This window comes from Lepidochelys kempii, chromosome 1 (genome assembly GCF_965140265.1).
Source record: "Lepidochelys kempii isolate rLepKem1 chromosome 1, rLepKem1.hap2, whole genome shotgun sequence".
Classification (NCBI taxonomy): domain Eukaryota; kingdom Metazoa; phylum Chordata; order Testudines; family Cheloniidae; genus Lepidochelys; species Lepidochelys kempii.
Window position 1 is genome coordinate 275,987,105 of NC_133256.1, and position 576,716 is coordinate 276,563,820.

The window sequence follows — 576,716 nt, forward strand, 5'->3', positions numbered from 1 at the left end:
GGTTCAGTGGTGTTGAGTGCTTTGTTCCAAGTCACCTAAGAAAGTCTGTATCAGAGCTCTCCTGACATAGAAAGTCAGAAAACTGTGTTTCTGTATTTAATATAAGAATCTTAAAAAAAAAAAAAAAAAAAAAAGTTCTAAAGCAACAGCCTGCCATCAAGATATCTTGAAATCCATACCTGATAATTTGCACAGGTCTTGTTCTGCCAGCACTGGTCCCTTTGAGTAGTAGCTTACTCTGTGAGTAGTGCCATTGAAATCAATGTGACTTGTGCAGCAAGGTATTACTCAGCACGGATAAAGCTAGCAAAATTGGGCACACAGAAAGTCATCAACATGCTGAATTGCATTTTGAAGTCAAAATGTGTTTCCAAGATTTAGAAAGAGAAACAGGCTGAATATTTTGATACGACTTCGATGATAATTCTGCTAACTAACACTCTTGTCTATTAGAAAAGGGCCTTCATTCTTGAAGCCTGCTGTTCAGGACCTAGGGCTTTGGGGCAGGTCAAAAGAGCTGGATTTAAGTGCTATATTTCTAAACCTGAGCTGAGCTGTACTGGCATTTCCTCTGTGGGGAGAATGATCTGTCCATAAAGTTGCCATGAGCCTAAAAACAGAAACATCTGGCAGCAGCAGGGTTTCTGAGTAACTTGCTAGCTGAGGTCAGCAGAAATGGAATGGCTAAATCAATCACCTCCACCCTCACCAGTTGATGTTACTACATGAAGAAGAAATTAGGATGTATCAGACTATTCATTGATGGAAAACATGGAGTGAGGTGAGGGACTTTGCTAGCTACATCACCTGGCACGGTACCTGCTCTTAGTAGAAAAAACAACTACAACAGTGAATTTGTTGATACAGCATTAAACTTGTTGCATGGAGTTATATACTGCATATGCTGAAATAACTCCATGTAAAGCCACACCTGCACTATGACTTCACTCTGGAATCTGATGAAGTGTTCCATGATGAGAATGTCACCTCCAACAGAATTCCAAGGTGTGCAGGAGAATGGATTTATTTATTTTTAAGCGAGTAAATAAATCTGTTTGAACACAGATTGGCTGGGAAATCTGTAAACTTTTAGAGCTCACTCATGACTTAATAAAAATCAAGACTACTTTTAAAAAGCAAGGTTATTATGGAAATTAAATAGCTGGAATGAAATCATTACAACAAACCTAATTGACAGCAGAACTATTGCTATATCTCGTGAGTCAAAAGGTAAATAAAGTCTGTAAACAGGAATGAAATTCTGTAGCAGCATGAGTTTAAACTATACCTGGTGGAACATGGGCCAAAGCTGTGGGATGGACCAGTGAGACAGATCGGTCTGAAGTCAAAGAGTTCCAAATGTAACTGACATCAGATCTGGCCTAGGTTTTGCACAAAAATATACATGCACTGATAGGAGACTTACCCACACTAACATGTGGCTCATTTGACACTGAAGCTTTCTTTTTGAATCAGAAACGACATTTGCTGGACCTGATCATGATTTTTAAAAATGGTATTTTCTCCTTTATGCATATTCCATTTCCTTGTATTTGGGGTTCAAACTCTTCAAAAGCACTGAGGCTGCTTAAAAGAAACTGGTTGAAAAGTAATTTCTAGGCAAGTTCTGAATCCTATTTGTCGGTTATTAATCTACATTGTAGTGCCAGATCCTCAGCTAGTGTAAATCTGCATAGAAGATCTGGGCCCAGGTGTGTCTTTGCTAAGCCCTACTTCCAGACTTTTTTTCCCCCTAGGTTCCATCACCAGGTGACAAGCTGAGCTTTCCATTTAACAACGTATGACAAGATTAGCAAGTGATCTGTCACTCCCTGCTGATTTTAGAGAATATTCAATGAAGAATTTACAAAGGGGAATTCAACATTCCCCAATATCCACTCGGTGAAGAAAAAACTATGCCTTTGCAAAAGATTATGTGACAATAGGTAAATTATAATTCTTTCTGGTTTTCTTTGCTGTTCATTGAAGGAACACTAATTATAATAAATTCTTTTGGTATTAATGTGTCTGCAATGTATAATTTCATACAAATTGAGATGCAAGTTATTATTAATTAAAATACTTTTGGTTCTACTAGTCCCAACTTTATAAGGACTCATGGGGTTAGTCTCAAAGTGAATCTACATGTCACTAGATTTTCCAAGTTGTGAGAGACAAAAGGCAATGCAACTTATTTGCTCTAATCTTAGTTCCAACAGTTCCTCAGTGTGTCTTTATTTAGGAAAAAAAGGATATGTAATCTAGTTCTACCATTTGTTTCTAATGCCTAAATGCCATTACCTGTGTTTGTATATACACTGGACTTATTAACCCCAAAATGCTAGTTTTCTTGATAACTCTAACTTCAGGAAAACTAGTAGAGCTTTTATTTAGCTTTATGTCATGCGTTGTCAATACACGTAATCTCAGAAAAATAGACAATCATATTTTAAGCCTACCCTTGTATGTTTACTTTTGCTAGACGTTCATTCCTGTTCCTAGAATTTAATGCCACAACTCCAGATTTACAACCCTGAGAAATAATTAAAGTGCTAACTTTCAAGGCAAGAAAAAGATTTAGAACCAAGTTCAAATGCACTAGTCAACTTAACCTAAAGCAGCACTATCAGCTTACATTTTCAGCATAAAGTTTATCACAGTTCACGACGAATCAGATGTTTAAATCAGATCATTCTCCTCCAGTTTATAGTGCCTAAGTTATGCTGCAGATGGCTTCTTTGTGTTCAAAATCATGATCTGCTGTGTCAGTAAAGTGGGAGTGCTGTCATAGCACATTACTTTGTCTGTGATATATCTTACTGACAACATCACAGCCTTTTGATTTACATTGACAGGACTTAAAATAAATAAGTGAAATATTCCCCAAGGCATATAATCAATAGCATCTGTTGCAATTCTGGTATTTCCTTTGCCCTGTTTATACCATTACTGTCTCTACTGAAGCTGTATTATTATAAATGTTTCCAGGAACATATCCTGGCATCAGCTCACAGCAATGCTGCTACAGTACTAACAATTCAAATCTCAAAGGAATAAAGCAGTATTACTATTGTTCCAATACTCTATTGATTGTGATAAATAGCATAACCAAAAGGAATATACATTTATTATTGCACTCTTTAGTATCTTTTTGGTCTGTGCAGTACAGTAAAATGGTGGCAAAACATTTGTTAACAATGTTAAGGCAATCTTGCTGCATTGTAATGTAACATTTTACTGTACTGCACAGATCAAGAAGATACTAAAGATACTTTATGTCTAAAGATACTATGTCTAAAGATACTAAAGACATAAAGAGACTAAAGATAGTTTTTATATAAAAAAAATCAGAACCATGTGACTTTACTCAGTAGGAAAAGTTGGGTAGAAAATCTGTATTTAAAATAGAGTATGACCTGGGACAATATGAACAACAGAAAGTACAGTAGGTTGTTATTTCTAGAGAACAGCATGAGTGTATATTTGCATTTACCCAGCTATTGTACAGTAATCTACATATATTGTACTTTCTCTCATTGTATTAAAAGCACAGTTGGTTAAGAAAGATTTAAATTAAGGAGTGGAGACAAGTGTTTAGTTGGGAAAAAAACTGTAGATTAACTATTGTTCTATAGCTAACAATGGAAGAATAATTATACATATCGTAATAAGCCATCAGATGGTGCCTAAGTGTGAGGGGCCAAATACTGGAGGAACAATGGTCTAGCAAGGCAAGAAGTCAAAGGATTGCCTGACAGTGGGGAAGAGCTGGGGGACAGGCTCCAGCAGGACTTTAGTGTGGGGGTGGGGGTTCTGCGGAAGGAAGAAAGACTGTGTCGCTCTGTGTGGGAGTGTGCATGAGCCTGGGGGACAGGAAGTGTGATGGACGCTGGACTGGGGCTTGTGTGAGCACTTTGGACTGAGGCACAAGTGTGTCCCGAGGACAGGTGAAAGCCAAGGAGCAGTGAGTCCCACCAGCTGGAGGCCCAGACTGAGCAGCCATCCCACCAAGCTAGTGCATCTCAGCTTTTCATGCACCACCAGTGAGATTAGCAGCTACAGGTGGAAGTGAGGGGGGAAGGTTTGGGGCACCTCCAGAGATGGGGAAGGGACTGTGTTATTGTTGCACTGTTGCTGCTGAATTCCCTTAACTTTCCAAGCCCCATTTTGGCCCACTGGTCTGTACACATTTCCTTGCCTAATATTATTTTCTATAAAATGGTCTCAGAAACCCTCTGTGTTCAACTGAGTTTTGGAGTCAGGGGCATCTGTACCCACATAAGCAAAAGGGGCAAATACCCGACCCAGAGAGTAATAGGTGCATCTACCAGCACCTCTGTCCAGCACGGAGTGGAAGCCAGGTGGTTAGCACAATATTTCAAGTTGCAGGATATGGTTTGGCTTAATTTAAACTAGTAAAGTGCCTCGGTCTTTCTAAAGCATATAAGAACAAATCCTGTTGTGTTCTTTCAGACAGAATGGAACCCTGAATGCAGCCTGCAAATAAAACCTATAATTTAGTGGTTTATGAAGATATCTTTCACACAGTTCCTGCACTAGAAAAACTGTCTAAGTAAAAGCCCTGAATGTAATTGTATTCACATATGCTTACAAGTAACTTCTATTTATAAATTGTGTTATGGTTACACTCAATGGACCCAGTTGAACATAGGAATATAGGAAGGGAAGGGACGATTGTGGGTCATCAAGTCCAATCCCCTGTTATTGCAGGCAACCGTGTCACATAATCCTTTTCATAAACTTATTAGGCTCCTTCTTAAAAGTAGTTAGGTTGTTTGTCTCCACTACTCTTTCAATTGGATGAAATACCATACAAAGAGTAGTTATCAGTGGTTTGCTGTCAAACTGAGAGGACATATCTGGTAAGATCCTGCAGGGATCTGTCCTTGTTCTGGTACTGTTCAAGATTTTCATTAATGAGTTGGATAATGGAGTGGAGACTATGCTTATAAAATTTACAGATGACATCATGCTAGAAGGATTTGCAATCACTTTGAAGAACAGGATTGGAACTCACAAGGACCTTCATAAATGGGAAAATAGGTCTGAATTCAACAAGATGAAATACAGTAAAGATAAGCGCAAAGTACTCCACTTGGGAAAGAATAATCAAATGCACAAATACAAACTGAGGAATAACTGGTGAGGTAGTGGCACTGCAGAAAAGGTCTTGGGGTCATAGTTAAGGCGACAATTTAGTTACAGAGGTCGCGGAAGTCATGGAATCTGTGACTTCCAGCGAACTCTGTGACTTCAGCCTGCAGTGGTTGGGAGCTGCAGGGTCCCACTTGGAGCAGGGAGTTGCGGGATACCCCTGGTGACTCTTGCAGCCCTGGAGCTCCAAGCCGCTGCGGGGAGCGGGATACCCCAAAGATCCTGGCCGCTGTGGGCAGTGGGGAACCCCTGAGCTCCCAGCGTATGGCGGGGAACCCCCAAGATCCTGCCAGCAGAGGATCCCCGAGCCCCATAGCCCGCAGCTGCTGGTGGCAACGGGGGAATCCCAGAGCCCCCAGCCACCAGCAGGGGCAGAGGAACCCCAAGCTCCCGGCCGCTGTGGATGGCGGGTAGCCCTGCAGCTCCTGGCTATGGCAGGGGAACCCCACAGCTCCCAGCCATCACCAATGGGTGTACCCCCCAGCTCTTGGCTGACATAGGAGGAGGGGCACTACACAGCTCCTGGCAGCAGGAGACCCCTAGAACTGCAGATGGCAGGGGTACCTCACAGCCCCTAGCTGCTGCAGGTGGCTCCTAGCTGCTGCACAGCTGCCCCGCTTCAGATGGTGTGGGGATCCACAGATCACCATTTTGTCAGATATACTTTTAATAAAAGTTAGGGACAGGTCACGGCTTCCTGTGAATTTTTCTTTTTTGTCCATGACCCGTCACTGACTTTTACTAAAAATATCTATGACAAAACCTTAGCCTTAGTTATAGTTGATCACAAACTGCATATGAGTCAACAATGTGATGCAGTTGCAAAAAAAAAAGGCTAATATCATTATAGGTATGAACAGGGGTCTTGTGGATAAGATACGGGAGGTAATTGTCCTGTTCTACTCAGCACCAGTGAGGCCTCCGCTGGAGTACTGTGTCCAGTTCTGGGTTGCATATTTTAGGAAAGATATGGACAAATTAGAGAGAGTCCAGAGGAACAAAACAAAAATGATAAAAGATTTAGACAACCTGACCTTTGGGAAAGGTTAAAGAAATGGGCATGTTTATTCTTGAGAAAAGAAGACCCGGGGGGCGACATGATAAAAGTAACGTTAATTGAGCTTACTTTAGGCTGGTGAGCCTGGAGATTGATTTAAAAATAAAAAAAGAAAGCTTGCTCACAAGACAGGTTCTCCTAATCTCACACAGCATTAATCATGTCCCTTATAATGAGAAAATCCTATTAGTTATTGCATTTTAAATTATATAAAAGAGCCTATTTTAGCACCTATTTTCTGAGATTTTAATGCAACAACTGGATTTAATACAATGAGACATATAACTCATTCATTGTATATACATTAATGTATGTAATTGAGGCTCAATAGTTGGGTGACTCAATAGTTGGGTGTGTACAATGAACACTGTACAACCAAGTCTTCAAAGCTGAAGTGGTGGTTATTTTTTTTCTTCTCATTACAGCTCTGTTAATCAAACATTCCTCCCACAATAACAATATTTTATAAAGTGGAAATTTCATGCTCTATGAAAACATGATAAATAGTTAGTCAAGGTTACTCGCGACTGAAGTGTCTAACCCTTCTCCTTTGAAGTCAAGTGCTGAACAGTAGCTCAGTAAAATTATATCTGCTCACCTAATTAGGGTTCTATCCTGCAAGGCACTAAGTACCCTCAACTCCAATGTTTTCAACATCTCACTAGGGCTGTGACTAAGCAAAGTATTTAAGCACATGCTTACTTTTAATCATGTGCTTAAGTTTGAGGAAAGTTAACTAGTCCTAAATTCACCACATCATTAAGCGGCACCAATAGACTGCCTACGGGACTAAATGATGCCGCCCAATACACAGTAAGCAGAGAATGCTGGAAGCCCTTTGTACCACCAGTGTACACAAACCTGTAGGAACCTGTCATGTTCTGGTGCCTAGCAGCTTGGAGCACAAGCCATATAGCCCACCCAGCAGCCCTGTAGTGGTGGTGGTGATTATGGGTAAGGCAATTTCCTCCCACATACCACTACCACTGGTTTGCTGCCCTGGCTACACTGCTGGTGCAAGGGGAGCACCAGACTGCAGTCCCCTCAGAGCGTCTGAAAGATTTATTTCAGGTTTCAGAGTAGCAGCCGTATTAGTCTGTATCTGCAAAAAGAACAGGAGTACTTGTGGCATCTCAGAGACTAACAAATTTATTTGAGCATAAGCTTTCATGGGCTACAACCCACTTCATCGGATGCATGCAATGGAAAATACAGTAGGACGGTTTTATATACATGGAGAACATGAAATAATGGGTGTTACCATACACACTGTAACGAGAGTGATCAGGTAAGGTGAACTATTTCCAGCAGAAGACTAAAAAAACCTTTTGTAGTGATAATCAAGATGGGCCATTTCCAGCAGTTGACAAGAACATGTGAGGAAGAGTGGGGGAAAAAAACATGGGGAAATAGTTTTACTTTGTGTAATGACACATCCACTCCCAGTCTTTATTCAAGCCTAATTTAATGGTGTCTAGTTTGCAAATTAATTCCAAGTCAGCAGTCTGTTGTTGGAGTCTGTTTTTGAAGTTTTTTTGTTGTAATATTGCAACTTTTAGGTCTGTAATTGAGTGACCAGAGAGATTGAAGTGTTCTCCGACTCGTTTTTGAATGTTATAATTCTTGACGTCGGATTTGCGTCCATTTATTCTTTTACGTAGAGACTGTCCAGTTTGGCCAATGTACATGGCAGAGGGGCACTGCTGGCACATGATCCCTCTCACCACCACCATTTAGGCACTGTGCCTCCTTCCCCTCCCCAGCGTTACCCAGGCAAGTAAAAGCCACAACTGAGTCCTTCATATTTAAAGCTTTTCTTGAAAGAAAGGAAGAGTTGTGTAGCTGTGATGCTTTGCTTGGTGCCCACTCATTCTTTGTCAAGGGTGTTTTCACTTTTTTGTACATGCAAAAACAAAGTCCCTGAGCAGACAGCCTTTGAGCTGTGGCTCCTGTTTAAATGGTGAGAAATGCTTTGTGGTTGTCTCATTGAGCATAATCGCTAGAGTGAAACGGAAAAATCTCATTCAATAAATATGCTTCAGCGGCTTTGATGTTTTTATATAATTTATCTGTCTTGCATGCAGGACTTTAAAAACAGCTTTCATCTGCCTTTTTATTTCTTATTTTTGGTTATTATAGGCTTTTGGTTGGAAGTGATTTTTGAACAGGGAACTTTTAGTGCCCCTTTAAGTTAAGATTCCAAATATGAATTTAATTTTGATTTAATAAGACAAGTACTGGGTAATATATTCAATAAATACCAATTGTTTATTAAAAACAAATTCAATAGGGATTAACTATGTAATAGATATGTATATATTACATTGCTGTAAAACCTCAGTAAAAAGGATTTTACTAAACAACTGGTATTCCAATTGCATATCTTAACTACTCTATTAAATCCAGTTTTTTAAACTGAATGAGACAAGCATGAGCTGCTCTGTGATAATTCCTGAATACTGTAGGTTGATCTGCTTATTGGGGTGTTCAACATGTGTGACCGAATGTACCCCTGTATTCGCACCCTACACACTGTTGTAATAATTGTTGTACAAAATATGCCTTGTGAGGCATCATTTGAAAACTAATAACTTGCTGGTCAATAATATCATGGTCAAATGTGTGTAGCAATATTATATGCAAAGTTATGCATATTTGATGAAATTGTGACTGAACTGTGTTTACCAGGCAAGTCTGGGGAAGGGGTAAATCTGTTTCTCAAAGACAAAGGAAAAGCTAATGCCTCTAGCAAAGGATCATCAAAGCAATGGAGGAGGGCAGAAACAGATCCATCTGCATTTTATCAAATAACAGCATGGAACCTCTTTCACACCAAGACTCCATGTCTCCATCCTCATAGTGGAAAGGAATTGTACCTAGAGGTAACCCTCAGGAAGATGCATTTCAAAGGGTGACTGGACTATAAAAGTGAGGGGCAAAAACACCCCAAGTATTCTCTTTCTTTCTCTTACTCACTCACTCTCTTTCACCTAAGATGAATAAAAAAGAACCAACCTTTTGGCTTGGGGGGTGGGGAGAGAGGCGCAGAATCCTGTCTGAGATTTTTTTCATCAATGTTGTTGGGAGCATGTGGCAAGGATTTTACCTTGAACCAAGTCTAGTTTGTTAAGTTTTAGTTACTAGAGTATTTTAGCTTTATTTCTCTTGTAACTATTTCTGACATTAATACTTTATACTTTTTCTCACTTAATATCTCTCTTTGAAAAATAAAACAAGTTTATTTAACTACAATCAAAAGTAATCCAGTGTTGTGTTTAAACAGAACCATTTGGTAACTCCAGTTAAAGTAGCAAAGTGTTGCATATTGACCCCATATAGGGGCAATGGACCTCTAATAGCTGAACTGCCCATGGAAAGCTGGGCAGTATAGAACACACATTTTGGGGGAAAATTGGGACTGGGGTGTGTTGGGGTCACCCTGCTGGTAGTCACCAAGTCTGCTGGAAGCCAGAGTGTGGCTGGTGTGTTGCTGACAGGTTTCTGGTGTCAGAGGTGCTGGACCAGGCTGCAGCTATACACAGACACTCAGTGTGTGACTTTCATGCTATTTGACTGTTTGTGAGCAGCCCAGGTTGGGAGCTACAGAAACAAAGGTTTGTGAGGCACTCAAGGTTGTAGGGCAGGTGGTAACACAACCCCTCACTGGTCTGGATTGTACCCTGGAATGTGACAGTATGATTATAACAGGTCAACTCATTCAGAAAACAAGCAGGAAGGGAAAACAATAGCTCACATTAAGCTACTCCACAATAAATGCTTCAGGTTTATTAACAGACAATTACTCAGTAATTAGTCATGAGGATTTACATAGACACCCACTGAGGGGGAAGTGTCCTAGACTCCAGCCCAAGCCCAAATATCTACACTGCAATTTTAAAGCCCTGCAACCTGAGCCAGCTGACACGCCAGCTGTGGGCATTTTATTGCAACGTAGACATACCCAATGACTCAACCCAACTTTGGGCCCTTTAAATTCAGCCCTTCACTCAGGCTTCCAAATGAGCCCTGCCACTTCAGGTTTTATGCCACTTCACTTGTGGCCAGTGAGGGAACCTGCACCCACCCACTTCTCCGGGTTACAACCCAGAAACCTTATAGGTAGTACTCACATATTTCTCAATTCAATTCATTGCTGCTACTTCCCTGGCCCTCTTCATCTTCACCTTTAGCTTAGGGATAAAGTTCTCAAGACCCTCTCTCACTAGACACCCAGCTATGCAAGTGCAACCCTGGCTAGTTCTCAGGGTCCTTTGGCCAGAGAGGAGCACCCTTCCCTGCTCCTCTGGTCCCCATCAGACAAAACCCCGCTAGGGCCCTGCAGCTTCTTTTATCTGAGCCTGCTGGGCTCCAACTGGCTATTGCTAACTCTTTTGGCCCTTGGAGGATCAGGTCTCTGTAGTTTCCAAGACCACTCTAGGCAGGCCTGGAGGAGTCATCTTCACTGCTCCTTTCTTCCCACATCACTGCTTTCTGGCACAGGGTGCAGCAGAAACTCCAGCAGTGGGCTATGGAGGCCTGGTGTCATATATCCCCAGAAAGCCAGTCTAACAGCCTTAGGATTTCTAAAACTATAGAAAGACAATTTATATTTCATGCTAAAATGCCTTCTGACTTGAGTGTATGATGAACACAGAAATACCCTTCCTCCTTTGCAATCAGATATTTTCACTATCCTTTTTACTTATAGATTCCAAGTCCAGAAGGAACCATCTAGTCTGTCTTCCTGTATAACACAGGCCATAAAACTTCCCCAAAATAATTCCTAGAGCATCTCTTTTAGAAAAGCATCCAATTTTGATTTAAAATTTTCAGTGACGGAGAATCCACTGTACCTCTGGTAAGTTGTTCCAATGGTTAATTACTCTCACTGTTAAAAATTGGCTCCTTCTTGCCAGTCTGAATTTGTCTAGCTTCTACTTCCAGCTTTTGGATTGCATTATACCTTTCTCTGCTAGATTGAAGAGTTCATTTGTTCCCCGTGTAGGTACTTATAGACAAATCAAGTCACCCCATAACCTTATTTTTGTTAGGCAAAATTCTGTAGTATTTTAAGTGTGCTTGGCTGGTGTGTAGGAAACAGATTCAAGCAAAGTTGATCCTGCATCTGAGCTATCCCACACTGCTTTACACCTGGTTTCTCTGTATTCAAAATAATTCCACTACAGATCATAACAAACATGTATTTTGGCCCTCTTTTAGGCACACTAAGTATAGGCAGGCACAAAGAAATCTCTATTGATAATAAAGTAGCATTATTATAGAGAAGGAGTAAGGAAAAAGTGTCCTGGGAAGTTTTGAACTAACATCCCAAATCCCTCTGTGTTTCTCTACAGCTCAGTGTGCACAAGACCATCTCACCACAATTCTGAAATGAGAAATTCTGAGGGCCACTGTACCTGGAATGTTCACAGTGGGCCAGCCCTAAGTTATTTAGCACAAGTTTCCCCTCCAAGGTGATTCATTGATCAAATTCTTAGTACTCATTGACCTTCAGAGTAGACAAACCATTCCAGTTGTGTGGTTTGATGAGCTATTGTCAACACAGTATCCTGCAATATGAAACATGCCTTGGAGAAAGAGAAGGTAGGTCCTGATATTTTGAAGGGCTTTCTAACGTTACCTGTATTGCTTTATTTATCAGTCAAAGATAAACATGAAAAACAGCCTAGTCCAAGATGTTTATAGTGGTGAATAATGATAATAATCCATGTAATTTATAATAATTCAATCTAAAACTTTGTAATGCACTATGAAGTTAGGTAGGATTTGACTTTATTTTGCATTTCTGCTCAGTTTACAGCAATCCTCCAGCAATGCAAATAATGGGTTCTTGGCAGATATCTAACTGATATAGCAGGATTTCAAACAGAGTTTTATGACTCACCAAAACTATGAAATCATTTCCCCTAAAACGCCTGTCCTAAATTATTTTGTCAGAATATACTGATTTATATGTCATGTACTGAGGCTCGTTGTGTTCAATTTGCTCTTAGTTTTATCACAAACAGGGCAATGTATCTTACTCTCAACAGTCCCCACAAATTCTGTTGCTCATAAGCAATAAATATCCATTAACACCTTTCTGAGCAGAGGATAGAATAAATATAATTTTCAGGAATATAAAATGATGGTAATATCACCCCTTTGCATTTATAACAAATGGATTCTGAAGCTTCTTAACCCTGTTAGAGCAATTATAATGTGTGACTGAGTCTTCAGTAGCTGCAATCTGATTTAGAGGGCTTTGATGATATTAGTGTTGACCATGGGCTCAGTCAATACCGCCCTTTTAATTTAGAGTGTTTTTCTTTGTATAAGCTGATTAGTCTTTTAAAATCAGATACATCACAGCAATTGAAATCTGATTAAATGTGTAAACTAAATGTTAGGCTTTCTAATGGCTTTCTAATGATCTTTTTTGTTTTGATTTGTTTATTTGCTTGATTGCTTAGATACTTTGCTGGGGGGGGGAGGGGAGGTGTTTTTAATCTCTCCCACTCAGGTAGTTCAAGAAGAAAGGAAATAAGTGTTGAGAAAACGAGCAGCGGTAGCTATGTCAGTGGGAGAAGCTCCCACTGATTTCAATGGGGAAAATCCGAGTAAAGGATGCACCATCAAAGAGATCCTTGTGTTGCTTTTATTACAGGAGAGAAAACAAGTTTTAAAATGTCCAGCTTATATTTTAACCCATATAAAACTACTCATTTTAGAGATCACACCTTATGATTCACACATGGGATTAAATGGTAGAAGATCTATTTCAAAACAGGAAGCAAACCTAACAATTTTAATTTGAAGTATTACTTAAATTTCCCTCTTCCTTTATTTTATGATTGACTTGCTCCAATACTGTGTGTGAAAGACACCATATAAAACAGGTTGCATTGTGTTTTAAGAAGTACAGATGGAGTCAGGAGTTACTGCATTGAATGGAAGTGGAAGACATTACATTTTTCCAGGGAGCCTGTGATGTATAACATTTAGGACATGGAAAGTGTAGAATATTTTTCCTCAAGAATCTTAGCAGAATCATAGAATTTTGATTATTTTAAAATAGATGTAACATGAGTTACTTATGTGAATGTAGATAATGTTACTTGGTAAGATTTGAAAAGGTTTTTAAAACTGACTGATACCTATGTTAATACTTTATTTTTCCACTTTTCTGGATTGCTTAGAACAGTTGTTCTCAACCAGGGGTACATGTACCCCAGGGGGTAAGCAGAGGTCTTCTAGGGGGTACGTCAACTCATCTAGACATTTGCCTAGTTTTACAACAGGCTACAGAAAAAGGATTAGCGAAGTCAGTACAAAGTAAAATTACAAACAGACACTGACTTGTTTATACTGCTCTATTTACTATACACTGAAATGTAAGTATAATATTTATATTCCAATTGATTTATTGTATAATTATACGGTCAAAATGAGAAAATAAGCAATTTTTTCAGTAATAGAGCTGTAAGCTGTGACACTTTTGTATTTTTTGTCTGATTTTGTAAGCAAGCAGTTTTTAAGTGAGATAAAACTTGGGGATACTCAAGAAAAATGAGATTCCTGAAATGGGTACAGTAGTCTGGAAAGGTTGAGAGCCACTGACTTAGACTGACCAAAAAAATTTCTTTCTAGAAACCACACCTGCTAATTAACCACAGAAATCCAGGCAGTGTATTTGCTGCTTTAGTGCAGTGTGTTTTTAGGGGGGTTAAGGATTTGGAAAATATTAATAATATTTTAAACAATATGTGTTTTAGCCACAGTTCAATCAACAGTATCACTCAAGTGTGTGTAGAGTGTTGCAAATTGAAAGTGGGGGTAGAGTGGCCAAAGGAAAACTCCTTGGCCATGAGATGAGGAAAAGCAGGAAACAGAAACAAGTGTTTGGTTTGTACTTGATTCAGAAAACATTGGAGATTACACTTCCCCTCTCCCCAACATACCTCCAACCAATTTTAACCACCTTGCTGGAGATGACTGCCCTAAGCAACAAGTGTCATTCTAGCAAAGGCACCATTTTTTATTTACTATGGAAATGTCCCAAATACCTCCTTTTGAAAACAAGAAACAATGGAGTAAATTGGACCCATTAGGCACCTAGAGCTCTGATTGTACTGGGGACAAGAAATTTCTTACACCCCTTTTTAATACTGCAGCACAGATTCCTCATCCCACCCTGTTTCCCCACATGGCCAGACAACTTTGCTGGCCAGCACACAGAGGTGGGGCAGAGCCATGGCTAAGCCTACATCTTCCCCACACACAGTCCCTACACACACACCCTCATCTGTTCCCAAGGGAGAGCAACTCAATAGCAGCCTCTGCACTATCACAAGAGCAAGGGTTGCAGTTCTGACCAGCTGTTACATAAGGAGTGCAAGGATGTGGGGATGGGGTGAAGGTTCCACTGTAGTCTAGCCACAACGTAGCCCTAACTTACTTCTAAAGCTGGATTTCCAGTATGGCTCAGTAGAAATACTGGGTGAGAGCCAGATTTCCTCAGCATTCAGGAAAAGTGGCAGTTTCTCAAAGCTCTATTATCCATGGAAAAAAAAATCTTATAATTTCCACTAAGAAAACTGCAGCAACCTCAGATATAACACATTGGTCCAATGTCCCATTAGAGTTCATCACATTTCAGAAAAAAATAGCATTAATACAATTGAAGACATTCAACTCATTTAGAGATATAATTCTCCTAAGAGAATGTATCAGGATGTTATTAATAATTCTGATGTCTTGGTATGATATGAGATTCATTTCCCCTAGTTCAGATTTATCTCCTCTCCTGGAACACCCATAATTGCATGACTGTAGCTTCAAAAACAGACTCCAAGGAGAAACTGATGAGCTTGAATTAATATGCAAACTAGATACCATTAACTTGGGTTTGAATAGAGACTGGGAGTGGCTGAGTCGTTACACATATTGAATCTATTTCCCCATGTTAAGTATCCTCACACCTTCTTGTCAACTGTCTAAATGGGCCATCTTGATTATCCATTTTTCTCCTGCTGATAAGAGCTCATCTTAACTAATTAGCCTCTTACAGTTTGTATGGCATCTTCCAACTTCTCTGTATGTACATATATATCTTCTTGCTATATGTTCCATTCTGTGCATCCGATGAAGTGGGCTGTAGCCCACAAAAGCTTATGCGCTAATAAATTTGTTAGTCTCTAAGGTGCCACAAGTACTCCTGTTCTTTTAGCATATGAAAAGATGGGAGTTGTCTTTCCAAGTGAGGGGGTCAGTGCTAATGAGCCAATTCAATTAAGGTGGAAGTGGGCTGTTCTCAACAGTTGACAAGAAGGGATGGAAATCACTTTTGTAGTGTTAATGAAGCCAATGTAATCAAGGTGGCCCATTTCAAAAACAGTTAACAAGAAGGGGTGAAAAGAAAAGGAGTACTTGTGGCTCCTTCGAGACTATTTCTTAGTCTCGAAGGAGCCACAAGTACTCCTTTTCTTTTTGCGGACACAGATTAACATGTCTGCTACTCTGAAAGAAAGGGTGAGTATCAGCAGGGGGGGAATTAATTTTTCAGACTCTGGAAAGGGGTACAAGTAGTAGTCTGGAAAGGTTGAGAGTTACTGATTCTTTTTTCTTTCTGAGGCCCCACATGCTATAAAAACTCCACAGCCCACCTGTGCCACAATAACTGTTTTCTCTGCATATAAAAACCAAGGCCTGCATTAGGGAGTAGAAAGCAGGGCGATTGCCCAGGGTTCCACTCCACAGGAAGCTAAGTTCCCTGAACCTAAGTTCCTCAGGCTTCAGAGTCAGCCCCAGATGGTGGGACTCAGGGTCCCAGGCTGCAGTCCCACGTGGCAGGCCTTCATCTTTCTGCCCTGGGCCACAGTGAATCTAACACCAGCTATGCTTGGTAGATCCCCTGAAACCTGTTCACAGTCCCCCAGGGGGCCCCGGACCTCTGGTTGAGAACCACTAATATAGAGTAGCCAACTTCCAATATGGGCCAGGCATAGCAGATATCTTTCTGTTCAAAGGTACTCACACATTTCATATGAGCATAAAACATTATAGTAAAGTGCCATTCTCTGAAGCCAAGGGGAGAGCTATACTGTACATGCTTTATTGCTCTTATAAATCCACACTACATTTTTTCCAGCCACTATCTCTACTGCTGTTTCTAAAGACTCTTTTCCAGCATAACTTTTCTTTTGCAATATCTCTCAGATTTAGCGTTCCAAACTGCCTGCTCTTGAGAGATGTCTGCAGCCTGCTTCTGGAAGTTAAGAGAATGGAGGATGATATAGTCCATGTACTTTGCTACAGAAATGTCCTTCCAGTGATCAATAGCCATAGCTAACGGGAAGATAATTTCAGTTATCCCTTTGACACATGGAGTAAGTCACATTGCCTAAAGATTTTTTTTCTATGTCAAACATGTTTTATTCTGATATGTGTAGTCAGTTTAATAACTATATTATGTCCTATGCTTCTGCTGCAGTCAGAGGTGCCAGCCATGCTTTCACATTTGTTTTATCCTTACACCATCAAAAGATTTTTATATTAATACACTGTCGTGTCTGGCTTTAAACCATTGTCAATAGAACATGCTTTCTGAGTAACCATCTGAAATAAGCAAAGGTGGTTTCAGGCACTTGTTCTTTGCAACAAAGCCATTAACATTTGTGGGGGGAGTTTATTATTGTCAGTAAAATTAATAAATCTAACTGTTCATGGAAATTAGAAGCAAGGTAAATAGTACTCGTTAGAGCCACTTGCTCCATGCTCTTTAATTTTGATTGAAAATGTATCTCATGAATGCTAGTGTCATCATTGACTAGACACGCCCAAATTCATCTAGTGAGCAAACAGATAGCCAAATCGATGTGATTTCTAGAGCATAACTTTATGTTTGAAGCTTATTCAGTATTTAAAATTGTTACGCTTTGAACACTCTCTCTCTCTGTTTCTTTTTCTCTTCTAAATGCATTTTTATTACTTTATTGCAGCAGCACTGATGATGCTCTTTAAAAAAAATAATGTGTCAATTAAATTTGTGACTGCACTCCTTGGGGGGAGAATTGTATGTCTCCTGCTCTGTTTTACTCACATTCTGCCATATATTTCATGTTATAGCAGTCTCAGATGATGACCTAGCACATATTTGTTCTAAGAACTCTTTCACAGCAGATTTGACAAAACGCAAAGAAGGTACTGATGTAAGAGTTCTAAAATTAGCTACAGCACTCGACCCAAGGTTTAAGAATCTGAAGTGCCTTCCAAAATCTGAGAAGGACGAGGTGTGGAGCATGCTTTTAGAAGTCTTAAAAGAGCAACACTGTGATGCAGAAACTACAGAACCCAAACCACCAAAAAAGAAAATCAACCTTCTGCTGGTGGCATCTGACTCAGATGATGAAAATGAATATGCATCAGTCCGCACTGCTTTGGATCGCTATCAAGCGGAACCCATCATCAGAATGGAAGCTTGTCCTCTGGAATGTTGGTTGAAGCATGAAGGGACATATGACTCTTTAGTGGATCTGGCAAGTAAATATCTTGCAACACCAGCTACAACAGTGCCATGCGAATGCCTGTTCTCACTTACAGGTGACACTGTAAACAAGAAGCAGGCAGCATTGTCTCCTGCAAATTGTAATCAACCTTGTTTATCTGAGTGATTGGCTGACCAAGAAGTAGGACTGAGTGGACTTGTAGGATCTAAAGTTTTACATTGTTTTATTTTTGAATGCAGGGTTTTTTTTACATAATTCTACATTTTTAAGTTCAACTTTCATGATAAAGAGATTGCAGTACAGTACTTGTATGCGGTGAATTGAAAAATATTTTTTTTGTTTTTTACAATGCAAATATTTGTAATAAAATTATAAAGTGAGCACTGCACACTTTGTATTCTGTGTTGTAATTAAAATTAATATATTTTAATATGTAGTAAACATCCAAAATATTTAAAATAAATGGTATTCTATTGTTGTTTAGCAGCACAATTAATAACAATTATTTTTTTTAATCGCTTAGCCCTAGTAAACAACAGTTTCTTCTCCATTCTTACAATCTAAGGAGACAAGACAGACAAAGGTAGGGAAAGTAGAACGTTCCTGTTTTGTAAATGGGGAAGTAATGCACAGAGATTAAGTGATTCACCCAATATCAAACAGAAAGTCTATGGCAGAGCCGGAAACTAGACTAAATTGCTCCTGAAATCAAGGCCACTGCTTTAACAATAAAACTATCTTTCATCCAGATTTGGAAGATTTAGTAAGGAAAGTAGAAATGAACCATGGAGGATGTTTTCAAATGTGGATCTAGAGGAAAGATTGCAGCTAAAGTTCAAAATTTGGGTTTGATGTCAAATCACAGAGAAGATTTTAGCTTAGGTTGAATAGAACCAAATATCTCAAACTGTTCTGGGCCAAGAGAGCAGAAAGTACAAGCTGAATGAATGAAAGTTAAATGCTAGAATTTTTGTAGCTCATGGTTCTTGTGAGAGGTTTACATCACTGGGGGCAAAGAGAAGCTGTTTTCCTGACATTTTGGCGCTAGTTGAACTGGAACTAGAAAACTGGTCCCTTGCAGTTTTGGAGACCACCTAAATCCAGACCCAAAGATCCTGAGCTGAAATCAATCTTTCTATAAAAAACTGCACAGTGGATAGAATGGGAAGTTCTGTTTGTTTGTTGTTTTCCCCCTGTCATGGAAAATAGTGGGAAGGAAAAAGCAAAACTGATGAAAAAAAGAAACTTTTATATCCAAGTGCTAAAATGATCATTGGAATCATCACAGTTTGGAAGGTTTTGCCATTTGTGGTTCTTTCATGGATGGCAAGTTTAGCAAGTTTTCAAATCACGGACCCATGTGATCTGAAAGGAAAATATTCAATAACCACTTAACTTTGTCTCTTTTAAAGTGAAGTTAATCCATCTCTTGCAAAAATGACATCAATCTGGCACCTGATCTGTTTCCATTTTGATCCCATTAGCACAGACTTGAACTAGGAGTAACTGGCAACAGTAACAGACTGTTGTCCTCTGTGAATAGGCCACTAAAGAGGGATGCAAAATACATTTGTGGATTATACAACTATTTACTACACAACAGAGAAACACTGGGAATCAAAAAGAAAAGGAGTACTTGTGGCACCTTAGAGACTAACCAATTTATTTGAGCATGAGCTTTCGTGAGCTACAGCTCACTTCATCGGATGCATGCCGTGGAAACTGCAGCAGGCTTTATTTATACACAGAGAATATGAAAAAATACCTCCTCCCACCCCACTGTCCTGCTGGTAATAGCTTATCTAAAGTGATCATCAGGTGGGCCATTTCCAGCACAAATCCAGGTTTTCTCACCCTCCACCCCCCCACACAAATTCACTCTCCTGCTGGTGATAGCCCATCCAAAGTGACAACTCTTTACACAATGTGCATGATAATAAAGTTGGGCCATTTCCTGCACAAATCCAGGTTCTCTCACCCCCTCACTCCCCTCCCAAAAAACCACACACACAAACTCACTCTCCTGCTGGTAATAGCTCATCCAAAGTGACCATTCTCCCTACAATGTGCATAATTAAGAATCAGAAATCCTGAGTTCTATTCCTGGTGATGGAAGAGAGTGTTGTCTGGCTGTTACAATCATCACAGTCAAGCATATTCATTCTGAAAGGCAGGGTGGATAAACGGATGAGATTTGCCATATTAGCGTCTTGAATTCTATTCCCACCTCTTCTATGGATGACCTTGTGCAACTTCAATCACTACATGTGAAAAATGTAGAAATGATGCTTGCCTAAAAAGTATGTGCAACTCACACACCTCCTGGGTGTGGTGTTCTGTCCCCTCTAGTGGCACCGAGACGGCTTAGAGAGAGAGATTAATGAGTCTGCTCTATAGCCTTAGCTAACAGCCAGTTGGCTTTTAACTCATGCTGTAGAGGCTCATGCACTAAGCTCCAGAGGCCCCAGGTTCAATCCTGCCTGCCGACCACCAGGGTGCGTCGGTGTTACACATGCATATACTTGTCTCCCTGCTCTGAACCTCCTAAGATCTCCCCTATGCCAGAGGAATCCTCAGATGGGGAGAAGTATCCAACTTCAACTCTCTGAACTGAACAAAAGAAATGGAGCAGGCTAAGAATCTCACCCAATAGCTAAAAATAATTTTGCCCACCAACAAATGTTGTCATCTCTGAGACGAAATGAGTCAACTGTTTGTCAGGAGCACTGCTACAAGAAATACCAGATCCATCTGAAACTGCAGGAGAAATTAGGTAGGCAGGATGTAATTAGTTGAATTTGGATACAGCATTGGAGTTACCCCCATTGCTCTTACAAATTTTACCATGGGATTATTCATGAAAACAAGTAAGCAGGACCTTGAGTATATGCTTCATCTAAAAGGTGGTCTGCTCCAGGACCATGCAACACTATGGAGGGACCTTAGTTCAACTGTAACTCAGAGGGAAGAATATCAGCTATTGAAACATAACCCCACTTCCTTCAGCATCTAGAAGTATTCCATTTGTGCCAACTAAGCACATTTTGTGCAATTGACAAGACAACAATGTGCAGTACTGAAGCTGCATTCCATAACATCCATTCTCCCAGAGTAACTACACCAACTAGGAATAGCAGTCTTTTGTTGAAAGAGAGTTTTAAGTTGCCTGTACCAAGACAGCTATTTCGAAAGAGAAAACGCATTCTACACACACAGAAGGTTAAAGGTATCCAAATATACCTCCCTATGTTTGGACTAGGAACCTTTTGGCGTTGTTCAAATGTATGGACCTTTGCAGCTCTTGGTGATTCATTACATGCAAAATGGAATAATTTCAAAAACAGGTTATTCCTTTTGAAGAAAAAAAATCACTTTAGAGCTATCTGACCTGGGCAACACTTCCTGTCAACAGCTTTGCAATAAGATCCATTGGAGTGGATGGTGTCCAAAGAATACTAATCAGATTTGTATATAAACTAAGTGTATGCTGCACTCCAGTTTCTGGCAGTGCAATGTCCAAACATTTTACTGAAGTACTAAGTGGCTTAGAAAAAACTTCTCTTCCAGCAGGAACTATCAAAGAGCCTGTGGTAAAAGATAAGATTGCACTTTATCTTTCATGACGTGTTTTTGCAAGTATCTGGCTCAGTTGATGCTATCGGGTAATTGCTCAATTTGTATAGCTTCACTGTTTCCACTCTCAGGACTCAAGGCTTGGTTCCTGCCCTTCTAATGGTATGGTAAATGTTATAGTAGTGGGGGTGGTTTGTGCATGTGGGTGGTGTTGCAGGGTGCGAGGGGGGGGATCACTTTTCTGGGCTGTGTTGATATTTGAAATGTCAAGGTGAATGCCAATAAAAATATTAGGAATCAAAGCCTGCATAGTTCACTCCCCCCATTAGAACAAAGGACATTGAACATGTTTGCAATTAAAGCCCCTTGTTGATTATCTAATTCTGAACCTACACAAAGAAAGGCAGTAACTTTCTCCAGGTCAATTCTGCAGTATGCAGATACAGCAGCTGAAGTCCAGTGTGCCCAGGTTGACCTTTGAGCCTTTAGTTCCAAGAGACATGAAGCTTAAGACATGGAAAAAATGAATCAAAGTGGAATTTTTAAATTTCAAGGTCTTCATTGTGGTTCAAAAAGTATCCTAGACACAGTAGGATTTTTTTGTTTTGTTTTTAGGATTGCTGTATACCTCATCTGCTTGAGTCTGGTCAGGGACAGCAAATTATTTTTGTGAGCTATACATTAGAGATTACAAAAAACGGAAATAAATTATATGTAAAGTGGCTCTGCCCCAGGGTTATGTTCATATAGCCTCACATGTATTAGCAAAGGACCCAGATGCGAGAATGTTCTCCCGACCTCTCCAGAAAAAGGGAAACTGGTCCTGGTCACAAGAAATAGGATCTTCAGAAGAGCCTAAGTGACTTAGAAGCATATGTCCTACTGATTTTCATTGCGATTTCTGCTCTTGTTAGTTGGGTACTCTTTAAATTTCCACCGTAGACTCTTACCCATCTTCAGGAGATCAGTGGCCACACAGGCACTCTGGTAGAAACTTCCCCCTTTGAGATAGTCATAACTGAGGTGGTAGTACTAGCAACCTCCATGAAAGCAAGGAACATCAGGCAGGGCGGCTGGAACAATTTTTATAGTGGAGGTGCTGACAGCCATTGAATCAAACTGTAAACCCCCTGTATACAATGGAAACTACTTCAAGCCAGGGCGGGCGGCAGCCCCCCCATCACTGCTAGGTCCACCACCTATGACATCAGGTGCCAGGACCATAGTAAAACCAGATCAATTGATGCCTGGGTTTTATTCTGTTTTGCTCAATGGGATTTTACAAGCATTATAGGATTTGTGGATGGGATTCTGTGAGCTGGTCCTTTGTGTATCCTAGCTCGTGGCAATGAATGGGGAAGTAGAGCCATAGAACCGATGGTGATTTCCCAACAGGAAGACGGTCGCCAGCTGCTCTTTAATAGATAGTGCTAGTGGTGATCCCCTGCCTTGCTCTGTCCTCCTTTTCACTTCTAGGTGAGGTTCAAGGTGTTGCAAAATCTAAAGGCCTCTCGACACACAGAAACTAAGGGTTTGTCTACACTGGCACTTCGTCGGCAAAACTTTTGTGGTTCAGGGGTGTTAAAAAAAACACACACACTCCAAACGACAAAAGTTTAACTGACAAAGCCGCTGCCACTCGTGCAGGGTGGAAGTTTTTTGTCAGCAGAAGAGCTCTCTCCTGCCGACAAACTGCAGTTACACTGCTAAAAATGCCTTTTAGCAACATGGCTGTGGCGGAACAGCTGTGTCGCTAAAAGCCTCGTAGTGTAGCCATAGCCTAAGTAAAATAGCTATTGTGGAATAGCTGTTTGTGTGGACACACTTATTCTGGAATAGATATTGTGCTTTAAATTCACATCCTACATTAATCCAGAATAACTTTCCAGTGTAGAGAATCCCTAACTAAGACTTTAGTAGGACATTAGTAGTTGGAAGAAAGGGTTGGGAGGCAGAGATTATTAAATAACTAAGAATTTCACATTGCATGTGCTGTATAACCTGGGTGGATCTAATTATAATACTGTAGTATGACTGGTACACAAAATATTTATATTCATCCACATGCTTAGCCCATACTGGTTTAATGAACATTTTCCTAGTGATACATTGCATTGCCCAGGCTTGTGACACCTTCTTGTACAGGTCCACACAGTATTCTGAGTGTTGTAATGTCAAGGCATAATTTGTGTGATTTAATGAGGGCTACCACAGCCTATTCTCCAAATGGCCTTGTTTTCCAGGCTGTATCAAAACCTTAATGAAAATGAACTGATTATAATGTCATTTAGTTTATAGCAGTACAACTACAGACAGCATTTGAATTTTTGTCAAGACCATCTCAACAAACTTGCAATGAAGTTGTTTTCCCATCATAAACTCTCATCAGAACAACATCATAAAGGCTTCTGGAGATTTGAATAGGAATTCTCATGATAATACCACAGTCGTATTCATTTACATGACTATTTAAAGAGCACTGCTGAAACCATCATCACACCACTTTAGGAGAAACGGTTCTCTCATAACACCTGGTAAATATAAAGGTTTTGGTTGAGGAAAGCATCCCTATTCAGAATAACCAGCATGCACGTTGACATCAATAGGACTTAAGCACATATTTAAAGTTAAGCATGTGCTTAAGTGCTGTTTTGAACACAGATAGGTTTAGGTATGTGCATACATGTTTTTTCATCTGGGCCATGGTGATTTTCATTCAAAGCACTTTAAAAGTACCTGAATGTTTAATGAACCTTCACCACGACCCCTAAGACTTAGTATCATTGTACTGTAGACATTTAACAGATGGTAAAATTGAAGCAAACTGCCAGAGATGGAATCATTGACAGAAATGGGATTCCGTACCCAGAGGTTCTGGTTTGTATACCAATGTTTCATACTACTATGCCCCACTTTTGCCCTCATTTTGATAGATCCTGCCCAAGCGCTAAATTAAAACAACTTCCAAAAAAACCCTACACTTTTCAAAAATGAAAAAGATATTAATCCATTCCTGAGCATTTTTATTTTTCATTTAACCTTAACCAAAATTATTTTGGGTTTTTTTGCTGTTCTATAACTGAACAAAGGCTTATTACATTAAAATAACTGTTGGTTATAGAGCTAAATGAAAGACTGCAGCCATTCGGATTTGGATAAAAAGTTTCTGCCTCATATACTTGGTGGAATTCAATCCTAAAAACAGGTTGCTAAATATAGTTAAATACTCTTAAGTACCAAAAAAAATTGCTGTTTTATATAGCCATATTTAAGTTGGAAGGTAAATGCCTTTTTGCCTGATCCCACTCTCATGCTGCTACATGCTAACCCTTTCCCCCATGTGAATTGGATTTACATACAAAGGCTGACATTAAATAATAAATAAATGGATAGATGGCTTTTCCATTTAGGATACTGCAATAGTACATTAGGTAAAAAAAAACACAACCAAGCAGCATGAAGTCAAATGAGTTGAATAAATATTAAGGTAAACTAAGAGAGCTATTATAAAGCAACAGCATTACTAGACCACAAGCATTATTACATGTTAATTTTGTACAAGGGTTAACAATTTTCTAGTCTTGTTTTCTTAAATGAACAGATCTAGAATCCGAAAATTAGAAAACTACCATAGATTGGTTTCAGAGTAACAGCCGTGTTAGTCTGTATTCGCAAAAAGAAAAGGAGTACTTGTGGCACCTTAGAGACTAACCAATTTATTTGAGCATGAGCTTTCGTGAGCTACAGCTCACTTCATCGGATGCATACCGTGGAAACTGCAGAAGACATTATATACACACAGAGACCATGAAACAATACCTCCCCCCACCCCACTGTCCTGCTGGTTATAGCTTATCTAAAGTGATCATCAAGTTGGGCCATTTCCAGCACAAATCCAGGTTTTCTCACCCTCCACCCCCCCACACACAAACTCACTCTCCTGCTGGCAATAGCCCATCCAAAGTGACCACTCTCTTCACTATGTGTATGATAATCAAGGTGGGCCATTTCCTGCACAAATCCAGGTTCTCTCACTCCCTCACCCCCCTCCAAAAACCACACACACAAACTCACTCTCCTGCTGGTAATAGCTTATCCAAAGTGACCGCTCTCCCTAAGCTCATGATCAAATAAATTGGTTAGTATCTAAGGTGCCACAAGTACTCCTTTTCTTTTTACCATAGATTGTTAAATCATAAGCAAAACCATAGCAACAATGTTCAGTCTTTTGATGATAAATATGTAATATACTCAAGCAGCATCAATAATACAACCCAGGTGGACTCTAGCGTGACTTAGAGCTCTGAGGATGTCAGGGTTCCTTTCCCACTCTGAACTCTAGGGTACAGATGTGGGGACCTGCATGAAAACCTCCTAAGCTTACTTTTACCAGCTTAGGTTAAAACTTCCCCAAGGTACAAACTATTTTACCCTTTGCCCTTGGATTTCCACTGCCACTACCAAATGTTTATCTGGGTTTATTAATTAGGAAAGCATTGTTTGGAAACGTGTTTCCCCCCAAAATCCTCCCAACCCTTGCACGCCACTTCCTGGCCAATTTGCACAGGTGACCACAGAGCCAAACCCTTGGATCTTAAGAACAATGAAAAAGCATTCAGTTTCTGAAAAGAAGGATTTTAATAGAAGTAAAAAGTAAAAAAGAATCACCTCTGTAAAATCAGGATGGTAAATACCTTACAGGGTAATTAGATTCAAAACATAGAGAATCCCTCTAGGCAAAACCTTAAGTTACAAAAAGACACACAGACAGGAATATCCATTCTATTCAGCACAGCTTAATTTCTCAGCCATTTAAAGAAATCATAATCTAACGCATATCTAGCTAGATTACTTACTAAGTTCTAAGACTCCATTCCTGTTCTGTCCCCGGCAAAAGTATCACACAGACAGACACAGACCCTTTGTTTTTCTCCCTCCTCCCAGCTTTTGAAAGTATCTTGTCTTCTCATTGGTCATTTTGGTCAGGTGCCAGCGAGGTTATCCAAGCTTCTTAACTCTTTACAGGTGAAAGGATTTTTCCTCTGGCCAGGAGGGATTTTAAAGGTGTTTACCCTTCCCTTTATATTTATGACAGAGGGCCAGACTACAAACCACCTACAATAGTGAACATTTATTTGCATAATAAAATCCCACAGATCTCCATGAAATTGCTCATCTCAGTAACAGTTTACTAGTGTATACAAGGAGTTTGCAATCTGGCCTTACGAAAACTCATACTCATTTATTAGTTCACAAAGAGAATATATATGGGAATTAAATGAATCTGCTCAGCCAGTACTGGGGCAAGATTTTACAGAGAGAAACTGAGAGAAAAAGAGGATACATCTGCTGCTTCTTTATAAACTACAGAACTATGCCACGTACTGTGAGAATGAATTCTCTGCACCATATTTCAAAGACACCTGGAGAAACTGTTCATTCTTGATTATATTTTGTGTATATATGGTGAATGGTTTGGCCACCAATCTTTGGTGCCATATAGCTCCCGAAATAAACCCTATCACAATGAAGACCAAAGATTAGTGACCAAACCATTCGCCTTTAAAGATATGCATTCAAATCACATGATACTGGTAATAATTAAAAAATAGTTTTGTCTATGGATTCATCTAATGCTCATTTGTGCATCTCAAAGAACATGATTCAGCGTGCTTTTGTTTAGATGATGAAATCCTGGTCACTTTAACTCCAAGGACAAAACTCTTATTGACTTCAATGGGTCAGGATTTCACCTAAGGTCTGAAATACAAAGAGTGCTGCAGACAGATCTCCCTAACCTTCATTCTAATCTTTGGTCCCTAGCCTCCTAGCAGTATTTCCAGCTTTTCTTGGCTGTCCTGTGGAATTTTGTTAGAGGGAAAAAAATCCTTGTCTGCCTCCTGACCACTGCGGGAAGCTGTGTTCAGCCCCCAGTCTGGGGGCTGGTTTGACCTGCTCTAACTTGCACCAGCTGGAACAGCCCCCTAGAGATGTTCTTCTGGCTCAGGAACTCCAAATTACAGTGCATTCTGGCCACATTCCCTCCTGCCCTGGCATGACCCCCTACACCAGAGGGATCAGGAGTGAGTGGCTTAGAGACAGCTATACCAGATTTATGTCACACAGAAAACCCCATAATTAAGATGAATAGGCATATAGAAACAGAGACATTTTCATACTGGATCAGATCCGTGACCTGAATGGTCCACTATCCTGTTTCCAATGGTTTCCAACTTTCAGATGTTTCAGAGGAAAACATGAAAGCCCTGAAGATGCAGAGTAATCTGTCCACACATCCACACAATTTGGTCTCATCCTGATCTCTGATAAGTAAAGATTGGCTTAAGCCCTGAAGCACAAAGTTTAATATCCCTCCACAAAAAAGATGTGTTAGCATTAATTACAACTCTAGCTATTCTGGTCATTGGTATAATTGTCTTGTCTATTGGTCATTGGTATAAACAACTTCCTGTGGCAGTGAGTTCCACAGCTTAATTACACATTGCATGAAAAAACAAATAGTTCCTTTTATCAATTTTGAATTTCCAACCTTTTAATTTAATTGAATGTCTCCTAGTTGTTGTGTTATGAGACAGGAAGAACAGAAGCTTCTGCTCTACCTCCCCAACTTGATGGTCAAGGATCACTCAATACATAAGGTTCTTGCATGAGATCTGCTTTATTCTGTGTCCAGTTCCAAGGGGCTGTGCACAACAAAGCACCCTGCCCAAACTTTCTGTCTTGGAAGCTCAGCCCTTCAAGGTACAGTACCCAATACTATACTGTGTTCCATTCATTATTTCATATGCTTTTATCATTTGCTGTCTTTTTCATGACTTTCTAAGATAAACAATCCCAATCTTTTCCATCTCTCTTCCTTGCCTTCCTGGTGTTCCCTTTTTGTTCAGTGATTCCCACCTTCTGAGACTATTAATGTTTGTTTTACAAACATGGAAGTCACCACTAAAGATGATCCTTTCTTTATTTTAAAGTTTAGGGCCTTTTTGACTAACCTCATTTTACCGACACCTCCCTTTGTAGAGTTTAGCGACACTGTCACTTTTTGGAACCCTGCCTGCCCCTCGGATGTTGAACCTAATTATACTTCAATCACTGTGGCCTAGTGGCCCAGCTATTGCCACTTCTTGAATTAGTGTTACTGTTTGTTACTGAAGATTAAGTCAATAATAGCCTTTGTTCTTGTATGCTGTCTAGTGCTAGCTGTTAGAAGCCATGACTTAAAAGTGTCAGGAAATTGTTTCTATAAACATTGCCCTATTGGGCCATTTGATCGTTTACATGTGGGTAGTTGAAGTTGTTAGATTTTGCTGCCTCTTTGATCTCTCTCCACCTTGTGAACTCATTTTTTACTTCATATGGAGGTGGCCCCATAGCCCTGCTGCTATATTTACAGTGTTATGGTTTGGAATTTTATCCACATAGATTTGATTTCTGACCAGATGAGGGGAGGTGAAGCAGGGGAAAACTTGGTTGAAGGAGTTGAACTCTATGGCCCAGATCCTCAAAAGGTTTTTAGGCACCTAACTCTCATTCATTTCACTATTACTTAGGCGATGTCTACACTTAAAATGCTACAGCTGCAGCAGCGTCACTGTAGCACTTCACTGTAGACCAATGGTTCTCAACCTATTTACCGTTGTGGGCCACATCCAGTACTACCTGTATGGCCCTGAGGATGTCACACGGGCCGCAGCTCTGTGCTGATTGGGCCGCAAGCAGCCCATGGGCCGCCGGTTGAGAACCATAGGTGTGGACAGTCCCTACAGCAATGGGAGTGGTTCTCCTGTGGTTGTAATAAACCTGCCTCCCTGAGAGTCTGTAGCTAGGCTGACGGAAGAATTCTTCCATTGAACTGGTGCTGACTACGCTGGGGGCTCGTCTGGCATAGCTATATCTCAAGGGTGTTTTTCACACACCTAAGAGACATAGCTGTGCCGATGTAAGTTTTCAGTGTAGACCAGCCCTTAATGGCTCAGCTACTGTCACTTCTTGAATTATTTTGATTTCAGTGGGAGTTAGGCAGCTAGGTACCTTTGAGGATCTGGACCTATGTGATACAACATTATTTACCGGCATAACGATACCAGTATAATTATATCACTATAGTTACATCAGTATCACTCCCTGTGTGGACACACTTAATCCAGAAGGTGAGACTGCATCAGGTGGGGGAAGAGCAGAAGTTCATGAGAATCTCAGAATAAGAGAGAAGTACCCACCTCCCTTCTCAAGGAAGAGGCAGAATCTTTCCCTGGACATGTTGCACAAAGGGGTCATCCACATGCCCCTAAAGATGCGCAAATTTAAAAAGATTTTCTGACTAATCATATGTGCAAATTTATGTCAACTGTCTGAAAATGTCTTCATATTTGACCTCAGGCTTTTCAGTGACCCAAAGTCATATCTAGTTTCAGGTCAGGTTTCAGCTACATGGCTGATGTAAGGGTATGGAGCAGCATAAATAACTAACCTCTGTGGGCCAAATTCTACTCCCAGTTACCGCATTTGACTTCAGTGAGGCTGCATGTGTATATCTGGCCACAGAATTGTGGCCTCTGTGCCTAACATTTTCAAAAGTGACTAGTGATTTTGGGTGGCCAAGTTATGATATATTGAAGTGACCTGATTTCCAGAAAGTGCCAAGGTCCTGGCGGTATGAAAAACAGTCCCCTGTAGTGTCTCAGTCTGGGCACCCAAAATTACTCATAGAGCTAGTCAAAAAAGTGGGGGGTTTCCACCAAATTGAAACAATTTCTCAAGTTCTGGATGAATTTCTTGTCAAAATGAGAAAAGACACCCACCCCAGAATAGCACCTGGATGTGAGCAGGGTCTTGAACCTCTGGGCTATTTGCACATTCATATTCATTTATTCTCTCTCAAAAGGTCTCAGCGTTGTTCTGCATAGGAACAAAACCACCATTTTTTGTTAAATTGAAGTATCGTTTTCCAGCCAGCCCTAATTATTAGTCACTTTTGAGAATTTAGGCCTGGCTTTTATTCACTTACTTTGAGGAGCAACACATTCACTCCACTTTTTTTTTTTTTTTTAAGGTGGATTGAGTTTTTTCCATAGCAAACAGAACTGCATGACAAGAGATTTTTTTTCCAGCAGCTTAACAGCAGATTTGTATTGGCAGGCAAATTTAATGCCTAAAACTCATTTTATTCCCGGAAGAATTCAGCAGCAGCATCTACAAGAAGTACTAATGACTGACTGAAGAGGAAACCTCCTCTGCTGCTTCAGTCTCGTATCACTGCAACAAGCAGGAGTCGATGGAAGGTGCAGTGCTGTGTGATCATGATTCCTCTTCGTCACAGTGAGCAGTCAGTGATGAGATAAAAAAATACTCTCTTGAAAAGGAAGCAGAATTTCAGAGGGAAAACTCGACCCTTGTTGAGCATGCAGTTGGTGTCATTTGCAGTAAAGAACAGAACAGTGCTCTTCCTTGGCATAAATAATTTAGATGCCACAACTACTGTAGCGGCCACTTGGAATGTAAAGTGCTAATTCTAGAGACCTAAATCCCCTGATTTTGCTATCAGACTATTTAGAGCTTATGCTTGTCAGACCACAGCCAGTTCTTAGATGGCAGAACTCAAAGAAACTAAAAGCCCTTCTCTATTCAAATGGTAATTACAAAATCTAGACCACCTCCCCCACGTCGAATCTTTACTGATATATGCATAATTATTCTAATAAACAAAGAAAATAGCACTGAATTTAAAGGAATACTTTTGAAATGTCTGCACAATTAGACCTATCCATTTAGCATGCATGTTGTCTGCCAGATTCCATTCTTTTGAGCAGACATATTACTGAAACCCAAAAACATCCCCCTGCCTCTGAGAGAAAGCCTGCCTGCTCACAAGAAGGGCAAAGCAGAAAGATAGCATGACACTACTACATACACCTTTGGTAGCAAAGGAACCCCTGAGGCCTAAGAAAAATACTGTGGGATATTGATGTGCAACGAACATAGAATAGGCCCTGACTTTTTGACTGACTTGAAAGAGATTAAATATACCTGAAAGTTACTGATACCATTGTGAAAAACGGCACTCTGGTCTCTATTATGTGCAGTGACCTTTGATTTTGTTTTGTTTTGTCCTGAGTCCTTTAAGATGGTACCACTTGAAGAAATTCTCAAAACCTCCCATCAGAAAACTTAGAGACACTCCCTTATGGATAGTTGGTATTAGTTGTCCTAAAGTTGCTCGTAAGGTATGTCTACACTGCAATGTAAGTCTGAGCTCAGACTCAGGTTTGAGCCCAAACTCCCCTCCATCCTCTGTCTACACACAAATCTCTCTGACCCAGCGAGGGTGGAGGGTTAAATGCCAAGTCAAGCTGGGACCCAGGGTTTAAGTGCTATTGCTTTGCGGTGTAGATACACTTCCCCCCAGCCCTAGTGCAGGTCCTGAGTGTTTGCCAGAAGTATCCCTCAATCCTATGGGCTGACTTTCTTTGTCCTCTCTCGACCAAGAATCGCCAATTGATAGGAAACGGAGGCAACTCCCCTTGTCCTAGCACAGCAACTCAGTGAGTTGGCATTTAAGCCTTCCATTTTATTCTGACCATTGAACTGCAAATGCACCTTTGAGGACCTTCTGCATTGGCAATGGACACTAACCAGAAAGAGTCTTGTGCAAAGTGCTCTGCTTCATGGTCATGGGAGTGTCGCCAGATTTTTGACAATCTCTGGCGCCAGGTCAGCAAAAGAGTGGATTTTCATTTGAGTACTAGGAATGACCATGCATGCCAGCAAAGAGCAAAGAAGTGGGCAGAACTGGAAATTTACCAGACCAGTGATTGATCCCCTCCCTGCACCAAGCCAGTACTGTAGAACCAGAACCACACCTTGGGCATCACACATTTGCTGGCATCATACCTGTTTTACAATGTGTTTGATCAGGTGCTGGGTGCTGCACTGAGCACAGAGTTGGTGGTGGTGCATGATGACCTGATCAGCTGGGATGGCAACCTGGTGGCCCCAGAATCCAGCCTGGAAAGTGATGGGAGCCAGAAGCAGATGTCCAATGAGGCCAGAGAAGAGAATCTGCTGCTGACATCAGTCCCAGAGGAGGCTTTGCCACAAGAGCAGCTGTAGCACATCCTGGAGCTGTACTTGGAAGAGCTTTTTGATGCCCCCTCTCCCCCTTAAGGAATGGCACATTTTAGAATCAGCCGCAGAAGCTGCCCCCTCAGCATGGTAAGTTTCTGGCTCCATTTTAAGGTTTGGTAATATAGGAATGGAAGGGATTTCCATTCTATGAACTTGTCATAACAAGGACCTGGGTGGTCAGACCTAGTGGTCAGAGCAGGAGTCAGGCCAACTCAGATACCAAGAGATCAAAGTCCAAGATAGGCCAGAGGGCAAACTGAGAGTCAGGCAGGGTCAGGTTACCAGGAGGTCAGAGTCCACAATGGGCCAGAGGACAAACCGAGAATCAGGAGTCAGGCAGGGTCAGAAACCAGAGCCTAGGGTCTCTCACAAGCAGCATCTGGAGCAGAGACAGGGAGGCAGTCTATTTTGTTGCTCAGACACTTCCCCTTCATGACTTCCTGGATTATATACTGGTATCGACCAATCAGTGGGCTGTCTGAGGCCGCCATTCAGGTCCTGCTGGGCGGTACTTCCTGTCAAGCCTAGCCTTGCCTCACAGGGTCCTCCCCAGGGAGGCTAGCCTGAGCCTCTTGTGGTGATACAGAGGCATCAGCAGCCCCAAACACCCAGTGGTCCTAGGTTCTAGGCATGCAGATTCTAACAAAAGCAATGTAAAAGTTATTACCACCCCCAGGTACCACCATGTATTTGCAGATGGTACCAGTGTCTTGGCATCCCCTGTCCTCCCACCATAGCTATGTGAAATTTAAAACTGAGACCAGGAAATATAAACAGTAAAAAATGTATATAAAAGTGAATTTTTAGTGAAAATAAGTGTAAAAGTAAAAGTGAAAGGCACACCATTTTGCTAGGGTATTCCTATTTATTAAAAATAATAAGCTTACATTGCCATCCTTGTAAGTACACTGCTCTGTAATCACTCAACAGTGTAACAAATGGTCTGAAAACAGTGAACTTAGGTGGGGGGGGGGAACCTGGGGGAAAGTGTGGAAATGTGTCCATTCCATTTTAAAATGTTGTCCATTTGAATTAAATGTAGTCTATGTAGCCCACAGGTGCCTAAATCATTTGTCCCACATATGACTGGGGTTTAATATTTTATCCAGAAATGTGCCTGGGGGAGATGGGTTAAGGAGGATGGCAGTGGAGTTTATGTGTTTTCATGAAGTCAGAACAGGCTAAGTCATGTGGACACTAATGCAGTTTCCTGTTGATTCCTTCATAAATTCTGACCTAATCCCAAATGCTAATAGCTGCAAACTTTTCCCATAGCAGGAACTTTACGTATAGGTTGTCACATTTCAGGGAAGGACATATTTTTCCGGGGCCATTTCGGTAGCTGACCAGCTCATTCCACTCGTAGATGTATTGTTCACTCTCTATATGGTCAAATAGTTCAATGGCATAAACTGCTGGTTTCCCATTGGCAGCCTGGAATAACACTTCTTTTAGCCAGTTGGGCACCACAAGAACTGTTATGTCCTCCAAAATAGAGAATGCCTCAAATGATAGAGAAACTTTTTGTAGCACAGCCTTGTCTCCCCGCAAATCCCAAGTTGTTCTGCGATATCTAGAAAAAAAGCAGCTGTGATTTTTAACTTACTATTGTCTCTGAAATTCTTTCACTATGATTAACTAGGCTGTGTCCAGGGAGATTCTGTGGTCTGAAACATCCCTCTCACAACATACTGAAGTTCAGTTTTAAAAAGTAACAATTTATGTCCTTGAAATTCCACAAGGATTTTTTCTGTTCTCCTGCACTGAGCTATTTGAAGCGAAAAATCTCGGTGTCTTTTCCAATTCCAGACCACTCGACTTTCATAGGCTGTACTACTGCCATAGTTCACCCGCAGTGCAGCAGAAATCTGCATTAACGAACTGTCATGGACCATTCCAAGAGGAAACATTTCTGTGATGAACTTATGGGTGAAGTTCTGGACAGGGCCAACAAGGAGGTCCAGTGCCAAGGAGAGAGGGACTTATGGGTCGAAGAAGGGCATGGCGATAGGCAAGAGGAAGGCTCAGGCTGGCTGCACAGCTTGAGGATGGGGTTTCTCCGTGGGAGCAGGCACTTGCTGTGCAGTTCCTGGAAAAAGGGATGGCAGCTAAGGGAGGATCACAGAGCTCAGTAGAAAGTACTGTTTGCATAGCTGCTATCATTGGTCGTGGCAAGAGTACCAGCTCCTGCAATATCACGTGCACCAAGGCCTGTGTCTCCTCCGCAGTAAACTGTGCTGCTGTCCAGGAACAGCATGGACAACTCCATAGCTGGATAGCCCATAGAATCAGGCCCTATGAGTGGCTGGACCCTGCAATTGTGCCCCATGCAGTCCTCGATGCTGACCCTTCCACCCCAAATAGCTCCTACCCTCTCCTCCAAGTGCATGGCAAATGTGGAAGGAAGGGAAAGGAGAACAGGGGTAGAGGACGTGCAACAGTAGGGGGTGTCTGTCTTGCAATGGCTTAATGGTCTACTTTTTCTAATAAATATGTATAACTAAAGGGTTTCATTTTATTACGCAATTATATTGCTATCATCACATCACATCAAATAATGTGTATTTAATATAATAAAGGTAAACAAATGACAATTGGGGACAATTGGTAATTTGTATGCAAACACTATTCCTCTATGCATTTAGCTACATCAGTCCATACCTCAATCGCTTCCTTCTATACTCTGAATCAACCCCACACAACTGTGAATCTGAAGCCCACCTCTTTCCCTAGGCTTCAGAGCTCGAGCAGCAGCCTGAGACACAACTTCAAAGCCCTGTCTATACAGCTATTTTGAGAATGCTAGCATGAGCTCAACTACCTGACTCTGCCAACCAGGCCTGGGAGGCTCGCTTCTGCAAGCATGTGGACATACAGTAGGTATCCCAACTGAGATTAGGGCTTCATTGTGCTAGGTACTGTATTTACACACAGTAAGAGACGCTATCCCCCAAACAGCCTACATTCTAAAGAAACAAGACAAATTGTGGGAGAAAGGAAGTGTTATCCCCATTTTTCCAGGTGGATAACTTCGGCACAGAGAGATTGAGATAAAGGTCACAGAGGAACTCTTGAGTTCCAGTCTGATGCTTCAACCAGAAGTGCTCCTTTTGGTCAGTCATTTTTTTTATTGGAAATGTCTCATTTTGAGGACAAAATATGCTTCAGGGGACTTTTCTGTGTTGTATATTGCTGTTCTACAATATTTCTCTTGGAGTTAGCCCGAGTGGCGTGAGGTGTTGTCCCTAATACAATTGTGCATTTTGGATATCTTGCATATTCTGCCTGTCTGTCCCTCCTGTTACCCAAAAGAGGCCACATAGATCCTCCCTGCAGATAGTTTAGGGCCCAAAGCAGTGGAGAGACACATTTTCATTTAGCAACAGGCAGGCACAGCAGTAACTGGGTATGATTAACTATTGCAACTGTTGCCTTCTGAAAATCCCAGTGAATGAGCTGGAATCAGGGCACTCAGGCAGTTTGGGTCTGAACATTCAGAACTAGATTATCGCTCATCCTCAGCTTTGAAAATTCCACCAAAGTCATAGAACACTAAGCACTCAGATTCCTTGCTGTGCAAATAAAAGCCTAATTTGACAATCCCCCTGCACAGCTTTTAGCATGTGTTCTGTGGCTGAACTACAGGGTCTTAGGAGCCTTACTGACTATGCTGCAATCAAGATAATGACTAAGTAAAACACACATGTGATCACAGATAGATAGATAAAGGCATCACTGTTCTCATCTCCATTATTGTGTACAGACTTGAGGCAAAAGCACTGGTCAAAGTTCCATTACTTCCACTAACACAATAATGCTTTATAAGATGACTAAAGGAAGGGTAGTCATTTGAATGCATGGGAATACTGAGAAAGGCTTTTCTTTGCTTGGCTCTAATTAAATCTGTTTTTGTCAGGAAATCCTAATACGCTTGTATATTTCCATTTGGTATCACAAACAAGCATGGGAGGAGATGGGGGAGAGCATGGGGGGCATTGTCTCCTCAAACTGGATATGTCACAGAGGCAACGCGTGGGGAGAGTGCCCAGATTTTGGAGGCACGGGGGTGGGGTGGCAGTGACCTGAGGCATTCTGTGCCAGCTGGTCAGTTTGCCCACGTAAGGGCAGGGCAGGGAGCAGCTCCTCTTGGCTCATAGCACTGCCCACCTGGGGAAACTGACCAGTAGACACAGAGTGTCTGGAGTTGTTGTTTGCTACCTCTCCACCTTAGTCCCCTAGGGGGTCATAGAGGAATGTTTGTGGGGTGGAGAGCCAGGAGTTCTCTGCTAGCAGGTCAGTTTCCCCTTCATGGTCTGTGTAAGGGAAAGTCAGGAAAGCAGCAACCCAGGAAAGCCAGGCAGCTGAGCTGCTTCCCAAGCGTCTGTGCAGTGTCCAGCCCAGGTGAGTGACAGAGTGAATTCCTCCTGCTGGGTGGGGAACGGGACTTTCTCTTCCCCTGGAGTAGCTGGGGCTGGGTCAGACCCACCCCTGGGAACCTCCCCAGCTACAGGAAGCTCTGCATCACTCCCCTGCTTCCTGCCCCATCACTCCTCAGCCTTGAGGGGAGGGGTCACTGTATGGGGAGCTGCTCCCATGTCCACCTAACCTTCTTGCATTCAAACCCTTCCACACACACACACAGGGAAGGAGAAGGATCTGGGGAACTACAGGCCTGTCAGTCTCACCTCAGTCCCTGGAAAAATCATGGAGCAGGTCCTCAAGGAATCAATTCTGAAGCACTTAGAGGAGAGGAAAGTGATCAGGAACAGTCAGCATGGATTCACCAAAGCCAAGTCATGCCTGACTAGTCTAATTGCCTTCTGTGATGAGATAACTGGCTCTGTGGATGAGGAGAAAGCGGTGGACATGTTATTCCTGGACTTCAGCAAAGCTTTTGATACTTTCTACCACAGTATTCTTGCGAGCAAGTTAAAGAAGAATGGGCTAGATGAATGGACTATAAGGTGGATAGAAAGCTGGCTAGATCATCGGGCTCCATGGGTAGTTATCAATGGCTCCATGTCTAGTTGGCAGCCGGCATCAAGCAGAGTGTCCCAAGGATCAGTTTTTGCTTTGTTCAATATCTTCACTAACAATCTGGAGGATGGCATGGATTGCACCCTTAGCAAGTTTGCAGATGACACTAAACTGGGAGGAGTGGTAGATATGCTGGAAGGTAGGGATAGGATACAGAGGGACCTAGACAAATTAGAGGTTTGGGCCAAAAGAAATCTGATGACGTTCAACAAGGACAAGTGCAGAGTCCTGCACTTAGGACGGAAGAATCCCATGCACCGCTACAGACTAGGGACCGAATGGCTTGGCAGCAGTTCTGCAGAAAAGGACCTAGGGGTTACAGTGAACAAGAAGCTGGATATGAATCAACAGTGTGCCCTTGTTGCCAAGAAGGCCAATGGCATTTTGGGATGTATAAGTAGGAGCATTGCCAGCAGATCGAGGGATGTGATCATTTCCCTCTATTCGGTATTGGTGAGGCCTCATCTGCAGTACTGTATCCAGTTTTGGGCCCCACACTACAAGAAGGATGTGGAAAAATTGGAAACAGTCCAGTGAAGGGCAACAAAAATGATTAGTGGGCTGGAGCACATGATTTATGAGAAGAGTCTCAGGGAACTGGGACTATTTAGTCTGCAGAAGAGAAGAATGAGGGGGGATTTGATAGCTGCTTTCAGCTACCTGAAAGGGGGTTCTAAAGAGGATGGATCTAGTGCCAAGGAGACTTAGTGGTACCAGATAGCAGAACGAGGAGTAATGGTCTCAAGTTGCAGTGGGAAAGGTTTAGGTTGGATATTAGGAAAAACTTTTTCACTAGGAGGATGGTGAAGCACAGGAATGGGTTACCTAGGGAGGGTGGTGGAATCTCCTTCCTTAGAGGTTTTTTAGGTCAGGCTTGTCAAAGCCCTGGCTGGAATGATTTAGTTGGGGATTACTCCTGCTTTGAGCAGGGGGTTGGACTAGATGACCTCCTGAGGTCCTTTCCAACCCTGATAGTCTATGATTCTATGAACCTCCAGCACTGAGCCTCCCGCACCCAGACACCTCCTCCGTCGAGCCCCACCCCTTATGCCACCCTTGTCAAGTTCCCACCGCACTGGAATCCCCGTCTGGCCAAGCCACATCTCCTGCATCCAGAGCCCCCTGCCAAGCCCTACCCCCACACACCCAGATCCCCCACAAAGCCTTATTCCCCGCCCTTTGCCCCCACCCAATATAGAAATCAAACTATGCCTATGCATTTAAGGAGTGATATTCTATGTCTTTTTGGCTTTCATCCTCTGATGAAAGATACCAGGAGGTATCTTTGTAGGCAAGTATGGTTGCTTGGTTGGATGAGGGAAGCTAAGAAATTCCACAAATGGTTGTAGCGGGGATACCTCAAGATATCTGAGAGAATATACATCTTTTAGCAGGTCATAAAGTACCAGAAAATGATTTACTCCTGCCAGGAGTACATTCTGGCTTGTGATGAATCAGATAGCATGGGATTGAAAAACATTGAATTTTGACCTCTTGCTTTCTTTCCTTTTGCAGTGGGAAGTTATCATTTAAAGGATGTCACCATTCTTCTCTACAACCTCAATGTGATCTTGTCCTAGACGGTCTGATTTCTTAGATTAGAGATGTCCAAAGGCTTTGGCAGGGTTTTAGCCATATTTTCCAGTCTCCTGGGCACTGGCACCATTGAAGTGACTTTAAGTAGTCATTAGCACTGACTTTTTGGCAAGGTTTGTGAAGGAGAGGACCATGGTTAAGATGTAGACTCTTCCCCAGATTTGGGACATGGGCAAAGATTCCTACTAACTGGTCTCAATTCAATTTGAAGCAGTCCAGTATTCTTAGAGAGAGCCTCCATGTCAGGCAAGGAATTTCCCATGGTATTGCTCATTATACAAGAGCCAATAAACTCAGAAACACTTTCCTTTCCTGCCAGGAATAATTTTGCTGGGCATTAAAATTTGATAAAGTTGTATTTTTTCCAAATGTGATGTATTTTGGCAATGTAAAACACAAGGTGCTCCATGACACCCCTTAATTTGATATTCCACCAGAAAACGAGGGCCCTGAGCAGAAAGACAGATTATGGCCATGTCTCCTTAATGTTGAGTGGGTGTATGCTGTTTATGCTAAGAACAGAAGTCCCCTTTCATAGAATAACCAACCCATGCTAAACATTGCATGGACAGCTTGGCTCTTGTGTCTGAAAACTTAGAGCGTGGGCAGTTTCCATCCTCCACTCCAAATCTATTTGGTCATTGTTCAGCCAAAGGACAAGTGTAATGGCTCTTTTACATGCCTGTGTCTCAAAAACAACTAAAGAGCTGAAGAACACGTAGATTTATTTAAAAAAAAGATCCGCTATGGGGGAAAAAAACAACCACTACACTGACGCCTTGTTTCTGCTACATCCATCTGCATCAACTGAGTCTTTTATTCATGTCTAGGGTTTTCACTAGTATTTTTTTTCTTATTGTTTTAGCTACTGATCCATGTGTTTTAACTGCATTAAAAGTCATTAATCTTGCAAGTTAAAAGGAGTGGTGCTGCCATTTACCACTGTGCTGAGGACTTCACAGATCCTCTAAAGTTCTACTCTCTCTCTCTGCAAGCATTTTTCTCTGTCTCGTTTTGTTTTTTGTTTTTTTCATTTCCACAGTGAGATATCAAATCAACTAAATGAAGGAGAACTATCATGTCTCGTTGCAATTACATTCAAGAGAACTCCAAACGCTCGTTTATGTGGTCTAAATGCTTAGAAAATAGAATCTATATTCATATGCTCTCATTTGTTGCTTCACAACAAAAATTCAATCTGTCAGTTTTATTGCCTGTTAATAGAAAAGACAATAGAAACAAAATGGGAGAAATTATATCATCTGCTCTTGACGGATGTTTTAGCATATTTTAACAATCTGAATTAATATTTCTTTTTGGGTTACTTTGAAATGAAATGGGTAATGAAAATAGCTGAAATCTTAATACTGAAAATCCTTATAATGGTAGATTTTTCCACAGTGATATATATGAATTCCACAGATGGCAGAGAGGATTTAAATGGCTTCACAGGAGAAGTGGGTTAAAGCAGGTTCCTTAGGAATATCAAGACCCAATAGCGTGAGAGGTCCTGATGTAGCAGTGACTCAGTGAAGAGACATCATTCTACCCAGATGGGGAAGATCAAGAAATCAGGGAGGAAGATAAGGAAGAAGAATCTTCCTGGGAAGAAACGTCTATATGGATTTTTATTAACCCAGCAAATTAATGTATATGAATATATATCCTATTTTCTAGACATTTAGTACATATAAACAAGCATTTGCCATTCTGTGCAATGGATCCTATCACTTGCCCATTAGTTTTTGAGAGAGAGAGATCCGAGCTATAAAATTCACATCCAGAACTAACCCAACATTTAGATCTGAGGTTTTGGCTGAGTCTAGAGACATAAGCCAGCAGTGATAGATTCTGGGTCTTCACAACATTTGAGAGTATTTGAATCCAGGATTTAGATTCTAATTTTTAACATGAGAATGCAAAGAACTGGTATGTTGGCATATGTCTTTATTCTCAAAAAGACAGCTGCAAAGAATCACAAATTCATGAGTAATATACAACATAAAATACAGGGTAAAATTTTAAAGGCACCAAGTCACTTCGGTCTTTTGTAAATGGACTTGCTGCTTTTGAAAATTTTAGCCATAGTCAATAGTGTATATTCAGTCCAACAGCAGGGACAAGAGAGGCCTACATGAGAGGCTTCAGATTCTAAAACTATTCAAACACTTCTAAGCAGTTTGAAATCATAAATTTAACATTGTATAATGAAACAATTAAAAAAACACTATAGTCAGGTTCTGATCTTATTTATATTGGCGTGCACCCAAACTCCACCCAACTGAGGTCAATAGAGGTACAGCAGCAGAAACCTGATGTAAATGCAATCAGAATCAGACACCACTCTCTGTGATTTGCTTCTGCCTCTTAGAGACGAATCCAGATAACACATGGATTTCTGTATTAATGCTTTTTGATCTTAATAACTTAGCGACAAAGGGCCAGATCTTCCGGTGTATCAGATCTATGCTCAATACATATAAAAGGGGACAAATATAGGTGATCAGTTTTATGTCCTCCTGGTTCTAGGGAAATCAGGGGGAAAAGGGGCATTTTGATACCAGCTTCAAGTAAGACACATTTTGTTGCGATTACAGAGATGTCAAACTGTTTTTATTTCCTGTTTACACAGACCCTTACCTCCTTGCTATGGAAAAAGGGTCCCCCACGGATCTGTACTGGGACCTGTACTGTTGAACATATTTATAAATGATCTTGAAAAGGGGGTGAAAAGTGAGATGGCAACATTTTCAGTCAATAAAAAACTACTCAAGATAGTTAAATCCAAAGCTGACTGCGAAGAACTACAAAAGGATCTCACAAAACTGTATGACTGGGCAACAAAATGGCAGTTGAAATTCAGTGTTAATAAATGCAAAGTCATTCATATTGGAAAATATATTCACAACTATGCATACAAAATGATGGGGTCTAAATTAGCTGTTACCACTGCAGAAAGAGATCTTGGAGTCATTGTAGATAGTTCTCTGAAAATATCTGCTCAACGTGCAGCAGCAGTAAAAAAAAGCTAACAATGTTAGGAACCATTAGGAGAGGGATAGATAATAAGACAGAAAATACCACAAAGCCACTATATAAATCCATGTCATGCCCACATCTTGAATATTGCATGCAGTTCTGGTCACCGCATCTCAAAAAAGATATTTTAGAATTGGAAAAAGTACAGAGAAGGGCAATAATAATGACTTGGGGTATGGAACAGCTTCCCTATGAGGAGAGATTTAAAAGACTAGGACTGTTCACCTAGGAAAATAGATGACTGAGGGGAGCTATGATAGAGGTCTATTCAATCATGAATGGGATGGAGAAACCCTAAGTGTTATGTGCAAGAACCAGGCATCACCCAAGGAAATTAATAGGCAGCAGGTTTAAAACAAACATAAGGAAGTGCTACTTCACACAACACAGTCTACTTGTGGAACTTGTTGCCAGGGGATGTTGTGAAGGCCAAAAGATTAACTGGGTTCAAACCTTATGCTCTCGGTGTCTCTAAACCTCTGATGACAGAAGCTGGGACTCGACAACAGGGGATGGCTCACACAATAATTGCCATTTCCTGTGCGTTCCCTCTGAAGCATCTGGCACTGGCTACTGTCTGAAGACAGGATACTGGGACTAGAGATGGACCATTGGTCTGACCCAGTAGGGCCATTTTTATGTTCTTATAATGCCCCCTAACCCTCATCTCCCTAATGGCCACACTGAATAGTGGCTCTAGAAGTTTACAGCTGACACCTTAAATCACAAAGGCAACTTGCCCTCCATCCTCTTTGTGATGCTCAAGTGACATAAAATGAATGGAACGAAAAATACCAATATCATCCTGGGGTGTATTAACAGGAGTACCATACGTAAGACACAGGAGATAATTGTCCCTCTCCACTCAGCACTGGTAGGCCTTAGCTTCAGTACTGAGTCCAATTCTGGGCACCACACTTTAGGATAGTCTACTTCACTGAGTCCAGAGGAGAACAACAAAAATGATAAAAGTTTTAGAAAACATGATCTAAGAGGAATGGTTAAAAAAAAACTGGACATGTTTAGCCTTGAGACAAGAAGACTGGTGTCAGGGAGGAGGGTGGGAGACCTGATAACCATCTTCAAATATGTTAAGGGCTGTTATCAAGAGGGCAGTAAACAATCGATCTCCATATCCACTAAAGGTAGGACAAGAGGTAATGGGTTTAATCTTCAGCAAAAGAGATTCAGGTTAGAAAATAAGAAATTTTTCTAGCTATAAGGGTTGTTAACCTCTGGAACAGGCTTCCAAAGGAGGTTGTAGAATCCCCAACCCTGGAGGATTTTAAGAACAGGTTTGACAGAAACCCTGTCATGGATGGTCTAGGTTTACTTGGTCCTGCCTCAGCAGAGGGGCTGGACTTCATAATGTCTTGGTCCCTTTCAGTCCTATATTTTCTATGATTATCTGATAATCCCACTACATTTTTGGGACCTGATTCTGATTTCGCACCTGTTTTATACCAAGCGAGTCTTTTGACTTCAGTGGAGTGACTCCTGATTTACACAAGCCACAGTGAGAGGAGAATTAGGCTCTTAATCTCTCAACTTTCAAGGGCACATCTCCTTACACTCTTGCCCCTACTTGTAAAGGTCCATTTTCATGTCACAGCACTATTATATACTAGCTATTACAGTGCAGCCAATGTAAGGGTTTTTACTAAACAAAAGCCTGTGGAAGCTTTGCAAATCTAGGGAAGGAGCTCTCTGCCACCATCTAATGGTGAACCAAAGAAAGAGATAGAACAAGGCACACCTTATTTGCATATTAGTTAACCAAAATGTTCACACTGGGTTGACAGATAGGGTTCATTTAAGTTATCAGTGTAGTGGTAATGAAATGTTATCCTTGTTGTGTAACAAAAAGGTAACAGAACTGTACTTAATACGCCCTGAGTGAGGAGTCACCATAATCTAAAGTTCAGTCTTGCCTTGCTCAGGAATAGAGCTGGACACAAGGGAGAAAGGAGGAGGAGAAAGGGGCTTCTATCTTGTAGTGAGATGCAAATGCCTGTGAGCAAAGACTCTGCTCAAGGGTCCTCTGTGTCATTTAATCCTCTCTACAGTGTAATGACAGAGCTGAGTGAACTCTGGTAAAGACCTGAATGCAACATCTGAGAGGCAGCAGCAAGGTGCCCCTCACCCAGCATTGTTACAACTGGGATAGGTAGAGCCTGAGCTCCCAGACTTGGCATTATGACTAGAGGTGCAGGATGCTGAGAGATGGAGTAGAAGCGACGGTGTGAGACAGTGGCACAGTGAGATACAATGCGGGGGCACTGGCACCAGATAGAATCATAGAATATCAGGGTTGGAAGGGCCCTCAGGAGGTCATCCAGTCCAATCCCCTGCTCAAAGCAGGCCCAGTCCCCAGTTTTTGCCCCAGATCCTTAAATGGCCCCCTCAAGGATTGAACTCACAACCCTGGGTTTAGCAGGCCAATGCTCAAACCACTGAGCTATCCTCCCCGCTTTTAATGGAAATCCCTAGGGAGACGGACTTGCTCAAGAGCACTGGTACTTGACTAAAACATGAGTGTTTCACAGAAGGGGAAAGAGGAGAAATGGCATGTGAACAGGTTTGACAAACACCCTGTCAGGGATGGTCTAGGTTTATTTGGTCCTGCCTCCACAAAGGGCCTGGACATCATAATCTCTTGAGTTCCCTTCCAGCCCTACATTTTCTATGATTCTCTGATAATCCCACACACTTTTTGGGCCTGATTCTGATTTTACACCTGTTTTTTACCAAGCAACTCTATTGACTTCAGTGGAGTGACTCCTTATTTACACAAACCACATTAGATGGCCACACTGGCAGGTAGAAAAACTGAGGCAAAAGACTACTGCCAGAGATACTGTGAGGTGAGTGTGATGGGTTCGGTCACAGAGACTCCCTTGGGACTGTCACCCATTGTGCTGGAATTAGCTCTGAGCCAGTTTTCCCTGCCAATTTGGGACTCCAGAACCCTGCCTTGTTGAGCCAGACATGCTAGCCTGCTGCAACACAGACAAAGCTGGAGACTTTAACCAAACACTGCTCAGCCAGTCACCTATCTCCAGCACCCAGACACCCAGCTCCCAATGGGGTCCAAACCCCAAATCAATCCGTTTTATTCTGTACAAAACTTATACAGGGTAAACTCATAAATTGTCCACCCTCTATAAAACTGATAGAGAGAGATGCACAGCTGTTTGCTCCCCCAGATATTAATCACTTACTCTGGGTTTACTAATAAACACAAGTAATTTTATTAAGTATGAAAAGTAGGATTTAATTGGTTTCAAGTAATGACAGACAGAACAAAGTAAGTTACCAAGCAAAATAAAACAAAACACGCAAGTCTAAGTCTAATACATTAATGGCCCACACTTTGCATAGTTACAATAGGACTTCAGAGTAATACTTCATATTTCTAGCTTCAGATACTTGAATGATACAAGAATGATACATTCATACAAATAGGATGAACATACTCAGTAGGTTATAAGCTTTGTAATGATCCTATGAAGTGAGCTGTAGCTCACGAAAGCCTATGCTCAAATAAATTTGTTAGTCTCTAAGGTACCACAAGTACTCCTTTTCTTGTTTCAAGCCAGTAATTGCTGTTTAGTGTGTGACACAAAAGGTATCTTTGTGGGATAGAAGAGTCTGTTTCCCTCCAGATATTCACATCCTGGCTGACTAACTTCAGCCACATTTTAAGCTTTGAAGCTGCTCCAGCAAAGGCTTCCTGGAATGTTTCAGACAATTCAGCTTTAATTTGAGGCAGAACATTAACATCTTCAATGAACTCAAAAATAAAGTCATGTAACTCTCAGTACTCAGGGAACTAGTGTGCTTCAAAGAGCGTTTGTAGCTCCTCTGGTGCTCTGCTGGTATCGGTGATAGGAATCTGTGGTTGAAATTCCTGTCAAGAACCGGAATCTACTTAATTTGTTTCCTAAGAACGCCAATTCCAGCTGGAGACTCCAAAAGGGAAGTTCATTTTTGAGAAGCTCATTAAAGAGCATAACAACCAGAGTAAATGTCATACACATTAATCTTCTTCTTAAATAGACAACTCAAATAGCAATGACTGTATTAAATCTGATTTCCTGAAAATGCAGCACAGATTATGAAAATTAACATTGCGTCTGATAGTTTTCTAAACAAGACAAGGTTGTTTTCTTACAATGGACAGAGTGCCACAAGCTACAATGGATAGTATGCTGCTCTTTTTCTCATCTTCAGCGATCCTGAATTACTCAAGTGGTAGACAGAAGGGTGTGAGAGCAAAAGACAGTTTTACAGATCCAAAGGACTGTGGAGTCATCATAATTTATTTGAGTGAATGCTGTTCTTTTAGTCATTTAAATCAAGGGGTCAGCATTTCAACCACAATCCCTACAGAATTAGCCCTTGGGAAAACATCTTCACACACTGGGCCACGTACCTCAGTGCAATTAGCTTTTCACCGCACTGTCAGCATAATCTGACCCTAAAGCCATCTGAATTGGCCCAGGAAGGCTTGGCCGTTGAAAGTGTGAGCCTTCTGTGTGTGCAGACATGACATAGGAGTTTCTAAACCACCCTGTCCCTTGTGCTGGTATAGCAGGGAAAACAGGTATACCATGATTTGTCTGCGCCACACCCATCCTCAGCTACACTAGGCCTATTGGCCATTTGCAATGGGCATGAGTTAGAACAACTTAACATGGCCCATGGGGACCAACCCCTCACAGAGCTATAGTAGGGTCAGAGGAATACAAAGATGATCTTTAAGCTACATTTGCCCTTTGCTTTTCCTCCCTAACTTGCGCTCTGTGGAGATTAGCCACATCCCTGGATCTGGTCCACTGTTTTTATCAGTAAGGAGGGAGATATTTCTGCTCTTGTATCAGCCAGCAACTATGTAGCAGACAAAATAATGTGGGTGCAGTTTGCTAGGGACAGGCCATAATGGGGTATTCCCAGATCCTCAGCCATCTGAGGAGCATGTTGGTGGCTTCCAGCAAGATCTATGAGCAATTATAGACCTCGTTGACGCTGATGAGTATCCTAGCTGTCCTTCACACTGGCTAAATGGAAGAAACCATTGAGCTCTTTTACAGAGTAAGAGAGCTGAAGCAATAGAAGCCTCCGCACAAATCATTGGCCAGATGTAAGGCCATGGCAGAAGCTGAGCCCTGGGGACTGATTTTCAACCACAGATGTTACCTGCACACATTAGGGTACCCCACCCTTTTTCCAGTCCGTAGGGCTCCAGGCGTAACCTGGTTAATTTAGGCACCCCCACCTTTTCCCAATTCGTAGGGCTCAATGTGTATACTACTTCTGCAGGTTTGCAGGACCTTTTACCAGTGAAAGAGCCTTATACAGTAATATACTACATAACCTCTATTTATTAACAATTACCAAAAACAGACTGCACACGCTACACATACAGTGCTTACCACTTCCCATAAGACAGATGAACTTTTCTTGATGGCCAGTCAGAATCAGGTTCATCTGGGGAACTCCAGTTTCAAATACTGTGTCATTGGCAGAGTGTTACGGTCTGGCAGCTCTGATCTTTGGGGCTATGTCCTGGAGTTGGTTCCCAAAGAACTTCCTTTTGGACCCCAGTTTATATAGTGAAACTTGAGTCCTTTTTAGCTGTACCTTAACCAATCATTATACTAAAATTCTACTAACCAATCCTAACATAGTGTAACAAAATTCTCTAACCAATTCTGTCCCACCACCTTAATTAATTTACACCTAGCAAAATTAATTATGTAACAGACAGAAACAATTAAAGAACCAGACAGAGACTGTCATAAATATAAAGGGAATGGTAAACCCCTTTGAAATCCCTCCTGGCCAGGGGAAAGCTCCTCTCACCTGTAAAGGGTTAAGAAGCTAAAGGTAACCTCGCTGGCACCTGACCAAAATGACCAATGAGGAGACAAGATACTTAAAAAAGCTGGGAGGAGGGAGAGAAACAAAGGGTCTGTGTGTCTGTCTATATGCTGGTTTCTGCTGGGGATAGACCAGGAATGGAGTCTTAGAACTTTTAGTAAGTAATCTAGCTAGGTATGTGTTAGATTATGATTTCTTTAAATGGCTAAGAAAAGAATTGTGCTGAATAGAATAACTATTTCTGTCTGTGTATCTTTTTTGTAACTTAAGGTTTTGCCTAGAGGGGTTCTCTATGTTTTTGAATCTAATTACCCTGTAAGATATCTACCATCCTGATTTTACAGGGGGGATTTCTTTATTTCTATTTACTTCTATTTTTATTAAAAGTCTTCTTGTAAGAAAACTGAATGCTTTTTCATTGTTCTCAGATCCAAGGGTTTGGGTCTGTGGTCACCTATGCAAATTGGTGAGGCTTTTTATCCAACATTTCCCAGGAAAGGGGGGGTGCAAGTGTTGGGAGGATTGTTCATTGTTCTTAAGATCCAAGGGTCTGGGTCTGTAGTCACCTAGGCAAATTGGTGAGGCTTTTTACCAAACCTTGTCCAGGAAGTGGGGTGCAAGGTTTTGGGAAGTATTTTGGGGGGAAAGACGCGTCCAAACAGCTCTTCCCCAGTAACCAGTATTAGTTTGGTGGTGGTAGCGTCCAATCCAAGGACGACAGGTGGAATATTTTGTACCTTGGGGAAGTTTTGACCTAAGCTGGTAAAGATAAGCTTAGGAGGTTTTTCATGCAGGTCCCCACATCTGTACCCTAGAGTTCAGAGTGGGGGAGGAACCTTGACAGAGACCATACAGATAAACAATAGGGAAGTGGGGACCCTAATGACAAAACAATAAAGAAATGAGGATTTTATAACCACAACTATTGATACCTACTACAGGACAGGCTCAACAAAGAAAGTAACAGAACGCCACTAGCCATCACCTACAGCCCCCAACTAAAACCTCTCCAGTGCATCATCAAGGATTTACAATCTATCCTAAAGGACGATACCTCACTCTCTCAGACTTTGGGAGACAGGCCAGTCCTCACTTATAGACAGCCCCCCAAACTGAAGTGAATACTCACCAGCAACTACACAGCACGCAACAAAAACACTAACCCAGGAACCAATCCCTGCAACAAACCCCATTGCCAACTCTATCCGCATATCTGTTTAAGGGACACCATCGTAGGACCTAACCACATCAGCCACACCATCAGAGGCTTGTTCACCTGCACATCTACCAATGTGATATATGCCATCATGTGCCAGCAATGCCCCTCTGCCATGTACATTGGCCAAACCGGACAGTCTCTATTCAAAAGAATAAATGGCCACAAATCAGACATAAAAACCAGCAGGAGAACAGTTCAATCTCCCTGAACACTCAATAACAGACTTAAAAGTGGTCATTCTTCAACAAAAAAACTTCAAAAACAGACTTCAACGAGAAACTGCAGAACTGGAATTAATTTGCAAATTGGACACCATCAAATTAGGCCTGAATAAAGACTGGGAGTGGCTGGGTTACTACAAAAAGTAATTTTCCTTCTATTGATATTCACCCCTTTTTGTCAACTGTTGAGAATAGGCCACTTCCACCTTGATTGACTTGTCCTCATTAACATTGACCCCCCCCACACACTTGGTAAGGCAACTCCCATCTTTTCATGTGCTGTAATATTTATACCACTTACTGTATTTTTCACTCCATACATCTGATGAAGTGGGTTTTAGCCCATGAAAGCTTATGCCCAAATAAATGTGTTAGTCTCTAAGGTGCCACAAGGACTCCTCGTTGTTTTAACTATTGATAATCATTTCTTGCCAGGCAGAATGCTATCAAACTAAGTTTTCTTTACCCATCTTAAAATCTGTTTCTTTATCTGGTGATAGTGGGTGCCATTAGGACGGGATCTCCTTCTTAACAGACTGATATTACATTGTTTTTGATAGAATGTGAGGAGACTATGGCATTCATTGGTTGGAACTGTTTGTGTGTGACTCTGTGTGTCAAAAGCAGCAAGCCGGGAGAAAGCAGCCAGAAAAGCCAGGAGAAGGAAGCTGAGAGAGTGCTTCTTTTTAAGCTGAGTGCTGGAGGGCAGGCTGGGGTTTGTGAGGAAGGAAACTGCCTTTCAGCCAGCAATGTGGAGGAAACTGTTCCTACTGTGTCCAGGGAAACATCATTCTTTGTAAATAAATAGAATTGCATAGAATAAAAATACCTGATTCATATCATCAATTTCTCCTCCTAATGGAAACAACCCCAAAGGCCATGAATATTAGCTAGCTGCTCAGGCCAAAGGGTCTACCGTATAAAAGGAACTGCTTAAAAGTTTCTTGTTTCTTTATAGCAGATCAGCATAATCTGTTACTTATACTATATCATTTTAATGTTGATAGCAGGAAAAATCAGAATGATCTGATGTGAGAACTTTCAGATCCAGCAAACAAAAAGACAAATAGACCCTGTCTTGGCTCAGTCAGTGGGGATCTACTAAAATGCTTATCCTTTTCTGTGGGCCACATCATTATTTTGTTTTTGAATATCGATATTTTTGCCATCAAGCTTCTGTCACACCTTTTTGTTTCTGTTCTTTGACAATGATTTTGAAACAGAAAGAAACAAATGTGTATCCAAAAGACATACAACTGAATTTATATTTAGGGTTCCTAGTAACATTCGAAACTGTCAGTGCAAACCTCACCATGTTTTTTAATGTTACCAAAATGCAAACCTTATGCTTTTTTATGTTATGAAAGTGCAGACCTCATGTTTTTTAATGTTGCCAAAATGCTGAATTAAAATTCCATTGTGGTGAGTTAAAGTGTCTTGTGTCTTTTATTTTTTTTTCCCCTAAACACAAACTCAGTGTTATTCAATGGAATTCTCCAGGGCAGGAAATCCACTGAAAGATAGGTGCAATTTTAAAGCTTTAGAGATAAAAGTTTGTGAGTAGATGGCAGAATCAATTATATAAGGGGTAGGGAAACCAGTAACCATGCCCTGGTTGGGTATATTCTTATCTTATGAGAAGAGACTCAAAGAGCTTGGCTTGTTTAGCCTAACAAAAGAAGGCTGAGGGGAGATATGATTGCTCTCTATAAATACATCAGAGGGATAAATACCAGGGAGGGAGAGAAGTTATTTAAGTTAAGTGCCAATATGGACACAAGAACAAATGGATATAAACTGGCCATCAACAAGTTTAGGATCGAAATTAGGCAAAGGTTTCTAACCATCAAAGGAGTGAAGTTGTGGAACAGCCTTCCAATGGGAGCAGTGGGGGGAAAAAATCTAACTGGCTTCAAGACTGAGTCATAGGTTTGTGCAGGGGATGGTATGCTGGGACTGCCTGCAATGGCATGAGGCCCATCAGTGATTGCCATATCAAAAATCCCCAATGGCTGGTGATGGGTCTAGATGGAATTACTAGAGAGAATTCTTTCCCAGATATCTGTCTGGTGGGTCTTGCCAACATGCTCAGGGTCTAACAGATCACCATATTTGGGATTGGGACAGAATTTTACCCCCGCTTAGATTGGTTGACACCCTGGGGGCTCTTTGCTTTCCCCTGCAGCATGGTGCATGGGTTCCTTTGCAGGTTTAAACTATTGTAAATGGTGAATACTCTGTAACTTGAAGTCTTCAAATCATGATTGGAGGTGAATGCCTGGCTGCAAAGATGGCGTCGCCAAGAGGGCTTCGGCTTCCTTGACCATGGGATGCTGTTCCAGGAAGAAGGACTGCTAAGCAGAGATGGGGTCCACCTATCGAGGAAGGGGAAAAGCATATTTGGATACAGACTGGTTAACCTAGTGAGGGCTTTAAACGAAGTTCAAAAGGGACAGGTGACCAAAGCCCACAGGTAAGTCAAGAACATGGTGACTTGGAAGAAGGTTTGGAATTTGGGAGGAGCATGGGCTGTTATAGCAGGGATAAAGGAGAGACAAGACAGAACTGGGGGGGGGGAATCAAATCAGTATCTTAGATGTCTGGATACTAATGCAAGAAGTATGGGGAATAAGCAGGAAGAACTCAAAATGCTAGTAAATAAACACCTACGACATAGTTGGCATCAGGGAGACCTAGTGGGATAATGCACATGACTGGAATTTTGGTATAGAAGGGTACAGCTTGCTCAGGAAAGACAGGCAGGGGAAAAAAGGGAGGAGATGTTGCCTTATATATTAAAAATGTATACACTTGGGCTGAGGTTAAGACAGAAATAGGAGACAGACTTGGTTTTTACCCCTTTAATCCTTAACCAGATACTTTCAACAAGGGTGATGAAATGGTAGGGGTCTACTACAGACCACCTAACCAGGAAGAAGACTTGGGTGAGGCTTTTTTTAAACAACTAACAAAATCATCCAAAGCATAGGACTTGGTGGTGATGGGGGACTTCAACTACTCAGATAATGTATTGGGAAAATAACACAGCAGGGCACAGATTATCCAATAAGTTCTTGGAATGTCCTGGAGACCATATTTTATTTCAGAAGGTGGAGAAAGCAACTAGGGGAGAGGCTGTCCTAGATTTGATTTTGACAAATAGGGAGGAACTGGTTGAGAATTTGAAAGCGGAAGACAGGTTGGGTGAAAGTAATCATGAAATGGTAGAGTTCATGATTCTAAGGAATGATAGGAGGGAGAACAGCAAAATAAAGACAATGGATTTCAAGAAGCAGACTTTAGCAAACTGAGGGAGTTGGTAGATAAGATTCCATGGGAAGCAAGTCTAAGGGGAAAAACAATTGAAGACAGTTGGCAGTTTTTCAAAGAGACATTATTATGGGCACAAGAGCAAACTATCCCACTGCATAGGAAAGATAGGAAGTATGACAAGAGACCACGCTGGCTTAACCAAGAGATCTTCAATGATCTAAAAATCAAAAGAGAGAGTCCTACAAAAAGGAGAAACTAGGTCAAATTACAAAGGATGAATATAAACAACTAACGCACGTATGTCGGGGCAAAATTAGAAAGGCCAAGGCACAAAATGAGATCAAACTAGCTAGAGACATAAAGGGTAACAAGAATACATTCTACAAATACATTAGAAGCAAAAGGAATACCAAGGACAGGGTAGGCCCGTTACTCAATGAGGAGGCGGGGGGGGGGGGGGGGAAATAATAACAAAAAATGTGGAAATGGCAGAGGTACTTAAGGACTTCTTTGTTTCGGTTTTCACCAAGAAGGTTGGTGGTGATTGGATGTCTAACATAGTGAATACCAGTGAAAATGAGGTAGGATCAGAAGAGGCTAAAATAGGGGAAGAACAAGTTAAAAATTACTTAAACAAATTAGATGTCTTCAAGTCACCAGGGCCTGATGAAATGCATCCTAGAATAGTCAAGGAGCTGACAGAGGAGATATCTGAGCCATTAGCGATATCTTTGAAAAGGCATAGAAGACAGAAGAGATTCCAGAAGACTGGGAAAAGGGCAAATATAGTGCCCATCTATAAAAAGGGAAATAAGGACAACCCTGGGAATTAAAGACAGTCCGCTTAACTTCTGTACCCAGAAAGACAATGGAGCAAAGAACTAAGCAATCAATTTGCAAACATCTAGAAGATAATAAGGTGATAAGTGACAGTCATCCTGGATTTGTCAAAAACAAATGATATCAAACCAACCTGATAGCTTTCTTTGACAGAGTAATAAGCCTTGTGGATGGGGGGAAGCAGTAGACATGGTATATATTGACATTAATAAAGCTTTTGATATTGTCTCACATGACCTTCTCATAAACAAACCAGGGGAATGCAACCTAGATGGAGCTACTATAATGTGGGTGCAAAACTGATTGGAAAACCATCCCCAGAGAGTAGTTATCAGTGGTTCACAGTCATCCTGGAAGGGCATAACGAGTGGGGTCCCGGAGGGATCAGTTCTGGGTCTGGTTCTGTTCAACATCTTCATCAATGATTTAGATAATGGCACAGAGAGTACACTTATAAAGTTTGGAGATGATACCAAGCTGGGAGGGGTTGCAAGTGCTTTGGAGGATAGGATTAAAATTCAAAATGATCTGGAGAAATAGTCTGAAGAAAATAGGATGAAATTCAATAAGGACAAATGTGAAGTACTCCATTTAGGAAGGAACAATCAGTTGCAAACATATAAAATGGGGAATGACTGCCTAGGAAGGAGCACTGCAGAAAGGGATCTGGGGGTCATAGTGGACCACAAGTTAAATATGAGTCAATAGTGTAACACTGTTGCAAAAAAAGTGAACATCATTCTGGGATGTATTAGCAGGAGTGTTGTGAGCAAGACACGAGAAGTAATTCTTCCACTCTACTCTACGCTGATTAGGCCTCAACTAGAGTATTATGTCCAGTTCTGGGCACCACATTTCAAGAAGGATGTGGACAAATTGGAAAGAGTCCAGAGAAGAGCAACAAAAATGATTAAAGGTCTAGAAAATATGACCTATGAAGGAAGACTGAAAAAATTGGGTTTGTTTAGTCTGGAAAAGAGAAGCCTGGGGGGAAGATGATAACAGTTTTCAAGTACATACAAGGTTGTTACAAGGAGGAGGGAGAAAAATTGTTTTTCTTAACCTCTTGAGGATAGAACAAAAAGCAATGGGCTTAAATTGCAGCAAGGAAGGTTTAAGTTGGACACTAGGAAAAACTTCCTAACTGTCAGGGTGGTTAAGCACTGGAATAAATTGCCTAGGGAGGCTGTAGAATCTTCATCATTGTAGATTTTTAAGAGCAGGTTAGACAAACACCTGCCAGGAATGGTCTAGGTAATACTTGGTCCTGCCGTGAGTTCAGGGGACTGGACTAGATGGATGACCTCTTGAGGTCCCTTCCAGTCCTAGGATTCTATGATTTGAGGAGTTCAGTAATTCAGCCAGAGGTTATGGATCTTTTATAAGAGTGGGTGGGTGAGGTTCTGTGGCCGGCAATGTGCAGGAGGTCAGACTAGATGATCATGATGGTCCCTTCTGACGTTAGAGTCCATGAGTCTATGAGGACATACAGTTCTTCATTCCCCATGAAAAGACAGATTAAATAATTTCTAAAGTATGTGTGCTTTTTACCCTTCAATATCTCCATGGTAATTCCCATCATCATCTAGGTGTTTCTTTTTCCTTCTGCCCAGCTACAATTGTTTATTTGTTTCAGTCTCTCTCCCTCTTCTTTTTACTATTTTATCTCTCTTGTTTCCTGTGCCTTTGTTCTCTCTGATTTCTCCAGGTGCTCTGAAGTTTCTTTTTTTTTTTAAGTTGCCTTACCCATCATTTCATTGAATCTACCATCCAATTGCAAGTTTTCACAGTCATGAAACCTTAAAGTTCCACCTCATCCTTTAGGGGGTTTTCTGTGCAGTGAATCCCATTGCATATCATTAGGTTCCTGTACAAAAGGTACTCTTCTTGCAATTCAAATGGAATGTTAAGGATCTAGGAACCTTTTGAGATTCCATCACCAGCTGTGACCATGACTTTAGGTAGTTTGAATTAATGTGCTGTTACATTTCTTGTTCTGGTATTACAAGTCTTCACTAAGAGACTTAAATGAAGGAGTTAATGGCTTATCTCTGACAAGCGTTTATTTGTTACTTCTGGGAGGCAACACTGGTGGCCATCTGATGGTCGAGCTCTCACTTTCTTGTCAGGTGTTTTCAGCTTGTGAGAAGTCACTTGGTTTCAGCTTGAGAAGTAAATTGCTAAATCCATTCTATGGCTTGTTGCCTACCCAGTTTTAGGGTGCAAGTCCCTTTTTTCCCCACCCACTGCAACTCCTTCTGGAATGTGAACTGTGATGGAAAATAATCTGAAATAAAATAGAAAGGGGCCAGATTCAGGCTATCTAACCCTTTGGGCTGTTACTTGGAGCACCTCAGCTGATCTCAACTATTGAGACAGAATGCTGCTAGGAGAGAGGCAGTCTCCAAGGTAGTTAATACCCAAAACAAATAGGTTCCTTATAGGCTCTCATCTTTCATCAGATAACATGTGTGTCTTGAGCTCACTGTTGGAGAAGGAATTAAATTGAATTGACAAAAACTAGCCTGGAAAGCAAGAGTAAGATTTAAACGCTTGTGCTGTCCACCTTGTGTGAGGCTGGGTACAACTAGGGAAGCTAACAGGAGACTTGAGACCATCTATATTGGAGCTCAAACATTGTTATGCTATTATTAGTTTGTACTCAATTGAACAAGATGTAAGCCAAAGCCCATCTAGTTAAAGACTGGTCTTTTCCATTAAGAAAAGTCTGATGTGCAAGAGAAGTATGTCTTTGACTCATTTACCTGTGGTCCTGGAAGCTACCATTGTGAAGAAAGTTGCTGCTCACTATTTCTGGTTATTGTAATTATTAATACTGTTAGTACTAATCATATATCTAATATATACGAAACAATAGCTTTAGGTACATTACAGCAGGTAGGCTTTTGATTGGTATTCCACATAATAGCCTGTCACAGTGTGATAAATGGACCAGCAGACAAGAAAAGCACAAAACATTTATTAAGTAAATGAAAGATTTTGGCTCAATTCAGAAAGCCTTGGCTTTTCACCTTGGATAAGCATATCAGGTCACAGAAGTCGTTTGTTAGTTTGTTTTAAATCACTGCTTTATCTCTACAGACTTCTTAGTACTAAGTTGCTTTCCACTTAATCAAAACTTCACTCTTAACTGGTAAATTTCCCTGTGACGGGGTGTATCTACCCTGCACTGGCCCAGCTAGGTAGCTGCACTTTGTGGGCTGATGAGGCCACACCCCTTTGCCCTTGCTGGGCATGCTCTGACTGGAGACAGAATATAAAAGGGAGCAGCTCACCCCAGTCTGGGCAGACAGGGGAGGAGAGCAGATGTGTGCTACAGGCTCTTTCCAGGATACAGTTGGAGCCTCAGGCTGCAGTAGCCAGTTGTGCTGAAGGCCCCACCAGAGGGTACAGCTGACACCCAAAGGATCACGCCTTACTGATAAAGGGCAGCTGCATCAACCCTGGCCACTTGGCCATGCTGCCCCAAACAAAAGGACAGCTGCACAGATGCTGTCCATTAGGGCACCCATCCTTGAAGACAGAGGCAGCTACACTGTCCTGGGAGACTGGGCCTCCTTTCCTTGGAGACAAGGAACAGTTCGGGGAACCCTTGCTGCTTGAGCTGAAAACCCAAACTTTTGTCTCTGGGCTCAACAGCCCTCAGTGGGATGTGTCTACCCTGGGACACACCCAGATAATTATGTGTTTTGGTGGTTTGTCTTTACAGTAGCTCCTTTATCATAGTAGAAAGGATTGACTGAAGAATTCCAATCAAACACTTGCCTGCTGTCTGTGTTGGGTGGAAATCTAAACTTGCAGGTACTCATTCAGCACTTTGGTGACAAGCTTGTGGACTGCAGGCAGGAAAGATGATAGGTGTGCAGTTGAACAGGTCACCATTGTCAGCCTCGGGGCACTATACAGCGCATTTCTGATTCTTTCTCCTGAAGGCATGGGACTGGCAGAACTCTTGTACGCTTCTGGTTTTAGCTCCTTGAGATTTACCTAATTGTGGTAAGCTGTATAATCATCTCCAAGCACATTTGATCTACCTGCTTTGCAAAATATTCCTTTTGAAAATAATTGACTACTGATTATCTGATGTTATTGCAAACTTCACCACTAATCATTTTTAATCTTAACTTTATTTTCTGCTAATCCTTCTCTAGGTTTCTCTTGGCCTACAGGAAAAATAACTTTCATTGCCCTCTCTTGCTAGTATAATAGGTGTGGAGAACGGTCATGTTTTCGGGTGGGTGAGGTCCTTTAAACCTGTTGTTAAAACTAGTTTGTTGAGCATAAGATTTTAATTTCTGTTTTATGATTTGCCTAGAGGGGCAGGAACATTGGTCTTCCCATCCCCCTGTTCCTTTATTCTACACGAGTATACCCACATCATTTTGATTTTGTCATTTTTATGTTCCCTTTGATTTTTTATTTTCTTTGTCTCATACACATTTCTGTATATTAAGCCATTTTTCTCTTCACTGGTTTCAGGTAGAAGAAAGCGTAGTGAATATAATGTGCTAGCATATATCTTTGGAACCCCCAATGGGACTTTCAAACTACAGATAAATGTTATTTTCTACATTGTGCAAATAAATGGGCCATGGTGTAAATAATTCATTTATTTCCACCATAGAACTATTGATTTAAGCAGTAAGATGTTCCTATAGTATAGAGGGGGAAAGGTCAGTCAGTCAGTAGTAACTGACAGATCCCTTGCCGAAATGTGACTTTACAAAATATAGTTTAACTATTTCTCATCCAGTACTTTTCCTTGTCCAAGCAAAAAAAGAACTGAATTAAGTTAAAATATTTTCTCTTTGAAGTAAAGTTGGTTTGTACTAGGACACTATAGTTAAAACTCAGACGGGTCTATTTAAAATCCTGGTCTAAATCTTCAATGCAGAAGAGTTTCACTCGGCTCCATGAAGAACTGGGGAACAAAGTTGACTTTACACCCCCTTTGACTTGCTTATCCTCAAGCATTTTTAACCCTTGAGGTAACTGGAGCAACCTGAGGGCTGCTCTAATTTTCCCCAAATGCAATATCCCCATCCCCGGTATTATACCCCCAATTGGGGCTTGCCAGAGTAAAACAGCTTGCACACTATTCATGGTACTTTCCCCTTTATATGAATATTTTTACTAACAAATTTTTTTTCATATGAATATTTGCAAAAAGCAAAAATAGAAGCTTTGTTAGTATCATCAGAGCAAATTCACTGCTAAGCCAAATGGATGTTCACTAATACTTTTGCAGTATTCTCTAGGCTTTGAGCTCAAGTATAGTCTCTGTTACAAGGAATGTAGTTTAATGTCATTTTTAAATTACTGATGTCTTGCTCCAAATAGCAGTTAATGTCAATTATTATATGCAGGCTCACTCTGTTTAAGCAAATATTCAGCTTTTCAATTAAGCATACCATACTGCAATACACCTCTATAGCTTAGACAAGCTGTAATGGTGACCATTTTTTAGCACAACATGAAATAAAAAAAATTCCTCTTACAATTTCTTTCTCCATTCAAGAAAGCACAAATGAACACCCCATCTAGGAACACCCCATCTAGGATATAGGACCTACTCCCACAGAAGGCATTAGCATAATTCACTGGCAGCAGGACTGATCCATCATCAAAAATGTTAGGGCAAGTTGTTGACAACATTAAGAGGCATTAATTGGATAAAGAGGATTGTGGACCAATCTTCCTTCCATTGCAGAAAATGGGTACCTGTCATTGACTTCAGTGGGAGTAGCTTTTAAAAGCACTTCATTGTACATGATAGTCCTTTTCCGATGCCTCATTTGGGCCTGTTCCCAAATGATGGAACACAGAATGAATCAGTTCATACCCCTTTGAGGCATAGGTTAACTATCAAGCCTGTGTATTAATGTCCTGTATGATGTCATTCTGGAATGTCTTCCTCTGTTTTTGATTTTTTTTTTAATTCTTATATTATAATACATAACATAGTGAGACTAATTGCCAGAATTATCATCCAATTATGTGGGTGCAATTCTGCATTTGCAAGTCATTGTAAATGCAAAGAACATAATTTTACAGCTAACTATATGATCTGAATATTCAGTTCTACATGCAACCATTGTCATATTTGCCCTGACAATTAGCTGGTGGGTGCAAAACTGTAGTCACAAACTTGGTGATCAGGTTAAAGTCTTTTGAGGATTCTCTGTCCTCTGGTAATATCTACTAGTGATAACATCTCTATACATACTACTTCATGTCTTGTTAGAGGGCAACTGATCCTTTCTCTTCTAAACTCTGTAAGGATTAACTTCTGCTTGAAGCTCTGAATTGCTGTATTGTGTTGCACCTACAGTAACTGTGACCGTGAGAGCCCCTCAATCCTCACTGGCAGAGAGCCCACCATACTATAATTCATATCAGGCCTGACACAATTACTACCCCTAACACACTGTTGTCATAATCTGTATCTAAAGGGTGTCTTGTAAGATATCAGATGGTAACTGGTGACACACTGATCCTGAAAATTATTGCATGATATAGGCACAAAGAATTATGTATGGGTGCTGGAATATGTTCTTAAAATGTGTTTTGGAGGTAGTGCATGAACCCAGTCTACCCTAGACAAAGAAAATGTGGATTCATCTTTCTAACTAGCTTGATTACAAGCAGACGACAAGGAAAGTACATTTACATATAAGGTAAATAAAGCCATCAAGCTAACAAGCAGCAGTTTAGGGAGCACATTGGGGGACAGAGTTTGCACCCCAAAAATCCTCTGTGGCTCTTGAAGCAGAGACAATGGATTTTGGATAATACAATAGGAGCAAAAAACATTTTAGTTACCCATCTCTCAGGGGCATAGGGAACCACACCCTGTGAGCTTTTGAAAAGATGAATCCTTCTGTCCTGAAGGGCAGGAGGTTCTGATAACTTGCAGTAAGTGAGAAACTGTTTTAGGCAAAGCTATATCTTGCTAGAATTAAGTTTTAGTCACCAGAAAGAGCGTTTTGTTTTGTTTGTAACCATACCTCTCTTTTTCTCTTGCTTGGTATTACTTTCATCTATTTTTGTTAATAAATTTATTCTTGTTTTATTCCAAACCCATCTTAGTTCTGTACATTAATGCGAAGTGTGAGAATTCAGCTAACCTTACAGGTCGGTGTGTACACTGTTTAGCTGGAGGCAGCAAACTTAATAACTTCTGAGAGTGTCCAGTGAGAGGAACTGGACACTACAGAAAGAGTTCTCTGGGAGACTCAGGAACTGGGTTCATTGATCCCTTCAAGGCAAGGTTAAGACTGACACAGTCTCGTGGAGTCTGCTGGTAAGGAAGGCAGACTGGTGCAGCAGGGAGATGACAGTCTAATCACCAGCAAAGATCTCACATGCTGAGGGAGAGGGGTAAAAAAGTGGTTCACAGTTCTGGGTGTCCTGAACAGACTGTCCTTTGGCCTAGATTACAGGCACAGATATGGGATGGAACTAGAGGGGTGTAAAAGAACTGTGGGAGACTCTCTAATTCTAAACTAGCTCAACCCTGATCTGGTCCTTCAGAGCGGTTGTATGACAGCTGATTGTGGCCCTCCTCCTGGCCACAACACATTCTGACCTTGGGTCCATAAAACAAAGTGGCACAGGACCCACATACGTCAGCTCTATGACACACCCAGGGATACATTCAAACAGTGAAAAATCCGCAGCTAACCTAACAGCTTTACAGCCCCTTTGTTCAACCTGCATAGAGGAGCCATGTCACTCAACAGACTCTGGCCTTCATCTTTAGATTGCAGGGAATTTTACAAAGGAGAATTTCATTTTCTCCAATCAGAGGAAGAAAAATTATGTGACTTTCCCCAGGTGACATATCGGGTCAGTAGCAGAGGCAGAAATAGAACTCAGGTCTTCTGATTCCTGGTTCAATGCCTTAGCTAGTGGACAGTATTGTCTTCCTATAAATGTAATAAATTGATTGTACCTTCCTAAGGGTGAGCCCATAAAATTTTCAATAAAAATGTAATTAAACACATATATTTTGTACCAAAAAAAGTCCTCTGGAAATGATATATTTCCATTATTCTTATTTCAGCTCTTTGCCTAATTGTCTCACACAATGTACTTCCATTAAAATGCACATTTACTCTGCAAAAAGTCAGAATACAATATTAAAAGTAATATATTTGACCTTTAAGTGAGCTTTTCTTTCAATTTCTGCATTTCTAATAGAATTTATAATGCATTATTGCTGTTCACTCTACTTCTACTGTAATTATTCTTCATAAAAAAGGAAAGTGATCAGGGTTATTGTGGGAAGTACATAGAAATACATTGAAGAACAAAATTAAAAATATACTCTGGTACTTCGGAGATTTTTTTTTCTTTGCCAGCATTGTTTTAGATGCATTTTATACAGTACAAGACAAAAGGCACATATGGAAAATAGATCCTCATATAAATTGCCACCATCTATTGCGTGCATATAAAATTGAAGCTCAAGAGGAAAACAGGAAAGAAATAATTAGGGCACTATATGTGAGCTGTGGTGAGAAGTGAAAGCTCAACAATACACAGGGGATGAAAAATCAGCTGAACTGGGAAAGTGAAAGAAGAAAAGGAAGGGGGGAAAACTTCTTTCTAGCAAACTCCATAAAAACCACCTTCTCCCCTTCAATTCCACCAATAGCATTTCACAGGCCAAGTTCTCAGAGCTGTATTCAGTTTTACTTAGTCCTCACCTAGGCAAAGACTCAGTGGCTTCAGTAGGAAGCCTATCATTGAAAATGTTCTTCTTCATTCCTCTTTTGTGCAAGCAAAGGGAATGTATTGACTTGGATAGCAGCACTAATCTCAATTTTCACCGAATCTCACTAACAGAGATACTGTTTCTAAGGTACCCAGCCACCTACACTATACAGAGCTGTAAAGATCAAAACATTTACCTTCAGATCAACATCCACAATTCAAGTTTCAAATTCCCTTTCAAGTCCCTTCATGGTCAATCCCCACTGGTAGCTATCATCTCTCATTCTGAATGAGCCATTGGCTATGGATGCTCACCTCCAGTTGGCCCAGGATGACACCTTCCATTGCCCACTTGTTAAAATTTCAAACAAACACATGTGTGTTTTCTTCCATCTTGCCCCACATGCTTGGGAGGAACTCCCCATAAGCATCTACGTGGCTCTGGGAAGAAGGATAAAGGAGTTGGAGGCGCAAGTGGTGTTCTCATCCATCCTCCCCGTGGAAGGAAAAGGCCTGGGTAGGGACCGTCGAATCGTGGAAGTCAACGAATGGCTACGCAGGTGGTGTCGGAGAGAAGGCTTTGGATTCTTTGACCATGGGATGGTGTTCCATGAAGGAGGAGTGCTGGGCAGAGACGGGCTCCATCTTACGAAGAGAGGGAAGAGCATCTTTGCCAGCAGGCTGGCTAACCTAGTGAGGAGGGCTTTAAACTAGGTTCACCGGGGGAAGGAGACCAAAGCCCTGAGGTAAGTGGGAAAGCGGGATACCGGGAGGAAGCACAGGCAGGAATGTCTGTGAGAGGAGGGCTCCTGCCTCATACTGGGAATGAGGGGCGATCAACAGGTTATCTCAAGTGCCTATATACAAATGCACAAAGCCTTGGAAACAAGCAGGGAGAACTGGAGGTCCTGGTGATGTCAAGGAACTATGACGTGATCGGAATAACAGAGACTTGGTGGGATAACTCACATGACTGGAGTACTGTCATGAATGGTTATAAACTGTTCAGGAAGGACAGGCAGGGCAGAAAAGGTGGGGGAGTAGCACTGTATGTAAGGGAGCAGTATGACTGCTCAGAGCTCCGGTACGAAACTGCAGAAAAGCCTGAGTGTCTCTGGATTAAGTTTAGAAGTGTGAGCAACAAGAGTGATGTAGTGGTGGGAGTCTGCTATAGACCACCAGACCAGGGGGATGAGGTAGATGACGCTTTCTTCCGGCAGCTCACGGAAGCTACTAGATCGCATGCCCTGATTCTCATGGGTGACTTTAATTTTCCTGATATCTGTTGGGAGAGCAATACAGCGGTGCATAGACAATCCAGGAAGTTTTTGGAAAGCATAGGGGACAATTTCCTGGCGCAAGTGCTAGAGAAGCCAACTAGCGGGGGCGCTTTTCTTGACCTGCTGCTCACAAACCGGGTAGAATTAGTGGGGAAGCAAAAGTGGATGGGAATCTGGGAGGCAGTGACCATGAGTTGGTTGAGTTCAGGATCCTGACACAGGGAAGAAAGGTAAGCAGCAGGATACGGACCCTGGACTTCAGGAAAGCAGACTTCGACTCCCTCAGGGAACGGATGGCCAGGATCCCCTGGGGGACTAACTTGAAGGGGAAAGGAGTCCAGGAGAGCTGGCTGTATTTCAAGGAATCCCTGTTGAGGTTACAGGGACAAACCATCCCAATGAGTCGAAAGAATAGTAAATATGGCAGGCGACCAGCTTGGCTTAATGGTGAAATCCTAGCGGATCTTAAACATAAAAAAGAAGCTTACAAAAAGTGGAAGGTTGGACATATGACCAGGGAAGAGTATAAAAATATTGCTCGGGCATGTAGGAATGATATCAGGAGGGCCAAATCGCACTTGGAGCTGCAGCTAGCAAGAGATGTTAAGAGTAACAGGAAGGGTTTCTTCAGGTTTGTTGGCAACAAAAAGAAAGCCAAGGAAAGTGTGGGCCCCTTACTGAATGAGGGAGGCAACCTAGTGACAGAGGATGTGGAAAAAGCTAATGTACTCAATGCTTTTTTTGCCTCTGTTTTCACTAACAAGGTCAGCTCCCAGACTGCTGCGCTGGGCATCACAAAATGGGGAAGAGATGGCCAGCCCTCTGTGGAGATAGAGGTGGTTAGGGACTATTTAGAAAAGCTGGACGTGCACAAGTCCATGGGGCCGGACGAGTTGCATCCGAGAGTGCTGAAGGAATTGGCGGCTGTGATTGCAGAGCCATTGGCCATTATCTTTGAAAACTCGTGGCGAACCGGGGAAGTCCCGGATGACTGGAAAAAGGCTAATGTAGTGCCAATCATTAAAAAAGGGAAGAAGGAGGATCCTGGGAACTACAGGCCAGTCAGCCTCACCTCAGTCCCTGGAAAAATCATGGAGCAGGTCCTCAAAGAATCAATCCTGAAGCACTTGCATGAGAGGAAAGTGATCAGGAACAGCCAGCATGGATTCACCAAGGGAAGGTCATGCCTGACTAATCTAATCGCCTTTTATGATGAGATTACTGGTTCTGTGGATGAAGGGAAAGCAGTGGATGTATTGTTTCTTGACTTTATCAAAGCTTTTGACACGGTCTCCCACAGTATTCTTGTCAGCAAGTTAAGGAAGTATGGGCTGGATGAATGCACTATAAGGTGGGTAGAAAGCTGGCTAGATTGTCGGGCTCAACGGGTAGTGATCAATGGCTCCATGTCTAGTTGGCAGCCGGTATCAAGTGGAGTGCCCCAAGGGTCGGTCCTGGGGCCGGTTTTGTTCAATATCTTCATAAATGATCTGGAGGATGGTGTGGATTGCACTCTGAGCAAATTTGCGGATGACACTAAACTGGGAGGAGTGGTAGATACGCTGGAGGGGAGGGATAGGATACAGAAGGACCTAGACAAATTGGAGGATTGGGCCAAAAGAAATCTGATGAGGTTCAATAAGGATAAGTGCAGGGTCCTGCACTTAGGACGGAAGAACCCAATGCACCGCTACAGACTAGGGGCCGAATGGCTAGGCAGCAGTTCTGCGGAAAAGGACCTAGGGGTGACAGTGGACGAGAAGCTGGATATGAGTCAGCAGTGTGCCCTTGTTGCCAAGAAGGCCAATGGCATTTTGGGATGTATAAGTAGGGGTATAGCGAGCAGATCGAGGGACGTGATCGTTCCCCTCTATTCGACATTGGTGAGGCCTCATCTGGAGTACTGTGTCCAGTTTTGGGCCCCATACTACAAGAAGGATGTGGATAAATTGGAGAGAGTCCAGCAAAGGGCAACAAAAATTATTAGGGGTCTGGAACACATGACTTATGAGGAGAGGCTGAGGGAGCTGGGATTGTTTAGTCTGCAGAAGAGAAGAATGAGGGGGGATTTGATAGCTGCTTTCAACTACCTGAAAGGGGATTCCAAAGAGGATGGCTCTAGACTGTTCTCAATGGTAGCAGATGACAGAATGAGGAGTAATGGTCTCAAGTTGCAGTGGGGGAGGTTTAGATTAGATATTAGGAAAAACTTTTTCACTAAGAGGGTGGTGAAACACTGGAATGCGTTACCTAGGGAGGTGGTAGAATCTCCTTCCTTAGAGGTTTTTAAGGTCAGGCTTGACAAAGCCCTGGCTGGGATGATTTAACTGGGAATTGGTCCTGCTTCAAGCAGGGGGTTGGACTAGATGACCTTCTGGGGTCCCTTCCAACCCTGATATTCTATGATCTGGAAAGCCATCTCATTATCTGCCTTCAAATTCCTCCTCAGAACTCTTCTTCGCCATGTGGCCTACAGAAAACTTGATACCAGTTTGACCAGTGGTGTGCTGAGACCACTGCCTACTATGCTGACCAAGAGAATCTCACTGTTTCCTTGTTTGTCCCTGTCCGTATACATTTGTTGCTTCTTCTCTCATTCTTAGACTGTAAATTCCTTTGGGCAGGGACCGTCTTTTTGTTTTGTGTTTGTACAGCACCTAGCACAACGGGGTCCTGGTCCATGACTAAGACTCCGAGGCACAAGGGTAACAGAAATAAATAGTAATAATAACAATAATGCATTTTAGTATGGATGACATTTCTGCTGGTACCTTTCCAGTGTTCAGAATAGTGGGTTTGCACATAAAAATGCAGCCAAGTAACCAGTCTTGAAGGTTGGTGAGTGTTTTAAGGGTGTCCCATAGAGGCAAAGCACTGTTCAAAGGAATCAGCAGGTCACTATTTTTTGTGTATAGCAATCACAGGAAAAAGATTTTTGCCAGAAGCAGACAGGATCAAGTTGCAGAACGCATGAAAGAGATCAACACATTATCTCCCTTAACAGACCCATCATCTTTTTGAGGCCAGCACCCCAATGACAGCCATACAGATGCCAAGGGAAAAAGTGTGACATAATTTGTCTGTGAACTGAAAATCCAAATGAGTCTCTACCTCGGGGATTTGTGGGTGCTCAGGATTGTGCCATTAAGTTGCAATATGAAAACAGATTCAGAAAGGCTGGCTTAGTGCAGTAATAAATGCAGCTGGAGCAACTTCCCACACTGGGCCAGGAGAGTTCAGATAAGATTGACTTTGGAGGGGGAGGTAAAAGTAAGAAATGCCTTTGTCCTCCCTTAAGTGAGACGCGAGTGGAGTGCTAATATATCAGGTAATAGGTGCAAAATTTAAATGCACACAATTAAGTGTAAGAATAACCCAGACAAATTAATTTCAGATTTTTACAGTAACAAATGTTTCTCTTCTTTTTTCTGTATTCTTTCATTTCTCTTTTGCATACTCAGCAGCAGCCAGGCATTGAGATCATGTACAGAGATGGTATACACTCAGAAGGAAACTGCACCGTGTAACGCAGATTTAATACTTGACCCTGGGACTATGCTGACTGGCCAAAGAACTGGCCATAAGTCTAAGAAGTTCCTTTAAAATAAAGTAAACAAACTACATTTTTTCTGCATTGTCATATATCACTAGCTAACCCATGTTATAGCCACACCCTGTCTTCAACCTTACAAGGTACTCAGTGAGTCTATTAAAAAGGCAATGGACACAAAATAGCAGCATCTACATACTATGATGGGAACAATCTGCAATATTTACAGAGGATGGGATTTTCAGAAATGCCTGAGGGCCAGATCCTCAAAGATAGTTAGGCACTTAAATATGTTTGAGGATCTGGGCCTAAATGACTGAAAAACCCATTGACTTTCAATGGGACTTGTGCACCTAAATCACTTAGGGTATGTCTACACAGCATCTGGGAGCGAGCCTCTCAGGCCAGCTAGACAGACTTGCACTAGCTCCAGCTGAACTAGCATCTTAAAAATAGCAGTGTGGATGTTGTAGCTTGGGCAGCAGTTCAGGATCTCAAGTCCACCCCTGGATCTGAGCTTGGATGGCTAGCCCAAGCCTCCGCCAGTGCCACAACATCCACACTGCTCTTCTTAGCATGCTAGGTTGAACTGAGCTAGCACGAGTCTGCCTCCCATCTGCAGTGTACACATATCTTAATACTTTGTTGAAAATCCCATCCTTCATAATCATTTAACGGAGGTTGCGGAGTACCATTTAAAGTGAGGGGCCCATAGAGTCCCTCTCTCCTCCTCTCTTGACCCTCCTCTTCCCCTCTTAGGTGCACGCCATTCAGCAGCAGCCTGATTCCTCCGGCCCATAAGCCCCTACACACACACCCTCCAAATCTGAGTGCCCCCTCTCCTCTCTGCTCCACAGCCTATGTTGAAGATCACACACAGACAAATACTGAAATCTCTGTTATTTCCAAATTAAGATCAGAACAAAGTCTTCACAACCCCCGAAACCATGCAAAACTTGCATAGTGCAGTTTCTGAGTTTAGAATGAACCCGAGAAAGGTTTATTAAGATGGCCATGCAAGCAAGCCTGGAACTTGCCTCTTTGCATGGTTTGGCCCCCAAAGCAGATGAACTTCTGACTTTTTGATTTTTAACTCATTTCAACCCAAAATTCAAAATGAAACTACAGTAATAGGTCAGTGACTCAAAGATTAAACATTTCACACACACACAAAAATGTCATATCAAGATACAAAACTGGCACCCAAATAAGAAATATGTATTGAATAAGCAGTATGCCTTTTCATTTCATAATATAAATGCACTTTTTAAAAAATTAGAATTAAAAAATTAGCATTAGAATTAAAAACTACAAATGTATATTATATGTCTCCTTTTTAGTTCACTACAAATTAAAGCTCCCTTTGTACTACAAACAAACAGAAGCAAATAGCAGGGGGAAAGACCACACTGAGAACTCATGATTCATCAAGGAGAAGTAGTTTCCACCACTCTGTTGGCAAATATATCATTCTTTTGTTAAAAACAGATGAATTCTTGGTTTCCTTTTTGTGCTTTTCTTCACCCTTTCATTGTGTCTGTAGGGCACAGTTTGTTTTTCCTGACAGCGTTTGAGATTTCTGAGCCACTGCCTTGATGCCAACACACACTAAGCACAGTAAGTGAAGAAGAAACAATTTAGCTGTTGTTTCTACACTTTACAAATACTAATTTGCTTCTGACACCAACATTTGAGGAGGAGGGATTGCTCAGTGGTTTGAGCATTGGCCTGTTAAACCCAGGGCTGTGAGTTCAATCCTTGAGGGTGCCATTTAGGGGATCTGGGGCAGAAATTGGGGATTGGTCCTGCTTTGAGCAGCAGGTTGGACTAGATGACCTCCTGAGGTCCCTTACCAACTATGATATGATTCTGTGATTTTGGATTCTTGATACCATGGGCCTGATTTTCAGGAAATAAAGTGTTCTTTATTATTATGTTTAGGCATGCAAATGTGTGCCTACTTTGATGCAGAATTACTGCAATTGTACAGTCTATTCAAGAATGTGCACATGCAGATTCCTGTCTTTGCAATATAATTACTGTAAGCACATAGGCAAATCAGAGGCACAGAAACCCTGCATAGACTGCTGTCCTTCGCCTTCTGAAAAATCAGGCTGCTGTTGATAAACTTGTTAGCCATACTGAACAGAAAGTAGCCCATTCCATCCATGGAGAATCCAGAAAGAACCTAAAGGGTTTGAAGGGATCATATTGTTTGTGCATTATATTTCATTATTTTGGTTGAATAACAAAATGGTGAATAACAGAATGTGATAAACTCAATACATACTAATAAAGAATTCTAGGGTGTTTACTCTGCTAATTCCATTTAAACATCAGATTGCCACAGATAAACAAACAGATTTCAAACAGCAAATTATTAATGTTTTGCCAAGTAATAATAATGTAATTGTCAAAAAGATTCCTCAGGAAAGTAGTATTATAAATCATATCTTTATGCAATTAACTATATATATTTAATTTAGATTTAATAGGATATTTACTGCAGACTAGTGTAATTCTCATAGCCCCATTTGAGCCAATGGAGCCCTTTCATACCAGCTGAAGATCTTTCTTCATTGTGGGATGATTAATACTGGGTTTTAAGCTTCATCTGAAAAAGTATGTTCTGATGTTGAGTGACAGCAGGATGGAAACAAGAAGGGAAATGTTTAAAATACCTCTGGGAACTTTCAAGGGGGAAGCTAAAAGCCAGGAATGAAGAAAAAAAGCATACATCTTACCAAAACTGAAATAACAAGATATTCAGATTTTTCTTTGAAAAACCTCACACTATCTTCCAAAAGAAAAAAGGGGATTATTGCTAAAGCTGTCTCAGATTGAAAATAAATTATGCAACATTCATGAGGTAAAATTAATTGTCCAGTGTCAAGATTATTGATGCTTAATTGTGACAAGATCACAGATGAGCATTCCAAGGCTCTGGATTACATTAAAGATAATCCAGAATTACCAAGTTTAATTATTTGTGCTTTTGTCTCACCAAGAAGATGCCAATTTAGTTTGGTGAGTAGCTAGTTACATTTAGAGGAGGACAATGTATATTTATTTACATTGCTATTTGTAGTTTACTATAGTTTTAACCTCTTTTTTAACGTTGTTTTGATTTCACTGAGAAACACTAAGTCACAGCTGATATCTTTCTAGCAGAGACAGAAGATATAATGAATCTTTGCAAATAATTAAACCAGGGTAATTCTAGATTATCTTTAATTAAGCCACAGCTTTGGAACACCCCTTGTGATTCCATCAACAATTGATGGGAGATAATCTGGAGGTGGAACAATTAATCTTCTTTCCTCTTGATTGCCTCATCTTAGGTACCTTAATTGAATCTAGCTGTTAACACTAGTCACCTGTTTCTAGGCTGTAGGATCTCTGTATTTGGGTAAACCTGATTATCTGGGGTTTGTATTTGTGCTAATGCGGGGCTTTTCCACCCTTAATCTCAAGGTGAAGAGGTCTAGCACAAGGCTCTCCACACCACTTAAGCCCTACATAGGATGCCTCAAGGGAGGATTCTGCCCAATGAGCAGTCACCTAGAATTTATTGCACATTTTATTCATGCTACAAGAAGGTTCTTCTCATGTTGGCTACACATAGACCTGTACGGTGGTCATATTTTGAGCTGGCCAGGTCACAGCTCTGCATTTAAATGGATCCTGTGGCCTTAGTATCCAATGTAACTGGCATGGAGGGTCTGAAACCACTATTCTAGCCTATAGACCAGCAGTTCTCAAACTGTGGGTCGGGACCCCAAAGTGGGTCACAACCCTGTTTTAATGGGGTAGCCAAGTTTGGCGTTAGACTTGCTGGGGCCCAGGGCTGAAGCCGAAGCCCGAGCCCCACCACCCGGGGCCAAAGCCAAAGCCCAAGGGCTTCAGCCCTGGGCAGCGAGGCTCAGGTCACAGGTCCCCCATCTGGGGTTGAAGCCCTAACGCTTCGGCCTTGGCCCCACCCCCACCCAGGGCACTGGGGCTTAGGCTTTGGTTCCCCCCCCCCCCCCCCCGCCGCCTGGGGCAGTGAGGCTCAGGCTTCAGTTCCCTCTCCTGGGGTCATGTAGTAATTTTTGTTGTCAGAAGGGGGTCGTGGTGCAATGAAGTTTGAGAACCGCTACTATCGACCATAACAGCAGCTGCAGTTGTGGAAAGGGGTAGGACCTGTTATATAAAGGTCCCTTTTTAATTGTCCTATGAAATAGAAAACTGTTTCCCCTTTCATAGAACGGCTCAAAAAAAACCTAGAGAAATAATATTCTCTATTAAATTCTATGCGACTTGGATTTCAGAAACTGAGCTATCAGTACTCCAGTAAACTTTAGTTAGATTTATGTGTTTACATCACTTCAGAAAAACAGGTCTTACAGGTTTTTAGAATCATTGCTAGAAAGCCCTGATACTTTTTTTGTAATTTCCCATCCCTATTAGTCTCTATAGGATTTTTCCAGAAAGGAAAAACAATACTAAATTGGGGCTATTTCCTGTAAATTCCATAATAACTATCAACACTGACTGTAGAATGAAGAATGTACTTCATTCATTTCATGTTATTCAATACGTATATTACTACTGAAATTATTAGTAGGAATGTTGGAAGAACAATTAGATCAATGGATTCAAAGCGAGATGCAGGTTATTAGGTCAAATCTAATCACGGTCAGTAGTGAGGGAAACTCATTCTCATCTGCTTTCTGTTTTGTAGTCCATATGAAAATGGTGGCCCCAGTCCCTTTCCCAGTGAACACATGTACCCAAACATTATACCTCCTACAGGTAGTCTCAGCATGGAAACCAACAACTGAATACGGTATAGAGTATGAACTACCTCTTCATCCCTATGGAGGTCAATGGATTTGTACTGTGCTATTGAAAGTAGAAGTTGGCCCATATTTACTTGTTTTTAATTACAAAACAAGTGTCTGAAATCTGAATTGTTGTGCTGGTGAAAGGCAACTGAAACCTTCTCTTTAATATTTATAGCACATACTGTGGCCATGCAAGCTTCCCATCTATTGGAAAAAGAACTTGCTCTTGAACTTGGTCATTGGTCTCTGTGCTGAAACATTTGCCCTCTTTATTGCAGTCAGTGGGGTTGCAAGGATGTTGACTGAGGGCAGAATTGTTGAGTATCTTGGAAATCCATAAGCGAAACATCTTTTGATTATTTTTGTGACAATCTAAACTATAAGGAAAATCAAAGCTTAAGAAACCACAATTTTTAAACCTTTATTTTTGAGAATTAAATATTAAAGGATTAATGGTCTGCTAAGGATAATTGACTTCACTTCACAGCTATTGTTAAGAACTATATTTGAATTCACTTCCCCCATGAAATTATTGTAGAAATATTTCTGAGATATCCCTGAAAAATCTGTATCCAGTTAAGAGGAATAAAGAATAGAAAGAATTAAAGAAAAAAATTGAAATGTTCAAACTTACACTTATTAATTCCTGGAAAACCTCGAAAGATACTCCTAGACAAACAGATATTCAAAGATTTTCCAAAAGAGCATGGGATTCTTTCATAAAATGACTTTCCACAAAATCTAGTCAACACAAACAATTGTAATGAGTGCAGGGTTTTCTAACTTCTACTGTACAAAGTTACATCTGTTGCCAAAATAATAGAGCTGAGATTATTATACACACTCACTTTGCATTTGAGATAATACTGAGTGATTTAAATTTACATCTGAAATATATTGGAGCTGCCAGTTGGGATACACACAGACCAGATTGACAAATAGAGTCATTCTGCCAAATAAAGTTATTGAATTGACATTTATATTCAAATAACAGTTCAAATTCCCTTCATATCAACATTATTGATGGGGCACTGGTATTTCTATAAGCTGAACAGTTACATCTGTTCATGACATTTCAAATCATACAGTATTCACTTATCAAAGGACAAATGTACTTACTGTACCAGTAACATGTAGGAAGGGCAGAGATCCTCACTTCTCCCAGTAGCTAAGGTTTCATGTTCTCTGTGGCATGAATTCTGTGGCAAGGTTCTCAAGTCTTTCACGTAACCTGGTGTTCATTTCTATGGAAAATGGGAAATTCTGTGGCAACTTCAAGCAAAGACTAATATAGAGGCTTTTGCTAAAAATAAATTATGTTTATATTCTTGCCCAATCACATTTTATATTTTATTAAATTATGAACATGAGTAATATATTCAGTACAGTACACCTTACATTCTTTATTAATTACATTCTATTTAGTCTATGCTGCCCGCAAACCAAATTTTAAATATGCCACTGATTTTTGTATTGACACCACGAAATGGCATTTCAGATAATGTGGGTATGGTAGTGTGGGGTGTTAGCCAGTACATATATGTTAGGCATAGTGAACCCCAACATTAATAGGTGTTACACACACATTATTAATATGATATGGGCCTTGGAAAGTTCTTTTAAGTGAATGTATTATGCTCTTCCACTAATTCTGTTCACCCATCTCAAGTATCCCACAACACTCTGCGAAGCTGAAGTCAGCTTTGGCATTAGAAATAGGAAGCTTGTCGAAAACAACATACATAAGTGGTGTGTCCAAGCACAGGTTGGCATGTACCTCTATGCCCAACTGGTTTAGAAGATAGTATCCAACATGGATGGTAAAAATAAAGTAAAAAACTCATTGGCAAATTTTGGTCTTGGGTGATGTACAGAATGTTTTTAGCTATGATATAAATATAGATAGTTTGGGGGGACTATTTTGAAGCACACCTACTGTGTGAGGTGAACATGGTGCAACATAAAAATTGCCTCCCAAAAGAAGGGGTTATGTATGTCTCCTTTTTGAATTGTACTGTTTTGTTTTTAGGCAATAAATTGGCTTAGCTTGATTTTTTTGCTTTTAAACATTTTTAATGATGAATCACGAGTGTAGCCAACCCATTGGCTACACTTTTAACAACAGGGGAACTGGAGCTTGTGATCTTTGTCCACTCATGCGAGGTAGTTTGCATTTGGGGCACCCGCATAAATACTGTGTGGGGTATTTTTCCCTATGGAGGTGACAGCTTTCTTTTCACATCACCTTTGTACAGAGGGTATAAGATAGATTATGCCATAGTTAATGGGTTTTGGTTCTAGTTGCACATTTCTCTAATAGCTAAGCGTTTGCAAATATCTATATTTGCAAGAGGCAGATATATTCTAACACTATTGTCTGTGTCACATTCAGCCTGTAAACTCTTTGTTATCAGCGAGATTGTCATCTACATTCAGTGCCTAGCGTGCTGACAGTACTCAGTAATAAATGATGGTCCTTTCCCTACTCTGCCATTTGGCAAGCTGAGAAATCACATTCCACTGCCCCTTCCTTAGACCAAAGTAGGAAGTCAATGTCTTGGGAACGTCTATAAGTCAATTAAGGTGAAGAAAGCATTTGGATTCACACCAGGAATATTCAAACTATCCCAGACTGGTGGTTTTAACACCCTTCTTCTTACAAATCTCATCTCGCTTCAGAGGGGCATGTTCCGACTCCAAGTAAATAGGAGTTGGTTATTGACTTCAAGAGAAGCAGGACTGGACTCTGAGTGTGTGAAAGAGGAAATAGACTCATAGATATTAAAGCAGAAGGGACCCTTGTGATTATCTAGTCTGACCTCCTGCACAGTGCAGGCCATAGAACTTCACCCACCCACTCCTGTTAATAGACCCCCTATCCTCTGGCTGAGTTACTGAAATCATGATTTAAAGACTTTGACATTTTTTCTTTTCACCACAGGAGCAGCTGCATTTCAGTGGTGGACAAAGTGATCTCAGCATTTACATGGGGCCCAGTCCTGAATCCCTTACTCAATCACATCTTCCCTTGACTTTCCTGGGAGATTGGATGGGTCAGGAATTCAGGCTCAGGCTTTCAGTATGCGAAGTGAGAAGAGGTACCAAGGTAAGGAAGATGAGTGAATGGAATTGGTAAGCCTAGAACGATCTATACCATATTATATTCTTCATTCTGCTTAAAGTCATTAGATTCTATGACTAATGCAGTGGAAACTCTTCACACTTCACATACTGAAGGCCTGAGCCTGAATTCCTGACCCATGCACTCTCCCAGGAAATTCAATGGGAGAAGTGATTGAGTAAGGGATTGAGTATGGTCCTGCAGCTTCTTCAGTACTTTCACTAAGTCCTGTGCAAAAAAGCTTCTCTCTCTCACTCAGACTGGACTATACATTTGCTCTTGCCTGCATGCTGAGAAGCTTCAGAAAGAAAAGCACCAAAATAAGCCATGCTAAATATGGGAGGCCAGACTATGACCTAAATTACTTGACAGTGTAAATGTGTAAACTTCCCACCTCTTTTACTCCATTGTCCCAGTTACTTGTACAGCAAGTAGTTCCACCGGGAAAAGAACAGCCTCAATGGAGGTGGGATGTTCCTCCCCATCCATGCAATTGTGTAAGTCTAGGCATGGCATAGGTGGAGCCTTAGGTCTTTCCCTCCAACACACACAGCTATGATGACAGGTTGTGGGAATTGCACTGCCCCAGATTTAGGCCTGGCACAGGCTGCTTCTGTTACAGTGCAACATCACCACCCCCACCACCCCACCTTGCTTGGGGTTTATAGCCAAGCCATGCCTAAGCCCATAATCAGTAGTTTGAATGGAGGTCCACATGTCAGTATAGATGTCTGGACCCTGGGTACTCTCAAAATATTTGGTCACTGCATCTTGGAAACTTTTGTTCAACTCCATTTCAGACTCATTAGACTGAAAAAGAAAACCAAGTTGCACATGAGATCTGTGCCCCTTTAGAACTGCATTGCATCATCCCCCAAAAGCTCTCATCCGCTACAGAGGACAAAGTCTGCCAGTCCAGGGTCAATGGTAATGGCCAGGTTTGAAAAGACAGGGAATACAAATAGGGAAAGTGGCATCTGCCATATCTACTGGCTGTTTCAAATAGTAGGTAGAGCTGAACAATTTGCCTCTGTACTGTCATGTCTGCCGCTCTGTTAACATGTAATGTTATTTGTCACTCTGACAGGAGTGCAACACTAACCTGCCCTAACAGGTTCTGCCTTTCACTGTGATGACATCTGATGTGGACTCTGCCCCTGAAAGCCAGTTTCTTTTCTAGGTTCATCTCTGCTTCTCTTTCTAGTGGCGGTTTGTTACTGCATTTGCTGCTTACTGAGCTCAGGTCCTAACTGTTACTCTCCTCCACTTTCAGTAGAGAATGTTGGGGGCTTTATGACTATTTATTGTATTTCTTTAGTACATACCTGCCCCTCCACCCCCCTCTTTTGCGTCCCTTCTATTCTTTTCACCCTTCCCTCATTTTTGCAGGATTTTTTTCTTTATGAATATAGTATAATTACCAAAGGAACCGCAAGCTTCATTGGTCCAAGCATCCTCTTTTTCTGTTCCCCCCAAATGAGAGAAAGCAAAAGAGAAATAACTCTATAGAAACAATTTTGTAACTAAAAGAACAAGATGTGTTTTTCAAAGCACTGAGTGGCTATTTAGAGGTGCGATCCCATTAACTCAGAGCCATTGAATTAGAGTCTGAGACATAGGATCTTCTGTTGTAATCCCTTCAAATCCTCCACAATAACAAGGATTAAGCTAGGGCACTAGTTGGATAGAAGCACAACTGCCACAGTTAAAGATCAAGTTGTACCCCTGTCCCTTTTCTGATCTCTCTCCCTTTGGGTGTTCTGCCTTTTTCTTTTACCTGTCTGAAGGTAGCATCTGGTCATTTCTTCTACTCTCAGACTAGGCTCAGGTACACTGTCCCATGTATGCCAACCACTTGCAGGTCCAGCTAGGTCAGGAGTGGGCAAACTTTTTGGCCCGAGGGCCACGTCGGGGTTGCAAAACGGTATGGAGGGCCAGGTAGGGAAGACTGTGCCCCCCAAACAGCCTGGCCCCCTCCCCCTATCTGCCCCCTCCTACTTCCTGCCCCCTGAATGCCCCCCTCAGAACCCCCAACTCACCCAAACCCCCCCTGCTCCTTGTCCCCTGACCGCCCCCCTCCCAGGACTCCCCACTCCTAACTGCCCCCCCGCTCCCTGTCCCCTGACTGCCCCGAGCCCTATCCACACCCCGCCCCCTAACAGGCCCCCCAGGACCCCCAATCCATCCAACCCCCCCCACACACACACACTCCTTGTCCCCTGACCACCCCGTCCCGGGACCCACGTCCTTAACTGCCCCTCCTGGACCCCACCCCCTATCCAACGCCTCCTGCTCCCTGTCTCCTGATCACCCCCCTCTGAACCTCCGCCCCATCCATCCTGTCCTCTGACTGCCCCCTGGGACCTCCTGCCCCTTGTCCAATCCCCCCACTGCCACCTCCTTACCATGGCACTCAGAGCGGCAGGACAGGCTTACTGGAAAGCCTAGAAGGTGGGCGGGCGCAAGCAGGCCCACGCGGTGAGCTAAGGCTGCAGGGGAGGGACCGGGGGCTAGCCTCCCCAGCCGGGAGCTCAGAGGCCGGGCAGGACAGTCCCGCGGGCCGGATGTGGCCCGCGGGCCATAGTTTGCCCACTCCTGAGCTAGGTTTTGGGCATCTGTGTCCAGAGATAGTGAGTACTAATTGGAAGCAGGCTCAGCTGGAAAGGACAGCAGGGGCCTGTATAAAGCCCAAGAGCTGAGAGCAGAAAAGGGGGCTGCAGGGAAGTAGGCTGCAGTCACTCCCTGGGAAAAGGGACTATAGAGTTTGGGGCTATAGAGGGTAGTCCACAGTTACTCCCTCGGAGGATGGAGTTGGGAGGCTGGCAAACCCAGAGAGCGGGAAGGTAGGAGAAGGCTCAGGGGGAAATTAGCAAGACTTGGGAGTGCAGACTTTGGCAGCTGATTAGAGGGCCCCTAAGCTGAAATCCGGAGTAGAGAATGAGCTCTGGTTCCCCTACCAGTCACTAGGATGTGGCAGAGACCAGGCAAAGGACAACTGACTGCCTGGGCTTATTTGTTCTGGAAAGATTTTGTCCCCCTTCACACACACACCCGCACCCCAGAAGGGGGAACCTCAGGGTGACCTAGCCAGAGGCCCAAGTCACGAGGAGGAGGCTGCGGTTCCTGGAGTGAAAGAGGACTGCGGGTTGAAAGAGATGGTAGAGGCACCACAAGTGGAGGGTAACAATGCCGGCCCAGAGCTAATCCCTAGAGTGACCAGGAGGAGGCGACACTAGCAGTGAGTGGAGCCTGTGATACTGAGCCACTTTATATTAGAAAAATACTTTCAAAGGAGCTCCCCTGCAAATATGGTCTACTTAGCTCAATTTTCTACAGCTCTCTTGTGTGCCAGTCACTGGCCTGCCTGCGCTTACTCTGAATAACTGCTCACTCCAGGACAAGCCCCAGATTTCTTTGGGCCCAAGGGAACATTCATCCAACCTTAAAGTGTTTTTGTTTATGCAAAACGGTATTTGGTGTTTGTGAATCAGTGAAGGAATAGCTTAATTTCACATGCTGAAGTATTTGTAGAGCTCTCTTTAGCTTAGTTAATTTTGTTTTGGCTTTTGTTTTGTATGTTTATTTTTTTAAAGCCAGGTAGTTTCTCCCACTTCCTCATTTTATTTTTATAGTGGGAGTTTTAATAGTCTAAGTTTGGGGAAAGTTTAGTATATATATAATTATTTCAACTTTGTCTATCATTTTAACAAAAGATAAGAGCGTTGAAAGATGTAATCAACCTGTTAAATGTGGAAACATAAAGACAAGTTAACCACTAAGATAAAATGAATCCACTCTGTCAAAATCGTGAATTAGAGGCTGCTGTTAGAAGTCTCTGAAGCTGTAGTAGGAGTAAATCTTTTCCTCCAGTGTTGGAAGCCAATTAACTCTAATGAAATAACAGCATAATGATTAATAATCTTGTTAAAGTAATAGAAACTAATAGACCTCCTAAAGAACTATATTTATCGTGCAATTCTAAATAGAATATGCTCATTCTCAAATTCCACAGAGTCTTAGAACCAGATTACATCTCAGCCAGTTGAATGCAGTCAAAAGGGAGAGTAGTCGGAAAAACCCATGAGGTGAGAAAGAGCACTTTAATAAACACAGTAAATAGAAAACATGACAAGATTTTAAATTAAGGTTAAAGCAGAAATTAAACAGGGATGACTAGATCAATAAACCTAAGTCCTCTTATATCTGTCAAAAATAAATGGAATCTAGGCAAATATAATAAAATAAACAGAGAAATGGGAAAAGTGGAAAATAAATATTTAGTTCTGTGGATTTTCTCCCAATGAAATCAAGACCCATTCCACTCTGAAGAACCCAGATAGGTTGTGTATATGAGGGTGTGAGTGGCAGAGTTTCTGCCCAGTTCTCTCTAGATTCCCAGAATGGGCTGCCTGATATCCTCCAGGGAATATTCAGAAAAGGTTTCAATAAATTTCAGCCATTCAAATTGCATGTGTCAACCTTTTATGTGGAGCAAATTCCATTTGAGAAATTGGAAACAAGGTTTATGAAATGCTCGGCATTTAAAAAGACTTCCATCAGAATACTACTCCTACTCTGAAGTCCTTAAATGGAAGGGCCTATACAAATGCAAAGGGCTTTAAGGGGAAAATAAACATGACACCACTCTTGAGATGTGTGGTATTATGCTACTATGCTGTGGTATTATGAGTTACAATTAAGTTACACAAGCTGCTTAAAGTCCCATAATGGTAGATTTGGGAATGGAACCCAGGAGATATGACTTGCAGTCCTCTACTCTCACCCTAAGATCACCTTAGACTTATGTTGACAGATTTGTGCCCATGAAAACCCTCCATCGACTTCCAAATGTATTTACTCAGTACTGCAGACTCTTAGTAGACTCCTATATTATGTGTGTTTGTGTAATGCCAACTAAAAATATCTTACTCCCAAGGAATGGGGAAGGGTAAAGAATCTAAGAACACTGCAGGATTCAAGCAACAGTCAGCTACTAAGTGATTCAAATTCAAATTCAAAGGGGAGGGCAATTAGAGCTAGTAACTTTCCTCTCTCTCTCCCTGTCTGTGAAGGACTTCTGGAAAAAAAGTGAAATCTAACTAGATAACATGTATAAACCAAACACAGGCTTGGCAGCTCTATGCAGTAGCTGGAATATGTTTGTCATCACTGATTTATTTTTAGTGAACAACAGATGCCGTTCACTTTTGAATGGGGCTTAGAGTGACAGACAGTGAAAGACCTATTTGAGAAATAAGACAATAGCCTCATTAATAATACTGGTTTCTTTTTACATGGTTTTTTTTTATCCTGCAGTTGCTGCTGTTACAGAGGCTGATAATTGCTGCTGCTGCTGACACTTATAAATCGTGTATTATAAGTAATGGAAAGTGAAATCACTTAAGAAATAAAGAGAGACTAAATTCTGGTTTTAGTTACAGTTGTGTAACTCATCAGTTGACTTAAGTGGAATTTCTCTGGAATAAAACCAATGTGACTGAAATTGGAATGTGGACCTCACACTTTTCCCATCACTGTCTGGAAAGACTGTTTGAATGCATAACATGGGAGTGGGTGTAACTATGAGGGTGGCAATTGTAGTGGATTTTTTAGGGATTCACTCCAATAATACCAGGCATCTAGTTCTCAAACAAGCTGACAAATCTATTCCTTTTATAGCATCTGAAAAGAGAGATGGAAGGATGCTCATTTCTCTTATGTAATACAGTCTTACATGACATTCTCTCTCCTTATATAGTTCATTGTTCTATGTAGTGATGAATTGAATCAGGCCCTTTTACGTTGACTGGATCCAATTAATTTTTATATTTGTTAAGATTGTGTCCTGTTACCCATGGCCCTTCTTCACCCTGACTTTTATATTTTTCCATTTTCTTTCATTAGATCAGATAAACTGATAAGCCTACATTCAAAGTGGTATTTCCCAGGCCCCTACTTTAATTTTAAAAAAGTAAGTGATTTTTCTAAATATTAGCTCAGTAAATGAATAGAAAATATATATATTCTGGGGCGGTTAGTGTGATGCCCTGCCCCAGGTTGCAACCTAGAACTGGGGTACCACTGAGCCCCCTAACTCACCAGCCTCGGCTCCCTCTCACACTGTGATGCTGTGATGAGTTACAATCCTTTCCAGGACTTGCACTCAGACAGAAACTTATACAGGCAGGGACACACCCAGCTGCAGTTACATAAAGGCTTCTCCCCAACTCCACAGCCTAGGACCCCAGAGCTGTCTTGCCCTGGTCAAAAGTCTAATCTGTATAAAACTACTACCCAGTCTTCCCCTCCCTCAATGTGGAGAGGAATATGCACAAGCCTTTGTTAACTGAGCTGAGATTTCCCTTTGCACTTTAAACAACATACTGTTTTAGGTAAAAAAATATAAAGCAGATTTACTAACTACAGAAACAAAATTTTAAGTGATTATAAGTGACAGATGTACAGATCAAAGATGATTATCTAGGAAATAAATACACAATCTAAATCCTGTGCACTAAACCAGATTTGAATCAAGCAGTGTCTCAGCATTAGATAGTACAAACAGTCAACTGAGCTTCCATACACAGGCATGCTTCCTTCTTTCCCGCCTGGGGCCCCTCTTCCCCAGTTCAGTCTTTGTTCCTCAGGTGTTTCCAGGTGCTCTATTGTAGGGGGGAGTAGGCCCCTTGGTGATGTCACTTCCTCCTTTTATAGCTTTGTCCATCTTGCTGGAAAGATCTTTTGCTGTAATCTGAGTCACACAGTACCCATTGTGTAGTGCCATCTCTGAGAGGTTTCCATTGTTCACAGTTCCTGGGGTAATCCTTGTGAGTGTTTGTATTCTTCTCAATGAGTCATCAACATTGTTTGGCCTTTTTACTGTTGTACCTGAAAGGCTGCTGGAGGATGTTCCCAACTTCACAAGATGTTTCAGTGGCATATACATAGCAAAACTTTATAACTTCATATGCAATGATGGTACAGACAACTTAACAGGATATTAATGTTCCACAGATTAAAACTTTTAAAATGATACCTCAAGTCCTACTTTGTACAAAACATATAATTATATCACCAATAACAAATATGGGGTGCAGAGTGTCTCTTTGGGGCATAGAGAATCACAGTTAGTGTAATCAGTTCCAAACTCGACCCATGAAAGGACAATCCATTGATCCAATCATTCCATTTTCTTAAGTTGTAATTGTTTGTGCACCATATTGTACTGAGTTTTTAACACATTTTCCAGTTCAACTACCCTAAGAGACAAAATGTGTTTTCAGGCTAGTTTTGTTAATCTGGTCCCATATACTCAAAGAGCCATCCTTACTCACATTAATAGCACATTACTTGACAAGCAGATCTATTCTCTTCAGTAGAACTACTCATCAAGTAAGGGATTAGGTGAGATGCTGTATTAGACCTCCAGGAGTGTTTAAGGTACCATTTATTAAAGGTTTGTACAGCATCTAATACAATGAATCCCAGTCTGACTGTAGATTTTAGGCAATACTGAAATATAAATGTTAAATAATAACAACCAAATAAAGTACGTCTTTGACTACTAATGATATGATCACTAATGCCTTTATGTTTTCTTTATGAACACATTCAGGGGTGAAAGTAAAATGCAGCTCTTACCGATATGGGGCCACTCTGGACCCCCCGAAGGGGCGGGGCCTCGGGTGGAAGGGGCGGGGCTCAGGGGGTCAGCATTCCACAGACAATCCATCTGCGCTCCCTGGTCCGCACTTCCCAGGGCTCCAGCTGTGATTTAAAGGGCCCAGGGCTCCGACCATGGCAGCGGCGGCCAGAGCCCCAGGCCCTTTTAAGTCACATCTCTGGGGCAGTTACTTCTTTCCCCCCCGCCCCCCACCATAAGCAGCTGAGGGGCAAAAGGGGCAGCAACATTAAAGCCCTGCCCCTTTTGCGCCCCCCACCCCATTGGTGGCCCTACTGGTAGGGACACAGCAGGGCCGCCGATCGGGGGTGCAAAAGGGCCAGCAACTTTAAACCACTGCCACGGCAGTGCTTTAAAGTTAGCAGGATGGGCCAGTACTGGCGGTTATCTTTTACCGGTACGGTGTACCAGCTTGTACCCCCTTACTTTCACCCCTGAACATGTTTAAGAGTTGTTTGTTTTTATGCTTTTGCCACAACAACACAATAGGCCCTCATCCTGCAAGTTGTTCTATGCAGAACCCTGCAACTCTACAGAGTTGTTCTGATGTAAACGGGGAATTTAGGCCAGCAGCCATATAGAATAACACAAAAGATCGGGGCCTACATTCTCAATGTTTAACCTGTTTGCTCTGTAACCTCTATAGTGATGTGCTGGAAGGTACAAGCATCTTGTGCCCTTCAAAAGTTTTGCTCTATTTCCAAAACAATTCCCCCTAATGTGGAAAAAAGAAATAAATGATTTTCTCTACACATTAACTCTTTTTAAAGTATGGAGTTCATTAACATTTATTGAACAACAATCTTAAGAATTAAATGGTAGAAAATCTCAAAATTTATCTGATGTTCTACATTTTCTAAGGTCTAGCTAATAAAATGAAAATGACAACCATGCATTTAAAATGTGCAAGGTTAATGTTCCAATTTCTCTTACCCACAATAACTCACTTCAGCTGAGATCGCAAACTGCATTTGCTCATTTTTAGCCTTACCTGCAAAACTGGAACCCACCAGTTGCTTAGGTATTTCTTTGCTGGCTTTTGTACTATAATAGTACTACCTCTTTTACAAACTGATAAAAAGTTTTTGGTGTTGGCTTTTGAAGAACAAGCAGATGATTCTTTCAGAAAAGTCAAACTGTCACACAACAGATTGCAAATGTGATATTTTTAGCAGAAGAAAATCAACTCTGCAACAAGAGAGACATTGGTTATTATACCTGTGACAGAAAAGTAGCCATGAAAATCCAATCAACTTGAAATGAGAGGCAATATGAAGGCAGAAGAAATGGACATCACTGTCATGTACTGTAGAAGTACTTCTTGAACTGTGCAGGATGACTGATGACTACTTTGAGATGTATTTTTTCTTTTCTCAAATGTTAACATTACACATGCCAAGTGCAACATTAGCATTTTCAGAGTGTAAAGTGTACACAAAAGGTTTGTTGTAAACAGAGCCAATTGCAGCTGGGCAAAATTTTTCATAAAATTAGTTTATTCATGAAAAAGTGTCATTCAGGGTTGACTGAAACGATTTGTGCATTCATGACAAGTTAGACAAATGCTTTCAACCGAAGCAAAAAAGCTGAATAAATAATTCAATAGAGTTCAGAGCACTTGCTAGTCGTTGAGTGAGAGCGTGAGAATGACACTACAGCCTGGTAGGTAGGGCACTCTCCCCGAGGAAGGGGACCCAAGTTGCTCCCATTCTATTTAATTATTTAATAAAAAGTGGAACAAATTCAAGAGGAGATATTGGAAGAAAGCCCCATTATAGAATATGCCATAGTCCACTGGTAAGGGCACTATCCTGGGTTGGCTTGGAAGAATTAGATTTTTATTGCCAAGTGTCAGTAAACATCAATTTCACTACACACATAAATTGATGAAAAAATATTTCCATCAGTAATATCAAAATGGACAGATAGGCGAAGTAAAATAAAATGCTTCTTGAGAAAGTAGAGGGGTTTTTTTTAAGGTTATGTGTTGTTTATGTTTTAATGGTTATAAAGCTTTAACTTTTTGAATCTCAATATCTGCTGTCATTAAGTAATTATTGTCTGACCCCCTTCCCTCTTCACTTTATAATTTCCCACCACTGTGAAAATTTACAAAGCAGCCAGAGGGGGGAGGACGGAAATGGCGGTGATGCTTGTGCCTCCCTTGTAAGCTTCAGCCCAGTGGCTAGCTTTGCTTTTGTCAAAATGCCTGAAAGTCTAAACAAATTGTTAGCCATCAAAATGAAACATTTTGTTTAAAAATCACTGAAACAGTTTCACCTCAACATTTCTTTCACTTTTCAATTGGCCAAAAGATTTCAATCAATGTCTTTTTAGGGGTTCTTTTGTGTTTTTCAGAACTGCTAGCAAACCAAAAAATCCATTCTTCACCCCGCTCTGGTGCCAATTCCATCATTCTGTAACCGTTTTGAAAAATATACATATACTAAGTGTCATTATATTTTTTTCCTGTGGGTTCCTCCTCTCCCTTTACCCCCCCCCCCCCCCATTTTTAATGACTTCATTTTGGAATCAGATACAATACCTTTTCATCCCCTCCACTCCAGCCCCACCACCAATTTCAATTTCCTTACGAAGACAAACTGCAGGTGACGGAGGGTATTGCCGCGCAGTGGCAGTGGATTTGTTTCTGAAATTCCTCCATCGTCAAAGTACGAGGTGTGCCATGCTCACACCCAAACTGAGATCTTCTCAGTATCCAACAACAGAGGTGGGCAAGCTACGGCTCGCGGGACCCTCCTGCCCAGCCCCTGAGCTCCTGGCCTGGGAGGCTAGCCCCAGCCCCTCCCCGCTGTTCCCCCCCTCCCCTGCAGCCTCAGCTCACTGCTCTGCTGGCGCAATGCTCTGGGCGGTGGGGCTGCGAGCTCTTGCGAGCTCTTGACCCAGTGCTCTGTGCTGTGCGGCAGCATGGCTGGCTCCAGTCGGGCGGCACGGCTGTAGCGCCGCCAGCCACCGGTGCTCCAGGAAGCACGGTAGGGGGCAGGGAGCAGGGCAGGTTGGCTAGAGGGCAGGGGAGTTTAGGGGGGTGGTCAGGGTGTGGGGGTGTGGATAGGGGTCGGGGCAATCTGAGGTCGGGGAAGAGGGGGGGTTGAATGGGGGGCATGGGTCCCAGAAGGGCAGTCAGGAAGGAGGTGGGTGGGTTGGATGGGGCGGCAGGGGGCAAGGGTTCAGGGGGCGGCCAGGGAAAGGGGTGGTTGGATGGGGTAGGGGTCCCGGGGGGGCAGTCAGGAATGAGAGGAGGGGTTGGATGGGGCGGCGGGGGGCAGTCAGGGGTGGGTGGTCTGGAGGCGGTCATTGGACAGGGAGTGATGGATGGGGCAGGGGTCCCAGGGGAGCCGTCAGGGGACAGGGAGGTTGGATGGGGCCATCAGGGGGGTGAGAAGCAGAGTGGGGTCAGATAGGGGGTGGTGATCAGGCCACGCTTGGCTGTTTGGGGAGGCACAGCCTACCCTAACCAGCCCTCCATACAATTCTGGAAACCTGATGTGGCCCTCAGGCAAAAAAGTTTGCCCACCCCTGCCCAACAATATGATGCTACCATGACAGTGGACTTACTGTGTTGCCTTATTTCAATGCACAGCTCCAGGAGAAAGATGTTATCTAAACTACCTAAATGTCAAAGATAGGGTTGAATGGTTTCCATTCCAGATCATGCAATAAAACACTGGGGGTTAGGTCTATTAATTGGAACCTTAATACACTAAATTTCAGCTTCAGCAACAGCAGCTTATTAGTACTCAGCAATCTTTTCAAGGAGAAACCATAACTGCTCACTGAGCTGCACTGAGTCTGAGGACTTCTGTCAGTTGACTAAAAGAAGCTGCTTTGGGAGAGCAAGCTATTCACCTATCTATTACAATAAACTATATAATGTAACTTGAATTAACAAAACAAAAGGAATTCACAATTAAGGCTAGATTTTCATTGTTCTCTGATCCGCATTCTGTAAAACGTATGGGGCTAGGTCTTCAGCTTCACACCAGCTAAGAATTCTGACCCTTTGTATGTAAAATCACTCTAAAATTAAAATACTCACCATTCATAGCTTTCACTTCCCTGTGACAAAGTGGGAATTGTCTGTAATATTTTTATGAATGATCCGCATGGCAGTGACTTACTTGAGATGCAAAAGGATTAAAATGCTCATGGGGTAGAGCAGGAGACATGGGTTGTGTGTGCCACATAACTGTATGGAGTGGTATGAATGGGTATCCATAGGAATCTCCGGCAGGTGGAGTATGTGAACTTAGCGTAGGTCAGCAGGAGGTGATAAAAGTTGGCTTTCAGCGAGAGACAGAGCTTTCACCTGGGACTGAGAAAGAGAGATTCCCTGGCAACTTGGCTGAGTGAAACGCTGACTTGGCCAGGATGGACTATGTCTTAACCTTTGCTTCTCTATGCTAACCTAAGGCCTTCCCTGTGCTGTGTTCCAATTGACTAATAAACCCCACTCTGTTTTGAAAAGGCTGCCTGGTGTCACTGCAAATACTTGCTGAGGTGCATTGGTCCCTGAAGAGTGTAAAAGTCTCTGACCAGAAGTCTGGCTCAGTTGGACTACCTGAGCAGAGCTCACAGTGTGAAACAGGGGTGCTGAATCCCAGATGCTCAGTCTTGGAAGCTTTGAGGCCATGTGGCCTAACCTTAAGGAACAGTGAGACCCCTTGGGGGATCTGGAACACTGGAGGGGCTCCAGTGGGGCCTAGCACTCCCCCCACCCCCACCTTATTTTGTGCTTGAACACACTTCACTTCCATCAATTACAGACTTTGATTGTAGCAAAAGAAATTTTAGCACAGGTTTCTTTTTCCTCGATTACTGAGCTTTGTCCTCTCAATCATGATTATAGTCCTGTTACAATAATTAGGGCTTTTAATCAATTTTCAAACCACATTGCTCAGTAGACTGTGCAGTGCAGTTAAAGCTTGTCATGAGAGACGTTGTACTGAAAATGACTAGAAATAATGCTTTTTGCAGATGGTGGGTGTGTCTTCTGGGGAACAGCAGAAAGATCACCTCCTTATCAGGCATCAGCATACTTTCACTACCGCTAAATAATGCACTGAAATAATTATAACTGTGCACTTGACAAACCAAAACATAAATTAGCTCTCAATTGGATACTGCAACACCACTAACAGAAGCTCTCCTGGCATTCAGCGAGGAAATATCTTCCAGTAAATTGTATTTTTCTGAACATATGAAAGAAATTTCCCTTGAAATTGGGCCCTGTTATTATCTGATAATGTGACCTTGTACTGTAAAAACAACACACTCACTGGATTAGTGACCAGTGCTGGCCCCACTCCAACGTTTTAGAACAGCTTTGCTGTCTCAGTGCTCTTAGTAAATACCTTGCCTGTGTAAGGCAGTAAAGCCTCATGGAAAAAATAGTACACTTGGGAACTTGAACTTCCATTTATGTAAAATAGCCTATATATATGTAGTGTGAGAATAAAGAAAATGGTCTATTGTGATAACACCTAGGATCTGAATAAACCACTGGGGACCCTATTGTGCCTGGCACTGCACAACCAGATCCCCCTTTCCCAAAGAATTTACAAGGAAATCCTGGCCCCTCTGAAGTCATCGACTTCAGTGGGGCCCAGATATCATCCTTACGAGCTAAGCTGATGTAAAATGGAGACAGGTCACCTGGAAAAACTTGGTGGCCAATGAGGTGACCAGCTCTGTCAATTTAATGAAACAGGCCTATACGTGGAAGGGCCATTGTGAAACCTCCTGCTTGAGGTATCATCGTTTCTTTCAAGCTTTGTCACACCATTGTTATTGTCTCCCTGTGTCTCAGCCTTGTTACCACAGTTTTATCTGTCAGAATCTGCGCAATTGCATTCAACTTTTTCAAAGTACCACTAGACAGAATTTGCTGGCAAGAGAAAATGAGAGCAAGAAAACTGTCAACACAGCAGGGTATTTATTTAACTATCTTAGCCATCCAGACATTTTCCAGCACATCATTTCCCCAACCTGAGGGTATGCTGTAGCTTCATGTAGAAGAATTAAGGCAAACTATTCCTACCATTGAAGCTTTGCAATGAATGAGACTAAGCTAAAAAAATAAATAAATAAAAAATAAAAAAGCCTTCTGCGTTGTTAAATTTGGTATCCATCTTTGAGAATCCAACAACCTCTGAGGGCTTAGTTATATGCACAAAGGTATTATCTCCTTTGTAGCAGGTCTGTTGTACATGTTCATAATAATCATTGTTGCTTAATTTAGCAGATGGCTGGAACCCCTACAATTCCCCTTGAAGAAATGAAGTATGGTTATGTTGTTCCCAATGTTGATTTAAAAGCAGAAATCCAACACCACGTGATGCTGCTTATTTTGCGTAAAGCAGCCTACCATTGCCACAGCTTTCTGAATCTCTCTGATCATGGGTGTATGAGGGAATTTACATTTTCTTCCGTTTGAGTTATCACTGCCTTCTTCTAGTCAGTTAAGTGGTAAAAAGAAAGGTACATAGAAAAAATGTATTAACAGCGCAAGTCATTTATTCAGTACTTACACTGCGGCTCCCCTGTATTACTTACTTACAGTTCCATGCATGAGACATAAAAGCTAATTATTATACAGTACCATAAGAGTGCCAAATGCTTTACAGATAACGACAAGAAACAAATCATACTTTCAGGACTGTCCTACTCTCTAAAATGGATGTAACAGAGGAAGTGGCGACAATAGCCACTGTCATAAATATAAAGGGAAGGGTAAACCCCTTTGAAATCCCTCCTGGCCAGGGGAAAGCTCCTCTCACCTGTAAAGGGTTAAGAAGCTAAAGGTAACCTCGCTGGCACCTGACCAAAATGACCAATGAGGAGACAAGATACTTTCAAAAGCTGGGAGGAGGGAGAGAAACAAAGGGGGTGTGTCTGTCTGTATGCTGGTCTTTACCGGGGATAGACCAGGAATGGAGTCTTAGAACTTTTAGTAAGTAATCTAGCTAGGTATGTGTTAGATTATGATTTCTTTAAATGGCTGAGAAAAGAATTGTGCTGAATAGAATAACTATTTCTGTCTGTGTATCTTTTTTGTAACTTAAGGTTTTGCCTAGAGGGGTTCTCTATGTTTTTGAATCTAATTACCCTGTAAGATATCTACCATCCTGATTTTACAGGGGGGATTTCTTTATTTCTATTTACTTCTATTTTTTATTAAAAGTCTTCTTGTAAAAAACTGAATGTTTTTTCATTGTTCTCAGATCCAAGGGTTTGGGTCTGTGGTCACCTATGCAAATTGGTGAGGCTTTTTATCCAACATTTCCCAGGAAAGGGGGGGTGCAAGTGTTAGGAGGATTGTTCATTGTTCTTAAGATCCAAGGGTCTGGGTCTGTAGTCACCTAGGCAAATTGGTGAGGCTTTTTACCAAACCTTGTCCAGGAAGTGGGGTGCAGGGTTTTGGGAAGTATTTTGGGGAGAAAGACGCGTCCAAACAGCTCTTCCCCAGTAACCAGTATTAGTTTGGTGGTGGTAGCGGCCAGTCCAAGGTGTAATATTTTGTACCTTGGGGAAGTTTTGACCTAAGCTGGTAAAGATAAGCTTAGGAGGTTTTTCATGCAGGTCCCCACATCTGTACCCTAGAGTTCAGAGTGGGGGAGGAACCTTGACAGCCACAAACAGGGGTTCTGTGAAGACAAAGGCCACGTCTACACTTACAAGCTGACAGGGGCACAGCTGTACCGATACTGCTGTGCCGCAGTACGAGCGCTCAAGTAGCCGTGTCATTTCGACAGGAGAGAGCTCTCCCGTCGACATAATAAAACCAGCTCAATGAGCAGTGGTATGTCTCCCGCAGACCTATCGCTGTGCACACGAGCGCTTATGCCAGCAAAACTTAAGTGGCTCCGGGGGGTGATTTTTTCACACACCCTGGGCGGCAAAAGTTTGGCTGACATAAATGCTAGTGCAGACATGGCCAAAAGAAGTGACAAGATGGATACATAAGCTTTCTCCCTTCTATCACCTAAGTTCCAGTTTCCAAATAGGTAGTAGTCAACTCAGACATGGCAATTCATGGCAATTCAGCACTGTTGTTTTCATCTAGCTAGAATTCCTGAACATCCAGCTATCCCCTATTACTTTTGTAATAAGGAAGCAAAGTGAAAGCTATGCAATCAGTTGTAAATCAAGAAAAGGAGTACCTGTGGCACCTTAGAGACTAACCAATTTATCTGAGAGTAAGCTTTCGTGAGCTACAGCTCACTTCATCGGATGCATACTGTGGAAAATGAAGAAGATCTTTTATACACACAAAGCATGAAAAAAACCTCCCCCCACCCCACTCTCCTGCTGGTAATAGCTTATCTAAAGTGACCACTCTCCTTACAATGTGTATGATAATCAAGGTGGGCCATTTCCAGCACAAATCCAGGGTTTAACAAGAACGTCTGGGGCGGGGGTGTGAGGGGTTAGGAAAAAACAAGGGGAAATAGGCTACCTTGCATAAATGACTAAGCCACTCCCAGTCTCTATTCAAGCCTAAGTTAATTGTATCCAATTTGCAAATGAATTCCAATTCAGCAGTTTCTCGCTCGAGTCTGGATTTGAAGTTTTTTTGTTGAAGAATTGCAACTTTCATGTCTGTAATCGCGTGACCAGAGAGATTGAAGTGTTCTCCAACTGGTTTATGAATGTTATAATTCTTGACATCTGATTTGTGTCCATTTATTCTTTTACGTAGAGACTGTTGACGGATGTACATGGCAGAGGGGCATTGCTCACACATGATGGCATATATCACATTGGTGGATGTGCAGGTGAACGAGCCTCTGATAGTGTGACTGATGTTATTAGGCCCTGTGATGGTGTCCCCTGAATAGATATGTGGGCACAGTTGGCAACGGGCTTTGTTGCAAGGATAGGTTCCTGGGTTAGTGGTTCTGTTGTGTGGTATGTGGTTGCTGGTGAGTATTTGCTTCAGGTTGGGGGGCTGTCTGTAGGCAAGGACTGGCCTGTCTCCCAGGATTTGTGAGAGTGTTGGGTCATCCTTCAGGATAGGTTGGAGATCCTTAATAATGCATTGGAGGGGTTTTAGTTGGGGGCTGACGGTGACGGCTAGTGGCGTTCTGTTATTTTCTTTGTTAGGCCTGTCCTGTAGTAGGTTACTTCTGGGAACTCTTCTGGCTCTATCAATCTGTTTCTTCACTTCCGCAGGTGGGTACTGTAGTTGTAAGAATGCTTGATAGAGATCTTGTAGGTGTCTGTCTCTGTCTGAGGGGTTGAAGCAAATGCGGTTGTATCGCAGAGCTTGGCTGTAGACGATGGATCGTGTGGTGTGGTCAGGGTGAAAGCTGGAGGCATGTAGGTAGGAATAGCGGTCAGTAGGTTTCCGGTATAGGGTGATGTTTATGGCAGGTTTCAGAGTAACAGCAGTGTTAGTCTGTATTCGCAAAAAGAAAAGGAGTACTTGTGGCACCTTAGAGATTAACCAATTTATTTGAGCATAAGCTTTCGTGAGCTACAGCTCACTTCATCGGATGCATACTGTGGAAAGTTTAGAAGATCTTATTATATACACACAAAGCATGAAAAAATACCTCCTCCCACCCCACTCTCCTGCTGGTAATAGCTTATCTAAAGTGACCACTCTCCTTAAAATGTGTATGATAATCAAGGTGGGCCATTTTCAGCACAAATGTCTCTCTTATGTCCACTTCCTGGACACTACAGTGCTAATAAACGATGGTCACATAAACACCACCCTATACCCTGGCAATGGGTTCCACAAGTTAACCGTGCATTGTGTGAAGAAGTACTTCCTTTTGTTTGTTTTAAACCAGCTGCCTATTAATTTCATTAGGTGATCCCTGGTTCTTGTGTTATATAACTTTAAAAATTCCACTCCTTTATTATTCAATTGAATTACAGTATGTACCTGCTTCTCATGCTGAACTTCAACTTTAATAGTATGCATTGCTACATTATGATAATTTTTCTAGGTAAGCCAATTAGCATAAACTTGCATCAAAATTATTTCGGCTCTCCTCACAGAAACTCATTTAGAAAGGTGGTGTTCAGCAGTGGCAGGTTTGAGGGTGTTTTTTGACCCATAGTAATGTCAATTATCTCATTACATTTTTTGCAGAATTCACACTGTGTTTTGAAAAACAAAATGTCCAGCAGATGGAAAAGCAGATGCTGAAACAAGTTGGGTCTATGATGAAGCAATTGGCTGAAAAAAACATTACTGATTATATGAAGCAAAAGGTCAGGCCTGTTAATCTGTAACCTATTCTTTTATAAGGTGATTTTGGAATATTTTTGCTGTCATCCGGCATTTTATTTCAATCATGTTTAATGAAGAAACACAGTACATTAGCTCCCTTTCCATTAAGAAAGGGATTCAGGTAAGTAGGAAGGATGATCCTGTCACTGAAACACAGTTCTAAGTGTCCAGAGATATACTTTGATTCCTGGCATTGCCTCAGTTTTTTTAAGTGAGTGAAATCTATAGCCTGCTATATGCAGCAGGTCAGGAGAGAGGAGCATAGGCCCTGATGGCCTTAAAAATCTACGATTCTATACGTTCTTTCATTTGTCCAGGAGCACATTTGTCCAAAATTGTATGGATTTCATCCCATTTCTTGGGTTAAAAAATACAGCAAAAGAACATGCTGTGGTTTTTAATTGCTCTTCGGTGTGGGGATGAGAGAGCAGAAGTGTTGTTGAGAGAAAAAAATCACCTGGGCATGTGAGGAGGGCGGAAATTGGGCTTCTGAGGAAGGACACTGTGACACTTTAGTGTGTAAGTAAGGCCCTTCCAAATTCACAGCCATGAAAAATGCATCACGGACCGTGAAATCTGGTTTCCACTGGGAAATCAAGTCTTTTTTGTATTTTTAGCATATACTATACAGATTTCATAGGGGAGACCAGAAGTTCTCAAACTGCGGGTCCTGACCCAAAAGGGGACTGCGGGGGGAGAGGGGCAGTTTGCAAGATTGTTGAAGGGGGGTCGTAGTATTGCCATCCATACTTCTGCACAGCCTTCAGAGCTGGGTGGCTGGAGAAGAGCAGCTGCTGGCACAGTGCCTAGCTCTGAAGGCAGCAGCAGTGCAGAAGTAAGGGTGGCAATACCCTACCAGGCCATCCTTACTTCTGTGCTGCTGCCTTCAGAGCTGGGCAGCCAGAGAGCGGTGGCTGCTGGCCAAGAACCCAGCTCTGAAGGCCGTAGCGCAGAAGTAAGTGTGGTAATACACACCATGCCATCCTTACTTCCGTGCTGTTTCTGGTCGTGGCGCTGCCTTCAAAGCTGGGCTCCCAGCCAGCAGCTGCCGCCCTCTGGCCCTCCATCTCTGAAGGCAGCGCGGACACGAGCAGTATGGGTATCAATACCATGACTCCCCCTACAATAACCTTGCAACCCGCCAATTGCCCCCTTTTGGGTCAGGACCCCCCACAGTTACCACTCCATGAAATTTCAGATTTACATATTTTTTATTTTTAAAATCCTATGACCATAAAATTGACCCAAATGGACTGTGTTTTTGGTAGGGCCCTATGTATAAGGCTTGCAACAGGCCGATTAAATGTCCCTTTAGCATGGTCACTTTATTTCAAGCTATCTCCAAAGAGACCAAAACAACACATCTTACAGTGAAAACATGATCACAACATGCCACAGAAGAAAAATGGGCTCATTTGCCCATTGCTTCCAGGAGAGCCTGCCTAAGCAGCCGGACTTCCCTTGATGTCTACTCCTGGACTGTCAGTTGGATGCAGTTTACATACATACTCTATTTCCTATCAGTCCTTGTCACAAGTTAGGATTGTTACGGCTGCTACAATTTTCAGTTTGCCCTGTTCTCTTCTCAGGGGATATGTCTACACGGGGATAAAAAACTCGCAGCTGGCCCAGGTCAGCTGATTCGGGCTTGTGGGGTTTGGTCTCTAGGGGTGAAAAATTATTGTATAGACATTCGGGCTCAGATGGGAGGTTAGAGGGTCTCAGACCATGGGCTCCAGCCCGAGCCCGAATATCTACAGAGCAACTTTTAGTCCCAACAGCTGCAGCCCCATGAGACCGAGTCAACTGACCCAGGCCAGCCATGCTTCTGGGCTTTTACCCCCACGCAGACGTATCCAGAGAGAACAGCTGGAATCTATGTAGGATCAGCCTTGTCCCACAACATTGAGGCCTTGGAGTAGTTCCAGTCCACCTTGTTCATGTAACTCTGGCCTTGAGTCTTAAAGCCATGGTCAGCAAAACAGGTTCTCTTGTGTAAACACTATATCACTTCCTTCCATCCCTGCCTGTGTGAAAGGCAATGTTATTTCCTTGTTAGGGAAACGACTGGAATCAGAATTCTTAGCTGCTATTTCAAGCTCTGCTACTGGGCAAAATAGTTTCTCTATGAACATGAAGTAGCTTCCTTGCAAGGGTGAGGAGAGTGTTACTTAAGGTTTGTAAAACAGTCTGGTGATGAGTGCTAGAGAAATACCAGGTATCATTCTCACTCCAGACTCATAAATACTCTTTCTAGAACACAGGAGATCATTGGCAATGAGCATCGCCACAGTAGGCACCTTCTTCTGCTGCAGGCTTGACATCCCATTGATGTCAGCTGGCATTACACCTCCAAGCATAGCGCCACAGGAAAGAAGAAATGCATTTATGTTTCTCAGTACACCTGCAGAGACCATTTTCTTTGTAGCATACGTTGTGGAATGCTGCTTAGCTAGCACATTACCAAACATGACTGTGACTTTTTTGTATTTTTATTTTTTTTTAGGATTTTTTTTTAAAAACAGCTGTTTGATATTAATAATCTTCTTCACTAGTGTTCTTGGGTAAAGGAAAATTTCACCCATAGCTCAAAATCAAAACACACAACACCAAAAGTGTACTGCAATTAAAACAATGATGAAGCGAGACAAGGCTAATGTACCACTGAGATGAGGAAAACCTACAAAGGTTAGCGCTTTTAATATAAACTGTCACACAGGTCACTATGAAAAGTACTGAAGTAAACTGATTGAATCTATTTACAAACTACAAATATCAAGAAATGATGACTGCAAAGGTCAGCAATGTTTTTTTCAAATTCTCCAAATTAGAGAAATTCAAGATAAATTACAAGATCATAGTTTATTGGCATTCATCTATTATAACTAGTGAGAGATCACAAAAGCTTTGAGCAGAGTACTTAATCACTCTTTCTTTCCTGCCCAATCAGAACTAAACATTTCAGTAGATGACATATTAAAACTATTTGTGTAAACACATACAGTGTTGTACAGCATGGGAAAGAAAGGTGATCAAAGCTCTCCTGTGTGGTAATTAGTATTGAGGAGGCCTTGTCCCAGCATGATGGAGAGCTAAATTCATTGGGTCAGCATCAAGGGTTCTATCTGGAAATGGTATTTCCTTTAACCCATTTGTAATTCTGAGATTGAAAAATGGCCGCCAGTAATGTTGGTTTACGGCAGAATTTAGATGCAGTAGAATGTGATGCAGTACTACTCAAAAGCCAAACATGTTTTGTTTCTTCTTAACTTCTCTGGCTATAAGGCTAATGAATTGACATAAAAACAATTCAGTGCAAAAAAAAAAAATGTTCTTTGCCTCTAGCTGTACAGAAGCGCAGGAGAAAATAGCCTTTCCACTCTCTGAGGGAATTGAGAAAATGAACTAAAAGGGAACCAGGAACCAGTCATCCTATGGGATCATATGGGATACTTGTATATATAATTTTTTCCAATGAATTTATTCTGTGAAAAAAATACCAGACTAGTAACCCTGCAAATCAAATTGAGATTAGTTGCCAAACACAACTCTGATGGAGAAACTCCAGTTGAATGGGTGGAATAATGATTTTAAAAGATTAGGCTTTGTTCCTACAACAGATTCATTGATGGTGGAATAGATTTCACCCCTTTTTTGCCTTTGTCCCAACTCACGGAGCTCTATGTTATTTATTATTACTATTATGGTTTTTTTAAATTCAGCTGTAAGACATTCCTTTGTATTGAATCAATAAAAGAATGTAAGATAATTCCATAAACTCATAGTGGTAAAAGGGACTTTTCTAAACTAAGGAGAAAGAAGAAGATTCAGTGTGTTATTTAAGATATTAACAAGTTTCACCGTACCCCCCACAGCAAGGATCAGTCTTCCTGGCATCCCCCTCCTCCTCTACACACAAAATACAGTATTATGCAATGTACAAGTCCTAACAACCACAGAGGAACCTCCACTATTTGTGGCAATGCAGAGCAGATTTAGAGTTTGTAAGACTGGAGGCTTTGCAGTGTAGATACAAACCAGAAAAGGGAAAGAACACCACTTTTGTACAATGAAAGAAGGAATCTATTTTATTAGGTTAGTCACTGACATATTCTAGAGAATCTTACTGTGGTATTGCAACCACCAATGTTAAAAAAAGGGAATTGTTGCATTTAAAAATAATTTCTCATTGCAATAAATAAAAAACTGCTCTCGTAAAAACACTGTTTCCGAGAAAATCAGAGACCAAATAAAATCTCTCTCTCCAGAAAATTATGAAAAAAAAATTGTCTGAGTGAAAGGAAAAAGTTCTATGCGTCCAAATAATTCCTGAACATTAACAACAAAACAAAGAAATAAACAAAATAATCTTAAAACAATCTTACTTCCTGGGATTTCTTGGCACAGAAGGCTATGACATTAGTGGTTTTTCAGATCTTTACACATCAGTTTAAATTATTATTCAAATTCATGTTTGACTGTGTTATCCAAATTCCCATTGGTGAATATTACAAAACTGTACTACCTTCTGGCTCAAGCTACTCAACCCTCACTTCCATGAACGCAAAGTTTACACACTAAAAGGTTCCAAGAGCGCTCTACGAAAGAGATGTCTCTCTCTGTACGTAGAAAGTTAGTTAATAGATAGTGTGCCAGTAGATGGCACTCAAGAAAATACTAAATTGTTCCTAGGTTCTCTAGGACCCCAGGTATTCATTGTTGTGCATTGCAAATGGCTTCCAGCATTAAACTCTTTACATGGAGCTTTTAACAAGACTTTAGAGGCAAAAGGGGAACCTTTCCACATGAAGCCCTTCAACATAGCTATGAGCGTGTGCACAAGCACGCCCACACACAGAGTTAAATGAAAAACTAACAAGCCTTCCATGAAAATGCTTACTAAATCCATTATTTAAAATATGTAACATTTAAAATGTATTTACTTTTAAGGTGTTTTTAAAGGCTGCAAATGGAAATATATTTAAAGTAAAACTCTCAAAATATAAATAATCCTGAACCGGCAGGCCCTATATGCTATCTAACATTTTTCTTATAGTATTCTGGAAGGTCCATCTTCTGTTTACATGGATATTTCAATCCCCAAAAATGCTTCATTAAACTTTTACTCTTAAACATGTCTGTAACCCTGAACTCAAGAACTACAGTAATAAACCAATGAGTTGATGCACCAGAAGAGGAAAATATTGAAAAAAAAAATCCCATGCATCTTTAAAGCTCAGTTTCATCTGACTTGGGACCACAAACACTAAATTGCCTTAATCATAAGCTTTTAGCCTTTGCATGACATCATCCCAGGGCACAGTTAAGGTTGTTTTTTGTGCTTTCACTGTGCATTTCCATCCATGTAAAGATGTTTCAATTTTTTTTCATTGTAATATTAAGTCTGAATTTCCTGGGTCTGTAATGCTTGGGTTTTGGATAATTACAACATCTCTGTAATGATTTTCCCTTAATTTACAGATACGTACTCTGAGGCTAGGGTATTTTTTGTTTTTGTCTGAGAATTATAATAAAGTTCTTTCACTGTGTTGGGAGAAAGTGACTCTGCAATTCCTTACCCATTCTCATGTGACTACAGCAATCAGCATGCTGTCCAGATATACACCAGGTACAGCACATGTTTGATTCCTTATGACACAGCTTTTTATCATTATATTACCACATCTCAGAGTGATTAAACATTCATCATCAGTGTGAACTAAGGCAGGCTTTCTCAAGCTGTGGAAGCAGCCAGTTGGCGGGGCCTGGACAGTGTCTGAGTAAGGTCTCAGTCTTATCTAATTTTCAAAGTTGTAAGTGAAAAGAGGGAACACATTTAAATTGCTGCATGGGATTCTCTTTGGATTGCCTGTATACTAGTTCCTGGTTAAATTCTCTGTCATGCATATCACAAAGGCTGCAGTGACTGAGCAGAGGTTGCTCTGTAGTGTCTCTTCCCAGTTGCCAGGCATGGCTGTGGTTCTTGTTTTGAGGGCCAGAAGATGCTCTCTCTACCTTCATCCTGTGATCATTTTGTCCAGCAATTGTGAGAGGAGAGCGAGGAGGAGGCAATGACTAGTAGCCTGCTGCCTCAAAAGCTTGCAAGCAGGGAGAGTAGGTGCAGATTTGGGGGCTCAATGTGTGGGGCGTCAAGCTGATGGGGCCTCAAGGGGGAATGATGAGGGAACAAGCTGGGAATTCAGGAGCTCAGGAGGAGGGTATGTACAGGCTAAGGGCCACAGAGATTCTGCTTCATGACTCTGAGGTTAGTCTCCAGTTTGATTCATCTGGACAACCTATGTGCAGAGAAATAAGCTTTGCCACTTCACTGAACCCTATATAGGCAAAGTGACCATTGTCTCTAACTCGCCTGAAGGTGGGGCTTGAGCTCATTTGCTCAGATAAAAGTGAGGCATGATGGTAAAATGAACCGCTGACAACCACTGACCCGTCATCCAGTATAATGGGGCCATATTATTGAACACTTTTCAGACTATGGAGGAAATCCTGCCCTCATCCATCTGTTGATTCGTAAGACCTGAATACTGCAGACCTGGGAAGGGACCTGGATGTGGGAAAGCTGATGCCCACTGCACTAAGGAGCCCAGCTCTGCAGGGTCTGCCTGAATGAATCGGTTTTTGGCACACGTGGTGGATTATATCCACTGACAAAGTCTCCCATGTAGGGGAGCAGCAGTGCCTTTAGGGCCTGTTGCAGTCCTGAGGCTATAGTAGCCGCTGTGGTATCGGTGAAACCATGACGTGGAGGACAACGATGACTACCTCCTTGGCACAAGGCCATATTCTCAGATGGGGACCAGGATTTGGCTGCATGTGAACAATTACACATTCATCAACTGTGCCATTTATGACCTGTTTGAATGTCTTTTAAAAAGTCAGTACAGTGTACTAGAATGCCGAGATCCAATAGACTTTTATGCTGCTGCAATCCTATCTAATTTTGTATCAAAAAGCATAGAGTCAATATGTTATTAATTTACATTCATTAAAAATGAAGTTAATATAAGTTATATTATAGCAACAGATCGAGGCTTGAACAACATGTATTTGTTATCGAATGCTTTATTATTGAAAACAAAATTGAAATTCTCTTAGCTGGCACAAACAATTAATTCTACAAAAAGGAAAGCCTACAAATCTCGATAATTTATACAAATAACAGTTTTTCAAAAAATAAAAATTTAATTGAGTAAACTTGCCTTGTGCTCTTATTTTTTTAGCACTGTCTGCAATAATCCACCAAAAATCCCTGAGCAGAGACACATATTTTAAATACATTTTTAAATGATTCCAAAAGAAGAAAGTTAAGTCCTATATTGAAATGTGTTCAGGGACATTCTTGTTAAACTTCCATTAGTCCTTTTTTCTTTCTTTTCTTTTTTTTTTTTTTTTTTTTTTTTTTTTTATAAACAGACAGTTATCAAAGCTACCATGAAAATATATCACCTATGAGTGTCACTCTGTTGTGCAATGAATAACCTCTAACCAAGAATGAACACATGTTAAAAGGGAGAGACAAAGAATACAGTGAAAAGTTATGATCACTGAAGTTTGATGACTTGAAATAAATAAAGCTGCAGGATACCATAGTTATATACTGAATTTTGTCAGACCCTAATATCTAAATTTACTTTTACAATTTTTCAGAAACGCAGTGAAAGGTGGAGAATAAATCCCAGACACCATTTTATTTTTACCATTGGCTTCAATGGGTGATGATGAAAAAGTTGAAATTCAACTTTTGAGCACTCGATGTTGCTTTCACAGCCATATCGTTATTTGACAAAAGGTTTGACACTGTCTTAAAAAAAAAGCAGCCCTTTTGGTATCCCCATTATGAACCTAGTCATTAAAACATAGCATTGCTAACTGGAGAGAAAAAGACAAAACACTATAACAAATTGTGACTATACCAACTTTGAAATAGTTACTTCTCAATATCCTTTAATACAGATCTAAAACTGTAGTGTGTATGGGGAGAACGTACAATAAATGCAGTTGTCATATTTCCCTTTAAGTACACATGCTACTCACATAAAAATGCCGCAAAAGCCAAATGAAGATAGCAACAGTTGCAGACTACTGGATTAATGAAAGGAAATGCTGCTGCAGTTGAGTAATAAATAAATAAATACCATACAGCAAACTACTCTCCCAGAAGTACACAGCAATGGAATGGTGCTCTACAGTTAAAAAAGAAAAAAAGATTTTTTATTATAAAGGGTTTTAACAGATCCTGAAGAAGCTTGCTTCAGTTAAAGGTGCGCCATCACTTAATGTTATATTTACCACTCGTGAAATGAACATTGAAGCAGATATCAACAGGTTATTAAATGAAAAAGTAAATTTTCTTATAAATTCTAGTACTTTTTCCAACAAAAGAAAACAGTTAGCAAATGGTTTGGGAAAACACAGACTAAAGCATCAATAGGCTGAAGCTTAAAATAAATTATTTTACATTTTTTTATGAAGAATAAAACAATAACGAGCCCCCCCAAAAAAACAAACCTAGAAATGTAACAGCTTTGTTGTAACTGTGCATGTAAGAAAACAAAATGGATTCCTAATATTTGGTTAGAATCCAAGTAGATAATAGTTTTAAAATTGAACACTATTGTCAAAAATACTCAGAATAATTGGCAACCATTGTTACACACTCCTGTTGGTCTACAGTGTCATGCAGATTCTCTGAGAGCTGCTAAAAGTTAGTTCCTTTAGCTAGTTGCTGCTCTGTTTTCAAAAAAATTCTGATAAGCTTCATTTGTACCATTTCTAAGTATAAACACTTGCAAACTCATTCTGGTTGAATTCTTGCAAAAGTAATGCAAGCTGAACAGCATCTAGCTGTCCAGTCCAAAACTGGACTTATCTGACAGTAACGTGAAAGGAGTAAAACACAGTGTTCTATAAGGCCAAAGAGAACTTCTTTTTAAGGATACTGACTGCACTTTTTTGATATCAGGGCAAACCATCTGTTTTCTGTGTAAATATGGACAATTCATGACATTAGTGATAGCTTCCAGATTCTTTTATACTGGTCTAATGTCACACATTGAGCTGGTCCTTGCTTGTTCCATCTGGGACAGGCAAAGCAAATCATACTCAACTGAGTGAGTATCTGAAGTAAACGACATCAAAACTCTTAACAGTCGGAAACAATACATGCACTTGTCAGTAAACAACTGTGAATACTGTAATCTAACCGCAAGTGACAGTTTTGTTTTTAAAATGGCTGTCAGTCTGAAATTGATAAGCAGGCGGTCCTAAAGAGAGATACAGCAGCATTAAGACAAACTGCAAACACATTGGATTTAGTATACATTTTAATGAGTTACAGTCTCAGCAAATACTTTAAGCTAGTATTATCTTTTTTACTCCCATGTGGCTGGGTGTATGCTATACAGTTCTCCCTTAGTGTTTTCAGGACAGTATAATTTTCAAGAACTCACATGAAAAACAGCAATATGGGATTAACTGATAACTTGTCAAGTATGCCAAATACCTCCGTTAAGTGCTATGGTTGTATTTTTTATTTTATTTTTTGTGGGGTAATACTTAAGTCCTTTGTGAAGCATCCAAAGAATCTCCCTTTATTTTTCCAGCAACAAAAGTTATGCCAAAACCCAGAATCGGTTCTCCTAGCAGCAATTAAGACCCCTGACCCTTGCAGTCAAGTCCAATGAGCGCTTTGATCAGATGACTTCCTGGAAATTTTGTTTTGGATTTGAGTCAATTTAAAGAAAAACAAGTTCCTATATTTTTCTGTCATGTTTTAGACGTCTCTAAACCTTGTTTTTCCATGATATTCCACAGTTTGCGAAGATTTGACTGTGTGATGACATCGTCTGGCTTAAATTGGAGAGCACGGAGGTAGTTTGCTTCAGCATCTCTGAGTTTACCATTGAGATGAAGAATGGCTCCAAGATTCATCAGGGCAGCCGGATACTGGAACAAGAGAAGAGAAGAAAAAATATTGAGTGTATTTTCAGGTTTTGTTTCAGACAGTCTTGATCCACTTAAACAAATTATTCCCTTATGTTTGCAGGCATTTTATGGAAGCAATTTAGCAATTTAAACAAATAGAGATAACAAGAAAAAGTTTTTGAACAGCTGCTAACTGTGTACTTTGTGCTTTAAACAGGACAGGCTCTGGTGTCTACATGCATAGACTTCTTTCCTTAATGAGAAAACACAGATCCCATAAAAGCTTTACATGTGGTAACATTGGCATACCGTAGTTTCCAAGAGAAAATTAAAGTAGACCAACAGTGGATTGTAGAGAGGAATTTAATTTTAATTCAACCCAATGCCAATAAAGAGTTTATAATCGGTGGGAATAGCTAACACATTGGAATGCCTGCCCCTCTTAAATTCTTATTAAAAGAAAGAAAAAGTATCTTCAGACATACAAAGACAGACATACAAATTTCAAGGATACCCATTTTAGATTCTTCTTCATATACACTCAATGTTATGCCAGGCTTTGATAAGTCTTTCTTCATGAAGTCGGATAACCTGAAAATTACCACTGGCAGAAACTTCAGCGATGCTGTATTAATGACAAAGATTATTTAGTCTGCGGAAGAGAAGAATGAGGGGGGATTTGATAGCTGCTTTCAACTACCTGAAAGGGGGTTCCAAAGAGGATGGATCTAGACTGTTCTCAGTGGTAGCAGATGACAGAACAAAGACTAATGGTCTCAAATTGCAGTGGGGGGAGGTTTAGGTTAGATATTAGGAAAAACTTTTTCACTAGGAGGGTGGTGAAGCACTGGAATGGGTTACCTAGAGAGGTGATGGAATCTCCTTCCTTAGAGGTTTTTAAGGCCCAGTTTGACAAAGTCCTGGTTGGGATGATTTAGTTGGGGATAGGTTCTGCTTTGAGCAGGGGGTTGAACTAGATGGCCTCCTGAGGTCCCTTCCAACCCTGATATTCTATGATTCTAAGATGTCAAGAATGCATAAAACAATAAATTAACAAGCTCTTTACCTTACTAAGAGGAATTTTTCATACCTCATTTTGCTGAATCATGTTCAGGTTCTTGTTTTAATTTAAAAACCTCTTACATTATGTAATTATGAAATAAAAAGTCATTTACAGTAACAGGTACTAAAATTACCTAAAACTGCTTACAACAAAGAGTATTGTGCAAGGAAGTAAAATTTCTGGTGCTGAAATGAGTGAAGTTTTTAATTTGCAGAGCACCTGATCCTTTCACCCCCAAATCTACTTGAGGTATCCATGGCACTTGGGGGAACATGTCTGGCGTCTCTGGGATCCTATCCTCCCCCCACAGGTACAGAGAACCACCCCAAAACTACCAGCAGCCACTCATGCGTAGGTGGGCCTGTCAAGCAACCAAGGCAGGTGAGCAGCTCCTTCCAGTTTCCTCCACAGGGAACCCTACCCACCCTTTACCCCTCAGACCACTGGAGGTATCTCTGGGCACCTTAGGGAATATGCAAGTACCAGTGGAAGCATAATCATTTTATTCACCACAATAATAGCTCTTGATTTTAAAGTAAAAACAGAAACTAGACAAAGTTCAACACAAGTTGTCCAGATCACCCACTTTTTGGATCTGCCTCAGTAACACTTGCTTCCCAAATTATGCAGATTGGAGCAAAGATGGCTAAGTTTAGTCTCTGCGGTTACATCTACACATGGGTAGACAGATGCCCTAGCTCTGCTTGAGCTAGTGTGCTAAAAATAGTAGTGTGGCCACGGTGGCACCCAGGCAGCGGCTTGGGTTAGCTGTCCAAGTGTGTAACCAGAAAGGATTTATGCTATTTTTAGCACACCAGCTTGAGCAGAGCTAGTGTATCCATCTAACTTTGCTAGGAAGCACCCTCCCAGCAGCTGTGTAGATATATCCTGAGGGGCAAGTGGGTCAGGACACCACTCATCAGCACTCTCCATCAGCTTTCAAAAATGTGTAAAGTGAACTGGAAACTCAGTTTCAGCCATCTCTTTTAGCTACAGTATTTATACACATTAGATGCTTGCTAATAAGATGGATATCAGAAATAATAAGGGAGGTAAGAGTGTAGTTGTAGCTGTGTTGGTCTCAGCAGGAGAGAGACAGCTCTTTCTTCTGTCTCTTCTCTCCGTTAGAGAGACAAGGTGCATGAAGTAATAGCTTTTATTGAACCAACTTCTGCTGGTGAGAGAGACAAGCTTTTGAAGCTCTTCTTCAGCTCTGTGTGGCTCAAAAGCTTGTCTATTTCACCAACAGAAGTTGGTTCAATAAAAGCTATTACCTTATGCACGTTGTCTCTCTAATGGAGAGAAGAGACAGAAGAAAGAGCTGCCTCTCTCCTACTTGCTACATACCAGTGTTGGTCTCCCAGAGTGCAAGCTCTCCCAGAATGCTGTGATAATGGGATGGCAATGTGATTAGGTTTTACATACCTCACACACAACTATTCAGGTTCACCAAAGTACCTGTAATTTGAATTTTTCCACCTGAAATTTAAACTTCTCCTCCCCACCAGGAGATAGGAAAAGCATTTTAAATTTGATCTAAAACAACACTTGCACTAGGAAACTGAAATAGAAGACCACTCTCTGAAATGCATTCTATATTTGTATGTACTATGCTCTATATTAGCCTCTTCTCCTCCTTCCTGCTTACTCTCATCTGTTAAGAAAACAATCCCACTTATATTCAAGTATGAGTCAATCTTTCAGAGCCATTAAGTTTCTGTGTGTTCAAAATTAAGCAAAACAATGTAAATATCATGATGCTAACCTAACTACTTATCGGTTTGGTTTTTCTTGCTCCAACATGACAAGTTATTTTTCCTCCCGAATCACTTGCCCAGGTCTATGTTAAATGCCAACCAAAGCAGGAAATTCTGCTATTTGTGAAGCATCTCCAACTATTATAGTTTCCCTTTCCATTCATACTCAGTATGGAGAAGGGAAATGAATATTTGAGATTCCGAAGCAATCTCATTTATGTACAATATGTATCAACCTCCTCATTACTATCCCATGCTCCACCAGTCTATAAAATCAATTATACAGAAATTAATGGAACTGTAATAAACTCTTTATAAGTAAGTACATTTTGGATAATGACAAGAATGATGCAGCAGAACAACAGCTGAAACAGCTACATTGTGAATAGATGATTCTGTCAAACATAAGCTCTCTGTACATTTCTTAAAAAAAATTTAATTGTACTGTAATGAAAGGGACCTTGATACTGTAACTTGTTGCATGTGGGCAAATCCCGTGTCTATGTGGAATCTATTACCTTCATCTGGACACTGTGCAGGTGCAAGGGTCTGCCTGCAAGGATCCAAGTACACGACCTAGCCCTAAGATCGCTTTTTAATGGCTCAAGTTTTGTTTTTAAGACACTACCTGAGCTTCAGTGTCAAAGCAATGTGTGTCTTATAAATTGATACGTCAGAAAGTGAGCTTAGAGACAGACCAAGTAGGCAGAGAAGCCAACAGATATGGGTCAGCAATCCAGAAACATGCTTGATTTCCACATGCTCCACCTGATAGAAAAGATACCAGAGAAACTCTTTTGGAGTATGTTATATTCTCAATCCAAACACACTCCCCACTGTATTACATTCTAAAGCATCCATCAACAGTGTGTCTGAGAAGAAGACATTTTTTTCTTGTATTTGTTCAAGTATTGCTCTCCACTCTTTCTTTCTCCTCCACAAATTTGTAATTCAATTTATATATGTGGCAAGATATCTAGGGCTTTAAGATTAAGTTTTATTTCCATACATAGATAAAAAAATCCTCCTTATGCCACTTTCCTTTTAATTTGGCAAAATGATTGTGCTATAGCAGACTAAAAAAAGTATAATTACTGATTTTGCTTTGTTTGATCTCTCTGACGGAATTTGAAATTAATTTCCTCCTGAAATTCCAGCAAATAAGCAAATAGGTTTAGCTTATTAATGTTCAGGGTAAATAAATATATTTATCAATGTGAAATGAGTATGAAGTAATTCAGAAGGGAGCTGAAAAATCATGCCAACTCCTCTAATATTGTACATGAGAAAATCTTCAGGTTTCTTAAAAGAGACCAAGTGCCGAATACCTACCCACCTCCTGGATTTATAGAGTACAAATCACTGCAGTATCGAGTCATCAGTGGTTTATTACAACACACACAGGAATTTCCAAACTAATTGATTGATTGATTATATATCAGTGTCATCACACCCTGCCAGCTGTAACTGATGGGCCGGGGACAGAGAACCAGGAATAATCGCTATAGTTTTTTCCTCACATATATTGTTTTTTTTTTATTAAAGATAGCTGATGAAACTTTTCAGCACGTTAAAGGCAGTTGGCAGCTACCACTCCAATAATACAGGGCTTGTAGCACTGTATAATAAATGACACTACCTACTAATTCAGAGACTTGAAAGGAGAAACAAGCCTTCCTTCATTTCCTTTGCGAGACAGATGCTTTATATCAAAAGAGCTGACTGGCAGTTCTATCACAGTTATTAATGGTGTCTCTTATGGTCTGTTGGGAATGATCCCCCTTACTAGTGATTTTTCTTGCGGTGTGTTTTTTTTCTTAGCTCTTTGGAGACTAACAAAGTAACTAATGAATAACATAAAAATCATGTGTTTTGCTGCTCAAAGCATTGGGTATTGTTTATGCTGGTGACAATTCTTCCAAGCCTCCTCCATACTACCTTATATAACTGGAGGTCTGTGACATAAAAAACACCACCATGAACTAAACTCTTCTCTGAAATACAGTATGGAAATCCAAAATGTTTCCAGTGAATTCCATGGACTTGCTTCATATTTACACTGCTGTAACCAAGAGTAGATTTTGGCCCCGTATATATAACATTAACAATTATATGATAGATGCCCCAGATTTTTCGTCTGTTCACTCATGTTCATTCCATACAGAAATCTCTAGCTCCAAACAGAATTAGTTAGCTTGTGCAGATATAAGTTAAAAACCTTTACAGAAATATATATATGTCAAGGCTGATTCCCCACTCTGGCACTTCGAGTGCAGAAAGTGGGGGCCCGCAAGGATTCTAAAAATTAATACTGGCCACTCCAGGCTTGTATTAAACTCCCAAGGTTACAGCTTTTCTCTGACCTTGGATGGGTAGACGCTGCCACCACCCAAGTGCGAAACCCCTTTGAGGACCCAGGAAGGCGCACTTGGGAATTCCTTCCTGTGGGGTACCCTTGAGCCCTTTCACACACACCCCTGCCCTTCCGGGGAAGAGCTGAGAAAGAAAAACAAAGAAAATCAGCTGTTGCCACCAGCTAATTAAATAACATATGCACAAACCTCTTAGGACACAAAAATCCAATCCTGTTCTTAAAAAAGGTAAATTTTATTAAAACAAAAAGAAACAAAATACGTCTGGAAACTCAGGTTATTGCTAGATTTAAAAAGAGCAAATACAAGGATTAAGCATCAAGAATAGTTTCTTGAGGTTGATCTTAAAGGTTACAAGCAAAACAAAAGCACCTGGGGTTAGCACAGAGGAATCCACAAGCCATAAAGAAAGAAAAGAGATCAACCTAATTGCGTCTTCCTAGACATTTCCTGATCTATTTGCATATCTAGGGTTTTAAATGAGTAGTTTCTAGGTATGATACAGATGACTTTTCATACCTGGCTCATAGGTTCTTGCAGCATATCTGCTCTGTCCCCTCTCCCTGGGAGAACAACCACAGACAGACAAAAGGGGAGTCTTGTTTCAATTTTAAAAAGTTCTAGCCTTCCTGTTGGCTCTTTGGCCAGGTACCCACTCACTTCCTTTTACCTATGCATCACAGTGACTTTTAACAGTTTGGAGACAGGTAGTGAAAACTAGAACCCTTGTTTTGTTTCTTCAGTGGAAGCTCTGTCCAGCTTCCACTCTTTAGCTAAGGACCCCACATTCGGAGATGGTATAGCTTCTGAGTTTCAAATTAAATGCCTTGTTTAAACAAAATATCCTAATGTGCACTTCAGTATATTCATGATCTGGTTCACTTCTGCACTGATTGAACCATTTAAAAAATTCACTGAGATGCTGTTGTCAGCATTCCTCCTGCTTTCCTTCCTTTGCTTCTCCCCTATTGCTCCTGCCTTTAATAAATATTGGCAGTATAATTATGTTCTTTATATTTAAAAATGACAGCAGAATTGTTTATCAAATGTTGCAATCAGCATGGCCAAGCCAAAACTGATGACATCACCTCTTTTATAGAGCAATCAAATCCACTGGCCTTCCGGGACTGATTGCAGAATGGTTCCTTAGCTTCAGCGGTGCACAGCGAGGTGTTTTATTTTTAAAGTGCATTTACGGCATCTTAAGTTGTTCTTTTAAGCCTTCCTGTCAAATATAATTTCATCCTTTGAAAAGATGTAGAGATGCTGCATGCAAATATTTTATCTTAAGCCTTCTTGGTTAAATGTTGCTGAAGTATTCAGATATTTCAGCTTCATAATTGAAAACACAGAGTAGCTAGATAAAACCCGAGTGATAAAACAGAAAAGAAGCTGATTTAGTTGTAGAAGAGATCACTAAGTATGAAAACTAAGCATGGTGAGCTGCTTCATCATGTGAAAGACCATGTTATAATGTGCTGTCATGAATTTTTATCCTCCTACAGCGATGGCAAGGATTTTCACTTGAACTTCTGTTACTGGTGTCATTGCCATAGTGCAGTGTGCTATTTTCTAAGGCAATAAAAATGTCAACAGCTCTGTTTTTATTATTATTGCTAAAGATAACTGTGCACAACTGAATCATTTCAAATGTGGCATTTATTTTTGACAGACTCGAAAACGTTACTTCTAAAGTTAGACTGTGATCTAGAAGTTGCCCTCATGTTTCAGTGATGCTACTTTAATGTGGGGCTGGATTCTACAAACTGATCCTTCTTCCTACATGGAGTCTCACTTAAATCAACAGGAATGCACACAGAAGGAAAGGTGCAGGCATGTGGATTTATTTGCAGGACGGCATCCTAAAGTTGCCAGATGTCCCAATATGCAAGTGATAGTCTCACTCTCAAATATAAACTCCCACTTCCCATCTGCCTTCCTATATAGGAGCGCTGCATATACAGTTCCTCAACCCCAGATCTATTCCTGACTCTTGCAGTGCCTCTAACCAGTATTCCACTCCAAGCTGTGCCTGAATTATACTCATCAGCCTGTACACTAATCACAAACATGAGTAGACTGTGATGGTATCAAAGCTACATGCAATGGATGGTCTACAGAAAGAGAGGTGCATGAAAAGGAGCGTTAGAGAAGTGAGGTGAAAGAAGAGGATGGGATGGAGAGGTGGAATGAGAAAGGGAATGACTAAAAGTAAGGTGTTAGATAAAATAAGGGAGGATGTAGCGGATGGGGGGGAAGTTCCTGCAGTTCTAATTTGACCAAATCTGTGTTCTAATTAGCACAACTTCCTAGACGCATTAAATAGAAATGGGCTCAAACAGCTTAAACTTTGGGGAAGCCTGGCTCCAAACCCAAACGTCATGACTCTGGCCAATATATACAGCTGGCCAAATTCAAACAACAAGCCTGAACCCTGTGGAAATGCAAATTTGAATCCAATCTCCATTACTCAGGCTCAGCTATAATATTAAAGTAACTGTGATATTCAGGTTTCAGAGTAACAGCCGTGTTAGTCTGTATTCGCAAAAAGAAAAGGAGTACTTGTGGCACCTTAGAGACTAACCAATGTATTTGAGCATAAGCTTTCGTGAGCTACAGCTCACTTCATCGGAAGTGAGCTGTAGCTCACGAAAGCTTATGCTCAAATACATTGGTTAGTCTCTAAGGTGCCACAAGTACTCCTTTTCTTTTTGTGATATTCAGGAAGACTTTAGCCTGTATTCTGCAATCTTTCATTAATGGATGAAGAGCCTCTCACAGCATAACATACTTGTCATGTTTTGTCAAACAATGTCACAAATTAATAACTTCTGGAGGTAGCAAATAAATACAAACAAAATAAACAATTTTTTTTTACAAAATTCCACCCCCCTCCTCCCAAAAAGAACAGTTAGGCAGAACACATCATTTGTGCAGTTTAATCTATCCTTTAGTCTCATAAATTAGGATGACACACCAAGTTGTAAATGACAGGAGCAAAGAGAAGCATAAGCAAACAACTGGGTCACCCTAACAGCTGAAAATAAAATGCACATACTGGGGCACATCTTCAGCTGGTGTAAACTGTCACAACTCCATTTACTTCATTGACGTCAAAGGACCTGCTCCTTAATGTCTAGTTCCAGAATATGTACTGTATAAAATTTTTGTTTATATGCGTCTGATCCAAAAGTGTTTTTCAAAGTCCTTAGCTGTGTACTTCTAAATCTACATATTACAGCATTTTAAATAAAAATAAGGACAGCCTTCCGTTTCCATGTGAGGAGGGGAACTTGCAAGCACACTCCAAACTTTTTGGACACCAGCTTCATTAAGGAAACTGTAGCTGTGACCTGGAGAAGAGTTCTGGAATTTGGCATGAAAATGGGAACACCAAGTAGTCTACTTTCTGTCTCAATTACCACTTCCACAGGGGACAACTTCTTAGCATAATACAATGGCTCTCCAGCCAGTGTGAGCTCTCACTCAGTCAATTTCTTTTTCACGTCAACCTTCAGAAAAATATCCAATTTGGAAAAGAGCAGAAAATCATTCAAAACTAAACATATATATTATATTTAGTTGGTGAAAGATATCTGCCACAGACATTTATATAAAGTCATAGCATACTGTATTACATATTGGCAAGTTATGAATGAACAAGTTACAACTATGAAGTGCTGTAGATCATATTGACAGCTTGAAAATCCGAAAAGGACATTTGTAATTTGGGTAGGTCTCGATATTTTTCCCTAATAGCTATGGATGAATTGCTTTGGTACAACAAATTTAAAACAACCTCTCAGTAATCATTCTTTCAATCCAAATGGAAATCATGATGAACATTTTAGATAGCTTTTATTCGTAGTAATGAAATGCTGCTGAATAGGAACATACATTATGAGTATTTAATATTATGGTTATAATTTTTTTTTAAATCACTAAATAAGTTTTCCAGGTCTCACAAAGTGTTTAATTATAAACTCTTGATTTCCACCCCAAATATTTTTAGTACTGTACAGCATGCAATCATTGTATCTCATTTTCTTAGCACTTTAGAATTTCATACAAATATCTTCAGATTACTTGATTTTTGTTTATAGAAATCAAGCTGTGTTCTAATTTCTGCAATGTGATCGTTTTAATATCTAATGGATTACAGTTTAAGTACAATTTATTTAGCTTATCTAACAAGAGTAGTCCGTGTATTAATTAGAAAGCCTACACTTCAAGCAAATGAGTGTAGTGTCACTAACTGTAGTGACAAACTGTTATTGTGCAGGATCTTTCAGAACCAATATTCTGTCTCATTAAGAGCATGGACTAAATGTGCACTTGCTCCACATCAACAGTGTATTTCTGAATGTGGGAATGAGCTTTTCCGCTTTTTATTGGGAAGAAGAAAAACAGTTTACTGTTATTCTCTGGCGGAAAACACCACCACACACTTAATTTATCAGGAGTGTGTTAAGGAGATATGACATAGTCTGCTTAGTCGAGCAGAACATATGTGCAAGGCTGAACAGAATGGGTATGCGTATGAATGCAATCAAAACTGGCTGGTCTCTAAGAGAACACTAATTTGGTGATAATTGATAGTTATGCATTTAGGTTCATTCTTAATATATGAATGTAAGTCCCATGAACTTAAAAAAATTGCAGTTTTTACAATCTAGTACAATTTATCTAAAACCAGAAAGGATTGCTTATTCTGTGTCACTGAGAGACTCAAGACAAGTTACTGATCCTTGCAATCTAAATAAGGCAGATAAAGCCACAAATAATGACAAGATCATAAAAGAGGAATAACAGTAAGTGGAGGGAAGTGAATATTGTTCTTAAAGAAGCAGATTCATGTACACAGGCGATAGACATATGTGTCTATTATGCTACAATATCCTATGTCAGCATATAAAGGCAGCAGAGGTCTATAAAACAGTCAAAAGCAGGATTGAAATAAACTACTTGAATTTTTTAGATTTTTCATTGTGAATCTGCAAATCGGTCCATTCTGCAAGGGAAAAAAATCACCCTTTTTAAGTCCCCCCCCCCACAGTGAAAAGATGTGCCTGATTCATTGAAAATGAGTTATGTTGAAGAGTGAAAGGTAGCTTTGAAATTCTAATTTTTGCATATTTGGATCTCTAGGAGTCACCTGATCAAAACTCATAAAATGATGAAATCTGACCAGTATGAAATCACCCATTTTTCTATTGTTGTAAAAAGATTAAATACCTTGTGGTAAACACTAACAAGAAACAGTGCTTGTTGAAAGGCAATATCTATAGTTAGCGTTGAGGAAACCATTTGGATAAAACCAACAGAGGCCCTTACTTTGACTCAATACTAAATTAAACATGTTTGCAGGTGAAATTTCAGAGGGGTTAAATAACACATCAAACTGAAATTGTGTGTGATGTCTCTTCCTGATCTTATCTCTGTTCCCCATTCTCTCATTAACATACAGACACCAATCTTGTTTTGTTTACATTTCTCGCCCCCAATTTTCACACATACATTAAAGGGAAAAAAGCCTCCTGGTGGTGCAGTGTCCCTCCCTGACAAACATGTAAGAGAACTGTTGCCCCCTTACTAACAGTCAGTGGGGGTGTTTTGGTTGGCTAGCTCCCAGTACTAAAAGGGGAAGGGTCTATGGGAAATCAGGACCCTGAGACTGACAGTCCCCAGGAACAATGGGGAGAGGCCAATGCTCCAGGTCAGCCTGAACAATAGGGTGGGCAGGCTAATCAGGGAGTCAGGAGGCTAGGGAGGTCCCGTCCTCCGTGTGAGCTGGATTTGCCTGGGTCAGACAGAGTGGGGCCGAGCTAAGGAGAGAGTGCAGCCCAAGCTAAGCTGGGGAGCAGAGCTGGGCCAAATCCAGAGAGAGCAGACCCTGTCCTCGGAGCAGACCTGCAGCCCAAAGCCAGAGGCACAGCCCAGAGAGAGCAGACTTGCTCTGGGAGCAGAGCTGCAGCAACCAGAGCCAGAGAGGCCAGAAGAGCAGCCCAGGAAGCAGGTCAGTGCTGGGAGCAGAGTCACAGAAGCAGCCTGCAGAACAGACCTGTCCTGGGAGCAGAGCTGCAGCAAGCAGAGCCAGAGGGGCCAAAGAAGCAGCCCAGGGAGCTGGAGGCAGAGCAGCAGCAGCAGTGCTGAGACAGAGTGGAGCTGGAGCAATGCGCAGCCGGGTGTCGTGTGCAGCTGGGGAGACTGAGAGGGACCCTGGGCAGCGGGCCCAGCACAGGGAGACACCTCAGCCAAGAGGCTCTGCAGGCCAGGCTTGGATCTTAACCCCGACAGGGCGGGGCTACACTGGGAAGAAGGGTCCTACCACTTAGCTCCTGGGAGCGTGTGGGCCACCACCAGAGCAAGTGTCCAACCCACAGCATCCCTGCAGCACAGCCAGGGCCTGAGAAGGCGGCCTGGGACTTACAGGGAACAAACTGTGAACTGCCCGGACATTCCAGAGACACTGTTTGTGATGTTCCCTGCCACAGAGCGGGGTGATGTGTTTCCTTTAACCTTTCCCATTTTTCCTTATTCTTTTTAAAATTAATTATTGATTAAATAACTTGCATTTGCTTTAACTTGTATGTAATGGTCAGTGGGTCAGAGAAGTGCCCAGTGCAGAGAGAGTACCCAGGAGTCGGGACACCCTAGCCCCTGTCCTAGGTGAGCGCAGCAGGGTTGGGGGTCGAGCCCCTAGGAATCCTGGGCCCAGCCTTGTTGGGGTTACGAGGATTCTCCCAGACAGGAGAGTGGAAGGGGAGTCCTCAAGGGCAGGGAGGCCACTGAGTAAAGGAAGTGGGAGCGAGGTCTCAGATCCTTTCGCTAGCCCATTTCACCAGGGTAGTGCAGAAGCCAGGAAAGTTCCCCACAAGAGCGGGACTATTCCCCCGCTTACACATGGGTTGATCAGAACTCTTGAATTTTCCAGTCAAGTATCAGATCAAGTTTAAAGTTCTCGCTGTGGCCTTCATGCATGTCAGTGGATTAAGAATGAGCTATTTAAAGACCAACTCCCACTGCAGTACCAAGATTTCCCAAGGCTGCTGAAACCCTCATGGGCAATGGAACTCTCAATGATTGGGGTGATGCCAGCAGAAGAAGGAGACACTGCTTTCTCATCAGTAGGCCCACAGCTGAGGAACTCCCCAATCATTCAAAAAGAAAAGAGGCTGTCCATAAACCTGAGTATCTTTAAAACAAAGTTAGAGTCCCATCATCTTTGCTGCAGCTTTCTCATAGCAACAATAATGATAAAAGGAGCAACCAATCCTCCCCACCCTCACCCGAGAGCATTTTATTAAAATGCAGGAGATAAGAGAGGAAAAGATAAGAGAGGAAGATAAGATAAGAAAAGATAGAAAGATAGATAAGAAAGAAAAGAAGAAAAGATAAGAGAGGAAAAACCTGCAATTTTACATACGCCTGGAGAAGGGGGAAGTCGAGAGAGTACTCTGATCTATGTATAGACCAGTCAATAGGTTTATGCAGCGATGTGTGTGCATAAGCAGACACAGACCAGTCTTGCCATTTGATAATTTTGGGTGGAATCACAACAAACTACTGAATTTCCCTGGGAAAAAGGTGTTCATGTAGCATTTTTGGTCCAGAAAATCTGAGGAAGTTCTATCAGAAAGCTTGACCTTATGAGATTTCCAACATTTAGACACTAGAGGTTTTGGTGATGATGAGCTACTTGTATATTATTTTGATTGGTTTGTCATGCTTTGGGGCGGGGGTGTGTGTGTGTGGATATAGTTGCTTTGAACTCCAATAACAAGCAGTCAGAATCTCACAACATACTGCATTAATTTTATAGGAATGCATAATAACATAGGGAACATGACACAGTCATTGGTTAAAACACAGTAACAAGCACTAGTGTATAAGAACCTAAGCAAGACCGGAAAAAAAAAACAAGCTGGCCACGAATGAGATTTATTAATTACAGAAGGAATTTTTAGCTAAATTTTGGGCTTCCTATTTACAGTTTACTTTTGAACTAGCTCACTACTGGCAATACGATGAAGCAATTCCAACAATTCACGCTTCCACAGTTGTGCTGGAAGGAAAAGAAACGTACAGTTTATCAAGTGAAGTTAAAATGATTTCAGTACTTTAGATGTTGATCAATAACATCTAAACACAACTCCAAAACGCTAGAAAAAAATTGCTTCTGTTTGCTGTAAATTGTGCAGCATAGAGTTGCCGAGGCAATCCCAAGGCAGAGCTGGATAAAAATACCCTCCACAATCTTGTTAATAAATGAATAAATAAATATATCTTTAAGATGATCTACAGTGCAAAGAATATTTTTGCCAACAGAGAGACACTAGTGAAGTTGTCAAGAGGAACCTAGGGCATAAATATTTGTTTTCTTATGAACTGCAAACTGTAATTCTAGAAGCGATATGTTTTTCTTTCCCTCCCTTTGCTTTGCCCCCTCTCAAGATCATCCAGTTGATTTAATCTGAACTAGACTGAACTGTTTTGCCTAAATTCTGTCCCACACTCATTTTCACTCATGGGGGGCAGTGGAGCAGTGGGCAGTCAGGAATATGGCACTCTGGTAGTCCTCTTAGGAATTCTGTGAAATACAGTTTTCCATGTAATACACATAAATTAATGTCTCACTTGGCAGTGTGTAACCTGCAGGTCTTTTCAGTGTAGTACTCAGCAAATAAATCAACACTGCAAGTTAAAATTATGAACTTACGGGTTAAGTGTGACTATTTGATTTTGATACTTGGTGTCTGAAGATTTATTAAGACAGCAGTTCCCAAACTGTGGTCCCTGGACAAATGGGGGTCAGCCCACAAGGTGCTAGACACTTGCCACACACCTTTAAAAAGTTATGACTTGCCCCTGCCAGTGCTGTCTTAATTTGACAAAATTGATCTATTATACGGTGTCGTATACATTTGTAGTACTATGTAAGTAATAAATATTAATAACCATAAGGGGTACATTTTAAAATGTTGTGTAGAATATTAAAGCCACATACACTACTTTCAAAGTTTGTTCCTAATTGTTACCTATCACTAAATACTAGCTAATGAATATTAACTTTGCAGAGCCTTCCTATCACACTTTTTAAAATGAATATGGTCACAGGGTGCTGTCATCTATGACCAATGTTTTCTTTTTAAAATTTGCTCTTTTTTAAAAATGCAAGAGGAAAGTTGACCTTCTGCTGAAGCACTAGACTGGGAATCAAGAGATATAGGTTCAATACCTGACTCTGCCACAGATTTCCTGTATTGCATTAAGACTGGAAAGTACTTCATCTCTACCTGCCTTAGTTCACCATCTCCAAAATATTGCCCCTCTCTCCCTCATCTATTTAGAATGTAAGTTCTTTGAGGTAAGGACCATCTTGTACTATGAAAAGTGCCTATGCACGATGGGGCCTCTCAATGCTAATATAATACAAATACTAATACTATTAATCATAATAATGTGAGAATTTCCACACTTCTGAAATTTGATAATTTTGGAGAATATGTTTAACCATATATCTAGCTAGGATGTTAAAGTATTCAATGGCAAAAACAAAATCAAGAACACAACTACATTAACAAAGAGTTAAGATTGCTTGGTGGTATGTTATCCCCTTGAAGAATGTTGAGTTGAGCAAAACTCAACTTCTGAAAACCAGGAAAGGCATAGTTAAGGTTGCTCTTGCAACCTTATCTCTGCCCTTTTTCAGCAATGCCCCAGTAAGCCCCGTTAAACATACTATTACTCTGTCAACCTCACAGGTGCTGAAATGTACAAGCTCTTCATCTCCTTTTATGACCCATTCTCTCTTACCTACAGTATTCCATATAACACTAAAGGACACTTTTTTTTCTGTATTGTCGTATGCACATTGTAGTCTTTCCAGACCGCACACACAAATGAAGACGTGAACCTGTTTTTAAATACCATTCACAATTCGGGTCCCCAAAACACTTAGTGGGTGCCATGCACTACCTTGGGTAAAAACTGACCACCAGAGACCACTGTGTCCTGCATCACAGTGACAGTTCTATCTCTGGCTCTGTGCAAAAAAACCTACAAAATTTTTGGAAATGGCTATTTTTTTCAGCACTTATATCTCTACAACCCCTAGCTCAAAGGACCCCAAATGTGGATAACAACCCTGCCCTGCACCCTCCTGAGGCACAGCGAATTTCAACAGAATCCAACAATGCATGCTGATTTTAGAGGACTTAGAAAGATCAAGTGGGTGGTGGGTGAAATTCTGTGGCCTGTGTTGTACAGGAGGTCAGACTAGATGATCATAATGGTCCTTTCTGACCTAAATATCTATGAATCAACCTTTAAACAAAACTTGTGATGCATACTTAACCACAGTGGTGTTGCCATGACACTACAATATGTACTCTGCCACTGTAGAATCTGAGCTTCCCCATCAGGTCATGTGTAAATTAAAACCCAGTAATGCTTAGTAGCCTCTCCTTGGAGCCCTTGTTAATTCCCAAAGAGCAAAATTTCATATTCTATGTGCACAAAGTGTTTTCTTCCTCTATTAAGGGTAAAAGTACAGTGCCAAATCTGTGAATCATCAAAAATTCACCTGCCAAAACCAGGATTTCCAAACAGAACTAAAGGACAAAAGAGCTACTGACTTTCCAAAAATCTCAACAGAAAGGTTTAAATATATAGACAGGTATAATATATATGAAGTTACAGTACACAGAGGTGGAGGAGAGTTCAACTTCTGCTCTGGTAACCCATGTCTCCTCCCTAGAAATAACAATAATTCAGATAAATGTCTGATTTCAGAGTAGCAGCCATGTTAGTCTGTATCCGCAAAAAGAAAAGGAGGACTTGTGGCACCTTAGAGACTAACAAATTTATTTGAGCATAAGCTTTCGTGAGCTACAGCTCACTTAATCGGAGAGACACTCAATGTACCTGTATGTGAACTCACTTCAAATTTTTATTATGGGGTAGGATATTTTTTGTTTTTATCGAAAGGGACCTTTTCTTTAAAATTGGGATTGTTTTAAATTAGTGTAAGGTAGTGAGCTACTACAGCAGGGCTCTGTTGCAAGCCAATAAGTCTGGTTAAATACAGTTACTTACAGTTCCAGAACTGGAGACAATTATATACCAAATGTACCCAAGAATTAGCAGAACTGTCTCAGCTTAGTAATTATAGCTGCTTACTCTCCATTTTGAGGATATGTTACAAAAATATCAGAAATATCCATTTAAATGTATGCTTTGTGGTCCACTACAGCTGACAGTGGCATCATGTGTTTCAGCTTCTTAAAGACAGTGGTCCAGATAGTTCCAGAGAAGGGGACTTTCTAATAGGGAAATGAGAGTTCCTCCCTCCTCATCACATCACCACATCTGGCTTCAGCATCCCTCAAAAAGAAGTTAATACAGCTTGGGACTACAGCAACTTTTCTCAAGTTCCATGGGATGATGTGTGTCCTCTCCCACACACCTGTCTAGCTCCAACCCATCCACTTCTCCTGTGTGGATCTTGACATACGCAGCGAGCCCCCTCCATATGCAGATCTCAGCAGGCACAACACAGCCCAGTGTCAACGTGTTTTTCCTGAATGCAGCCACTTAGATATTCTATAAGAAACAGCTGTGTCAAAAGGGCCAAGTCAAAAATGCTGGACAGATATAGCACATGATAGTTGTCAGAGCAACGTTATTAGTGGCACAGATGCTCACAGTAGGAGATCTTTATTGCTCTGAACAAACCCAATCTAGCCCCTTAGCACTATGGCAATAAAGATACAGAGCTCAAGGAGAAATATTCAAGTAGATATAGCAACCTGCCTCTAGAAATCATTCCTAGAGTGGAAAATACATCAGCACTGTAGGCTAGACAGAAAATTAGGAAGTTATTTATTGCAAAATACCCTATTGGGTATGTAGAGTTGCTAAGTTTATTTAATGAGCATTAAAATCCATGTCCTTTTCAGCTCTAATTGGATGATAAATTCCTTGCATTGTTTCCAGAATCAGCATTGGAATACTCTATTAGGAGAAAACCTTGATGGATTTTTTTTAATTGAGTTCAAACAGATGGCTTAATTTCTGAAATGCTAATTTACTGCTGTGAGTTCTATATTTCATGGCACTTTATTTTTGATTGACACTAAGGGCTACGTGCAGAAGGTGTAGACAATCCTGCTTTCTATAGGAAGTGAGGTCGGCAGCTCTGCACTCACAGTTGTATTACTACAGGACTGTGAAACACAATCCAGTGCATAGGTCAGACCGTGATGCATCTTTTCCTAATCTGGGGAGTCCAACAAAATATAGCTTAACTGGCTACTGCCTCCCATCACCTCCAAAGCATGATGATCCCTTTTCTATAAAATCAGTATTAGAAATCTAGAATGTGGCATCCCATTAATTAGATTCACAGACCTGCTTTTTTAATTATTCATTAGATGAGTTATACACTTCAGTACAGATATAACCATTATACAGTTATTCTGCATTCCCATCCTGCACAATAATCTTGGGAATCTATCTATAAAGACCTGGATGATATACGATAGGAAATAAACCTGCTATCGGAGAGACAGACCTAGATGACCTCACGATTTTTTTCGGTCTCTAATTTTGCTTACGCACTGGGCATATCCAGACATTGAACATAAAGACATTATATGCATTTTCATGATGTATATCCAAACTCAAAAATGGCTGATTTATAAACCTGTGGTTACTTGGGCCTCCATTCAGCATGGTACCTGTGCTTGAAGTTTGGCATGTGCCTATCTTCTGAACTGGGGTCTTGAAGGTAAAATTCAAAATAATTACTCAACTGTGAAATTTTATGACAAATTCTGCATTCTAATCCCAAACAAGCAGTCCTTAAAGCAAAATTTCCTGGTAGCTAAGTAGCAAGAGTACCTTAGAATATGGGTAACAATGCTAATAAAAATCATGCATAGTTTTGTGCAATTAAGATCTTTTATGTACATTCATTTATTCACACAAGCAGATTTTGCATACTATGGTAGAGGTAGTATGTATTGAGAAATTTACCACCAAAATGTTTTGTTTTACATACATGTGTTTTCTGACAGAAAAATCCTTTTTTATGAAGTTCTAAGGAAATCTACTCTACTGTGCCACTTACAGATAATAGGACAGCCCAAAGATTTTCATTATACGTATTACATCCTTGCTATGAGCTAAATACTATCTGAAAAAATATTACACAGTAGATCAGTGATCAGAAAGATTCTCCTTCTAATTAACTAAAAATATTAAATTATTATTCTTAAAATTATTAAAATGAATTGATGATTTTCTGGTGAACAAAGGGTTAATTAATATCAAATTGGTCAGATTATTTTATAATTCCTTGCATACCCTCATTAAATTCCTATTAACATAATTATCCAAATTCTATAGTTTATACAACCTACACAAATTAGATACACAATGTAAGCATTCTAGCAATAATAAGGATGAGAAAGATTTAATATATAGGGTAAAAGGGCAAAAATGTTCATAGATGAAAAAATTTTAGGAATGCACCGCCACTATCATACTACTTTAACAAAACAAATCTCATGAAAACAAGTCTCTTTCCCTCTGCAGAGTATTTCTGTATAAACAATTTTGCTGTTTGAAAAATAACTTTCATAATTATTGTCTCATATTTTGCGTTATTTTTTTAAAAGAGTACCAGTAATTAAAGGGTTTGATTTTCTTTCAAGAGGGAGGCAAATCAGGAGCAACTCCAGTGAAGCCAACAATGTGACATTTGTGTAAATGAAAGAAGAATCATGTCCAAAATGGTTTGCCTGCACACACACTAAATAACACAAGTTCAGTTAAACACTTTTTTTGTATATTTTAAACTTTGTTTCAAGTAGTTAAGGTTACTCAAGTGTGACATCCAGCCAGTGTATCCTCTTAAAATAGGAAATACTAAATTACGGGACATCTCTTAACCAAGCCTTAAAGTCCTCACAACAGGGTTCCAGTGATTGCTTTAAATAGGATCAGAATTTGAATATTTAACTGTTTTCACTGTTAACTAAACAAGAGTGTCTGCAGAAAGATTTCTTTCTAAATGGAAAGAGCTTCTGTCTGTTTTCTTTGTCTATTTTTGTTCTCTTAAATTAAAGCTGAGAACAGTCCTATTGTGGTTTGAAACCTCCCAGAGCCACAGCTCACACATGAAGATGGAACACAAGAATGTTAGGGAAAGGATCTAAGCATTCCATACTACGGAATACTGTGTTCAGTTTTAGAGCCTTTGCTTTTACAGAGTTGCTAGCTGGCATGAGTATGTGCAAAGCGTCATAGGGGATGATTGTAAAATAGTCTCATGTATTTCCCAAAGGAAATTCAGTGTTTTCCACAGCTGAACTTGCTTTTCAAATTAGACAACTCATCTGGATATTCCACTTCAGTATGGCTGGTAAATATCCAGTTTTAAATATAATCTTTCCAAGAACCTGTCTTCTGGGAGGTACCTTGTCCCCAGGCAGAGATTGTTACGAGGGGGGATATTTGAATAAAGACAAGAGAGAAGCACTAATCTTCACTAGTACAAGGGCTCTTCAAGATCAAGCACATCTTTGGGATCTTCTGACAGGCAACTGTGTACAAGGTATTGATACAGTTTAAAAGTGTTTAATAGGAGTTGGAATGAACCATCACCTAATAGCTGAAGGGAAGCAGGCTGTACCCCTGGCAAATGACCCTAAGCAGGGGCCAGAGAGTGGATCAGCACGTGGGTTAAAGGCAGCCCAGTCAAGAGAACAGCAGGGGCTGGAGCCTGTGTAATTTTCCCTGCCCTCCCACCATAAGCAGGTGACAGGAGGGGAGGAATCATTGTCAGGCCTGTCCATGAGATGAGGAGAGGAATCTGCAGAAGCTCCTTTCACTGCTGAAGTGGGATGGTGTGCGGAAGTCTCACAGGCAGATGGTGTTGGTAGCAGGGAACTAGGCAGGTATGCATATGGTGCACATAATCCTGGCAGCTCAAGCAAGCAGTAGGAGTTTCAACACCATGGAACAGCTCACCTTTGTATTTTCTGGACATCCAGAAGCAAGTTTGGGGACAGACTTGGAAGTACACATCTGTATTCATTTCACAGTTTACTGGATGCAGGACCAAAAATGGGTCACATGGTAACCACATAGTATCAATTTTGGGTAAACAAAGAAAGTGAGTAGAAGGAATGCTGAAGAATCCATTCCTGCCATGAGTGCCACAACTGACATATTGGAAGCTGGGACCAAGTTTATGAAGATTGACTTCAGCAAATAGGGACTGGTCTTCAGTGAAGATGATCAGACTGAATTGCTTAAGATTCAGTCATCTTCCACGGACTCACCTCTGCTGTAGTCATTGTTCCTACCCAGGCTAATTGAAAGGGCTTGCAAAGATTCAGGAGGAAGGCAAATAGGGAAATCTGGTGTTTGTGCAGCATAAGGAAGAATTTACAAGCTAAAGCAAATTTTGATTATATATGTTTGCCTGGGATTATCAGGCTGGACAGAGATACATGTTGGAAAGAAGATCTGACATTTACTATTCATTTTTTAAAATTTATTATTCTTCTTGTATGCAGTGACACAAAGTTCCTGCTCTACCTTGGTGGGTCTTGCACTTATTTGGTGGATTTGCTCGCCTTGGAGCTTCATGGCAGCCCTCAGCTTGGCTGTTTTTCTGAATTCACAGTCCAGGTTGACTCCTCCTGTGTCTGACCAGGAGTTGGGAGGATTTGGGGGGAACCCGGGCCCGCCCTCTACTCTGGGTTCCAGCCCACGGCCCTGTGGAATGTAGCTGTCTAGAGTGCCTCCTGGAACAGCTGTGCGACAGCTGCAACTCCCTGGGCTACTTCCCCATGGCCTCCTCCCAACACCTTCTTTATCCTCACCATAGGACCTTCCTCCTGGTGTCTGATAATGCTTGTACACCTCAGTCCTCCAACAGTCCGCGTTCTCACTCTCAGCTCCTAGTGCCTCTTGCTTCCAGCTCCTCACACGCACGCCACAAACTGAAGTGAGCTCCTTTTTAAACCCAGATGCCCTGATTAGCCTGCCTTAATTGATTCTAGCAGCTTCTTGATTGGCTGCAGGAGTTCTAATCAGCCTGTCTTAATTGTCTCCAGAAGGTTCCTGATTGTTCTGGAACCTTCCCTGTTACCTTACCCAGGGAAAAGGAACCTACCTAGCCTGGGGCTAATATATCTGCCTTCTATTACTCTCCTATAGCCATCTGGCCTGACCCTATCACAGCAGACATCAGAGCTCAATTTCCAGGTTCAGTAACCAGATAATAGCCCCTGTATCAAAAGAATTGTATACCACCCTTCAGATGTTGAGTTGGGCACTCTTCCACCACAGGAGCTATTATCTTCAATGCTGCCCAACAGTCACAGCATGGAGAGGCTAATCCAGTGCATAGTTGCAGCAATTCTGGATGAGCCAGAGAGTAGCATCTTGATCCTGATCCAGGATTGACAACCAAGCAGACAAGAAGGTAGGTGCAGTGATGCACTCCTGAATTTACTTATTCTGTTAGACTCTTTTTCCCACGATGGTTCCCCCCCTAGAAGAACAAGTTCACTGCCTTCACATGGCACCCTCAGTCAGGAGCAAAAGCAAAGCCAATGTAGATGAAATGCAAAATTGAAATTCAAGTTCTCATCATAAAAAGAGAAAGACAAAGTTAAATTTATAATACTAGAGAAGATATAATATAATCTAGATATAATACCTATCCCGTCTTTATGCCATAAATTAAAAAACATTAACAACACTGACTATACGGAAGCATGCTTCTCCTGGGAGGGCTATGTAAAAATAACACAGTAAATGGTAGGGGTTTCCAGGAATCTAGGAAGACAATCTACTTTCAACAATTAGGCAGTTCCATACCTAGTAGAGATTTGATTTCATGATGAAGGATCTGATATTGCATGTATGATGTTGGTCATGAAATCCATATCACAAGCATTTGGAAAAACATGGCATACTGCACTTTTTAGAAGTGTTTACATATTGTATTGCACTAGCCATTTATATCAACCCTTCAAGTCAAGAAATGTTTTAGTTTTCCACAACATGATTAGGCTATCCAGTGGTGACTGTATTTGTTTTGCCTAAAGGTGCAGTTCTCCTTACCCACTCATTCTATGTGTGTGTCTTTGTGTCTGTTGTTACAGTAAGATATTTAATCAAACCCCTTTGAAGTGGTAGAGTGGAAACAGCTGTATCTGACAATGTGCTGATGACGTGGGACTTAAAGCTGTCAAGAGCTGCAGATTGCAAGCAGCACTAGGAGGGTAGTGGCTTGCAGGTCATGGCATCTTCAAGAGGAATGTATCTAAACCAATCAGCTCAAGGTAGTGGCTCCAAGTCTCAAAGATCTGGTGAGCTTTCATTTAATACTCCAGAGGCCATTCTTCAAAGTGCCCTTTCTTTTCAAGAGTGATGGCCAGATGTGGAGGAGCTTTGGGGGGATTTGTTGTCCAAGTTCAGACTTTTAAGAAATTAGGAATGCTACATTATTACGCAAATGGTGTCCCGACAAATAAATAGAAGTTAAGTTTGAATCAATATCTCATGTTCTGGAAAAGGATATCAGATTAAACAAGTTTCTAGATGATTGATTTTTCTTCAACAAAATTAGCTTGAAGCACATTTTCAAAATGCCTAACAACATATTAAAAGAATTTCGTGGTTTTGGAGTATCACAAAGGAATGGTAACTAGATGATATCTCTAAGAACAGATCTTTCTCAGTAATATTCCCATTTATATCAATTATGGGGGAACAGCTAAATGTCTAGAAATTCTCTTCCTGTATTTCTTGTTGTGCAGTGGCATTTGTTATCACCAGGCTGGGTTAACATTTTCCCAGTTAACACTCATTGAGAATAATATTGCTAGAATTAACAGTCACACATGTGTAGTGATTGAGAAGATCTAATATGATTTACCCATGGTAAATAAAGATAAATAAAATCAGAATGTATTGTTCACGCAATAGCCTTGTGACAGAAAAGAGCATAAGTAGGCTGGAGGACATGTATCTCTTTTAAAAATACAATTAAAACAAAAACAGCTTTGCATTTTTGTAGTGATTACTATATTTTACAGAAGTTTATGCTCTCCTGAAATTTGATTGGATGAAAATTGTTATAAGTGACATTAGCATATCTCTGTTGATAATAGGGCTGACACATGAATATTCTTAAGGTGGAACTAATAACAGGCAGAATGTTTTCTTCCTGCTTCAGGGCTGCACCTCATATTCTACTGCTGTTGGGCTGCATTTTCATAATTCTTGTAGTCCAAAATTTCCAATATTTTCGGAAGCAACCAGAGTAGGAAAATAAGCATTTCCAATATTTTTCAATACAATCACAGAATCATAAAATATGTAGAGTGGAAGGGACCTAAAGATCTCATATAGTCCATCCTCCCATGCTGATAGGGTACCTACACACTCCCTGATGGGTGTGTTCCCAACCTGTTCTTAAAAGCTTTCAGAGATGGGGATTCCACAATCTCACTTGGTAATCTATTCCACAACTTAACTCTCTTTATAGTTAGAATGTTTTTCCTAATATCTAACTGATAACTCTCTTCTTTGTACCAGGCCTAAAGATATTTGAAGACAGTTAACAAGTTTCTCCTCAGACTTCTTTTCTCCAGACTAAACATGTCTTGTTTTTTAACCTTTCCTCATAGATGAGGTTTTCTAAACCTTTTATCATCTTTTTGCTCTCCTCTGGACTCCCTCCAATTCATGAATATCTTTCTTAAAGTGTGGTGTCCAAACCTGGACACAGCGCTCGAGCTGAAGACTCTCCAGGGCTGACTAGAGCAGCACAGTTACCTCCCATGTCTTACAGAAACACTTCTAGTCTTTTTTTTTTTTTTGTAACTACACCACATTGTTGGCTTTTATTCCCTTTGTGATCCACTATAACCCCCAGATCTTGTTCAGCAGTACTACTGCCTAGACAGTTATTCCCCATTTTGTATTTCTTCTTTTGATTTTTCCTTCCCAATTGAAGTACTTTGCACTTGTCCTTGTTGAATTTCATCTTGTTGATTTCAAACCAATTCTCCAATTTATCAAGGTCCTTTTGAATTCTAGTCCTGTCCTCCAAAGCACTTACAACCACTCCCAAACTGGAAATTTTATAACCATACTCTTCACTCCATTATCCAAGTCATTAATGAAAATATTGACCAGTCCTGGATTCAGGACATATCCCAGGGAGACCTAACAGATACATCTTACAATCACAAGTTTATTCAGTGATGAAAGCTTTTACCAGGATTTTTGAAGGATTTCACTGTACATCAACCTGATCTTTAAAACACAATCCTATTACTGTATTAGTTTGTCTATTTCAGATTGAATATTTCTCCTCTTGCCACCAAACTCTTTTTCCCCCTCACTCTGAGCATTGAGCCTTTTTACAACTACTACAGTAAAAATGAATTAGTTCAGCAGCAGAGAGCAAAGTGGCTCAAGATGAAGAACTTTATTGCAGTAGCCTCTGCTGCTTACAGCTGTGCCCTAACCTTATGGCAATGTACAAAACAGAATAGATGTGCAAGAAACAAATGCTCCAATAGAGATGAAATACTCTGTCTACAAAAACTACAGTATTAGTCAAGTGAGTAATTCAGGGTGAAAGTCACACAATGTGAGACTATCTATTCATTGCTACAGATAGCTGAAACAATTTTCACAAAACAAGAACCAGCTTGAACCTTTGCTTATCCCGCAGATTGAACAGACTATAAAGCCAGAACGGACCATTGTGATCATCTTGTCTGACTTCCTGTATAATACAGGTCATAGAGCTTCCCTGAATTAACTCCTGTACCCAGAGTCCCTTGCAGTCTTCTGCTGGGGCAGCTCACTTGTGCTTAAGTCCATGCCATCACATCTTCACTACTATTGTTAACCATGCTTGTTAGATTAAAGTTAGCATAGGTATGCTTACCCATGCTACAATCACCCCTCAGTTTACAGTGTAGCTGTACACTAGTCTAGAGTGAATAATTAAAAGTTATGAATAAAACAGTAAGGTATGGAAAGGTCAGCAGAATTGAGACAGAAACAAAGTAAACTGATAAGAAAAAGTTTGATCTGTGTAAGAATTAGGGACCGATATCTGCCAAGTGTCATGCACCTTGTAGGTGTGTCATCCATTCCTACTTTCAGCTTTCCCCGGGGGTAATCCATCCGGAAAACCTATCCCCCTCTATCCCTTCCCCCAAGGCCTCACCCTCGCTCTGCCTCTTTTGCCCCCACTCCATCCCTTCCGCCTCTTCTTGCCTCCACTCTGCCCCCCACCCTGCCTCTTCCCATCCCTGCTCCACCCCTCCCCCAACCATACCCCTGCCCTCGCTCTGCCTCTTCCTGCCCCTGCTCCTCCCTCTCCCCCCAGCACCTCCCGCCTGCTGCCAAACAGCTGATTAGCGGCAGGCGAGAGGCACTGGGTGGGTAGGGGAAGAGCTGATCAGCAGGTGGCTAGTGGGTGCTGAGCACTCACTATTTATTTTCCTGTGGGTGCGCCAGCCCTGGAGCACCTATGGAGTCAGTGTCTATGTCCTGCACAATCAGTATGATATCACACATATTTTTATGAGAGAAAAAGACATCCACACTATGCCATGTGGCCTAAAGGAAGGTGCACTGAGCTACCAGCTGAAAGCCCACAAATTCTAATCCTAGTTTTCTACTCACTTCTCTTAATATATCTATCTACTTCATGACCCTTATTAACCAAGACCTCACACCTCTACCTTAGGGGAGGTATAACTATCATTCATCCATTTTCTAGCTAAGATAACAGAGATTGGACAAGGTCATGTCAGGCAGAGCTGTTAACATAAACAAGCTGTCTACAATGACAGACCCGGGCCCTCATCCACTTTGCTACACTGCCTTTCCAGGTGAAATGGGCCAAATAATCTCTGTGTGTAACCCATGCCAAGAGCGTGGGTCTTGGTTGCTCTCAAGTGGCTAGAACATATACAGAGGTTAATGAGTTTGTTACTGCATCCATACTAATGGGAATGGTCCATTAGTTGAAGTGGCAGGCATTCATGCTTTTAGATCTAAAGATCCCAGGTTCAGTTGCTTTAGATCAATGGTGGGCAACCTGCAGCCCACGGACTGCACACAGTCCATCAGGGTAATCCGCTGGCGGGCTGCGAGACAGTTTGTTTACACTGGTTCACTGTTGGTTCACCATTCCGGTTTGGTTCACCGTTCCCGGCCAATGGGAGCTGCAGAAAGCGGCAGCCAGCACGTCCCTGTGGCCTGCACCTCTTCCCACACTCCCAACGGCCAGGACCGGCAAGCCGCAGCCACTGGAAGCTGCGGATGGCCATGCCTGCGGACGGTCAGTGTAAACAAACTGTCTCGCGGCCCGTCAGCGGATTACCCACCACTGCTTTAGATGACCCAAACAGATGCCTTTACACTTGTCTGTGTAGTCTCTTATCACTAATCATACTCTACTCCCAGAGTCAGGACTCCGGAGAGCCAGCTAGTTCACAAATAGTTGTATTGCCCTCATAGAGGATAAGACCATGGCTTCCCTGTCACTTACTCCAATAGCAGATGTGGCAGTGGTCTATGCTGTGCATCTGAGGGTTGTATGTTCAAACACAGTGGCTGATCCATGCTGGAGGAAAATCTATGGAAGTTAGTGTGTGGACCCTGGCATAATTGTTTAAATGACTTTATATTGCAAAAAAGTATATTTAGAGGTTAATTTGGACATTCTGTCAATATTGGTTTTATTGATATACTTTTAGTTTTTGTATTTTGGTTAATGGGAATAGTCCCTTTAAGAGCAGGGTGGAGCACAGATGGCCTTGTATGAGGAAGACAGAGCAGCGTGTTGGAGATGTGGGAACTTGTTTAATAAACCAATCTTTCCAGAAAGCAATCTTAATGCCTGAAGGTGTAATACTAGCATTTATTAGGAGGCTAAAAGCCTCAGAACATTGTTTAATAAGCTTCAGAGCCTTTTGCCTATAGGTCACCAGTATGAATCCGTCCTAACTCAGTAGGAATTAAGTGTTGTCTCCCATTAATGCAAGTTTGGTGGCCCTTATATGCAATGAGTTTGGTGGGTCTTAATTCCAGCTGCCACAGTACAAATGCACCAACATACTTTGCACTGATTGTCAGACATAACAGAGAGGCCAAGAACTTCATGGACTTTGGAAAATGAGCTACCCCTATTGCCCTAGATCAGGGGTTCTCAAACTTCATTGCACCACAACCCCCTTCTAAAAACAAAAGTTACTTCACGACCCAGGAGAGGGGACCGAAGCCTGAGCCCACCCAAGCCCCACTGCCCCAAGTGGTGGGCCCAAAGCCTGAGCCCCACCGCTCTGGGCAGGGGGACCAAAGCTGAAGCTCAAGGGCTTCAGCCCCAGTCACGGGGTCTGCAACCTGAGCCCCGCCGCCCAGGGCTGAAGCCCTCAGGCTCTGGCCCTCAGCAGGGGGGCTCGGGCTTCAGCCCCGGGCCCCAGCACGTCTAAGTCAACCCTGGCGACCCCATTCAAAGAGCATTACAACTCACTTTGGGGTCCCAACCCACTGTTTCAGAGCCACTGCCCTAGATTACTTTCCTCTACATCAGAGCTGAGGAATGCTGGCAGGGCAGTGTTTGGAAAGCTTTCACTGTTGTTCCTCTGTGGATAAATAGTTCCTTCATCAGGACTGCATGACATTAAATCCACAAAGTGTTTAAAGCTGGAGTCTTAAGGTCACGTACAAATTGTTGCACATATGCAACATAGCTCATTAAATTATTTGCATAAAGTATTATTTGCATAACCCCTTTTTCTCCTTTCCACTCCCCCAGAATTAATTGGCAGTAAATGGTTGAAAATGAAGATGGTTACTCAAATTAAACTGAAAAGATTACATGCTTTTAATTTCTTTCTCTTCCTAAATAAATGATCTGAGGTCCTGCATGCTGCCACTCCCCTTTAAAATAAACCTCCAGAAGTTACCTGAAGAGAGAATGGAAGTTATTCTGATGATGAAGCACCATATCACTGGAATAAAGCCAGTGCTCAGTGGAATACCTTTGATACGCTACCCTCAAACTGTACTGTATTCTCCAAATTTCAGATGCCTATAGAAATAGACAGCAGATTTCTAAAAGACCTTTTGAGAGTAAAATGAGTAAATGAAAATTGAAGAATGGTGGTTGTACCAACTGTGTACCATTTGAGCTGCTTTCTAACATTTAAGATGTCCACAGTCAAAGAAAGTATTAGGACTTCTTAGAAGCATGCAGAAAATGCTTCAGTTCCCCAAATGGAAACTAACAAAGTGGATATGAAAGAAACAAAGAATGGAATATGGAAAGCTGTCATTGCTACAGAGAGTTGGCTAAGGATTTTTGGGTATTTAAACTATACGTTTAATAATTTCAGATAATTTGGTTTATCTTATGTATTTTTACTTTTGAGTCTGAATTTTCCTCAATTGCATTTTTTTTGTGTGTGGGAATTTTGCTGATGTTGTTTTATTCTAAAGTTACTGAAATATATTTTCAACAAGAGCTCAAAGTATTTTGTCTGGGAATATGCTTTCTAGGTTTACTTCATTATATAGCCCCAAGTGTTAAACATCTTGGGTGAGATCCTGGCCACAGTAATGTCAATGGGTGTTCTATCATTGACTTCAGGATTTCACATCTTGTTTCTAAATTGGAAAGGAAATCACATAAAATCTACAATATGGGGTAAGTAATTGTCAAAAAGAAAAAGCTGTCATTACTTTTATTTTTTTATTGAGTGTGAATTAATTCATGCAGTCCTTATTCCACATGAGTGATGCTTATCGGAACATTCTAAAGAAATAATTATCATCAAGTTTAGTGACGGTAGAAACAGGCTTTTTTTTTTTTTTTTTTTTAAAGAGCTGTGGATAAACATGTGCATGTCCCCCTCCAGCCTCCTCCATCCCTCCGCTGCCCCTCCCCACCCCCACTCCTTTCTACCTTCTCTTCAAAGTAAAAAGAAGTAGTTACTTTGCCTATAGTGCATAACAGTATGAGGTTATATCTGAGATAATAGCAACTTTGGGATTGTATAAGAACAAAACTTTCATTACAGATGAAAAGGCTGAAAATTATTTAAAATTTCTTATCTAGTATCTGGAACGCTGACAAGCTTTCCAGTCTCTGATGAAAAAGTCTGGCATTAGGAGAACCCCAAAAATCTAACACATTTGACTTTGCGTAAGTAAATCTAAGCCCGCCCCCACCGCTGCTCCAACTAATTTAAAACATAGTAGTAACATTCTACTTGTTTTTGGAACTTTATACCGAGAAGAATGAAAAAAACCCATAGTGATTAGTTTGACAAATGAAAAGCTTTATTTGATTTCTACTACTATCTAATTATTCATTAAAAGCATTCACAAATACAGGCTCAGAGATCTAACACTCCTATGATTAGTTTCTCCTCAAAGTACCACAGGATCCAACACATCTGAGTTCATCATTTTGAATAGCGCATGCCATAAAGGGAAATAAACAAACAAACACTTACATTAGGTCTTAATCCTGCTGCCATTTCATAATACTTCTCTGCTGCTTCATTGAGACTGGCTTGTCTATTGGTACAGGGGAAAAAAATAAAACTACACTTAGTTTTTCTTAGGTAAACATGGAAAGTGTGCAGATGGACAACTGTATTTGCTTCCACCATTTTAAAATATCCTATTACCAAATACCAATATAAATATTATTTTTATAGCTCTGAATATCAGTTCTCTATAATGAAATGCTCTTTTTATTCTTATTCACATTTTAGTTATAATAGGATTTCAGTGTACATTGCAAAGAAATACAGTGGGCCAGATACAGTAGATCAGCTGATGCAAGTTTATGGCCCTTTGCCAGGTTACACCAGCTGAAGATCTGGTACAATATTTATAAAATTAGCCATACCTTCAAGTATTATATATGTCAAAGTTTGGGTTGTAACATAAAGCAACTCATGTCTTTATTCCCTACCGAGAACACTGTCTTAAGGAAGCTGGCATATGCACAAAACCAACCAAACAAACTGAAGGGATGCCAGGTAGGTTACGCCTTCCAACACTATTAATATTTTGGTTATTACAATCCTTAAACCAAACAGAAGGACAAGTTGTATGGCTTCCTGTACCAGGAGGTAATTAAAAAGGAGCCCATGTGTCTTTTCTGTAGACTTCTCACTCTTGACAGGCGACTGTTAGCATGTTTGCCTGTTAGGGGACTAAAGATGCATTCTTTGTTAAGTTCATATTCTTATCCTGTGGCACATTGTCTTGCAGCTTTTAGAGGATGGAAGAGATGGGGGAAAAAAGGATAACAAAACTCAGATTTCATCATTTTTTCCAGAATGCTTGGATCATTTCCAGAACACTTGGATCTGCAGGTTTTACCTATGAGGTTTTTTTAAACTGTTTATTGTTCAGGGATCATAGATTGCAGATGCTAAACCTCCATTCGACTTTCCACTGGAGTTTTGAAAATTAACCACACAATGTGCTATCGGCAATTCATTCCAATCAATGCATTTTGATCAACAGTTATTGGTCTTTGGAGTAATATGGAGGAAGGAAAATCTTTTTGAAGTTTCACATACTTTTCAAGCAAGTTGAAATCATTTCCTGACAAGCAGTTTGCCACAGGAAACCCAGTTTATACCCATCAACTGTTTTAAATTACTCTGTACATTTATCAGGTCAGTGGTTGAGTGATTAGAAGTGAGTCTAAAAATATTCGTTTAGCACACTTCTGAAACATTCCTGCTGTTTTAGTCAAAGGGTGGCACTTACAATTCCTGAGCAAAAAGCTAAATTTCACAACTTAGTAAAAGACAAGTAAAATTGAATGTGTCAGGTAGCTTTTATTTCACAGAAGGTCAGGAAATACAACAATCCTAAATGCAGCAAATTTCTGTACAAACAATGTGCCTTGCCCAGGAGGCAAAGAAAAAAGGCACATTTTCCTTAGGAAAGAATTGCTTGCATATGAACATGGAATGGATTGAAATTCATGCCCCCTCTAGCCAATTGGAAATACATTACTCTCTTTTCTTCCTCAAATGTATCTTGAAACATGGACCATTAATTTTCAAGTTGAAGTCAATGTGAATTTATAGTTCCTTATTAAAAATTGTTTTTTATAAATTTATTCAATCCATACTAATCTTGTGAGGAAAATGCAAGTTCTATTATTGGGGCATTCATAAACAGTTCCTTCAGCTAAGGTACTGTAGAGTTCTGATTCACATGCTCACTCGAAATCTAAACTAGAATTCATTATGTTAAGCCCTGGAATGGTTTCCCCTTGAGAAAAATAAAAGACATGGAGGTAGGAAATTGCAGTAACCCTATGCCACTAAGCAGCAAATGGCTCTGGATCAGTGTCAAGCAATGGAAGGTTTCCACTGGAGGAAGCATAATTTAGAGAAAAATTAGATACAACAGTGATAAGAATAAAATACAAGCAAGGAAAAGGAAGCCAGGAGAAACTGGGGAACAGCTAGAGAAGAAAGACTGCTTTCAATCATTATGAACTACATCCTAGGCTTTCCATGGTGCTGACCTTGAAAGCAGACCTGACTTCTGTTGCTTGACTCCTAATGCTTAAGTACAAATATCTGCTCCCTTTCACAACATAACTTGCTGTCTGGCATTTAGATCCTGGTCAGAAGCAGCCCTTAAACTAAGCCTCTAGACCAGTGATACTCAGGAGATGCAAGTGGCTCTTTAATGTGTCTCCTGTGGCTCTTTGTAGCACATGATATTAAAACACTGTGCAATTTAATTAATGTAATTTGGCTCCTGAACCACTGAGGTCTGAGTAGCACTGCTCTAAACCCACGGACTCTTATCCTTATGTATGTCTCACAGACTCAGACTTTAACACCGGAAGGGACCATCGTGATCATCTAGTCTGACCTCCTGAACATTGCAGGCCACAGAGTGTCATTTACCCACTCCTGAAATAGACTCCTAACCTCTGGCTGTGTTACTGAAGTCCTCAAATCATGATTTAAAGACTTAAGTCACAGAGCATCCACTATTTACACTAGTTCAAACCAGCAAGTCACCCGTATGCCATGCTGCAGACAAAGGCAAAAAACCTCCAGGGTTCCTGCCAATCTAACCTGGGGGGAAATTCCTTCCTGACTCCAAATAGGGCGATCAGTTAGAGCCTGACCATTTGGGCAAAACCCACCAGACACACACCTGGGAAAGAGTTGCCTGTAGTAACTCAGAGCCCTCCCCATGTAGCATCAGTTGACCATCTGTGATATCTCACAGTTGGACTTGACTAAATATGACTCGTAAATTCCATGGACACCCAAATAAAAGATAAACAATTCAAGGCTGATTCATTTAAATTATTAGGATGCTAAACAACTCTTAAAGTAAAAAAAAAATTAATTTGTCAATAAAGCGGTGATACATTATACTTGTCTAGACATGCAAATATTTCAGTGGGAAGAAGGATTGTTAACCTATGTCCACTTATAAAGCCCTGAATTGAAAGCTCCTGGTGTTAAGTTAGAATCTGGCATCTGCCCGGCCAAAGAAAAATGGGAACTTCTATGTAAGGAAAAATAATCTAGAAAGCCAGAATTTGGCACCAAGTCTTAATTCTTAAATGAAACTTTTGGTGCCATAATAAAATCATGATCAGACAGTAAACATTTCAACCTTCATCCTATTTTTATTTATGTCACACAATCACCCTCCATTATAAACCCCCGTTTTCAGTTTCTTATAACTTTGCCAAATTTTAACTATTTGGGCTAAATTTTTCATGCTGAGCATCAGGCCTCAGGCTGAAGTTTGTTTCAGACACACAGGCCCAAAATCGGAAAGGTGCAGAGGACCTACAACTCACATTGACTTCCAAAGGCCCTGAACCTGGAATGAGCCTCAGATAGGCCCACCTGTGTCACTGAAATCAAGAAACCCTACCTATTACAGAGCTCATTGCAAGTACAGGGTCTTTGTTAGGAAATATCAAATTGGCTGTTAAATCGGTACTAGCTGTTCTCTAACTCTAAGGCCTGCAATCTAACTTGCTTTATTAATATTAAGGAATAAACAGCATTTCTCTGTGATTAGTCTGTTTCAGAAAAGCTAAATGATAAATTGTATTTCTGTAAATATTTGAGTTTACATTAATATATTTCAATAAAACAACACAGTAGTCAAAGAAATATACAAGATAAGCATGACAGATCAATATTTGAGTTTAGGCAATTAGAAGTAAACTGAATTTCCTAATTTTTTATTGACATGAGTGATAACATTTTCAAATCCTGCTTTCCTTGCTGACCAGAGTCATCCCATTGAAGTAGTGGGACTGTCTGAGCAAGCCACACCAAGCCAAAAGGATTTGCTCCCGTTATGAGTACAAAGAGTAACTTTGTTAATTATTTAAATACCACTTATTCCTGTTATGTAGGAAAGTTTATATTGTGCAGAGGAATGAATGTGGATGTTTGTAGTTAAACATTTATTCTACTCTGAGTTAATGTTTGTGGGAAAAGGGTTCAATAAAAGTTGCTCACTAAAATAAGACACACTTTAAATGCAAAAGCTACTAAAAAAATTTAAATAGTGTTTGTAGTGTTTTTGTAGTCATGTGGGTCCCATGGTGGTTAGAAAGACCAGGTGGTTGAGGTAATATCTTTTATTGGACCAACTTCTCTTGGTGAAAATTCAAAATCCATTAAAAGATATTTCTTCACCCACCTTGTCTCTCTAAAACAGTGGTGGGCAACTTGTGGCCCGCCAAGGTAATCTGCTGGTGGGCTGCCAGACAGTTTGTTTACATTTGCACAGCTGCCTGCAGCTCCCGGTGGCCATGGTTCACTGTTCCTGGGCAATGGGAGCTGCAGGAAGTGGTGTGGGCTGCAGGGATGTGCTGGCCACGGCTTTCCGTAGCTCCCATTGGCCGGGAACAGTGAATCACAGCCGCTGGAAGCTATGAGTGGCCATGCAAATGTAAAACTGTCTGGTGGCCCGCCAGCGGATTACCCTGAAGGGCTGTGTGCTGCCTCTAAAAGATGTAAGTCATTTTATATTTTTGGCTTTACAAAAACCGGACTTTACCTCAAAAATCATATTGCTATCATGTATTGCTGTTATCACCTTCCTGTCATTTTGAACCTCTTGTTCTACATCCAGGCCAACACAAATTCTGTTGTTTTTTAATAAAGAATTTATTTTAAATCCATCTCTTCTTCTATGTAACCACAGCTACAAAGGTCATCCCCTGCCTGATTAACACCTCTAATCTAACATTTTCCGCCTCACAATCCTCCAGTCCATCTAGCATCTAAAATAATCTCTCTCACTTGACAATCAGCCTGTACAACTCCTCTGTGCCACTCCATTGACTACCATTGCTTACTATCCATTTTAAAATTCTCAGCTTTGCTTTCAAGGAAGCATCCACTTACCTCTCTGTTCTGGTTTGTTGTTGCATCGCACCTTGCCACCTTTAATGTTCTGTTTATAACCATTCACTTCCTTTTCTTTTCACCCATATCGCTACACCCTCTTTCCCTCTAATCCAACTGCCTGGAACCATCTCAGTTCTCTGTCATTCAAATTCATCCCGAAAACACACCTCCTCCAAAAATCCCACAAACACTTTGGGATGGATTTGGAGCTGCTACAATAACTTATGAATATATATTCTGTTAGTCTGATTGTTATTTGTTGTTTACTGTAGACAAATATTGAGTGAATTCACTAGCAGGCTTGTCAGGAAATGTAGGCAGGAAGGAGGCAACAGACCAGCTAACAACCTCTTAGCAAACATCCAGGACTACTGACTTTAATGTTGCTGCCCAGACTCCTGCTGAGCCAGCCAAACCAGTTTAACCAGACTCAGAAAACAGTAGGACTTGGGACTAGACTTTGACACACTCCAGAGAAAGGGAGAGAGAAAGTGAACCCAGAGTGTTGTAGTCTAGGACCCACTCTAAGGCCATGTCTACAACGCAATCTTTGGTCAATGCAAGTTACGTTGCCATACAACCACCACCATCTGTATATCACTTGGGTGTGTGCATATATGACTACTTGAATCAGCCCTGTGCTTACTTACTGGAAATGCTTGTCTCGATGCAAATTGTGGTGAACCATAGGTAGGTATCCCAGAGTGCCACATGCTGCCATCCGTCATAATGACTTTTGGGAAATTTTCGCAATGTTTTGCTGGATAGGCACGACTCATCCAGGGATCAAGTTCCCAGCATGCAACTTTCTCCATCCCATAATGCCAGGTACATCCCATAATTTTTACACCATTTTTAAAAAAATACCACAAACCCGTGCAGCACTTTTCAGTATCTGCCAGCTCTGACAAAAGCACAGAGCCTGCAGAACTCTGCACTATTCTCATGAACGTTGCAAACACAGGTTGCACAAAGCTCCTGTATTTCCAGACCTGCGGGCAGTACCATAACAACGAAGGACATTAGTTTCTTCAAGGACAGTTTGCTGAGGAACATAGTGAAAAACTATTCAAGGTTGTTGTTGGTGTTCATGGAGCAGCTGCAGATGTTGGAGTGCTGCTTCAGGGCATGAGAAATAAGCACTGACTGGTGAGATTGCACCGGAATGGAGATATGGGATGACAAATAGAGGGTGCAGAACTTTTGGATGTGAAAGGCCACATTCCTGAATCTGTGTTCGGAGCTCGCCCAAGCACAGGGACACCAAAATGAGAGCTGCACTGACAGTAAAGAAGTGCGTGGTGATGGCACTCTGGAAGCCTGGAACACCAGATTGCCACCAGTCAGCGGGAAATACTTATGGAGTTGGAATATCCACAGTAGGGGCTGTTGTCATTCAAGCGTGCAGGGCCGTTAATTGTCTCCCCAGGACTTTGAATCTCGGCAATGTGACGCAGTGGATGGATTTACAGCAATGGGGTTTCTGAACCGTTGTTGGGCACGAGCCCGCCTTCCCACAGAGTACATCAACAAAAAAGGCTACTTTTCTATGGTGCATGACACACACATCTTTAAGAATACAGGTCTGTTCAGAGAGCTGCAAGGAGGAACATTCTTTTCCAATTGGCAGATTACACTGGCAATACAGAAATGCCAACAGCGATTCTGGGAAACCCAGCCTCCCCCTGGCTCATGAAGTTGCATGCTGGCCACCTCGACTACATCCGGGAAATAATCAACAGTGGGCACAGCAGGTGCAGAATGACGGTTAAATGTGGTTTTGATAAACTGAAGGGATGCTGGAGGTGTTTACTCACTAGATTGGATCTCTATGAGAAAAATATCCCAATAGTTGCCTGTTCTGTCCTGAATTATATCTGAGAGGCAAAGGGGGAAAAGCTGCCACCAGGATGGAGGTGGAGTGGCTGTCTGCTGACTTAGAACAGCCAGACACAAGGGTCATTACAAGACCCCAGTATGAAGCTATGCAGCTGACGAAGGGTTTAGAAGAGCACTAATGACAATCCATAGTAATGTTCTATGCTGGCATGTTCTCTGGTCCTGGAGCTTTGGGTGTTGCTAAGAATTGTGTAGTGCTTGCTGTACATTAATAAATGTGACTAAGTAATTTCCTGATGCTATGAATTATGTGGTGCTTGTTGTACATTTACAAGTACTGTTTGCTTTGAGTAACACTCAACTATTGCATTCTGCAATATGTGTTGTAAACTAATAAAGATAGTTTTATTCTCCAAAAATAGAATTTTGTTCAGTGGGAAAAAAAGTGCAGAAAAACAACATGCAAAAAACCCGCAGGCAATGTAATGCAAACTTTTAACAAATTTAGCAAACATTTCTGTCCATTTCAGTGCACAAATGTCGTCCATTGGGGTTACACATACCTCAACTGTGGTTCTCACAAGTCAGTGTATGTGAAGCTGTGGTTCTTCTTGCCGTCCTGTGGCCTGGAGTGGTAAGGGCAAGGATGCGACCCATGATAACACTTGGTGTGCTGGGGGTGGGGGAATAGCAACCATGGACGAATAATGGAAGGGAGTTTTGAAACTTCTCTTTCCCTTTCTGCTTATTGACACTTCATCTTTGGAACACCTTGGCACAGCACTGCTCTCCAGTCCTGCCATGGTGAGTATGGCCTGCCAGGGATGGGGTGAGGGAAGGATTTTCTGTTGTATGTGAAACAATACAATTTTGGTCCCTATTCCATGGGTAAAAGTAGAGGGCAACGACACCAACTACTGGCATTATTTTCCACATGAGGTGATCGTTTTAGATTATCATTTAATCTTGAGGGTAACAAAGGCACTGAGTACACATCTGCTACTGGTGTCTCAAAGCTGCTCAGGCCTGTATGCTGCTAGCCTGTTCACTGCAATGGTGCCAGCTGAACTCATTGTGAAGGGGCATGGGAAATTATCTATCGCAGAGAAAGAAATACGGCAGCGATCCCTAAGAACATTGATAAAGGAGTGCAAAGTATCTCCATGAAAGTTTCACCACATTTCATCAGGAGGATACAAGGGACATCCCTATGTTCATGAACAAACTGTCCTGCATGGCCCCTTGCCAAATCCAACATGGAATGAAAAGCAGATGCCAACTCGACTTCTGTTTGTTATACACATACTCTTTTGTCTTGTTAGCTTGGCTGGTAGGACTGGCTAGAGTGTGATGGAGTCTCAAACAGATCCTGCCTTGTGGCACGGCTGCAGCCTCCCACCACATCTTCCTACTTCTCCTCCTCCTCCTCGGTATCCATACTGCTGGGGTGCTGGTGGGATATCTGCCAAGTATGGCATGCAGCTTGTTGTAAAAGCAGCAGAACTGCAGGATACAATTAGATCTATTATTGGCCTCCCTGGCCTTGCACTATCCCAGGTAAAGTTCCTTTAATTTCACATGGCACTGCTGCTGATCCCTGTTATACCCCTTTGCCCTCACCCCGATGCAATATGTTCATAGTTGTCCATGTTTCTGTGGCTGGCCCATAGCTGTGCTTGCATTGCCTCTTCTTTCCACATGCTCAGGAGACCAAAATCTCCTGTCTTCTCCTGGCAGGAGCGCATCTACTGTGTGGAGCCAGCGTGGTTGGTTGGGTAGCTGCACGCAACAAGGAAGACCTGCGAGTGTGCTTGCCAAGGAAAAGGCATCAGGAAAAGGCATTTCAAAAACTTCAGGGAGGGCTTCCACTGTCCGTGACCCCATGGCAGTGGAGTCTACTACACTCACACTGCGTTGACCCCAATGTGTCAATCTTGGCTCCATGCCATTCAGGGAGGTGGTTTTACTGCTTGCTGTAATGGGGCACTTATGTCAGCCAGAGACAAATTTGAGCGTTGACACAAGGTGACTTATGTTGACCTAACTTTGTAGTGTAGACCAGGCCTAAGAGTAGGAGAATAGCATGATTTTACCCCAGGGTAGTAAAGGGCAAGGTCAAACCTGATGGGGGTACATTCAGAGATGCCATGAAGGGATCAGAAGTGCAGCTAGCCCTATAAGGGTGACAACACTAACCCACCTTGATGATATACCATTGCCCCTCAGCATCATACCTTCACTTTAAAGACAAAACCAACACTCCATTTTATAGTGAACCCCATCATCTATATGCCTAACTTCCTAGGCTTGTGTTCTTCACTAATCTAATGTTTAGATGAATGACTCTGAATGCCCATTCCTAAGGAGGATTAAATGTTAGAAAGTGAGCATGCAAACAGAAGGATCCTTAAAACTATCCATGTTGGTGCAAGTGTTTGGGATAATATTTAATGGATGAACAATTGAACCATTTGTCTTGATTTTCTTTACTGATCTACAAGAACTGAGTCCATCTCTTTCGAGCAATCTTTTAAAGGCATTTTGGGGCTTATTTCAAAATCTTGCTATAGGAGCCTTCAGTTCAGTTTGGAAAGTAGGTCACTCACCTAAGAACTTATTCTGTCTTCTTTTACAAGCCATTTTTTTTTTATTTTGTATTTGTGGATGTTAAAATTATAAAGAGTAAAGCAAGAGAAGTCTATTAAGATAACGGTTCTAATGACTACTCTGTGCTAATTGAATGTATTTACTCAAAACCACTTCTATTATTTTTGTACCTTATTTACAGTATATTTTCTAAAGCAAGATACAGGCTAATCCAAACCATTTGTGTTCAGTCATTGCTCTTCCTTTTAAGTACATAAGAAGCATAATCATTATACAGTTATCCTAGAAATAAAGCCCGGAGACTAATACAGTAATGCGGGCTTAATGTAATTGTTTAGGTAGAAGCTCAAAGTTGCTGAAAGTCAAGGTGCATTGGTTTTAAACGGAAGGACAAGCCCTCTAAAATTTCAGATAGCAGAACAAAATTAAATACAAGACTGCCTCTGAATCAAGGGGTTCTGATATCATTAATCACCCCTGTATTTCTCAAAGTCTCCATACCCTTGAGACTGATATTTAGACTTCTAATCAGTTTTCTACTCCCTAATGATATTTATATAATATTCTTTGGTATTTCCAATACTCTCACGTTACAGTCAGAGCAATAGAGTTCCATTCTCTTATTTATGGACTATTTTTGAGACTCAAGTCTTTAAAAATAATTTAAAAGGAAATTTTGCTGAAAATACTGTACGAAAAGATATATTGTTCTCATATACAACCAAAGAGGATTACAAGCTTGTGAAATACAGAAATTTCCAAGGTAGTGAATAAGGAGTGTAAAATATAGAAAAGTTACAAATAGACTCTGCTAGAGTCTGCAAAACTTTCACTCCATTTTTTTCTTCCTTATTAGGTATAACAAAGTTTTCAAAAGGGGTATTTGGTTAAAAAAAACTTGCTGTAAGCAAATACTGCAGAGTTTGGGGTTGGGGGAAAAGAGAAAGCAAGAAAACCAAATAAGAATAAGGTAGAGAACTAACCTGAGCATATGGGCTGCATTGAAGACAACATCAAACTCTGTATTGTCCAGCTCAGCTGCCTTCTTTGCCATTTCAGCTGCTTCTATCAGGCGGGATTCTTCTAGGAGAAACTGACCTGCATGGAGGATATGTATGTTAGCTCAAAGGGGAAGAAGCAAACAGTATGTTGGACAGTGACCCACCTGAAAATCAGACACCATAGACTCAAAAGGAAATATGTTTTGGAAGGAGACAAAATTGTATGGAGGGTGTTTTTTGTATTGTTACAAGTACAATAGCAGAAGATGCTGTAAATTATAGCTATAGCACATCTATCTAGATGCCCTTCTTTGATTAGGTGAAATCTATATGGATTTCCATACAGTCAATTCAATATATCTTCACCATCCTATGTTTAAGTAACAATACATTTATGATAAACCAAAAAATCTAAACTCTAAAACAGGGCCACCACTCTTTAATGCATTCTGTTATGCATTGTGCCTGACTTTGAAGCACGTACACCACAACACAAGCCAACTAAACATAATCTTTCGTACTAAAGTCGTCATCTTCATCTATCCAATTTCTCATTCTTCACTGTATGCAGTGTTCTTATAGACAGGTCAGTCCCAGGATATTAAAGAGACAAGGTGAGTGAGGTAATAACTTTTATTAGACTAATTTCTGTTGGTGAGAGAGACAAGCTTTTGAGCTTCCACAGAGTTCTTTAGGTTGCCTGAAGCTTGAAAGCTTGTCGCTTTCACCAACAGAAGTTGGTGCAATAAAAGATATTACCATACCAACCTTTTCTCTCTGATTCTTTATTCACATTACTATAAACCCAGGAGTAATTGCTTTGAAACCAATGGAGTTACACCGATGAAAATACAGTGTAAATGAAGGAAGACTTTTTAATACTAAATGAGTAAAAAACATCTACATGGCTATATACAAACTCATTAGAGTATACAGATTCACAGTATACATTCATAGTGCACACTTTTTTAGTCGTAAAACTGCCCAACAGTTCTGAAAGTTTTGAACTAAACAAAGGGGGAGAAAAACATAACACTCAGATATTGGTGGAAATAGAGAAAAATATTTATACACGTATATGCGTTTCAGTCCTGATCAAATGTTTTCATCCTGAAGACAACACTGAAAATGGGGAAGAAAAATGCTAAAACACTTTCAATGATCTGCTCTGGAGAGAAGTTTTAGTGAACAAAAAAAAAAATTCCATGCTTTACAGGCTGTTCTGTACTTTAATACGCCAAAATAAATAGTAAAACTGCAGGCAGATACTATGAGTAACAAAAAAGCTATAACAGTCACAGAAAACATACAGTAAAACCAGAAAATGACACAGTGCGCTCCAGCATTCAGAAACAATACTCCCAGTCACTGTTCATTTTGCACAGAGGGAGAAGACATTATTTACTCCCGGGGGTATTATACACCAAAAAAACTAAAAATTTTGTGCACAATATATTTTAAAATTCTGCAAATTTTATTTATTAATTAATAAATGTGGAGGCTTCATCATGGCAGTGGGGAGCACAGCCCACTGGCTGCATGGATGTGGGAGATCACCCTGCAGCCCTCTGCTCCTCCGAAACAGGCACACCACATGTGGGCAGCCTAGCAGGATCCAAGTGTGGAGGGATCCAGGTGTGGTGTGAGAGGGTTCAGTGTGGGGCAACCTGGGTGCAGGCAGCTCGGTAGGGGGTCTGGGTGCCGTGGGGATCTGGATGCACAGGGGCTCGTTGGGGGTTCCAAGTTCAGTGGCAATGGGACTCTGCAGGGGGATGTAGGTGAAGGTACTTGGGGCTAAGCTGGGGGGTCTGGATGTGGGAGGGATGGGGCTCTGCAGGGGAGGTCTGGGTGTGAAGGGCTCAGTGAGGGTGCTGGGGGAGTGTGGCTTGGTGAGGTAGGGGTCCAGGTGCGGGGGGGTATTATTTGGGGTGGGGGGTTGAGTGAGATGGACTCAGTGAGGGGTGCTCCGGGTGCTGGGGAGAGTCCGGACGCAGGGGATTAGGCTCGGTAAAGTGGGGGTTTGGTTGTGGGTGGTTTGGTGTGGAGGGGGCGAGGCTCAGCAGAGAAGTCTGGGTATGAGCAGGTCTGGATGCACAGGAGCTGGGCGCACAGGTAACCTCTCCCCCCACGGCTGAGGAGTGATGGGGGCAGGAACTTGGGTCTAGGGGGTGCAGTTTCCTGCAGCCAGGGGAGACTTCTGGGGGTGGGCTTGACCTGGTCCCTGAAGGGGAAGAGGAAGTCCTGTACTCCCCAGTCTCTCCAGAGCCAGTTAGAAGCCACCGGCCACGGCGCACCCAACCCCTCCCTCTCCATGGTTATTTGCATCTCTGCTGGCTTCTTCGGAACCCTGAAACAACGCACCCATGCTGCGAGAGAGGGGCATATGACTGCTCTTGAGGCTTTCCTTTGCTTCCCCATCAGAAAGTCATTTTTCTGCAGGGAAGCAATGAAATCTGTGGGGGGGACATAAATTCTGCACGTGCACTATGGTGCAGAATTCCTCCAGAAGTAATTATTTATAAACCTCCAATATCGCATACCCATGTTTTACAAGCATATGCTAATAGTGCTGTACAAATAACTGAATATTCAGTTCAGGTGCAGGTCTGAAAAAAAATCATTATGGGTCAACCCAAGACCAAATATTTCAAAATTTCAGTGGACTAAAACAGAAAGTTTCATTTTGTGTCTACTGAAACGTTTTTCAGAGGGGTTTTTTTTTAGATGTTTTAAAATTTTTTAAAGATAAAATTGAAGGAAATCAAGAAACAAACCCTCTTTCTGAAATGAAAAAAGTCAAAACATTTTGTTACAGAAATGAGACCATGAACCATTTTCACATTTCCAATTTCCACCTCCCCCCCAAAACAAACAAAACAAAAACAAAAACAAACAATTGGCTGAACTTGACTCAAATTAGTGAATTATTTCAGATGATCCGAATATGCATTTTTGGCAAAGAAGTGTTTGCATGAAAAATTTCATCCAGCTTCATATGTCAAGACCACATGCGTTACTTGGTACATAATACAAATTATTCTTATGTAGGCTGCACGCTAACAAATCCCAACATTAAAATCCTGAAAGATAAGAAAAGCTGTAAAAGTTGGACCAAAATTTCCCATCTCCTCAAAACCAAGCATTTAGTCTCACATAAAGACATTAGGGAAAGCTCTGAAGGAAATAAAATAAGATTGTTGGTTTGACCAATGAGAATGGCTAGAAAAGCAAAACAGAGTTAAATCACTGAAACGATTTCTTTTTGTTCTAGAAATCCATCCATCATACTCCAGATAACCTGGACATCTCAGAAGAACTGGAATTTGACTACATGTTATTCTAAGAATCAAAACAGTATTTTCTTAGTAAACTGCCCAGCTTAAGTTTGCACGAAAGTACGTTTTGCAATTTAAAGGAAAAGGTAAGGTAAATTATTATAATGATGTGCAGCTGTTTCTCTCCAACTGCTATTCTTTCTAAACTAGAGATGGTACAGATGGAAAATGGTAAACTTTCTTTTTTTTTTTTAGCATAAGTTTTCCCAGAATTACTAGAAGGATGACTTCTCTCCCAACCACCACATTAACATTTCCTAGCTTCAGTCTTACAAAAATGCATAGGCAAGCTAGATTTAGCTTAATATTAAAACTCAAGCACACTCAACAAAATTCTTCAGGAGGAAAATATTTCTCTCTTCCTGCGATTATCATTATTTATGATTATTTAAACACCACCCAAGTCTGCTAGGCCTGTTTGTGGACATAAACTAGGTCCCTGGAGAGTTTGCAGTCTTGTATGGACAGCATGTAGACAAAAGAGAGTTGAGAAGAAAACAACATGAGATTCTACACTTTGGATTCCTTCTTTAGATTTATAAATGCATATAATCCAAGGACAGAAAGGACACTGTAATAATCTATGCTGACCTCCAATATAACAGAGGCCATACTACTAGATTCCTTTTGAACTAGAGCATCTCTTTATAGATTCCATATTCCATTTGCTGGGTTTGCAGTATGTACGTTTCTATACATAAAACCTGATGAATGTGCTGCAATTTGTAGAAGTTGCTTTAGACGCAACTGGACTGTAATTTCCCCATGCCATTAAAAATGATATTTTACCTACGTATTGTGCATACATCCTACTGTATGTTACTCAACGGAAAGTTAAGGTGTTTACGCCAATATTCAATCTTCTGAATCTACAAAGTAGATTTCCATTTTTATTAAGCTTTAATTATTACTATTTATTCAGCTTAATGTGGTGGTTAATGACCAATAAACATATTCCTTCAGCTTTACAACTATAAAGGATATCTCACTGAAAACAAGAGTGTACATATCCCTTGCTGAACTGTTATTTTATCACTTATTAAAGTATTACTCAGGGAATCATGGCAGGCACCTTTCTCTTTCCTACAACAGTTTTTGCAATTAAGGGAAGTGGTTAAAATCAGGAGACTGTCCCTTTACCAAGCAGTACCAGCAGGTCTTGGAAAGCAGATGTCAAAAAGCTTGGTGCATACTCCTAACAACAAATAATTATTAAACAGGGTCAACACTAAGACATAGCAGTAACTTAAGGGCAACAACGCTTAACAAGAACATTTTAATTATAAAATAAAAAAAATAAAAAATAAGAGGAACCAGAAGAACCCCGGAAAAATGAGTAATACTTGGTAATTAAACAAACTTGGGAAACTGCTCCAACCATTTTTATGCTGTGCCCTGTAACAGTCTTTACACATCTACTTTACAAGGTGCGTTATTTTTAGATCAAGGACTTTGCAGTGGATTTTAAAGGTCTGTGATCGATGCTCGCATGCTTCTTAAATTTGGAAGAACCAATGTTAGGTACAGTGACTATACCTTCAAACTTCCCTGTCACATTCTGGGTTGCAACAGAGACCAATGAGGGATTGTGCCACAGCCTGCCCCCAACATATTCTCAGTCCCAGATTTCCCCCAAAACGTGTTCTGCAATGTCCAGCCCTCTCCTGGACAGTTGAGATATTAAGATGTGATGCCCCTGTAAAGAGTCAGCTCCCCCACCATCCCCCTCATCTGTCCTTACAGACTAGTAAGTCTTCAAAATGGAGTCTTCTGAAAAGTAAAATCTGGGCCAAGTTTCTCTCTCCTGCTGGGTGTAGATGCCAGCTGTCTTATCCCAAACTTCTTGTTTTGAGGTTTGCCTCACTCCTTGTTAGCTTGATGGGTCTGTTTACTGTTTATACATAAATTGAGGTAAACACACCTGGTTAACAACTCCCCCTGACATATCTGGTTTGAACACATTTTAGCTATCATTACAGCCTAAGTCCATAACTCTTAATACCCACTGAGTACATACATCATGCATGAATATTAATGATCACGAGCTATTCGTTTTCAAACGATACCTCACAAGGAATATTTGGTACAAAGATGATTACAACAATGGGCAGGGTATGAATACAGGGGTGCTTAGTGTCACATTTCCATTCTTTCCTCTCTCATCTTATTTTATAAAGGCTTTAGATGTTTGTAGTATAGGGTCATTTTAAATTTGGAGAAGACATACATGTACAGTTTGCAGATGAAGTTTCAAAAATGTGTGTCAGAGACCATTGCTTTTATAATAGCTTACACACACACACACACTTGCTTGACACCAATATCAAGAGTTGATGAAGAAGCTTCTTCACCACAGTAGCTTTGGTTTTGGTGTTCCCCATTGTGACGGAAAGTACCCCTGTATTCACACCCTACACATTATTGTAATAATCTTTGTACAAAGTATTGTAAGGTATCTAAAAAGTCACTTTTCTGATCAGTACCATCCTGATAAAATATGTGCGGCAATACTGTATGTGTATAAGATTCCAGTTTATGGTGGTGGTAACACATTGTTCCAAACTGAGCTTGGAAAACAGGTCTGTCTCAAACAAACGAATGTGTGCTCTGCTTAATTTGTATTTAAACAATAAACAGAGTCATTAAGCAGGAAGGGAAACTAAGGAAGCTCAAACACATGAGGAAAAATAGCAGGGAACATCCTTCTCCTTAGACTTGTTGCCTCCTGGTATCCATCTGGAAATGCTTTTCAAGAGAGGGACTTACACTGTAAAAAAGGAGGGACAAACATTACCAGGGACCCGTTTCTCATTCTGCCCATCTATTCATTGCACCTAAAGGGACAAAGGAAACAGCCATGGGACTGGAGAAGGGGTCCTGACCTAGGAGGTTTAGTCAGTACAACTGCTGTAAGCATGCGGTGAAAAAACCTTGCTTTGAATTTAGAAACTTGTATTGTCCAAGAGAGGGCTGGGCAGCACAGGAAAAACATTTCAAGGGGGGAAATCTAAGACTGGGGGTGTGTTGGGTTATCTTGCACTTGGTGAGAGCCACATGTGGCTGGCAGGCTGCAGTTACACACAAACACTCAGGGTTTGGCTTACATGCTGGAAGGCTGTTTGTGAGCTGCTCAAGTGGGAACTCCTTCAGCAGGTGTTGTAAGGCACCCAAGGTTTCAGGACAAGGGTGGCACAGCTGCTCATTAAGCTAGATTGTACCCTTGTATACAAGTACTTTAATTTTTGTATGATTGGTGGGACATGGAAAGTTAACGAAGAGAGAGAAATGATTACTCTCAGGGTGCCAATTATCTAACCAGGAATTTCTAAGGTATGTTTCTTTGTGTTCATTGTTTATGGATTTAAAGCAAACTGGAATAGGCACAATCACTGTGCAAGGTATGTTAGTTTTTGTGATCAATGAACTTTGTGATCATTTGAAACCAGTGGAACTATTCACAGAGTTAAAGCTAAGTCAATGTATATTTGCAGGATTGGGGCTTAAAACAGTATTCTTCATATTCTTCTTCTGTTCTCTGTTTTACGTATATTCTATAGTCAAACCATATGAACCCAGAAGGAACCTAGGGGCTATAAGGGCTTCCAGGAAACTTGGCATTTTACCATATAGTAGGGGCTACTCTACTCTAGAAGTACTACATTGGCGCAGCTGTACCTCTGTAACTCATCTGGTGAAGATGCCCTACTGAGAGAGAGTTCTCCCATTGGCACAACAACTCCACCTCCGCGAGAGGAGGCATTATGCTGGCTACATCGGTGCTTATGTGGTGTAAATTATGTTGCTCGGGGGGTAGGGGGAGCAGCTTATTCACACCCCTGAGCAACATAAGCTGTACCGACTTAAGCGCTAGTGTGCACAAGCCCTAAGGAATGCCTAGGTAGGCCGTCACCACAGTGCAGCCATTTCAGTGCTGGGAGAATGTGGTCTTTTCAGAAATATCAGTATTTTTCAAATGGCTACTCTTTTCTAACCAATAGCCAATGTAAAGTGGAAGCAGCATTTTTCTGAAACAGAGGCCTGGTCTACAGTATGCGTTTATTTCGGAATTAGCTGAGTTACTTCGAAATAAAACTGCTTCGGCCACCTGACCAAAGCACTTTTTTCGATTTAAAGGGATCTTTATTCCGATTTCTGTACTCCATCTCGGCAAGTGGAGTAGCGCTAAAATCGAGATCGCAGTTCCGAGTTACAGGTACTGTGGACACAATTCGACGTTATTGGCCTCCAGGAGCTATCCCAGAATGCTCCCTTGTGACCGCTCTGGACAACACTCTCAACTCCGATGCAGTAGCCAGGTAGGCAGTAAAAAGCTGGAGGAACTTTTGAATTTCCTGTTTGGTCACCACCATCACAGGCGACCATGCAGAGTCCACCATCACAAGAGACCACGCAGTTGTGGATTTGCAGACGAGCTCCAGCATAGTCCGAACCGGAGTTACTGGATCTCATTGCATGTTGGGGAGACGAATCTGTTATGGCAGAACCACGTTCCAAAAAAAGAAACGCAAATACGTACGTTAAAGTCTCCAGGCCATGACGGAAAGAGGCTACTCCAGGGACACAGAGCAGTGTCGTACAAAAATCAAGGAGCTCAGGCAAGCGTTCCAAAAAGCCAGGGAGGCAAACGGGCGCTCTGGGTCCCAGCCCCATACATGCTGCTTCTACCGTGAGCTGCGTGCAATTATGGGGGGTGACACCACCACTAGCCCACCACTGTCCATGGACACCTGCAAGGGGGGAGTAGCACAGAGTGAGGAGGATGAGTTTTTGGAGGATGAAGAGGAGGAGGAGGACAGTGCACAGGCGGCAAGCGTGGAATCTGCCCCCCCCCCCCCAGCCAGGAACTATTCTTAACGCTGGAGCCAATAGCCTCCCCCAACTCCCGAGGCATGCTCCCGGACCATGACCCTGGAGAAGGCACTTCTGGTGACTGAGAGCTTGATCAGAGCCATGCGGTGGGGGGTGGGGGGTGGAGGGAAAGCCAGCCATGCTGAGCTGTTTGCATTTAGTTTAAAGGGCTCATCCCTGCTCAGAGCCTCATGGTGGCGGAGGGGGGGTGAGGGGGGAGGGTGCTGTGTGAAGCAATCATCACAGAGAGCCCGCAGGCCCTCCTTTAAAATGCAAACCCACCAGGCATTGCTTGCTATGGGAAAGGGGGCCCAGCAGTTTGAAAGCATTGAAATGAATGCAGAAGCAGCAGAACCCCATGTGCCCCAGGGCTTACCATGGCTGCCTGCAAGCTGAATTCTGTTGCCTGGCCGCATGTGATGGCTTACTCACACCAAAGTAGCAGGCCCTTCAGTATAAGAGGCAAAATGAGACCTTGTACAGAAAGAACATGTGCTGTGTACTATGAATTGCCTGTTTCACTGAGAAAGTGTGTCCCCTTTGTTCTCTAAAATGTATCTTTTAAAATACTACCTACCTTCCCTTTTTCTCCTCCTGCAGCCAGTGCAAATGTTTCAACGCGGCCCCTATCTACTCCGTCCCAGAGGCTGGTCCAGATTAGAAGGCGGAAAAAACAAACTCGGGACGACACATTTGCCAAGCTCATGCAGTCCTTTCGCACTGATAGGGTCCAGCTGAATGTGTGGAGGCAAACAATTGCGGAGTCGCGTAAAGCGTTACATGAATATGAAGAGAGGAGGGACATGTGCGATGAGAACAGGCAGGATGCTATGGTCAGGCTCATGGGGGAGCAAACTGACATGTTCCGCTGTATAGTGGATCTAATGCGGGAAAGGCAGCAAGACCACAGACTGCCGCTGCAGCCCCTGAATAACCGCCCTCCCTCCTCCCCAAGTTCCATAGCCTCCTCACCCAGACGCCCAAGAACACGGCGGGGGGAGGGGGGGTAGAGAGGCTACGGGGACCCACACAGTCAACCCCAGAGGATTGCACAAGCAGCAGAAAGCTGGCATATCCTAAATTTTGATTTGTTTTCTGGACTTGTCCTTTCCTCCTCCGCCGCCCCACTAACCCAATACCCCCGTCTAGCTTCTGATTTCTCTCAATGTTTTGTGCAACAAATAATAAAGAACGTTTTTTAAACAATTGTGACTTTATTCCCATATATATATATATATATATAGGGGCGGGTAACTTTAAGAGAAACAAACACAACTCTCACACTGTATCCTGGGCAGTCATGAAACTGGCTTTCAAAGCTTCTCTGATGTGCTGCACTCTTCTAATCGCCCTGTTGTCTGGCTGTGCGAAACTGGTCGCCAGGCGAGTTGCCTCAACCTCCCACCCTCCATAAATGGCTCCCCCTTACTCTCACAGATACTGTGGAGCACACAACAAGCAGCAATTACAATTGGAATACTGATTGTGGTGAGATCTAACCGAGTCAGTAAACTGCGCCAGAGTGCTTTCAAACGTACAAATGCACATTCTACCACCATTCTGCACTTACTCAGGCAAAAAGTTGAACTGCTCCTTACTACTGTGCAGGATGCCTGTGTATGGCTTCATGAGCCAGGGCATTAAGGGGTAGGCTGGGTCCCCGAGGATAACTACAGGCATTTCAACATCCCCAACAGTAATTTTCTGGTCTGGGAAGTAAGTTCCTTCCTGCAGCTGTTCAAACAGACCAGAGTTTCTGAAGACGCAAGTGTCATGCACCTTTCTCGGCCATCCCACGTTGATGTCAGTGAAACGTCCCTTGTGATCCAGTGCATACAGCACCATGGAAAAGTACCCCTTGCGGTTTATGTACTGGCCGCCCCCGTGTTCCGGGGCCAAGATAGGGATATGCGTTCCATTTATTGCCCCGCGGCAGTTAGGGAACCCCAGCGCGTTCAAGCCATCCACAATGGTCTGCACGTTTCCCAAAGTCACTACCTTTGATAGCAGCTGGTCAATGATTGTGTTAGCTACTTGCAGCACAGCAGACCCCACAGTAGATTTGCCCACTCCAAACTGATTCCTGACTGACTGGTAGCTGTTGCAAGCTTCCACAGGGCTATGGCCACTCACTTCTGAACTGTGAGGGCTGCTCTCATTTGCTCTCTGGTGTCTTTGCGCTTCAGGGCAGGGGACAGCAAGTAACAAAGTTCCTTGAAAGTGGCCCTACACATACGAAAGTTTCTCAGTCACTGGGAATCATCCCATACCTGCAACACTATGCGGTCCTACCAGTCTGTGCTTGTTTGCCAGGCCCAGAATTGGCATTCCATGGCATGAACCTGGCCCAACGCCACCATGATCTCCCAATCGCCACATGCTGTGCTTCTAGGAACGTCTGTGTCCATGTCCTCATCACTATCGTAATCGCGCTGTCGTCGCTTCCTCGCCCGGTTTTGCAGGTACTGTACATACTGCTGGATAATGCGCGAGGTTTTTACAATGGTCAAAACTGCAGCGGAGATCTGATCGGGCTCCATGGCTATGGCGCCTGGAAAAAGGGCGCAAAAATGTAGGAGAGCAGAGTGGCAGCGGAAGAGGTGCTGTTTGGTTCATGGTAGCCGAACAAAGGCTGAAAATGGTTGTCTTCTGTGGTTTTCACGGAGGTGGGAGCCCAGGACAGACAAACATGGAGAAGCTCGGCAATAGCGGGAGAGCAGAGTTGGCAGCGGAAGCTGCGCTGCTCGGTTCACGATGGCCGAGCAGAGTTGGGTGGTGGGAAGGGTGCTACCCTCTTTCCAGAAATGCCCCTACACAGGGGGAATCCTCAGGTTGCCTACAAAACTAATTTTTCAGATGCTCCTAATTTCTTGGAACATTTTTCTTTAAAAGTGAAAATTCTGAGTTTTGTAAATTTTGCTGTGCTGGTTGTAAATTTGAGTGAATCCACTCACCTACTTCTGAGTTATTCAATAGTAAAAAGTCAGAAAATATTCAGTTGCCTTTGGGACTGCTCAGTGTAGCTACATGCATGATCAGTCACGTGCTTTCCTTTGTGCTCATTGTTCAAGAATAGAGTACATTTTAAAATTCTTTCTAATGTGGAAAATGGGAGTGAAAAGGAAATCCATCCAAAATCCACATGAGAGCAACTGAGGTATCAGAGGATGCAGAGGGGGAAAAAGGAATATTTTCTCTCTTTTTGGAGTCTCTTGGGAGGGAAAACAAAATAGACAGCAGCAGCAGAAGTATTTCTTTGTGTAACATAATGCTTTCGTGGTAACACTTCAGAGCACACTCAGTAGTTGGATAAATTCAGCTGTGAATCTAAGTGGTAGCGTGATCCCAAAAATCCTTACTCATCTGAGCTGACCTTACTGATTTAAGGAGTTCTGCTGATTTCAGTGGGGCTACTTGTGTGTTTGAGAGTTTGCTGGATTGGGCCCTAGATTATTGCCTTTCATTACAGCAATTCCTTTAAAGACCAGCTTGAGCAACTGATCATTAATTACCTGCCAGCAACCACATTTAAAATACTGGCCCTAAGTTGGAGGTCCATGACAAATAAAACTGGCCTAAACTGCTGGCATGAAGACTTCCTTGTAAAAACAGAATAAAAGCACAAAATCAGCTGAGTGAGACACTTCCAAGTGAAGAGGTATTTATGTGTCAAACAGCAGGAGGTGGTGACATACAATACCTTAAAAACATATACATTTATAGTGAAGGCTCCAAAAGCAATCTGCTTGAATATACATAACTCAGATTGAAAAATATATTTGTAGTTTTCAGTTCCATTTGTATTAAAAATAAATATTGTCAACCTTTTATTAGGCCAATCCATTCAGTTAGAGAAAGCTTTTCCCCCCCAATATTATTTTGAGCTAATACCAAAAAATATCCCTAGATTTTAGAAACAAATCTTCAGAAATACCATGTTTCTAGTTTCCAAATTTTGTAAACTAACTAACTTCAGGACAAAATTAAAGTTCAAACAGGGGGATTTTTCTTTTATATCTATAACTATCCTGATAAAGGAAGTAAAAGAATGTAATTGACACAAATACTAATGGGCAAAACAAACAGCAGTGTCACATGGTAACCATGGTCACATGGTAAAACAAATAGCAGTGTCTTGAAATAAGGATATCTTAATTACAAACGAAACAGATATATCAGCTCTTATTTCACTCCCTGTATGGAAATTCTTCAAAGGACATGTTACCCTTGGAAAGAAATTCTAACCAATACCTCACCCAAAATCTAATGACTTACTGGGGAATCTTCCAAAATAGCATCAATTGGGCCTCCCTGAAGGAATACAGAATTTATTTCTGTCTCCATTATTGCACCACTCAAATACGAGGGCGCTGTTACATTTCTTAGATGTGACTGTGCAGAGGGGTGTAACTGCCTAGGTTAAAATAGTTATACAGCAATGTAGAAGCTCCTACTGCAGCGGCTGAAAGCTTATTCTTTTCACTGCTTCTCTAAAACTATTTGTAATAAAATGTGTATAACTATTCTCCCTTCATATTCCAAAAAGCTTAGTAACGCTATTATAAGAAAGGCTAAGAGTTTGTCACAGAGGTCACGGAATCCATGACTTCCAGAAACCTCAGTGACATTTTCCACTTCAGCCCCTGGGAGGTGAAGGGACCTTGCAGCTCCCAGCCACTGTGGGCAGTAGGGGAACCCCAGCACTCTCAACTTCTGTGGGTGGTGAAGGGGACCCCAGAGCAGCAGCAGGACTCTCCTCCCTCCCCATTTTGTCACAGATATTTTTAGTAAAAGACGGACTGGTCACAGGGCTTCTGTGAATTTTTGTTTATTACCCATGACCTGTCTGACTTTTACTAAAAATATCCATGACAAAATCTTAGCCTTAATTATAAGCTATGTTTTGGATCCTTAATGGATCTTTTTCTCATAAGTAGAATTCCATTCTCCATATTTAGTATTAGGCCTCTTAAAAGTTAACTTGAAACTATGACAATTATTTCACAAAGTCAGCCAAGCACAAGCAAAATTTCACTCCAGTACTCCACAAACAAAACCTTGGGACCATCCATTTACCTTAAACATACCCTACCCCTACAATATTATTTTCTTTAAGAACTAAGTTCTCTTAAAGTCATGACAAATATTAAAACCAGCCTGAAAAGTACAACTAAACAGCTAGGGGTGGGAGGAGTTGCAACGCTCCTTGCCTAGAAACAGGGCCGTAACACATTTTAAACCCAAATTCTTGCCACAAGGCCATGTGCAAACCATGTCTGTAAAAGGTATAAGGAGAACAACCTGGAACTGCCCTACAAAAGTCTCCTTAATAGACATCTAATCAGACGCTGGCTGGGGAAGCAGACATTTATCTGACTGAATGAGCTTTTAACATAACTTTGCAGGCCAGCTTTTCAATCTCCTGTCAAAATCCAGATCTGCATGTGCATGTTGGCATTTGAAGTTAATGAAAGCTGTGGGGTGCTTAGACTCTCTGCAGATCAAGCCAGTTTTATTCATGTGCCTAAATATGAATGCAGTACTTAACTATATATGCACAAGTTTGAAAGTATTGACCATGGTTCTCTTGAAAACTGCCTGACCTATTGAATTGGAATCAACCAAAATAAACAGCTAGGATGACCTTCTAGGGGTGTATCCGTACTACAGAAAAACTCTGGCTATAGAGTTTTTCACATCAGACTTATAGAGAAGGTGACACAGGGTACCCAGTCCCTGAGGACAACTAAACTGAGCTCCCCTGGACTGGAGCAGGTGAGCCCAAACCAACTAATTAAAAAGAGCTGAGCTACCAATGAGCCTATAAAGGGCTGCTAGTAGGCAGCTGGGGAAGGAAGGACTGAGAGAGGCTGAGCCCAAGGGAGGAAAAGCCACACTGGAGTGGAGCTAGTTCCTGTGCCGGGTCCCTGGAGCAAGGGGCCGGGGCCATAGGGAAGCAGATGCTCCACGAGGGGAACAGAGCTGGCTGAGGTTAGGAAGCTGCCAGGAGCTTGAATGCCAGACACCTCTGGGAGGGGTGGTCCTGAAGCCTGGGGCAAGGACAGAGTTGATAGTATTTTCTGTTTATTTGATAGCCTCTGTTGAAAGTAATAAACCTCTTTGAAAAGACTGGGCATGGCAATGCATGCTGTGTAGTCAGGGAGGAGTGTCGGCCCTGGTAACAGAAGGGCCTTGTCAAGACAAGAAGACTAGTGTGGCATCTGTGAAACTCATTGCTGGGGGATGTTGTGAAGGCCAAAACTAACTGGGTTCAAAAAAGAATTAGTAAGGTCATGGAGGATAGATCCATCAATGGCTATTAGCAACTCCATTATCTGTGTGTTCCTAAATCTCTGACCTCGAGATGCTGGGACTGGATGACAGAGAATGGATCATGCAATAAATTACCCTGTTCTGTACATTCCCTCTGAAGCATCTGGCACTGGTCACTGTCAGAAGACAGGATACTGGGGTTGACGGAACATAGGTCTGATCCAGGACAGCCATTCTTATGAATGTTGGCAAAATGACTGAATGGCTGTTGGTCATGGGGAGACGCCCTGACTTCAAGGAAGATTTGATCCACTAGCTCCTGATCCAGGAACTACTTGTATTTGTCTAAATTTATTATCAGGGTTTTCACTCCTGATAGGTTGCTGGCCACTAGTCATGACTTATGGGGCACTACTCAGTCACATATTTTCATGGATTTCCTTCTGCAGATGCCATGACTGGCTCTCACCAACTATGTCAATTTTGGTAGCCTGATTGTTTATTTGAATTAAAATCAACCTTTAGGATACCAGTTTTATGACCTCTTAATCCAAAAGGATTTCAATCCTTCAAAGAACATATATGTACAGTTACTGTTCCTGGATTACCGCCTGCCTTAAATGTAAAAGCCATTCTGTGTGGATGCATTGTGGTAACTACAATTTGGATCAGAAGTCATTTACCAATTTCTGACGGTCACTGGACTGCCAAAAATCCAATAGATCTCGTAGGTCATCTCTCAATCAGTTGCAATGGCAGTGTCTTTGTCTGGTTTGTAACCACTGAGACTTCAAGTTTCCACTGATACTGTGGAAGCAGATAGATACCAAAAATACTGTCAGAGCCATCAGTCCCAACATCTACAGCCTTGCTGAAACCTGATTCTTCTGGCAAATCCTCTTTGGCAGACAGAGAATGTCTCAGAATCTATCTTTGAGCTGCAAAGCTTTGAAGCAAGGTGGGTACTCCAGTTGTTTGTGGAAAAAACTAGGAGACTTTAGGTTGTTTAGGTTAAAACCAAACAACTTTAGTACCCTTAGATTGCAAAAACAAATTCTGGATCTCGGTCAAAGTCCTTGATCAGCTATATCATTCAGCTAGAGGAAAGTATGCACCCCTCCACTCTGTGTAAATATACCCCTACAACTGCCAAGAATTTTTCAGAGCACCACAGCAGTGACACCAGCCCCAAAGACGAATCTCTGAATTGGTACCCTATCAGAATGTATGATACATCCAGTGGTTGGGATGTGCATACATGTAGTCATCTGCCATGTCCAGAGTATATAGTCACCTTTCTCTAGAATGGACACGTTTGTTCCCAGATACACCATTTTGAACTTTTATTTCAACAATTAGAAGTTAATACAAATAAATAATGAAAAGTTAATAAAAGGTTGATAACCAGGAAAGGCCTTATCCCTAGGTCTTTTGGGGATCAGGAAATACCTTCTTTCTTTTGCCCAATGTCATGGATTTGATGGTGCTTTCCCTCAGAACAGACTAAGTTTCCTGAAGTGTGTCATCCTGATATTTCTGGTTTCAAGAGGAACCACTCTGAACTGTCTCAGTATGGACTGGATTGGCCACCTTTTTCATACAGTAGTTGCATTTCTGATTCTCACATACCTGACTGGGTGTTCTTGGCTGTCTGTACATTAAGTGAATCTCCCTCATCTGTCCCTTGCATAAGAGGGAAAAATCAGATCCTCCAGAGATGGGAGTCACTGCCATTTTCTTCTTCTATCAGAAGAGTCTTCTTGACTATCAGTGTCCAGATATTATTCTCCCACAGCCTCCTCAAAGGAATGGTTTTCTCCCCAGACAGTGGCACAGAAGACTATGGTAAAAATAGGATTCTATAAGGTTGTAGAATCAAGCATCAACTCTGATTGCATTAAATCTATGGCTAGTAACAGCCTCAATGACTTAACACATGCGACACTGGTGTGTCAGTTGACGTTATCTTTTCTGGTATATTCACAGAACTTAAGAGTTCCAAGAGGAATCTGTGTCAGGATCAAGCTCTGGCTGGTCTAATCCAGCATGTATATCTTCAGTTCATCCAAAGCAACACGATGGAAGGAGAGCAGCAGTCACTGCCTTGTCGGGCCCTGGGAAGAGAACATGGCTGATTGGCGTCAACAGCATTAAGACTGGAACCACCAGAACTGTCAGTCATCCACTGCCAGCAGTTAAGAGCAGATGTCACAGGATATACATGGAGTTCTACCGATGGATGTTTTGAGTAGAACTTTCTGGGGGCAATGAGAGGAAAGTCCTTGTTCCAGAGGCTGCGTCAAACATTTCTTAGGTGGTGCAGTTCTGCAACACGACTGGTTGACATAAGCAAATTTACACAGCTGTTTGCTCTGCCAGTTTCTAAACAAATTCACAGGCTATGTGTGACATGTGCCAAAGCAAGAAACACCAGCTCAGAATGTAGCTACCCAGATGGCATGACTCCTGATTGCTTGAGGATTTTGCCTTCAAAGCCTTCTGAGCCAGTTTTGGGCTGAACATACTGGAAGTGTCAGACATGGCCAACAGAACTTACGCTGGATGCCCAAGATGGTGGCAATGCTCCAATCTGCTCTGCTGCTCCTTATTTCCCCTGCATCCTGCTTAACATCTCTCCTATCTGCTTGCTTTAAGGATTACTGTAGATTCTGTCTCTGGGCTAGCTTCCCCCTCTCTCATTTGTTTTTTTCAACATGACTGTATTCCTATTGCCAATGAAATGAAAGTCAGTGCAGGATTTCTTCAAGCCTGTGGGTGCTGCAGCATCATGATTCCAGATTTCACTGTCTTAAAAACCCTGTTATTGCCCCCTCTCATCACTTACCAGTACCCCAGAGATGACCTGGCCAATTGACCACACAGCGGGAATACAGATCTCCCAACACTATATAGAGCCTAAATTCAGGGGAAGGCAGAAGAGGATTCCAATTAAAATCCATTGGTGCTGTAATGTCAGAAATACCTCCCTTTTCTGGCTTCACTTCTTCCTTAAATTGTCTTTTTACAACAACAGACTATGAAGTCCAGGTTATATTTTAGTCGATCCTTAAGAACGGATTGTGCCAGGTTTAAACTCTTAGTTTTTTGAAGTGTCCCTCATGGTCTCTTTTGGGTGGGGTACGAATAGGTGGAGTGGTGAGGGGAGTGAGGCAGTAGGGAATGCATGCACACAGAAACCCCATCTGCCTCACACCAGCAATTACTTAATTGGAATGGGAGAGGCCAGAACCCAACAAGATGTTCAAACTAACTCTATCTTATTAATGACTATTGAGACCTTTGAATTTAGCTTCTTTTGAATAATACATGGGTTCTAATAATTCTAAATCACTTAACTATTCCCTTTTTTATATACAAATGAATTATTCTCATTAGATTAATTATACTTTAACTTAATTAGGTAATTTGCAATTGCATTTCTCTGTGAAGTTCCACTTTCACATTTTTTTTAAGATCATAGTTCAGTTTGGTTAGTTGAGTGCAACTAAAGGTTATGGATCTTTATATGGATGTAGAACCAATGAATAGTGATCTTTGGGTACTATGCGTGGATTTCTGACATCTTTTGTTTCCTATCTTTCACTTTTGAACTGAAAACAACAAAATTCTAAACTGACAGGTTTCAGAGTAGCAGCCATGTTAGTCTGTATCCGCAAACAGAAAAGGAGTACTTGTGGTACCTTAGAGACTAACAAATTTATTTGAGCATAAGTTTTCGTGAGCTAAAGCTCACTTTATCGGATGCATTCAGTGGAGAGATTTATATACACAGAGAACATGAAACAATGGGTGTTACCATATACACTGTAACGAGAGCGATCAGGTAAAGTGAGCTATTACCAGCAGGAGAGCGGGGTGGGGGGTGGGGGGTGGGGAGAGAATCTTTTGTAGTGATAATCAAGGTGGGCCATTTCCAGCAGTTGACAAGAACGTCTGAGGAACAGCGGGTGTGGGGGGCTGGAGGGGGGATAAACATGGGGAAATAGTTTTATTTTGTGTAATGACCCATCCACTCCCAGTCTCTATTCAAACCTAAGTTAATTGTATCCAGTTTGCAAATTAATTCCAATTCAGCAGTCTCTCGTTGGAGTCTGTTTTTGAAGTTTTTTTGTTGAAGAATTGCCACTTTTAGATCTGTAATCGAGTGACCAGAGAGATTGAAGTGTTCTCCAACTGGTTTTTGAATGTTATAATTCTTGACGTCTGATTTGTGTCCATTTATTCTTTTACGTAGAGACTGTCCAGTTTGACCAATGTACATGGCAGAGGGGCATTGCTGGCACATGATGGCATATATCACATTGGTAGATGTGCAGATGAACGAGCCTCTGATAGTGTGGCTGATGTGATTAGGCCCTATGATGGTGTCCCCTGAATAGATATGTGGACACAGTTGGCAACGGGCTTTCTTGCAAGGATAGGTTCCTGGGTTAGTGGTCACACACCACACAACAGAACCACTGTGTGCATCTTTAAGCATAAGCAGTCAAGTCCTTTTTGATGCTCTTGAGTCTAATACAATCCTACAACATAAAACAAGATAATTCCTGACCACTATAATAACTACTCATCCCAAAGTCCCTTTAGAAGTGATCACTTGAAAGAAGCAGCCTATTTCCAAACAAGCTACGTTAATGACCATGAATGTTGAACAGTTTCAAAGTTTGGTGTTTCTGGCTGTTCCCCTGACAGTTTATCATTAAAGCTAATCATTCCAACATCCTGAATGTAAGGCTGATTCTCTGCTTCCTCAACACAACGGGCTACATTTTTTGCTATTTTTCCTGAGAGATGTAGCACAGAAGGTGTGGGTCAGAGTCAGGGAGACAGAAATACAGCTTTATGCCACTTTTGCATTGCCGAGATTCTGAGCTACTGCAGGGCTGAAACAACCCCTGGTGTAGGACAGCGTACTCCCGGAGACTGTTCTGAAGCCCAGAACCCCATAGTGATGTGCACCGTGACCACCACACCCCCTCATGCCTCTGGCCTGCAAACACCACTGTGCTGGGAACTTATGAAGTGGATAACATAGAGCTGCTTTACCTACAATAGGGAAAAATTTCCCCCATACAACTGTGGCTCATTTATGGTGGTATATAGTGGCTGGAGTGGGGACCATCATCTGGCTTAGTGTTTCTAACCTTTGCAATCTTTCAGTATTTCAGCACTCTCATGTTTTAATGTAAGGTTTCAGCGGTCTAAATGTTAGAGGGCCCCACTAAACCAGCTAACATTGACTGACTCCTTACTTTCCATCTAACCAAATGTTTAGACATCATGGGGAGATTTCCAAATATGCAAATGAGAGTTAGGTGGCCAAATGATTTTCACTGGGTAAAAACACCTTTGTTCCTTTGAAAATCTCCCCCTGCAATAAAAAAGTACACTTATTTCATACATGCATAGCAACAAGTTCCCTCCTATTTTATCACAAATGCATACCATAATATAATGAAACCAACTCCATTCCTAGCTTTATGTCAAGGTCCAACTACTAAGCCAATGATCCTCCAAAAAAAACCATACTGGAGCTTTCATTTGGAATGAATTAGTTGACGGACTCCCCTCAAAACCATGTCCTCACTCCATTATGGCACTCTCTCTTTTTCCTCTTTCTGTCATGATGCCCTTCTTGTCACATGGACATTCTCTCTTTTTTCCTCTTTTACAGGTTTTTTGCTGACTCTTGAGTCATTCTCCCCTCTAGACTTGCTGGTAGCTCTAATCTGCCTACCTCATTAAGAGCTACGTTGGTTCCACCCAGTAGACATCCACTGATTTCACCCAAAGTTCAGCTGAATGTTACAGGAAAAGCCTGGACTGGGTGGCAGCCTGAGTTTTCAACTTGGTACTGTACAAGTGAGCTGCTCCTATAGTGAGCTACAATAGAGGCACTATGACAGGGAGGGAAGGTGGATGGCTATGTACTGCGACATATTTTCAGAATGTGTGTAGGAGACAGGGATCTGCATCCCTTATAACTCACCCCAATCACACTGATCCACTCCCTTACTTCTCTCTGAACTAGTCTGGTACCCTCAGTTTGGGAAACACTGTTCAAAACATTGAAACACATAGTAACAAGCCAGTGATCTGAAACTGCAGAATCAAGGTACCAGTGGATTGTCCAGCCAAATGTGCCATCGTGGCACTACCCAAGAAGCCACTGCCTAACTCATCACACATTCCTAAACGTCTTATGTGCCGTTTAGGGTACTTCTCTCATTGATTCACATTCTGCACCACTAACTGTTCAGGGCCACAACTAGATGTAACAGAAAATACAAGGATAAACCTTCAACAAGATAGAACACACTGACAAATTATCCTGATACCTCCAAAAAAGACCACAAGGACAGCAATCAAAGAGGAAGACATATATGGACCCATCATGGGAGCACAAGTAATATAATATCTGCATCAAATAGTATCTGCAGTCTGTACGTACATTGCTGCTCCATTAGCATACAGCCTTTTGAGTCCCCAATGACCACCCTTCCAATTTGGCTCCTCAGTGAGGTGTGCATTTTCTAGGGATGGTGCCAACTCTTTTATTCTTTTTTTCCCAGAGTGTCTTCATGTTTAACGTTTACTTGAGTATAGATATATTTCCCTATGATTTAGCCTTTGACTTATGGGATATGAAGTGTACCTATGACAAGTTGCTAAACCAAATTCATGATTTGTAGAGACAAAACACACAGAGTAAGTGTCCACTAGAGGTTCACTGTCCCTCGACAACTGCATTGTCCCTCGACATATACTTCCAGATTCCTGACCAGGACTTTGGAACAAGCAAAAAAACAGTGAGTTTAGTGCCTGCAGGGGCAGAACTTTGACATAGGGCCATCATCTGCTGTTGGTTACTTTGATGTAAATATGGATTAATGCTACTGGAGTCAATAAGTTATTCAAGATTTATGCTGATATTTCCAAGAGAAGAATTTGATTCATAATCAATAAAGCTCACTGTGGAGATCCCATGCTTTGTAGCAGTGGACCCTCAAGTTCCTCTGCTGTCTCCAGATCCTCCGCATGAAAACAGTCCTCCTCACACAGTTTTTGGATTATAGGGACATCAGAAATCCTATGTATTTTAACTGTGCAAGTGTAGCAGGGATACTAAATCGATGAATAAAGTGGGAAAACATGGAAAATATCACAAAGTCATGAGAAACAGAAGCCTGGAACTGCAGTGAAACATACAGAATCAAGTTGATTGTGGGGCCAAATTTTTGACAGCTGCCCTTGACTTTGCAACCACAGATTTCTGTGATCACCACATCTGAATTTGTGGGCACAAACCAGACAGGCATATACAAATTCATCTGAACGGGCACATATGAATTTGAGAGGTAGGTTAAGGACACTCTGAAAGTTTGGGCCACCATATTAACTGCTACAGTATACAATGCAACAGCTGTCTCATTATTGCAGACTAATGGAATGCATTCCAACAAGATCCAGGAATTAAACATGGGATTCAAAATACAAAATTACACACTACATTTGAACCAACCAAATATAAAATGTCACCAACTGAGATTTAGAAACCACACAGTGAAGTACACAAACAAATGAAGTTATGCCTGGTTAACTATACCTTCTATTTTTATTATTACCATTTCTGTGCACCATCCCTGTGGTTGTTTTGCTTAAACCCAGTGGAGCCAGAAGAGGAAATTAAAACAATATACAAAAATATATGTACTGTATGGCTGTGGTTCCCCATTGCGCTCCCCAACTAAGATTAAATTTATTCTCCCTCCGTATATTTTCCAACAGGGATTACATAACTCATATTTTCTGACTTTTCTATTATCAGTTTTAAACTAGAATAAGAGGCAGCCCATAACGTTAAATATTTTTGGTTCCTTGGGACCAATTACATCTGGAAATATTTTTTTGTAAATCTAGCAAAAACAATCTATCTAAAGATATAATGATACCATCACCCTCAAATTAACTGAGTGCTTTGCATCATTTAAGCACATGACTAGCTTAGTATTAAAAAGGTATAGCCAAACCTACCAAAGCCTTTTAAAATACTTGTCTGTTTCAAGCCACAAGGAAAATAGGGGGAAGGCAGATGGACAGCCTATAACTACTTACTAGGAAACAGAATCTTAGCTGTTCTGCCCTGGTACACACTTAAGACGATCTTTAGTTGCCCACCCACAGGCAGCAAGCAGAGCTCGGTCAATGTTGTTAACAATAACAAACACGTCTATGAAACCTTTTTACATATAGTGATATTCATCTTCCTCCTTTCCCAACAGAGACACAGCAATTTGGAAATTTCCCTCCCAGAAGGAAAATTTTGCAAAAATCTGAAAATACCCGCCTCTATCTTTGTTGTGATTAACAAATTGAAATGGAGACCAAGTTCTACATGGTAGTTTAGTTTCTTTTGCTTGAACAGAGGTGTTTTGCCAGTAGCAGTTTTTAAATTTTTAATCACTCAAAGAGATTAACAGCAAACGCGGAAAATGCAAGGAAACCTATCTATCAGAAACTCACCGTAATGCATGTAACCATTGCCTTTGGTAGGATCCAGCTGAATAGCCTTCAAGAAGTACTTTTCTGCCTCATTCTTGCGGCCCTTAAAAAAAAAAAAAAAGGAGAGAGAAAAAATGGATTATCTTAACACTGAGTCACCCTGGAGACATCCTGTACAGTCTACCACATGCTCCACACTTTCCAAATTCCAGACACAAGAACAACACAATTACTATTATCACCAGATTCAACCTAAGTAAATAGGAATTAAATGGCAAAAAACGTCATTAACAGATTTAAAGTCCACACATTAATAGATTCCAAGGCCAGAAGGGCCCTCTGTGATCATCTAATTTGACCCCCCTGATTGTTAAATTAAATCTAATTTAACACAGACCATAGAACCACTCTGAAAAAAAATCTAGAGCAGGTATTTTTGAAAAAGAAAAAAAAAAGTCCAATCTTAATTTAAAAATTGTCATTCATGGAGACTCCACCATAACCCGTGGTAAATTGTTCCAATGGTTAACTACTCTCACTTTAAAAAATTTACTCTTTTATTTCCAGTCTGAATTTGGCAATCTGCAGCTTCCAGCCATTGGATTGGATTGTACCTTTGTCTACTAGACTGAGTAGCCCATTATCAAATATTTGTTCCCAACGTAAGTACTTATAGCCTGTAATCAAGTCACCCATCACCTACTTTTCATTAAACTGAACAGCTTGAGCTCCTTGATTCTCTCTCTCTTTAAGACATGTTTTCTAGTCCTTTAAATCATTCTTGTGGCTCTTCTCTGAGCCCTCTCTAATTTAATCAACATCCTTCTTGAATTGTGGACACCAGGACTGGACACAGTATTCCAGCAGCAGTCACAGCAGAGTAAAATAACCCCTGTACTCTGATGACAGCTTGTGCCCTTCCAGAACATAGAGTTCTGCAACACTCAAACTTCAGAAAACCAAGAAACACAAAGTTAGGGTACATATCCAGGTAATACCCAGATATTTTGTTCAATATCTTCATAAATGATCTGGAGGATGGTGTAGATTGCACTCTCAGAAAATTTGCGGATGATACTAAACTAGGAGGAGTGGTAGATACGCTGGAGGGGAGGGATAGGATACAGATGGACCTAGACAAATTGGAGGATTGGGCCAAAAGAAATCTGATGAGGTTCAATAAGGATAAGTGCAGGGTCCTGCACTTAGGACGGAAGAATCCAATGCACCGCTACAGACTAGGGGCCGAATGGCTAGGCAGCAGTTCTGCGGAAAAGGACCTAGGGGTGACAGTGGACGAGAAGCTGGATATGAGTCAGCAGTGTGCCCTTGTTGCCAAGAAGGCCAATGGCATTTTGGGATGTATAAGTAGGGGTATAGCGAGCAGATCGAGGGACGTGATCATTCCCCTCTATTCGACATTGGTGAGGCCTCATCTGGAGTACTGTGTCCAGTTTTGGGCCCCACACTATAAGAAGGATGTGGATAAATTGGAGAGAGTCCAGCGAAGGGCAACAAAAATGATTAGGGGTCTAGAACACATGACTTATGAGGAGAGGCTGAGGGAGCTGGGATTGTTTAGTCTGCAGAAGAGAAGAATGAGGGGGGATTTGATAGCTGCTTTCAACTACCTGAAAGGGGGTTCCAAAGAGGATGGCTCTAGACTGTTCTCAATGGTAGCAGATAACAGAACGAGGAGTAATGGTCTCAAGTTGCAGGGGGGGAGGTTTAGATTGGATATTAGGAAAAACTTTTTCACTATGAGGGTGGTGAAACACTGGAATGCGTTACCTAGGGAGGTGGTAGAATCTCCTTCCTTAGAGGTTTTTACGGTCAGGCTTGACAAAGCCCTGGCTGGGATGATTTAACTGGGAATTGGTCCTGCTTCGAGCAGGGGGTTGGACTAGATGACCTTCTGGGATCCCTTCCAACCCTGATATTCTATGATTCTATGATTCTAATCTTCTTTTTGCCTCCCTAGAGATGGCAATAGCCACAATCAATTATCTGCATACACTACAGCTGGATTTAGTGTGAGACTTGTAGCTGTACTGAATGGTGGAAGCAGTAGGTGGGACAGTTTGGTCGAGGTGTATTCAGAGATGGGGATTAGTTTGAGGAGCATCACAGAGCTGTGATTGTGATAGAAGAGTGTGCATCTTGAGGAGCTAGTCTGCATCATTTTGTTGAAAAAAATGTGTAGTTTTTTCACTAGCAAGGCCCTGGGAGGCAGGAGGTCTTGCCACAGAAACTGTCAGTAGGGAAGTAAGATAAAAGACTTGTCTACAGGTGTACTGAAGGGTAAGGGAAAGCACAGGGTTAGATGGTATCCTGTAAGTATGAAGTGGTTGTTATATTTCACAGGTGCAAGCAATCCAGCAGGAGAGTAGGCTATGGCTACAATTAAATGCTACAACAGCACAGCTGAATGAGAACACTTCAAGGAGATGAATAGAGCCTGAAACAATAGTTCTGAAATATGTGAATGGCTCCATTCATGTCAGCAGGTGTTTTGCTCCCCTCTCCCCAGTGCTGGAAAGCCTGCGATATGCAACAAGCGTACCCATTCTCAGCTCCTTCCCCAGTGTCTGCAGTGTGTTCTCAGTGCATGCTCCAGTATGCCTGTTCTCAGCTACACATGCAGAGGGGAGCTTCCCCAGATCCTGTGTGCATAGCAGGGGGCAGGAGGGAGAGAGAGAGAGGCTCAGACCCTCAGAAGAACAAGGGCCGCAGATCTCAGCTCAAATGAGGGTGGCCAGACCACCACAGATGGCCCACCGCAGATCGTGGTACACCCTCGGGAGGGCAATGTAGGGCTGACAGGCACCTCTGCCCCTATTTTCCCTTTGTCACACACCCCTACACCTACACCCCCGCCCCTCCTGGCTCCCTAACTCCTCTCCTATCCACCCATCCCCATTTCTTTTCCTCTCCATAATCCCCTCACTACACACCAAATCCCTCTCTCCCCATTTCTAACTACTCTTCCAGCACTAATCACCCTCCCCTTTCAGCCAGCATTTGCAGGTATCATTTTATTTTATTTTCATAAATCGTTTCAAACATTTTCTGCTATATTCAGATTAAATCCATTTCCTCAAAATAATTTAAAAAATCCACACTCCTTTGACAGCAGCAGAGTGGAGCAATGTGCCCATTTTCTATTTCAGATTTCTACCTTGAATTAGATTTGAACTCACAGTGCCCATTTGGTGTTCAGAGTAATGGCTAAAACAGTCCCTAAGCTCCTTACAGATCCTGTGAATCTTAGGTGCCTCTTAACACTCTCGGGTGCTCCTTTTTGCACATGTGCAGTGTAATGCATTAAGTGTATCCCTCACACTTGCTTGCTGGAACACTTAACTGGAACACTTAACTGGAAAAGCAAACTCTTCTTCTAATGTTTTAATTTGGTTTCCCCTGGAGGGCTGGTTGGTGTAATACTCTCTGTTGGGATAACCTTTGAGCGTTTGAGACTCTGGTGTGATTATCTGAGCTCTGGTTTGATCTCTATCTGTGTGCCAAACTACATTGCCAGAATGTAACAAATTTAAGAAAAGCTGTTTGCCCCCCAAGGCTGTATCTCAGGAACATCTTGTTCAAATGATCCCAAACTTAGATCACTGACCAAACCCTGCATCCCCCGAGACACACAAAATTTCAAGGGAATCCAAATAACCATATGGATTTTAGAGTTCTTACAAGAGTCAAGCTTTAAAACAGAAAGCCCGTCTTGACCCTAACTACAGCAGAGCTGCTGGAACATTCCAGGGTTACAAGTTTTGTGGTTGACTATTTTATGCTGCTGATCTCCAGGCACACAGATAAATGTGGTCAACACTATCAATGTTCAGGATCTAAGGAAAAGGTGGAAATCCATTGTAATAAATATTGTAAAGGATCTTGGTAAACTGTGAGCTAATTTTCTGGACAAGTGCCAGGATAAGCATAACTCCAAAACAAAACTGGGGTATGAAAATGAAAGTTAGATACACTCATATGCTAAAAATACACACACTGATTTAATCACCTAGAACCGTGGACACAAGATTTTGTAAAATCTCCTATATTTGTGTTCTACGTTTATTTGCAGAGATATTAAAGTGCTACTCTCTTTCACACTCATATTAAAAAAAAGATTTCATGGGAAGTAAGAGCTTTGCAGGTCAATATAAAAGTGATACCAATCTTTTAAGGAAAATGTCTTTGACCTGGTAAACTACCAAAGCTATGACGAGAAAGGCAAGGGAAAGACACAGAAACAGTTGTAAGTTAACAGACCATGATTTTTATTAATAAAAATCAACAGTACCTTTTGTTGTTTAGTACTCCAAAACCACTAAACCCAAGCACTATCATGAGCCCAGGGACAAAGGAAATCTACGGCTTATTACTCTTTCCTCATGGAGAAAATAACCAAACTGTATTGTACCAATAATTTGGTATCCTGTCTCAGACACTAGCCAGTATCAATTATGCAATAACATGCCTATGACTGCAGTTTATTCCTAGTCCCAAGCAGAGAGTTGGTTTGTATTGTGAGACATGAGCACCTCAGAATTAAAATGACTAATTTTAACTAAATGCAGCTGATGTGGAAGTAAGACTTCTTGATCTGTAATTCTCAGGATTGCCCTGAGTGCCATTTTAAAGATACATACAACATAGCCTACCCTATAATCACTTGGTATAGAAGCAGATTTTAATCAGATTGAGTATTGCATGCATTCTGTACTGCGGGCATCTATCACATAATGTAACATTCAAACAATAACAAGAATTGCTCATAATGATCACTACACCAAATCCTCAGCCCACCCCTCCTCAACAGCCTGAGAAGAGAAAAGGGGCTTTACAGTGAATCCAGAAAGTTAACAAGTGCAGGTGAAGATAGTGGGGACAAATTCCAAAGTCAAGGTCCCCTCTCAGAAGCCTCCTCATTTATACTTCAGGGGATTCATAAAGTATCTCTCATGAAAGGGAAGAATTTGGCCCTTATTGTCCAATAACATTATCCTCAGTTTCCAATCCTCATACTTCAGACCCCTTGTCAAGCCCCTGAACAGATTTTGGAAAATTAATCCTTCCCAATTACCCACAATGCAAGCGACTGCTCTGTCCTAACCACTGCAATCACATGATAGATGAGGCTCTTTTACATTTAGATGCTGAAGCACCTTTCATCCCAAAATATTTTTCAAAATACATTGTACAAGTGTACAGCAATCCCTTCCTCCACCAGTGAAATGGAGCTGCCTCTGTGGGAGAAAGGCAGCAATTCTTTTTAAACAGCACGCAGCAATAGTTCAGCGCAAGAAGTGAAGAAGAATGGTGTATCCAATTGAAACTACCAGGGGAATTCAGGTAGACAGAGTAATTATTCAAGTTCAAATTGGTTCAGGATACTAAGTTAACATCCTTACTCTGGCAAAAAGGGTCATGTCACAAAGTTCAGCCTGGAGACTCCAAAATTGTAGGCACAGACTGCATGTGTCACGAATGCCAACAGAATTAACATTTACAGATCGTGCATCATTGCTCTTTTAACAGACTAATACAATTAGTCTTAGCTGACTGCATTCTGTCTTATGCATACTCAAGTTGCTATTCCTACTGAAAAAAGAACAGTTCACTGAAGATAGTTCTATAAACAGAAGATTCATATTTTATGACTATGTCTATAAGACCACAAGCATTTGTCAAATATAATTTACTTTCACCTATTCAATTCACCAGAATATGTTACCACTATATTCTGTTTGGCACTTTCCAAATGTAATACTGCACCCAGCTTAAGTCATTCAGGGAAACAGAGTACATAATGGCGACGGGTGCCCATACAAATAGCATCATTAAAATGATTGTTATTGAGAGGCAAAAATGCTCATTAACAAAAAGAGGAAAAAAGTCATACATTACATCACCCGAGGCATAAACTGAAGTGACAGCAAATGAACAGTGCAGAACCATTTATCCAGGTTGGCCATCATTTTAATATATCCACATTTGTCAAAAAATGATTAAGAATGTTCTCTTCCAAAGTGACACTCTGAAGAAACTGGCATCAAACTCCACCTAAAGAGTCCTCTTCCAAGACATTTGTGTACTGCTAAAATGTCAATATATCAGCACACATTTTGTAAGCTTTGTTTAGGTGTCAGATGATATAAACCCCAGTCATTTGACAGAATCAGGCTATATCACTATTAAACGTTGGCATTTATCAAACTTACATTTTCTACTAGCCACTGGAAGTACTCCTTTGCTAGCACAAGAGGATGCATATGGTGAAACAGTCAGGTTTAGAGGACAACACCTGCCCTTTCCCCCACTCTATTGTAAGGATTCAGTGCTAAGTAGAACACAGGATGGAAGGGGATAGGTTCAAAATATTAAGGGAAATACATAATTAGTTATTAAAATAGTTGAAACATTAAATTGCTGTGGACTGGCATATTGCGTGCATATTCATTTTTATGTACAATGACCCCTACAAATGAAGGAATTGAAGATCACGGAAAGCTCTCAATTTTTAACAGCGAGGGTAAGCAGTTGTATACGTATATACACATGCCTTGGAAACCTCACAAAGTGAAAATACAGCTTTACAACTGCAGGACAGAGTCCTATGTCCAAGATAAAATGGTTATTCATAAGTTTTTAATGGGAAGACTCAGTGGCTCTGAGAATTACAAATGGGATAAAACATGCCTTTCAACTACAGGTCACCAGCTCATATGCAGTCCAACTCAGTAGCAAACAGAAGTGCGTCATATGACAGCTTCTTCTTTGCTTGTGAGAAATGAGTAGATAGTTTTAGCCCACATTCTAATGGAGAAGTGCCAACTTCTCTCTCTCACACACACGCACATCATAACTGATACTAATTGGCATGTCAGTGAGGGAACAAGAATTCAATCATCATAAAGAAATAATATTATATATATAATTATATATATAATATATATTATAATAATAATATTCTAATAACATTAGAAAGTCAGTTTAGAAAAAGCTTGTACTGCTCCTATCCACACTATATTTGTCTGGGCCTTATCCAGAGGTCCCTAATTCAGGCAAAATACCCATTCAGTTCAGTGAAACACTTCCATGTGTAAGGGCTCCTTGCTCATGTTGCTCGAGAATAAATAGAAGATGGGAGTATGTCCACTGCTATCACTCCAGTATCCCATGTGAATTTAAAGACACCTGCCCCCCCACCAAATTCTAGGTATCCATTTTTGAATATGTTAGCTGTAGTGTTTATCCTAACTGTCATTTCTAACAGATTATGGGCCTCATTCTACAAATATTGTCAGACACAGTGCTCAACTGGGCCTTCAAATAAAAGACTTTGAAGTTACCATGACTGAGGGAGTGACTGGAGGAAAGTTAGTCATTTAAGGAAAGTACACATCTATCCAAATCAACTGGCATGTATTTCCTTGACTAGAACTCTCCCTGCCCCACTCAGAAATAACGGAAAAAGCCAGCAACAGCAATTTCTCCTCACTCTGCTGGTAGAATTTGTAAAGCTCACGTTGAGACAGCTGATGTACTTCAAGCTGCTAGAAACCTTAAAATCCTAAACAACTAATAAGACCGGGAGAGGTTAATGTAGTTAAGCAGTTCTGAATAATGTACTTTCGTAGATTTATATGCACTGCTAGCTACCAGTAAGGTGGCTCCCTCAACCTCATTCATTTAAGAAATGGGTGTCCATTAAAAACATTAAGAATCCCCTCTTTTCTCCTCAAAAATACGTATTTGTACCATGAGAGTTACATAATTGCACTGCACATTATTTTGGAAGCATGCAGCATGGCAAAAGTTAGGGGGGTGAATTTTAACATACAAACAGTCCTAAATTCCACCCCCAAAGTTCCACCATAGTTGAAATTGTACAAGGCTTTAATAAGTGAAGAAGCAAAAGTCCCTGTTTTGCATAGCCTTATGCTGGTGAGAGTTTGGTGGCACAGTGGAAAATTAAATCTACGCGTCAAACAAAATGGACTCTCATTCCCTACGACCAGTCCTCTTGATTCCTCTTTATGAACAATCACTTTTTTTCCAAAGGACTAAGCAATTAAAATAACTTTTTGAGTAGAAAAAAAGTGACAAAGACTAGAGAGTAGGGGAAGCCAGAGTATTTTACATATCTTCTTTTGTATTGCTGAAGGCTTCTGAATGCCTGTATGAAAGATAATGTTCCCAACAACAGAAAGAGTAAGTGTGTGAGGCCACAGATTCTGTGAAAGACTTTTGCTTCTGCTTTCTGGAGGGGAAAAAGAAAAAGAAACCTGTTCAATGAACCACCTTCTTTGCCTTATTAAAATGGGTGGGTGCTCCGGGGCTGGAGCACCCACAGGAAAAAAATAGTGAGTTCTCAGCACCCACTGGCGGCCTCGCTGATCAGCGTCTCCCCCTTGCTGCAATCAGCTATCCAGTGGCAGGCAGGAGGCACTGGTGGGAGGGAGAAGGGGGTAGAAAGAGGCGGGGCAGAGGGGAGGCCTTGGGGGAAAGAGGTGCAGTGGAGGCAGGGCCTGGGGTGGAGTGGGGGTTGAGCACTCCCGGGGAAATGACAAAATCGGTGCCTGTGCACAAGACAATTAAAAACATGAATATAATGGAACCACATAGATATTTACATGTACTATTGAGTAATTACGTGATCTAATTCAGGGATCGGCAACCTTTGGCCCCGGCGGGCTGGGCCAGTTTGTTTACCTGCCGCGTCCACAGGTTTGGCCGATCACAGCTCCCACTGACCGCGGTTCACTGTTCCAGGCCAATGGGGCTGTGGGAAGTGGCAGCCAGCACATCTCTCGGCCCACGCCACTTCCCGCAGCCCCCATTGGCCTGGAGCAGCAAACTGCGGCCAGTGGGAGCCGTGATTGGCCGAACCTGCGGAAGCGTCAGGTCCTGGCGGGCCGCGTGCCAAAGGTTGCCGATCCCTGATCTAATTCTTGTAAACTTTTTACTCTGGAAGATCTGATACTAAGCAGTCCTCTGGATAAAAACCCATATTGAGGAGGTGAAGGGGATGTAAGTACCTACCTGGACTGATTCCACTCTACCTAGCCGTCCTGGGCCCAGAGGAGTTTTGTGCCCCTGCCAATTACTGGGAGGCATACCCCTGCTTGTCTCCCCTTGTGCATGTCTCCCTTCAAAGTGTTCTGTTCAGTGCCATATCATCTAGTCCAGTCCCCTGCACTCATGGCAGGACTAAGTATTATCTAGACCATTCCTGAAAGGTGTTTGTCTAATCTGCTCTTAAAAATCTACAATGATGAAGATTCTACAACCTCCCTAGGCAATTTATTCCAGTGCTTAACCACCCTGACAGTTAGGAAGTTTTTCCTAATGTCCAACCTAAACCACCCTTGCTGCAATTTAAGCCCATTGGTTTTTGCCCTATACTCAGAGGTTAAGGAGAACAATTTTTCTCCCTCTTCCTTGTAACAACCTTTTATGTACTTGAAAACTATTATGTCCCCTCTCAGTCTTCTCTTCTCCAGACTAAATAAATCCTGGTTTTTTTTCAATCCTCCCTCTTAGGTCATATTTTCTACACTTTCTATCATTTTTGTTGCCTCTTCTCTGGACTTTCTCCAGTTTGTCCACATATTTCCTGAAATGTGGTGCCCAGAACTAGACATAATTCTCCAGTTGAGGCCTAATCAGCGCGGAAGAATTACTTCTTGTGTCTTGCTTACAACACTCCTGCTAATACACTGCAGAATGATTGCTATTTTTGCAAAAGTGTTACACTGATGACTCATATTTATCTTGTGATCCACTATGATCCCCAGATCCCTTCCTGCTGTACTCCTTCCTAGGCAGTCATTTCCCATTTTGTATGTGTAACTGATTGTTCCTTCCTAAGTGGAGTACTTCACATTTGTCCTTATTGAATTTCATCCTATTTTCTTCAGACAATTTCTCCAGTTTATCCAGATCATTTTGAATTTTAATCCTATCCTCCAAAACACTTGCCACCCCTCCCAGCTTGGTATCATCCACAAACTATACTCTCTATACCATTATCTAAATCATTGATGAAGATATTGAACAGAACCAGATCCAGAACTCATCCAAGCAGGACCCCAGTCGATATGCCCTTCCAGCTTGACTGATAAGTACTCTCTGTAAATGGTTTTCCAACCACTTGTGTACCCACCTTATAGTAGCTCCATCTAGATTGTATTTCCCCAGTTTGTTTATGAGAAGGTCATGCAACACAATATCGAAAGTGAAGATATGCCATATCTACCACTTCCCCCGCTCCACAAGGCTTGTTACATGCGAACATGTCCTCTTTTATGACATCCCACCACTTGTTCTTGGGTCTGCCTATGTTTTTTCATTCAATCTTGAAATCTGTTCAACTCTTGTAACCTACATAGTTGTCAGGACTGTGCTTTACATGATCAGATCATTCAGTCTGCACTCCCTCTATTCTTCGTTTGTGGGTGTTACTTTGAACATGTCTCGAATATACACATTCCTCATACGGACTTTCTTTCACCACTCATCCATCTCAACATTTGGATTTCTATGGAACAGATCATTTGCTCACGTTATATGAAATCAGTACAAATAAAAAATAGTGCTGTACATGAAAGAAAGTGTGGAATACCAATTGAACTGTTTTAGTTTTTTGCTTTTCCTTAGGGTCCAAGAGGAATTTACCAAACAGGAATAACAAACTTTTATTAAGACACAAAAGGGCTGTAAAAAAGTATTAGACAAATTTTAAAGAAAATAATTTCTTCACACACTTGGAGATATATTTACTGTATGGAAAATATTGAGTATTCACCTCTATCATTATTCTATAGACTATTATTATATCCTGACCACATAATGAAAGCAGAATTGATGCATGTGAAATTAATTCCCATATTAGGCACTTTCCTTTCCATCCAGTCCTAAGGCACTTTTTATCAGTTTTGATGAAGCAGAGTATTAATGTCTACCTGTGTTCCATGACAGTAAATTCACCGTCTTCACATATTGTTTTCATTGAATTCTATAAATTCTTACTGAAGAAAATTTGGCCTATATCCTGCATTCTTCTGTGTTTACAGTCAAATTTACTGTATGTAGACTAGTAACAGGTAACTGGAGGCCTATATTGTACCGTGTAACAAAATAAAGATATTTCTTTCTTTCACGAAAACAGTTAATTGTGCATTTGCCTTCCCTGTTTCCAGTCATGAGCTTTAAATTTGCATGAATGAGAAAGAGCAATTTATGGCTTCCACTATCCTATTCACAGGAGCAAGACACAATGTTATTTACCAACCGGTAATCTGAATACCTTTTAAAATTTATTTTACAATGAGAGAGCCTTTCATTTTACAATTAGTCCCACCGAATTTTGGCATACAGTCAAAAATATGTCCTAATGGAATTGAGAAGTATATTCATGGATATAGTTTTATGACATGTGGCCAACTTCAGGAAATACAACCTTGATAGATGCCAGTTATGGAAATATCTCTAGCTAGGAAATCCTGTCATTTAAGACATAGACATATCTATGTATACTGGATAAACCACACCTAAAGCAACTGGGGGATAATGGCCATAAAGCAATGCAATGTGACTTTTATATTCAGACATATTCAGAGAGAGGCGGGGGGGGGGGGGGGGGGGCAATGAGAAACTGTGTAATATATGTTTGGTGTGTAAAAATTGATCCCAAAATTGGAACTCCAGGCCCAAACCACCTCTGAACTTTAGGAAACTTTAGAATTAGATCCAAACTTTCTGACTTGGACCCCTCTCTAATAATAATGGCATGGTCTCAAGCTTGGTTCAATTTGGCTAGATCATAGGTGGACCCCACAGAGGGTTTAATACAATAGAAAATTATGTCATATATATGTGTGTGTGTATATATATATATATATATATATATATATATATATATATATATAGCACTCTGAAGATAAGCCACTGTTCTCAAATTTAAGACTTGTCAATAAATGCTGGAATGGTGATAATGGCACTTTATTACACAGCAGTCAAAAAGCCAACCAGTTAGTCATTTTTGGATGTCAGTCAATGATGGATTGAATTTAATTGAATATGGACATACCCAGGAATCCTATATCCATAATACTCTGCTATGATGGGAATTAAACTGGAAAATTCAACTTTTATTAAAAAATTCCTCCTATGAACAATTTTACCTTCCAAGATATTTAGCCTCCAAAAATGAAATATCTAACTGGTTCAGCCATCTAACTGAGTTGGCCCATTTAGAAACTGTGTCTTTTCATGCAAGTGAAAAATTTCTAGAGTTTGAGAGCATTTAATAAACAATCCTAGAAATGTTATTCCTACTATAGTTATATTATGCTGTTTTCAGCTAATCACTATGTAAAATACCATAAACTACTCCAGAAAATTACATTAAACTTATATATACATTTGAATGTATTTCAGCATTTCAATTTCAAAACTTTTTTTAAAGAACAGTAACTCAGGGACTAATCTTCACTATTCCTGTTTGGTACCAATATGCAAATATTACCCTTGTTTTTTTACACAGAGGAAAAAGGAGATGGGCAAAGCACAATACCTCTTACAGCCAGAAAGAACATCATTGCCAGAGCTGCAAAACAGAACTTTAGAGATCCTGGCTCTTACTCCTCTTTTCAGATCATTGGAACATGCTTGACTGATAAAATCATTAATAGTAATGGATCAAACTCAGTTGATCCGTGTAGCGGGGTGGTCACCTGCTCCTGCCCTGAAGGGCTTAAGACAGCCCAGGAGAGGGCTATGGCTGGGAGCAAGCAGTACCCCGGCTGACTGGGGGAAGCAGGCTCAGCTGTGGCCACGCCCCAATCAGGGCTCAGCTGGCCCTTGTAAGAGGGCAGTAGGCCAGGAGCAGAGAGTCTCCTCTAATTGTGGAGGGAAATGGGCCTGGCTGCTGGGGAGCATACCAGGGTACCTGAGGTGAAGCAGGGCTGGGGAAGGCCAGAGGAGCTGAGAGGCTCCAGACTGGAGAAGCCCCAGGCTGCAGGCCTGGCAGATGGCCTAAGATAGGGTACTAGGGTTGCAACAGGACAGCCCACAGTAGGCAGAGGCAGCAGGTCCAAACACCCCTTGCCTGTGATGATTGGCTTCTACGCTGCAGTCCGTCCCAGTGTGTGGGGGCTCTATGGTGACTGGCAGTAGCCAAAGACTGAGGTGAGGTGGGGTGGGGATAGTGGGTAGGGGTTCCCTGGGAGAGGGAGACCCAGATCTGTGGGGGGTACTGCCAAGGGGCAGCACCCCAGGGAAAAGGGGCACCGGGGTCCGGGAGGGACATGGGGGCCAGCAGCAAGTGGGACACTGGCCTGCACAAGGTTCTCCGGAGGCTGGAAGAGCTAATTCTCTGGGAGACCAGCAGGAGGCACTGCAGGGGTGAGTCCTGCCCCATGACAATCCGTTAAGTTTTCTTTCCTTTTGTCCCATCCTCTCCTTTTCTCCCTTCCTCATACTTCCATGCTCATATCTGTTTAATTTTATTTTGTTCTGTCATTCAGGGTATGCACTAATTATTCATTAATATTGCTTATATATAATAAGGGAGGGGACTTTAGCAACAACAGATTCTTGGAGCATGTCTACATTTACTGTGGATCGACGCTGCAACAATCGAACCACTGGGGGTTGATTTAGTGGGATTAGTGAAGACCCACTAAATCAACTGCAAATCGCTCTCCCATTGACTCTGGTATTCTACTGGAACAGGAAGCTTAAGGTAAGTCAACTGGAGAGCTTCTCCTGTCGACCCAGTGTGGTGTAGACACCACAATAAGTCGACCTAAGCTATGTCAACTCCAGTTACGTTATTCACTTAGCGTAACTGAGGTCGACTTAACCCCGTAGTGTAGACCTGTCCTTAGTCAGATCCTTTGTTGCTGTTGGATACCCAATAGGCTTTTTATATCCAATTTGACTAATAGTGCGCATTGACAATTTGAACTCCAATTTTCTTACTGGTCAGTTGTGCAACACTGGCAGCAAACACTCTAGGGAAGATTTTGGCCACCTACTGGGGATATGTTTAAAATTTGAGGGATCAGGTTTAACTTTAAGTTTTACTCTAAGACAGGATAGAGGCTTATAAATAATTTTATTTCTTGGAGTTTAATTTAAGAGTCCTTAACTATTATATGTGTGTGATTTATTTAATCATATTAAACAATCTGGATTACATGGAATCACCTAGTATGATTGTTACTGAATTTACTATGGCTGAGAACTGAAATACAGAAACTTTATGAAGCAAATTATTTCCCCCCCAATATTTAAGGGTCAATTTTGAAGCTGGTAAAAATAAGAGATTAATAGCACTATGTGGAGCCATGTAAAAGGCAAATCAATACTGCATGTTTTTCCAAAGAGATTCACCAGAACATTTTTCAGAGTAACAGCCGTGTTAGTCTGTCTTTGCAAAAAGAAAAGGAGTACAGCTCACGAAAGCTCTTGCTCAAATAAATTGGTTAGCCTCTAAGGTGCCACAAGTACTCCTTTTCTTTTTTCACCAGAACATATAATTCCTAAACTACTACTTCCTAATTTTGTATTATTGGGCCGTTTCTTAAGCAAACTAACCACTATTTGCATTATTACAAACTATAGACATTGTGATGTGAGCAGAAATCCACTTGGGATATATAAAATTGAAACCTTCAAACTGGTTCCATCTATGACCCCGAAGTAAAGTTTCTAGAAAGAGACTAGTACATCCAACATCCTTGCCTATCCAGTATAAGCAGATGCCAATTGACAGCCTTCAGTAGGCAAAAGGTTTTAGGCTGAATGCCTACTGAACTTAGACTAATGCAAAAATGGCCTTGCTTATGTATGACGTTTCCTTAGCATGTGTGCTGACACTTTCTCCCTTTGAAAACTTTGCTCACACAATGCAAAGAAAATCACAGTACATGCTCAAGGCTGCACCTGGGCCTGTCATTTTTGACAAAGAGACGCCATTACATTTTATAAATGGAGTTCTGCAATGCATACAAATTATGTTTTTTCTTGTGAAGAAGAAATAAATTACCTAAGTAAGGCAAAAGCTCAGGTGCTTTGGCTGTAACCCCCATGTTTTCCCAGTTGACTGATTAGGTCAGATAGGATGTTGCTTTCACCAGTATGTTTCTCAAACAATTTATTTAACTTAGCACGCAAGATCTTAAGAGAGCTTAAAAAATGCATAACATTCAGGTATTGCTGACCCAAATGGCTAAATTTGGTTTTTGAGAAATGATAAATAAAATAAAATGAAGAACTTAAACACCAGCCAACTGGCTGCTTCCTAGCTATCCTACTAGCTGAGCTACTAATCATGCTTTTTAACTGCTACATTTAGCTGTTCTTATATAAATTCTGCAAAAATGTACCTGAGTGAGCATAATTTTTAGATATGAACACACAGCATTATCTGATGTATGAGTCGCAAAATACTTGTGACCGTTGATTCTAGGTAAGAAGATCCAAATTCATTATGCTATTCCTTTGGAGAACAATATTCAAGCATTTCAAGTTTTGTCAGTTTTTCTGCATGATCTGTTTCCTCTTGGCATTTCCCATATCCCAGAAAAGGTATAAAGACATTACAAATATTTACACAACAGAACAGCACAGGGAGTGTATAATTTTAGTGTAGGATTTTCCGAAGAGCTCAGTGTTGGCCTACCTCTTCTCCCAATTAAGCCAATGAGAGCTTTATCATCTACTTCAAAGGGAGCAGAATTGAGTGCTTTGTTCTAACACCCATCGTTTCATGTTCTCTGTGTATATAAAATCTCCCCACTGTATTTTCCACTGCATGCATCCAATGAAGTGAGCTGTAGCCCACTTATGCTCAAATAAATTTGTTAGTCTCTAAGGTGCCACAAGGACTCCTGTTCTTTTTGTGGTACACAGGTTTTGTGCCGAGTGAATTTCAACTTAGAACATAACTACTGAGTGAATATAATGGCATCCAAAAAACACATGGGATTGTATCTATATATTCAGTGAATGACCACATGTTGTTAAAGATTTAACAACCAGCTATAAAAACAAATGAGGGATCTGAGTCTTAAGCTTCTTTACACTACTCTGTCAGTGTAAAGGGGCCTCAGAGTGGAAGGAAACTGTATTTAAACCCTCGAATACAAATTTCTCCCACTTTAAGGTATCTTTGCACTCAGAGAGAATGAAGTTGCTGTAGTACAAATGAAAATTAGACCTCAGGTGTGTTGTCACATGTGAACAAATAAATAGACTTACATGAAATGTATTGAAAAGATCAATAAGTAACGTGTTTGAGGTCTACACAGCGTAACTTTAAATGTCCTGCTTTTATTACAACACAGACAATGTCTTCTGAGTTCCATGGACATAGCCTTATGGATACTCTGACAATAAGCTTTACTAAGAGTCATTTTGCCAAGGAACCCACATTTAACACTTCTATGAATGTAAGACAATTGTCTGTTTCATTAATAGTAGTTTTTTTAAAAAAAAAAGGTTTAAGCCATATCACTTTATTGCATGCACGGACACATACATGCACTATTTGGATAGGCTTAGAAAAGAATTATTATTTCAAGGATGTCTAAGGCCCAGTCAGAGATTAGGGATCATTGTACTAAACATTATAAACACTCACAACACACACGCACTCGTACACAAAAATTATTATTCCTATATCAAAGAGTTCTCAAACAAAAACACAATCTGAACTTCTTCTAAAGCAACAGTAATATCAAAATACTAGTGTCTAACACTTATTAAAATGTACAAAGGTTTGCAACAATATTCATTTTTGGAGATCTGTGTAAATAATTAGATTTTATGTTGTACTTCAACCTTAAGCTGGCATTTTCTGCTCTTTTGCAGAAACAGGTGGAAGTCTATAAATGGAATAGGTTAGCACCTGCCAAATAACCTCATACTAAGCATATATAAAACTAAGCAAATTAGCACAAGAAAAATTATAGAGCTTAGATTAGACTGTCTGCTTTCCATTGTTCATTTTATTACTTGTAAAATGCAGGTTTAAAGTCACGCTATGCAAATAGCTCTTTGAAACAGGAGTAATATTAGCTACATGCCGATCTGAAGCTGCAAAAATCAACTTCAAATTAAATGAATATCATTCATTCACCATACAGTTATCATAAGTTTTACAGAACAGGATGAATTCTTATTTACCTTTTTTACAGTTGTAAAAACAGGGCATACCATCCTGTGTTTCAGCAGGACAAACCACTCAAAAAGGAATAAATTCTGTTTAAAAATCTCTTTTCAGCAAGATCTGATGTCAGCTTTTAATTTCTACTGCACTTGAGATTTGAGTTTGATTCATAACACTGTATCCTACATTGTTGAAGGCAACTTTGATAATTAGAAACTTGTTCCAGTGTGTGGACTGAGAAAAGGAACAAGACATGTGGAGGTCATTGTCCCAAGCAGTCAAGAAGAGAAAGGAGGTTATTAACTTTTCACTGATAAACAGGTATATTGGATATAGAAATAAAGCAGCTTTATTTTAAGGTGTCTTATAGGACTAATTATTGAAGCAATAAAAAGTATCAGGAAATCATAAAAGAAATCATGGATTAAGAACATGCTCTCTGCATTCATATTTAATACTTGTGTTTGATATGTTAGAGCCCAGTCCAGACAATATAAATGCATTTAGTAACTCAGCACACTACTTGGTTTATACTCCTACGTTTATAAAACTATAAATTGCTCCTACTGCAAATTGAGAAATCACAGCCTACAGCAATTAGCAGCAATTTGGCAAGTCTTAACAGATTGGGCATAGGTTATGTCCTCCGCACAATCATAACAGTTGTTCACAAGAGGCAGATGAATCCAGAAGGTTCAAGAAGCTGGTTCAATAGCCAGGATTGGCACTGGGGGAATAAATGAACCAAGTCTCACTGCTATTAGTAAGTGTTAATACTGGCAACAGACTTAAGGAGGCAGAAAAGGTTAAAATTTGGGTTAAAATTGGGCTATTTAAGTCAAGAAATAAAACACTATTGAATTTGTGAACTTTACAGTTTTGATTTTACAACTAGGTTTATGTTGTACAATTGCCTTTGGCCGAGATCTAGAAGCTTGGCTGAGCATATTTTTTTTTTTTTTAACTCCCTGGTCAAAGAAAGTTTTCTAGCTCAGTTATCATTTTCATTCTTCATCTCCTCCCACTCACTGCCCCATCTTTTCCTTGGAAAATAAGCTAACGGCCAAGTAGAACTTTTAATAGAAGCTTGTTTCAACATTCGTTTTACTGTCACTCAAAAAAAAAATTGCAAAAAGTTTGACTTTAAACAAACTACGACTGGTGTGACATAAAAGGAGAGAGACCCCAAAATGTCTCTCATTAACATTTGAGAGAATCACCCAAGGCACTATTATAACTTCCTGCCTTTTTTCGGTCATCTGTGCAGTGTCCATTTCTATGCAATAGACTTAAATAGCAAAGTTCAAATTAAGAGTGAATTACAACGTGACTCTAAACCTGGCTTGGAGGGACCATCTCTAGAGATGAGAGATTATTCTTGTTTCCATCTCCATTCAACCCCAGTGGACTCTGTAGAGACTTAGATCAAGCTTGCCAGTTAGTGCCAGTCATGAAAGAAGCCTTTGTGATGAGGATACCTCTGCTTGAAACTCCTTTCACAGACGCCATGGAACAACCATTGTGCTGTAAAACTGACCAAAGCTGAACCATCAACCTGGAGGTCAAAGGTTTCATATCACACTGCCAAATTCCTGCTCCATTCAGCTCTCCTGAAATAACTGACTGTAGAAAATCCAATAAAATGTATTCTGCTCCTTTCCCATTTATAGGTCATAAATCATTCTCAATATTGAAATGTCAGTAACCAAACTTAAATAATTAAAAACAACAACAAAGCACAGCCACATATATGCATTTCACATCTACTACCCCATCATCATCTAAATAGTGTTGTCTTCTGAAGCACTATGTTAATTACATTCTGGAAGGGTAAAAAACAAAAAAATGCTCCTTTTGTGTCTTCTGTCTTATTTTTCTGTTAATGCACATTGCTGTCATATGTACAGCAATGAATATGTACAGAGAAGACATGGCAGTAAGAAAAGTAAAGATAATTTTAGGACAATATTAATCATTTTTGATGAAAATAGACAAACAGGGAAGAGTGCGTGTGTGGGAAGAGAAGGGGTTTTGCATTTCACTGGCCTATAGTTTAACACAGGGGTGGGCAAACTAGGACCAGCAGGCCAGATCTGGTCCATGAACCGTTTTAATCCGTGGCACAAGGTCGGGGGCTGCACCATGTGGCTCCCGGAAGCCACAGCATGGCTCTGCTCCAGCTCCTACAAGCTCCAATGGGAGCTGCAGGGGCAGTGCCTGAGGATGGGACAGCGTGCAGATCTGCCTCGCCGTGCCTCCACGTAGGAGCCTGGGAAGGGACATGCCACTGCTTCTGGGAGCTGCTTGAGGTAAGTGCCTCTCGGAGCCTGCACCCCCTGAGTCTCTCCCCTCGCCCCAACCCCTTGTTCCAGCCCTGATCCTCATGCCCTCCCTCCCGCTCTCCAAACACCAAGATCCCAGCCCAGAGCACCCTCCTGCACCCCAAACTTCTCATCCCCAGCACCACCCCAGAGCCCACACCCCCAGCCGGAACCTGCACCCCTGTCCCAGCCCTGATCCCCCTCCTGCCCTCCAAACCCCTCAGTCCCAGCCCAGAACACCCTATTACACCCCAAACTCCTGCACCCCAAGCCCAATTTTGTGAGCATTCACGGCCCGCCATACAATTTCTATTCCCCGATGTGGCCCTCGGGCCAAAAAGTTTCCCCACCGCCTGGTTTAACATCATGATGTGGTGTCTGATACTCAGAGTTGTATAGAGATACTTTTCTTTTCTGTAATGATATATATTCTTCCTGAGTCTGAAGGCACTGTCTGCTTCATATGTATCTTGTATTTAAATTCCTTCAAGAAATGTAAACGGTTAAACTATAATATAAATTTATGTGGACATTTTCATCCTTTTTCCATTCTCCCTCCAAATTATCAATTTAGAAACCCAAAATTATATAATAAAATTATTTCAGAACTAAAAGGACAAATCTAAAATTTCCCATGGCCAGTTCTCATAATTTGGAAATAATAAAGATGTTAAATAAAAAAAGCTGTAGGATTTTTTTCCATGGAAATCACAAGACATCCCATAACAAATCTTATATTCTATCTAATCATAAACTCAAAATATATGTAAAATTAAATACAGGAGGAGAGGTGTAGGGTGGAAAAAATAGAGATCTGAATTCTAACTGAGAAAACCCTTCCTTCCCCTTCCATATGTTCTAGTAAAATAGAACTTCTGTGTCTCATAAAAATATTTCTTCAGGAAAAAAAAAGAGAGAATGACGAGGGGAAAGAAAAACAAACAAAAAAAACCCTCATGCAAGCTTTCAAATATACTCCTCAGGTGCAAAAAATGAAGTGGTCCAGAAGAAGAAGGTGAACTGGGAAATCCTATTATGTACTCCACTTGGAGTTTAATATTAAATAGATATATCCCATAAGTGTAAGTGTATGTCAGTATGTGAGAAATTTTAACTGGAATTGGGAATTAGAGTGGAAAATTATAATTCCACAGGTTGAAACTGACAGACAGCGGGATAATGATCAGAGCTCAACTCTTATTCCATTGCAAACTGAAAGCTCCAATCTGTACTGGCTTTATTAAACCTTTTAATTGACAGCTTTTAGTAACATTTAAAAATAGATATTGAATTCACTTTAATTGTTGTTGTCACATCCTTCTGTTCTAATCTTTTCTCATTGCTATTTCAAGTATTTTAAGCAAAAATAAACAGAGGGTGGAGGATATGGTTAAAGTATTTCTTCATTTCTTTCCTGTTACACTGTATACAAAAGTCCTTTGTCTGAAGACTTTGTAGAAGAGAGGCCAGAGTGAAGCGGAGACAAAGGAAGATGAGGGTGTTCAGAGGGAAGCCAAAGGATTGAGGAGCAGAACAAGGCAGAGCAACATACAGTATTGTCGTCACTGCCAAAAATGCCACCATCCTCATCAATGGATGGGGGAAATTGATGGGGCCAGCTGTGAAAGAGGGACAGTCCCAGTGGCAAGGGAGGGAGACTCTCACCAAGGGAGAATAGGTAGCTCCTCCCCCTGGGAGTCTCTGGCACCCACTGGCCAGCTGGGAGAGAGGGATGCTGATTTGCCAGCACTCCCCAGTTCTCAGGATTTAGCCCAGTGCAGGGGCCAGGTGGAGTCTCTTTCAGCTCCATTCCAGCAAGGAAGGTATATATTTGTCAGATAGAAATGCTGATATATGATATACAGGATATGAGGCAATGGATTGGGCAGGAATTGTGATACCATGCAGTGTGGTTGGGTGGGGAGAGCAATCAAGCTAGTTGCTGATGCTCCCTGTGTCCAGTTTTCATTGAACGGTCCCCAAAGGTAAGAGACCTGGGATTTTGGTGATGGACCTTAGGCTCAAGTGTTATGGTGAAACCTCGTGGCCCTCGCAGGCAGAGGTCAGACTTTGTGGTCCTCATGTCTCCACACAGCTTCACCCTATGTCTCCCCTCACGGGGGAATGATGCTAAGACTCAGAGAGAATTGAGTTCTGGGGTAAGCTGAGGAACTCCTACCCCATGTTATGGGTTATATGATAATGAGTCCTATAACTTCCTCACTGGAAGCAATTCAATGCCTGATACAGGAGAGTGTGGGTAGTAGTCCTCCCTTCTGTTAAAATTTAATAACATCGCTTAATTCCATGCATATGTCTGTTCTCATTTTGCTGCTGTGTCGACATCAATAGGTGTGTTGTTAATTCAGGTTAGCTAAACCATGATAGCTACCTCAGGTTAAAATAGCAGTGAAGACATGGCAACTCAGCTTTTAACTTGAGTTAGCAGCTGCAGTTAAAGCCTAGAGGGGAGTCTGGGGTTGAAAGCAAGATGCTAACCCAAGCTAAAAGCCAAGTTGCCACGTCTTCACTGCTATTTAACCAGAGTTAAGAACACACTGTTTGGTGGTGTGTGTGTGTTTCCATGGAGACATACCCACATGACAACTAGGGAAACAAAGGAGGTATGCCAATGGAAGTGAAAGGCTCAAGATAAAGAAGAGTATGGGAGAGAAGAAGAAGAAGATTGTGAATGGAAAATAGAGAGGAGGTGATCAGCACAGCAGAAAGAAATGGGAAGAAAATGGTAGCTGCAAAATTGGGAGGAAGTATTAGTGACTAAGAAAAGAGGGAATCCATTTTAACACTTCAAAACGTCGGGGGAACAGTTAGCTGCACACTACTAGTGCAATGGGACATCCAAATAGAGACTGTAATTCCCTTCTCTGCGGTGACTATCTTTGGGTACATCATGAGCTCAACGGTTTTCAGATCTGAAAGTGAATTTGAGGAGGCAACATGAGCATGTTGGAAAAAGTCTAGCAAAATTATGGTATGGCCAGTCCTGTACTAAGAATCTGAGAAGGACTATGTAAGGCCTTTCCTTTGAAAGATGAAGCCAATAAAATCATCATGAAAAAGCTATCATTAAAAGATGGAAGTGTGCAGGCTGAGTACAAGACAAGTAATTGGGTGTTCTGGGTTACATTCGCAGTTCTGCTACTGACATGCTGTATGACTCAGCAAGATGCTTCACCACTGAGGAATGCCTCAGTTTCCCTTGTAAAATGAAGATGTTTTAATATATCACATTATTGCATGGCCCAACTGCTGTCTGTAAATGCTTTAGGATCCTAGATGAAAGGCGGTATGCAAACAAAGATATTTTAATATTAAAATAAGGACATTCACCACCTAAATCAACTGTAATAAAGTAACTTAGGGCTTTGACTTCACGGAACAGCACTGTGATACTATTTGAAACAGCACTACATTAGCTCGCACCAGGGAACTTTTAATGCACCCCAGCAGGGTTTATACAGACCAATTAATGCACAAGTTAGTACAATACAGACCAACTAATGTAGAACACGCTAATGCATTATAAAGATCACACTCCCGTACAGTGCATTATCCCACTTTGTAGACAAATCCTTAATCTTAACGCATGTGTCTTTCAGATGGATACATTATTCTTTATTTCCTGTTATAAACTTGTATATGTCTACTGTGAGCTATAATACAGCTGCTATGTTCCTCCTCAGAGGTGGCTGCATTTTGTTAATGGGCAAGAAGTTACAAAGATATATAGGTTATGTTTTACAGTATATTTAGTTCCTGAGTTGGAAGATACTATTGAAATACAAAGTATTTATTAATAGCATCATAATCAATTTCCAGACAGAGAATGCCACAAGGCAGCTTATTCCTCTACCTCACTTCTTTTGAGAGCTCTAGTATTTACTCTCAGAAATGACTGATTAACTCACCGTTAGAGCCAGAAGTTTTCCGTATGTGAGATGTGCTGGGATGTGGTCAGTCTTGGATCGCAAAGACTCCATATACCAGTGTTCTGCTTCAGGCAGCTTGCTCAGTCTCATGTAGGCTTCTCCTATGAAGTAAAATGATGACCAGTCAGAGGACATAGGATTTTAATAGATTTATCATTTGAAAATAAAATAAAAAAATAAAAAAAATTCTGCATTTTGACTGTCAACCTGTTTATGAACAAAGACCTCTCAGACAATACATTGCTTTGAATGCCGGCAAGTTAGAAAACAGACTAACTTTATGGACACCTTAGTGATGAAGGCATGGAGTAATAGTCTTATGAAGGATGAAGGAGCACGAGCAAGATGAAAGTCCAGTTGGAAAGGAATTGAAATTGGGAGTATCAATCAAAATTCCCAAAGTAACCAAATTAACATCATATCTGCTATGCAAAAGCTATTTCTTTTCAATCAATTCACATTACACAACATGGAGTATCAGTGAAAATATAGGATGTATTTTTGTTTAACCATAAATCATAGAGCAGGTCCTCAAAGAATCCATTTTATAAGCACTTGGAGGAGAGAAAGGTGATCAGGAACAGTCAACATGGATTGATTCACCAAGGGCATGTCATGTATGACCAACCTGATTGCTTTCTATGATGAGATAATGGGCTCTGTGGATATGGGGAAAGTGGTGGATGTGATATATCTTGACTTTAGCAAAGCTTTTGATATGGTCTCCCTCAAGTATTCTTTGCCAGCAAGTTAAAAAAGTGTGGATTGGATGAATGGACTACAGGTGGATAGAAAGCTGGCTAGATTGTTGGCCTCAACGGGAAGTGATCAATGGCTTGATGTCTAGTTGGCAGCCGGTATGAAGTGGAGTGCCTCAGGGATCAGTCCTCCGGCTGGTTTTGTTCAACAACTTTATTAATGATCTGGATGATGGGATTAATTGCACCCTCAGCAAGTTTGCAGATGACACTAAACTGGGGGGAGAGGTAGATAGGGTCCAGAGCGACCTAGACAAATTGGAGGATTGGGCCAAAAGAAATCTGAGGTTCAACAAGGACAAGTGCAGAGTCCTGCACTTAGGAAGGAAAAATCCCATGCACTCCTACAGGCTGGGGACCGACTGGCCAAGCAGCAATTCTGCAGAAAAGGACCTGGGGATTACAGTGGACGAGAAGGTGGATATGAGTCAGCAGTGTGCCCTTGTTGCCAAGAAGGCCAATAGCATATTGGGCTGTATTAGTAGGAGCATTGCCAGCAGATCAAGGGAAGTAATTATTCCCCTCTATTCGGCACTGGTGGGGACACACCTGGAGTATTGTGTCCAGTTTTGATCCCCCCCATTAGGGAAGGGATGTGGACAAATTGGACAGAGTCCAGCAGAGGGCAACGAAAATGATTAGGGGGCCAGGGCACATGATTTACGAAGAGAGGCTGAGGGAACTGGGGTTATTTAGTCTGCAGAAGAGAAGAGTGAGGCGGGATTTGATAGCCTTCAACTACCTAAAGGGGGGTCCAAAGGGGATGGAGCTAGGCTGTTCTCAGTGGTGGGAGATGACAGAACAATGAGCAATGGTCTCAAGTTGCAGTGGGGGAGGTCTAGGTTGGATATTAGGAAACACTATTTCACTAGGAGGGTGGTGAAGCATTGGAATGGGTTACCGAGGGAGGTGGTGGAATCTCTATCCTTAGAGGTTTTTAAGGCCCAGCTTGACAAAGCCTTGGCTGGGATGATTTAATTGGTGTTGGTCCTGCTTTGAGCAGGGGATTGGACTAGATGACCTCCTGAGGTTTCTTCCAACCCTAATATTCTATGATAACATATCAAGATCATAGATGCGGGTGTAAAAAAAAAACGAGGTAGGTTAAGAGAAGTCCCCAAAGAAGGTTAGAATAATGAGGGAGGACACAGAAAAAACAAGACATGGTGCAGTTGGTAAAGTCTGGTGCCCTGCAATCTCTGTATAACATCACTAGTGCTTTAATCTAATTTCTACTTTGTAAGGATTATGGAAGCCAATACGTGAGAAATCATCAAAATCTGACAAACTTCTCCAAGTAAAATCCTTTGCTCTGAAAGACTCAGACAGCAAATGTACAAGGATAATGGGAGAACGATGGCAATGACAGAAATGCACTTTGGGGCACTTATCTTGACATTTTTGAAAATGCATTTAATGTAGTGTAGAAGAAACAATTTGAAGAGAAAAATCAAACAAAATCTTGCAAAGCTAATCAGAAATAAGCAGGATCGAACAATTAAAAATGAAGTATGGCAGTTCTCAGAATAATAATACACTGCATTTTCATAGCACATTCTGAATGTGCTACAGACACTTTCAGTGAAATCCTGGTCCCACTGAAGTCCATGGCAAAAAGACTAATGACTTCAATTGGGTCAGGATTGCAACTATTAACTAACGGACTTTTTTTTTCCTGTACGTGTAAACTGTGATTTATCTAAAGCCACACGCTAATTCAGCAGAATAAATGGGGTTAGACCTCAGTTCCAAGCCCATGCTCAGTCCATTAACCTATGTTAACTCTCAAATGAATGGCATCCAATTATAATCTATTACATGCAAAACAGAATGATTACAGTTGCAAAGTTAAGCAATCACAAGTTTAAAAATGCCACAATTAAGGTTGCCTCATGAACCTGAATTTGCACCTCCTTGTGCATATGCATTATGCTACAGTCTTTAATGACATAATCACATACTATCTTTTCTACTCCAAACTGTCCCTGTCCGAGACTTGTCTTTTCCCCATCCAAGTCCCATTCTTCTCACCTAGTCAGTCCCAGTCTCCATTCCTCAGTTTTCTTATCCCTGTCCCAGTCTCCTTGCTTAGCACAGCCTCGTCTTACTCCTCTAGACTCCCCTGTCCTTGTGGCCCTTTCCCTCAACTCCCAGTCTCTTTGCCCAGCTTTTCCCAGTTCCCTGCCCTTCCTCCCATTCCTTGTCTCTTTCCCCACCGCATCCTACACTCCAGTTGCTCCCACTCCCTGCCCACATTCCCTATCCTCACTAGCTTCCAAACCTTATCTCCATCCTTGGGCTTCTCTTCTAGTTATAGTGTTTCCCCCCACCTCAGCTCCTTGTCCCCATCTCTTAGCTCAGGCAACCCCACTGCTTCCCCCTGCACCACAGTTCCTCTTCTGATATATCTTTCCTCCTCCCTGACTACTTTCGTGCCACTTCACTAGCTCTAAGTCACAGTTTAATTGCCCAGCCAGTCCCAGGCTCCCCCGTCCCCTCTCCCCGCCTTCTCATTTTATCTCAGTTTCCTCCCCAACTACTGGCTCCAAGTCCCCACTGGTCATTTCCCTCCTCAGCGCCGAGTCCCAATCTCCTTGCTCAGCCAGTCCCACTCTCCCTCCCCACCTCAACTCCTAGTCTAGTTTCCCTCTCCCCAGACTTCTTATCCAAATCTACTCTGCCTCTCATCTGCAAGTCTGGTTCTTGTTCTCTCTGCATTCAAATTGGCTGGCTTCCTCCACAGTGCCTGGGCCCAGTAGGGTATTATTGACAGCAGAGGAGAGATCTGCTCCCTATACTCAGTTCAGGCGCCCTGACTTATAGACCCATCATGGCCTGCAGCGGCTCAAAGCTACGATTTCAGGAAAAGTCCTGCTTGGTCCCAGGCTGTAGTATGTCCAATGTGGATTGAACCTTCAGGGAATTTAGTTGCTAAAATCTAAGAAGTCTCTATTGAGCATGTGTAAACTGTGATTTTTTTTTCCCAAAGAATTATAACTTAATCCTATTTGGGCAGGTTTGCACAGGGATGGAAAAAGGCACATCCCTGGCATGAAGGCCACGCCGCTGACCCCCCCACAGTTTTCAAGTCACTGCTTCAAAGCATAAGGTGCTACAGCTACTCAAAGAAAAGACCACCAAAAATTAGCATGAGCACAACAACATATTTGCTCTTGCCTCGTTCTCAGAAATGGCTAAACTCTTATCTTAAAATTCCCCACGCCTCCCCAAAAAAGATCTGAGGCAGGCACCTGGCATGAAAAATTTCAACCTGAATGGTGATAGGCAAAATTATAAGCAACTGAAAATAGGGTCTTACAATTGGAAGTGACAGACAACCTCAATGAATGGTGTTGCCAGACCCATCTATAATAGTCTCATAGATCCCACAATGCACTATGCACTGTTCAAACTTATGAAGAGACACAATCTTATCAAATATTTCTCAGGATGCATGCTAATATAAGGACCTGGAGAGATAAACAGGTGCGCTTGAAAGGCTGCCAGGCCGATTAAATTCTGGAAGGTTTTAGAAATCAAGTACTTCACAGCAAAAACTATTAAATGACCTTCTCCTGGAGGGTATTGTTGACTGTGCACGCAGAAATTCAACTGTAAATTTACTGACCTAAATGTCAAACTGTCCACACAGAAAGCTCCCCTGAAGACTTTAAAATTGTTCTCCTTTGCTGGCCATATTCAAGCATTTCTACTGAAAGCTTGATTTCTGCCTGAAAAGCCCAGGTTCTAACCATCTGTAATATAGCAGCTTTTGATCATATGACTACAGCTGAAGGTCTATCAGGGTTTCCTCTATAAATCATCATTTTGGGGGGGGGGGGGAGGATTCAGAGTCCTGCTATTAAAAAATCACTTCAGGTTAAGGATGTGAAGGGGTTTGTCCCAGATTGGGGGTGGGGGTGGGAATATTGCAAAATTCCAGTTCAATCAATCTGGTCATTTTCTTGGTTAAAGTGAAGTAAATCAAATAAAAGCTTCTATGGTTTGAGATGTTTTTCAACCATTCTGTTGAATGAGCTATATAGAGATTGGATTTTGTCATTTAGGATGAGATTTTATATATATCTGCACAGGCACAAAAATTTCAAAATACAATTTGTGATATTTGACAGTTACTACTGTATATTTGCAGAAACTTTTGTAATGTGAATGATCTAACTTTCAGTAAATCCTTATTAGAGCACCCAGTGACATGAGATATGAAAGTAGCTGCAGAATACAAACTGGCTGCTCCATTTACCTTCACACTATCAGCATTTAACACATTCATTTGTAAAGTTCTCATACTGAAAACAGAAATGGTGCTATATAACAAATTCAGTTTGATAATGTATCTCGTCAAACCTATGCAGTTTAATGAATGTATATCCCACTTTGACATACTATATCACAATGGCACAGAAGGAAATCTGTCATATGTCACAATGCTTCAAAGGTACCTCAGACACCATAAGGAAAACAAGTCAATTTACAGGAAACTAGGCCCCAATTCAGCAAAAGCACTTAACCCTGTGCTTAAATGCTTCAGCTGAATAGGAGCCATAATGAGATACCAAAAGGAAAGCGTTTGATGGTTCACAACAAGTACATGATCATCAAATACTTCGCAGGGTTAAACGAGTTCTCAGCAGTAACATTAATTTACAGATTCCTATCTTCAGTATTCTGTGGACTTTAAACCTGAAACTGGTGGAAGCCACATCCAACAGGACATCTAAAACAAAATACACCTCACCAATATAAAGTTCAGTTGGTGTGGGGGAGGAGGTATAGGGGGACCCCACAATACTGGAATAATTTGTTCAACAAATTTAAAATTTGGGGAGGAATTATTCACCTAATATTCTCTTTAGATTACCCAGCTTTAAAGGCAATCCTGCACTGGGAAGGGGATGGGCTAGATGATCTCATTATTACACTGCAGCTGTAATTTACTTAGTATATTTATACATGATGCTATATTTAAAGTGTTTTGTAGATTGTTTCACCACAAACCCCTTTAATTTAATACTTTAGTACAAAGGGAAGCATAATGGATATAATGTATCCTTTAACTAGACCTACGCCAGCAAAAGCCTTGAAACTCAAAGTTAGTTTATTCTGTATTTACTACACACAACAGAGAAGAATCAATTGCAACACTTCCGTTATCTTCGCAAAAGCAGTTTGAGGTGTTTTCTTTTTATAAACACCAGAGCCCACGGGAATCTTACAATATAGGCAGACATTTCAAAACTTCTTAGAAACAGGAAAACAACACTTAAATCATCACAGTGGAAAAGGTGTGAAATAATTCAAGACAAAAACAATGATCATATAAAAAAACCCCAAGAAAATAAGAAGAGTGATTTAGTTATGAAAAAAAAAAATTAAAAGATCAGGTGGCTACAATGAGTTATCTTCTCTAGGAGTCAAATTTACCACTTTACCCTTCAAGGGTGTAGGTTGTGATATGGTTTAGCACCCAAGAGGGGAAGAAAGGAGTTATGAATTTCCAACATGTCTCACATACTGAAAAAGAACAAAAAGGGGCCTATTTAGTGTGAACAGGGAGACAAGCAGCGTTATGCAGTTCTAGTTTAGGATCACTACCTGTCTTTACTTCTGGTTTGTTCATAAACAAGAGGGATTTGCATATCTCAAGATTATTTCTACTTCAGGCAGATATTAGAAAATTTCAAACATACCACATATAATGTTGTTATATTTTCAGCACTAAGAAAGCCTGAAATCTGAATAACCCAAGCAAAGGCCATTTCCCTGAGGGGAACACGTTAGATGTATTGATAAGCACAGAATCATAGAATATCAGGGTTGGAAGGGACCTCAGGAGGTCATCTAGTCCAATCCCCTCCTCAAAGCAGGACCAATCCCCAACTAAGTCATCCCAGCCAGGGCTTTGTCAAGCCTGACCTTAAAAGCATCTAAGGAAGGAGATTCCACCACCTCCCTAGGTAATGCATTCCAGTGTTTCACCACCCTCCTAGTGAAAAAGTTTTTCCTAATACCTAAACTAAACCTCCCCCACTGCAACTTGAGACCATTACTCCTTGTTCTGTCATCAGCTACCATTGAGAACAGTCTAGATCCATCCTCTTTGGAACCCCCTTTCAGGTAGTTGAAAGCAGCTATCAAATTCCCCCTCATTCTTCTCTTCCGCAGACTAAACAATCCCAGTTCCCTCAGCCTCTCCTCATAAGTCATGTGTCCCAGTCCCCTAATAATTTTTGTTGCCCTTCGCTGGACGTTTTCCAATTTTTCCACATCCTTCTTGTAGTGTGGGGCCCAAAACTGGACACAGTACTCCAGGTGAGGCCTCACCAATGTCGAATAGAGGGGAACGATCACGTCCCTCGATCTGCTGGCAATGCCTCTACTACTACATAGCAGACTACTATGGGGCCGCGAATGTACCAGCATTATGCCTCTACAGCAGGAGTTCCCAAAATTGGTTTGTGCCTTGTTCAGGGTAAGCCCCTGGCATGCCGCGAGACAGTTTGTTTACCTGAGCATCCACAGGTACGGCCGCTCGCAGCCGTTTCTGGCCAATTGGAGGTGCCTGCGCCACTTTCCGCAGCTCCCATTGGCCAGGAACAGCGAACTGCAGCCACTGGGAGCTGTGAGCGGCCGTACCTGTGCACACTCAGGTAAACAAAGCATTTTGCGGCTTGCCAGGGGCTTACCTGAAGATCACTGTATCACTGAAGATACAAAAAGACAAATACAGATACATATTACCTATAGTCAGGAGAGATGCATTGCAATCTGCTTCTTAGTATTACCAGATTGTATTTTTAAAGTGTTTGTAATCTGCCAAAAAAAAATCATTCATGGCAAAACCTTGGTGTATAAAATCTCAGAGTATAGAGTTTCAAAGCATCAAGTTGGCCACTGCACTGAGAAAAATGGAATTCAGTGAGATAAAATGAGATATTTTATAAAATTATATTGCACTTGGTTAATAAGCATATTTATTACATGTTTTGCATCGACTGTACTGTACCGTTACACCTTCACAGAACGTATTGCAGTGGCTTTTTCTGAGCTACTAGGGTATGCATGCAAATAATAAAGCTGAAAGCACAGTTATAGCTATGCGTAACAGTTATGTTTAATCTATAATGCAGCATGCACGCTATTGTTAGTAAGCATATTCTGCACATAGAGCTTCTCTGGAGCCATTGGTGCATGTGATCTTAATGTATATGAAGTATAATGCACACAGAACAAGCATATTTTATTTCTTTCTTTCATAGAACAATTTCTTTGAAGATTTCTCAGAGCACACAGTATTTTATAAGCTTTTTTGCTGGAGAGGAGTCAATTCCCCATTTATATGGATTTGGTTCTTATAGGCCACTTGTAGCCAATCAAAATGGAGACTCAGATTTTTGGTTTAATTAGAATGAAAATCAACTTTAAAAAGAAATCTTAGAACTGGATGGAGAGGGATGAAAATAAAAAGCAAATGAATTTCAATAGAGAACTGAACAGTCTTTAAAGAAGTATAGTCTGAAAACCTCCAATGAAAGAAGAAGTCATTGACAAACAATGCAGCTGAGATAGATATTTGATTTTTAGTTTCCGACAGATGTATCACCCACAGTGACTACGGAGAGAACAAATGGAACGACTCAGCATTTGTAAATGAAAAGATAATTTGTCTCTCAGTCCTTTCATTTTATGTAGGTGTATAGTAAAAAATGTTAGCCATTGTTGAAGAGGTAAACATTGACATTATGTCAACAGTGTATATCTTTTCAACGTGCAGTTGATAAAAGGACTTACCATTTGGCCCATGCCTAATTGGTATACCAGTAGCCCAGTTTAGATATCTGATTATATTTCTGTCTGAAAATGTAACGGTTATGCTCATTTTTAATCCAGACTCCTAATATGTTAAAATATTGAACTCATAGGCTCCTGGCCTTTCCAGAATACTGTGTATGTAAAAAAAATTAAAGTGTTTTACAGGAGAATAGAGATTGATTGTCCAAAGGAGAAGAAAAATGTGAACAAAAACCCTTGGAACTTGGGAAAAAAATTGGTCTCAAATGTAGTAGCCACAATCCCCTTAGCTATTCACTTCTGTAGTCTTTGTACTCAGTCTGAATAATTAGAATCCTAAAACAAAACAGCCAGTTTCAATCCTCCAAAAGTTTCACATTCAGCTTTGCATGAGCGGATATAAACTACAGTAACCTACTTGGGGGTGAGGTAGGAGAATAGGGGAGGAGAGGAGCACCATCTTTTCTTCCCACTGTAGCCAACTCCATTATTAGCACCTCTGTAATGTACAATCAAGCACTTGCATGAGGAGAAAAAAGGCCTCATGTTCAGCTTAAATACATTTAAAGAAAATACATGTTTTGTAATGTATATTCCAGTAAACAATTTCCAGTAAAACTTCCTTAGAAGCGTGCCCAATGTTTTGACAACTGAATCTGAGATAAGTCCAGGGCATCATGTTTTAATGGGTTATGGTGTGGGACACATATTGCACATCTCAATCATGTTTGGCTCTTAAAAAATAAGTCTAGCACAGCATGAACTGTAAGACTATACAAACAGAAGTGTTCCTTGGAGCCCTAAACAATATTTAAAAGCAATTCAATAAGAAAAGCATTTACTGGTTGTAAGGGGCAAAAGGGGAAGGAGTCTTAACAATATTAACAGGCTTGTACAAATGGCCACATCCACCCAAAAGACTAATCAAATAAAGCGATAGTTATGTTATAACCATCAACACAGAAACTCCTCTGTCTGTGCTAAATCTTCATATTCGTGATGTGAACCTCTATTTCTATGCCAGATGTAAAATCTGGCTCCCCCACCTGTACTATACATGGCTTCCACTGGTGTAAGACAGCTTGGTTTCCGTCCATGTGTAATGTAGCAGAACAACAAGGAGAAATCATTTAACTTCCAAGAGACTGAAAGAAGAAAGCTTGCCATGGATAGTAACTTTTCACCATGCACGTGTGCTCAGCATCTGCACATGAGCCACATCTTTAGAGGTAAATTGGGAAGGCCGAGAACGAGACTGAGTGGTAACTTCATTTATGAACAGCCTTCCAATGGGAGCAGTGGGGCAAAAAACATAACTCACTTCAAGACTGAGCTTGATACGTTTATGGAAGGGGTGGTATAATGAGACTACCTACAATGACATGTAGCTGATCTGCAACTGCCAGTAACAAATATCCCCCAACGGCCGGTGATGGGACACTGGATGGGGAGGGCTTTGAGTTACGACAGAATTATTTCCCCGGTGTCTGGCTATTGGGTCTTGCCAAAATGCTCAAGGTCCAACTGACTGCCATATTTAGGGTCAGGAAGGAATTTTTCCCTGGATCAGACTGGCAGAGATCCTGGGGGCTTTCCCCTTACTCTGCAGCATGGGGCATGGGTCACTTACAAGTTTAAATTAGTGTTAAATGGTAGATTCTTTGTAACTTGGAAGTCTTGAAATAATGATTTGAGGACTTCAGTAACTCAGCCAGAGGTTATGGATCTATGACAGGAGTGGATGGGTGAGGTTCTGTGGCCTGTGATGAGCAGGAGGTCAGACTAGATGATCATGATGGTCCCGTCCAGCCTTAAAGTCTATAAATCAATGAAAAAGTCACAAGTTCCACCAATGTCCCTCTTTTTCTGTTCCCCACTTTTCCTCATAATCTGCATTGTGTACACATACTATTCAGTACACCTAGTATTAGATGCAATTTACAAAAGAAGCTCTCTCATCAAAAATGGTTATCAAGCTTAACAGAAATGCTCTTGAAAAATAGTCAGAGATGGATGACATGCATTTGCCATTCAATAAGTTGAACAACATTATCCATATATTTCCCTTTATCTCTCAATATTAACATAAAGCTCCAGCAGTTCATTTCACTCTCTTTCACACCACTAAACTGGCAGAAGCATGAATTACTGTAGCAGGTGGGCCTGTGTGGTTTTAAAAGCAGTGTAATACAATCAACTGTATAATATCATATTTCCAGGAAAGCAAAAGACTTCTAGACCCAAGCCTGATCCTTAAGCAATCCTAATATTGGCATTGAAATGTTCAAGATCCCATGAGGACCATTATATCTTTTGACCCCAGGTTTTAATTGAAACTTTAAACAAAATATATTACCTATTTAATGCAGCTAAGATGGACTCTGGCCTTTGTAGTGCATGTTGTAATGCCAAGCAAATTAATCTCTGTAACCTTAGTACATTATTTTAAATTTATATCAAAGATGAATGCCATAGAAAAAATTTATACCAAGCCAACCCCACACAGAATATTGAATAATTATTTTAATTCCAGTTTAAAGGCTTAAATTTTGTATTTGTTTTGTGTTTTTCTTTTTAAGAAAAGAAAAATAAATAATTTTTTTTCTTGGTACACAGCCAACAAAACACATGGTTTCCTTAGCTTGGTTGCTGCACACCTGGCAAAATAAATCACAGTGATAGAATACCAAAATCTACACTGCGGCTTTTCATACACATGAACTTTGAACATCCGACGTAGGTCTCCTGGCCCTGCCTTTCATACCATGAGCAAAACACAAAGCCAAATGGATAACTTGATCCTCTGGGTCAAAGATTCCCTTTTAATTTAAGAGGCAAACTAGTTCCTAATTTTTAAAAAGCAAAAAGTCAAAGTGGCACAATGAAGGAATGAGTCATTGGCTTGCTAGAGTAAAAAAGCCAATGGGAACAAGCACAAGAAAAGTACAGAAACACAAAACATGGAAAACAGGTGGTGCAAAGGTTTAACACTGTGGGTGAGATAATGCACTTGGAGAGCTGGAGTTCAAATCCTAATACAGTAAAAACTATGAGCCTCCTGTTTATACTCCTTTGAGTATATAATGTACATTGTATGGGCGGAATCTCTAGGAAAGCCCCATTAAATCCCTGGAATGATAGCTGGAAATGGCTATCAAATCAGATGAAACATTTTCTCAAATCATACACTTGCATTTAATGCTGTGTACTCAAGACAGCAAGTGGTTGAGGCTTAAATTTAATCACAAAGCCAACTGGAGGTGATTGGCCTCACATCCTCTATATTCTTGGATTATATGTTCAGCTATGGAGATTCTTGGTCACACACACTAGATCTGAGATAGGGAAGGGCTTCTCCTGCATATACTGAGAGCATTCCAGGATTCTCCCCTTTTCCTCTGCAGCACTGAGCAGATATCCACCATAAACTGGGTGGGCATAGCTCAGATTGTCAAATTCCTGCAGTTACAAGCAGGTGGGCTCTGGCAGACCTCGATCCTAACAGTTGCCCATTTTGTACCTAATGCAAAAGTTTATTCATAGGCAAAGCCTTGCAAGAAGCAGGCAGGCAAGCTTACCTAAAATAATACATCCAAACAATAGCTATACAGCTAACATGTTGATTAATTTAACTTTATATACAAAAACAGACACACATCCCAGTGCCCAATTCATAAATACGATCTGCAAGGTACATTCAATGGTGGGCTGCATGTATTTAGTCTGTTGGCTCTAGCATTGCAATCTATCCAGAAATGCTAAATTTAGGGAAAGTTATATTTGCTATCTAGCCCTGTAACAGCCTAGCACTGTTTGCAACCTTGTTAGCAGGCACTGATCCTTCTGGAAAAGTGTTCAGTGAGCTCTGTTGACTCTGAGGCAGGTGACTTTTTATTAAGAGAGATGGTCTGACCGTTTAAAGGAGAGAGGCTCTAGAACATGAGTAAAGCAATGGATGAAACAATCCTAGGAGTAGCCAAGCCTAACAGCGGGACTGAGCTGGTCTGTATGTCATCTTTTTGTTTTGTTTGCTCATTAATCCAAATCCCAGGAAAAGAAGGAGTTTGGACGTGTGGCATGAGGACTGTGCTTATAAAACGAGTTGGGAAAGGCAACACTAGCTCTTACATATAGACAGGGGGTAGGTAAAGTACTAAGTCAAGAATCTATTTTTACCCAAATCTTGGGATTATTTTCTATTTTAAAACAGCAGTACTTATGCGAAACAATGATTTCATAGGATCACTTCATTCAAAGAAAAAGGAGGAAAGGGTAACTCACCCATTTTATATTACAGAATCTGTTTTACCAGAAATATTTTTTACTATAATTTTGCAACTTTTGCTACTGGAAATCATATTTTGTTCAAGATTTTGAAATTATACTTTTGCACACAAAAGGGGAGTCAAACTTGTCCAGCTCTATCTAGACACTACAATTGCCAAAGGTCTTGATAGGGCAATAATAATAAGCAGCTGTCTAATTCACAAAACAAAACTATGGCTGTTGCTGGTCAGCTTGATAGGATAATCAGTGCATGCTGACAGATGAAACTGATGAATTGGTAACACAACCTAGACCATTTATCAACAAAAAATGAGTCAAAAAGCAAGACTTTTAGCCATTGATTTGATCTGATGAGATTCAGTATTCCAGAAAAGTAACAACAGTGAATAAATACGCATTGCCAAAGTGAGTGTGGTTTAGAGAAAATCAAAAACAAGTAATGCTATCACCATGGCAATACAAATATTTAATTTTGAATTTACACCTTTAACCGTTTTAAGACATAGGCTTTGAAAAAGCACCAGATCAAACTGCAGTTTTAGAATAATTGTTTCATCATCCAGTACTTAAAGTATCTTGTTAAAGGGAGATAAACTACACACACAAAACAAGTAACTTGGGGAGTGAGGATCAGAATCTTGATTCATAGAATCATAGAATATCAGGGTTGGAAGGGACCTCAGGAGGTCATCTAGTCCAACCCCCTGCTCAAAGCAGGACCAATCCCCAATTAAATCATTCAATGCGTGTGTTAAAGTCCCTTTAGCGTAAGTGCGAGTCATGTTCGTTGCACAGTATACATTGAAGGGTATACTGCTTGCTATCCTGTCCAAATTAAAACTTATCTGATTCCACTGGATCATAATCCTCTCTAGGGTACCTTCAATGATTCTCCACTAGAGCTGTGCAAATAGCTGATTTTTTTTGGTTTGCTGGTCATACCAAAAACAAAAGTAGAGTTGACCCAAAATGAAAATTTTAAACATTTTTTGGAAATCAAAAAGTAAAAAATAAAAATAAAAAAAATTAAGAAAAATAAAATTCAATGGTTGTTTCAGGTCAAAATGTTTCATTTTCAAGCTTTAATCATTTTTTAAATAAAACTGAAGTAAATTCAAAACAAAGTTGCTTCATATAGAAAAAATAAACATTTTGAAAAGGTCAAAACAAATGTTTATATTGTTTTGGATTCAGTTAGTTAGTTTTTCTTTTACCAAAACAATTTGACAAATTTGCTGAATGTTTTGTTCAACATGAATCTGCATTTTCTGGTGAAATAAGTATCGGTGAAAACTAACCCCCTCTCGATTCAGCGCATCCACACACATTCACAAGGGATATAGTTCAAACTTACTCCCTTTCCTGGGCTTTTCATTTATTGTTATTTTAAAGAATAACAATCCCAGCCCCTGCTGACCTCTCTCTTGAGCTTAGTTGTTCCTAGAGCTTTTTCTCTGACAATTACCCTAGTTCTCTGTACTTCAGAAACACACTCAAACTCTTTGGTATCTTAGATTGGATCTCACAGGACCCCGAACCCCACCATAATTCAGACATTAAGGTGAGTCAACAGAAACAGATGCATTTCTGTGCAGGGTCCTACTTAAACAGTTTTGTATCTCTATGCAAGATCTTAGGACCTGCCACCTGGTTATATCAGGTTTTAAGTCAAGTGATTTATCTAACTCAAATTTCTATCTCTTTACATTTATATTTTGGAAAATGAGAAAAAAATAATTTCACTTTTTAAGAAAAGAAACCAAAACTGACAATGCAATGCACTGAGGCTGCCTTCAACATTTTGAAAGGGCAGGAATCAGCTGGATCCAGAGGGACTATTGGATTCTCTTATTGTAGACCTCACCTTACTCAATCTCTTCTCCACTCTTTGTTTGCCACCCTTGATATAAAGCATCCAAATTGGATTGTGAGCCCATGAGCATGCTATTTAATAATACAATCTAAATATTCCTCATGTAATAATGTTAGTGATTCAGTACTTAATCCATCTTGTGTTGAGATAAATGAAAAGACTCCCACTGGCTGCAATGGTAACTGAATGGGGGAAGGGAGGTGGCTTAGTGAATGAAAAATTCCACTAGTCACACTAAATAGTACACATAAAGCTTCTTAGATATTAGGTAGGAGATTCTACAGGTGGGCACCACTGCAATCAATACGATGTGTATTTAAGTGCTGTAGGAACACTCAGAAAGAAACCAAGAATATACTTGTGTAACCATCTACTGGGGTTTGTCAAGAAAATCTACTGCTGTTACTTGAACTCTGAAGTTGGAACCTACTTATGGTTAAGATCTATTGGAGGAAATTAATTTGGTTTTATTAATTAACTGAATCACTTGAGCTCCAGTTGTATGACTAAGTACTCTAGTTTCACTCTGCCTCCTTGAATATCACTGTGATATTATAATTGCTCTTACCCATCATGTTGTATAAGCTTTGTGGTGCAAACTGCCTTGGCATTTTCTGTATTGCTTCCTTGTAAACCATAAGGGCATCCTGAAACAGGAAAGAAAAACATTACTAAAGCACCATTTTCAATAGCACTTTTTCACATGTGAATTAGGTACTAGCTACCCTCCCAGAATGAAAAAAAGAAATAAATATCTTCATTACTAATACACTAGGAAGATCATATTTATAAAAGGATCAACAAGGGACGTGAAGTTCCTTAACACCAGTCTGAATGATTTCCATTTGTGCGTGTCTTGTTACAGATTCAAAATTCTGTGGACCGACAGACTGCTCAGATTGATATCAGATTGTTACAATAAGCACCCTAATAATAAAGTATCATTGCCTAGTATCACTTAACAATAGAATCCAGATCCTATTATTGAATCTTTCCTCCATGGGAAAGAACATGGATGAGGAAAAAAAGGAGGAGCACTCAGGAGTCTGGAAATGCCAAAATTAAGGTTCCTGTGTTCTCTTGTGCATATGCATGATGTTATATACTTGAATTGCATGATCGCATACGAATGTTTCATTCAGCAGGCACACTGGAGATGCATGCTGTTCAGTGTAAGTACTAAGAGTCCTTTGGAAAACATACTTGCATGACCATGTAAAGTCTATTTTAGAAGGTAAGTACCCCGGGAAGAGACCTGTCATTTATTTATCCTTTGAAAACCATGCCCATCCATAGATTTTTATAAACAACATAGTACTCTAAGTACAGTCACAGCACAGCCATATAGTATGTTGCTGCTCTCTTATCTTTAAAGATTGGTTAAAATGCAGACATAAAAATCTAACACATTAATCACTGCCATTTGATAGAGCTGAAAAAGGAAGCTGGATGTAGGGGAGTCTGAACAGCATGTGTGTACTTAATCATAAGCAGCAAAGTTTATATGTTGCAGTCAGAAAAAGTTACATGGATCACAGCCTCATGCAACTACCACTCTGAAGTAAGTTTGGCTGGACAGGAACAGCATAACAAAACCAAAACACCCCGACCCATCCAACCAAGCTCTCAGTATATCTCCAGCAGGCAAAATACTTATCAGAGGTCTTTTCATCTGTATATATGATGGCTGCTATCTTTGCTGACTCACCAGTGGCTGAACCACTGGGGACCTCCAGAGCTCAAAGCAGATTGAGCTAAAGAGCCATGGACTCCCTATTTGGGGCTGTAACAGATTCTCATCTTTTGCTATTCAGGCACAGAGGCCACCTTTAATACACACTCCCCAGTGGCTTCAGATATACTTCAGCCATTTATGACAACAATCTCATGAAACAGACCAAACTGCAGAAAGCAAAAAGTCCCAGATTTGATCGGTTCTCATTCTGGTTCTAACACTATTTTGCTATGCATCACTGCATAAGTCATTTAACATTTCTGCAGCTCTGCCTCCCTCTCTGTAAATTGTTGAAGAATAATACTTTCCCACACCGACCTCACCGGGGATTTGTACAGCTTAATCAATTAATATTTGTGAAGCACTTTGACATTGTTGATGAAAGGTGCTACTGTATATAAATGATGGGTATTATTTATTATAAGGACTTTTTTGTGGGGTTGGGAGGGGTAGTGTTGATGTTTGCATGGGATGGGAAAATTGGGTCCTCACCTCATAATGTCCTTGTTCATGAAAGAGTTTTCCTAAGTTATAAAGGCAACTGGTAACAGAGCTCTTGTGAGCATGAGGATCTTTCAAATTTTCATCAGGGATCTCTGAACACTTCAGGAACGTCCTCCTGGCTTCCTCAGTCTTTCCTTGATTCATCAGGATAATACCAGTATTTAAATAGGCAGCTGTTAGGAGAATAAACAAATATTACATGTTTTAGCGGGGTTCCACTATGTCATCATACCTGTTATCGTTTTAAACCAAAAGATATTCATGTTCACAGATTATAAAATCAGAAGGACCACTGTGATCACATAGTATGACCTCCTGCACAACACAGGCCATAGAACTTCCCCTGAAGGTTGGCTGTTGTTTTCTTAGAAACATAATATATTAGGCAGACTTTTTTTTTTTAATGTAAAAGAAAACATGAGCCACCTTGCCTCCAATACATAAATAAATTAATACATTAAATCAAGGGGATACGAAACAGACTCAACAACCTGCAATTAGAGTCTACTGGTATGGTATTGGAATTAGTCACCGGCAATAAACAACAAATCTTACTAGTGGAAGATTGTCCCAATAAGGAATTCCAAAAACTTTGTATTATTGACTCACCACTCATTAAAGTCAGAGACTGGCTATCAGAAAACAAACATCAATGTCATATATTTTAGTCACAGTGTCCATGGCTCACCAGCCCATTCTTTTGAATGGTATGGGATCGTGCCATTGTTTTCAGTTCTGTAGCCCATTGTCTATCAGAGAGCAGATGTTGAACAACAGAGTGATTGTTTTGCAGCTCACTGAAGAGTAAAATAAATTTCTCCCTCTCATTTTAATATTGAGAACAAATTTCCTTAAATACAACTGTCCATATATGCATGACTTCTCACAGTTAATGTGGTTCGTGGAATATTACTTTATAATATATCTAGGCTTGGAACAATTAGATTTTTGTTGATTAAAAAAGGCTATTTACTTTCTACATGGTGATACGTGTGATGTTGAAAATTTCTTTTAATGGTTATAAAGCTTTAACATTTTGAATGTCAACATCTACTGTCATTAAATAATTGCTGTCTTAGCCCCCCATTATTTCCCACAACTGTGAAAATTTAAAATAGATAAAAATTGAAGAAATGCTGAAAAATAAAACACTGATATTATCCATTGAAATTATATATAAAAAAAATTCTGCCAAGCCTAAATACAGCGCATGTTATCCTTCTCATTCTAGCTTTATAATAGTTCAAGGATGAGGGAAGAAAAGAAATGTAAAAAAACCTACTGAATTACTTACAAGCTAATGTGGGTCTGCTACCAATTGCCAGTTTATAGTAGTGTAGTGCTTCTGAAAACCTGCTGTTTTCCTGCAGCAGTAATCCTCTGTATCAGGAAAAAAAAAAAAGAAGGAGATAGAAATTTACTGTAAAGGACTACCTTAAAACCAGAGCAGTGTTCTATCACCCCAGAGGAAATGAAAATATTAAAATCAAAATTAAGGTAACAAAAGGAAAATATACCGATTTGTATTTCAGAGAAGCAATAAATAAATAAAATGCTTACTCGCAAATACTAACATTATTATTATGGTTGAAAAAATAGGATTAATTCATAGGTGTCAGGTGCATTCATATACCTTTGCCTACACGGTTACTAAAATGCAGCAGTGTCAGCTTCCTAGGAAAATGGTGATTCATTTATACATTCAAGAGCATGAGAGATTTTTTAGGGATAAATTTTTTTAATGCAGATAGAGGTTGGTGAGCTATTTGCACTAAATCTTTCATTTTTTTCTTTTCATGACTGGAAAGGACCTGACTGTTATGAATGTGTTTGTTATTCAAAATTTGTCATCAACCAATTTATAAAAATATATTTCAGCCTATAGGTTGTCTGAGCTATTTGGTTAGAATATTCATGATTGTGTGTGACTGGTCACCTAGCTCACATGCTGCTGTTTCTACCCTGCGGTTGGATGACAACCTTTAGTAACAGGAGAAAGTATATTAAAGAGACTGACGTGTGAATCCTTCAGGACTAACTTCCATGGGAACACATACATGCGTATTAACTAAACTTTTGCTTTCAAAAAACATTCTTTTGAATTAAATACACAGACAGACAGACACACACACACACACTATATCTGTGAATGTTTGTGGAAAATTAAGAAAAAGTGCCATGTATATTGTTGACATGAATTCATAGCTTTATATTTAAATGAATGTTCCCCCAAAGCTTTTCAGTATCCCTGCAGATCTGAAAGGATGTTTTAAATGAATGGATGCATATGTTTAAAACTAAGATTTTTTAAAAAATATCTTATGATTAATTACTGATATTAGCGTAGCACAAAAAGGATTGTGACCTTGTTGTGCTAAGACATGTCCCCTGCTCGTACAACCATTTAACCATTATTCAACCACTAATGGAGTGGTCGTTACAGTTTAGGCTGCAAAACAGTTTGTCCATTTTAAAACACTTCTCCTGTTTCCCTTCATTTTTACATTCTCATAACTTTTCAAAATGAACACATTAGGATGAGTCATGTTTGATCTCTATACAAAGAGGATTTCCCCCACTTACGACAGTTTGAGCAAAATCCAGTCAGCCACTTTTGAGTTAAGCCAGCAGATGAGTGGGGGAAATACCTTTTTCCTATTTTTCATTTATTTTATTTTCAAGATATGACTAGAATTGAATAGAGGCCTGCAGAAAAAGTAGCTGACGTCTGTAATTTGAAACTTGGCATGACATCTTGGACACAACCCTCATTAACAGAGCGAGTCAAAATTTTCTACAATTAGATTTATGATGAAATTTTGAAATTGGATTTTGACAATTAAAATACTGGGTATTTATTTCTCATTATTAGTGGTTTTTCCAATGTGCTTTGTAACTGGATCTAAATTTTTTTTACATTGATTAAAAGTGTTATCAAATGACACATTATAATAATAAAAAAAAATTTAAATCAATCTTTTCAAAATGTTGTTTCATTTTTTGACCAGCTCTTCTTATTAGGGCCAACTATTTTTTCTTGGTTTTGATTGCCTGACAATGGGGTACTGACTATGCATTACAGGAAGTTTCTTTAAATATATGTGTGCGCAAGCAAACAGATAAATGCACAGCTAACTTATAATATACACCTTATTTGAGTGACTTATAAATGAACATCCAAAAATGCTACATTTAATATGATAGTGGAGATTTAATTCACAAGAAAACAAAAAAAGCTTAGAAAATTCAAATTAATATTTTTTTGAAATTTGCTGTATTATACAAATACATTTTAGTTAATGGTACTGCACATGTGATTAAAAGTTTAAGTACTCGCTTAAGTGCTTTGCCGATTCAGGACTATAAACAGTTCTCAGATGCTATTTACCTAGGGACAATAAGGGCATAAACAGAAAGAACTTGCACTTCCCTGCCATCTGTGAGCACAGAAACTTATTCTTGGTAATACTGAATATCTGATAAATTACACACAAACAGGCATAAACACAATCTCCTCTTTCTGGCTCCAGTTGTATTAAGAGATTAACAGTTCTCATGAAAATATGTCTCTTTTCAAAAGGAATTATGATTAATTTTTAAAGAACTTTTGCCGTTTGCTCTTTCAGGAGTAAAGAAAGGCACCAGGGCTTTATTTTAAACAAAAAACAGACAAACAAAGCAACAACAAAATCCTTTTCACTGCAGCCAGAAGACACACGCACACTCATTACAGAAAAAACACCCCGACAGAAAGAGCATAAGAGTCCTCTGCATATATGCATTCCTTATGAAATGAAAGTTAAGAGAGAAAATATTAAATTCTAAATCCTAGACAAGGGGGAATAATTTTCACTGAGAAAGATTACTAAACTTGAGGAGAGCAAATACAGTCTCTTCTTTACGGAGAGATATACTCTGTGTTTGCCTTTTATCTTTACTGTCTCTTCATCAGTACCAGCCAGCCTCACTTTTGCCCTAATGTTTTCAGGATAATCTAGTATTAAGTGGCTCAAATCGCTCACAGTATCAAGGCTGCTTATTTGTAGTTCCCACATACTGTAGTTTGAGTCAATGACAGAGCAACTTTCATGTCTAGTGTTTGTTTAAAGAAACACAGTGGTTGCATATAAAAAGATATTACAAAAGTTACTTCTGTTCCATCGGGGGGGGGGAAACAATGAATATGACTTGAATTCTAAAAGATTCTTGATTTCTAAATATTTATTTTTAAATACAAGGTCACTTTTTAAGTTTAGCAGCATGCCCACTGACTTCCAGGTAGATTCAGCAATGATAATATAACACATAGATAATAAATCTTCTAGAATTTTAGTTTTGTTCCCTGTTAAGCTTTGGTTATATAGCACTTGTCCTTAAAGACTTCTTATTATTATGAGATTTTTAGTTCAATGAAATAATCACAAATATATAAAACCAACACCAAGCACAAGCGTTACATGATCTCTTATGAATTCTTAAGTCATCATGCCTTTTGCATTTGTTTTTCCTATATTTTTAAATCCTTGGATTTATAAACCTCTGTGCTTGAGGAAGCTCTGTTATGAATTCTTATTATTTTTGCATAGTGAGAAAATTACGGATTAATTGTTCAGTTTGAATATAATGAATTACTTTGGTATGATGTTTGTACTATTTGGATTAAAAACACACTTATTTGTCACTACTACTGAAGTAATTCCCTGTTTTTACTGCATGCTTTAGTACTAGCACTTCGGATTAATTATTTTATGCTACATGGTTTCAGTTTTTTCCCCTTTCTCATTCAGTACACAAACACCTTTTTGCAGCTGTTGCACTAGCTATTTAAAGTTCATATAGATACAACAAGCTGTGTGGGTGTGAGATTGAATATTGACTTCCAATAAATAGACTTTTATTTCTGTTTTAGTATGAGTCTCAGTAAAATGAAAAAATGGATGTATATGACCTAGAGAACCTTGATCAGCCATTAAACTACCTCTTTTCCTATGTGAAATTGGCTCTGATTGACCTCTGACACCTTATTACTTTCCCTGTGGCTTCTGAGAGCATGAGACTGAGTAGATTTATGTGCATCTAGTTCTAGATTCAATTTAAACAAAATCAAGAAAGGATTTCAAGAAAAATTCCCAAAATAAATTTTTTAGTTGAATAAAATTAAGTCACACTTTTTTGGGACTGTTTTTGAAAGATAACCAGCCTGGATCACTGCCAAAAATGAGGATAAAAATATTTAATTAAATAGATAAACAGTTAAGAAAATAATGCTTTCATGAAATTGGAAACAGTAATTTAAACACTTGACTTGCAGGATGGCACAATTATCATTGTCTTCCTGAAATGGCACTGGTATTAGTAGAGCTTAAGAGGTAGGCTTATTTCTGTCTTCAGTACAAAAATCAGCTCTTACCTCATCCATGAACAAAATAAACAGGCATATACACAGACATTACAAATGATCACTCTCATCCAACCTCTGTATTATTACATACAAAAAGCCATGTGAAAAGAACATGCAGGTTGCAAAGTCAACCACTCCAAAGCTAGGAAATGCCAAGTTACTTACCCATTCAGAAACTGGAGTTTGAGATGTGTTGTCCATATACACATTCCACTATTGGTGTGCATGTGCCCTCGCACTCAAGTCTGTAGACTTTTTGGCCAGCTGTAGCCATACAGCTAGCTTGCACCCTGATGCTCTTTGTGTTGTCTGGCAAGGGCATTTAAGGGCAGGGTGCGCCTAGTGCCATCAGTTTCCTCTCAACTACAAAATATAAAGTGAGAGGACACCGAGGTCAAGGAGATGGAGAGGGGGTTGTGAAATGTACATACGGACAACATACCTCAAAGGTAAGTAACTATTCATTCTCCCTCAAGTGGCTATCTATATACATATTCCACTATGGGATGTCTATGAAAGAAGGGACTAGAGAACAGCATTAACAAAACCAGCATCTAAGCTGGAGGCTTCTGTAAGAGCTTGGTAAATGTATGAACAGAGCACCAGGTCACTGCCTTTACATGTGTCTAGGATTGAGACATTGTTCAGGGAAGCTAATGAGGCTCTCTAGGCTCTAGTGAAATGAGCTTTCAACCCTGCAGGTGGGTCTCTTCTTGCTATGTCATAACAAGATTTCACACATTCTGAAATCCATTTTGAGAAGATTCTTGAATTTGTGAAGACACGACCTTGCCTTTCAGTCCATCAACTACACTACAAAGCGCCTTGGACAAGATCAGAATGGTTTTTCTTCTTTGCAGATAAAATACTGGAGGCTTTCTGACATTCAAAGGGTGGAGGGCCGCTTCTGTCTTACATGTATGAGGAAAGAACACAGATAGGTGGATTTGCTGATTTAGATGGAATTCCATGACCACCTTGAGTAAGTACTTTGGATGAGTCCTGAGGAAGACAGGGAAGACAATCATGTGTGTTGGCAGGGAGAGGGTTCTGCCATGAAGATTTTTGTGGAGTGATGTAAAAGGGGTCATGACGCAATAGGTTTGAATAGAAGCCCCATAAGCATGGGAAGTACTAGATTAAAGCCCTAAGGGGAAATGGGGCCCCTGAACAGGTGGAAAGTCTCTCATGAAATGTTTATGAACCTCAGGTCTGTAAGAGAAGACAGAGTGGCTGTCAACAGGCAGATGACATGATGAAATTGCCACCAGGTGACTCTCAGAGAGCTCAGAGAGATTAGATCATTTCAGCTCTAGCAGCCACTCCTACATTACTGGTATAGGTGCTTCATGAGGGAGGAGTGACCTCAACCAAGATCTGTGGGAGAATCTCATTCATTTCACGAGGTATGTCTGGTGGAGTCTTTCCTGCTTTGAACAAAATATCCCTGACTGGAGAAACTTCTAGGCTAGACATCCATCCAGCAGCCAGGCTGTGAGGTGCAGACACCTGAGGTCTGGGTGCAGCACCTTCCCTTTGAACTATGACAGCAAGTCCAGTGTCAGGGTTGGGCCTTGGACAGCCTTAGGACATCTGGGAACAAAAACTCCCTTGGTCAGCCTGGGGCTATCAATATGTTTGGTGGAGTCTTGTCTGACCTTGCAAAGTACTCTGGGAATTAGAGGAACGTGAGGGAAAGCGTATAAAAGGTCCCTCATCCATGGGACAAGAAAAGCATCACACAGGGCACCTGGGCTCGAACTTCTCCTGAGGCAAAATAAGTCGCAAACAATTCTATAAGGGGGTGGCCCCATTCATTGAAAGTGATGAAGAATGTGGTCCTTGATCTCCATTTTGTGATTCAATGAGATATGTCTGTTCAGATTGTCTGCTAGGGAGGTCTGCAGGGCAGGTATGTTGACAGCTGAGAGGGAAGTTTGTTGTCAGAGTGACCAGTTCCACAATCTGACTGCTTCTTGATACAGCAAGAAGATCTTGCTCCTCTTTGATTGTTGTAGAACATGGTGGTTGTATTTTCCATCATTATTTGCATGTGCTGACTCTTGATGTTGCTGATAAAAACCTTGCAGACTCTCCTTGAGTTCTAGGAGGCTGATGCGTACACTGGACCACCAATGATCTGTCACAATGCAGGAGGTGGTTGAGATGAAACTGATGGAGGTAGGCATTCCCTACCCTTATATGCCCTCAGTGGAGAGCACAAGGAGCATCTGGGGACAGACATGCCTTACGAATACTACTGGCCAAAAAGTCTCTGGTCCTGAGCACCTGGGGCACATGCATACCAACAGCTGGACCATGCATATGGACAATTACTCGAAGGAGAACTTTAATTTGACCCCCTTGTGATTATGCTTTATGATACAGTTCAGTGACATGATCACACACTAATTTTTCCACAGCACTCCTGCCTCATTTAGGGCACAAGATGGATAGTGCTTGCAGAATGAATATAGAATATTTTGTTTTATCCTCATTGTTCAATATGTGGCCCAGAACTTATTCACTGCACATTATTCAAGCCCTACTCTGAAGGCAGTACTGTTTATTTCCTTGTGGAATTTATATGGTGCTCATCGCCATTGTATCTGAGTGCTTCATAGACATTGTCAAGGTTCCTCCCCCACTCTGAACTCTAGGGTACAGATGTGGGGACCTGCATGAAAACCTCCTAAGCTTACTTTTACCAGCTTAGGTTAAAACTTCTCCAAGGTACAAATTAATTTTATCTTTTGTCCTTGGAATAACCACTGCCACCACCAAACTCTAACTGGGTTTACTGGGAAACGTAGTTTGGACACGTCTCTCCCCCCAAAATCCTCCCAACCCTTGCACCCCACTTCCTGGGAAAGGTTTGGTAAAAATCCTCACCAATTTGCATAGGTGACCACAGACCCAAACCCTTGGATCTGAGAACAATGAAAAAGCATTCAGATTTCTTACAAGAAGACTTTTAATAGAAATAGAAATAAATAGGAGTAAAGGAATCACCCCTGTAAAATCAGGATGGTAGGTACCTTACAGGGTAATTAGATTCAAAACATAGAGAATCCCTCTAGGCAAAACCTTAAGTTACAAAAAAGACACACAGACAGGGATAGTCATTCTATTCAGCACAATTCTTTTCTCAGCCATTTAAAGAAATCATAATCTAACGCATACCTAGCTAGATTACTTTCTAAAAGTTCTAAGACTCCATTCCTGGTCTATTCCCAGCAAAAGCAGCATACAGACAGAGAGAGACCCTTTGTTTCGCTCCCTCTTCCCAGCTTTTGAAAGTATCTGGTCTCCTCATTGATCATTTTGGTCAGGTGCCAGCGAGGTTACCTTTAGCTTCTTAACCCTTTACAGGTGAGAGAATTTTTCCTCTGGCCAGGAGGGATTTTAAAGGGGTTTACCCTTCCCTTTATATTTATGACAGACATTAATGGATTTATCGTCACAATACCATGAAACAGGGAAGTGTTGTTATCCATATTTTACCAATAGGGAACTAAGTGACTTTACCAAAGATCACACAGGAAGCCTGTGATAGATCAGGGAAGTGAACCAGGGTCTCCCAGATCAAGATCCTAATCACTACCTCATCATCTCTCCAGCTCCTAAAATTATTTGAGCAAAGTTGTGCAACATAGTATTTTGAGCATAACATCTCCGCTAGATGTGGGAGATGCTTGAATGTGGGAGTTGCTCGAATGTGGGAGTTGCTCCTATTATTCAGAATGTGTGCAGCTCCAGTATTCCATTACATCATTATGCGAATGGACAGCTGTTATATTAAGGGACAAATCCTGTTTCTGCCAATGGAACCAGTGCAGGATTCTGGACAGCTGTGCAGATGTTACCACCACTCTGCATCTCAAAACTCAGGTCCACGAAAAGCTCCCTTTAGGAGGCAGATGGGCCCATGGCTCTCCAGTCTTTCCACAGTGTGGTGGGAGGGCATGGGGAATAAAAGGGGCTATGGAGCTTAATTCACCACTGGGCTGGAACGACCTCCACTGAGTACCTTCTTCCATGCAGCTGCTCCCAATAGTAGCAGGTATATGTTTTGTATACTTCTAAGGAAGTATACATTGACATTACCTAAGGCCCTACTTGAATTGCAGGATGACTGTCAAATAATTGTTGCTCAGTTGCAGACAAGACATGGAAAATGAATAATGGACCTTTAATAATTGTGGTAATTTGGAAAAGCCAAAGACCACCTATTTGTTTAAGAGCTGGTCTGCACTACATAGTTAGGTCGATGTAAAGCAACTTACACTGGTCTAATTATGTCAGTGTCTACATTACAGCCTTCCTCCCACCGATGTAAGTGCCCTACTACACCGACATAATAGCCCCACCTCTATGAAAGGCGTAAGGCTTATGTTGGTGGTGTTAGGATGACACAGTGTCTGCGTAGACTGCATTACTTATATTGGCTGTTGGCTGACTTGTCAATTTCATGGCATGACAGCTAGAAAGCCCAGCTAGAGAGCCCAGCTGCTCCCCACTCCCAGCTTCGAGCAGGGCCGAGAAGCCATGGGTGGCTTCCCCCCACACTCCTGGTGAGGAACGGTAGGGGAGAAGCCCTGTGCAGCTTTCCACCTGCTCCCAGTAGGGAATGGGGAGTGGACGGGGGAGGCAGCCCACTGGGAGTCTGCGAGCTTGTGGGGTAGACCAGGCGCTCAGCTCCCTATGCTGCCCCCCTTAAGTTGGTGGAAGTGCTCCTGGTGAGAATGCGCACCACCCAACCCAAGGAGGGTAGTGTAGACATAAACCACAGCAGTAATTATTGCAATGGCTGTTGACCTAATATAGGTCAATTTACCTTTTTAGTGTAGACATACCCAAAGAAAAATTTGATGGAACAATATAAACACTCAAGTATTATGTTATGCTTGCTAATTTTTTTTTGATAACCAAACATTTTGCTGCCTATATATTACAGTTATTAATTCACAGGGCTGATGGTTTCCTGTTAAAGAACATATCAATTATAAATTATAAATGTCTTACACACAGGAGCTATCATAACAAGAACCAGTGGCTGGAAGCTGAAGCGGAACAAATTCAGACTAGAAATAAGGCACTAATTTTAAGTGTATCTGGATCCGCTGAGCTAATCTTCTAGTTGTTCCTTCTTATCATTTCAAGACTCAGGTGACTATGGATTTCTGCAATTTGAATTAATAATTGTGAAATCCTCTCTCTTCAGGTTGGTTAATACATTTAAATTGAAGTTTTTGTTACACAGTGATTAAAGTTCCAATGGGTATTTCACATTTTCCTTTAGAGTATCTGAAAGCAGTTTAAAACCATGATTAATTAAACCTCCTAACATTCCTACCTGTGAGATAGGTAGGTACGAAAGGACTTGCCAAGGAAGTACATTAGTGGCAGAGCTGGGAACAGAACTACAACAAATTTGAGAATTATTAGTTTTTCCTTCCTAAGAAATTAGCCATGTTTGTGATGAAGTATGATGCTGGGAAGCAACAGCAGTTCAGCCATTGAGTATGACTAAGCTTCCAGGGAAGATGGGGACGTAGACCACCGTACAGAGCCTGGGCAGAGACATCATGTGGAAAAACTGAGATCCATGAGGCTGAGACTAGAATCCTTCAGCTCTGCACCAATCGAAGACCACACCCTCTTTGAGGCTTATAGTGTTTTTAAAACCAGGAGAATAAGTATACTTGCCTCATGTGGAAGACTGGTATCAAGCCATTTCTTTCCTGTCCCTGACCTCAGCACACAATGCAACCCACCGCCCCTCCCCTGGTTCCTGGTCTGAGATGAGGTCAGAAACCAGCAATAGCGGGAGTAGAAGTTGAGTCCATTATTCCTTTTACAGTGGCTACTCAAACTCCTTTGAAAATAGCCAATTCCTATATACCCACGAACTAGCAAGCCTCTAAAGGATTAACACTGGGTTGACTATTTAATTTTTTATGAATTATTTAAACACTGTTTTATTGTGGAGAGGAGGTTGTTTCTCCATTTTCAGAGGGGAAACCCATTAAATATAGGAGACTTTGTCCATTCTGATTTGACTTGGTAGGGGGGAAATCAGCTTGATATCATGATTGGATACTTAGAAGGCTTTATTTCATCGCAGGTATTTAAAAATATCCCCTCTGAAGAGTACAGGACTCATGTGTGAGGTTTAACAAATACAGAGATAGTTCCACTCATCATTCCCCCTCCCAACTTTTCCTTTTAGAAGTGGAAGGTGCGGGAGAGGGGGAGATAATTTCCCTAACAAACAACTAATTTCCCTTCTTAAATGTGCTCCCACACAACCACTTCCTCTGCACCATTTATAACAAATGCCTGAGGAAAGAGCGGTACCTTTGCTCTAAGTCAGTAAATTTCTAGTGGGAGGAAGAAAGTTCTTGAATTAAAGACCATATCCAGAATACACTGCACATTAGTTCATTCATCGCTACCACTAACTAATATGCCCTCAGCAGCCGGGACAGATGACAGAAAGAAAGGCAGTTTCTCAGATGGCCAGGATACAAGTGGATCAAGCCTTTGTATACCAGTCATAACCTTGTGGGAAAAGATGCACGGGGAGACAGCAGCTGCAGTACAAAGTACCAAGCAGATTGTGAGCCAGTGCTACAACAGCACAATTTGCAGGCATTAGGTTTGCATCCATTCTTTTTACTTCCCTAGGGAAAGAAAAACTTCATTCTTCATAACGCAAACTTGCCTTTGAGAGCATAGAAATTAAAGTACTTGAAATCTGCTGGATGAAGTAGAACAAGTTCAAGCATTCCAAGTGAATGCGGTAAGACAGACACACAAAAGACTTCTGGCCCTTTTACTAACTTCCAAACACTTAAGTAAAACCAAACCAAACCAATAATAATAAAAAAGGAAATGAAAGTTATTTGAATGTATTGTGACAATGCATCCCTTTCAGATTCACTTTTGATTTCTTCATTTAATTGTCTAAATTGAATGGACAATTCAACTTTTTTTTAAATGGGGCTTATATTTGTGGGAAACTTTAATAAATTATCCAGAATGAGAGGCTACCTGATGAGAACTGTTGGAATAATTAGTAAATTTTGTCATTTCCCCCTTGGAGTTATTTAGGAGTTAAATTTTCCTTTATTCTGTACGTGCTCCTCAAGTGATAATTCATGCATGGAGATGCACTGTCAACACTAAATACAGCTATGCTGGAGCGCTTAATTAATATGTTCACAGTATCAGACTGCTTACCAAAGTACACATGTGTAGCAGACTATTTCCACAAACATACACACAAAGTGACATCACTCATGGATCTTTAAGCTGTCAACCTTAACAGAAAACTTCCCCTACTTTGCTTGACCTTGCAGTATAAAATTCACGTTAGAAGCCTTTGTTTGTTTTGCATTGTATTGTTTGCTTTTAATTTTTGCTTTGTTTTAACCTAAAGTCATTAACATTAAATGGTACATCACTCTTTTTTCAGCATTAGGAAATAATTTAAAATGCAAAACAGCGTGTCAACCTTCTGCCACCTTCATTCAAGTTGCATAGTAGTTAATCCTTGAGTAATTCCATTAAAGTCAGTGGCACTGTTCAAGGAGCAAGCTACTCCTCATTGTGAGCATAGGGGGCAGAATCTGATCAAGTACAAAATAAAGGCAGAGCATCTGTGAGTGAGATAAATGCACATGTTTGTGGAATACTCATTACACTTTTCGTCTAACTGTATCTGATACATTACCAAACAAGTTTGATCTCTCTTGTATACCGATTGCTATTCTAAGACACTTATTTGGAGCCTGTTTGCTTGTTAATATAAGACACTTATTTGGTGCAGCCTGATTCTTCCACCTTTACTCTTGTTCCATTGTATCTCCATCGTTTATATGTAGTTCCACTGATTTCAAATTGGACTACTCAGAGAGTTAGATTTTCACAGAGCCCACTCTGGCATACACTGAGTAAAGCCTCCTTTCTCCCCTCCACATTGTGACTTCAGCCATGTAGGGCAAATGCTACTTGTCTGATGTTCACTTGGGCAGTGCAGATAAGGGGACAAAAAGGTGGCAGACAGGGCTGACATTAGACTCACTGGGGCACAGGGCAGAAACTAAGGAGAGGGCCTCCACCCTGCTGAAGCTGAAGCTTTTTACTCTTTTTGCCCTTTTTTACTCCTCCTGGTGCTGTGGATGGTCGTATTGATTTTTGGTGCTTTTGGGCTGACCTTCCCCTGAATAAAGAGAGCTGATATATGAGCAGTTTATGTGCCCCAGCAGGCCACATAACTTGTGCACTGGATAGGACACACACAGAGGGAGGAATTTGGTAAATTAAGTTTAAATAGACTGTGGCTAAAGTTCCAGGGCAGGTACTGTTAAACAGTAGCTTTCATTTCAAAGACTGAAACTTGTAGCTGAATGGTTAGGTCATTAAATATGTTCTGATTCTCAGGGTTACTTGTGAAAATTACTGTCCCATACAGCAGAGAAAAACATATAGGTCTCATGAAAGGCCACTGGAACAGTATTATATATTGCAGCAATACAGTGTTGCTCTTCCATATAAGTGAGAGCTAATGTCTTAATGCAATGAGACTTTATATAGACAACTTCTGTGATTACTTTAAGAGACACATTTAAATTGTGGTTTTCTACACATGAAGAGCTGGCAGGCAAAGCACTGTTTCATTCCAAATAGGTTATTAACAGGTTTGCACTCAGTGTTGAAAAAAATCTGATTTTTTTTTAAAAGAGGAATTTGTCAGTGTGACAGCCTTTTCTACATTTAAACTTATTATCCCACATCCTGAATCATGAGAACTTGTGTTATCAAGAGGAAAAAACAGCCCTGAATCTAGTTTCCATGAGGATATGCTGAGAGTGTGCCAACTCTATACAATACAGGTTCAAACACAGTTCAGCATTGATTAGTAGGTTAGGTGGCTTTCAGTGCTTTTCAGCTGTTGAAGTGCAGCATAGAGGGCTCCCACAGCAGTATTTTAAGACCGTCTTTTTCAAAAAATACAGCGAATGGATAATCCTAGAATATTTCACTAAACTAACACACAGACTCATACACTTTAGATGGGCCAGAAGGGACCATTGTGATCATCTAGTCTGACAACATACACATTGCAGGACACAGAACCTCACCCACCCACTCCTGTAGTAGGCCCATAGCATTTGACTGAGTTACTGACATCCTCATATCATGATTTAAAGACTTCAAATTAAACCAGCAAGTGACCTGTGCACCATGCTGCAGAGACAGGCAAAAAAATTCCAGGGTGTCTGCCAATCTGACCTGGGGGGAAATTTCTTCCTGATCCCAAATATGTGATCTGTTAGACTCTGAGCATGTCAGCAAGATCCACTAGCCAGACACCTAGGAAAGAATTCCCTGTAGAAACCCTCCCTCTCTAGTGTCCCATCTTGGTCACTGGAGATATTTGCTAATAGCAGTGGCAGATTGGCCATATGCCATTGTAGGCCAACTCATACTATTACCTTCATAAACTCATCAAGCTCAATCTTAAAACCAGTTAGGTTTTTTTGCCCCTACTATTCCCTTGGAAGGCTGTTCCAGAAATTCAATCCTCTAATGGTTAGAAACCTTCATCTAATTTCAAGCCTAAACTTGTTGATGGTCAGTTTATAGCCATTTGTTCTTGTGCCAACATTGGTCCTTAAATCCTCTCTGTCCCTCTGATGTATTTATAGAGAGCAACTGAATCTCCCCATACCCTTCATTTTGATAGACTAAATATGCCCTTACATCTTTTCTCATAAGGTAGGTTCTCCATTCCTCTGACCATCCTAGTAGCCCTTCTCTCTGCACCTCTTCCAGTTTGAATTTGTCTTTCTTAAATGTGGGAGACCAGAATTGCACACAGTATTCTGGAGTCTCACCAATGCCTTGTAGAATGGTAATACTTCGCTATCTCTACTGGAAATACCTTGCCTAATGCATCCTAGAATTGCATTAGCCTTTTTCACGGCTGTATCACAGTGGCGGCTCATAGCTATCTTGTGATTGACAATACGCCCAGGTCTTTCTCCTCCTCTGTCGTCTCCAACTGATACGTCCCCAGATTATAGCAAAAATTCTTGTTAGTCCCTAAATTCACTAATAAATTTTAACCCTTTTCTGTTACTCCAGTTTTCAAGGTCATCCATATCTTCTTGTATGATATTCTAGTCCTCCTCCATATTGGCAATACCTCCCAACTTTGTGTCATCCACAGATTTTATTAGCGCACATTCACTTTTTGTGCCAAGGTCACTAATGAAAACATTAAATTAGGTTGGTTCCAGGACTGATCCCTGAGGAACTCCACTAGTAACCTCCCTCCAGTCTGACAGTTCACCTTTTAGTATGGCCAACTGCAGTCTCCCCTTTAACCAGTTCCTTACTCATCTTTTGGATTCTCGTATTAATCCCCATTTTCTCTAATTTAACTGATAATTTTTCATGTAGAGCTGTACCAAATGCTTTTCTGGAATTCAGATAGATTAGCTCTACTGCATTTCCTTTGTCTAGAAAATCAGTTATCTTCTTCAAGAAAGAGATCAATTTGGTCTGGCATGATCTATCTTTCGGAAAACCACATTGTATTTTATTCCAATTACCATTTACCTCTTTGTCCTTAACCACTCTCTCTTTCAAAATTTGTTCTAAGACCTGCTTACAACTGAGGTCAAACTAACAGTCTTTCTGTTTCCTGATTTTTTTCACCCTTTTTTAAATACTGGTACCATAGTTGCAATACTCCAGTGACAGGATACAACCCCCACATTTTTAGATTCAATAAAAATCCTTGCTATTGGGCTTGCAATATCATGTGCTAGTTCCTTTAATATTCTTGGATGGAGACTACCCAGGCCCCCCAATTTGGGCCCATTGAGCTGTTTGAGTTTGGCCTCCTTTCCTTGGATGTGGTCAGTTCTATTTCCAGATCCTTCTTCCTAGTAGACATCCTGCCACTTCTGATTACCCTTATTAAAAACTAAGGCAAAGTGTTTGTTTGGTTGTTGGGACATGCCTAGATTACCGTCAATCATTACTCCATCCTCAGAGTTTACCTGCCCCACTTCTTCTTTACTTGTCTATTTATTTATACTGCTAAAGAACCTTTTACTATTGGTTTTAATTTCCTTTGCAAGGTCCAACTCTGCTTGGCAGTTCTCACTTTTCCCCTACACTTTCTGACCTTCAAGAGGTAGCTTTCCTTGCTGATACATCCCTTCTTCCATTCCTTATAGGGTTTCTACTTTCTCTCAAAAACCTGTTTGATATGTTTGTTCATCTACTTTGGTTTGCTATGATTTCTGCCACCCCCCGCTTGCTTGGGATGCAGGATTCAGATATTTTGAGATATCTTTCCAAGCTTCCTCCATATTCAGATCCTTGAGTCCTTCAGTCCAGTCCACTTCCCTTACTAAGTCTTGTCATTTTTTTTAAAGTTTTCTTTTTTTGAAATCGAACACTGGAAGACAGGAAGATTTTGGCACACACAAATTTGAGCAGAGACTATACATGTAGAAGTAAAGAGTTATAGATGGTATGTAAAATGCTTCTGTAATAAGAATTTAGAAGAAACTAAAATTTCATTACTACTTGGGTAGAGTACTCTTATTTCCCAACAGAAAATTTAGAAATTTGAAAACCAAAAGATGTTGGGGTAGAGAGGAATAGCAATAGCAAATATTAGCAGAAATTAAAAACCTATGGAATTCAGTTTTTAGAATGATACCTAGAAAATACACAAAACAGACTATTGTTTGTATAATAAATTGTTCTCCTATATCTTTTAAGACATGTCTCCACTGAAGTCAATGGGAGTTTTATCATTGACTCTAATGGGGCCAGGATTTCACTGATGGTACTTTACGTAATGTTTCTGTTTCATTGGTATAAGCTTCACTGAAAAGGCTCAGCATTTAAATACTCATTGCCTACTTCTACTTTACAGAGGTTTTAGAAGTCAGACTTTCTGAATATATTGAAAACCTGCTGAAATATTCAAGCTGATATCTAATTACTAGTACAAATGCCTACAGAGCACCCTAACCATGACTCAACTCTGACACAAATGAAATTACATAGACAAAACTGTCTTGTAGACTGTAATGCAATTCTGCTTTGGGAAGTAATGAGTAGCAAATTCAAACAGAAAAAAACATGAGGTTTAAACTGTATGAATAAAACTAAGACTGGAAAGCCAGGAAGAAGTAGTTTCTTCTCTTAGCTCTACCAAATATTATTCCTTTTGGGAGAAGAAACAATAGTATTTTTTCCTGCAGTACTACCTTGGTAATTCCAATGTTAAAATTAATCACAAATTCTTGGTTTATAAAAAAGGGCTAAATTCTGTGCTGATTTACACTCCAAGCAATCCATCCGAAATCAATGTGGCTGCATACAACACATAAGTCAGTAGATAATTTATCTCTAAGATTTATTGAAAAAGTTAAATATGAGGTTCTCTCAGGATGAGTATTTGGTTTGTGTTTTAGAAAGTTAACACTCCTCATTAAGTATTATATTGTAATATATTCTCTACTCATGCCAAAATACCTATGGATGAAATCCTGGTCCCACTGAAGTCTCTGGAAACACTCCCATTTACTTCAGTGAGGTCCGGATTTGACCCTATAGTCAATTTTTCACATACAGTTTTCTTATAAAAACCCTCCCTGACAACATTTGCTTCCTATGGCTGTGTAGGCACCTTTTACTAGAGGGGCCGCTGAACTTTTGGGGGAGTGTTCCAAGGGAAAAGCCAGTGCGCTGCAATCTAACCTAAGAAACTACAACTCCCACGATGCCTTGGGGAAAGGGGGAGAGACTTCCTCATACAGGGAGAGCAGGTGATGGACTCCATTTTTGAGAAAAGGAGGGAGACTGGTGCTGTGGAGCTCTGTCCATACAAGGAGCTGCTGCTAAGAAGCCAGAAACTGCTGCTGAGGCTTTGATCGAGCAGAGAGCCTCAGAGGCTGTTGCTGGTTTCACTGGAGCCAGGGCAGAGACTATTGCTGTGCCTAGAGCCGACTGAGGTGGGCCTGCAGTGAAAGAACTGTGAGTAGCCCTGACTCTTGTTTGGGAAAGTACTTGCAAGGGAAGGGGCACAGCAGAGAGACTGAGTCTGAGGAGAGGCAGAGTGATCTTCCCATCGAACCAGGACCCAGAGCTGCTGACATTTGGTGGAGCCAGCTCCAATTTCAGAGGGGTTGTGCAGCTTGTTGCCTTGGCTGGGCTGATACACAGGACCCAACAGAGTGCTGTCTCCAACTGCAGATCTTCAAGTGTGCCCATCCAAGTAATCCACAGGAGTGTTCACTGCGAGGTGGGGTGAATGGTGGCAGTGTAAATGCCAGTTACAGAAATTTTATTACTGTATCCTATATTTGTTAATTGATTTTATTCAACTGCCCCTGTGGATTTAAATTAGTATTGACATTTAATCTTAGTCTGTTATACCCTGTTTCCTAAATTGTTAAGTAAAGGAGTGTTAGCTCTAATTTAAGTATATTGGATGTATACTCTTTATATTTGGTATTTGAGTTATACCCATGCCGCAGGTTATTATTATTATTATTACTACTATTTGAAGGGGTTTATTCCTGGAGGTTCCCAAGGCACACCACTGAGTGTGTACGGGGCCAGCCAGGTGGAGGCACCGCCAATTTTAACTTCCTTTAGGAGTAAAGGGACTGCAACAGAGGGGTGGATAGAGGATTCCCGCTTATCCAACATGACCACTGGGGTACTCAGGATTTCTTTTTAATGTCAACAACATCAGATGCCCAGGTACACAGGTGAGTGTTGCCTGCTCCCGCGTAACCCAGGGAAGAGACGGGGGTTACAGCTGTAAAAGTTGAGTGCTCACAACCTAATGTAGTCTTAGAAATATGAAGAATCATATAGTGGGGACAGTGAAGATATCCAACCTGTAAACTGAAATTTGGCAAGCTCAGTTCCTTATTGAAATAATTGGTTTCAGAGTAATAGCCGTGTTAGTCTGTATTCGCAAAAAGAAAAGGAGTACTTGTGGCACCTTAGAGACAAACCAATTTATTTGAGCATAAGCTTTCATGAGCTACAGCTCACTTCATCGGATGCATACTGTGGAAAGTTTAGAAGATCTTATTATATACACACAAAGCATGAAAAAATACCTCCTCCCACCCCACTCTCCTGCTGGAAATAGCTTATCTAAAGTGATCACTCTCCTTACAATGTGTATGATAATCAAGGTGGGCCATTTCCAGCACAAATCCAGGGTTTAACAACAATGTCGGGGGGGGGGGGGAGGAAAATACAAGGGGAAATAGGCTACCTTGCATAATGACTAAGCCACTCCCAGTCTCTATTCAAGCCTAAGTTAATTGTATCCAATTTGCAAATGAATTCCAATATAGCAGTTTCTCGCTGGAGTCTGGATTTGAAGGTTTTTTGTTGTAAAATAGCGACTTTCATGTCTGTGATCGCGTGACCAGAGAGATTGAAGTGTTCTCCGACTGGTTTATGAATGTTATAATTCTTGACATCTGATTTGTGTCCATTTACTCTTTTACGTAGAGACTGTCCAGTTTGACCAATATACATGGCAGAGGGGCATTGCTGGCAATGATGGCATATATCACATTGGTGGATGTGCAGGTGAATGAGCCTCTGATAGTGTGGCTGATGTTATTAGGCCCTGTGATGGTGTCCCCGAATAGATATGTGGACACAGTTGGCAACGGGCTTAGTTGCAAGGATAGGTTCCTGGGTTAGTGGTTCTGTTGTGTGGTATGTGGTTGCTGGTGAGTATTTGCTTCAGGTTGGGGGGCTGTCTGTAGGCAAGGACTGGCCTGTCTCCCAAGATTTGTGAGAGTGTTGGGTCATCCTTCAGGATAGGTTGTAGATCCTTAATAATGCGTTGGAGGGGTTTTAGTTGGGGGCTGAAGGTGACGGCTAGTGGCGTTCTGTTATTTTCTTTGTTAGGCCTATCCTGTAGTAGGTGACTTCTGGGAACTCTTCTGGCTCTATCAATCTGTTTCTTCACTTCCGCAGGTGGGTACTGTAGTTGTAAGAATGCTTGATAGAGATCTTGTAGGTGTCTGTCTCTGTCTGAGGGGTTGGAGCAAATGCAGTTGTATCGCAGAGCTTGGCTGTAGACGATGGATCGTGTGGTGTGGTCAGGGTGAAAGCTGGAGGCATGTAGGTAGGAATAGCGGTCAGTAGGTTTCCGGTATAGGGTGGTGTTTGTGTGACAATCATTTATTAGCACTGTAGTGTCCAGGAAGTGGATCTCTTGTGTGGACTGGACCAGGCTGAGGTTGATGGTGGGATGGAAATTGTTGAAATCATGGTGGAATTCCTCAAGGGCTTCTTTTCCATGGGTCCAGATGATGGTGATGTCATCAATATAGCGCAAGTCCACTGAGAGTTACCAGAAGCAACTACAGCATTTGCTCAAGAAACTTCCTGAAAAAGCACAAGATCAAATCCGCACAGACACACCCCTGGAACCCCGACCTGGGATAGTCTATCTACTACCCATGATCCATAAACCTGGAAATCCTGGGCGCCCCATCATCTCAGGCATTGGCACCCTGACAGCAGGATTGTCTGGCGAGGTAGACTCCCTCCTCAGGCCCTACGCTACCAGCACTCCCAGCTACCTTCGAGACACCCCTGACTTCCTGAGGAAACTACAATCCATCGGTGATCTTCCTGAAAACACCATCCTGGCCACTATGGATGTAGAAGCCCTCTACACCAACATTCCACACAAAGATGGACTTCAAGCCGTGAAGAACACTATCCCCGATAATGTCACGGCTAACCTGGTGGCTGAACTTTGTGACTTTGTCCTTACCCATAACTATTTTACATTTGGGGACAATGTATACCTTCAGATCAGTGGCATTGCTATGGGTACCCGCATGGCCCCACAGAATGCCAACATTTTTATGGCTGATTTAGAACAACGCTTCCTCAGCTCTCGTCCCCTAATGCCCCTATTCTACTTGCGCTATATTGATGACATCACCATCATCTGGACCCATGGAAAAGAAGCCCTTGAGGAATTCCACCATGATTTCAACAATTTCCATCCCACCATCAACCTCAGCCTGGTCCAGTCCATACAAGAGATCCACTTCCTGGACACTACAGTGCTAATAAATGATTGTCACACAAACACCACCCTATACCGGAAACCTACTGACCGCTATTCCTACCTACATGCCTCCAGCTTTCACCCTGACCACACCACACGATCCATCGTCTACAGCCAAGCTCTGCGATACAACTGCATTTGCTCCAACCCCTCAGACAGAGACAGACACCTACAAGATCTCTATCAAGCATTCTTACAACTACAGTACCCACCTGCGGAAGTGAAGAAACAGATTGATAGAGCCAGAAGAGTTCCCAGAAGTCACCTACTACAGGACAGGCCTAACAAAGAAAATAACAGAACGCCACGAGCCGTCACCTTCAGCCCCCAACTAAAACCCCTCCAACGCATTATTAAGGATCTACAACCTATCCTGAAGGATGACCCAACACTCTCACAAATCTTGGGAGACAGGCCAGTCCTTGCCTACAGACAGCCCCCCAACCTGAAGCAAATACTCACCAGCAACCACATACCACAGAACAGAACCACTAACCCAGGAACTTATCCTTGCAACAAAGCCCGTTGCCAACTGTGTCCACATATCTATTCAGGGGACACCATCACAGGGCCTAATAACATCAGCCACACTATCAGAGGCTCGTTCACCTGCACATCCACCAATGTGATATATGCCATCATGTGCCAGCAATGCCCCTCTGCCATATACATTGGTCAAACTGGACAGTCTCTACGTAAAAGAGTAAATGGACACAAATCAGATGTCAAGAATTATAACATTCATAGACCAGTCGGAGAACACTTCAATCTCTCTGGTCACGCGATCACAGACATGAAAGTCGCTATTTTACAACAAAAAACCTTCAAATCCAGACTCCAGCGAGAAACTGCTGAATTGGAATTCATTTGCAAATTGGATACAATTAACTTAGGCTTGAATAGAGACTGGGAGTGGCTAAGTCATTATGCAAGGTAGCCTATTTCCCCTTGTTTTTTCCTACCGCCCTCCCCCACAGACATTCTTGTTAAACCCTGGATTTGTGCTGGAAATGGCCCACCTTGATTATCATACACATTGTAAGGAGAGTGATCACTTTAGATAAGCTATTTCCAGCAGGAGAGTGGGGTGGGAGGAGGTATTTTTTCATGCTTTGTGTGTGTATATAATAAGATCTTCTAAACTTTCCACAGTATGCATCCGATGAAGCAAGCTGTAGCTCACGAAAGCTTATGCTCAAATAAATTGGTTAGTCTCTAACGTGCCACAAGTACTCCTTTTCTTTTTGTGAAATAATTGGGGCTCTGCAACCTATGTGACTGGTAGCGGCTACTAATTTCCCCACCTTTTTCCATGCTCACTCCCATATAATTCCATAAAAGTAGTAATAAAAGAGAGTGTGTTGTTATATGTTCAAAGTAAGTAGTCAGCTGTTGATTAACAGTTTAGAAATTATTCAAGGTTTATATAACTATGCTGTTCAATCAATTGCAGACTCCATACAGCAAATGACATGCTCAGAATTAGGCAAGGCTTTTAATGAGGATGATATAATTACTACAAGCTCTAAATTAGTGAGGAACAAATTTCTCTTAAGTACGATGCCTCATGCAGTGGTATTTACCAAGACACAGGTTATAATATTCATCTAATAAAAGGTGTTTCTGCTGCTACCTGGAAATTCAGTTTACTGTTTTGTAAATTTGTGTAAGAAATACTGAAATATTACAGGCTTTAGAAATTAGAGGTTGCTTTCTATTCTGCCCAGTGGATTGCAAAAGTTCTACTGCCTATGACAATATTTTGACATAACAGTTTCAGAAGCTGCAAGTTTTTATCTTTTATGCCTCAAGAATATAGTATTTTATTAGAAAGCTGGTTTTCTAAATTTCTTGGGTTTTAACCTGTAAAAGGATAATTGCCAGGTTATGCAATATGTTTTAAATGAAATAATTTTAAATAGACACACACCATCAAGGTGTTCTACTTAATTTATTGAATCTACTCCCTCCATTCATAATCCACTGGAAATCTGAAATGGACAGGTTGTAGTTTAACTCTATCAAAAGCTACATTAAAAAAACGTTATGCCCTGGTCTACACTAGGACTTTAGGTCAAATTTAGCAGCGTTAAATCGATGTAAACCTGCACCCGTCCACACGATGAAGCCCTTTATTTCGACTTAAAGGGCTCTTAAAATCGATTTCCATACTCCACCCCGACAAGTGGATTAGCGCTTAAATCGGCATTGCCGGGTTGAATTTGGGGTATTGTGGACACAATTCGACGGTATTGGCCTCCGGGAGCTATTCCAGAGTGCTCCATTGTGACCGCTCTGGACAGCGCTCTCAACTCAGATGCACTGGCCAGGTAGACAGGAAAAAAACTGCCAACTTTTGAATCTCATTTCCTGTTTGGCCAGCGTGGCAAGCTGCAGGTGACCATGCAGAACTCATCAGCAGAGGTGACCATGATGGAGTCCCAGAATCGCAGAAGACCTCCAGCATTGACCAAACGGAAGGTACGGAATCTGATCACTGTATGGGGAGAGGAATCCGTGCTATCAGAACTCCGTTCCAGTTTTCAAAATGCCAAAACCTTTGTCAAAATCTCCCAGGGCATGAAGGACAGAGGCCATAACAGGGATCCGAAGCAGTGCCATGTGAAACTTAAGGAGCTGAGGCAAGCCTACCAGAAAACCAGAGGGGCGAACGGCCACTCCGGGTCAGAGCCCCAAACATGCCACTTCTATGATGAGCTGCATGCTATTTTAGGGGGTTCAGCCACCACTACCCCAGCCATCTCCATTGACTCCTTCAATGGAGATGGAGGCAACATGGAAGCAGGTTTTGGGGACGAAGAAGAAGATGATGATGATAATGAGGTTGGTTGTAGATAGCTCACAGCAAGCAAGCGGAGAAACTGGTTTTCCCGACAGCCAAGAACTGTTTCTCACCCTGGACCTGGAGCCAGTACCCCCCGAACCCACCCAAGGCTGCCTGGTGGACCCGGCAGGCGGAGAAGGGAACTCCGGTGAGTGTACCTTTTAAAATACTATACATGGTTTAAAAGCAAGCATGTGAAAGGATTAATTTGCCCTGGCATTCGCGGCTCTCCTGGATGTACTCCCAAAGCCTTCGCAAAAGGTTTCTGAGGAGGGCAGCCTTATTGCATCCTTCATGATAGGACACTTTACCACTCCAGGCCAGTAACACATACTTGGGAATCATTGTACAACAAAGCATTGCAGTGTATGTTTGCTGGCGTTCAAACAACATCCGTTCTTCATCTCTCTGTGTTATCCTCAGGAGAGTGAGATATCATTCATGGTCTCCTGGTTGAAATAGGGTGCTTTTCTTCAGGGGACATTCAGAGGAGCCCGTTCCTGCTGAGCTGTTTGCCTGCGGCTGAACAGAAATGTTTCCCGCTGTTAGCCACGGGGAGGGTTGAGGGGGTAGCCACGCGGTCGGGGGAGGCAAAATGCAACCTTGTAACGAAAGCACATGTGCTATGTATGTAATGTTAACAGCAAGGTTTACCCTGAAAGACTGTAGCCACTGTTTTATAAAATGTGTCTTTTTAAATACTGCTGTCCCTTTTTTTTTCCTCCACCAGCTGCATGTGTTTCAATGATCACAGGATCTTCTCCTTCCCAGAGGCTAGTGAAGATTAGAAAGAAAAAAAAACGCACTCGTGATGAAATGTTCTCTGAGCTCATGCTGTCCTCCCACACTGACAGAGCACAGACAACTGCGTGGAGGCAAATAATGTCAGAGTGCAGGAAAGCACAAAATGACTGGGAGGAGAGGTGGCGGGCTGAAGAGAGTAAGTGGCGGGCTGAAGCTCAAATGTGGCGGCAGCATGATGAGAGGAGGCAGGATTCAATGCTGAGGCTGCTGGAGGACCAAACCAGTATGCTCCAATGTATGGTTGAGCTGCAACAAAGGCAGCTGGAGCACAGACTGCCATTACAGCCCCTGTGTAACCAACCGCCCTCCTCCCCAAGTTCCATAACCTCCTCTCCCAGACGCCCAAGAACGCGGTGCGGGGGGGCACCGGCCAACCAGCCACTCTGCCACAGAGGATTACCCCAAAAAAAGAAGGCTGGCATTCAATAAATTTTAAAGTTGTAAACTTTTAAAGTGCTGTGTGGCATTTTCCTTCCCTCCTCCACCACTCCTCCTGGGCTACCTTGGTAGTCGTCCCCCTATTTGTGTGATGAATGAATAAAGAATGCATGAATGTGAAGCAACAATGATTTTATTGCCTCTGGAAGCGGTGATCGAAGGGAGGAGGGGAAGGTGGTTAGCTTGCAGGGAAGTAGAGTGAACCAAGGGGCGGGGGGTTTCATCAAGGAGAAACAAAGAACTTTCACGCCGTAGCCTGGCCAGTCATGAAACTGGTTTTCAAAGCTTCTCTGATGCGTACCGCGCCCTCCTGTGCTCTTCTAACCGCCCTGGTGTCCGGCTGTGTGTAACCAGCAGCCAGGCGATTTGCCTAAACCTCCCACCCCGCCATAAACGTCTCCCCCTTACTCTCACAGATACTGTGGAGCACACAGCAAACAGTAATAACAGTGGGAATATTGGTTTCGCTGAGGTCTAAGCGAGTCAGTAAACTGCGCCAGCGCGCCTTTAAACATCCAAATGCACATTCTACCACCATTCTGCACTTGCTCAGCCTGTAGTTGAACAGCTCCTGACTACTATCCAGGCTGCCTGTGTACGGCTTCATGAGCCATGGCATTAAGGGGTAGGCTGGGTCCCCAAGGATAACTATAGGAATTTCAACATCCCCAACAGTTATTTTCTGGTCTGGGAACAAAGTCCCTTCCTGCAGCTTTTGAAACAGACCAGAGTTCCTGAAGATGCGAGCGTCATGTACCTTTCCCGGCCATCCCACGTTGATTTTGGTGAAACATCCCTTGTGATCCACCAGAGCTTGCAGCACTATTGAAAAGTACCCCTTGCGGTTTATGTACTCGCCGGCTTGGTGCTGCAGTGCCAAGACAGGGATATGGGTTCCGTCTATGGCCCCATCACAGTTCGGGAATCCCATTGCAGCAAAGCCATCCACTATGACCTGCACATTTCCCAGGGTCACTACCCTTGATATCAGCAGATCTTTGATTGCGTGGGCTACTTGCATCATAGCAGCCCCAACAGTAGATTTGCCCACTCCAAATTAATTCCCAACTGACCCATAGCTGTCTGGCATTGCAAGCTTCCACAGGGCTATCGCCACTCGCGTCTCAACTGTGAGGGCTGCTCTCATCTTGGTATTCATGCGCTTCAGGGCAGGGGAAAACAAGTCACAAAGTTCCATGAAAGTGCCCTTACGCATGCGAAAGTTTCGCAGCCACTGGGAATCGTCCCAGACCTGCAACACTATGCGGTCCCACCAGTCTGTGCTTGTTTCCCGAGCCCAGAATCGGCGTTCCACAGCATGAACCTGCCCCATTAGCACCAGGATGCATGCATTGGCAGGGCCCATGCTTTCAGAGAAATCTGTGTCCATGTCCTGATCACTCACGTGAATGCGCTGACGTCGCCTCCTCGCCCGGTATCGCTCTGCCAGGTTCTGGTGCTGCATAGACTGCTGGATAATGCGTGTGGTGTTTAATGTGCTCCTAATTGCCAAAGTGAGCTGAGCGGCCTCCATGCTTGCCTTGGTATGGCGTCCGCACAGAAAAAAGGCGCAGAACGATTGTCTGCAGTTGCTCTGACGCAGGGAGGGGCACTGACAACACGGCTTACAGGGTTGGCTTCAGGGAGATAAAATCAACAAAGGGGGTGGCTTTACATCAAGGAGTATTTCAGGCAGGACTTCACGGAGGGTTCCAATAAGAAATGGTGCACCTAAGTTATTGTTCTTATTGGAACAAGGAGGTTAGTCTGGCCTCTGATTGATACATGACTAGATTTACCTCGCTGCACCTTCTCTGTGAGTAACTGCAGTGTGACCTAGAGGGATGAGTCCCCTAGACAGAAGAGGTGGGGAAGCAAATCAGTACAAAACAAATCTGGTCTATTTCTTGTTTTGATCCACTCCATCTATCTTTTACATCTTTGGCTGGCAGCAGACGGTGCAGAAGGACTGCATGCCATCCTCATCTCATGGCTGCCCGGCAGAAGATGGTGCAATTCGACTGCTATCCATCCTCATCTCTTGCCTGCCCAGCAGAAGATGGTACAGTACGACTGCTAGCAGTCCGTATCGCCTGCCCGCTCACCATAAGACGGTTCAATAGGACTGACTGCAGGACTAAAGAGAATGACCTGGTCAGGTCACTCCAAATTTAGTCCCTGCGCCCATGTCTGCCCAGGCGCTCCTGGCTGACGTGGCCAGGAGCACCTCGGACATGACGATGACGGCTACCAGTCGTATTGCACCGTCTGCTGCCAGAAGGCAATGGGTTGCTGCTACTGTGTAGCAATGCCGTACCGCGTCTGCCAGCACCCAGGAGACATAGGGTGACGGTTACCTGAGCGGGCTCCATGCTTGCCGTGGTATGGCGTCTGCACAGGTAACTCAGGAAAAAAGGCGCAAAACGATTGTCTGCCCTTGCTTTCACGGAGGGAGGGAGGGAACGGGGGCCTAACGATATGTACCCAGAACCACCCACGACAATGTTTTAGCCCCATCAGGCATTGGGATCTCAACCCAGAATTCCAATAGGCAGCGGAGACTGCGGGAATTGTGGGATAGGTACCCACAGTGCAACACTCCGGAAGTCGACACTTGCCTCGGTACTGTGGAAGCACTCCGCCGAGTTAATGCACTTAATGCACTTAGAGCATTTTCTGTGGGGGGACACACACTCGAATATATAAAACCGATTTCTAAAAAAAGACTTCTATAAATTTGACCTAATTCCGTAGTGTAGACATACCCTATGACTGTAAAGGGAAGTACTCAAAAGCCTTCAATTACGGGACTACAGAGTATTTCCCCTATAAAGCTCCTGCCTAATTTCATGACCAGAATGTACTCAGGGAATGAGGCTGCTGTTCAGTATTTATGCTTAACCTCATTGTTCAGTTTGTGAAATCGTGCCTCATTCATGGATGAATGAAGTGGATGTCCAACAAATTAGATTATGAGACTATGTAACCAAAGATTACCATAACACACACATAAAAGGGGAGAGAATTAACATTGTCCAGCAATATTCATGCTTTATATTCCACTTTAATGATTCCCTCTGCAATCTTAACTTTAATGAAAAGTTATTTTTATTTGGAATTGCATAGGTTTATTTGTTTTGTTTTTTGAAAAAAATAAAGACAAAATGGGATTCCCTCGTGTGTAACTATATGCTAAACAGCAGTAGAATCTTCACTTATTGGCCTGGCACATGCACATATAGGCACTGTACGAAAGAAGGCTGCGCTCCAGATGAGCACTTCCTTCTTCTACTTGCACAGTCCTACATATTCAAACTGAAATTTCAGTTCACTTTCTTACACACACGTCAACCCAATGGAATACCAAGAAACTATCTACTTACTGGAAATCTCTATTCAACTCACATATGCATGTAGTTCACTACCAGTGTTATGCTGGAAGAGTGTCAATTGAATCAGAAGGAGAGCACACATGCACAAATATGGGTGTAAAAATCATAATTCAATCAAAGCAAAACCAATTTTCACCCAACCACCAAAAGGTACGTCTGCAACTTCGGGACTATCATCCTTGCCAAATTTCTCCTGCTCAAACGCAGGAGGTATTTCTTAAAAAGTGATAAGAAATTGGTCTTTTTTCTTCCATTTGCTTCTCCTTAAAAATGGGTGAACTATGTTTGCTCAGGTTTCAAACTCTTTCCCTGTATCAAAAAAAAAAATCTTGTTTTTGCTGAGAACAAATGTGCTAAGCTTCAGCCAAAAAGGCATATACTAGACAAAGATAGAAGCATCTGAAAATGACCCTTTGAGAACTCTTGTGCAACGTTTACTCCACCCACATTACATTACAGCCAGTTAGAAGAAAATCATGCTTAATTTTGGTACATAAATTATAGCAATACAAGGACCTAACTAACCTATTTTGAAAAAGTGGAGCTAAGTTTCCATTGTATTTATCCTGGCAATTGTCAAGTTTACTTTTAGTGAACCAATGGACTAGAATTTTGTGGGAATGAGATTACTGAGCTTTGTAAATGTTATTTTTTAAAGTACAGTTATAGTCAGAACAAAGCTTATGTACAAAAAGGACCTCCTTATTCAGATCTGCGTCTGTGTATTCTTGTTCTCACCTACCTACTTTTCTGATTTAAACAAGTTATTACTGTTTTTTTTTTTAGTCCTGTTCATGCTATGTAGTCAATGGCATTAGCTAGATTCTGATCTACCTCACACACAGTGAAGCTGAATAGCTGACCTTCAATATTGTAGGTGATGACTCACAAGACAATATTCAGCTTGACTTTGAGATAGCAGGATGCGTTGGCAATTTTTAAAGAAAAAAGTATCCTTGGGTACTAACCAAATTTGAGCTGCAAGTACGAGATACATTGAACCCCTACACAGCCATATTTTCAGTGTCACATTACACAGTATGATCACATTTCAGTTGCTCAAGATGCTACCTAATAAGCTAGTACTATGGTGAGGCTGTTTATTATCTAAAAGGATTAATGAGTCAGAAATAACCTCTCTGCCATATTGCTGTCATTTTGCTTTTCATTTTATTTATTCTCCCACACACATAGCAACACATACAAATTGGAGTAAGGGACCTTTCTGCATGTATGTGCTGCTATCCATATCAGTCATTTAGGGACAAAAAAAATACGAAGCTACTTTGCCATGGCAGACTCCTCAGAGTCTGACCCGATATAGCTGGTTTATACTAGACAATGTCCAGATCTTGACCTCATAGCAATATTTAAAAAAAACAAAAGAAAAGAAAACCCAAACAAACAAAAGACCCCACAAGTGTGGATCAATATGTTTATATTTTAGTGGAGATTAGAAATGTGGATATGATGCTGGCATTACTGACTTGAATATCAGAACTTTGCTCAGTGGATTTCCAGTGAGCACACAGATTTGTATATTTATCTTCAGACCAGATCCACGTGTTTAGACTACATGGGTCCACAGTTTCTATACTTGCTCCCTTCAAACCAGAGCAGCAACACATGAATATCTGATAATACGGATGAAAACAAAAAGTGGCCCTCTCCACCCATAGTTTAAGGAACATGATTAATTAAAAGGATTACAAAAAAGCAACAGCTAACATCATCTCCATTTCCAACAACTAAATCAATAGCACCACTCACAGCAGGTTTCATGGATGAACCAACCCAGGAAAAGCCATGCATACTTACAAATTATAAAGCATATCAGCCATGTTGCTGCGGTAGTACAAGGCATTTCTATAGGCGCTTTCAGCTTCAGAAATCTTGCTCTGGCTCTTGAGAACATTTCCAAGGTTACCCCATGCTGCCAAGAGGAGAAAGCAGTATTCAGAAACAGTTACAATCGAATTATACGTACCATAGTATTTGAACATCAGAAAGTTCCATAGCGAGAGAAAACCCACAGAGAATCTTTGTGTGTGTGCGTGTGTGTAAGAATTTTTTTCTGTTACTCTATCATTTCATCTTACTGGGAGACTTAAGTTCAATAGCAACGATCTTCATAAATTCGGTATAATTGTTACATTTGAAGAAAGACTATGTTTAAAAATAAATTGTATCACAAATTTTTACTAAAAGGGCTTGCTCTACTAAAGGGCAAGGGACATTTTATATGAAATCATCTTAAATAATAACCCTCCCAGTTTATGTGTATGGCCGGGGGCCTTCATGGTTGAAGCTTGTTGTATACCAATCTACTCTAAAGCCACAAAAAATCTCCCCAAACAAACACAGAACTCCCTAGAATATGAAAGCTGATAAATGACACAGCAATTGAAGTGAAGATTAGGCAACTAACAAGATCAGAGGCATGCAATATGATTCAAACACACTACGCAAATTGGTAAAAAGTATTTTCTAGTTGAGAGGAACATGTGGTTCTTTACCTCACAAAATTTTACACTATACAATGGGCTTTTATATCCCATCATAAAATATTTTGAAGTAAATTGTATTTGAGGCTCTGTAGACAGTCATCTGGAAGTGTGCCCCCTTCCCCCCCAACAATATTTTACTTAGCACCTCTGAAACCTAAGCAGTACAGCTAATTCTGGTACTGTAGGCATCTTCCATAGCCAATATTGCAATACAGTTTTCATGTAGCATAAATAAAGACACTAGTAATTATTGCAGATACTTTTTTTTAAATAAAGTACATTGATGTCAAGCTGTTGAGGTCTGCTGCAAAAGTACCCAGCCAAAGATGAGAACAGCAGCAAACACAGCATTTTCCTCTCAGCAGATTAAACTTAGCAGCAGTGTGCATAACATCACTGCTGTGAACCACTGAAGGAAGAAAATCTGAAAGCATCCATGAAAACAAAACCACAATTGCTGTCTCCCCAATTGCACAGATATAGCTTTTTATACAGGTGCCAAAACAAAAATGGGTATTTCTATGAGAAGGGAGACTCTCGCCTTCATGTGTTATTTCGTTTTAGCTTAGAATTTCATTTAAAGAGCATTAACACAACAAATCTTATTTATCTCCTAAGTAACTAGAACTGCTAAAGCTGCAAATGCACCATCAGCCTCTAACAAAACGTATGTGCTAAAATATTCCCCCTATTCTCCCTTAAGTTTTGGTTTTTACTCTATGTATATATTTCAGAAGCCTGATAGTACAATTTTGTTCCCTACAGGACATGTCTTTTTACACTGGATAAACATTATAGAAGTATAAGCCATTTGTGGCTCTGACTGGTTTATTGCTTTACTATATACCAACATTACAGATGTCAGCAGAACACAGAGAACAAGACTTGTTAATATACTGTCTCTGATGCTTGGCTCTGCATTGCAGAAGTTGTAGGTCCTACATAAATGGTATCTAGATTTTCCTCCCCTAATTCTCCCATAGCAGAGTAATAGACTAACTTACCATTAGATTATGAGGCAAACAACATCCTGTCAAACAGAATGATCTTCTGCCAAACCATCCCAACAACTGTCCCTATACAGAGGGCACTAATTCATCTAACAAATGTATGTATGTTCCACTGTTAAAGCTTCTTTGTATGAGGGCTTTAAAATTGGCTAATACTGAAACCAACATTAACTCTGCTTAAGGGGAAACAGGAGCCCAATATTGCACAGGCATTAAACAGTTCCTCTGAGTGTGCCCCATTGTACTACTTGAACAGGAGCAGAGAGCAATTTATTGCTTTTTAAGCAAGCCAATATGCATATTAAAGCATACAGATTTAGAATCCCCAGGTTTTTAACATAGGTCAAAATCTGGGTCTCTGCTTGACAATTGTTTTATTTTTATACTTAGCACACTTTGTCTTTTTCATTATTTGCTGCTGAAGAACTATCATTACATGCTATCATCAAGTTAAAATAACATGATGGAGTGGGGCAACGGTGGGACCGAGGAAAAGTGAATCTCACAAGCAACACAAATGGGGATTCGAGGCCCCATTTTTATTTTACTTTTGCAATGAAATACTGAATATGGTATTTTCTCCTATAAATGTTTACTGCATTTTACATACAGAACTAGTTGAACATGATCTGGTGGCTCATCCTGTACATTTAAGTAACAGAGATGATGCCTTAGGACATGGGTCCTTATTCCTGGAAGTCAGACTCCCAGAGGGTTGTGAACAGGTATCAGTCAGGACCGACACGTCCTATGTTAGCAAATGGTCAGGGAAGGAGGTTTAGGGCTAGTCTACACTAGCGCGCCGGGTCGATCTAAGATACGCAACTCCAGTTACATGAATAGGGTAGCTGAAGTTGATGTACTTCCATCTACTTACCACCATGTCTTCATAGTGGTAAGTTAACAGCTGATGCTTTCCCGTCAACTCCGCTTGCGCTTCTCATTCTGGTGGAGTACTGGAGTCGACAGGAGAGCACTTAGAGGTCGATTTATCGTGTCTATACTAGATGCGATAAATCGACCCCCGCTGGATCGATCGCTGCCCGCCGATCTGGTGGGTAGTGTAGACAAACCCTTAGACTAGATGGAAGAGAGGCCATGATATGGAAAAGAGTGACAACAATTCCCTTAGAAATTTTCACTCCCTGTATGTCTAGGGAACTGCAAATGCAACGGAGGTATAGCAAAGCATAACATTCAGGTAACTAATATAACCCGCTGACAATTGTTAGGGTATTTACATGCTAAACCACATTTGTATTCACCCAACTTTTTATGCTTTGTGTCAGCACAATTGTTTTTGCGAAGTTGTAAGAAAATCAGTTAAACTATTTGAGTATGCAAGGTTGAGAAACAAAAGTTAATTAATTATACACATACATGTGATTACACACATATTTCTCTGTGGCTCTGAACATCTTTTTGGCATTCAACTTCAAACTTTGCACATGGCTAGAATTCAAAGAGGAAGAGTCATCATATTAAACATGAAGGCAATTGGATTAATGACTCTGAAGTTTTAAATTGGTAAATGAACTTTATTCTAGTAACATTTATAATTTTTTCCATGCAAAATAATAAAAGAAAATTAGCATTGCACTGTAAAACACTCAAAATTCAGGAAGTGCTGAAGTGTGTATATGTTATAATTCAGTCTTTAATTACAAAATGACATTTTGCCATAGGAGCCTTTCCTTGTTCAGTGCAGGGACTGAATGGTGTGCAGAGAATGAGGAAACTCTTTAAATATTTACTTTTTTAAACTAATTCTTTAGTGTATGGTCCCCTTCTCCATTCACTGTGGACCAACCCCTCACTGGAGCCCTGCACTGAAACAGGTAATATGCTATTTTTTCTACAAGATGCTAAGATGCTACTAAAGACTATTTCATAATGCATGCACATAAAAGGGGCAGTTACAGTCATGTATCATAGACATCTTCACACAGAATATTTAAAGTTCTGCTTCACTGCATACAGATATTTTCAGATCATGTTCAACACACATTGACACACAACGCCAAAAGAAGTTTCAGAAATAATATTTTGAACAAGAATTTCCATTCAACTTACATCTGCATGCATTCTGAGCCAATAAACCATTGCCAGGTTGTATAAAAAGCGTTTAAAAAAACAGTGCCCCCAAAGGGAATACAATTTTTAAAAATGCATATAATTTAGCCAAATCAAAACAGATTTTAAATAGACAAAATGACATATGTGTAACCTAGCAACAAAGTTCATAACAAACTTGCATAGTTTTGACCCCAAATAGCTCATATGCTACAACTGTGCCTTTAAAAACACCAAAAGGATTTTTCAGTTCTCTTCATACATTAAACTGGAGGTATGATTTTGGTCAAATTTTCTCTTTTATTTTTTAAAATTGCTCTCAGACTGAAAAACAAACATAGGAAATTTCATTTTGAAAAGATGAAAATACATACCAAGTTAAGAACTAATCCTGAAAATTTAGGAACATGTGTAATTCTGCATTTGAGTAGAAGTCCCTTCAAACTCAAGGATAAAGGGCTAATTATTCTGAGAAAGGCCTATACATGTCAATTACTCTGGTTTTCTCTGGAAAGACTATATGATGGCAAAATTTGTTTTAGCTGTAACTAAGCCAGAATTCAAGAAGCATATTTTACAAAATAAATCGCAGAATTGGATTTTGATTTTCATTTCTTTCTTGCTTGCATAATTCAAATGCAAGTTAAATATATTCCTATGAACAAACCTTTTTTCCTTCTTCTGTATTGCCGGTTACATTTGCATTATTACTCCAGCAAAATGAGAATAACCAAGGAAGAAAATTAAAATTTCAGAGAAAAGCACTCTACAAACTAATAAATTTAGACCAGCTGATCCAGGTTCAGTTCTCTTATTAAAAAAGATTCTTAGAAAATATTCATGACAAAGGAGTTAACCAACCGTCAGAAATGAGGATTCATTCGCAAGTAAACCTGCATTAGAATAGCTGAGATAAAGGTAAGGTTGACTATTTGTTCCTGAAATCTTTTTAGAATTTATAGCTTCTTGGCACAAATCAGAATCTGTCATCAAACTACTTCTACAGAAAGGAGGAGGGGGAAAAAAAACCAAAACTTAGGATGTAAAAATGAAGAACTTTGGTGTTGTGCTTGTGGTAATCATAAAGTTTTAGAAGGGACCTAGGAGGTCATCTAGTCCAACCCCCTGCTCAAAGCAGGACCAATCCCCAACTAAATCACCCCAGCCAGGGCTTTGTCAAGCCTGATCTTAAAAACCTCTCAGGAAGAAGATTCCACCGCCCCCCTAAGTAACCCATTCCAGTGCTTCACAACCCGCCTAGTGAAAAAGTTTTTCCTCATATCCAACCTACTTCTTGTTCTGTTATGTGGTACCACTGAGAACAGCCTAGGGGGGTTCCAAACATCCTCTTTGGAACCCCCTTTCAGGTAGTTGAAGCAGCTATCAAATCCCCCCTCATTCTTCTCTTCTGCGGACTAAATAATCCCAGTTCCCTGAGCCTCTCCTCATAAATCGTGCTCCAGCCCACTAATCATTTTTGTTGCCCTCCGCTGGACTCCAATTTTTCCACATCCTTCTTGTAGTGTGGGGCCCAAAACTGGACACAATACTCCAGATGAAGCCTCACAAATGCCAAATAGAGGGGAATGATCATGTCCCTCGATCTGCTGGCAATGCTCCTACTTATACAGCCCAAAATGCCATTAGCCTTCTTGGCAACAAGGGCACATTGTTGATTCATATCCAGCTTCTCGTCCACTGTAACCCCTAGGTCCTGTTCTGCAGAACTGCTACCTAGCCGCTTGGTCCCTAGCCTGTAGCAGTGCACGGGATTTTTCCGTCCTAAGTGCAGGACTCTGCACTTATCCTTGTTGAACCTCATCAGATTTCTTTTGGCCCAATCCTCTATTTTGTCTAGGTCCCTCTGTCTCCTATCCCTACCCTCCAGTGTATCTACCTCTCCTCCCAGTTTAGTGTCATCTGAAAACTTGCTGAGGGTGCAATCCACGCCATCCTCCAGATCGTTAATGAAGATATTGAACAAAACTGGCCCCAGGACCAACCCTTGGGGTACTACACTTGATACCAGCTGCCAACTAGACATGGAGCCATTGATCACTACCCGCTGAGCCCGACGATCTAGCCATCTTTCTATCAACCTTTTAGTCCATTCATCCAGCCCATACTTCTTGAACTTGCTGGCAAGTAATACAGCTGAGAAAATACTGCTTTTCAGAATGCATTAAACCACAGACCATATTCTACATTTTGATAATCAGAAGGGATACAAAAATATTTGTACACTGATAATATCTAGCACTGAGAAACTTAACATTAAAAGCAATCAACTATATGCACATGCGCATAATTTACTAATATTTTATTCTGTGTTATTCTGACCTTATGGATACAGGAGTCATTCATAAAATATGTTTCAGTGCAGAAATTGATGAAGATGACAAAAACGTGACCTAGATTCCTGCTTGGATGACACTGATAAACTACTCCAAAAGTAACCAAACTAATTAAAGAACAGCAGTAGAAGTTTGTAATAGCTCATCCTCTCAGCAGTCCATCAAACCAAGAAGTCTGCTTCATGGGGAAAAAATTACATTGGCACAAGAACATTTCTAAACAGATGTTCCAGTTTTGTACCTTTTTGACTTGCTTTTAATTTGTAAAATTAATAGTTACTGTTTGGGGTTACATTCTCTCCCGCTTTTATTCTCTATGATCCTTCCATACCACCAGCTCTCCTTACCAGTCTTTAAGAAATGAAGTAAATACAATGCCATTGTGGACTTTGCATTTTTATAAGAAATTTCAGAGATGACAGCATATTGTACTTTGTGGGCCAAATAAAACTCACCTCAGAACAGTCATTGTGGTGGGGAGTCTTCTTTTGCAAAAGTTTGATAAACACTGGCAAATTTACACAAAAGAGTTTCACTTTTGATGAACCAGCATTTTCCAAAGACAGTTTTGTTGAAAAATTCCCAACCAGCTGTATTCATATGAGGTGTACTGCCCTTGTGGTATATAATCCCACTTGAATGATTTAAAAAAAAAAAAAACTTCAAGAAGCTGTTATCTCTGTTGCTAGTGGTTACATGGCATAGGCGATTGTTGAAAAGAAAAAATAATTGCATTAAACTATTTCCTGTACAGATACCTCTGTTTCAGGTTTTTACAATGCTGTCAAAATAGATTTTACATTTGCTTTTCTTTCCAAGACTGAACTGTAAACTAGCCCTTAGTAAATTTGAGATATATACATTTTGGAGATTAAATTACTCTGCACAACATGCACTAATAAATTATCTAAGGTTGGCCAAGGTGTACTTTCTCTACCAGAGTGGACTTTTACATTTTAGGAGTTCCAAAGTTCGTAGTTTTACTGTATTCTGAACCTGTTATGTAAGAGAATAAAAGCAAAAAGGGTATATTTGCAACATGATACAAAATCTATCATTTCACATCTTAAAGGATGCAACTAAACCAAAAGAATCTATGCTAATGTTGATTCAGTAGGTGGCACTCTTTCAAGTCAAATCTGAACTGATGCAGAAAAATGGTATAGAAGAACATTGTAGCTGCAGGTATTATCTTTTAGATATACTGTATTTTTTCTCATGCCCTAGGCACTTGAGAATTTTAGAAACCTCATGGCAGGTTTTGTAAGAAAGCATGGCACCTTTTAATCCTGGTGCATGGAAACTGAACAAAATTCACCCTGTAGTTTCAACTGTATGTGCTCTTCTTCCTGTCCTAAAGTATTGCTGCTAAGAACTATTAAACAGTCAACCTGTCTAGCTCCAGAGGTGATAGCATTATTGCTTGGTATGGTTTGCATACTGGTTTGTTAATTAGATGCTTTGGGATGAATTGGGAAATGGGAGATTCTCTTGGGTTCAAATCTCACCCCAGCTGGTAGTGACCAAGAGTTGGCACCATTCACTGGTTTAGTCAGTAGCTTTTCTGAAATGAGTGGTCTCCATCCAGTTCTTAGTAGAATGGAGTCAACAGTTTAAAAAGCTTTCTATCATAACTGTTAGAAACAAACAGTTGTTTGTTTCAACACAGAGACATCAGTGATCAACATAGTGCATGACTGCTGGCTGACCAATCCAGGTTAGTGTTGGGACATATTGGCAAGATAGCAGGGGGAAGCTCACACTGGCCCTGCCCATGGTATGTCTGTTCTAAAAGTACAGTTTATAGGGATGTCAACCCTGCATCTTAGATGAGTACTAAATTCATTTAGAAAATTTTACAGCATAAAATACAAAAAAACTAAAAAAAAAAAATTCTCCTTTGCTATTGACTTATGTGCACTGAATTACTAGAGCATGTCAGTCTAAAATTCCAGTGTATGTCACTTTTTTACCATGTATTCTTAACACCTTTTCACACTGCAAATTATAGTTGTACAGTAGTAATAAATAAGATATAAATTATAAATGTACATGCTAGTATAACCCACACACCATGTGGGTGTGGTGTTCTGTCCCATCTAGTGGCACCTAGACCACTAAAATGAGTCTGCTCTATAGCCTTCGCTGAGAGCCAGTTGGCTTTTAGCTCATACTGTAGAGGCTCATGCACTAAGCTCAGGTGGTCCCTGGTTCAATGCTGCCCGCTGACAAATGGGGTCTGTCGGCATTAAAAGTGGGGGCTCGTCCAGGATTTCAACTGGGAAGTCTCTGAAGCTCAGGACACACTTTCTCGTCTAGAGGAAGTATGTAACCTACACACCGCCTGGGTGTGGTGTTCTGTCCCATCTAGTGGCACCAAGACCATTTAGAGAGAGAGACTGAGTCTGCTCTGCAGCCTTAACTAACAGCAGATTGGCTTTTAGCTCATGCACTAAGCTCCACAGGTCCCCGATTTGATCCTGCCCACCAACAATCGAGGCCTGTCAGTGTTACACTAGCACTTTACAGCCTGTGGCAGTATCACCACAATGAAAAACGTGACAAGTAAGGTACAATGGTACGATTTCCCCCTCCCTGAAGCAGGCAGCAGCAAATATGAAAAGTTACAAGAAGTTTTGGTTATATTATATTTTTCCATTCATCCTCAATATTTTTCTTGACTGAATATTTCATGACATTTAAAATGAACCAAAATGTCCACTTTACTACCTCTCTGAAATTGTCTATTGAGAGGTTGGAAAAATATACTTCACCTTATATAGTCCATTAGAATACCAGCAGAAACTTATTTTGAAGGCTATAATGAAATTTAAGTTAGTAGAATAAAGCTGACAGTACAGTAGGCATCAATAAAGGTATACCAGTCTGTAGCCAGTGCAGAAAGCTTCACTTTTTTCTCAGCTGTACATTTCAATTATTCCACAATAGAGTGAACATACACTCTTGTAATGTGAGTGCAGTTTAACATAAGTAGGGCCCTTCATTTTCAGTTTTTATTTTATTTTTCCTGGGAATTTATCAGTTTATTACTACAATAAAAACAAATGAAAATCAGTGAAAAAAACTATTAATGTTTGTGGGTAAATATCAGGGTTTATTTTGGTGGATGGAAGGACGGGGTGGAAAATATTCAATAGATTAATGCTTTGATGAATGAAATTTAACGTGGTTTGCTGCAGAACTAAAGCAGAACTCAAAACACAGTGCCACCTTTGAGTTTAACAATACATCTAATTCCCAAATAAAACTTTTCATTTGAATAAACAGTTTACTGTTGTAGACTTAGAACTATTTGCCTATAAATATTTACATTTAATAATTGAGCCACACCTTTGCAGCACATACATTCATCATCATTCTTTTCGCCTGTTTTTTTTTTTAGACTTCTAATACTTCCTTGTGTTCTGACACATATTCTGATATAGATTTTTGTTTTCTTCCCATTTTAGTGTGTCAAATCTTTCAACTGTTATCGGCTAACAGCGTGAAATGTGTATGTGGTGGGCATGATATCCATCAGTACATTTCAGAGCTTGTGTGAATGCCTGTTTTGTTTACTGTGTGTATCCTCTAGACTAATACATAGCCTTACTTCAACAGGCAGCTTTGCATATACACACAACTAATGTATTCTCGTAATATATCTCTCATGCAATGTATTGTATTTTCCTAATAAAACAAGTTATTTTTTATATATTTGAATGATACAAAAGTAGGGTGAAAAAATCAGAAAAAACTATTACTACTTTTTATAAAACCTAGGATTTTTTCAGTTAAAATCGGTTTACAGATAAGGCACTAGACTGGTATTCCCAGTTTTGCTACTAATCTGTTATGTGACCTTGAGTAAGTCACTTGAACTGTCTGTACCTCTTGTTTCTCTTCACATCCTTTGTTTTTTGCTATTTTGATTAGCTGTTTTGGTTAGGGGTTGGTTCTTGCTATGTGTTTGTACACTGCCCAGCAGAATGAGGCCTCTAGATATTACTGAAATACATACAGTGAAATATGTACTGATTATATACCCAAATATATATAAATTATAATTATGACCTATGATGGGGTGGAGATGAGCAATCTTTTTGAAATAGATGAGAGAAGGTTAAAGCAATATCAGTGACAGGCACAGATAGTACTGTAACATGAGGTCCAAAAAAGCTAATCTAGTTATAGCTTAGTCCTTTATTTCAGCGAGATGAATCACAGCAGTGCCTGCACCTCTGCTGTTATCTGCCTAGATACCTATGCAGCCCTAACAGCTGTTGGATGAGCATCCCCCTCGCTCAGATGGGGTTGGGGTAGTGTGCATTATGAAAAGCAGTAGTAAAAGCTCACAAGTTTCTGGGGAGTTTTCCCTCTGTTGTAGCTTGTTAAAGTTCTGAGCACAAACAACTACACTCGAGGCATATCTACACTGCACACTCCTTTCGGGGTGGTGGGGTGTACACTACATGCCTCCACAGCATGGGTATAAATAGCAATGTAACAGTGTAGCACTGCTTAGGTGGGCAGAGTAAAGATATGCCTGAACCCTATGGGTATACACTCAGGTATGTACTCTGCATGGCTCTCTACTCTCCCAAGCAGTGCTTCCTTGTCTATACTGCTCTTTTTAAGTGTGTCGTGTCCTGGGGGAAGGCAGCGGGGAAAGGCTCCAATGGTTCTCTGCTGCCAGAGCTTTTCCCCACTGCAGGAAAAGATTCCTGCACCAGGGAGCCGCCAGAGCCTTTCCCCATCACAGGAAGAGCTGCCTCCCCTGACCCCTGCCAAAGCCTTTCACTGCAGTGTGTGGCTAAACACCATAGGGTCAACACAACTATCTTTTCACTGCAGCATGTAGCTACAGATAGCCTACATGCTGTCACAGGTGCTGTGCTGTGTAGACATAGCCTAGGTCAGTGTGTCTTAAGATGGAGACTCCCACCCTGTAGGAAAAACCACAAGGGAAGGTGACTATCCTCAAGGTCCATGGAGTTCAAAGTGGTGTCACATAGGTGCTGGGACCCAAGGAGGAGTTCTCTTTGCAGAAAGGAGAGAACACTGCACTAGTTACACTGTTCACATTTCGAAGGTTATATTCATAGCCATACAGGTAAGATTTTTTTTTTCTTCTTTTAAATGAAAGGTTAGCTTCTTCAGAAGCTGATGGCCCTTTCCTTTCAAGGATACCTTACTACTTGATAAAGGAGAATGGATTTTTCAAGCCCTGATTTTAAGCACTCACAGTTTATTAGTTAATTATTTAGTTCCAGAGAGAAAACCACTTGTATGAACAGAAAGGTCAAAAAAGGTTCTCAACAGAAATGTATAAAGTCTTGAACTGAGTCAATGTGGAAAAGAGAGTAATTACTGTCCCACATTTAAAATAATTTTACATCACCCTTACCAATGATACCTCATAAAGGTGTTCTGAAGATTAATTAGATAATGTTTGTAAAGCACTTTGAATATGAAAATGGATACATAAGTGCTAAAGGTGATTACTTTGGGGGTTTAATATTTTTCACAAAATCTACTTCACAAATGTAACACAGAACATTTTTGTTTGTCCTAGGTATTTCTGTTTTCCACAGAATTCCAAATGCAAATAATATTTGTCAAAATGTATTGTAAAAGTATCCATAACATCAATTACTCACCAGCACATGTCGGTTACTTGCCAACAAAAACATTCTGTTTCTTACTACTTAATGTGATAAATGAATAGTTGCTGTACACTCATAACTTTTTCATGTTATACACTGATTTTTCATACAAGCAAACATCCACTAATGCTCAAATCCACTTTAATACAGGTGACTCATCATCCTCCCAGCATCCATAACTTATTTTTTCCCCACTAATTCGGCCATTTATATTGTTTGTTCAGCCCTTCATTGCTGATCTAGAAGACAACTTTGGGAATGATGAACCAGAGGAATGGAGGAATATATGCAGCAGAGAGCCATCCACTGCTGTGTCAGCATGGTTGCTGAAGCAAGTGAAGAATTCTGAAAGACTGATTTAGCCTTGTCTCCAAGGTTTGTAATTCAGATGTATCGTTTTTCCATTCATTCACAGACATTTCTCACTGTGTTCACCCTGAGTGCCTAATACTCCCACTTCTCTTGTTGTATCACGTTAGGCTGGAAAAAAAAGTTGACTTTCTGGTGTTTCTGCAAGGCAGTTCTATCAGCCCAATCAAACTGAGTGTAGGCCGTGAAGGTCTTACAAAATGGAATTACTTTTAGGCCTCACCACTTTGCTCATTTCAGCTCAGACTGTGGAGCCTTTACTCATCCTAGAGAGTACTCACTCACTTAAATAGTCCCACTGGTTTTAACGGAACTAATCATATGAATATATACACTACTGTGTGTTAAGGCCTCCTCACTGTAGCCTTAATCACACAATAGTGTATATATTCATATGTGTAGCCTCACATTGTTAAGAGGGTTTCCATTGGGTATCAACAAAGGAAAAACCTCCTGAACAACTGGCGTACACAAAAATCTGTTCAGTTCTTCTGCATGGTCCTTTTTTCAATTAAATCCCCATCGTGAAAGACACAGACTCTCAGTACTGAACACTGTGTATTCTGAGTACTGTGAGGACAATGGCCTTGTCCCTGTCCTCTGGGGTACAGTGAGGACAATTTAAACATCTGATTGTCTTAAGAAGATCTGATTTGTTTTAGTGGTATTCCCATGTTATATATAGACAATCGCTCCCAAGCCAATATTTATTTTAAAAGGCAAACCTTTTAACTATGCAGTAGGTACTACTAGAAAATAGCTGATATATAGAGGTTTGTTCATCATTTCACATTAGAAAAAGATGTATCCTGTGAGATAACTTGGTTGGTTTCGGTCAACAGATGTCCAGTGTTTCAACTAAAAAGGAAAGAAGAACTCTGCCAAAGGAAAATGTCATAAATGATCTGACCTAGGGTATTTCTACACTTACCATTTAAAGTGCAAAAAGTCCCTTTTTTGCGCTAAAACTGCAGGAGCATCTACATTTGTTAATGACTTTTTGCAGTGAAACTCAGAATTTTTACAGCAGAAAGAAAACCACCTTCCCGAGAGGCATACAGCTATTACCGCTGTTCTTTCTATGCTGCTGTGAAAGTGAAGACACATTCTAGCAGTGTAAACACCCTTTGGCCTCCGGAGGATATCCCACAGTTCCAAAAGCGACCGCTCTGGCCAGCATCTCTGCTGGTCTGACGCACTGACATCCGCCCCTCCCCTTGTAAGCCCCAGGAAGTTTGAAGCTCCCTTTCCCTTTGTTTGTAGACATGGTGGGGAAAGCAGCCAAACAGCAGGAGGGTTTAAAAAAAATGCCACAGAAGAAACCAGGGCAGGGCAGGGCAGGGCAGGGCAGCACGGGTCACTGAGCAGGAACCCCGAATGCCTTCCACTCACCCCACCCTTCCTACAAGACCTATCGAGAGAGCTGCACTGTGTGACAGCTGCCGTACAGCACTGCTCTCATTGGCGATGGAAGTGCTGGTAGTGTAAACACTCTCTGACGCCTGAGGAATACGAACCAGCGCTTTACTTTCACTGGTTCCCTATCACCGATGAAACTTACAGTGCAAAAATTCTGTAAGTGTAGACATACCCTTAAAGACATGGGGCCTGACTATCATTTGTGCTAATCTCCCTTTACACCCTCTGGCAGTGGGTGTAAATTACTGTTATATCCATTTTACAAACCATTTGCACCATCAGAGCAGTAGAAAGGGGCCTTTGTGTACATGAGAATGAGTCCCACTTGAAGTCCAGAATGGAAAAATGCAGACATTCATTGCATACTGAGTATCAGTAAGTAAAGAAAAGCTTTCTCATAGGTAATAGAAAAAGGTACCATAAAGGACACTCTTGAAATGACTAACTTTAACATACTTGTTTAAATATATTCAGATGAAGAACAAATCAGAATGGTCTTATTTTTCCTTCCACTACTAATAATTCATCACCTGGGGGGGGGCAGCTATATAGGATACTTAAATATGGATCTAAGTACCTAACTTTAAGCACCCATTTTGGATCTGTTAAATTGGGGGTTTACAAAGAAACATCTTTCTACCCCTTCCGAAAACCATCAACCTGCCTCCGTATTGGGGTGATTGCATTCAAGAGGTGTTTAGGGTTGGAATTCAAGGGGAAGTAGCACCACCAAAAAGGCTACAGCTACCTCTGAATGACTCTCATATTCCACAGATAAGTGGCAGCGGCTCACAAAGCAATCTTTTTTCTTTATGAGGACATGCAAAGAAATCTAAGCATTTAACGATATGTGGTGATTAATGAAACATTTTTTCTTCCTCTTTACGATTCACTGATTGGAAGTGAAATTGGTCCTTACCCAGAGGAAAAATATATATGCTCTTTCCCAGCCTTATAAATTCATAAAGGATGAATATTGGGCTTTCTAGTGTCCTTTTGAAAGAGAAACAGAGATCCAACAGTGACTTAGGTTTCAAAAGTAACGATAGTATGAGAACTCAGAAGAGAACACTAACATTGGGGAATAAATTTAGCGTTTTGAAGTGAAGAGCAAGCCAATTCCCTTTCGCTTTCCAACATAATTAACATATCCAGACTGTTTTACTGAGGCTGGGCTATGTGTAGGATGCTCAGCTACATTCGGTGCCTACAGCTCTCCCACAAATAACTTGCTAGTGGTCACATCCCCTCCATACCCGTCAACTATTCATGGCAGTGGCCATGTCCGCTTATAGAGCCCTGAACTATTTTCTGAAGGTAGCAATTTTATTTAACCTTCACATAATTTGATGGTTCAGACTTACTGGGCTGAGCTCTCTCTTTTTAAAGCAGTTCTGCCCTCTGTGGTTGATGGATAGGCAAAGACTTTTCAATTGATTTCAAGAACTCTAATTTAAGTATTCTTTATAGAATCTGCTCTTTCAAACTTGCCAAATTTGCCTTAGATAAATAGATACATTTACCTCAGTAATTTCCTATACAATTCATATTATTAGAAGAGTGAAGATTCATGTAGCCATGCATGGCTGTTATTAATTCATACATTCTAAGGCCAGAAGAGACTATTATGATAGTCTAGTCTAACCTCCCGTATAACTCACGAAAGCTCATGCTCAAATAAATTGGTTAGTCTCTAAGGTGCCACAAGTACTCCTTTTCTTTTTACCTTTTGTATGTCACTCCATTTGTTTGTTTCTATTGTAAGCACTCTGGTGCAAGGGGCCATGTTTATAGAGCATTTAGCTCAACAGGGCTTCAATCCTGATTGGGGTCTCCAGGCACTACCATAATACAAAGAATAAATATCTCTATTAATGATGAGGTAGACTTTTCTGTTTATCTAAGGCATAGTGTAAGACTGACCACTGTACATTATTAACAATACTTAACCATTAAGTACTGTTTTTATATAATACTGAATTAAGTCTCAACTCCACCATGAGATATTGCATATAACAACAATAATATAGGTAAATATTTTTGTAATTTTAGAGGAGGAGAATTGGAAACTGAGAAGTTAACTGACTCACCCAAGGCCATAAAGGGAGGCAGTGACAAAATGAAGATTAGCAATCAGGAGTTCCTGGCTCGCAGGACTAGGCTCAGACAACCCCTCTGTCTTAAAAGGGAAAATATGCTAAACATTAAGGTATGTAAAATTACTAAGTGGTGTTATCTCTTATTCCATACCTGTGTGGTAGTCAATGAACCAAAATGACACTCTGTATTAAGCCTTAATTTTAATGGGAAGCATTCCTCAGTATTCACATTCAGGGGTGGTGAGTTGTATGGGCCCGTGTACCTGGGCTCCAGCAAATTCAGGGCCCTGGGGGGCCTGGCTCCACCAACGTTCAGGGCCAGGTCTCTCCCCCAGCCCCGCCTGCCGCCCCCGCACGCCTCCCCCAGAGCATCCCCCAGCCCCTCCTGCCACCGTGCATGCCTCCCCCGGAGCATCCCTGCCTGCCCTGGGCAGCAGTCAGCTGCCCCCTGCAGCTCCCCACTGCGACTAGCTACAAGGAAGCAGTGCTGGGGGGATGGGGGGGGGGGCAGGCTGAGGCAGCTGCTGCACCAGAGGTGGGAAGGGGGGTGCATGACAACTCCCCTTCCCCGGCAGGCGACTGCAAGGGCGGGGGGGGGGGGAGGAGGGAGCAGGGGCTTATCCTAGCTGGACCTCCTGAGCAGCAGCCTGGGGGGGCTTGGGTGAGTGTCGTGCTGTGGGGGGGCCCTCTCCCCCGGAGCTTGCTGCTGCCAGTGGGGAGAGGACTGGGGGGAGTCCTCCTCTCTGGCCCCTGGCCTCAACTCCAGGGCAGCCTGCCTGCTGCTCCCCAGGCTCCTCAACCCCAACCCCATGCCCCACACCTCTTCCCGCACCCCAACCCTCTGTCCCAGCCCAGAGCCTGCACCCGCACCCAAACCCCCTCCCAGAGGCTGCACCCAGCACTCGAAACCCCCTCCCAGAGCCCGCAGCCCTCCCACACCCAAATTTCCTCCCAGAGCCTACACCCCAAAAGCCCATCCCAGCCCTGAGCCCGCATCCAGCACCCAAACTCCCTCCCAGAGCCAGCACCCTGCATCCCCTCCTGCACCCCAATCCTCTGCCCCAGCCCCCAAACTCTGTCCCAGAGCCTGCACCCCTCCCACACTCAAACTTCCTCACAGACCCTGCACCCCAAACGCCCCCTGCACCCAAACTCCATCCCAGAGCCTTAGGCATGTTTATGAGGGGGTGAGACTTGGACCCGTTCTGGGCACCACCAAAAATTACACAAACCTGCCACTCCTGCCCACATTAGTAGTATTCAAATAACCTGTCCTAGTCTTAGGCCTTGTCTACGCTTGTAGAGGCATGCAGGGTATGTGTAGCTACACACCACTGTGAAAGGCAGACTGTGTCCACGCTGCTGTGTGTAGCTACACATGGCAGCAAAAGGCTCTCGCAGTGTGGAGGCTGCGGGGAAAGGCTTTGGCAGAGAGGAGCCACTCCCCCAGCTTCCCCTCAGCCAGGGGCTTTCCCCACTGCTGGAGCTTTTACCTCCAGTGGGGAAAGACTGTGGCAGCAGGGAGCTACCTTAGCCTTTCCACTCTGCCTCACCACAGCCAGAGCCTTTCCCTGCAGCAGGGAAAGGCTCCAGCAGCTCCCTGTGGTGAGGAAAGGTACATACCCGAAGGTTCGGTTTGTCTGCACACTACTTGCCTAAGCAGCGCCTCACTGCTATTTATACCCATGCTAGGTTGACGTGCTTTGTCTGTACTCTACACGTTGCCATAAGTGTAGACATATCTTTAAAGTGCTGTCATTATTGGTGAGTATAAAGGAAATATCAGAGGAACATGACAAAACTGCTGATGCTGTGGTTGACAGAGAAGTTAACATTTTTAATAGTGAGTGACACATATGAAGAATGTCAAATGGTGCAATATTAATATGTACAAAATGGGCAAAGTATATTCCAAATGCCCATGATACAAAAGTGCCGTTTGGTTGCCAACTCAAACATACTACATTATGCTGCAATTCACTGGGAATGCAAACAGAATGTGTGGTATGCAACAAGGCTTGTTCTTCATAGAGCAACAGTGGAATGTGCAGGACCCTTAGCTATTGAAAACAAAGCCATAGAGCTGTTTCAAGAGATTCCTAGCCCATTGTTGGCAAAGTTTCAATTGTTAACAGTGGCTCTGTCTATACCAGGAGAAAGACACATTGCTGAAAACTATTGTCATCAGTGGGCCTCCTCCTTTTCCTCAATTGACTAGCAGGGAAGAGGTTTAACTGTCGTGCACAATCTCGGTTTGTTCCATCCTTTCCCCTCGCAGTAAGCCTGGCTGCTTTGCAGTACCCATGACTGAGACCACATTGTTTACTACAAAGGTGCTGGAAACTGTTGTGTCCTATTTACCCTATCAGTTATTACATTCTCAGTGTCCACTGAATGGGTAGGGAAGAGGGAAGGAACCCACTGATGACAAAAATTGTCAGCCACTGGTCATTTTCCTACACAGATAAGGCCAATCAGAACAGGCTGTCAGATCAGATGGAAACAACTTGTGTTCACCACCATTGGAGCCACGGCATACAGAACACTTATTACAGGTACCAGGTTTGCAGAAAGAATAGATACTCTGTCAATTCACATTGGAGCTCAAACTTTAATTTTGCTGGAATCACGTTAAGTATTTATAGGTCCCAAAATATAAACAGACATTTGTCTGTGAGGTGGTTTTATTTTTGTTCATAATACCTACTAAAACAATTTTTAAACAAAGAAATTCTCCCACTGCATTTGTAATGGGAAACTAGAGAGGAATTTAACGTTACAGATTGTGCAACACCTGGATAATCATAAAATGAAACTTGCTATTTAAAAAAATGGAGCAAGGTTCATAGGCTTTCATTGTTCAAACAGAGGGAGGCAAAAAGTAAACAAATGATGCAAAATAAACTGAATCCTAAAGTAAGATTCTATAAATTCCTTCAGGTAAAACAGATGTTAGTAGTAAGTTAATTAAACCACAAATAGACTTTTAAAATATATATACAATCATGCAAGTACCATGTTTTCCTGCAAATGTAAAAAGAAAAAACAAAACACAAACCATTAAATGATCATACAACAACCACTGTACTTAGCTATGCCACTGATCTGCTTTTCACTCAGATCTTGACATTCATATATATTTTATACATCTGCTCCTTACCAGCTCAAAGCCATAGCAGGCAATCTTCTAAAATAAACCCACCACAGTTGTGAAGAAAGTTAGAAATAGGTCAGAAATGACCAAAGCTGAATACTATTTTAGCAAACGATGGCAAATGCAAAATCCAAAAATAACTGGACTAGTTTTAAAATCTTCCTACAGGCATGAATACAATGACAAGTGATTCATCCTGCTGGAAAAAGACTATGCTGTCCAGAGAAGGAAACTTCTTTAACTCTTTCAGTTTTCTATTCTAGAAAGTTTTCTTACTACCTGTTGGAATCACAAGGCAACCTCTTAAGATCAAGACTGGAAAGAGGGGGACAAAGCATAGTTAGGCTTAGACTTTCAGTGCCCAATAACTTTTCACACACCAGTTACAGCTAACACATAGTGGCCCTGCTGCTGGCTGTGCTCCTGACTTACTGATTCCACAGAATAACATAAGAACTGATATGCCAGGCAGTGGCAGTGCATGTAAAGAGTAACACTAGTTCTAAATCAAGGATGTTCTGAAGCCCTGATTCAGGAAAGAACTGAAGCACACACTGAAGTCCCATTGAATCCAGTGGGATTTGAGCACATTGTTCCATTGACATCAATGGGATTTATTCTCGTGCTTAACTTTAAGCACTAGCTTAAGTGCATTCCATATAATCAGTTTGGTCAACCAGCTCTAACAAGTTAAGGAGTTGCATCAACAATAAATTACTGGTCTAAAGTTAAAAACGGCAGCAAAATCAGTGAACACAGCCAAATAAAGAACCAATCCGCATTACAGTAAATACCCAACCCTCTTTCAATTACAGTTTTAAATTATTTATTTACTATTTTGAGGTTATCTACTTCATCAGAAGTCATATATCTGAACATCCAAATTAGTTGAGCTATTCCCTAAAGTTCAAAATGATAGCATTCCACAGAGAAAAAAATCTGCTGCATGAAGCCAGCTATTGGGACTATATAGTAAAACCAGGGATAACACTAAGACACTATGAGCACAATTATTTTGTGTATAATTATAATTTTCTATTAAATTCAGAGTAATTGGTACACAGACCGTGACTGTCAACTTTCAGCAGAACTGGTAAATACGGTCAGAATTTTTAAAACTTAGAAAGGAAAAAAAAAAGCTTCATTCAAGTGAGGGGGAACCACTGCTTAATAGTTAAATTGCTCATTAAGTTGAAGGTAGTCACAGAGAGACAGTTCTCCCCATCCCTCCCTCTAGTCGACATTTATGCAGCCATTTCAGAATCCATAAACTACAAAAATCAATCTTGACCATTTTCCTCCCAAGTCCTGACAAACAAAAATGAGGCAAGACTCAGCTCATCTTGGAGTTATTTAAAAACTAGTTATGAAAAAGCCACTGCTTCTATCAAAATGGCAAACGAACAACATGCTAACTGATGCAGATATGGAATCCCAAAACCACACTTCAATTCCATCAGCTAATGACTGGCAGATACCTGCTGTACACTGGGTCAAACAGAACAGCCTGTGTGTGTGATGGCTTTGTGGCAGCCTTAAAAGATTCCAATCACCTGATTCTTCTGGGGCATTTTTTTTTCGGGGGGCTGGGGCGGAGGAGGGAAGTAGAAGAGTGGGCCAGGCCTTTAACTGCCTTTTTCATACTGTCCGTGATTGACAAGAACAGTATGGAACAACGGTAAATCATGGTAAGTTTGCTGCAGCCTGGAAGAGTGGGAGCTTTCACACCCACTCTACCCCGAGATAGAATTCTACTTGCTTTGCTTGCAACAAGAACCCATGGAGAAAAGGAGTGCCAGAGAGGGTGGGAAGAGGTCATACAGAATGTCACTCACATTCTCTTTTCTCTTCAATGGTGGGGCAAAAGGGGCAGACTGAAAGACTTTGTCTCAAAACCCCATGATGGCAGAAGAAGGAATGGCTTTAGTAACATCAGTCTGCAGCAAAAGCTCTCTTTGCAGGCCTCTGCCTATTTTGTCAGTCCTCTCAGGAATAGTCTTTTTAGTGATTCCTGTTCCCTTATTAGCCTGAGATACAAGACAGTGTTCATGGAATCATAGAATATCAGGGTTGGAAGGGACCCCAGAAGGTCATCTAGTCCAACCCCCTGCTTGAAGCAGGACCAATTCCCAGTTAAGGTGATCTATACAGAGGGAGAGGGGGAAAGATGGTAGAACGTCCTAGAAAAATATTTCTTTGCAAACCAAAGCTACTGGAGTTGAGGGAGAAGAGGGACAGTGATGGTCTGACTATGGGAAAGGAGATTAAGTGGTATCTTCTTTCCAGCAGCCAGGAGAGAAAGAAGGGACTTCCCTATCACTACCACCACATTTGTTTGTCTCTTTCAATTTGAATATAATATTTTGTCCTAATGTTTTTTTAAAAAAATATCATGGGACAGGCAATAATAAATTATATTTTATGTTAGTCATTAAATAATGGGAAGAAGTTTGGATTGTTGATCTATTTGGGTTGTTGAATTCTTTGGGTTGGCAGTCCAGCCCAGTCTTGATTGCCTGAATAGCATAAGAAATATCAAATAAATTAGAATACTCCAAGACTGGGATAGTCTAGGAATTTTCCAGTACAATGAACAGAGCTTGGGCAATATGGCATAGTTTCTGGGAGTTTTCAGCAAATGATGTGATTTATGACACATATGGACTAGTAAATATTCAGTACATGGCTATTTTCGGGAGATTTCCAATCAGTTCCACCATGTTTATATTACTAAATTGGTGAACTGTCTCCTAACATCTTCTAAAATATGTGAAAATGCAGTCTGCTTGTAAGGTTAGAAACCAGGTAGTCATACTGACTTAAATCTCAGATGATAAGTCCTGGCCTGAACAGACAGACTCATGCTCAAGATAGCGCCTAAGAAAAGCAGCGTGGGTCTTGTGGAAGCTCAGGCTAGCCACCTGAGCTCGGATCAAAGGGTTTGGGAGGGCTTGGACTCAGGCAGTTACTTTGAGCCGCTGTCCATGCTGAAACATCCACACTGCTATTTTTGTGCTCTAGGTTGAGCAGATCTAGCATGAGTCTGCGTATCCAGGCCAGGAGGCAAGCCACCAGCTGTAGTATAGACATACTCTATATGTTTACACCTAGGGAGGTGGTAGAATCTCCTTCCTTACAAGTTTTTAAGGTCAGGCTTGACAAAGCCCTGGCTGGGATGATTTAATTGGGGATTGGTCCTGCTTTGAGCAGGGGGTTGGACTAGATGACCTCCTGAGGTCCCTTCCAACCCTGATATTCTATGATTCTATACTCTAAATATCTATCCCCCAGTATAAAGGTGAATAATAAAATTAGCATAGTTTGTCTTCGGGAACTAGTTCTAATGTACCATTTCTAGCACCACCTCTACCAACCAGGCTTCTCACTGGAGCAGCACTTAAGTGTGGCAAGGAAAACCCCATCAGAGAACCTAGTCCAAGACTAAGGGATAGCTACTACACAATCACTGACCTTCAGGGAACCTCCATTAGGGACAGAACTAACAGTGAGATATAAGAGCATCGGAAATCACCTTGTCAAATGAGGGCGTAGTCTTTTCTTTTCAAGGAAGACTAATCTTTGCTGTGTGTCTTATATTGACAATCAGAACACTGGAATGTATGTGCACTGCAATGAGGATTATTTACTATCTGGCCATTCACCTACTTTATTTTTCTTCAATGTCTGTTGCATCTATGAATCAGTTTTGCAAAATAAAGTTAGAAAATGGGATGTGCTTGTCATTGACACTGTTAACACAAAGTCACTTACTGTATAACTTTATATATTTTACTCCCAGGCTACAGAAATATGAAGAAAACATTAGAAAATTAGGCCTACAAATGACAAGTAACTTAAATACTGTTTTGTAAAGCATATTATCTGTAAGTCATACTGCTTTTATTCTCCCGCCTTGACTTTCAGCTTACACTGACATCTGCATTTACCATTTATTATCATAGTAGCTAGACTGTAGCATTGCACTCTTATCTTACCCAGAGGTGGGCAAACTACGGCCCACGGGCCACATCCGGCATGCAGGACCCTCCTGCCCGGCCCCTTCCCTGCTGTCCCCCCTCCCCCACACCTCAGCTCACTGCTCTGCTGGAGCAATGCTCTGGGCGGTAGGGCTGCGAGCTCCTGGGGTGGGGCAGCGCAGCTGCAGAGCCCAGCCTGAACCAGTGCTCTGTGCTGCGCGATGGTGTGGCTGGCTCCAGCTGGGTGACTCGGCTGTCACGCCGCCAGCCACCGGTGCTCTAGGCAGCGCGGTAAGGGGCGGGGGGGATTGGACAGAGGGCAACGGAGTTTGAGGGGGTGATCAAGGGGCGGGGGTGTGGATAGGGGTCGGGGCAGATGGGGAACAGGGGGGGTTGAATGGGGACAGGGGTCCCAGGGAGGCAGTCAGGAAGGAGAGGGGGGTTAGATGGGGCGGCGGGGGGGGGCAGTCAGGGGCAGGGGTTCCAGGGGTGGTCAGGGGACAGGGAGAATGGGTGGTTGGATGGGGCAGGAGTCCCGGGGGGGCCATCAGGGGCAAGAAGCAGGGGGGGTTGGATAGGGGTTGGGGGCCGGGCCATGCCTGGCTGTTTGGGGAGGCATAGCCTCCCCTAACTGGCCTTCCATACAATTTTGGAAACCTGATGTAGCCCTCAGGCCAAAAAGTTTGCCCACCCCTGCTCTTACCCAAAGCACAGGTTGGTCAGCATCAACTACTGATTCAGCATCATGTGATGAGCTGTTGAGCAGAGTACTCTAGGACACTACTAAGTGAAAAAAGTTAAAATGCTGTTTAGTTTTTTTCATAACACACATAAAAATCAATCAATAGACCCCCTCTAAGTCCATTGGCCTGTAAATAAAGCAGGCTTAATGTGAGGTACTTTTCTATTGCTTCATGTAGCAGAGTGGACACCCGCTCGGGCCCAGAGGGGTTTCAGATAGCCCTGGGAGAGGGCTGTTGTAGAAGGAAGGCAGCAGGGCTGACTGGGGAAGGCTGTGGGCCAGAGACCCAGAAGACTCTCTCTCTCTAGCTCTGAGAGGGAGGGACCTGGCTGCAGAAACCTGAATAGAGGACCTAGTTTGGAGCAGGGCTGGGGAAAGGCCAAGGGAGCCTGGGAGCTCCGGCCTGGGAAAGCCCCAGGCTGCAGGCCTGGTAAAATCTATTAGGTACGGGGATTGCATGGGCAGCCACGGGTAGGCAGAGGCAGCAGATCCAAACCCAACCTTGCCTGTGATGAGTGGTTCATACTGCAGTCTGCCCCAGGGCGCGGGAGCTAGCTGGTGACTGGCAGGAGCCTACGACTGAGGAGAGGTAGGGATAGTGGGTGGGGGGTTCTCCTGGGAGGGGGAGACCCAGAACTGTGGGGTACTGCTAGGAGGCAGCACCCAGTGAAAGGGGCACTGGGGTCCTGGAAGGGACACAGGAACCAGCAGTAAGGCGAGACACCGGCCTGAAGAGGGCGCTCCGGAGGCTGGAACGCTAATTCCCAAGGACAACAAGCGGAGGTGCCACTGGTGAGTCTGCGCCCCGTGACACCTCAAATATCTGACACATGTTTTAACGCAGTATCGTTGTAGTCGTGTTGGTCCACCAAGATATTAGAGAGACAAGATGGGTGAGGTAATATATTGGACAAACTTCTTTAGGTCAGAGACACAAGGTTTTGAGCTTACGCAGAGCTGAAGAAGAACTGTCTGTAAGCGTGAAAGCTTGTCTCTCTCACCAACGGAAGTTGGCCTAATAAAAGGTGTTACCTCACCCACCTTGTCTCTCACATAATGCCTTTAATGCATTAACACATTAAGGTACGCCTGTTTGGCTAAAACCCTGCATAGTGCTTGGAAATATGGGCTACAGTCACCTGCCGATTTGAATAACCCAAACCCAGCTTTGTTATGTGATATCAGTGTTACCTACATCATTTGAAATTTAAAAACAGAACTTCCCTCAAGTTCTCTTTGATTATTTCTCATATTTCCTGTTCATATCCAATAGCAAAGTCACTAAAGGAGGTCTATCAGGGAGAACAGATACCAGGTAATGGAAATTACTGGGCAGAGTCTGTAATAACAATGTTTCATCTTTAATTCCAAAAAACAGAACACAGATTATAAAATAAAGTATCTTCTTACCTTGTTTTTCCCCCAATTTTCTGCATGTTAATATCAAATCTGTGATACCTAATCAAAATGATTCCTGCTTTGCGTTCTTTTTCCTGCACCAATGTGTGCATTACTGCACCTAATATACATTTCTGAAATGTATCTTCTCTAAACACAGCTGATAAACCTAGAAAGAAAAGACAGTCACAGACAGGCAGGAACAAAACATTCACCATGGTAAGTGTATTACCTTTAGCTGGGTTTACTTTTATCCCTGACCTATACAGCATCTCCTCATTCTGCCAGTCCCCATTCCTGACAACAGTCTTGAGTCCATAGAAAAGAATTAATGCAGCAGTGGCATAAAAGATCAAGTTCTTCAGAAAGCGCTTTTGGGCTTTGACATAAAGGGACCTGGCACCCACTGTAATCAGCAGGCAGAAGCCCATACTAGGAATATAGAGTACACGCTCTGCTATTACAAAGCCTACATAGAAAAATAGGTTTGTGGCAGGAACAAAGGGCACTATTAACAAAGACAGAGACAGAAGTACAATGTTCTCAGTTGAAGGAAGCTGAGGTCTCTGGATTACATGTTTTTTTATGCCATTCTCTTCTTTTGAGGCAAAGCTGGACTTCAGCTCCAAACTCTTGTACTCCATGTCTGAGTGGCAGCTATGCCCATTAGTATTCTGCTTGCCATTCATTACAGTTTTCCCATTGCATTCTCTCTTATTGCTGGAACTCTTCAAGCTAGAATAGGCAAGGAGGAGGAGTCCAGCATAGAAGGCCACAGTGTGTAGATTCCTCCAGTCACTGGCTGTTTTAAGAAGAGGCACAGCATCCATAGACCAATCAAAGCTGAGGGTGTCCGGGCACAGCAACAGCCAGAGGTTCTTGGTCGGTAAGTAAAAAAAGGTCAGAGTGCGTGTAAGAAAACTGTCTGAGTCAGCTGCTGGGTTATCAGAGTTGGAAAAACTTGGTGGCTTGTTGCCCATCCAGTACAAGCGGACACCCAGCAGTGCAGTCCCCCAGAAAGTCAATAAACCAATGCTGAAGAAAAGGGACAAATTCTTCCTCTGAAACCAAAAATAAAGAAAGATTCATCAATAAAAATTAACATCACAGACTTTAATTCATAATGATGAGTGTTGAAACTACTTTGTAAAGTACAAAGAGAACATGACATATCATAGAGTTGGGATTATTTTTAGTGTGATTTACTTTCCCACACATGCACCATGGGGCTCTCTGTGCCTTTTTAGCGTATGAACCACAGAGATCTGAGAATCTGCTACAGCCTGTAAACTATCAAGAGCTGGATGTTTTTAATTCAGTCAGTAGAGGCTCATACTTCTAGATCCAGAGGTGGTGAGTTCAATCCCTATTACCAATGACCCCCCAGAGTCGTTGGGTTATACTTTGATTATCCTACCCTGGAGAAATATTCTGTGGGATTCAAGTTTATTTATTTTTACTCATTCTTTGCTACTGTTTGTGGCTACATATTTACTGTGCTGTCCTCATTATTGATAAATAATTGAATTTACAGCTCGTGAAAGGTGCTGTCCCAACAGCACTGGAAATTGGAAGTTTATCCAGTGCAAGTTTCCCCAGTGTACTTCATCTGGAAAAAGTGAAGGGAGTTTGCTAGGTTACGAGAGTCTCAGATTTCATATTTGGTGTCTCAACTGAGACTGCTACAAACGGAGTCACTTTGCGATGACGCTGTTTGAAACGTGGACACCTGTGTTTTAGGAACTGAACTGAAGTCACCAACTCACGCCTAACAGCCACTACATGAGGCGCACAGCATTCAAATCAGTGTTGTAAAAGGTGAATGGGTTTGAATGATTCATCTCTTCCCCATTGCTGAACCCACCCAAGTATGTTATCAGCCAGATTTTGCCATATCTTTAGGTGACGCTCTACTTTATGTTGATTTTATGCTGGTGCAATTCTGTCTTCTTCAATGGAGTTACTGTGGCACAGAACCAACATAACAGACACATATCAGTTTGTGTTTAGGGCTGATGATTCAGTGGAAACTGATTTACTGAAAGGTCATTTGGAACTGTCCACTTCACTGCTTAGAAATGTGAGCCCCATGAAGTGTATGGGGTAAGAGTACTATTGCCTCAGAAAACAAGATGGAGCTCTTAGGGTATCCAACACAGCTAAAATAAATGAATTTTAAAAATTAAAAATAGAACAGTGATCTATTTATAAACAGAGCTAGCTAGGCAAAAAATTTCAAACTAAACTGTACTTCAAAATTGCAGATTTGGATTGACAAATATTTTACAAATTTGTGTCAAATTTGCCAAATTGTTTCATTCAAAAACTCCCCAAAGTAAAAGTCAAAATGTTTCATTTTGACATCTGTGAAATGAAACATTTCAATTCTGATTCAAAATTTATTCTGAATTTTACTTTATGTCATTTTAGAAAGTAAAAACCTCAAAAAATGAAACAAAGCATTTCATTTCAGGAAAAACATAACACTGCATTCAACCCAAAATGTGATTTTACTTTTTTAGGTGACAAAAAATTCAGAAGATTTTTCATTTTAAATCAGTCCAAAACAAACTGTTTGTTTATTTATTACATTTTTGGGTTGGTCACTGAACCAAAAAAATCTATTGTTCACACTGCTTTAATTCGGAGTCTTTGTTAAGGAACTTCTTGTCAGCTAAATAATTCCAGATGTTCTGTAGGGATTTTGATGTCATTTTCCATGACTATAATAGTGTCATTTTAATTTTGTTAGAACGTACTCTCCATATTTAATGCTATGTATTCATACCCTTGTTGTGCCCTGGCTGTTTGGTATTCAGGATTTCACATGGTCCTACATCTTTCAAATAGTTCGCTCTTGTTCTTTCTGGGGAAACGTTCCCTTGATCTCATGAACCATAGGTATTTGCAGGGCTTAGTTTGGGGCCTATTGTTTACAGTTTCTGTATATCTACAGGCTACTGGACCCCTTCTTATATGACATAGTTTTGATCATCATCATCATCATGTATCTGTTAATCACATGCAGATTTTTATTTCTTTTTAAAGATTTATTTAGGTTGCCTATCCAAGAATGCCTATCCAAGAATATTTCATGTAATGTAGATAAATTCACCCAGGGAGGAAATGGAGGCTTTAGCAGGGAATAAACGGATTATTTTATACCATACTAGTTCCTGTATTTGAGATCAGTTACTCCCACTTAAAAATACTGCTTCAACTCTGAAGAATTCCAAAGTCTCTTTTGAGTCCATATATTTCCCTGTCCATCCTGGATATATTAGATTTTATCTATTTAATCTCTCTAGAAATCAGGAAGTTCAGCAGAGATCAAAATATAGGTCTACACTTTATGATTTATTTATTCCCAGGCTAGCCTACTGTAATAGCCTACTTTTTATCTGCCATCTAGATAACACATCAAATGAGTAGCAGAATGTTATCCTCTTCGCACTCATGTCATGCTTTTATTTAGGTGGCTGGACTGGTTATCACTAGAACTGAAAATTGAGTCTATATTTTATTAACAAAGCTTTCCAAATCCCAGCTTTATTGCATTTATAGGGTGGTGCTTTCATTTATTCCCCTCACTTGTAATTGGGTGTTCAGCTTCTGATTTGTCCGTTCATCCACTATCATTTCCCTCTGTAAAACCGCATACTTTTCCTCCTTAGGCTCAGATATGTTGGAACTCTTTTTCTATGGACTGTGTGCACAGCCAATTCTCAATTCTTAAAGTGACCTACAAAAGGGGAAAGTAAATTGGGTTTGTGCCCTTTTTGCTCTCTTATGAAGTATAAAGGAAGACTGCAAGGCGTTGCATTTTTTTTAAAAAAAAGAGGAGGCTGGGAGAGGAGGGTGTGCTGCTTATTTTTGAATTAGAAATTCCGGTCATGTCTATACTGAAGACTAAAGAACTAGCAAGATTAAGACATCCCAAGTACTAAGCTAGTGAAACTTGACTGAGGGGGGAAATGAGCTCTCTCAGATTTTTGGGACTGCTTTGTTGTATTGTTTGTTTTCTTAATACCTATTTAACTAAAACAACTGAGGGGAAATCTCCCTTAAGTCTCACAACTGACCCCCTTCAGTTAAGTTCAAATTTCTGAGACCCCACCCCCCCAACAAACCAGTGAAAAGTAGGTTTGAAATTCTTTATATTTAAGACAAGAGAAGCAGAATCACCCCCACCATCTCCAAAAAAAACTTTCAGGTCTTATTCATACATCACAAAACGGCAAGAGTGCAAAAACTCTCCCTTCCTCTAAACTCTATTTTGTAAGTAACCTTTACATCTAAACTAGGGCTGTCAATTAATCGCAGTTAACTCACGCAATTTACTCAAAAAAATTAATTGCAATTAATCGCATTTATAACAATAGAATACCAATTGAAATGTATTAAATATTTTTGATGTTTTTCTTCATTTTCAATATTGACTTTAATTACAACACAGAATACAAAGTGCACAGTACTCACTTAATACTATTTTTATTACAAATATTTGCACTGTAAAAATGATAAACAAAAGAAACAGTATTTTTTCAATTCACCTCATACAAGTACTGAAGTGCAATCTCTTTATCATGAAAGTGTAACTTATAAATGCAGATTTTTTTTTTACATAACTGCATTCAAAACCAAAACAGTGTAAAACTTTAGCGCCTGCAAGTCCACTCAGTCCTACTTCTTTTTCAGGCACTCACTCAGACAAACTAGTTTGTTTACATTTGCAGGAGATACTGCTGTCTGCTTCTTACTTACAATGTCACCTGAAAGTGAGAACAGGCATTTGCATGGCATTTTTGTAGCCGGCGTTGAAAGGTATTTCCATGCCAGATACGCTAAACATTTGTATGCCCCTTCTATGCTTTAGCCACTATTCCAGAAGACATGATTCCATGCTGATGATACACATTAAAAAAATAATGTGTTAATTGAATATGTGACTGAACTCCTTGGGGAAGAATTGTATGTCTCCTGCTCTGATTTACCTGCATTCTGCATATATTTAATGTGCTGGGTCATCATCCGAGACTGCTATAACATGTTCATTTTAAGAACACTTTCATAGCAGATTTGACAAAACACAGAGAAGGTACCGATATGAGATTTCTAAAAAAAAACCAGCTACAGCACTCAACCCAAGGTTTAAGAATCTGAAGTGCTGTCCAAAATCTGAGAAGGACAACGGGTGAAGCATGTTTTTAGAAGTCTTAAAAAGCAACACTTCAATGCGGAAACTACAGAACTCAAACCACCAAAAAAGAATATCAACCTTTTGCTGGTGGCATCTGGCTCAGATGATGTAAATGAACATGCATCAGTCCACGCTGCTTTGGATTGTTATCAGGCAGAACCCATCATCAGCATGGAAGCACGTCCTCTGGAATGGTGGTTGAAACGTGAAGGGACATATGAATCTTTAGCACATCTGGCACGTAAATATCTTGCAACACCAGCTACAACAGTGCCATGTGAAGAAGAAGTTACTCACCTTGTGCAGTAACGATGGTTCTTTGAGATGTGTGTCCCTGTGGGTGCTCCACTCTAGGTGTCGGTGCGTCCCTGCACCAGAGATTGGAGCAATACTCTCTCAGCAATACTCGGTCGGGGGAAGGGCGCGCATAGGAGTTGTCTCGTGCAGCCGTTGGCACCTCCTGTAGCGTGTGCTCTCCCGACCGTCCCTCCATTCCTTCTCTACCACAGAGCTCGGCTGTGTGAACTCCAAAGTAGAGGGGAGGAGGGTGGGTAGTGGAGTACCCACAGGGACACACATCTCGAAGAACCATCTTTACTGCACAAGGTGAGTAACTTCTTCTTTGAGTGGTGTACCTGTGGGTGCTCCACTCTAGGTGCTGGTAGAGCAGTACCCCACCAGGAATGGTAGGGGTTCGGAGTTATGTATAAGTTTGTGATGAGAGCACTGTAAGGCCAACAACAGAGTCTGAGACAAGGCCTTGGGTGATAGCATAATGCTTTGCAAAAGTGTGCTCTGATGACCAGGTTGCACCTCTACAAATATCTATTAAGGGGACATTGTTCAAGAATGCAATTGATGTCGCCATGGCTCACATTGAGTGGGATCTGATGCCCATGGGGGGTTCTTTGTGATGCAGGTGGTAGCAAGTTTGAATACAGGTAGAGACCCATTTGGAGAGTCTCTGGGTCAATACTGTATAGACGAATAGTCTTGGTGACTTGCGGAATGGTTTAGTTCTGTCCAAGTAGAAGGCTACGGCCCGTCTGTCATCTAGCATGTGCAACGTTGCTTCTCGAGAGTCGTTATGTGGCTTGGGATAGAAGGGAGGTAAGTGTATGGTTTGGTTAATATGAAAATTTTAGCCACTTTGGGCAAGAATTTTGGGTGAGGACGTAACATAATTTTGTCTTTGGTAAATACAGTGTACGGTAGTTCAGCCATCAGTGCTGCTATTTCACTGACATGTCTGGCAGACGTGATTGCCACAAGAAATGCAACCTTCATTGACATATGAAGGAGCGAGCAGGTTACTAGAGGTTTGAAGGGTGGTCTTGTGAGACATTTGAGCACAAGACTGAGATCCTATGGTGGTGCAGGTTGGCATACTTCTGGGTACGTGTTCTGTATACCTGCTAGAAAGCACCGTGTAATCGGGAGAACGAATATTGAAGCTCCTTCTATCTGTGCGTGGAGGGCTGTAATGGCAGCGAGGTGTACTTTAATAGAGCTTATAGCTAACCCCATTTCCTTCAGTTTTAGTAGGTAGTCTAGGATCATAGATAGAGGCGCCTCGGTTGCATCCAGCTGTTTTTGCTGACACCAAAGGGAGAATCTTCTCCACCTGTGGTGGTAAGTATTTCTAGTTGTGAGGCGACGGCTATTTAGTAATACCTGTTTTACTTTCTCTGAACAGTTCAATTCCCCATGTTGGAACCAGAGAGGAGTCACGCTTTGAGATGGAGTTTCGCTGGGTCTGGATGGAGCATCAGACCCTTTTTCTGGGACAGGAGGTCCGTCCGGAAAGGCAACGGCTGTGGGGCACAGACTGCTAGACATGAAAGGTATGGAAACCAAGTCTATCTGGGCCATGTGGGGACAATGAGAATCATATATGCTCTGTCGGGTCATATCTTGCAGATGACCCGTGGGATCAGTGGGATCAGCGGGAAGGCCAATCTGGTCGATGATGCCGGTTGTAAGATTTTTAACAACTTACGATTCTCCTGCACCTCATGTAAGGCAATTTCTTGGCTGTTTGCTACTCTTTTGAAGAGTTCTTGGAACTGTTTCAGGTCATCTGGTGTCGTGGGGTACATGGCGTCACCACTTTGTCTGGTGCAGAAGATGAATGTGGGGTAGGTGGTGAATCATCCAGGTCTGCCTGAGATAGTATCTCTTCCTCTTCTATCTCTCTCTTAGGGGGGTCAGAGGTTTCTCTATGTGGTAATGATGGGTGTACTCTAGAACCTCTTGTTGCTGGGGAAAGGGGACCAGAATAGGGGTTCTGGTATGTGGGCCAAGGACCCCATTGTGGCCATTGCAAGGGGTAAGGTGTTAATGGGTAAGGCCAGTGCTGTGCAGTGCATACTAAGGCTGTGAATGCTTGGAGGGATGAGGCATAGGCTTCACAGCATTCCATGTAGGTCTCCTCTGTGATGGGGATGAACGTTGAGAGGAGAAGCCATTGTCCTGCACGTCTCCTTCCTCGCCAGTATGCGTAGAGTGTGGTGCAGGAGATGAAGGACGGTACCATGCTATGTAGCTCGGGGACTGTTTGGTGCTGAGCAGTGGTGACTGCGGTGCCAAAGAAACTGCTATGTCAGCAGGATGCAGGAGTTGAGCTGGTCCCCCCTTGGGGTTGCGGTTGACCGTTGGAGCGCCGACCGGTGCTGGATTCGGCTTGTTAGGCGGCAGCAAGTCTTAAGTCGGTGTTGGTGGCAGCAGCATTGGTCGCGGTGCTACTGCCTGTGCCGTGCTCTGCACTGGGGTACTCGGTGCCATGGAGGAGACTTGACATCTCAACTCCAGTGCCACGCGTTGGGGCTCAGCAGGGGTCCGCTGAGGGATGGTGCCGGAGGAGCCGGGTGCCTCGTAAGTGCTCACTCTGGATGAGTGGAGAACTGAGGGTAAAGACCTCACTGGGGAAGCTCTCTTTGTCTGAGAGACTCTTGCTGGAGAGGTCAAGGCTCACTTCCTGACAGTTTGGGAAGTCGGAGCCTTATAAGAGCTCAGGGATCTCTGTTTATGAAACTCCCCAGAGGACGTCTCTTGCGGAGGTTGGAGGGACTTCTCCAGCAGAAGCATTTTCAAACAGAGATCCCGATCACGTCTTGCCATTGTTGTTAAGTCGGTGCAATGTATGCATTTCTGGGAGATATGAGTTTCTCCCAGACAGCAAATGCAGAATGTGTGGCCGTCAGAGACCAGCATCAGTTCACGGCAGGAGTCACACTTTTTAAATCCTGTGGAGCCCAGCATGACTGCAGTTATCCCACGTCTCGAGAGATAAGGGTTAACTGTAATGGTAAACTGTAGAAACTGTTCCCAAACGGGGAGTAAAGGAGAGAAAGTCTTCCTTCTTCTCTCTTTTTTTTTTGGGGGGGGGGTGACCTCTAAGAATAACTATGTATACACTAAGAGTAACTAAACAATGTAAGTATAGACTAAAAAGAAGTTCTTATGTAACTTGAAACTCCCCCCCAATCCCAGAAAGTATCAAAGAGAGCACTGCCGTGGAGCTCTGTCTGCAGCTGCAGATGGTTGAGAAGGAACTGAGGGACGGTCGGGGGAGCGCGCGCTCCAGGAGATGACAACGGTTGCACGAGACGACTCCTGTGCCCGCCCTTCCCCCAACCAAGTACTGCTGCGAGAAATCTCCAATCTCCAGCACAGGGACGTACCGACACCTAGAGTGGAGCACCCACAGGGACACCACTCGAAGAGGAATGCATGTTCTCACTTTCAGGTGACATTGTAAACAAGAAGCTGACAGCATTACCTCTTGCAAATTGTAACCAACCTTGTTTGTCTGAGTGATTGGCTGAGCAAGAAGTAGGACTGAGTGGACTTGTAGGCTCTAAAGTTTTACATTGTTTTATTTTTGAATGCAGGTTTTTTTACATAATTCTACTTTTGTAAGTTCAACTTTCTTGATAAAAACATTGCACTAAAGTACTTATATGAGGTGAATTAAAAATACAATTTTTTTTTACAGTGCAGATACTTGTAAACTAAAAAATATAAAGTGAGCACTGCACACTTTGTATTCTATGTTGCAATTGAAATTAATATATTTGAAAATGTAGTAAACAAAATATTTAAAATAAATGGTATTCATGGTTATTTAACAGTGTGATTAATCATGGTTACTTTTTTTAATAGCTTGATAAATCGCTTGACAGCCCTAACCTAAACTATGCTGTGATTACTTTTAGGATAACTATATGCTGTTAGTGCAATGTCTCCTACTAAGAGGGCCATCTCTCCCTCCAGGCACCCCCCCAACCCAGAATTGTGCAGGGACACCCCCCACATGGGGGGGAGGGAGAGCCACATGCCTCCCTCCTGCCACAACTACCACCTTTTAGCATTGGGGAAAAACTGCAGAGGAGTCAGCCACTGACTCCAGCAGGTAGGAGCAGAAGTAGCCAAAGCAGGGACTTTTGGACACTCAGACCTCATCCTGAACCATGTGCAATTCTGGTCTCTCATGTTTAAGAAAGATTAATTCAGACTGGGACAGGTGCAGAGAAGGGCTACTAGGATGATCAGAGGAATGGAAAACGTATCTTACGAAAGGAGACTCAAGGAGCTTGGCTTGTTTAGCCTAACCAAATGAAGGCTGAGGGAAAGATATGATTGCTCTCTATAAATACATCACAGGGATAAATACCAGGGAGGGAGAGGAGTTATTAGAGTTAAGCGCTGATGTTGACAAGAACAAATGGATATAATCTGGCCACCAACAGATTTAGGAATGAAATCAGATGAAGGTTTTTAACCATCAGAATAATGAAGTTCAGGAACAGCCCTCCAAGGGGAGTGGGGCCAAAAAACCCAACTGGCTTCAAGACTGAGCTTGATGAGTTTATGGAGGGGATGGTATGATAAGATTGCGTACAACGGCATGTGGCCCATCTCGGACTGCTATTAGCAAAAATCCCCAACGACTGGAGATGGGGCATTAAATGGGAAGGGCTCTGAGTTACCACACAGAATTCTTTCCGAGGTGTTTGGCTGAGGGGTCTTGCCAACATGATCAAAGATCAACTGATCACCATATTTGGAGTCGGTATGGAATTTCCCCCTGAATCAGATTGGCAGAGACCTTGGCAGGGGGCAGGGAGGTTGCCTTCTTCTGTGGTATGAGCTCCGGATGACTTGCTGGTTTAAACTAAAGTAAATGGTGGATTCCCTTTGTAAGTTAGTCTTTAAATAATTATTTGAAGACTTCAGTAACTCAGCCAGAGTTTATTGGTCTATTAGAGGAGTGGGTGGGTGAGGTTCTGTGGCCTGCAGTGCGCTGGAGGTCAGACTAGATGATCATGATGATCCCTTCTAACCTTTAAAGTCTATGAGTCTATTGAGAACTTTTTATAGTTTTGACTGGATTTTCTCTGCCCTGTGCAGATAGGCTGTTTGCTCTAACTCTCTCTTCACCTCAGCTTCATTCCACACCTGCGCCTCTTACCCTCTTCTCCCCTGCCCTGTCCCTCTAACCCTTTCTTATCCCTTTCCTCCCAATTTATCTTATTCCCTCCTACACAAATCCACAAATAAAAAAGTCACTGAACTAACATCCTGTCTACCATCACGTTGTTCACTCTATTTGTGTGTTCTACCGCCTTCCCCATCACGTCTGTCTTGTCTAGTTAGCTCTTAGTGTGTGTGTGCAGTGCCTAATACAATGGGGCCCCATTCTTGGTTGGCCCTTAGACATTACCACAAATAAACCTGATTATTATTAGTAACACCTGTAAAGCCAATCACTATACAATTTCTATTTCTACTATTTCTATTCTATTCTATTTTTACTATTTTGTCATGAATTTAGAGCACTATTTACCTCAGGACTTAGGCCCCCACAAACTGTATACATCCACTGTACAGTACGTTTATACTTAAGTCAAGGATTCCCAAACTTGGTTCGCAGCTTGTTCAGGGTAAGCCCCTGGCGGGCCATGAGACAATGTTTACCTGAGCGTCCACAGGTACGGCCACTTGCAGCTCCCACTGGCTGCAGTTCGCCATTCCTGGCCTGTGCTGCTTTTGGCAGCTCCCATTGGCCGGGAACAGCAAACCGCAGCCACTGGGAGCTGCAAACGGCCATGCTTGCGGATGCTCAGGTAAACAAAGCATCTCACGGTCCACCAGGGGCTTACCCTGAACAAGCCACGAACCAAATTGGGGAACCCCTGGCTTAAGTGATACCTAGGGCTTTGGAGTAGGCTCTCTGCACTGGAGTATATTAGTATATTTGTTTGGTTTATTACTGTACATTAAATCTACTTGATAACATTTAAAAATAAAGAAGGTTTTTTAAATGATAGAAAAAAGGAAGTCTTTAGTACAGGGAAGTGTTTCAGAAGAGACAACAGAAGGGACAAGGGAAGGAAAGATCAATAGTATGGTAGAATTAATAATGGGAAGGTAGAACTCATAGGAATTGCGGAGTTTGGATTGGGTGGAACAAGAGATGAAGTAGAGAAAGAAACACTTTACTGAAAAAGGAGAAAACTAAGTGGTTTATGTATAATAATCCAGACTAATGTAAAAAGTTAAAATTAAAAGGGGGGGGGGAATGGACACTTAAGCCAAGGAACATTCCATCCAACACTACGAATATTAAACGGTGCCATACATACAGATTGCAAACTGCTTGTGTTACAATTGTACTCCTACAACTTTAGTAACAGTGAACAAATAATAATGTGGCTGTGTTTTAAAGGTCAAATCTACATTTTCTCCATCTTGCCTCATATTTTGAAGGAAAAAATAATTTTGTATAAAACATAGGCAAATGAAGAAATAAATTAGACTGGATTCTTGTATAACCATGATGTTACTGTTTTTCGTAGCTGTTTTGTGGGAAGAATGACAGGGCAAAATGAGACAAACTGAAGGAAGAGAAAGGAAAATTAAAATAAGGAGAAATCAGAAAACTGAAGGATAGGGATGGGGGAAAACAATTATACTTAAAAGGCATCTCATTACTGCATCAGAGACAGATGATAGTGATCAATGGCTCCATGTACAGTTGGTAGCCGGTATCTAGCGGAGTGCCCCAAGGGTCGGTCCTGGGGCCGGTTTTGTTCAATATCTTCATTAATGATCTGGAGGGTGGTGTGGATTGCACCCTCAGCAAGTTTGCGGATGGCACTAAACTGAGTGGTAGATACGCTGGAGGGTAGGGATAGGATACAGAGGGACCTAGACAAATTGGAGGATTGGGCCAAAAGAAATCTGATGAGGTTCAACAAGGACAAGTGCAGAGTCCTGCACTTAGGACGGAAGAATCCCATGCACCGCTACAGACTAGGGACCAAATGGCTAGGCAGCAGTTCTGCAGAGAAGGACCTAGGGGTGACAGTGGACGAGAAGCTGGATATGAGTCAACAGTGTGCATTTGTTGCCAAGAAGGCCAATGGCATTTTGGGGTGTATAAGTAGGGGCATTGCCAGCAGATCGAGGGACGTGATCGTTCCCCTCTATTCGACATCGGTGAGGCCTCATCTGGAGTACTGTGTCCAGTTTTGGGCCCCACACTACAAGAAGGATGTGGAGAAATTGGAGAGAGTCCAGCGAAGGGCAACAAAAATGATTAGGGGACTGGAAGACATGAGTTATGAGGAGAGGCTGAGGGAACTGGGATTGTTTAGTCTACGGAAGAGAAGAATGAGGGGGGATTTGATAGCTGCTTTTAACTACCTGAAAGGTGGATCCAAAGAGGATGGATCTAGACTATTTTCAGTGATAGCAAATGACAGGACAAGGAGTAATGGTCTCAAGTTTCAGTGGGGGAAGTTTACATTGGATATTAGGGAAAACTTTTTCACTAGGAGGGTGGTGAAACACTGGAATGCGTTACCTAGGGAGGTGGTGGAATCCCCTTCCTTAGAAGGTTTTAAGGTCAGGCTTGACAAAGCCCTGGCTCGGATGATTTAGTTGGGATTGGTCCTGCTCTGGGCAGGGGGTTGGACTCGATGGCCTCCAGAGGTCCCTTCCAACTCTGTTATTCTATGATTCTATGATTCTTTCTGAACTCCTTTCCAGAGACTATTTTGCTGTGCTACTCCAGACCTGGGTCTTCTCAGAAGTTGGCAAACTTTTTAGCAACGTCACATATGTATCATACTGGTAGCTGGAGTTATCCCACAGACATCTACCATAACTGTCATTGACTTCAGTGGCACTACTGCAGATTTACAATGCTGCACTAAGATTCAGCACTAAAATACTTTAACCTTCCATCCCACAAATTAGAAGTGTCCACCAATTTTATCCCAGTGTTCGTTCAAAAGAGAAACTTTTACTTCCATGAACCATCTGACTTGGCTTCTGGGACACACTAGGGCCTTTCCTCTTCATGATAAAACACTCAGCCCTGGTCAGAAATTTGCAATCTAAAACTTTTTGACCCAAACCAAAGTTTTCTCAGCATTTTCCAAACTATTTTCTGTAGGTGATCAGAAAATTCTGTTGATGCATTTTCCCGAAAATAAAGAAATAGCTTCCTCCTAGAAGTTTTTTGCAGAAAATTAAATTCAGTTTTTCAGCTACCTCTGCCAGACTAAGCAGTTCCACTAGCAACTTATCCTTCTCAGTCTCCACAGTGCTTGCTCCTTCTGACTGTGTATTAAGTGTAGCCCAGCAGAAGGAGATCTCTGTAATACTTGGCAGTAAAGATTTGGATTACAGTATTTCTGAGTCCTAATCCAGCCCATCTGCCATAAATTTTGACACCCTCATAAATCCTCTAACCAGTCATTTTCATCTGGGAAAAGAAAATGAACACTGATTTAGATCAGGTTTAATGTCTCCTCTGCCTGCTATCCAGAGGCATTTTTAGTGGTTTTGATTGCAGAAACCCCTTTCACTCCTTTACCAAAAACAAATACATGCTTTGTAGAAACATTCAAATCTTTTCTGTCCTGACAGATATAACTCTCATCTGTGCCCTGAACATTTCCTTTTTGATTTCTGCAATCTCTTGTTATTTTGCCTTACTGACACTCATATTGCTTCCCTCCAGCTAATCCAAAGAGTGACGGTTAAAAACACCTTCCTAGCCTCTCTATCCAATCACACCACTACACTTGGAATCTCTCCAATGCCTCCCCTCTTCTCCAGCCTATCAAATTTAAATGACAAAAATCCATTCCTATGCTCGTTTGACCTTGTTTGTTAGCTTGTGATGCCCTCCCTCTTCCACTCGCTAATGATATTTGACTTAATACCCCATTTATCCCCTTCTCCACTGATTATCTCTGGCACTTTTTTATGCCACTTCCTATGCATAAAATGAACTCCCTACTTTGATCTTCCTGGAAACTCTTCTGTGACATCCAAAATGAATGAGTTAATGATATTCATCTCTTTTCTTTATCTTTCTATATTTAACAGCAGCAAATTGGCAGAACCACCAAGAGGTGTGAGTTCCTAATTTGATCAAGTAATTGCATTGCAATCCACACCTCTTTTTGCCCCATCCCTTCCCACAACTCACCCATACACATTTTGTTACGTCAAAAATTTAGAATGAAGGTGCTTTAGAGCAGGAACCATGTCTTGCAATGTCTCATGTGAAATGCACATTTCTGGTTGTTGTATAAATAATATAGTTTTTCAGCTGGTATAAATCGGTATAGCTCCATTGTAGTAAATCAGCATCACACCATTGTGCCAAGTATCAGGGGGTAGCCATGTTAGTCTGTATCCACAAAAACAACAAGGAGTCCGGTGGCACCTTAAAGACTAACAGATTTATTTGGGCATAAGCTTTCGTGGGTAAAAAACCCACTTCTTCAGATGCATGGAGTGAAAATTACAGATGCAGGCATTATTATACTGGCACATGAAGAGAAGGGAGTTACCTCAAAAGTGGAGAACCAGTGCTGACAAGGCCAATTCGATCAGGGTGGATATACTCCACTCCCAACAATAGATGAGGAGGTGTCAATTCCAGGAGAGGCAAAGCTGCTTTTGTAATGAGCCAGCCATTCCCAGTCCTTATTCAGGCCCAAATTAACGGTGTTAAATTTGCAAATGAATTTTAGTTCTGCTGTTTCTCTTTGAAGTCTGTTTCTGAAGTTTTTTTGTTCAAGCATAGCTACTTTCAAATCTGTTATAGAATGTCCAGGAAGATTGAAGTGTTCTCCTACTGGCTTTTGTATGTTACCATTCCCGATGTCTGATTTGTGTCCATTTATTCTTTCACGTAGGGACTGTCCGGTTTGGTCAATGTACATGGCAGAGGGGCATTGCTGGCACATGATGGCATATATAACATTAGTAGACGTGCAGGTGAATAAGCCTCTGATGGTGTGGCTGATGTGGTTGGGTCCTCTGATGGTGTCACTAGAGTAGATATGGGGACAGAGTAGGCAACAAGGTTTGCTACAGGGATTGGTTTCTGGGTTAGTGTTTCTGTGGTGTGGTGTGTAGTTGAGGGTGAGTATTTGCTTCAGGTTGGGGGGTTGTCTGTAAGCGAGGACTGGCCTGCCTCCCAAGGTCTGTGAGAGTGAGGGACTGTTTTCCAGGATAGGTTGTAGATCGTTGATAATGTGCTGGAGAGGTTTTAGCAAGGGGCTGTACGTGATGGCCAGTGGTTTTCTGTTATTTTCCTTGTTCGGCCTGTCCTGTAATAGGTGATTTCTGGGTAGCCGTCTCGCTCTGTCAATCTGTTTCCTCACTTCCCCAGGTGGGTACTGTAGTTTTAAGAATGCTTGATAAAGCTCTTGTAGGTGTTTCACTCTGTCTCAGGGATTGGAGCAAATTCGGTTGTATCTCAGGGCTTGGCTGTAGACAATGGATTGTGTGATATGTCCTGGATGGAAGCTGGAGGCATGTAGGTAAGTATAGCAGCTAGTAGGTTTCCAGTATAGGGTAGTGTTTATGTGACCATCACTTATTTGCACTGTAGTGTCCAGGAAGTGGTGTTGATGGTGTGGTAGAAGTCGTTGAAATCCAGGTGGAATTCTTCAACGGCCTCCTTCCTGTGGGTCCATATGATGATGATGTCATCAATGTAGTGCAAGTAGAGGAGGGGCACTAGGGGACGAGAGCTGAGGAAGCATTGTTCTAAGTCAGCCATAAAAATGTTGGCATACTGTGGGGCCATGCAGATACCTATAGCAGTGTCACAGTCTTGAAGTTATAAGTTGTCCTCAAATCTGAAATGGTTGTAGATGAGGACAAAGTCACAAAGCTCAGCCACCAGGTTTGCCGTGGCCTCATCAGGGATACTGTTCTTGACAGCTTGTAGTCCATCCTCATGTGGAATATTGGTGTAAAGAGCTTCTACATCCCAGCCAACATGGAAAAGGACAACCCTCACTGTGTGTCATATTATGCCAGCTAATATCATCACATATTGGTTGCTGCATCTTCAAATGGAGTCAAAAGCTACCCTCCAGGTCATCTAGGCCTACACTCCCACAAGTGTATGAATCTTGAATGAAATGAAAAGCTTGTTGGAGAAGCGGAGAAACATGAAAAGGAGCTCGGATAACAACCTCAAGTACGCCATTCTGTGCAAGCTTATACGGCGAAAACTGAAGGACGATTTTGAGAACTTCCGGAAAGAAAAGCTCCTCAAAACAGCTGAATCATGCAAGAGCCCCAGGACATGCAAGCGGGAACTGATGCAGTACAGATTGAGCATAACAGCATTGAAAAACAAGGAAGGAGAGACAGTAATCGACAGAGCAGGGATGGAGGAGGTCTGCAAGGACTTCTATACAGAACTGTTCAAATCAAGAATCAACGTCCCTCTCCCAGTGCTCCAAGAGTCAGAAGAACGCATCCCCCCAATAATCGTCAGTGAAGTCCGAAGTGCACTACAGCAGATGAAGAAGGGGAAAGCTCCAGGCAAAGATGGAATAACGTCAGATATTATTTCTGCAGGAGGCGAAAAACTTTGAAAGGCCCTAGCTTTAAGATTTAGTCAATATCTTGAAGAAGGAAAAATACCATCAAGCTGGAAGGAGTCGAATACCATCCTGCTGCACAAGAAGGGCGATAGAGAAAATCTTAAGAACTACCACCCTATATGCCTGCTCTCTCACATCTACAAGCTCTTCACAAAGGTGATAATGAACAACAGCCGAGAGAGCAGACAGGATTTCAAAAAAATTTCAGCACAATTGACCATATATTTACTCTTAGAAAGAGTGAGGGAATACAAACTCTCGCTGTGCATTGCTTTCGTCGACTATGAAAAGGCCTTCGATAGTGTAGAGTTTAACGCAATATTAAAGGTGCTTGCAGAGCAGGGCATTAACACGCAGTACATCCGTTTGTTGTACATCCAGTATTCGCTTCCTTCAACAGACATTACTGTCCTCGAAGCTCCCCTCCGCATCCCAATCAAGAAAGGCGTAAAGCAAGGAGATACGATTTCACAGAAACTATTTACCGCCTGCCTCAAAATTGTTATGAACAAGATCAATTGGAGGAGTGGTATCAACATAACTGGAGAATGATTATCCCATCTCAGATTCACGGACATCGTACTAATTGCCGAAAGCACCAACCACCTGCAGAGCATGCTATGAAGACTCGACAAGAAAAGGAATCAGGTCGGCCTGAAAATGAACTGCTGCAAAACGAAATACATGTGATCAGATGTCTTACGAAAAGCCTGAATAACGGTAACCGGAGAAGAAATCAAAGAAGTGGAACAATATATATATTTGGGCCAAGAAGTTAATATGCACCAAGACCTGAACGGAGAACTCTTGCGTAGGATTCGGGCAGGATAGTGTGCGTTTAATTCCATCAAGGACATCCTCAAGGGAAAAATCGACAAGACCACACATACAAATATGTTCAATTCAACAACGCTGCCAGCCATGCTGTATGGCAGTGAAACGTGGGCACTGACGAAGAGAGAAGAACAGCAGCTGTCAGTAGCTGAAAGGGCAATGGAACAAGCTATGTTGGGAATTTCCCTTCTGAATCACATACCAAATGAAATAATCAGAGAACGCAGCGGGGTGAAAGATATTGTCGTGGAAAGCAGACATAATAAGATGCGATGGACGGGCCACACAGCACGGCTCACGGACAATAGGTGGACCGCAATCATTACTGAGTGGTACCCACGAGAACAGAAAAGACCACCCGGTCGGCCTCCAAGAAGATGGGAAGATAACATTGTTAAACGTTTCAGACGAACGTGAAGAAGAAAGGCAAGAGTGCGAGAAGAATGGCGGACGTGTTGTGATGGGCGCAGTCTTAATGACAGCTGAAGACTGATCGATCCAGGTGTGAATTCTGGAGCATAGGAAAAATAGCACTTGGCTCATTATTGGACTATTGTGATGACATAAACTAGTACCTTTGGAAGTAGGAGCAAATTTCCTATTGTCACACAACCAAGAAAGTGTATCACCTGCTGGCCACTTATCCAAAAGGTATTTATAGTGCTCATTGCAAGTCAGTAAAGCCTAATAATTGGCTGACATGACCTAGATGTGATCTCTGAAAGCTTTCGATTGGCCCATGTTACAATGTCACATTTCTACATATGGTGGGAGCCGAAGTAAGATAGAACTAGCTAGGGGCATCATAACAATCAGCAAGTTTCAGGAGCAAGTCTCTAGATCAGTCATTTGCAAACAAACGAGGCATTGCATTCCAAAAGGTCAGAAGTCACTCCCTGCAACAGATTAAAAGTAAATCAGAAACAATGCAAATAGCAGTAGAAGGTCTCCAACACTGATGAAACCTGGGTTTCTAAATACACTATGAGGAAGTCCTACCATACTCCCAAGTCAAAAACAAATTTTCTGAAGCACAACTAAAAGCCTACTTGTCATCCACCCCAGTCATGCCTATGGTGTAGCATAATACACCTGTAGCTAATCAGATAACTATATAAAGCATTGTAGTACAATGCTGGTGATATATGTTTGAATATTTCAAACTTACCAGATTAAAGAGAGCAGCAAATAAATGTTCAAAGCTTAAGGAAGAAAGAGAAAGGGCATTCTTTGGAAACCTTGACCAGCACTACTGTGAACCTCAGACGAGAAGAACTGGGTAAATTAACATTTTAATAACAGTATTTCATTTGTTCCCTTTTTTGTTATATCAAGTTATTTCTTATGGAATCAGCAATGCTCAAAGACTAATTTGAAAAAGAGAGGACTTGCTATGTCCTATGCTAATTTCTGTGTTTTTATTTATTCCCCATTTATTGTACTAAATTAGAAATTGGAATGAAAGCCTATTCGAAAAAGAATGGAAAGAACAAATTAGACATTTCTCAGCAAATATCATTTGCCAGCTACATAAATAATGAATACCTTAATGCTGCAAGGATATACCACCGTAAAAGTGCATAAAACATAAAAATGTTTAGCCACCACTGAAAATTCATAAGAAATTTGAGCAGCAAGTTAGGAAAAATGATACATTCCACACCAGGTGGTCCTGTTTACTTTTGCCATTTTTACCCATGAAGTATAAATGCTGCAAGATTGCTTTCAACTTACCTCTAATATAGTTCATTTTCCTATGAGGCTAATACAGCACTAAATACTTTTAAAAACATAAAATGCATTATTAGGGTCTGATCCACAGCCCAAGTTAGTGGCAAAGCTCCTATTGACTTCAGTAATGCAGAACTAGAATGGGAAACAGTAAGTAAAGAGAATGGATAGCAAGACTTCCTCCATTTCATGGTGTTATAGTTGGCATGGGGACGACTTCTTCTTCATTAAGTTAATGTGAGGAAATCAAGCAGTTAGCAATCTCGTGCATATTGATGGCAAGCTACTTCTAAACTATTAGAAGCTGAAGTACCTAAAGATTTCAATTACTGGAACTGCAAGTGGGTACTGGAGCCCCTAACCCATTACACTAACAGCTACTCGAATGCCAGCTTTCACAGTAATCTTGTTTAACTTAAAATAAGAGGTTTAACACTTCCCACCAGGCAATGCACTGTAGTCAAATTAGTTTAGTTGTGAAACAATCCAGCCTTTATGAAGGAAATGTGAAGAAAGTAATCTTTTAGAGAAAATAAAGTCTTGGTTTTTTAATCTTCAGTTACATTATCCAAATACTTTTGAATTTAATACAGTATATAGTTTTCTTCACACCTGAAGGGGGAAAAAAAAATCTAACAGAAGGAAATTAAAGGTGGTACAAAAGTAATTGAATTTGGAAAAAGAAAGAGATTCCTCTCTATCCATCTCCCCTTAGCAGGCCTATTGCATTGCAAAATTGTTTCTAGCATCAGCGAATTAAACTGCTACTTTCTGTGTGGCTTTGGTGCAACAAACTAGCCATTATGAAATACATTCCAGTCTCATTAAAGGAATTGAGCTCGGGAGCTGAGCATTTTGAAAACAAAGAGACAATTTTTTAATGAGACTTCAGTCAGTGGGAAGACTGAGGTACGGCAGTCTCCTCTCCAAGTTATCATAATAGAAAGCTGTTTAATGAGTGTGGGATTTCTTATAGACCTTCAAAAAGACAGGACTTAGAAGAGGATATATTATATTACACAGACACTCACATCACTGAGTAAAAACATCAGAAACAAAAATCCTTTAATTGCCCTCAAAGTATTCCTGATGTGGGCTTTTTGTTTATTTATTTTTAATAAGTGCTTCTAATATAAAACACAGATTGGTATAGACTAGCAGGTTTACATAATTCAGAAGAACAAAGCAAGTGAACTGGGTTGCCCAAGTTAAGGCACCACAAAGTGTAAACAAAGCAAATTGTGCTCTGAGACAGGATGGTGACTGGCAAAAGGACGACACAACAATGGGAAGTAACATTACTCCACAGACAAAATACGAAGTCCCACATGAACAAACTCCAACCTCAGAATAGTCCCCTGGCAACTTCCTGCTCTTTTTACCACATGATATTAATGGCACAGATACCATAATAGACTTCCATGGGATAGGGCCCTTATTTGCATCATGAGTTCTAGTTTTCTGATTTTTTGAATTTGGTTTGCTAATAAAGGGTGGGAGGAGCGAGCAAGATATTGTGTCAGGGTCTGCAGTGTCACCACAACAAGTCTCTCTTCACTAACCTCTAAATTACACAGTACAGTAGAACCTCAGAGTTACAAACATCTTGGGAATGCAGGTTATTTGTAATTCTGAAACACTCGTAACTCTGAACAAAACATTGGGGTTGTTCTTTCAAAAGTTTATAACTGAACATTGACTTAATACAGCTTTGAAACTTTACTATACAGAGCAAAAATGCTGCTTTCCCTTTTTTTAAGTAGTTTATGTTTCACACCGTACTGTATTTGCTTTTTTTTTTTTTTTTTAGGGATGTCAATTAATCACAGTTAACTCACGCGATTAACTCAAAAACTTAATCACGATTAATCACAGTTTTAATTGCACTGTTAAACAATAGACTACCAATTGAAATTTATTAAATATTTTGGATGTTTTCCTATGTTTTCCTATATATTGTATTGTGTTATAATTGAAATCAAAGTGTATATTATTTTTTATAATATTTGCACTGTATGATGATAAACGGAAGAAATAGTATTTTCAATTCAGCACCTACATGTACTGTAGTGCAATCTCTTTGCCATGGAAGTACAACTTACAAATGTAGATTTTTTGTTACATAACTGCACTCAAAAAACAAAACAATGTAAAACTTCAGAGCCTACAAATCCTACTTCTTCTTCAGCCAATCGCTAAGACAAACAAAGTTGTTTATATTTACAGGAGATAATGCTGCCCTCTTATTTACAATGTCACTAGAAAGTGAGAACAGGCATTTGCATGGCACTTTTGTAGCCAGCACTGAAAGGTATTTATGTGCCAGATATGCTAAACATTTGTTTGCCCGTTCATGCTTTGGCCACTATTCCAGAGGACATGGTTCCATGCTGATGAGGATCGTTAAAAAAATATTCTGTTAATTGAATTTGTGACTGAACTCCTTGGGGAAGAATTGTATGTTCCCTGCTCTGTTTTACCTGCATTCTGCCGTATATTTCATGTTTTAGCAGTCTCTGATGAGGACCCAGGACATGTTGTTCATTTTAAGAACACTTTCAATGTAGATTTCACAAAATGCAAAGGTACCAATGTGAGATTTCTAAAGATAGCTACAGCACTTGACCCAAGGTTTAAGAATCTGAAGTGCCTTCCAAAATCTGAGAGGGACGAGGTGTGGAACATGCTTTCATAAGTCTTAAAAGAGCAACACTCCGATGTGGAAACTACAGAACCCAAACCACCAAAAATGAAAATCAACCTTCTGCTGGTGGCATTTGACGCAGATAATGAAAAAGAACACACATCGGTCTGCACTGCTTTGGATTGTTATCAAGCACAACTCATCATCAGCATGAACGCATATCCTCTGGAATTGTGATTGAAGCATGGAGGGACATATGAATCTTTAGTGCATATGGCACTAAATATCTTGCAATGTCAGCTACAACAGTGCCATGAGAACGCCTGTTCTCAGTTTCAAGTGACATTGTAAACAAAAAGCAGGCAGCATTATCTCCTGCAAATGTAAACAAACTTGTTTGTCTGAGTGATTGGCTGAACAAGAAGTAGGACTGAGTGGACTTGCAGGCTCCGAAATTTTACACTTTTATTTTTGAATGCAGTTTTTTATACATAATTCTGTATTTGTGAGTTCAACTTTCATGATAAAGAGATTGCACTACAGTACTTGTATTAGGGGAACTGAAAAAAATTTTTTTTTTTTTTACAGTGCAAACATTTATAATCAAAAAATAAATAAAGTGAGTACTGTACACTTTGTATTCCATGTTGTAATTGAAATCAATAAATTTGAAAATGTAGAAAACATCCAAAAATATTTAAATAAATGATATTATATTATTAACAGTGCAATTAATTGTGCGATTAATTGTGATTAATTTTTAATCATGCAATTAATTGCAATTTTTTTTCCCCCATGGCTTGATAGCCCTATTTTTTTTTTCGTCTCTACTTCTGCCTGATTGCATACTTCTAAGTCCAAACGAGGTGTGTGGTTGACCGGTCAGTTCATAACTCTGGTGTTCGTAATTCTGAGATTCTACTGTATTCCTCAACTGGTAAATTCAGATTATATCACCTTGACATTTATGGGTATGTCTACATGGGGATAGGGCCAGCTGACTCAGGCCCGCGGTGCTCAAGCTCACAGACTGAAAAATTGTTATGTAGACATTTGAGGTCAGGCTGATCCCTCAGCTCTTGGACCTTGTGGGACTGGAGGGTCCCAGAGACTGAGCTCCAGCCGAAGTGTCTACACAGGAATTTTTTTAACCCCGCAGCCCAAGTCCCGTAAGTCCAAGTCAGCTGACCAGGCCAGCCACAGTCATGCCACAGGGCTATTATCCCTGTGTAGATGTACCCTGCTTTCCTACAATCAACTTGGCCTGCTAAACCCAGTATTGTGAGTTCAATCCTTGAGGGGGCCATTTAGGGATCTGGGGCAAAAATTGGGGACTGGTCCTGCTTTGAGCAAGGGGTTGGACTACATGACCTCCTGAGGTCCCTTCCAACCCTGATATTCTATGATTAACTGTATTAATGCACATATACGTCCCTTCTTCCTCATCTGAGTGCCTCCACCAAAATAAAGGTGACAATAGTTATGTATATTGAAATATTAATAGACTTATAGATTCCAAGGCAAGAATGGGCAATTATGATCATCTACTCTGACCCCCTGGGTAACACAGGTGATAGTACTTCCCCAAAATAATTCCTAAAGCACATCTTTTAGAAAATTTTCCAATCTTGATGTAAAAACGGTCAGTGATGGAGATTCCACCATAACACTCAATAAATTCTCTCAATGGCTCACTACCCTCCCTGATAAAATGGTATACCTTATTTCCAGTCTGAATTTGTCTAAATTCAGCTTTCAGCCATTGGATCATGTTATACCTTTCTCTGCTAGATTGAACAGCCTATTATTAAATATTTGTTCCCAATGTAAATAAGTTAAGTTGAACACACTGAGTTCTTTGAGTCTATCATTATAAGGCATGTTTTCTAATCCTTTAAACATTCTCGCAGGTCTTCTCTAATGCCTCTCAATTTTTTTCAATATCCTTCACGTCCACCACACGTCCACCACAACCCACAAATCTTTATCAGACACACTTCTTCCCAGGATAGAGTCCCCCATCCTGTAAGTATGGCCTGCATTCTTTGCTCCCAGATGTATACATTTACATTTAGCCATATTTAAATGCATATTGTTTGCTTGCTCCCAGATTATCAAGCGATACAGATCGCTCTGAATCAGTGACCTGTCCTCTTCATTATTCACCAGTCCTCCAAATTTTGTGTCATCTATAAACTTTATCAGTGATGGTTTTATGTTTTCCTCCAGGTCATTGAAAAAATGTTTAAAATAGTGTACGGCCAAAAACCAATCCCCACTGGAAATACAACCATTCAATAACAATCTCTCATTTACATTTAGAGACCTATTGTCTAGTTTTTGATCCATTTAATGTATGCCATGTTAATTTTATATTGTTCTAGTTTTCTAATCAAAATGCCATATGGTACCAAATCGAACGCTTTACAAAAGTCTAAGTATATTACATCAGCACTATTACTTTTATCAACCAAACTTGCAATGTCATAAAAAAAAAAAGATAGCAAGTTAGTTTGACAGAATCTATTGTCCATAAACCCAGGTTGATTTGCAAGGGAATAAACAAGAAGTCGTCAAAATGCTAGTAAATAAACACACTATGACATAGTTGGTATCACGGAGACTTGGTGGGAGAATACTCATGACTGGAATATTGGTATAGAAGGATACAGCTTGTTCAGGAAGGATAGGCAGGGAAAAAAGGGAGGAGGTGATGTCTTATATATAAAAAATGTATACACTTGGAATGAGGTTGAGATAGAAATAAGAGACAGACTTGTTGAAAGTATCTGGGTAAGGATAAAAGGGGTAAAAAACAAGGGTGATGTCATGGTAGGGGTCTACTACAGACCACCAAACCAGAAAGAAGAGGTGGATGAGGCTTTTTTTAAACAACTAACAAAATCATCCAAAGCACAGGAATTGGTGGTGATGGGAGACTTCCAACTACCCATACATCTGTTGGGAAAATAACACAGCAGGGCACAGATTATCCAACAAGTTCTTGGAATGTATTGGGGACAATTTTTTATTTCAGAAGGTGGAGAAAGCTTCTAGGGGAAGCAAGTCTAAGGGGAAAAACCATTGAAGACAGTTGCCAGTTTTTCAAAGAGATATTATTATGGGCACAAGAGCAAACTATCTCACTGTGTAGAAAAGATAGGTAGTATGGCAAGAGACCATCCAGGCTTAACCAGGAGATCGTCAATGATCTAAAACTCAAAAAAAGTCCTAGAAAAAGTGGAAACTTGGTCAAATTACAAAGGATGAATATAAACAAATAACATAGGTATGTAGGGACAAAATTAGAAAAGCCAAGGCACAAAACGAGATCAAACTAGCTAGGGACATAAAAGAAAACAAGAAGACATTCTACAAATACATTAGAAGCAAGAGGAAGACCAAGGACAGAGTAGGTCCATTATTCAATGAGGGGGGAAGACAATTACAGAAAATATGGAAATGGCAGAGGTGCTTAATGACTTACTTGGTTCGGTTTTCACCAAGAAGGTTGGTGGTGATGGGACGGCTAAAATAGTGAATGCAAATAAAAATGAGGTAGGATCAGAGTCTAAAATAGGAAAAGAACAAGTCAAAAATGACTTAGATAAGTTAGATGTCTTCAAATCACAAGGGCCTGATGAAATATATCCTAGCATACTCAAGGAGCTGACTGAGGAGATATCTCAGCCATTAGCAATTATCTTTGAAAAGTCATGGAAGACGAGAGACATTCCAGAAGACTGGAAAAGGGCAAATATAGTGCCCAGCTATAAAAAGGGAAATAAGGACAACCCATGGAATTACAGACCAGTCAGCTTAACTTGTGTATCCGGAAAGATAATGGAACAAATAATTAAGCAATTTGTAAACACCTAGAAGATAATAAAGTAATAAATAACAGTCAGCATGGATTTGTCAAGAACAAATAGTGTCAAACCAACCTGATAGCTTTCTCTGACAGGGTAACAAGCCTTGTAGATTGGGGGGGAAGCGGTAGATGTGGTATATCTTGACTTTAGTAAGGCTTTTGATACTGTCTCACATGACCTTCTCATAAACAAATCAGGGAAATATAACCTAGATGGAGCTACTATAAGGTGAGTTCATAACTGGTTGGAAAATCGTTCCTAGAGAGTAGTTATCAATGGTTCACAGTCATGCTGGAAGGGCATAATGAGTGGGGTCCCGGAGGGATCAGTTCTGGGTCTGGTTCTGTTCAATATCTTCATCAATGATTTAGATAATGGCATAGAGAGTACACTTATAAAGTTTTCAGATGATACCAAGCTGGGTGGGGTTGCAAGTGCTTTCGAGGATAGGATTAAAATTCAAAATGATCTGGAGAAACTGGAGAAATAGTCTGAAGTAAGCAGGATGAAATTCAATAAGGACAAATGCAAAGTACTCCATTTAGGAAGGAGCAATCAGTTGCACACATACAAAACAGGAAATGACTGCCTAGGAAGGAGTACTGCAGAAAGGGATCTGGGGGTCATGAGTCAACAGTGTAACACTGTTGCAAAAAAAAAAAAAAAAAAAAAAAAAAAGGCAGATATCCTGGGATGTATTAGCAGGAGTACTGTAAGCAAGACACAAGAAGTAATTCTACCGCTCTACTCCACGCTGATTAGGCCTCAACTGGAGTATAGTGTCCAGTTCTGGACACCACATTTCAGGAAAAATGTGGACATATTGGAGAAAATCCAGAGAAGACCAACAAAAATGAATAAAGGTCTAGAAAACATGACCTATGAGGGAAGATTGGAAAAAAAACGAGTTTGTTTAGTCTGGAGAAGAAAATACTGAGAAGGGACGATAACAGTTTTCAAGTACATAAAAGGTTGTTACAATAAGGAGGGAGAAAAATTGTTTTTCTTCACCTCTGAGGATAGGACAAGAAGCAATGGGCTTAAATTGCAGCAAGGGAGGTTTAGGTTGGACATTAGGAAAAACTTCCTGTCAGAGTGGTTAACCACTGGAATAAATTGCCTAGGAAGGTTGTCGAATCTCCATCACTGGGGACTTTTAAGAGCAGGTTGGACAAACACCTGTCAGGGATGGTCTACTCTAGATAATACTTAGTCCTGCCTTGGGTGCAGGGACTGGTCTAGATGACCTCTCGAGGTCCCTTCCAGTTCTATGATTCTACGATTAATTGCATTACTTTCCTTTGACGTGTGATCACTAAGGCTGCGAGTCTGTCATGGAGATCTCAGAAGCCACGGATTCCGTGGCTTTTCATGACCTTTTTGACTTCTGCAGCAGCTGGTGCTGGCTCAGGGGCTGCCCGAGCCGGGCAACCCCTGGGCCAGCAGCAGCAGTTTGGGTGTGTGTGGGGGGGGGCTCAGGGCTATGGGCAGGAGGTTGGGGTGTGGGGTTCCTAATGGAATGGCCCTCCAGCTCCTAGGTAGGTGGCTCTGCACCACGCGCTTCCCACAGGCCCTGCCCCTGCAGCCACCAACGGCTGCGGTTTCTGGCCAATGTGAGTTCTGGCAGCTGGCGCTTGTGCCCCTCCAGCACCTAGGAGCTGCAAGGACGCAGAGCCGGGTAGGGAGCCCTGGCCAGCCAAGTCAACCCTCCCCAACACAGCAACAGCGGGGATCCCAGGCCGCGCACTGCAGCCCAGCCCTCCTCCCCAGCACCAGCAGGGTCCTGGGCCTCCTCCCACAGCACCCACCCCCACACCACCTCCCCGCCCCCCGAGCATGCATGGCCCCCTGCCCAAGTTTTAGTCACAGGTATTTTTAGTAAAAGTCATGGTCAGGTTACAGGCTGTGAATTTTTGTTTACATAGCCTTAGTGATCACTAATGATTTATTGTTAACTAGTAATATTTCAACATTGGACAATGGCATTTTTAAGGCTATTTCATGCCCTGAAACATGTTTTACATAAACTGTATCTCTTATTAATCCAGACTTTCTGAAAGATGTTCATGTTATTAGTGGACTAATAGACCAAACTCATCAATCTTGCAAGAAGAGACTTCTTGGAGCCAACTCTCTTAATTCCTTATAAACTTTAACTCCCTGGTTAATATCAGGCACAGAGGGTTTCAAGAGGGACAGCACCTAACTTTGGCCCCAATCCTGCAATCTGCTCTATGGAGAAGGAGCCCCAATTAAATCACACAACATTTGCCTACTTCCAACAAGTTGGAGGACTGGGGCCTTGCATAGCTTCTTTCCCTTTCCTTTCTGATCAACTCTCCACTATGCTGGAAAGTAAAAATTGTTATCACTGCTGCTTTTCACTCCATTTATCTTCCTTCCCCTTTATTGTGATCTGTTCACATTCCTTTCCAAATCCCTTCACAGGCTCTTTCTTTTCTTCGCCTGCACGGGCTCTTCACAACACTACACCTCTGTTTTTACTCTTATATCTCATGTCACTCATCCTCTCTGTCAACACAGCCCGCCCCTTCTGCCGCACGGTTGTCCATTTTTCCCACGAGAGCCTTTGTGACTTCTTCCATGCCACTTCTTTTATCCTAAGAATGTCCTTTTCAAGCTAGTCCAAAAGGCACTACCAACTATCCTCCTCCAAATCCCTGCTAACAGTGTGACCCAGTGGAAAGGTCACTGGACTGAGATGCAGGAGCCATGGCTTCTATTACAGGTCTCTCACTGACCCGCTCTGTGACTTTGGGAAAGCCACTTCCCTGTCTCGGCGCTTCTGTTTCCCCTCAAACTTAAAATCTAAATTCTTCAAGGCAGGGAGTTTTTCTCATGTGCTTGTGCAGTACACAATAGGGCCCTGATCTCTCTTGGTGCCTAGAACACAAATAAATGAGTGAATAATAATAATGATCCCTTTTATAGTGATGTCCACAGGAGACAATCTCCAAACACACAGCTGTTGTACATGTAGGCTTGCTTAAGTACGTTTACAACCAGCTATCCTCATCCTTCCCCATTCCCATTTCCACCTACAGTTTGATACAGCCACTTATTCCATTTTGTTTGCCTTAAATTACATCGTAAACTCTTTAGGGCAGGAACTGCGTCTTCCTTTATATCTGTACAGCATCTAGGAAAATAGAGGGATGCTTTTGTGTGGGGTCTCAGGTATCACTTAAATATAAATAGTAAATGGTGATTATTATTCCAAAACTTTAATTTATCCCTTAACACAGCTATGCAGCAACTCTAGTTAAAGCAGGGCTGTAGCATTTCCTTGACAATTTCAACTATTAATCTTTCAAGGCATGATGGATGCTAAGGAAGCAGTCAGGTTGGAATGTTAATCAGTCACTTTATTTGCCAGCATCTCATTGAGCAAGATGATGCGGGAGCCTTAATAGTTCTTACTGGAGGAAAAAAGGAAAACCTGGAGAGGATGATTCATGAGAATAGCGAACGCAATTTTAGCTGATAGAGAATGGTAGGTTACAGCTGTCAGCAAGGCTATAGAAAGGCCACTCCCAGTTGTCACCCACAACTACAGTTAATCTTCAACTCGTAACAGTATGCAGATTAGAAAGGAGTATAGTAGTAGACCTGGGCTAAATATTCAGGGTATTTTTCAATTGCACTCTGAATTTGCACTCGTTTTAGCATATGGTGCTTCCACCAAAACTCTTGTATTACAGAAATTTTCCACACCTGTTTTATAAATGAACAGCTCAGTGCAACAGAAATAAGACTACTCGCAAGACTGCAGGCTGGCAATTTGCTGATTTATTTAACTGCATCACAACAGAGTTTGAGGGAAGCAGGGATTCCCACTGACTAAAACAAGTAGTAAAAGAAGGGTGGTGCTTGATAGATTCCATGCCATAATACCCTGGGTAACCCAGTAACCCTATTGTGACTACTTTACTACTACACACAAAAATGTCAGATATAAGCCTGGAATTCTCCCTCTCTTGAGATCAGTGAGAATTTCAGAGATGCTTCATTGCTGTAGTGACAGGAGGTCTTGGAACTGGGAGGGAAGCTCAGAAGCAGTGGAGAGGTGGATAATGTAGAAAAAGAGGAGGAGGATAACAAAAAACAGAACTACAGGAAGGGGGAGACGCTGGGACACAAGAATAAGAATGTTGTGGTGGGATGAGAGAAAAGACAAGGTGGAATTGTTTTTATCCCTCCCTCCCCCCAGGGAAAAGAGAAATAAAAATTGAGCACTTAAAAAAAATATCAGTGGTAATAAAGAAAAAAAAAGAAAAAAAGAGACCAAACAGTCTAAGTAAGAATGAAAACCAGAAAGGCAACCTTCATGGTTTGTGAATCTATTTTTTTTTTTGTTCCAGCCTTTTAATGTTTTCCCATGCAGCCTTCTCATACTCACAGTGGCTTCCAACAATTTTAGTTTGGCTAGGACTGCCCCTCCTTTACATTAGACCCAGTAATCTCAGCCCAGTACAAACAGCTGTAGCATTTATGTGCTTAGATCCCCTTACCGCCAGCCACCTCTCTCCTTCAGCTCCCAGTGGAAAGTGCCAATTCAACAGGAAAAGAATACCACACTAGACCACACAGGGTCTAGGCACATTGGGTCTAGGGCATACAAGCAGTGGTCAGTCCCAGTACAGGGAGTGGGAGAGCCCTCCATGTATATGGAGGCATGTGTGGAGAGCTGCGTGAGGAAAGGAAGGGGAAGACCGAACCAAGAACAGGAAGGGGTGGGGTAGGCTTGGGACAGTAATTAAAGTAAGATTTTTCAAAGAAGCCAGGGGACTGAGAGTCCCCAAGCCTCTATCCACCAGATGGTGGTGTGCCTATTCCACCAGATTTCAGGATATTTGTTGTTCTGCCCTTCACCTTCACCTTCCGAAGAAGAATATAGCTAAGTATTCCCTAAAATGCACACAGCATCTTCTGGCAGCTGGAAACCTCCATGCTCACAGACTCTCAGGGTATCTGAAGACCCAGCCCTTGAAATCATTCTGCAACTGTGTTAACTATGCACATCCCCATATGGGTGTTGGTTCCAGCTAAAGTGGAGTATTTTCCACATAATCAGTTCTAAACAGGGGTTGTTGTTGTTGTTTTTGGGGAGGTCTGTAGTTGTAGGCTCCGCAAAGACGTGACCTGGTAGCCGTGACATTGTAGTATGGTGTAACCTGAGGCCTCACAGTAGAACAAGAACCAGTCAGACATGACTTTGGGAGACCTATGGGGGGGGGGAGAAGAAATACAACAGGCCTCATATCACTGATGCCCCTCTTAACTTTGCCATTTGAAGTAGTAAGCACATCTCTCTTCACTTACCTAATTTAAGGGGGAAAATTCAGGTAACCTTTGAAACAAATATTCTTTTATTATATATGTACTTGACAGATCATCATGAGGCAAGCATTTTTTTAGAACTTCATGTGGCTGTGGCTCGTCATGTCCTAATTTAGAAAAGGAAGAAGTTATTGAAATAGTTAAAAGTCATATGATGATTAAAATAATAATAATGATGATAAAAATAAAGGGTTGGAATGAGACTGCTAAGGTTGCCAGCAATTGGCCTGAAGGGAGATAATCTTCTCTTCCAGTCATTAAAAATTTCAGCACTCACTATTCATTCACTCACACATCAGGGAATCCCCAACAGGAAAATGTAAATGGCCAAGAGATCTCTCTGCATCGGCATTTGTGCTCTCTGGAAGCCAGCTATTTTGGATACTTATAAAAATTAATATTACTAGATATTTATTCTGCACTCTTATTCTGGTCTTTTATTTTGATTTCTAGAAAAAAAAATAAATGCCTGTCCAAAGGCTCTATGTACCTTTCATATATATTAAAAATACACACACAGAAGTAAAACACAGCAATTTCCTGAACCCAGAAGTGAGAATACAAAGGACCTCTACTGTAGCCACTGATCCAGCTCACAATGCACCTGCAATACACCATCTCCCAAATTAATCTCTCCCCTTCTTCAGAAAAAAAACAAAAAACCTTCAGTTTATGTTGCCAAGTTTTCAGTATTGCAACGAGTCAGACTGCACAAACCTCACAAAACTAGTTTAAAAATCAAGAGAATTTTAAAATACATTTTAAGTTTTTTATTTGCCTTCTAGGTTTTGAGCCTTTAAGGTTTACATTTTCAAACCTTTCTCTATAACCTGAAGGGCTGAAAAAATATTTTTTATTTTAAATGAAAGCTGAGTTTCTCACAAACACAGGACTCCAGGAACTGGAGCTTTAATATGAACGGTAAGTATTATGAGACTTTTGATAAAATGGTGAGAATTGGGAACACTGCTGTGAACTGTGTAAGGAGGAGAGAAAAGAGTGAGTGAATTCAAAGTCACAAGCCCCTCCCAGAAAGAATCCTTCCAGTAACTCATTCTCTATTCAGGCAAGAGGGCTCCAGGTCAAGCACAGATGCAGCAGACAAGGAGAAAAGCAGCCTCTCAGATAATCAGGTCCTGATACATTTAGAATTGTCTAGGTCAAAAATGACACCTTAAACACCACCCAGAAACTTACAGGCAGACATTGCAAATTACAGAGGACTGATGTTCTGCATGCACAGCAAGAAACTCAACTTGGTGAGTGCACCACCACTTTTTGCACTAAATTTATTTTCCAAGTGGATTTAAGACATAGCCCCATGTCTAGCACATTACAGCAGCTTAAGCTCAAAGTTAAAGATATGACTCATGATGGCAAAAGCTTTGTGCACTGTTAAAGGCCTAGAATGGTCCAAGAGTGTGGCCAAGTTGGGAAGACCTTTGGCTCCATGATGGGGAAACAAGAATTAAAAGACTGAGCTCAGGAACAGCTGAGGCTTGTTAGTTTCCCTGCAATTCAAGCTAGACTAGTTAAAAGGCAGAGATCAGTTCAGTTTTTAACACTGCTGGAAGCAGTTCAGCTGCTCCACTGCCAGGTCTGAGTTTTGACAGTGTGTAAAGAGACTTCGGTTTCGGATTGCTTCGGTTTCCCTTCCAGGACAAGGAGGAGGGCTTCCGTAGTTTCTTTTTAAAATTTCCTTCTGGGATAAGATGATGACCATGACTAAATCCCATCCATGCTTTTCCAACCATACGTTTTAAAACATCGTGACTAAAGAAAACCTGGAGTCAATGCAAATGGCGGCAGTTTGTGACAGCTTGGATGCATCAAAGGATTAGCTCTGCAAAACAATGGTTATGCTGCTGGATGAGAGTGCCAGCAGCAGCCACATAAGGAGGGAAATGCATCTAGTGAGAAGACATTTTGATCAGCTTGACAGCAGACTAGTGCATGATGCCTGAGAGTTAAATGATTCTGCAAAGAATAAGGTTCTTGGTTGGTTGGGTATTTTGTATGTGGCGGTAGGAGGAGGTGGTGTTCTGAGTTTTGCTTTTTAATGTACGATGTGCTCCTGCAGCAGCTTGTGAGCAGTGTCCTACTCTTAACTTGCCAGTGCTGTGAAGTGCTCATTAACAGGAACCAAGGCCGGGAAGTCTAACTTTAATACTGATGCTGCAGCTAGTACTGCTGGTATATTAAATGGTTTGCATTATGATTTGTTCTTCTGTTATCCCATAGTTGCTATTTGTGTGGAGTATGGATCAAAAGTCAGTAGTGCTAAGCACACTGTCCCACTACAGCTGTGCCACAGAACCGTGGGTCACAGACTCATTGACAGTCAGTGAGGGGAGAAAGGAGTGCCGGTAATATCAAAATTACGGAATTTTAGAATAAAAAACAGATTAAGAGTTTATAAAAGTTCCAACGTTATTTATCCCATTTTATTATCCTCTAATATCACAAATGGTTGAATTGGAGATGCTTGCATCATCAGAAACATTAGTTTGAAAAAAGCAGGGCACGCTCATTGTTTGTATATGGTTAGAAAAGAGAAACATTTAACAGATTCTTTATTCCTGAACTTCTAGCCAACAAGGATTGTATTCCAAACAACAGTCTCTTTAAAAAAGCAACACAAGTGTGTTCCAGTGCCATCTAGCTAACTCTCAAGGTAACTCGCATCACCACACAGAGATTCTGTTTTCATGCAAACATCACTGCTTTACCAAAATGGACAAGTAGTGCATACTGGAGTTTCTAAATAGTTGCCTGTGATGTATGAACAGCTCTTTGGTAATATCTTGTAAAATTCAATATCAATATAAGATTCAAAATGTATTAAGTTGCTTTTGAAATATTTGAGCTTGTCCTCTTCAGTTATCCGTATGTTGAAGAGAGGAGTATCAAACATATAACTAAGAAGCCCTTTCTGGTCCGAGTGAGTTTTTGATCGGTTCTGAGCCACTCCACTGTTTAAGTATTGGCCTTCAAAGTAATACATACTGAGTGGCACTTTGTAGCTGTTCTTTTCAGTTCTTTTGTGCAGTGTAACCTATTGAAGGGAAAAGGTTGCGAGGGGAGGACAGTAGAAAAGGAGAGCAAGAAGGGGATACTGTTCCAGTTTACTTGTTTTTTAAAAAAAATAAAAGTAAGGATTATTGATTTCAGGAGAAAAGGAATCTGCCTGAGTGTGAAGAAAACTTTTGGGGGGGGGGTACGGGGGGGAGAGCAGAAGATGCTGGGTGGTGTTCTATAAACCTCTTAAAAATCATGTTTCCCTCCTCACAGAATGAGTTTTCAGATAATAAAGTCACTTGCAGCCCAGATCAGCCCATTGTGACCAAGTTAAATACTTCACAAAAATCTAACAGTCTCATTCTGAACTTACTTTAATCAACGTTCTATAGCTAAAACAAATAAAACCTGATGTTCCAACCCTTTTCCCCTAGACAGAAGTAGATGCTAGTAAAAATGGTTTCTTTGGACTTAGCAATATGCTTTTATATCCTTTGCAACCTGTTTCAACAACATAATGACCTCGCTTTAAAATTTTCAGACTTGAAAGCTTACCATTTAAACCTCCTTACAACGTACATGTATCTTGGATACTCCGCAAATGCATGTCAAGCCATACCACTTTAACTCCCAAGAGTAACATTTCTTTAGCTATATATCTGGAACTATGAATCTCTTCTCTCTAAACAATCTACACTGTGTTATTATTTAGATTGCAGGAGCACTCAAAATGTGCCAGGTGTTTTCAAAAACAGAACAAGACACTCCCTTACACAAAGAGCTTGCCAGCTGAAACGAAAGTAAATAGATGAAGGGTGAAGGAAAAGGATACAGTATAAAAGTGAAGCCATCATTGAGGATAGGCACACTTTGCACTAGTCACAAAGCTACTTAATAAAACAAATCTCACAACAAAGTTGAACACATTTAACTCTCCTGTCCTATTGTCCTTCCACAACCCCCTTGTCTTTCCCCACAGTAACTTCCCGCTCAGGGCAGGTGGAGGGTCCGTGACTCCATGCTGGCTCCCCACGCTGCTCTCCCCAACCTGGCTCTGGCTGGAGAGTGAGAACTTGGAGCCGCAACCCAGCCTGGTAAGAGCCATGCAGACAGCTGTGGGGAGCCATGGACCTTCCACCTGCCCCGGGCAGGGACACAGGTCGGGGCTGCTCCTGGTGGAGGGTCCTCTGCGGCTTCCCACAGCTGTCCGCCTGGTTCGTACCATAGCCAGACTGTAGCTCCAAGGCCCTGCCTCCCCCGCCCTGCCCCCCAGGCGGAGCCAGGTCAGCTGTAGGGAGCCTGGGTCCCTCACCTACCCTGAGCAGAGGACCTGGGGGCAGGGACATGGGCAGGGGGCTGCTTTCGGCCCCACCCTGGGCAGTGGATGGGCTCCCCGGCACTGGCTTGGCTGGTTCCTTTTGTGGGGGCAGGACCCCAGCCCCCTCCCACTTTTGGGAAGACTCTGGCACCCTTCGGTGAGAGGGGTGATGTATTAAGAGAAGGGAAAACAGGTAGGGAGAGATAGAATTATACACATAGGATGAGTTGGGGAGGGGTGAGGAGGATGGGGCAAACTGTCAGCCTCAGGCAGGCAGCTTGAGTGTGCAATGCAATGAGTTCTGCAGAGGAGACAGGAGAGTGCTGTTCCAGCTTGCACCACAGAATCTTGTTTATAAGCAGAGTGACTATTTTCCTAAAGTTAAATGATCTCTTCTAAGCTTGGTGAACTGTAAAAGGTAAAGTTTCAGATTAGCAGCCCCTGTTAGTCTGAATCCGCAAAAAGAAAAGGAGTACTTGTGGTAAGCTAAGTAGCCCAAATGGTAGAAAGTCATTCTATATTTTTCTAAAATTGTTTCATTTGTTTTATTCAAGAGGTGGTAACAAAGTTACTAATATCTTTCTTTGAGAAGATAACTGATTTTTTAGACAAAGGAAATGCAGTAGATCTAATCTACCTGGATGTCAGTAAGGCATTTGATACAGTTCCACATGAGAAATTATTAGTTAAATTGGAGAAGATGGGATTAATATGACAATGGAAAGGTGGACAAGGAACTGGCTGAAAGGGAGACTACAACACATCATACTGAAAGGTGAACTGTTGGGCGGGAGGAAAGTTAATAGTGGAGTTTCTCAATCTTGGGACCAAACTTATTTAACATTTTTATTACTGAGCTTAGCACAAAAAGTGGGAGTGTGCTAATAAACAAAGTTGGGAGATATTGCCAATACCCAGGAGGACCAGAATACCATACAAGAAGATCTGGATGACCTTGTAAACTGGAGTAATAGAAATGGGATGACATGTAATAGTGCAAAGTCATGCACTTAGGGACTAACAAGAAGAATTTTTAACATAAGAACATAAGAACAGCCCTATTGGGTCAGACCAAAGGTCCATCTAGCCCGGTATCCTGTCTTCTGACAGTGGCCAGTGCCAGGTGCCCCAGAAGGGACGAACAGAACAGGTAATCATCAAGTGATCCATCCCCTGTTGTCCATTCCCAGGTTCTGGCAAACAAAAGCTAGGGACACCATCCCTGTCTATCCTGGCTAATAGCCATTGATGGACCTATCCTCCATTAATTTATCTAGTTCTTGGCCTTCACAACATCCTCCGGCAAAGAGTTCCACAGGTTGACTGTGTGTTGTGTGAAGAAATATTTCCTGTGTTAAACCTGCTGTCTATTAATTTCACTTGGTGACCCCTAGTTTTTGTGTTATGAGTAAATAACACTTCCTTATTTACTTTCTCCACACCAGTCATGATCATATCCACCCTTAGTCATGTCTTTTCCAAGCTGAAAAGTCCCATCTTTGCTACAAGTTGGGGACATATCAGTTGGAAATGACAATGGAGGAGAAAGACCTGAATGGACTGGTTGATCACAGGATGACTATGAGCCGTCAATGTGATGCGGCTGTGAAAAAGGCTAATGTAGTCCTTGGATGTATCAGGTGAGATATTTCCAGTAGAGACAGGAAAGTGTTAGTAACATTACACAAGGCAATGGTGAGACTTCATCTTGAATACTGTGTGAAATTCTGGTCTCCCATGTTTAAGAAAAATGAATTCAAACTGAACCAGGTTCAGAGAATGGCTACTAGGATGGTCTGAGGAAACAGAAAACTTGTCTTATGAGAAGAGACTCAAAGAGCTTGGCTTGTTTAGTGTACAATAGAAGGCTGAGAGGAGATATGACTGCCCTGTATAAATACATCAGAGGGACACATACCAGGGACGGAGAGGAGTTATTTAAGTTAAGCATCAATGTGGACCCCCAAAGTTTATAGAGGGGTTGGTATGACACAGGGGTGGGCAAACTTTTTGCACTGAGGGCCACATCAGGTTTTCAAAAATTGTATGGAGTGCTGGTTAGGGGAGGCTGTGACTCCCCAAACAGCCAGGTGTGGCCTGATCGCCGCCCCCTATCCAACCTCCCCCCCCCCCCCCCTTCTCTCCCCCTGATGCGCTCCCCCATCCCCCCGGACTCCTGTCTTTCCCACAAGCTCAGGGTCTAACTGATGGCCATATTTGGGGTCGGGAAGGAATTTTCCCCTGGGTCAAACTGGTTGAGATCTTGGGGGTGTTCACCTTCCTCTGTGGCATGGGATCACTTGGAGGTTTAAACTAGTGTAAATGGTGGATTCTCTTTAACCTGAAGTCTTTAAATCATGATTTGAGGACTTCAGTAACTCAGCCAGAGGTTAGGGATCTATTATAGGAGTGGGTGGGTGAGGTTCTGTGGCCTGCAATATGCAGGAGGTCAGACTAGATGATCACGATAGTTCCTTCTGACTTTAGTAAGAATATCTGAGTACAACTATCATTACAATTGTAAACCTAACCAGTGTCCCATAAGTGACTTGCCACAAGATGTCAGAACATGTTAGTATTAGAGCTCAGTGGGTGTAATATTTATTTCATTTTCTTTCTTGATATAGGAATTAGATACAATGCACCTATCAGATATTTCTAAGTTATTATCTGAAAAAATACTAGAGTTATCAGTTGCCTAAATAGCCCCTGGAATCACAGTTAAAGTTGTGTTCTCCCGCCATCTCCCCCCCAGTCTGAAATGGTGCTCCTGTAGGCAGGCATGGAATTAGTCCACACATACATGCAGTCCCATTGGCCTGACTGGAGCTGCTCCCCTGAATATAGAAGTCAAACTACACCTATGGTTATACAGAACCTTCAAGATAATGACAAGAAGTTTATTCTTGAAGAAGAATGAGCCAGTGGATGGATTCCAAGCACCATTAGAGTGATGCAGTGGGATGATGATCTTAATGGCCATATACTGAATGGAGTGGAAAGAAACTATGTGGATGTTGGAAGATAATGAGGAGAACATCACGGTCATCAGGATGGAAGATGGGGGCCTAGAGAGGGATTACAAAGTAACAGACGATCATCATAAGGCTTTCCTACTTTAAGTGTTATTTCGTAAGCAAGTATTCCACAAAATACATGATAAATTACACTGCGTTTTTTCTACATCCAAAAAGTTGCTGTCACGTTGGTAACGGTTGCGTCTTCAGTAATTGTTCACCTTTTATTTTCTCCCGTTATTTTATAGGTTAAATATTCTTCAGTTAATGTGGCACAATTCTTTCTCCCTTTGTTTCAGCATCATATAACAAACACTTCCTGTGAGCCCAGTGTGAAAGCCTAGAAAAGTTTAACAAACAGCTCCCAGTAATACTTTAGAGTAATCTTCTGATCTGAAATGGTCTTCATTGCAAATCACTGGTGTGTGCTAATTATGCTCATACCCCTAAAGATACCATGTGCCCACCTCTCTTCTCCAGTAGGCAAGCTCATTAGATGAGACATGTAGATTGTCCTATAGATTACAGTAATTGTTTTAGTTCCTAGAAGTTTGTGTCCAATGGGCGTTCTGTTTTGTTTAACCACATGGTCCAGACGAGGTATTATCATCAAGCTGTCAATCATTTACCGACTTGCTTTCAGCACTCGTGATCCTGCTGGGAAATCGTGGGTAGTGCTTTATCAGGTGTACAACTTGTACTGAGTGCACTCGGGGGAGCCAGCAGGGGAGGTGCTGAGTAAATCAATGGAATCTAACCTTTTGCTTCAGGCACCTCATATGAATCTGGCTTTGTCCCAAGTGACCAACAGTCATGCTATTTTATAAAAACCCTTCGTTACAGAACTGTGAAGAGTTCAGTTCAGCGCCTAATGAATCACACATCTGGTGTAATGGGTAAACATTACTTGTAAGAGGCCCAAGACTGTACAGGTTGGTAACAAAGACTGTACAGCCAGGAAATGACACTATAGTTAAGAGAAATACTCTCTTGTGCCAAACTAACTTTGCAGCAGTAAACTGTCTGTACCAACTTCAGGACATGTTAATAGTGTTATTGACATAAAATGGGTATAGATGCTGCCATGACATCTGGCCCTGCAGACCATGCATGAAGGCAGTGACCCCATTATCATTTAATAATTTATTTAATCTCTTCCATAAATTGTGAAATCTATATGTTAACACCACTATTGTTTTCTCACTAAACTTTACTAATGACTCAGAGGTAGCTGCACTTTTTACAAGGATACATTTGTAGGTATAGACTATAAATCATGTATCCACTAGCCTGCAACCTTCTCCTTTACCTTGATTTCTTGACAATGCTGATTAAAGTTCAATAAATTTAACATCCATTATAAAACCAAGAGGGAGAGGTGCATCTCTTATGTTTAGTTGGCAGTTGTATTAAAAAACTGCTGGACTGTGTTCTTGACGCAGATTCTTAAACATTTAAAGGTTGATATTCCATATGTTCTTTCTTTCCTTTAAAACTCACTTGGAAAACCTCCTATTCAAGGTCTAATTTAAAGGTTTTTCCAATTGCTAGAATCTTGAAAACTATACAAGGTGCACAATTCCTATTCCCCTTGAACAACTGCCCGACCATTCCTGCCAAATGCAAGATTTTATACTACATTTCCATTCACTGGCAGTCCTGCTTCTTTCCACTTCTCACACTAGAAATTGATATACCTGTAGGTCCTGTGGCTGCAATATTGGTGCATTTCAAATACTAATAAATTTATGCTAACATGACCACTGGAAAACAATCTCTCTGGACAAGTCCTCTCCCCCCATTCTACAGACAGGGAAGTATTATCCCCATTTTACAGATGGAGAACTGAGGCACAAAAAGTGACTTGCCAAGGTCACACAGGGAATCTATCTCAGGGCTAGAAGTGACCCCTGATTTCTTGAGTCCTAATCCAGTGTCCTAACCATAAAATCATCTTTCCTTCCAAGGAAGAACTATTATCCTTATTTGATAGATAGGGAAGAACTGAGGCACAGACACCTTACTCCTTCTAAATGCACAGTGACTGAGAAATTAATATACTGATAAACTTCTATTGAAGGATATATTTGAGTAACATATGATGCTAATTGGTATTCCCGAGAGTCCAAAGCAGAGAGATTGCCAGATTTTTGTGCCAAAGTTCAGACTGCCATCCAAAATACACAAATGTTCACTAACTAGTAAAATGTACATGCTACTCCCTGTTATGACTACAGCATATTTGCAATAACATGTTATATCATTTTATAAGCCTAGCATATTGTGCCTCCCTAATAAAACATCTTGGAAAACAGTAAAACATTTCAATAATGATTTCCTGCAAAAAGCATCAACCCAGATTTTAAAAGTTTTTGTTGTTTTGAGTTTCAAAAAACAAAAAAAAATGGAGGGTTTTTTCATCAGAAACCTAGAACTTAAAGAATTAAATTTTCCAAATCAGAGGCCATTTTTCTTCAAAGAAATTTTTAAACAAATAATGTTACCAGCTTTAGGAAGCTCTATCAGCAGTTTTAGAAAGCCTACAAACCTAATCTTGATCAGACTAGTGACAAGTGATTAATTGAGATAATTGGCTGAGTGGTCAAACAACAGTTCAGACTTCCAGGACTGAAAAAACATGAAAGACTTCCTCAAGATAAACATTTAGATAGGCATGGCGAAAGATGACTAGATATACTAGTTAGGTTCATTCCTCAAAGAGGACTCTAGCACTATAAATAAAAAAGAATGATCACTTGCGGCTACTGATTAATAAATGCTAATGCTGAGAGTGTTTAAAATGGGTACAGTAATATTTTTAAGACTTTAGCTGCTAATTAGAGAAGAGTTGAAATAATTTGATAGCACTTTGCCCCAACTCAATTTATGTTAAAACGTAGCTAGTTTTACTTGTGTAGCATTCTTCAGTGACTCAGGAACACACAAACAAAACAAGAAGATATGGTCCCTGCTCTAAAATTTTTGTAACCAAAGCAGATAACACAAATGGGTAAGCGATGAGCTATAAAAAAACAAGATGGTCTAATGGAGATATTTAGTGCAAATCTTGTTGAATCATGGTTCATTTATTTGCCCTCTTGTTCTCACCAGCACAACAAACTGTATTGACTACTAAAAGCAGTGTAGGAAACAGAATCAGTTGTGCATCATTCTTGACATTCACCCCTTAAAAGCTCCTTGCCAGACATCTGTGTAGATATTAATACAGAATCTATTAGAATGTATTTGCATATTACAGATCTAAAATGTCCAACAAAGTCAGCAGAGCACAGAGTGAATTTTTTAGACCATTAAAACATTGGTCTCTTTTTGGTTTTAGCTGAAAATAATTAGTGTACATAATGAACACTCCTGAAAACCAATTTTTGAAAGAGCCACCTGGTTCCATGATTTTGCATCAGCAAAATTCATCATCATGTGCAAGATTAGGGTCTAATTCTCTGGAGAAGTCTCCCATTCTTTGATATGGTCAGGAAGAGCAGCGTCTTCTAGCCCACTGCATTACTATGTTAACAACTCTTGTTTTTCTGGTCCCTTACAGAGTACTGTAAGAAGGTTCAGAGAAGAAAACCTGTCTTCCCAGGAAGGTGATCCATTGTGAATCTAAGTTTTTGTGTGTGCAGGGAGGTATTCAAATGAGCTAGTACTGTGCCCATTAAGAAGTATGTCTCACACAGAGAGGGTAAGAAAAGGGGGGGAAAATTGACTGTCTGAAAATCCTATTTTAAAATCCCAACGGCTGTCTAGAGTGTACTCAGAGATTTGTGTGCGCCATTGTCCTGGAAGCATGAACATGTAAGACTATGCCCCAATCTATGGACAATCGGTGTGAAAAGGGAAGGGACTTTTAGCAATATAAAAAATAATAAATAAAAACCCCTAGTTTATGGCATCACACAGCCAAAAGCAAGTTAAGTTGGTAATTTTACACTTTTAATTTAAGAACATCAAACTTATTTTACATTACTTCTAAAAAAAAGATGTGCTATAGTTTGCTATAAACTAAATTTCTTCCCACACAATTTTTAGAGTTGTAAACTCTAGAAACAAGTTGTTCTTGGGAGTCATGCTCTGTTTATTCAAGTTACTTCTAGGGGGGATTTATTACCAATATTTTCTTATTTTAATTGAGTTTAGTGTCCCAAGACAACTGATCATACTAAAATTTGTAAGGTTATGATGTATAATACCCAAATTAGTAGTAGCAAGAACAGACCATTAAATTAATTTTTATTCATAACATAAAATGAGATTTGAACTCAAATATACAAAGAAGAAAAAACTAGTGGCCTAACCTACTGTACTATTGTAACTGGCGGAGATTTCATGAGCACTAATTTTGCATCATTTCCATTTTTAAGGTGTAAAACTTAAAATTTAAGTTTTTTGTGTAGCTAATTTTACACACAAGTTTAAGTTTTACCTACGTTTTCCTAGTTTAAGTTATTTGCATACCTGCAAATATTTTATTAAACCTTTGTTTGACTTTGGCTGAAGTTTAGCCAAAATATCCATGCTGCTGAAACTGCCATGATCATCACCTAGAGGTCTTTTTCCACACCACTCCCAATTCATGAGTCTCATTGCTGGCTACCATGCACTACAATTTCAAAAATGTATTGGTCCCTTTCACTGCCTTCTGTTTTCACCCCTCATCCATAGTTGTGTGACCTTTATCCACTGATATGTTCCCCAAGTGGGCTCTACAATCTATTATACCACAGTTCTGGCAGTTATTCAGGTACTACCTGAAAATACTGGACAGAAGAGATTGTACTTTTATTGGTTCAAGACTGGGATGTGCTTCTAGCAGACATCTGTTCAGTTAAGTCTTAAGCTGACACCATTAACATTTAAGCCTCATCTTTTTACATTAGCTTTTTCCTAAGCCATCTTAGTGATGTGGGTCTCAAGTAGTTTTATAATTGCTTTGTAACTGAAAAGCACTGGGGTACGAAGACTGCTTTATCAATATACTGATCAAATGACTATCATTAGCACTTTTACCTTTTGACTGACAAGTATGGTTTTAAGTGGTTTCATACAAACTGCAGTACATAAAAATACCTGTCAGGAGACAGATCATTAAAAATGCAACACAAATTTATTCTTTTGGAAGGACAATATTTTCCCTTTGAAGTGTGCAAGGTGCAGGGAAGGGAAGGAGGAATTCCTAGTTTTCCCAATGCAAGTTCTGCTTTCCCCATACAATTTTATGAAGACCCTTAACTGGGGGTGGGGGGAGGAAAGAGGAGATAAGGCAGGAAGAGAGTGGCAGTTTATCCTCCTGACGGCTAGCATTTTTCCAGAGACACATAGTGAAGATGTTAAAATATGCTGAAAGATGCTCTGCATCTTACTCTAGAAACTCCAAAGTCTGGTGTCACTTAGAGACGCCTACAATTTCCCAATCAGTTGCTGCTATAACATTTAGCTAAATAGTAGGCAACAATAAAAATGTGATGGATTGAGTGTTTTTTTTTTCCCAAATGATTCTTTGTACCAAAAGTTTCCATTGCTCCATGAGACAAGACACACAAAGCATTCAGTTTAATCAGCAAAGCATCTCATGGTTTATCAGACTCAGTAGGGGCACATGGCCAATTTGAAAGTCTACTTTTCATACTATATTTTCCCAATACTGAAATGTCAAAGGCTATTAAATATTCGGACAACTTTCTGGAATTTTCATTCTTACGTCGCCATTCATGTCAAAAATAGTGAACAAAAGCAGTCAAACCCATAACACTCCAGAAGATGCTCCACTTCATGTTTTGTTGTTTTAAATGAAACGTCAGGAGTTCAGGTGGAAATGGTTGTTTTAAGTTTGTACTGTAAGAGAGTATTCTTCTAATAAAGTATCAGATGAACAATTTCCAGTAGAGATACAAAGTATTAATGCCAAGTAACTGACAACTGGTAAGACCTCATTTGGAATCCTGTGTATGTTTCTGGTCGCCCATGTTTAAGAAATCAAAATGTAAACCTGGAACAGGTGCAGAGAAAGGCTACTAGGATGATCAGGGAAACAAGAGGGGACTAAAACACATTGGGTTGTTTAGTCTAGCAAAATAAAGGTTGAAAGGAGATATGATTGCTCTCCATTCAATTCACCTCATATAAGTGCACTCAGGCCTACTTCTTGTTCAGCCAATCCCTAAGACAAACAAGTTTGTTTACATTTATGGGAGATAATGCTGTTTGTTTCTTATTTATAATGTCACCTGAAAGTGAGAACCCGGTGTTCGTATGGCACTGTTGTAGCTGGTGTTGCAAGGTATTTACGTGCCAGAAATGCTAAACATTCATATCCCCTTCATATTTCAATTTGAAGGCTCTAAAGTATTTTTTTAACGTAACTCCACTCGACAACAAAACAAAATCTACATTTTTAAGTTGCACTTTCACATTAAAGAGATTGCACAACAATACCTGTATGAGGTGAATTGAAAAATACTATATCTTTTGTTTATCTTTTTTACAGTGCAAATATTTGTCATAAAAATAATATAAAGTGAGCACTGTATACTTTGTATTGTATGTTGCAGCTGAAATCCATATACTGTATATGAAAATGTAGAAAAACATCCAAAATATTTATAATAAATTTAAATTGGAATTCTATTACTGTTTAACAGTGCAATTAAAACAGCAATTAATAGACTATTTTTTAATCTCACAATTAAGTGTGTTTTTTTAATCATTTGACAGCCAGACTTCAAACACAACTTCAGTCATGCAGCCAGTGGACATGGGTGTGACCAAAAACTTCGAAGATCATGCTCATCTTAATGCACACACCAACCGCTCTCTGGATTCTGAGCCACACCTACAAGCAGTGGATGTTACCAAAAACACAATTTAGATTGATGCACTTCATCTCACTAAGGAGGTATGGGCCGCTGTTCTCAAAGACTGTTTCAAACTACTTCAGAAAGGGAGGGTTTTCATCAACAAATGCTGGCCTTATGAACACTGATGTGCTGGCCAATGTTTCAGTTTCATGAAAATCTAACAGCAGAGGAATTTGAGACCATTGTTGAGTTTGACAATCATTTGGAGACTTAGGGTGAACTCTCTGATGCTGAACTTCTGGAGATAGTAGTGGCTATAAAACACTTACAGGCTGGTGAGTCACAAGAGTATAGTGCATCGAACCTTTCCTTACAGAACAGTTCGTGCAGTGGACATTTTCCACAGGCTATTCCAGAATCGTGGCTTTGAAAACAGTTATGGGACTGTGTTCAAAACTGAGAAGGATTTACATATGGAGGTGGCAAACTAAAAAACAGACAACACTGGAGAAATTTTGTTCTTAAGTTTTTTTGTTTTTTAAACATTTTAAACAATTTGGGGGGGGGGGAATCTTATGCTGCTTTACTCTGTAGGATTCATGAGGAGCTCTTAGTACTGTTCACCATACAGAGACATTTCAATATAGGTGTATTATAAGTTTTCTTTGCTGCTTTTAAAATGCTTTTTCTTCACAGAATTGTGTGCTGCTGTAGTCTGAAACACACAGCAAGCTGAGATTTCCTAAATTTGCTCTAATCATTGTGGTACACTATGCAGTGTTATCCATTACAGTGTGTCACATTGTTTTTTCTTCTTTAGTACATTGTATTCCACTGAAAGTTAAAACAATTTCATAACCACTGTCCTGTACAATGTATCACTGTTCCATATTCCTATTTCTATGTATCTTCCTAAGAACAGTGCCTTCCACTTACTGGCAAATTCTGGATAATAGCAACTCTTTGAGGGGAACCAATAACTTAACAAATGAATCTACTGTACACACTTTCAGCTCTTTATCAGTCTTTATCAAATTAATCCCTCTGGTCCATGATCATTTTTGTTGCTCTTCTCTGGTCTCCCTACAGTTTTTCTGCAACTTTCCCAGGAGGCTCCCAGAAGTGAATATAATATTCCTGGTCTAGTGGTACAAGAGCCATACAATAAGGATTTAGCACCTCCTTGCTCCATAACAAAATGATTCAGTATATTGAACACATATTTGTAATGGACATTTTTGCTACTATATCACATTGTAAATTCATGTCTAATTCACTGTCCACTATCATCCCTAAGGGTATTCCTCTTTCAACATTATTGCTTCCCTAAATTCTTCCCTTCCATTGAACATATGTTTTGTATTTCCCCCTGATGCACTATATTTGCTGGCATTTTTCCAAGAGGAATCTCATTTTGTTACTTTCCACCTGTGTTTCTAATCCATCTAGGTCAGTAGTTCTGAAATGGTTGTATTATGGATCATAAATTAAAGAACCTCACGTGAACTACTTTCTTAACCTCTCAATCCTAGTGCCATACATACCTGCAAATAGCATTTGGTTAACATAAAAGTAGTAATATAACAGCATTAAAGAGATCAGATGAAAAGTCACTTGAGCTGTGCTAGGTAAGGCTACTTGGTGTTCTCACATTTCATATATACTATTTATTTTCTATTTCATATTGTAAATCTGTATGTTCATTAACACTGAACAGCTCTTGCCAGCAGCCAAAACTGCTATATTTTTCATGTTGCTTTGCAATTTGATATGGTCTTCATTTGTTTTTGGTACCCTTTCAATTTTTGGTTTCATTTGTATACAATAGACTGCACTAAACACATGGCAAAACAAAATATGAAGCAGATATGCAAGGTGCAGAGAGGCACTGGGGGTTTTGAGTTTACTGGACAAAACCAAGAAAGCCTCTCTTAGAATCCTGGATTGAAATAAAAAGACAGCAGGAAGCCATCCAGATACTTCATCTTTGTCATCAGCAAAGAAGTTTCAAAAGGCCCCCAAAGATGATTTTTGTCAGTATTAGAGCTGCTTTTTTTTTTTACTGTTATTATTTCTCTGTCCCTGTTGGCATCTGCAATGCCCCCCATTTCAAAATGTTCTATGAATTCCATGAACCATTTTATTTCCTTCTTATAAATCATTAACAGAATTATTTAAAAGGCCAGACCCAGCACCACTCTTTATGGTATCCCTCTTTGTACCTGCCCCGACCGGATACAATGCCATTTATCATTGTGCTTCTTTTGCCATTTAGCCAGGTTTTAAGTGGATGGCCTGGTCTCCTCTCTTCGTGTGAGCCCGTGTGGGCCCGTGGTGCCACTGCCTCTCCCAGGTGAGCATAAACCCAACCTCTGAGCTGGAATTGAACATTTAAACCCAAAATGTTCAAATGTGTTCAAAATTAAACAAAGTAACTAACTGACTACAACTTTCCTTTCATCCCCTAATGCTGTAATTCTACCCCAACAAAAAGCAATCAGGTTCAGATGGAATTATTTGTTCTTCCTCATTTCCTGATTGTCCACATTTGTTTACTTTATTATTCTTGTTACAGGGATATTAGTAGAGTTCAGAGAAGCAGCCACGGCTGCTACTCTGAAACCTGTCATTATGCAAGGCACTGAATTTAGCCGTATGGAGTCGAAATCAACTTCATGAAAAAACTCATACAGATACAGACAGACATCTTCCTTTCCAAATGCAAACAGACTGACATCATACTAGTAGAGTTCGGTATCTCAGACATTTTTGAAATCTTAAATTTCATCCCCTTTTTTGCTGTCTTTCCAGTATTTCTTTCTCCCTTCTTAGGTTTGTAATAGGCCTTCTCAACAGACAAACTCTTGGGCACCCACTGATTAATCCTGCTTGTCACGGCCTTATCTTTCCTTTACAAGTCTTATCTGACTGTGTATTCTTTGCTTATTCCATTTTGTGTTTCCAGTGCAGGTTTTTCCCCCTGGAACTTAACATGCCCCTCTAGCCCATTAAAATTAGTTTCCAATTACAATATTATTATTATTGAAAGTGTTGATTAACTTCAAGAGAAAAAGTCTTCTATTGGGCAGAAAAATGTGCTTCATGGACCCTCTACTCTAGACATTCACACACATTGTTATTTCCCATCCTAGCAGCCCCAGAAAGATCCTGTATTTTCTCTTGTGACATGTCAAAACTGAATTGTCTGTCAGGAACATCTAAATAGGCTATGGCAGTTAAGTAGCTGTGGTTCAGAGCTATACCTTTTGGATCCAGATCAATCATTTCAATATGATCATCATCCAAATAATTTTCTATGCATGCTTTGGAAGACACCACAGTTTTTAAGAGAAGAAAGAAAAGTTAAAACACAAATGTTATAAATCTCATTTTATAACATATATAAATCAAACATCTTTCTCAGATCTAAATAAGGATATGCTGTCTAGTAAGAGCAACAACAATGTATAGCCTGATGTATCAGTAAAATGGGAAAAAGGAAGTTCTCATGGTCTCCCAACCACTGTATTTAATGTGGAAGTTGATTAACTCAGACTAGTGAGGAAGTCACATTTCCTAGTCAAAACTTTAGAGAGTAATAGTCCAGGTTTGTTTTATTTATTTGCCTGTGACTACTACAGCTGAAAAAGTCTCCCCCTTTAAATGTAAGGAAAAAATTACCTAAAATACACTCATGTTCTCCCTTCTACTTATCCAATTACTTGAATACTATGGTCAGTAGTTTTCAGACCTTAAGAGTGGACATTGAAGAGCATGCATTTCATGTCAGAAGACAAAGACCCTTCACTGTTGCTGCAATGACAGTTTAAGTATAACACTTGTTTAATCAGCCTACCCTTTTTTGCAAGTTATTTTTGCTTTCCTCGAGATATTCTTCCTTTAGTGTTCATTGGTTCCTGTACTAAACACTAAGAACAGAGACCAAATAATGAATGAAGCATATTTTGTGATGCAAACTTTAGCCAAGAAGTAACAAGATGAGCCTACAAACTCTTTTCACTTACAGTCAAGTGTTGTCTCCTTATTTAAGAAGTTTGATATTCATCTGGTCAGACTTGGATTTAAATGGAACTGAGTTCTTAGATAGGAAGAGCATAATTGGTTCCAATACAGAATATTTTCCTTCACAGCAGGACAACATTTAGAAAATGGGGTCCCTCATTAGAAAAGCCTTCACCCTTAAGTCCACTGGAGAAGAGGAACACAGCATTTAAGCAAAAATTGCTGAAATTGTGATTAAGTCTGCTAGATGCTTACAGTACATTTGATTAGGTTTTCAAGAGTAGTCTATATTTTCCTAGCACTTCATGTAACTTGCAATTATAAATAGAAAATGTGATACCCTTCGCTTCTCCAGCCGCCAACATTACCAGCACAAAGAATAAGTGTGGAAAATATAGCTTTTTATATATAAAATCTTTATGTATTTCTGTTTGAATGTACAGAAAATTGAGTTTCCCAGAAGCATTCAATGAAAAGCTATGCAAACCAATGATTTCCTCAAAATCACAAAACTGCGTGGTTAAATAATAGCCTCAAGATTTACTGTAAGGCCCCATTTCTGTGGTGTTTTCCTATACATTCTCAAGTGGGCAGACTTGGAAGTAGAGGTCAACTGATGTAAAGCAAGATGGATTTTGGGTTAATCCAGCAGTGATGTGCATTTCACAGAAGCAATAATATTTTAAATTAATGTCTCTTTTGACCAATTTTGTTCATTTCAAATGGTTTGTGTATCACCATAATGTGACTTTAATGAAAATAATGTACCAAAGCCCAGAGGATGAAGTAGCATAGTACATTCCTTCTGACGGACAAATTGACTAAAAAAAAAAAGTCCCTCTTAGGGTTTGAAACTGTCTTGCCACAAGTAAAACAAACAAATACATTAAGACATGAATGTATTATCCCTTTGAGGCAGTACGTTGGTTGCTAACCACCTAGTGCCACAGAATGCAAGGTCACATATCAAATAAGATTTTCAGATGTTTCATTTTTCATTAAACTGTCAAAACTTATAAGGACATGCACAAAGACTGCATACAATTGGGGAAGGGGGCAGGTTCAACAGCTACTGTAATCGGAGATTTACATTGCTCTTCTGATTAATATTGCAATGGTTATCCTGGATAGGTTCCCAAATTTCTGGCTTTCAAATCATATGCTCTACTTTTCAATCAGTATAAAAGGCTTCTTCATTTTTTTTAATTATTGCTGCAGTGCCCCTATCTTCCTCAGACTTCATAACACCAGTCACTGGCTAGGTTTAGTGATGTATTCCAATTCTCTTCCCCATAAGAGTTTTTCTTGATCAAATGTAGAGAGATTTTTTTTTAATTTAAAAACAATAAAAATAAAAGTAGCAGCTTTACTACAGACAGATATATCTGAAACTAAAAGCATAAGTGACAAGGAGTCCGGTGGCACCTTTAAGACTAACAGATTTATTTGAGCATAAGCTTTCATGGGTAAAAACCTCTCTTCTTCAGATGCATGGAGTGAAAGTTACAGATGCAGACATAAATATACTGACACATGAAGAGAAGGGAGTTACCTCACAAGTGGAGAACCAGTGTTGACAGGGCCAATTCGATCAGGGTGGATATACTCCACTCCCAACAATAGATGAGGAGGTGTCAATTCCAGGAGAGGCAAAGCTGCTTCTGTAATGAGCCAGCTACTCCCAGTCCCTATTCAAGCCCAAATTAATGGCGTTAAATTTGCAAATGAATTTTAGTTCTGCTGTTTCTCTTTGAAGTCTGTTTCTGAAGTTTTTTTGTTCAAGCATAGCTACTTTCAAATCTGTTATGGAATGTCCAGGAAGATTGAAGTGTTCTCACTCTGGCTTTTGTGTGTTCATAGATACTAAGGTCAGAAGGGACCATTATGATCATCTAGTCTGAGCTCCTGCACAACGCAGGCCACAGAATTTCACCCACCCATTCCTGTGAAAAACCTCTCACCTGTGTCTGAGCTATTGAAGTCCGCAAATCATGGTTTAAAGACTTCAAGAAGCAGAGAATCCTCCAGCAAGTGACCCATGCCCCTTGCTACAGAGGAAGGTGAAAAACCTCCAGGGCCTCTTCCAATCTGCCCTGGAGGAAACTTCCTTCCTGACCCCAAATATGGCGATCAGCTAAACCCTGTTACCATTCCAGATATTTGCGTCTTCAAGATGCTGGCATATTGTGGGGCCATGCGGGTACCCATAGCAGTGCCACTGACTTGAAGGTATAAGTTGCCCCACAATATGCTGGCATCTTTAAGATGGCTACCCAGAAATCACCTACTACAGGACAGGCCCAACAAGAAAAACAACATAACACCACTGGCCATCACGTACAGCCCCCAGCTAAAATCTCTCCAGCACATTATGAACGATCTACAACCTATCCTGGAAAACGATCCCTCACTCTCACAGACTTTGTAAGCGAGGACTGGCCTACCTCCCAGACAACCCCCCAACCTGAAGCAAATACTCACCAGCAACTACACACCACACCACAGAAACACTAACCCAGGAACCAATCCCTGTAGCAAACCTCATTGCCTACTCTGTCCCCATATCTACTCTAGTGACACCATCAGAGGACCCAACCACATCAGCCACACCATCAGAGGCTCATTCACCTGCATGTCTACTAATGTTATATATGCCATCATGTGCCAGCAATGCCCCTCTGCCATGTACATTGACCAAACCAGACAGTCCCTACTAAAAGAATAAATGGACACAAATTGGACATCAGGAATGGTAGCACACAAAAGCCAGTGTGAGAACACTTCAATCTTCCTGGACATTCTATAACAGATTTGAAAGTAGCTATGCTTGAACAAAAAAACTTCAGAAACAGACTTCAAAGAGAAACAGCAGAACTAAAATTCATTTGCAAATTTAACGCCATTAATTTGGGCTTGAATAGGGACTGGGAGTAGCTGGCTCATTACAGAAGCAGCTTTGCCTCTCCTGGAATTGACACCTCCTCATCTATTGTTGGGAGTGGAGTATATCCACCCTGATCGAATTGGCCCTGTCAACACTGGTTCTCCACTTGTGAGGTAACTCCCTTCTCTTCATGTGTCAGTATATTTATGTCTGCATCTGTAACTTTCACTCCATGCATCTGAAGAAGAGAGGTTTTTACCCATGAAAGCTTATGCTCAAATAAATCTGTTAGTCTTTAAGGTGCCACCGGACTCCATGTTGTTTTTGTGGTTACAGGCTAACATGGCTACCCCCCGATACTTGAAGCATAAGTGAAACACTCAGGAATATACCAAAGTTTTCATTAACATACATACATTACAGCTACTTCGGAATACCCTTCTCACTTCTTACTAACTTTCTTGAAGTTGGAAGCCAGGACATAACCAAATAAAATGAGGCATACTAATTTATCTGCTACATGGGTACATCGCTTATTTACTGGAAGCAGATCTGCAGTCACAGTATGAACCTGACAGGTATTAGTGCAGAATCTACACTGACACCTGTATCTAGATACATTATGTCACTTAATAGTAGGAGTTATAATCAGTCCAGCAGAACATAGAGAGCTATCTGGGTACTGCAGAGCCTTGGAGACTAAATTCAGAGAGTAAGGACATGCCAACCTTTCTGCTGCTACACAGCAGTCTCAGATTGCTGACGAGCACATCCTTGCAGCCATGCTGATCTTTTCACTCATAACAGGGTGATTCTTTCGTAGAAAGTTATTTGAGACCAACAGTGCAGGTGTCTATATTTCTGTGCCATAAGGTGAGGGATTTAAGAGGTATGGCATGCAGGATCCTCACAGCAGCCAGCACTGAACTGACAGGACAATCAACTGATTAGGAAATTAGGAGCTTTGGAAAAGATTCCAATGTGTTGGTTAAAAGAAGATTGTGGTTGTTTGGTTTGTTTTAGGTGAAGAAATGTGGGTCAACAGTGTTGCCAGCTTGTACAATTTTATCCTAAGTCTTACGATATTGGGTGTTTTTCTTCACAATACAGCCCCTGGAGACAAGTTCAACATTACATGAGAAGTTCAACTTTTGAATAAAAGACACTGTCTAGCCCTTATACGGGTGGATTATAAAGTTTAAAATCCCATGTACTCTAAAGGCTCAAAAACCAGAAGACAAATAAAACAAAGAGCTCAACATTATTATTTTTAAAAATTGATTTTTTTTCAGCCAATCTCATGATTTTGGGGGGCCTGACTTATGAATTTGGAGTGCTTGGGGTTGGCAGTACTAATGTCAATCAGTCTGCACTACCCTCTCTGTTTGTTTACATAGATCAGGGAACTATACCAGCTTGAAGAGCAGATGGGAACAGTTAGACCTCAATTTGTAATAAGAAGAATTGTAATTTAGAAGACAAGTATAATGTACAAGTTTTATCCCTTTCTCATGACCCTTCATGTTGCACTGGTCATCTTACATTGCAAGCTCTTTGGGAAAAGGATGTGATGTGTATGTGTGTACACATACACGTTTTGTTAGTGTGTGTTTGTGCAGCGCTGAGCACAATGGATCCCAAACTTTTGGCGGTCTGCAGGTGCTGCTGTAATGTAAAACAATAATAATAACGAACTGAGTACGTACTAAACACATCTGTGCATCATGAATAAATTAAGCAGTAAAAGACAACAAAATTCCTAATGCTGAGTTCCCCTAGATTTCTAGTTATAAAAAACCAGATTAGAGAGATAAAGTAGTCCAAAGAAGCAAACACTGTACTTACGAGAAGATTGAAAGCGGCATTACTACTATTTTAAAACTCACAAGAGCTGTTCTCTGGTGGTGTTTTGCCACTTTTAATAATGCCTTTTAAGAGAAGAATCTCCAAGTCAGATGGAGCTATAATCTATATCAACATTTAAAAATACAGTCCCTGCGAACAAAATGACATTGCTCCTGATGCATGTCTCATTATTGTGCTCTGCAATAGCACAGGAGGCCAGAGATTAACACACAAACAGGGTAAAGAAAAAGAAAAGAAAAAGAAAAGAAAAAGAAAAGAAAGAAAAGAAAAAGAAAAGAAAAAGAAAAGAAAAAGAAAAGAAAAAGAAAAGAAAAAGAAAAGAAAAAGAAAAGAAAAAGAAAAGAAGTCTGTTTTTTTCAGGGTGGGAGAGAATTTACACAGACCTTTTCCTCTGCTTGGTTCCTTTATTACATCAATATTCCTTTCCACTTATTTCTAAGGGAAATAAGTTTTTGTGGGAATCTATATATACTGTGGGCATCATAATGGTTTGTTATTGTGGGAATCTATTTTCATATTTTATAGGGATGAGAGAAGCAAGATCTTTGGTGTCACTGAAGCTCTTCCTTTTGCACGAATACAATCAAGCCCACAGGCTTATAGGTGGACTGCACATGTCTATACCAGCCTTACAATTTTAATCACAACAAGTACATAAGCTCTCTCTGACATTTAGGAGCACAAAGTGAACAAATTCAGTAAAAATATGTACCCTTCTGGCAAGTTTTATTTACCACCATTTTCCCAAATGCATTTTTAATTAGTTTCCTATAAGCCTGAGAACAAAAATACAGAGACTGTTCATCTTCTCCATCTGTACTGCTTGCCTATAGAAGCACCAGGGGGTTTGTTTGTTTTAAAAGGACATAAGGTGATAAACTGAGAAAATTCCCTCTTGACAATTGACCCAGAAAAAAGTAGTCAGCTTCAGGTCTGCAGGTATATTTCCCTTCCTCCCCTTATTCAACTCAGACTGCCGCTGGGAAAAGAAATAAAAGTGGATGTGCTAAATACTGTTCTGTTCATTCAATTAATGCCTGCCACCTTAGATCACAATTCACTGGTTCAGTGCAAAGCCAACACACAGCTGTAATATTATAAAGGAAAAAAAATACAACTGTCCAGATAGGTTAAATGTTTAGAATTGCCAAGCAGCAAAGAGTGTATATGTAATCATTTAACATTACAGCTGGAAAACAAAATGACCAGAAGCCAGGAAATTCAAAAATACCAAAACCCAATATTGCTGATGGCCAAACTTTTGAAAGATCCTGGATCATGCCCTCATGGTCTGAGGTTTGGACATGCTCCCCATTACCCCCCATCCTTCAAAGTTAGTTCCCACAACTCTTTATGCAATCCATCTGTAGAACATGTAATTATGTAAAAAAGGCAGAGCTGATGTATTATAGATGGAATACCAGCCATAATTTGGACTCTGATTATGTCATAATTTTAACAATCTTAATCTTAACTAAAAATCAAACATCAACATACTGAAACTTCACTGCCTGAAGTTAGGCACTTAAATCAGTGGCCTATGTTTCAAATGTTCTGAGCACCATAAACTCTAATTGGAGTTAATGGAAGAATTTTGCTAACTGTCACAATGCTCTGATGATAGGAATCAGCACCACAGATCATTCAACGTACTTTGGGGAAAAATAATGCCTGCCAAAATCCTTGCTGCCTTGTGGGTTAAATCTTTTGGCTAAAGGCTAGGGTTCCAATCCAAAAAAAAATCTGGCTGCACTTGAGTCTTGGAGCCCTTATGGAATATTAGCTTCAAAGTTATACCATGATAACCCAACCTAGTATCACTCAACTGACATGCAATCTGATTTACCCTTAGTGCAAACTGATACCCCACATGGCCGGACATATGGAATTTGCAATCTGGGAAGTGAGCCAACAACATGTGCAAAGAAATGATAAAGCTAGACTTTACAATAATGGGACAAAGTGAGATGTTCTGGACTTTGTCACAAATCTTCCAAGCAGCAAAGAATACAGAGTTATTCATACAGGTAGATGTCAAAATAGGGAAGGAGTGGCAATTTTAGTAGATAGAACTATAGTTGGAAGGACTGACAAGAGAATCTATCATCTGACATGTAATGATAATAGTGAAAAAAGCAAGTCCAATAGATAAAATTATTATTCAAGTTTATGCTCCAACAACTGTAGATTCTGACGAGGATATCAAAAAAAAGTCTAAGAAAACACTGAGGAGGCAATAGAAATTAGTGGCGGAAAGAAAAAGAGTGGTAATTCTTATGGGAGACTGGAATGCAAAAGTAGGAAAGGAAATCTGTTTGGCAGTTGGCCCATTTGGCCTTGTTGAAAGAAATGACAGAAGAGAAAGATTCATATAATTCTGCAATCAACATTACCTCATTATCTGCAATACTTATTCTGAACAAAAGAGAAGCACAAGGCACACATGAGAATCACCAGGGGGAATGTATAAAAACCAAATTGATTTTTATCATGTTCAATAATAGGAATAGAAACAGTGTTTGGAAGGTTAAGGTTATGCCAAGTGAGGATTGTGGATCAGATCACTGATTGATACTGATGAGACTGAATATCAAACTGTAAAAGTTACAGAGAGATGGAACCTTGAAGTGCTGAAGAATCATAAGATACAAGTCACTACCAAGAAGAAGTGTTGTGGATCAGATTGTCGGGCTCAACGGGTAGTGATCAATGGCTCCATATCTAGTTGGCAGCCAGTATCAAGTGGAGTACCCCAAGGGTTGGTCCTGGGGCCAGTTTTGTTCAATATCTTCATAAATGATCTGGAGGACGGTGTGGATTGCACTCTCAGCAAATTTGCGGATGATACTAAACTGGGAGGAGTGGTAGATACGCTGGAGGGGAGGGATAGGATACAGAAAGACCTAGACAAATTGGAGGATTGGGCCAAAAGAAATCTGATGAGGTTCAATAAGGATAAGTGCAGGGTCCTGCACTTGGGACGGAAGAACCCAATGCACAGCTACAGACTAGGGACCGAATGGCTAGGCAGCAGTTCTGCGGAAAAGGACCTAGGGGTGACAGTGGACGAGAAGCTGGATATGAGTCAGCAGTGTGCCCTTGTTGCCAAGAAGGCCAATGGCATTTTGGGATGTATAAGTAGGGGCATAGCGAGCAGATCGAGGGACGTGATCGTTCCCCTCTATTCGACATTGGTGAGGCCTCATCTGGAGTACTGTGTCCAGTTTTGGGCCTCACACTTCAAGAAGGATGGGGATAAATTGGAGAGAGTCCAGTGAAGGGCAACAAAAATGATTAGGGGACTGGAACACATGAGTTATGAGGAGAGGCTGAGGGAGCTGGGATTGTTTAGCCTGCAGAAGAGAAGAATGAGGGGGGATTTGATAGCTGCTTTCAACTACCTGAAAGGGGGTTCCAAAGAGGATGGCTCTAGACTGTTCTCAATGGTAGCAGATGACAGAACGAGGAGTAATGGTCTCAAGTTGCAGTGGGGGAGGTTTAGATTGGATATTAGGAAAAACTTTTTCACTAGGAGGGTGGTGAAACACTGGAATGCGTTACCTAGGGAGGTGGTAGAATCTCCTTCCTTAGAGGTTTTTAAGGTCAGGCTTGACAAAGCCCTGGCTGGGATGATTTAACTGGGAATTGGTCCTGCTTCGAGCAGGGGGTTGGACTAGATGACCTTCTGGGGTCCCTTCCAACCCTGATATTCTATGATTCTATGATTAATGAAAACAAAGACCAAGTGATTTGGGAACATCTGTAAGAGGCTATCGAAAAAAGTATGTACGGAAGAAGTTACTACCTAAGAAAAACCCCTGGGTAACAGATTAAATTATTGCTCTGACGGTCAAAAGAAGGAAAGTAAAGAGCACAAAGACTGACAACCGGGAAAAAAAAGGAATATCAACGATGAAAATAAAATAAACAATTAATGCAGATTAACGAAGTCTGAATGGCTGAATGAGAAATGCAAGAAATTGAACTGGATAAAGATAACAAAGTGCGATGAATCAAAAGATAAGGGCTTTCAATTGCAGAAGAAATATGATCAATACAACCCTTAAGGACAAAAATTGAGAGTATTCAACAGACCCTAAAGATGGTAAGAATATATCAAGGAACTATATGGTGATGATAGGCCTGAAAAACCTGCACTGGATACTAATCAAGCCAGCCCACCAAAAATGGACGAAGAAATCACGGCTCTGTGACGTGATAGAATACCAGCTGAATTGTTAAAAAGCACAGGGGATGAAGACTTAGAAGCCCTGTCAGAGGTAATGAAGAATATGTTTGAAACAGAAGAATTTCCAGAAGATGTTACAAACTCACTGTTTATCCAAATCCCCAAAAAGGAACAATGTGATGGACTATAAAGACAACAAAACCATCAGCCTGGTATCTCATGCCTCAGATACTTTTGGCACCTTAGAGACTAACCAATTTATTTGAGCATGAGCTTTCGTGAGCTACAGCTCACTTCATCGGATGCATACCGTGGAAACTGCAGCAGACTTTATATATACACAGAGAATATGAAACAATACCTCCTCCCACCCCACTGTCCTGCTGGTAATAGCTTATCTAAAGTGATCCTCAGGTTGGGCCATTTCCAGCACAAATCCAGGTTTTCTCACCCTCCACCCCCCCACACAAATTCACTCTCCCGCTGGTGATAGCCCATCCAAAGTGACAACTCTTTACACAATGTGCATGATAATCAAGTTGGGCCATTTCCTGCACAAATCCAGGTTTTCTCACCCCCTCACCCCCCTCCCAAAAACCACACACACAACTCACTATCCTGCTGGTAATAGCTCAACCAAAGTGACCATTCTCCCTACAATGTGCATGATAATTAAGGTGGGCCATTTCCAGCACAAATCCAGGTTTTCTCACATCCCCTCCACCCCCATACACACACAAACTCACTCTCCTGCTGGTAATAGCTCATCCAAACTGACCACTCTCCAAGTTTAAATCCAAGTTAAACCAGAACATCGGGGGGGGGGGAGGTATTGTTTCATATTCTCTGTGTATATATAAAGTCTGCTGCAGTTTCCACGGTATGCATCCGATGAAGTGAGCTGTAGCTCACCAAAGCTCATGCTCAAATAAATTGGTTAGTCTCTAAGGTGCCACAAGTACTCCTTTTCTTTTTGCGAATACAGACTAACAGGGCTGTTACTCTGAAACCTATCAGATACTTTTGTGAGCTGTTCAAGACCAAATACCAGGAAAGACTGATAAGGAAATAAGGAAACATCAATATGGCTTCAAACACGGAAAGGGCATAATAAACGCCATTATGAACTTGAAGGTCATATCAGAAAGATCAGTTGAAATAGGGAAATCAGTTTACTTGCATTTCATTGACTTTCAAAAAGCATTTGCAAGAACCTTCCACTCCAAATTGCTCAACATATTAAGCACGTAGGGATTGACGGATAAGAACTCCAAGTAATAAAACAATTATAATGTGATATGAAAATGAAAATCTAACAGATCAAGAGAGGATGGAGACAAGGTTGTATAATGTCACCAACTTTATTCAGAATTTATAGCAAGTGTTTCATTAAATTAATTGAAGAATCAGAAGAAAAATATTAAGATGATGAATGGGAAACGGGTGAATAACATTTGCTATTCAGAGGACAGTGCTGTTGGGCTGGTTCAGAAGAAGGTCTGATGAAGTCAATGGAGATCATATATGAATATGGCAAAGAATATTGTCCTGTCCACATGTAACTCCAGACAAAAAATGACAGTATGCCAGGATCCTGGGAAAAACATGCAAGATTCCAGTGAACAGCTCAGCCATACAGCAAGTGAGAAATTATTGCTACTTAGGAACCTTCATTACAGAAGATGGAAGATCAGATACTGAAATCAACACCAGAATAGTAAGAGTGAAACACATTCTGGAAGAATAAAAATCTCATGAGAAGGGACATAAACCTGACGACTAAATTTTGACTCTTAACTTAAAATCGGTCTGTGTTAAATTATGGATGTGAAACAGGGACAATCCAACAATCAACAAGAAAGAAACTACAAGCCTTTGAATTATGGTGTGATAGAAGAATTCTGAAAATATCCTGGATATATCACGTAATCAACTAAAAAGTATTAGAACGCAGCAAACGTTCTTTAGTCAGAGATCTTATTAAAAGAAAGGTTTGAATGGCATTGCACATTTTAAAAGTTTCAGCAGGCAATGTACCCAGAAACGTGCTAGATGGGAAAGTTGATGGCAGAAGCACACAAGGCAGAAAAAGAAGATCATCCATCCACGATGTGGTATTCTGGGTGGATCAGAAGGATCCATAGAAAGATCAGCAGAACACTGTACCCCAATCACTCGAGTTTTATTCAGGTCTCATTTGACCAAAGTGCCATACATATACTAGAGATCAGATTGCTTACGTATACCTGCTTTTTTGTTCTTCTGATTCTATTGCCAACTACACTGACCTCAGGAAGACACAAACTATGCCTGGCCTCTTTAGTTATCTTTAATTTACAATGGTGCAAGGGGTCCAATCCAGAGGGAGATGTGAGTATTCAGCATTCAGGCTGGCTGGAAAATAACTTTTCACGGTTTCACAATTTGTTTTCATTTTGATGTAGAATGTCAAAGAGACCTTGTAAAAATTTTCATGAAATATGAGAGATTCTAGGGCCTGGTGTGGTTAGGACCCTAGACTAGGAATCTGTGAGACTTAGGTTCAAGTCCCTGTTTGATTCAAAATAGGCACTTGAATCTGGATCTTCTACATTCCTAAACCACTACACCAGGCTACAGAATCAGTCTCTTGTCCAGCTAGCCCATCCAGGACCAGATATATTTCCACAAAATATTTTAGTTTTGACAAAAAAGTGGCATTTTTCAATAGACAAGTGTTTAGTCAAAATATTTTGATTGGCTCTACTCAGCACTTCTTATAAACAGGCCACTTATGTCCCTAAATACAACGTTAGGAGTTTAAAAAGTTAGGCATTCGTGTTTGAAAATATTGCTAAAAATGGGCTTCTTTTGGATGGAGGGGATAGGCATAAAAATCCATGATTTACTACTTAGCATGTAATACAAACAGTAGAATCATTTATGAAAAGAAGTATATGCATTTTAGGCAAAATACTAGGACAGAATCTTACACACACAGCACCGAATTTATCTCTGACACAACTCCACTTACTTCAGGGGAGTTATACCGGGGTAACTTTAACCCATTACACTCTTAATCCCATGCTGTTGTTTTCTTTTGTGACCCATAGCAAGTGGACTGGTCCCCTGGGTGACTTTTCTAGTTCATGAACAAATTTAGAATTTAAACCTTGACAGCAGTATGCCTGTAAAAGTTAAATATGGTTTTACGTCCCTCTAAAAGTACATAGCTACCCATCTGACCTCTCCCACTTTCATTATGAAACACCCAGTGGCCTGAGATTCCCTTCACAAACACACAAAATGTAAATATTTAATTAAAAGCATTTTGCACAAGGAAATGCCCAGATCTGAAAATTCTAAGGCGTTTCCTTTGGAAAAGCCCTTTTCCATTATGCAAATGTAGTATTTACTTAAACAGAGAGTAATTGCCATCTAAAATGTTCTTAAAACATGCTGAAACATAGCTGTTTAATGTTACAATAAGTTTAGTGATAAACATTTGCTACTTGAATTGTTAAATATTTTTCAAGCATCAGGTGAATACCAAAAGCTACTGAAGTCATATTACCCCATTAGTACTGCTATCCGGAGTTCTGCAATGACCAAAATATTATATGTCAGCATTTTTAAAATGTTACATACACTTTATTATGAAGAAAGCCAAGTTTATTTGAATTCCTGTGACAAGTAGCCAGCCCACCAATACCCTACATGTTAAACAAGACTGAAAAAAAAAAAGCCACACTGTTCTTGATATTGGTAATTGGTGTATAACCTCAGAATGAAAAATAAGAATTAACATCAACTGTACAAATCCCCTGAAGGTATATTCTCACCCCATGCTTCAAAAGAGATCCCTAGCCAGTGGCAGGAGTGAGAGAACACTCCATAGCAGAGGTCAGCAACCTTTCAGAAGTGGTGTGCCGAGTCTTCATTTATTCACTCTAATTTAAGGTTTTGCGTGCCAGTAATACATTTTAACGTTTTTAGAAGGTCTCTTTCTATAAGTCTAAAATATATAAATAAACTATTGTTGTGTGTAAAGTAAATAAGGTTTTTAAAATGTTTAAGAAGCTTCATTTAAAATTAAATTAAAATGCAGAGCCCCCCAGACCGGTGACCAGGACCCAGGCAGTGTGAGTGCCACTGATAATCAACTCACGTGCTGCCTTTGGCACATGTGCCATAGGTTGCCACCCCGTCTCCATAGTTTTGCATCTTAAGACACACAGTACAAAACTTCTTTAATGCCAGAGATAGGAACAACCATCATCCAGCAGCTGACCACTCTGTTAAACTGAAACTTGCTTCTACACATCCTCTGCTCAGATCAAAAATACGTCTCTCGTTATAGATTTGATTATTAGTTTACCAAAGGAGTCACTTCCTTTTTCTCCACTTCCAAAATATTAGTTTGAACTTGCAAGTGAGAGGACAAAGCAATGCACAACTCAGCAGCAACTATAGCAAATGTACTAAGACTTTGGTGTTAAAGAAAAAAAACTTTATCCAAAAAAAAAACCTTACAATTTTGCACTGAGAGAGCTTAATCTTTTTAAAAATCCACATTGTGTTATTAAAAATTGGCATTGAGAGATTTGTTTCTGCCATACCTGTAACTGTGTCAACATTTGAAAGCTCCCCACATAACACAATAGGTACTGAATACGGTCTGATTTTCAAAAGCATTGAGCACCTGCAAATCCCACTGAAATCAAAAGGAAGCTGCAGGAGATCAGCAGCTCTCAAAAGTAGGCCAATAGGTCCCAATCCTCCTGTTCTCACTCAAGGTCTGGAAGAAGAAGGGGGCCTGAGAGCTTTGGGGAACAGCAGTACCAGCCACTTGGAAGTGAAGAGGACAAAGAAGCATCTATTCACATGAGTAAGAGGAGATTGCAGGTCCCCTGCTGCTGCCACCCGAAGGAGTGGAGAGTTAGGAGCAGGGCTGCAGCATCACAAAATGCATGCAGTGTATAGAATGTATTTGTTACAGCACTTTCAGAGTTTTGTACAGGTTTATAACTTCTGGAAAAATTAATACCCAGATGACTAGCTCTGAATACAAGGCATATCAAGGGACTAAATAAATCCCCAGTTGACAGTAGTGCTCCGAATCTTTTGTTTACTTCCGTAAACACAAAAGCCTACATAGCACACAAAGCTTGTGTATCACAGTTTATTGACTTCCATGTGCAGTTTTTATTTAGATGAAAAGATCTGGCAAGAGGTCAGGCGACATTTTACAACTAAAAGTCATTCACTGCATGTAATGGGGATAGTTTCGAACTGATTTTCACTATGAAAAGCATGTGTTCTAAATATATGATAATACAGTACGTCCCTGTCCTGTAATGGGATCAAAGCAAGCCCAAGAGTCCACCAACATGAAATTTGCAGAAACAAGGACTGAGTCACATTTTATTAAATCTTAGGATTTTTTTATTATTTCTTCAGATCAGTAAAGGCTAGATTTTAAATGATGCCAAGGCAGTGATGCAAAATGACAGAAGCCAGACAGGGGAACTTACCCTCCTCACCCCAAAAAAACCCGAAGGTTGACCTTTTTAATGGCTGTGGTTTGAATCCCCTCAAAAGACATAAATAAACTGTAAGTTTAAATCAGAGGGGGTGTTTGAGATTGAGTCCTGAAGCTAATTTCAATGTCCTTCAAAATGCAGCTATTTTAAACAGTAAAATAAGAATGCTGACTGTAGCATACTCAACCACAAAATATGGTTCTGTTTTTCAGGTTCAAGCCTTCTGAAAAATCATTAGGTTTTATCTAATGCACAGAAAGCTCCATTTCAAATGAACATGGAGCACACCAACCACAACAAAGGTTGCTCCTGACCATAAGTGTGAGTAATGTTCTATTTGGCAGTTAACCATGTCATTCATGGAGCAGTAAATTTGCATTGTTACCTTAAATAGAATGTAAGCCTCCATTTTTTTAAAAAAAAAAGAAACACTATAGCAATGAGGGTAACAGCACAAAAGGTTATATAATGCATCCTATGGTTCCATTTGTGGTTCATATCAATCTGTAGAAACCAGTAACTAATTCCATCTGTGAGACAGACCTCCCAGGAGGATTTTTAATCAAACGAGAGATGGGGAAGAGAAGTTTCCTTAGTTCAATATACCAGTCCCCTGTATGAACGATATGTTGATCTAGAAAAATATTACCATACTGAAGCATTGGAATACACATGTGATGCACATTTAGATTAGTTAGTATCTGTATATATAAAGCTCTAAGTGATACATATTTTGTTATATTATTTTATGGTCCAACCAAGAACTAACATTACTGTTTTCTCCCCCTCTTTTTAGCTACTAACACTGCCTTGCTCCATTCGCTACCTAAAAACGAAAAGAAAAAAGGCAGTGTACAAGGGCTTAAATTAGCTTTAACTGTATACAAATAGATGCTAAGTAAGAGACAGTATTTTATCTGCTTTGCTGGTGGTCCTGCTTTGCAGCTACCACACCACAGCAGTGTTTTGAAGTCTTGGCATTCCAGTAAATTCACAGGGTAATGTTGCAATGTATTTGTTATGTCAAATCAGCAGTACAGCTAGTCACACAATCACGGTAACAGGAGTATGCCCAGCATACAGGTTAGAGCTGTTCTGCCATAGAGCAATGCCACTTTTGCCTGGGACCAGGCTTGGAATATTTACCGGACACCAACTAGTCCAAGGACTAAAACTAATGTGAAAAATACCTGTGCTGACACCTCCCAATGCCACATTCCCTATCTATTTTAGGCACTTTTAAAGGCCCCCAATACCATAATATCTGAGCACCTGACAGCTTTTAATGCATTTATTCTCAACACTCCTGTGGGGTCAAGAGGTCTACTATCCTCTATTTCACAGATGGGGAACTGAGGCGCAGACAGACTAAGTGACTTGCCTAGGGCTACACAGGAAGCTAGTGGCAGAGCAATAATTCAACCCAGGTCTCCTAAGTCCCAGACTAACACTCTGAGCACCAGGCCTTCCTTCCACTCTATTCCTTCCACCCCATAACTCACAATATATTGGCATAATAATATCACATACTGTGTGTATTGTTAGTCACCATTTTAGTTTAATACATTTTTAAGTTGCTTATCTCATACAACCACTTTCTTTCCATTCCCAGCTTCATTCTACATGTTTTCCCTCTAATGTGTATATAACAACGTAACTTTTCCTGAATTGTCCTCTTCAATATCTGTTTCCTGTTTTCTTCAGCTTCCCTCCTCTTTCCTTTCATTGAATACAGTTTCCCAAATAGCATAGCACAATGAAATTGACCCACTACTTCTATGATGTCCACAGTGTTCTGAGCAGCAACTGCAAAGAACTGACGAGATACTGGTCTGTTTTCACTATATTCCAGCCTGGGAAAGCTGTGAGCAGCAGCAGAGACACTGAAGTGGTCTGTCTGCAGCCTGAATCCCTATTTTGGCCACACTTGATTCATATGTGGATAGTTTGCTTTTCAATCACAAGAGTTAGAAACTTTAAAATAAATAACTCAATAAAAACTTGGATTGTACAGAAAGTGATGACTCTGGGATATTTTCAATCCTTGCCTAGAGAATATTGTCCAGAGCTCATAACAATGGTAAACCAAGAGGTAAAATAAATAAGTTAAAAATAAATCCATAATTCAGAGATTAGTGAGAAATCTCAAATTTTCCCCATTTTTGTTTGTCTGACTCAGTTTTGTCACAACCCATAGGACAGCTTATGGTTGGACACTGGGTCCAACATATCAAAAAGAAAAGGGGTAAAATCCTGGCTCCACTGATGTTAATAGAAGCTTTGCCTTTGATGTCAGTGGGGCCAGAATTTCATGTTAACAGGTTTCAGAGTAGCAGCCATGTTAGTCTGTATTCGCAAAAAGAAAAGGAGTACTAGTGGCACCTTAGAGACTAATCAATTTATTTGAGCATAAGCTTTCGTGTGAGCTGTAGCTCACGAAAGCTTATGCTCAGATAAATTTGTTAGTCTCTAAGGTGCCACAAGTACTCCTTTTCTTCATGTTAAGAACACTTATCCTGGGCTATAGTCATCCTTGATATTACTTTAGAAGATACACACAAAAATCATTTGAAACCAAAACAGCAGCAACTTTCTTGCCTTTCCCTCCCTCCCCCATCCTTCGATGCCAACATCTGGTCAGCAAACATATTACAAATCAGAACCCACAACAAGCCCCACATCCCAGTGCCTCAGCTATTCCGAAATAGCCAACCAACAGAGCTTTGCAGCATGTCTAGAAAATTATTTCCAGCCCTCCAGGGGAGCAGTATTTCAATCTCATCACAGGGTTAATGGTAAGGCTCAAAGTGCACTCAAATACAAAAAGGTTGAGAAATGGCTTCTAATACTGCTATGCAGGTCTGAGCTGTGTAATATTAGAGTGAGCACAGCACAGCGGACCTTTAGATAAAGGTGACTTGTCTGCTTTAACTTGGCTTTTAAGTCTATCACTCTGTTTTCCTTTAACTTTACATTTTCTTCTCTAAATTGCAATAATTTCTCCCTTGCAGAGGGGAATTAAATTTCACTCTTCTACAGATATGCCTACATTTCAATGGGGGGATTGGGGGAAAGACTGTAGCTCGTGTAGAGGTACCCATGCTAGCTTTGGTCTAGCTAGCTCATGTAATGGCAGCAGTGAAGACATGGCTGCATAGCTTCAGCATGGGATATACAAGCTTGCCTGGAACCCTAGGTAATTACTCAGGCAGCTCGGTCATGCTGAAACCAGAGCTTCACTGCTATCAGTACCTGAGCTAGATAAATTAAAGATAGCTCAGGTATATCCACACATACTGCAATCAGCCCCCTGCCATGCAATGTAGACATACCCTAACCCCCACACAGTGCTCAGGAACCAGAACTAGAGGGCCCTGCTGGCCTTCAATAGAAGTGAAGCCACTGCTCCAGAACTGGCAAGCAGGAGAGCACAGACAGGCTATCAAACAGCAGCTGAAGAGACTGGCAGCTTCCAGAAGATAAAAGGCAGCTGCTACTCAAGCCCAGTATCCATAACATGCCATTTATCTTCCATGACAATGTATTCTTATAAAATGCAAGCTATTTATAAAAAAGAAATTAAACCCCTGAAAGGTAAATAGAAAATGTCCCTAATTTAAGCCTCTCTGGAGAAACTGGGATATTAGTTGTTGAGGAGCCCACTTGGGAGTTTAGGTGGCTGAAAGGAAGTTTCTCTGGTGCTGAGGTAGCTGCTGCTCAAGCAGCACTCTGCCTGAGGAGAGGGACACAAAGCAGAGCTGCCTAAAGAAGTACATGAGAATATTAAAGAAGAGGTGGATTTTTTTTTTAAACACAGCATTCAAATGGTTTGATTTTACTTTATTTTTATTTATGTATAGACATTCCTATGGCACTCAGAATAATATCTGTGCTCCGCTGAAGCCATGGATTTCTAATCAGCACCAATATCAAATAGGGAAGTACTTTCCACATTTTTACTGCTGGGAAAACTGAGGCATGAAGATTTGTTGGCTTAACCAAAGTCATAGGAAGTTCAAGGCAAAGGGAAAAGAAGCCAGATCTCCTGACTTCTGGTTCTGTGACCTAAAGGATGGTCTTGTTGTTTAAGGCATGGGATGGAGACTCAGGAGACCGACAGTCCGTTTCAGGTTTTCCCACTGACTGCCCATGTGATCCTGAGCACGTTACTTATTCTCTCCATGTTTCAGCTCCTTATTTACCTTTTCTCTTGGAGATGCTGCCAAGTTAAATTCATTCAAGATTAGAGTATCTGAGTGCTTCATAGCGATGGGATCCAGAAAAATACATAGTTAGACAGGCTTTTTTTTTTCTTTAACATTTAGAAATGCATGACAGATCTGTAGGAAAGTTTTGGTTTGGGACTTATATGGGAGAGTTTTGACATTACCTCAATATGGTTACTGCAAACTATCAATAAATAAATACATTCTATATATGAGTCAAGAGATGCCAAACAAAATGGAAATAAAACCAAACAATAGTTATCAAACTGTGCTCTCTCTGAGGAGCTTCCAAGTAGTAGTATGGACAGCTGGTTCTACTACTTCACAATCACAGAATCACAGTAATGTATGGCTGGAAGGGACCTCAAGCGGCCATCTTGTCCAGACCCCTGAGCTGAGGCAGGACCATCCCTGACAGGAATTTGTCCAAATTATTAAAAATAATTAAAAACCTCCAGTGAGGAAGATTCCACAATCTCCTCTGGAAATCTATTCCAGAGCTTCTTATAGTTAGAAAGCTTTTCCTAGTATCTAACCTAAATCTCCCTTGCTACAGATTAAGCTCATTACTTCTTGTTCTACCTTCAGTGCACATGGAGAACAATTAAACTGCAATTACCATATTTGAAGATGTATTAGGTCCCTTCTCAGTCTTCTTTTCTCAAGACTGAACATACCTAGTTTTTTTTAAATCTTTCTTCAAAGGTCAGATTTATTATTGCACTCCTCTGAACTGTCTCCAATTTGTCCACATCTTTCCTAAAGTGTGGTGCCCAGAATTGGACACAATCCAGCTGAGACCTCACCAGTGCAAATAGAGCAGGACAACTACCTCCCGTGTCTTACATATAACACTCCTGTTAATAAACTCCAGAATGACAGTCTTTTTTTGAAACTGCATCATATTCTTGGTTCATATTCAGTTTCTGATTCACTATAACCCCCAGATCCTTTACTGCATCACCACCACCTAGCCAGTTATTCTCCATTTTGTATTTGTGCATTTGATTTTTCCTTCCTAAGTGTAATATTTTGCATGTCTCTACTGAATTTCATCTTATTGATTTCAGACCAATTCTCTAAATTTGTCAAGGTCATTATGAATTCTAATCATGTCCTCAAAGTGCTTGCAACCTCTTCCAGTGTGGTGTTATATGTAAATTTTTATAAGCACACTCTTCACTCCATTATCCAAATCATTAATGAAAAAAATATTTAATAGTACCGGACCTATGACTGACCCCCTGAGGGACCACACTAGATAAGCCCTCCCAGTTTGACAGTGATCCATTGATAACTACTCTTAAAGTTATCTTATGGTCTTTCAACCAGTTGGGGATGCACCTTATTGTAATTTCATCTAGGCCACATTTCCCTAGTTTGCATCTGAGAATGTCATGTGCCAAAAGCCTTACTAAAAATCAAGATCTAAAACATCTTCTGCTTACCCCCTGTCTGCTAGGCCCATAACCCTGTCCAAGAAGTAATTTAGGTTGGTTTGGCATGACTTGCTCCTGACAAATCCATGCTGGCTATTCCTTATAACTCTATTATCTTCTAAGAACTTATAAATTGATTGCTTAATAAATTTGTTCCAGTACCTGTCCAGATATTGAAAGTCCTTTTTGTTCCTCTTTTAAAAAAATATGTTTGCCTATCTCCAGTCATCTGGGACCTCACCAATCCGCCATGAGTTCTCAAAAATAATTGCTTACAGTTCCAAGATTGCGTCAGCTAGTTCCTTAAATACCCTGGAATGAATTTCATCAGGGCCTGCTAACTTGAATACATCTGACTTACCTAAATATTCTTTAACCAGTTCTTTCCCTCTTTTGACTTGTTCCTTCTCCCTCATTGTTAATATTAATTGTGTTAAGTATTTGGTCACAATTTACCTTTTTAGAGAAGACAAGCAAAATAGGTATTAAACAGCTAAGCCTTTTTTAGAGGTCATCAGTGATTAGCTCTCTTTCCAAGCTGAGTAGAGGACCTACATTTTCCTTTGTCTTTCTCTTGCACCTAATGTATTAAAAGAACCTCTTGTCATTGCTTTTTATGGCCCTTGCTCAGTGCTACTCATTTTGTGTCTTTGCCTTTCTGATTTTGACCCTTCATGCTTGTGCTATACTTTGGTCTTCCTCCTTAGCAATTTGTCCATGTTTCCGCCTTTTTTTTTTTTTTTTTTTATTTTCAGGTCATTAAAGAGCTCCTGATGGAAGTTCATTGGCCTCTTACCATTCTTCATATCCTTCCTCTGAACTGAGCTAGTCTGTAGTTGTGCATTTAATATTCTCACTGAGAAACTGCCAGCTCTCCTGAACTCCATTATCCCTTAGATTTTCTTTCCATGGGACCTTACTAACCAACCAATTTTCTAAGTTTGTTAAGATGTGCTTTTCTAAAGTCCATTGTCCTTATTCTGCTTCTCACATTCCTTTCCTTTCCTTGTGAAATCCATCTTTTCATGATCACTTTCACCCAAATTGCATTCCACTTTGAGATTTGAAATCAAGAAGCATTTAACTTTCCAACAGTGGTACTGCCTAATGGTTGCCGCCCAGTTCAGGATATCTGTGTGTTGTCCAGAGGCTTTTTGGAAACACAAAATACCCAAGTGTCTCCCTACAACCAGTACCACTGCTTCATGCCTTTGCCTGGAGTTTTAGTCTAAATTAATCTGTGACTGAATTTGCTAATACCACCAAAACAGAAGCAAGTACACAGGAAGAGAGAACCAAACATCAAAGAAGTCTGGGCACCAGGGATCGCAGACGATGAAGGAAGAATAGGTTTTAGGGACTGTGACAACTTAACCATATTTACAGAAAGTCAATAGTTCTATTCCTATCATCACATTGGACACCTCAAAGTCAAATCTATATTTATCTAGTTTTATAGATTTCATATGATAATTCAGATGCTGACTGAGCAAGTCTGGCAATGCATCAGAGTGTTTTCTCTTAATTTGCACCTGCGTGGTAAGGACATCACAACTCTCACACTCTATAGGTACAAGAGTCGGCTCTTAAGAGCAAGGCTGTTGAAGGGGCATCCCATCCAACACACAGGATGATGAATGTGGGTGGTGGTCCTGTCCCCGAACACACAGGTTTTAAGAAGGATTGCATTCAGGCCTGAATGTCTCATAATCCAGATTCATTTCCTCATGTGCTCCTGACAAAGCCCTGTACAAAGCAGCAACCCAGCCTGGCCTTCTGCTCTCCTGAGAAGTGCTGCCATGAGCCATGTTCCCTGTGCATGTGGTGTAAATCTTCAAAAACAAAAACAACAGCCTCAGTGTTATTTGCCAAAAAAACCAACATAAATTTAACAAACAAACGAAAAATACGAAGACTTGATACTCTACGGTAAATATGAAATCCTCCACTCAGGGAAAGGAAATAAATTACACAGATACAAAGCTGAAGTGGATGGGATAGAATTGAGCAGCAAATCCCCTGCCTAAAACTATGTTTGTTTCCATCTTGACTCCTCATGACTCTCCTAATGTTAGTTATTCCATGGAACCAAACATCAACAGCTTGCCTTCAGTCCAGGTGCGAAGACAGAATTGGGAGAAGGATCCAGGAGAGAATTTTGATCATAAGAGAAAAGGGTTTGTGGTTTAGTTTACATAGGAAGACCAACAAAATATATTTCAAATTTGACATATTAGGAAATATGTACACAGTAGGAATAAAAATAGAGTTTTATCCCTCATTTTCTTCTGTGGATAATGAGTGACATTTTCAAACATGACTACAGAATTATGTACCAAACATGTGAAAATTCCCACCATATAACTTTAAAATGCAAATTGTAGTTAAATACACGTACACATTTTCTTTTCCACAGAAGTCATTATTTAGTATACTCATGCTATTTGTTCATTGGCTCTCAGAAGCAGACATGCCAAACCCACGGAAAAAAACACAGAAAGTGGGCTTGTAATTGGCTTGTGAGTTGCTTGTTTGCTAGTTTTTGGCTTGTAGCTTGTTGCTTCTTTTTTTTGATCAGCTCTTGGCAAGCAGGGTAAGGTGGGGGGAGAGAGTGTCGGGGTACACAGCGGGCCCACCACAGTCCCAGACTGCACGCTGGGGGGATCTAGTCACATAGAGTGTTGGGGTTCTTAGGGATTGACTTGTTTTGGCCTTGTTTTGAAATGGGATTAGCTTGATTTTTGACTTATTGTGAAAGTCGGTGTGCTTATTTACCGCGTGAAAGTTGGCAACTGTGCTCAGAAGCGTTCTTACATTCTCAGACAAACACCCAAGTAAACAAAGTGTTTAATGTAAGTTGACACTTCACACCAGTTTAGCAGAAGACTGCTAGGTTCCACCTTCTGTCTGCCCTGTCATCATAAACTCATCAAGGCTGGGACTTGTCTCTTAAAGTGAGCTGACTGAAACTTGGAATGTCCATTCTGTGGGAAATTCAATCATTTCAGAATTTCTTTTAGTCTTGAATTGGAGCAAAAAGTTGAAATTTCAAAATTTCCCACAAAACGAAATTTCCAAGGTAATTCATTTCAATAAAGGTGAAGGGCTTCATTTAGACTTTTATAATATCAGATGTCAAAACAAAGTGCTTTGACCTCATGGAACTAAACATTTTGATAATTTACCATCAAAAATAGTGAAACTGATATGTTCCCATGAAACGTTTTGATATTTTCAAATCTGCATTTTCCAATGGGAAATTGATTCATCAGAAGAATTTTGGTCAGCTTTTCTCTTACTCCGTACAGCGCCAAGCACAATGGAGCCCTGGTCTCAGATGGGACTTCTAGGCACTGCTCTAATGCAAACAACAGAGAAGACTTCTCACTTTTGCTTGTTAGCCACCAGTTCTATCCTGAGAAATATTTCTTCTGGAGGAGATTGTAATACATCTTCATGGCAGCTCCTACTAGGGGGAAAAATATGCCAGAGCCCTAAATTCAGATCCTGTGCATTTCTGTTGAACCTGAACGCTAAGTGCTCTGTCTTTACTTCAGGGAGGCTTGTAGATTTATATCAGCTGATGCACTTGCATACTCAACCACACTAAGCTGAATTGGCAAGATACAAGGAGATAACAGCATGAGAAAAGGAGCTAAATACCAAGAGCTAGATGGTAAACAGAGTGGAAAGACTGGAAGAGATGGGAGCAAATGAATGAAATACATCCCCAGCATGAAAAGATGGGTAATACCACATGGTTTAAATGCCAGGCACTAATACAAAAAAAAAAAAAAAATACTGAATGGTTTTAATTATACTTTCAGTATAAGGCATCTGTGCTTTTTCGCAGAGGGCCGACTTCCCTGCTAAGCCATACCTGAAGATAAAGTTGGTATCTGATTAATTTAGTGATTGCTGCTTTATAAAACAAATAACCAAGGCAGGCAGAGAGTTACTTACTTTACATATAGAAGGAATGATCTGGTGCATTTTCAGCCTGTGAAACACAAAGACGTCATAAACTGCTGAAACTGCCAGAACAGTCACTCCTTGCTCCTTCCACAACATGCTGCAGCCAGCACAGAGTCCTGTCCCCAAGATCCAGCCCCAAGTGCTGGCTGAGTAGCTTCTTGTAGAGCAATGTTTAACGTAACACATCAATGAGAGCAGAAAAAAAAAGCAGGCTCCAACATCAGCCCTCCCCACAATTCCTGCCACTGCTTCAGTGTGGATGGGATGAGACGCAAACAGCAGGCCTGCGATTAAGGTCCAATATCCATCCCCAAACAAGATTCTGGAGAAGTTTGTGAAAAGCCCGGTGACTGCAGCGTGTAACAGGACATTTACAAGGTGGTAGCTCCAAGGCTCCATGCCTCCAATGGCATGGTTAATGCGAAAGGAGAGCGTGCAGAGAGGTCGGTAGGACTTGTGACTCCCGCTGTGGGTGAGGAGGGTTCCCCAAAAATCGTTGTAGAATATGTGGGTCCAGGGGGTTTCTGGCAGAAGATCCTGGTTTGTCTTGATAGCTCGGCTATTAAAAAATAAAAACAAAGAAATGAATCAAACAGTCAGAAAGACACAACTGAGAAGATACAATCATATTGCTACAGCAATGAAAACAGGTCCTTATTTAGTTATTCTTTATGTTGTGCAAGCAAGAAAATGGCATTATGTCAATGCTATTTTACTTTGAGGTCTGAAATTTTACTAGAACACAAGAGGTGTTAAAAGTGTCTGTATCTATTGACTTTTTCTAAAATAAATTTCCATATAAATTGGCTTTTAAAACATTAGAAACAGATGTTATGCTGAAGCCATTAAATAAAACAGCCTTCGATGACATTCATCTGAGTCTAACCCATGAGCAATCACTTAAGATTTGATGGGTTATAATTAAAATGTAAGAGAAATATGAAAAACTGGCATTGCTGAAACAACTGATCCTCGAACAATTCAGAATTAAAACCCCAGCTGGCCTTTCATACTCAAATTTTAATTTAGATGTTAGAATGATTCTTACTGTCATGGATGAACAATAACTACAATAATGAAGTCACTAGATGTATGCATATTTTGTGCTTCTACATCGGCCCGTTCATAGACTTTCCTGTATATATTTTGCCTGACATAGAATTCTTAGAGAATGCCATAGGTGTGGCCAGAATACAGAGTATGTTAAGGATACAATTCCACCTTTTCTTCGAGTATCTTAAATTTATAAGATTTATATTTTACATTTTAAGATGTAGTACTCTATGAATTCTATGCTGTGGCTACCTTACTGTAAAAGTGAAACTTAGTGTAAGGGCTTAGTTTTATCCGTTCACAGTCTGCATGTCTACATTCAGCTCAGTAGAAACCTGTCCACCATAACATTTGCAAAACTATTTATTCTTACCAATCCTATAATCTGTATTTACAAATCACAATATGGGAGAAGGTGTTAGACCCACACAGCTTAAATAGATGGCCAGTGTGCAAATAATAGCTTGCCCCCATATGTGAAGCAATTTTTATAAAATTCTTGTTTCAAGATGCCTTGTTCTAACTATTAAACACAGAATGGACACTATTATTATTATTACTAAACATTTATATTACAGTAGCACCTAGAATCCAATCAGGTTGAAGCTCCATTGTACTAGGAGTTGTACAAATATAGTCAGTGATAGTCTCTGAGTTCAGATTTGCTAGTTATAGAAACATCTGTGTCAGGGCCTACCTTCCCAACTGGGACCAAATTTATACAACAGATAACCCCACACATTTACCAGAAACATCACATGGCTCGAAGAGGCCACAGCTAATGCAATTCGTTTGCCAAATCACATTTATTTTCACCAAGAGGCTGCAATATATTGTGGAAAACATGTGCACCAGTGAACTGAAAAATCACTTCACAGTTCTTTCCAGTGACAGGACACAGTTAGAGAACACCCCAGAGCAAAGGAGCAGATGGATATGCCTTTTACTTCACTGACATGCTTCACAATTTGTCAAAACCCATTTTTAAAGCGCCCTGCTCTCTAAAGAGAAGGGATGGAATCCTAGTTCCACTGTAGTCTTATTTAAGTCTTATGGCCACAGTTAACAGGATGGAGAACTCTATTCTGGGAAGCAGAGACCCTGAAAAAGACTTGGGGGTCATGGTGAATAATCAACTGACCATGAGCTCCCAGTGTGATGCTATGGCCTAAAGATCTAGTGAGGTGCTTGGAAGTATAAACAGGGGAATATCAAGGAGGAGCAGACAGGTTATAAAACCTCTATTTGGCACAGATGTGACCACTACTGGAGTATTGTGTCCAGTTCTGGTCTACAGTTCAAGAAGGATGTTGATTAATTGGAGAGCGTTCAAAGAAGAACCAAGAGAATTATTAAAGAATTGGAAAACATGCCTTACAATGAGAGCCTAAGGGAGCTCAATCTATTTAGCTTAACAAAGAGAAACTTAAGGGGTGACTTGATAACAGTCTATAAGTACCAAAGAGCAGAAATTTGATAAGAGGTATCTTCAGTCTTGCAGACAAAGGTAAAACAAGATTTTTTTTGTTGGAAGTTGAAGCTAGACAAATTCAGACTGGAAGTAAGTCATACATTTTTAACAGCGAGAGTAATTAATCACTGGAACAACTTATTAAGGACTCTGATGGATTCTCCATCACAAGAAACTTTTAAATCAAGATTGGATTTTTTTCTAAAAAGATATGCTTTAGTTCAAACCAGATTTAATTCAGGGAAGTCCTATGGTCTGTGTTATGCAGGAGGTCAGATGATCACAAAGGTCCCATCTGGCTTTACAATCTATGACTCTACGAAGTTGATGGACAAATTCCCACTGAATTCAAAGGGGCCAGGATTCTACCCAATATGTTGAGAAAAGAGTTACTAGAACACTATGACGTGAAGGTTCTTCTTCAACAACATGGAACACAGAGATAGAACAATATGTTTTTCCATACTCACTCCTTCCACATGGATGCACATGCACTAGAGAGATGGGCCAAAATCTAGTCTTTAAATTTAGACTGGGTTGAGGAAAGGCCTGAAATTCAGATCTGAAAGAAAATGTTGAAGCTGAAGTCCTTTCCTGCACTAGAAAGGATATAACAGACACTTTAGCAGCAAAAATATAAAAAGTGGTCTCAAGAGTCTCATATAGGCCATCTTATTTTTTATGCCATTATTTTAAGGGACTTTGTGTAAGAGTGACATTTCTTTAATAAAAAATGCTTATATGCTAAACTGTAGCAACTCCATGCAAATATTCTAAATGCCATGTAGCTCAGCAGTTTCATTGTTTAAAGCACATTCCTCTAATGCCTTTAGACATGCTTAGTGTCTGCATGTCCTTTTGTCTCTGCACGTATGGAGGTTATGAAGAGGTCGCCATAAATCCTTTAAAGATCTGATCATGCCTCTTAAACAGTTTACATTTTTCATTTTGAGTTCTGCTTCTACCATGAATCAGGTTGCCCGTGTTTGTTTTCCCAACCCCACAAACACTTTTTCATTTCACTACTACTAGTAGAGGACTTCTTTTATTTTGAGGGGATAATTTTTGTTTTTAAAGTTTTTATCTGCTCCTGCTCTCTCGGAAATCTGAACAGATCCTCTGTTTGTGATTTCACAATTGGCGATAACAGATTTGAGAGCGACCCACAAAGGAACAGAAATTCACATGAGACTGGAGAAGGTCTGGGGCTAGATACTGCACAGAATTACAACTGTTTTTTGGGATAACAAAGTTCAAGGCCTCAGCTGACATCTAGATTATATGGGGATGGCAGCACTGGCATAGATAAATCAGCCTCCCAGCGAGCATGGCTAAGAGTGACTGAAAGATACACTGACGTAGTATGGAAGCCCCTTTAAAAGTTAAATATATTCTCCGAGGCAGAAACCCCAAAGGATAAAATGGCAGTGCTCCTGCCACTGCCCTAACTCAGGCAGAATGTGTATGTGTGTGGGGTTTTGGCCACTTTTCTAAAAACAATGATAAACACCATTACAAAAACCATACAAGTAACTGTTTTAAATATCAAAGTCATTAAATGATGATGACCATCAATACACAGGAATAACAACGTACAACACAGTACTTCCCCAATAGATCAGCTACACTTAATAAGGAGTGAAGTAGGGTACAAATTCGTACTTTTTGTAAAGACCTCCCTTCGTGACTAGACCCATCATCCATATTCTCCTTCCCTCCAGAAGCTAACCATACCTGTCTCATATTTGCAAAGAAGCACGTGCAGTCTAAAACCACTGTCACTCAAGTATTCTTTACAGACCTACCAACAAATCTGTCATAACTCTAACCCTTTCCAGTTTAGAGCTCTTGATCTGCAAGCCTTGATTTAATATTTTATGTACCACACTTATGTATCACATTCGGCTTAGGTATAAAATCCACCTGACATCTCTGAAGTTTCAGGAGAGCGGCAATGCATGCAAGCGAGATAGCATAGCATACCCAGTAAATTTCATTTTAAAAAAAAAACATAGAACTTGCTGGTTCCATAGCATTTTACTTGATGGTTTAAGTCATATCAAACAGTCTGTCTCCTCTCTGCTCCAAAATCTACAGTACTGACAAATTCATTCCCTCCGATTATTTTTTTCTGAACAGTTTACAAGTAAAGAGGACTCTGATCATGCTCTGGAGTGTGAGGAAACACAATTAAACAAAAGTTAAGTGTCCTGCAGCAAAGAGGCAGTCCCCTATAGGCCGCTGGCTAGCATTCAGCTACCACTGTTTCATATTATGCAATCTAATAAAAAACATTCTTGGCCAACATTTTTGTCATTCACTGCACAAAAGGATGCAGGAATACAATTTTCATAGAAACATCAGAAGAACCAGGCAGTACTAAGGCATATTGCAAACGTCAACTTTTAAAAAGCAAGGAATAGGAAGTTTCACTATTGCTGTCTGAAGATAGACCATACTACACAAACATTCATAGAGTACATAATCCCCAGAGCTCATTGAGAAAGTATTCTCCAATACCACTCTCTAAAAGGAGAATGGAAAATGGGAAAGAAATGTGAATTTTAAACTAGGCTGAAGTATTAAAAAAAAAGGTACCACAAAGTGGCACTGACTTTCTGTGCTACCATGAAACAGACTTGTGGACTCTCAATCCTAGGAAAGAAAATTATCAGTTTACATCATAATAGCTTAGTAAGGTTTCAAGAGGCAATTCTTGCTAATGGACATAATAAAAGAAATTCCAAAGGCATTCACAGCTCTGAAGAAGAACTGGAAACTCTGCTCTCTCTAAAAGGCAGCAGGTCACAGGGGAAGTTGTTTTTCAAAGCTCCAACACAACTGGCATTTTTACTTTCAGCCAGCCACAGACAAGATTTGCCGACTTGTTCAGAGAACCTACTTTCTTCAATTTTTAATGCCTGCCCATTTCAGACGTCCCAGGAGAATGGGATGTCTTACTCATAGTATCAAAATGGATTGGTTTTGAAAAAAAAAATTCTTATAGTCAGCCATCAACACATCTGAAAATGGAAGTCTGACAAAGACAAAAGCTCTGATGGCAAAACAATTCCTATCTCCTCATCAAAACAAAAAAATCTCTAGCACCAGCTATAGAATATTTATTTGCCTGTATCTGTGCACATGTAGGAGCACAAACATGACTCAAGCAAGACTGTTTCAACAAACTCCAAGAATATGAAAGATGCAATAGTTCACACTCACAAAAATCAACAGACTTTTTTGAAATTAACAGCTATATATGTCCTAAATGTATAGGCTAGTGCTAAACTGATCCAGGTGTTATCATCAGAGTAAAAAACCAGATGTGACATTTTAAAATGATATAACACATTAAACCATGTGTCCAGCTTTAACATTGCTAATGGTCCCCACATGTTTAAAATGAACATCAGTATTTGAAGTACAGAACATATTTTTACCAAAACGAGAACACCTAAATACATGCAAGAGTCTGTTGTCCCACTTGGGCTCACGTCAAAAGACAGAAGTCTAGCAACATGCTGTACTGGTAAAGCTCCATTTCTTTATTCCTGAGATCCTTTTGGAATACTGTAAGTCAGACCTCTGCCACTAAAACCACTAGCAAGAGTTATTGATACTTTGCAAAGTCAGAAAATTTTTCCAAGTGCATATAATGTCTTAACAGTTTAGCCCAGCATCAACACATTAAAACTTAAGTCATTCAAATGTTTAAGTACGTATAAGCACTAAGGATTTAGTACTGAATGCTCAAAAGGAGTTAGGCATTGTGATACAATACCTAACCTCTAGGCACCTAGAAAATTACAGGAACAACACTGATTCACAAAGCTTGAGTTAGGCACCTAGACTCCCTATACAATGAATGGGGACTGATAGGACCCTTAGACTGACATCCACAAAAGCCAGCACAATAGGCAGGGAGCTGCCTAACCTAGCCAATTGGAGATAATGACGTGGGGTGTATGTACTAAACCCCACCTTTCTCAGAGATGTACTTGTATCCAATTAAAAGGAAAAAGCTACAATATAGAAAAATAAAGTCAGTATCAAGCCTACTTCTTTATACTGTGCCTAGTAAACTTCTGCCAATACGATGGATCTTTTATATGAGTATAAACAGATTTACCCATGTCACTGAAGAGGGAAATCATTTATCTTGTGTAATGTAACACAGCAAGAAAGAACTATGCACTGAATATGTTGCTGGTATATGGGCCCTGGAATAAGATGTAAAAAATGATTATAGTATTGATAAGTCCTGGACCATCAGTAACAGTAGTTCCATAGCAAACCCCGTTATCTTAGTGAAGTAACTGAAAAAAACAACATGTATCGGGCCTTTAAGGACATTCCTACTCAGAAACAGCCACAGATCAGCAAAGCGCATAACCACAAGCTTAAACTGAGGTGGGCAAATTTTTAATCTGAAAGCTGTTACAAAAAAAAGAAAGATTCAGGTCAACTGAAACATTTTGTGAATTTGTGTCTATTTCAGCTAATTGTTTCATTCTATTAAAAAAATCCATATGTCAAAACAATTCATTTTGATATTTCTGAAATAATATATTTTCATTTTTTCAGAGTAGATTTGGGTACCATTCACAAAATGGGCGGTGGTTGAGAAGGAGGTGGTGGTGATGCTGCTGCTCATCTTATACTCCATGTCTCAGGGATTATATCCTATAATTTTCTTTAACAGTCATTGGGCCAGAGCCACTGGGAAAAAGACTGTGACCAAGTGCTGAGGGAACTCACCTGAGAAGGGGAGACACCCAGGTTTCCAGTCCTGTGCCAATGAATATTATTTACACAGAGTGAAAGAGCTTCAATAGGAGAGGCATCCACCCCAGAAGAGCCAATAACTTGGCACTCCTCAATTCCAGGTGAGATGTGTGTTCAAATCCCTGCTCCAGAGCAAGGATTGAAACCTGAGTGTCCCCTCCTGCTATATGAGTGCCCTAACCACTGGCTGTAAAAGGGGAGAACATCACCACTTCCTCCTTTGTGAATCTAACTCTTCATTTCCTTTGCTTTTATTGAAAGTCTCCCAGCCAAAAAAAAAAAATAAAAAAAAATAAAAATCTTTTGGGGGAGTCAAACAAAACCTTTTGTTTGACCTGAAATACATTTTTCCAACTTTGATTCACTACTGAATATTTTTTAAAAAAAAATCAGTTTCACTTTGACCCAAATCCAAATTTTATTTTATTTTCTGGAACTGCCAGCAAACCAATTAATCAGTTTTTCCACACAGTTCTATGTGGAAGGCGTTTCCTGAACTGGGACGTACATGAATCATAGTTTTGTAAGAGTGAAGGGAGCTAGATTTAGCTTCACACATTCATAAGGACTATCAAAACATTAATACAAAGACAAGAACAAAATGCATAGAGAAAGGTTACAACTTCACAAATGTGCCATAACCCCTTGTGATGTCTAACACCACAGTATAAGGTGCTGTATCCTTTCAACATTTTACAAATTCCAGAATACCGTTGAAGAGAATTATCTTTCAGAGTGACATAACATTTCCAGAATGTGGAAAAAAAAGTTGAAATTAGTGAAAATTACAGTCAAACACAATGGACTTGAGAATTTAGAAACTGTGCTTTGATTTTTTTTATTACCACTATGCAAGATGGCAACCAGTAGCCTATTAATTGCCAGTTCCTAAACTCCAAATAACTTTCTGAATGAAGAATTCTCTCTGCATTATTCCAAACAAGGAAGAGTGGCTTAGGAGCGACAGAAACAGTAGTGTACTACACTGGAATGCTGTTGGGCACTAGCTGGATTTCACTAAAGAAGTGTGCTGCAGTTTATTGATTTTCTTATTGACTAAAAGGCTTTGAAAGCTTTAAATAACTAAAGGTTAAAAATGTCTTGGCTACAAGAAGGTTGAGATACTATATAAAATATTGTCCTCTTCAAATATGATCCTTTCAATAGCTAATTTTGAAGTGTTCAGACATTTCCTTCTCTTCCATCATACCATAAGAAAATAATCTTCCGAACATAAGAATGAGCATTCTGGATCAGACCAATGGTCCATCTAGCCCAGTATCCTGTCTTCCCACAGAGGCCATGCCAGATGCTTCAGAGGGAGTGAACTGAACAGGGCAATGTACTGAATAATCTATCCCCTGCCATCCAGTTCCAGCTTCTAGCAGTCACAGTTTTAAGACACTCAGGATTGGGTCCCTGACCATCTTGGCTAATAGCCATTGATGGACCTATCCTACCCGAACTTGTTTAATTATTTTTTGAACCCAGTTATACTTTTGGCCCTCACAATATTCCCTGGCAACAAGTTCTACAGGTTGACTATGTGTTGTGTGACGAAGTACTTTCTTATGTATTGTTTTAAACCTGCTGCCTATTCATTTCATTGGGAGACCCATTCACGTGCAGGGGTAAATAGCATTTCATTATTCACTTTCTCCACACTATTTATGAGTTTATAGACCTCTATCATATTCCCCCTTAGTCATTTCTTTTCCAGGTAGAACAGTCACAGTCTTTTTAATCTCTCCTCATATGAAAACTGTTCCATACCCCTAATGATTTTTGTTGCCCTTTTCTATACTTTTTCCAACTCTAATATATCTTTTTTTTTAGATGGGGCAACCAGAACTGCATACAGTATTCAAGTTGTGGACATACCATGAATTTATATACTGGCATTATGATATTTCCTGTCTTATTATCTATCCCTTTTCTAATGGTTCTTAACATTCTGTTCACTTTCTTGACTGCTGCTGCACATTGATCATATGTTTTCAGAGAACTATCCACAATGACTCCAAGATCTTTCTTGAGTTATAACAGCCAATTTAGACCCCATCATTTAGAATGTTTAGCAAGGATTACGTTTTCCAATGTGTATTACTTTGAATTTATCAACACTGCATTTCATCTATTATTTTCCTGCCCAATCACCCACTTAAGTGAGATCCCTTTGTAAGTCTTCAGAATCTGCTTCGAACTTAACTATCTTAAGTAATTTTGTATCGTCTGCAAACTTTGCCTCCTCACTGTTCACCCCCTTTTCCAGATCGTTTATGAATATGTTTAACAGCACTGGTCCGCGGGAGGAAACCACTATTTACCTCTCTGCTGTAAAAACTGTCCATTTATTCCTACCCTTTGTTTCCTATCTTTTAGCCATTTACTGATCCATAAGAGGACCTTCCTTCTTATCCTGTGACTGTTTACTTTGTTTAAGAGCCTTGGGTGAGGGACCTTGTCAAAGGCTTTCTGAAAGCTCAGGTACACTCTATCCTAAATTTTATTTCTGAGTCTGCTTCCATATACTGAAGAGGCATCGTGCCTTAGTAGTAACCTTTGATGTACCTCAAATATCCTCTGTTTTAGGTACCAAAACCGTCTTCAAAACACACCCACACCCACATGAGACTACATAAAATCTGAAGCCCTAATTAAGGCTGCTGCATAGCGTAGCCCAGCACTGCTTTAGTATCCAGAGTTTGGGGGGGGGGGGGAAATGAATTTTGAGTAGTGGGAGAACTAAATATCTTCTGATGTTAGGTATTGACAATCCGTTCTCAGGAGGTAGCAGATAAATGTAGGATAAGGAGAAGAATGGCTCGTGTCTTAGAGAAGCTCAGGGAGCAGACACAATCACTTACTGTTCACAATCTTTCTCTAAGAAACCTCGCTGGAACAGATATTTAAATCTTCAACCAGAAAAATGTGTTATGTTCCTCTTTCCGTCAGTTCATCATGGTGTTTACCCCAAACAATACTTTATGGCTAATTCTGTTCTGCTGAGATATCAAGCTCTTGCATGATGAGCACTTTGGTTATTCTTTTGCAGCATTTTGCAGGCCAGCCAGTAGTTTGGAAATAGCTCAAGATTTTGATATAAAATTTAATGCCAGCTCCTGATACATGGCCAGAATTCATAGTTAGAACCTCCGCTGACCTTTCAAATCTATTTTAGTTGATGAAAGTGGGCCAAGCAGGCCTTATTAGATTTACTGTTCTATGGTGGAACATGACACTACACTATTTCTCTTCCCTATTTTCCCTCTGAAGAATAAAATAAAATAAATAACTTTACCACATCTACATACAGGAACTCAGAACGGAAAATACTAAAGAAAATATGAGGCATTTCAAGGCTCCAAAATGTAATAGCTACAGCAATTAAAGCGATGCAGACAAAGAAATTTTGACTTTATCTAGATTTATAAAATGGGCTTGAAGAAATTCCTTGTTTTACAAGCTGACTATACCTACATAAAACATCCCATCTTGAAACAGTAAATAAATCCAAGGAATAGCTGAGACAGTTTAGGTTTGCTGTGCTATTCATGCAGCAATAATCACTCATTCACATGTTTCTGTTCTTTTGAATATACTGTGAAAGCGGTTGGTTTTTTGAAGAGAAAGGGGTTTCTCTTATATACATTTGTGTCAGTCACTAATTTTGAAAACCTAATTTTAGTAACCTTGTTTGTACAAAAAGTCATGCAGTTAAACAAAATACTTTGCTGCAACTAAATTCCAGAACATTTGACTATTGCAAATAATTGTTTCTAAATACTGGCCTCTGCCACTCAGTAAGAGTTTAACTTTAAAGTTAAGGCCTAAAATAGGCTGGTCCACAGACATCCCAAAGATACTAAAACCTGGATTTTATTCCAGTGAGACATACATGGGAGTGTACAGAGGTAGAAATTAACAGAGGAAACTTCTCAAAAGCACAACAAGGACACAGACACAGTCTACTTACCTTAGCTCAAAGAGAATAAAAAGTGCTTACTTACAGAAAATAAATTTCCTTTCCTCAAACCTTGTGTTTATTTGCCCCAAAAAAACCTTCATTACCAAGGCCTGGTCTACACACAAAGTTGCACTGTTCAAGTACAGATGTTAATTTAAACCAATGTAGTAAAACCTCTGCACACACAAAGTTGCACTCTCTTACATTAATTTAAACCTGGCTTATATTTGGTTAGCTTGCATCTGGAAGACCTGGTCTACGTACAAAAATACACCAGTTCATATTGCTCAAGTGAAATTATCATTAAGGCTATGATTTTGTCATGGAGGTCGCAGAAGTCATGGAATCTATGACTTCCAGAGACTTCCATGACTACAGCCCTGAAGCAGCAGGCCTGGAGCTGTCAGCTGGGACGACACAGCTCCCAGCCATTGTGGGTGGTGGGCGGATCTCAGAGTTCTCAGCCGCCACAAGCAGCAAGGGGACTGAAGCGGCAAGGGGACTCTGGAGCTCCAAGCTGGGGCCCCCACCACTTCCCAGCTGACTGCAGGCAGCGGTGATCCCAGAACCATTGCGTGTTGGACCCGTCTCTCCCTACCCATTTTGTCATGGATATTTTTAGTAAAAGTCATGGACAGGTCACGAGCTTCTGTGAATTTTTGTTTATTGACTGTGTGACCTTTATATTTATAGCAATATAAAGCACAGTCTTTACCCAAGAGCTTACAATCTGAATTTAAGAAAAGACTTACCTGGGCGGTTAAATAAACAAATGTAGGAGGTAGTGGTAACAATAATGAGACGATTGCCCCCCTCTCAGTAGCTGGAAAATTTTTATAGGCAACATGCAGAAAATTACTTCCCTCTTTCTCTTTTTGGTAGTTGCTCCCTTCCCCTTGAAAATATTTGCTAGGATACCAAAATGCTTTTCTTTTAAGGACTTAAAAAGGTTTATGGGGTTTTTTTATTTTAATATTTTCAAGGGATGTTAATTATGGTGATTTTCCCATATCACTGCATCTAGTCTGAGCACTAGGCAGCCATAGTCTTCAAACATTCCAAGTCACATAATACAGAAGTCAAAAAGTGTTTGGTATCAGCTGGTTGTCTGTTCACTAATCTTCAAAATCACCACTGCCCAATCTTCATAATCCAAATTTCTAATTTCTCTTGTAGAGAGATACAGGGGAGTATACTGTGAGTAGCTATTTCCAGTAAGACAAGGGAGAAAAGAGGGCAAAGGAATTTTTACTGATGATTAAGGCCTCAGACCCAAAGTTAAACTGCACGCAAACCATTCTGTACTTCCAATGGAATAGTCTGTGGAAACAGGGAAAACCTCAAGGAATGAAACTCAAGCATGGAAAACAAAGCCAGTTTAGTGTGATGAAATAAGCAATAAGTTTTTTTTTTAAATTAAAACTTTTCAGTTTAGCTTAGGTTTAAATTGCTCTATGAAAAAATTCTACACACCAAGTACTATTGAAGCATTTAAAATTTCTTATTTGGTGTTACATAAAAAGAGGGCAGTTCTAGTATATGGCTGAGGAATCATAAGGGGAAGAATTTAGGAGAACAAAGCCTAAACTTAATTTCTTCCTGAGAAAGCTCAACCACAGGAAAAATGGACAAGTTTGGTGATGATACAAAGAAACCAAAAGTGATACAAGTCACAATGGAAGGAATGGTGTTCCTAGCCTCTGTTTGCCAGAAGCTGGAAATGAGCAACGGGATGGATCACTTGATGATTACCTGTTCTGTTCATTCCCTCTGGTGCACCTGGTACTGGCCACTGTCGGAAGACAGGGTACCAGGCTAGATGGACCTTTGGTCTGACCCAGTAGGGTCATTCTTAACTAGTGTGTAAAAGTTAGAAAATAAATATAAAAGTAAATATTTAGCCTGTAAGTTTTCATTGGAGGGCATTCAAAAGGCTTTTATTGGTTGCTGTCATAAATGAAGATTAGATTAAAAGCCATGCCATGAAAAAAGGTTATCAGACCACATAAGGTTACATTCTGATTTCAATTATGTTGGTGCAAATCCAGATTAACACTGTAATAATCCCGGATTTATATTAACGTCACAGAGATCAGAATCTGGCACTGCGAATTTATGGAAGGGATAAGCTAAAATACAACTACAGTGAAACTTTAGGGGTTAATCCTGTGAAGCCATGGGAGTTTGTTTTACCAGAGCAAGTGTTCAGTCTTTCAGCAGAATTTTTAGATTTCCAAGCATAAAACAGGACAATCTGAAATTACTCCTTCCTATATTTTTAGAACAGCTTTTAGGAGGTAGATGGTGAACAAAAGAAAGAGTTTCAGTTCACCTTGAATGCTATTAGCAGAAATCGTACCTTAAATCAACCTTACTGGTAGGGTTGCCAACTTTCTAATCGCACAAAACTGAACACCCCTGCCCAGTCCCCTGCCCCTTCTTGAGGCCCCGCCCCAGCTCACACCATCCCCACTCCCTCTGTTGCTCACTCTCCCACACCCTCACTCACTTTCACTGGGCTGGGGCAGGAAGTTGGGGTACAGGAGAGGCTGAGGGCTCCGACTAGGGGTGTAGGCTCTGGGGTGGAGCCCGAAATGAGGGGTTATGGGTGCAGGAGAGGGCTCGGGGCTGGAGCAGGGCATTGGGGTGCAGTGGGGGCATGAGGACTCCAGCTGGGAGTGCAGGCTCTGGGATGGGGCCAGGGATGAGAGGTTTGGGATGCAGGAGGGGGCTCCGGCCTGTGGCAGAGGGTTAGGGTATGGGAGGGGGTGCAGGGTCCCAGAGGCGCTTACCATGGCTCTCAGGAAGCAGCTGAGTGTTCCCTGCAGTGCAGCCCCGAGGCGCATGGGCGGCCAGAGAGGCTCCATGCACTCCCCTTGCACCCATAGGCGCCACCTCCGCAGCTCTCATTGGTCGCAGTTCCCAGCCATTGGGAGCTGCGAAGCCAGCACTAAGGGCTCCCACTGCACCGCCTACCAAACTTTTAACAGCCCGGTCAGCAGTGCTGACCAGAGCCACCAGGGTCCCTTTTCAACTGGGTGTTCCGGTCGAAAACCGGACGTTCTGGTCAAAAAACGGACACCTGACAACCCTATTTAATGTCCATAACACTGCAACTGCACAAAGTTGAGATGAATTAGCACTGATCTGAGACAGTAGCAGATTTCTGAAACAAGCCTATCTGATTCCATGCTGGAGCAATTGACTGGATATATATTTCTGTACTGGTTACATGACCACAGGGGTGTTCTAAATTCAGCTAGTTTGGGATAGATTTGTTGTGCACAAGTTCAGTTGCCCAGGTTTGTTAGTTTGAAAGTTCTTCATGTTCATCTCTTTCACCTTTAGTCATGAGGTATGAGGCTTTGTTGCTGTTGTTGTGTGTTTTGGAATCAGTCTTTGCCCCACTGTAGTATAAATTTAGAGACTAGACAAATTTGGTGAATACTCCACATTATAAATTCACATGTCTACAAATGTTGCTCTTAAAGCATTATCTCTCTACTCATCTTCCTCTCCCCAAGTTTACACCTGTCCAAAACCATAGAAACAGAAATAAAGCATTAATCTTCCTGTAACATCCTACCTTAGTTTAATACGCTATCCTAACATAAAACCTGTTGCAACATGGTTTTAAGAAGCTAAAACTCTAGCCTTCCTTTTGCCTATCCACAACTCAGAGCCAGCCTTCAGTTTGCAGTTATCACCTTCTCTCTGGTAGTAACTCGGATGCTGTACAAAAATTAACAGCTACTTCTCAGCAAATTCAGTTTTTCCTAAGGAGTATCGAGCTGAAACATGAAGCTCCTTTTGCAATTCTACTAAAAGCCAGACCCATTTGCAAACCCTTTGGCTCAGCTCCCTAGTGCTACATTAAAGTATATCCACCTTTCACAAGAGCAGCACACCAAGACTACTGTATCTTTCTCTGGCAGTTGAAGTATCACAGTGCCACAAAAGGCTAAGCTATATCAAGATGCTAGTCCTCTTAACACAGCAGCAGCAAGTCCTGCACATGAAGTGGACAAATAGGATGAAACAAACAAAGCCTTATACAATTATCAAAAGCTTTAGAAATGTATTCAGTGTAAGTCTTCAAATATACAAGAGAGTAGCACGCTGGGATGTTTTGCTATACACATGGTGGATTGGGAACTTCTCTAATAATCTGCTAGTTTTATTTGGGTGTTTTCTGTATGGATATATTGGTCTAAATCAACAGGAGAAAAAGCAGGCAGGAAAGAAAAGGATGCTTCAAAACTAGCCATACTGCAAACACTTGAGAGATGTTAAGGGACAATGCCAGGAATATTAGCTTTGAAAATGTTGCCCCCCGTGCCCACTAGGTAACCTACAAAACTGATTTGGAGCAGGACAGGAAAAGGCCTGCAAACAGATGAGGTCAAAGAACTCTGGAAGATTTAAAAAGGAATATGCTCTCAAGAACAAAATAGTAGTTTGGGGTAACAGAAAGACACAGGGACCCACTGGAATTGTCTGAAAAATTTAGGCCTACCTAGGTTACTATCAGAGAATGGTAATCCTTTAGGCAAGATAGACATGTGTCTATCACCCTCTCCATCCTCCCTTAAAGCAGTATACCCCCTTCCCTGGCACGTCAGACAACAGTGGCCCTGCTTAAGGTTCGGTGCAGTCGTTGATTGCAGTCAAGGATCACAGGGAAAACCACTGTCCCATGAGCTAAAAGTGAAGTGACAATGGGATATAATATCTGACCTTGACTGGAGAGATTATTTCCCCCTAGAGAGAAACAGGCATTTAATTCACATAATTAAAGTGTGAGGAGAGCAATCTCCTACTTTTGTTTAAATGGATATCAAGCTCCCCCATGAATCTTGATATAAACTGAAGCACAAACTTATTACTTACAGAGCCACGGAAGGCTGCACTGTAGAGGCTTCAATAGTTCTCTTCACTCTCTCCCATAGCATTACAGGCCATCAAAAGTTTAATGAAGAAAATTATACTCTGTTAGGGTGTGTAAAACAGCAGGATGTGTTTCTTCATATTAAAACCAACTTGGAGCAACAGAAGAAATAAACAGCTTTTGCACTGCAAGACTTATTTCTCTTTCTGCAACTCACTATTAATCTCACTACATAGTTGCTTGAAATTTTACAGATTTCTCTCATAGAAAATTAGTTGTTTACAATAATAAAAAAGCTGCATATGTTTCCATAAATTCCCCAGACTCCTAGCATATTGCAATACAGCAAAAGGTACCGAAGGGTGAATTCTATCATCTTGTAGTAACTACAGAAGACTTTGATGCACAAGCCCAAGAGGATGTTATCCTCAGGAGTAATCCCACATCTCGCCTACTAAAAGATGTGGTACGAATGGTCATTTGCATGCATATTAATCTGATCCACTGCTAAGAGAACAAGTTTGACAAGCGTTGAAGACACATGGGGTTACCAGTATTCGGTATGCAACCATTTTGGAGTGTTTACCAAACCAAAATCTTGGTTGTGCTAAGCAGCACCATCATTTTCCATTCAGCTATGCACTCTCTACACTGAAACAGAACATGAGATTTTCCAAATTCTAGTCTTGTAAGATAGAACCTGCAGAAGTAAATAAGACTGGGCAGCACAAGCAATCCCTGGGGCTATTATGGAGACAGGCATTGGTAGTTCTCCAGAAACCAGGAGACTAGCTTATCATTAAACCTGTTGGTTCTAAAAGTTTGAAGTCCCCATACATTAAATCTAATAAACAGAAGGGTCCAGGCATAAAAGAACAGACTTGAATTCCAACATTTCAGATCACTAGAGTATGTAACTTACTATCACTCGACTGTTATATTAATTGAAATGGAGATCTGAGGGCATGTCTACACTTATCGGGGAATCTACATGAGGCGATGCATCGGCGGTCGATTTAGCGGGTCTAGTGAAGACCCGCTAAATTGACCACAACCTGCTAAATCAACCGCAGCTCACTCTCCCATCCACTCAAGTACTCCACCAGATCGAGAAAAGTAAGGGGAGCCGACGAGAGAGTGTCTCCTGTCAACATCACATAGTGTGGACCCCGCGGTAAGTAGATCCAAGCTACGTTCATTTGACTTATGCTATTCACGGAACTCAAATTGTGTAGCTTAGATTGACTTTTCCCTTCAGTGTAGACAAAGCCTTAGATACACAAGCTGGTTTTAGTTGTTATTTTAAAGCCACATGCCAACACAGATGAAAGCCTAAATTAAAAGTTTACTTCTGTGGGCTGATGTTCTAGAGGTTTATACATGAATCAAAGTCAGGTGACTTATTTCCAATAGCTATAAAAATATAAAATAAACATTGGATCCAATGACCTCAGAGATGTGCATATTTGTGGTTGTGGCCCCGGGTAACCCTGAAATCAGCAATTCCATTAGGTCAGACTTGGTGGCACATAGCCAAGCTCCTGTGAAGAGTTAAAGATGTTAGACAAACTTTGCCTTATGCGTTTATCTGAGCTGTTTGGAGTCAGGACCACCTATCAATTACAGATGTCCCATACTTAGCAAAAAGAAGCTATTCAGCCAAATGCTAAGAGAACATACCCACACTCTGCTGTGGAACATTAGCTTTTTTTAAGTGGGATGCAAAGGACCAAAAAGGGAAGCCAAGGAAAAAATTACCTTAACATGAAACACCAAGTTATCTAGAGGTGTTTTTATGTACATTTTCTCTATGACTGAGTCACGCAACATTTCTGATACTATTTAATTACAAGAATAAGATAAAGAAAGGTCTCTGAGTATGTCAAAGGGAATATATGACTAAAATGTGGAGCTGTCCAATATTACGAAAAGATGAGAGATAGCGTTAATAACTATCACAGAACAAAGAAGTACATGAGGGCATTGTGCTCTGTGATATCTGGAAATCACAAGACCTCTTGCTCATTTCCTTCTCCAAGGTGCAAAGAGCTGTGCTGGTTAATCAAAAACAATAAATGCCACAATGGACTGGGGACACTGAAATAACCAATTCCCATTCCCACAAAGGTCAGTTTAAATGTCCACGAATGACTACCATAATCTTATGGATAGCCCACTAAAAATCAGAGAACCTATTAAGAGGCAAAACTCAGCATTTAAATCCCAGATTCAGAGCAATAAAATTGATCAAGGCCTTCTAATTAACACCAGGTTTGTTTAGAAATAGAGGAGTTCCATATTAAGAAAAATGAAGCATTAGTTTCTCCTATTACAATCTCCATTAGTAGGACTTTCACTAAGAAATCAGACAGGTTCAGGGAGAGGAGTATTCTGTCTAATGAGGAACAATGAAAAATCTGACTCAACCAAGCTACTGATGGTAAATACAAAGATACAGTTATTGTTCTATTCTGTTGCCAATGGCAGTGCATTTTACCATGAAAGTTGTCTTGTCACATAGTATTCCTCAAAGATTACAAAGTCAATTTCAAGTGGGAAAAAAACAGAATATAAACAAATTATTATTTATTTGTATCACAGTAGTCCCAACCAGGAAGGGGCCCCCATTCTGCAAGTCACTATGTAAACACAGAATGGAAGATGGTCCCCTGCCCTGAAGACTTTACAATTTTAGAAGACAGGACAAACAAACTGACAACAAAGTAGTAATTGTCATAATCCCCAAACTACCAATTTCTAATCCCTCCTAATTTTCCTCTCAAGTAACAATCCTCCCTTGCTCCCATTCCTTGAGCTCAACTGCTATTGGACTCACTTCTACAAATATACATCAGCAGAGTGGCATACAAAGGACTAACCAAGAATGGGAACGGGATCTGGATTTTTTATTCTGTGAGGGTACAAAAATAAAGTAAAAATAAAGCGAAGCTTGCAACTACAGTAACCAGTACTATACATGCTGATTTACTAGTTTTTTGGTATTGAAGGTATGAGGATAAGCTTGCAGAGCAACTGATTACAACATACCCAACTGTAGCTTCCCTTTTCATTGCCTATATTTTGTCTTAATGGAATTAAGTTAAAGCCAGCAACAACAATCCACCTCTTCCTTCAGGTATTTACTTACATGGCTTCTCTGTCTGAAGGATGTTGATGTCTCTTGGATGTGTTTATGTAATTATTCAGAACTTATTTTAGATACTGCATAATGACTTCTAAACTGAAGTTTCATGGTTATGTTTTTCAAACTCAACTGACTAACATTTGTTTAATGGGTCTTGAAGAAAATATATTATGCACGTTAATGAGAACTTATGCAAATCACTGGCACTATCCTCTCAGAAAACATTTACTATTAATTATAAATTAAACTTTTTGGGTTTATGTTTCTATTTTTTTTTTTTTATGATTTTGGAGGGCTTAATCTTCTTACTCCTTTCAGTCCACTGGAGGAAAGGGTTGTACAGATATGAGGAAATTTGACCCTAGGTGCTCATATTTAGGTAAATTATTATTTGGCTTTTAGGATAAAAATGGATTTTTACTTTGTGTGTAGACCATTATAATGATTAGCGCAAAAAATCCAGTATCTCAAATACTGGTCTTCACTGAATTCCCACCTTTCTGGGATCTGTACCCAAAGCAAAGGGGATATCTTTAGGATTCACCACTTTATTTTACAATGCAAGTTGGGGGGGCGGGGGCAGTGTTTGTTTTGATTTTATTTAATAACTAACTAGTCTCAGTTATCTGCATTAGTAGGGTTGCATTACTAGTTTACATCTATGCCAGAAACCTCATTTGTAACAGTAGACAAACTACTTCAAATATAGCCACCTACATGCCAGTATACAAATGATTCCAAATCAGAGAAATTAAGATACAATGCACTAAAAATCAAGAGACTTAAAACTATGCTCTTAATGGACAAGGATTTACATGTTTCAGCTTAACACAGAAGGAGTTATAAATACAAATCCCTACATGTGGAGTTGCCAGACAAATCAAAGATGATTATATTTGTGTGTTTGAACACAATTAATTGAGAGGGTGAAGTAGTAATTACAGTATAAAGTATTTCCTAAAAAATGGGGAACTTTAAGCAGCTAGGTTATTAGGAAACTGTTTGTTCTAATTGATTCATTTATTACAGTTAATTAAACAGGCAAGGCTATTCTAACAGCAGTAGCCAGGTCCTCCCTAGTGAACCGTCACCAATCTGCAGCACTGGACCCAACATTTGAATCCATACTGACCAACATTTTCAAATTAATTTCAGGGAGATTTGTGGTGGTACTTAATTTGCACATAAAGCCTATCTGAATAGACACACAATAACCACATGGAGATGGGCATCGCTGCCTTTCTTGGACCCCTGAGCAGGGCAGAAGCACATGGCACTCACCTCCCTGATGCATCTCTGCTGAATGTGCACAGCGGTGATGGTCTCATCTGAGAGCAGCACAGAGATTCCCAGCACCATCTTGGAGCCCATCAACATCCACCTGCCCCACCCACCCACAGCAAAGTGCAAGTGCAACCACCTGAAGAGCCAGTGCATGTGCATGCCTGCCGCTCCCGGGGGTGGCACAAACTGCATGGGCCATGCCTGTGCGTAACACCAACAGACCCCGGTCACTGGTGGGCGGGATCGAACCGGGGACCTCTGGAGCTTAGTGCACGAGCCGCTACAGCATGTGCTAAAAGCCAACTGGCTGTTAGCTAAGACTGTAGAGCAAACTCATTTTATCTCTCTCTCTAAGTAGTCTCAGTGCCACTAGATGGGACAGAATACCACACCCAGAAGGTGTGTGGGTTACATGTGCGCGCGCACACAACACACACCCCCCCCAACAGACAGAGTGTGGAGCACATTGATCCCTCCACTTTCCCCTTCCAGCCCAAAGTAACAGATTCCTCAGAAAGGAATGGGAGTTTCTGGGGCCAAGCAGGAGAGGAGTATTGCTGTTGCAGGAGATATTCATAATCAGGAGTCTGGATTATTTTACTTGTAAACAGGAGTCTCCCTCACATACCAGGAGTCTTGGCCAGTCTGTTTGGACCCACATGCTTCCAGCCACATGCTTCCAGTCTCCATGAGATAGCAGCGCCCAACAGCTGGGTCAAGGCAGAATCCAGACACCGTCTCTAGTTATTGCCCCTCAGGCACTTTTCTAGGGTGCAGACTCCCTGTCTGGCACCTCTTTGTCCACTGCCCTAGGCCCTGAAACCAGTGCTGAACCTCCCAAGCCTCACCAGAAGCCTATGCACACTGTCACCAGCAATCATGCCTATAGGCAGTCTGGATTATAGTTTAATGCAGGGGTTCTCAAACTGGGGGTCGGGACCCCCCGGGGGTCACTAGGTTATTACATGGGGGTCATGAACTGTCAGCCTCCACCCCAAACCCCACTTTGCCTCCAGAATTTATAATAGTGTTAAATATATTAAAAATTGTTTAATTGATTGGGGGGGGGGGGGTTGCACTCAGAGGCTTGCTATGTGAAAGGGGTCACCAGTACAAAAGTTTGATAGCCATTGATTTAACTCTTCAGGGAATTACATGGTGTTAAAGTAAGGAACACACACGCTTTGCAAAGCAACTTCTTAAGCACACACACTTTACTCAGACAGCATGAGCTCTTGGGGAAAAAAACAACCAACTGCCGAAGGCAATCCCCTTTAGTCTGGTCTCACCTTCTGCCCCTGTTGCGAATCATTGGGTTTAATTCAAGGAAAGTCAGGTCATTCCTGCCTCCACTCCTTCTGCTGAATCTCCTAGTTCCATTGGGGAAATGGCTCCCCTTACTTAGAGAGCATGTCACTTTTAAGAGCAGTTTAATAAACCTTTTCTTTGTTGCTGTCCTGATGTAATTTTCCTTGCTGCCACCCCATATGGGATTACTGGTGAAGATTTGCCAAAAGAAAAGGAGGACTTGTGGCACCATCGAGACAAACAAATTTATCTGAATATAAGCTTTCATGAGCTACAGCTCACTTCATCAGATGCATTCAGTGGAAAATAAAGTGGGGAGATGTATATACACAGAGAACATGAAACAATGGGTGTTACCATACACACTGTAACAAGAGCAAACAGGTAAGGTGAGCTATTACCAGCAGGAGAACAGGGGAGGGGGGGGCAGAAGTCTCCAACCTCATTGTTTTACCAGGGCAGAGCTATTCAATGTTGATAACTCCTTGATGGCCCTGTTTCACTTCCCCAGACGGCCTGTTTTCTGCTACAAAAATCGAAGTTCTAAACCACACTGATGGTAACAATCATAAATGCTCTTCATAAAACAAAGAGTAATTCATAATTGGACACAGACATGTTCCCTAAATTGTCACAACTATTTAATCTGATATTTATCTAGGACTGAAAGAATGCTTCCTCCTGGAAAAGTGACTGTAAAATGGATTTTTAGGTTTATTGTCTTTTAATGCAGATCAACTGTGCGGGGGGGGGGGGGGGGGGGAGGGCACCCTCTGCTTTTAAAGTAACTGTTAGACCTGCAAAGTCAACCTGGGCTCTGCAAATCAAAAGCTGTACTCTTTGTGGTTCACACATTCACCTGTAATGATTCTGTGGGTTAACTCTAACCATAGTTATGTCTTATATGCCTGCAACACTGAACATTTTTAGGCTGAATGCCTTTATATTATGTTTCAGTTTTTGCCTTTCTATTATGTAATCCAACAGAACAAGAATGATCAAATATCAAGTCTCCATGAGATAGCAGCACCCAACAGCAACCATTTTGAGCTAAGCAAAAAGGAGAGCTTTGCAGCAGACAAGCAGACTCCTTGGACATTTAATTAACTAGTGACAAACAAGTTAAATTTGCACAATCCTTTCATTTCGTTTGGAAAACAGAGGAGGACAGAAGTTGGCACCAAAAAGGGCTTATAATAGAAATCCCATCCTAACCTTCAATATTATTTTTGCTGCCAAGTGAATCTTAGTTTCCATCACCTCTCCCACCCTCCCAGAACCCAGTTGTTTATTACTTATTTTAAAAAGTTGGCATCTTTTCTTCAAGAATTTTTAGATGCATCTTCTGGGAGTAAACAAACAACTAGACTCACTAATCAATTTCCTATATGCTCTGACTTCTTCAGAAAGATTCCTAAAAACCAGCTAGACACCAATATCCAGGAGAACAAATATAATTGATCTGGATTCTGGGAGGTTTTAGCCAGTGGGATACAGTGGCAAATGTGAGAGTGAAAATTCAAAAGGTAAATAGATTTCAAAAGTTTCCAAGCATCCTCAAAAACATATCCTGATCTATTACAAAGAATTGCTTTACAAGACTGATGCTTTATTGGCTGATTGCAAGGTAACTACTCTGAGCTAAACTAAAAAGGATACTTATGTCTCCAGCAGGAATCTAACATTAAGTAATGTTTTTCTATTTAAATGGTCCCTTCATGCACAACAACATTCAATACTATAATTGCACACAGTGGCTTTCAGTGCTGTAATTTGTAGAATTATAGTTTCTGAGTTCTAAAATATATTACAGTTGTAACATTTCAGATATGTTCGGCTGTAAGTAGCCAAATCCTTTTGCTTTCCCCCCACTCCCTCTAACATGAGATTAATTATAAAGTACTTTCCTCATCTCCTTCTGCTTTTTCATTTTGGTTTCGGTGTTTGCCCATTTCAATCATTTATCATTTAGGACAACCTAGGATATCTAAAAAAACAAAAATATCACACACTAGAAAATCTGATCTGTTTGAAAAGTGAAATTCCAAGACAAATCTACTAAGTAGTTCGAAATATATAAAGTTTCTCACTGGAAACATCAACTCTATCCACTCTTGTTTTAGAAATTCTTACAAATGATTATTTCCTTAAAAATAAGGTTTCAATTCACATTAGCATCAATGAATCTGTTGAATGAACTATAGTAGCTTCAATATGTTTCTGGTTAAAAAAACAATACAGATATTTCTTCCAGTGTGCACCAATTCTAAATTTAGCCTATCTTGGTCCCAGAACGTCACTCTTCAGACTCTAATCAGTGAGCCTACACAGTTTTGAAAATAAGTAGGGCCAACAATGTTCCTTCCTATTTTTTTTTGTCCTGTTTGAAGATATTTAGAAAATAATCAGGAGTGTAAACTTCCATTTAGTCAACAGAATGACATCATTTCATGCCCTTCAAATAGATGAAAGGGCTTTAGTGACAGAGGAGGAAGAGGATGTGGGAGTCAGAGATCAGCTGAGAAGGAACAGAAGTGACTGACGTGATGAAAATCCTCTTCCTGGTAAATAAAACAGTGACTTCCCCCCCACAACAAAGCCAAATAAATATAAGTCAAGCCATAAAATATTGCTTCATAACCATATTTGGTCTTTGTTATGATGACTAACCTGCTCTCTCTAAAATCTCAACTTTGTATGTGTATCTGAAGATGTATTTAATAGGACAAGACCTGACCAAATTAAGGTAGAAGAATATCCTAAAATGCGTCAAGTGACCTACACTATTGTGTGAACATACAAAAGCAAAAATTGGATCTCACTGACAGCAATGTCCTAGCACAACAAACTAGTGAAGACATCCAGTGAAGTTTTGGATATAGAAATAACAAAAACAAAGTGTAAAAACAATGTACATGTAATATGCTGGATAAGTATATTGCTCCTCCTCATTCACATATAACCCACATATTAGATAAGATAGAAAATACTACCACCAGCTAAATGCTCCTTTAGCTCATGTGGTAGAAGTCTATGCCAAAACTCATTGGTTCAACTCTGCTGATAACCCATACCCCAGTTTACCTGGGAGAAAGTGCACCAGTACACTGTCTCTATATTAGGGCTTTGTACCAGGTGAACTACACTGACATTGTTCAAGTTAGGTGTCCTCTCAGGGAAGGCATAAAGTAGAAAGTTATTGGGGAACTCAACCTTTCCAAAGTGACTGTTAGTGGTGGGCACTGATGAGAGCAAGATACCATACTACAGGGGTGGGCAAACCTTTTGGCTCAAGGGCCACATCTGGGAATAGAAATTGTATGGCAAACCATGAATGCTCACAAAATTGGTGTTGGGGTGTGGGAGGGGGTGAGGGCTCAGGTTGGGGCCAGAAATGTGGAGTTCAGGGTGCGGGAGAGGGCTCCGGGCTGGGGCGGTGGAGTGGGGGTGGAGGTGAGGGCTCTGGCTGGGGGTGCAGATGAGGAGTTTGGTGTGTAGGAGGGTGCTCTGGGCTGGGACCAAGCAGTTTGGAGGGCCGGAGGGGGATCAGGGCTGGGGCAGGGGTGTGGGAAGGGCTGCAGATTCCGGCTCGGGGTGCAGGCTCTGGGGTGGGACTTGGGATGAGAGGCTTGGCGTGCAGGGAGAGGCTCAGGGCTGCAGGTTCTGGGTTGCACTTATCTCAAGCGGCTCCCGGAAGCAGTGGCATGTCCAATCTCCGGCTCTTGCGCAGACGCGTGGCCAGGAGGCTCCGCACACTGCCTCGTCCACATGCACAGCCCCTGCAACTCCTACTGGCTGCAGTTCCCAGCCAAGGGGAGCTGCAGGAGCGGTGCTTGGGGTGGGGGCAGCATGCAGAGTGGAGCCCCCTGGCAGTCCTACGCATAGGAGCTGGAGGGGGGCCATGCCAATCCAAAAGCACTCCATTGAAAGATGCTGTTCCTGCTATCCTTGTAAAAGATAACACTTGAAGGCTGGAGGAAGAAAACCTTTGCATTTGGGTTCTGGCAGGGAAAACGGGCTAAGGTAAATTCAGCACGTCAAGTGACAGTCGCAAGGGGGTCTCTGAATGAACCAGACACACCCAGCTGGAGCACCGGATCAAGGACATGCCACTGTTACCGGGAGCCGCATGGAGCAGCCCCTGACCCTGCTCCCTGGCTGGAGTGCTGGAGGGGGAGCAAGCGCCAGACCTCGCTCAGCAGGAGGAGTTCAAGAGCTGGATTAAAACGCTTGGAGGGCCGGATGCAGCCCGCAGTTTGCCCACCCCTGCCACAGAAGAACCACCAGTGATTGCCATATCTGATCAGTCCACTGGTTCTTCCACTGTCATCTACCAGTAATCTTATTACATTAATAAAATTGCTAAAGGATTGCTGTTTGAGCAATACTGCTGTGATTTGATGTGCACTTCTCTACTGTGACTATTTTGCTTGGAAGATATTATAGTTTGGTATTTTAATTGTAATGCCAGTAAAAAAAAAAATCAGAGACAAAACATACTATATATCTAAAATGACATACTAATTAAAAATTAACTGGAATAATCATTATACAATGCTGAATGCATTTTTAAATATTACACATTGTACAGATAAGACAGCTTTATAAGTAGAGTAACTTTTTAATGTTCATCAGATATTGAAGTGTTAGTTTTATAGTGTTCACTCTCTAGAACTAAAGCAAGACAGGCTGAACTACTTACTGGAGATTTCTTTTTGCTTGAAGAACAGTGTGCTTTTCTGCCTTTCCCCAACCTCCTGCTTAACATCTGAAGGCTTTATAGTATGGCTAAAGGGCTATTCAGTTTTTATTTACCTCCCTATATCTGCTTTTAAGAGTAATGTACTGGTGGCTGGTTTACTGTTTTTTACAGACTGATTTCTTGCCCGGATTATTTGGGTAATTTATGAGAAAGTAATTTTTCTCTTGGTGATGATAGAAGTAGGCAATGCTAGCCTGATGTGATGCAGTTTCCCCACAAAGCACCACTACCAAGGTTCCTTTTTGAAGTTTTGACCTAACATGGAGTCTAGGTGCCAAAAAATTTGATAAAAGTTCCAACATAAATTACCAGAATTTCAAAGAGCACAGTATACTGGAAGTTCTGTATTTTTAAAACTCTGTCATACTGAGTGCTGCAGGATGCTGAGTCCTGAAAACATGGGCCAATTGTGGGTGCTAAAAGCTTTTAAAAATCTGACCCTGAACTCTGACACTTATTTTTCCTCTAGATTTACTGTCACTGATAGTTTGTTTTTTAAATATGCCAACATGAATACAACAGGTGCAAATGTGTGTGCCTGGACACCAAATACACCGGCTCAATATACTTGTGATAAACACTTAGGAGATGTTAAATTGAAAAAATTAGGAAATTTGGGACCAATAATTACACTCTACCCTCTGGTTATGCACAGGAACAGAAGGAGTCTTAAGAGTATACACAATCACCTACTGTTCTATGTACCGCAATATCTGGGCTCAGTGAACTGGGCAATGGACAAGAGCTTACAGTTTAATGTAGACTGTTCTTCTTTGTCAGTTGGTTATACCCTTGTGGGTAAATTTCCACTATAATGGATAGGGATTTAGCCACACTCACCTACAGCACCATATAGGAGTGTTGTGGAAATTAATTAACGTTTGTATAGCACTTTGAACATGTAAAATACTATGTAAATACTAAGGACATTCATTCAGTGTTAATGTCAATTATTTAGCTAAATCCCTGCTCACCAGGCTGAATGCGAAATGTTTCAAGTTTCTGAAAGGGAACAGTATACCTAAAAATCTAACACACACTCACATTACTAGGGCACTGGATGATATAATATTGGGATGGAGCAACTCTCTCCATCTGGTAACGGGTCCAAAAATCTTCCTCAAGTCACTCTGTAGTGTCCATTTGACAGAGGTCCAAGATCTATGTGAAATGATGTTCTTTATGTAAGAGGGCAATGAGATCAAATCTCTCTTTATAAGGGCCACATCTGAAACTCCTTGAAGGCACTGGGAGTTTTTCCACTGGTTTCGATGGACTTTGGATCAGACTCTAAAACAATATCTAGAGGAGAGATGATTAATATTGGTTGGATTCTGAGAAAGCTTGCACCATCACTGCTTTCAAATATATCTGTAGAGAGAAAAGCCATTTGCAGAAAGTCAACTCCAGGAATAGAACCACGTGGTTGGTGTTCTTCAGACAAGCGGAACATGGATCTAGATTTCAGATTGCACTACCCAGATGCCCGGCATCTTCAGGACCTCAAGTGACAGACATCTGCTGGAACAAGTAAATGAGACTTTGCATTTGTCCCTCCAGGCATGACTCAGCTGTAACTGGGACACATCTCAACCTAAACACCTGAGGGTTTTTTATGCAAAGACACAGGTCTCATCCATAATCAAATTAAGGATGGTAGTAAATCTGTCGTGAGCCTTGCACTGAACAGAATTAAAGAGCATCACTATCAGCCAATATCCAGCACTCTCAGAAGTGTAAACTGGAACAGTCAATGGGACAGATATTAAATGCTACAATCCTGGACTGCACTTTCTCAGTGGCCTGCACTTTCCAAGGCTCCCCAATAACCACAAGGAGAAATCAAAGGACACCAAGTCCCCAAAACTTATAGTAGCCTTTCTAAACCCTCTCTGCCACAATAAGGTAGCCACTAAAAAGGCACAGCTGCCTTAATTTTGCACCAAAATGTGGACCACCAAAGAAGATAATTACTTCCTGCCACTGTACTCACTCTAATTTAAAATCTGATTAAATTTAAAATCTGCACTTCCCGCAGCTCCCATTGCCAGGGAATGGTGAACAATAGCCACTGGGAGCTGCGGGCAGCCGTGCCTACGGACGATCAATGGAAACACTGTCTCACGGCCCACCAGCAGATTACCCTGATGGACAGCGTGTGGCCCGCAGACCACAGGTTGCCCACCACTGCTCTATATAAATCCATGGTATACCCACATCTTGAATACTGTGTGCAGGTATGATAGCCCCATTTAAAAAGAAAAGATTTTAGAATTGGAAAAGGTACAGAGAAAGGCGACTAAAATGACTAGCAAAAAGAAAAGGAGGACTTGTGGCACCTTAGAGACTAACATTTATTTGAGTATAAGCTTTCGTGAGCTACAGCTCACTTCATTGGATGCAGGCAGTGGAAAATACAGTGGGGAGATTTTATATACACAGAGAACATGAAACAGTGGGTGTTACCATACACACTAAGGAGAGTGAATAGGTAAGGTGAGCTATTACCAGAAGGAGAGAAAAAAAACCTTTTGCAGTGATAATCAAGGTGGGCCATTTCCAGCAGTTGACAAGAACGTGTGAGCAACAGAGGGGGTGGGGGTGGGGAATAAACATGGAGAAATAGTTTTACTTTGTGTAATGACACATCCACTCCCAGTCTTTATTCAAGCCTAATTTAATGGTGTCCAGTTTGCAAATTAATTCCAATTCAGCAGTCTCTCGTGGGAGTCTGTTTTTGAAGTTATTTTGTTGAAGAATTGCCATTTTTAGGTCTGTAATCGAGTGACCAAAGAGATTGAAGTGTTCTCCGACTGGTTTTTGAATGTTATAATTCTTGACGTCTGATTTGTGTCTATTTATTCTTTGGCATAGAGACTGTCCGGTTTGGCCAAAGTACATGGCAGAGGGGCATTGCTGGCACATGATGGCATATATCACATTGGTAGATGTGCAGGTGAACGAGCCTCTGATAGTGTGGCTGTTGTGACTAGGCCCTATGATGGTGTCCCCTGAATAGATATGTGGACACAGTTGGCAACGGGCTTTGTTGCAAGGATAGGTTCCTGGGTTAGTGTTTTTGTTCTGTGGTTGCTGGTGAGTATTTGCCTCAGGTTGGGGGGCTGTCTGTAAGCAAGGACTAGCCTGTCTCCCAAGATCTGAGAGAGTGATGGGCTGTCCTTCAGGATAGGCTGTAGATCCTTGATGATGCGTTGGAGAGGTTTTAGTTGGGGGCTGAAGGTGATGGCTAGTGGCATTCTGTTATTTTCTTTGTTGGGCCTGTCCTGTAGTAGGTGACTTCTGGGTACTCTTCTAGCTCTATCAATCTGTTTCTTCACTTCCCCAGGTGGGTACTGTAGTTGTAAGAACACTTGATAGAGATCTTGTAGGTGTTTGCCTCTGTCTGAGGGGTGGGAGCAAATGCGGTTGTATCGTAGAGCTTGGCTGTAGACAATGGATTGTGTGGTGTGGTCTGGATGAAAGCTGGAAGCATGTAGGTAAGTATAGCGGTCACTAGGTTTCCGGTATAGGGTGATGTTTATGTGACCATCGCTTATTAGCACTGTAGTGTCCAGAAAGTGGATCTCTTGTGTGGACTGGTCCAGGCTGAGGTTAATGGTGGGATGGAAATTGTTGAAATCATGGTGGAATTCCTCAAGGGCTTCTTTTCCATGGGTCCAGATGATGAAGATGTCATCAATATAGCGCAAGTAGAGTAGGGGCTTTAGGGGACGAGAGCTGAGGAAGCGTTGTTCTAAATCAGCCATAAAAATGTTGGCATACTGTGGGGCCATGCGGGTACCTATAGCAGTGCCGCTGATCTGAAGGTATACATTGTCCCCAAATGTGAAATAGTTATGGGTGAGGACAAAGTCACAAAGTTTGGCCACCAGGTTTGCCGTGACATTATCGGGGATAGTGTTTCTGATGGCTTGTAGTCCATCTTTGAGTGGAATGTTGGTGTAGAGGGCTTCTACATCCACAGTGGCCAGGATGGTGTTTTCAGGAAGATCACCGATGGATTGTAGTTTCCTCAGGAAGTCAGTCGTGTCTCGAAGATAGCTGGGAGTGCTGGTAGCGTAGGGCCTGAGGAGGGAGTCTACAAAGCCAGATAATCCTGCTGTCAGGGTGCCAATGCCTGAGATGATGGGGCGCCCAGGATTTCCAGGTTTATGGATCTTGGGTAGCAGATAGAATGGCCATGGTTGGTGTTCTAAGGGTGTGTCTGTGCAGATTTGCTCTTGTGCTTTTTCAGGGAGTTTCTCGAGCAAATACTGTAGTTTCTTTTGGTAACCCTCAGTGGGATCAGAGGGTAATGGCTTATAGAAAGTGGTGTTGGAGAGCTGCCTAGCAGCCTCTTGTTCATATTCCGACCTATTCATGATGACAACAGCACCTCCTTTGTCAGCCTTTTTGATTACGATGTCAGAGTTGTTTCTGAGGCTGTGGATGGCATTGTGTTCTGCATGGCTGAGGTTATGGGGCAAGTGATGTTGCTTTTCCACAATTTCAGCCCGTGCACATCGGCAAAAGCACTCTATGTAGAAGTCCAGTCTGTTGTTTCGACCTTCAGGAGGAGTCCACCCAGAATTCTTCTTTTTGTAATGTTGGTAGGAAGGTCTCTGTGGGTTAGTATATTGTTCAGAGGTGTGTTGGAAATATTCCTTGAGTCAGAGATGTCGAAAATAGGATTCTAGGTCACAACAGAACTGTATCATGTTTGTGGGGGTGGAGGGGCAGAAGGAGAGGCCCCGAGATAGGACAGTCTCTACGTAAAAAAATAAATGGACACAAATCAGACGTCAAGAATTATAATATTCAAAAACCAGTCAGAGAACACTTCAGTCTCTCTGGGTACTCGATTACAGACCTAAAAATGGCAATTCTTCAACAAAAAAACTTCAAAAACAGACTCCAACGAGAGACTGCTGAATTGGAATTAATTTGCAAACTGGACACCATTAAATTAGGCTTGAATAAAGACTGGGAGTGGATGTGTCATTACACAAAGTAAAACTATTTCCCCATGTTTATTCCCACCCCCCCACCACTGTTGCTCACACATTCTTGTCAACTGCTGGAAATGGCCCACCTTGATTATCACTACTAAAGGGTTTTTTTCCTCTCCTGCTGGCAATACTCACCTTACCTGATCACTCTCCTTACAGTGTGTATGGTAACACCCATTGTTTCATGTTCTCTGTGTATATAAATCTCCCCACTGTATTTTCCACTGAATGCATCCAATGAAGTGAGCTGTAGCTCACAAAAGCTTATACTCAAATAAATTTGTTAGTCTCTAAGGTGCCACAAGTTCTCCTTTTCTTTTTACGGATACAGACTAACACGGCTGTTACTCTGAAACCTGTTAAAATGATTGGGGTATGGAACATCTACTGTCTGAAGAGAGATTAATAGGACTGGGATTTTTCAACTTCAAAGAGACAACTAAGGAGGAATATGATAGAGGTCTACAAAATCTTGACTGGTCAGACAAAGTGAATAAGGAAATGTTCTTTAGTCCTTCACATAACACAAGAACTTGGGGTTACCCAATGAAATTAATAGGCAGCAGGTTTAAAACAAACAAAAGGAAGTCGTTCTTCATACAATGCAGTCAACCTGTGGAACTCTTTGCCAGGAGATGTTGTGAAGGCCATCACTATAACAGGGTTCAAAAAAGAACTCAGTAAGTTCCTGGAGGATAGATCCATCAATGGCTATTAGTCAGGACGGCAGGGATGCACCATCATCCTCTGAGTGTCCCTAGCCACTGTTTGCCAGAAGCTGAAAATGGGCGACAGGGGATGGATCACTCAATGATTGCCTGTTCTGTTCATTCCCTCTGAAGTGCCTGGCATTGGCCACTGTTGGAAGACAGGACACCAAGATAGTTGGACTACTGGTCTGACCAGTATGGCTGTTCTTATGTTCATATGAGATGCAGGAAGAAAGACAAGATACATGGGATGTGGTTTAATTAGGACACGACTTTATTAACTTAACTCACTGTGAACTATCTGGCAACAACAGTGCAGGTCATAATTCCTTCCTAAATCATTCCTACCTGATGGAGGGCTGCCATAAAATACCTATCCTTCTACAGCTGGGCCCCAGTCTGTTGCTGGGACCCCATAGTCCTCCCCTCATATGAGGGTCAAGGAACTGAGAAAAGAGGGTTTTCTCTTCACTGTACCAGACATCAGATGACCCAATCCCATTTCCCAGCTACTTTAGAGGATGCTTTCTTCTCCAAAATCCACTTCCTACTCAAATTTACCAGGGAACCAGAACCCATAGGGAAGCAGTCTCTGCACTGGACACCTGCCATAAAGAGGCACCAGCAGTAAGCTTGGCTGCCTAGTGTGTTAATGGGGTTCAGCATGGAAGGACAGGCTTTATTTACCCTCCCCCAGGTGTGCATCAATGCCAATGGCTTACCTGAGCCCCTCTGGCCATTTCCATGAGCTTAAATAATGCATACCTCCACTTCCTCAGGATCTGGGAGAAGGAGTATCTGCGGGGACCCTTAAAGGAGCCACTACTCTTTTTCCCCCACCTACGAAGCCCCCTTACACCCTATTTGAGATTGCAATCTGAAGGACATCTGAACACATTTGGGACTTCTGTGGCCACTCACCAGAAGCTCATTTCCAAGACGCTGCTCTCCATTCAGAGTTTCTTGCCCATCTGATGCTGGCTACAAAGAGTACCACTATTTCTGCTCGGTCACAAGTAATCAGCACTTCTGAATCTCTGGTAGGCTTCCAAATTTCATGTCAGCAACCACAGCAGCTCTCTGGAAGCACCATTGTTATCACTGCAAAGGACTGAGGGCAGGGCCAAATTTACTGGCAGGCGCCCGCCTGAGGAGCAATTTTTGTTGTTAGCGACAAAAGAGAAAACAGAATGTTTAAAGTAAAATGTTTCAGGTATTCTATATATGGATTTATTTTTCACAAATCCCCTGAATGTTCTGAACCTTCGTAGAATCTCATGGAACCGTCCAGACTTTCTGAGAACTTCATTTTCCTTGAACTCCTAGAATGTTGTCAGCCATGCCGTCGTGGGTACATGAAGGGCAGGGTGTTGCCAGTTAGTCAGTGAGATATAAGAAAGAACCGAAGTGAAGTGAGAGCCCAGCTGTGATACTGTGAACCTTGCTTAATTGGATAATTGTGAAAATGTACTTGTGTTTTAATACTTGAAGAATGTAAGTAGTGACTAATAAAGGACATATTTAATGAGATGACAGATATCTATCAAACTCCTATCTACACAACAATATAAAAAAAAATGCTGTTACTTCTTTTGGAATGTTTATCACATAATGTTTGATTACTTTCTAAGACTGCGGAACATAGTATTAGGGAGAGCAAAATTCTATCTCGTTTTCCCACATAGAAAATAAATGATGCCCCCGGAGAAGACTTCAGCAGCTCCGTATAAGAAGTGAAAAGCTCAATTGCAATCTAGTTTGCAGCAAGGGGCAAACTTGATGGGAAAATATCTGAAACAGGACATTCCTACTACCTAAAGCCCGGTCTATTATCCCTGTGCAGAAGAAATTGAGGAGTGAAGCGTAAATGATAGAAGTCCTATTAACTAAGGAATTAACAGATTTGCCTGAAGATAAGGAATGGAAATGTGAGGAAAATGACAGAGAGTGATGATAAAGAAGAATGTGGCTCACATGAAAAGTAAAATAATGACAAAGAAAAGTCTGGTTCACATGAAAAGGAGAGAAACGATAAAGAAGAATCAGCCTAGCATGATGACAGAAACAGCAGAGAGAAAAACTGCATACCACAAATCGATACATCAGATCCTGCCTTATGGCTGGTGATCCTAAACTCTGTCAATAATGACTGTACAATTTTAAATGGACTGAGCAAAATCGAGGTTATGACGTTTCCAGTAAATGAGCAGAAGAGACACTTACCAAAGTCACACTACGAAAGAGTGCTCAAGAATGGTGAGAAACTGAATCGTCATTGGCTAGTTTATTCAAAATCAACTAGAAAAGTGTTGTTTTTGTTGGAAAATATTTGATAAGAATGCCAAATTGTTGCTTGTGCTTTCCAGGTACAATTACTGGCATAAAACTTAGCTGATGCTCTGAAACAACCTAAAAAGTCACCCAGCCATTTTATGGCTTATTCCAAATGGATGGAGGTTGAGTCCAGGCTCAAGCTGAACAAATGTAAAAAAACAATGCATTATTAATGTAGACACTCAGTACTGGAGGAACATGTTAGTGTGTCACACCTCAATTACCCACTTCCTTGCAAATAATAATTTGGCTGTTAACTGAAAATAAGGGTAATTGTTTTCTCAGTTTAGCAGAGCTCCTTGGAAAATACGACAATGTCATGCGTGAGCTTCTGTCCATCAAAGAAAGTTCATGGTGCATCATTTGCCCAGACAAGACCTGGAGGTTTCTGTATGACCTTAGTAAGCTGCTGGTGGACAGGAAAATACTGTTGAACAATCATACAGACCTTCACCGTATGCCGACACACGGGGAATGTTCATACATCAATGATGAAAACCTCTATGTTGAATTGGACAACATCAGTCGCATTTTGCCACACGGGAAACATGCTCCACTCCAAGTTCTCCAATTCGTTCATGATGCACGGCTGAAGGACACTTTTCCTAAGGTGTGGATTGCTGTGAGGATTCTGCTCATGCTGTCATGAGTGGTGAGTGCAGCTTTTCAAAGCTCAGGTTCATTAAAACGTATTTGATTGACAATAGCCATGAGACACTGACATTGCCTGCTATTTTATCACTTGAAAATGCCATTGGCCAGTCTTTGGATCTCTCTAACACTGTGCTTCAGTTAGTGATGGCAAAGACAAGAAAAACGACCTTTTGAGCTTAAGGACTAGGGTTAACATTCTGAGACTGTCACCTATTGTAACACTATTTAATACTGGCCTACCCAATATTGGTGCACAGTTCAATTTCTTGATGTTAGTACATTTCAGTTATTCTTAAAATTAAGAAGTTTCTGTAAGCTTGGAGGAAACTAATTTTTGTATTTGCTTATATATGGCATGAATAAATACAGATTTACAGATCCTAGCATGCAAATGTATTATCTTATATGATAGGGATAAATCACGCACACAACTCGTGCATCTATGTTGTGAAATGGGCTACAAATGCAATAAAAAAAATAAGGCATTAAAAATTTAACAAATTTAACAATAGAGAGGCCCTGAAGACTCTCCTCACCTGTGGCGCCGTTTAGTCTAGGGCCAGCCCTGACTAAGACATATGGCACAAAAAGGCATCACTGAAAACAAAATTAACAGAAAGTCAGATTCCCTTTCAGATGAAAGCTTTCCTTTGAAGAGGACCAAGTGAGTTGCTGACCTATGTTGTTTGGTATGGAAAAAAATTCAGGGAATGATTATGATTGGCTGAGGGTAAAGGAGAGGGTGCAATCCCAATTTCATGGTTCCTTTCAGCTGGCCATTTATGCACACATCATTAAAAGGGATAAAAAAGACACCTTAAAAGATACCTAGCGAAAATGTCAGGCACCCAAAAAGTTGGTCATCTATGCTCCATCAATCCCATGGTTCTTTTAACATAATGTAGATTTAACTTACAATATCATTTAAACCACATGTAAACAACTCTAGGTGATCACTGCATTTTGAGTTATATGCATTTTTAATTGATCAAATCATATTGGTAATACAACAGTTGCAAAAAGCGGAAGTATTTGAGCTTTTGTAAGAGCTCTCTCTCTACAAATAGCAAGCTTCAGACATTTTATTAAAAGAACTTTTCCTTGATTGATGCGCACTAGAGTAAAACAAGGTAACTTAGTCCTAGCTTTCCCCCTTCAGAAATCCTTTCAGCAGCTTGTACAGAATACTTAAATAAGCAGGGATCCCACCAGGTAACCAAAAGCCCAGTGAATTACAGACAGAATGAATAATGTGGGTAACTCTTTATTACATAACACAGGAAGGGGAAAAAACACATTAAGAGTATTTTAAATATGGTTGCAACCAAAAATAAAAACCCAGGAAAGCAACAAAACAGGAAGAATGTACCTAATTCCCTTCAATGCCTAACCACAATGATGCATATTAAGTAGAAAGGGATGTAACTTATTACTGGTTGAGTAGATGGGTATATTTTTATTTTAGAGAAAATTTGACCCATTAGGTTTTCTATGCATAAATTTACCTTCTGCTATTTTCTGCAACATTATTTTAATTATTTTTTAAAAGCACTCAACTTGTCTTAGCACAATACAGAGAAGATATGCTGTGCAGCATTAGTTTGGGTGATGTCATTGGCCAGGTCTCTGCACATTTAACCCCTACTGACCAGCTTCAGATTACGAAGTCCGCTTATTAGGGCACTTCCCTACGATTTAGGAGACCTTGGTTTGAGTTTCTTCTTTGCCAAAAAACTTCTTGTATGACCTTGAACAAGTCACTTAGCTTCCCAATTCCCCAACTGTAAAATGGGGATAAATGGTATTTCCCTACCTTACACCATTTAAAAATGTGAGGTGCTCAGATACTGTGACCATAGAAATATCTTAGCTAGCTAATTTAACCTGTACATTCAAAATGAACTAAAACAATATGGAAAGCACTGCAGCAGGAAATCACAGATCAAAACAGTGAAAGATGCTGGCATGCATTATAAAACAGAACTCCTGTTTCATTATTTATATCTCCTCTCTTTTTTCTTATACATTTTCTTTGCTTCTTACACAAAGACAATTCAGTTTTGTCTATATATATGCATATGGTGATGTCCTGGCAACGTTTTCACTTCCCACTTTATATGAGAGGGTTACTTTTCTTTTTAAGGTCTAAGTGGAACTGCTGAAACTGCCTTAACAAGGGCCAGATCCTAACATCACTGAAGCCAATGGGATTTTGACATTGACTTGAACTGGATTAAGACCTGTCCCTAGCTGACTATTACTAATAGTATGAAAACAAATACTGATAACAAATCAGCTAGGTCAGCAAACAGCTAGGCTTTGAACGCAATTCTCCATTCAAAGTAGCAACAGCTCAATATAATTAGCCATTGCAAAATGAGTTAGGGGTTTTAGGATTGACTAGATACTATCCTGTGCAGTAATGCACCTCCTGAAGGGTGCAGAGTGCCTTCACCTCCCACCGTATTTGGTAGGAGTTGACTGGCACTCAACGTTCCTGGGGTAGACGCACAGTACCTTGCAGTCAGTCACTGCACCCCACAGGATCGGACCCTTCACCTACAAGAGAAGAACTGCACATACTCGATTGTGTGGTATCAACTATATTCACAAATATTATTGGTGGCTTTGAATTGCATACCACTTAGAATTAGCATTTCCAGAAGCTATGGGATCTAAATTTCCATTATACAAAAGTTTACTTAACATTTAGAGATTATTAACAACATTGATCTAATCTTGTCTCCGTGTTCCAGTCCAGCCGTCTGACAAACCAAGTCTCCTTGCTTATGAAATATAACCAGGAGCCCACCTTGCCAAGCCACTAATGTTTTAATGGCAACCTACATTAGCTGTTACACTAAATCTTGTTTAAACACTAAGCAAGATGCTTCTGGTACACTGTATTTTTTACATAGTACTCTTGACAGTCTCTGTAAAAAGGAGGCAGGTAGGGGAAAGCTAGAACTAACTTTTCAGTGTCATCAAAATTAAAATGCACTCAATGCAACACAGAGAGCACTGAGAGAGAGACCTTTACTGCCAATTTGCATTTCTAAGCAGAAGCTTGTAAATCAGGCTATGGGTAGCACACAGAACAAGCTTTTTGAGTAATCCGCTAAAACTATTTCTGTAACTATTTCTCCAGGCTCCTTTTTCAAATAAGAAAACTGTTCTCTAAGTTTATTTAATTTTTTATTTCAGGGTTTGTTCCCTGCCTCTTCAGCCACGATTTAGAACAAGCTGATAATTAACAATGTTGCAATTAATTTTTTTAATCCCATAAGTAAGTAGCAAGCTTTCTTCCATCTGGTCAATACCACAGAACAGAGAGGTGAAACCCTTTTGCCAAAGTACTTTAAATAAAAAATACGCATTCTGGCCTACAAGAGATACTGTATTGGTTCAGAACAGCGTAAGTCAGTAGCTCTTTTTCTGCCCTAATCTATAAAATGTCACCTTCTAGTGAATAATCCACCTGAATACAGTTTTTGATGAGGTGATACAGAACTTTTTTTTTTTTTTTCCCACTGCAGAGGATGTGCAGAGGGCTGGGTGGGGGAAAATGTGCCTCATTTGTAGCTTCCAACAGAAACATAGGGTAGGCAAATTTCAGTGACAGCCCATGAACAGGGGCACACAAAGGCTTTGTGGAGAGAGTGCATGTCCAGGGAACTTGTCATAGTTTAACAAATGAGGGGCTGTGCCCTGCCCCACACACCAGCTCAAGCTGTTACCCTGCCACTGAGGCCTGGAGTCAAACATGCTCAATTATCTCTCTTCAATAGGGACAGCGACTGACAAGTGAAAATATCTGCAATACTGCATCCTGCAACCATAAAGCTATGATGATGGAGATAAAGGGCAAAAAGCTTAAAAAAACCCACCAAATTCTTCCACCTTAAACTGGAGATAAAAACAGAGGAGACAGATTCTTATCCTGATAAAGAATATCTATATCTTTACAGATTTTTATCCTGATAAAGGAAGCACAAGGCTTAAAATCTCTTTCAAGTCTTATTAACTGTAAATAAGCTTGTTATGAAGCACATTTTGTGAACTATGCTAATCACTTCAGCAGTTATCACACATTTGTTTCAGTTCAGCCTGCAGGTGTCTGAGGGGATTCTTGGGGCCTATTATTAGAATCCTGCCATTAGGCAAGGAAGATTTCCCTTTCTCTGATGGACTACATCCCTCCCTCCACACTGCTGAACTGTCCAGCTAGAGATGACTCATCTCTTGGGCTCACAAAAATGCTTCTGGAGTAGTAAAAGACCTTGGAATGGATCAGGCTCCAAATGTTAGATATTTACACATGCACACACACTTCTAGAGAAGGATGCTCCCTGCATGAGGCCTCCTGTGAAGTCACTACCCTCTCCTTGCACTGAATTCACAAGCGCAACACAGTGCTCCACCCTCTCCACACACTGGGGGACAACATAGAAATATTTCCAGCAGAAAGGGAAAAATCATACTGCTCCTGTGAAAGTCAACACTCTTCAGGTAGACGGTTAATTTTTTCCAAAGCTAAAATATTTACAGCACAGCACTGCTTTCACTCACATGGACACAGTCTAGAGCAGTGGTGGGCAACCTGCAGCCCATGGGCCGCACGCGACTTGTCAGAGTAATCCGCTGGGCCACCAGACAGTTTGTTTACATTTGCACAACTGCCCGCTGCTCCCAGTGGCCACGGTTTGCAGTTCCAGGCCAATGGAAGCTGCGGGAAGTGGTGGCCAGCATGTCCCTGCACTGCTTCCTGCAGCTCCCATTGGCTGGGAACGGTGAACCAGGGCCACTGGGAGCAGCAGGCAGCCATGCAAATGTAAACAAACTGTCTGGCGGCCTGCCAGCGGATTACCCTGATGGGCCACATGTGGCCCAGGAGCTGCAGGTTGCCCACCACTGGTCTAGAGACACAATAAAAATTGCAGAGGACTACACACCTCGGATCTGTGATTTAAAACAAAGTACAATTTGCAACTTTTTGAAGGGTCAGTGACACATGGAGGAGTGAAGTTCTGGAACAGCCTTCCAAGGGGAGCAGTGGGGACAAAAAACCTAACTGGCTTCAAGACTGAGATTGATAAGGTATGGCATGAGGGGATGGTATGACGGGACTGCCTACAATGGCACGTGGCCCTTCAGCGACTACCAATAGCAAAAATCCCCAACTGCTGGAGACAGGACACTAGTTGTGGAGGGCTGTGAGTTACTACAGAGAATTCTTTCCCAGAAACCTGTCTGGTGGGTCTTGCCCACATGTTCAGGGTCTAACTGATCGCCATATTTGGTGTCGGGAAGGAATTTTCCCCCACATCTGATTGACTGAGACACAGGTGCCGACTCCGTGGGCCATCCGGCCCCGCAGCACCCACAGAAAAAAAATAGTGGGTGCACAGCATTCCACCAGCCATAGCTGTTGGGTGACACATATTTAAAACAGTAGAACCAAAATTTACACTTAACTAACTAAAACAAAAGGAGTACTTGTGGCACCTTAGAGACTAACCAATTTATCTGAGCATAAGCTTTCGTGAGCTACAGCTCACTTCATCGGATGCATACTGTGGAAACTGCAGAAGACATTATATACCTGGATTTGTGCTGGAAATGGCCCACCTTGATTATCATACACATTGTAAAGAGAAAAGGAGTACTTGTGGCACCTTAGAGACTAACCAATTTATTAGAGCATAAGCTTTCGTGAGCTACAGCTCTTTTGTAGGTCACCACAGAACTGTATCATGTTCGTGGGGGTGGAGGGGCAGAAGGAGAGGCCCCTCGAGCTTCCTCGTGGCTGGATTTTATTAAAACTAGACAAGCCATTTACAACGCACACTTTGCTTCTCTACAAAAGAAAAAGGACACTAAACTTTCTAAACTACTACATGCTACAAGGGCCACAGCAATGGTTCCCTCAACCCACCTAGCAATATTGTTAACCTATCCAACTATACTCTCAGCCCAGCAGAAGCAGCTGTTCTATCTCGGGGCCTCTCCTTCTGCCCCTCCATCCCCACGAACATGATACAGTTCTGTGGTGACCTAGAATCCTATTTTCGACGTCTCCGACTCAAGGAATATTTCCAAAATACCTCTGAACAGCATACTAATCCACAGAGTTCTCCCTACCAACACTACAGAAAGAGGGATTCTAGGTGGACTCCTCCTGAAGGTCGAAACAGCAGACTGGACTTCTACATAGAGTGCTTCCGCCGACGTGCACGGGCTGAAATTGTGGAAAAGCAGCATCACTTGCCCCATAACCTCAGCCATGCGGAACGCAATGCCATCCACAGCCTCAGAAACAACTCTGACATCATAATCAAAAAGGCTGATAAAGGAGGTGCTGTTGTCATCATGAATAGGTCGGAATATGAACAAGAGGCTGCTCGGCAGCTCTCCAACACGAGTTTCTACAAGCCATTACCCTCTGATCCCACTGAGAGTTACCAAAAGCAACTACAGCATTTGCTCAAGAAACTTCCTGAAACAGCACAAGATCAAATCCGCACAGACACACCCCTGGAACCCCGACCTGGGATATTCTATCTACTACCCAAGATCCATAAACTTGGAAATCCTGGGCGCCCCATCATCTCAGGCATTGGCACCCTGACAGCAGGATTGTCTGGCTATGTAGACTCCCTCCTCAGGCCCTACGCTACCAGCACTCCCAGCTACCTTCGAGACACCACTGACTTCCTGAGGAAACTTCAATCCATCGGTGATCTTCCTGATAACACCATCCTGGCCACTATGGATGTAGAAGCCCTCTACACCAACATTCCACACAAAGATGGACTACAAGCCGTCAAGAACACTATCCCCAATAATGTCACGGCTAACCTGGTAGCTGAACTTTGTGACTTTGTCCTTACCCATAACTACTTCACATTTGGGGACAATGTATACCTTCAGATCAGCGGCACTGCTATAGGTACCCGCATGGCCCCACAGTATGCCAACATTTTTATGGCTGATTTAGAACAACGCTTCCTCAGCTCTCGTCCCCTAAAGCCCCTACTCTACTTGCGCTATATTGATGACATCTTCATCATCTGGACCCATGGAAAAGAAGCCCTTGAGGAATTCCACCATGATTTCAACAATTTCCATCCCACCACCAACCTCAGCCTGGACCAGTCCACACAAGAGATCCACTTCCTGGACACTACAGTGCTAATAAATGATTGTCACATAAACACCACCCTATACCGGAAACCTACTGACCGCTATTCCTACCTGCATGCCTCCAGCTTTCACCCTGACCACACCACACGATCCATCGTCTACAGCCAAGCTCTGCGATACAACCTCATTTGCTCCAACCCCTCAGACAGAGACAAACACCTACAAGATCTCTGTCAAGCTTTCTTACAACTACAATACCCATCTGCAGAAGTAAAGAAACAGATTGATAGAGCCAGAAGAGTTCCCAGAAGTTACCTACTACAGGACAGGCCTAACAAAGAAAATAACAGAACGCCACTAGCCGTCACCTTCAGCCCCCAACTAAAACCCCTCCCACGCATTATTAAGGATCTACAACCTATCCTAAAGGATGACCCAACACTCTCCCAAATCTTGGGAGACCGGCCAGTCCTTGCCTACAGACAGCCCCGCAACCTGAAGCAAATACTCACCAACAACCACATACCACACAACAGAACCACTAACCCAGGAACTTATCCTTGCAACAAAGCCCGTTGCCAATTGTGCCCACATATCTATTCAGGGGACACCATCACAGGGCCTAATAACATCAGCCACACTATCAGAGACTCGTATACCTGCACATCCACCAATGTGATATATGCCATCATGTGCCAGCAATGCCCCTCTGCCATATACATTGGTCAAACTGGACAGTCTCTACGTAAAAGAATAAATGGACACAAATCAGATGTCAAGAATTATAACATTCATAAACCAGTCGGAGAACACTTCAATCTCTCTGGTCACGCAATCACAGACATGAAGGTCGCTATCTTAAAACAAAAAAACTTCAAATCCAGACTCCAGCGAGAAACTGCTGAATTGGAATTCATTTGCAAATTGGATACTATTAATTTAGGCTTAAATAGAGACTGGGAGTGGCTAAGTCATTATGCAAGGTAGCCTGTTTCCTCTTGTTTTTTCCTACCCCCCCCCCAGATGTTCTGGTTTAACTTGGATTTAAACTTGAAGAGTGGTCAGTTTGGATGAGCTATTACCAGCAGGAGAGTGAGTTTGTGTGTGTATGGGGGTGGGGGGGATGTGAGAAAACCTGGATTTGTGCAGGAAATAGCCCAACTTGATTGTCATGCACATTGTGTAAAGAGTTGTCACTTTGGATGGGCTATCACCAGCAGGAGAGTGAATTTGTGGGGGGGGGGGGTGGAGGGTGAGAAAACCTGGATTTGTGCTGGAAATGGCCCACCTGATGATCACTTTAGATAAGCTATTACCAGCAGGACAGTGGGGTGGGAGGAGGTATTGTTTCATATTCTCTGTGTATATATAAAGCCTGCTGCAGTTTCCACGATATGCATCTGAGGAAGTGAGCTGTAGCTCACGAAAGCTTATGCTCTAATAAATTGGTTAGTCTCTAAGGTGCCACAAGTACTCCTTTTCTTTTTGCGAATACAGACTAACACGGCTGTTACTCTGAAACCTGTCATTGTAAAGAGAGTGGTCACTTTAGATAAGCTATTACCAGCAGGAGAGTGGGGTGGGAGGAAGTATTGTTTCATGGTCTCTGTGTATATAATGTCTTCTGCAGTTTCCACAGTATGCATCCGATGAAGTGAGCTGTAGCTCACAAAAGCTTATGCTCAAATAAATTGGTTAGTCTCTAAGGTGCCACAAGTACTCCTTTTCTTTTTGCGAATACAGACTAACACGCCTGTTACTCTGAAACTTAACTAAACGAAGTAACTGCATGATCTTATTGATGTTACCCTTCATATTTCCTCATCTCAGTTTCTTCCAATGCTTTATTTCCTCCTCTCACCATGTCTAGTGTAGACGTAGATTGTCTCAGAGAGCTTACAACAAATGAGACTTCCTGTGCAAATTAAGCAAGTAGCACACTTTGGGGCATTTTACATGACAGACACCACAGCATACTATGGGGAAAACATGGTTTAAGTCAGGATATATTTGAGGCACACACTTGACATTTCTTAAATAGCAAAAATGGCACTATTGCTGAAACGTTTTTAACACGGTTCTCTAAAGCAATAAAGAGAGACTCATCTTTAAAATGGATCCATTTCAAAAGTAATAAACGATCTTTTTTTCTGCATACCAGCTCTGGAACTTATTATATTTATACCCAAGTTATAAAGAGTTTCCTTTTCACACAGAAAGTGTCCTTTTAAATTATAATCTAGCTAAACTAGAAAAGAAGTCCTATTCTGATCTCACATCTGAGCAAATCAAAAGTAAGAGATATGAAAATGAGGTACAATATCTCAAAAACCTTAGTTAGCTATTAAAGTAATTAACATGAGAGGTCATATTGTGCTAGGTGGATGGCCCAGCAACAGGACTACTACACTCAAGACACACATTGTGAACAATTTGCAGTATATTCTAAAACAAACACTATTCTATTACTTCCGGTGTCTTTGATTACCCGATGCGTAGGTGGGGCATGATTCATGGATAATTTATATGCACTAAGTTATCGTCGGGGGGAAATTTCAATTCTCTTTCACTTAACTGCAACTTATTTGGCTTATAAAACTGTGACTGAAGAACTAGACACTGAAGTTTCACAATTTTTTTCTCCTCTGTGTACTAACTAGAGTGTCAGGACCCTGCTATTGAACTGAGGCCCAGGAAGTCCTAGGCAGCATCCACTGAACCTGACCAACAGCCTTAGTGCTAAACACCTGCAGCAGCCACACCCCAGGCCCCTGATTGGATGGACAGGCAGCACTCTCACTGGGTATCTGGACTATATAAAAACCTCAACTAGAAGAGGAACCAGGGCCTGCTGGTTGCTGCCTAGACTGCCTTGCCCTGCCACGTCACCTGACCCTATATTGTTGTCCTGCTGCCTTGTTTGACTTCACCTCCCTAACCCACTGACCCAGCCCCTTTGGATTGGATCTTCCAGCTGCTGACCCCTGTGAGAACTCTGGCCAGTGCTTTGACTGACTCAGATACCAATCGACCTTCTTGCTACAAGACCACCTGTGCACGCTTGACTGCTGCTCTGGCCTGTCCCTTAGCCCACCGAGCATTATATAGAGTAAAAGGAATATCAGTGTTACATGTTCACCAGAAAAATTCCAGCTGCATCATTCACTCCCAGACAGCTGCTACTTGATTAACAATTTCTCCTTACCCTTTGTATCACAGCTTAAGATGCAGTACACTTACAAGTGAAAAATAACTAGGTGTGAGGACCATAAGATATACAGCACATGGAGATATACAGCATTTGGATAAGTATTACATTGATTTTAAAAAGTAGTACAGCTCCTGCAAGTGAAATATTGCCTCGCTAAGCCATTAGAACTCTGAGAGAGTTAAGAAAATAGTGGATAAAGGAGAATTACTGAATATAGCTTAGAAGTCCTGCACCAGAGGCTGTTAAAAAAATCTCGATACCCACAGGTAAAAAGTAAAGTCCTGTCATGGCCTGAAAGCTGGCCAACAGATAGGAAATGAAAGAATGAACGGCCAATTCATTTTCAGCATGGAAAGAGGTTAATAGCAGGGTGCCCCAGGGAGCTGTGCTTGGACTTATGTTGTTCAATGCATTTATTAATGATCTGGTGGAGATGGAAAAATGCTGATGTCACAGAATTATTTAGGGTTTGTCAAGACTAGGGAGGACTGTGTGGGTCTCCTAAAGCACCTAAGAAAGCCTACATTTAAAGGCCAATACATTTTACCTAGACAAATTAAATACATGTACATTGGAAGAGCAATTTAAACTGCTTGTACATAGTGATGTATTGTCAGTTAGTTATAACCTTTCAGTCAAAAGGTCTGGCCATTCTTGCATATGGTACCATCAAAGGACCTGACTCTGCTCTCACTTGAACTGGTCTGTAAAACTGTTGAAGTAAATGCAGTTATTAGTGTAAAAACTGAGTATGTGAAAGGAAAGTCAGTTCCAAGGTACCCACTCAATACAGTTAGGACTAAAGCAACAGATAAGATATTAGCCTAAATTAAAGGATCAGAAAATACAAAAAGTATTATAGTCCCATTTACTAAATCAATGGTACGCTTTTATCTTAATGCATTCAGCTTTGGTCACTTCATCTAAAAGGGATTATAGCACAAAGAGAAGAGGATTAGAGAAGGGCAGTGAAAATGACTAGAGAAATGGAAGTGGGAAAATGGTAGAAATCTCCCCATGGGGAGAGTTTAGAAATATTACCATTTAATACTTGAAATTCAGAAAAGGTACAAAGACAACGGCATGTGGGCTATGTAAAATGGCCATTGAAAAGTCAGATTTTGCCAAGTGTTGTGTCAGTTCAGAGTTGGGGCTCTAGTCCATGACTGAGGTTCCAATATATGTAAATAAAAAAATACTTAGACATCACTGGGTGGTAAGTGTTGTCACCAATGACTTAAAACAGCAAGTACTGTAAATACATGTCATCTATCTGTTCACTAAACAGCATTACACAGAAAAGGACAATTGATGCTCCACTACACCCTGGGCCTTACTCTCCCTTACCCCCCACATTGCGTAGGGATCTACAGCAGGGGTCACTGAGTACAGATGTGGTGTAAACCACTGCCAAAGTAGAACGGTAGCATTTTGTACCCACTTTGCACTGGTGTAATTAACTCCACAAAATGCAGAGCAACACAGTACCCAGCCCTGTCTCTAATTAAAACAGAATCTAAAAGGCTTGATTATTTAATTAATGACTCCAGCCACACTTTACTGGGAAAATATATAGTATAAAACAAAACTTTCTAAATGTAGTAAGAATAATGAAGAGCCTTCTTCTAACTAATCAAATAAAAATTAAACCGGGAGTGGAGGGGACGGGACTCCAACAGAAATAAAAAGGGGTTTTGAGGTGGAAGAGGGAGAAGTAAACATAATTAATGAATGGGGTTCATTCCTGGAGGATATTGAGACACATGGTTTAGAATGATTAAAAAGCATCTCTGATACGGATAAGAATGACAGCTGAAATTAAATTAGATTGGATACAATTACAAAGCTATCATTCCTCAAGCTTCAGACCATCAGCCAACCACCAGATGGATAAACCTTATGATTGCACAATTAGGTGTATTACAAAGGTTCCAATACCTTCCTCTGAAGTTCTCGGCATGTTGCTTTTGGACACAGAAAACTGGAGTGGATTGATGTGTGGCCTTTTCAAATGGAAAAATTCTGAGTACTGAGGACGTACATTGAACAATTACAAAATTGACTATAAAATCACCAGTTAATCCAGCTGACATCAGTTACTAATTTTGTGACCAATGCTGAAAAGAAATTCCACCTATCAGGATACCAGAAGACAAAAACTTGAAAAGGAATATGTACAGGACTCCTTGCTCTACAGGGCTCTCCATCAGAGAAAGAGGAACTTATCACTATATTATAAGGCATTTGTAGAGTTAGGAAGTAAAGTACATTCAGGAAGGTATCAGTAAACCTTAGAGTGTTGAAGGGGGGGAGGAAGCTTCAAGCAGATTTGAAACTCTTGGGTTAATAAGAGGAAGGCAACACTACTACTGAAAACACCTGAAGGGACCTTAAGGTCATGACATTTTCCTGTACTATTAAAAGAAAAGGAGTACTTGTGGCACCTTAGAGACTAACAAATTTATTTGAGCATAAGCTTTTGTGAGCTACAGCTCACTTCATCAGATACATGCAGTGGAAAATACAGTGGGGAGATTGTATATACACAGAGAACATGAAACAATGGGTGTTACCATACACACTGTAACAAGAGTGACCTACCTGCTGAAGTGAAGAAACAGATGGACAGAGCCAGAAGAGTACCCAGAAGTCACCTACTACAAGACAGGCCCAACAAAGAAAATAACAGAACGCCACTAGCCATCACTTCAGTCCCCAACTAAAACCTCTCCAGTGCATCATCAAGGATCTACAACCCATCCTGAAGGACGACCTATCACTCTCACAGATCTTGGGAGACAGGCCAGTCCTTGCTTACAGACAGCCCCCCAACCTGAAGCAAATACTCACCAGCAACCACAGAACAAAAACACTAACCCAGGAACCTATCCTTGCAACAAAGCCCGTTGCCAACTGTGTCCACATATCTATTCAGGGGACACCATCATAGGGCCTAATAACATCAGCCACACTATCAGAGGCTCGTTCACCTGTGCATCTACCAATGTGATATATGCCATCATGTGCCAGCAATGCCCCTCTGCCATGTACGTTGGTCAAACTGGACAGTCTCTACGTAAAAGAATAAATGGACACAAATCAGACGTCAAGAACTATAACATTCAAAAACCAGTCGGAGAACACTTCAATCTCTTTGGTCACTCGATTACAGACCTAAAAGTGGCAATTCTTCAACAAAAAAACTTCAAAAACAGACTCCCACGAGAGACTGCTGAATTGGAATTAATTTGCAAACTGGATACAATTAAATTAGGCTTGAATAAAGACTGGGAGTGGATGGGTCATTACAGAAAGTAAAACTATTTCCCCATGTTTATTTCACACACATACACACACACCCGTTGCTCACACAGTCTTGTCAACTGCTGGAAATGGCCCACCTTGATTATCACTGCAAAAGGTTTTTTTTCTCTCCTTCTGGTAATAGCTCACCTTACTTGATCACTCTCCTTACAGTTTGTATGGTAACACCCATTGTTTCATGTTCTCTGCGTATATAAAATCTCCCCACTGCATTTTCCATTGCATGTATCTGATGAAGTGAGCTGTAGCTCACAAAAGCTTATGCTCAGATAAATTTGTTAGTCTCTAAGGTGCCACAAGTACTCCTTTTCTTTTTGCGGATACAGACTAACACGCCTGTTACTCTGATTCCTGTACTATAGACATCCCTGTTTGCTTTGTAACAAGGTATCTTGTAACTGTAGCCACAATGTCTTCTTTGTTTAAAGCAAAATGTCCTTTTTTAAAAAAGAGATTTTTGGCTAACTGTCTGACAACTTTCCTGTTTCAGAGCAGTTTCGGGCTGTGATGTGATCACAGAAAGATCAACAGCAATAGTTCACAGCATAGAGGGAGATTTAAAGCAAAATACAATACACTCACACACACACTCCTAGTTTAAATTTACAGATGCATGCATACAGTTAGCAATTATCTCTGAGAACTCATGGAGGATGAGCAAAGTCCCAGAGGACTGGAGAAGGCAAATATAATAGCTATCTTTTAAAAAGAAGGGACAAAGAGGACTAGGGAAATTATAGACCAGTTAGCCTAACTTTTACCTCGAAAGATACTGGAAGAACATTATTAAACAATCAATTTGTAAGCACCTATAGGATAACAGGGTTATAAGGAATAGCCAGTATGGATTCGTCAAGAACAAAACATGCCAAACCAACCTAATTACTTTCTTTGACAGGCTTACTGGCCTGGTGGATAGGTGAGAAGCAGTAAACATGACATATTTTGATTTTACTAAGCCTTTTGACACAGTCCCACATGACATTCTCAGAAGCAAACTAGGGAAATGTGGCCTAGATGAAATTCTTATAGGGCAGGTGCACAACTCTTTGAAAGACCATCTGAAAAAGTAGTTATTAATTGTTTATTATCAAAATTGAGAGACAGTACTTAATGGGGTCCTGCTGAGATGAGTCCCGGGGCCATTTGCTTATAAAATTTGCAGACGACACCAAGCTGGGGGAGGTTACAAGCACTTTGGAGGACAGGATTAGAATACAAAATTACCTTGACAAATTAGGGAATTGGTCTGAAATCAACACGATGAAATTCAATAAAGATGAGTGCAAAGTATCATAGATTGGAAGGAAAAATCAAATGCACAACTACAAATTGGAGAGTAACTGACTAGGTGGTAGTACTGTTGAAAAGGATCTTGGGGATATGGTGGATCACAAATTGAATGCGAGTCTGCAATGTGATGCAGTTGCAAAAAAGGCTAATATTCTGGAGAGTATTAACTGGAGTGTCATAAGTAAGACATGAAAGGTAACTGTCCCGCTCTACTTGGTGATGGTGAAATCTCAGCTGGAGTACTGTATCCAATTCTGGGCACCACACTTTAGAAAGAGATGCGAACCAACTGGAAAGAGTCCAGAGGAGAGCAACAAAAATGATAAAGGTTTACAAAAACGTGACCTATTGAAAAGGTTAAAAAACCTGGGCATATTTAGTCTTCAGAAAAGAGACAGAGAGGACCTGATAGTCTTCAAATGTGTTAAGGGCTGTTATAAAGAGCAGAGCGATCAGTTGTTCTCCATCTTCACTGAAGGTAGGACAAACAGTAACTGGCTTAATATCTAACCTAAATCTCCCTTGCTGCAGATTAGAAAAAACTTTCTAATTACAAGGGTAGTTAAGGTCTGGAATAGGCTTCCAAGGGAGATTATGAAATCCCTGTCATGGAAGGTTTTTAATAATACATCGGAAAAACACCTTGCAGGGACGGCCTACATTTATTTGGTCCTGCCTTAGCACAGGGGCTCAACTTTATGAGCTCTCGAAGTCCAGTCATACATTTCTATGATTTTATACTAAACCTTTTTCTACAGCTCTTGGGCTTTGCAACTTCTAAAGACTTCTGCATTATACATTTAAATAACTGATACCAAAAATACAGTCTTAAACCACTTGTAAGATAGTGTATTGCCCTTTGTTGTGAGCCTGTATTTTGCAAATCACATGAAATGGTCCTCTTCCACACGAGCATTCTCTTCTTGCAACTGATAAACAGACTAACTAATGGCCAAAGGATTTCTTTGCCCTCCAACTGGCATCCTATTTACTTTGAGAAATACATCCCTAAATAATCAAATGACCCTGTCAAGACTCTTAACATAATAAAACAGAAATAAATTCTGAATATGGTAGAACTTCAAATATACGAACACCAGAGTTACAGACTGACCGGTCAACCGGACATCATGTGAAACCGGAAGTAACCAATCAGGCAGCAACAGAGACAAAAAATAAAATAAAAAGGCAAATATTGTACTGTGCCTGTATTGCAACTTATAGATGGGCACATCTAGGCTGCCTGTCCCCACCCACACCTCCACGCTTGGAGCAGCCATTTACAGCAAGATGCTGGGGCTGCCAGCCCAAGGCAGCCGGAGCCAGCAAAGCAGGAGAAGGGCTGGTGTCTGCACTGCTTTCACCCCTCCCCCCTAGGAGGGGGACATGCTATTTTCTCTCTTTCAAACACACACACACACCCCCCCGTGGGCAGGGGTACAAGCTTGCAGACTCATGCCAGGGCTGAGTAGGGAGCTCAGCTGCTGCTGACACCTGTCCTGGAATGTCAGCTGCTGGATCTGGAGCTCAAACTGTGCTTTGTTCAGAGTTATGAACATTTCAGTTACCTCCGTTCCCAAGGTGTCCATAACTCTGAGGTTCTACTGCAGTTATGTCTGATTTGCAAGAATAATTGGCAAGCAAGGAAGTTTCTCCTCTCAGCTGAACCTCTCTTTTAACATTGACTGATAGGCTCCAAATAATAAGGCCCATAGCTCCCAATTAAAAGGAACTGTGTGCAGTCCCCTTCACTCAAAACTTTCATTTGCAAAAGCACTTAGGTCTCACCAGGAAAGGCTGTAGAAGAAATTCCATAACATCCAAGGTCCTGCATGATATACTTCCTTGACCAAGACAAATTCTGTCCACCTAATAAATGGTCTATAACTCAGGTTAAGCCGATTTAGGGTATGAGTTCTTTAGGATTTGTTCACCTCACGCATACATATATAGTCTGATCTACCAGAAAATTGAAGCCCTGTTCATCTCAAACCCTGCCCCCTTTCTTTTCTTTTCTTTTCTTTTTTTTTTTTTGCCTTACTTCAGAAGACAAGAAAAAGTGACTCACACAAAAGTGTTTCTGAAACTATGATGAAATAATAACTTGGTACCACAGAGCTTTTTCTAGAGGTCTAGGGGGAGACCACCATAAAGTGAAGAATTAAGAAGCTCTGATTAAAACACTCCATAAGGGATCTCTTTCATAGTCATGCACAAAGGGAAAAAACCAAGAACTACTGAAAATATGTATTTCAAATCATTTCCCCCCAGTGCGTGTGTGTGTGTGTGTGCACGAGCGCTGCTACAGGCAAGATTGGCTAATTGATCTATCAGTCTGTTCTAGAGTAATAATTCCACAGTAGGTAGCTAGAAATGTAGGTGAGAAACCTATCAGCAAGATTCATACTTTTAAATTGAGTCCATAGTAGATAAAGGCAACATGGCGGGGGGCAGGAAATCAAAGTCTTAAAAAGAGACAATTATATATTGATCATGGATAGGTCTTCTCCCTGGCTGCCACAAAACCTTAGTCTCTGAAGCACTGAAACCAAATGCCTGTTATTTTCCCTATATTGCATTTATTAGAAATACAAATAGTGGCTATGAAACAAAAGGTCCTTCACTGTCTGTGCTTCTGATATAATAGCCCTTTATCTAATTCTCTCATTAGTGGGTTTTGAACTGACAGCTCTGATTAAAAGAATTAACACTGCACTTGGCTGAAGACACAGAGGACAATTTGTTCCTTACTAATGTGCTATCTAGATACATATATGGCCCTCATCAATGCAGTATTTGAGCTCTCTGATAAATGAAGAGGTTTAGTCCGCAACAAGTCCTAACTACAAAATATGTACTAAACACTCAAACACCCAAAGTGAGGGGGGAGATTATTGCAACCAGACTTTTTCATTGGTCTGTTCAGGACCACCAGTGTGGTCTTTGGACAGGGTCCTGTTTTCAAGAGAACACAGCTGTGAACAGCACCCTAATTAGCACCAGACAGGCCCAAGCTTGAACAGAAAGACAAGGGTCAACAGACTGAAGAGGATGTCAAGCTACCAAAACCCTATGGGATAATACACAGGGTAACCATGCAAAGCGTTGAATCATCCCATCCATGTAGACAGCAAATAATACTAAGATCCCAAAGCCCTCCACTCCTCTCTCACTTCTACTCTCTCCCATCCCTTTCAAAAGGCAAAAAAAAAAAAAAAAAAAATCAAATGGTTCTCTTGTCAGTGTAGTGCAATCACTAATTAACAGTTATTCTTTTCTGAGTACAACAAATAAATAGAGGCCAACCCTGTCTCACTGGCAGCCAGCAAAAAATAATTATATACATAAAATGCAGGATCCAATTAGCAGCACAGAGTATTAAGACTGGCAGCTATATTCTCTTACAACATCCTGGCATCTCCTGCTATAAAGGAATAAAGAAGTTCCATTGTAGGGGAATTTAAAAGTCAGTAATACCATCAGCCATGCTCCCTGTTCATGTTTGTTTGTTGGTGGTAGTGAGTTTTTTGGAAGTGGGGGAAGGGGTGCATAGGGGGTTTTAAGCCAGGAAGGATATAAAGTGAAATAGGAGCAAACAGGGAGACCTGGAGAGCAGAGAGGGAAACTGAGAAAAGGAGAAGGACATGGTTCTGAGAGAAAATCTCATTTTTTTGGCTCACTTCTTATTTTTGGTCCATTTTCTCATTTCTGAGTTCTCAGGAGCTATTGCCTGTTCACGCACACGCGTGATTTTCAGGAAACAACGTTAGTTCATCATGCTATCTTCATGAGTCTCATGGAATGCTGGTAACAAGATGTAGATGGTCAATTTTCAACGTACCATGTAGGGATTTAACAATGAAACTCCCACTGAAGTATTGAGAGCACAGAGCCAAAATCTTAGGCAGTTCTGAAACTTTTCCCCATCTATAAATTCAACCAACACAGCTTAAAACCGCAGAACAAAACAAACTGGAATCTGACTCTTAAGAAAGCTCTATCTTAAATCCTTATTCGGGCAAAATGCCCATTGCAGGAAATGGGAGCTCTGAGCATGCAATGACTATGCAAAACCGAAATAAGTACTCCAGGGTTCATACTATTATAATACTAAAAATTCAAGGCAACAGATATTCAGGAATAATATAGGTCAGAAACAGGGGCTCAACATTTTATAAAAACCAAGTCTTCCATATTTCAGCCTTGTTTACAGATAAAAGTTGGAAAGGAAAAAATAAACCTGCCATACAGAACAATGCAATGGGGTCTCTTCCTATGTGAAGACCAGTTTATTGAATAAACTGGTATATTTCATAAACTTCTTATACACAAGTTGAACTACATTAAAAAACTGGTTACAGGTACATGTTTGCATGCACATGGATATCTTCCTATAGGTAGTCCCTCTTAGGGCATGTCTACACATGAACATTCCAGAAAGTTAAGGCAAATCAATGAAAGGTGTGAGGGCAATGTGCATAAGTTAAAGAGTACTAAACCATGTGTGAAAAAAAAAAGAAGTACTTGTGGAACCTTAGAGACTAACAAATTTATTTCAGCATAAGCTTTCGTGAGCTACAGCTCACTTCATCAGATGCATTCAGTGGAAAATACAGTGGGGAGATTTATATACATAGAGAACATGAAACAATGGGTGTTACCATTCACACATTAACGAGAGTGATCATTTAAGGTGAGCTATTACCAGCAGTAGAGTGGGGGGTGGAGGGGAGAACCTTTTGTAGTGATAAGCAAGATGGGCCATTTGCAGCAGTTGACAAGAATGTCTGAGGAACAGTGCGGGGTCGAGGGGGGGAATAAATATGGTGAAATAGTTTTACTTTCTGTAATGACACATTCACTCCCACTTTGTATTCAAGCCTAAGTTAATTGTATCCAGTTTGCAAATTAATTACAATTCAGCAGTCTCTCATTGGAGTCTTGTTTTTGAAGTTTTTCTCTTGAAGAATTGCAACTTTTAGGTCTGTAATCGAGTGACCAGAGAGATCGAAGTGTTTTCCAACTGGTTTTTGAATGTTATAATTCTTGATGTCTGATTTGTGTCCATTTATTCTTTTACGTAGAGACTGCAACCCCTCAGACGGAGACAAACACCTACAAGATCTCTATCAAGCGTTCTTACAACTAGTGAAGAAGTGAAGAAATAGATTGACAGAGCCAGAAGAGTACCCAGAAGTCACCTACTACAGGACAGGCCCAACAAAGAAAATAACAGAACGCCACTAGCCATCACTTCAGCCCCCAACTAAAACCTCTCCAATGCATCATCAAGAACCTACAACCCATCCTGAAGGACGACCCATCACTCTCACAGATCTTGGGAGACAGGCCAGTCCTTGCTTACAAACAGCCCCCCAACCTGAAGCAAATACTCACCAGCAACGACACAACAGAACCACTAACCCAGGAACCTATCCTTGCAACAAAGCCCGTTGCCAACTGTGTCCACATATCTATTCAGGGAACACCATCATAGGGCCTAATCACAACAGCCACACTATCAGAGGCTCTTTCACCTGCACATCTACCAATGTGATATATGCCATCATGTGCCAGCAATGCCCCTCTGCCATGTACGTTGGTCAAACTGGACAGTCTCTACGTAAAAGAATAAATGGACACGTTCTTGTCAACTGCTGGAAATGGCCCATCTTGATTATCGCTACAAAAGGTTTTCTTCCCTTCCCCCACCCCACCCCCGGCTCTCCTGCTGGTATTAGCTCATCTTAAGTGATCACTCTCCTTACAGTGTGTATGGTAATACCCACTGTTTCATGTTCTCTGTCTCCCCACTGTATTTTCCACTGAATGCATCCGATGAAGTGAGCTGTAGCTCACGAAAGCTTGTGCTCAAATAAATTTGTTAGTCTCTAAGGTGTCACAAGTACTCCTTTTCTTTTTGCGAATACAGACTAACATGGCTGCTACTCTGAAACCATGTGTGGATACTTTCATTCAGAAGTGAAGTGATCGTAGTTCACTGTAACTTAATCCTCCTTGGAAACCACTTTACTTCTGAATCAAAGCATCTACACGGGGGTTAATGAGCTTTATCTTATGAGTACTGACTTCAGACTTTTAGATGACTTGCCTTAACTTTCCTGAGTGTCCTTAGGTAGACATGCACTTAAAGGTGTTCAACTAAGTAGATTTCACTGTTAGTACAGTAGTAGTGCAATGAAGCTTTCATGCAAATGTTCAGCTCAGTCACATTCAGACTTTAATCTATTTAGTTAACACCAGGATGTTGTTACTCAAAACAAAACAAAGTAAATATTAATTTGATTAAATTTACTCCTTAAATGTTAACAGGGTCTATTTCTTAATGAAATTAAAATTGTGTGTGAGATGTAGAACAAACTCATGCCAGTTCCCCTTTCTGCCATCTGCACAGAGGAAAAAAAAGCTTAAATGTCATAACAGCTCGGACTTTGGATCACAGTCTCCTCTGCTGAGAGGCAAAATTTTTATCATGTAAAGAATTCTGCAGTTTGAATGGTAACTGCAAAAATATATATTTTTACTGATAATTATTACACAGCATCATTTATATGCAGCATCATTAGAGAAAAAAGGGAATTTTTTGGGTCCAGTTTCTCCTTCTCCAATACCCATCACTAAATATTTGTTATTGTTTTTAAAGGTAAACACTTACTGAATTTCTTTGAAACTCTAAAAAAGACATTTTTTTTCCTGTATGCTCAGACTCGAAAGCTACGCACAGTTGAGAAGGAAAACAATGAAATTTTCATTCAGTGTAATTTCCATTCAGTGCTTACTTACCTATGGTAAGTAAGCAAGCAGCACTTTTAGGTTAAATATTCAAGGCAAAGAGTTTAAGAAGCAGGTGTTAAACAGGAGTATATTACACATTGTATAGATTGCTCAACTCATTGGCAACTTTGAAATTAACAGCCCTTGTTGTGTTCAAGATAAGATATCTGGATTTGAAAATAATTTGAGAAATAAAGCTGTGAATTAAAATGAAAAGGATTTTTCTTTAAGTTACCAATACTAAAAAGTTGCATGGGATAGTTACAGTGATATTGAACAAGTCAGCAGGGTATACCTCAAAACATTCAGAAAACAATGTGTTTTAATTTGGCAGTTCATAACCACTTAAAGCCTCCCTGTCATCTTCACAGCAACACTCTACAGTAAATTCACATCAGAGACAGCAGTTTGAATTGAAAAGGGTTTATGAGTTTAAAAAACCCACCAAACTAATGACTAGTTTATGCTAGGCTAAAAGCATTGTTTCTTTCTCCCGTACTAGTAATAGGTAATATGGCATCTTAAAAAAAAGATTATAGACTTGAACTGCATTTTTTATGTTTAACAGGCTTTCATCAGCTAAGGTGGCCACAAAGATTTTCTCCACTCATTCATATACTTGAGAAGGATTTGTTTAAAACCTGCCTGCTCAATATGCTGCAACAAGTGGCTAACAAGAATTCCTTCATCTACAGCAGAGTAACCAGAACTTTGTGCTTTATTTTCCCCCCTTAAATCAGAGAAAAAAAGATGCAACTTCTTTGTTATTCTGGAGATGACACGGCAAATTTTCAAAACTGTGTCTACAGTTAGGATCCTAGATCCATATTTAAAGCCCGATTTTCTAAAGTTTGAGTATCTAGCACAATGGTTCTTAAACTTTTGTACTGGTGACCCCTTTCACATAACAAGCCTCTGAGTGTGACACCCCCTTTATTAAATTAAATTAAATTAAAAACACTTTTTAATATATTTAATACCATTATAAATGTGGGTGGCAAAGCAGGGTTTGGTGTGGAAGCTGACAGCTCGCAAACCCCCATTTCATAACCTTGTGACCCCCTGAGGGTTCCTGACCCCCAGTTTGAGAACCTTGATCTAGCAGCTCCCAGAGAAGTCAAAGAGAGCAGCTGTATTCAAATCACTTTTGGAAAAAAAAATACTGACCACTTGTTTAGGACTGGGACTATCAAATGGACTTGTGTGTAAGGCACCCAACTCCCACTGACATTTAATGGGAGCTGGGTGCCTAACTCCCTTAAGCCCCTTTGAAAAACCCAGCCTGCTTAAATATATTTAGAGACCTAGCTTTGGAGACCTAATTATATTAATCATGTTTATTACAGTAGTGCCTAAGGGCCAGCCAAGAATGAGGCCCCATTGTGATAAGCAGGGTACAGAGCAGGAGACGGTCCCTGGCCCCACAGAGCTTACAATCTAAATAGACAAGACAGACACCGAGGGGAGGAGGGGTAGAGCACAAGCAAAGTGAATAATGTGGTGGTAACAAACAGCATGTTAGTTCCATGAGTCTGGGCGTTATTTGGGGGTGGATTTACTTAGGAGGAGTATAAAATAAAGAGAAAGGGCAGAGGAGAAGAGGGTAAAGCGGGGCAGGAGTGGCGTGAGGAGGAGACAAAAAGACAGAGGGGGGAAGGAGAGGGTTAGAGCAAATAGCCAATCGACACAAGGCAGAGACAGTCCAGTCAAAACTGTAGAAAGTTCTCTGAATGTCCCAAGGACCCTGCGTTGGCTGCTTTTGCCCCTGCTGGCTGGAAACTACTGGTTGATGCCTCTCTGCAGCTTTCTCTGAAGGCCACATGGCTGGAGGAAGAGGAGGCACTATCTGGGTCCTGAATATTTTGGCATCCTTGTGTTGCAATTGTAGGCAGTATCACACCAATTTCTGTAACAACGGCTTGATCCTGTAAGGTGCCAAGCACCTTCTAACTCCCACTGACATCAGTGTAAGAGAGCTCTGAGACATTAAGGCAATGTCTACACTACACACCTTACAGCGGCACAGATGCGACATAGAGATGTCCACACGAGTGCTTTTGTCAGTCAAACTGATGTCTGTCACGGGGGTGTTTTCTTCACCCCCCTGACAGAGAAAAGTTTTGCCGACAAAAGTGCAAGTGTAGACATAGCCTAAATCAAAAATGACCAAAATAGCACACCTAAATGATTACAGGATTCCTGTCTTTTCCAAAGATTGCAGAATGTGGACTTATTCAATTCGTTTTCCTTCTTTGTTCCCAAACTAGACAGTTTAATTGTGACCTGGCAGATCATGACTGGCTGGAATTTGATGCTATTCCCAGTACTGAGCAATCAGGACCTAAAAGCTAGATGAATACGTTATAGCCAAGCAGATTCTGAAGTGCACGCTTCATTCTGTGTGGAGCTGGCAATGGTTTCTCTCTCTCCACCCCCATTGTTCAACAGTCCATAGAGGATTCTGACAGATGCTAAAAATCACACTGTAGAAAAACCAAACCTTTAAAACAACAAAAAAACAGAATGTGATTGAATCAAGTTGCAAACCAGAGTGAAGACAGCCTTAGTAAGAATATCTAAAGGGAGAAAGTTAGTTTAAATGTATTTGTTTAAAAAGGAACTCTGAAGAGCTTTTGTAGTAAAAAAGATTCACAAAACAGGATCTCAAACTTCTGAATAAGGTACCCAAATGAATGCAAAAACCTCCCTCCAGGCACTCTGCTGACCTACCAGTCCTATTCAACAATGTGTAGTCATGCTGCTTAATGCACTACTGACTACTGGACGGCACTCTGGGTATGTCTATAATGCAATTAAACACATGTGGCTGGACAATGTCAGCTGATTCGAGCTAGTGGGGCTTGGGAATGTAGGGCTGTAAAATTGCAGTGTAGCTGTCTGGGCTCCAGGTGGAGTCCAGGCTCTGTGACCCCTTGAGGTGAGAGGGTCCCAGAGCCTGGGGTCCAGCCTGAGAGTCTGCATAGCAATTTTACAACCCCAAAGCATGCGCCCCTCGAGCCTGAGCCAGTTGACACGGGCCAATCACAGGTTTCACTGCAGTGTAGACATATCCTCTGACACTACCGTGATCAGTGCAATATGAAAACCTATATAGAATAGAAAATTTATTCTTCTAAAGCATATTGGTGCTCTACAGCAACACACAATGTATTGTCAGTGCTCACTTACTGCAGGGATAGCCTGTCTCCCAGAGACAGAGTGTCACATTTTAATAGATAAAAATACTCTGTTACAGAGTTATTCCTTTATCAAATTCTGAGAGTGACAGATGAGGGGGAAAGGGATTGCTAGATGGCATTTATAAACTTGTTTTGAATGTTCACTTTGTTTGCTGTGTCATTTTTTTTTAAAGCTACCACTAGAATACATTCAGTAGAATACTTATATTTCCAGTGAGGTACATAGGGGTCTGACCATATAACTCATCAGTGGCAGTCTGGTAGCTGAATTTACAATCACCACTTTAATAATCTATGCAATTCTTTTCTCTCTCTGTTGCCCAACAGGGTGTGAATTTGGTTACCGTAGTATTAAAATAATACAACAGCACAGGACACAGCAAGGCATAGTGAACGCAGGTGCTATGTAAGCGTCAAAGCTTTGCCAATACGCCTCACTCCTGATCTACAATTACCCTTCTATTCCAGTCTTAAAACTCTGTGGAGGAAAGGCTGCCAATACTGTGATAATGTGGGATGTTTCTCTGATGTGGACAAATGTCCACTAGGGAATAGGATGAATCAAATAAACTCAGTTTCACTTGTGATCCAAGCCAGAATACACATCTTTAAAATAAAATAAAAAATTAAATAAAAAGGCAGCTGTTCTCATTGTTAAAAACTGGATAGAAAGCAAGAGCATTCTTTGTCCTAATCTTTAGCACTGTTCCATAATGAAACCAGGCAGAAATGTGAGTTGAGGGAGTAGGGAGGGATTTGTTTTCCTTTTTAAATAATGCTAATAAAGTATTAGCCTGTAGGATTGTATGAGAAGCTAAATTGTGCTCCTTTTATCTTCAAAAAGACTGCTACATTTTCAAGAGAAAAGACAAATAATTACAAAATAAAATATCAGAGATAGGCCCAGATGATAATCTTTTAGGAGCAACACTTTTTGAGATAAAAGATTCATTCCTCAGTGGATTAGCAGAAAAGGGGGAGCTACTGGTGTATGTATTAAGTTTCCTATCTTTGATTCAGAGAAGACTGGTATTTTAAAGCAAGTTTTGCACCTCTTTAGCGGTCTTCTCTCCCCCTTACATATTGCATCTCATTCTTATAAATTCTGATCCGGAAAACCGCTTGCACATGTGCTTAATGTTAAGCTCCTGAGTAGCTCCATTAACCATCAAGTGTGGTTTTAAGGGCACTCATGGATAAGTGACAGGTTCAAAGACAGGAAACAAAGGGTAGGAATAAATGGCCAGTTTTCACAGTGAAGAGAGGTAAATAGTAGGGTCCCCCAAAGACCTGTGCTGGCACCAGTGCTCTTCAACATATTTATTAATGATCTGGAAAAAGGGGTAAACAGTGAGGTGGCAAAGTTTGCAGAGGGTACTAAATTATTCAAGATGGTTAAATCCAAAGCAGACTGAAAAGAGTTACAAAGGAACCTCACAAAACTTGGTGGCTGGGCAACAAAATGGCAGATGAAATTCAATGTTGATAAATGCAAAGTAATGCACATTGGAAAACATAATCCCAACTATACATACTAAATGATGGGGTCCAAATTAGCTGTTACCACCCAAGAAAGAGATCGTGGAGTCATTGTGAATAATTCTCTGAAAACATCCACTCGATGTGTAGTGGCAGTCAAAAAGAGCTAACAATGTTAGGAACCATTAGGAAAGGGATAGATAAGACGACAGAAAATATTATAATGCCACTATATAAATCCATAGTAAACCCCCACCTTGAATACTGCATGCAGCTAGTCACCCCATCTCAAAAAAGATATATTAGAACTGGGAAAGGTACAGAGAAGGACAACAAAACTGAGTAAGGGTCTGGAACAACTTCCATGTGAGGAGAGATGAAAAAGACTGTTCAGCTTGGGAAAGAGACTATTAAATGGGAATATGTTAGAGATCTATAAAATCATGAATGGAACGGAGAAAGTGAATAGAGATGTGTTATTTACCCCTTCACATAACACAAGAACCAGGAGTCACCTGATGAAATTAATAAGTAGCAGGTTTAAAAAAAACACACAAGAAGCACTTCTTCACACAATGCACAGTCAACCTGTGGAACTTGTTTCCAGAGGATGTCGTGAAGGCCAAAACAACTGACCAGGGAAGAACCATGAGACACTTTCAGCCCTACAGATTAATTTGTTTTCAACAATGTCTTTACAAGAAAGAGGACAAACTTTTGAAAAGTGAGCACTGAAATTAGCTCCCTTGTATTTCTAGGCCTCAGAAGGATATAAGGAACCATGGTTTTGCAGACCCAAAAGGACACTTCTGGCTAGCTTCTCTTCTGCATCTGGCAGCCTCTCTACTTCACCCACTGTTATGAGGCCCCTATGCATCTTCAGTGTATTAAAATATTTTAAACCAGGAGGTTTAAATGTTTAAATGATCTAAGGGATCTTTGCCCATTTGGCTCAAAGCCCATCGTTCCATTGGGTTAAGAGGGGAAAATTCAACAGAAGAGATAGAGAGAGATGGCCACAACAATAGCCTTCTTTTAGCTAAGCGTTAAAGGTGGCACACATGAAGGGTTTTGCTGTTGTAAAAAATTAATTTTAAAAATTTACAATTATACTTCACTCCAAGATTAGTACAATGAACTATAAGTATTAGCAAACACCTTTGTGATAAGAGACTTCCTATGAAGTGGTAGCAAAGATAAAGTTCCACAGAACAGTAATATTCCTCGGCCCCTGCGTTATGAATTTCTATTCAGACAAAGAACAACACTACCCAGGCATGTTATCACCAAAAAATGCAGCTACAGCATTGCCAATTATAAGTGTTCAAACATAAATAGTCAAAAACGTGACATTTCTAGAATTATTATATATGGGGTCTTTTTTGCCATCTGGTGTTTTAGCCTTTAGAGCTCACATTTTCCAGCTTTATTCTGCAACTATAAGGGCTACAAGCTTACTTTTCTTTTTAATAAAAAAGCTCAGATTCTCATGTAATTACATGACTCCATGAGCTGGGACTCCCGATAAAAATTGAAAGAGTTGGCAACATTACAGCTATAGTATAATGTAGCCAAGAGAACACCGACCATGGAAGTTTAATGTGAACGAGGAATTCTAAGATCACTGACTGACTGTAAATTACAGGAATGTAGGTATGAAAAAAAGATGGAAAAGAGAAAGCGGACCATTTCATTAGACATTAAAGTCCCCATTCTACAAGCTGTTCTGGATCAGGGATAGGAGCTTAACTGAAGAACAGCTTGCAGGATTGAGACTTGAAATGCTCAAATTGTTAGGGAAAAGGAATCTACAATCAGCGATTGATACTGTTCAATACGGATGTGACCAGCAGACTGCATGTATTCTAAAATAAAAAAATTGAAGAAAAATACTTAAAAGCAATATATTTCAAAACCATCCATGTGCATGCAAAGATTTGTTTCTCTAAGTTCAGTTTTCCCTAAAGGTCTAAAAAGGAAAAAAAAAATATGCACAATATTTAGTTCGCATTCAGAGCATTCAAAACAGCAAGAGACAACAAGCTGTAGAGGAATCTGTATATGTTTTGTGTTCAGTGCTTCCATTCAAACGGTTTCCCCAACTCACCTATGAAGATAGTCTGCACCTTTCCTCTGGCCAGAATGTTGAAGGAACAAGACTGCCTCTAGTCATCAACAATACTACTCCTTAAAACTAAATGAATATGTGGACGCCTTCTTGGTCTCTTTAACAGTATCTGCATGCAACATTGATGCAAGGTGCCAGGATTCATTCTCTGGGGTAACTGGTTTGAATCAGCCTCTGGTTAAAGTTTAAATAAATCTGTTGGCCCCTGCTCAGACACTATAACACAGTGTTCCACACCACAAAAACCACCAAATGTTTCTGCAAAACCTACTAGCATACAAGAGACCTACCACTCTGAGTCAACTGGATGATAAATGTTAAGCCACCAGCACACAGTTGGAACAGTGGGGTTCTACATTACTGTCAAAAGAAAAGAGGCGTAATGGCAGGAAATATAGCATAGATGCTGTTAAAACTGATTTTAGTTGTTTAAGTCAACAGCATTCCCTAGCTCTCGCCTTAATAGCAAGTATTTATATTGAGGTAGCACTCAAAAGCCACAACTGAGACTAGAGTCCCATTGCACTGGGTACTTTAAAAACATGAGACACAAACCCTGCCCTGAAGGGATTACATTGTAATATCTTCTGGCTGTCACACCACAAGCATAGCCTGTAACTTGCTGCAAATCTCTCCGATACCACACTGCTTAAATATCATGCAGCTCCCGCATGTCTCCCACAACTAGCTGTTAAGAACATGACTTGCTGTGCATAGAATAGAATCATAGGACTGGAAGGGACCTCAAGAGGTCATCTAGTCCAGTCTCCTGCACTCATGGCAAGACTAAGTATTATCTGGACTATTCCTGAAAGGTGTTTATCTAACCTGCTTTTAAAAATCTCCAATGATGGAGATTCCACAACCTTCCTAGGCAATTTATTCCAGTGCTTAACCACCCTGACAGTTAAGAAGTTTTCCTAGTGTCCAACCTAAACCTCCCTTGCTGCAATTTAAGCCCATTGCTTCTTGTCCTATCCTTAGAGGTGAAGAACAACAATTTTTCTCCCTCCTCCTTGTAACAACCTTGTATGCACTTGAAAACTATTCTATCCCCTCTCAGTTTTCTCTTTTCCAGACTAAACAAACCCTACTTTTTCAATCTTCCCTCATAGGTCATGTTTTCTAGACCTTTAATCATTTTTGTTGCTCTTCTCTGGACTTTCTCCAATTTGTCCACATCTTTCCTGAAATGTGGTGTCCAGAACTGGACACAATACTCCAGCTGAGGCCTAATCAGCGTGGAGTAAATGGAAGAATTACTTCTCATGTCTTGCTTACAACACTCCTGCTAATACACCCCAGAATGATGTTCACTTTTTTTGCAACAGTGTTACACTGTTGATTTGTATTTAGCTTATGGTCCACTATGATCCTCAAATCTGCCACTGACCTTATAAATAATAAGCAGAAGACCTACCCCAAATGAAAAATCATCAGGAACACTTTAATTTTTTAAAAATTATTTTACCATGTGTATTATGCTAGTAATGCAATATTACATTTTATGGAAAACTTCAAAGGCTGAAAGGTTTGTTGTTTCCTAGGAAAACTCAAGTTTCAGTCACAACTGGACTTTTAATAGTACATTTTATTAACAGTCTAGTGTAATAAATTGCTCAGGGGTACTTTTTTTTTTAAAAGAAATTCACACACATGCTGAAACGGAACTTCAGAAGCCTCGTCCAAAACTCTGAGGGGGGGAAAGATACAGAGGTCTATTTTTCCAGGGTGCCCAGGCTCTGGAAGCTCTACTGGCTGCTCTTGTCCTGGAATTTCCCCCATAGGGCCAGAATTGCTCTGTGCTATCTGATATGACAAGAAGAGTTGCTTTGTTTTTTTAAGAGAAATTTTGGAGAGAACTCTAGCACTGAGGCCAGGTTGGTTTCACATGCAGAGACATCTTCAGAGGAGATGGAAAAATTTGTGATTGCATATGGTGCACCACTGTGTTTTTTTCCCTATTCCAGAAGAGCTGTTTGCAAAGGAGAGGACCTGAACTGACCTGAAGCTACTTGATTTTAATTAGATTTAATTAAGGGCTACCAAAATTACAGAAACCAAAGCCATCTAACTGAATGAGGCCAGTCACCAAGAATGGAGCCACTGTTTCCATTTTTCACCCTGTTAAACTGAGGGTTCAGACTGGAAGGACATGATTAGGAAGAAGCTAATGAGGAAAAAAAATCTGATGCAGTTTGGAGGGAGTAGTTTTTCCCAAGATGCAAGACTAGTTGGCAATGTTTCTTAAGGGTTTGGACTATCAGGATGCACATCAAAGTTAGTGCAAAATGAATTAAAGAAAAAAGTTACCAGTTAATTCTCCAGAGCATTCCTGTAACATCTTGACAAGCAAGTTGTATTTAGATGTGTCATCTAAAATCTACCAACGAAATCTCTACCACAGTGCCCTCTCCTACAGCTCCTGAGCCTCATCCCTTAACTCCTTTCACAGACCAAGGAGAAAAAAAGGCCTTTGCAGTTGTACCCCAAAGGCTAAAGTATTAGTCAGAGCAGGGACATTTAAGCATCTTGCATGCTACCTAGTCTACCCTAATTCTGGTCCAGAAAGCCCACACCTCTAGCCAAGCACTTGTAGCCAACAGAAACTCTTAGCCCATGTGTATACACATTAAGGTCATTAACCCTTTAGTTCCATGCCCATCCATTCTTTGAGAAGCTTTGTAGAGGCCAACAGTGGTCAGCTTTAATACCTCTGTGATAGTGTTTCTACCCATTGTCATGCCAGGCTGTAGTGGGGTGTACAAACCCCATACAAGTCAGGAAAGGGCTAGCGGGCTGCTATGGGCACAGACAGCCCCACCTCATGACACATGAAGCAGATGCCCTGCTTCAAGGGAGGAGCTAAAAAGAGACAGCCCAATTCATGAGTTGTCTGGCTGTGAAGGAAAACAGATCTTGAGTTCTCAATGTGGGAGAGAAGGCTGGTAGCAGGGGCCAGGAATGAGGGAAGGCTGCTTCTTCTCAGGGCCTCCCTTAGGGAAGGGAAGAGCATGTTTTTTTGTGTTGATTTTGGACTTTGGGTATCCTAAGGTGAAACTGTTACATGATCTACCTGGAAGACTATGTCCTCTAAGCTCAGGTGTCAGGGCAGAGCAACAGAAGACCAAGAAGAAATCCAAGGCAAAGCCACAGCTGCACCACACCCCACCATAAAGGAACATGCAGCCTCACATGTACTCCTTTTAAATCTGAATATGTAGCGTTAGGGAGAAGCTGAAGGTCAGCACTGCACCCCTGTCAAAACATGGAATAGATAGGCAGAGTCCTACTTTACCTCATTCAACTTGCTCTAAGAACACTTGATCAGTATTAAACATTCAATCTTCACATGGCAAGTAGTGGAGAAATGTGAACAGATCTCTCAGAAGATGTCACTAACTAGATTCCAAAAAAAAAATCAAATTTTAGGAAGTTTTTATTTGTTTTTAAGTAGAATCTCTCTATTATGCTCTTGCAGTAGAGAAAAATTTTAAACAGTCATTATTGGTTGCACGCTTGCAATATTATTTGCTCCCACCATACCCTTTTCCATTATAACTCATTATACATTCCTCTTATAAAAAATACTGTACACAAGCACCTCATTATAGCATGCAAATTCTTTGGTTGCCAACCTCATGAGAGAAAGTGAACTGTATTAAATAAGGCTTCTTTCCCCACCTCCTAAATGAAGAGTATTAAAATAATCTATCCAAAGAGAGACGAAGACAGGTATTAAAAATTAGAAAACCAAGCATCTAGAGTCTCTTTTTTGCAATACATCAAATTAAGATCACATTCTGCCATAAGACGACAGCTTATAAGAAGACAGGTTTATTCGCCTGAATGCAGTAGTAAAATAAAATATAAATAGCTCAAAACTGAATATAGCTTTTGGTTGCTTTTTTATGTATGCATGCTTGTGCGCACGCTTTTTTTTTTTAAATTCTCCTCTTATCGTAATCATCCCAGTTATACAATTAGCCTAAGGGGGGCGGAACTGTAGTTAAACAAGCCACAAGGGTGAAACAGCTATATATTAAAGCTGCAGCGATCTCCAGAAAGACAAGTACTCCTTTTCTTTTTGCAGATATAGACTAACACAGCTGCTACTCTGAAACCAATCAATGCATACCAAGTTATCCCATGGTTTTAAAATCCTACTCACAAAAAGGAACAGGAAAAAGTCAACCAAACCAGATCCAACCCTCAAGAAGTTTGGCTTCTGCTTAAGTGATGGGTATCAGCTTTTATTACAGGTGAACCCTTTTTGCACTTCCTAAATTCAATAAATGTACAGAAGGAGACAAAGCTAAAAAAATTGGATGAACCTCAGTGGAAATAAATAGTTAAGTGTAATGGTGCTGCAAATTTTACAGAGAATTTATTTACTTTACATATAACTGATAACCCTAATCTTTGAATCACCAAAACCAAAACAATGGAATTTATCCAGAAAATCACACTTACTCCAATGCACTTCAAGGATTAACTTTGCAAAACTCACAAGTGTATTTGGGATTCTTTATTCAAAACAGGAAAAAAAAAAAAACACAATGTCCATCTATGGCCTCCTGGCACTAAAAGGCCAACAGCTGTGGAAAGCTAATTTTATTTGAAACCCAATGGGCAATTCCTCTTGTAGTTTGTGGAAGACACATTAAATCACGTGAACTGAGCACAATCTGTTGCAGACAAAAGAAGCCTGCTTATACCTATGAAGCTCATCTCATATTCAAGAGACAAATCTACTTAATATCAGTTCAATATTCAGCAACAATTAGTGTACATAGGTTTTAAACACGTTACTCTGGGACTAGTATGAAAGCTTTATGAGCAAACAAAGTTAAACCAAGAAGCTCAAAACATTAATCAGTTCAAAATATTATAAGAAGATCACATGCTGTGGGGAACTAGCAACGTTAAAACTAGCTCCCCTAGTTAATCAGCTATTAGTTTTTATGCTTAGGAGCCAACGAAAGAAAATGTTGTGAAAGTACCACAGCAGGATCTTGCCATAAGAAGCTATAACAATGGACAAACAGCATTTTCTTCAAAGCCTGAGCTGGAGGAAGTCCAGAGTTCAGCTCACCAGAAGCCTAATTTTCCACGCTTATCTGTAACTTAGCAGAAGATTAAAGCAGATTCTAGCCATTAGAAATAAAATACAGGGTTGTTTTTTTTAGTGGTGGCAATATCCTAGGAATCCTTTGCTATTTTGTGTGCTCCAATGCATAACATCAGAATTTCTGTTTGAGGAAGAAGCTGGGGGAACTGCATAAGGTCAAGCAACCTGGTTTGAGGAAAACTGACTTCAGCAGGTAACTGATTCACCACCTTCTCACTGCACTGAGGTATGTTTGGGGTTTGCTAACCTAAGACTATGGCTAGACTTACAGTGCTGTGTAGAAAACATGCTGCACACACACATATCCCCAGCATGGGTATAAACATCAATGTAGTCAATGAGGCACTGCTCTAGGCAAGTACAGTAGAGATACACCAGAATCTGAGGGTATATACGCTGCACACTGAAGCTGTCGCCTACATCTACACTGCTATTTTCAATATTGTAGCTTTCAGAGTAGCAGCCGTGTTAGTCTGTATTCGCAAAAAGAAAAGGAGTACTTGTGGCACCTTAGAGACTAACAAATTTATTGTATGAGTTTTTTCATGAAGTTGATCAATTTCCACTCCATACGGCTAAATTCAGTGCCTTGCATAATGACAATACTGTAGTGTTCCACTGCCTCCCTGCTGCTGAGGTCTTTTCCCACTGCAAGGAAAGACTCTGGCAGCTAGAAGCAGCAGGGAAAGGTTCCATCAGCTCCCCACTATCTTCCCCCCACACACCCCCGCAGCTGCCATCAGGGCCTTTCACTATTGCATGTAGCTACACACTGCAGTGTGGATGCAGTCTGCTTTTCACTGCTGCATAGAACTGGATGCACCCTGCATGCTACTGCCAGTGTAGACAAGGCCTCACAGTTACCATTTTGATCCAATAAAGTAACTTTCAAAATTTCTTTTTTTTTTTTTTATATAATTTGTTTAAGCAGGCATTGGAAGCCAAAACAAATGGCTCCACTGAACAATCTTTAGTTTGGTATCTTGTACTTGCATAGTTAATAGTATAAAATGTGAAGATTTGATAAAAGAACTAAAACTGAAGCAGGGGTGGCAGGTTTGTGTAATTTTTTGGTGGTGCCCAGAACGGGTCCAAGTCCCACCCCAACTCCCTCCAGACACACCTGCCTTGTAAGCGGATATATATTTTTTTAAATAATGTAAAAATGGACTGGAAATAGTAAGCATTTAACAGTTTCCCTATATTGCACAATGTGGGCGAATGAGGGCTCTGGCTGGGGGTGCAAGCTCTGGGGTGGGGCTGGAGATAAGGGCTTTGGGAAGTGGGCTAGGGCAGTGGGTTGGGGTGGGGGGATGAGGGGTTTGGTGTGGGAGGGGCTCAGGGCTGGGGCAGAGGGTTGGGGTGTGGGGGGAGTGAATGCTCTGCTGGGGGGACGGGCTCTGGGGTGGGGCAGGGAATGAGGAGTTTGGGGTGCAGGCATGCTGCCCTGGAGTTGAGGCCAGAGAGGAGGACTCCACAGTCCCCTCCAGCCCTCTCCTCCCTGGCAGCAGCAAGCTCCAGTGGAGGGGCCCCCTTTCTCTCCCCCGGCAGCACACTCACCTGGCACCATCACTGCACAGGCTCCTCTCAGGTCCAGGAAGCCCCCTCACCTCCACTGTGGTGGGTGCCAGGTGGGGAGGGGGCTGCCATCACATGTGGCCTCCTCCCCTGCTGCAGCCTTCTGCCCCTCACTGTAGCATCACAGGGGATGGGGCTGCCCCTTGCCCAGCATGAAGCAGGAGTGGTGGCTGTGGGCAGGCGAGGGATGGGGCACGGATCACACGGTCGGACACTCACCCAAGCCCCAGCAGCTGCTCAGGTGAGGTCCAGACTCCGCCTCCTGGAAGCCACCTCGGCGTCGCCTCCTGGTGGGTGCTGGGGGAGGGGAGGGCTGCCAATCATGTGCGTGCCTCCTCTCCGCAGGTGCAGCAGCCGCCTCAGTCTGCTGCCAGAGCCATTCTTGTGTTGTAGGCAGCAGCGGCTGGCGGCGGCGAGAGAGCACAACGCAGAGCAGCAGGGCAGCCGCCCACTTGAGGCAGGGACGCTCCAGGGCCATGGGAGGCGCACTGGGGCAGGAGGGAGCCAGGGGAGGCGTGCGGGGGCGGCTGGCAGGGCTGGAGAAGAGACCCGGCTCCGAACATTGATGGAGCCAGGCCCCTGGACCCTGAATATTCCTGGAGCCTGGGCAACACAGGCCCATACTACTCGCCGCCTGTGAACTGAAGTACTTATGAGCTGTAAGTCACTTCTAGTCAACATTTCAGTTGCTTCTAGCTGCATCAGTTACCAGCAGTAATAGTGCGCCCAGATGTTTGGTTTTCAACCAGAAAGTCCGGTTAAAAAGGGAACCTGACAGTGTTCAGTCAGATCTATTGGCCAGACACCCAAAGTCCAGTTACTGTACATGGATGTTTTTAAATATTACATCGGCAACCCTAAATAGTAATTGACAGAGAACTGACAGAGAAAAGCAATCTATATTTGATTTTAGCAAATTATATATGCTAGTAGGGTTCCACGTTCTTCTGTGGAAAGACAAAAAAGCAGCCTCCATTCATTCATTATCCAGCCCATGCTGAGACCAAATCTGTAACAGAAATATATGCCAAAGAGTTCAGGCCAAGAACAGTGAGGTGCAGTACCCATACAGCTCAGTGACAGTATTTTTCCTCAGCATAGGACAGATGATAGTGTGGATTCATGAAGGGGACCTACCTCAGTTCTCTGTCACCTGTCAATACCAGCTGTTCGGCATTTGCTTTGTGTCATGACAGACCTTAAAAACTAACTTTAAAAAAAATCATGTATAGATTATCTCCATACATGGATCAGTATCTGCTTATTGATCAATTTCTTGCTTCTTTTTGCTCAAAACTGTAACAATAATGAAGATAAAGGAAACTGGGCAATATCTATGAACTGATTACCATGCAAATTAGTGTATTTCCTTAAAGTATGTAAAAAGACTGGGAATGTCTTTTTGGATTCAATTTTTGTTATTTAACAAGGATGGTAGAGATTGTAAACCATACTATACCCCTTCAAATATATACCAGATCTCCAAAGAATAAGCTGCAGAATTATGCATTAAACTGATTAAGAATACAAGAGCCAAATAACCTTCAGTCACACTATTGATACTGAAAACGAAGCTTAGTACCTGAATGGCACATCATTTGGTCCTGTTAGCAAGTTGTACAACAAGTGGCATAAGCTATTCTACCAAACAGGATAAATAAACTTTATGCATGATTACAGATGTATTGCCATGCAAAAGGTCTCTCTCTTCAACTCCCTAAATTACCAGAGAAGTGAAAGCAACAATTTTGATGCACTCTGTGTTGAAGATATAAAATAAATGTTACCTATGTTTATTTTCACTGTAATGTATCAATTGCTACTCAGTAGAGCATGTCTCCAGTTACACCATGTTTTTAAATAAACAGTGCATAGCCTTAGGTTGTGCTCTTCCAGGATGTTTGACATTGGGAATATTTATCATTATAACTCTGGTAGAACATAAGCAACTTAAGTGATAGTTCTGAGTAGCTGCCATAGTCTATGCTTGTTCACTTTTGGAAGAGGTTTGTTCTTGCACCAAAAACTTAAAAGTGAACTAGCATAGCTCATGTAAACTGGTGAAAAGGAGGTATGGAATTCAGTCAAAAAAAAGTTTTAACCCTTTTTCTCTTTCAATATCCCGTTGGTATTTCCCTGTGCACAGATGTTAATCCAGAATATTAGATATCAGAAATTTCATTGCAATTCCTGCTATTTGTAATATCACCGTGTGCGTTCTGGGATAGCTTCATTGAAGAAGGAAGTACCGAGAAGATTCCAGAGTCATGAAAAGGTTAGGTAAAACTTGCTCTGTGCTAAATGATCTCAGGCACCATTCTTAACTCAATGTTCACTTTTAGAAATACACAAAGTAACTGGCTCCTTTGAAGTCTTTTGCTAGTATATTTTTTACACACCAGCATTGTATTTCCACACCAGAGACAAGTACTTCCTCTTTACTTCTTAAGTCAGTTCCAATGAATGACTCCATGCTGACCTGCTCAAATAAGAACATTTCTAGGTATCAAGGAATGGTCCTAAATAACTTGTGCCAACATAATGATATGTTGTCACAAAAAAGAGTGCAAAATTATTGTTTTGAAAGTACAGATGCTTTAAATAAAATTTTAATTCTACTTTGATATATTCTTTCCTATGACCTTGGATTGGAATGTAAAAAGCTCATGTTTACACCAAGTGTATGATGTGAACAACATTACTTTACAATGTGATTAACTTCTGAATAAAGTCACTACATAATTTACAATAAAAAGACTCAAAAGGAACATTAGAATATATTTTGCCGTAACATTTTAAAACTGGCCAAATTGTAAAAACTATATGGTAAATCTTTTTTAACTCCAGTTCCCTAAATCACATGCAAAATCCTGGTTTAAAAATAAAATCTGATCTCATATAGCAGCTCTCTGGATTGGATACCGATTGTTTCTATTTCAAACATGAATTGCAAAGAATCAGAGATGCTTTCTGGAAAGAAGGGTGAGGAGACATTATTCAAGGGCAATGTGAATTCTAATGTCAATAAACTTCTGAAATATTTTATTTACTTTAAATCCTTTATTTTACAAGTACCTTTATGTAGTACTTGTCACATACATCTAGCATTTAAGTATATGCACTCAGTTCTCTCCCACTTTAAACAAAACAGTTTTTCAAGATGAGAAATTGCAAAACTAAATAGAAAGATTTGAGGTCACAGTCCTAAGATGCCACACAAATGTAACGGCCAACCTTCACCTTTCCCCTGGGAAACTTTTCAAACACACAGTTAAACCTATTCTTTAACTGTAATCCTGTCTACTTCATCTCTGGGAACATTTATTATAAAGAAGCTTCTATGCTGAAAGATTGGATTCTACGAGCCACCTTTCCTGTGTTCCAATCCCGCTCTCCGTCCTCCAAGGCACTCCCGCCCAAGTGAACACTGCTCAGTCTCTTCCCACCCTAATGACCAAAAGAGTTAGTACACCCATAGGAAACTTGCTGAGCCCCACCCTGGTTATTTTTCTTTTTAGTAGGCACATCAAAGACAGGTCTCTGGTAGGACAGTCTTTGGAAAAATTAAAAATACTAGTCTGGAGTTAGGATCCCTTTAGGATACTTTGAGAGATAGCAAGCAGAATGCTTATTCAGGCCAATTGTCAAAGAACTGCAATGTAAAAGATGTAAAACATTCATAATTTCATCTCTTTGGTATAATTACTGCACACTGCTTGTAACAGAAACAAACTGCCTGATTTGATTCACTTAATACCATGAAAAATATTCAAAGTCAGTAATTCTGTTGGCCAATACCACACACTTCAGTAGTTTCATCCTTTATATTTCAGTATCACTGCATTTTGCATTAAGTGATTAAACATTCACACTTTAGTAATCATGGGTTGGTTGGCATTTTCAGGCCACTCAGAATACTGTGTGGCTACAATTTATTTTCTTTGTACAACCCATTCAGTATCTGTCAACTAAACACAGGTCGTTTGCATTTGTTGTAGCTCAGGTACGAGCACTGGCCAAAACTTCACTTACATCAACCCTTGAATTAAAAATAACTTCACTGCTAGGCCATCACAGGACCTAACCAGATCAGCCACACCATCACCGGTTCATTCACCTGCACGTCCACCAATGTAATATACGCCATCATGTGCCAGCAATGCACCTCTGCTATGTACATCGGCCAAACTGGACAGTCCCTACGTAAAAGGATAAATGGACACAAATCAGATATTAGGAATGGCAATATACAAAAACCTGTAGGAGAACACTTCAACCTCGCTGACACACAATAGCAGATTTAAAGGTAGCCATCCTGCAGCAAAAAAAAAACTTCAGGACCAGACTTCAAAGAGAAACTGCTGAGCTTCAGTTCATTTGCAAATTTGACACTATCAGCTCAGGATTAAACAAAGACTGTGAATGGCTAGCCAGCTACAAAAGCAGTTTCTCCTCTCTTGGTGTTCACACCAACTGCTAAAAGAGGGCCTCATCCTCCCTGATTGAACTAACCTCGTTAGCCCTAGCCTGAGTCTTGCTTGCATATTTATACCTGCCTCTGGAATTTTCCACTACATGCATCTGACAAAGTGGGTATTCACCCACAAAAGCTTATGCTCCAGTACGTCTGTTAATCTATAAGGTGCCACAGGACTCTTTGCCGCTTTTACTGTCTACACTGGCACTTTACAGTGCTGAAATTTGCCGCGCTCAGGAGGGTGTTTTTTCATATCCCTGAGAGAGAAAGTTGCAGCGCTGTAAATTGCCAGTGTAGACAAGCCTTCAGTGAAGCTATGAGGAAGTGTTCTTCAGAGAAGGAATTCTTTACAATCATGCAAGAAGTCCTGTTAAAACCAAATGGTTTACTTGCACAAGTAAGGGGAGCAGCTCTTTCACCATCCAGGATAATAAAGCAATTGCTGAGCATCTTGGCTAACAGCAGGTTAAAGCTTTTTAGAAAAGGTCCACAAAGTTAAGGGGGTGGGGATGAGTACACAGATGAGGTTACTGAACGTACATCTTTATTAATCCTAGATTAGGTTTTGTATGAGACAAACCTTGATCTAATTTAACTTCAGACTGGATAATATGACAAATATCGATGAACAATGTTGTCATTTTAGTTGTCCTAGGCAAACTGAAAAGTATTATTCATTATATTTGCTTTGGGCAGTGTTTTAACACTGAAGTATTTTAAGCTTTTAATCTGCAGTTTCTTAATAGCCTAGATTTAGCTAAACTTCGTATCTCCATTTAATACCTTCTTACCATTTGCATCACGCTGACACTGGTGATGAAGTTTCCCTTAAGGAGGTCTGCTCTTGTATTATTAATATATTTCAAACATGCATTCAAGGTTTCCCTACGTTTTTCAAGATATATCAGCTTTACAGTCCATGTCCTTCTTATCGTTCATTTCAACAGGAAGCTACAGTATCCTTGGCTACAACCTTCTCTTTTGAAGACTATGCAAAAAGATTTCCTATGACCAATCTTATCTGGCCATCTTTGACTTAGCCAGATGAAATATGCCATTAGAAGTTGCACAGCATTGCTTATTTCTACTAATTCAAGGTTACTTAGCCTGTTTATAGGATGAAAAGGTCACACATTGTAATAATGGGGAAAAATCTGTCAAATTTCTCAAGCTGCTAACTATAGCTCTTTACTCTATATTGATTATATGCTACTAGAGCAAAACTATTATCCTGGCTTCCTGACCGAAAAATAATACATCCTCTGGATTTGCTCTGTTCTGACATATGCTAAAATATAGCTATATATGACAAGATACTTGCTATAAAGAAGCACGTAGTGTTAGAACCAAAATACACAACTACTGGCAAATTTTACATGAACATCAACTTAAGACAAAAAGCCCGGCAGCAATTATTAGGCAATATAATAATCAGAAGCCAACAAAGGTGATCAGTACAAATCATCTTGAAAACACAGCTCAGTATCTGGTGCCCTCACTTCGACTCCCATTATAGGGGAAAATGCCCTTTGCTCAAGCTAAAACTTCTAGCTCACTGCATCTTTCCCAGCTGACCTTCCGTACCGCTCCCCACCTCCACCTCCACATATACAGGCAAAAATAACATGGTAGGTGAAGCTAGTGCTCGGCTGACAGCCCCACAATATAAAACAAATGGCTGCAATGGAATTTGGCCCAATAAAACAAAGACCAGGTAAAACAGGTATAACTTCCAGGAACTACAATTCCCTACAAAGGTCAGAAAGGGTCACCAATAATTTTTTATATTATTTCTGTCTAAAACTCTATTTGTCACCCTGGAACTGGATATTTACAGACTTTGCCAGTAAGAGTGAACATGCATATATGGAATATATGGATCACATCCAAAACAGACAGTAGGGCAAGAGCTAGACTGGAGGGGAAAGATTGGGACTAAGGGAGAATCTTAAGGTAAGTCACAAATGGATCAATACTGGTTTCTCCCATCCTCCCCTTTTCTGTAAAGCATCCCAGTTTTTCCACTTTGATAATATGACATAGTCCTGTCAGGGAGCCATGGTGGAGAGGGAGGGGAATGGAAATAGTGATGGGCAGCCCCACCAGTTGTTTTGGGCACCAGCCCACAGTCAGTCTGAAAACCCGGAATGTTGTACAAGCAAACATTTTCCTTTATCAGGATTTTTTTGCCTTTCCCAAACAAGATATACTCTTACCATTTTTTTTACCTGAGCGCTTAGCCAAAATTTGGAGTCTAGTAGGTTGTTTAGGTGAGGAGAAGAAATTGATGCAGTGGGAAATTTTTTATGAAATCCTGTTAAGAATGTATAAAGTCCCAGTTCCCTGAACACAGCAGGTATTTTCTTTGCTCACAGTTCCAAGCCACTCTATGGCTAGCTCTTAACTCAAATACGTTCTCTTCAGGCTTTTCTAAAGGTCACTCTCGCAATGCTAATTCTGGCTGAGTCCTTGGCTTTCTGCTACTTCTTTCTCAGATTTTCTGCTGTTATTTCTGCATCTCTCATAGACTGAGACATATTCCTCCAAACACTAACCAGCAAAACCCGTCGGCCTACACGTGTCTGTGTTTGGGCAGAGGCGGCTATTATTTCAGCTCTCTTGTTCAATATCAGGGTTGGAAGGGACCTCAGGAGGTCATCTAGTCCAATCCCCTGCTCAAAGCAGGACCAATCCCCAATTAATTTGTCAAGCCTGACCTTAAAAACTTCTAAGGAAGGAGATTCTACCACCTCCCTAGGTAACGCAGTGTTTCACCACCCTTGTAGTGAAAAAGTTTTTCCTAATATCCAACCTAAACCTCCCCCACTGCAACTTGAGACCATTACTCCTTGTCCTGTCCTCTACCACTGAGAATAGTCTAGAACCATCCTCTCTGGAACCACCTCTCAGGTAGTTGAAAGCAGCTATCAAATCCCCCCTCATTCTTCTCTTCTGCAGACTAAACAATCCAGTTCCCTCAGCCTTTCCTCATAAGTCATGTGTTCCAGACCCCTAATCATTTTTGTTGCTCTTTGCTGGACTCTCTCCAATTTATCCACATCCTTCTTGTAGTGTGGGGCCCAAAACTGGATACAGTACTCCAGATGAGGCCTCACCAATGTCGAATAGAGGGGGACGATCACGTCCCTCGATCTGCTCGCTATGCCCCTACTTATACATCCCAAAATGCCATTGGCCTTCTTGGCAACAAGGGCACACTGCTGACTCATATCCAGCTTCTCGTCCACTGTCACCCCTAGGTCCTTTTCCGCAGAACTGCTGCCTAGCCATTCGGTCCCTAGTCTGTAGCTGTGCATTGGGTTCTTCCGTCCTAAGTGCAGGACCCTGCACTTATCCTTGTTGAACCTCATCAGATTTCTTTTGGCCCAATCCTCCAATTTGTCTAGGTCCCTCTGTATCCTATCCCTGCCCTCCAGCGAATCTACCACTCCTCCTAGTTTAGTATCATCCGCAAATTTGCTGAGAGTGCAATCCACACCATCCTCCAGATCATTTATGAAGATATTGAACAAAACCGGCCCCAGGACCAACCCCTGGGGCACTCCACTTGACACCAGCTGCCGACTAGACATGGAGCCATTGATCACGACTCGTTGAGCCCGACAATCTAGCCAACTTTCTACCCACCTTATAGTGCATTCATCCAGCCCATACTTCTTTAACTTGCTGACAAGAATACTGTGGGAGACCGTGTCAAAAGCTTTGCTAAAGTCAAGAAACAATACATCCACTGCTTTCCCTTCATCCACAGAACCAGTAATCTCATCATAGAATGTGATTAGATTAGTCAGGCATGACCTTCCCTTGGTGAATCCATGCTGACTGTTCCTGATCACTTTCCTCTCATGTAAGTGCTTCAGGATTGATTCTTTGAGGACCTGCTCCATGATTTTTCCGGGGACGGAGGTGAGGCTGACTGGCCTGTAGTTCCCAGGATCCTCCTTCTTCCCTTTTTTAAAGATTGGCACTACATTAGCCTTTTGCCAGTCATCCGGGACTTCCCCCGTTCGCCACGAGTTTTCAAAGATAATGGCCAATGGCTCTGCAATCACAGCCGCCAATTCCTTTAGCACTCTCAGATGCAACGCATCCGGCCCCATGGACTTGTGCACGTCCAGCTTTTCTAAATAGTCCCAAACCACCTCTTTCTCCACAGAGGGCTGGCCATCTATTCCCCATGTTGTGAAGCCCAGCGCAGCAGTCTGGGAGCTGACCTTGTTTGTGAAGACAGAGGCAAAAAAAGCATTGAGTACATTAGCTTTTTCCACATCCTCTGTCACTGGGTTGCCTCCCTCATTCATTAAGGGGCCCACACTTCCCTTGGTTTTCTTCTTGTTGCCAACATACCTGAAGAAACCCTTCTTGTTACTCTTGACATCTCTCGCTAGCTGCAGTTCCAGGTGCGATCTGGTCCTCCTGATTTTATTCCTACATGCCCAAGCAATATTTTTATACTCTTCCCTGGTTATATGTCCAACCTTCCACTTCTTGTAAGCTTCTTTTTTATGTTTAAGATCCGCTAGGATTTCACCATTAAGCCAAGCTGGTCGCCTGCCATATTTACTATTCTTTCGACACATCGGGATGGTTTGTCCCTGTAACCTCAACAGGGATTCCTTGAGTCTACTGGTTAAGAAAAAAAATCAACTATCCAAAGACACAGGAGTTTAATAGCAAATTAAACAACGCAGCAGAGAGAGTGAGGGGTAGGAAGACTATCTTAAGATACTTGCACAACAGTGTCATCATAGAGCACTTCCTCTCGTTTACTGAAGCCAGTCACATGACTGGAAGAGAAAGCAGAGAAGCTGTTGACTGACCTGCAGACCATACGAGTGGATCTCAGTGGCCTTGTGGATTTGGGTTTTAATGCCCTGTGTAGATGCTTTTCTGGAGCTCAGGCACCCATTCCCAGTGAATAACCAGTTGCATTGTATGACCATTATGCAAGTCACTGTTTAAAACGTGATCAGTAAGATCTAGTAAGATCTTGAGGCTAATGATGGGTAGGATACAACAACAACAACAACAAAATTTTTAAAAAAAAATTAACTCATCTGGAAAGTCATGTCAAGAGTCCTTCGGATGACAAACAGTTACAGACTAAATGCCCTCTAAGCTGTGCGCCTGCGCAGTAAGCTATCAAGGGGCATGCAGACAGGGGGAGAGATGCCTTTACCCCTGTCCCAGGCAGCTGTGGAGAGAGATGGCTTGGGGGAGTCCTCTCTCCCCGCTACAGCCCTGGGGCAGCCTGCACCCCAAACCCCGCATCTCTGGCCCCACCCCAGAGCCCACACCCCTAGCCAGAGCCCTCACCCCCCCACAGCCCAACCCTCTGATCCTGAGCCCCCTCCTGCACCCCAAACTCCTTATCCCCAGCCCCACCCCAGAGCCCACACCCTCAACCAGACCCGTCACCCCCTGCACCCCAACTCTCTGACCCAGCCTAAGCCCCCTCCCACACTCTGAACCCCTCAGCCCCAGCCCTACCACACATAACCTCCATATTGGTGCACATAACATTCTTTCCACATATGGATGTAAAAAAATTAGAGGGAACATTGAACAACAGGAAATAAATGGCTGCAACCAATGAGTGAATTCACATAAGATTATCCAAAATATAAAATGGATAGAAAATGACAATCTGGAAGCATAATAGAGGTTGGAATACACCAGGAGATGCAAATATTCTCCTTTGTGCTTTGAAAAATACAGAGTTTTTCATCTTTACTCAATATTTTGAAATAATTTTGCATTAGATGAAAAACTTCAGCACTGATTACTGTACTCCACAACTGACTTGCTTGTGGCAAAAAGCCATACTAAAAATAGATCTTCCAAGCCTGGCCTAAAAATGATAATGATTTCAACAAACTCACAGCAAAAGCAGAGAAAACGAGAAGTGACATTGACTGAGTTTTCTACATTTTGCATTAAGTGACAAATTTTGAGAACTTTTGTAATAAAAGTCACTAAAAGAATTAGATAGTATTATGTGGCCAAACAAGTATGGGAAGACACATCCTTTGAAAAAATCATGTTGAAGACATAAGCTGTCTACAATCTTATTTTTCCCCCTCTCTATTGTGGAGTGTTTAATGTGCCCTTTTTCCTGTGTGATTAAAAGTGAAGGCTAGTCAGCAATCACAGAAAAACGTAGCTCACTCATAAAAGCAAGACAAAAAAACCCACTGCAGTCACAGTTTATACATCAATACTAAATCTCTGCTGAAAGATTCCCTTTGTCTTTTAAAGGGACACTCAACTTGAAACCCAGGTTGTTGTTTTTTAAATGGAGTTAGCAGTTATTCCAGCTAATACACCAGTCTTTGATTTCCTCTGGCAATTTGTGTGGTTTTATTATCACATTTTCCCACTTTAAAAAAAATTCTGCCAACACACACACACACAAACAAGGGAAATTGACTGACTATAAAAAGAAAGAGTAATTGACTATGCACAAAGTGATGTCAAAAAAATCTCAATATAAACTGAGGAAAACTAGTATTTTTCTTTTGTTACAATAATTAGAAATATTATGTATTATTATTGTGTATTTGTAAAGCACACAGCAAACTGGGGTCCTGGTTCATAACTAGGGCTCCTGGGCACTACAGTAATAATAATTATTACTATTATAATTATTATTCCTGTAACGGAAGTGTGATTTTTAAGTAGCTGCTCCTTTAAGAGTTTAGAAATGGGCTGGATTAAGGCAAGTGGATAGGATACTAATGAAACTGCAAGCGGTTACATTTTTAGGGGCTATCGTGCCACATACAAGTGTGTTGTGATTCTAACACCATTCTGCTGATCACAAATTATGGTGGGGTATACGTTTTGGCAATAGTAAACTACAGATATACTCAGTGAATTTAGTCATTTTATGTAGACTGTGGTCACTTTATTAATTGTTGTGCTAAATTCATAATCCTAATATGTAGACTGAAGTCTTGCCTACTGATACCACTACTCTAAACATTTCCTGGAAATGTAGTAAAGGGGTTTTCATTCTTGCTTGTGCAAAAGATACTAAAACGCTAATTCCAGCCTTCTTAAATGGAGAAACCCACTGTACTTATTTGGCAATATAACGAGCATATACCCCACCAAGGTTTTGATCAGGTCTGCCAGTAATTTGAATTCTTGAATACAGCCTGGTGGTCTTGCTGCTGGCTAGAGGACTTAACTACAGAATTTTCCTCTAAGCATCAGCCACTCGCACAACACCACCACAATGGAAACAAAGCAGATACAACAACTTCCACCTGGCCAGAAGGTACAAGGAAGGAGTTCTCACACTCACTAACCAAAGACAGTTATGGTCAATAGGGAGAAAGTGTCAACAACTGAGAATTAAGGAAGAGATTAAAATATCATACTTTAGTATTTACATTCAATCAATTCCATGCTCTTACCTTCTTTGCTGACTCCCTGTGTTTTATCGATTAGAGGGGGAACTGGTAGGGAACCCTACACTTAGGATGCTTAACACTTTCTATTACAAAATATTTTTCAGACTTTCTTTAAGAAGCTCTAATCTCTCCACTGTTTGCAGTAGACCTTTGATAGCCAACAAAGGGAAACCAAAGGCTACATAGGTGCCTTTTTTTTGTCCCATGAAATTGTGTTCAGCTTTTGCCGAGATATAAACTGTTTAAAAACATCACTTCACTTCTCTTGCTTGTATCTCTCAGAAAACAACTGCAAGTCTTCCTGAATGGCAACTGAACACTAACATTCTACAGCTAGGCTGAGGTCATTGCCAGAGCAGCAGCTCCCTCACCCCCAAACACATGCAGTGTACTGAGCACACCTGGGAGAGCTGCTGGAGCCTCTGTAGGGGAAAGGGAAGGCAGTGGGAAGAACAAACCAGATTGGTTCTCAGCACATGGCCTTAGTTAACTATGCACCCTCAAGGAAGAGAGAGAGAGTGTGTGAGCTTGCTGAGCTGGGCCCACCGCTTCAAACACTTCCAGACCCAGAACATGTCCCAGCAACCCATGTAATGGCATGTGATAAACAGGAAGTAATACTAGATGATCTAATCGTCCCTTCTGACCTTCAACTCTATGAAAACTATAGAAAGAATAATTTTTACTCAGATATGGTTATTTTAGATCAACTTTATTTAGCTTTGAAAAATCTGCTTCAGTTTAACAAGTCAGTGATATGTTCTAATAGAATGCACAGGCCCAACCGTACTTGCCTTCCCTTTTTATTCACACGGCAGTTGCCTATGACATAATACCTGGACTTAGTACCTTGAGCACTGGTACTCCAAGAAAAGCTCTTCAGCATCGGTCAATGATCTCCTTCCAGAAAATGGCATTTGGGAAGTTACAGAATGACAGGATTCTTCCAAAGGTGAATAGTTTGTGACATTAGAAATACTAGCAAATACTAGAACAGAGTCTGCTCTGAGCGTAAATCCGAGGCATCTCCAAAGTTACTCCTGCTTTACACCTGTACAACTGAAAATAGAACCTGATCCACCAGTGTAGCTATATCAGCAGCATGACAAGCACCTTGTGTTTAAAAGTACCTGACAACTCTGCAAACTAAAACGTAGAATGGTGACTTTTCCAAGTACATAAATAATCCAGTTCTGGCTGCATTTTTTATGCTAGTCTGAACTGATGCTAATATGAAAGTGTAACTAGTCTGAAACTCCCCTTTACTTGAGATGTGCTGCTACAGTAGCATCTGCTTCCTGCTTCTTATGTAGGTTAGGATGAGATTTTGCTTTGTTTTTCTAAAGAAATGATAGTGCTGCTATTTTTAAAAGCTTCCTGTGTAGCTGCTAGTTCAAAACCTGTATATCAAGTTATGGAGTTCCAGAGCAGTGCTGCCTTAATTGAATGTGGATGAATATGAATTTCAAAACAGTATTTCACACAAAGCCTAATTATCAGTATTACTCTCATATTAGTGTCATTTTAGTACAAGAGCACATACTGTATTTAAAATATCCATTGTCATACCTACCAGGGCAATGATGTTAGCTGCATATGAGCCCCTATAAAACAAGTTAATAAACTAAGTCACTTAGGAGTAGGGTGGGGGGACTTAAAAATACACCTCAGAAGATTGGCCTTGATTCTTTTTCCTTAAAATGTTACAAGAGAATTCATCCTCAGTAGAGATCTTTATTAACATGGGTAAGTTTGCAGTGCCATTTGTGAAAAGCATCCCACACCTGTTAAATAGCTTCCAGCTTCCCGCCATCTCACTCTCTCAGTTCCATCAATACAGACTCAGAGAAGCATGCAAGATGGGCACAGACAGAGGATCAGTACAATTACGAAAATGATGTCAGAGGACCCAACAGTGACATAGCTCCATGTCATAGATAATTTCCCACCCAAACTACGCTAAAAATTCTTTTCTTCATGTGCCAAAATAATTTTTATGATGTGGGATATATATATATATAGAGAGAGAGAGAGAGAGAGAGAGAGAGAGAGAGAGAGAGAGAGAGAGATCTCCATGGATCAGGGCCATAGTTAAAGTGCCACCATCTATTCCATAAAAATGGAACTGGTCTGGGAAGTGGTGTTAAAACCATATCCTGTGACACGGCAACGAAGACACTCCCTTTGTCTTTGCTGTCTGGCTCTCCTGCTCTTCCTCTTACATCTAGCTATTTTAGATTTTTTTTTAATTTCAAAAAGCGCATACTGATCTATTTTTATATTTTAACTATTTGATGTGCTTAGAGGCATCAGTTGATTGATAGGCTCCTAATTAAATCATTACCCACCACCTTTGGGCATATTAGTATTTGAAGCAATGATGGATTTGATGGAGAGTTTTCTACCTCAGCAGACAAACACTTTAAATCCTATGACTACTAAGGACTCATGCCCATTGAGAGTTTTCTTTTATGTAAGCTATAGGCCTTTATTCACACCTGCACTCTTTAATTGGAGGGAGGAGAAAGGCAGAAGGGCTGTTATCCCCTGACTTAACCGGGAATTAGTGCTGGATTAGAACCCCAGCATGGAGCACAGAGATCTTGCTCTATAAGCTCCACTATTGTTAAAGTAATGCTTTTAAACTGTATCAGCATTGTTAATCTTAGTGGGAGTCACATGACTGACTTGCCATGATAAAAATATATCTTAACATCAGAAATTCCACTTTGTGGGACAGAAAGGTTAATGACAAATAGTCTCTTCTCTACATCCTACTTCCCATACTCCCCAAGAGTCACATTTAAATACAAAACAGTATAAAATGATATGGGGCAACTTAAGAAAAGAAATAAAAAGCAACACTGAATGCTAAATTATACAGGTTCTAAGCACCAGTGTTTGTTGGATTTCAGCATGAATCAACCAGTTTGGGATGCTGGAGTTGTTCTGACTGTGTCTCCCCCACATACTTTTGGTTGGATATTATAACTCTGGTGTGTCTTTAGGTATGACCCCACCTGGACCTATTACCTATTCTAAAGGAAGCATACTTCCTCTCCATATAGTGGTCAGTGGTTACCTATCAACTGTAAATCTCCATAAGATAAGGTTTAGGATTATGTTTTTGACTATTACTGTGAGTACATGGAGTTTTCCTTTATATCAAGGCCTTTCTTCTGTCTCCCTCTCTCATGTCTCCACAGTCCCGGCACATACCGCCCTCTCTCCGTCTCCCACTAAAAAATGTTTACTTGGAACTACTAAGTTATAGTCCTAGGAATAATATTTATAATTACTCTGTAGAACCACATGACACTACACTGCTGTTACCTTTGTCCATCTTTCCCTTTTTGATAAATTCATTTGTTGTGTCTCTTCCCAAATCACTTTTTAAGTGCATTGGGGCAAGGACCATACATTGCTGTGCTTGTGCAGCACCTGACACAGTCAAGCCCTGATACTGAGTTGGGGGGTTTCGCTTCTACTGCCATACAAATAAGCTATTAATAACTCATGTATGACAAAAATGGTGGTTAATGATATACCATTTTTTTTAACTTAGTCATACTATTATTCAAATGACCATTAACAACTCTGAAAGGACCTAAGATGTTGAGAATTGTAAGACATGAATGGCCTGACTCTTTTTCAAAGGCTCTAACCACTTGAAGCTCCTGCTTATTTCTGTGGGATTCCTGTGTGCTTGGTAATTCGAGAAAATCAGGCCACTCATCTCTTAACTTAAAAGTATCAGTGTTCCTCTTTCCTCCACTCTCTGTTGAATCTTTGAAACTAATTGTGCTTGGGTTGAAGCTGCTCTCTGAAGAAAAAACTGTTACTTTTTAAAAACAAACAAACAAAGAAATTCTCTTCTAAACTGATTAAGTTAAAACACTGCTTTGAGCAGAAAAGTGTTTGTTCTGTTAAAATAAATACTAAAATAAAACTTACTGTTCTTTTAAATGTTCATAGCAAAGTATCAAAGAATTTGACATATATTGAAAACCAATCATATCGAAGCTGTGTGAAGAAAGGCCTTGATATAAAACATGATAAGGTAGGAGACATGAATGATTGAATTGGACGGTGAGATGTGGGGACAGTAGGATTTCTGCCCAGGGTGGAGGAGGGAGAAGTGAGTGGTTTAGGTGTGTGAGTAAGGCTGTTAAATATCCAAGATGGGCCGTCAATAGTACAGATACATTCTAGTGCACATTGGCGATTTGACCTGAGGGTTGCCAACCCTCCCGGTTTCTCCAGGAGTCTCCCAGAATCAGGCCCTATCCCCCAGAGGCTACTGAAGCCAAATCGGGAGATTTTAGGCTGCTAAAAGTCCGGCAGTGCACTGGGGCGAATGCAGGCTCCCTTCGTGCCCTGGCTCCGCGCCACTCCCAGAATTGGCTGGCACGTCCCTGCAGCCCCTGGGGGTGGGGGTGGTCTCCACATGCTGCCCCGAGTGCTGACTCCGCTGCTCCCATTGGCCGGAAACTGCAGCCAATCGGAGCTGCGGCAGCAAGCAACGCGTGTGGCCCCTGCCCCCCCAGGGGCCACAGGGACATGCTGGCTGCTACCGACAGCGGCGTGAGGCCAGGGCAGGCAGGGAGCCTGCCTTAGTCCCGCTTCGCCAGCGACTGGGAGCCGCCCCAGGTAAGCGCCTTCTGGCTGCAGCCTGCACCCCACATCCTTCTGCACCCCAACCCCCTATCCCAGCCCTGAGCCCCCTCCTGCATCCAAACTCTCCCCCAGAGCTTGCACCTCGCACCCCCTCCTGCACCCCAATCCTCTGCCCCAGGCTCAACTTAGAGCCCCCTCCCACACTCTGAACCCCTCAGCCCAGAGCCCATTCACCCTCCCATACCAACGCCCTGCCCTCGCCCGGTGAAAGTGAGTGAGGATTGGAGACAGCGAGCGAAGGAGGGAGGGGGGATGAGTGAGCGGGGCAGGGCCTCTAAGAAGGGGGAGGGTAGGGGGTGGAGCAAGGGTGTTTGGGTTTGTGGGATTAGACAGTTGGCAACCCTAGCCTTGTACCTCCTGCCTAAGCACCTGATTCTCCATGTGAGTAATTCCACTGAAGTCACATGGATAAAGGTTTTAATGTCCAGACCCCAAAAGCAACATACCCGGTAACTGAACCCATAGTATCGTGGGCTCATTTACATCCACAAATTCTAATTTCCCTTTGGTTTTCAGACACAAACAGCTGTTGACATTCAGCACAGTCCTTCCAAACTCCATTGGTATATGTTGTCCTATGTCTCTGGACTTTAACTGTTTGCTAATATATTAGAGGGCATTGCTGCAACGGTGACTGCCCCGGGAAGAGAAAGGACATAGAGCTAGGAATTAATTATGGAAAGTAGCTGAGGGCTAAAAACTGCTGTTAACTCAGAACCATGAGTGATCAGAGTGGAATCACAGCTTTCTAAGAGATTGCACTAAGCAGGCATTAATGTAACTAACTACAGGTGGCCCAACCTGACCTCCTAAGTTTCATTCTTACCATTTTAATTGCGAGATACAGTTGCTTCAGTTTTATAGCCCCTTTCCTTATTTCACCCAATCTCTCCCACTGCATACACAGGTTCAGATGGTAGGCATATCTTTTCCACAATAGAGCCTTCTACTAGAAAGCCTTGTAGTGCTTTCCCAAGTGCAATGGATCAACAAACCATGGAAATTAGAATTAGACAACTTAGTGATCAGAATGCCCAAGTCCTGTCTATAATATAGCTTCTGACCCATTTCTACCACAAGTGGAGCTACACCAGTGGAGAATTACCACTGCAATGTTTGCTAGGGGGCTGTGTCTTCATAACGGTGATCTACACTGATAACAAATTTCAGCTAAATGAGCATGGAGGGGAGAACACAATAAGATGTCTAGCTCAAATTGTTGTGAGAAACTAGACCACTATCTGCTCGATGCCTTGAATTTGACACACATTCTGAATTTGGAATTTAGCAAAAATCATTGCTTCCAATTTCACACTACGTGGTTTTATGTGAATGCAGCCTCGTGTTCTGCGCTGCCACTAAAAAGTACCGGGGGGGGGGGGGGGGGAGGACGACTGACAACCACTTTAAGTTCATGGCTTCACCAAATCAGAAAGGATCTAGAAGAGAAGATATATGCAGCTTATAAATGTGTGTGACAAGTTTTAGGTAAATGTGTGTACGTTTTGAGTAAACCTTTAAAACGTGGACATGCTCAATTTAGTTCAGTTCTCCTCCCTCCCCCGGCACCCAAGCCACAACTTTAATAGTTTTAGATCTGCTTTATTCTCCATGTGGCACCTTGCTTTAATCCTACCTTTCCAAAGGAGCTCAAATTACATAAGGCCTTTTTAGCTTGTTTCATTTTTCTTTACCAGCTCATTGGCATATTATTAAGCGCTGAGAGCTTGCTCAGCTCTGTGTAAGATTCAAAAAGAGTCTACCTCCTAGTTACTTACAATTTAAGGTCAAACCACCATGGGAATCTCTTTTTAAAACTGTGCCACAGATCTAAAGAAATAAATAATAGATTGAATCTGAATTGCTGGATTTTCAGATGAAATATCTTACCAATCAAAACGTAAAAACTTTGATGTTACTGGAAACTTAAACATATCCCTTTAAATAAAAAAAGCTTACTATTTTCTAAACTACATCTTTTGGATTTTTTATTTCTATGTGGGAAATTACTGCACAGAGCAGAAAAACGCTAAAGGAAAAGGCTAGAGAGAGTCAAATATATTATGCATGTTTCCACAACAGATTTTCCTGTTTATCATACTTCTCCTGGTTCGTTACAATGAAGACAAAAATCAAAATGAAATCACTGTCTAGAAAGAAAACAGATAGTCTACCATCCTGTTCAAGGTCAGGAAGCACGCTGTTAGTCACTAGACTTTGAAGCCAACCCGCTCAGTAGAAAGCCTGCCAATATTGATTAGTCAGTTCCCAGACTTCTTCATATCATGGCCTCGCTTCTCAATACTGAGGTTCTAGGATGCGATGCTATACCTTCCCTGCAGCAACTGTAGTGCTCACTCCCATGGAAGTCATATTAAGATGGCACAAACCCCTCATTCCTAATTTTGTTCATTTACTGTTCGAGAAAAGAGGCAGATGGTGCTGCGAAATCAAGGGCTGGCAGAGCTGTGCATTGAGCTGAAAGTCTTATTTGGATATTTATAATGCCCCATGTCCTTGTGGCAGCATGACATTCAGGGCACAAGGACTGGATGAGTGGGGAATAGAGAGCAGTAAGCATGTTACCTTACTGACAATAAACCTATTTAGCTAGAAGTTGCCAAGTATAAGACTAGAAATAGTATGCATGTTTTATTTGAAAATGATTTTCTCTGTTTTTAAATGGTCTAGTTTAAAAACAAAACACATGTAAAATGCCCACTGACCAAGGATGAAAACCAAGTTTAAAGAGAGCAAAAGAGACACATCCCTCCCTACCCAAAGAGAATACATGGGTTTTGCAGCATACCCCCAAATAGTGTCACCAGACAGCAAATGTGAAAAATCGGGACAGAGGTTGGGAGGTAATAGGAGCCTATATAAGAAAAAGACCCAAAAATCGGGACTGTCCCTATAAAATCAGGACATCTGGTCACCCTACCCCCAAAGGTTTAAAGATTCAGACTAGTCCAGCCCAGAGAAGGAGGAAGGAAGACCACGTAATTTCCAAAGTCATGGGGCCCTCATTGAAAGCTCTGATAGTAGCCCCCCTCTTCTTTCAAACAGATGGAACTTCAATCTGAGCACTTCCTCTGATCACAGCTACAGCAGAGACACTCTGATGGTCTCTCAGGTTGGCAGGTCCCAAAACATCTAGGGGTTTCTCTCACACACACACACACATACACACACACCCCTACCTTAGGCTCCATATTTAAACCCAGATATGGGAGTGCAGATCCCAGAGCAATGGTGGGAAACACCATATAGCAAGTTGGTCACCACATTTGTGCCAGCTTCAGTCTCCAAATGGATCCCTATAAAAATCACTCTGCAGTAGTCCAATCTAGATGGATCACGGTTCTCTGAAACATCTTGTCAATAGCCCCCTGCCAAGTATTGATGAGGCTGGAATGAAACCATCCTAGCTATCTCTGTTTGCTAATCAAAGAGTGGCTGAGAATCTAACCAGATCCTAAAAATGATAACTTGAATCACAAAAGGCAGACAATCCTTCCACATCTTCCAGATGTTTTCCCTTACCTACAAACATAATTTCTACCTTAGCAGACTCAGGCTTTTCCAGGTATGTCCCAATTTCAAGCATAACTGATAAAGTAATCAGTTACATTGTCTCCCTTTTGCCTGATGCAGTCAAAGTAATTGTAATCAACATACTGGCAGACATTGTCAGGGATGCGTGCGTTCTACCCATACAGAATCCCCACACACGTGTACTAAATGTAAAGGCCCCTACACCACAGGTCATACATAAGGGTTGGGGTTTTTTAAGCAAAAAAGCACACATTCTACCACTAAAAGATTAATTCCATTATCTGCCAGAAATAGTAGCTATTATCTGTGGACTAGCCATAAGGGGATTCAGGTATTTTACTTCTATGCTACACGCACAAACTAATCTTTTGATTTATACACATAAAAGTTATTCATTCTTTTGATGCATTTGGTGAAAAAAAATAACTTAAGAATGTTAAACCTTACATGAACCCGTGGTGCAGCTATTCATTATATACTTTAATGCACATATACAAGAGCAGTCAGATAAATGAGTCCACAGCCATTTACTTTACATATTTGTTAAGCATAGCCTTATCTCCTCATTTGTTGGTTTGTCTGATAGGAACTCCTGACTGTGCCTGAAGCCATGTGGAGTACACACAGTAACCAAAGTAACCCAAAGTAATATATCCAAAACAGACAAGGTCTTTGCCAGATCCCACATTTATTGGGTTTAAAGTCAACAAAAATAAAATCTGATAATTTACAAAAAAAGGGCTGTAAGATATTTAATAACTTGAGAAGCAAATAAGTGCATGAATTATTTTGCCTTTAAAAAAGTTTACAGAAAGTCTTAAATGGAAACATTCCTAAATTTCTCACCAAGAATTTCCTTTCCTCTACAATTTGAACATGGCCTACTATACACTTCTCTTAAGTTATTTCCTGACAGCATGTTATTTCTGCTTACTGACAATGTTGTTATACTTAATAAGCACAATTTCCCTTAAAAAGAAGAAGAGGATGACCAAGACATTGGAGCATTCTAGCCAATTCCCAGCTAGGCATTTTCAGACACTTTTGTGTAATATGATAGCAATGCAATACAATGACAAGAATTTTGATTGCTTATCAATGCAAAGTTCAGCAAGTGCTTAACTTTGATAATTAAAGGTTTTGCAAGGAAAGCCAGACTCAAAAATGCCAAGCCATATTCTCCCCAAATACAAGACACTGGTCCAATTCAAATTAGATCAACCAAAATACAAGTTTGACATTAGAGAAATCAAATTAAAACAATACTGAACATTAGAGTTCCTGTCAAGATGGCTATGAAGAAGGAAAGAGGGCTGATTCACCTATTAATAAAAGGAGTCAGGAGCTTCTATGGCATGGTCTCCCTCCTTCCTTACCCACCTCCCCCATACTTCTAAGGTGATTCCTCACAATAATCGAGAATTCACATGTGGAGAATGATGGACCTGGTAGGATGATAACTGTTACCCTCCCCAGTACTTCGCAAGCTCTCCCAAAAAGCTAACAGCAGCTTTCAAATCAAAACCAAAAAATCAGTTGGGCACCAGGGGCACCAGAAGGGAAGGGGAGAAGTCAGGGGGCCATGCCCCCCCTCACTTTTAGGATGTTTTCACCACTCCTACCCCCACACCTCATGCCACAATTACCCAACATACAGTTCAGAGTTTCAGAGGTACCTACCAGCTAGGCCCCGTTTCCAATAGATTCCTAAAAATATGCATGGTTCTCAGGGGAGATAAAGTGTTTGTGGACTACACCTACTGCTTCTTCTATGGGAGGCAACCATTCCAATATCTGTGAGGGAAGCACACAGGGGTACTTTCAAATACTCCTTTTCCTGGTCCCAGTCTTATTCTGAAGGACACAACTGACACGGTTACAGTGCATTCTACCACTCTTAGGCACACGTCATTGACCTCTCACAGGACAGTTGCTTCCCTCTGAACCTACCTTCTCTTGTGTAGTCAGGACGAGGGAAGAAACATTTCCTATGATCTACCCTGTGGGACAGGGTATTCCTGTGGTCTTTAAGCTCTTTTTTATCTGCTAGTTTCATCTTCTCCCATCCCACCCTCCATACACACTCCTTTAGGTCACAAATGCTTATCCCCTGAGAGCAGGAGTTCAACAATTTTGAGACGGGTTTCAGGAAATGCATTGAAGTTAAATTCTTAACCAAAACGCATTCTGGTTAGTCTCCTTGAGAGTACACAGAAGCAACTGGGGAACTGCAATTTTCCTTAGCTGTTTTCTATTGTTAGACCCCATGATAATGGAGGCAGCCCCCGCCCCAGTGTTGTTTAAGGCAGAGTGATTACACCTTGTTGCTCAAGGCCTGTGCATAGCTTCCAGTATCCAAGAAGAGTAATATCTTTTTCTGATGAAATCTGCATGACTCTTAAGATTGGTTCATGCATTTCTGAGCGAAAGACCCTCAAAACTTACTTAAAATTCTAGAATGTCAAGGTCTCATTTCAAGAGACAGAGTTTTTCCAGATACCAGAAGATTTTTTTAGCTCTCCATGTTAAACTAAACAGAATACCCATTGGCATATTACAGATGCAATTTCAATTCAATAATACGTTATTAGCATAACAAACTATGAGTGTTCCCAAAACGGGAAAGTGGCAGAAAGTGTGTTTGTCAGACACACACAATTCAAACAGGATAAAGTTTTGTGAGTATAGACACATCAATTAACCATTTTGCTGAAGTTGCTGGAATTGGAAGCATATATAATGAAGCACACTGCTACTGTATGCCAAGAATACTAAGTTGTAAGTGGTAACTAATTTTGCCTTCAACTAACTAAACTGGGAACACGGTCTCAGCAGGAATGCCCTCATCCTTTTATCTGTTTCAGTAGTACACTCATCTCATCCATATTGACAGTAGGATTAGAGGTGCACCCATTGGTCAATTGGAAGCTAATTTATAAAGTTGATAGTCTGTTACATAGTACTTTTTAAAAAGTTACTTCCTAATGCTGGAGAGTATGTATTAAATTGAGAAAATGGACCAGGTTTCAGGTATGTGCAGATAAAAGGTAAAACCTCAGATATAATGTACTGAAAGTATTCAAAATAGCAGAGACAATTGGAGATTTAAGTGGAAGGAAACACATAGAAGTGTATTAGAATTTGTTTATCCACATATGTGTCTCAATTACATGCTCTAAATAGAATTCCTCCATTATCAAATATTAAACAAGATCTTGATAGGATAGTCGGAACTACCTCTTTCACTGTGGGAAAGAAAGATTTAATTAAGACGTAGGGCTTCCCAAGTCTATTCATTCTGAAGTGCAAAAATGCCACTATGCAAAAAGTGCTAGCTTCATACTCAATAGATCAGTTCCCTGTGTGTATACAGAGTTCAATCTATTCACTTTGACTGAAGAATGATTTTCCTGCTTTTGAACTCTGCACAGCCAATACAGCTATGAGACAGAGAGAGTCTATTCCTTCTTGTGCATCACTAAATCCCAAATACCAGTCATCCTGAAGGCAGCAGGCTCGCACACACGTAACCAAGTATGTAATTTGTCCCGCATGATCTTTATTACTGGTGACAATGCATACAAAAAGAAGCAAGCTTGACTTTCTGATCCTGAGTTCAGTTGCCCAAGCTGGCCACTGTGGCCCGGAAGGTAGAGAGACAGTCACCAACAACTGTGCAGATCTGATTTTCCATCCAACACAGGTAACACTCACACTAGCCACCACATTAGAAAAGACTGAAAAATCAAACTCTGATCCAGCTATACAATTTTTGATATTAGTTCTAAAAGCTATCAAGGTTATGAGATGTTCATATTAATTACATATTGGGATCCTAGTGTTGGCTATTAACACATTATACAGCCACACAAATGTCAAAGTGGAAACAAACTTCAAGAGGGAGCAACACAAACAGTGGGTATGTCTACACTTCGAGTTGGAGGGGTCAATTTCAGCTTAAGGAGACATACCTGCGCGAGCTGACTGAGCTAGAGTGCTAAAAATATAGTGTAGCTGCAGTGGCGGGAGGGAACAGCCACCCTGAGTACAGTCCCATCCAGGACACTAGGTAAGAACTCAGGTGAGAACTTAGCCCCTCCCTCCATCCTGGCTATAATTCTATTCATGTGTTATAAGGCTATTGATTAATTGCAGTTAACTCGTGCAATTAACTCAAAAAAAATTAATCGCAGTTTTAATCGCACTGTTAAAACAACAGAATACCAACTGAAATGTATTAAATATTTTGGATGTTTTTCTACATTTTCTTATAAATTACATTCTGTGTTGTAATTGGAATCAAAGTTTATATTATTTTTATTACAAGTATTTGCACTGTAAAAATGATAAAGAAATAGTATTTTATAAATTCACCTCACACAAGTACTGTAGTGCAATCTCTTCATTGTGAAACTGCAACTTACAAATGTAGACTTTGTTACATAACTGCACTGGAAAAAAAAAAACAATGTAAAACTTCAGAGCCTACAAGTCCACTCAGTCCTACTTCTTGTTCAGCCAATTGCTAAGACAAACAAATTTGTTTACATTTACAGGACATAATGCTGCCCGCTTCTTACTTACAATGTCACCAGAATGTGAGAACAGGCATTTGCATGGCACTTTTGTAGTCAGCACTGCAAGGTATTTACATGTCAGATATGCTAAACACTTGTATGCCTCTTCATGCTTTGGCCACCATTCCAGAGGACATGCTTACATGCTGATGACGCTCCTCAAAGAAAAGTGTGTTAATTAAATTTGTGACTGAACTCCTTGGGGGAGAAGTGTATGTCCCCTGCTCTGTTTTATCCACATTCTGCCATATATTTCATGTTACCCCAATCTCGGATGATGACCCAGCACATGTTCATTTTAAGAAAATTTTCACTGCAGATTTGACAAAACGCAAAGAAGGTAACAATGTGAGATTTCTAAAAACAGCTAAAGCACTCACCCAAGGTTTAAGAATCTGAAGTGCTGTCCAAAATCTGAGAGGGACAAGGTGTGGAGCATGCTTTCAGAAGTCTTAAATTTAAAAGAGCAACACTCCAATGCGGAAACTACAGAACCCAAACCATCCAAAAAAAAAACCAACCTGCTGGTGGCACCTGACTCAGATAATGAAAATTAACATGTGTCAGTTCGCACTGCTTTGGATCGTTATCGAGCAGAACCTGTCATCAGCGTGGACGCATGTCCCCTGGAATGGTGGTTGAAGCATGAAGGGACACATGAATCTTTCGCGCATCTGGCATGTAAACATCTTGCGACGCCAGCTACAACAGTGCATTAGAACGCCTGTTCTCACTTTCAGGTGACATTGTAAACAAGAAGCGGGCAGCATCATCTCCTGCAAATTTAAACAAACTTGTTTGTCTGGGAGATTGGCTGAACAAGAAGGAGGACTGTTTGGACATGCAGGCTCTAAAATTTTTACATTTTTTTAATGCAGTTTGGGGGGTTTTTTTGGTTTTTTTTACATAATTCTGCATTTGTAATTTCAACTTTCATGATAAAGAGATTGCACTACAGTACTTGTATTAGGAGAATTGAAAAATATTTTTTTTTACAGTGCAAATAATTGTGATAAATAAATATAAAGTGAGCACTGTACACTTTGCATTCCGTATGAATTGAAATCAATATATTTGAAAATGTAGAAAACATCCAAAAATGTTTAAATAAATGGTATTCTATTATTGTTTAACAGTGCAATCAATCATGTGATTAATCAGGATTAATTTTTTTAATCACTTGACAAGCCCTAATTTATTAACATCATTCAAACATATTCCTCAGGTAATATCACAACCATCTTTTACCTTCACAACAGAATGCTGAACCTTTAAGGATTTTCCCTCCCCCACCTCTCCTGTACCCATAGCAGCCCACATCACTCCTTCTAGGGCACTGAGCTGAGGGAATACTGGAGTCAGCCAGCACACATGCTCTCTTATCAAGACCTTTGCCTCCTTGGGGAGCGCAGAGGCACTTTTTCTTAGAAAGGGATAACAAGTAGTTTCTGAAGCTAAACAATGCAAAACCCACTGCCACTTAGGTTTATAAAGTAGCATGGACTGGCCTTTTACCCACACTAGAGAGTAGAGGTGGAAAACAAAGGATTAAAAGCTGGTTAAAACTTGCATGTAGGAACATAGGTAAATACAGTGGTCAGCAACCGGTCTATCGTGATCTCCGGCAGCACAGTGGGGCTGCCGCTACGACAGGCTCCCTGCCTGCCCCGGCCCCACATCGCTCCCAGAAGTGGCCAGCGCAGCCCCAGGGGTGGGAGGGGTCTCCCTCTGTGTGCTGCTCCTGTCTGCCAGCACCACCCCCACAGCTCCCAGTGGCCGGGAACGGGGAGCTGTGGCCAATGGGAGCTGCGGTTCCGTGCTTGCAGAGAGGGGCAGCATGCGGAGTCACGTGCCACCTGCCTCCCCCCACCATGGGCTGCAGGGGCATGTTGGCCCCTTCCGGGAGCAGCACTGGGCCAGGTTAGGCAGGGAGCCTGCCTTAACAGCAGCCACCACATTGCACCACCAACCGGGAGCCGCCAGAGGTAAGTGCTGCGTGGCGGGAGGCCACACCCCAAGCCCCAGCCCTGAGCCCCTTCCCGGAACCAGCACCCCAAGCCCCAGCCTTGAGTCTCCTCCCAGAGCCAGCACCCTGTACCCACTCCTGCATCCCAACACTGTGTCCCAGCCTGGAGACCCCTCCTGCACCCAAACTCCCTCCCAGAACTTGCACCCCTCACCCTCTCATGCACCCCAACCCCATGCCCCAGGCTCAGCCCAGAGCCCCCTCCCACACTGCAAACCCCTCGGCTGCAACCCAGAGCCCACACCCCTTCCCAAACCCCTACCCCAGCCCAGTGAAAGTGAATGAGGCGGGGCTTTGGGGAAGGGGCAGGGCCTCAAGGAAGGGCTGGGGTAGATCCTGGGTTGCCCTTAAATTCAAAAAGTGATCTTGGGCATAAAAAGGTTGGAGACCACTGGGTTAAGATAAGAACCTGCAAACTTGTACTATAAGCATAAGGCAGATAGGAAGAAAGCTAAAAGAAACATTACTTGACAATGGGTGCCATGGCCATACTGTGAACTGGAAAAGAACCTCTCAGTGCAATCTCACTGTCATCTGAGAAAATGTACTTGTTGATTTTCTAGGTGGCAGACAAGAATCGCTGAGGGCTTCAGTTTTGCCATCTAGAAATGGGGTAGAATATCTCTCAACCTTGCAAGGAATTCATTATGAGGCTTTCATTCCTTCATGTTTATAAATTGTCACTTTTCTATCATTATATTCAAGCCTATCAGAATTAAGCTAAAATAGAAGCTGTAATCATTGGTGAGAATGAATTCTGTGTCATTTGAAAAAAGATGGTCCAAAAAAGCATAAAATCCTGGGGGGGGAGGGTTTAAATACTGCTAAATGTAACAGCAATGAACTTGAAACAAAAGATAGTGTTTAGATAGGAGATTAATTAAATTATATAACAAAGACATTAGATAAGGAAGCACGGTTTTATAAGACAATAAATGAGGAAACTGAAGGCAGCAGTATCGCAATATGGGAAAGTGTACACATAGTAACACACTTGAAAAGACTGCTATGCTCCTAACTGGGTTCAAGTATTCTAGAGAGAGAGGTTAAGGCTACTGAAATGTAGGAAATGGATCACCATCATCTGATGTGTTAAAACACCAACATTTTTGAAGATACATACAAAGTTTTTTTGATATGCAAGTTTCTGTAGTATTTCCTTTTAAAGTCCCTTATTTTTTAGTTCAGCCACCACAAATTTATCAGCAATGTCATTTTCAAAAATATGCTTCAACTGTATATAAATTGTTGTAAAAGATAGCAAATGCATTTTAGACATCACTGCAAACATTCTGCTAAGATACTTTCATCAATATTCTGTTAGAGGTGTCAAATCCTATGCATCAAATCAGGTGAGAACAACAGCTGCTTTGAACTATGAACCACGTTAAAACTTCAGAAGATAGCCCTATATATGCAAGGGGGGAATAAAAGGTACACCCTGAAATTACATCTATGCAAGGAGCAGACAATCTAGTCCAATACCTCCACCTTTGAAACAGGTCTTTGCATATTTTCTGCATTTTTTCCCTTCGGCAGTATGTGTTACAAAAAGAAAAAAAATGCAGTGTATGTAACTATGAAATACATGTGAAATAAGGCAAGAGTAAATCAAGTTGTGGTGATACAGCTTGTCTCAAAACGTGTGTTCTTTCACTTAAGTGTTTTACTTCTCTTCAAAAATGGTAATTCAGTCGTCCTTTATTATACAAGTATTATTGAGGCCTATAGCTGCTTTAATAATTTATGTTTCAGAAACAACAGTGTCTCTTACATAACACTCTAACACTTACCTCAGAATATCTGAAGCTTTGGGTGCAGTTTTAAAATCAAACTCCAAGCAGCATTTTTCTTACTTTGCCTTCCCGTAAATTTCCATCATAATCTATGGGAATATTTTTATCCATTTATGTTTGGATGATGAAATCAACATTGATCAACATTCACTGATAAAAATCTAATCCTTCCAAACCTAACTACACATATCCAGTCTAGCTTAGTGAGACATCAGTGTGCAACTCAAAGCTCTTGGGATGGAAAACCTTGTCAATTAAAAACAAACCGCTAAGGGCAATGAGCAGCTGCTAACCACTTTCACAAGCTGAAAGAAAAATTACATTGTGCCATGAAACTTTACTGATTTCCCTCAACACCCTTCCACCCCCCACAAAGAAAAGACCTACAGTGCAATTTCAGATTTTCTTAGAGCAATTTTCCTTGAGCAAGCCCCAATAAATTCCCTATCGACTGCAAGAGTATTTTTCTCTAACAATATTAATTGCAAGGTGGAGACTCCCTTAGTTAATACAACTCAAGATTCAGCTTTCCACACCAATACCTTCAGAAGGCACTCTGACAGGTCAGAGTGGATTTTGGTTTGTTATTTTTTTTTAAGAGGTACCAGGTGAGATGTAGAGAACTATATTCAGGTCTCTTTGACCTCTAATTATCCAGTGGTTCACATTTTCCCATGCAAGGTATAAAGGGATCAATCCTGCTTCTAAATGAGGGCTTGACCTAGACATGTATTAAGCACTTTCTGTGGCTCCCATTGACTTCAGTCGAAGCTGTGGGTGCTGTGTGCCTTGCAAAATTGAGCCCTAAACCTGTAGCAAAAACTCCCACTGACTTCAGGGGCTGCAGGATCTGAGCTTAAATGAGAGGCCCTTTTGACGTGTGCATTACAAGAATGCAGTCCCTCAATATTTTCTCTAGAGAACTGTAGGTCCTTTAGATCCATTAAAGGGTAATGGAGAAAAAGGGTAATGGAGAAAAAGGGTGTGGGTTTAAGAGGGCAGAATCAGCAGTGAGAGGTTTGGGGATAAATGTATGAATCATCTCCAGCAGATAATATGGTGGCATCATTTGATAATTGTTGTAAAAGGTTTTCTGGGTCTGCTCTAATCATTCAAATTCAACTCAAGATGATTCACAACGGAATGACTAAATGTGTAGTGACAATCTCATTTGCAAGGTTTTCATCGAAGCACCTTTTCTCCCTATCTTACAAGTATTATAATTGCTACAGCCTCTGGTATTTCCCCATAAAAAACAAATTAAGGTTTTAATGAAATAAGCAATCTCATTCCAACATACCGAGGGACAGTTACCACGACTTAATATTCCACTGCTAATACCAACTGTGATACATGGGGCGGGGAGTGATTAGCTCCCTTGGATGGACACCCGGCCAGCCAGTTAGCTGTAAAATCCCTCTTGGTCTGTTCTCTGCTTGGGTTAAACAAGCCCACAGGTAAAAGAAAAGGAGTGAGCACATGACCAAAAGAGCCAACGGGAAGGTAGAACTTTTTAAAATTGGGGGGGCAGGGATTTTCCTTTTGTCTGTTCTCTGGGCTGCAGGGACACAGAGCAGCAATGCTATAAGCAGAAATGCTGTGTAACCAAGTATGGAAAAAGTATCTTCCATACCTAGAAGAAATCATTTGGATAGGGAATTGTTTAGTTAGACGCTATCAGGTTTATTTCTTATTTTGACTTGTGAATCTCCTCTGTGCTAAACCCTGATGCTTTTGTTTGCTTGTAACCTTTAAGCTGGACACCCAAGAAAGCTATTTTGGGTGCTTAATTTTTATAATTGTTTCTTTTAAGATCTAGCAAAAAGCCTAAGATCCATATGTACTTACTTTCTTTTTGTTTTTAATAGAATTTACCTTTTTTAAGAACAGGATTGGATTTTTGGTGTCCTCAGAGGTTTGTGCATATGCTGTTTGATTAGCTGGGGGCAACAGCTAATTTCCTTTATTTTCTTTCTCAACTCTTCCCTGGAAGGGAGAAGAGGAGGGTGAAAGGGCTTCAGGGTACCCCACAGGGAGGAATTCAAGTTCTCCTTCCTAGGTCCAAGGAGGGGTTTTTTTTGCATTTGGGTGGTGGCAGCATTTTCCAAGCCAAGGTCAGAGTAAAGCTGTAACCTTCGGAGTTCAATACAAGCCTGGAGTGGCAAGTATTAATTTTCAGAATCCTTGCGAGCCCACACTTTCTGCACTCAGAGTGACAGAGTGGGGATTCAGCCTTGACACCAACCATCTTCTAAAAACCAAATGAATCAAAGGAATGCTAAATAATTCTCTCTCAATGGTACAGCTTCCTTCACCTCCCCCTTCATGCCAGAATGCACAGGTACACAAATGAATGTGTGTCCAATCGTGAATAAGCTGTCTGGACAGCATGGACAATCTGATCCAGTTTATTTAATATGCCTAGAGAGCTGTAGTGTCATTGGAAGTAAGTTTTTAATCACTATAATTTAATCTTGACTTTTGGTTCCCGAAACCTGTCAATATATGTAACAGATGATTCCTCAGACTGCAGAGTGAGACACGGTCATTTTTTAAAAAGTAAGGATAGGTATAAGCAGGCAGTTTTGTTTGCTGTATTATATACACTGTATTGCACAGTTGCCTTGCAGCAGTACCCTTCACTTCTGACTCATCGTAAATAAAAATGTATTCCATTTGTTCACATTTCTTCTTCCCAAACCCTTTGCATTTTGAAGATGGAAATCAAGTAGGCTGTTAACAACACATTCGGAGAGGAAAAAATATTGACATTCAAATTCTAGCCTTCTGTTATTAAAATTGGACTCAACCTGCACACAACTCCATTAGACAAAACGCACTGCAGTTGATTTACAAAAATGAGTGCTAGCGTGAGAGTTCATTAGAGTTTTTTGAATATATTATCCTGATGTCACTTCAACTGTCATACTTGTTTGTACGCAAAGGCAATACATTTACAGTCAATGGCTATCTCCTTCTTGATGGTTAAATTAAGAGCACAATGGAGGATTAATATTGTAGGAGTGTCATTTTTTTTTTTTTTAAACATTGAGGCAGTGAACTTCATAATGGTTTTCAATTGACTGGATCTACCCAAATGAATCACATAAACATCGCAACACTTTTTAAGCTTTTATATTGACATTTTAAATCATATCATGGTCCTTTTAGGAGTGGGAAATATTTTTAAAAAGCATGCAGAGAGCACTGTGGGAAAGCTTGTAATGTTAAAAAGTGATGTGCTGCTAATTCACCACTTCTGAAGAGCTTCATAATGGGGAAGAAAGAGACTGAAATTGCTATCATTGACATAGACCCACTTTTCTTCTCATACTCACTGCTTTCCTACAGGTACTCCCGCAGATTCTTGTATTATTTAAAATGTTCATATATGAAGTGACACCCTCATCCCTATTAGCACCTAGCTCCACTACCTTTTTTAAATTAATTCACCAACTTCAATTTCTTCTAAGTAAATTTTGAGGTCATTTACTTCAAGTATTGTTTTAAGACACAAAAGCAACCTTATTGTGCAAATACAAACCTGCATGTTTTTCACATCTCTAACACATTATGACCCTTCCATATTTCTTCATAATTGTAACAACCACTGAAATGAATCCACTATTGTTCTACCACAAGAGTTAAAAATAGGGCCAGATACTCAGCTAATATGTCAGCTGAATTCCACTGAAGCCAATGGAGCTATGCTAATTTATACCAGTCAGAGGTCTGGTCCAAAATCAATAGAATTGATTTGCTTGTTTTTATAAAAATAAAGTTTCTTTAGATCTCAAAATTAATTCCCAACTTTTTTTTTTTAAACCAAGACTCCTTAAAGCTATCCTTACAAAAGCACGTAGGTCCCAAATACATTTGCCCCCATACATTAGAGCAGGAGTACTTTTACTTTTGTTTAAACAGTGAGTCACCATTAATGTTTGTTTGTGTACCATACAGCAAAACAGTACTGTCCTCCTCTAATTACAAGAGGGAAAGAAAGGATTTTCAAACTACAAAACAAGCTTTTATTCTGACAGGTTCCACATCAGCAACACATTTAGCCAGTTCCTGGCCTTCTCCTTTGTCACCAAAACTGAAGGCCTACTCCTGAAAAGCAGTAAGCACTCAGCTCTCTCTGGAAGTGGATTAATCCCCAAAGTTTCTCAGTGAAACAGCCTATGCTACTCTATATGGTACAAATCTTAGCCCAAGTCTTCAGTCAGAGGTGGTCTGCATAGAAGGGTATCCAAATGGCTTCTTGTTGGCCTCATCAGGAGTTGGTACTCCTCAGCAACTCGCAGGACATGAAGTTTTCATATTCATTGGCACAGAAACACTTATGTAAACCCCAGTGATGTCTGTCAATACCTTAGAATGTTCCTGTTTCACCAACAAGGATCAGAATTCATAGTATTTGGTACCCAACAACTCGCATGCCTGTGAACATGCATCACATTCAGTGTCAATGAAGACAGAGTTCCTTGAAGCCCAGCCAGCCTCTTTGATTTCTTCCAGTTATAAGCTCCTTACTGTGTTATGAGAAAAGGAGTACTTGTGGCACCTTAGAGACTAACCAATTTATTTGAGCATATGCTTTCGTGAGCTACAGCTCACTTCACTGGATGCATAATACATCCGATGAAGTGAGCTGTAGCTCACGAAAGCATATGCTCAAATAAATTGGTTAGTCTCTAAGGTGCCACAAGTACTCCTTTTCTTTTTGCGGATACAGACTAACACGGGAACTACTCTGAAAACTGTGTTATGAGTAACCATAAATTTTGTGATTTCAAAAAGGGGTGAAGAAAATGTTGATTGTTCTCTTCATTTCATCTGCCATTTCTCAGAAATAGACTGAGGAGGAGAAATAGTGGTTAAAACATAGATGCCCTCACTTTTTCAAGGCCAACAGGTGCCCAAGAATGGGCCTGTATTTAGCTATTGTTTAGTTATCCCAGAAGCCCTGTTACAAAGTGCTCTCTTCTCACACATTAAAGTAGGAGGTGGTACCCCGGAGCAACCTAACTACCAGAGTGAAACTTGTCAGCAAGTGTCATCATAGGGTAGGCAGCATCATGCCCATTTCAAAGAGCTCTCACCTCTCGATCAATTAACTGAGAGGGAAGGGGAAGGGGCTAGGACATCCAATTCTGCAAGACAGCAGACCAACAGACACACACACACTCTCTAGGCCAATAGATGAGATGTGTGTAGATGCCCAAATCTGGGATTAATAGGTAAGGATGCGGACGCACACCAGGACAGGAACCAATGCCATTTTCTCCCCATTATCCTTCTTAACCACACACACAAAAGCAAAGGGGAAAGAATTAAAGTGCTACCCCTGCCACACACAACCACGATAGAGCAGATGGGAGGCAGGTAGGAGAGTGGGCATCCCCTGTCCCACCCGCCCCCAAAAAAGAAGTGACTCAGTTGTTGCCAAGGAAAGAGGATAAATTTCAAGAGGGGGTCAAGGACAGCTCCAAGCTTCTCACTTCACTGTGGAAGCCAGGCCATTTTAGCTGCTGGCTTCCACACCACAGAAAAATAGAGAAACTATATGCTGTGTCTACTCAGATCTGTATAGGAGATACTTTTCTGTGTTTCCCTAAGAAGAGACAGAAAGTGAGTTTTCTTCTTGCATTTCAATTCTGCCAAATCTTTAAATGAGGGTCCTTAATTTTTACATCATCCCATCAACAATCTAATAAGGTCAGCTGCATTCTGAGAAAAGGGATTGTTAGTGAAACTATGGGTCGTACATTATAGTCAGTGTTGAACTTCCCTGACAGTGAAGAAGATTTTTAATGGAAAAAGATGTAGAATGCAGAGGAGATATTCCCCACCAGATTGTAACTGTTTTGCAATAGATTAAAATTAGAATGCACTATCTGAGCATCCCTTAAGGAAAAAAAAAAAACAAAACTTGAAAAACAGAATAGATTAGATGCAATTTAAACACACATTTCAGTCAGTTAAGAGTGTTACATTTCTCTGAAACGTTTTAGTTCACTTCTTGTGCCTTCTACCCACCTATTTACAGCAGACACCCAGCAGAGCTGGAAAAGAACTGAGTTCCTTAATATTAACCAAAAAGCAGAACTTGAGAAGAAAAGCTGGAATTGAGCATACATATCTCTCCTGTGCTGCTCTCACACATCTGTACTGTGGGGACACCCACTTTGAAGCCCAGAAAAATAAGTTTTCTCCATCTGTGCCTTCATTTGGCATGTTTGAATGCACAAGGCTGGTATTAGTGTTTAATGTATCACTTTGGTAGGCAAAAAAAAAAAAAAAAAAAAAATTGTGGAACAGCTCCACAGAAGGCTAATCCTGCACGTATGATTAGTCAAGTATTAACCAAAGGACTTTGCAACTTAATCAGATCAGTTCATTGAGAGGCTGTGCACTGCGAACAATAAATTCCTCTCCCCTCCAAGAAATAACGGAGAGGCTATTGAAGGTCAAGCCAGAGGGGGGAATATTTGCGCAAAATAGACTGAAGCAGACTGGCTCTAGAAAATGAAAAAAGTATTGCCCTTGAAGTCAGTATGTATAGATTATCTGCTGACTAAAGACTTGTCCAAACTGGGGATTTGTTCTGATTACAGGCATCAGTGCATCCACACTGGTATGAACTCTCGGGCAAAGCAGTCCTTAGTGCCATTACAGCTTTCACAGTAGTGAAATCACAATAATCTATGATGCTCCAGTGAAAGTGAGAGTCAGAGTGGCAAAATGATCTGTGAAATACAGTATTTGAGCCAGTGGTGAAGCATTCTAAGGCAGCTATTTAATATCCCTAAATGACCTTCATTCCCACCCTTGACAGTCCCCTGGAGTGTAGGGGAATACAAAGGCTTACCAGCCCCGGTAGGTATTATGTACCTATCTTCAGATGGCTGGGATATAAGGAACTCCAACACCTGGAAGGTGCCCATAGATTTAATCAATGGATCCAGGAGGAAGCAAAAGGAGATCTCTGGACACAGCAGGGTGAAGTTGGGTCAGGCTCACCACGGGATAATCAGAGGAGGATTTGATTTCAAAGATTTCCCATCCTCTAACTAAGCTAAAAGGAGCCTCTCTCAGTGGAATTAACAGACTGTCCAGATGAGGTATGGTATGCAAACCCCATCTCTTATTTCCACCTGATGTTCTCTCTGTTGTTCTTTCTAATGGCTCTTCTTCACAGTGAGCCATCTAGACTGATTGTATTCTGTCTGGTGGGCATTCCTCAGATGTAAACACACTTGTAATTGATACAGTCAATATTCCTAACTTCAGATACAGAAATTATACATGCATACAAATAGGATAATCATATTCAGTAAATCATCACCTTTCCAATGATCTCACATGCGTTTTCTTGCACATAATATACACCTTAGTTATGCCATAATCACATCATAACAATAGCTCTATGAAGAACCAGTTAATTAATGTTTTCATCTGCAAGTATAGATTAGACTCCAAATACTTGTCTGGACAGGGCTATGGTGGGGCCAGTGTTATGGCCAGACCTCATGGAGAACTGCAAGCAAAAATGGGAGAATATCTTTGCTCTAAATAGAACTCTGTCCCCCTCAAGTGGTGGCTAGGCCAGCTAGAGATTCATGAGCCTGTTATAGCCTTGGCTAACAAAGATGTGTCTTTTAGCTCATGCAGTAGAAGCTCATGCATTTATTCCAGTGGCCCCAGGTTTGATCCCTGATGCCAACACCCCCCTGTGGGTTGGCGTTACAAGTGGTGGCCTGTATGGGGAATTCAGGCAATTCAACTGGGAAAGTTTCTGAAGCTCAGGGATGCGCTTCTCTTCCAAGGGGAAGTATATAATCCCTGTTTGCTCAGAGTGGCGTTCTGTCCCCTCTAGTGGTGGCTAAATGCCCTAGAGATTGATGAGCCTGCTCCAGATTTGGCTAACAGAGATGTGTATTTTAGGTCATGCGCTAGAAGCTCACGCATTTTTAGCTCCAGAGGTCCAAGGTTTGATCCCTGCTGCTGACACTCTTGTTGGGTCAGCGTTACAAATGGTTACTCTGAGCAAGCAGGGGTTACACACCATACATCCATTGTACAGCACCATCAAATTAACCTAGTTTTGGTGCATACTGATGAAGATCAATCCAAACCTGAAGATTTTCTTCACAAATTTGTGGGAAGCATATAAATATTTTACCACTTCTCACCATCGATGGGAAAAACTGATGATTTAAAAATAATCTTCAAACTCTTGCTCGAGAGAGAGTCCAGTTTTGCAAAGGGAAGAGGAATTTGATGATGCACTTCAGGCCCCTGAAGAAGTTGACAGGATTGATGCAACAGATGAAATCTAAAAGGCTTCTGAAGTACGAAGGAGACCTTTACATCCAAAGGTACGCTGCAAGACTAGATGGGCAGCTTGAATGAAAGCCAGTGAGGCGATGCAAGTAAATTTTCAGTGTATAATTGAAAGATTAGAAGATGAAACTGTAACTAAACAATGGAGTAGCGAGGACATACATTGAGTGAAAAGCAACCAGTCTTTGATGGCTTGGATGTCTTACCTCAATCTGTTATGGTGGATAGGATCATAGTTATCATGGCTGCAGCCTCTGAAATCCTTCAATCAAAGAAAATTAACCTGTTCCAAGTCCTCTGGATATTTGAGTGCACAGTGAATGAACTCAGTGAACTCAGATCTGAAGAAAAGTATGAGGAAATTGCAAAACCATTTCAGAGCAGGTGGGAAGCAATGGGTTTTGAAAATGCAAACTATCCAAGCCACAAGAAGAGACAGGTATGATGCATGAATGATGAATTTGCACACGATTCTGTGTTAAAAGCAAAGGATAACAATCAAAGGAAACATTTCAAGGTCTTAAACAATATGACTACCAAAACTAAAATTCAGTGTGAGGAATTTCAAAAGGTATCTACTCTATTTGGTTTCCTCCATCCCATGCAACTTCAAATTCTAACTTTGACTCTCCTAAAGGAAGAACTTGTTAAACTCATGGGTAAATACTTTTTTTTTTTTTTTAGACTTTGTTCACAAAATTATGTATTTCAAGATGTATTATTACAAAGGACACAGAAGCGTTTATTGCATCACTTGAAATCCAGAGCTATTTTCAGTGTCAAGTTCTCTTGATGTTTTACCAGAAATTGAAGTATTGTGTTGACTTTTTAAGGCATGTCAAAAACTACACGCATTCAACACTATCACAGTTACCACTGAGTGGCCTTGCTCTCCTTGCAATTGAGAAAAACAAAACAGCAAGATTGAAGCTGGACAGCATCACAGAACAATTTGAAAAGGAAAACGTCACTGCGCTGCGATGTTGCAATAATTGGAAACATGCAAGCCAATGCCAGTTGGGGGAGATTCCACTTTTGGTTAGGCCTGTGATTATTTATTTATTTAAATTTTCATCCTTAAAAAAGTCTCAGGTGACGTGATCCTTGGGCCCATGCTGCATGTTTGCTGACCATGCAGTGACCTTTAAACCTGCTGCTGGAGAGAAACTGGAGGACTGAGGAGAGAAATTCACAGTGCAAGTGACTAGAATGAATCTATAAGCAACATTAGAAAAAGGCTGAATAACCAATCTGAACATACAAGGCACTTTACAAATAAGGTACTGTTCACGAAGGTGTACAAGTGTTCAAAATTCACCACCATAGTGCTTTACTGGTAGCTATCTTATACTTTCTCTATTTGCAAAGCCTTTTGTGCAACTTTTTACAACAATACTCAGAGATAGTTTACCCTGGAAACTTCTTCACCACATGTGTGACACTAAGCATGCCTACATTCACATACTACACACTATTTTAATAATCATTATACAAAATATGCCTTGTAAGGAGTCATTTGAAAACTAGTAACTCATTGATCATTAATATTCTTGCATGATGTATGTACTTGGTGGAGAGTAAGAGTTATGACTATATGCTGAAATTATAACTAAAGTGTGTGGAAACCAGAATGTCAGGATGAGTTGGTAAACTGGTCTGAACTAGACAAACAAATGTGTTCCAGCCTGGGAAAAGTGATATGAAAGACAATCAGAATGTATCTACATATTGCATGAATAGACCCACAGAGCTAAGGTGTGCAGTAAACATCACACTAACATGGGGGGAAGACGACAGCACGGTGTCTACACCCAGCAGGAGAGAGAAGCTTGGGCCAAGTTTTACTTTCAAAGAATACATTGCAAAGGTTTACTGGTCTATAAAAACAGAGGCCTGAACCTCAAGTGATAAGCAATTGAATCAGCTGATTGTATACAATATTACTGTATTATAAATGTGTATCAAGTGATGTCTTTTCTGAAAGGTAATGACAGGCTGGTGATTAAATATCAGTGTGAACTGTATGTATTAATACTATATAAGGAATTATGGACACAATATTAGGCTGTACAGTCCTCCAGATAGGAGGCAATGTTACATCTATCTATGGTCTCCTATGTAAATTAACCACGGTGGAATCAAACAATGGAAGCCCTATTTACACAGGAATTATACAGGGGAATGGGAAGCCCACAGGAAGGGAAGAACAGCATGAGGTCCTGCTTCTTGAACTTTGGAAGATATAAGAAAGGAGAGAAGCCATCTTAGGCATCCATCACTCGAAAGACACAAGAGAACAGAACTCTTGAAAGCTGGGAATGGAACTCTTGCAAGATGGGTCCTTCAACCCAAGGGCTGAAGTCTCTGGAACTGAATATAGGTGAGAAACCTGTCAAGGCAAACATCTTTCACCTAGAAGTAAGGAAAACCTGCCCCTTGTGCTTTTGTTGAAATTTTTGACTGAAAGAAAGTTAGACATGGCTGGGAAGAAGAATGACTGGTGAGAAACCATCTTGGAACAAAACCTGTATCTTGCTAAATAAAATTTTAGCCTTTTAGATGTGTTTTCACTTTTGTTTGCCTGTAACCCTTTCTAACTTTATTCCTTTTACATGGCATCACTTAATCCTATGTATATTGTGTTAGTAAATTTGTTTTACTATTAACATAAACCAACTCATTCCTGTGTTTAAATGGAAGGGTGTGTTTACTGTGATGTGCGTTTGGGTCTTCAGAGAAAGAATAAGGTTTCTTTGTTCCTCTAAACTGTCCAAGAGAGGGTTGGACATGACAGAACAGACCATTTTGGGAAGATCTGGGACTTAGAGTGTATTAGAGTCACCATGCAAGTCGTAACTAAGGCTGGTAGAAGGCACAGTGGAGCTTTCGATAGGCTGCTAGGATTACAGCTACCGAACCAGGGCTGTCTAGCACGCACACACACACACACACACAGGATGTGACCTGCATGCTAGCAGGCTGACTGAGCGCGGCCCAGGTTGGGAGCTACAGCAGCAAATCACTGAGCGGCACCCAGGATTACAGCAGAAAAGGTGACAACTCCTCACCGGTCTGGATTACACCCTAAACTGCTCTGACAATAAAAATGCTTAAACAAGTAAAAAGATATTTGCTAAGGGCAGTAAGAACTGGAAGAAATTATTTTACTATAATGTTAAATTACAGCATGGTAAGACTTGAAGGTTACACATTGCCTTATGCATAAAGTCTAGACACAAAGCCCACACTGTCCTTCCACTGGATTCAATCGGCTTTGGATAAGGCCCCATCCAAACATGGGACAAAAGTTTGCAAGAATTTCATTATAGTATTGTTGTTGATTTGCTTAATCAAGGCTTGGAAAAAAATTGACTTTCAAGTCACTACAAAAGTTTTTTTCTCCTGCTGATAATAGCTCATCTTAATTAATTAGCCTCTTACAGATTGTATGGCAACTTCCACCTTCTCTGTATGTGTGTATATATATCTTCTTACTGTATGTTCCATTCTATGCATCCAATGAAGTGGGCTGTAGCCCACGAAAGCTTGTGCTCTAATATATTTGTTAGTCTCTAAGGTGCCACAAGTCCTCCTGTTCTTTTTGTAGATACAGACTAACATGGCTGCTACTCTGAAACCTGCAGCAAGTGAGACCCCCTACCCCTCAGAGTGACATCTGCAGTACTTATCCGTTCTTACAAGGTCCCTCATTTTACTTTTAACCTTTAAATACTTAACTGATCGTGAAGTTTATTTTCCTTACTAAATAAAGACATTTCAGACATCTTATAAAAAAAGAGAAAGGACTTAAGAAGTCAAGTTTGTGCAAGGAAAGCAGGAGATACAAAGGAGTAAGAGTAACTGTGAAAGCCTTTGTAAAGCTGAAGACTTTTCATTTTGCTTTTTCAATGCTGCAATACGAGGGCTACCCATAAACTAACTCTTGTATGTACTAACTCTTACACCACATATGATCAATTCAGACAACTGAAAGTGAGCTTCCATAGCCACCTTTTTTTTTGTTTGTTTGTTTTTGGTATGCAAATAATTCTCCCACTCTGCCTAAAAGACACATGGACATCACAGTTGTTAAACACTTACAGAAAAGTTTTATCCAATGCCATTATCAATGGGGCGAGTCCTGTAAGCCCTTAATACCCACTGAACTCAGTCGTTTAAGGTGCTCAACACATTACAGCAGTGTTTCCCAAACGTGGGACGCTGCTTGTTCAGGGAAAGCCCTGGCGGGCCTGGACGGTTTGTTTACCTGCCGCGTCCGCAGGTTTGGCCGATCACGGCTCCCACTGGCCGAGGTTCGCTGTGCCAGGCCAATGGGGGCTGCGGGAAGCAGCGGCCAGTATGTCCCAACAAATCTCAACATACTGAAGAGTACGAAATTATTCTATTCAAATTTTTGGAAGCTATTTTATACGTTCGGTCTTCTGTGTCCCCACTAAAGTGCGTGAATTCAGCAGCTTGCGTCCACAGTACCAAGGCCTGCATCGAATGTCGGAGCGGTGCTGTCAAGGTTCCTTCCCCTCTCTGAACTCTAGGGTACAAATGTGGGGACCTGCATGAAAGACCCCCTACGCTTTTTCTTACCAGCTTAGGTTAAGAACTTCCTCAAGGTACAAAACTTTGCCTTGTCCTTGAACCCTATGCTGCCACCACCAAGTGTGTTAAACAAAGAACAGGGAAAGAGACCACTTGGAGATATCTTCCCCCAAAATATCCCCCCAAGCCCTACACCCCCTTTCCTGGGAAGGCTTGATAAAAATCCTCACCAATTTGCATAGGTGAACACAGACCCAAACCCTTGGATCTTAAGAAAAGGAAAAAACAATCAGGTTCTTAAAAGAAGAATTTTAATTAAAGAAAAAGTAAAAGAATCACCTCTGTAAAATCAGGATGGTAAATACCTTACAGGGTAATCAGATTCTAAACACAGAGAATCCCCCTAGGCAAAACCTTAAGTTACAAAAAGACATAAACACAGGAATATAAACATTCCATTCAGCACAGCTATTTTACCAGCCATTTAACAAAAGGAAATCTAACACATTTCTAGCTAGATTGCTTACTAACTTTTTACAGGAGTTCTGAAGAGCATTCCTGATCTGTTCCCAGCAAAAGCATCACACAGACAGACAGATCCTTTGTCTCCCCCCCCCCCCAGCTTGAAAAGTAACTTGTCTCCTCATTGGTCATTTTGATCAGGTGCCAGCGAGGTTATCCTAGCTTCTTAACCCTTTACAGGTGAAAGGGTTTTGCCTCTGGCCAGGAGGGATTTTATAGTTCTGTATACAGAAAGGTGGTTACCCTTCCCTTTATATTTATAACAGGTGCACTTTGTGTAGCTATCCCACAATTCCCACAGTCCCCGCCGCCCATTGGAATTCTGGGTTAAGCTCCCAGTGCATGATGGGGCAAAAACATTCCCGTGGGTGTTTCTGGCTGTGTGTCGTCAGAAAGCCATGGGAGACAATCGTTTCACACCTTTTTGGCGTTCAGACGCCATGCTGCTTTCAGCAGACAGTGCACTGCTGCTCTCCTGCTACTATGAATCCACCTCTCATTTCCTCTCATCTTCCTATGTAATCTCTACTATCAACTCTCTCTCTTCCTCATCGAACGCTTCTGCTGCCAACTCTGCTCAGCCATCGTGAACTGAGCAGCACAGCTTCTGCCGCCAATTCTGCTCTCCCGCTATTGCCGCGCTTCAGAGCTTCTCCATGTTGTCTGTCCTGGACTCCCACCTTTGTGAAAGCCACAGAAGACAACCATTTTCTGCTGTCGTTCGGCTACCGTGAACCAAACAGCACAGCTTCCCCTACCACTCTGCTCTCCTACTTTTCGCACTCTTTTCCCAGGATTACCCATGCAGGCGCCATAGCCATGGAGCCCAATCAGATCTCCGCTGCAGTTTTGAACACTGTAAATACTTCACGTATTATCCAACAGTACATGCAAAAACTGGGCGAGGAAGCGACGACAGCGCGATTACTATACTGATGAGGACATGGACACAGACGCCACAGCATGTGGCGATTGGGAGATCATGGTGCTGTTGGGCCAGGTTCATGCTGTGGAACGCTGATTCTGGGCCCAGCAAACAAGCACAGACTGGTGGGACCGTATAGTGTTGTGGGTATGGGATGATTCCCAGTGGCTGAGAAACTTTCGTATGCATAGGCTGCTTTCATGGAACTTTGTGACTTGCTGTCCCCTGCCCTGAAGCACAAAAACACCAAAATGAGAGCAGTCCTCACAGTTCAGAAACGAGTGGCCATAGCCCTGTGGAACCTTGCAATGCCAGACAGCTACCAGTCAGTCAGGAATCAGTTTGGAGTGACTTACTGTGGGGGCTGCTGTGCTGCAAGTAGCCAGTGCAATCATTGACCAGCTGCTATCAAGGGTAGTGACTTTGGGAAACGTGCAGACCATTGTGAATGACTTGAATGCGCTGGGGTTCCCTAACTGTCGCAGGGCGATAGACAGAACGCATATCCCTATCTTGGCCCCGGAACACGGGGGCGGCCAGTAAATAAACCGCGGGGGTACTTTTCCATGGTGCTGCACGCACTGGTGGATCACAAGGGACGTTTCACCGACATCAATGTGGGATGGCCAGGAAAGGTGCATGACGCTCGCATCTTCAGGAATTCTGGCCTGCTTGAACAGCTGCAGGAAGAAACTTACTTCCCAGACCAGAAAATAACTGTTGGGATAATGCCTATAGCTATCCTCGGGGACACAGCCTACCCCCTAAATGCCATGGCTCATGAAGCCGTACACAGGCACCCTGGACAGTAGTAAGAAGCAGTTCAACTATAGGCTGAGCAAGTGCAGAATGGTGGTAGAATGTGTGTTTGGAAGCGCGCTGGCGCAGTTTACTGACTCCGTTAGATCTCAGCACAACCAATACTCCAATTGTAACTGCTGCTTGTTGTGTGCTCCACAATATCTGTGAGAGTAAGGGGGAGACATTTATGGCGGGGTGGGAGGTTGAGGCAACTCGCCTGGTGGCCAGTTCTAATCACCCTGTTGTCTGGCTGTGTGAAAGAGTCACAATTGTTTAAAAACTGTTCTTTATTATTTGTTGCACAAAACATTGAGAGAAATCAGAAACTAGACCGGGGGGGGGGGGGGTATTGGGTTGGGGGGGTGGAGGAGGAGAGAAGGACAAGTCCAGAAAACAAGTCAAAATTTAGGATATGCCAGCTTTCTGCTGCTTGTGCAATCCTCTGGGGTTGACTGTGTGGGTCCCCGTAGCCTCCTCACCTCCCCCCTGCCCCTGTCATGTTCTTGGGCATCTGGGTGAGGAGGCTACAGAATTGGGGAAGAGGGAGGGTGGTTCTTCAGGGGCTGCAGCAGCAGTCTGTGGTCTTGCTGCCTTTCCTACATTTGATCCACCATACAGGGGAGCATGTCAGTTTGCTCCCCCATGAGCTTGACCATAGCATCCTGCCTGCTCTCATCACGCGCATCCTTCCTCTCTTCGTATTCATGTAATGCTTTACACGACTCTGCAATTGTTTGCCTCCACGCATTCAGCTGGGCCCTATCAGTGCGGGAGGACTGCATGCGCTCGAACATGTCGTCCCGAGTTCGTTTTTTCTGCCTTCTAATCTGGACCAGCCTCTGGGACAGAGTAGATAGGGGCCGCGTTGAAACATTTGCACCTGCTGCAGGAGGACAAAAAGGGAGGGTAGTATTTTAAAAGATACATTTTAGAGAACAAAGGGGACACTCCCTCTCAGTGAAACAGGCAATTCATAGTACACAGCACATGTTCTTTCTGTACAAGGTCTATTTTTGCCTCTTATACTGAAGTGCCTGCCACTTTGGTGTGAGTAAGCCATCACATGCGGCCAGGCAACAGAATTCAGCTTGCAGGCAGCCTGCGGGCTCTCTGGGATGATAGCTTCACACAACACCCTCCCCCACACCCACACACCCTGCAGGGCTCCAATGAGGCTCTGAGCAGGGATGAACCCTTTAAACTAAACGCGAACAGCCCAGCATAGCTGGGTTCCCCCCACCCCCACTGCATGGCTCCGATCAAGCTCTCACGTCACCAGAAGTGCCTTCTTTAGGGTCATGGTCCGGGAGCATGCCTCGGGAGTTGGGGGAGGCTATTGGCTCCAGCGTTAAGAACAGTTCCTGGCCTGGTGGGGGAAACAGATTCCACACTTGCCACATGTGCACTGTCCTCCTCCTCCTCTTCGTCCTCCAAAAACTCATCCTCCTTGCTCCATGCTACTCCCCCCTTGCAGGTGTCCACAGACAGTGGTGGGGTAGTGGTGTCGTCACCCCCCATAATTGCACGCAGCTCACGGTAGAAGCGGCATGTATGGGGCTGGGACCCAGAGCACTCGTTTGCCTACCTGGCTTTTTGGTACCCTTGCCTGAGCGCCTTCATTTTTGTACGACACTGCTCTGTGTCCCTAGACTAGCCTCTTTCCGTCATGGCCCTGGAGACTTTAACGTACGCATTTGCGTTTCTTTTTTTGGAACGTAGTTCTGCCATAACAGATTCGTCTCCCCAATATGCAATGAAATCCAGCACCTCCGTTCGGACCATGCTGTAGTTCGTCTGCAAATCCGGGACTACATGGTCTCTTGAGATGGTGGACTCTGCATAGTTGCCTGTGATGGTGGACTGTGCTGCTGGTCGCCTGTGCTGATGGTGACCAAACAGGAAATTCAAAAGCTCACAGGGCTTTTACTGCCTACCTGGCTAGTGCATCGGAGTTGAGAGTATTGTCCAGAGCGGTCACAAGGGAGCATTCTGGGATAACTCGCGGAGGCCAATAATGTCGAATTGCATCCACAGTACCTGTAACTCGGAACTGCGATCTCGATTTTAGTGCTACTTCACTTGCCGAGGTGGAGTACAGAAATTGGAGTAAAGAGCCCTTTAAATAAAAAAAACTGGTTTGGTTGTGTGGACGGAACCAGTTTTATTTCGAGGTAACTCGGCTAATTCTCAAATAACCGGTTTCAGAGTAACAGCCGTGTTAGTCTGTATTCGCAAAAAGGAGTACTTGTGGCACCTTAGAGACTAACCAATTTATTTGAGCATAAGCTTTCATGAGCTACTGCTCACTTCATCAGATGCACACTGTGGAAAGTTTAGAAGATATTATATACACACAAAGCATGAAAAAATACCTCCTCCCACCCTACTCTCCTGCTGGTAATAGCTTATCTAAAGTAACCACTCTCCTTACAATGTGTATGATAATCAAGGTGGGCCATTTCCAGCACAAATCCAGGGTTTAACAAGAACGTCTGCGGGGTGGGGGGGTAGCAAATAACAAGGGGAAATAGGCTACCTTGCATAATGACTAAGCCACTCCCAGTCTCTATTCAAGCCCAAGTTAATTGTATCCAATTTGCAAATGAATTCCAATTCAACAGTTTCTCGCTGGAGTCTGGATTTGAAGTTTTTTTGTTGTAAAATAGCGACTTTCATGTCTGTAATCGCGTGACCAGAGAGATTGAAGTGTTCTCCGACTGGTTTATGAATGTTATAATTCTTGACATCTGATTTGTGTCCATTTACTCTTTTACGTAGAGACTGTCCAGTTTGACCAATATACATGGCAGAGGGGCATTGCTGGCACATGATGGCATATATCACATTGGTGGATGTGCAGGTGAATGAGCCTCTGATAGTGTGGCTGATGTTATTAGGCCCTGTGATGGTGTCCCCGAATAGATATGTGGACACAGTTGGCAACGGGCTTTGTTGCAAGGATAGGTTCCTGGGTTAGTGGTTTTGTTGTGTGGTTGCTGGTGAGTATTTGCTTCAGGTTGGGGTGCTGTCTGTAGGCAAGGACTGGCCTGTCTCCCAAGATTTGTGAGAGTGTTGGGTCATCCTTCAGGATAGGTTGTAGATCCTTAATAATGCGTTGAAGGGGTTTTAGTTGGGGGCTGAAGGTGACGGCTAGTGGCGTTCTGTTATTTTCTTTGTTAGGCCTGTCCTGTAGTAGGTGACTTCTGGGAACTCTTCTGGCTCTATCAATCTGTTTCTTCACTTCCGCAGGTGGGTATTGTAGTCGTAAGAATGCTTGATAGAGATCTTGTAGGTGTCTGTCTACAGCCAACCTCTGCGATACAACTGCATTTGCTCCAACCCCTCAGACAGAGACAATGGATCATGTGGTGTGGTCAGGGTGAAAGCTGGAGGCATGTAGGTAGGAATAGCGGTCAGTAGGTTTCCGGTATATGGTGGTGTTTATGTGACCATTGTTTATTAGCACTGTAGTGTCCAGGAAGTGGATCTCTTGTATGGACTGGACCAGGCTGAGGTTGATGGTGGGATGGAAATTGTTGAAATCATGGTGGAATTCCTCAAGGGCTTCTTTTCCATGGGTCCAGATGATGAAGATGTCATCAATATAGCGCAAGTAGAATAGGGGTGTTAGGGGACGAGAGCTGAGGAAGCGTTGTTCTAAATCAGCCATAAAAATGTTGGCATACTGTGGGGCCATGCGGGTACCCATAGCAGTGCCGCTGATCTGAAGGTATACATTGTCCCCAAATGTGAAGTAGTTATGGGTAAGGACAAAGTCACAAAGTTCAGCCACCAGGTTAGCCGTGACATTACCGGGGATAGTGTTCCTGACGGCTTGTAGTCCATCTTTGTGTGGAATGTTGGTGTAGAGGGCTTCTACAGCCATAGTGGCCAGGATGGTGTTATCAGGAAGATCACCGATGGACTGTAGTTTCCTCAGGAAGTCAGTGGTGTCTCGAAGGTAGCTGGGAGTGCTGGTAGTGTAGGGCCTGAGGAGGGAGTCTACATAGCCAGACAATCCTGCTGTTAGGGTGCCAATGCCTGAGATGATGGGGCGCCCAGGATTTCCAGGTTTATGGATCTTGGGTAGTAGACAGAATATCCCAGGTCGGGGTTCCAGGGGTGTGTCTGTGCGGATTTGATCTTGTGCTTTTTCAGGGAGTTTCTTGAGCAAATGCTGTAGTTGCTTTTGGTAACTCTCAGTGGGATCAGAGACGTTCTTGTTAAACCCTGGATTTGCGCTGGAAATGGCCCACCTTGATTATCATACACAATGTAAGGAGAGTGATCACTTTAGATAAGCTATTACCAGCAGGAGAGTGGGGTGGGAGGAGGTATTTTTTCATGCTTTGTGTGTATATAATAAGATCTTCTTCACTTTCCACAGTATGCATCTGATGAAGTGAGCTGTAGCTCACGAAAGCTTATGCTCAAATAAATTGGTTAGTCGCTAAGGTCCCACAAGTACTCCTTTTCTTTTTCTGAAATAACCGCACATTGTAGACCAGGCTGGTAAATCTCCAGGTTTTATTCACTCTGGTGGAAACCTGCACAGTCTCCACGCTGCTTATACCAAAATGAAGAAGGGTGGAACAACACACTTGTAAAAAATATTAAGAGGAATTTACAAGCAAGCATTTGAATTTTCAATTTTAGGTTTTATTTTAGAGAGGTGGAGGCAGAGAACATCTTTAAAGTAAAACAGTTACATCATATATTCAGCTGGACCTGCATCTGGAAAGTAATGAATCCAGGGGAGGAATTTTTGAAAGGTAGGTAATAAGTTGACTATCAATATCTAGAAAATACTGCAGGACAGCTGTTTTAATTATCAGAAATACAGCCTTCTTCACCCTTCCAACAATGCACTTTGTGTAATAAATTGATTCTGGATCAGTTCATAGTCACATGTCCAGTCTAAAATCCATAATTAAGGTCATCAATATTCACAGCTGAAGTGGAAAATGCATTTTATAAATGTAAGTACTGGTTTGTCTGAAGATACTGAACTACATAAAAGAAACTTTTTATTTATAGAAAAAGGATGGTTCAAAAATCCAACAGAGAGCCAAAAATCATAAGAACCTTTAAACAAAATGTTTGTTTCCTGGACAGCAAGGCACCATTTAAAATACAAAATGTTCCATAAAACCCTGCCCACCATTCCTGCAATGCAGAAAGATCAGCCTGCCAGTTCTACATTATTAGTTCTGCTGTTAAATAGTCTGATTCTCCCCGAGGCACCCACTGAAGATACTCATTGTAGTTCACCACTAAGCACAGTTAGAGTCACAATCAAATCCAAGCCTAAGCCCCTCTACAAACAAGCACTTTTTCCTCCTTCTAGCACTCATGCCTGGGAATGAAATGTAACTGTAAAATGCAATTCAGTATCATTAAGCCATACTATACTTTCTGGAGCCCCAAATACAGGGTTGGTACTGATGATATCACATTCCCAGTGGGCCAATGGGTGAATGCCACTTTATCCCTTAGTCACAAATGCCAATACTCTGCAGTTATTTGAAACAAGGCTACAGCCCTTACATTTAATTGGTCATGTTGGGGCATGAACCCTCACCCCTTCAGCATGGAACTGCTCTTGGTAAAGCTAACAGTCTCTGTGGAAATACCCAGCCATGGAATCTAGAGATAGCCCTTACCTTATTACTGACAGGGTAAGGTTATATTACCTCTGCACCTCCAGCTTACTATGGGGATTATAATATATCTGTTGAGTCCACTAATAACATGCATTTTATACAAGGTTGTTGCTTTCCATGGGTTGTCCCATTTTTTAATTTTGGGTGTGTAAGAATGTCTGTGTAATGTGAAACAGAAATTGTTGGCCCTTGTATTCACCAAAGCAGCTTATTAGCTTTGTTATCACCCTGCTACTACAGGCATAAAGCAGGAAAGGCTGTTACAGGAAAAAAGATCAGATTCAAAAGAGGACTTTAAAAAATAAATAAATAAGATGGAAATAAAGTTTAATGATGACGTACAAAGCAAAAAAATAAGTTAGGCTTGTGCCTTTTTTGTGCTTCTTTAGGATTCATAGCGATGACATGAATTTTTGTTTTTGTCTGCTTTAGGGTTCTTTTCTGCCTTTTTTACATTAAAAATTCAGCATTGCTGGCACTAGAAGATTCAGACTAAAGAAATAGTGAAATGACTACAGCGAAGAGTCAACAGGCAAAGCTGAGTGACTAAGGGGAAGCAATTGTTAGTCAAACTGTTTAGAACTCTTTTAAAAGAAGAGAAGCCTACTTACCTTCTATGGATAAGTGAGGTCTTTAATAAAAGGTACAAACACATCCCTTCTATTATGGTGCCAGAACTCACAGTATACACCCTTCAGACTTTGAAAGACTCCTCGAGCAATTCCAGGGAATTTAGTTTACACTAGAATCGCTGCAGCGCTGCTAGCGCAGATGCCCTATGCCGACGGGAGAGAGCTCTCCTGTTGGCATAAATACTCCACCTCCCTAAGTGGCAGTAGTTATGTCAGCGGGAGAGCTTCCCCTGCCGACACAGAGCTATCCACACCGGGACTTAGGTCGCTGTAACTTACTTTGCCCAGGGGGGTTGCTTTTTCACACCCCTGAAGTTATACTGAAGTAAATGTGAGGGTGTAAAGTCCAAAGTTTGACATTCCTGATCATTATAAAGTGTGACAAAGTTCCTCCTCTACCTTGGTGGGGCTTGCGCTCATTGGCAGATTTGCTCATCTTGGAGCTTCACAGTAGCCCTCAGTTTGGCCGTTTTCGTGAACCCACAGTCCAGGTCAACTCCTCCTGTGTCTGATCAGGAGTTGGGAGGTTTGGGGGGAACCCAGGCCGGGCCCACCCTCTACTCTGGGTTCCAGCCCAGGGCTCTGTGGAATGCAGCTGTCTAGAGTGCCTCCTGGAACAGCTGTGCGACAGCTACAACTTCCTGGGCTACTTCCCCATGGCCTCCTCCCAACACCTTCTTTATCCTTTATCCATAGGACCTTCCTCCCGGTGTCGGATAATGCTTCTACTCCTCAGTCCTCCAACAGTATGGGTTCTCACTCTCAGCTCCTAGCACCTCTTGCTCCCAGCTCCTTACACACGCACCACAAACTGAACTGAGCTCCTTTTTTAAACCCAGGTGCCCTGATTAACCTGCCTTAATTGATTCTAGCAGCTTCTTTGATAGGCTGATTAGAACACCTGTAGCCAGTCTGTCTTAATTGTCTCCAGAAGGTTCCTGATTGTTCTGGAACCTTCCCTGGTACCTTATCCAGGGAAAAGGGACCTACTAAACCTGGGGCTAATATATCTGCCTTCTATTACTCTCCTGTAGCAGCACATATACTAAAACTGGAACGATACAGAGAAGATTAGCATGGCCCCTGCGCAAGGATGACACACAAATTCGTGAAGCGTTCCATATTTAAAAAAAAAATTACTCTCCTGTAGCCATCTGGCCTGACCCTGTCACAAAAGGTAAAGACCACCAATAGGAAATTTTAACCAGAACATTTCAGGTCTTCTTTATACCTAGAAAAGTAAAAGGCACAGCCCTGAGAATGAAAATATCAACTCCTCAGCGTCACTAAAGGCTTTGATGAGATATAAAATAGATTCTTTCCGTGGCTTTCTGAATTATGGAGAGAAATTGAGAGGTGGAGATTCAGATACATTTTAAATACTTTGTTACTTACTGCTCTTTTAAACATTACTGTAATTAGATACTATTCTGAATTAGGCAGAGTTGCATGTTTTAATTACATTTCAGTTGTTGCTCTCCTAATTAGGGTTTACATTCCAACTTCTTCCAATGTTAAGACACCTAACCATGCAGTTCTAATGAGTAGTTCTAGTACATGTGATGTTTTCCATCAAAATAATGTTTTTCCCAAGCCAACATCCCAGTTCTAGATTTCTATTACTCTGTCAGTATCCATAGCACCAGGCCATTGAAAATGAAAAACAAGTGAAGTCTTTCCCTAACTTTTTATACTTTTTCTCCCCACCCCAAAAAAGGCCATGATTCTGCAAATGCACACTTGCCCAACTTTACACGTGAGTAATCTCATTGACTTCAACAGAACTATTTACAAATGTAAAGTTAAATATGTGCATAAGCATTTGAAGTTCATGATTCTGCATTTACAAGAAATTTTGGGTGGGGACTAATAAAGTGTTTGTATAATCTATAGGACACCTGGGCCTGGCTCCTAAATGGGGCTCTGACTGTCACCATACCAGAAGGTAATAAATTTGAAGGAATACAGTCCTTGCTTAAAATGCCAATGCAAAAATAGCTTATTTTTTAAATTATTGACTTGAGACAAGGCCTAGCACCAGGACAAATTTCTTAAAAGTTGGATTGGACTCTTCTTGATAATAGCTACCTTTGCTGGTAAGGCAACAGCATTCCAACTATGACACCGAAGTGAGCTATGAAAAGATACTACTAAAAAAAGCCATTCGCCTTTTCTACATGGTCAAAGCACATGCTTTCATAAAATAGTTTATTATTATTGTCCTTGAGATATTCTACCGTTATATAAAACATAACTTGAATTGTTCCATCAGAGCGCTACCTTGACCTCCAGCTGTGTTTAGCAACATTGCATTGTAACAACCTACAGTAAAGTTCAAATCCTGAGGTAACTGCCTCTGCAGTTATTGTTTCATTGAATTTGTAAATTATTTCCTTCTTCAGCTTCAGGTAAGCATGCATATATTGTAACTGAGTAACTATGCTGACTGGGGCTGTGAGTGTGACACCCACAGACAGGCCCTAGAGGGTGTGACAAACCCAAAAGATCCTTGTCTCATGAAGTAACTCTGAGACAAAGAAAAAGAGTGTTTGCTTCCTAGTTTGGGGATATGTAAGCTATTTAAACGAACAGCAGCAGGAGAAACTACTCCTGCACCCTCTTTCAGTAATAAATAGATGTTATGTTGGCAAACTGAACTCATGCCAGTATTATTCCAAGGACTCCGCATGGCTGTTCAAACCCACCAATAAAGGAGACTCGGAGGTCATGTAACAATGCATAGTGGGTGCAAATCAACCGAAGTCAACGGAACTTTATCAGGGATGGATTTATCCCCACTATTCTATGTAGGATGAAGTGCCACACACACAAACTGCAGCAGCAGCTGCAAATGTTGCATGAGAAGTTAAGAGATATGCTATCCCAGTGGAGGAAAACCTGAGCACACAAGATTTGCTGAGCTACGCAGGAATATGGAGCTCATATTGTCAATTAATTCCCCAGGTTCTGTAACTCTAGCTTATTCCTGTCCATTCGCCATGCCCACACCAATGTGGTTATGCAGTCTGAAGGAGATCATGTGTCTTCCCCACTCCATCCCTGCAAGAAATGTGGCGGAGGCCGACACCACCCTTGGGAAGGAGACAGTTTTAAAATCTCGCAAGGGCCTGGATAGCAGTTTCTGGTTGGGCCTGTAGTCTCGTCACGCATTCATCGATTGCTCATTCGTCAGAGCCAACCGCCACCTCTTGCTGAGGGCACCTGGGACCTGGCTCCATAGCTCATGAAGTAACTGGTCTCGTAAACCAGGGATTTCAAGTTCACACAACTTAACTGTCACTGTGAAGCCTCTAAGGAGAGAGGCAGGATGCAGCAAAGAATATCCATGTAATCTGGCAAACTAGGGGACGTACCAGCCTTTAAAATGGTTTTCCTCAGGACAGAGCAAGATAGATCCTTAAAATGTATCCCAAAGTAAGGTCGTTTGAAAGTAAACTCCAGCAGCCATATCCAAGAGCCCTCAATGTTTGCCTCTTTATGAAAGTTCATCTTACAAGAGAGCAGACTACAACTCCTATACATTCCACCATTTTTACCGAGTTTGTCATAAATGTCAATTGATAACATTGTTTGCACATGCAGTATTGTGTATCAGTTTGCATAGTCACACAAAGGATTGTCAGCTTGCAGGAGGACTCTGTGCTAACTGCTTGGTCACAGTATTCATTTACATTTAATAAGATTCCTTAAAAACATGGGGAATTGTGTTTATCTAAACCTCCTGGGATTACGGGGGGCATTAGTTCAGTGATATTTCTAGCCAAGAAACATGAAACTAGGCTCTGCAAAGCTAGCTGTACATGTGCCACATATATGACAGATTGATCTATTAAGACAAACAACTCTGTATATTGCATTCATTTTTACCAAATTTTATGTGCCAGTGACAATTTACACAAGTTGAGGATATGCCCCAGGGTTTTTTACTTTAAAGTGCAGTAGGAAATCTATTAATTTATTATACCTCAACTGCTGTAAGCATCATGTTAAAAGCCAAACATTACAAAACTTCTAAGGATTCAGAAGTAGACACTATTTTTAACCTGCAGCTTCTGATTAGGTTTTTGGGGGTTACTTAAAGAAGAATCACATTACTGACTTCTTTTGAATAAGGAAAGATTACAATATTAATACTAATTCCTTGTGTGTCTTTATGCCAAAAATAATTTAAAAAAATATTACAAGAACAACCACACGCCACAAACATTTTCCCTACTTCATTATTTAGGACAAGCAGAACATGTTATGAATTGTAGTTATTTATGTTTAACATACTGTATTATATTTGCTTATGGCCAAAAGGTCTATCAGTTTCCCCACCTTGGCTGTCAGTCATTCAATAGCAACTCAGCTCAGACTTCAAAATGAGTCTTATTCTTGTTTCCTTGCAGGGCCTCAGACTTGCAAACAATTAGCAATGTGCCTAACTTTAAGCACCAAAACAGTCCCACCTAATGCAGTTGGTGAAACTGTGCCCTTATTTAAGTGAGTACGTGTATAGTTGACTTCAGAGGGACCAGAATTTCATCCAGTGGGAGTACTAACATGTGAGAAGTTGGACGTATGCCCAACTGCTTACAGTGCCAAGGCCTAGGCTGCCATGTTGTCTCTTTCCTGACTCACACTCAGCAACTACAGAACAGTTTCCTTAAATCTTGACCTGGATGGCATCAGTGTCTAATGAGATGGCCACCAGCGAAAATTACTACATCTTCCTTGGAATTCACTTCTTGGAAGCTACGAGGTGAGCCATCATCCTCCCCAACACAGATTTAGAATCCAACATTTCAGTAACCTAAAGTTAAGATATCCCCCATTTGAGAACACACAATGCCTCTGCTTAGACGTTAGGCCACTTACTAATCTGTATAGTACAGTTCATTTCTAGTATGTTTTTCTTTAACTACAACAGTATTAAGGTCCAATTAATTCTAAATTAAACTGAATTAAAAGACAGGTTAGGCACTTATTGATATAATAGTTGAAATGCTGCCTCTGCACCAGCTGACTCACTTAAAGTCCTTCAGAGAATGCATAGCACAAAGTGAGAGTATTTGATTTCCCACATTTAGCAGTTATGAAATTTAGATCCATTCTGCCAGAAAAATCAACAACAAAGTAGCTGTGGTAGAACAGCTATCATTGTCAGTGATGCATTATCAATGGCGATGACAGTTTGAACTTTTAATTAAGTCAGAGATGACCAGGTTTTCAGGAATAGGATTAAGACAGAGCTGTGTCCAACATCAGGTGTGCACAGACACTACAAGAATTCTGGAAAGGGGTGAGGAGAAAAGTGAGAAACTTCCAAACACCACAGTACCCTTTACATGATAGCTTCTGTAGCATCCCTCCCTGTCAGAGGCTAACATAGCTCATTTTGTTGGCTGAGTCTAAGGTTCATAGGTTGGGTTTTTTTGCACTGTTTCAAAACTATTTTCAGACCTCAAAATGATGTCATTAGACCAATCAATCAGCCACTTTGCTTTTATCAGGTAGAGCCATCACCTAACACTCTATATGTAAATGCTTTGGAAGTGCTTTTTCATCTGAAGAGCTGGATCCTGACACATTTCCTGAATTTTGGAGCAATAACTAAATAAATTAAGGCTAGTAGGATACAAACAACAACTCAGTTTAACAGAACGCTGTACTGCTTACAGATTTCTACGGGCATACAAATATAGTCAGTTCAATTTCATATTAAACTTGATCATTCTTCTGGAAGCTTCCCCCTTTGTCATACACCCCCTCTCACTAGCCCTCCCTCCCAATCACTGTACTGATTGATGTAGCTGGTACATTGGAAGTAGGGTTAAGTGGACAAAAGACATCCACTATTATTACTGTAATCAAAGATTTATATCACTGGAAGCAGCCCAGACAGGACCAGGATTCCTTTGTGCCAGGCAGTGTACAAGCATAGTATTTGACATGGTCTCTATCCTGATGAGCTTACGCTCCAAACATGTGTTCTACCCTGACAAAAGACTCTGCATAACTGGTGAAATTTCAGTATCTTTTTGTGCTATAAACAATTTGATATTCCGTTACTCGTCTGGCAACATTTTCTGCCTGCTGAGACCATTTCTGCCACCCTTAGCCATTCTGTGTGGGATCTTAGTCCATGAGAAGTCAGGAGGTGGCAGGTAAAGTCAACGATAAACCTAGTGAAAACAGACGAATGAGGTCTCTCCCATGCTGCCCAACTACCTCTTTCTCCTGACCACACAATACAATATGATCCAATTTAAAGTCCAAGTCTGCCATTTGTACTGAAGCCAAGTAGTCCCTAACTCCACATATTACCATTTTCCCCTAGTTTATTTTGCATACCATCTTTAGGATTAGAAGAGTGCTCTCAGAACACTTCTTGAACAGAAATGCTCAATCTTCACTCCCACTCTGCTACTTAGTGAACAGATGTCCTTATGCCTTCTCCCCACACTGAGAAGGTATAATGTAAGTTATACTCATAAGAGGCATTGTACCGATTACATTAGAGCTGGAGAAAATTAATCACTCAACAAGCTGATCTTAATCCCAGTTATGTCTGAAAATTCCAATATGTTATGAGTTTGGCAATACATCAATATAAGCAAGAAGTTTTATATCCTTCAGTTCCTATATATTTACCTGTAAGTATAACATTTTTACTTGCATGCTTTTGAACCATTTTACTCATGTAGAAACTAATCCTGAGAAGTGTTGGACTCCCTCAGTCCCTTAGACTTCAAACTTTGACCTTAACACTTGTGCTGTAGTATATGCTAGCTCACTTATGCCATTATAAATTTGCCAGTTAATACAGTATATGAAGAACTACAAACTGGAATTTCTTAATCTATTTTATCTATAATAAATTACAGTACAATAATCCTCACCAATATCTAAAAGTTTAGTCTCCCTGAGATGTACAAAACAAGTGTAGAGTCCATTTAGTAGTTTTAAATATATGTAATGTGAAATTTTTGGGAACTGTACATGTGCAGGGCAGTACCCTGACTGAAGCTATTGCAGCATAATCTGTCAAGGCATTTATATCAAGCTCACAGTGCTACTCACCGATTCTCCTTAGACAAGTTTTCTCCCTAAAAGCTAACCCAGTGCGTACACTGAGAGAGCTACTGCAGTGTGAAGACCCTCAACGTATTCACATTTCTTGAGCGATGAACTGACTCTCTTACACATTTAGAGTCAGAGATTAAGGCCAGAAGGGGCCAGCAGATCATCTAGTCTGACCTCATGTACGTCACAGACATTGCTTACTTTATAATGAAAGAGGTACGGGAGCTGAGCCCTGGCACAAATTAAGCACCGGCTGGGCAGCTGGAGAGTGGTAGCTGCTGGCCAGGAGCCCAGAGATGCTGGGGCTATGAATCGCCAAGCCTACAGATGCCGGGGCTCATCCCTGGCAAGCCTGGCACAAATTAAGCACTGCTCACAGGCCACCAGCACCCACACACTAAACTGAACCCATTTCCAAGTTAAGCAGTCATAATGCCAGTAAATAGCCTACACCAGATAAAAGCACTACAGGGTTGGTGTTTTCCGCATTTGTAAAATAAGGAAAAGAGGCAAAGAAGATAAAGCAACTTGCCTGAGCAGCACCACAAGCTAGTAGATTAGGCATAGACAAAGCAATCAAGAGATGTTTGTCTGTTTGGGATACTATTCTCCTTTTACACAGGATCCTGTCCAGGAATGCTGGAAGGACCAGCTGCAGTCAGAAGAGCATACTTGGAAAGGATCTTATATGAAGAATGTGACTGAAATATTTAGATAAGATAAAGGAAGGAGCTGCCAGTCCCCTAAAGGTGAAGGGCTTCCTGCATAGTTGCTTTTACAAATACATCATACCTCAGCCAATTGATTGTTTTTGGCCAGGGATGTCTACTTTTTTATTAGTATGTCTAAATTGAAGGTTATTTTCTTCATTTTAGCAAGAGCCCTGCCACTGGCCCTTTAATTTCTAGAAGACAGAAAGCAGCTTGTTGCCTTCATACATTTAAACCTTTTTTATTGTTCTTTAACTCTATTTGTGGGGTATGAAGTTCCAGCTATTTGAGCCTATCTTTAGATAACCATGCAATGCCAGACTCCATAGTGAATGTCTGTAAACCTACTGGTTCAACTCAAGCTAAAATAATGACATTAAGAGTTGATAACAGCTGACAGCAATATGTTTGCACATATAGGAATCTACAAGAAGGTGCATATTGAAGAGAGATACTAAGCTGGACTACCAAAGGTGATGGTAATCTGGGTAAATTGACTACCGGAATGGAAAAAATAGAAAGGAACTGCCACTAAACTCCCTTCCTCAAAACTCAAAAAGAGATTATTTATATTACACTAGCATTTACAGACTCTTGACCACACCAGTCTATCCACTGTACATACACATATTAAGGACTGGTCTACACTAGATGCAACTTTAGCGCCCTCCTGGCCAAGATAGAGTCTGCTCTGCAGACAGCTCTGGCCAAGATAAGATGCACACAGGAATGCAGCTGGAAAAATCCGAGGGGCACCTGTTCCAAACCCTCCAGAGTGAACACCCACCCACCGGAAAAGCACAGCGGATGTAAGAAAGGGAAATATGTATTTACAGAGATATGAGAGGAGAAAAACAACAAGGGGAAATGTAGGGGAGAGCAGTAAAACAGGGTTGCATCCCAACCAAGGCTCCACAAGCCCAATGGTAGCACAGTCTGAAAGGGCAGACACTGAGCAATGTGTCTGCACACAGAGTTCAGGAGTCCTGAGCAAAGTTCCAATCTGGCAGTTGAGTCCTGGGTGCTCCTAGTCGTCTTCAGCACCAGTAAACTTTCCCCAACAAACCCCTCCAGTGCCCTCTTCTACTGTTCTCTGCAAAGCCACACAGAGCGACCGCCTCACTCCTTATTCCCAATGCACTGGCACAGAGCTCCTCCTGGTTCCTGTCCTGAGATGTCCCCGATCGGCCAGTTCTCTCTGCTGCTTCACTGTGCGAGGGCCTGCTTGCTGTAGCCCTTCTCTCTGGAGCTCCACCACCACACCCCTGTTTCTTTCCTCCCTCTCATTGCTCCCCCTCACCCCTTCGGAAAAAAGATTTAAAGAATTCTTCAATCAACATAGCTACCATCTCCCTGAGCGGTGGATTTACTAGAGTGACACCTTCCACTGCTGTAGCAAGTGTCTACACAACTGTGCTGCTTTAGCATTTTAAGAGCAGACATAGCCTAAAATAATCCCTGCCCCAAAAAGTTTACAGTCCAAAAAGACAAGACAGACAAAAGCTGAGAGGGGAAAGAGAAGCCAAGAGATGCAGTCATTTGTCCAAGGTCACCCAGCCAGTCAGTGGCAGAGCCAGATATAGTAGATATAGGGCTGGGGCTCGACATACATTGCTCTATCCACTGAACCAACCTGACTCTCTGGAATTATTTTTTTTTTTTTTAAAGCAAAGGGTGAGTATGAAACAAAATCATAGCTTATTCTCTTTGGTCTTTTGCCTTATTTTAACCTTACTCCTAAAAAGCTAAAATATTCTCAAAGTGAAGATTTCACTTTAATTTAAAAAATGGTAAGTGTGGGGGGTTTTAGTGTTCTGAATGATTTTGATATACAGGAGGAATAATTTACAGTGATGTGAGGTACCCCATACTGCTATGCCTTTTCATATAAAACATACAAAATGCATTCAGGTACAACAGTGTTACAAATAAGCTATAAATAAATGGAACTTTTATGAAAAACTAACTGCTACACATAAAAATACCATTTTGCCTGATTAAATTTTTTCAGCATTGGCTTAGCATTCGTTCTTTTTGCAAATTTCATTACATGCATCCAAGCAGTGTTTAGATTATTTTTTGTTTATTTATTTATTTGGCTACTAGAAAAAAACTGTCTTTGATCTGAATTAATGTTTATTTGCGGGGCAGGGTTTCTTTGTTTTTTTAATTTAAATACTGTAAAAGATCAGCAAGTTTAGTTAAAGAACAGTTAATTGCTTAAATGAAAAAAAAAAACTTTCCACAATTCCTACTGCAACTAAAGTTAACTTGCGAAACAAATACCTTCTTCCCCAAAAATATAACCTTTAAAAATTCCCTCTTGTACAAGTATATAAATACTGAGACTTAAATTAAGACTGATGTTACCAAGACTCACCTGTAATTATTTAGGCCCTGATCCTGCAATTAGATCCACAGTCAGACCCCACAGGAATCCAATCGCTCTCACCGTATGACAGGATCAGGGCCTAATATAAAAATAAATGTTTATGAAGTTTATCTATGACAAGGATCTTAGATTGTAATAGAAGATTTTCCAGACTAGACCAAATCTTAGAAGTCAGATCATGTATGTGAAAATAAATTTTCAAGTGGGGTGGGGCGTTTTTTTGAGGGGGGGGAGCGAAGGTGTTTGAAAGACAGCACAGAGTGGTGAACCAATCACAGGACTAGTAACCAGAAATCTAGTCCTGGCTCTGTCACTGCTTTCAGGGACTCGCCCAAGGCCACACAGCTACTGGTGAAATCCTGGCCCTATTAAAGTCAATAGCAAAATTCCCACTGACTTCAACTGGCACCAGGTTTTCACTTAGTGTCTCCATCTGTGAGACTAAAACTTCAGCAGTGTTAGGAGGTTTGTCTGTTAGGGTATGTCTACACTACAAGCACTACAGTGGCACTGCTGCAGCACTGCATGAACAGCAGTTAGGAAAACGATTTTAATTGTCAATGAGACAACCCCAATACAAATGCATTGAGAAACAAACAATTATAACCTCACTAAGCCATTTTTACTACAATTTCAGAGTAGAATCGCACTTTTAAAGTACATATTCATTTCACAAATCCATTGCAACAGAAGGGCCAATTAGTCACAAATTTAACTTGTTGCTGCCCTTGAGTGTTGTTATGTTGTATAATGCCATGTGCCCAATTTGGTTTTATGATACCATCAAAAGGCTTCAAGTACACACAGGACAGAAGGGGAGTGTATATGGTGCAGACCAGACTGAAGGCATATGTGTGGTGCATTTTAAGAAGCAGTTTTCCTCAAGTGTTTGTGCAGCAGTGTACTATTTAGCATGCTAGTTTGTTGTTTATGAGTCAGTGGTATCACCCTTGAGGGGCCAGCCCATAGGCAGGGTAAAGGATCTTCTATTGCCACCAGTTAAGTGATAGCACTCACAAGACGAAAACAAAAAATAAATACCCCTGGAGTCCTATGGGAGGACGTGGGGTATGTCTACACAGCAAGGAAAACCCTGAACTCAAGGAGCTCTGGCTGCCAGCTGTTTCATTGCAGCAGAGAGTTCCAGACTCAGGCTCTAGAACTCTGAGGTAGGAGGGTCCCAGAGCCCAGGCTCCAGTTCGGAAATCTACACAGCAATGAAACAGCCTATATCCCGAGTCAGCTGGCATGGGCCAGCAGCAGCTTTTTCTTTGCTGTATAGGCATATTCCAAAAGACCAAGGCAAAAATTTTCCGAAGTAGCTAGTGATTTTATCTGCTTGACTTTCAGAGGATGAGAGTTGCCAGGTGGGGGTGGAATTAGACCTCCTTAAGTTATCAAGTTGGGCATCCAAAATCACTAGTCGGTTTTGAAAATATTGGTCCAGGTTTTAGGTCCAAACCTCTACCTCCCCCTTCCAGGGCATGTGTGTTTTGTCTCATAACAATATAACAAATCCATACCTGCAGATAAGACACTTAATTTGTCAGAAATACACATACATGCATGAAAATTATGACGCACTTGACTACAAAACAAGTTAGGTGTTTAATCGCAGCATAATAATTTGAACAGAGACCCTAGGGACGGGGGCAGTCTAAGTACACTTTGGCAGAATCACACCTAAAATGGCTATAATAACTGAAGTCGACACTATGCTGGAAGTTAGTGATAGGAAAAGGAAACCAGCACCATCACAATTTAATGGTTCTAAAATAAGAGATGAGATCAGAGCAGAGTTTAAAAATGGTTAGGACATTAGTCAGTGACAGGTACAGAGGAAGTATTACCTAGCTCCCAGTAAACAACTTCAACTTTGTTATCCCCTTTTCACAGATTTTGGAGGAAGAACTATGGACCTGATCCGGACTCCATTAGAAAGAGTCAATGTGAATCTTTCCATTGACTAATGAGAACTGGATCAGGCCGAGTGCTTATTTGAGAGTGAGGCAGACAGAGTGGAATTCTTTTCAAACACTGACATCCACTATGTCTAATGTATATTAAGTAGGGTTTCTGCTCCTTTTCTTTATCTATATTTCCTCACCCTACTAATGTTGGGGTTCTTGTCTCCCATAGGTTACTAGACCTTTTACCTCAAGTTTATTAGCATATAAGTCAATTAGTTACCATGGAATCCTTGTGGTCACTCATCTGTTGATGTTCCTACCTTAATATATCTAAAGCTGATAGCAACTGGAATCTTCTGGTTACTTGTCAGCAGTTTAATCTTACTTGTTTATGACCACATTCAATACCATGATATCTTATGAGCTACGGTTCCTCCTGGCTAGCTGCTTACAAGAAGGCTTTTTTGGGTTTCTGGTTTAGTTTAGCTAAGCTATGGTCTTACAAGCCTTCACGCTTTTAGGGCCTATCTTATACCTATGCAAATACCTATATGTCTTACAAGCCTTCACACAATGAGCTTATCTTATACCTATGCAAATACCTATAGGCTGCAAGGTTTCCCAGGGCTTGGTTGAACCCTATGTGAAGCGAAGTTCCTTGTTTACTTTCATGTGTCACCCTACTTATTTTCCTGTTGCAAATACTGAGGCTTGGTCTACACTTAAACTTATGCCAAACTTGTTATCTCTCAGAGATGTAATTAAAGTGACTTAAACCCCAGTATAGACACCCTAGGTCAATGGAATCCTTCCGTCAACCTAGCTACCACTTCTCAAGAGGGTGGATGGAAAAAACCATTCCATCACTGTAGTGTCTACACTACAACACTATGTCTGCGCCACTGTAGCATCTGCAGTGTAAACAAACCCTACCTCTTAAAGAGATAAGATTTTGCTGATTACAATGGTCTTTTCTCCCTCACTCTCCCATCAAATCATTCCTCCATCTTAATACCACTTAATATTCAGAAAAAGAGAAGCATTGCTTAGCGCTTTTCGATGCCCACACATAGAATCCCAAACAATGGACTCTGACTTTTTGATGCCAAACTAAATAATCAGTATCATTCTGAGAAAGTTATTGGGAAGAGCCTAAGTGCTATTTCAGAGAGTGACAAATGAGCAATGCTTCTGCGTGGAAGTAAGCACTTAATTAGCCACTATGTGAAGATGACATCTCAGAGACACGAGTACAGAATTTATAACCATGGCCGTCTTGTTTTCAGTGCTTTTGTTGCTCTCTTACCAAGTTAGTACTGTACTAGCTAGCTGAAGATTTACATTGTTAAATTCAGAAAGCAAAGGACTTTCGTAAACCTGTAGCGCTGAGTTCTGGAGGCAAAACTGTCTCCTCTCTCTTGGGCTGTGGGTCAAAAGCTCAAGCTTCCTTTCGTCCATTAGACAGGTCTATGAATAAAAAGGGGATCCCACAGACCAGATCAGTTGTGAAGTCGCAATGCTTTGTACTGCCATGCGGAAAATCCTGCTTCAATTACCTGCCAGTCTCGGCTTCCTGGACCAGCTGGGACTGAAAGCATTCCTGAGGCAATGGTCTCAGCTCCTGGGGAGGAGGAAGTGCTTTGAGTCACTCAACAATGACCCTTACAGATGAATTAAGGAGCTACATTGACTGGTTTCAAAGGGAGGTTCATTCATTCTCTGCTGAAATGGGAGACGCCAAAACACAAGGTCTCATGTTTGAGGTATTATGGAGAAGAAGTTAAAGATGGGCAGCAAGGAAAACGCCTATATTTTATTGTACTCATATTATACTATACACACACGTTTTTAGATATTACACTGATTTTGTAATGGTGTTAAAGCAAGAATATGCGCCATTTGTGGAAAAGCCATTGAAGAGCAAATAAACTGAAAATATGGAGCTCAGTCAAAATAAATAGTTTTGATGCCAGAAAACACAACAAACAAATGGCAAGAACTGAGACTACAATTTAAGGGGATAACCATAAAGAAGGTGAGTGAGCACGAAGAGAAAATACTCATCATTTGCATGGCGATTTATCCTCCTGCCAATTAGCCCCATGTTACAGATGGAAAAACTATGACAAAAAGACTAAGTAATTTGCACATGGCCACAGGAAGATGTCAGAGCCAGGATTAGAATTCAGAATTTCCTCACTACTTTTCCTTCTCTCTTCATTGGAAAGTAACAGGAGACTCTGGAGTGCAGTAAGTACCAGATACAGTGAGTAGCAGCCACAATTAAAGAACAGGAATACCCAACAGTTTTGTTGGATTTTAAGTGTAGACTTGCTCAGTCTGTAAAACCAAAAGCAGTAATAGAATATTGAGATCCTTAGAGACTTAGGTCTGCTTGTTCCATTCTTTGCCATCCCTACAGTCCTCAGTGTTGGTTTTTCCTAACAAGCTACACATTCATCAGATCAGATAGGTGTAACAGCATCTCAACCATACTGAAGCATCAACAGAAGGCACAGTGATAACATCTGTCAGCTCAACCATTTTTAGTTAAACATGCTGCAACCTGTATAGATACCACCTGATCCATTCATGAAAAACTGAAAACATGAACTCCTTTCTTTAACCCTAAAGGACCACTCAAGGTCCAAACAAATGTGACTTGAGAATCCGAACTACTAGAGATAGACTGAAACCTTGCAGTACTGCATGGTTTCTTGTTGGCATAAACAACTCGTGCGCAGAACGTGCTCAGATCTTTGAAGGCAGATAAGCAGAATACATGTGACCATTCATGATGCAAGTCAAGAGAGCACAAGCAGTTCAAAAGGTTGCCAAACCTCAAAGGCCAGCAATAGAGGCCAGCAATTGATCAACAATCAAGACGCCTTCCAAAACCATTTCAGCATGCTAGAGGCCAGGATATCCATGACCAAAGATGTAGGACAACCAATATAAAATTTGAGACTCCACATAAAAATAGATATTCTAGGTCAACAATACTGGGGGAAACTCAAAATGAAAAGTAAATAAATAAATGGGTACTTTTTTATTTTTTAAAGGATAAAATTTCAGACAAATCTGTAAAACAATATAATGGAGGAAATGTAAAGCTAACAAACTCATTGACCATGCTGCCAAAGAAGGGATTTGACTTTTAATGGGTGTCAGCATGCTTTAAGCGAATTAAACAAGTGAAAGAACTTCCTCGGTGTTCAAAATTATTTTGCCTGCTACCTGAAGTTTGATTGTATGTTTGTAACAATCTCTACTACAGATTACCAAGAGGACTGAACCTAGAGCTTCAGCAGCAAGCACATGTAAGCTAGAGGCATGATTCCATGAATCCATAACAAATCTTGCTCCACAAGCAATCTCATAGACCTCAAAGTTAGAAGAGGAATAAAAGAGAAAGGTAGGGAAGGGGAAGTGGCACTGGTAGTTCTAAATTATCACTCCTTTCTTACAGATATATCAGATGTTCAAGAAATAGAGGAGATTTCTGAGCCTTATGAATGACTTCCACTCTGGCAAGCTAACATGATGTTAATATTCCATAAAGCACTTCAATTTGGAACTCTATCATGAGCGGGATGAGCTTCCCAAAGATGAAGTACGAACATAAGAATGGCCATACTGCATCACTCCATCCTAGCTCAGAATCCTGCCTTCCAACAGTGACCAATGCCAGGTGCTTCAGAAGGAATGAACAGAACAGGTAATAATCAAGTGATCCAGGTAACTAGCCAATGACCCCAATACAGAGTCTTCTCAAATCCAGAAACAAGCAGCACCATGGACTAGATATTAGAGGAGGACAGGATTCATGCTTTACACAACTGCTGTACATTCATGGAAAACTTTCAGGTTCTCATCTTATATTGTGATGTATAGGAATGCCAAACAGTAATTGACTTTCTGAGTCTGTACCATGGCATCCCTACTAAAGAGTCACAAATGTCATTCTTCTGGATGAAGAATATCTAGATTGATTAAGCAACAAAAGCTGACTCATTCAATGTGTAATGGTTGAAAAACAAACAAACAAGAAGTATTACAGTGGGCGCCATCGTGTGTTAGCATTGGAAAACGGAATAATATGAGAAATGTCAATGCAATAGATTCATCAGGCTTCATGATCAGGTATTTTGTTTGCTTGGTTGCTTTTAATTATACCACTTGAAAATGGTTAGTCTCCTTAGCTGAGATTATGCAGGCATCTGTTCTGGAGTACATTCTCCTCTATCAATGCGTTAAAGGCCACAGCTTCAAATAACTGCTATCATCATGACCATTTTGAATAAGCACATTTAGCATGCCGAGCTGCAGGGAGGGAAAAAAAAAAAAAAAAGAGAGAGAGAGTTAGGACTTCCCCGTCTTAATCCCACTGTTGCAATCTGACAGTTTGCACCCATTTGACTATTATAACAGCAGGAACGTCAGTGCTTCCAGGAGAGTGCATTCGAACTGAAAAATTAAGTGTAGATGACAAGACAAAGGACTCTAAACATCATAAATGTAAATTAATAATCAAATATACATAAAGATCAACTAAGAGACAGATGGCAAGCAGTTTTCCCCAATGTACTTATAGTTGCTCTTCCAGCACATGTATTTGGGTCACTTGCTAGATTAAATCTCATGTGGCAGGCCCAACAGAGATACAGTGCAATAGCGTATGGATTCAGCTTAATTTTACTTTGAGCAATAGTTTTGGATAATAAATATCTTAAATGTGTACTAAGACTTGACACAGGTTGGAGCATTAAGCCAAAACTATAGAAGAGAGCTGTTTGAAATCATTTCCCATCAGCATGGCAGTTCAATTTGTGCTTACTAAACAGAATAGAGCATAAACTAAAAAGTTGGTCTATTGTATTTTATTTGATTGAATAAACCTCCTACGCAATAAAGGTAGGAAACATACCTTCTATCATTCATATAAATGGCTGTTTTCCCCAAGCGATTAGTTCATAAAAAGGCTACCTCACAAAGAATTTCCTGTCATGTAATTCACTTTAACTTCTTGATTTACGAATCAAGATTGTAAAACTTGGGGATAGCATGCAGTCTACATTTGTCTACGATAATTACTGAAAGTAAGGGTGAACAACAGAATTCCATCTATCTACACAAAGGACATCTGTTTTAAAAAAACTAGGTATTTTCAAATGCATCAGTTTTATGAATGGTCTACAGAATTATCTAATCACTTAAGGTCAAAAGATCATACTAATACTATCCTTAAAATGAGCCTTTCTTCAAATACTTAGTAGAAGAGCAAAAACTTCAATGGAGGAGTTGTTATTGAGATGGTCACTGTAGATATGTACGATCTCAGGTAACAGAAGCACTAAATCTTGCACACCCCAGTTGTACACTTACAGTGACCTAGCATAAGTTACACCAAGGACTACACCATCACAACAAAGCACCCAATAGCCAGTTAAACAAAAACTGCAATTTAAAGTCAAGCACAAGTGGGCAAGCAAAAGCAACTGTGTTAGTCTAATCACAGCAGTAGACATCTTTCCTGTCATACTGGTACATATAAGTGCAATTCTCATTACCGTGAATGAGAATTTAATGTACATGACTGGAAATTAGCCCCCTTAATCTGGCAAGAAATTGGATTTAACACATGGCAACAAAACCACAAGGAAATCTTCAACACAGCCCAGTCACGGAAATTACATTCCCCCAATACGGCTGTATCAGTTCCAACTGATTTTTCTCAGCTAAACCCTGTGTTAACCAGCAATGTCAGCTCAATGTGGTATTACAAAAAAATTAAGTATTGTACTCCCCATTCAACTTGTTCTTTCGTATAATTTTCTTCCTATCTCCCAATGATCAACTGGCCAAAACGGAAGACAATTGGGAAAAATATTTACCTTATTTCTAGATGAAGAGAGGGAGTCTTTCCACATGATCTTAGCATGCAATTTAGAACCATCAAGACCCTTTAGGAAAATTACAGCAGAGGGGAGGAAAAGAAACATGCTTTTGTAAATTCTGCATGCATCATTTGAATTTTCTGGGATTAGAGGGGAACAGAAAAACAGGGGGGACTCCCTCCATTATACTGCATTTTGGTTTAGTTGCCACTACTTCAGTCAAAGTTTTCAATACCCAGTCTGAACCATAAAAAAATCAACAGGCGTTCATTCTCCTTATTAATATTCCACAGACAAGTCAAGCTTTCAAGTACACTTCACGTAAATTATATGAATTTACGATTACAAGGAAGGGATGTACACATTTTCTTATTCTATTTCTTAACCAAAGACTTTAAATTCATTCCATTTCAATTTAACTGGATGAATGGGGTGAGAGGGGAGAAAAACAGAAATATTGAGCCCTTTGATATAAAACAATCAAGCTTAGACGAGGTAAGTTTGTTATATCCCCATCATGCACAGTTTTCGGTATGGTGCCATGAAGCCTCTAAAATATTAAGTTTTACCATAGGGAAATTGATTTTGCTATAAGAAGTTTTTACGATGCCACTTAATCGTAGCCAACCTACTTAAAAAAAATACAGAAAGCAATTACAGACACCCTTTATATAGTAAGCTTGGTCATTATATATATAAAGAACAGATTCTGATATAATTTCAAAGTAGTGGAAAAGGAAATAGAAAAAGTTAAGGTAACATGATGCCCTCCTGAAACAAACATTACAGTTTCCAAGCTTAAATGTACAATCTTGATTCACTTAAAGTTAGAAGCATGATCCATCTCCCACATGGGGTGCTGTGTCCTGCAGTTCCAACACTGACCTCCTTATCTAGTGTTACTTTTCAAGAAAGGTCCTGTAGGGCAGTGCCATTCTGCGATTACAGTTAAAAGAACATTTTAGGTCTGAGAATCCCATTTTTAAACACGTGAGCTAGGAAAAGCTATTACTATCTTGCAATATTTGTTTTTCCTGTCCCTTTCAGTGAGGTAGTTGAAAATGTGCTAATTAGATGACCTACTGTACAGAACTGTCATTAATTGGAGTTCAGTGAACCCTAGTGAATTGCTATATTTTAGTTACAACTACTAGAAGTGTTTAATTTATTTAAAAGCCAAAGACATAAACAAATCCGTATTTTAGAATTTAATTTAAACAGTGTGAGATTTATGTTAAGAGGATACCATGTGATTATCTTTTCCATTCTTTCAGAGATGGCCTGCAATTAAACATTACTAATATTTTCTAATGCAGTGGTTCTCAAACTTTTGTACTGGTTACCCCTTTCACACAGCAAGCCTCTAAATGCAATCCCCCCCTTCTACATTAAAAATACTTTTTTATATTTTTAACACCATTATAAATGCAGGAAGCAAAGCGGGGTTTGGGGTGAAGGCTGACAGCTCATGACCCCCCATGTAATAACCTCACAACCCCCTCAGGGATCCCGACCCCCAGTTTGAGAACCCCTATTCTAATGGTATTAAAGCACAATTATGGTAGGATCGAGAGACCTTGACCGCTACATCAATAATGCTAAGTAGTATTTCAAATGACACTGCAATCTTAGCTAATTTGGACTGGCCAGTGGAAACAAAAGTTTATACCACATCCTTAAACAACCCAGTTTTGCAATACATACTAAAGTTCACATAAATGTTCCAAAATTCCTACAGTTCTTAAGTGTAACAGGATGGGTTCAGATACTGTCAGTGTGTGAAAAAAATTCCCCACTTTCGATTGAGCTAAATCAGACCTTACATTTCAGAATAAAAGTAGATTTTTCTTCTGCGTGGTTTTTAAAAGGCATATTAAAACAAACAAGAATCACTATACAAAACTGGAGGGCTGACAAACTAGAATATTTTAACTACCTCACAGAACTTCTTCAAATACATGTAATTGACTTTAAGGATTAAAGTTTGAATGGTTACAGTCTGAAACTGTAAACTGTTCCAGGGCTAAGATGCTGGATAACAATTGAAATTTGGCATTCAGTTTCAGTATAATAGTAGGAACCCTCAAAAAAGGGGGTTTATTCTGGAAAGCGTGGTAGACCTTAACTATGGCAGGTGCACTCTTATACTGTGTAAGAGAATGGAAGAACATTCCAAGTTCAGTAATTAATTGACTCCAGTACAGAGACTATTTCCCAAGGCAATGGACTAATCAAAGCCATAACTGATCCTTTCCCTTCCCATTAATGTCCCTGAAAGTTTGGAACAAGTTATCTAGCAATAGCTCTGCCTTAGTCATTTCCCACTCTCAATCTTGCCCCTCACACACTTTAGCTAAATAAAAGCTCCAAAAGGTTAATACCCATAGACTCTAGCTAGAAATGTTTTTGCCAGTCAATGTGCATATGAAATACGAATCGCTGACCTATAAGTTATATACACATATATTCATTTTTTAAGTTTGATTAGGTCTAGGACAAGGACATACTGTGGTGGCCAGTTACTAGTAGATAGGAGGATTCAAGCAGCATGGCTTCCACATAAAGCCACTCTGCCAAATCCCAATCACCAACTCACCCTAACCCAGAGGATTAATTCACTTTCCAAAGCAGAGAGAGGCTGATGAAAAGCTGTCAAAGTAAATCTATGCTCACTTTTTGGATGGTTCAATTTCAATGTAGCATGAAACACCCCAGGATGGTTAATAAGTTTAGCCAGGCGTGCTGTTCTCCCTAATATATTTTAATTATGCATCTGTTTTAATTGTAATCAGATTAAGTGACCGGAAAAGGCACAAATTGGAATGTTCCCTAATTGCTAATGGAGCTTTTCATCAGTTTCTAAACACAAGTACATTTAGGAAAGAAATAGGTAGAGACACCAGTAAAACCGTGACATTTTCCAGCAATCGATGCAGTTTCTTTGACAACACAGTTCAGGTCTCATTAGCTGCCCAAACTAACTCGAATGCAAAAGACAACTTCAAGCCCCAGGGACTTCATCTTTGCTAATTAGCATAAAGAAATGTTGAACACACAAACTAAAGCTGCAAAATTAAAATTAAAACTAAATGCGTTTAGAAGCGCTGCTCATCCGATCTTCAGCGGGCACTGCATACACACACGCAGTATGCACTTGCAATAAGTACAGTGCAAAGTTAAAGCAGAAATCTCTATTCTGCTACTATAGTCTGTGTGTGTGCCAGAGAGAAAGAGAGAACTGTCAAATGCTTCGGAAATCAGACAGTCACGGAATCAGTGGAGGGAAGGGATCTGTTACGGGGGGCGAATCTTCCTTCCCAACCCAGACGTTACATCGTTTAACGGGTTTTTTGTTATACTAAGTTACATACACAAACACGAGAAGTGGAGATACACACACAACGTTCATGCACTCAACGCCCACCGAGCAGAGATGTTCGTTTTCCCCAAAACTTAAGCGCTTGCAAACAGTGGAGGGGGCGGGAAGGGGGGATTGCAGAGAAAGAAGAGGTTTGTTAGGACATACAGCAGCTCGTCTTGCCCCCCCCCCCCCCACCCGCACCGCTTTTCCGTTCTCTCTTCTCGCAGCTGTTTAATTCCCTGTTTAGAATAAACAAACTTGATCTACACGAGTCCTGACAGCGGGGCAGCTTGGGCATTAGAGGGCTGAGCTCTGGCAGGCACCGAACAATGCTAGCTAGGCAAAGCAGCGGCGAGGGGCGCATTTAAGATACCGCAGACTAAGGCTCTGCCTAACCCTTCCGTCAACAGGTGAGCGCGTCCCCCACCGCGCGCCGCCCCGGCCCCCACTCAGGGAGCCCGGCCAGGAGCCGGGGAGGAGGGTTCGCGCCTGCGGAAGGCGCTCGGAGTAGAGGGGGCTCCGCCAGCGCTGAGCCCCGGGGGGCGGGGGGCTCTTCTCTCAGCCGGCGGCGGCTCCTGCCCAAGTTGTTCCCAGACCCCCCCGCGCTCCCCTAGGGCTCCCAGCGCAGGCTGGCTGCACGGCTCCCGCCGGCACCACCTACCTGTCATCGTAGCAGAAATCCGCCCCCAGGGTGTTGAGATACAGGACGAGCCCCAGGGCGCCGCTCACCAACTCTGCGATCATCTCTCCTCCGCCTCCTTCCCCTTACGCCGCCGCCGCCGCTCCAGCACCGGGGCAGCGGCAAAAAGCATCCACCCGCCCCCTTCCCCTCGCTCGCCTCACTTCTTCCTTCTCCCCGCCCGGCTCCGGCCACTTCTCGGCTCCGGGCTCAGCTCGGCGCGTCCCGCATCCTCCTCCTCCTCCTTCTCCTCCACGCCCTCGGGCAGCAGCCGCGCTCCGCACCGGCGGCAGCCGGTTTATTGTTCGCCGCTCTCCGCTTCTCCCCTTAACCCATAGCAGCTCGGGGAGCGCCGGGGAGAGGGAGCCGGAGCAGCCGCTGCTCTTCCGCCGCCCGCCGCCCGGGGTGCCGGTGCCTCCAACCCGGGCGCAGCTCAGTCACTCTTCATTGGCTCCAGCCAAAGCCCCCGCTCGCTGCTGAACTGCGAGCGCCGCTGCCGAGGCTCCGCGAGCGCCCGCGTGGGGCTCACCCCGAGCTCCCAGCGCGCGTGCGCGCCCCCTCCTCCGCCCCGCCCCTCTCCTCTCCTCTCCCCGCCCGCGCCGGCCCCGCCCCGTCTGCACCCCCGCCCCCCCGGCCCCTTGGGTTGCACGCTGAGAGCCGCTGGCAGAGCGCGGGCGCGGCTGGCAGAGCGCCCCGGCGAGAGGCTGCCACAACTCCTCCCCTCCCCAGCGGCATCAATAAGCTGGAAATTCAACACGAGGAAGCGAGCCGGGGCCGTTGCGGAGGGAGGGGGGGACCCTTTAGCTTTCACCTGCCTGACTTGGGTGTCTGGGGTGCCCCCAGGAGCCTGGGGTCGCGGTTGCGCGGCGCGCAGGAAAACGCTGAGCGGCCGGGGCTGCCCGCCGGTAACACTGCAGAACGATTGCGGCCCTGGGGCAAGTCGCCCCGCAGGCGGCGCGCCGGGAAGCCGGAACGCGGCGCGCACGTGTGGAGGGCGGCGGCGGCGGGAGTGGAAATCCGACAGGAGCTGTGCTGGGAGCCCGGCGGGGGGAAGCCAGGCTCTGCAACGCTCTTCGATCGTGCCCAGGGCAGGGGGGCACGGCGCCAGGGAAAGGGTGCGGGTCCGCCAAGGGTTTGCTACCCCTGCCTCCGTTTTACACCGATTCCCCCGTTTCAGTGCGTTTCTGAACGGTTTCCACGAAGTGGCGCACCGTGCCGTCCGTGAGGCGTGGGAAGCCGCACCTCCCGCCGGATGCAATACGTTGGGGAGTTTTGAACAAGTTCCTCCCCCCCCCCCCAGCCATTGCTATTTCACGCCGTTCTCTCCGGCCTCGCGGTGGATTGAGTCCATTAAGACCTCTCTCGGGGCAGTGCTTGAGGTGCTCTTGTGAAGCCTGCCGCTGTGTGTCACAAACACAATGACCGGCATGACCGGGAGCAGTGGTTGCAGGCGTGAGGGTGTGGCGCGGGCTGTACAGCACATTAAAGCGTTGAGGGGGCCTTACTGAACCCACTCCTGGGAGTTATCGGGGGTTAGCAGTCCGACTGCCGCTCCGAGTACAGCGCCTAGATCTCACATGCTCAGCTGCCAGAAAGAACCTTGCCTCCAAAAATCAGCTGGGAACCTATTTTATATCGCTGCCCAGACAATCCTGGTCAGCTCTACATAGTATGTCTCTGTAACAAGATGATTTGAGTTCAGACCCAGCTCCTCTGGTGAGCCATCCCCCCAAAAACCGCATAAAAGAGAAGGTAATGACTGTTGGGCCATAGCAGCAGAAACATCTTTGTCAACTCCATCCAGGAAGGATATATGAATGGCTGGGGTTTTTCCCCCAAAGCAGCAGGGGGGAACTACTGGCTGGAAGAGAGGAGGTCCTGCAAGGAAACCTTAGGAACAACCAAGCCTGGGGACAAAGTTTAGCTGAGGTTGATCTCTAATTTTTGAGTTACCACTAAAGCCACAGCCCGGATAATTCAGTGGCAGAGGGAGCATAAAAAGCCCCCTACCTTTGAGTGGACTGCATGAGGGGCAAGCAGCAGCTGTCCTTACTCTCCTGAAGGTGCACAGTTCCCCACTGAGGCTTTATAGGCTTCACCCCATCATTAGCAGGAGTAGACTGCACTTACAAGGGTGCAAAGTGCCTGTGCAACTGGAATGTAGTGCAGTAGCTGTGTGGGTCCTAGGGTATTAAGAAACAAGGTGGGTGAGGTACTATCTTTTATTGAAACAATGAGGAGTCTGGTGGCACCTTAAAGACTAACAGTTTTATTTGGGCATAAGCTTTTGTGGGTTTAAAAACCACTTCTTCAGCTCCTCATTGTTTTTGTGGATACAGACTAACACGGCTACCCCTCTGATATCTTTTATTGAACCAACTTCTGTTGGTGAGAGAGACAAACTTTGGAGCTACACAGAGCTCTTCTTCAGGTCTTGTGTAGCTCTAAAGCTTATCTCTCTCACAGAAGTTGATTCAATAAAAGATATTACCTCACCCCTTCTCTGTGCAACTGGAAGACATTTTGGTTTTCCAATGCACCATTGTACCAATAAAGGAGAAGGACCATTGTAAAGAGTTTTCTTAGCTGGGTGAAATGTGGTTTACACGATCACACAGCTGAACATGTATGACACCTGAACCTTTACATGTCATGTCAGCAACAGGATTCCACACACAAGAAAATGATGTGGCCCAGCAGATGAAGTAGCCAGTGCAGTGACTTTGCTACAGGGATCCACAAGACCCTACTTGGAGACATAGGCTCTTTGCCTAACTCAGGAAATAACCCTGGGGAAGAGAAATAACAGGGTGGATAGAGTGCTAAGAGAGTTGCTTCTGTTGCTCAGTTGGTTAAAAATAGTAACTGCACTGGTGTTATTAATTATATTGTGATATATTTTACCATATGATCAGGAAATGTCAGATAATTCATACTGACTCACAGTAGGCTTACTATATGACATGTGATAATCACAAGGTATCTGGCAAGGTAATTTAGGAATTCCCTTCCGACACCAAGCAGCCACTTCCAAGATAACTTTTTTTTCCAAGAAATTCACATTGTCACAGATTCTACTATCATGGGGAAGAGAAGAAGAAGGTTGTAACAACACATATTAACAACAGTAATTGTGAAGATGACTTGAGTTATTCAACCTAAAAAATACTCTATTGTATAGTTTAGTAGGCACATTTCTATGAGTTGAGCACAATTAATTTAACAGCTTTAGCACCAACATGGAAATCTTTTCTTCCAATAAAATGTAAAAGGACTCTGAGCCATTGTGTTTCAATATATTTCACCTAAGCCATGCCTTGAAGGTAAAGCTGGGGCACAGCATGAAGAAAAGCACATGCCTGTCACAGTGACAGATTTGGTTATTCGGTCACTGACTTTGATACCATGGTGATGAGCGTGGTATAAAACCAAAGATAGATTTGAATAGACACTTCAGAGTCTACACACCATGCTGAGCAATGGCTTTCAGAAAATATTTGTGCCAACTCCTTTGCCATAGAGGAAGAATAGAAAGACTGAGCCCTGAAAAGCTTCTAATGATTTTGCATTTAATGGAACAGTTGAAGTATTAAATGGCAATACAAATATTGTCAAAATGTGTCTATAGCTGTATTTTATCAGTTGTTACAGCCACGCACAGACAAGTAGGTGTTGCAACATATGCATAATTCTGAACAACACGTAGTTTGCAATGCTATGCCTTAGTGAGCTCAAAGTGTAAAATATAGTACAAGTCAAAAGTACCACTCAGCTGTGTTATTGCTGTTTAACATCAATGATAAATAGATTGTTCTAAAAAAAGTAACCAAATTAATTGGAATACTTAAATGAAGGAGTGTACTGGGAAGTTTGGAACACTGTCAGTAAATCAGTTAATGTTCTTGTAATTCTCTCTCATTAAAGCTAATATTAAAAAATTATATACAGGTTAAGAAAAGAGTGTCTGTACATCTGGGCATAATGCTTAGTTTATCCACGCATACAAAGTTTGTTTTTAAAGTCATAAGATACATATAGTGCATAATCAGCAATAACCCAAATAAATTTAAGAATACAGTTTAGATATTAGCATCCAAGTATTCGGGTACAAACATGTCTGAAATTTGAGTCTCAAATGTGCAAATAAGTAGTACATCTTCCCAACCTTCACAACTCCCCTTTCAGCCGCTCCATCCATTGATAAAGAAATAGATTTGTATTTCTGGTCAGTTGTGGTCCAAATCAAATAAACCACTTATTGGTTATGTTTTGAGTAATCGTTCTAAAAATCTCTTTACATTTCACACAATGGAATTAATCATTTTGGGGATTTATAAAATATCTTTTTTCCCTCTTGATTTGCTAACTGGGGAGTGAATATACTGAAAAATTACAACACTATACAAATTAGCTAGATCAAGTAAGATGAGAGACTGCTAAACTAATTATAATTAAAATCTAGGACCAGACTGTGAACACTTCACAAGCAATTGCATTAACATCAATGGAATTACTTATGTCAGAAATTGTTTATTGAGGTGAGTAACAGGTTCACAATCTGGCCCTTAATTTACCTACAGAAGAAGATGGAGTGTGGAAGACAGTTTTAACTAAATGCCTTTCTCAAAATCACTCGGGTTCACAGATAAAGAGCTGCTTAATTTTATGGACTTTATTTGGGGAGGGGGGGAAGGGACATGTGTTAGCATGTGGCTTCCTGACATGTTGATAGGATCCCATTCCTTCTCAAGGGAATCAGCATCGTCTTTCTTCTTTTAATCATTCTGTAATAGTAATAATAAAATTAATATTAAGAAAAGCAAATCCATTTCACAACCATAAATCCATTTCACAACTAGTAAAATCTAGTGGAAATCTAAGAAAAAGGACAGTGTAAATTGCCATCTATATGAACAAAACATGTAATGAACTTATATTAATAACAGAAAGAGATTCAGCAAGGATTTCAATAGAGTAACTTTTATAGGAAGCATATTTCCAGGAGACACCAATTCCTACTTTAGATCAGTCAGTGGAGCTAGAGTATTGCTGCAGAATTGATACATTCATGGAGGAAAAGAGAGAAAAAACATTTTTAGCTTTAGATAATGTAATTACACGCAATCATGCAGCTTCACTCTGCCCTCTCTGGTAAGAACCAAGGATGGTAAAGGCAGATTTCTACGTCTTTAGAGATAGATAAATTAGATGATCAATCTATCATCTAAAAGTGTTAGCTCCTAACAGCTATGAAGAAAAATAATTAGCTATTTTACTGAAAAATAGGGACTTAGGCTGGGATTCACAAAGGGACTTGGGTTGCAATGCTGAGTGTCACAGTGCCTAACTTTCAGGCACCCAGAAAATCACAGGAACACTGATCCACAAAGTCGAGTTAGATGTTTAAATTCCATATATAATGACTGGGGAGAGATAGGCACCTAAGAATGGGATCCACAAAAGCACACTAGGTGCACAGCTACCTAAACTGACCAATGGGAGATGCCTACCAGAGGATTGTGTGCTAAGTCCTGCCCCTCTCTCAGATCCAGGCACCTCCATCCAGGCTGCAGGGAGATACCTATCTCTGTGATCCACGAACCGGAACCAACCACAGGACCAGTATAGCCATTGGGCCAAAGAGAGTGAGAGAATGAGAATGACTCTAGTGTTTAAGGCCCTCTCATGGGAGGTGGGAGACCCCGTGTCCAGTCCCCCTGCTCCAATCATTAGTTATCCACAGTGGAACAGCTTCAACATGAGAGACTGAGGAACCCCCACATCAAAATATCCCATAGCTCGGTGGTTAAAGCACTCTCCTGGGAAGTGGGAGACCTTAGTTCATATCTCTTTTTCCCTCCCCTGGCAGAGAGGGGGGAACTGAACCCGGGTCTCCCACATCCCAGGCAAATGCGCTAAGCACTGATGTAAAAGTTATAAGGTCAACACCGTCACCTCCTTTTCTGACATGATTTTAAATGGGACCTGATCCAGTAGGCAGCCTCTTAGTGTACCTACTGGATTGGGTCCCACACACAATATAGGTGGCCGAACACCTATCTTCCTCAATTTGTGAATCTGTCTGGGGTTGAAGTGGGAGACAGGCATCCAGATGCCCAGAAGGAGGCAGGAGTGCACATGCCCAGAGATGAAAAAATAAGCACCAAATTTTTACTTTGAAAACTTAGGTGCTACATGAGTTTGGGTATCTACAGGGTTTGGCAGGAGTTTTGTGGATTGTAGTGGAGCTGAAACTGGGACTTAGGTACCTAAACCCAAGATTTATCCACCTTTGTGGATCTGAGCCCGAATTCAAGTTTCTCAGTTTGAAAATCCTAAATACTTTGTGTGTCAGCTTTTCTTTTTGATTAGCTATTTATTTCACTCTAATAGCTACAACACACTACAACCTGAAGATATCTGAACACGGAGAGTTAAAGTCTGGGGAGGATATTTCCCTTTCTCAATATACTTTGTATCCTCAGAAATGTGCTATTTCTAATTATTTAGCTGTCTCAAAACTATGCTAGGCAATGTGTAAACCACATGATCCTCTGTACCAAGGCTTCTTGACTGAAGTATTCTAAAGTTTCACCACACCTGGGAATCTATCCCTTTTGATCTAGTTATAACACACAGAAGGAAATGCAGTTTTTAGGAAGTCCTTACAATTGAGTCACTTAAAATAACCTCTCAGCCATTGGCTTAATCTTGAAACTTACTCTTCGCTCACATGAGTAGTCTAACTAGTCAATGGAGAGAGAGTAGAGGGCAAGATCATAGCCTAAATTTGAACTAACAGCTTTAATTAGCATATTTCAATAACAGATTGTTCTGAGAATTCAGGAAGACTGTGTGGATTTAGGAGATACTCCAGGGAGGGGTAAAATTATTTAAGGCTACATCGTGGCCTGGTCTGTGTGGCCACACATAAGCATAAGGGGGACTAAGACATTCATCCTTGAAAGCTGGTGTGGCCGCCTCACATTTCTGCTGCACACAGAGAGGCAGAACTAGGGGCTGCATGCTCAGTACTTCCATTCCACATATGTGAGTGCAGAGAAGACATGGAAGGGTGGGGAGTAGTCTGGACTGCTATAGGACTGCTAATCTTCTACTGGTATGAGCAAGCAGCAGATTACTTCCCCCTGGAGGAATCATGACTCTCTGAATGCATATACTTTTGGTGTGAACACTCATACATGAGAATGTAGCATTTGGGGCCTGTCAATACTCACATCACTCTCAAGTTCACTATGCTCACTATCCTCACATAGTTCATGTCTACACAGGGATATTACACCAAACTGTTTGTTCACTCTAGGTTGAGTGATTTAACTATATCAAACTGAAGTGCGTCAATACCACTTTGCTTTGCCAGCTTAAGGAACTTTCCTTATTAATCATTGTATCCATAGAGTTCTCTACTTGTTCAAACTAACCATTTAGCATTCAGGGCAGATATACCATGGTGCAATGCTGTACTGCTCAGCTCCGTGCTCTTTCTCAAAGTGCACTCTGGGAACTACAGACATTCTGCCAAACTAATAAATTCCCATGATTCCTTTCTTGGCATCCATTACTTTTGCTCGTGCCATTTTTGACCTGCTGTCAGGCAGTATAGGGAACACACTGCTGTGATCTGTGACCATGACAGTCATCAATGCAAACAGAATGATGCACATGTCTTTTGCAGTTGTGCAAGCAGATGGATTTGGCTCGATGGTTCCATAGGGCTTTTTATACAGTGGCAGCATGGCTAATGGAGGAAGCAGCAAGTGAACAATTAGTTCTACAAGGCATTTATCTAGAGCAGCTTTATTCAATGGAGCGCTTGCTTCTGAGCTTAGTCAACTAGCAGTGAGCGGTGGGAGAGCCGTGATGTAGAACTGGGATGACCAGCAGTGGCAGCAGAACTGTAGGATGACAAAGGCCACTTTCCTAGAAATCTACACAGAGCTCATCCTGGAGCTGCAATGGCCAAACTCAAGCATGAGAATTCCCTTCAGCATGGAGAAGCATGGTGCCATCACCATCCAGAAGTTCACCACCCCTGATTACTACTGGTCAGTAACTAATCAGTTTGGTATTGGTAGATTGACTGCTGGGGCTGTTGCAGAGAGGTTTGCAATGCTATGAGGAGGCAGCTGCTGTGACATCTCATAAAGCCTGACAGTGTACATAAGATTATTGACAGCTTTGCACAGATGGGGTTCCTGAACTGTAGATGGACTGCTGATGGGACACATGTGCATACTATACCTGACACATCAGGTCAAAGACTTTATAAACAGTGCTTGGTGCTACAAGACCTGGTTGATCACTGTGTAAAAGTCACCAATATTAATGTAGGGTGGTTTTGAGTTATCCATGAAACCAGGATGTTTAGAAACCTGGGCCTGTTTGTAGAATTGAGCGAGGGAGTGTTTGTTACCCTGAAAACTATGGATATTCGTGGAGTTATGAAGTCTTTCACTAGACAATCGGACAAGAGAAAGGAGTGGTTGCATTTTACTCTGAGCAGTTGCAGCATGTCAGTGGAGTGTGCATTTGGAAGACTGAAGGAGGGTGGTGGCAATGCCTTTTTGATAAAACAAGATGTTTCTCATTACAATGTGCCCCATAGGATAAGTGTTTGCTGTATTTAGCACAACACGCGAGAGAGCAATGAAAAGATCTTGGAAGATGGTGGTGGGGATGCTAATGTGCTAGCACCCTCTAGTAGAGAGGGGGGATGCTATTATAATTCCTCCATTCTCAACCTTTTGAAGCCACCCCTCTGGAGAGGTACACATATACTAGATCTAACTGGATTCCCAGGGGACCAACAGACTAAAACAATTTTTGGATAAATAGCCTGGTTTGAAAGTGGCTCAGGGCCCACCTTCTGATCCAACAAACAGAGGACCCTCATTCTTAAGGTAGGGTTGGAAAGCCTAGGCCTAGTGAGACCTCATATAACTGAGGGCTTGTGCTAAACTGAAACTGTGATGAACTGGTAAACACAAGGAATCCGCTGGCATGGAGGGGTTTGAAGGCCTGCTTCTGCCAGAATCTATGTTAGGGTTGGGGTTAATTCTGGTAAGCTTAGTAGCATGCACATAAGCTCCTTTATTGCTTTTAATATGCTTGCTTTGCAATGCTTTTTACCTTAAATAAAGTAGGCTTGCATAGGAAGTGCTCTGTGGTGCCTTTTAACTGTAGCAATTACCCTTGTTTACCATCTCTGAAGAAGGAGCAAGAAGCTGTCCTTGGACAACCTGTCTGTGCTGGGAAATACACAGTGAAGGCAGGGAAATGTGCAGCCTGGAAATACCCTGGTCAGAAGGGAGAGGGATATGTGCCTCCACCAAAGAGAGGCAGCAGTTAGGGAGCTGGAAAACGGAGAGTAGGTCCCCTTGAGGGACCTACTAAGGGGAAAACAGGTGCAGTTGCGTTGAACTGTGATGTGGGGGAGGGATGTAATGCCATGTATCAGTTCAGCTGTACCTCAGTGAAATTTTGTCAGCTGAGTTGTAGCTCGATGGATTTATTGAGTTAACATCCCTGTCACATATCAAGATGCAATCCAGACCAGTGAGAGGGTGTGTCACCACCTGCCTCAGAACCCTGGGTGTCTCACAATGCTTTGCTGTTGTATCTCCCGAACTGGGATGCTCACAAAAAGCCTGCCAGCATGCAGGTCACACCCAGAGTGTGTATAGCTACAGCCTTGGCCCAACAGCTCTGACCCCAGCAACCTGTCAACAACACTCCAATCACACTCTGGCTTCCACCAGCCTTGTTACTACTTATAGGTGGTCCCAACTAGCTCCAATCTTGAATTTTCCCCAAAGCATGTGTTCTGCATGGCCCAGCCCTCTCCTGAACAGTTCAGATATTAGAGGTCCATTGCCTCTGTAAGGGGTCAATATACAACAGTTGGCTATTTTAACTGGAGTTACCAAACAGTTCAGTTTACACACAACACTGGATTAATTTTGATTAAAAAAAAAAGTTTATTTAACTAAAAAGAGATAGATTTTAAGTGAGTGCAAGTACAGGGTATAAAACTCAGAAATGGTTGTAAGAGAAATAAGGATACAATGTTTTCCAGTAGCTAAAACTTAACAAGCTAGACTTGGTTCAAAGTAAAATCCTTACCACCTGTTCCCAGAAACATTGATGACCAAATTCTTAGGTCAGGATCTTCCCAAGGTCAAAGGGAGGGTTCCTTTGTCTTGTTAGGTAGAAGAGAGAGAGAGAGAAAGATGCCTTGGGGTGTTTTTGCCTCTCACATTCATAGTCCAATCACCCTTGGAAGTGGATTCTTCTGAGGATTACCTTTCAAAGCAAAAATTTACTCAAACAATAAAGAAGGTGAAGTGGATCCTGGTGGTGAAGATGGTTCCATGCTCTTTCTTCTCCCCTCTGTATGCTGAAATGCAGATTTGCCTTGTCTCCTGCCATTTCCCCCTCTTGCAGTCTCAAGCAGTCTGTTTACTACTTATATGTAAATTGAGGTAAATTCACATTCCTTTGTTTAGGATAGACCTGCTTAACAACTTTTGACTAGTCAGGGGTGTGTGGGTTTGAACATGTTCAAATATCATCATACAGGGGAATTCATAACTTTACATATAATATTGCTACATGCATTTCACCATGGTAACATTGACCAGCAAGTTATTAGTTTTAAAATGATATCTCACAAGGCATAGTTTATACAAAGATTATTATAATGGTGCATAGGGGTGAATACAGGGGTGCTTTCAGCCACAATCCCCATGTAGACAAGGCCTCAGTCATTCAAATGCCTGCAGAAAAGAGGACAAGAAAGAGCACAAGTACAGCCGTAGCTAGTTCACTCAAAAATGTAGTATATAAGCAGAGAAGTGCATTTGTAATGTTCAGCTAACTCTATCAGCTGAGAAACAAGTGAAAAAGAATGATAAAAAAAGAATTATGAAACTAGCTACTGTAAATAATTCAGCTGATTACACAAATGTCATGCACCTAACATGGGTATAATAAAACGAAAATGTATTTCCTCTTCAACTGGCTTGGGAAAGTTAAGTCATTGTATCCCATAAATTGCTTCTTCTGCTAATAGTGTGTCCTCTTGCACAGCCCAAAGTTGTTTAGCCATATGTTCCAGGGTTGCTCTTCCACCACATTCGCTTTGGCTGTGACAGGGCCCTGAACTCACCCAACCTCTGGTCCTCAGGATCCAGGCAGTGAACACCATGGATCCAGCTCTTGGAGAGTCAGCCCTCTGAATGACTCCTGTGGAAGTCCACCCCTTGCAGGGCTAACAAGATCCAACAGAAAAAGAAACAAAAAAGAGCTAACACAAACCCGCAGCAGGCCTTCCCTTCTCTTTAGGGAGCCCCCAGCAGGCCACAGTCTTGTTCAGCACCCACAGGTAAGTCACTATTAATAGCCCCAAGGCAAGTATTCTGTATCAGGCTCACAGGGGTCGGAGTGCAAAAACAGGCACGAATCATTCAAGTAGCTCCTGCTCTCAGCTTTCCGCCACACTGTCTCCAGGAGCTGAGGACTCTGCTCTCCTCCCAGGTCTGCCACTAGCTGAGCTGGGCTGTTCCCCTTTAGATTCTCCCACCAGGCGTGATACTCTTTGCTGGAGCATAGGGGTTGGACTGACTGAGCCCAAAGCAGTTCATTAACCCTTGCCTTGCCATGTGCGGGGTTTGCGCACCCCATCATATCATGCCATGTATGAACACGCACTTACATCAGAAATATTTCAGTCAGATCATAATTTTTCTTCCATAACTTCAAAAACATTTAGCACAGACAACAATATCTGATTACTTCTGTCAGCTTCACACATATTCTCTTGCCATTTACATATCTGAGCTATTGGCTTGGTGCTTTTAGTCATTCCTTCACCTCTACCATTGTCAATTAATTTGCTGCTAGACATTGTCAACAGAGCACTAGTATTACTATTTATTTGCTGAGCTCCAAATCAGTGTGCTCGTTACTGCTTGAAGTACAAGAGGAGTAGGGTAGGTAAAGGTGGTTTTCAGTCTTGTCTAAAGGGACAAGGATGATCATCTTGATGGCATTCCCTTCTAGTCTGACATTGTTTCTCCAACAGCATTATCTATATAGGCTCCAGACTGCTGTATTAATCCATGTGTACTAGAGAGCTTCGTCTTTTGAGCTAGCTTGAGGTAAGAGTAGACAGACTTTTTATGTATGTTTGTTGAGATGTAGAATTGGTGGACAGTGTAAACTTCCTAATTGCAGATTGTGATACAGGTGTGAACCCCACACCAGCCCTGATAGAGTTAACAAGAGCCTGAGAAGCCAGGTAGGTTACCAGGCATCACCTGAGAGAGGGAGGGCCAAGGTTAATTGAGAGTTAAGCCCAGCTGGGGGACAGGCTGGACCAGCACTATAAAGCCAAGAGGCTGAAAGCAGAAGGCTGGTTGGCAGGTATTTTCTGACCTCAGATGAAATCACTCTATAAACTGAAGAAAAAGGAGAAGAAGCAGAATATGATGATGGTGATATCAGCAAAAAAGCAAAGCTGATGAAGGAAATAAACCAAAATGTTGTAATTGTAAAATCCCTAGCCAAAGAAATGAGATTAGGTGACGTTAACCCTGTGAAAGTAGCTGAGTGGATTAAGAAAAGCAGAGGGAATATTCACAAAAAGAAAAGGAGGACTTGTGGCACCTTAGAGACTAACAAATTTATTTGAGCATAAGCTTTCGTGAGCTACAGTTCACTTCATCGGATACTGTAAGATCTAGGAGGCTGTGAGAAGATGATCTTTTAGTTGAATGTAAAAAGAACTCTGATAAACTGCTAAAAACTAAAATGCTAGGGAAAGATAAAGTAAGTTGCCAGCTACCAAAGTGTTTGACTGAAATAAAGGGGGCAATATATGAAGGGGCCATTAGAGTTGACCAATGATGAATAACCAATGGCATAGGAGAAGATGATAAAGTGTTAGTACACTAGGATTTCAGTTATTCAGAACCAAGCCATATATTACCCCTCTTCTAAGGAGTTATAGGTGCCAATGGAATGGGCATGTAGAGGGAAAAGAAGATGTGGTAAATCTTGGGGAGAGGGCATTCCTATAAAAATTGTGTAGAAGGGATAAGATCAAAGTAGTAACTGTGATGGTAATCACAGTTTGGCATATGGAGGGTGTATTGCTGCAAGGCAAGCTAAAGAGATACAAACGACAAAATTTGTTAATAACATATCTTATGTGGAAGCTGTAAGGAGACTCTCAAAGCATCAGATGGAGAGAGAAGAGACAATCAGAACAGGAAAAGGGGAACTGTAGATACACCCTCATTCTATAAAGAACACTGTGCAAGGAATAGGCGATGATATACTGGTAAAGAAAAAAGAAAGGTTTATTGCATTTATGATTGAAGTGATACATTATACATCACAAACTGGGGAAAAAAATCAGAAAAAATGAAAATTATAGCAAGGGCAGTGGAAAACTACTTGTATATTAGCAACTTGTCAATGGACCATATTCATGCAATTTTGAATGAAGTTAATGGAGAAATCTGACTAGTTTGGGGATCTCAATCTTTTGTTAGAATGCTCACAGTCTGATAGCACATGGTCAAGAACTAAAAGAAAATATCCTGGAAATGAAAACTAAACCAGATGGCATCTGTATCCAGGAAACATGGCTGGTTGAAAAGCTCACTTTTAAAATTCCATGTTATATTGCCTTTAGGCAAGATTGAAAACTAGGAAGAGGAGGAGGCAAACTATATAGCAGTAGAGAATGAAGAAGTAAATCTAGACTATAATGCTGTGGAGATCCCAATTCAGAAGAGTAATATTTCTTTAAGGATTTATAATATCTATAACTCGTAGAAAACTAGAAAGTTTGGAGCTACTATGAAGAGTGAAGAATGCTAAAAGACCATATATTATATGCAGTGACCTAAGTTGTCATAATAAATTGTGGGGAAGTAAGACAACTGATAAAAATGGTGCATGCTTAGAAAATTTCATTGATGAAAATAATCTAGTGGTTTTAAATGATGGCACCCCAACTAGATTTAATGCAACAATGGTAGTTTTTCCTGCTTTCATCTGGGAATTATAACAGCAGATATCGCAAGTAAATGCAACTGAGAAATATATAAGGAAGAAGGAAGGGGAGTGATCATTTCCTTATACTTATTACTTTTGAAGAGAAAGGTAAAGTTGAAGGTAATGGAAAATTACCCAACTGGAATTTTAAGAAAGCTGACTGGGACCTATTTCCAAGTAAATGTACTGAATTTGTGAATAATCATAGTGTGAGTGATGACATAGAGAATTTCAATGTCAATTTAATAAAGGGATTAATAGCAGCAGTTACTGTAGCCATAGTTAGGATATTGAAGTACCCCCAAAATAAAAACTCACTTTTCCATGGTGGTATGATGTTGCACTCCATATTCTTTATGAAAATATGCTTATGATATGAATATGACATAACTAAGATATGTTTTATGCAAGATTGCTCATGTAAGATGTCATTGGAAAGGTTATGATTTACTGAATGTGATTATCCAATTTGTATGCATGTATCATTTCTGTATATAAAGTTAGGAATATGGACTAAGTAACAATTACAACTGGGTGTGTATTGGAAAGACACCCATCAGAAAACAGGCCATCAGATTTTATGGGACATTAGGAAGAAACAACAAGACTGTGAAGATACTAATCTCCCTCCTTCCTGGGAGGAGTCCTGGGATGTAGCTGTGACACTACTAGGTCAGGTGGTCTTGTCACCTGATACTAAACATTATCTTCGACTTCTTGTAACTTTCCACTAAAAGGAGAGGAGGGATCAAGTTTGGGAAACAAAAGATTCCCGCCTTATGTAAATCTTATTTAAGGATGAGGTGGAAGGCAAAGAGTACTCTTCTCCATTGCCTACCCAAGAAGAAGGACTGCTGAAAGTACCTGAAGGGACAAAGGAACTAACCTGAAGGAAAAGGCAGGGGAGAATCCAGATTGAGACAGGGATCCAGACTGTAAGAAGAAATAACTGGAACCCTGAGCTACAGAAACTCTGCATCCTGCCTAATTCAACATTTAGGGTGAGAAATTACATTCTGTAACCTGTTTCTTTAGTGAATCAAGATGAGTTTGCATGCTTTGTTTTATTTGCTTAGTAATCTGCTTTGTTCTGTTTGCTATCCCTTTCATCACTTAAAACCTGCCTTTTATAGTTAATAAAATTTGTTTTGTTTATTATTAAACCCAGGTTCTGTAATTTCTAACGGGGAGGGAGGGGGGGCAAGAAGAGGTGCATATCTCTCCATATTGAGGAAGAGGGTGAATTTTTGTGAACTTGTGCTGTGCAGATTCTTCTATATAGCACAAGACAATATACCTTTGGGTCTTTACTCTAAGGGAAGTGGGCACCTGAGTGCTGGGGCAAGTCCCTTAAGATGACCACAGCATTTGAACAGTTGTCCTGTTGGATTTTTTAACCCCAGAAGGGAAGAACTAAATGGTGACCCAGCTGGAGGGCCAAGTTACCAGAAGAAAAGCTATTGCAGAGTGAGGAACAAGCAGCAAGAGGGCACCCAACACATCAAGAGCTACAGTCCCTGACCTAGACCCAAGAAGGCAAGTCGGTGGTGAGTGGTAACTTCCTTACACAGATATATCAATTTGTCACCTCACAGAGGGTGTAGTTCTTCACACCCTTGGTTTATTATTTACTCTAAACAAATAATAATAGTAGTTTTCTATAGCCCCTTTCCTCCAAGGATCTCAAAACACTTGACAAATATGAATTGATTAATGCTTACCACACTCCTGTGATGTAGGAAAGTACTAGACCTATTTCTCATAGTGGAAACTGAGGCACAGAGTGGTAAAGAGAATTTTCTAAATCACACATTAAGTCTGTGGCAGAGTAGAAACAGAATCTGCATCTCCTGCCTGTCACTCCCAGTCATATTTTTTCATTATAGTATCATCATTGGCATTTCCCTTTCACAAACCACAGTGGAGTTCACTCAGGAATGAATCTGTCCTAGCAGTTTCATTTTAAGATGGTCACTACACAACTATTGGGGAACTATTAAAAGCAACTAAATATCAAGGACATAACCTCTCAAAATGATGTTCCTGGGTGGGCTCGAAGCACCAACCTTTTGGTTAAGCTGGGAAACTGAGTCACAAGTCCATCTAATTTAGGCTTAATCAATTTTTGTCTTATCTATACAAATTCAGAAAGAATAATTGTCACTTACAGTGTCTTGACATGTATTTATGCCAGACAAATAATAGACAAGACAGAATTGGTAAATAGGCCCTTGTTACCATGTTCTGGGGGATCAGGAAGTTCTTCTACCTTCCATGATAGTCATTGACTTCTCTGATCCCTTGGTTCTTCAATCCCCTTCTTCAGTTTCTGATCTGGTGTTTCTCCAGTTTGGGCCCATGTTCACTTATGTCTTTTATATGTACCTACATTATAGATTAATCTTTATCCAATTGGCTTTTAGCACATCAACCCTCTGGATTTTAGATAACCCATACATTATGCATGCACAAGCTTCAATTACCCAACTTCAGTATTTTTCCTGTTAGTTTTGCAGTTTCTGGTCATGTTGTTTTGTGTCACCCTGCTCTGGGTCTTCCCAGAAATAGGGGGAGGGGCTTATTTATCATTTACTTACATCTTCAATTATGATATGTTACCTTGGTTCTATCAGCAATAACATTTTAAGCAGTTAGCAATTCTATGTAAAAGAAGAACTGGCAAAACCCCACTTATGGCACCAAAGCCTTAGCCTAAGTGTTACCTCATTTTTACCCATTCACTAGTCATAATTACAAATTATTTAAAATATAGCTATGAAAGCTCTTAATTTTACCATTGACAGGTAGGTCTTCATTTTATATTTCAAAGTTTTGTAAGTCAGCATACGTTATTCTGTGCTACCCTTAATCAATTAGAAAGGGGATCGGAGTTATGGAAATCATGATGATTCTTTAATATCAACATTTCTTATCTTTAAACATGGGTTTTTTCATTCAAATTTCAGTTTTGTTTGTGAATCATTACAAAGAAACTTAATTAGATATTTTCCTGTGAATGTAATTTGAGGGATGTCTGAATTTTAGGATTTTTATATTTCGTTGCTTTTAATGGTACCCTGACACAAGAGATGGCTTCCGGCAACAGTATCAAGAAATCTGTGTGTAGTCTGGATGTCATGCAAATGCAGGTGGAGGGACAGAGAGTATCTGTCTCTCATCATTTCATGGCAGTTGTGTTGTCCACTAGATGGAAGAGTTTTAGCAACAACTCAAATCTGTTTCTTGTCACCTCCCATTCCATCAAAATAACTGAGTCATCATGCTGTCAATCAGTCCTGTGCTTTTCAGGGGACTGAATCAGTAACATTTCCATTGTGATGCAGATTGAAAGACAGCTTAATTCCAATCCGTGTCTGTCTATTTCTACCGCATCTTTCCCTTGAACATGTGGCTCAGGAAGTATAATGATTCATTCCCATGGCAGCATGCTTGTAATCTTCAACTGCCAGAACAACAAAACCAGCCAAAGATCCATGTGTAATTTCAATCTGACTCCTTGGAGACCTTCTAAGGGGAAGTCTTCATCATCTTCTCATCCTCCTCCCTGGAATAGTCTATATCAGGGATTGGCAACCTTTGGCCCGTGGCCCGTCAGGGAAATCCGCTGGTGGGCCGGGATGGTTTGTTTACCTGCAGCGTCCACAGGTTCGGCCAATCACAGCTCCCACTGGCCGTGGTTCACCATTCCAGGCCAATGGGGGCTGTCGGAAGTGGCGGCCAGCACATCCCTTGGCTCACACCACTTCCCGCAGCCCCCACTGGCCTGGAATGGTGAACCGTGGGCAGTAGGAGCTGTGATCGGCCGAACCTGCGGACGTTGCAGGTAAACAAACTGGCCCAGCCCGCCAGCGGATTTCTCTGACGGGCTGCATGCCAAAGGTTGCTGATCCATGGCCTATATCACTCCTTTACCTAGGTGCAAATCCTGTCTTCCTTCAGCACAAGCATGATGTTTTCCTGGCCTTACAGTATGGTATGGCTCTCCTGTATGAAGGAGGGAGGCTACAGTAGTCTTGTCTGCATTACAAAATTTTGTTTTGTACAAACCTGGTTGTGAAGAGACAAATTAGCTGACATGATGTTGACTATGACTGACCTCTCAGCATTGACCAGGGCAAATCATGTTTAGTATCATCAATTAATTCTAGAACTAGAGCATATCACTTAGAAAAACTTCCCATCTTGATTTTAAAGTTGAAGAGTTCACCACAGCGCTTGGTTAAAGTGTTCCAATGCTTAATTGACATCACTATTAAAAATTTGTGCCTTATTTCCAACCTGAATTTGTTTAACTTCAACTTCTAGCCATTGAATCTTGTTATAATTTTGTCTACTAGACTGAAGAGCCAGTTATTAATTTTTGTTCCCCATGTAGGTACTTGTCGACTGTGATGGTCAAATGTCACCCGTTAAATTTGTTAAGCTAAATAGACTGAGCTCCATGAGTCTCTCACTGTAAGCCAGGTGTTCCAACACTTTATTGATTTTCTCATGGTTCTTCTCTTAATCATCTCCAATTTATCAACATCCTTCTTGTATGGTAGACAACAGAACTAGATACAGTATTTCAGGAGCAGCTGCACCAATACCAAATAGAGGTAATCTAACTTCCCTACTTTTGCTTGATTGAATCTCTCTACATCCAAGGAATTGCATTAGCCATTTTGGCCACAGGATCACAGTAGGAGCTTGTGTTCAGCTGACTTTCAACCATGACCCCCAAGGCTTTTTCAGAATTGCTGCTTCCCAGGATAGAGACTTCCATCCTGAAGTATGGCCTACGTTTTTTGTTCCTGGATGTATACATTTACATTTGGCTATATTAAAACACATATTGCTTGCTTATACCGTGATTACCAAATGATCTAGATATCTCTGTACCCATGACTTGTCCTATCTATTTACTATGTCCCCAGTCTTTGTGTCATCTGCAAACTTTATCAGTGATGATTTTGTTTTCTTCCAGGGCACTGATAATGTTTAATAGCATAGGGCCAAGAATCGATTCCTGCAGAACCCCATTCGAAACACACATGCTCAATGATGAATCCTTATTTACAATTACATTTTGAGACCTGCCAGCCTACTTTAGGGAATGTTGAGACATTTTAAATGTTTTACTGCCCTATTTTTGCAAGAAAGAGCATTACATTTGGCTATGTAAATAGATCCCAGATTATTTTAAAATAGTCAGCTTCTTTCTGCCTCAGGGAGAGAGAAAGATATAAACCAAAATTATTGGCTTTCTGAAAGAGTTTATACTCAATTTTCTCTTGTTACATTCATACCATGTAACTGTGTGCATATGTGCACATGCAAGGTCCTAGTCATGCAAGGCTGCAACTAGATTCTGATCTGAGTGCCAATGCTCTGACCAAGTATTTCAGGGAGCTTCTGTGCATTCTTTCATCCCCTGTACAACACTGAACACTCTTTCATATACCTGCCAAAAGTTTGCTTTGAATCCACTGATCTCCATTTTGCATCACGCTGTTACTTCACAGCCACTAAACACATGCACATGTGTAGTGCTGTTTGCAATGGGTGGGTGCACATATTCATTTTGTCTTATTATATTAAATGCATTAATGCCAACGTTCTGGCCCAAGTTTCCCACCATTCCTCCCTTTCCATCTGACTCCCTCCCAGTCACTCTACAGACACGTGTTCCAGGGAAGGACACATGTTCCAAGTGTCTCCAGGCAATGGATCTTTTCCCACTACTTGAGCATTTGCCTCCCCAACCCCTTCCCTTCATTCCTCACTGCTGCACATGCTGATGTTGTATTTATTTTGTCTGAGAAAGCCAGCAATTTTAAAATGCTTTCCAGTATTCCTAACGTCACTCCCCAGCACACAGAGCAGCTTATATGGGGGCTGGCCAGGAGAGCGCTTTTGGCATGAAGATGCTAATTTGGGCATGAATACCTGTATTCATACAAATAACAGCTGCTCCCCAAACATTCATGCAAACAAGAACTGGTCCCAAAAATATTTGTTTAATAAAAGATAACAGCAAGGTTGGGTTGAATTGTGAGTCTGATTTTTGTGAACACAGGACCAGCTCCGCAATTTGCATAATCAGCTTAGCTCCGTTGACTTATATGGAGCTGGAACTATCTATTGATTTATCTCAGCTGAGGAGCTGGCCCATTGTATTTGCAAGTATTTTCATCTCCCACTATTTGCCTAACTCTTCTTGGGAATGTTGCTTTAAAATTATTTATGCAAAAGAGAAATAAACAATTTTTCTACATTCTTTATTGCCATGTTATGTTTGAACTAGTGTTTAGAGAAAGTTTCTCATACTTTTTTATGAAAAACATTTTCAAATACCAACCTTTAGGGGAGAAGAACATGCAAAAATAAGTTTGTTTCCCTATTACAAAAAATTACTGCTCATCAAAGGGTGATATTTATCTGACTCATACTCTCTACTGATTGGTTTTTTTACTGAAGTTTTTCAAGTTGAGTGTTTTAGATGGAGTTTACAGAGTTATTTGAAGTCTCTTTGATCTTCTAATTTTGTCATCAATGGACAAATACAAAAAAAAAATGCCAGAAAGGATATCAGAAACACATATAAATAAATAAACTGGTGCCTTGTACACACCAGAGAACTGACTCATTGATAACTTAACATCAGGAGAGCAGAAGTGTAGGTGCCAGTGTGTTGTATGTCCACACTACTCACACTGTTTCAATGAAGACCTGTTGCAGTTATGTCCTGTGTCCACACGATAGCACTGTACCCCACAGCTGCACTGCTCTCTGGAGACCTATCCCAAAGTTCCCCTCTCAGCTTGCAGTAGCAATGGCTTCTGGGAGATTTTGAACAAGTTTCTGAATTTCTATGAGGAGTCCAGCAAAACTGTGGCACCATTTCTTAGTCCTGTTCTCAAAATGGAAGCCAGGTGGAACGCTCAGCTCCCTCAGAAAGGTTTCTGCTGGAGTTTTGTAGAAGTAGTTGTGAGATGGCTGTGGTAAGGTGCTGGAGGGTGTTCTGAGAATAGTTGCAGAGCCAGACGCCATGACCAACAATTTATGATAAAACACTTATACACTCAAGTGCCCTTCAGCGAGTGGTGAGCTGCTCTTGGGTCTGCACCACAACCACAGACCGATTAGATCACGTTGTCTTTGAGATTGGGAACCAGCGGAAGTGATTACATAACTCTGAAAAGAAGAATATTTGTCTATATCCTAGGAGTGAAAGGATGAAAGGAGCATAAATACCACAAAGACTCAGTAGGGCTAGCATTGCTGTCAGTGCTAACCTTTGCAAAGAGAGAGGAAGGGTCTGGGAGGAGGAGGGGGCATGTCTGTCTGTTCTCTGCATTAGCCAGTAGGACAGATTAGGTATAGAGGGCAGTGCACAATGAACTGTCCTAAGGAGCACAGCGAGACAAGGTGGGTGAGGTAATATCTTTTATTGGACCAACTTCCACTGGTGAGAGCGACACGCTTTTAAGCTACACAGAGCTCTTCATCAGGTCTGGGAAATACAAGCTAAATACAAGATTGAACAGATAGTTTAATACAGAGCCTTCTACAGCTCCTGATAGGCAGTGCTACCCTCCTTCCTCCCAATACCGTGCCACACTGTAAAATTTTGCTCAGTATATAAACAGTACAGTCTGCCCAGAAAGAGAAGCACAATGTCTCCTATTGTTTCCTTTAAAGGACAGGAGTTTTGAATGGGAATAACTTATTGAAAAGAACGTTTTGCAGCAAACATTCTCCCTGCCAAAGCCACAGATAAGCAGCTACAATAAAATGGCTAATTTAGTGATAACTCCAAAATGCTTGTAAAGAATATTTTAATGAATTGATGGGGTTCTAATCTGAGACAGTATTTTAAGTTCAAGACACTTCATAACAAAAAGAGACTGTGTTCCTTAACAGGTGTGGAGATGCAACTGTCTCCGTTCACATCTATAGACATTCCATTTATCTTTTCAATCTGCTTTGGAGTTTAAGCAAGGGATTAGTCTACTAATGCAAAGACTTAGGAGGCTTTAGAAAGACTGTATGTCCTCACAGTTTAGGATACATAGTGTTGCTTTTTCTCTCTGGTCCAGTGGAATTTGTGTATAGCATTCTGATTTCTTCACTTTTACTCTGTTTACCCTGTTCTTAATCAGCATTGATTTTCCTCCCTGCCCTTAAAGCAGAAAAAAAATCAATTTTCCATTACGTTTGTTAATAAGTCATAGTAGGAGTTAAATAGTACTGGGTATTGCAGGTAAAGCAGCTGAAAATTAATTGTGGAGACACAGTCCATTTAGTATGTTGAACAGACTGACTCACAAATAATATAACAAAAGACTGTGCGGTAAATCCTCTGCTGGTCATCATTGCTGAGGCAAGCAGAGATTCTGGCAGCTGCACCTTGTGTCCAAGTATACCACTTGCCAGGGCAAGGTGGGCATTGTGGATTGATGTCAGGCAGTTTACTGCAGCTCTGAGACCCTCTTCCTCCCAACTACCACATGCTGCTGATCACAGTGTGGGCACCGTCTGATAAGGGGAATAGACAAATGCCGTGAGCTGCATACCCTTTAGGTCCACAGTATGAGGACTAGCAAGGAAGTGGTTTTCCCTGTCTAGGTGTTTTCTTAAGACTCTAGTGAGAGATCTTGACCTGCTGCTTGCTTTATAGGGGTGAGGAAAGAAAGTTTGTGCTCCTTCCATAAGAACATAAGAATGGCCCTACTGGGTCAGACCAAAGGTCCATCTAGCCCAGTATCTTGTCTTCCAACAGTGGCCAGTGCCAGGTGCCCCAGAGGGAATGAACAGAACAGGTAATCATCAAGTGATGGGCAGTGCATCAGCAGGTATCTTGCTCTTTCTAACTACATGCAGCGTTCTGAATGACTCATCAAGGGCCTTATCCAACTCCCTTTAAAGTCAATGGGCATCTTTCAATTGATTTTACAGTGGGATTTGGTTCAGGCCCTAACATAGGATGCTGGAAATTATTGATCTGGTGGGAAAATGCAGGAATACATTGAAAAATATTTATATGTTCATTTTACTGAACTACCAAAAAATGAAAATGAGCTTGAGAAAGAGAATAGTGTACTTCAGTTTGAAAACTGTATGACACTTAAAAATCATGGGGTTTGGGATAAAAGGCTCCCTTTCCTCCTCTGATTATTATAAAAATATAGAGTATTTTGTGGTGATAACTAAAATTTCTCTCTAATACTACAAGTCACTGAGGATCACTCTTAGATAAGCAACAAATGTCTTTGCATGCTTTCTAATGCCCTGATTCAGCAAAGCAGTTAAGCATTTAAGCATGTGCCTCAGTGCTTTGCTGAATAAGAATAGACTTAGCACTTGGTTAAAATTCAGCACATGCTTAAGTGTTTTGGTGAGTCAGGGCCTCAGTGCCACAAGATATGTGAATGCAAGACCATAGTCAAACAGTTTTGCTGACAACATGTTTTCACAGTTTTCTACTGTGCCTATGCAAATCTAGGGTAAAAGCTCCTAACAAAATTAAGGAGCACCCGTCCGCTGGATAAAAAATGTAATATTGCAAAAATGCAGCTTCAGGTCCCTGCTCAGTTAATCAAACTTCCTCACATTTCAGTATAAAATATTGATCAGTGGTGTCTTCAATCTTGACAGTGCTAGTCAAGGGACTTAACAAATCTTATCTAGTCTGAACAACCTCCCTCTCTCACCCCTAGAGGTGACCTCTCCAGGTCAGGACTGAGGTACATGGCGGAGCAACACGAAGATGGTTGTACTGCTGCCGTGCCTGTTCCAGGGACAGACCTTTTTGGCCTCCTATCAATCTGGCACCTTTCCCAAGCAATACATTACATGAAAATGTCTATACAAAGGAGTGGGGATGCAGGGATAGAAGGGCAACGTTCCCTAGCAGTCACACCCTAGCATGAAGGGTAAGTCTACACTGCAATCCAAGGTGTGACTGCCGCACAAGTAGACATACCCATGCTAGTTTTACCTCTGCTAGCCGAAGACGAGGAAGCGTGGGTTTCAGCACAGGCTGTAGAAGCCTGCTGTGTACCCTGGGGATGAATTCACAGTGTTAGCCTGTCCTGAAGCAGCCACGCTGCTATTCTTAGCGATGGGTAAAGCTAGCGGTGATCTGTCTGCCTCTGCTGCAATCACACCTTGGACCGCAGTGTAGAGATATCCTATGGCTATTGGTACATTACTGCCCCTGCCGCTTCGTGTAGCACAAGGCTACAGCACATGCTACAGCACGGCTCCTGCTCAGGTTTCCTGTGGTGGCTGGCCAGGATGCCTCCTAATCTTGATAAAGCCCATTATAGAGTGTGTAAGAGGTGCTGTGTCCCTGCCTGGCTTATCCCCCTTGAAGGCAGACAGGGGATCTCCACAGCAGACCTTAGCAGAGGGAATCAAGGGCCCAAGGAGGAAGGTTTTTCTGCAGGTGAGGAGGTGGCAGGAGAGGCTGTCTTGGTGATAGAGGGGGATTTAGGGTGTCTTGGAGGCTGCAGTTCTGAGATAGCTGGGGTCAGTCCGTTCCCATGTTCTGTGCATGGACCAGCCAGGGCCAGGTTTATAGAAGTTCAGCCCTACTGTTCATTTATGCTATTAATAAGCTGCATACTCAAGTAGCTGAGATGTGTCTATTGATATAAGTTCTGCAAGCACTAATGAGAGACTTTATATGGTTTGCTGATGGCTACATAATTATTCACTGGTAAACTTTGGATTATAGTAACCCTCAGAACTTGTCATTCAAGATGTCCAAGCACCTGATGACTTCTAATTATGTCTCACAACACTATTTTGGAGAAAGCAAGTGGTAGTATACCATTTTACAGCTGGACAACCAGAGAAGCAGGTAAGTTATATAGCTTCCCCAAAAGAATTCAGGAGTTCTGATTCTCAATCCTGTGATTTAACTGCTAGACAACACATAATCACTATTAAAATCTTTCTAAACTATTTTTGTTTAAATTTTTTTAAAAAGTCAGATCTTGTCTGTTCTGGATTGACTTCTTCCATCACCAATATCAAATGCCCATGTGTTTCAAACAATGAACAAAATGTACTTTAAAGCTCTCAGTCAACTATGTTTTATCAGTGCATCATATCTTTAAAACTTACCCAAAAAAAATACAAAGCTCTGGTTGTTAAATTTTTATCTACAGTATGTCCCATGTGCAAGTCACTTTCATATATAATATTGGTTATTTCTCAGCAAGATCTGCACACAAGAGGGAGAGAGAATCAAGTACATTTAAAAAAATGCTGACTGTATCTCATGTAACATCAGTTTGAAGCTGCTGGGGGAATATAAAAAATGGTGATTTGTAGAATTTATGTGCCATGAATTCCAGATGCTAATCATGTGATCACTTCTTTTATGTCAAATACAAGCATATGACATTTTTCCTGATTCACACAGAGATTCCACACCGTAACTTGCATTTTTTGTTTTTAAATAGAGGAAATAATTTGATGTGGCCACAGATCCTTTGTGTGATGAATCAGATTAATAATTATTACTATACTCATTAAATTAACAAATCTATTAATAAGAGATCTGCCGTGCACAACTCTATGCCATTTTGTCAGACACCATGAGACTTTTTTATGGTAAAACAAAAAGTTTTCAGTCAGTTCCTGCTAAAGGATTTGACAAGTTAACTGATTTACTGTAGACAGAAGAAAAAGCACAGAAATGGTCTCTGCTGCATGTTTCCCGATAGACATGTTATCCCTGCTTTGAAATCATCTGTAGGTTAATCTTTCACACCAGTTTGTTTGATGCAATATAGAGTGATAGAGCTATGGCTCTATGTGTTACATTATGAAATCACTTTTTCTCCCCTCCTGCATGATCATGAGTGTGTGTGTGTGTGAGAGAGAGAGAGAGAGAGAGACAGACTGTGGTCAGATATTGCACTGAAATTAATGGAAATTGCCTCTAAGTGAGGGCTGTAGGATATGGACCACTTGGTCTTAATAATTAATAAAATAACCTACTGTGTATATTTACAAAAGAATCAACAGACAGCAGTGTGGCAGCTAGGATGGGGGGGGGAGCAAGCTTTACTGGCAATACTGGAGATTTCCCTCCTTCTGGTCCTGATTCAGCAAAGCACTGAACTGCGTTTAATTTAAAGCCCATGAACAATCTCATCCCTGTGCAGCAAAGCATGCGTTTCAGCCCCAACAACTTTAATTGGACTGTCATAAATATAAAAGGAAGGGTAACCACCTTTCTGTATACAGAACTATAAAATCCCTCCTGGCCAGAGGCAAAACCCTTTCACCTGTAAAGGGTTAAGAAGCTAGGATAACCTCGCTGGCACCTGACCAAAATGACCAATGAAGAGACAAGTTACTTTTAAAACTTTAAGGGGGTGGGAATAAAGGGTCTGTCTGTCTGTGTGATGCTTTTGCTGGGAACAGATCAGGAATGCTCTTCAGAACTCCTGTAAAAAGTTAGTAAGCAATCTAGCTAGAAATGTGTTAGATTTCCTTTTGTTAAATGGCTGGTAAAATAGGTTGTGCTGAATGGAATGTATATTCCTGGTTTTGTGTCTTTTTGTAACTTAAGGTTTTGCCTAGGGGGATTCTCTATGTTTTGAATCTGATTACCCTGTAAGGTATTTACCATCCTGATTTTACAGAAGTGATTCTTTTACTTTTTCTTTAATTAAAATTCTTCTTTTAAGAACCTGATTGTTTTTTCCTTGCCCTTAAGATCCAAGGGTTTGGGTCTGTGTTCACCTATGCAAATTGGTGAGGATTTTTATCAAGCCTTCCCCAGGAAAGGAGGTGTAGGGCTTGGGGGGATATTTTGTGGGGAAGACATCTCCAAGTGGTCTCTTTCCCTGTTCTTTGTTTAACACGCTTGGTGGTGGCAGCATAGTGTTCAAGGACAAAAGGTAAAAGTTTGTACCTTGAGGAAGTTTTAACCTAAGCTGGTAAGAATAAGCTTAGGGGGTCTTTCATGCAGGTCCCCACGTCTGTGCCCTAGAGTTCAGAGTGAGGAAGGAACCTTGACAGGGACTATGCATCTACCTATAGATAGGCACAAGCTTAAGTGCTTTGCTGAATCAGGACCTATCTTCCTTCAGGAGATAATGTTTTAATCAATTTGGAGGATTTCTAAAGAGCCTGTTTTGGATCCTGTAGTTTATTGAATATCTTGAGGCTGTTTCAATACACACATTGTTGACGTGGCAGTGCTCCTACTGTCCGACGTGGATCCTTGGAGCCAAACTTGGTCAAAGCCCAGGGCTCTGACTAATAGATCTGTGGATCTTGACTAAGGGTATGATCCTGCATCATGGAAGTCCATGGGAGTATTACCACTGATTTTTGTGGGAGTAGGATCAAGGCCATAGGTCCCTATTCAGTAAAGCATATACTTAAAATTAAGTACTTGCTTAAGTCCCTTTGAATTACTGAGACTAAAACACCTGTTTAAGTGTTTCACTGAATCAGGGTCCTAATCTATCACTGGATCAGCAGTATTGGAGGTATCTGAAAAGTATGGGAATTCCTTGCTCTTCCCTGAGGGCATGTCTACACAGCAAAGAAAAACCTGCGGCTGACCGGTGCCAGCTGACTCGAGCTTGTAGGGCTTGGGCTGCGGGGCTGTTTCACTGGTGTGTAGATTTCCGGGCTTGGGTTGGAGCATGGGCTCTAGGACCCTGCATAGCAATGACACAGCCCCACAGCCCAAGCCCCGCAAGCCTGAACTGGTTGGTGTGGGTCACCTGTGGGTTTTTCTTTGCTGTGTTGACATACCCTTAGTCTCTGGCTGCAGATATGACCTTCCCATTTTGATGTATGTCGTGACGCTGACAATATGGTCCCTTCCCACTTCATTTAAGTAATTTTCCTTTAATACACAAGGCATTATTAATAAGTAATTATTACAGTCTTAGTCATGTTTTACATTGATCATGTGCATGGAAACTGTTTTATTCCATTGTAGCTTTCCTTCAGACTTCGTCACTGGCTGATTGCAATGGCCAGGGTAGGATAACAATGTCTTTTTTGAGCATGCTAACTGGAGTCCACTCAGTGTCATTTCCAAAGAACCTGCTTGCCATTTTCATTTTCAAATATTGCAGGGGTGATTTAGGGGAAAAGAAAAGCCCTTGAACAAATGCCTGATACCAGTTTCCTGATTTACTGTACACAAAGGGAAAGCATTCAACAGCTCTCTTCTTGTATACATTTTATTGTGGAAACCTTATGTTCACTTCTGAATCATCTGCTTATTAATATTTCACACCAAGTTGGCTCTAGCGATAAAGAGTGAAATCCACAGCTCTCTCTGCTGCACGGTGCCAGTCAGGAAAGGGGCAGCAGCATGGGAAGTAGGGTTTAGCATTCTGCAGCAGTAGAAGAAGGAAGGTTTTTTCCCATCAGAATCAAAAGTAGCCTTCTTTACTATCGAGCCAGGAAGCCCATGAAACTTCCAGGAGCCATCGGTCACAGAGGCCACTTTCTGCTGGATCCAACCCAAAGTGCATTATTCTAATGTCAGATGTGCAGGCGTGGATCACTGTACACAATCCATTCAAGAACTTTTGCTCTGCTTGTGCACAGTTGGAGATTAGTTTGAGATTAGAAGAGATCCCTGGATCAGCATAAAACAAATACTTGACATTTTGTTTGGAAGGTTATTGTGCAGGGACATGCACAGTAAGTAGTTCCTTAAAACAAGCAACAATGACTGTGACTCAGTTATACTCTACTCTCACGGTTGACAAAACCGCAAGTTTTATAAAAGCAAAGCTGTCTACTAGACACTAAAAAGGCGCACAACATTAGGGATGGGTGAACTCATTCTGCTTAATTTCAGCCATACCACTTTGTGTTTGAAAGTTCCTGGCTTTATCTGGTTTCCCATTCAAATGAATAGAGCTTGTCAAAAAAGGAACAGAGATGGGCAGAGATTTTAAAGAACTCTATTCAAAAAACTGTATGTATATGTATTGTATATGCAGCACCCATTTGTACCAGTCTAGTTTTGGGAGACTGGCCTTCTATCTAACATAGCACAAGCATCACTTTAGCTAGAAAGGGGATTTTTAAATAGAATCATTGTGCAAGAACATGGTTTCAAGTATGAAAGCAAAGATTGGTGAACTTTGCAAGCCTAACAAAATAGACTCAGATATGCTGAACCACAATTACACTGGCTATGCCCAGCCCTATTAAGCATACTTAAACTCACACAAGTGCTAACAGTCAGATTTTTTGGAAAAGACAGCATGGGTAAAATTTCAAAACTAGCTAAATGATTTAGGAGCCTAAGTCCCATTTTCAAAAGAGACTTAGGCCCTTTGGAACCTTTATCCCATTGACTTTTGATGAGACATAGGTAACTAAGCACCTAAGTCATTTCTGAAATTTAAATTTAGACCCTAATCCATTCATTAAGATGCTTTGGAAAAATGTACCCAATATGTTTACTGGATCAGGCCCTTAAAAAGTAACTAAAACAAACACATGTGCGTGGACTTTACACATGTGTGGTCCTATTGCCTTAATAGACATTTTATACATTACAAAGAAGGGAAAAAAGGTCTTGTGCACATTCTTTTGTTACACGTACTTCCATCAGAAACATGGACAGCATAACAACACACGGGGCCTGATCTCTTGTGCAGAACTCCCTTTGAAGTCATGTGAGTTCTGTACACAAAGGGCTGGCAGAATCGGGACAACTATTTTCTAATTTTTACTGGATAAAGCTAGGTTAGCTTTTATATGTTGCACCTTTATCATTCTAAGCAGTCTGCTTGCCTGTCTCCAGTGAGGACCTCTATCTGGAAGTTCAAGGGGATGCAGCATGCTAGAGAAGACCCACCGTGTGCTGTCTCCTGGAGATTTTTCTTTTGTTCTTTCTTGTTTTGTTTCCCTTAATGCTCAAATTAAAGGGGACCTGTCTGCAAATACACAATAGGCAGGGGAGCAGTCACCGTTTCCCTCTGTCTTTGTCCTATTTTTAAAGATTTAGCTAAGGGCCAAGTGGAATTTCAGGCACTACATCCAGAGGCATGACCCTGGCTCCCTTCCCTCCCTCTATGTATAGGATGGCAGAACTGGAGCGGCACCAAATCGAATAGGAAGATGTCTCCCATCAAGGGGGGGCAAGGGGTGCAGGTTGCAGTGGCTGTGCAGCAAGAGTGCACCTGGGAGCTACAGGATGTGATTTGCCTCTTTTGTGTTGTCTTTGAGGCAGGGTGGAACATTTCTGCACCACCCAGTGCTGTTCCATATGTAAATAGCACAAATGAGCCTGAAGCCATTGAGACTGAAAGTGTAGGACTGCTCTTTGTGCATGGAAAAACAGAAACACTTCCTTCCCAGAAGAAATAATTTTTTGAAATGAAAGAGAGGGACTCTTTTATGTACTGCAGTTCCTGTAAAATTGTTTTCTGCCTAACCATGAGTGACTTTCTCTATAAATGTTTCTTGGAGGCCAGAGACAAAGCTAAGAACCAATGCCCACAGTGGAGAGACTGGGATGGAGATGGTGCAGCATTGCGTCTAATTGTTGTAACTTTTCTCATTTGCTCACATACTGCAACCTTATTTTGGTACTCTAATGTGCCAAAATTAATAGTAATTCTATTAATAGAATTAATAGTAATAGTAATTCTAATAGTAATAGTAATTCTATTAATAGAATTAATAGAAGTAATAGTAATTCTATTAATAGAATTAATAGAAGTAATAGTAATTCTATTAATAGAATTAATAGAAGTAATAGTAATTCTATTAATAGAATTAATAATAATAGTAATAGTAATACTAATACTAATAGTAATAGTAATAGTAATTCTAATAGTAATAGTAATTCTATTAATAGAATTAATAGTAATTCTTCCCCCTCATTAGAGACGTTACAATCTTAGCTCCTCTTTAATACCCACATAAGAGTCTAATTTTGCACCCCTTACTTGTTTTAAGAGTAGTTCTTACTCCTGTGAGTACTCCTACTGATGTCAGTTACTCCCAGGAGCAAGGATTACAGATCCAGACCTAATTTTGAACTGCTGCTTTTTAATAGGAGTAGTTGAGGGATTACACAACACGATGGATGAGGAGAGTTTGCACCCTTTGCCTTGAGGACTTGTTTCATCAAAAATAAAAAAGTGGCATTGCAGTAGTAAGATACTCTGAGCTAAAATGCCAATTTTTAAAAGCCAATTTTTCATCAGTTGCTACAGTGTCATGCTCACACTACACTAGCTCTTGTGCCCTGGTTGCTATGGCTAAATTTTACTAAGAACAGTTTAGTTAACCACCATGAAGAAAGTGCATTGCCCAGCACCCAGCCCAAATTACTGGGCCAGGCACTTGTCCTGTGTTCTGTGGTGGGAAGTTCATCCCCTCAAGGTTGCAAAACTACTGCCCTGAGACTGATACAGCCCAGGGGCTGGAAGCCTCCCTGGAGCCTGACATTGCTTCCAGGGGGAAGACAAGCAGATTCATGCAGCAGCCCACCTATGGTTGCTACTTCCTAGAGACTACACCAACCTGGTGGCTGGTGTAGCTTCCCCAAATCCTTACACAGCCATCCAGGACAGAAGGATTCATGAAGTAGCCCACCTAAATCCTGTCCCTTCTGCCTCTGATCACTGTTGCACAGGGAGTTCATGTGGAACGGGGACTCTGTAATACCACACAGGAATACACAGCCTCAGCATTGACCCCTTCTTACGAAGACTTTCTCTTGTTCAGCCTACAGGGTGACACCAGGGAGAGGATCTGCCCCAGTATGAATGACAAGAACTGAAAATTGTACAGCAACATGTCAGTTGAGATCACTGCTAAGTTTCTACATTACAGGAAGCTTTTCAACTATCTTCCCAGTACCTCATCAACCTGACAGTCAAAAATGTAAAGACAAAGTAATAAAATCACAGAAGGTACCACCGTGTCTATTAACAAAGCAGATCAGCTGACATGTAGCAGCTGGAAGTGCTGAAGCCCTTAATAAATTGACCCTCCTGTTGAGATTTACAAGAGCTCTTAATCTGTCATCATGCCTGTTGTGTCCGTCACTTGCACCTGGTATGAACATCTTATTTAGCTATCACACATCGTGTTCATGTTGTCCAGTGCAATAGCTGAGTGGAATTAGTGTACCTTTGTGCTGATTACTTCAAAAGTGAAACTTGTTTTTATTAGTAAAAGTTGGCTTTCACTATTACTTGCATTGTTCAGACCTGGATTCTCACTGTTTTGATGCTTTGTGTGCATAATTTCCATATGCTGGTGAATCTCAGCTCACAAGAAACACTGCAGGAAGTATGATAAATTCTACCCTTTGGTTTCCAGACTCCTGTGCAGGTTTGATAAGGGGGAAGGGTTATCCTACAGTTGCTTTTTTCAGACATTATCAGGGTTTCATCTATAGGCAGAGATCTATATGTGATTCTGTACTTAAGCATTTTTTTCCACACACATCTCATTATGGCCTGTAGGCTCTCTAGAATCCTTAGTTATTTCTTCACTGGACAGAAGAAAGACCAGCATATGAATTAGGAATTGCATTATTTATGTTGATGTTTGTTTTTAGGCACTTTTAACATTCCTTTGTCTAGGGCCCACTGGGGGCATGCACTGCTTGACAAACACTTTTAAAGAATATATTTCCAGAACACGTCTATAATTCTCTGTACACAGATCATACAATAATATTAATGCCCCACATGTTACCAGTTTGCATATGGTACCTTACATAACACTTTTTAGATACAGATTATGACCGTGAGTTGGGGCACTGAGTATGTGTCATGCCTGATGTGAGTTATGGTATGGTGTACCCTCTGCCAGTTGGTTCTGATGGGTCACAGAGCTCCAGGGCTCTTCATTCTCCTGATTATTTCCATTGCCTCCAGCCAGATAGGATGTAATCCAAGGTTCCCCAGACATCCCATTTGATGCCACCACTTGTATGGAGTCAGGAAGAGTTTCCAAGGCTCCCACTTTCTTGTAGCATCCTCCTATGGCTTCTTATACCATAGGGCTGCTTTTTGTTGGGAGGCAGAGTGTTCCCAATCACTGTTTAATCTTGTGGTCTTGCTGTTTACTATTTTAAAACATTGTTCCACACGTATAATTTAAAGCTTTTCTCCCTATTGTATATGCCCACAACAATATGCGATGTTACCATGCACTGCTCACTTTGCATCCTGAGCATGTCTAATTCAGAAGATCTACACTTTCACCTATGCAAAGGAAGGGAAGACAAAGTGAAGAGGATTATGGTTCCTTTGGGAATTAATAAAATATTAGCTTCTAGATCATCATTTCTTTTTCTTTGCTTCTTCTTAGATGACTCAACCCCTCAAAGAAAAAGTCTTCTGAAAAGTCTCTCAGTTACAGACTTTGTTTCTGGAGGGAAAGGAACATTTTCATTAGTCTCTCTCCAGATTTATGCAGTGCAAAGAGTTTAACAAAGCAAAATTACCAGGCTCATTGCTTGTAATTAAATTGGACAATACAAGTATCTATAGAACAGAATTAGAGGATCTAAATCAAATATAGGCTTCTGCATCCTCCTTTAAAAACCATATTTCATTCTTAATGTTCCACCATAATAGCAGAATAATAGGGTAGAGCTATCATATTAATTCCATGAAACAAAAGCATCCTCAGCAGCCAGCAAAATTTTTCATTCCTGCTCTGTTGCCCAGTTTCCTTTTCTTGCTTATATAGTCCAGTCCCAAGGGTGTGGCGGGGTGCTTCTTATTTACACTCAGGCTATCTTTGTGGTAAGCCCCAGACTGTCCCTTAAAGGGGTAATACACCACATTCAGCTATGTCTTTATTGAGACAGGGGGACTAGAATTGAACATATCATAGCAGGGGAAGCACAGTACTCTGGAGTTCCTTTCAACTCTCTGGCACAGCAGAGAGCAGGATGCAGGGCACCTGTCTTTCAGTGCTACCAGCCAGTGGGATATGAACTCCAGGACTCTCCCTTCCTGAGGCCATTTCCAGTGCCTTCAGCCAGCAGGCAGTATTCCAAAGTTCCCTCTTCCAATGCCATGCCATCAGCTAAGTGCAAGCAGGAAATCTTTACAGGGCTCTCACTTTCCCATGTCCTGCATGCTCGTGCTCTCTCTCTCTCGCTCTCATCTTTATCTTTACTTATCTCTCTCTCCCTCTCTCTTCCATTCACATTCATTCATCACCTGATTTTCATTCACACTCTGTCAGACCAGTGTAAAGATGCCTTAGTGTAAATGAGAATTAAGCACTCACTGAAAGTGAGGGAGAGAATAAATGGAAGAGAGGGAGAGAGGAAAAGAGTAGGAAAGTGATTTAAGAAAAGAGTGTGGGTGGTGAAAAGGATGTAATAATGTCTGTGGGCTATAGAATAGTGTCTAAACCTTTCTCCTTTACATCATCCACATAAGTAGACCCTGAAGTTCTCCTTTCCATCTGGAACAGTGTATCTAACTGGCCATTTTTTCAGAGGATAAAACTGTAGCAGCCTAAGACTTTTCACAAGTGAAGTTATTTAAATTTCATTTCCAGGACCTCTCTCTCATAACTTCCTCCAGAAAGTGTGTCCGAAACATTAAACAAACTCTTTGGAGTTCATTCTATTGGGAAACCTGCTCATTCAGGAGAAAAATATCAAAGGAGAAACATACATAAGGATACAAATTTCTGTGTAATGAAGCTCCACAAAAACATCTTGAAGAAGGATGTTTGAGCCACTGTGACCGAAGACTCTGGGGACAGGTGAAAAAGAAGGGGGAAAATTAGGTGTGGGAAGATATTATAAAACATCCCAGTGCCTACAGAAACATACATAGCCTGAGAAGCTGAATGCAATAAGTGTCGAAAAAAGAAAGATTGTGCAGCAAATCTGTGAAGCATTTGGAAATGATACATGGTGAAAAAGAAGGAGAAAAAGAGACATCCACATGAGAAAGGGTTATAGAGCTGCAAGTGTCAGATCATGGCAGGGCTGAGAATGATGACCCAGAACCACAGAAAGGGAAGATGTCCATAATAGACATGCTAGTTATGTTATCCCTGAGCTGACTGTGCCCAGTTGTGGAAGTGTTCAGAACTGTGAAAAAGAATGTATGATCATCCTGCAAATCTCCTGAAACCAATTAGAGCAGTCTGCTCCTCTGAGTTATAACATAAACTGAAAAAGACGGGGCAATCTCTCAAAATAGTGCGGAAGAAACCTTGGGAAAGGTGAAAGAAAGTATCTTATTGTCAAATTCACCTGAAAACATATTGAACTTCATGGATGAAGAAGATACTCGCATGTTGGAAATCCTTGGAAAAGATCATTTAACAGGGTAGAGAGACCAACTCTGAACCCCTTTTTCCTCCAGGGTCTCATGTCCTTTTTGCCATTCCCCTCTCATGTTCACCATTGTGAAATTCCATGTTATTCCTTACCTCCTGGTGAGGTCCTTAATATCATTTTCTTCATCAACTGACTGACAAGAAGAAGATATGAAATAGATGGCATAGTTATGTGTATAAAAGTACATATGTGATATATTATTTATGTGAACTAGATTACTTTTGTTGAGGTTTCATGGTTAAATCGGTTTTCAGGGATCTTGAAAATAAGACCAGAATATTTTTAAAGCTTTTTATTGCTGCTAAATGTAAAACATTTGGGGTGAGATTATGTTTCAAAGGGGCCAGACAAAGGGGGAAGCACTATTTGACCAGATTTCTCCCTAAATTGTATATTTATCACATAAAGTGATAAATATTAATGAAAATAACATGTTTCCAACCCATCACCCCGAGCACTCTGCTTTCATGTTACTTCTTCCTCCTCCCCACCCTTCATCTCTTTTGACTATTTCGATTGTAAGCCCCTTGTGGCAGGGATAAGCCCTTGAATAATGGGGCCCCAATCCTGGTTGAGACTTCTAGACATTTCCAGAATGCAAATAAAATAAATAGAAATCATAGAATCATAGAATATCAGGGTTGGAAGGGACCCCTGAAGGTCATCTAGTCCAACCCCCTGCTCGAAGCAGGACCAATTCCCAGTTAAATCATCCCAGCCAGGGCTTTGTCAAGCCTGACCTTAAAAACCTCTAAGGAAGGAGATTCTACCACCTCCCTAGGTAACGCATTCCAGTGTTTCACCACCCTCTTAGTGAAAAAGTTTTTCCTAATATCCAATCTAAACCTCCCCCACTGCAACTTGAGACCATTACTCCTCGTTCTGTCATCTGCTACCATTGAGAACAGTCTAGAGCCATCCTCTTTGGAACCCCCTTTCAGGTAGTTGAAAGCAGCTATCAAATCCCCCCTCATTCTTCTCTTCTGCAGGCTAAACAATCCCAGCTCCCTCAGCCTCTCCTCATAAGTCATGTGTTCTAGACCCCTAATCATTTTTGTTGCCCTTCGCTGGACTCTCTCCAATTTATCCACATCCTTCTTGTAGTGTGGGGCCCAAAACTGGACACAGTACTCCAGATGAGGCCTCACCAATGTCGAATAGAGGGGAACGATCACGTCCCTCGATCTGCTCGCTATGCCCCTACTTATACATCCCAAAATGCCATTGGCCTTCTTGGCAACAAGGGCACACTGTTGACTCATATCCAGCTTCTCGTCCACTGTCACCCCTAGGTCCTTTTCCGCAGAACTGCTGCCTAGCCATTCGGTCCCTAGTCTGTAGCGGTGCATTGGGTTCTTCCGTCCTAAGTGCAGGACCCTGCACTTATCCTTACTGAACCTCATTGAAATCAATGTATTAAGCATGGATTGGGGTATAATTTTGCATTTGAGAGACAGAAGGAAAGAGAAGAAAAATATAATGACCTTCTTTAAGGTATATACAAAAAGGAGTGCACAGTGACACAAAAGGGAGTGCACAGTGGTTGAACTTTTTGGACAACCCCCCACTGTGTTCCCCAGAGGTGGTAATTTTTAGACACTCCCTGCCTTTGCTGGCTGGGGTTACAGGGTTATGGAGAGGATGGATGTTTTGTTTGGAGCTCTTTTTCCACAGCCCCTGAGTCTCTGCTCTGTGATACAGGTGCATGCGGTATCTATGTACTGTCTGATAAAATGAAGAATCCTGTGTTTCTGGAGAACAACATCCCTGTTTTGAAGCATGTTACATTTGGTGAGCCAGCAAGGAGGGGCTGTGAACTGCTGGTCCCTGAAACTGGAAAACAACACCTGAAGCTGCACTTGGGAGTGGTGCAGGGATGATACTGAACGCAGGAAACAGAGACGACTGATGCTGAGCTGGATAATCTACCCGATGAAGTGAGCTGTAGCTCACGAAAGCTTATGCTCAAATAAATTGGTTAGTCTCTAAGGTGCCACACGTACTCCTTTTCTTTTTGCGAATACAGACTAACACGGCTGTTACTCTGAAACCTACCCCACACTGTTCCTCAGATGTTCTTGTCAACTGCTGGAAATGGCCCACCTTGATTATCACTACAAAAGGTTCTCTCCTCCCACCACACCCGCCCCGCTCCGCTTGCCTGCTGGTAATAGCTCACCTTAAGTGATCACTCTCGTTACAGTCTGTATGGTAACACCCATTGTTTCATGTTCTCTACGTATATAAATCTCCCCACTGTATTTTCCACGGAATGCATCGGATGAAGTGAGCTGTAGCTCACGAAAGCTTATGCTCAAATAAATTTGTTAGTCTCTAAGGCGCCAAAAGTCCTTCTTTTCTTTTTGCGAATACAGACTGACATGGCTGCTACTCTGAAACCTGACACAGTTAGAGGGGCACTTGTACCAACTACAGAGTAAAGATCACATTATTTGTGATCATTTGAACGTTTCAGGGGAGAACTGAAGCAGAGTTATAGGAAAGACCTGGTTAGCTCTAATTAGGTAATTAATCAGCACTTAAACAGTGAAGATGTTGCTAGTATGGAAGATTAGAGCATCTTTCTGTTGCTGGACCTAAGAGACAGGGCAGATAACCAATTCACCCTAGGGATGAAGACAGGAGACACTATAATCCCAATGAGAGAATGACAGAGGGCAGGGGAGGGGGAGCAGGAGGGATTGGAGCTGCTTCCTCCCCACCCTCTCCAGCTGGCATTGGAGGGGAGCAATGGACATGCTGGCCAATGCCCCACCCGCTGGGCCCAGGCATGCACCCAAGGAGTGGGGTTGGGGCATAGGGGCTTGTGGATGGACAAGCTCCTGCATCCCAACCCTGCTCCCTGGCTGGAGTGCCCGGTGGGCAGAGTGGGGTGTGTTCTCAACCCCATTCCCCAGCTGGCGTGCCAGGTGGGTGGATCAGGTAAGTCCCTGTGCCCCAACCCCACTCCCCAGCTGGAGTGCCGGGCAGGCAGGAGGAGCGGGGTGATCCTTCAACCGGACTCCCCCGTTGGAGCACCAGACAAGCGGCGCGGGGCAAGCCCCTGCACCTCAACCCCTCTTCCTGGCTGGAGTGCCAGGTGGGCGGAGCGAGACCCCACTCCCTAGCTGGAGTGCTGGGTGAGTGGGTGTGGTAAGCCCCTGACCCTGCTCCCTAGCTGGAGTGCCAGATGGAGTGGGGTAAGCCCCCATGCCATGACCCTGCTCCCTGGCTGGAGCACCAGGCGGAGCGGCATAAGTCCCCGTGCCCTGATGCTCCTCCCCAGCTGGAGGGCACCCCATCTTGATGGAAGAAGACTACTCCAATCCACCCCACAGAGAGCTTCTTGGAGGTGAGGCTGTCCCAAAGGCCAGAAGGAGGACAAAGGTGATATTTACATCACCTTTTTTTGTGTGGGAGTGAAGAGTACTACCAGTCTAGATGTCATCTCATCAGGAGACCCCTAGGAATGGACCAGAAGGGAAACTATACCTAGTCATTCCAAAGGGACCTCAAATGACCCACCAGCCCCAAAGGTCCCACAGAGAGGCAGCTGCCAAACCTCCCCACCCCCACCAAGAAATTGAGAAATCCATGGGACTAGTACAACTAGACATGTTAAAATCTTGTATAGATTTACTTGAACAGAGAAATGGAAATTCTGAGCACAATTATAATATTAAAGGGATACTGACAGGATCCTAACAAGGACAGTCGGGACAAAGGGTCAGAGCAGCATCAAATCTGAGGCTAGGAGTAGTGTAGGAGCTTGTAGTCAGGTTCCAGGTCATGGTCAATATCAAAGGTCAGAGTCCAGGTCAGGAGGCAAAGTCAAAATCAAGCTGAGGTGAAAGCCCAGAGTTCAGGAGCAGGGATGGTCTTGGCAGCAATAGAAAATACACACCATTGCCTGGACACTTCCTGGAATACCCCTTTGGTTTATATAGAGTGGGGAGCCAATAGGGAGCCATGAGACTGCTGCCTGTCAGACCCCCTGTGGTGGGACTTGCGATCCCTTCTAACCCTGTGAGTCTATGAGCTGTCTACATTGGATCAGGGGTAGCGGACTGCAAGCTAGTTACAAGTCTACTGCCTAGCAACTGTAGAGGGCTGTGTTCTAGGCCCACTGGGCCTTACAGCTAGAAGGTAATTGTTCATTGACCCCAAAGCAGCATGCTTAACTAATGGGGGGGAAAGGTGTACTTTGAATGGGGCACATAGGAGCGGAGCTAAAAAATCCATCTTCATCACCTATACCCACCTCTTAGGAAGCAATTCTTGAAGCAAAAGCTAAAGGATCAGGGCCACCAGGAAGGAAAAGCTACAGGCCCTAAACAGGTTTCTGCTATGGCATGAGTGGGTTAAACTGTACCTTGACAAGAATGGTGTCTTTTACCGTAAAACTACTACTCATAATCAGTTGGTAGTACCTGAAAGGTGCCACAGACTAGTCTATGCAGTCATCTCAAAACATGGGTCACCTAGGTGCTGACCAAATTATTGACTTTGCTACAGGCAGTTTCTATTGGCCCCATATAGAGGATACTGAACACTAGTTAACTCAGGTCTATTGGTGTCCGAAATGGAGGAGACTGAACCAACATACCAAAGCCCAGTTACATCCTATCAATACCACAGAACCGTTTGAACTAATCTCAATTGATTTTCTTCATCTTGAGAAAAGCAGTGGGAGGTGTAAGTATATCCTGATTGTTATGGACCATTTTACCCAGTTTGCACAGACTTAGCCCACAAGGAACGAATCTGGGAAAACTGCAACTGACATTTTTAATTATTTTGTTTTAAAATTTAAACAAATTCATCATGACCAAGGTGGCGAATGTGAAAACCGGCTGTTCCATAGGCTGCAGCAGTATTGCCAGATTGCAGAGTTGAAAACAACCTCATGTCATTCTGAGGGAAAAGGGCAAACTGAACAGTTTAATAGAACACTACTAGGAATGCTGAAAACTCTCCCTGAAGACCAGAAATCTAATTGGAAAGAGTCTTTAAACAAGCTCATATATGCTTATAACTGTACAGGTAATGAAACAACAGGATTTTCTCCATTTTATCTTTTGTATGGGAAAGCCCTTGGCTTGCCAATCGACTTTATATTTAGTTTAATGGGGAATCAGGAATTAGTGGAGAACTGTGCTTTCTACTTTTTCACATAATCACCACAGATGAGAGAAGGTTTTGATTTAGTCACTTAAAACTCCAGGAAATCAGCTGCCAGAAACAAGGGTTACTATGATCTCACAGCGCCACTCTCTCCCCAGGATATTGGGTGCCTGTCCAGAATTTGTCAGAGCATGGGGGAGAAGCAAAATTAAAAGGCTACTGGGAAAAGTAGATCCACATTGTTACCAGAAAAATGGGGGGTCATCCAGCGTACAAAGTGGTTCAAGAGAATCAGCAGGGAAGAGCAAGGGTATTACTTTGCAATCTCTTAATGCCCTGTGTGACATAAACTGGGACCGTATAGATCATTGTTGCAACCAAAGCCTTTAGTGAAACCAAATCTTGTATAAAGGGGGGGTCGAATAAGGTGTCTGAGACAAGGTTATGATTATGCTGTCTATATGTGTGTATCATTCTTGTAGTTGAAGTTATGAATATTGGCTCCATACTGTCTGTATTTCAAACTTGTGCTATGCTTCTGGGGAACACTCCAGACAAGTTGGTGTCAGCTCTGCCTAGCCTGCTTGATGGCCCATTAAGGACCATCAGCTATACAACTGACCCACTGAGAGAAGGCAGACATGCCTTGCGACTCAGCAAGGCATGCAGGGACATGCCTATGGACAGAACTCGGAGATTTTTCCATGCCATGTGATGGACAGCTTGTCTTAGGAAGAAAGGAAGAAAGACAGACAGACCACATGGCAAAAGAATTTTATTAAGATGATGTTGTAGTAAAAAGAAAATGGTACAGAGTTTAAGCATAGAAGTTTCTGGTTATCAGGGAAAAAGATACAGATTATCAAGGGGTGCGAAATTCAGTTTAGGAACGGGTGGCGTAAGGAATACATAATCTGCAATCTCCCTGATTGGGGGCAAAAGTTTAACGGGTCAAAGTACAGACATTGAGATATGGGGGTATGTTGTTCATATAATGGTTATGTTCAGGTGTGGAGTATAGTGAGTGGATACGATGATGAGGATGGATTTGCCCTCATTTGGTAGGATTTAATGTTCAGTGAGTTTATGGTACCAGTTCATATGCTCCAATGGAAAAAGTCTCTCGGTCCCTTTCTCATAGTTGATGCATGATGTCGTTCTGGCTCACACCTCCTGGTATTGTCGGGTGGCCGGTGAGGTGTTCGATGTAGATGTCCCTGGACCATCGGATGGTGTCAGAGACCATGAGGGGCCGCATGAGCCATGCGCAGTGTCGACCGATCCCACAGATCCGCAGCACACACTCGCTGCAGGGGTCCCAAGCTCCTAGGGCTCCAATGATCAGGGCATCCATCTGCACCTCGTGGCCCTTCGCTCTCAGGGTGTCGGCCGGGGGGGCATATTTTTCCAGCTTACGAGCTCGGGCTTCGCGGAAGGCTGGGGTCCTGTTCTCAAAGGAGACCATGACGTTGACGAGGATAATCTTTTTCTGGGCCTCGTCGGTGACTACCACGTCTATAAAAAGCTGCTGCAGCTCCTCCATCTTGTCTTCAATCCTGCTTCATAGCTCTGGAGGAATTTTGCTACACTGAAGCTTTGAATAGAGGACTGATGACCCATCCCAGCTGTGGATGTACTCCAGAGACTTGATTTGAACCTGCAGTTTATTCTATCACTGCAGCAAGCCTGAACCAAGAACTTGCCATTACTGTATGTAATTGATTCCATTTAACCAATTCTAGCTCTCATCTATATCTCTTTCCTTTTATGAATGAACCTTTAGATTTTAGATTCTTAAGGATTGGCAACAGCATGATTTGTGGGTAAGATCTGATTTATATATTGACCTGGGTCTGGGGCTTGGTCCTTTGGCATTGAGAGAACCTTTTGTCTTTTATTGGTTTTAAATGGTTTTCATAACCATTTGTCCTCATAATGAGTGGCACTGGTGATGATACTGGGAAACTGGAGTGTCTAAGGGAATTGCTTGTGTGACTTGTGGTTAGCCAGTGGGGTAAAACCAAAGTCTTCTCTGGCTGGCTGGTTTGGTTTAGTTCGCCTTGCCTTGGTGTGCATAGAAACCTCAGCCTTGGGCTGTAACTGCCCTGCTTTAAGCAATTTGTCCAGAATTGGCACTCTCAGTTGGGTCCTACCAGAACCAGCATCATTACACCCTGTGATTACTTTCCTACTGATAGTCCAACAACAACAAGAAACTCAAGAAAAGTGAAAATAGTGACACATGTTCTCCAATTTTCCAGGAACAAGACTCCTCTGACAATTCAGATGATGACGTACAGATTCAATTCCTTAATCCTCAAGGTCAGAATAAAACTGTGCCTGTTAACATGGGTGAACAACATCTGGAGGGCAGCCAACCTATAATAACCAGCTCACTAAATTCGAATGCTGATGCTTATTGACTCACTATTACAAATGGCTCCCGGACTGCTGGTGATTCTAAAGAGATGCTGAGGTATCACATGGAGATGGGTCAAAGGAATCAGTGCTAGTACTGGAATTGGCAAACACTAACAGCCGTCAGCCCACCAGTGTGCGAAAAGAATGGAGGAAGTTCACAAATGATTATCTTGCGACCCCAAGTTACCAGCCTAGGAACCTAGAGAGCATTTTGGTTAGTCCCTCTGAGGCTGTGTCTCCAGCGTACCAGTTATTACAATATTTAGTGCCAATGAATTTAGGTCCAATGGTATATACACTAGAATTAATTGCTTCAGAGATCTTGTCATAGTTAAATGGTTAATTTGAAATATAAGTTTGTGGTGCAAAATCAAGCCGAAGACACCAAAAGTCTGGGTCCCTGGGTAGGACAAAATTTATTAATGTTGGAACCAAATAAAAGCATTACAACCAAACAAGACTTCTGTGCTGCTGGAAATGTTGGAACAATATGTAATGCTGCCAGGGAGGCATGTAAAGCATACCCCAAAGGGAGTGCAAAGTGGTTAAATATTTGGGCATTTCCCCCCACACACTTTGTTACCCAGAGGTGGTAATTTTTAGACACTCCCTGCCCTTGCTGGCTGGGGTTGCTGTTGTATGGGGGTGGTGGATATTTTGTTTTGGACTCTGTTTCTGTGCAGACCCCTGAGTCTCTACCCTATGTTATAAAGGTGTTATGAGTTGTGAGCTGGAGCCGGTTCGCACTGGTTCGCTAGAACCAGTTGTTAAATTTAGAACCCCTTTTAGAACTGGTTGTTCCGCAAGGGACAACTGGTTCTAAAAGGGCTTCTAAATTTAACCTGCCAGAAGTGGCGCCTTAGGCGCCAACTCCACGGGTGCTCCAGGGCTGGAGCACCCAAGGGGAAAATTTGGTGCGTGCAGAGCACCCACCGGCAGGTCTCCGCCCCACCCCCGGCCCCAGCTCACCTCCGCCTCCTCCCCTGAAAGTGTTGCCCCACTCTGCTTCTCCATCCCCCCCGGCTTCCTGCGAATCAGCTGTTCACGCAGGAAGCTGGGGCAGGCTGAGAAGCAAGCCTTGCCCCCCGGCAGGTGCCTCTGGCTCTTAGTGGTTGGGTGGGCACCCACTACGGTGGCCCACGAGATCCTCCTGCCCGGTTCTGGGGGCAGTCAGGGGACAGCGGAGGGGGGTGGATGGGGCAGGGGTCTTGGGGGGGGGTGTCAAGGAACATGAGGAGGTTGGATGGGGCAGGAGTCCCGGAGGGCGGGGGTGGGCAACGACCCCCTCATGGGGTGAGGAGGGAACCTGTTAAGATTTTGGCAGCTCATCACTGGGTGTTATGTATATTTGTACTGACTGAGATAATAAAAGGATCCTGTGTTTTCAAAGGACAGAATGCATTTTGAAGTATGTTACATTTCCCCCCTCTTTGACAGCATAATGAAGCAGGAGTGGTCGTTTATTAAAGCAACATATTTAGCTCTCCCTAAACAAGCAAGCTTGGCAAACATTAAGAAAAAAATGTTTTCCAAAGCCCTCACAACTCGAGTTAATTTGTTGGAAAATGTGTTCTGTAAAACATAAATAGCTCCTTATCAAAAATGATTTCAAAGAGAATGATTCAAACAATTTCCTAAACTTACTCCAATGGGGGAATAAGTGGAAAAATTGCTTATTGTACAAAGGCTTCACTTTAAGTACCTCCCCAGGTGAAGTAATATTCTGGTTATAGGACAAAGAGCGGCAGTTTTCCTGCCACAGAAAATGCACCATTGAAAGGCATTCTTTTTTCCCTATTGTGTCAGAAGAGATTAAAATTCCAGGAGCACAAGCATTCTGAACTCTCAAAATTTCAGGCATAGATTTGGGTTCTGGGCTGAATCTATTTCCCCGGTTGTCAGGAGATTCTTCCTTCTGAGCAGTCAACCTTGACATAGGAGTCAAATGATGTTTTGACAGATGGTTTCTTTTAACTGAATTTTTTTTGAGGGAAAGGTACATTGATTAATTGAACTATTCCTCTTTTCCCTCCCTATTATTTGTACAATTTATTTTAGGATCCTACATTTGGCAAAACTCTTGGGAATAATGGAAACAAGTATAAAAATCAGTTTTCTGAAAAGAACTGCTACTATACTTCAAGAGTGGAACATTACCTGTAGTGTTGGGTATCATATAGCATGGCACTCTGGATAGACTTGGTGTCCTTCTGGATCAAATTCTGCTCTGATGGGCAGCCACTCCATTGCAGTTGTGAAGGCTTTTCTGGCTGCAGAGCTGATGTGGTTCTGGCACACAAGTGGACTGTTCAGAGAGCATGCACCCTCTCTGCACAAGTACAGCCTTACTCACAAGCTATTTGCATCATGAAAGGAGTCAAAGTGTAGGAAAGGGGTGGAGTTGTGGAAAAGACCACAGATTGGGCAGAAGTGCTAGGATCAATTTAAATCCAGATGAACTCTACTGACATCATGGTGTCACACCGCTGCGATAGATTAGAATGTGGTTCTCATTTGTTACTCAGTTCCCATTCAGGCAAAACTTCTGAGAAGTCCAGGCTCTTAAATCTGGATCTGCAGTGTGACAAAATAGTGTTCTATATCAGACAAGTGAATGGATTTATTTTTCACTTCAATTTGCTTAAGTGTTTTTATATTATCTTTTAACAAAGAAAGTAAATTAGATGGAATTTCTAGTGTGTGCAAGTGGACCCTAGACATCGTCCCAGCACATGTATGGTCCATCTCTGTTCACTATACTCAACTGAGTAAACCCAGTGATATGACCAAAGAAGACACATAAAGCCCTCTCTCAAACAGTAGGAGACAGTTTCTTTGCTTACAGTTTCAACCCCCCTTCAGCCAGAAGTCAGCCCCCAAAGCTCTCCCTCTCTAAGCTTTTTCTCAGGGGCACATTCACAATGCTTATTCTGATTGTCTCCTTGGTTCTCTGACACTTCTTTGTCTTCTCTCTCTGTCTGTCTGTCTGTCTCTCTCTCTCTCTCTCTCTCCCCCCTCCCATCCCCCACTCCCCCCCCAGCGCTGCAATCATATCAACTCACAGTTCCATTTGTCATCAGACTCCCAGGAAACCACTGGGACTGCCCACGCCTGTGTGAGGTTTGTGCAGAGGTTTTCAATTGTTTCACTTACCACATTTAATTGTGCCCTCATTTGTCTAAATGGAAGTGGGCCACCACACCCAACAGCCTCAAGGAAGTAGTGTTACCGCTCAACTCCTGGTATATGTCAGATTTATCTGTATGTTCAGAATTCTTTGCGGTGCCTAGGTATAACACAGGCTGTTAATTGTGACTGGAGCAAACTTAATTGTAGTGCTGCTTCTGTTTAAATTGTTAATTCCTTAAAATTATAACAGGGGCTTGTATTTTTTTTCAGTTTTGTAAAATGAAAATGATTTTTTTATATTTTTAGAAATAATATAATTTATTTTAATAATGAAACAGGCTTTAAAAATAGTGCTAACTAGAAGATAAAGTCATTTAAATTACAAAGAACCAAAAACCCCATCATATCCTTATCTAATGTAAACGCCACATTATAGAAATCCAGTCAGACACAGGCTTAGTCTGCCTTGCACTCCATGATACATTTCAGACTTTATATATAAACTGTAATAACAAGCAAAATGTAATCTGAAGAGATCTAATCAAGCCACCACAATCCTTTCAAACACAAGAACAAAATAATTCTGCAGCAGGCAACATGAAGTTTTCTACATATGAGAGTTTATTAAATTGAAGGGGACAAGAATGTTTGCTAAAAGAGAGCCCAGTCTAAGTTCCTGCAATGAATAGCTAAGAACTCTGGCTCCTTGTAGATTATAACTGGCAGCTGTGAGGTGTAAAATGTTACAGTTTTCTATATGGGATTTGCATCTTCTTTTTAATCTTTACTATGTAACTACTTTTGTTTCTCTTTTCTGGCTTTGAAACTATGAAATATTAGGGGAATACAGTATATACACACATATATATTGTGTATTGTGACAAAATTCCAAACCTCTAAATTGTGGGTCCCCCACTTCCTGGCAGATCCAGGGGCCTCAGAAACTCACTAAGGCCCCAGTGTGACTTCCTTTCACAGTGTAGTGGCCAGAGTTACAGCCTATTGATTTACTTTTGTCAAAGGCCAGTATGGGAGATTGAAAGGGGAAATACTCACCCAGTCTTTGTTGCTCCATAGACACAGTTTGCCCTCCTGAATGGACTGAGTCTTGCTTCCCCTCTCAAGGGGAATCTCTGTAGAGTATGGTCGGGGAGGGGGAGAACCCAGGCCCACCCTCTACTCTGGGTTCCAGCCCAGGGACCCTAATGGTAGCAGCTGTTGGTGGTTTTCCCTCCACGGCTAAACACTGCTTTGATTCCCTGGGCCACTTCCCCGTGGTCCCCTCTTCCTAGCTTCACCCTTACCTCAGGATACAGCAATGCGTCCTCCTCCAGCTCCTTTCACCTTGGCTTTTTTTCAAGGGAACTGGAAAGGAGAGCTTTTAAGCAGTCTGAGTGAGACCTTGATTGGTTCCACCTGTCTCCATTAGCCTAATGACCTTAATTGGTTAATTGGCATCAGGTGTCTTGATTGGCCTGGAGTAGCCTTTGTTTGGCTATCCAGGAACAGGGACCTGCTCATTCTGAGGCTGATATACCTCCTGGATCCCAATAGGACCACTCTCTTATATCCTTCTGGTCTGACTCCGTCACAGTATATATATATTCATTTGGGTGAACACATAGAATATATTAATATTGACTGGTTTGAGGGTATGAGGTGCATTCCTGGAAAAATTTTAAATAATTATCAGAATTGTCATCATGCTGAAGAATGATTGCATCATTTCAGAAGTGAATTACCTTTCTTCTCCCTTTATGGAAAAGCCATACTGAAGTTAAAAAAGAAAGATCTTTTTTTAATAGCATTGATACATTTCTCTATTAAAATCTAGAGGTTGATGTAAAAATTCTATAGCAATTATTTCTATGGAAATTATTCCAATAATTTATGTTAAAGAGTAATTTTGATAGAAACCCATTTAATTTCAGTAGTATCCCATTAAATTCAAAAGGACTTATTTTTAGAAGACAGTATTTTACAACTGCTGGGCCAAATATTCACCTCTTGTGATAAACCTGTGGGAGAGGGTCCTAGTGAAAGATATCTCTGTGGTCCTTGGCAACATGGCTCTGTTGTGGCTGTGCTACCTGCGATTCCCTCTGGTTGACCCTAAGACCTCCAAGGGGGTTCAGAATTAAAAACCCTTATGGCCCCAGGCTGCCCTCAGAACCGTCTGAGAATCTCTGCAGGAATGAATGGGTGATAATGTGTGCTCCCCAAACCTCAGCCCACCACTCCTGCTCCCCCCTCACCCGTCCATCTCCACCCCTTCTCCCAGCTAGGACCCACACCACCACCTCCTCCTAAGACCCAAGCAAGAAAGGTGGGGGACAGACCTTTCATTCTGGGAGGAAGGAAGTGTGTGTCTGGATGGTCCCCTTGTGCATGATCTAGGGGCTCTTCTGCACATGCCCCTAGCTTTAATTCTGGAGAGAAGGATCCCACCAGCTGTTTACTACAAATATTAAATGTTTATTAACAGATTCTACACTGGTACCAGCTTTACTTTCACTGAAGGGAACACTCCAGTAGAATGAAGAATGAGGTTTTTGTAATAGCCAAATAGAAGCGTTTAGGGAGGTATAGATCTGAGTGGTTGAAAGTGAACTATTCTCATCTTTGCACCCGCTTTGCTCTCTAACACAATACAAATATAAAACAGTCACTATTTATATTTTTTTAAAAATCACACATCCAAATGATGTTTAAATATCTGTAAGGGTCTGTCTCAAATTAATAGCAGCCATAAAATTCAGAATTAAGGCTGAAATGTAGCCCTTCAGTCACCTCCTTAAGTCTTGTTATCGATGCTCAAAGGGTCATTCCCTGTTCTCAGGGGCCCTGGTTGCTGCATGAAGGCTGTATCAGTGTCTAAGCACAACATGATCTAAGGACAGAGTTCCAGCCTTAACTGTAAATCTCCTCATTTTTATTATTTGAAGCCACACCTTGACTAACTGTTGAGTCTGATTTTTCTTGTTCTTATTTTAAGCTTAATTTAAAAAATAAAGACCCTTTAATCCAAGTGAATGGTAGCAGAGATCACATGTAAAATGCTTTTTACTTACACAGGCTATAGAATACTACATAGACAATGCAATGTCTTCACAACCATTACTGCCATCATTTAAATAAGATTGTGATCATTTAACAAACAATCCTTTTTTTTTCAACAGACCATAATGAAAGGAATATATTGCACATTATGGACTAATAACTGGCATAATTTCAGAAACAGGCATTTTGTGTATTACATATAAGTCAGAGAGAATTAGAAAAGCATCTGCAATGACTTAACCTTTACAAATTATTGTGTAGTCTTATTGCTTAAAAAATGGCCAAAATTATTTTATCTATTTTGGGGGGGGGGGCAATTCCTTCCTATCCTGAGACTTAGTCAGACTTAGTCTCAGACTTAGTCAGATCTATGGAGTATAACCCTGAAAAGAATGGTTTATAATGGAAACAATGACACTGCCTTAATGACAGCAGAATAAGAATGATTTTGTACAGATGCATATCCATACAGAGAGTAGGGTGAAAGCCTGGCCTCATTGAAGTCCATGGTAAAGTTTCCATTGACTTCAGTGGGGCCAGGATTTCGCCCTATAGGTTTAAATAGTTAATGTATATGTTTATTGCATTATTTAGGATATCACATAGTATCTTAAACCATATTGTATGACGGAAGGCATGCACTAGTGCAATTAACCAGTGGCTTTGCACCATATTGTGGGTCTTAAGCTCACTGCTATGCCTGGTCCACACTATTTTATTTGCCAGAACAGCTACAAAATTTTTACCATGTCTGAATGCAGCTTAGTGGTTAGCAGAGGACAGGACAAGCCATGAGGTTTAATCACTGTTAGCCGACATCATGGCTTACTCTGATAGTCACTGACTGTTATGCTGTGTTCAGTGCCATGTCGGTTCACACTATTGTTCATAACCATGTTCAGATACAGTAATATTCCATAGTGGAGGCCAGGCTTTACTGTATATCTAAAAATTAGGAGTTCAATTTCCATTAAGGGACTATGTGGCTTTTGGGGTGTTGATCATCCATGATACGCTAAGATTGTTTCTTTCACTGGTAATGGAATAATACAGGGATTAGTAAAGGGTACTGAAACAAGCAGAGAGAGTTTGCATATAGTTTAAGAAATGCCCCTTTCAAATTAATATCAAACATCTTGAACTGATTAGTTCATCAGGATCATTTGTGTCTGTATTCTTGTCTCTGAAGCACCACATTAATATGTGCTATTAATATGCTTCTACCCAAATACAGCCATTTACTACCAACAACTCATGATCTTTTGGTTTGGTTTAAATCTATTTTATCTGAACCGTTATCCAGTCAGTCTCCGAGCTGTATCATTTTGCAAGTTGATGGAACATGGGCGATAGTGACCTCTACTGCTTGTTTCATGCTATAGGAAATAACAGTTTCAACAAAGCAAAGCATTGCAATTATTCCATATATTACGCAGTTTATGGTGGAGTTATGAACAAAAAAGTATTGTTTTAGAAGTGGTAGCTAGTACTAGTTAGAGACAGTCTCTTAACCAGCTGCTTACACACACAATAATACCCTTACTTCAAGAAATAACACTGTGTATCAAAGAGTGTGTGTCTCGTTTCAAAGATTTATAATGACACTATATAATTTCAGCTAAAATTCTGTCTCCATTGTAACCCCAGATGTTTGGCTGCTTCAGATGTTTATGTAGACAAAACTTGGTATATGCTGTAGAACTACAGTATCTGCAATTTTATTTCTTTAGCAAAAATATTAAATCTATTTACCAGCACTTTTAATTCTAAATTCCATAAGCTTAAAATGTTCAAAGATTCAGATGTAGGTTGGAAAGTGTGTGTGTATGTGTGTGGGGGAGTTGTGTGTGTGTGTGAGAGAGAGACAGAGTGTTGTGTCCCCCCCTCCCCCCACCGGCTTTCAGTGGCAAAAGAGGCAAATGGGGAAGAAAGGGCGGAAAGGGGAAATGCAAGTATTTTCTAAACCAAACATAGTCAGTAAAAATGTTTCAAACATTTGCAATCAGAGCTTTTCCAATCCCTTTGGAATGAAAACTTCTCAACGTGTTTGTGTTTTCGTTTGTTTTCCCCCCAGCTCTAGGAACAACTCTAGATCCATAAATTACATTGATTAGCACCCTCCTCCACAAAAATATTTGAGCTCCTCTCTTCCAGGAAATCAGTGGAAGTTAGGAGCCTAAATACCTTTGTGGATCTGGGTCTTTGCCTGGTCTCCCCCTTAAAAATTAAATTGACCTTGCTATGTTACTTAGGGCTGTGAAAAATTGTGAACCCTGAGCAATGGAGTGAGGCTGACTTAACTCCTGGTGCAGATGCAGCTACGTTGATGGAAGAATTCTTCTGTCAACCTAGCTACCGTCTCTAGGAGAGGTGGATTAACTACACTGAGGGGGGAAAACCTCTTCCATCAATGTGGGAAGCATCCACACTATGCTGCTTACAGCATCACAGCTGCGGCGCTGTAGCTATGCCACTGTAGTGTAGACATGCCTTAAGTTACTTTGTTACAGAGATGTTTTGATATAATCTACAGTGATCACACTTGCGAAGTTTCTACCACTGGAAAGCTTTCATTGGCTTGAGAGATATTTCTTATTCACAAAAGCCCCAGTTCAGCAAAGTACTTAAGTATAGGAGCAGTTCAGTTCAAGTCAATGTACTTGAAACACAAGTATTGTGCTGGACTGGGGCTATAATAAGGATTGTTGATACCAGTGGTAAAAAGTTTTCAAACTTTGTAGGTGTGATCACTCTACCACTACTTTGAGATCACACACCTGAAATATTCAGTAGTTATAATACCAATGTGTGAGATCCTCATCCCTGCTCCAAGCCCAGGTAAAAGGGCTGGAGTGGCATAAAGGATTCCCAGGTGCAGCCGCTGTGGGAACAGCTATAAGGTTGTCCTCTGAGGACCCATTTACAAATCCACGTGTAGGGAGGTAGAGCAGGGGTGGGAGGACTGTGTTAGGGGCAGGGCTGCAAAACACAGCACTATGAAGATTCCAGGCAGTGCTGTGGCCTCAAGGCAGCCTGCTGTAAAAGAAGGTATGTCTTTACTGCAGTTGAAGGTGTGACTGCATTTTAGGTAGTCTTACCTGCACTACCTTTAATCTTTCTAAAAATAGCAGTGGAGGCATGGGGCTTAGTGCAAGCTAGCAATGCGAATATATACCTTGGGTCGAAAATAGGCTTGTACAGACCATGCTGCTGCAGTGTTGCTGCTATTTTCAACCATACTAGATAGATTAAGTTAGTGTGGGATTGTCTATGTGAGCTGTAATCATAGTTCCCGCTGCAGTGTAGACATACCCCCAGACAGGACCACAGGGCTGTCTAAATTATATGGAAGGCCTCTTCAGCCCCCAGAGTAGCCCAGGGTCAGAAAGGCACACAGGAGAATTAAAGGCACAGCACAGAATCTCCATTGTGTTGTTATGAGCTGGGTTAAAACTGGTGTCTGAGCATACCCTTCACTTAAGATAGTTATAAGAAATACTTAAGGGGCCTGATGGGGTGTCCACCCCACACAAGACTTGAAGGGCTTAAGGTGGTCAGATGGGCCAGTGAACTCCCCAGGCTACACCTGGAGGAGGAGCCAGAGAGCAGGGATTGATTCAGTGAGGGAGGTGAGGGTTTCCCCCTGAGGTGCCACCTGGAACTGGGATACCACTGCACCCCCCTGAGTCACCAGCCTGGGCTCCCTTTTACACTGTACTGCTATGACAAGCTGCAAAGCCCTCCATGCTTCAACCTGACATCCCAAGATGGAGTTTAGAGACATGTGGTCACATCACATGTCTTTGTAGAGTCATAGCAACCATTACTTGGAGTTTATCTGTAGCATCCTCAGGAAGGCTCCCCAGGTGGGAGATAAGCTTTTTCTAAGGCCTATTGTTTTCCTAATGGCCCATTACCCAGCCACTGTCTAGAACGAAAACATCTTATCTAGTGGGCATTACCCAGGTGTAACTACATGTGAAATACAGATACATAGTCAATATTCATAACTTCAGATACAAAAGTGATACATGCATACAAATTGGACAATCATATTCAGCAAATCATAACCTTTCCAATGACATCTCACATGACTTATCTTGCATAAAATACATCATAACTATGTCATAATCATATCATAATAATATCATTATGAAGAATATGGGGTGCAGTGTCACAGGGGCTGGCAGGGAGATAGTCTGCAGTCACTCCCTGGGAGAAGGGAGGTGTGTTTGAGACTCTGGAGGGCAGTCTATAGTTACTTCCTGGAGGCAGGGAGTTAAGGCTGGCAAACCCAGAAGAGGGGGAGAGCCCGAAAGGTAGGAAAGGCTCGGGGAAAAGCAGCAAGGTACAGGGTAGGGCAGACCTTGGCTGCTGACGTGAGCTGGAACCCAGAGTAGAGGGTGGGCCTGGGTTCCCCTACCAGCCACTGGGGAAGTGGCACAGACCAGAAGTGCCAGGAGAGCAGACTATCTGGGACAATTCGTGCTGGAAGACTTTGATACCCCAGAAGGGGAAACCATGTTGAATGCCCTGGCTGGAGGACCAAGTCACAAAGAGGAGGCTGCAGATGGCAAAAGAGACAATATGGCAGAGTACAACCACAGGAAGAAGTGGCAGCCTGGCTACGCTAACCCAGGAGATGGTGCTGTCCTAATGGTGAGTAGAGACCCCCAGTCACAGGGCCATATCTAAAACAAGGCCTAATACAGTCTGCCTAGGAGCTTAACTAACACCAGGTTGTGGGCATAGGGTTTGACTGGAAATGGAGTCATGACCAGGAATGTGTATGTAGGCAGAACAGACAGAAATAGAGAGAGACTGAGAGGCAGCCAGACAGCCGGAAGGAGTAGCTGAAAGCATGCTGTCTGACCCTGGAAGAAACCTTGGAAGATGTTCTTGGGTCAGGAGTGTAGGCTGAAAAGAGTGTTCTTGGCAGAGCTGTAACTAGGACATTTTAGTGCCTGAGGTGAGCAAGCATATTTGCATCCCCTACTAATTTTTCCCCTTAATTTCTCCACCCCATTTTCCCTCCCCCATGGCTTTTGGTCTGGGCAGCTTCCCTACCTGCCTTGGCTATGGCCCTGGTTCTTGGTGTCATAAGCAAAAGAAACTGTTGCCTGCAACTTGATTCCTTCTTGCATCCAGAGACATGAGACTTTGTATGTTCATTGTAAATAAACAAAACTGCATCAAAGAAATACCTGACTACCACCAATTTCTACTCCCAACTGGAACATCCCCAGGGCCCCAAGTTTTGACTAGCTGCTTATGTCAAAAAAAGGCAACAGTATTTATACACACATCCTGGGCCTTGAGGCAGAGTAATGTAGTAGGGGAGGAATTTCACATTTAGGAAAAAAATGAAATATTTCTTTGGCAAAATGGGGTGGAATGACTCCAAACCTCATAAAGTGGGTAGAGGAGAAAGGAGGTAGGGCTTTTGTTGTGTTCCTTCCTGCCCTGGGCTCACACAAACCCCCTTCATATAGACACTGTGCACTTGGGATCTCTAGTGCCTGGGTTTTGAGAAGAATGTGGGAAGGACATGTTGGACTGGAGCAGAGGCACAACTGCAAAGAAACTGTTCATGAAATGCTCCCATGGCAACAGTCACTGCAGAAAAGCAGAAGTTAAAGTGGTTCACTGCAGTATTAACTTATACTTACTTTGAACAGGGCGAGTTAGAGGTGGAGAATAGGACGCAATAATGTAATTATAACCAGCGTGACAGAACTGACAGATATGAGAGTGGTGGAGGGCAAATATGTCAGCCCTAGAATGATGATGGCTCTGTTCCCTCTGAGCTGAAAAAAGGTTACCTCAGGTAAACTAGAGACATCGAAAGCAGTTAAGGGCTGCCAGTGACCTTTAAAAAAACCCCTTCTGGTGTGTGAGAGAGGAGAGAGATGAGAAACAAACTACAGCAGGGGTGGTGGCAGCAGGAAGGAAAGATTTCCCCTGGGAGGAAGGCTGTCTTCCCTCCCTGCATGGAAAGAAGCTAAGGGAGGTCTACACTACTGCTTAAGTCGATCTAACTTGTATCGCTCAGGAGTGTGAAAAAGGCCTCCCCTCTTCCCCCAGTGACACAAGTTACAGTGACCTAAGTGCTGTCTACACTGGTGCTATGTCAGCAGGAGAGCATCCACACAGCTTCCGCTTCTCACAGAGGTGGAGTAATTATGCCGATGGGAGAGGGCTCTTCCATTGGCATAAAGTGTCTTCACCAGACACACTACAATGGTGAAGCTGCATAGGTGCAGCTGTGACGATATAGCACTTTTAGTGTAGACCTGCCCCAAGTTAACAGTTGCTTGGGGAAGAGCTGGCAACTAGGACCCTGGAATGGGTGCAAGGGAAAGAATTTCTGTTTGTGTTGGGTTTGAAGTGTGGGTGTTTTGCTTAAAAGAATGTCTTGGGCCTACCCTGAGGCCCACCATATAAATAAGGAAAAATAAAACCTGAGCAAAGAGGAAAAATCCTCCAGAGTCAGACTGATTTACTCCAGGCTCCCCACCACCCAAGGGAAAAATGCTGAGGCAAAGGAGAAACCCTGCTGTGCCAGGCTACTGAGCAAATCGTATACAATTGCTGTTACATTCCCCTTTCTGTACTTTAGCTTAACTCCTTCCTAGATCACAGGCCAAAGAGATGGATTTACTATAGTGATGGAAGAACTCCTTTCATTGCTGTAATAAATTTTTATGCTACAGGGCTACAGCTGCAGCTCTCTTCTTGTGTCTGTGATCCCATAGGCTACAGAGTTGGTGGGAGGCGGGGTGCTGGGGGGAGGGGGGAGCACCCAGGCCATGGCTAACCACTTTTGCCACCACAGCTCAGCTCGGGACAGATGATCTAGCAGCACCAGGGCCAGAAAGGGGACAGGTTCAAGCACCATTGGGGGTGGGGGGCGAAGAGCCCTACCTGTCCACTGTGGCCGGAGCCAACGGAGCCAGGACAACCCTGCGGCACAGCAGCTGTGGGTATGGAGTGAGTGCAGGGGAGGGCTTGTACTGTACTCACACCCAGGGGACAGGACAAGATCCCCCCCTTCCCATGTGCCCCCCTCCCCAGTTTAAAGGGTGCTGCTGTGATTTTGCACACTATTTCCCAAAGCCTGTGATTTTTAATGTAACTGCTTTGTGATATTTTTGACACAAAATGTCCTGACAAATCTGCAGCACTATTAATTACCAATACACTCTCTTCTGGATGTTGTCCCTTCTCTGGTAACTTGTAGATATCCTCTGCTCCATATCCATGCGCGGAAACTTGATTCCAAAAAATCTTTTCCTCTTCCCCCTTGCTTCTCTTTCTTTGACTTAAAAAAAATGTCATCATATATACGCATGTTAAATCTCAGCCAGATGACAGATAGTCCGGTCTAGAATATTAATTGTCCATCACCGAGAGTTTGATGGTTCAGGTCTCTAACCTGAGAAAGTCATTCAGAGAGAGGTCAAGAAAGAGTTAAAATTCAGCCCTAACTTTGTTACCATTTTACAGCAATTTAATAGCCTACGTGAAATGAGTTGGTAGTCTCAGGTCAAATTCCCAGGAGGTGTCCTAACTGGAGTGCTTCTTGGCTCAGAGTTCAGGGAGCTCAAGGATTCAATACACATGAAAATAAGTAGAATTATGATGTACTGCCGATGAATGTTTCATGAAGTACCTGTCAAAAATAACATTGTAGAACACAATCCTCTGCAACAACATTTGAGTAGACATAAAGACAGTATGTAATTTCCATTAGGGTAATGAGATAATTGTAATTGTATTGCATGATGATGTGTGTCAATGTGATAAAATTACCACCTTGGATGTTTTCAATTAAAACCATGTCTTGCTTTACTGTCACCCACCATGAAATCCTGCAGTCAGTAGACCATTCAAGTCAAACTCTTTAGGAGGCAGACTCCTTCATTTAGAATTAACGTTAAGTCAGTTTTAAAAGGGCCCCCCTTTTTGAATTAAGGATGTTGCCAATGTGTTTAAACACACTTTAAATAAACCAAAACTTCTCCATCATATTCCGAAATTAGCCCATCTCAGCCCCTGTGCAGATAAGATAGGTAGGCCTTGATGGAAAATTATGTCGTCTCTTGGTTCCTCCACACCACAATATAGATTCATTAACAGATAGAACTATATGATATGAACAGCAGCAGAGCCCCAGTTATCTTGTTGCATCTACATTTCAGATTGACTCAAAACCGCTTCAGTTGGAAAGCTGGATAAGAAAGATTCATGGCAGATGGGAAGTTTAGAAAACCCAGACACCTGGAAATAAAGATAACATAGTGGTGTAAGCCACAATGGAATAAAACATTTGTTCATTTCAACCTTTGACCTCTAAAGTCAGTCAATATGAAAAGAGAGCCAGTGATTTAATGGCATCACAGTGGTTAGTGACTGCTATGCAGAAGAGCCATCCAAATTCAGCCTCCAAGCTCCCCCAAAACAACAGGTGTTGGGAGTCCTGGGGCATCAGTTCCCAAGGGCTATTACACAAAATTCTTGAGCAGTTTCCCTCTGGCTGATGCTCAAAGTGGTCTGGATGGGTTCCTCCTCAGACAATCAGTAGTATCACCTTTGGGGTTGGCAAGGAAGCAAATAGAGGCAAATCCATAGGGATAAACCCATTTCCCCTCCCCATCCGTGCCAAATAGGATCCTTAACATGCAATGGATCCAGATGTAAAGCAGCTGAACAATAGTCTAGGACACTAGGGAACGAGAACAGGTGGTATTAGAAGCAGCAAACAATGGAGTCGATGTGCAATAGAGTTAAAATAAATAGGTAAAAGTTTTTAATATTTTTGGGTTTTTTTACCTTGTATTGATTCTAATTTCCCACTCAGCAGCTTGAAATATTTTCTTCCCTAATGACTTCCTCCTTTATCATTTACCTGTATTTTACTCTATTTTCATCGTTTACTCTGATAGCCACGAGGCTTGTTCACCTGCACATCTACCAATATGATATATGCCATCATGTGCCAGCAATGCCCCTCTGCCATGTACATTGGTCAAACCGGACAGTCTCTACGCAAAAGAATAAATGGACACAAATCAGACGTCAAGAATTATAACATTAAAAAACTGTCGGAGAACACTTCAACCTCCCTAGACACTCTATTACAGACCTAAAAGTTGCAATTATTCAACAAAAAAACTTCAAAAACAGACTCCAACGAGAAACAGCAGAACTGGAATTAATCTGCAAACTGGACACCATTAAATTAAATTTGAATAAAGAGTGGGAATAGATGAGTCATTACACTAACTAAAAATTATTTCTCCATGTTAATTTCCTCCTTACTGTTACTCACACCTTCTTGTCCACTGTTTGAAATCGGCCATCCTGATCATCACTACAAAAGTTTTTTTTCTCCTGCTGATAATAGCCCACCTTAATCAATTGGTCTCGTTAAGAATTGGTATGGCAACCCCCATTTTTTCATGTTCTCTCTCTCTCTATATATATATCTTCATACTGTATTTTCCACTTCATGCATCTGATGAAGCTGGCTTTAGCCCACGAATGCTTATGCTCAAATAAATTTGTTAGTCTCTAAGGTTCCACAGGTCCTCCTTGTTCTTTCTGCTGATACAGACTAACACGGCTACCACTCTGAAAACTGATTTAAGTGTGTCCACACAGGGGTTTGCACTGGTTTAATGAAATAAACATAAACAATTTTAGCTAATACCGGTGCCACTTGTGACTGTTGGCAAGGCTTAAGAAACCAGTTATGAATAACCAAATTCTGGCCCTGATCCTGCAAAATGTTGGGTGCCCGCAATTTTCATTGAAGTCAAGATTAATTATAATTATTTATCTGTATAATGATAGTGCCTAGAAGACCCAGTCATGGACAAAGATTGCTAGGTACTGTACAAACACAAAACAAAAAAGACCTTTCTTGCCCCAAGGAGCTTACAGTCTAAGTTTAAGGCAACAGTAAACAGATAGATATACATAATAGAAGTTGAGGGTATTTAGCACTTTGCAGAACTCAGTCATTCATGAAGAAATCCCCCCTTCCAATAAACATGTAGCATCACAATATGAACGTTATTTATTTTGACAAGTGTAGCTCATTTTAAATTGCTTATAATACTTACTACCTACAAAGGTGAAATCCTGACCCTATTAAAGTAATTGATTTCAGGGGAGCCAGGATTTCAGCCCTAGTACTTGGGCTGTAGCATATTTTGCTAAAGTAGTGAAGTCTTAATAACATGAGAGCTCATTAGAGCTTCCGGCTGTGATGTCTATACTTAGAAGTTCATGAAAGTGTCCACATTTTTTGGAGAGAGTTATCAAGCATTTAGATATGTGAAGTTAGAATCAGCAAAGTTCTCGCCTAGATAGTTATTGAGTTTTATTATGTTTTCTTGTTGTTTTAAGCGTGTTATTGTAGAATATGACTTTTACAATATAAACATATACAAACAATTTCAAGGCTTTAGACCTCTTGGTGGGAGGAGGTCCTTTCTAGTGAAAGTAAAAGCCATATTCTTTCCTTCTCCCCACACAAAGCCCTATGTAAGGGGCCAGGGAGATGGAAGCTCCTTCCCTGCCCCAGGGGTGGTGTTAATGCAGGTGGACCTTTGCACCCAACCACAGTCCCTCTGAAATAAATGCGAGTCCATGAGGATACAAGGATCCAGCCCTGCAGAGCTGATTGCAGGATCAGGGCCTAAATTTTGCTTTCTGAAACGAGCTGAGGGAGGGACAGAGCAATATGTAGGGCATGAACATAAATTCAGGGAACAATCAATGAAAAGATTGCAATAGATCCATGAGAGAGAAATGAAAAAATAGTGAAAAGGATGTTAATTTTCTAGACTGAACTTTTCATTTGTAGTTAGCTATTTCCCTTTGTGAGCACAAAAGAAAGAATAGAGCCAAAAAGCCCCTCCCCATTTGTTTAATTTTCTCTCAGTAGGTTTGACACCTTCCCACCCCTCCATGCATATGCTCCTTTTTTTTAAATAAAATCAAATAACTTTTGATAGACATTATATAACTCACTGAGCTAATCTAAATCTACTTTATTTGGATCAATGAGAGTAACTTTCCACTTCCGAGTTAAACAAACAAACCCAAAAATCTACAGAACAAGTATACAGTAAACAAGTGCTAATGTCCAAATGTATGTAAAGACTGACTGTAAAGGATTTATTTCATCTTTATAAAACATTCAGAAATTCCTCACAAATGAAAGCCAAATATCATGTAGACTGAAATAAATATGTATTATAACAGATACATCATGTCTCATTAAATACACGTTAATGAACCAAGTTTAGGAGAACCTCTGGAAAATTGGAACAACTTCTGCTCTGAGACTGTATATACCTTGTATATCTCATGGGCTATCTATAACATGGTTAAATCCCAGGGCTACTCATTTCTTTGGGAAACTGAAGGTTAGAGAGAATCTGGTGCGTTTCCATTTTGAAGGCTCAAAAACCTTTTTTTCTTTTTTTGCTCTCTGCTGAAAGGTCAATAGAGAATAGAATGAATTGCTATGTCTTAACAGTGACAAGCAGTCAAAAATCTTCTTTTGGAAGGCAGTCAAAAGTGCAATTAACAGTTCAGTTCAGTTAATTTCACAAGATCAGCAGGCTCTTGATAGAAGTCTTATTCCTAGTCTTCTGAGTTAAAAATCCAGCTTTGTCTTCTCAAACAAAGACATACTATGTTTTGGTTTTTGTTTCTAAACACAGAAGTGCAATGCAGACTGATGTATGCTGGAAAAAAAGTGAACACATTTTAAAACACTCTGACACTCTTTAAACTTCTTCCTGTTTCCCTTCCCTTCCATAACATTTCTGTCTACAAAAAAGTCTCCTGCCATCTCCTGAGAGCTATTCTTGGGTTTTAGCTTTCCAGAAGTACCTATATCAAGTGCTAATTGGCTTAATTAACTACAAGCTTTTGTTAGAGCTATGACATTTCCTATCTAGTCAACTTGACCATTAAAAAGTGATTTGCTTTACATTATATTTGGAACAACAGATACTTAGCCTGGGAAAAGGACTAATGAAGCATGTGTTCTGTGCTCACAAATCAGGTACAGGAGGCAAAGAAAGCAATAGAGAATTATTTTGCAAAAGCAATTTAACAGAGGGGTACTTCAGTTTTAACTACTAATTTCTTGTTAAAGATAAAAATAATTGTTGACAAGGATAAAATAATTAAGAGAAATGGAGAGATACTTTTAAAAGGTGTGTAGCTCTTTACACTTTGAAGGGAAATAGCAGTGACTGAGATAGCTTTAAAAAAGGAGTACTTGTGGCACCTTAGAGACTAACAAATTTCTTTGAGCATAAGCTTTCGTGAGCTACAGCTCACTTCATTGGAATGCATTAATGATTTACCCCCTCCTTGTCATTAGATACAGCATAGTTTACATTGTAGTAGTTTCTGTCTATGAAGTCATTGCTGCAAAGAAGGGAGAGGACAATGGATGAACAAAATAATGTTTTATTTGCGACTTGTGAGAGACTTTCATGAAAATAGAAAGATAGATGTCTTCAAAGTGAACAAAATATAGGGAGGGCAGGATATGGTTCAGCTTTCTTCTCCAGACCACGGTGTATTGATTGTCTTATTAAAAAGCATGTTTGGAAACAAATTTTAGAGGGGAAATGCCTATGCCTAGGACCAGAAACTAGGAAAAAGCAACTTCAAATGGGTTATCCATACGACCAGCTAACTTCCAGCTTCACTTTTTCTTCAGACAGTGCAGAAGAAGTCAGAAATGTTCTGCAAAGGGATTAGGAAGCTATAACAAGTCTGACTGAGTGAAGATTACTTATTCCAACCTGGACATAAAAAGTGAAGCTTTTGGAACTTAACTCACTTGGGTTTGTTTTGAATGGGATGTCAGAGCAGGAGACAATGATTATTTCTGAAATCCTTCACAAAATTAAATTAAGTGTTACATAGATTCAGATCTCTGGGCTTCCCCACAATGAAAGTTGGACTGGCCAGGGGCTCTTAAACATTTTTATTTTTTAAATAAAAGATCCATGGCTTGTATCCCAACCAAAATCCAACTCTTACATTACTCTTAAAGTAAGGCTAAGGATAAATGTTTCTGGAACAGTGGAGGGGTGATATGTTTCTATGCCCCTCCATTCAAATCAACCAAGATCATGTACGGTAAACTGTTGAATGGGGGAGGGATCGTTTATTTATCCAGATAATTCCTCAATTTTACTGTGGGGGAGAGGGGGAGGAGGAAAGTGTGTGTCAAAGAACATTGGCAGGAGCTACATTTGGATTGTGCATTTGAGATTGTTTCTAAATTAACACATTGCATTTGGCAAATATTTGTGCATTTTCTTTACTTTAGATAAAGCTTTGGAATTCTCCTATTAGCAATCACTGGAAACACCCTGTCCTTCTGTACGATGTCCTAATACTAGTGTGACGCACAGGAGTGCTGGTAAAACACTAGACTTCATAATCTGACCCCAGTCACCTGCAGAGGGTCAGAGTTAGGGTGACACCCCTGGGCCGCATGGGACCGGCCCAAGCCCTCCCTGCCTCGTGCCAGCATGGGGCTGGGCTGAAGTCCCCCTCCCTTCCTGCCACCCCCCCACGCGTGAGGCCACCCAAGCCACCTGCCACCCCCCTGTGACTCCCTTCTCCCCCCTGCATGTAAGGCTAGTCTGAACTCTCCCTTCTCCGCCTTGTGCACAGGGCTGGTGATCCGAGCCTCCCCGCCGCATGCCCACACTTGGGGCTGGTGGTCCAAACTCCCTTGCTGCATGCCCATGTGCAGGGCTGTCCAAGGCCCCTCTCTCCCCCCTGCACATGGGGCAGGCCTCTTGCGCAGGGCTGGCATTGCCACTCCTCCCTCCCCCACATTTTCCTCTGCACCCACTAGGGGTCCCGCCCCACCTTTTTTGACAAACTGGGCATTTGTCCAGTCTCTTGTCAACTGATGATAAAGAGCAAACAGGCCAAATGCCAGTTTTGCCAAAAAAAAAAAAAAAAAAAGTTGGGATGGCCGGGACAGGGCCTAAAAAAGGGACTGTACTGGCTAAAACGGGATGTACGGTCACCCTTGTCAGAGTTATTGGCATAAGTCAGGGTTGCAAAAGGTTCTTGTAACATGATATCTACTGGCTCCAGTGGCCATTATTAAAGTGCCCTCCTTAAGACAGCAGGTGCAATGCCTATAATCAGACAGGTACATTATCTCCCATAATTTGTTTCATCCAGTACTTTAATCTTGTCTTAAAATAGGCAGAGTTCTTCAAGGCAGGGACTGTCTCATATACTGTGTTCATACAGCATACTGTGCACAGTGTCCAGTGGGAGCTCAATAGATAATTATGGCTTGGTGTGGATGGCTCAATAGATAATTATTTTCTTTTGTATATATTTATACCCTGGAACAGTTAAACTGTTACCCAGTTATATCTACAGCATCAACAAAAACACAGCTGTAAGAAGCTGCACAAGGAATTACTGTGATGCTGAATGATAGAAATATGACCAGTGTATCATTGTTGCTACCACTGTTATACAATCGCAACAAATCTTGTACAAAGAATATCGTGTAAGGAGTCAATGGAAAAATTATGATTTGCTAAGCATGTTGATCCTCTTTATATGCATGATCATCTTCAGATCTAAAAAGTTATGAATATTGATTATGTAACTGTAGTTCACCCATGGTTTCCATACTACATAGAAATAGTTCCAGACTCTCATAATGATATAGCATTAAAATGAAAATTTACGAGATTACCAACTGGACGCATTAAATACACCTCGTAAATGTCTCTACAACTTCTAGTGAAACAACTGCTTATAAAACAACTATACAACTGTATACCTGGCCCTGTCACTCATCCAGCTGTTATCTGGGTTCCTGCATTTATGTTTGCCACATTTAAAAGAGAAAGGCTCAGTTTAGTTAGTTTTCAATCCCCACTACAAAGACAGATCTCAAGAGAGAGCTGGAAAGCTGCTCTCTGGGGAAGAAAGATTAAAGAGCCAAGGCTGGCATTGAAGCTAGGACTCTCCTCACACCAAGTTGTCTTTTATGCTTTTAAACAAAAAGTGAATGTAATGCCAGCATATTTGATAACTGGGATTGGTGGGCAGAGCCCATGGGAACCAAAGGACTGCCTCTTCAGGTGAGAGAGAGGCCAAGCCTGACAGTGAATACACAGCACAGGTACAGGATGGCAGTGTGACAGAATGTACCCGTGTCCGCACCCTACACACTATTGTAATAATCTCTGTACAAGGCATGTCCCGTAAGCATCATCTGAAGACCCATAATTCGCTGGTCGATATTGCCCTAACAAAATATGTGTGGCAACGCCATATGTGAAGTTACAGTTTCCCTGTATGATGTAATTAACACATGTTCCAAAGGGTGGTTGGCAAACAGGTCTGTCTCAAACAAAGGAACATACACTCTGTGTAATTTACATTTAAGCAGTAAACAAAGTCATCAAGCAGGAAGGGAGACAAAGGACTGGGAAACAGGTGGGAAAACCAGCAGGGAATATCCTGACATATAGACACTCTGTCTCCTGAATATCAGCTGGAAATGTTTTCCAAGAGGGGGACTCAACGACAGAAAGGAGGATCAAATGCCCCAACGGACCCCCACCCCCTCCTCCTCCCTCTTTCTCTGTCTTTCGATTAACTGCACCAGAAGGGACAAAGGAAGTAGCCATTGAACAGAGGAAGGGGTCCTATCCTAAGTTCCCTGTAAACTGCGCTACCTATGTATTGCATCCGATTAAGTGAGCTGTAGCTCACGAAAGCTTATGCTCAAATAAATTTGTTAGTCTCTAAGGTGCCAGAAGTACTCCTTGTCTTTTTGTATTTCAAATGTGTTTGCTCCTGGGATAATACCCACAAGGTAATTTGCATCCAGTCTAGCCAGCAGATTGTGAAAGGACTATTCAAGTGGATGGCCCACTGAAGAACACTTAACTCTCACAATGGGACATAGAAGAAACCTGTCCCACCACGAAAATGTCTTCCTTCAAGTGGGCAATGACTGCTCCAGTGAGTCATCAAAGCCATGTAACGGCATGTAACTTGTTCATGTGACCCTGGACTCCATCTTATGCCTGTGATTTTCCACTAACTGAGACTCAGAGCTTTGTTTGGGACAGTAAAATTCCATCCACATGGGAGAGGGTATAAAAGACCCTGGAAACATTTCCATTTTGTCTTCATTTCCTGCTTCATGTCTTTGGACTGGCTTTCTAACAAGGACGCTATAAACAAGGACTGATGACCTCCAAGCTGTCTGTGTAATTTCCAGAGAGACTTTTGCAAACTAGCAGTTTATTCCATCACTACTACAAACCTGATATAAGAACTTTGCAATGATTGTATGTAAATGATTAACCATTTTAACTCTATTTCTTTTCCTCTTAAAAATAAAAATTTAAATTGTAACTATTAAATGAGTGGCAACAGCATGATTATTGGGTAACATCCGAGTTAAATATTGACTTGGGTATGTGGCTGATCTTTTGAGAGCAGAACCCCCCTTTGGTTTGATGAAATTGGTTTTCATTAACCACTCATCATAAAGTCTAGTGTCTGGGTGGTGAAATGGGCGCTAGGATGCCTAAGGAGACTGCATTTTTGATTTTTTGTTAACCAGTGTGGTGAGACAGAAGTTTATTTTTGTTAGTGGCTTGGTATATCTTATAGAGGAATAGCCACCAGTTTGGGGTGAGTCTGCCCTATTTTTCAGCAGTTTGTCCTGAATCTGGTAGTCTGAGCTGTGACTACCTGAGCCATGATGACAAAATACCTACAGTACATCTTAAAGTTCCAGAGCTGACTCCCTTTCATGGGGCTGCTGTAGAAATTTTTTTAAAAAAATCAGGACAGATACACTGGAAGTCTAATAAAGTAACTCCAGACTTACATCCAGTTAACTGAGAATAGTGTTTATCACATCCCATATTCATTCTCAGTCACAGACCAGCAGAATTTTTTATCGTAGTGGTTGTGAGACTCAGCTCATTAATGTTTATGAGGTACTCAGATATTATACTGCTGAGATTTTACTGTGAATAGGATTGGGAGCAGGTCTTGCAGGGGGACATAAAGTGTGCAGTGTGACATGCTGCTCCATGAGAGATCTCTATGGGATGATCAGGGTGGGCCAAGAAGGTGAAGGGATGGGATGGAGAAGGGGTGGGGCTCATGCTGAATTAGCCACCATTGCAAAGATCCTTCATTCCTTCCCCCTCACATAGTGAGCGATGATCCAATTAACAGTCACAGAACAGATGTTTTTGCTCCACATCCTGGCAGAGAGAGGTGGAGAGGCGGGGATATTTATCTCCTAATATCACAGCAGAGTTCTGCAGAGTTCCTCAGCACCTACTATAGTTATTCTGGCTGGGTGTGAGAGAGAGGATTTTTGTCTTTGTGAACAGGAAGCTTCCTAGTTATGGACTAAATCCACTCACAGATACTAAAATCTATATTTTGTAGGGAGCTAAATGGATTCCCAAGGTCTTTAGCATGAAAGACTGGGAGATTGCCGGATGACTGGCAAGATGATGCAGTTATACTGCTGAAAAAGAAAGATTTGTGGAGCCTACAGTTGCTGTGGACCTACTGGATCTAAGGTTTCTCGAGGGTTGGGGTAGGAATTCACACCAAGGTACTGTCACATCTGTGTCGAGCACTGCAATTTAAGTGAAGATTGTAACAGTTCTTTGAACTGGGAGCAAACCCAGGATGTGTTAATGGGCTCCCTGAATCTTGAGAGTGAATTTGAACAAAAAAAGGACAAAGTGTGAGTATTAGTTCAATAGTTTGCAATTAAGTTCCTTTTATAGTAAGATTTTCAAACTTGAGGTAGGACTTTAAAGTGTATAATACCACACACGGTCACACACACAAATGTCATAAAAAAACCCAACCCTAACTGACAGAATAGAGTTCTTTGCTTGGCTGAGGTAGGAATCCCACATTTACTCTAGAACAAAAGAAACATACCATAGTTAATGTGGGGTGACCACTTCAGTGGTTTCTGCCTGATAGGCTTGATATGTTGACATTACACATTTTTTTTTTTATAGATTGAAAAGCCTACTGTGCAAAAGGAGTGATTTTCTACCTTTCACCACTGACTATTACAATAAAGAAAAAACATTTGCAATCAAAAATATTATTCTTTATTTTAACTTTCTTGGAAAGTGTAGGAGGAAAGTGCTGATAGAGAGGTTTATAATAGGAAACATCACTGGTGTCCTTATTGCATGCTGTAGTGGGTTAGCAGCAGCCCTTCCCACTCTGGCTCAGTGGGAGGCCACTCTGCCTCACTACATCTCTGGGGTGCTGCCCCCTATCAGGGATTAGAGCTCCGGCCCTCAGGTAGGGCAGAGCCAACAAAAAGTCTTAAGGCTCAAATCCTTGGGCAGGGTGGAGCCAACAAAGAGTCTAGGAGCTCAAGCTCTAGGCAGGGCAGAGCAAACAACATATAGTCTGACATCCTGGCTCTGGCAGTGGGCAGACAAACGTAGGCCTCTTGGCCTAAGGTGGGGTGGCTGCTACCCCAGGGGTGGGGTTGGCAGCAGAGGGTAGAGGGACCTGGTCCCATCCTACTCCACTGGGTCCCAGATCAGGGCCCAGCAATGGCGGAGGGTTCCGCCAATGGGTCAACGGGGATTCTACCACAACACACAGACCTGGATTCAGGCAACAACCCAACCAGACTACAGTGTCCCTGGGCTACTTCCTACTCTCCCACCATAATGTACCTGCAGCTCGGGGTCACCCGTCTCTCTGGGATATATGGCAAATGGCTGTCCTGGCAACTCGTCACCTGGGTCAGTCTCCTCCAGGGGCAGGGTGTGGCACAGTGCAGGTTCAGCTTTGGGGATCTGCAGCTGCCTGGAGACATCTGCTTCCGTCTCTGGCTCAGACTCAACTGGGTTAGAGGCTCTGCCTTTTCTATTTCCTGTCCTGCTCCTTAGCTTACTGCAGGAGGGGAGAGCCTGGCCTGGCTCCGGCGGCCAGGGATCAGAGAGTGGCCCCTCCCCCTCTGGCTCAGTGGGAGGATGCTCTGCCTCACTAAACATGCACTACATAAAGATTTGAGATCAGATTGTTTTCTGATTTAGGGATGATTTAGTTGGGGTTGGTCCTGCTTTGAGCAGGGGGTTGGACTAGATGACCTCCTGAGGTCCCTTCCAACCCTGATATTCTATGATTCTACTTCTTAATGAAGTAAAATGTATGTAACCCTTCTGCCCGTCAGAGTTGGCAGCAACAAGGGCCGGGTTCAATATCTAGGGGATCCATTCCAATAACACAATGCAAACCGGCTCGAGCCCCCACCCAGTGACCTGGGACAAATATATACCACCCCCGCTGGGCGCCTCCAAGAGGCAATACTTCCCCTCTCGCAAGCACATAGTCTGAGTGTAGCAAAAGTCTTTTAATAACAGAGAGAAACAATGTGGCATTATGTTGGGGAAACACCACCAACCGGATTCATAACACAACCCATGAGCAAAAGCAACCCCACCCCAGGCAAATTGGGGCATGCCCTTTTCCCTTTGGTTCTTGAGTCCAGCAACCCCAAAAGTCCAATGCCCCAAAAGTCTCTGTCCCTGGTCAGGGCAGCCCCAGAGTTCGAAAGTTTATCGGCGGAGCTTTACCTCCCAACCTGGGTGGAAGTGGGACGGGGGTAAGAGGCACCTTACGTGATCTGAAGCTGACCGCCCCATAGCTCCATAGCGGCGCTCCGCTCCGCTCCGCCAGCCGCCCCACAAAACTCCTTCGCACAGCTGCGCTCCGCTCCGCCAGCCGCCCCACGAACTCCTTCACTCAGCTCCACGGCCCACAAGCAGCTCCTGCCATCCACACACTGCTCTGTGTCGAACTGCTTCACCAGCCGTCCCGCAAACTGCTCCACAATATATCTTCAGGCTCCCCCACTGCTTAACACAACACTCAGTGATTTCAGCTCTTAGGTGAATTCAGCTTGTAGTAGGGGAGCCCCAGTGCTAGTGCACTGTCAGCCCAAAGTGAGCTCAGCAGCCTATAACTAGACTTCTAATGAAATCAAAATTAGCTCTGATATTCCACAGTGGAGAGAGGAGGAAGTGCAATTAGCATGTAAGGCCCTCACCAAGGGGCCCATGCCACCAAGTATTAATACTTGTCCCCAGCCTCTCTCTATTCACACAGTTTTGGAACCCATGACCCTTGCCTAGCGAGTGCTACTTAGATGATGGTGAATCCCTCCATCGTAACAAAAGGCCAAGTACAGTTCCAAGCACAGTTCCCATAATCAGGGTAATAACAATTTATTCTTCCTGCCCCAATAACAGAGACACTGGGGATCCCACAGCAGCCAAAGTGACCATTTGGGCAGCTATGGTCTCATTCTAGGCGTGGTGGGTGTGCCTATGCAAATGAGATCGGCCCCTGAAGTTCTTTTCCACAACTTGCCACACCTCACCACCAGATGTCAGGGTGGAGCTCATCCTGACACTGCTTACATCCTCCCCCCAGCCGAGACTTTGTCGTCCCGACAAATCACACTCCCTTTATACCAACTCATTGGTTTCCTCCAAAGGGCCTCAGGAAGCCCACTTTAGCTTCCACAAGCCTGTGTGCTAAATGTATTGGCTCCTCACTAGTCACCCCAGGTGCATCATAAGTTAACCGTTTCACTGGTCTTATCACCCTGTCTCGTCTATTGAGAATCTCTGTTGCCGAAGTAAGGGGAACATCCTCTTGAGTGATGGATGGAGAGGCTTCCCTGGAGGGTCCCTCGGCTACTGGCGTAGGCCCCTGCACTCCTAGTTCTAACGCTGGAGGGTCCAAGGTGCCCAGGACATCCTCTACCTGTCTGTCCCCATTGTCCAATAACCTGTGTGTGTCATCACAGGGGGGTCTCATCAGCAGCACCGGGGTATCAGAAAGGGGCCTAAATAGTTCCGCCATTGGGTTTAGGGCGGAAGAGGGAAAACTCTCGTTTGGTTCAGCTGATCGAGACTGAAATCTTGTCTCCATCCCAGGATACACCAGGGTTGTGTCTTCCTCCTCAGACTCACTCTCAGATGTGCAGAATAGGGGTAAGTTAGCTGCAGGGGGCCCACTGTCTGTGTTGGATGGCGGCTTTGGTCTAGCACCTCTGTTCTGCCCGGCGGCCCTGCCGTGGCCCATCTCACAAGGGGTGCTTACCAATTCCCCCACAGGGAGCAAAAGGTTTCTATGCACCGTCTTTATTTGCCCTGGACCGTCTTCAGGTTTGATCTTGTAGACCGGCAGATCTCCCAGCTTTTCCATCACCAGGTAAGGTATTGCCTTCCATCTGTCAGCTATCTTGTGTTTGCCAGCAATACCCAAATTTCGCAGCAGGACTCTGTCCCCCGGCTGGAGCTCCTGCGAACGCACTCTAGCATCATATCGATGTTTGTTGCGGTCTGCGTTCTTCCGAGCCGCAGCGGTAGCTAAGCGATAAGCATCCCGCAGCTTTTCTCTTAGTCGGGATACATATTGCTGATGAGTTTCATAGCTATCTCCATCCTCTGATACACCAAAGCACAAGTCTATGGGTAATCTTGGTTCTCGCCCAAACATCAAGAGATATGGGGTGACTCCCGTAGCATCGTTCTTTGTGGCATTGTAGGCATGCACCAGAAATGCGACATGCTGGCTCCAGGTTGCCTTCTGCTCTGGTCGCAAAGTTCCCAACATATCTAATAGGGTTCGATTGAACCTCTCTGGCTGAGGATCACCTTGGGGGTGATAAGGCGTTGTCCTAGACTTTTTAATTCCTACTATCTTCAGCACCTCCTTCAGAAGGTGACTCTCAAAATCCCGCCCCTGATCAGAGTGTATCCGAGCCGGGAATCCATAGACTGAGAAATATTTGTCCCACAATACTCGAGCAACGGTGGTGGCCCTCTGATCACGTGTGGGATATGCTTGTGCATACCGTGTAAAATGGTCAGTCACTACTAGAATGTTTCCAACATTCCTCTTGTCTACCTCTACAGACAAGAAATCAATGCATACCAACTCCAAAGGTTTGTTGCTGGTGATGTTCTTGAGATATGCAGCCCTCGTGGGCAGAGTTTTCCTTTGAACACATCGAGCGCAAGTCTCACATTTCCTGCGAACATCTTCAGCCATTCGGGGCCAATAGAACCTACTACGAATAAGTTCCAGGGTCCTCTCCATCCCTAAATGCCCAAAGTCATCATGCAGGGCCCTCATGGCCAGGGCTCTGTACTTTTTTGGCAGTACTAGTTGTGCTCGTTGTTTTTGTAAAGGGTCAGTGGTCATTCGGTGTAGCACTCCCTGAATAAGTTTTAGTTTGGTCCATTCTCTCAATAGTAGTTTACCCTCCGGGTTAGGTGGGACAACCGCAGTTGGGCTTCGCCCCTCCCTTTTGGCAAGTAGTGTATCACGAATGTCAATATCTTGCCGCTGGGCTTCTTGCCAGTCAGCCGCATTGAGCATGGGCAAAGGAGATTGGTCTAATGCAATATAGTTCACCGAAGCAGAAGGCATGCATTCAGGGGGCAGGCCCAAAGCTTCTGCAACACATCCCTGAAAGTCTTCACGGGCCTCTGGCTCTCGGCGACTCACACTGCAAATAGCTCTCACTCCATCTGTGGGTATCACAGCAACTTCTGGAGCCTGCGGGCGCCTGGACAATGCATCTGCATCTACATTGCTTCTCCCTGATCGGTACTGAATGCTGAACTCATAGCTAGCCAAGGCAGCCACCCATCTCTGCCCTGTAGCATCCAGCTTAGCACTTGTTAACACATAAGTCAGTGGATTGTTGTCTGTCCACACCTGGAACTGAGCACCATACAAGTAGTCTCGAAATTTCTCAGTGATGGCCCATTTCAAGGCCAAAAACTCCAGCTTGTGGGTGGGATAGCGAGTTTCACTATCAGACAATCCTCGGCTGGCAAAGGCTACAGGTTTACATTTGCCTTCCACTTCCTGGTACAGGACTGCTCCCAGACCCTCCAAACTGGCATCAGTATGCAGGATAAATGGTTTGCTTGGGTCAGCAAAAACTAGGACTGGAGCATGAGTTAGGCAAGTAATGATTTCTTGAAAAGCCCTTTCACATCTCTCATCCCACCGTGGCCCAAATGGTGCAAAGGGGCCATTGTGTCTCTGCACAGGAGGCTTTGGGGACCTCCCCTTATTCTTGGACTTAGATTTGTTCTTGCTGGACTGATGTCCCCTGGTAAGATCATTCAGAGGCTTTACAATCGTAGCATAGTTTTTCACAAATCTGCGGTAGTAGCCACTAAATCCAAGGAAGGTCTTGAGTTCTCTGTAGTTACTTGGACGTGGCCATGTAGTGAGTGCTTCTATTTTATCAGGATCAGTACTCACACCTTCTTGGGACACAATGTGACCCACATACTTCACTGAGGTTCTGCAGAACTGGCATTTGTCAATTGAAAGCTTCAGACCATAATCCTCCAACCTATCAAGCACTTTAAGAAGTCTTTCTTCATGCTCCTCTAAGGTTCTTCCAAACACAATCAGGTCATCCAAATAAACTAACACTTGCAGTAAATTCATGTCTCCCACAACTTTCTCCATGAGACGTTGAAAGGTGGCAGGTGCTCCAGAAATCCCTTGGGGCATGCGTTCGAACTGATAAAACCCTAATGGGCAGATGAAGGCTGTCTTCTCCTTATCTTCTTCTCCCAGAGGGATCTGGTAGTATCCACTTCGAAGATCCAACACAGAGAACCACTGGCTTCCCAGCAAACAGTCTAAGGCGTCTTGCACTCGAGGCATAGTGTACTGGTCGACCACCGTACGGCTGTTTAGGGTGCGGTAGTCAATACACATCCGGATTTTCCCATTCTTTTTGCGGACTACCACAATGGGTGAGGCGTATGGGCTGCGGGACTCTGTAATGATGCCATTCGCAGCCAGCTCCTGAAGATGATGTCGCACATCTTCCATCTCAGAGAGAGCAATCTTCCTAGATCTCTCCCTGAAAGGTCGAGAGTCATGTAGTCTGATATTGTGCTCTACTCCTTTTGCACATCCCACATCCCACTCATGCAGTGAGAACACCTTGGATCTTTCACAAAGTTTCTTCCTCAGGCGATCTTTCCAGTCCTCGGACACTGGTGAATCTCCAAAGTCAAACTTTGCTGGGTCTATTGCCGGAACTGGAGTTTCATACTGGGGTTTTACAATCGACTCAGGCTCAAAGAGGTCTGCTATCTTTTGTCCTTGCTTCACAAAAATATCACGACTTGTTTCATTAGCAATCAGTATAGTCACCCTTTCCTGGGCTTCAGCAGGTAGGGTTATGACTCCACTGGGGACCAGCACTCCTTCAGGGAGCTCTCCTCCCATCGGCTGCTCTATCATTGCTAACGTCCCTTTACTGCCTTTCAGACAGGTACTCATGACAAGCACTTCTTGCTCCGTCCTTGCAGGCACTACTAAGGGGGTTGTGCCCGCGTACTTCAGTGCCCCAAGCGGTAGCTCAGATGTGTCCCTTTTAGCGCTCTCAATTTTCCTATAGGCTTCAGCACAAAGCGTATGGATCATCAGGGTATTCAGGTACTGGTCCCCAGCCCGCCTTCTGCAGTAATCCGCGAGTACCTTGAAGAGACTGGAGTTGGTCCCTATCAGCACAGACACATCAGAAGTCCCTTTAGGGTCAGGGCATATTAAGGCAGCTGTGTCTACCTCTTTTCTTACCCCAGCAACCTCCTCTGGGAATTCCAGGTGCACTATGACATACCCTTGATAGGGGTATTCATCCATGCTGAGGCCACATAGGCCAAGGCCAGTCAGTGGCTGTATAGGCAGGTGCATAAGCATCTGTTGGTAGAATGACTGAAATATAATAGTCACTTGAGATCCAGTGTCAAGCACTGCTTTACACTCCACCCCTTCGATCCTCACCATGACCTCTGCTCGAGGCCCTATCAGTCCTGCAGGGATCCCAGCTGGACAGTCTTTTCTGGGGGAATCTTCAAATCCTGCAGACCTGGGGGGTCCCCGTCCCCAGACCCTCTGGCAGCTACCGGATCTCTCCCTACTGATCCTCAGCTTTCCATACACTAAGGAGGGGTTTTCTTCATTACGGCACTTGGCAGCACTGTGTCCGTCCTGACCACATCGGTAGCAGAAGAATTGACCTTTCCCCCTTCGCCTGGGGGGGATGGTGGCTCTAAGTGCGGGCTTCTCAATCGCCACAGTTTGAGGCTTCTTATTCCTAGAAGTCTTAACTCGGTCAACGGTACTTTGCAGCTCAGCTATCCGTTCCGTCAGGACCTGCATTTGTTGGGCAAGTTCCTCTCTGGTGCTCACCATCAGTACACTGGCCATTTGCAGTGGTGTTGTGCTGGCTGGCTCCGATGTTTGGGCTTCCCAAAACTCACTGGCAGCCTGCCTTTCTTCCTCCTCTCGGACCTCTTTTATCAGCTGGGAGTGACTTGGGGGATGTTCCCGTCGTTCTCTTAGCCGGAGATGAAGTAGAATCGGGTTCTGATACTGAGTTCCTCTTACAATTTGAGCCAGTCTGGTCTGATCCATCTGCTCAGCAGTCACTGCTCCCCTCATGACAGCTCTCTGAAGCAGTCTCTCCAGTCTCTGTATGTAGGCTGAAACCTTCTCACCCTTTTGTTGTCAGGAATTAAGGAACTTACAGTAGCTGTCTTCAGGGCCCTCTACGCTCCCAAAGTTGTATTCAAGGGCCTCTAGGCAGTCCTTCACACTGACCCCAGGGTCAATGAGCTTCAGGGTGCGAATCACATCTAATGCTGGGCCGCCAAGGCTCTCTATAAGGCATCTTCGCTTTTCTGCATCTGGTACGGCCCACTCTTGCAGCATTTCAGTGGTATGCTCTAACCAGGGTTCAAACTCCTCCTCCCCAGGAAATAATCTTAACTTACGACAAGAGTCTGACTCAGCATGGGGCAGCACAACCTTTTCCAATATTTGCCCCAGAGCTTTTGTCCAATCATCAGCCGAGGCTGCAGCCTCCGAGCTAGAAGCTGCTGAGCCAGGGCCCAACAAACCTGACATATTAGCCATTATACAAACAGTAATTTCCTCAAAATATAAGCACAAACAAACAAAAAATATAAATTGTTTCCCAATGTAGTGGATCACTCAACAGGTGCTTGCGAGGGGTACTGACCCAGGCGATCCCGGACGAGCCCCCAAAAATGTAACCCTTCTGCCCGTCAGAGTTGGCAGCAACAAGGGCCGGGTTCAATATCTAGGGGATCCATTCCAATAACACAATGCAAACCGGCTCGAGCCCCCACCCAGTGACCTGGGACAAATATATACCACCCCCGCTGGGCGCCTCCAAGAGGCAATACTTCCCCTCTCGCAAGCACATAGTCTGAGTGTAGCAAAAGTCTTTTAATAACAGAGAGAAACAATGTGGCATTATGTTGGGGAAACACCACCAACCGGATTCATAACACAACCCATGAGCAAAAGCAACCCCACCCCAGGCAAATTGGGGCATGCCCTTTTCCCTTTGGTTCTTGAGTCCAGCAACCCCAAAAGTCCAATGCCCCAAAAGTCTCTGTCCCTGGTCAGGGCAGCCCCAGAGTTCGAAAGTTTATCGGCGGAGCTTTACCTCCCAACCTGGGTGGAAGTGGGACGGGGGTAAGAGGCACCTTACGTGATCTGAAGCTGACCGCCCCATAGCTCCATAGCGGCGCTCCGCTCCGCTCCGCCAGCCGCCCCACAAAACTCCTTCGCGCAGCTGCACTCCGCTCCGCCAGCCGCCCCACGAACTCCTTCGCTCAGCTGCGCTCCGCTCCGCCAGCCGCCCCACGAACTCCTTCACTCAGCTCCACGGCCCACAAGCAGCTCCTGCCATCCACACACTGCTCTGTGTCGAACTGCTTCACCAGCCGTCCCGCAAACTGCTCCACAATATATCTTCAGGCTCCCCCACTGCTTAACACAACACTCAGTGATTTCAGCTCTTAGGTGAATTCAGCTTGTAGTAGGGGAGCCCCAGTGCTAGTGCACTGTCAGCCCAAAGTGAGCTCAGCAGCCTATAACTAGACTTCTAATGAAATCAAAATTAGCTCTGATATTCCACAGTGGAGAGAGGAGGAAGTGCAATTAGCATGTAAGGCCCTCACCAAGGGGCCCATGCCACCAAGTATTAATACTTGTCCCCAGCCTCTCTCTATTCACACAGTTTTGGAACCCATGACCCTTGCCTAGCGAGTGCTACTTAGATGATGGTGAATCCCTCCATCGTAACAAAAGGCCAAGTACAGTTCCAAGCACAGTTCCCATAATCAGGGTAATAACAATTTATTCTTCCTGCCCCAATAACAGAGACACTGGGGATCCCACAGCAGCCAAAGTGACCATTTGGGCAGCTATGGTCTCATTCTAGGCGTGGTGGGTGTGCCTATGCAAATGAGATCGGCCCCTGAAGTTCTTTTCCACAACTTGCCACACCTCACCACCAGATGTCAGGGTGGAGCTCATCCTGACACTGCTTACATGTAAATAAGTTTGTTTTCAATCACTGCTCAGAAAAAGTTTCAGAGTAACAGCCGTGTTAGTCTGTATTCGCAAAAAGAAAAGGAGTACTTGTGGCACCTTAGAGACTAACCAATTTATTAGAGCATAAGCTTTCGTGAGCTACAGCTCACTTCATCAGAAAAACTGCATTGTTGTTCATTTACTCCTTCTTTGTGTATTGGCTCTGCTGAGACGCCGCAGGCAAATAGGAATCCAAACACTGTAAGTCTTATATTGTGAACTTCATCTTGTTGTTGGTCATTCTTACCCTAAACACAGGAAAAGCTACGAATATTTAGTGAGAACTATAGAGAACTCATTAAGAGGAATATGAAAATAGTTACCTGAAATAAATATTTCCATGGTTCTAAAACACCTATCAATACAATTATTCACCTGTGGGATGCAACTGAATTAAGGAATTCAACTTTCTTGCTACCTGCATTCCCAACTGAAATAAGAAAGACCCTCGCAGCTATACAAGCACACCTTTGGAGCAAGACAGCATTTTGCACAAAGACCTGTGTAGGGGGCAGTGCAAAGCTGCCCTTCCCTGCCGGATTACCTGTGCCTCAGAAGGTACATCTCTTCCAGCTCCCCACTGCACTTTGCTCCATCCATTTGAAAGGTGCAGCTTGGTGCCTCCAGTGCACAGGGGCTGTTGCACAAGGAAGAGCAGAGAGAGAGATAGTCATGACCTACTCTGAGGGCTGCCACCTGGATGGATTTTCACCATCATGGTAGGGTTTTGAACTAGTCTGCCAGTTAAAACACGTAATGTGCTGTATTTGGTTGTTGTTGTTGTTTTTTTCACCCCCACATTGGAGACATTAGCGTGCCCTACAATGCACAAGCCTGTAGTCTGGACTGCAGCACCACATTAGGATGAGATACCCCCCAGCCACACACACACAAAATACACACATTGTGGGTAATGTGTGTGTGTAAAGTGGTGCGCTAAAATATTTGAGTAATAATTAGTTATAGTCAGCAGCAAGACCTTTTTGTTGGTGGGAAGTGGCCTCTGGGTGGTTTGTCTGTGTGTCAGATGCCAACCCGACCTGCTTCCAGCACCTGTGCGTGTGATTTGCCTTCTGAGAAGCAGTGTTTCCAAACCTCATGATTTTATCAAAAGTCTCATAACACTTGGTGTTATTCTTAAAGACCCAGCTCCTGGAGTCAAGTGATTGGGAGAATGCTTGCACACAAAAACATAATACTTTTCTCACCTCTCTGGGTTGTGGAGATCTTTGAAAAGAACCCAGTACCTTTTAACCCCATGATTTTTAAAGCCGGACTCATGACTTTTGACTAGCTGGACTTGGCAATGGTGGGGGTGGGGGTGGGGATGCGGTCGAGGCAAGCAGTCCTTGCACACATTTCCATTGTGTGTGGCTTTTCAGAGGAACATAATGGAGTGATTGTGGGAGGTATCCTCATACAGCCTCTCTTCCGCACAGCCACTGAAGGTGTGCTCACAATCTGCCCCTTGATTTATTAAAGGAGCTATAAGGAACAATAACAGACCCAAGAGAACTTCTAGCAAAGCCTAAAATGGGTTTTCAGAATGTCCTTCCTTTAATTTTCCTGGTGCTACAACTGTGGGAAAAAGCAAAGCTATTGCATAATGATGCTTGGCTCTATAACCTTGATTGTAACACCACACCATCATCCCCAAGCTATTCCTCGCATATAAATATCAGGGTTTCATGGGACATGGCTTCATATGAAGTTTGAAATGAGAAGGAATTTGAAAATGCAAAACAAAAGTGAAAATTTGAATTTTGAGTAAAAAAATTGATCAAAATGTTTGAAATATAATTTATTTAACCATTTATTCAACTCTAAAGCTGGCCAGAAAACATTGTAAACGGTTCATGAAAAATTTTGTCAATATTTTCTTTAGCTAAATTTAAAATTTCAGCAAAAAATGCAATTAAATTTTAGAAAATTTTGACAGGTTTCAGAGTAGCTTCCATGTTAGTCTGTATCCGCAAAAAGAAAAGGAGTACTTGTGGCACCTTAGAGACTAACAAATTTATTTACTCCTTTTCTTTTTGAGAAAATTTTGACACATTCAATGGGAAATTTATATCATCTGGTCCCGGAGGTAGGGGGAATAGGTGGAGGTAGGAAAGGAAAAACAAGAAAAAAAGAGCATTAGAAAAAAAGAGCATTTCATTGCTGATAAAAGTACCCAGTAATAAGATTAGTATATATTGTCCGTGATAGAACAACCATAATCATTTTTATATAAGGACTAGCTCTATCCCACCAGTATCTAGCAAGTTGCCTCAAGCCTTTAACACCCATTTGTTTGGCTTAGACTTTCCCCATTATGGACAACTATTTATAAAACACTATGTAGAATATATTGCGTGTAAAAGTAAATACATTAACTGGAAGTGATTCTCGTTTGCATTCTATTCAATTATTGTGGTCAAAGCTTGCTTTGTTTAAAATGGTCAGCATCTTTTTTTCATCAATTAATTTGTTTTCTGCTTTAGTTAAATAGAGTATAAAAAGTTTTCTTGTTGCTATGTTTCCAAAACATCCTGTGGTATGTCTGATCCATTGTATTTTGGGCTGTTTTTCATGTGTGTGTGCTTTTGAATGCTCACCCTCTGTATACTAAAACAATGAAGAGTACTTGTGGCACCTTACAGACTAACAAATTTATTTGGGCATAAGCTTTTGTGGGCTTTTTTGTCCCCCCACTTGGCAAGGCAACTCCCATCTTTTCATCTACTGTTATATATATCTTCCTACTGAATTTTCCACTCCAGGCATCTGATGAAATGGGTTTTAGCCCACGAAAGCTTATGCCCAAATGAATTTGTTAGTCTCTAAGGTGCCACAAGTACTTCTCGTTGTTTTTGCTGATTCAGACTAACACGGCTACCATTCTGAAACCTGTATATACTAGCTGACATCAATGTTCTTCATCTCTGTCCTTGGTTTACGGCTTACTAATTCAGCTATGGTACAAATATAAATATTAATTAAACATACATAAAAAGTGTTGTGCACAAATACTACAAAAATATGTACTGCAAATATACATTTGGGGTGCTTCTGCCGCTTGTGTCTACTGTCGATATGTATTCTAGCAAGTTATCTTTATTAGAGGATATTTACAAAAGTTAATTTTGATCAAATGCTTGAATATGTGTCAAAACCAAGTTTAATATATTACATTTTGCCATCAAATTCCTCCTTTACAATTTTCAGTTTGTATTGCTTTGTATCCCGAGCCTGCAAATACATATTCATTTATCTTTACTATCATAAGCAATCCCATTGACCTTAGTAGGACAACTCACAGTAGTAAAAGCAAGCATGTGCATAAGTGTTTGCAGGACTGGGGCCTCAGTCAGTTAAATTAGTCATCCAATCAGGATTTAAAGCAATGGAAAAAATAAATATTCACTATAAACTGTTTGTGAACAATCTGTACACCAAGAATTATTCCCTGAAGAAATTCGTGAAGATTTTTGAACAACTCACACATCTGAAAAAAAAGCATGATCTCTTAAATAATTCAGAAAGAGTGAAACACACCACTAGGCAAAGAGCCAGCATCAAACTTAAGTTCAGCTAAGGTCCTCAAAGTAAGGCTTAAAGTGGACATAAGTGGTGTCTGGATCCTCTACATAGTGGTGAATTTTACCCAAATTGACTAAAAAGACAACTTAAGAAAAATATTTGTCAAAATATTTTTCTGGCTCTTGTGATAGGCATGGACATGTTGGATAAAAGATAATGTTTCTGCAGAAGAAATGACATCCACTACAGAGAGCGAGAATCTTATTTTTCTTCTACAGAGGACCGTGCTTACTCTGACATTCTTCTTTCTGTTGTAACAGGCAACTTGTTGCCTTGTGTGTATCTTGGGCATTGTTAGGATAAAGATATTCAGGCCTGTCTGCAAAGGCCTATACTCTAAGAATTTAGGTGTATTCTTATCACTTGGCTAGTTCTAGAGGTATAAAAGAAAGAATCAAAATCACTGTCTGCTGGTGTAAGGGCCTTCTCTTACTGTGACAGTCTGAGGCCCTGTTCTTAGGCTAAGGCCTTTGGCTAAGCAGCAGAGGCAGCCATAAGCTGGGAAGCGAACAGTCACATCCTCACATTCCAAACTAGTCACCTTGCAATAAGGTGCTATTGGGCTGTTAGGCACTATCAGGACAGGACTGTATTCCTATCACCTCCAGAGAAAGGGAAGTGCCTAGAAAATGTAAAAGGAAACTTAGTTTGATAGCATCCTGTCTGGCAAGAACTCACTTATCAATAGCTGGGATGTGAAATCCTCACTTCTGTATTGTTTTGTCATTATAGTTCCCACTTTGCTATTGTTTGTCTGTATAATCTCTGTCTGGTTCTGTGATTGTTCCAGTCTGCTGTATAATTAATTTTGCTGGGTGTAAACTAATTAAGGTGGTGGGATATAATTGGGTAAATAATCATGTTACAATATGTTAGGATTGGTTAGTTAAATGTCAGGAAAATGATTGGTTAAGGTATAGCTAAGCAGAACTCAAGTTTTACTATATAATCTGTAGTCAATAAGGAAGTGACTGGGTGTGGGTGGGAGGGTGTGGGTGTGTGGGGGAGATGGGAACAGGGAATGGGGGTAAGAAAATTGGAATCATGTTTTGTTAAAGGGGGAAATGGGAACAGGGAATGGGAGTAAGGAAGTTGGAATCATGTTTGGCTAAGGGCAGGAATGGGAACAGGGACACAGGTGTAAGGCTCTGTGGTGTCAGAGCTGGGAAGGAGGATACTAAGGAAGGAAACTGGAATCATGCTTGCTGGAAGTTCACCCCAATAAACATTGAATTGTTTGCACCTTTGGACTTCGGGTATTGTTGCTCTCTGTTCATGCGAGAAGGACCAGGGAAGTAAGTGGGTGAAGGAATAAGCCCCCTAACAAGCATTTTCTTAGCAACAAATTGCCGAGATGCAGAAGCTGACATTTTGAGACCAGGGCCATAGAAACAGCTTTTCAGAAGCTAGATGGCAACATTACATAAAAAAATAACTTAACAAAGTATTCCTTGATAAAATGTTAAAATAACGTCACTCTCTTAAATGGTTAAATTTCCCAGAATATGGACAGGTTTTTGTTTTATATAAAATCACCTGTCATTTTCTTCAGTTTGTAGGCGTGCATGGTCGACCTCTGCAAATCATGCTATTCTGTGCAGCGCTTGATTTTTGTTCATAGGCCGTGCTGCCAGAACTGAGATGATAGGGTGTATGAATAACACTGTTGGGTCACTGGAATTTTAGCACTGAAAACCTACCAGAAGAGTCAGGCACATTTCCAGCATCCATATAAGGGTGACAAATTAGTGCTCTTTACGAAGGTCCAGACTGTAGCTTTCTTATTTAATTTACATGAAAATGTTAGTCTCCCAACTTTTATGTCAGTTGTAAAATGGTACAATCTCCCCACAGCTCCATTATTCAGTATAACTGCTGGAAAAAAAACCCCAGGGGTAAAGTTTAGTGAAGTCAAGTACATGGGAAATTAAACATTAAGAATAAAAGATTATCTTTTTAGTACAACAGGGTAGCTTCCCTGAGGAGAACTTTGAGCGCTAAGGTCAACCTCTCAGCATTTTTAAGAACACTCAGAGTTGAGAAGTACCATATCAGAATACAAATGCCGTGATAATGCAGCCCGTGTACATCTAAGGGGTTTTTCCACTAATTGGTAGGCATATTTATGACTTTACATATACATCCTACAATATTAGGGCAGCTTTCTGAATGCATACTGTTTCTTTGTCTTTATAGTGTTCTCTAGCCCCCTCAGGGCCAATAATATGGATTATCAGAGTAAGGAACAGTCATGGTTTAGTTGAAAGCCGGTCAGTACACTGTGGAATAGTAAGCACAGCAATTAGGGCCTGATCCAATGCTCACAGTACATTTCCTAGAAGACAAAGTGCAGTCTCATACTGACTTCCTCAGGAAAGAAGGAAAGAACAAATGGAGCACATGGAAAACGTTCTACTCCTTGCAGCTGAAAACATCTATTGCCAGATTGCAGGTGATTCTTTGGTACAATAAAATAGTTATTATGAAAAGCGGAAGAGGGCTGACAAGCCTCTTAATGTTTTGTGTGTCCCTTAACTGAGCAGCTGGAATTCAGTGTGGGTTCTGCAGATTAAAACAATTAGATCTTGCATTTAACAACGGTATTGTTTTGATTTCAAGCATTACAAAGCACAGAAAGCAGGACCTGCACCCCGATCTACGCCTTCCGAAATGGAGAATCAGCTGTGGTCTCTGCAGCCACACCCAGAGCTTTGCACAGTGACAGTCCCTCCACACACATCTCATAATCATTAATAATAAATTACTAGTGAATAAATAATACGTTGCCTTTCTGGAGTTCCTTTCCTCTGAGAATGTCAAACTGCTTTACTAGTAGGGTCTCTGGAAGACTGGTACCAGCAGGCAGGAGGGGGGCAGTCTGGCGTGGTGGTCGGCATGATATTCAGGAACCAGAAGCCAACGGGTCGGTCCAAAGACGAGATCCAAGTTTCAGAGATGAAAGTTGGAGCCAGAGTCACACAGGAAATAGGAACCAAGCCAAGGGTCAGCACTAAGTTGGAAGCTCAAGAGCCAAAGCCTAGGATTTAGAGCCGGAGCAACCAGAAACCAGCGCGACAGAGTTCAGGGACTGGAACGAGGCTGAAGGCAGGAGCCAGGAAAAGGGGAGGGTCAAAGTCATGTTTGAGGCTGGGAGTCAGGTAGCAAACGACAGGATATCTATAGCCTCAGCAAGCCAGAATCCACCTTTTCGCCCAGACAACTTTCTGTGTCTCTTTCAGGCTTACATGGTGTACCCTGCCCAATCAGGGCCTTGGAAGCTCCTCCAGTCAGGTCCCTGTGGTCAGTAACTTTAGTGAAGTGTAAGGCCTTAGGGCTCCCAATTCTCTAGTCACTACTAGAGCTGTCAGGTGGTCTATGGAAGTGGCAGTAACCCCAAAGCCTGCAGGCCTAGATTCAAGATCTTCACATCTACAATCAGTGAGTTTTTCTCCCCACTCCTGACATAGCAGTGGTCATGATAACCGAAAGGGGATTAACCCTCCGGGGTGGATAAATGCAGCAGAAACCAATATGAAGGAGGGAAATTCAGGAGTGCTACAGGGAAATGAGAGCAACAATGGGAATGCTTAGAAGCAACTACTGAGATTGGCTTTGCTGGCAGGGTTTACCCAACTGTGGTGCCCATCATCTCCTATATATATTCCGAAGAAATAATAATAAAATGCAGTATATCTCCTCAGCAAGGCAAAGGAAGTTATTTGATTAGAATAGTGTTTTGTTGTTGTTTTGGCTATTGGAGCTGAATCTTTTTACCTGGCCCAGGAGAGTAGTCCTACTAAAGTCACCAAAGTAAGATTAGCAGGATTTAACCAGTGGATTATTGGTTATTATTTGTTTTACAGTTTTGCTTGCATGCCCCAGCCAGAACTGGGGCTCCCTTTTGCCAGGTACAGAACATACACATAGTAAGACAGCTCCTGTCCCAGAAAACTTTCAGTCCAGATAGCCAAGACAAACAAAAGGTGAGTGAAAGGAAGAATTACAAACCCCATTTGACACATGAAGAACTGAGGCTCAGAGAGATTAAATGATTTGCCTAAAGTCAGACTCAGAAATCTGTGGTAGAGCTGGGAATTAAACCCAAATCACCTGAGTCCCAGTCCAGCACCTCAAACTCCCTTTCTAGAACTGGACAGTAAGGACCCTAAAATTGCTCTCAACCCCTAGTTTGGTACAAGGCAGTGAATTAAGCTATCACCCAGTCCTGGTGCTAGTTTCATACAGAAATTAAGTGCATGCTGTGAATTATAATCTCGCACTTCATGAGTTAGAATGGATTTATTTTGGCTGAACCATATTTGAAACATCTATCGTGAAGATATTTTAATGGAGAAATAACACATCACATGACTTACCCTACCATCTCACAATACATATATTTCATTCAATAAAATTACTTTGTAAAAACATTAATGTTCCTAGGCTAACAAAGCACCTTTGCTGAACCTTATGTACAGTATAACCAAAGAAAAACAAATGAGCAGCCTATAAAACAGCAACATTTCAGTAAGACAGGAGAATTAAATTAATATTTCTGATAAATTTGTGACAATTAAGTTTGATGGTTGTAAACTAAAATAATCCTTATGAAAAAAAATTCAAAAACCTTTTCATACTGACAGCCTGAAATATCATTTTAATTTCTCAGGCATTTCACTGAAAACCTACCTCCAAGTATATAACTTTCAAGTTCCCATGGAAACAATTTTCAATAAAATAATATTTTAAAATATTTTCCCTGGGAATCCAGTCTGAGCAGTAGTGGCTTAAATGGAATTTTAAAATCAATGAAAATTTATGGCTCATATTCTATGTTTATGCGTTCTGGATTGAATTCTTGGTCTGTGCATAAAGTAGGTATTTGTAATGTTTTTTTCTCTTATTTTAACATATAAGGTCATAAATAAGGGACATGCTGCCTTCCAAGGGCTGATAGAGGTGGTGAGTAGGGGGAAGATCACACCATTTATACAAGATAGAATTCAATTCTCAGTCTGATGATGTTTGAGAAGAAATCACTTCGATAGAAGTTGGTTTTTAAAGAATTATGGTCATATCCTGCTTGCCTTATTCGTGAGAATAATCAGACTGAAGTCGACGGGAATTTTGCTGTTGCCTTCAGTGGAAGCAGGCACAGCTTGTGGTGCTTAATATTTTCATTTAAGTTATTCTTAAAAGCACTGAATGCCCCTAGTTATTGGTAAAAGACTGAGGAGGAAACAGAAGCAAAAGACTCTGAAGGGTTCAAAGAGACGCTACCTGTAATAAGAAAAAGACAAACAAAATACAGCCCGAAGCTTGCCATAGTGTATTTGAAAAAGATTTCAGTGGCTAAGCCACAGCTCACAGAAACAAATGGACCACTCAGCTTCAATATGGAAAAAAAGGAGAAGAGTACACAACTCCCTCTTCTTTACTGAAATCATGGAGATGCTTTGACATAGACACGGTAATCCTATACTTATAGGATAGTCAAGAAGGAGATACACAGAGGATAATAACTGAATTATATTTCCCCTCCTCCACTTATCTTTCTGTCTATTCTCCTGAGTCTCTCTCCACACACACACACCTACCTCTCTACCCATTCACATTAAAGTTGTGTTTGTATAATTCTGAAAAATAAATGGGAAATGCTAATGATAAAACAAGATATGCTCAATATATAATATGTTTCTTAATGTTGTTAATTCTACACTAAGATATGTGCCTATATGTGTAATGACGATATAATTGTAATGTCTTATTATATGTAACCCAAAATATCAAGAAATAAAATGAAAAAATACCCCTTCCTTTCTTCACAAATGGAAATATTTACCTTACTACGTACAACAATACATTAATAATCACCTTGCTTTTCTTTAAAAAAAAAAAGCCTTAGGACACAATCCTGCTCACATATAAATCACTTGAATGTTTTGCCCTGGACTTAAATAAGGCAGAGTCAGGCCCGTCCTACATAACCATCCATAATAAAATGCCTCTGATTAATATTCAGCTATGCTTCCAAAGCCTCCCCCTTGAGCTTTTTGCACAGTATGATGCTGTATAACGCTGAAGGTCTGGATTTTTCACTTTTCAGCTACAGATAAACCCCAATTATCTGGAAACGTGAGAAAACTTGCTAATCGGCGTTGAATTTTTATTTCTATTTGAATTGCAGTTTTAGGAGATAAAATTGTTTTCAGATCACCTGAAATTTAGATAACAAGGGTTTGAATAACTGAGGTTTATCTGTATTCCTGCAAACTCTCCTGCTTGACCCATATACCTGGAATGCCCATCCAAAAGCTGTTCTTTCAAATATTTCTTAACCCCTTCTTCCCCTCCCCCATAGTTTTGTCTACAAAGATGAGTATGTTCATACTGAAGCTGGTCAAAAAATTTCATTTGAAAATATTTTTTTAAAAAGAAGCTCAATTAAAGTTTGCTTAATCAAGGACCACAGTGCTGTCAGGCCTAAAGTCATCAGAAAAAAATGTGAAAGGACAGCTGTACAGAAAACAAACAATGAATTCTCTAATGATTTTCTGGCCAGAAAATAATTAGTTAACCTAAACCAGTCTGTGGATAATCTGAATAACACACACTACTAAGTATACTACTTTGGAAAAAAGGTTCTTTCTTCATTATCTTAAATAAATCAAAACTAAGGTTGTGGAGACAAGGGAGGAATTACAATTTTTTGAAAGGGAGATGAGATGGGTGAGGTAATGTCTTTTATGGGACCAACTTCTGTTGGTGAGAGACAAGCTTTCGAGAAACACCGAGCTCTTCTTCAGGTCTGGGCCAGATACTCCCAGCATCAGAGCAAAATGAAAGGTGGAACAGATTGTTTCGCATAAGTAGTTTGCACGTATTGTAAGCTACAACTACACTGCACTGTACAATTGTTTTTAAAGTTTTTTTATTCGGCACTTTTGGGTGTATGTGTGTATGTTTTTTCTTAATAACATGGTAACAATTTTGTTGAAATCACCACTTTCATGAAGTCATGCCTTTTTATTATAACATTAGCCAGTCAGTTCTTGGTCTACAGTCCAAGAGCTTGAAATTAACAAAATTAAGTTTATATGTCATCTCCTTAATGTCTTCTGAGGTCTGTTCTTTGAGTGATGCATTGGAGAATTGAATGGATAACAACTGACACATTCATCTGAGTAATGTGCAGCTCTTAGTGTGTTTTATACATTCTAACATCTGTGTGTCCTCTTGATGACTTCAGCCTTTTCAAGTTTAACAATTGAATATAGAATTTATAGTTGAGAAACAGCATGGGAGCTTGCACTGTCAGTTTTCATTCATGGCTCTAATAAAAGTAGAGGTAATAAACAATGTAGATTTATAACTGTACATTTTAATTATTGTTTGTGAAGATTTAAATAATCAGAAGAGGTGATCACTGCTTCTTCTGATTTGGAATTGCCTCTTTTGATGCCAGACACTACTGAGTTATTCAATAAGGAGACAACTACTCTTTTCATCCTTGATTTGTGAAAGAGTTGACGGCTTATATGTTAATGCAATTTGAGTTTTCGTCTAACAACCTGATTTGTTAACTTGGTAGATTTATCATGCCTTAGTTTGTTTGATAAATTCCATGTGAAACCCAATACGTTTGCCCTGACAATACCTTTATCAACATGAAAAACATGGTTTAGGTGCAACGACTTTGTTAAAAACTGAGAAGAGTTTGATTCCAATTAAGTTAAGAGTTTGCACTACACATGTAATTTACAAATGTGTAGTGGTTTATTCTGAAGTTATGTTTAAAAGTAGACTACTGCCTTTGAACATTCTTAGAGCAGAATTGCACCATCATTGTTTAAACTGCCCACTGAAATAAATGGAGAATTCTGCTTTAGAATTGATGGCACATGCCTTATAGTTAGGAAAATGGAAGTCCCTTACTTATTATGTATTTGCTGTCCTAGTCTGTGATTAATCCTAGGGTAATGACACAAGCCTGAAAGTCTGTAATTGAATGATAAACCTATCAAGCAATCAAAAAGTGCAGTAAAGGATGAAACTATAGATTATATAGTAGTTAAGAAATAATAAATACTAAGTGGAAAATAAATTGATTTCCTGGGTTTAATAGGAAATTGGATTGTAGACCTAAAAATCTCTTCACTTTTGCAATTGGTTTCTAGATTGCTGGGCAATTTAAAAATATTGACCTCCATGCTACTTGCAGGAAGTTCATACTTTCCCATCAGGTGTTTCCAGTGAATTAGTAGATGTTTTTCAACAGTTGATAAAAATGGTGACTTGCTTCATGATAATTGGGGTGCTTTGAAATGTTTTGTCAGTGGGGACATCCCTTGTGGTGTTTGTGTCTGCAGGCTCCAAATATTTTGGCCAGCAATATCTGTGGGGGGCATACCTGTGCCCTGCACATCCATGTGCATCTCCCCTATCCTACAGGCAAGGTATATAAGGTTGTGCAACCACAATTTCAGGTCCCTTGCTATTCCAGAATCTCAGCAGAGGGCTGGTCTCCGAAGAAGCAGGATGGAGGATAGGCTGTGAGATCCACACAGACAAGACATCTCAGAACCACATGTATTGTAAGGTCAGTAACAGTTCCTGCTCCCTTGAGTATTTGTTCATGTGAAGCCACTCAAGGCAATTACAACAAGGAGTCCTTGTGGCACCTTAGAGACTAAGTAACAAATTTATTTGGGAAGTGTGTTCTAGCCCACGAAAGCTTATACCCAAATAAATTTGTTAGTCTCTAAGGTGCTACAAGGACTTCTCATTGTTTTTGCTGATACAGTCTAACATGGCTACGACTCTGAATCAAGGCAATTAGCTAGCAGTTCCCTGATAGACTGGAGAGGGCCTGAGGAGTCCTAGCTAAAGAGAAATCGCAGAACTGCTTGCCTGAAGTCAGCCTTAGGCCATGAGACCAGGATCAGGGCATAATGTTTTTTAGGGTGTGGACTGAGCTTCATGTATCTGCTCTGCAAATCTTCAGTAGGTGGACATTCCTCAGGCATGCTGATGGAGATGCTTGTGCTCTAGCAGAGTGGGGTCTGATGCCCAAAGAAAGGGACAAGCTTGCTAATTCTTAGTACACTTTAATGTGCTGTCTGTTCTGCTTAGATAATCTTTGAGTAGAAATAGCTTCCGCATAAGCAGGCAATTTCTTAATGCATTTCATCCTATCATAGGTAATAAAGTTTCCTTGAGACATCTGCGGTATGTAATTTGGGTTTCCCTGGGTTTTAGTGGCCTTTGAGAAAGATGATAGCATGATTAATAGGTTGGATTAGGTGGAAATCACACACCACTGTAGAGAGGAATTTGGAATGGGGTTTCAGCCCCACTTCATCCCTATAGGAAACTGTAGAGGGAGAATCTGCCATTAGACCTTGATTCTCACTAACCCTCTTTATTGAGATAATGGAGAACAGTCTTGAAAGAGCTGGTAGAGGGAGCAATCTTTTAAGTGTTCAAAGTCAGGGGAGGTCCCAGGCACATTGAGATCTCAGGAGGAAGGGGGCTCTTGAAATGAGGGGTAAACATGACCTGATCAAACCCCTTAGAAATGTAGTAATAGTGGAGTGTGAAAACACAGTATACACCTGTAGAGAGGGGAGGTATGCAGATATCACAGGCAAATGGACCCTGACTCTGCTGAGCCTGTTTGTTTGTGATAGAAAACATAGCCCAAATTTTGGGAATAGGAGCTTCTAAAGGGTCAAACTTTTTTATTCTCTCCCATTTAATTTTGAAGATGGATCTCATGGAGGTTTCTGCTCTGAATGGGGTGTGATGCTGCACTCCATAATGTTTTATGGAACTATGTTTATGAGTGTGAATATAATGTAACTGGAATATGCTTTATGCAAAAGGTATCATTACAAAGTTTATAATCTACTGAGTGTGTTCATCCTATTTGTATATATGTATCATTCTTGTATCTGAAGCTAGAAATATTAAGTATAACTCTGAGGTCCTATTGTAATTATGCAAAGTGTGGGCCATTGATGGTGGTTTAGAATTTGGATGGCTCCCATTGACTAGGACAATTGGTTGTAAATGGCTCTGTTTACTTGCAAACCTTAATGTGTTCCTGTAAGCCAGCTCAGGAAGAATGGTGGAATGCATCTTAAACCTGGTGCTTTTCCATCTAGAAGGAGGGGTGGGGATCCAGAGAGACAAAAGATTCCAACCTTGTGCCAAAGATATAAAAGGGGGTAGAAGAGAACAAAGGGAGTCCCAGTCATGAGAGAGTCCCTGCTTTTCACCTAAGATGTCTGCTGGAACTAACAAGGACTGTATCGGGGAAGGGATTGGACCCGGACTAGGAAGGAGTCTAGTCTGCGAAAGAAGCTTACTGGAATATTTCTGAAGGTGAGATTTTACCTGTAAACAGTTTCTAAATGTATTAGGCTTAGACTTGCATGTTAGTTTTATTTTGCTTGGTGACTTACTTTGTTCTGTCGGTTATTACTTGAAATCACTTAAATCCTACTTTATATACTTAATAAAATCACTTTTGTTTATTAGTAATGCCAGAATAAGTGATTAATACCTGGGGGAGCAAACAGCTGTGCATATCTCTCTATCAGTGTTATAGAGGGTGGACAATTTATGAGTTTACTCTGTATAAGCTTTATACAGAGTAAAATGGATTTATTTGGGGTTCGGATCCCATTGGGAACTGGGTGTCTGGGTGCTGGAAATAGGTGACCTGCTGAGCGGTTTTTGGTTAAAGTCTGCAGCTTTGGGAGCATGGACCAGACCTGAGTCTGTGTTGCAGCAGGCTAGTGTGTCTGGCTCAACAAGGCAGGGTTCTGAAGTCCCAAGGTGGCAGGAAAAACGGGCTCAGAGGTAATTCCAGCACGTCGGGTGACAGTCCCAAGGGGGTCTCTGTGACCAAACCCGTCACATAGGGATATCCTGCACCTCCATTGAATTAGCTGTTCCACTCAACAAGCCAACATCCAGTTGGTCAGGTGTAGAGATATGGGGTTAAGATGTTGAGAATTCATCCCTGATCCTGGGAAATTTGGAAGCAGGATTGGAGGCTGTTCTGATAGGTGTAACAGGTCTGTGGAACAATGCTGACATGCCCATGATAGAGCTATACATATTGTCGTGGCTGCATTCCATCTGACCTTCCTGATGATTTTGGGAGTCATGGATTCTGGTGGAAAGACATACTGAAGACCTTGTGACCAAGAAAGGAAAAAAGGTATCTTGAATATTGCCCTCTACCCCAGAGAAGGACAATGAGCATTTGTTGTTTTGGTCAGTGGCAAACAGATATATTCGGAGAAAGCCTCAGCTGGAGAATATGGGTTTCAAGACAGTTATTTAGATCTCTCTTGGATGATGGCCAAGTAATGTATGCTGAGGTAGTCTGCTAAGTAGTTGCTTACACTTGGAAGGTGGCAGAGTTGTTTGGTGTTTCCAGAGTGTGACTGCTTCCTGACACAGAGAGCATGATGACGCCCCTCCCTGGCTGTTGATGTAGTACATAGCAGTGCGTTGTGTGTCATGATCTGAAGAGTGACTCCATTCAATGAGGAAAGAAAGACTTTACAAGATATCCATATTACACTGAGCTCTAGAACACTTATGGGGATAATGGATTCTTGGGAAGCCCTTGGGCCTTGGGTCTAGTTGTGCTCCCCAACCCAGCATGGATGCATCTGTCACTAATGGCCCTATAGGAAGGGGGGAACAGACGGGCACTCCTTTGCAAACTGTTACTGGATCTCTCCCAGTCCAGGAGGACTGCATCATCATTGAGCTGTGAGATGAATGTCCATGTGATGTCTGCTGGGCTGACAGAGACCTCAGCCAGCCTTGAGGAAGAGGCAGGTGAAGTCTATAAAGAAGCATCTCATACGTGCACAATGACATGTGTCCTAACAGTTTGACAGATTCTTGGTATTGTGAGAGGATTTCTTTGAAGGTCTGAGATTAACACTGTGATGGATTGGAACCTTGAGTCCAGAACTGCTCCTATGAAATGTACAGACTGGGTTGAAGTTATTATGCATTTCTTGTAGTTCATGTCCACACCCAAGGATTGAGAAAAATTGTGAACTGTATTTAAAGTGTTCAAGATGTCTAGTAGGGATATTACCCAGATGAGTAGGGTCTTACCAAATTCACAATCCATTTTGGTCAATTTCACAGTCATAGGATTTTAACAATAGTAAACGTCATGATTTCAGCTATTTAAATCTGAAATTTCATGGTGGTGTAATTGTAGGGATTCTGACCCAGAAAGGAGATGGGGGGTGTGTGAGGTCACAAGGTTATAATAGGGGGGTTGTGGTGCTGCTACCCTTACTTCTATGCTGCTGCAGGTGGTGGCTGCCTTCAGAGCTGGGCAGCCGGAGAGCGGTATCTGCCGGCCAGAATCCCAGTTCTGAAGGTAGAGCTGTGTCAGCAGCAACGCAGAAGTAAGGATGGCATGGTATGATATTGCCACCTTTGCTTCTGCGCTGCTGCCTGCAGAGCTGGGTTCTCAGTCAGCAGCCACCGCTCTCCGGCCACCCAGCTCTGAAGGAAGCAGTGTAGAAGTAAGGATGGAATGGTATGGTATTGCTAACCTTACTTCTGTGCGGCTGCTGGTGGGGTGTTGCCTTCAGAGCTGGGTACCCAGCCAACAGCTGCTGCTCTCTGGCTGCCCAGCTCTGAAGGCAGCACAGAAGTAAGGGTGGCAATACCGCAACCCCCACCTACAATAACCTTTTGACCCCCCTGCAACTCCCTCTTGGGTCAGGACCCCCAATTTGAGAAACTCTGGTCTCCCCCGTAAAATCTGTATAAGATAGGGTAAAAGCACACAAAAGACCAGATTTCATGGGGGTAGACCAGATTTCATGGTCCATGACGTGTTTTTCATGGCTGTGAATTTGTTAGGGCCCTACAGATGAGATAATCCTTGAGGTATGGCTAACTTGATGCTTCCTTTACTGCCAGGCATTTTATAAAGACACCTGGGGTTGTGAAGACAGCAAATGGCAGCACTTTATTGGTAATGACCATCTCACACTGTGAATGTGTGATATGGTCTGTTTGCTGAGTGTATCGCCACATGGTATTAGGTGTGTTGTAGGTCAAGAGACATGAACCAATGCTAAGGATCTAATGAGGCAAGTTGGAAGATAAAATCACCATCCTGAATGAAATTGTGAATTAATTTGTTGAAGATTGAATGCATGCCTCTTTTCCTTTCTGGGATGAGACAATAGTGTGAATGGAATCCCCTGGCCTGTGAACTCCTGTGCAACTTCTTTTATGACTCCTGGCTGAAGTAGGAAATTCACTTCTCTTAGTAAAGTCTTATGTGAAGGGTCCCTGAAGAGGGATGGGTAAGAGTAGGATGGAGTGACTAGGGACTGGAATTGTACAGAATAACCCTTGATGATTCGAGGACTCACTGGTCCAAAGTGAATTCAGCCTGTGCTGCTGAACAGAAGGAAAGGAAATTGGCAAAGGGGGCAGGGGAGAAGATACTGTCTGGCTGTCAGGATCAGTGTATGGCTCTCAAGTGTACTGTCAAACCTCCTGCTTTGAAGAGGAAGCAGGGTAAGTAATGCCAAAAGAATTGGTGCAAGATCTCTGATCTGCCCTAATTTAAGGGTTTAGATGATGGCAAAATACCGGGATCCAGACCAGAACTCATGGTATCTGACTAGGTAATTTTTGGAGACTAAGGACCACTCCCAGAGGGTTTTAGGGATAGACTGTCAGCTCATTGAAGGTAGTATCTGCTCACTTCTTAGAATCTGGCCTATGACTGTTGAAATGTGATGCCATCTTCATAGATTACTCTTAGAGCCAGAGCTTCAACAAGTGCCTCTGGACTGGTGGGTCCTGGTGGCACAGGACCAACATACCAAGCATTGATAGAGAAAGTGGTTCTCCAGAAGACAGAGGGACATTTAGTATGCCAGTCAGAAGTGGATATCTGGCAGGCAGAAGACAGACAGGGCTTGAAGTTCAAATATTTTGGCTCCATTATGAAGAACTAAAAATGCTCCGGCATAGGGCATCGACCAGCTGGTCGTCTATCCAAGATGAGGAAAAGGGTGGCTGTCCACACAGAAGACAACATAAAAAATATTCAGAGTATCTAATATCTAACCAAAACTAAGTATAACAAAAACTATAAAGTTATAACCTTACTACCTTTTGTTTTGTTTGTGAGGAAAGGTGCTATGAAGTAGCAGACTTATACTGCAGGGTTCTGAGTTCTGATTCACTGCCAAAGGCAGTAAAAGGAAACTGAGATGATGTTGGGATTGCAATACCTATACATCCTTGAATGGAGGGGCACAAGGTTTTGCAGGATTCAGGTGCAACCCCAATGGACAATACTGGCCAAGACGTTCCATGAATTCACATACAATGCGCATGTGCCCCATCATCCACACAGACAAATACTGGAAGAAAGACCAGGTATTTCCAGTAGTTCCTGAAGTAATGTATATGAATGAACATGGCACATTGTGCGGCAGTGAAAGGAAAATAGCCATTTTTTTCACCGTAATCTTTTCAGTAATAAAACTTGAAAAGATCTCATCACATGTGAGACACTGTTTTCCTAATGGCAGAATCCTTGAAAATGGCCATGATGGGCTTAATGAAATTTCCCCCTCTCCTTGGTGTTCAGGTATCTGAAGCTTAGAAACTGTATTGAGATTGGTCTTCTGATGACCTCTCTGACAGTGAACATCTGACAGAATTCTCATGAAAGAGCTGTTGTTCTAAGAAGCACATTGCCTCTGTCCTTGTCTGGATAGACTACAAAGTGCCTGACTACTGAAAGAACCTGCAAAGTTGATAAGGAGCCCATGAAAATTTATTCAGACCTTGTTTGGGCTAATTCTAGAGATCGTGCCTGCTACTCTGAGTTGGATCAAATGGCCTTTTATATAACAACCAACTATACTTGGCACTTAGTCAGAACTTTACACATTAAAGTTTTCGAAATTAATTATATTTGCAGCATTCATTGTACAGTTTTGATTCCGTTCACACTGAATTGGGCTGGGCACTCTGAATCTAATGTACATTGGCCTTGCTGGGATATTTTTAACACTGGTGTAGTAGTGTTAGCACCAGTCTTGAGTGCAAGACGTTGACTATTTGTGGGTTCCCTGTTTGGGTACATATCTGATGTGTTTCTGGTACTTGGCCTGGAAAAGCAGGACAACCAATTCATCTCTGAAAGGAGTCACATAGAACACTAAAATAACGGTGTTCCAACAGACTAGTTAATTGTGATGTGATCATGAAAACATCATTACATTTCACCAGCGTGACTAGTCAACATATACTGATGCATCATCACTATACAATATCATGATACAACAACAATTATTTTATAGCACAAATTATACTGGACATAATATTGCTTTCTTACCTCCAGCGGCTAGGAGGTGAAGGAAAAGGTTTTCTCACCTCTATTCCTCCTCTCTGGGGAAGGAATCAACCAGCTCATTAGGTTCCTTAGTGCTCCCCATACAGTCTTACATGTGGAATGCTCCATTTTCTCTTCCTCATCCTGCTCTTGAGAGATTCTGAACAATTACAGTTCCCATTAACTTCCATGGGAATTGCATGTGCTCAGCAGCTCTGAGGGGTTGAAACTCCAGGGACCAAGAGGAACGTGAGGAGCTCAGATTAGCTCCATACACCTAATGAGGATAACGTGTTTTGGGAGCCACAGCTTAAATATAAGTAGCCTAACATTAGAACAACCAACACCTTCGCATCTCTCCCAAATGTACAGTGCAAGACAGACTTGGCTTGTTGGAAAGACACCTCTCATTTTTCTTTTTCCTGAATGGCTCAGGAGGGTTTGCCTAATTCATTCATTCAGACATCGTTTGCAGACATACACAGAGCTAAGATTACTTTCTCTCAGCCCTAAAAACACTCTTATGGCTGTCACTGTATTTGGTTCAGTTGTCAAAAACCATTAGCACCAGGCAAGTTTTCCTTTCTTCCCACTCCTACCCAGTCTAACCTCCAGTTCCCACTTTCCTTCCCCCCTTTCATTTTACTTATTATACTACAGTCTGTTATTTATTTGTCCATTTCTCCTATATATAAGTAATTTAATTAATTGTGTTTTATGCACTGTAACATATTAAACTCGTATGGTGTCGTGCACTGGAAAATTCTAATAAAAGCCACTCAGACTTAAAATAGAAAATTTTCACTCATTTAACATTGACAGTACATCTGCAAGCTTAATGAGGCAACCCACAGAGATAAATACATCAGCAAATAAGTTCCCACACATGCAGCCAGTGGCCTCGTCAGCCAAGTACAACTGCCTGGGGAGTTTGGGGAAGATTCAGCTTAGTCACAGTTTATACACGGCACATTCAGGACTGGTCATGGCCCCTGATACACTCCACTCTGGTGGAACAAAGGGGCCATACAGCTATTCTAAGAGGGCAGCTGAGAATTATCCTTGGGAAAGTCCCCTGGTGGAGTACAGGCAACATGCCTGGCCCTCTGTGACCATCTTTTAGAGGTACAGGCATAACCTGGGGGTATAGTGTGTCAAGAATACTGCACAACACAATAGCTGTCTGGGGACAGTTACCATCTGGCATTAGAGCAGCGCTGAGGCTGTTTAACTTGCATCAGATGTGAACTGGCCCCTGGCAATCTCAGGGAACTGCAAAGGTCATCTTTCCTCCACCCCATTGGGTCCTCTGCCGGTCCACAGCTTGTCTAGACCTCCAGATTGGTTCCTCATTCTCTGTCCTGAAACTATGCTAGTGGAAGACCCAACTGATTGAAGGCCCAGTACTTGGGCATTTAAAATTTAGGTGAGACAAAGATCTACAGAGAACAACTTTGAATGATCAAAAAACCAAACTTAAATCTAATCTCCTAAATTCTGCACTTGGCCCATTTCCTGTAAAACAATCCCCACAGGATTCTTAGGTCAACATAATTTAGGGAATTTTACCCCTAGTAATACAGTCCTGGCCTGAATTCACTTTTGGGAAAAAATACCGGATTTTTTGTTTGAATCAAACAGCATAGAAGGTAAATATGTCTGAATCACAGACCTGATTCAGGCCAGTTTAGTGCTGCTCATGTCAGCCATCGATGGGATTAGAAGATATGTCTCCTAGAGAGGGAGAACGGTCTTGTGGTTAAAGCACTGGACTGAGACTCTTGAAACCAGTTCTCATATCTCCAACTGACTCCCTGTGCAATTGAAGGCAAGTCACTTAATCTCTCTGTGCCTCAGTTTCCTAGCTGCAAAAGTACAGATAATAATACTGCCTTTGTCTGACTTTTCTATTTACATTGCAAACTCTTTGGGGCAGAGGCTGTCTCTTATTATGTGTCTATATAGCACCTAGCACAATGTGGTACCAATCAAGATTGAGACCTGTAAGATCTGCTGTAATATATGGATCACTGAAATATATCTTTG

At 41.3% G+C, this 576,716-nt stretch overlaps 1 protein-coding gene and 1 non-coding gene across 6 annotated transcripts; one reads left to right on the forward strand and one right to left on the reverse strand.

Annotated features, from left to right (window-relative positions):
- Positions 1-100,115: 100,115 nt before the first annotated feature.
- Positions 100,116-479,446, reverse strand: TMTC2 (transmembrane O-mannosyltransferase targeting cadherins 2). Of its 5 annotated transcripts, XM_073327617.1 has the most exons (14): positions 478,894-479,446; positions 336,217-336,787; positions 262,594-263,422; positions 237,412-237,526; positions 207,843-207,928; positions 206,537-206,721; positions 204,878-204,956; positions 189,562-189,683; positions 166,139-166,220; positions 143,100-143,214; positions 132,742-132,805; positions 108,155-108,287; positions 103,486-103,596; positions 102,846-102,992 (listed from the first exon to the last, which is right to left on the reverse strand). In XM_073327617.1, the coding sequence occupies exons 1-14, from the start codon at positions 478,974-478,976 to the stop codon at positions 102,943-102,945; spliced, it is 2,625 nt and encodes an 874-aa protein (XP_073183718.1). In that variant the 5' UTR covers positions 478,977-479,446; the 3' UTR covers positions 102,846-102,942. The 5 variants fall into 5 exon arrangements, 4 of the variants coding, with proteins under 4 accessions (XP_073183719.1, XP_073183718.1, XP_073183722.1 ...); XR_012156727.1 differs by lacking the exons at positions 103,486-103,596; positions 108,155-108,287 and adding an exon at positions 119,631-119,767 and having other exon boundaries at positions 102,924-102,992; XM_073327618.1 differs by lacking the exons at positions 103,486-103,596; positions 108,155-108,287 and having other exon boundaries at positions 100,116-102,992.
- On the forward strand, positions 457,894-458,001 carry LOC140905680 (U6 spliceosomal RNA). The gene has a single exon (XR_012156919.1). It is a non-coding gene; the product is annotated as a U6 spliceosomal RNA (small nuclear RNA).
- Positions 479,447-576,716: the final 97,270 nt, after the last annotated feature.

What these genes read in the sequence shown, in the direction of transcription:
- TMTC2 (XM_073327617.1), bottom strand. Translation starts at nt 478,976, where the DNA reads ATGATCGCAGAGTTGGTGAGCGGCGCCCTGGGGCTCGTCCTGTATCTC. An exon ending in GATTTCTGCTACGATGACAG is followed by an intron (nt 336,788 to 478,893) that starts GTAGGTGGTGCC and finishes ATTTTTTAATAG; the next exon opens with CCGAGCTATCAAGACAAACC. An exon ending in AAGCTTATACAACATGATGG is followed by an intron (nt 189,684 to 204,877) that starts GTAAGAGCAATT and finishes TTTACTTCATAG; the next exon opens with GAGAAGCCTACATGAGACTG.